The following is a 548,152-nucleotide window of genomic DNA, read 5'->3' as shown; positions in this document are numbered from 1 at the left end:
TGGAAATTTCAACAGACCAGTGTAGAACTATGACTTTGCTTTTTGCTTTTAGTAAGATTGGCTACACAAAACTCCACGGGTAGGCGAAACCTAGCTCCCACCGATGCTGTGTACCTCAGTGTGCCCGCTAGCGTGAATGCGCATGCTCATGCAGCGCTGGGAGAGGGGCTGCGTAGGTGCCGCAGCGCCGCTAGCCCACTTGGAACACAATCTCCCCACGCAGGCTTTTTTTTTTAATTAACACGACCCTATTTTTAAAAACTTTTGGATAAATATTATTATACCATACTTGTCTTTGTTAGCACCATCAACCTGTCTTCTTTGGGGACTGATACAAACCTAAGAGTTGGTCATTTTTAGTTCAAGGCTTTGAAATATGGCAACTTGTTTTAATAACATAAATGAAATCTAACACTTCGGGAACTGCCTCTGGCCTGAATTCCCACCCACATGCTGGATCACAGGTCGCAGAGCACAGACAGGTACCAGCACGGTGAACCCAGGTCAGATTTCAAGGTAAGTGGTTACTGTTTCCACTTCATCACTCTAAAATAGTGAACACTTTCCTAGGAGACATTTATATAGTCAGCCCAATCCAAACAGATTATTTAGGAAACAGATCATCTTTGTCACAGTCCAGTCGTACAGATTTTCTTCCCAAATCGTATTTATTCTTCAGAATCAGTGGGTCTGAAGACTCAATCACTAGGTGGCTTTTCAGGAGCACCCATAGCCAGATGTCGTCCTATGTTTCCTACTGTTACACCTCCTGAGAAAAATATGCATGGGAGCCAAGAACGAATATAGAGAAAATCCGGGGATGTATACTGATAAACATCGTTATATACGAGAAACTGAGTGATCAGAGTGGCTAGAAACGCTATGGTAATTCCAAGCCCAAGACCACTTCTTGAACGATCAAATGTCCACCAGAGGCCCAGAGACGGCTGCTAAAGTCAAGGACCCAAAACCCAGTGCAGCTGAACATTATTGGCAAAATCCAATTTTGCACTTTCTTAGTTGATGCCAACAAAAACTGCGATACAGCGCATTACACTGGCCCACTCTCTCTTAAACTTGTGGGGTTCTCCAAGATGACTGTCGATGCAGGGGTAGAGCAAGCCTACAACAGCAGTTGCTGTCCCACAACAGGGAGGAACATACCAGGCAGAAGAGAAGATTGTGGCAAACACTTCTTCAGGGAAAAGGATGACATTCCTCTGTATCTGTGGCAGGTTGAGCACCAACACTAGGACAACTCCAACTGAAAATAGCACAAGGCTCCTCTGTACCAAGTGACGATGCCAAACCATTAGCATGGCGACTGCTGCTGCAATGGTGGCCACTCACACTAGTGCTGCGACGCCTGGGCGAAGGGCTGCTGTGTGGGGCACGGTGGTCCACCAGCAAAGAGGGGCTGGACACAGAAGGACTGATCATGTCTTCCACTTTGGGTGCCAGCCCTCCAGCGCAGGCTCCCAGGTGTTTTTATGCCTCTCACTGGCAGGACAGGAACAACTCCAGAAGTGGTTGTTGAATCTGGGCATCAGTGCCTACCACAGTCTGAGATGAGTTTCCTGCCTGAGGGTGCCCGCCAGCCTGCTGTCCGGGACTGCGGAGGAGGAGTCGCCCCGTCTGGGACTGACCCGGAGTTTCCCTTGCAGCGCCAGCGGGCGGTAAAAAGGTGTATATCACGGGCCACCGAGCCCTTGGATCACGTTACCTGGGCGCAACCTACGCGCAGCGCCGCTACTCCGGACGGCCCTGAGCGCGTGGCCCCCGCCCGGCCCGAAGGAGGCGGGGCCTTGGTCTGCTACCGCTTTAACTTCCTTTTATGAAAGTGACATGTTGTTTCATAATAAAAGTAAAACTGTGTTATTGAATTGCCCAGTGATGGCCCATGTTTACTTTCTTGGAATAAATTTCATTCATTTTTTTTTCCCATCCTTGAAACCTCTCTAACAAGACTATTTTCAGGTCTATAAAATGGGGACAGCAACTCCTACCCCTCAGGGTTGCCTAACGCATTGACCGGCCATAGTAGGTGTTCCATAAACAATTGTAACATTCTTTATCTTTCAGGTAGTTATTTTAAAAAGCAAATAAACCATGTCTACTTGTCCAGCTTCCAAGCAACCTTAATAAGTAGGTTTTCCATCACTTCTGGCTGATTTTTAGGCCTGTTAATGATGGTCAGAAATGTTTTTTTCCTCCTACTTTAACTAGGTGGTACCCTTCTGGCATTACCTTCCTTTTCTGGAGTTGCTCCTTTCTAGTCAGTAATCAACAAAAGCCATTGTCCTCATTCAGCTAGACGGTCTGCTAATGAGCAACAGAACTGAACTACACTAAAAACCGCTGATGGGAGATGCCTTGAAAAGGAGGGCAGGCGATGCCTGGCAGTGCAGTTTTTCTGCACAGTGTTTATACTATTAGATGGGTCCTCAAGCTAATGAACTTGAAATTAGAGAGGAGCAAGGTGACTATGTACAATGGCTGCTAAACAGAATGAAAGAGAAAAGCCTAGAGGAGGAAAGTGACCTGGGAGTTAAGGGTCCCATATTATTCTCAAAGGCTTGGAGCCTATGACCACCACACCGTCCTTTTCAAAATGTAGATTGGCCCTTGGGATTAACCTGTTGATGTTGAGTCCACCCTAACTTGCGGCGACCCCATGTGTTACAGAATAGAACTGCTCCATAGGGTTTTCTTGGCTGTAATACAACGAATGTTATGGATTTAATCGTGTTCCCCCAAAATATGTGTTACAAATCCTAACCTTTGCCTGTGGTTATAATCCCATTTGTGAATGGGTTGTGTGTGTTATGTTAATGAGGCAGGATTAGGTCATGCCAATGAAAAGGATTAGGCTATATTTATTATGTTAATGAGGCAGGATTAGGGTGTATCCTGAGTCAATCTCTTTTGAGATATAAAAGAGATTATACAAGAAAGCAGGAGAAGCACAGCTGGAATAAGAGAAGTGCCAACCCACATGAAGATAGCCAGCAGCAGAAGCTAAAAGAGACAAGGACCTTTCTCTAGAGCCGGCAGAGAGAGAAAGCCTTTGCCTAGAGCTGGCACCATGAATTTGCATTTCTAGCCTCTGAGAAAGAGCACCCTAAAATTAAACTCTTTTAGGGCATTTGACAAGACTAAAAGAAGGCTGCCTCTAGGCCTGAACTCAAACTCCGTTTTGGAAGGCCTGCTCCACTAAGAAGTTAATCTTTGTACAGACTTAATCATGCAGCCAAGAAAACTTTTTTGCCATAGCTAGGCTACAGAAGGTCAAAAGTACATCATGCGAAGCTAGGAGGAGGAAGTATATCAAAACCCTTTGTGTAAGATATTCTCAAAAGAACTTCCCGCTAAGCAAGTTAATCTTTACTGTGTTTCATAGAGTCCATCATATAATCATCTTGTGATCAGCTTGTCACCCTCTGCAATTATGCAGTATATCCAGTCCCCTTAGTTCACATATACTTTGTAAACCTGTCCTAGCAAAAGCCCCGTTTCCAGATATCTCGCCCTCGGCTATCTTACCTTACTGAGCACCAGTCCGAATGCTATTAGCTGGTTTCCCAAGGAGATGACTTGTTCCCAAGGAGCCTTAAAATAAAGCTAAGCCACCAATCCAGAATGCCCACCTAACCCAGATAATCCAATCCCGGATGAGTTCCCCCTCCAAGTAATCTTGCCTTACACTGATCTAAGTTCGTAACTTCCAATCAAAATAATGTACCTAAAGCTGTTTGTTCTCATTCTATAAAAATGTCTTTGCAGCTTCACCACCTTGGAGCTCTGACTTTCACTTTGTGAGAGTCAGTGTTTTCCCCAGCTTGAGCTGTCCCTACTTTCAATAAATCTCTTTGTTTCTACTTTAACAGAGTATAATCTTTTACTCTTAGATATTTTCAGTGTTAGATACATGCAATGTGAAAGTGCACCACCACCAGTGCTGGCCCCCATAGGACCGAAGAACTGGTCCCTGGTCTAGAATGAGCCCTTTGAAGCCCTCCTTTTTTGAAGATCTCTGGGGACTGCAGACAGGTGAGTAACCTCTGAGTTAGAATTCTGCTTCCTTGCATTGAGTTCTTTGAGATTTATTCTTGGCTATCTGTTTGTGCTTTCTACTTTCATTTTTCAGTCTGTTCTTTGGACATTTTGAACGGTTTGTTGCATGATTGAGACTGGTAGGGCTACTGCTATGATTATACCAGGCCTGATAAGCCACAGATAGGTTGGTCATCATTTCTTCCATTCACTTTAGCTACCTGGCATTCAAGAGCAAGTTTGAGTCTCTTCTGACATCCATTTTGGTCTTTTCTGAACCCTTGCTTTCTTCATGTATGATGTCCTCCCACAACTCATTTGCTCTTTGGCCATAAGTGTTCAATGCATCAAATCTATTTTTGAGATGGTCTCTGAATTCAGGTGGGATATACTCAAGTTTGTAAGCTCTCGCACACTTGTTTTAATTTTCTTCACTTTCAGCTTGAACTTGCATATGAGCAATTGATGGTCTGTTCCACATTCAGCCCTTGGACTTGCTCTGACTGATGATGTTGAGCTTTTCCATCGTCTCTTTCCACAGGTGTAGTCAGTTTGATTTCTGTTGTTCCATGTGGTGAGGTCCATGTGTATAGTTGCCATTTATGTTGGTGAAAGAAGGTATTTGCAATGAAGAAGTCGTTGGTCTTGCAAAATTCTATCATTCGATCTCCGGCATTGTTTCTATCACCAAGGCCATATTTTCCAACTGCTGGTCCTTCTTCTTTGTTTCCAACTTTTGAATTCCAATCGCCAGTAATTATCAATGCATCTTGATTGCATGTTCGATCAATTTCAGACTGCAGCAGCTGATAAAAATCTTCTCTTTCTTCATCTTTGGCCCTAGTGGTTGGTGCATAAATATGAATAATAGTCGTATTAACTGGTCTTCCTTGTAGGCGTATGGATATTATCCTATCACTGACAGTGTTATACTTCAGGATAGATCTTCAGATGTTCTTTTTGAAGATGAATGCAACACCATTCCTCTTCGAGTTGTCATTCCCAGCATAGTAGACTATATGATTGTCCGATTCAAAATGGCCAATACCAGTCCATTTCAGCTCACTAATGCCTAGGCTGTCAATGTGTACATATTCCATTTCATTTTTGACAATTTCCAATTTTCCTAGATTCATACTTCATACATTCCAGGTTCCCACTATTAATGGATGTTTGTAGCTGTTTCTTCTTATTTCGAGTTGTGCCACATCAGTAAACGAAGGTCCTAAAATCTTGACTCCATCCACGTCATTACGGTCGACTCTACTTTGAGGAGGCAGCTGTTCCCCAGTCATCTTTTGAGTGCCTTCCAACCTGAAGGGCTAATCTGACACTATATCAGACAATGTTCCACTGCTATTCATAAGGTTTTCACTGGCTAATGTTTTTCAGAAGTAGACCACCAGGTCCTTCTTCCTAGTCCGTCTTAATCTGGAAGCTCAGCTGAAACCTGTCCTCCATGGGTGACCCTGCTGGTATGTGAATACCATTGGCATAGTTTCCAGCATCACAGGAACATACAAACCCTCCCAGTACAACAAACTGATGTTCAGTAGCTAAAGTGAGCTGAACAGGACATTAGAGCTTCGAAGGTGAAAATAATCAAGATAGCTCACTCAAGCAGCCTATCTGGGCATATTAAAACAAAACACAGCAAGAAGCTAAGACACAGTAAGCAAACATAAAATAAAGTAATACAATAACTTATAGATGGCTCGGAGACAACAGTCAATATCAAGTCACATAAAGAAACAGACCATGATCACCTCAACAGGCTCTCAAAACAAAGAATCCAGGGATCTTCTAGATGAAAGTGCATTCCTGGAATTACCAGATGCAGAATACTAAAGTTTAATATACAGAACCCTTCAGGACATCAGGAAGGAAATGAGACAATACGCAGAACAAGCCAAGGAACACACAGATAAAGCAACTGAAGAAATTAGAAAGATTATTCAGGAACATAATGAGAAGTTTAATAAGCTGGAAAAATCCATAAGCAGACAGCAATCAGAAATTCAGAGGGTTAACAATAAAATTACAGAATTAGATAACTCAGTAGAAAGTCAGAGGAGCAGAATTGAGCAAGTAGAAGCTAGAATTTCTGAACTCAAAGATAAATCACTTGGCACTAATATATTTGAAGAAAAATCAGATAAAAGAATTTAAAAAAATGAAGAAACCTTAAGAATCATGTGGGACTCTATCAAGAGAAATAACCTACAAGTGATTGGAGTAGCAGAACAGGGAGGGATAACAGAAAATACAGAGAGAATTGTTGAAGATTTGTTGGCAGAAAACTTCCCTGGTATTGTGAAAGATGAGAAGATATCTATCCAAGATGCTCATTGAACTCCACATAAGGTAGATCTTAAAAAAAAGTCACCAAGCCATATTATAATCAAACTTGCCAAAACCAAAAATAAAGAGAAAATTTTAAGAGCAGCTAGGGGTAAATGAAAAGTCACCTACAAAGGAGAGTCAATAAGAATAAGCTCAGACTACTTGGCAGAAACCATGCAGGCAAGAAGGCAATGGGATGACTTACATAAAGCATTGAAGTAAAAAAATTGCCAGCCAAGAACCATATATTAAGCAAAACTGTCTCTTAAATATGAAGGTGAAATTAGGACATTTCCAGATAAACAGAGGTTTAGGGAATTCATAGAAACCAAACCAAAACTACAAGAAATACTAAAGGGATTTCTTTGGTTAGAAAATCAATAATATCAGGTATCAACCCAAGACTACAACACTGGACAGAGCAATCAGAAGTCAACCCAGATAGGGAAATCACAAAAATACATCAAAATTAAAAAAAAAGCCCCAAACAGGGAAACAGTGATGTTATTATGTATAAGAAGACAACATTAAAACAATAAAGAGGGACCAAGAAATGTAGTCATAGATCTTTCATGTGGAGAGGAAGACAAGGTGATACAAAGAAATAAAAGGTAGGTTTAAATTTAGAAAAATAGGGGTAAATATTAAAGTAAGCACAAAGGAGACAAACTATCCTAAACATTAAAATAAAATACAAGAAAAATCTAGAGACTCAGCACAAACAATATCAACAACAACAAATATTTGAGGGACTGCTTTGCAGTGGTCCCAGGGCACAAAGGCTCTGAGGAGGAGACTGGGCATGGGGGGTTGGGGACAGGATCATTGACCTCCTCTTTTAGGAGTAACTCAGCTCAGGAGCACAGCCTGACTTGGAGTCAGGCCCCGCAACCACTGCTGTGTGACCTTGGGGAAATGGCGTCGTCTCTGACCCTCAGTTCTCTTAACTGTCAGGTGGAGATGACCGAGGAGAGACAATATGTAAAGATAAACTACTCAGCACAGAAAATTCAGTGGGAAAAAGAAACTGTCAACAAGACACAAAAAAAGACACCAAAATGATAACACTAAATACCTATCCATAATTACAGTGAACATCGAAGAGGAAATCACCAAATCAATACCATTTACAGTAGCCCCCAAGACGATAAAATACTTAGGAATAAATCTCACCAGAGATGTAAAAGACTTATACAGAGAAAACTACAAAACACTTCTGCAGGAAACGAAAAGAAACCTACATAAGTGGAAAAACATACCTTGCTGGACAGAAGATTTCAAAGGGCAGTTGGAGAAGACAAAGTATTATAATGAAATGTGCAAAGACCTGGAGTTAGAAAACTGAAAGGGAAGAAAACGGTTGGCATTTCTCAAGCTGAAAGAACTGAAAAAAAAATTCAAGCCTCGAGTTGCAATTCTGAAGGGTTCTATGGGTAAAATATTGTACCATGCAGAAGGATCAAAACAGATGGAAGGAATACACAGAATCACTGTACCAAAAAAAAACTGGTAGACATTCAACCATTTTCGGAGGTAGCATGTGATCAAGAACCAATGGAACTGAAGGAAGAAGTCCAATCTGCACTGATGGCATTGGTGAAAGACAAGGCTACAGGAATTGACAGAATACCAATTGAGATGTTCCAACAGAGGGATGCGTCACTGGAGGTGCTAATTCATCTATGCCAAGAAATTTGGAAGACAGCTATCTGGCCAGCCTACTGGAAGAGATCCATATTTGTGCCCATTCCAAAGAAAGGTGATCCCACAGAATGCAGAAATTAACAAACAATATCATTAACATCACATGCAAGTAAAATTTTGCTGAAGATCAGTCAAAAGTAGTTGCAGCAGTACACCGACAGGGAACTGCCAGAAATTCAAGCTGGATTCAGAAGAATATGTGGAACAAGGGATATCATTGCTGCCATCAGATGGATCTTGGTTGAAAGCAGAGACTACTAGAAAGATGTTTACCTGTGTTTCATTGACTATGCAAAGACATTTGACTGTGTGGATCATAACAAATTATGGACACCATTGCAAAGAACGGGAATTCCAGAACACTCAGTTGTGCTCATAAGGGACCTGTACATAGATCAAGAGGCAGTTGTTTGAACAGAACAAGGGAATACTTCATGGTTTAAAAGCAAGAAAATGTGCATCAGGCTTGTATCTTTTCACTAAGCTTATTCAGTCTGTATGCTGAGCAAATAATCTGAGAAGCTGGACTATCTGAAGAAGAATGTGGCGTCAGGATTGGTGGAAGACTTATTAACAACCTGTGTTATGCTGCTGACACAACCTTGCTTGCTGAAAGTGAAGAGGACTTGACGCACTTACTGCTGAAGATCAAAGACTGCAGCATTCAGTATGGGTTACACCTCAACCTAAAGAAAACGAAAATGCTCACACCTGGACCAGTAAGCAATATCATGATAAATGGAGACAGAATTGACGTCAAGATTTCATTTTACTCGGATCCACAATCAACGCCCATGGAAACAGAAGTCATGAAATCAAACAACATATTGCATCGAGCAAATCTGCTGCAAAGGCCTCTTTAAAGTGTGGAAAAGCAAAGATGTCACATTAAGCACTAAGGTGCACCTGACCCAAGCCATGATATTTTCAATTACCTCATATGGTGTGAAAACTGGATAATTAATACGGAAGACCAGAGAAGAATTGATGCCTTTGAATTATGGTGTTGGTGAAGAATATTGAATATACCATGAACTGCCAGAAGAACAAATAAGCCTGTATTGGAAGAAATGTATCCAGAGTGCTCCTGGGAAGCGAGGATGGTGAGACTCTCATGTACTTTGGACCTGTTTTCAGGAGGGACCAGTTTCTGGGTGAGAACATCATGCATGGTAAAGTAGAGGGTCAATGAAAAAGAGGAAGACCCTCCAAGATAGATTGACACAGTGGCTGGGACAATGGGCTCAAACATAGCAGTGATTGTGAGGATAACACAGGACTGGGCAGTGTTTCGATCTGTTGTACATAAGGTCACTATGAGTCGGTATCGACTGGATTGCACCTAGCAACAACAACAATGATTTTGTTATGATAATTATTTATTATTTATTTTTGTTTCCCTCCACCATAAAGCTCTTTTTAAGTTTTCTTTTACTACTTCCTCTAACTCCCATTAACACTCAAAAAGAAAATGCCCTCATTAAGTTAGCACAATCAGTAACTAGTGCTGGCTATTTATTGTTGTTGTTGTTAGGTGCCGTCGAGTCAGTTCTGACTCATAGCGACCCTATGCACAACAGAACGAGACACTGCCCGGTCCTGCGCCCTCCTTACAGTCGTTGTTATGCTTGAGCTCGTTGTTGCAGCCACTGTGTCAATCCACCTTGTTGAGGGTCTTCCTCTTTTCCGCTGACCCTGTACTCTGCCAAGCATGATGTCTTTCTCCAGGGACTGATCCCTCCTGACAACATGTCCAAAGTATGTGAGATGCAGTCTCGCCATCCTTGGCTCTAAGGAGCATTCTGGCCGCACTTGTTCCAAGACAGATTTGTTCATTCTTTTGGCAGTCCATGGTATATTCAATATTCTTCACCAACACCACAATTCAAAGGCGTCAATTCTTCTTCCGTCTTCCTTATTCATTGGGCAGCTTTCACATGCATATGATGAGATTGAAAATATCATGGCTTGGGTCAGGCACACCTTAGTCTTCAGGGTGACATCTTTGCTCTTCAACACGTTAAAGAGGTCCTTTGCGGCAGATTTACCCAATGCAATGCGTCTTTTGATTTCTTGACTGCTGCTTCCATGGCTGTTGATTGTGGATCCAAGTAAAATGAAATCCTTGACAACTTCAATCTTTTCTCTGTTTATCATGATGTTGCTCATTGGTCCAGTTGTGAGGATTTTTGTTTTCTTTATGTTGAGCTGCAATCCATACCGAAGGCTGTGGTCTTTAATCTTCGTTAGTAAGTGCTTCAAGTCCTTTTCACTTTCAGCAGGCAAGGTTGTGTCATCTGCATAACACGGGTTGTTAATGAGTCTTCCTCCAATCCTGATGCCCCGTTCTTCTTCATATAGCCCAGCTTCTTGTATTATTTGTTCAGCATACAGATTAAATAGGTATGGTGAAAGAATACAACCCTGCCGAACACCTTTCCTGACTTTAAACCCATCAGCATCCTCTTGTTCTGTCCGAACAACTGCCTCTTGATCCATGTAAATGTTCCTCATGAGCACAATTAAGTGTTCTGGAATTCCCATTCTTCGCAGTGTTATCCATAGTTTGTTATGATCTGCACAGTCGAATGCCTTTGCATAGTCAATAAAACACAGGTGTACATCCTTCTGGTATTCTCTGCTTTCAGCCAGGATCTATCTGACATCAGCAATGATATCCCTGGTTCCACGTCCTCGTCTGAAACCAGTCTGAATTTCTGGCAGTTCCCTGTCGATATACTGCTGCAGCCGTTTTTGAATGATCTTCAGCAAAGTTTTGCTTGTGTGTGATATTAATGATATTGTTCTATAATTTCCACATTCAGTTGGATCACTGTTCTTGGGAATAGGCATAAATATGGATCTCTTCCAGGCAGTTGGCCAGGAAGCTGTCTTCCATAATTTTTGGCATAGATGAGTGAGCACCTCCAGCGCTACATCTTTTTGTTGAAACATCTCAATTGATATTCCATCAATTTCTGGAGCCTTGTTTTTTCTCAATGCCTTTAGAGCAGCTTGGACTTCTTCCTTCAGTACCATCAGTTCCTGATCATATGCCACCTCTTGAAATGGTTGAATATCGACTAATTCTTTTTGGTATAATGAGTGTGTATTATTCCTTACATTTTCTTTTGATGCTTCCTGCGTCGTTTAATATTGTCCCCATGGAATCCTTCACTATTGCAACTTGAGGCTTGAATTTTTTCTTCAGTTCTGTCAGCTTGAGGAACTCCAAGCATGGTCTTCCCTTTTTGGTTTTCTATCTCCAGCTCTTTGCACATGTCATTATAATTCTTTACTTTGTCTTCTCGAGAGGCCCTTTGAAATCTTCTGTTCAGTTCTTTTACTTCATCATTTCTTCCCTTTGCTTTAGCTGCTCGATGTTCATGAGCAAGTTTCAGAGTCTCCTCTGACATCCGTCTTGGTCTTTTCTTTCTTTCCTGTCTTTTCAGTGACCTCTTGCTTTCTCCATGTATGATGTCCTTGATGTCATTCCAGAACTCCTCTGGTCTTCGGTCACTAGTGTTCAATGAATCAAATCTATCCTTCAGATGGTGTATAAATTCAGGTGGGATATTCTCAAGGTCATATTTTGGCTCTCATGGACTTGCTCTGATTTTCTTCAGTTTCAGCTTGAACGTGCATATGAGCAATTGATGGTCTGTTCCATAGTCAGCCCCTGGCCTTGTTCTGACTGATGATATTGAGCTTTTCCATCGTCTCTTTCCACAGATGTATTCAATTTGATTTCTGTGCACTCCATCTGGCGAGGTCCATGTGTATAGTCGCTGTTTATGTTGGTGAAAGAAAGTATTTGCAATGAAGAAGTCATTGGTCTTGCAAAATTCTATCATTCGATCTCCGGCATTGTTTCTATCACCAAGGCCATATTTTCCAAATGCTGATCCTTCTTCTTTGTTTCCAACTTTTGCATTCCAATCGCCAGTAATTATCAATGCATCTTGATTGCATGTTCAATCAATTTCAGACTGTAGCAGCTGATAAAAATCTTCTATTTCTTCATCTTTGGCCCTAGTGGTTGGTGCGTAAATGTGAATAATAGTCGTATTAACTGGTCTTCCTTGTAGGCATATGGATATTATCCTATCACTGACAGCTTTGTACTTCAGGATAGATCTTGAAACGTTCTTTTTGACAATGAATGCAACACCATTCCTCTTCAAGTTGTCATTCCCAGCATAGTAGACTATATGATTGTCCAAATCAAAATGGCCAATACCAGTCCATTTCGGCTCACTAATGCCTAGGATATCGATGTTTATGTGTTCCATTTCATTTTTGACAATTTCCAATTTTCCCAGATTCATACTTCGTTCATTCCAGGTTCCGATTATTAATGGATGTTTGTAGCTGTTTCTTCTCATTTTGAGTTGTGCCACATCAGCAAATGAAGGTCCCAGAAGCTTTACTCCATCCATGTCATTAAGTTCGACTCTACTTTGAGCAGGCAGCTCTTCCCCAGTCATGTTTTGAGTGCCTTCCAACCTGGGGGGCTCACCTTCCAGCACTGTATCAGACAGTGTTCCGCTGCTGTCCATAAGGTTTTCACTGGTTAATGCTTTTCAGAAGTAGACTGCGGGTCCTTCTTCCTAGTCTGTCTTAGTCTGGAAGCTCAGCTGAAACCTGTCCTCCATGGGTGACCCTGCTTGTATCTGAATACCAGTGGCATAGCTTCCAGCATTACAGCAACACACAAGCCCGTACAGTACGAGAAACTATTTTTTAGACTGTTGGATATCTTTAGCTGGTTGTCAAATGGCTTTAGACCGTGGATTCGATCTATGTTACTCACTGAATTAATGAATCTTATTCTTGTTTTGATTATTACAGGTATAATCATATGTTGAGTGAGATGTATGTCAAATGCCGTCACCCCTGCCACAAATGTTATGGTTATAAGGAGAATTATGCATATTGACATTACCTTTTCAAATAGAGTTGACTTCATGCCCTAGAAGGACCTATTTAAGTTATGTTGGGTTGTTCTCTCAAATTTTGGCCAGCTCAGAACTCTAGTAAAAGAAAAGCTTAAACATCTTGTTTTTGCTGAAGAAGGGTTATGCCCTTGTGGGTATCTAAGACCATAAAATTGCCTAGGATTATGCCCTGGAGATGATACTCCATGCCAATGCAAGGTGGAGAGGACACACAATCTCTAAGAGTGATGAAAGGATTTGTGAGGCAATTTTTTATCAAAAGGAGGGGGATGAGAAAAAGCACCCTAAAATTAAACTCCTTGGGGCATTTGAGAAGACTAAAAGAAAGCTGCCTCTAGGCCTGAACTCAAACTCCATTTTGGAAAGCCTGCTCCACTAAGAAGCTAATCTTTGTACAGACTTAACCATGCAGCCAAGGACATGCTTTCCTCCATAGCTAGGCTACAAAGTGTCAAAAGTACATTATGTGAAGCTAGGAATAGGAAGCATATCAAAACTCTTTGTGTAAGATGTTCTCAAAAGAACTTTCCCCTAAGCAAGTTAATCTTTACCCTCTGTTGCCATAGAAGCCATCGTATAATCATCTTGTGACCCTCTGCAATTACGCACTGTATACCCAATTCCCTTATTTCACACGGAGCACCATTCAGAATGCTGTTAGCTAGTTCCCAAGAGGCTATAAAACAAACAGCTCATCTGCAACTTGTTCCCAAGGAGCCTTAAAAAAGAACTGTAAGCCACCAATCCAGAATGACCACATACCCCTGATAACCAATCCCAGATAAGCCATACCTGGAGCAGATCAGAGATCAACAGAACTGTTGGAAGGAGCAGGGGAAGCAGAGCTGCCTTGGTCTCAAAGAGTGGGGCCATGGCCTCTGGGGTTCCAAGGGTGGGGACATGGTTTCCTGGATCTCAAAGGGTGGGGCCACAGCCTCCCAGGTTTTAGAGTTAGACCTTTGCCAGCTTGGTTCTGGAGTGTGGGGCTGCTATTAGCAGGGACTGCTGGGGCAAGGGGGTGGGGTCACTGCATAGACAGACTAGGAGAATGGGGCCGCCCAAAGCCAAGTGAACAGAGTTGCTATCCCAGTGGGCCTGGAAGGCCGAGGTCTGCAGGTCCAGGGCCAAGGGGCTTCCACCTAGAATCCAGAGAGTGTGACCAACACCCAGAGTCTGGAGGGCAGAGCCATAGCCTGGATAGTCTCAGAGAAAAGAGGATTATTTTAGCTAATATAAATTGTTTGCTGGATTTTGGGCTTCACTGGTGCCCATTATCTCTTCTTTTCCTCCAATTTCTCCCATTTTCAGTGGAAATATCTACCTTGTGCCTGCTTCACAGTTGTGCTTTAAAAACACATAACTTGTAGTCTAGATTTCACAGGTTCATAGACAAAGAGGAATTTTGTCCCAGGATGGAATACACCTAAAATCTCATCTATATTTGATTTCGATGATTCAGAAGATGAGATTTTGGACTTGGAGTTGATTTAAGGCTTTTGGGATGACTTGATGGGGTGAATGTGTTTTGCATGTGGCAAGGACTTGGTGGCACAGTGGTTAAGAGCTTGGCTGCTAACCAAAAAGTCGACAGTTTGAATCCACCAGCTGCTCCGTGGGAACCACATAGGGCAGTTCTTCTCTGTCCTATAGGGTCGCTATGAGTTGGAATTGACTCGACAGCAACGGGTTTGTTTTTTTTTTTTGGAAGGGTAGAGTATCATGGGTTTGAATTGTGTCCCCCCAAAGCATGTTCTGTAAATCCTAAACTCTGCCTGTGGTTATAATCCCATTTGTGAATGGGTTGTATTTGTTATGTTAATATGGCAGGATTAGATTATGTCAGTGAGGATTAGGTTATGTTTATTATGTTAATGAGGCAGGACAAGGGTGTATCTTGAGTCAATCTCTTTTGAGATATAAAAGAGATTATACAAGCAAGCAAGAGAAGCAGAGATGGGGCAAGGGAGATGCAAAGCAACATGAAGATTGCCCAGGAGCAGAAGCTAAAAGAGACAAAGATCTTCTTCCAGAGCTGACAGACAGAGAAAGCCTTGCCCTAGAGCTGGCACCCTAAATTCAGACTTCTAGCCTCCTGAACTGTGAGAAAATAAATTTCGGTTTGTTAAAGCCATTTACTTGTGGTATATCTGTATAGCAGTACTAGATAGCTAATACAACAGTTAAGTGCTTGATCACTAACCAAAAGGCTGGCAGTTGGAACCCACCCAGTGGCTTTTTGGGAGAAAGACCTGGTGATCTGCTCCCATAAAAATGACAGCCTAGAAAACTCTATAGCGCAGTTCTACTCTGTCACATGGGGTTGCTATGAGTCGAAGTCAACTCAATGACACCTAACAACAACCATCTTTAAGGGAGCAGTTAGCCAGGACTTTCTTCCACAGAGCTATTGGATATGTCCTGTAATCTTTAGGTCAGCAAGCGATCACAAACCACTTGACCAGACTGCTGTTGTTAGTTGCCTCTGAGTTGATTCCAACTTGTGGCGACCCCACGGATAGCTGCTATCACATCATGATTCAAAGTACATGTATTTCTGTAGCTTTTGGAAAGAAGGTGTCATGGATTGAATTGTGTCCCCCCAAAACATCTGTCAACTTGGCTAGGTCATGATTCCCAGCATTGTATTATTGCCTACAATTTTGTCATCTGATGTGATTTTCCTATGTGTTGTAAATCTTATCGCTATGATGTAATGAGATGAATTAGTGGCAGTTACACTGATGAAATCTCCTAGATAGTGTCTTAAGCCAATCTCTTTTGAGACATAAAAGAGAGAAGCGAGCAGAGAGACAGGGGGACCTTATACCACCAAGAAATCCACACCAGGAGAAGAGCATGTCCTTTTGACCTGAGGTTCCTGCACTTAGGTGCTCCCAGACCAAGGGAAGATTGATGACAAGGACCTTCTTCCAGAGCCGACAGAGACAGAAAGCCTTCCCCTGGAGGTGATGCCCTGAATTTGGACTTCTAGCCTACTAGACTGTGAGAAAATAAATATCTCTTTGTTAAAGCCATCCACTTGTGGTATTTCTGTTATAGCAGCACTAGGTGACTAAGACAGATTTTGGTATTGGGAGCGAGGTGCTGCTCTAACAGATTAGTAAAATGTGGAAGCGGTTTTGAAAGTATGAATGGATAGATGATTCAGAAGGAAGTGAGGGGAAGTGTTAACACCAGCGAAGGCACAGATTGTAAGAAACAGCAGCAGAGGACCAGCAGCAGCAGCAGCAGAACCGGGAGACCAGCGTGATAGGGCGCTGGAGCTGACCCACGAAACAAGAGACTGAATGCCTTTGCACAGGAGGCTTCCTGGCAGAATGGGGTGCCTCCGGGCACCGACCGGTGGAGCTAGGCCTGCTGGCCCATGGAGCAAGACAGCTGAGTGCCTTCTGGCCAAAGTTTATTGGCAGAGTGGGGTGCCTCCAACCACTTATCAGTGGAGCTGCAGAGCTTTGGAACACTTGCCCCAGCAGGGCAGATGCAGGTGTGAGACCCAAGGGCCGAGAGGCCAAGGAACCAGAAGCAGAAGCTGAAGAGACAAGGAAAACAGGAAGCTGAGCTGCCTCAGTCTCAAAAGGTATGGCCATGACCTCTGGGGTTTCAAAGGATGAAGCCAGGGCCTCTGGTGTTTCTAAGAGTGGAGTTGCCACTCAGATGGGCTAGGAGTATGGTGCGCCTAATGCCGAGGGGGCAGAGTAGCCGTCCCAGTGGGCCTGGAAGGCAGAGCTGAAGCCCAGAGCTGAGGGGCCTCCACTCAGAATCTGAAGAGTGTGGCCAATACCTAGAGTTTGGAGGGCAGGGCCATTGTGTAAATGGTCTCAGAGAACAGAGGATTATTTTCAAGCCTTGAGGGATAATGTAATCTGTTTTGCTGACTTGCTTGGTGCCTGTTATTCCCTCTTTCCCTCCAGTTTCTTCCATTTGTATTGGAAATGTCTAGTTTGTGCCTGCCTGTTCTGCCATTGTACTTTGAGAGCAGATAACTTGTATTCTAGATTTCACAGATGAAGAGGAATTTTTGGATTTGATTGATTTGACTTGGAGTTGATTTAAGACTTTTGCTATGAGAGGATGAGGTGTATATGTTTTACATGTGACAAGGATATGAATTTTTGGGGTCCAAAGGGTGGAATTTCATGGATTGAATTGTGTCCCCCCAAAATATCTGTCAATTTGGCTAGGTCCTAATTCCCAGTAATGTACAATTGTCTGCCATTTTGTCACCTGATGTGATTTCCCTATGTGTTGTAAACCCTATCACTATGATGTAATGCGATGGATTAGTGGCAGTTATATTGATGAGATCTCCAAGATTAGATAGTGTCTTAAGCCAATCTCTTTTGAGATATAAAAGACAGAAGTGAGCAGAGACGGGGGACCTCATACCACTGAGAAAGCAGCATCGGGAGCAGGGCTCATCCTTTGGACCTGAGGTTCCTACGCTGAGATGCTTCCAGACCAAGGGAAGATTGATGACAGGGACTTTTCTCCAGAGCTGACTGAGAGCGAAAGTTGTCCCCTGGACCTGATGCCCTGAATTTGGACTTGTAGCCTACACTGTGAGAGAATAAATTTCTGTTTGTTAAAGCTATCCACTTGTGATATTTCTGTTATAGCAGCACTAGGTGACTAAGACAGAAGGGAATGACTCAAAAATTCAAGGAAAAATGGCATCAAAGGAGTCAGCAGTTACTACCCACTCATGAAATTCAGCAAAGTTCCCTAAGACAGGTTGGCGAAATGGCACTCCACTCTCACAAAACTGCCAGTCCAGGTAATAACACTTTTTGTCTTCCAAGCTCGTCATACAGGCTCTTATCTACCCTGGCATCATTCCCAGTAGGGGTGAAGGGCAGTGATCATTGGTCCCATTTGAGAAATTAGTTATTTATGGCAAATAGCAGGAAGTGATTGCCTTAAGATGTGTCAGGGCAGAAGCAGGAAGAGAATTATGGTTTCCTGGCTCATAGTTCACTTACTCCATTACCCTTTGAATGCAAATACCCCAGGAGGAAAGCAAATTTTAGTCTGTGCAGTTGTGGAACAGGATTAAGGAGTCAGGGATCCCGGCTCACTGGTTAGTACTCTTTCTTTCCGTTCATCCCTCTGGCACATACTCCCAGGATTCCATTCCCCAGCCATCTTGACCACTCAAATCAGCCCTCACTGTCTCAGAATGAGGATAAGGGGATAGTAGGGCACTGAGGAAGGAAATATCACACTGCATTAAAGGGGAGTGATGATATTCCACCTCATCCCTGCCCACCACTTCCCCAGCACATGGCTGAGAGTCATCCATTCCACTGGATTTCTGAGGCCACAACAGGTATATAGAAGGCTTGAGGAGTGGAGAAATGGGCAGGCTATTCATTCAGGGACCGGGTGAAGAGAGAGAATGCTCCAACTCCAAATCCTATGGGCCTGAGGAGAAATTGAGGATGCAAAAGCTGACCTGAGCCAGATGTGTTAGGTGTGGGTTCATATACCAGTCTCTGGGCTCCAGTCTTCAGGAAGTGAATGACATCTGGGAGAAGATGGGTTGAGCAAGTAGAGGACAAGAAAGGGGGCTGGGAGAGCAGAGGATAGCAGCCCTTCTCTCAAGTCTGCGTTCTGTAGTTCTGATATTGGAAGTCAGGGGGTTGTGGAACAGAATGCTGCTTGTTGGATGTGGCTCAGGCAGGAGAGCACCTCCGCAGATCCAGGTAGCTCCTGCAGGGCCTGGGTTGCTGCCTTCTCCCAGCCAGCGAACAATGACAACCTTCCTCTCCTCCCAGTCCCTCCTCCTTCACAGCCTTGCTCCCTCTGCCCCAGGCCAAGCCTGCTTCTACGACATTAACATTTCTATTACCACAGATTGAGGAGGAGGTGCCCAGGGCCAGGACCTAGTTGTTGGTGTTGTATTTCACGGTTCCAGAGGAATGGCCACAATTTAGTATGGGCAGGCAGGGCTGGGGAGTGTGTGTGTGTGAGAGAAAAGGAATAAAAAGGTTCATGGGCTAGTCTTTTTCAAGAGTTTAACTGCTCTCCCTATTACTGCTCTCTCCACTCTCCCTCTCCGTCTCTCTCTTCCTTTGGAAACACTAAATAGCACTTCCATTCAAAAACACTAAAACCCCACGCCAGGCTCCACCATGGGAATGCCTCCAAAATCCAATAGCAGGATGGAACACAAGGTGAAGAAGAAATATTTGGATAATTCTCATTATCTCCAGTGAGGCCTGTGGGTGGGCAGAAACAGAAGTGGTACCTGAAAAGAAAACCCTCTCAAGGCAAGAATGAGAATGGGAGGAGGGCTTGGGTGGGGGCATGTGCAGCTGCTGAAAGAGGGACAGGATTTCTCTTGGGAGCCCCCCACCCCCTTTAAAGCAAGAAAAGCTTCCTCCCCAACCTGGTCATCAGCATTCCTACCTACTTGCTATACGTGGAGAAAACTTTCCTTCACATTATAAAGAATGGAGAAGGGTCTTCATGATCAGCTGACACAGGCCCACCCAAGACCCGGCCCCTGTCACTGTACAAAGACCCCCACCAACACCCTGCCAAAGGAATCCGAAGCCTTTCAACCTGTTGTGCTGGGAGGGGCACTTTGGGGACCAGGGCATCCCCCGGGATATGTAAACATGCATACACAAAGTAATTTCACTCAGTGGTCTTAGACAACCTGGGAAGCAAGACCTCTTAATCTGGGTTTCATACATGGCTTCAGAGGACCTGAAAAATATAGAGCATGTGGGCATTTATGTGGGAAGCTGGCCCATAGATTTTTTTCAGATTATCAAAAGTCTTCTTGACCCCAAAGCAGGTAAGGCACAACTATTGCGGCAATTACTTAAAGCTGTACCCCAGACTCCCTCAAGACTTGAAGAATGTCAGAGCTGAAAAGGACCATGGAGGCCATGGGTTTTATGCCTCTCACTTTACAGAAAAGGCAACTGGAGCCAGGAGGTAATTCCCATAGTCTGCTGGCAGAGAGGAGTCCCCAGCTGGTGTAAAGAGCTAACACGCTAGGCTGCTAGCCAAAAGGTTGGGGGGTTCAAGTCTACCAGAGGCACCTCAGAAGAAAGGCCTGATGATCTACTCCCCCAAATTGGCCAATGAAAACCTTACGGATCACAACAGAACACTGTCCAACTCACTTGCTTTGGACGTGTCATCAAAGGGATCAGTTGCTGGAGGAGGACATCATGTTTGGTGAAGCAGAGGGCCAGTGAGGGTGAGACACCCTCGGTGAGATGGATTAGCACAATAATTGCAACTAAAGAAACTGCTTTATTTTGTTAAGAGAGCGTTATGGCATTTTAATTTACCTGCCTACCGTCTCCCACAGCCCAGCTCAGCAGCAGCCATGAGGACAATGGCGCACATTTCTGGTGTGTCTTGCTGGTGCCAATGGAGGCAATACAGACTTTGTTCTCAAAGAATTGTGGTTGTGTGTTTTGATCTGAGGGACAAACTCAGGGGCTTGCCTTTGTTTTACCTGCCTGGAAACTTTCTCAGGGCTGGAGTGGCCTTCTGGGCAGCATTTGTCTAAAGCATTTAAATGCAAATATATTAGGCACAACTGGCTGGGGTAAGCAGCAGATAGGCCAAAATGTCTGGAAAGGAAAAGGCTGGAAAAGGAGATACGTGAGGAATTAACCCACCCAGTGCCATTAGGGCTTTGAAAAGCTCATGCATTGTAATGGGAACCCTAGAAGTCCACACGCATGTCCAGGGCTGAATACATGCCCAGAAAAGAGAATAGCCAAGGCTTTCACCTCTGTCCAACCTTTTGACTCTGCATAAGCAGGAAGTGAAGGCTAAGGCAGATTTGTAAATGGCCTGGCTAAGAGTTGAAGGAGTGATCTAATATTAGCCAATCCACAAAGACCAGCAGGATTTTTTTTTTAATCCGGACATTTAAGGAAATCTTTATTAAATCACAAGCCGACAACGAAGCTAACAAAACAGAAACTCCAGTGACCACACATAACACAGGATATACACTTTACGAACAGTTTAGAAGAGTCACTAAACTCCAGCCAAAAATTGTGACATTATCAAAGACTCTCCTCACCCTCTAAGTAATCAACCACCAGCTCCTGTAGCCTGTTTCCTTATTTTCTCTTGTATCTATTTTTCCTTTTCATCAGCTTTGCCACTTTTAATTTAGGCCTTTTCTCTATTAATCTATTAATCACATTTCTGGGTTTTCAGTGTAAGAAACCCAGCTCCAACTACCTTAAGAAAAGAAAAAAAAGAGGAGGAGGAAGACGAAGAATTTATTGGCTTATATAACTGAGAAGTCTGAGTAGAACTGATTTCAGGCTTCTCTGGATGGAAAAGTTCATATTGTATTATCAGGACTGTTTCCCAACGCTTTGTCTCCAACGGGCAGTTCCTGGTAATTCCAAGCCTACACAAGCCCTATAGCTATTAATGCCATAAAAGGGCCCAAACATCTTTTTTGATAGCTTCAGCACTTCTCAAATCCCTCTACCATTAAATCCAGAATGACAAATTGGACCTTTTTTGCTTTCAAAACTATTTGTGGAGGTCATTATTTTTTTTTAGATTTAATTTTATGAAACTTTTTACTTGTTCCTACCTAATTCATTTTGGATGATTAATAGGTGACAGTACTATTGAAGCACTTTGGAAACCAGATTATATTGACTCAGCCCCTAGCTGTGACATTATGGGTAGCATGGGTATTTTTTTTTCCTTTTTTGTTGTGCTGTAGGTGAAGGTTTACAGAACTAGTTTCTCATTAAACAATTAATACACATACTGTTTTGTGACATTGGATGCCAACTTCATAACATGTCAACACTCTTCCCTTCTCGACCTTGGGTTCCCATTCACCAGCTTTCCTATCCCTTCCTGCCTTCTTGTCCTTGTCCCTGGACTGGTACGACCCTTTAGTCTTGTTTTGTTTTATGGGCGTATCTAATCTTTGGCTGATGGGTGAACCTCAGGAGTGACTTCATAACTGAGCTAAAAGTGTGTCAGGGGGCCATATTCTAGGCGTTTTTCCAGTCTCTGTCAGGCCAGTAAGTCTGGTCTTTTTCTCTGAGTTAGAGTTTTGTTCTACAGTTTTCTCCAGCTCTGTCCGGGATCCTCTGTTGTGATTCGATCCCTGTCAACATGGGTATTTTTCAGGAAAGCCTTTTGGTCAGTGCTTCTTCCACTGTTAAGTGCCAAGACACGGTGTGCCCAAATGGAAGGGGTGCCTGGAATTAGAGTCAAAAGGTCAGAGCACGAGGTGTCTCATTTTTCCTGCCCATCTACAAGACCTTGAGTAAGTCACTTAACTTCCGAGTCTTGATGTCTTATCTCTGAAGTGAGATAATCATACTGGTATTGCCCACTTCACAGAACTGTTTCTAGTATCAAATGAGATGACATCATATGCTCACAGTTAATCAGTTTACAAATACAAGGGTTTTTTTAACAAATCATTCCTGTGATTATATAGAGGAGCTTTCATCCTCTCCTAGTTCTCTGATTTGCAGAGGGTAACGATGTTGACTGCACAGTTTGCTATCTCCTGTGAGGAGAGACTCTAACCGCCACTGAGTTCAGTGAGGTCTTCTCTTTGGCAAATTGTACATTACATGATTTAACAATCCAAGAGACAAGTTTAACATGTGCCTGCATAGCAAGTGGGGGTAACTTGTGGTTTTTCTCCTTGTTGGTAATAGGGAAGGAAAAGGATGGGAGAGGAACATGGAAATTGGCAGCAATGCTGTTCCATTTTAATTTTTTCTCATAGATTAATTTTACGGAGAGAGCCTCTTCCTGTTGGAAAGCCAAAATTTTGATGGACATCCAGTTGTGTGAAAAAAGTTCTAATTTCTCCATCAATAAGTATTGAGTACTGTCTTAGTTATCTAGGGCTGCTATAACAGAAATACCACAAGTGGGTAGCTTTACCAATGAGGAATTTATTCTCCACAATCTAGGAGGCTAGAAGTCCTAATTTAGGGCACCAGCTCCAGGTGAAGGCTTTCTGTCTCTGTTGGCTCTGAGGGAAGGTCCTTCTCGTCAATCTAGGAGCTTCTCAGTGGAGGGACCCTGGATCCAAAAGACGTGCTTCCCTCCTAGTTCTTCATTCTTGGTGTGGTTGTGTGTCAGCTTGGCTGGGCCATGTTTCTCAGTGGTTTGGCAGTTATGATGGAATCTGTCAGTTGTATGATGATGTGATCACTTCCATGATGAGATCTGATATAATGTGGTCACCTCCATGATGGGATCTGCTGTAACCAATTGGTTGAAAGGAAATTTCTTTGGGGGTGTGGCCTGCATTGAATATAAGTATACTTTCTGGCAAGGCTCACAGGCTTTTGCTTGGTCTGGATCCTGCAGCTAGCTCCTGTTTGTCTGACTTCTAGTTCTTGGGACTTGAGCTAGCAGCTCACCTGCCATCTTGCCTGCCGATTTTGACATTCGTCAGTATTCACAGCCTGTGAGCAAGAGCCCTGCTGTCTGACTTGCTGATCTTGGGTTCACCAGCCCCTGTGGCTATGTGAATCAGGAGAAGCCTCCAGCCTGACCCATGTTCCAGCCTCTACAACCACGTGAGCCATTTCCTTGATATAAATCTCTCTATATATGTATGTATATGCTTTACTGGTTGTGTTTCTCTAGAGAACCCACCCTAAGACAAGTACCTACTACATGTGTCAAGCACTAGAAATAAAACATGAGCAAACCACACAAGGTCATTTGCTTTAATGAATTTATTGTTCAACGAATAAGGAAAACCAGTAAACAATTAAAAAAACTAATTTAACCAATTGTAAAATTCCAGTGATGCAAACTTTTTCATCTGGGGAAGACTGCAGTTCATCATCTCAGGATTTATTTAGATCATGGTACACTGCTGGGCAGGAATGGACAGAGCCACCCCTCATCTAGTCAAGGCTACAGATGGAGGGAAAAGCAAAACAAAGGCGGTGAGATAGTGTCTCTACTACAGAAGGGCTAGGCTAATACTAAGAAGAACAAATTCTGCACAAATGACTGGCATTTCTGTTCCTCATGTCATTTTTCAAGTTGCAGTTACATTTATGTGTTTTGGGTGTGCAAAGAAAAGTTGACACCAGACTATAAAAGATGTTATAGGAAAGAACTGCCAGGACTGATCTGAAAGAGGGAACTGAAGTCTAGGAAATAGGAAGTGCTAAGTAGTTGAGAAGGAGCCCTGGTGGCACAGTGGTTAAGTGCTCGGGTGCTAACTGAAAGGTCAGCAGTTTAAACCCACCAGCTGCTCCACAGGAGAAAGGTGTGGCAGTCTGCTTCCATAAAGATTACAGTGTTGGTACCCCCATGGGGCAGTTCTACGCTGTCCTATAGGGTCGCTATATATTGAATCAACTGGACAACATACAACAACAACATGTATTTGAGAGCAGGCCAACTGCCCTGAAGCTGTGGCCTGGCTTCTGTGCTGTGGCCTGGCCCTGCTTCTCAGTATGAGATGGAGGGTGTGCCCAGGGAAGAGTGGGAAGCTACTACAGAGGCAGTGGTCTGTACACGTGCACACGCATGTACACGCATGCACACACACATGTGCATGCAATCATCCTTCCCTTTTTTGCACATCTAATGAAACTTCTTGTTTTAGATCTGTTACTTTACAACTTCTAAACCTGCCCATCCTTTAGGAAGACAGAAAAGAGAAACATTCACCTTTGTAAGGACTGCAATTCAGGAGGTAAATCACATCCGATGTAAGCACCATTTGTAATACAGTATTCCAGTAAAGCATTGAAACAGGGCTCCTGTTTAAAAAGAAAAAGGAAATGAAGAGAAAAAAGAAGGCTGGTTGCAAATCATACAAAAGCACTTGTGTTTAAAGCAAGAGAAATGGGTCTGCATGTGTCCAGGCAGATACTCTGCCCAGGTACCCTGGCTGGCTAACTAGGGAGGCAATGCAAATGCAAGGACCCCGAGGCAGGAGGTCCCAGGCCTAAGCTGTTATGAGGACACCCCTGTGCCCTAGAGCCTGGTGCACAAATGGTCTGCTCAGCAGAGACTCTCTCTTCGTGGTCCTTCCCGGGCACAGGTCTCGAGCCCTGAGTGATCCAAATCACAGGGGTCAGGCAAAGCTGGCTGGACTCAGTTTCCACAGACGTCATTTCCAGTTGATATCACACCTTTCCCTCTAAACCCTTCCCTTCTCGGTTAAACAAAAGGCCCACACTCACTTTGGCCAGAACGTGAGGGTTTCCCAGCACAATCAGTAAAGCTTTGGTTCTGGTGATTGCAACATTAAATCTTTTTGAGTTGGCCAAGAACCCCAAAAAAAGCTTATTATCTTGAAAATTGATTTCACTTGATCGTACCTAAAAAAATAAAGAAATAATATGTATTTTTGTTGTTATGGAAAGAAATTCACAACATACGAAACAGTTTAGAAATGTCACGAATCACTGTGTCATTTTTGGAAAAACAACAGGAGAAACAAAACTATATTATCTATTTGTGTATACACCTGGAGCAAAATATTTAGAAGGAAGCACTCCAAAATGCTAACAGTGGTTGAGCTTGGTGGCAAGATTTTGGGTGAATTTTATTTTCTTATCAGAATTTTTTAACATCTGCAATTAACATATACTATCAGTTGTTTTGAAGCAGCAGTCAAGAAATCAATCGGCAGCATATTGCACTGGACAAATCTGGTGCAAAAAACCTCTTTTAACTGTTAAAAAAGCAAAGATGTCACTTTAAGGACTAAAGTGCACCTGACCCAAGTCGTAATATTTTCAATCGCCTCGTATGCATGCGAAAGCTGGACAATGAGTAAGGAAGACCAAAGAAGAGCTGATGCCTTTGAATTATGACTGCCAGAAGAACAAATAAATCTGTCTTGGAAGAAGTACAGCCAGAATGCTCCTTGGAAGTGAGGATGGCGAGACTTCATCTCATTTACTTTGGACACGTTATCAGAAGGGTCCAGTCCCTGGAGAAGGACACCATGCTTGGTAAAGTAGAGTGTCAGTGAAAAAAAAGGAAGACCCTCAATGAGATGGACTGACACAGTGGCTCCAACAATGGTCTCAAGCATAACAACGATCATGAGATGGCACATGACCTGGCAGTGTTTTGTTCTGTTGTACATAGGGTCGCTATGAGTTGGAACCAACTTGACAGCACCTAACAACAATGACGTGAGTTGAATAGAGATAATTTAAAAGCCTCTGTGCTGCTATTTCACTTTCTTCCCCTTTAATTTCCACCTCTTTCCTAATTCTGTAGTTGCTTTTTCTTACATCTTGTCCCTTGCCTCTACTGCATTTACCACCTTCCCCTGGACACCTCCCCTTTATTGTGTTCTGCACTTTGAATTAGAAAAAAAATCTTCTACAGTTACTGTGCAAGGAGTCTTCATTCCACAACTGAGAAAAGCCCAAAGGCTGTAATGGGTTACTGTTTAGTCTCTGTTTTGTATATCTGAATGTAATGAAAACACAATCAAGAAAATTCCAGTGTGTATCCCCACTAAGGAAACCCTGGTGGCACAGTGGTTGAGTGCCACGGCTGCTAACCAAAGGGTCGGCAGTTAGAATTCACCAAGCGCTCCTTGGAAACTGTGGGGCAGTTCTACTCTGTCCTATAGGGTCGCTATGAGTCGGAATCGACTCGATGGCACTGGGTTAGGTTAGGTTAGTTATCCCCACTAAAAACAGGGTTGCATACGGTTGAAATGATGATAGCCATATATTCTTGTCCTTGAAATTCCTCTACCGATCCAACCTTTATATCCATCAGATCTATGCTTCGCAAAACAATTCTGATTTTCTCCACCTTTAAAACAGACAAAACCGAGAGATTACAGATCTCATCTTACAGATATGACCATTTATTCTTACATAAAATAGTACAAACCCAATATTAAGAAATGTGCAATATCATTTTTCAAGTCTATACCACACTTCATCAACTCTAAAATACCAAATCTTGATTTTAGATATGTTACAATGGGGAAGAAAGGGCCAATGCGTATGAGGATAGTAATCTTTTATGGGGGAAAATCCTCCATCTCCCCCAAGTCCATAGCAATGACAGAGTAATTGTATTTTGTAAAAAAAAAAAAATAAATAAAAAGCTATGTCCCCACCTAAAAGTGAGATAACTCTCTTCCTGGACCAGTAGGGGATCCCAATGACAGAGAAAAATGGGAGCTGAAGCCACAGCCTGTCAGGCTTCAGGAGCAAAAAGTAAATTACTGCAACCAGAAATACATATCCAAAGGGATTTGGGCAGCAACAGGAGCAAGGTTCACCCACAGGAAGTGGGGAGGGGTGCGGGTGCTGAGAGGCAGAAGTTGGTTCTGCTGCTGAGGCTGGTCATGGAGGCACTTGTTTTCCTGTGACATGGTGACCAACACTAAATATAAACCTACTGTTTATGGCTAAGCTTTTGTGAAGTAAAAGTATAAAATCATGTTATGACCTGCAACATCATGACAGTGGTTTCTTCTAGAGAGGAAAGGAGGTGAATAGAGCTGAGGAAAGGCATGAAGGAACCTACAGTTCATCTAAAATATTCTGATTATATTAAAATAAACCTGAAATCCAAACCAATTTCACAAAAACTTACGAATCACCTACTTTGTAAAAGGCACTACTATCTCATTACTAACACTTCTTGACCTTCCATACATCTCCAAGTTAATTCTAATTCAGTAACTTAATCTAACACATATATTCTAAGCACACATTAGGTGTCAGGTTCTCTGCTATGTGCTGCGAACATAGCAGATAAGGAGACAGATGTGGGTTCCTTACAGTGTAGTTGGGGACCAACCAACCACCCATCTGACCATCCATCCATCCGATCGTCCATCCATCCATCCGCCTGTCCACCCGTCCGACCACCCGTCCATCTGTCCATCCGTCCAGTTGTCTGTCTGTCCTTCCGTCTGTCCATCTGTCCAACATCCATCCAATGAATGTCTCCTATTTGCCAGACTCTTGTTCTTGGTGCTGGGGACTTATTAGTGACCATGACAAAACCCTGCCCTCACTGCACTTTGATTCTGGTTGCAGAAGACAGATAATGAACCACTAAACATGTTATAAAATGGAATATCAACTATAGTAAGTACTGGGAAACAATGAAGGAAGCTAAGAGTATACAGTGTGACTGGGGGAAGGGGGCCTATATCGAGATTGTCAGGGAAGGGATCTTTGGGGTGATAATGGAGCGGAGACCTGAATGAAGGGAAGGAGCAAGTCGTGCCAAGGATAGGCAGAGGCCAGCCACCCTAAGTTCCACTGCATGTTTCATGAGGCCCTGCCTTTCCACGTGCTGCCCACTATGCCTGAAAACTCTTATCTTTCAAGGTTTATTACAGTATCACCCTTTCCGTGAAGCCTTCCCTGGCTCTCCCAGTCAGACTGCTCTTGGGTTCGACATCTTCCTAAAGGCACTTTCGACCTGGTAGAGTAGACTGTGAATTCCCTGAGGGCAGTATTTGTGCCTCTTGTGTGTGCACACCCAGGGACATAGCCCATTACCTGACACACGGTAGGCATCTATTTTTTTTTTTAATGAATAAACCACTTTTTAAACAATGTTTACTACTTTCCTTCCAGAGTCTACCTGTATTCCTGAATCTGGCTCTTCTAAAATCTGATTATATAGATTATTCCCTTCTTAATCTCCCATTCAATCTACAAATATTTATTGTATGCTACTCTATGCTAGGGGCTGGTGATAGGCACAAGGTCAGATCTCATAGGCCTTATGGTCAATTAGGAAGATGCAGGGAAACCACCTGTCTATTCAAACGCAGGCACTACAGGAACACAAAGGATGGTCTGGAGCTGATGAGGGTGGTCTGGGAAGGAGTGAGAAAGACATTTCCAGAAACATTACTTGATAGGCGACAAATAACACATTTAACAGTGAAATGTAAAGTATGGCTATTATTTCCACACATAGTTCACACCAACTACAAGTTGGAAGTCACTAACTGCAGGATGTCTTCCAAGAATGTGAAGGTAAAGGAAAGGAGGCACCCTTCTGATAATAAAATACAAGATCAGTGAGTAATGGTTCACAGCAGAGACCTCTAATCTCCGAGGATAGCATGCTCGGGCTCTGGCTTGACCCAAATAGCTAAGCACAGAAGGTATCACTCAAAAAGCAGGATGGTCTGGCCATGGAATCCTAAATATAGAATCATCAGGGAGATGAGCTACAGCTGTCCCTGGCCACCTCTCCCCACAGCACTCCAGGGGAGGATACCTGCTGCCCATCATGAATGTCAGTCTGCTCCTGCCTGGGGTGATCACATGGACTCATGGAACTCGATGCCTTTATACACTTCCATCCATGGCTCATTCCCTTCACTTTGTTGGTCCATCTGATAGTCATATTTCTTATGATAAAGTAGTAAAGAATGATCCTGGCCTCTAGACTTGAGTCTCTTTTGAATCTGTATCAGTAAGTACCATCAATACAATCGTGTTAGAATGCCAATGAGGCTGAGGTACTTGCCCTTTAAGGTGAAGGCCATACTTGAGTTTTGCCATAGAAGTACAAATGACATTTTCAGCAAGTCATTTCTTCATTGGGAAGGAGCGTCCCAGTCATGACGCATTGTGCAGGAGTGTCCCATGCTCCACTATATGCCCACAGTGCTCCCTATTTATTGGGACAACCTAAAAGGGCCTCACCCATTTCCAAATGCTCACTAAAAGGGTAAAATCACCCCAGTTTACAGTCACTGCTCTAGGCGGTGGCACATTCACCAAGGTAACACCATCTTGCAGCTAGTCACTAGGCTAGCCTCCTATAACCTGGATGTGTAACTATGTAGGCTTTACAATCTGAATGTTACCCATTACTGTCATATTTTCAACACGCTGAAAGAAAAGTCCATGGGGATTTAAACCAAACATGGACCATTTGTTTGTTAGACCCCAGAAGCTAAGTATAATTAGGCCAAAAGGATTTCTTATAATGCTTATGATCTACAAAAAACAAAGCAATAAGAAAAGCAAGGAAGAGGCATGGGTTGGGCATTTTGAGAAAGGCTAAAATGTGGAACATCGATCTGATATATAATGAGAGGTGAGACCCATAAAAGTGATAGTCTTGAATGTGTTTAAACTCAGAGACTCTTGGAGCCTATATTGGTACATATGAAGAAGAAAGAAGGGAACATTCTTCCACATTGAACATTGGACATAGCAAATGATTTGGTATTGACAGGTCTGGCTTAGTGGTGTGGCATATGGTCCTAAAACATGATGGTGAAGAGAAAGGGCTCTGGCTTTGGATTCTAGTTCCAACACTAACTAGCTGTGTGATATTCGGCACATTACTTTCCTTGTTTGAGCATTTGTAATCTTCTCTTTACAAACAGGAGAAATCAGTACCTAACTCATAGAAAAACCATCTTCAGAGTAAAATAAGATGATGTCTTTATGGGCTTAGCATAGTGCATGGCACATTAACATGTACTCTGTCATATGAAACAGAGCCACAAGGAAAGAATTTTCCCATCCAAGATACCCACAGAAGCCCCTTTAGGAAACAGTGGTTTTCCATTTAAAGTGAGCTTATTTTTGCCTACCATGGCATTCTATGAACAGCCAAAGAAACAGGGCTGCAATGACATCGTAAAATGAGGCTCTTGGTAAAGCAGCACCATACCTGCTTCCGGTAGGGGGTGATCACACCAATATCACTCGGTGACAGGTTACTTGAGACACACTTGGTAAGAAGACAGCAATAACGCATGACTTGCACTGCTTCAGCTGTATTGAACCATGAGGAGCCTCTTCCTTCCTGCATTTCATTGCCCTATGTTAAGGAGGGGAGAGACAAAGAATGGAGCATAAAGTATAAAAACATCATTTGCTCAACAAGTGTTTATTAAAGGCCTATGTACAAGGCTAATGTTTTGCAAATCTGACCATTTATGAGTTAGGTGAAAGCAAGAAAGCAATAAATAGAACAGAAAAGACCCCTATTCTTAGGGATCTCACACCATAGCAGGGAAGACTGACATTAATTACATAATTGCTAACAATTGTATGAAGCGCTACAAAGAAGAAAGGCAGGCCCTACAAGAGTGCATAATTGGAGAACTGACGACACCAGAATGGGAGTGGTGATGTGGTCATGGAGGGACTCCTTTATGAAAGGGAGGCTGGAGCTGACTCTGAAGGGTAAGCAGGGATTCGATAGCAAAGTGGGCAGGATGTAGGAGAACAGGGTTATTTGGTGGAGGGGACAGCATGCACACAGGTCCTAAAGTGGGAAGGATCATGACACATTAAGTAAAAAAGGCTGATGTGGCTAAAAAGCTCAGAGTACAGGCGAGAGTAGAAACGAAGGCAGGGTTGAGGCAGGCAGGGATCATTCTGTATAGGAACATGCCAACAGTAATGAGGACCCAATCAAAGGCCAATCAATTCCTCCACACAGGCTCATCCATTCTTTCCCTTGCAAGAAATTTGCTCGCATTCAGTCATCTCCTTGTCAACAGCTATAGCTTTCACTCTTCTGAGTGCTAGCAGCAGAGAAAATTAATTATTAATGGAATGGGAAAGTATAGTAGGGCTTCTCAACTGATAAGAAAATTCAATGAATAGTAACTGATAAAACTATCAAAATCAAGAAAAAAGCAAAAGAGGAAAGAACAATAATAAATTAATAAAAGATGAAGGAATAAAATTAAATAAATGTAGAATAAGTTGAATGATCTCATTAATAAACTGCTTTAAGCCTCACTTTAGCCAGTCTATTTCTATTGCTCTTCTCCAGCAAATGTCTCTTACAAATATCTAACAACAGGTAATATTTGAGTGCTTATATAAAAAAAAAAATTATTTTTACCACTTACCAGGCCATTTTCTAAACCCTATACATGTATTAACCCATTTCATCTGAGAAGTAATCAGCTGTTTGCCTGTCTCCCCCAAGGTTCAAAACCCCCTTGAGGGCAAAGAGATTATTTCTTATTGGTTTTCTGATTTTCAGGGAGTAGCACAATGTCTGTCACATAATAGTCATTTATTAAATGTTTGCCTAATTATCATACAAAGTATACACACAGAACACATATAAAGCACAATCATTTAAAAAAACAGTGTGGTAAATCTTATTTTGTAGCTGGGCACCTGAAATGACTGACTTCCTAGTGTTATTATTTTCACTTAACATAAAAAATCATACAAGAGTTCAAACCGTAAAAACGTACCCTCACACCATGAAAAATGAGAGGAAAACCCTTTCTAGGCAATTTCTCCCAGCCAAGCAAAGAATTCACTATGTTAGGATTTGCACAGACTTCGAGTTCTTGATGATAAAATAGTTTAGATGGCAATGTAAGCAAAGCAGAGTGGGATCTGTAGTTCTTCACAAGCTTTGTAACCTATGAGAGAATATGGGGCACTTTAATAGGGCGATCAATACACAACATACAAGCAACAGTTTTTGTCAATAGAAAAAAAAAGTTCTGCTTGGCAAATGCTAAGAGGCAGATCAAATTCTACTGTCACTGGGCAACTTCCTCTCTTCTGTGAGTGCTTACTTGCATGTTCTCTTCATCTCAAAATGAAATCAGTTGCTTAGGAGGTGCTCTCACCACTAGACCAAGCTCACGAAATGACTTATTTAAGAATGTTCGGTCCATTTGTAATATAAAATTGGCTTCCAGAAATAAACAGACATGGATATCGGCAAAAGAGAAGAGAGGCTCTCTTTGAGCCTATTCTGGGTCTGGGCTTCAGGATGCCTAGACATAGCCGAGGAGAGGCAGAGTTTCTGTTAGGAAGGGAGAGCCAGCTTCTGCCCCATGGAGCCAGGAAGCAAGGCAGTCTTGAAAGGGATCAAGGCTGAAGGAAGGTGATACGCATATTTTATATGCCGGTCATCTGTCTGGCTACATGTGACTCTCTGAGTTCGCTGCCTTGTGACTCCATTGCCTGGAAATGAGGCCTCATTTAAGCTCTCAACTCAGTGGCAGAGAATGAAGGGATTCAGGGCTACTAATGTTGGGGTGGCTATGTAAATGACAACAACTTGGAGCACATGGTGGCTGTGAGATTTTTCCCTCCACTGCCAACCTCAGGAGTATCCAGTTATGATTGTATTGAGGAAGCTGATGATATTGATATCACCAGTGTGCTGAGAAAGAGCAATATCAAACACAGGTTCAGAGCAAAATATTCCTGTACTGTACATGTTTAGAGAATGTTACTTGGCTAGTACTAAGGACCAGTATTACAGATTCAGGATTCTCAAACACTAGTGTTCTGGGGAGCTTCTTAAAATGCAGATTCCAGAGCCCAGATTCTGCCTTGGAGGTCTGCTGAAATCCCAGGAATTTGCATTTTAATAAGCACCTGAAGTGATTCTGATGCAACTGGTAAGAGAACACTGTCTTGGCCTCTTTCTTTGAACATTTTCTTTTCTTTAGGCCAAGTTAAAACAAACAAACAAAAACCAGTTGCCATCAAGTCGACTCTGACTCATGGTGACCTCATGAATGTCACAATAGAACTGTGCTCCATAGGGCTTTCAATAGCTGAGTTTTCAGAAGTAGATCAGCAGGCCTTTCTTCTGAGGTGCCTCTAGGTGGACTTGAATTGCTAACCTTCTGGTTAGCAGCCAAGTGTGTTAATCATTTGCACCACCCAGGGACTCCTAGGCCAAGTTACAAAAGTTATTTGCAACATTAACAGAGTAACACAACCTACATTTTTTTCCTATCATCAACCTCATGGGAAGTCTTCCGTGATGCGTAACTAGGGTATGGCAGGTATTGCACCAGCCCTGGGTGCACAGCACCACTGAGCAGTTTCTATTAACCCAGTGCAGCCAGCGCCATATCTATGGAAAATGGCGCCTATGGTAGGCACTGAAATTCCGCCGTGTCCAAATATCTGACACTCCTCTTTTAGATAATTTTACCATAATATCATCTCAAAAATACAAGTCAAGCTTGTTAACCTTTTAATTAACACATTACTATGCTTGAGGAAGGACGTTGAGCTGTACCAGGTTAATAGAAAAGGCTCAGTGGCCAAGTGCTCAGGCCTAGTGCAATACCCTAGACACGCCACTGCTTCCATCAACAGTAGAATGCCTGAAATTCCCTGATAACTTGCCAGGGGACCCTGATGAGACAAGGTTCAGTGTCTCTGTGACAAAAGAGCAAGTCTGTATGTGGTTAGGGGAAATGAGTTTGAATTGGCATTCATACATTCCTCATGTAGTTTCTGTTGCCCTGCACGATAATGAGTTTTCTCAGGTGAGAGCATTTGGGCTTCTTACAGTGTAGAGGTGTGAAAGGAACTGAGGGTTTTTCTACCTGATGGATGAAAACTCTCTCAAATCTTGCCCTTCTTGGTATTGCAGAAAACTTTTGCCATGGAGTGTGACTTTGGGGGGGACAAGGAAATAATGAGATGCAAAGCTTAATTCACTGTGACCACGTTGACACAGAACTGTTCACATATGAGCCACGGAGAATCCTTCTGTGTGGCTATTATGTGCTCTAATACAACTTCACTTATTCATTAAGATAAACTGAACAACAAAAAGGTAAATATGTTAACTTACCATCAAAGGGTTGTATGCGCCACAATCACCAAATGCATTTTCATCTCTTTGATACGCTGGTCGAGACATCAATCTTTCCAACATAGACACATTCAGCCCGTAAGCCAAAGCAAGTCTGGATTTGACAACTGGTCCAAGCTGCATGGGGTCTCCAGCAAGCACAATCTATGCACACACACACACAAAACAATACCTGGATACTTTTCCCCTCAAAAGAATTTTATGTCCGTAGAAATAAGACATTAAATTACCATAGAGAAGACACACACAAAAATGTAGCTAGCTTACTTTGTTTACTTGAGAAGCTTAAGCGGTGTTCTGCAAAGGTAAAATGTTATCATGGTAGTCTTGCCAGGAACTTTACATGAATTATTTCGTAAAATTTTAACAACATACCCAAAAGGTAGGCCCTATCATCTGCAATATATAGATGAAGGCATTGAGATTCAGATGGTCTGGCTTGCCCAAGATCATTTAGCTACAACACAGTACAAGCACAACTTGAACCTAGGCCTGTGTGGCTCTAAAGCTGCATTTTTTCCTATAGGCATTTCCCGAACATTTACTGAATGTGCCAGGCTCTGTGTTCAGTGCCCCATAAATAAATCCAATGCAGACTGCAAGTCTCATCCAGAGCCTCAACCTTGAAGGTAATCAATACTATTCTGCTTCTCTCATTCCCTTCACGCAGGGGCACACTAACCAGTAAGGAAGGTACACATGGGCTTACTTGTGTTTACTTCTAATCTGTAGTGCACAATTTCACACTGGTTTCATCATGTCAAAAATGAAAAACAGGTGAAATTGTGCACTACAGATTAGTAAATAAACACAAAAGTAAGCCTGTGCGTACCTTGTTTATTGGCTAATCCGCCCCACCACCATGTTTGCTATTGCCCAAAGTACACATCTCTACATTTACCTAACATTATTTTCCCCCTAATTATTCTTTTTTTTCTCCTCTGTCTCTTCTTCCAAACTTTTTAATTCAGAGATAACGCTCATACAGGGAAGTACACAAAACATAAATGCATGGCTTAATGAATTGTTACAAGGCAAATAGTCATGTAACTACCACTTGAGTAAATAAATGAAAACATTCCCAGCACCCCAGAAACTACTCAAATTCCATATCCCAATCAGTTGTCCTTTCCTCCCCAATGGTAACCAGAATCTTCTTTTGCTATACTTTAATAGGACTCTTTGTGAACTTTATATAAACAGAATAAAACAGTATGCATTCTTTCATGCCTGCCTTCTTTATCTCAGTATGATGTCGATGTGGTTTGTGCATGTTATTGTGTAGTGTTACAGTTTGTTTCCAATGCTGTATCGGAAACATTCTACTGTGTGAAGATACCACCGTTTATTTTTATTTTGCTGTTGACATTAGGTTGTTTTCAAGTTTTGGCTATTACAGACAATGGTACTACAAATAGCTGTTGACAACTGTTGCGATTCATAGGGTTTTCATTGGCTAATTTTAGAAGTAGATCACCAGGCCTTTCTTCCTAGTCTTTCTTAATCTGGAAGCTCTGCTGAAACCTGTCCACCATGGATGACCCTGCTGGTATTTGAAATGCTGGTGGCAGAGCTTCCAGCATCATAGCAACACACAAGCCACCACAGTACGACAAACTGACAGATGGGTGGTGAAAGTTGTCAATGATTTCATTCTACTCAAATCAACAATCAATGTCCATGGAAACAGCAGTCAAAAAATCAAACAACACATTGGGCAAATCTGCTGCAAAACATCTCTTTAAAGTTTTAAAGGACAAAACAACATTTTGATGACTAAGGTGTGTCTGACACAAGCCCTGGTCTCTTCAATTGCCTCATGAGCATGCAAGTGTTGGATAATGAAAATGGAAGACAGAAGAATTGATGTGTTCGAACTGTGGTGTTGGCAAAGAATATTGAATATATTAAGCAAATCAGTCTTAAAAGAAATAAAATCAGAATGTTCTTTAGAAGTGAGGATGACAAGACTTCAGCTTGTTTACTATGGACACATCATCAGGAAAAACCAATCGCTAGAAAAGGACATCACCTTTGGTAAAGGAGAGGGTCAGCAAAAATGAGAGAAATCCTCGATGAGATGATTTGACATAATGGCCACAACTTTGGACTCAAACATACCAATGATCATGAAGAAGGGATAGTACCAGGCCAGGGTTCGTTCTGTTATATTTAGGGTCACCAGAAGTCAGAGCTGACTTGACAGAACCAACAACAACAATAAGTATGCAGAACAACTGGTGGCAACACTAAGTGGTACTTTGGAATACAGTTTGGCAGTTAGTGGTGCAATTAATTACTCTTTTGTGTGGCCTTTCTAGCCACAGTCTTGTAACTCCCACCCAGGTGATTCTGTGATAGGGTAATTGGGGTCTACCAAGGCTGTTGGTGATAGGATAATATCCACACACCTACAAGGAAGACCAATTAATATGACTATTATTCAAATTTATGCACCAACCATTAAAGCCAAATATGAAGAAACTGAAGACTTTTATCAACTTCAGCAATCTAAAATTGATCAAACATGCAATCAGGATGCACTGATAATTACTGGTGATTGGAACGAGAAAGTTGGAAACAAAGAAGGATCGGTAGTTGGAAAATACGGCCTTGGTGATAGAAATAATGCCAGAGACTGAATGATAGAATTTTGCAAGACCAACGACTTCTTCATTGCAAATACCTTTTTTCACCAACATAAATGGCGACTATTCACGTGGACCTTGCCAGATGGAACACACAGGGATCAAAATTTGACTATATCTGTGGAAAGAGATGGTGGAAAAGCTCAATATCATCAGTCAGAACAAGGCCAGGGGCTGACTATGGAACAGACCATCACTTACTCATATGCGAGTTCAAGCTGAAACTGAAGAAAATCAGAGCAAGTCCATGAGAGCCAAAATATGACCTTGAGTATATCCTACCTGAATTTAGAGACCATCTCAAGGATAGAGTTGACGCATTGAACACTAATGACCAAAGACCAGACGAGTTGTGGAATGACATCAAGGACATCATACAGGAAGAAAGCAAGAGGTCATTGAAAAGACAGGAAAGAAAGAAAAGACCAAGACGGACGTCAGAGGAGACTCTGAAACTTGCTCTTGAGTGTTGAGCAGCTAAAGCAAAAGGAAGAATTGATGAAGTAAAAGAACTGAACAGAAGATTTCAAAGGGCGTCTCGAGAAGACAAAGTATTATAATAACATGTGCAAAGAGCTGGAGATGGAAAACCAAAAGGGAAGAACATGTTTCTCAAGCTGAAAGAACTAAAGAAAAAATTCAAGCCTGGAGTTGCAATAGTGAAGGATTCCATGGGGAAAATATTAAATGTCACAGGAAGCATCAAAAGAAGATGGAAGGAATACACAGAGTCATTATACCAAAAAGAATTAGTTGATATTCAACCATTTCAAGAGGTGGCATATGATCAGGAACCTATGGTACTGAAGGAAGAAGTCCAAGCTGCTCTGAAGGCACTGGCGAAAAACAAGGCTCCAGGAATTGACAGAATATCAATTGAGATGTTTCAACAAATGGATGCAGCGCTGGAAGTACTCACTTGTCTATGCCAAGAAATATGGAAGACAGCTTCCTGGCCAACTGACTGGAAAAGATCCATATTTTTGCCTATTCCCAAGAAAGGTGTTCCAACTGAATGTGGAAATTATCGAGCAATATCATTAATATCGCATACAAACAAAAGGAACTGCAGCAATACATTGACAGGGAACTGCCAGAAACTCAGGCCAGATTCAGAAGAGGACATGGAACCAGGGATATCACTGCTGATGTCAGATGGATCCTGGCTGAAAGCAGAGAATACCAGAAGGATGTTTACCTGTGTTTTATTGACTATGCAAGGCATTCGACTGTGTGGATCATAACAAATTATGGATAACATTGCAAAGAATGGGAATTCCAGAACACTTAATTGTGCTCATGAGGAACCTGTACATAGATCACGAGGCAGTTGTTCGGACAGAACAAGGGGATGCTGAGTGGTTTAAAGTCAGGAGAGGTGTGCGTCACGGTTGAAAAGCAAAGATGTCACCTTGAAGACTAAGGTATGCCTGACCCAAGCCATGGTGTTTTCAATCGCATCATATGCATGTGAAAGCTTGACGATGAATAATAAGACCAAAGAAGAACTGATGCCTTTGAATTATGGTGTTGGTGAAGGATATTGAATATACCCTAGACTGCCAGAAGAACGAACAAATCTGTCTTGGAAGAAGTATAGCCAGAATGCTTCTTAGAAGCAAGGAGGGTGAGACTACATCTCACATACTTTGGACATGTTATCAGGAGGGACCAGTCCCTGGAGAAGGACATCATGCTTGGTAAAGTAGAGAGTCAGCGGAAAAGAGGACTGACACAGTGGCTGCAACAATTGGCTGAAGCATAACATGAGGAACCTGTACATAGACCAAGAGGCAGTCATTCGAACAGAACAAGGGGATACTGCGTGGTTTAGAATCAGGAAATATGTACATTAGGGTTGTATCCTTGTACCATACAACTATATGCATTTGTCAAATGTATTCTTGTAATGTCAGACTTCTACATGGAAAAGAAAGGTGAATTTTGCTATTGGCACATAAAGCCTTAGTTAAAAAACTGAAAAATAACAATAATAAAAATGAAGACAAAGAATCAAAACATAAAGAAGCCTTACCTGGCCTGTGGAGTGTGAAATAAACCCTAGAGGAATAAGGCATTCTGGCTCCGATGCTTGTCCTGCTTCATCCACAAATACATGTGTAAAATGTCCAACTCTAGAATCAAATATGTTTTTTACATTTTAATTTTGGAGGAAGTATTAAGTTGTAAAAAAATTTTAGGAAATCACTGGCTTTTTAGACATTGGTTGCCCATTTTGAATTTTCCCCCAAATAAGTAATGATCAACACTATAGGAAACATAATAGAGGTAGCAGAGTATATTTCTTAGTTAAAAAAAAACAAAAAACACAGCCATTGTCGTGGAGTCGATTCCAACTCATAGCGACCCTACAGGACAGAGCAGAACTGCCCCACAGAGTTTCCAAGGAGTGCCTGGTGGATTCGAACTGCCGACCCTTTGGTTAGCAGCCGTAGCACTTAATCACTACGCCACCAGGGTTTCCATATTTCTTAGGAACATGGACTTTTTGGTGTGTCCTTGGGCAATAATAATAACCACCTCGATAGGCTTGTTATTATAAGGATTAAATGAGTCTTATTATTAAAGAGCTAAGCACAGCTTAGCCAATTGTCAGTGACATGTAAATATTTGTTAAATAGAGATTCAAGGGGGGAAGGGGTAAAATGAACAAATTATTGAATGTCTATTTTATACAAGTCTACAATGCTACAAAATTCATATTCTATATCTTGCATTCAGTACCTTATATATAATTCCTAGTGATGAGGTAAACAGATGCTCTAGTCAAAATGCCTGGGTTTGAATCCTGGCTTCACTCGCATATTAGCAGGTTACTTAACCCCTTTTTGCCACAGTTTGCTCACTTGTAATTTGGGTATATCAGCATAATCTCTTCCCTTACACAGTACAGGTGAGAATTAAATTAGTTAATAAACACTTGGCACTTAGGACAGAGCCTGACACATAGCAAGGGTTCAAAAAATGTTACATGTTCTACTATTTTTGTTTTATTTTGATTAAGCCTTTAAGTCATACTATAAGGGATTACCTCATCTTTACAAATGCAGACACTGAGGTACAGAGAAATTTAGTAACCTGAAAATGTTGTGACACAAAAATATTAATTCACAGTTTTTGAGCATTCATGATGCATCAGGCACTGTGATAAGCGTCGTTTATGCATTCTCACTTAATCCTGACAAGGATCCCATGAGGTAGGTACCATATTATCCCATTCTAATATATGAGGAAACTGAGATCTGGAGCAGATACCTAACTCATCCAGTATCGCAAAGCTAGTAAGTGACAAGATGTAGACTGAATCTCAGGTCTACCTTCCTGTAGACTCTGAGCTCTTCATCAGTAATTTTATTTCTGCTCTGACTTCCTAAACTGGCTAGATTTCTTGAATTATCTGACTCTCACCTTTCTCAACTATGAAAAGTGAGACAACCACTGTCCTAGGTTTCTCAGGGGGTTTAAAGTACCTAAGAGTCCCTGTACATGTGTTGCTCCAGAAATGAATGTTATTTTTGTTTTCCAACTAATTACAAATTGTAATGACAGTACGTTCATGTCTTAAAAAGCATGCCTGGGTCTGTAAGTCTCAAGCCTTTGGCCACATAAAGGAGACCTACAGATCCCTCCTTACAAAAGATAAGTGTGTTGCATTCTTTCATTTTCAAGATACTGTCAGAATGTGTGTTCTTTGGGTAGCCTCTACAGATCCGCAACATGCCTACAACATGCCGCTCTGTTGTGTGCCTACATCCTCCACAATACAAGTTGGTGGACTCCTAGGGTCTACCGCAGCACTGGGCATACATGCTGTGCAACTAGATACCTGACTTCGCTGACACTGATCTTAGGCAACCCCGCTCATTTACTAACCAAGCTCACCTTATAATGTCCCCTCTTTCCATCCTTGAATCCATTCAACTCCCTTACTCAAAAGCTCTTCAACAGCCTCCCACTAAATTAGATGAAATACACTTTTTCTACAAGGCCCTAGGTAACAAGCCCTTCCTTTCCAACCTCACCTTATGCTGTTGTTTTCCCTTGTTTACTCTGCTCCAGCCACAATGCCTCCTTTGAGTAATTTAACATGCCAAGATCCTTCTGACCTCAGGACCTTTGCACATGCTATTCCATCTGCCTGGGAATTTTTTCTCTGACCTTCCTTATGTTGGGTTCATCTCCTCTTTTAGGTCTCAGCTCAGACGTCACTTCCTTTAGAGAGAACAACGCTGACCATACTATACAAGTATCTTCCTATCCTCATCGCAGTTCCTTTTTACCATATGCTCTGGACATATTACAGCAATTACACACTCTGTAATTACTTTGCTTGTTATTGTTAGCCTTCCCACAAACATAAGCTTTCAGAGGACAGAGACCTTTAACTGAGTGGTTCATCACTGATTCTCAGTACCCTAAACAACGCCAAGCCCACATTAGGTACTTTACAAACATTTTAAATACCTTATTCCTAATTGGTAAAAAAGTCCTGCAGTGCTGCATGTTGTAAGTATTATCCTGAAGTGTGAGGCTTTCTGAAGATTGTTGCCATCTTTGCAATATGGTCTAATTGCTTCATTGATTGCCTGAGGAAAAAGTCAATTATTTTTCTCAAATTCTTAAGCATGTATTTAAATGGGACAGAATCACACAACTGGAAGAAATTCTAAAAGAAAATCTTATGCAGTTGCCACTCCTGGTTTTTTTTCCCCTAATAAGAATATGACATGACATATGCTTTTGCACATTCCTCCCCAACACTATCTTTTTCATTCATTTCTAGATTCCTAACCTTTGCAGCAAAAGTTAGAAATCTAGAAGATGAATCCTTTTATAAGAAAATAAGGAACTTATAAGTTTTCTAAAGGGATCCTTATAAGAAAATAAAAAAAAAAAAAGAATTAAAAAGAGACAATATTTGGGAATAATATGGAAGAGGAGCATTTAGAATTCCATAAGACTAATGACCATAATCTAATTGCTAAGTTATAGAAAACAACATGAAAATATAAGTAAACATCCAGAAATAAGATATATTTAATAAGAAGTTACAGCACAGACAAGAACAAATTCTTGGTTAAGAACTTTCTTTGCATGAGTCTCCACTCTCCTGTCCTCTTTCTCCCACCCAACACACTTCTCATCTCATCCCATGAGAGCACCCTTGTGGAGGCCTTGCTGAGCACCCCAGTGCTCACCTCCTCACATCTGCAGTTGGCGTTCACTCTAACCATGACCCCAGGCTTCAGCACCTTGGTCTCATGTAGCCGCAAACACAAGAGGTCTGTTGTACTGTTGGATGGTGCACAGATTAAAATCCGACTGTTGGGTAGAGCGTTATGCACCTTTGACAAAGACAAGAAAAGACAATCACTGTATCATGGAAACGTAACAATAAGTCTAATATCCAATGTGCATCATATTCATTTAGATGGATTCAGCCCAGTTTAGAGGATAGGGGATGGTTACAGCAAAGAGAACTGGGTTTTATTTTTTGATTCATCACATCTTTTCAAATGGGCTTTGATATAAACCACTTAATTTCTCGGAGACTCAGGCCAAATGTCAAATGGATATGATTGCTCTGCCTTACCAGAGATGCTGAAAGTTAAGAGGATCATGGGAAAGTTGTTTGAGCTCTGCAGGATTGATAAACTACTCTTCAAACACAGAAACTGTTTAATATTTATTTCTATGCACCCAGCTCAGCAGTGTAATAGTAAGTGCTCACAAATGTTTTGCTGATCTGAACCAGTGAATGGTACCAAAATACTAAATACACACCATCTTTAGAAATATAAAGGACATCAGGACTTCTGCAGAATGGTAGCTTTCACTACAGTATCCAAAAAAGAAACTAAACCCAGTGCCGTCGAGTCGATTCCAACTCACGGCGACCCCATAGGACAGAGTACAACTGCCCCATAGAGTTTCCAAGGAGCGCCGGCAGATTCGAACTGCCATCCCTTTGGTTAGCAGCCGTAGCACTTAACCACTACGCAACCGTGGTTTCCTCACTACAGTATACGTAATGTTATTCTGTAGCAAACTTTCATGACAAATAGACTTCTAAGTATATTTTTATTAAATTATTAAATATAATTCAGTATAAATTACGTAATTAAGCATTAAATATAAGTAAGTGTAATTTAATAAGCTTAGTTAGTAGGATTTAGAAAGAAGCCCTAATAACTAAGCTTATTAAATTACACTTATTCATACAAAACAAACATAACTGAATAGTTTGGAATAACTGAAATTTCTCAACCTCCTTACAATGTTGTGATTCTATAATATAAACTAACAAATTCTTGATGAATTAAACACAATAAATGAATAAGAGTACTGAAGCCCAGTTTATTAACCATTTAACAATAGTTTAGTTTCATCCCACATAATCTTATACTTTTAGAACTTCATTCATAACTATACATTTAAAACTTCAGAAATGTATCATCTCATAGGATTCATGGTATTCCAGCTATTATTACCTGTAAAGTTGCTTCTATTAATGTAACTGTTTTTCCAGTTCCAGGAGGGCCAAAAAGGATATATGGGATTGGTCGACATTCACCATTCAGTATCCTTCTAACTGCTGATTTCTGATTTTCATTCAGCAATGGATTGAAAAATTTCAGATTTCTTATTTTAGAGGTTGGACTTCTACTTTCTGCATTCAAAGTGGAGACACAAAGTATCAGTTGCAAACGAAAAAAGTTGAATATCAGTAGAAACTATTGTTATCTAAATAAAGTGTTAACAGTACAAACTGCCTTGAAGGCTAAAATAAAAGCAAAGGCATACAGGAAAAACTCTTTAGTTTACCTTTCATAAAACAACACCAAACCAAAAAAACCAAATCCATTGCTGTCAAGTCCATTCCGACTCACAGTGAGCCTATAGGAGAGAGTAGAGCTGCCCCATAGGGTTTCCAAGGAGTGGCTGGTGGATTTGAACTGCTGACCTTTCGGTTAGCAGCTGTAGCTCTTAAACTTATTACCATTGAGTCAATTCGACTCATAGTGGCCCTACAGGACAGACTAGAACTGTCCCATAGGGTTTCCAAGGAGCACCTGGTAGATTTGAACTATTGACCTGTGGTTAGCAGCCGTAGCTCTTAACCACTATGCTACCAGGGTTTCCGTAGCTCTTAACCTCTGCAATAAAACGAGGCAAACTCTTTAAGAAGCTATTTGAGTCATCATTAAGCACAGTTAGGAAAATTACCCTAGTTTTCAGAAGGGAGAAAAACTAGGTCATGCAGTCCATGTTGTTGTTTCTAGCTGCTGTTGAGTTGGCCCCTGACTCATGGCGACCCTGTGCACAAGGGAATGAAATGCTGGTCCTGCACCATCCACGTGATTGGTTGTGGATCAGACTGTTGTGATTCATAGGGTTTTCACTGGCTGATTTTTGGTAGATTGCCAGGCCTTTCTTCCTAATCTGCCTTAGTCTGGAAGCTCTGCTGAAACCTGTTCAGCATGATAGCAACACATAAGCCTCCACTGACAGACAGAGGGTGGCTGTGCACGAGGTGTACTGGCTGGGAGTTGAACCAGGGTCTCCAGTAATACCTCTGCCTAAATATCCATTGGCACTGAAAATATTAGCCATGGTTTTGAAATGCCTGAGAGATGAAAAGATCACATGGCAAGAATAATACATAATTGCAAACATTAAAAAAAAATATCTAACCTAAAATATTTACTCTTTACCAGTGTTCAATAAAGATAAACTTTTCTCATTATGCATAATACAATTTCCACAGTCTAAAAAAATCTCCCAATCTTTTTTTCTTTCCTCCTAAGAGTATTTTTCCTGGCACCTAGTTTCTGGGCAAATATCACTTTAGTTGCTCTACTATAAACCCTAATTTTCCAAACCCTTCACAAATATGCTCCTAGATTGTCTCTTCAGCAAAGGTTACCATACCTGGCACATCCAATGTTCTGACCCTCCCATGTTTAGTTTGGGCCATCATTCTTTCTCTATTCTACAAAAAAAAAAATGCAGAAAAAGGTTAAGAGTAAAAAATGCTGATAAAGAACATCTTTGTGCTCATACTGGCTTATTTTAGAGATGAATACATTCTGAATATTCACTTATTATAATAATATCTCTTTCAATAGATCCACAGGACATTACTTTTAATACATAATGCTAATACAGAAGGAAATTTGACAAAACATGGTTTAAAAGGTTTATGTTTCTTTTTTGGACTCCCTTTTTAAAATAAATACAAATAAACTAAGTTTTATAAAGAAGAAATATTGAAACCAAAACAAAGAATTACATTTTATATTAAATGCTGCTTCTTTTCAAGGCTCTTGATTGTGGTCAGTGCTGACAATGCTTACCTATTTTAGGACATGGGCTGAAGGAACAGACCAGTGACATCACTCTCTCTGGTGAGCTTAGTGTACCAAATTGAAAATGAAAATTTTCAAGGTCTTTACATTTATTTACTTTATAATTAAGTATAACTTTTATTTCATGTTGTTTGAGTCTATTTTATTTTATGACTGGTTGAGAAAGGTAGAAATAGTCTATGTTATAAAGTATTCGGGGCCTAGACAGACATGGTGGCAGGCAGTTTGGAATACCAGCTGAAAGAAAGCAAGGCAGTTAAAAATGTCATGCACAGAACTGAGAGCTCAGAGGGTAAGAGATATCATGTGATAGAGGTCAGGGAATTATTCTAAAAATGTCTCCCAGTTCCCTGTGAGGCACATAGTAGTATATCCCTCACTTACCTAGACCAAAGCACATTGAGACCAACAAATATGAATACCTTGTAGGGACCAGACACAGCACTATGTGGGATTTGCTCTGATCACCTCCTATCCCTTTCAAGACCATATTATTTTCTGCTTTGAATTTTTTTTGTGCCAGAGCAGGGGTTGATATCATGTGTTTTCATTAATGGAAGCATTGCTGAGTCATGGGAGTGTGTTTAAATTTTTGGTTGGTAATATGGATTTTGAGAAATATTATTTGGGAATACAGGGACCCACAAACCTCAGGGGGTTCTTGGGAGCCACGATTGGTGAGTGCCCATTTGTCCCACTGTTCACAGGTGGCAAGATTTATTGCCACACACACACACAAACTCATCAAGTTTCCCTAACTATCAGAAGGCTTATCTAGCTGTATAAAAGCCAAAAGAGACAAAATTTTTACTCAATCACACATCCCGGAGGCACTACCTCATATTTAAGGCTGATACCTCAGCTATTTTGCTTCAATGAATGTTTCTTTCACCTTCCACTGTTACACAAGTTCCCACTGGAGGGCAGCAAATACTTTTAGTGGGAAAAGTAGAGTCTCAAGAAACATGAGAGCTGGAAAAAGTAGATGGGATATGGTATGTCCCATGGGTCATGAAAGGGCTATTTACCTAGGGGTGGATTAACCAGTAGCAAGGTACATATGAGCTTAATTGTGGTTATTTACTCTGTAGTGCACAATTTCACATGGCATGTGGTAAAACCCATGTGAAACTGTGTACTACAGATTAATAAGTAAGCATAGGTAAGCCTGTGTGTATCTTGCTTATTGGGTAATCTGTCCTTGGTGAGGAGGGATTCCCCTTTCTAAATAGTACTAGATGGGCAAACACATGACACCCAACACTGGACAGATGAGATTGGCAATCGTTTTTTAGTCACATACAGTCACAGCTTGGGGGAGGAGGACACCACATGCCATATGCCATACAGAGGTACACAGAGGTTGCACTCAGGAGCAGAATGAACCAGCAGGGGCTGGGGGAGGCAGGCTTTGTGGTATCCAGCGGGTGGGGTAACCTGTGGTTCCTGTGGAGGATGTGGTTAATTTGTTTAATAATTTCTTGGGCTGGCAGAGGGGTGAAACACATTTGGTTGAGGACTGGTCCAGCTGGTCTAGCTGACAGGGGAACTAGCTAGTGAGGGGGGACCTTTCCTGCTGGGTGGGGGACATTTTTGGCAAGAGGGGAAGTTATGGTTAGGCCTTTTTGGGGCCCTGTGAAGCTCAAAGAGGAAACCCTGGTGGTATAGTGGTTAAGAGCTACAGCTGCTAACCAAAAGGTCAGCAGTTTGAATCCACCAGGTGCTTCCTGGAAACTCTATGGAGCAGTTCTATCTACTGTCCTATAGGGTCACTATGAGTCGGAATCGATTCGACGGCAATGGGTTTGGTTTGGGTTTTGAGGCTCAAAGAAGTCAAGGCAGCACTTGAAATTTTAGATCTTACAATATAAGGATACGTGAATGAAAACAAAACAAAGCAAACGCGTAGCTGAATGCCCTGTCCTGAAAGAAATGACATTCTAGCAGGCCTCAGTTGACTTAACCTATCTTAATATTTGATTTAGTCATTCCCTCCTCCAAGAAACACTTCCTTCATTTGGCTTTCAGAACACCTAACTCTCTGCTTTCACTCACTTTCCTTTTCTAGTTTCTCCTTTTCCTCCCAATTTCAATGCTGGAGTGCCTAAGGGCTCAGTTCTTGAGCCTCTTTTTTTCCCTGTATACATTCACTTTCTGGGTGATCTCAACCAGTCTCAGGGCTTTAAATATCACCAATATGCTGATGAATTCCAAATTTATACATTTATAAAAAAAGTGCCTACAACAATGACTTGGGAGTTTAGCAGAGAAAAATAGGAATCAATGGACCATTTCTTAACTTTCATATAAATAGGGCATGGGAGAATGAAACACCTTACACATGCGAGGTGACAGCCCCAGAAAAGATCCATGTTTCTGCAGTAGTTCTCTATCCTATATTGAACATATCCATTGGAAACACCTGTGTGGCTTTAAACATACCCATGTGGAGGTCCCTCCACAGACCAATTAAATCAGAATCTCTGGAGGCCAACTCTCACACAATGGTCTCCACAGCTCTTCTATACTGTCTTCTCATCACATTTGCCAGAGCGATTCTGTCAAATTAAGTCAAGACTTCCACTTCCAGGTACAATGTACTACAGTGGTTCTCAAAATGTTAACATGAATAAGAATCACCTGGAAGGGTTGTTAAACAGACTGCTAGGTACCACTTATAAAGTTGCTTACTCAATGAGTCTGGGAAGGGACCTAAGAATATGCATTTCTATCAAATTTCCCTTTCCTTGGAAACCTTGCTGATGGAAGATATTTTCTGGAGCCTCTATTGTTCTTTATACAAAATGTCAGGCAACCAATCATAAATTGCTAGATAGGTGAAAGGCAGAAAAATGTAATCAGTAATAAGGAGAAAAAAAGACCAGACCCACAGATGATTCAAATATTGAAGTTAGCAAAGACTTTAAAATAATTATATTAACAGATCACAGAAAACAAGGTAAGACTGATAAATGGATAAAAGATGGACAATGTAAACAGAATTGGTATCTATAAAAAAGAAAAAAAAATATCCTGGACTTAAAAATCACAATTTAGAGACTGATTTAAGATTAAACTAGAAATAATAGAATGCATGATTAATTATAAAAATGCAGCTATAAAAGCAATTCAATGGAGCCTTTTCAACAAATGGTGCCAGTGCACTAAAATAAACATAGGCAAAAAGGAATCCTCACACCTTATACAAATATTAACTCTAAATGGATCTAGGACTTAAACGTACAATGTAAAACTATGAAATTCATGATGTTAGGTGCCACCAGGTTGCTTCCGACTCATAGCAACCCTATGTACAACAGAACGAAACACTGCCAGGTCTGGCATCATCCTCACAATCGTTATCCTTGAACCCATGGTTGCTGCCATTGTATCAATCCATCTCGTTGAGGGTCTTCCTCTTTTTTGCTGACCCTCTACTTTACCAAGCATGATATCTTTCTCCAGGGACTGGTCCCTCCTGATAACATGTCCAAAGTATGTGAGGCATAGTCTCCACATCCTTGCTTCTAAGGAGCATTCTGGTTGTACTTCCAAGACAGATTTGTTCCTTCTTTTGGCAGTCCATGATATATTCAATATTCTTCGCCAATGCCACAATTCAAAGACATCAATTCTTCTTGGGTCTTCCTTATTCATTGTCCAGCTTTTGCATGCATATGATGTGATTGAAAGTACCATGGCTTGGGTCAGGCGCACCTTAGCCTTCAAGGTGACATCTTCACTTTTCGACACTTTAAAGAGGTCCTTTGATGCAGATGTGCCCAGTGCAATGTGTGGTTTGATTTCTTGTCTGCTGCTTCCATGGGTGTTGGTTGTAGATCCAAATAAAATGAAATCCTTGATAACTTCAATCTTTTCTCCACATATCATGATGTTGCTTATCGGTCCAGTTGTGAGGATTTCTGTTTTCTTTATGTCCAGATGTAATCCATAGGGAAGGCTGTAGTCTTTGATCTTCATCAGTAAGTGCTTCAAGTCCTCTTCAGTTCAGCAAGCAAGGTTGTCATCTGCATATCACAGGTTATTAATGAGTCTTCCTCTAGTTCTGATGCCCTGTTCTTCATACAGTCCAGCTAAATTCATCTTTGGGATCTGAGCTTGCTAAAGAGTTCTCAGACTTGACATCAAAAGCACAGTCCATAAAACAAACAATTGATAAATTCTGTGTCATCAAAACTAAAAATTTTTGCTTTGTGATGATCCGTGTAAACAGGATGAAAAGACAGGCTCCAGACTGGAAGAAAATATTTGCAAACCACATATCTGACAAAGACTAGTATCCAAAAACCCCAAAACCAAACCTATTGCCTTTGAGTCAATTCCGATTCATGGTGACTGTATGTGTTACAGAGTAGACTGCTCCACTGGATTTTCTTGGCTGTAATCTTTATGGAAGCAGATCACCAGGCCTTTCTTCCACAGTGCTTTTGGGTGGGTTTGAACCACCAACCTTAAAGTTAATAGTCAAGCACAAACTGTTTGCACACAACCCCAAAACCCAAACCCACTGCCACTGAGTTGATTCCTACTCACAGCGACCCTAGAGTACAGAGTAAAACTGCCCTATAGGGTTTCCAAGGCTGTAAATCTTTACGGAAGCAGACTGCCTCATCTTTAACCCATGGAGCAGCTGGTGGCTTTGAACCACCGACCTTTTGGTTAGCAGCCAAGTGCTTCAACCACTGTGCCACCAGGGCTCCTCTTGCACAACCTAGGGACCTTTATATATAAAAAACCTCAAACCTCAACAGCACATAAACCAACACTCCAATTAGAAAACAGGCCAAAAACTTAAGCAGACATCTTATCAAAGAGGATATACAGATGGCAAATAAGCACATGGAGACGTGCTTAATATCCCAACGGGGAAATGCAAATTACTGTGCTATCATCACACACCTATCAGAACAGCTAAAATAAAAAATTACCATATGACCCAGCAATTCCACTCCTAGGTATGTGCCCAAAAGATTTGAAAGCAGGGACTTAAAAAGATACTTGTACACCAATGTTCACTGCAGCATTATTCACAATAGCCAAGAAATGGAAACAACACAAGTGCTTATCAACAAATGAATATATAAACAAAATGTTGTACATAAAATATTATTCAGTTATAAAGAGAAATGAAGTTCTGATACATGCTGACATGAACCTTGAAAACATTATGCTAAATGAAATAAGTCAGACACAGAAGGACAAATACTGTATGGTCCCACTTATGTGAAATATCTAATATAGGCAAATGCATAGAGACCAAATTTTGTTAGTGATTACCAGGTGCAGATGGGAGGGGTAGATAGGGAATTATTGCTTAAGGGGTACTGAGTTTCTGTTCTCGGTAATGACAAATTTGGAAGTGGACAGTTATGATATTTGCACAATATGGTGGACATAATATCACTGAACTGTACACATAAAAATGGTTGATATGGCAAATGTTTTGTTATACATATTTTACAATAAAATGGTCACTGTCATGGACCGAATTGTGTCCCACAAAAATATGTGTCAACTTAGTTAGGCCATGATTCCCAGTATCGTGTGGTTGTCCTCCATTTTATGATTGTAATTTTATGTTAAAGAGGATTAGGGTGTGACTGTAACACCTTTACTCAAGTCACCTCCCTGATCCAATGTAAAGGGAGTTTCCCTGGGGTGTGGCCTGCACTACCTTTTATCTCTCATGAGATAAAAGGAAAGGGAAACAAGCAGAGAATGGGGACCTCATACCACCAAGAAAACAGCACCAGGAGCAGAGCAGATCCTTCTGGCCCGGGGTCCCTGTGTCTGAGAAGCTCCTCAACCATGGGAAGATTGAGGACAAGGACCTTCTTCCAGAGCCGACAGAGAGAGAAAGCCTTCCCCTGGATATGACACCTTAAATTTGGACTTTTAGCCTACTTTACTGTGAGGAAACAAATTTCTCTTTGTTGAAGCTATCCACTTGTGGTATTTCTGTTATAGCAACACTAGATGACTGAGACAGTCACATACTGTGATTACATTTATACAGCATTCTTGACATGACCGCATTATAAGAATGTAGAACAGATTAGTGGTTTCCAGGGTTTAGGGATGGTAGGGCTAGGAGGGTGGGCATGATTATAAAGGGGTAACACAAGCAAGATCTTTACGGTGATGGACTAGTTCTGTATCTTGATTACATACGTAGTTAACAGGAAATTACAAATGTGATGTAGAGCTGTACATACACTTTATTAGTGATAATTTCCTAGGTTTTATATTATACTATAGCTGTTGATGTTAGGTGCCATTGATTTTTGACTCACAGTAACCCCACGTGACAGAGTAGAACTGCCCCATAGGGTTTTCTAGACTGTAGTTAAAAAAAAAAATTTATAAGGTATATTTAGTGGGATAAACTGGGTGAAAGGTACATGGGCCCTCTCTATCCTATGTAATTTCCTTTAAATCTAGAATTATTTCAAAATAAAGTTCTGTTTTAAGTATAACATCCTACAGATCTGTACCTTGTTTTCTCAACATATTGCAGTCCTATTAGCACTGGTTAAATTTTAGGTAAATTTTACCTTACATCTACTTTGTGGCATATTTGAATCGGTTTAAATTTAAGTGTGGTTTGGGGTTATTTGTGACCTACTCTTCCCTAATACTCCAGTGGTTTGGGATCTATTACATCTAAAATGATTTCACAATCATTATCTACTAAAATATATCAAAATTATTAAAATATTACCATAGTGAGAGACTGTTCATCATTCCAATTCTCTGAAACTTGGGGAGCCTTTAATACGAGAGTGTCTGGAAATAATACTTTAAAAAAGAGACATGGTGAGAGGGTAGATATAACTGAACGTGATACAAAATAATAAAAGCAATCTCTAGTTTTATGACCATCCTACCAAAAGTCAAAGATATTCTACTCCCTCCTTTTTTCCACCTTCTCTGAAATGTTTTCAAATTATAACATGGACAAAAGCACTGTTTATTCTTTATACCAAAGTCATTTACTTTTCTACTCATAAGCAAAAAATAAATACGTAAACTAACACATTAAATTAAGAGAGGTGAGGCAAAGTGTAATCAATTTCTTTTCAGATATAGCGGAAAACAGTAAAGCCCCTCAATACAAAGTTCAAAATGTGGATATCCTGTAGTTTTATTTCTAGTATGATTCAAAAGACTGTATTTTACTTAACATGTCACATGAAGATTCTCTAAAAATATTCTGGGAAAATGACAATCAATATACAATACACTTTCACAAAAATAATACCTTTTTCACCTAAATGTTTGGCTTCTTCAACTGCTAAGTGACATCGTCTGCTTGGAGTCCTACCAAAAAGCCAATAGAAAATGACTCACTTTCATATTTTTAAAAAGTCAAGACTACAAAGGTCATAGGAATCAGAGTATATAACATTTAAGTTCCTAAAAGGATCCTCTAGGAAATGTGAGAGACTAAAGGATCGATGTGCTCTGTGGACATGTCAACTCTATTATAAAAGTAGTACCCCGGGAGGAAGTACAGCAGAGACTCCCTCTTCCCTTAGGGGAGTATTTCTGTTTTAACGTATAAACCACAAAAGGAGAAAATAAAAACCATCCTATGAATGCCGATCCTCCTTTTGAGTTAACTGAAAAGTAATTTTGATTGTGAAAGGTCCCAACCCAACCCAACCAAACCCGTTGCTGTGGCATCCATTCTGACTCACATTGGCCCCATAGGACAGAGTAGAACTGCCCCACATGGTTTCCAAGGAGCAGCCGGCGGATTTGAACTGCCGACCTTTTGGTTAGCAGCCGTATCATTTAACCACAGCGCTACCAGGGCTTCGTGAAAGGTTCAATCTCTTAAAATTAATTGAAAATAACAATCAATGGAGAATAAAATTCTATCTTCAAGGAGATAAGGCATGACAAAAAAACAGAAACGAAAAAGAATGCTGGCAAGGATGCAAGAGCTGAGGCACATCTTTTCAAAACAGAAGACAGACACAGATTTCTTTAAAATTCAGATTTGAAGTTCTGAAATTGGCTTATGGAGCCAATTTAGGATCCCCAAAGCATAAATATTTCAACACATGTCTGACATCATTACTGGAATGTCAAAGGATTTACTTTAAATCTTAAACAGAAGCCTGGCACTGACCAGGAATAAAGACAAGTTGTTATGAAATTCACTAAAAGAATTACCTATTAAATATAAATTCTACATCCATAGGTTCAAAATTATATGTTTCATTAAATCTTGAATTAACTTTAAAAATTATCTCTTCTTCGTGAATCTGAAAAAGCAACACAAATTTAATGTTCATAAACAATACTTAATTTATTTCTTATATCCAGCAACACATCCTGAAGACTTCATTCTACAGATCTGAGCTAAAATTTGGCATGTTAGATATCTGCAAAAATAACTGAAAATTAGAAATCATTACATCATTAGATTATACAAACAGCCAATCAATGCATCCATCCTTCCCAAATGCTTACTGAACTTTTATTTATCAGGCCAATGTTGTAGCTCTGGGAATATGAAGGTAAGTGAAACACAGGCTGAACACATAATTATAATACAAAATGATATGTGCTATAGGAAAGCCCAGAAATAAAGGTCATTACAAGTCTTCTCCTTGTAGCAGTATACATGACTAGGTATTCTGGGAAGGCTTTCAGCTATAACTTAATTTAATTTTTGTTCCTTTTCCTACACTAGCGGGAAGGAAGGGACGTTTCTAAGGACACACAGGAAGAGAAGTTCTAAGATGCATTCTAAACAAAGAGTAACCAAAAAAAAAAAAAAAGAGCTGGGGTGGCTATACTAATATCAGACAAATACTTTTTAAGTCAAAAATTGGTACAAGAGTCAAGAGACCATTATATGTTCATAAAAGGGTCAATTAATCAAGAAGATACAATAATTATAAACATGTACGTACCTAAAAACAGTCCCAAAATATATGGAGCAAAAACTGACAGACTTGAAGGACAGAAAGACAGTTCTACAATAACAGCTGGAGACTTCAATATCCCAATTACAATAATGGATAGAAAAACCAGCAGAAGATCAACAAGGAAGGAACGAACTTGAACAACACTATATACAACCTAGATCCAACAGATAGAACTCTCACAGAGCTCTCCAGCCAACAAGAGCACAATATACATTTTCTTAAGTAGACACGGTACATTCTTCAAGATATACCATGTGTCAGGCAACAAAACAATGCTCAATAAGTTTAAAAGAACTGAAATCATACAAAGTATCTTCCCTAACCACAATGGAACTAGAAATCAATAACCAAACTGAACAAAAAAACCCTGGGAAATTCACAAATACGTGGAATCCAAACAACACACTCTTAAACAATAAACAGGTCAAAGAAGAAACCACAAGGGGAAATTAGAAAATATTTTGAGACAAATTTAAGGATTTCATATCTTTCTTCATTTCCAGAACAACTTATTCCAGATCTTTTAAAAGATTAATAGAACATTTGATGGATTTATCTTCCATGTATCTTAAGTATTCTTTAATATTTGCATCTCTTTTTCTCTTTCTGGTATCTTCTGAGAGAATTACTCAGCTGTTTTGATATCTTCTGAGAGAATTACTCAGCTGTATATCCAGCTCAAGAATTTTAACTTCACCTGCATCCATTCTGTTATTCAACAACTTGCCTACTATTTTAATGACAACAATAACATTTTTAATTGCTAAAACTAAAGCCAATTCTCTTCTATGTATAAGTAATGCCCAGTCAGCTCTTTGAGGATATTACTTCAAGTATAGTTGTGTTTGCTCTATGAACTCTGTTTTATCCCCTTCACTTCTGCACTAGATCCTGTCTCTTGTCACATACAAGGGCATTCCTTCAGCAAAATGTGTGCTCCTCTTCCCCTCATCTATTGGATTATTTCTATAAGCTCACAGATGTTCTTTTATCTCTCTAATTTGAGGACACTTCACCCTCCACCTATTGCTCCATTTCTCTGTGTCCACTTAACTACAAAAATTCTCCAAAGAGCTGTCTATACTTGCTGACTTGAATTCCTCTTTGTTCTGTTCCCCTAAACTCACTCCTATGAAGGTTTTGCCCCAACTGCTCACTTATGAAGGGCACCAGTAACCTTCACATTGGTAAATACAATGGCCTCTTCTTTGTCCTTATTTTACTTGACCATCAGCAACATTTGTGCTCATTGGTGGCAACATGTTTCAGAATCTGACCATTTAGAGATCTGTTAGGTGGATGATGCATATCTTTTCTCTGTCAGATGGCATTAACAAAGAACCTAGTTTACTGTTTTTTATTGATCTGTTCTATTTGGAAGCTAAAATCAATCACAAAAAATGTGTGTGCCCTCTGAAAGGGAAAGCTGACCTTTGAGGTTTGTACCAGTGAGTTTTTGTGTGCCATTTTACTTTGGATCTATGGTGGAGGCTATAGGAAGCACAAGTTCTCTGTGTGCCTGTGTGTCTAAAAGAGATAAATGCCTCTCTCCCACTCTTTCTGTGTGAATCTGAAATATTTCTCTTCCTTTCAAGAGTATTAACAAATTCAGGATAAAGGTATTCTTCTGTTATGATTGGTTTATAGACACTGATATTCTCCAACTTCCCTGGAAACAGATAAACTGAATTTGTAATGCTTTAGATGTGTTCACCTTTTAGGTCTAATGGACAAAAACTAAAAATAACCCAAATACCCATCAACATGGTGAATAAGTAAACCAATTGTGGTATATCCATATATGCAACATCACTCAGTAATAAAAATGAACTTCTGAAACATACGACAAGGCAAAAGAAAGTACATACTGTAGGATTCTATTTATTATATAAGATTCTAGAAAATGCAAACTAGTCTATAGTGACAGAAAGCAGATCAGTGATTGCCTGCAAATAGGGGTGGAGGGAAGGACTTCAAAGGGGCAGAAGGAAACTATTGGGGGTGATGGTTGTTTGTGCAAATGGTTTTACAAGTGTATATATATGTCAAAACTGATTAAACTGTACACTTTAAATATGTACAGTATATTATACTTCAATACGTACAAAACATGAATCTGTTTTTGTAGGATTTCTTTAGATAGCAAGTTCCCTTTATGCATAAAAACCATTCAAATTTTTATTTTATACCCACACTTTCCAAAAGAGGCAAATACCTAAAGAATACACTTACCTACGTCTGTGTGCCTAGACATACAAACCTAGCAACATTTTTCCCCACAGCCATGTGACTTTCAACAGAAGGAAGAATTAACATGATTCCTTACCTTCTGATAACCTATGAGGTAGTAAATACAATTACGAATAAAATACTCACCTGATGAACATAGGCATTGTACTGAATCACGTGTTCACGGCAATCCAGATTTCTTAAAACCACTCTATCACCTAGTTTGAAAAAATCACCACACATAAAACTATTACAAAATCTGAACATCCTGCTACTATACTATAAATTGAAATACTTTGAAGGAGTGGAATTAGACACAAGTATGGTTGGGTTCAACTGCTTAAATGCAAATGTGATAGATAAGAAGAAACACGCCGAAAAAACTTTAAGTGAAATTCTAACCAAAGAGAAGAAAAAGAAATACTGTGAATTTAGTGTTCCTGGATTGAAAAAATAGTTGTTCTAATTGTGATGTAATTTCTGCTATTTTACCTACTACATTAAAATGTGACAAGTAACAAAACACCTGGATTCAAAGGTGGTCTATTATCAGATAATCCTCGGATCTCCAAAACCAAGAAATTCCCTTTCTTCTTTAAAATGACTCCACTCATATTGAACTCCTTCATTTCCATTTCCTCATGAATCTCTTCAAGCCATAGCAAAGTTGAAAATATCTCTTTGTAGTTCAACATGCTCAAAAGCTGAAAACAAAACATCAAGAAGTTAGTGAAAGTAGGATAGCATGTCAGTGATATACCAAGTTTACAGAGTAGGCAGTTTTAAATAGAGAAATGCTAAAAGACTTAATTTGCTAAAAGACTTAATTTGTTGTATTTTTTTTTTAACCCAACCACCACACAAAGGAAGCAATTTAAGGTCATAATTTATAAACTCTATTATTGAGCATTTCTGTTATGCTAAAATATTCACTCAACTCATGAACATAGACATTGTACTCAATCACATGTTAACTGCAATCCAGATTTCTTAAAACCACTCTACAGAGGTTAAAAGCTTGGCTGTCAACAAAAAGGTTGACAGTTCGAATCCACCAGGCACTCCTCGGAAACCCTATGGGGCAGTTCTACTCTGTCCTTCAGGGTCGCTATGAGTCAGAATCACCTCTACGGCAATAGGTTTTTTTTAACTTTATTATGCTATAATTCATTGGTCCCAGGAACAGTAGGAATATGACGGCTCTGCCTTGTATTTGGAAAGCGCCTCACACTCCTCAAACTGGCAGGTTTTACCCCCTACCTTTAATGACCATCCATGCCTTTTTCTACTATCACAGGTCCCTGTGCCCCACTGTCCCTATTCTTTTCTTTATTCTGGTTGCCTGAGCTTATTCAGAAAGGGGCAGAGCGTGGCTTTTACAGGCCCACTTCACACACATTAGAATGGCTACAATAAAAAAGACAATACCAACTGTTCATTCAGGATGTGGAAAAACTGTAACCCTTATACATTGCTGGTGGGAATATAGAATGGTATACCTACTTTGGAAAAAAGTTTGACAGCCTTTTCAAAAGCTAAACATAAATTTACCGTGCAGTCTAGCAATTCAACTCCTCAAGAGAAATGAAAATAGATGTACACAAATATTTGTACATGAGTATTTATAGCAGCATCATTTATAATAGCCCAAGAGTGGAAACCACCCAGTAGCCCATCAACTGGTAAATGAATAAATGGGACATAAAATAAAGATGAACAAACAATGGCTGTATGCTACAACATGTATAAACTTCAAATTCTTTACGCTAAGTAAAAGAAGCCACATGCAAAAGACTATGTATTTTATGATTCCTCTTAAGCAAAACATCCAGAAATGGCAAATCTATACAGAAAACACATTACTGGCTGCCTGGAGCTAGGGGTAGGAATGGAGATTGACCGCAAATGGCCATGAGGGGTCTTTTTTGGATGATGGAAATGTTCTCAAATGGGACTGCAATAAGGAGTGCACGACTCTGCAAATTTACTAAAGATCAGTGAATTATACACCTAAAATGGATGGATTTAATGGTATGTAAATTATACCTCAACAAAGCTCACATGGCTTCCTACACTAGCTGAGAGAGGCTTGGCTGAAGACAAAGTGTCATCAGCACCCAAAAGACCAGGTAAAGTGAACTATTAGGATCATTGACGATACCCACCTCCTGGCACGGCTGTAGACTAGAGTAATGTGAATTATATCTGAGTGCATAATTTCAACAGCATAAAGGGACAATAAACTTTTGACAGTTTGTATCTCTCACCTTCCTGAAATTCCCAGCTATCGTAAAAATGAATCAGAATAAGGCCTGTATCTGAGAAGGGAGACATCATTACTTTCGACAGATCAAAAAACGAAACCTAAAAGGAAAAGCCAAATATTTCATACACAATCACAGACACAACTTTTCTTACCTCTGCAAGAAGTGGTTGAAAATTTAATATGTCAATGTTTTGTTCCACACACGTTCTAAGTGCTTCTGGGATGGGATAATATGGAAGGAAATTTGGAAGTGCTCGTCTTGAATACCTTTAAGAAACAAAAGTTCAAAGCAATTATGAATTGCCAGGAATAAGTCTTTTATACCAGACATTTTAACTTGAGCATGTTTTTCTTACTTTAAAAAGAGCCACGTTTTATTTACTCACCAAAAAGTAACTGATGTATGTACTAGCTGCTGGCCTGAGTCAGTAGTGTTCAAACTACTGTTTTAGCTTTGGCAAAAATATTTCAAACAAGGTCTTACTTGATACTTAAAAACTACATAAAAAGGCAGGGCTATTCTGGTTGCAATAGAGAGAGAGGGGCTGGATCTTCAAGGCACCTCATAGAACCATGAGTTTGAAAACAACTGTCTTCAAGCTGCTAATTAACTAAGTTGTTAAGACAGTATTTTTAATACTGATGGATAAAGATCAGAAATTATATACACACATACATAAATTATATACACGTGCAAACAAGAACATTTACTAAAGTTTGCTCTGCTTGGACCCTATCTTCCCATTTTTTGTCAGCCTGCATTTCTCTGGCAGGGTTTACAGTATTAAACACACGATTCTGGGCCATGCCTAGAAAGGACTGTGGCAGAAATCTGTAACACTTCTGTCACAAGCAGGATAAAGGGCACCACTAGCTACTATAGGCACATCTAACATATCAATGGGAATTACAGAAAAATTTTTAAAAATTGAGAGAAGAAAGGATGGGAAAGAAAAGGGAGTAAAAAAAAAAGTCAGAGTGAGGTCTGAGAAACACCACTTGCAGTGGTCCAGAGTTAGAGATGGTCTACATCTAAATCAAGTATCATGAAGAAAGGTGAATTACATTTCCTCACTTATTCCTTTCTAGCTCTTCCTTCTAGTTTATCTCTGACTGAGAATGAGGGGAAAGTGGTTTTTGCCAATCCCCTTATGCCATAAATTATCCTCTCATGCTCGAGAGACAATGGAGAGAGCTGGGTTCTTTTACCCCAACTGTGAATAAGAAAACTGAATACAGAAAAGGCTTTGCAATCAGGAACAGATGGGACACACCCCAATTCTACCACTTAATAGCACCAGAAATATCTACTTAAACTCTCTGAACCTATTTACCTGAAAAATGGGGTAAAATGTAGATATCAACCACGTAAGCTTGTGGTAAAGTATTAAGTTAGGTGGCATAAAGGAAGCAAATATGAAAAGCAGTGGGTGCAATATGAATAAGTAAAGGTGAATAAGGATGGTTGTTCCACACACATTTGGTTAGCTGGCTGAATATCCAACCCTACCATGTGGCCCTTAAAAGATACAAACAATGCAATTATTCCGTGAAGCATGTGTGATTCCTTATGGTTTAAGATGGCCAACTCAGGTCCTTGCATAAAAAGAGTGCTCAATAAATATTTGTTGTTGTTAGGTGCCATCGAGTTGGTTCCAACTCACAGCGACCCTATGAACAACAGAACAAAACACTGCCCAGTCCTGTGCCATCCTCAAAATCATTGTTATGCTTGAGCCCATTGTTGGAGCCACTGTGTCAATCCACCTCGTTGAGGGTCTTCCTCTTTTCTGCTGACCCTGTACTTTGCCAAGTGTGATGTCCTTCTCCAAGAACTGATCCCTCCTGACAACATGTCCAAAGTATGTAAGACGCAGTCTCACCATCCTTGCTTCTAAGGAACATTCTGATTGTACTTTTTCTAAGACAGATTTGTTCGTTCTTTTGGCAGTCCATGGTATGTTCAATATTCTTCGCCAACACCACGATTCAAAGGCATCAATTCTTCGGTCTTCCTTATTCATTGTCCAGCTTTATTTAGTTCAATAAAAATAAAAAGCAGTGAATGAATGAATATATTTTTAGAAGGAGGGGGCAAAAACTGAGAGATGCTGTTGACTGGTGCTGGATGGTTGAAAGATCAGGGCCCACTAAGGTCAGTAGCATGGTTGGATTGCCACCATGGTTAGATCACTAAAGTCCAGAATCTTGGCTTGGTAGATTCAGAAATTCTGTGTTTTATGTATACTCTGAGGAAACCAGGGTCAGATACGTGGGTTCACAAAATGGATTGGCAGGAAGCAGATATCTCTTCTTTCAGAGAAGTTCCTATACACTGATAATGTATTAATATTTGTCTTAGTTATCTAGAGCTGATATAACAGAAATACCACAAGTAGATGGCTTTAAGAAAAAGAAATTTATTCTCCCATAGTCTAGGAGGCTAAAAATCTGAATTCAGGGTGCCAGCTCCAGGGGAAGGCTTTCTTCTCAGATGGCTCTGGAGGAAGATCCTTGTCATCAATCTTCCCCTGGTCTAGGAGCTTCTCTGTGCAGGGACCCCAGGTCCAAAGGACACTCTCTACTCCTGGTACTACTTTCTTGGTGGTATGAGGTCCGCCTGTCTCTCTGCTTGCTTCTCTCTTTTATATTTCAAAAGATTGACTCAAGATACAACCTAATCTTGTAGACTGAGTCCTGTCTCATTAACATAACTGCCTCTAATCCTGCCTCATTAACATCATAGAGGTAGGATTTACAACACATAGGAAAATCACCAAAAACCAAACCCATTGCTGTGGAGTCCATTCCGCCTCATAGTGACAAAATGGTGGACAATCACAAAATACTGGGAAATGTGGCCTAGCCAAATTGACACACATTTTTGGGGGACACAATTTGATCCATAACAATATTCAAAGAGAAATAACAGACATGAGGAATAAAATTCTTGTGGTTGCTGATTTTTATGTAAGTCAAATGAAAACTAGGAAGTTGCTTAATGTACCACTAAAGCAAAAACAAGGCAGTTCTTAAAAACTAATTCACAACAGCCTTTGGCCCTCCACTACCTTGCAAGGCAATGTGAGTTTCTTGATACCTTTTTCTAGGTTCTACTGACTAGGCCCTTTAATGGTAACAGAGATTATTAGTATTTATTGAGTGCTTACTCTGCCACAAATGACATAAAGTATTTTACATATTTTATCTCATCTCATCATCACAAATACCATATGGAATAGGAACAATTATTTTCTTACATTTTTCCTCAAGTTGAGGTTCAGGGAAGTTAAAAAGAAATTCACTCAAGGTCACACTGCTAACTAGAGGAAGCACTGTAATTTGAACTGCAAAGCTTGATTCTAAACCACAATACAATCTGCCCCTTTCTGACAGTGGATTTTTCCTCCAGCCTGGAACCGAGTACAGGTCCAGAAGCTCTCATCCAAATCACTGGGGAAAATGTGTTATGGCATTCAGAATTTTCCAATTTTAACAAATAGCACATAACACCCTCAGTGGGGCCTGGGGCACTACCCACCAATATTAATGCAGCTAATGCATGGATAGTCTCACACTAAATGGGATAAATACAGTCTACAGATACACTTACATCCCTTCAGATCAGGTTGTGTTCTCCAATTTGGGCACCAAACATAAGAAAAAAAAACTTATTTTAATTTCATTCTTAATGAGTAAATTAATTTATTTTCATGCTTAATGGGTAAACGTACCTTCAAATAACCTTCAAGGAACCATTAAACAAACAAACAAACAAACCCGCTGCCATACACTTGATTGTGACTCATAGCGACCCTAGAGGACAGAGTAGAACTGCCCCATAGGGTTTCCAAGGAGTGGCTAGTGGATTCAGACTGCTGACCTTTTGGTTAGCAGACGAGCTCTTACACAGTGCACCACCAAGGCCCCATAAGTGATCACTAAGTCTGATCACTAAAGACAAAGCAGTTTTGCATCTCATGTATGTAGCATTTGTTGAGTCCTTGCTTGTGCCAGGCACTATGTCAGACGGCATACAAATATGAGTAAGAGATAATTCCTTCCCTCATAGGAGACTGGTTGACTGTACGGTACATGAAGGGGTATGGCAAGAGATGAGGCAAAGGTCAAATCTTATCCTTCTAGTCCCTAGAGATACCAGATACCAACACTCGTGCGAGTCTCGTACTGTGATGTGTGACAGGATGAGTTAACCTGGTGGAATCCAAGGCCCATGTGAACCGTAGGCTCTTCACACTGCTGTAACAACTGGCTCGTAAGTCTGTCTTACTCTCCCTAGTTTAAGATCAAATCCCTAGCACAGTGCCTAGCAGATATGTACACTTAATGAATTATATGTCAGTGAATATACAATGGGAAAAAGTGAAAAATAACAGAAAGAGACTCAAACCCTCACCTGACTCCCCAGGAGTGTGGTAGATAATAGGTAAAGGGGCAAATGTTTAGCATGTCAGTTTCTTTATAACAGAGAAAACAGCCAAGCAAACAGATCACATACCAAGAATGATATACTCATTACTATCTTATTTTAATTACATTACCTTCTCAGTCTGGTCCCGGGTACAACAGATCTTGAGGGATGTGGCGCTTGAGAACTTTCAGACCATTCCTGAGAATATGGTTCTGTGGCAGCTATGAGTGACTCCTGAGCACTTACTACATTTACCTCAATGTACCGCCCAATTGTGAAATCAGAAAAAAAAAGCAAAAGGAGATCTTTGCAATGGCCAGGAGTTCTTGGAAAAGCAAAGGAATAAAATCTAATTATAAATAAGTTATAATTTTTTTAATTATAAATAAAATAGACAAAGAGTCAATATAATTTCACTTAGCAGCATATAGGAAAAGTCACATAACTAACAGTGATCATGAGCAGCATTTGATCATTCATTTTAAAGGGCAAAAAAAAAAAAAAGGACTTTCTTAAATAAGCAATGAATATTTTTCCAAGATAAAATTAAGCACCTAAAGTTGTCTTTTTTATAATTCATAAACTTAGAAACAACATGAAAAAGTTTCAGTATACCCCAAGTCTAAATTAGAATTGTGCAGCATGATGAAAAACACACAAAATGGCTGACTTTACTTTTACCAATTTTTTTGCTTTTGTTTTAACTATGAACATACTGTATATACAATTATCTACTTTTCTTTTTTGCTTATCTCAAGAAATATGTCTTTATGTTGTCCTTAACATTTTTAAAAATATCATTTACCTATTATGTGAATTCCCCAATAATCAGATACAATATGCCTTCTTTGCCCTCACCCCGAGATCTACTGGAACTACTGGTTTACCAGTCTGTCTTCCCTGCCTGCCTATGAGCCCCTGGAAGACAAGACCTATGCTCACCTCAAGGCCTGGCTTTTAGCAGATTGAGTGAAAATTGCAAGATATGTGAGAAAAGTTTTCTCTGCTGCTCTGTTGGAACCTTGCTCCAAATGTCTCCTATCTGCATTTTCGGGCTTCCCTTCCTCTCACTCTATATAAGCTCATTCATGTTTCCCAACCAGATACTCATACAATATCAGTGATTAAATGCACATAGTATACCACCCCTGTGTTCAAGGAATTCACAGTGCCATGACAAAAATATGGAGAAGGTATTGTGGGATCACAAAGGAGGGCGTAGATGCCCTGATCCCATGTTGTATGCTTCCCTAATCACAACCCTTATCACACTGCACCTTAATGGCCTGCTTATCTGTCTCTTGGTTAAGTGGTTGATGATTGGATGGCTGGAAGGCTATGTGGATGGGAAAAAGGTCTCAGAAATGAGTCAGTCACCAATGAGCTACAAAAACATAAGAAAGAAGGTAAACATGAAAAGAGATAAACAATTTCAAGAGCAGAAGGGATGAAAGAAATGTAGGGAGCTCATATCTGAATGTTTATGTTCTTTGTAAAGTAGGAACTTAAATCTGCTGCTGAGAATGAACAGAGTAGGGTTACAAATTGTAAAAGTTTTGAGTATCCATTGCTTCAAGTAGATAAAATTCATGCTGGCCAAATATGTAAGGGATTATCTAGACCAAAGCTTTTTTACATAATTTTGTCACATCAAAATAGTCTGTGAATACTCTTAATAATATATAGCCTAAAAGTATCACAGATAAAATTTAAAAAGAAAAAAGCATACATGTCGCCAAAGTAAACTCACTCCAAACCCAATTCACATACCTTGCATTACAGGTTACCATAACGAAGATTTTTCCACCTGGAGGAATTAGTCCATATCCACTGAGATTAGAATCTGTAATCTGATTCCTGGATACAGTCTTTTGTTTTTGTCTATTTTCTCTTTGCGAGGTACATTCATCTAATCCAATAAAGTTTAAATCCAAAATTACACCAAATGGTTTTCAACAGTGGAAATAAACATTCATACATAAATATCCACACATACATATACACAGGAAACCCTGGTGGTATAGTGGTTAAATGCTACAGCTGCTAACCAAGAGGTTGGCAGTTTGAATCCACCAGGCGCTCCTTGGAAACGCTATGGGGCAGTTCTACTCTGTCCTATAGGGTTGCTGTGAGTCAGAATCGACTCAACAGCAGTGGGTTTGGTTTGGGAGTGGCATATATACACGTACCCAGATACAAAAACAAACACCACCCTAGAGCATTAGATGGTAGCCTATTTAAAAATGCTAATAAGAGGTGGAGAAAAATGTGGAACAAAATTCTAACTCACAAAAAAAGACCAGACTTATTGGTCTGACAGAGGCTGGAGAAATACTGAGAGCATGTCCCCCGGACACCCTTTAACTCACTACTGAAGTCATTCCTGAGGTTCACCCTTCAGCCAAAGATTAGACAGGCCCATAAAACAAAATGAGACTGAACGGGCAAACCAGGCCAGGGGCAAGGACGAGAAGGCAGGATGAGACAGGAAAGCTGGTAATGGACATTAAGACATGGCAACCAATGTCACAAAACAATATGCGTATTAATTGTTTCATGAGAAACTAATTTGCTCTATAAACCTTCATCTAAAGTACAATAAAAAAGTGCCAATAAGAAGTAGGAACAGGGTAAAACTACAAAAATCTTCCAAGTTATTGAGGGAGAAGAAACAATGGCAACATGGCTACAACCTGGAACATGCCTTCATAGCTTTTCCCCAAATTAGAAGCACTCTTGAGAAAGTGCCAAAATCAGAAGGAGTTCCTGGTATGGGTCAAGGCCAAACTATTTAAGTTTCCCTTGAAAATGTTAGGAGGAGAGAGCAGGAGTAATGGGGTCTTCAAAAATAGTACAGAGCATGAAGAACAAGGATAGCGTGACTGGCCCACTGTTGTTCCTCTTTGACCCCCCACCCCTACCACCCAACACACACACACACACACACACACACACACACACACAGACATGAAGACCAGGAGTTCTGACGAGGTGTCCTGTTTAAGAAAACAAACTAAAGTCTTATATGGGTTTACAGGTGTAAATTCCATGCTAGCAGTTTAAATGCATACCTGGAGAGGATTCTCTGTTGTCCGCCAAACTCCTGTCCAATGTCTGAGGGTTCTCTGCTTTTCTGTCAGTATTTAATTCATTAACATTTCTCTTGGAAAATTTCTTCTCCCCAGGATTGTCAGGAACATGAGGTACCCCTGGGTGCTTTTGGCCTTCATCAGGCAATTGCAAACTGAATTGTTTAGTTTTTTCCCAGCCAACAAACTGGCATCTGACTAAGGTTCGAGGAGATTCTCCTTTATTCCTGAATAATGAGATTTAATCATGAACACAGACAATATTTCTAATTCTAATATATTCAGTTGCCATAAAGCCCGTGGGGCATAAAGCAAAGACCTCTAACTAATGAATGGCAATCTGAAATATTTTTATGAATATAGGGGAAAAGGCAATTATGGGATAAAAAATGAAAGGATTTAGATAAAGGAAAAAAATGAGCGAAGTAAACTTATTTGTGCATAAATTGTTCAACTATAGTTTAAAAAACCCTTAATGTAATTCTACTTAAAACTTTACAGTGGTAAACTTACTCAATCCAGATCCTCATGGTTTTACTTTCTCCTTCGCTTATGTTTCCAAAATGTGTCATTTCTGAAACCTGAATATTGCCTTTATTTTCCAGTAACAGGGATCCAGCTGATTCATCAATATTCTCAGTGAAGTCTGAAGAGTCTCTGGATAAAGCAACCAAACAAACCATATTATTATTTTCATAAAAGCATTCCTACAGGGTCTCTATGCGTCTGAATCAACTTGACGGCAATGGGTTTGGATTTTGGTTTTTTACATAAACATTACCCACTTCCTTAGATTTCCACTCTCCTTCTGAACCTATGAAACAAAGGGACATATAACAAAATGCTAGAGAACTTACATTTAAGAAAAAAAAAACCCAAAACAAGCACCCTTAGATAAAGCTACATAACCATGTATGTTTTTACACAATTTTAGATATTATAAAAATGCCTACAAGTCATTTGAAGGAACAAAAAATAAAAATCTTATAAAATAGAAGAAAACGATGTGATACACTGTTGACATCTCAAAAGAGCTGCTGACTTGAGAATATAACCTGGACTTGTCTCCACAAGGTGGACATTTCCCTGAAAAGCATTCATAATATCATTCAGCAGATGAGAGAATCTCTATTACTCAGGAGAAATGTTAGAGAAATGTTACAGCAATGCTTTCTGGCTGTCTTTTCTATGGCTGCTTCATAGGCTAAAGTAAAGGGTAGAGGTGAGAGTCCAACTGGGAAGGGGTCAAAAACAGTCACATCCAGTTTCCTTGCTTTGTATATTGGATTTCATTTGAAAGGAGAATTTGGCTGCTTAAAAATATGTAAAAGCAACTAAATTATGAGTTTTTGTCTTGATAGAATGAGAAGATTTTGCCCTCACCTCAGAATATCTCTGTTTCGCTTTATTCTATAGATATCACTGTTTCAGTATAGTAGGAGGTGATCTACCATGGAAGAAAGGCCTGTGGAGCATAGTTCTACTCTGTAACACATGGGGTTACCATGAATCAGAATCAACTTGACTGTAACAGGTTTGTGGGTTAGATCTACAAAAACTGAATAATTAATTCTATTCACTGTCTATCCATTACGATCCTTCCAGAAGGTAGTCTGATCAAGTTAGACTATTCCACTCCATTAAATAGCAAGAGACTGGAGGCGGGGCCAAAATGACAGAATAGACAGATGCTTCCGGCAAGCCCTCTTACAACAAAGACCAGAAAAAACAAGTGAAATTAGCATATTTATGACAAACTAGGAGCCCTGAACATCAAAGACAAACGTAGAAAACGAACTGAGCGGCAGGGGGAGGAAGAGATGGTTTGGAAGCAGAGAGGAATTGCAAGACCTGAATTGCCAGGAGCCCTAAGGCACCATTCTCTGGAGCGGCTGTGGTGGGCTGGTACCACTGTTCGGCTGCAGTTTCCTCAGGGAGAAGCAGCCAACCACACAGCCTACTCAAACCTCCAGGACCAGAGAAGAACAGCACTCTCGGCAAAACCTAAATAATTCCATATATTTTACTGCACCCCCTGCCCCCAAGCCGGCTTCTGCAGCTGTTGATTTCCTTCAGCCTGAAATAGGCCCTGCTGAGCACCTAGGGCCATCGTCCCAGCCTTGGAGAAGGAATAAATTTGCAGTTGGGGGAAAAGATAATTTGCAGCTCCACTAACCTGGGGAACTCAAGACAGAAGCGGCTCCTGTCCAGGCATAAACAGTCCATGGACATTGAATACCTTTCCCCCCTGCATGGACCTGTATGGGCCTATTTCAGAATAGGCCCTTGTTGGCAGACTCCAACCATTTCAGCTGTGCAGTGGAGAGGTGGGTGTTTCATGTTTGACACTGCTTTCCCTATTAAACAGGGTCCTCACCTACCCACATCAGGCACCTAAGGACTGGTGGCTCCACTCAGCTCACCCAGCCACCTGCAATATGGTTCCAAGGATAACTGGTACCTCTAAGTCCTTACAACCAAAAACATTGGGTGCCGTGGTCTGTCTGCAGAACCCACCCACCTGTACGTTCTAGAGAAGAGGGATGCACTTTCCTCAGAGTCACTTCGGGGATGATTCTCAGACCCCTGCCTTGTTCAGAACGTGACCCCCTCCTGCAACCAGACACCAGTACCTACACCAATCACCCCTACCCCTCTAAGACCGTAGGACAGAATCTGTACCACACACCTGATGACCAGCTTCCTGGACACCTGAGCTGAATTCATACAAAAAAAAAGTGAATGGAGTCCTAGACTGATATACCTGATAACAGCTCTAGCCATCTGGGGACAGAACGTCAGAGCTCCAAAGGTGAAAATAATCAAGTTAGCTCACTCAAGCAACCCATTTGGGCATATCAAAACAAAACAAAGCAAGAAGCTACGATAAGGATACAGTAAGCAAAATAAAATAAATTAATACAAAGCTAAAATAAATAAAACTAAAGTAAATTAATACAATAACTTACAGATGGCCCGGAGACAACAGTCAACATCAAAATACATAAAGAAACAGACCATGATTGCCGCAACAAACTCTCAGAACAAAGAATCAAGGGATCTTCCAGATGAAAGTGCATTCCTGGAATTACCGGATGCAGAATACAAAAGATTACTATACAGAACCCTTCAAGACATCAGGAAGGAAATGAGGCAATATGCAGAACAAGCCAAGGAACACACAGATAAAGCAGTTGAAGAAGTTAAAAAAGGTTATTCAGGAACATAACGGAAAATTTAATAAGCTGGAAAAAATCCATGGGCAGACAGCAATAAGAAATTCAGAAGATTAACAATAAAATTACAGAATTAGACAACTCACTAGAGAGTCAGAGGAGCAGAACTGAGCAAGTGGAAGGCAGAATTGGTGAACTTGAAGATAAAGTACTTGGCACCAATATATTTGAAGAAAAATCAGATAAAAGAATTTAAAAAAATGAAGAAACCTTAAGAATCATGTGGGACTCTATCAAGAGAAGTAACCTATTAGTGACTGGAGTACCAGAACAGGGAGGGATAACAGAAAATACAGAGAGAATTGTTGAAGACTGGTTGGCAGAAAACTTCCCTGACATCATGAAAGATGAGAAGATATCTATCCAAGATGCCCATCGAACTCCACATAAGGAAGATGTTAAAAGAAAGTCACCAAGACATATTATAATCAAACTTGCCAAAACCAAAAATAAAGAGAGAATTTTAAGGGCAGCTAGGGATAAACGAAAAGTCACCTTCAAAGGAGAGTCAATAAGAATAAGCTCAGACTACTTGGCAGAAACCATGCAGGCAAGAAAGCAATGGGATGACTTATATAAAGAATTGCAGGAAAAAACTGCCAGCTAAGAATCATATATCGAGCAAAACTGTTTCTTAAATATGAAGGTGAAATTAGGACATTTCCAGATAAACAGAAGTTTAGGGAATTCATAAACACCAAACCAAAACTACAAGAAATACTAAAGGGAGTTCTTTGGTTAGAAAATCAATAATATCAGGTATCAACCCAAGACTAGAACACTGGGCAGAGCAATCAGAAGTCAACTCAGACAGGGAAATCACAAAAACAAAGCAAGATTAAAAAAAAAAAAGCTCAAAGCAGGGTAACAGTGATGTTATTATGTAAAGAAAGACAACATTAAAACAATAAAGAAGGGCTAAGAAATGTAATAATCTCTATATGGTGAGGAAGATAAGGTGATATAAAGAAATAAAAGTTAGGTTTAAATCGAAGAAAAATAGGGGTGAATATTAAGGCAACCACAAAGGAGACAAACTATCCTACATATCAAAATAAAATACAAGAAAAAAAACAGAGACTCAGCAGAAACAAAATCAACAACAATGAATAAAAGGAAAAGACAATATATAAAGATAAACTATTCAGCACAAAAAATTAAGTGGGAAAAAGAAACTGTCAACAACACACAAGAAAAGACACCAAAATGATGGCACTAAATTCATACCTATCCATAATTACGCAGAATGTAAATGGACTAAATGCACCAATAAAGAGACAGAGAGTGGCAGAATGGATTAAAAAACATGATCTGTCTACATGCTGCCTAGAAGAGACACACCTTAGACTTAGAGACACAAACAAACTAAAACTCAAAGGATGGAAAAAAATACATCAAGCAAAGAACAATCAAAAAAGAGCAGGAGTGGCAATATTAATTTCTGGCAAAATAGACTTTAAAGTTAAATCCACCACAAAGCATAAGGAAGGACAGTATATAATGATTAAAGGGACAATATACCAGGAGGATATAACCATATTACATATTTATGCACCCAATGACAGGGCTGCAGGATACGTAAAACAAACTCTAACAGCACTGGAAAGTGACACAGCTCCACAATTATAGCAGGAGACTTCAACACACCACTTTCGGTGAAGGACAGGACATCCAGAAAGAAGCTCAAAAAAGACATGGAAAATCTAAATGCCACAATCAACCAACTTGACCTCGTAGACATATACAGAACACTTCACCCAACAGCAACGAAGTATACTTTCTTTTCTCGTGCACATGGAACATTCTCTAGAATAGATCACATATTAGGTCATAAAGGAAGCCTCAGCAGAATCCAAAACATTCAAGTATTACAAAGCATCTTCTCTGACCATAAGGCCATAAAAGTGGAAATCAATAACAGACAAAGCAGGGAAAAGAATTCAAACACTTGCAAACTGAACAATACCCTGCTCAAAAAAGACTGGGTTATAGAAGACATTAAGGATGGAATAAAGAAATTCATAGAATCCAATAAGAATGAAAACACTTCCTATCAGAACCTTTGGGACACAGCGAAAGCAGTACTCAGAGGTCAATTTATATCAATAAATGCACACATACAAGAAGAAGAAAGGGTCAAAATTAAAGAATTATCCCCACAACTTGAACAGAGAGCAACAAAAGAAATCCTCAGGCACCAGAAGAAAGCAAATAATAAAAATTAGAGCAGAACTAAATGAAATAGAAAACAGAAAAATAACTGAAAGAATTAACAAGACCAAAAGCTGGTTCTTTGAAAAACTCAACAAAATTGATAAACCACTGGCCAAACTGACAAAACAAGAACAGGAGAGGAAGCAAATAACCCGAATAAGAAATGAGATGGGTGATATAACAGACCCAATTGAAATTAAAAGAATGATATCAGATTACTACGAAAAATTGTACTGTAAGAAATTTGAAAACCTAGAAGAAATGGATGAATTCCTAGAAACACACAACCTACGTAAACTAACACAAACGGAGGTAGAACAACTAAATAGACCCATAACAAAAGAAGAGATTGAAAAGGTAATCAAAAAACTCCCAATAAAGAAAACCCCTGTCCTAGATGGCTTCACTGCAGAGTTGTACCAAACTTTCAGAGAAGAGTTAACACCACTTCTAGTAAGGGTATTTCAGAGCATAGAAAGGGATGGAATACTCCAAAACTCATTCTACGAAGCCAGCATATCCCTGATACTAAAACCAGGTAAAGCCACCACAAAAAAAGAAAATTATAGGACTATATCCCTCATGAACTTAGATGCAAAAACTCTCAACAAAATTCTAGCCAATTGAATTCAACGATATATCAAAAAAATAATTCACCATGACCAAGTGGGATTCATACCAGGTATGCAGGGAAACCCTGGTGGTGTAGTGGTTTAGTGCTACAGCTGCTAGCCAAAAAGTAAGTGGTTTGAATCCACCAGGCACTCCTTGGAAACTCTATGGGGCAGGTCTACCCTGTCCTATAGGGTCTCTATGAGTCGGAATCGACTGGATGGCAACGGGTCAGTCGGTCAGATGCAGGGACGGTTCAACATTAGAAAAACAATTAATGTAATACATCATATAAATAAAACAAAAGACAAGAATCACATGATTTTATCAATTGATACAGAAAAGGCATTTGACAAAGTTCAACACCCATTCATGATAAAAACTCTCAGCAAAATCGGAAGAGAAAGAAAATTCCTCAACACAATAAAGGGCACTGGAAAAAAAAAATACAAAGCCAATACCCAACATCATCCTAAATGCAGAGAGTCTGAAAACATTCCCCCTGAGATTGGGAACCAGATAAGGATGCCCTTTATCACCACTCTCATTCAATATTGTGCTGGAGGTCCTAGCCAGAGCAATTAGGCTAGATAAAGAAATAAAGAGCATCCAGAGTGGCAAAGAAGAAATAAAAGTATCTCTATTCGCTGATGACATGATCTTATACACAGAAAACCCTAAAGAATCCTCACGAAAACTACTGAAACTAATAGAAGAATTCAGCAGAGTATCGGGATACAAGATAAACACACAAAAATCAGTTGGATTCCTCTACACCAACAAAAAGAACATCGAAGAGGAAATCACCAAATCAGTACCATTTACAGTAGCCCCCAAGAAGATAAAATATTTTGGAATAAATCTTAACAGAGATGTAAAAGACTTATACAAAGAAAACTACAAAACAGTACTACAAGAAACCAAGAGACCTACATAAGTGGAAAAACATACATTACTCATGGATAGAACAACTTAACATTGTGAAAATGTCTATTCTACCAAAAGCAATCTGTAGATACAATGCAATTCCAATCCAAATTCCAATGAAATTCTTTAATGAGATGGAGAAACAAATCACCAACTTCATATGGAAGGGAGAGAGGCCCCGGATAAGTAAAGCATTACTGAAAAAGAAGAACAAAGTGGGAGGCCTCACACTACCTGATTTTATGGGTTTTTTGGTTATTATACTTTCATAGTAGTCAAAGCAGCCTGGTACTGGTACAACAACAGATAGATACATAGACCAATGGAACAGAATTGAGAATCCAGACATAAATCCATCCACATATGACCAGCTGATATTTGACAAAGGCCCAATGTCAGTTAAATGGGGTAAATGACAGTCTCTTTAACAAATGGTGCTGGCATAACTGGATATCCACCTGCAAAAAAATGAAACAAGACCCATACCTCATACCATGCACAAAAACGAATTCAAAATGGATCAAAGACCTAAACATAAAATCTAAAAAACAATAAAGATCATGGAAGAAAAAATAGGGACAACGTTAGGAGCCCTAATACATGGCATAAACAGTTTACGAAACATTATTAACAATGCAGAAGAGAAAGTAGATAACCGGGAGCTCCTAAAAATCAAACACCTATGCTCGTCCGAAGAGTTCACCAAGAGAGTAAAAAGACTACCTACAGTTGGGGAAAAAGTTTTCAGCTATGACATTTCCGATCCGCGCCTGATCTCTAAAATCTATATGATACTGCAAAAACTCAACTGCATAAAGACAATAACCCAATTAAAGAATGGGCAAAAGATATGAACGGGTACGTCACTAAAGAAGACACTGAGGTAGCTAACAGATACCTGAGGAAATGCTCATCATCATTAGCCATTTAGCCATTAGAGAAATGCAGATCAAAACTGCAATCAGATTCCATCTCACCCCAACAAGGCTGGCATTAATCCAAAAAACACAAAATAATAAATGTTAGAGAGGTTGTGGAGAGACTGGAACACCTCTACACTGCTGGTGGGAATGTCAAATGGTACGACCACTTTGGAAATTGATTTGGCGCTTCCTTAAGAAGCTAGAAATAGAACTACCATATGACCCAGCAATCGCGCTCCTTGGAATATACCCTAGAGAAATAAGAGCCTTTACATGAACAGATATATACACACCCATGTTCACTGCAGTACTGTTTACAGTAGCAAAAAGATGGAAGCAACCAAGGTGCCCAGCAAAGGATGAATGGATAAATTATGGTATATTCACATAATGGAATACTACGTGTCGATAAAGAACAGTAAGGAATCTGTGAAACATTTCATAACATGGAGGAATCTGGAAGGCATTATGCTGAGTGAAATTAGTCAGTTGCTAAAGGACAAATGCTGTATAAAACCACTATTATAGGAACTCGAGAAACAGTTCAAACAGAAAAGAAAATATTCTTTGATGGTTACAAGAGTGGGGAGGGAGGGAGGGAGAGGGGTATTCACTAATCAGATAGTAGATACGAACTACTTTAGGTGAAGGAAAAGATAATACACGATACAGGTGAGGTCAGCACAACTGGACTAAACCAAAAGCAAAGAAGTTTCCTAAAAAAACTGAATGCTTCAAAGGCCAGCATAGCAGGTGCGGGGGTCTGGGGACCATGGTTTCAGGGGACATCTAAGTCAATTGAGAGAGTAAAATCTATTAAGAAAACATTCTGCAACCCACTTTTGAGGGTGGCGTCTGGGGTCTTAAACGCTAGCAAGCGGCCATCTAAGATGCATCAATTGATCTCAACCCACTTGGAGCATAGGAGAATGAAGACCACCAAAGACACAAGGTAATTATGAGCCCAAGAGTCAAAAGGGCCACATAAACCAGAGACTACATCAGCCTGAGACCAGAAGAACTAGATGGTGCCTGGCTACAACCGATGACTGCCCTGACAGGGAACACGACAGAGAACCCCTGAGGGAGCAGGAGAGCAGTGGGATGCAGACCCCAAATTCTCATAAAAAGACCAGACTTAATGGTCTGACTGAGACTAGAAGGACCCCGGTGGTCATGGCCCCCAGACCTTCTGTTAGCCCAAGACAGGAACCATTCCCAAAGCCAATTATTCAGACAGGGATTGGACTGGACAATGGGATAGAAAATGATACTGGTGAAGTATGAGCTTCTTGGATCAAGTAGACACATGAGACTATGTTGGCATCTCCTGTGTGGAGGGGAGATGAGAGGGCAGAGGGGGTCAGAAGCTGGCAGAATGGACACAAAAGAGAGAGTGGAGAGAAGGCGCGTGCTGGCTCATTACGGGAGAGCAGTTAGGAGTATATAGCAAGGTGTATGTAAATTTTTGTATGAGAGACTGACTTGATTTGTAAACTTTCACTTAAATCGCAATAAAAAAGAAGCACAACATGACTGATGTAATTGGTGTCCTGAAATTGTACAAGTGAAAAAAATGTGGAATTGCAAATGTTGTTATATATATTTTTACAATAAAAAAAGAAAAATAGCATGAGACCTAGCTTCCAAGAGTATCAAGAGACAAGAGAAAAGAGGGCCTCCAAGAAATGAGCTCCCTTAAATTCCTGTCTCCCTGTCCACAAACATCCCGACATTTGCAATCACAACAGTGATCCTCCCATTGCCTGAACGTCAACCATCTCCCTTCTCAATCAGCTCCAGCCACACTCTATAAACATGCTCAAATTCTTCCTCTCCTCAAAACACTTCCTTTCTCCTCGGTATTCACCATTTTTCCCTGCTCAGCTGAAAATTCCAATGAAATGAGTTCTGTTTTTCCCCTTTCACTTCAAAGTTGCATCCAAACTTACCACCTAAAGCAAGATGACAACAGCAGGAGAACTGGAGGAAATAGTCACATTTGGCAGTTTTGGATACCTTTTGCAGATAGTCAAAAGCATTCGTTGGTAGATGTGTTGAGGAACATAAGAGAAAGAACTACTGAAAATGACTCAGGTATTTTGCTTAAGCCATCAAAATGAAGATTGTGGAAAGAGCTGGATTTGTGGAAAAGCTGAGTTTTGAATATGTTAATTTTGAGACATCCAGAAGATTATCAACTCGGCAGTTGTATATTGAGTCCCACGCTAGAAATAAAAAGATGCCCTGAGCTAGAGACAGAAAGTTGGGAGTCATGAGAATAGAGATGGTATTTAAATCCATGGGACTGGATCTGCTCACCTAGTAAATAAGCATATATAGAGAAGGGTCCACTCCAATATTTAGGACTGGGAAGAACAGGGAGAATTGGCAAAGGATGTAGTCGTCCCTATTCCTGCTATATCAAATCACCACAAACTCAGTGGCTTAAAATAATACAAATTTATTAACTTACACTTTTGGAGGTCAGAAGTATAAAGAGTCTTATAGGACTAAAATCAAGGTATCAGCGTAACTGCATTCCTTCTGGAGACTATAAGGGAGAATCCTTTCCTGGTCTTTTCCAGTTTCTAGAGGCATCCCGCAGCCTTGGCTCCTGGCAGCAACACACTCCAACCTCTGCTGCTGTCATGACATCTTCTCAGACTCTGACCCTCCTGCCCACCTCTTTCCCTTATAAAAAGCATTGTGATACATTCAGCCCACCAAATAATCCAGGATAATCTCCCCACATCAACATCCCCAATTTAATTACATCTGCAAAATCTCTTTTGCCATGCAAGGTAGCATATTCACAGGGTTCAGAAATTAGGACATGTATACATTAGAGGGGCAGTATTCTACATACCGTAAAGGTTAAATAGGGGATTTAGTGAACTAACCAGAGAAGTAGAAAAGAATGACGTACTCCAGAGTGCGTGAAGGAAGAGTTTCAAGAAAGAAAGAGTGACCACTGTACAAAATGTTGCTGCTAATTTGATTAGGATGAAGACTGACAACAGGCCACTGGTCTTAATGTGGAGATCACTGGTGACATTTCCCAGAGCTACTACCATGGAGTGATGGGTGTAAGCCAGTTTTCCACGGATTCAAAAGACAATGGAAAGCTCCTTTCTTTCCTCCCTTCCTTCTTTTGAGGGTAGGCCATCAAGGATAGGAAGGCAGGCTGCAGGCCTACCCAAAAAGGGTGGGAAGGTAGAACCCATGGCTCCCATGAGTAGGACAAACTGGCACTCCAAGGCAGCCCGGCAGGGTCAGGAAATTGCCTATATACAGAAGGGCTGAGTAACTAAGTAAATAGACTTGAGGAAAACTGGAAGTAGGGTTCTTCATGTCTAAGAAGGGAGCTATAAACATGGAAAGGTGGAAAGAGAGGAAAATTCAGAATAAATTCTGTGTTGTTGGACTAGTACTAGAGGTATTGATGCAAACTCACGGTTTCCAATAGATACAGAAATAAATATGGATGCTAATGTGTGCACAAGTATATGTGTATATTCATACATAACATTTCGAACTGCCCATTGAGAGGGCCTGAGAGCAGTGACACCCCAATAGCAAGGAGCACAACTAGTCCCAGATCTTGGTTTCTAAACACTATACTCTCCACTAAAAGGAAACAGGGCTCCTTAAAGAAACGGCTGATACATGGCTTCGTCAAGGCTAAGGTACAAGATGAGCCTGGAACATCTTGTGTCAGAAAGGAATGGCTCAGAAAATGACAGGACACAGAAGCCAGGTTGAAGGTTCCTACAGGCCAAATATGAGACAAATGTAAGTATCACACTTGCTGATTTCAAAACACACTATAAAGCCACAGTAATTAAAACAGCTTGGTACTGGTATAACAGACATATAGACCAATGGAATAGAATTGAGAGCTCAGAAATAAATCCATATATCTATGGTCAACTGATTTTCGACAAGCGTGCTAAGTCCATTCAATGGGGAAGGAAGAGTCTCTTCAATAAACGGTGCTGGGAAAATTGGATTTCCACAAGCCGAATAAGGATCCACGCCTCATACCATATACAAAAACCAATTCAAAACAGATCAAGCACCTAAATGTGATAACTAAAACCATTAAAATTCTTAGAAGAAAATGTAGGGGCATGCCTGTGAAACAGGTTTTAATGATAGATTATCATATATGACAACAAAAGCATGAGCAGCAAAAGACGAAGCAGATAAATGGGACCTCACAGAAATTAATTACTTTTGTTCATTAAAGGACTTTATCAACAAAGTGAAAACACAATCTATAGATTGGGAGAAAATTTTCAGGAACCATATATCCAATAAGGGTCTAATACCCAAAATATATTAAAAAAAAGTTTACAACTACTTATAGACAAACAATCCAATCACAAAGTAAGCAAAGGATTTGACTAGACAGTTTACCAAAGAGGATATTCAAATGGCCGAACACATGAAATGATGCTCAGGTGTCACTAGACGTTGGAGAGATGCAAATCAAAACCTCACCCCTATTAGAATGGCAACGATGAAAAAACCAACCAAACAATAACAACAAACAGAAAACAAGAGGCGCTGCTGAGGTTGTGGAGAAACTGGAACCCTCATCCATTGCTAGTGGGAATATAAAATGGTACAGCCACTGTGAAAAACATTTCGGCGGTTCCTCAAAAAGTTGAACATAGAACTACCATAAGACCCAGCAATCCCAATCCTAGGTGTATACTCAGAAGAAGTGAATGCAGGAATGCAAACAGAAACCTCTACATCAGTGTTCACTGTAGCACTTTCCACAACAGCCAAAAGGTGGGAACAACCAAACATTCATCAACAAATGAATGGAAAAATAAAATGTGGTATATGCATACCATGGAACATATCCAGCCATAAAGAAAAACGATGTTGTGATGCATGCCACAACATGGGTGAACCTCGAAAACATCATGCTGAACGACGTAAGTCTGTCACAAAAGGACAAATACTGTACGAACTCATATGAAATAAGCAAATACATGGAAATGAAAAATTAATAGTGGTTACCAGGTGTGGGTCGCTATGAGTTGGAATCGACTCGATGGCAATGGGTTTGGTTTTTTGTTTGTTTTTCTACTGGGGGGCAGAAGGGAGCGGGGAAGGGGGAGCTTTTGCTTAGGGGACATTGAGCTTATGTTAACGGTGGTAGAATGATTTCCAAAAGGATAGAAAGAATGGTTGCACAACCTGAAGAATATAATCAGTATCACTGAATTGTAAATGTAGAAATTGTTGAGTTGGCATATATTGTGTATATTTTCACCACAATTAAAAAAATTCACATAAAATAAAAAGCACCAATATGAGATTATTAGAAAGGATTAAGAGGGGAATCTCATTAATCCACTGTGAAAATTGCTAATGCCCTTTACATACTCTATGTTTAGCCAACACACTCAGGTAAATCTTATCTGCTTGAGAAACTCTATTTGGCATAACTGTCTAAGTTTACTATTCCTTTCAAAACACATTTAAACCAGGCTCTTTCACGTTCAGAGAAAAATGCTGCACAGGGAATAAAAATGTTGTTTTCTTATTACTACCTTTTCACCAGGGTCATAGAAAGTGCTCTCCAGATGTACCATGACTGAATGCTCTTCACCATGACCACATTGACGACATCAAATTTTTGAGGTATGTATCCATCAGAAATTTTCAGAGAATCCAAGGTGAAAAACACAGTATCATCTAACACCCCACTTCTTTCATAGAAGCTAGTGATGCAGACCTGTAAATACAATAAATGAAAATGTTTATTTAAAAGCATACACTGTCTCTCTGGCTCTAAACCTGTAGTTCACTCCAAATCAGTGATTCCTAATCTGACTGGCACTTTTGAAACACCAGGAGTGCTTTGTAAAAATATTCATGCCCAGACCCCATCTCAGACCAATTAAATCAGAATCTCTGGGGATGGATCTCAGATGAGAAACACTGCTCTAAATATTACACAAAATGTTTATTAACCTCTATAGTCAACAGTTAGGAAACCCTGGTGGCGTAGTGGTTAACAGCTATGGCTGCTAACAAAAAGGTTAGCAGTTCGAATCCACCAGGCACTCCTTGGAAACCCTTTGGAGCAGTTCTACTTTGTCTAATAGGGTCGCTATGAGTGGGAATCGACTTGATGGCAATGTTTTTTTTTTCTTTATAGTTACGGTTGAGAGAATGAAAGGGGTTGAGTAAGAAAGGAATGCGGTGGTAAGGTGACCTTCATTTTTCCCCTACTTCCTCTGTCACATTCCAAGCTCATTCCTCCATCTGCACCTTTGTGCAAAGTGAATTTCCAACTCCTTTTCAGTCTCCACTGCTCAAATCATAACCCAATTTTTATAGGTAAGCCCAAGTCCCATGATCCACTTCAGTCATACTTTCCCAACAATTCTCTGGCATACAAATTGTTTTTGTTCCTTTTGTTCTCAGAACATTCTAAGACTTCTCCAATAAATTACATAATTTAAAACTTATTTTATATGCCTTCTATAAACCCCATAAAAAACCCATTGCTGTTGAGTCGACTCCGACTCATAGTGACCCTATAGCACAGAGTAGAACTGCCCCACAGGGTTTCCAAGGAGTGCCTTCTATATAGTATTCTCTAATTATTTCCTTTCAGCAGTACAGCCTTTTCAATAAGAAACTAGGCTCCTCTTTGGCAAAGAATGTGTTTTCTCCTATTTTTCTAGATTTTCCAGCATACTCAATAGAATTCTGGGCAGTGGAAATTATTATTAATGGAAGGTTTGGTAGAAACAAATGACAAATAGAACATGTAATCGAATTACCTTATCCACATGTCTGCAGTTCATGGGCTTCACTGAGATTATATTGAGCTTTGATGTGCCTGGCTTGACAGAATAATCAGCTTCTACCCAGTCACCCTTATAAGGCTCAAATCCTAAAACAGCCAGGGAGAGAAATTTAGTTTAATAATCTCTAGTTTTTAACAATATTAATTTTCACAAGTTACTTTGAATTAGTGTAGTACCTGAAAATATTTTTATTAGATCTGAGATACATTTTCGACACTTTAAAACATGTATGCTGTAAGTTTTTTTCTATCAGAAAGAAAGTTTATAATACTTTAGGCATTGATTCTCCTCTACTGATTTGACAAAGTCATATGGAGAAAGCAGCAGCTATGCATTACGGCCCAATCTTTTCTGAAGCAGCACTGGCCACATTCACAAGTCCTTCGAGAGAAGCAGTAAAGCACACAGGTAAGAGCGCACATTTGAACCTAGCTGCCTGAGTTCAAATCTTGATGCTGCCACTTAGCTTACAACCATGGTCAAGGTACATAACCTTTCTGCGACTTGGTTCTTCACTTATAAAATAATAATACTTACATATAGAGTTCCTGGGACAATCAATATGTGTAAAACTCAGAGAATAGTGCCTTGTACATAATTAGCACCAAATAAGTGCTGACTGCTATCAGTGATAGCAATAGCAGTGAGAAATACTGCTACTGTAATAATGAGTCAATTTTCCCAGACTTCTTTTAGGCCTGATGATGAACTCTAAGATATACACCTTACATTTTATAGTTAAAAATATGAACAAATAATTACAAACAGATTTTCACAGTAAGTTAAAAATAAGTCACAGGATACAAAGGTACCAGCAGGGATTTGGAACAAGTGGAAATCTCAAGCAGTATAAAGTAGGACTCTAATTTGGTACAGCCACATCAGAAAACTGGCAACATCGACTAATTTGAACATTTGTTTATGCTGTGACCTAGCATTTCCTATTTCCTTCATAGTACTTTCCTTGTTCCTTCCTCCTCATTTCCTTTACAAGCAAATTTCAGAATGACCTAAGATGCAAGCCTTGGGCCTGTCCTCTGGTGTCCTCTCTCTATTTGTTTGGTGTGGCTTTATATAATATTCATAGGCTTATCAATCCAAAATGTGTATACATCCACCTCCAACCAACCTCAGATTCATATATCCAAGTGCCTACTACAATTATTAGGTTGTAAGTTGAGCTCTTGCTATTCTCATGCACTCAACAATGTTGTGCCTCTCAGTCTTCCACATCTCAAATAAGTAACTCCATTCTTACCATTACTCAAACCAAAAACTTTGGAGTAATGCTCAACTCTTCTTTGCTTCGCGCCAAAGATCCAATATATCAGCCAATACTTCCATCTCTACCTTTAAAATATATCCATACAGAATCACACTCTTTACAGCCTCCATGCCTACCTTGGTCCAAGTGTCTATCAATCTCTCACCAGGACTATTACAATGAATTACTAACTGATCTTCCTGATTTCTTCCTTGCCCCATATAGTCTCTTCTCAACAAAGCAGACAGGGTGAACATCTTAAAACACAACTTAGGTCAGAGTTCTGGCTTTTATATCCAGGAAGAGTAAAATGGCAAACTGCGTTGTGGGGCTGAGCTAATCTCCTCTTTTGTACCCAAGCTACATGGTAGCTGAATAAACTCAAATAGTATAAACAAATAATCACTTTAGGCATAAATAAAATCTTATAACATATCTGCTAATTACAAATAGAATTCAACAATGGGTGCATGCACACACATACATGGAAAGGTACATGGCTACCTCTACACCTTAGGTGAAGCGTATGAAAGATTTTTAAACCAACATATCCCTGTATACTTGCAATAGTTTTCAGTTAGATTAGAAATTCAATATTTATATGAACAAAAAAAATCCAGATATTAGCAACTGCACTCAACAAGTGAACAATAAGTGATAGTATGAGTTTAAAAAAATTACATGTTTGTCCCTATAGCATGAGTTTTAGAAGCACTATGTGTTATATGGAAACCCTGGTGGCGTAGTGGTTAAGTGCTACGGCTGCTAACCAAAGGGTCGGCAGTTCGAATCCGCCAGGCGCTCCTTGGAAACTCTATGGGGCAAGTGTACTCTGTCCTATAGGGTTGCTATGAGTCGGAATCGACTCAACGGCAATGGCAATGGCTAATGGCATGTGTTATATATTATTTCAACTCTAAAGGCTCACCTCAAACATGAAAGAGCACAGGCTGAAGCCAAGTACACTGTAGTAGTTATTCTAGTACTAAAATTCTCTAAAAAATGAAGCATGCACTAATTTGGCCCTTTTAAATAAGTAAATAAATCATACCTTTACAAACAACGTTTAGAGAGAAGTAAGTTGTCTTATTAATGAAGCCACCACCTTTCGTTAGAGAGGTAATATAACCAATTAAAATTTTGCTGCCAGATATTGATGGTCTACTACCACGATTATCAACGAAAGCATCCACCTGTAAGATAAGGAAACAGTTATTTCAAACATAGCGAAAGTTTTAAAATGAGAAATAATATGCTTAAATCATTGTTGTTCAAGAAATGTTTTAAACAACTATACTCGACAGTAGTATTTCAGATGACAAATACATTCTAGATATGGGATGATGGTAAAAATAATGCCTGAGCTTTATATATTAAAATGCATCTAAAAACATTTTAAAAATATTAATTGTGTACCCACCAGGTTTAATGTGCTGATAGTATTAGATTCAAAGATAAAAAATACACTGTCCCTGTCCTCCAGGAATTCACAATAACTGGAGATAACAGACAAAAATAACTACTAATTCAAAGCGAGCTGTGATAAATGTCATAAAACAAATTAAAAATTGGCTCCTGAGAATTCCCTGGAAAGAGAAAGTTGCAGACTGGGAAGTAGAGGGAGTTTCTTGGAGTAAGGGGGATTTGACCTGAGCTGTGAAATGGAACGATTTTACCTGGCAAAAGGGAATGGGGTGAAGGGTAGGGACAGGGAGACAAAGAGGAGAAAAAACACAAGTTAGAGAAACAGGAAGGAAAACCATAAGATTAAAGATCGGGGCCCTGGAGGGACTGAAGCATGAGCTAAAGTTGAAAAAATAGACTTAAACTGGAGAGGGTTCTTAAAAAAAGACAAGATAAATCAGACCTATAATTAATCTATAATAGGGAGGCATCCAAAATTCTCTGTCTATTTAAAGTATAATAGTTTTTATTTTACATTTTGTTTCATTTCATTACATAAACAATACATATTCATGATGCAAAACTATTAAACACTGTCTAATATTGCTAACTTAAAAAAAAAGCATAAGCATATTATTCAAGTTATCCAGGTGCCCACCAGAAAAGCTAAAAGTAGAAGCCATGATAAGAACCACGTCTGAAGAATTAAAGTTGGAATGGAGGGCATAAAGGGAGATTTCTGACTTTTCATTTTATACCCTTCTCGAGTTTGAACTATTTATTATAATTTTTATGTGTATATAAAACTTTTCAATTTAAAGAAAGTCGACAGTAAGCACTGAATGACCAGCTGCTATCTAAATAGTATTAATAAAGTATATCTCAACCATCTGAGAAAGCAGCAGAAAAAGTTCAGTAGGTATGCAATCTACCAAATGATATAGCAAAAATCAATACTTTTACTATACAGGAAGAAAATATCAGTTTGAAAACACAGTGTAAAATTATGTTGATAATGAACAAAAACATAAAAAAAATCTTGGAAATACACTTAGCAAGAATGTGCAGAACCTATTCAAAGAAAACTATCAAACATTTCAGAAGCATGTAAGAGAAGAAACATGCTTTGTTGGGAGAGACTATCGTCAATATACCAATTCTCCCTAAATTCAATCGATAAGCTCAATGCTATCTCAATAAAAAATCCCCCCCCCCAAAAATCCCAACAGATTTTGTTGTTGTTGGGAGGGAGGAGGGAGAGTTAACAGAACGATTTTTAAAATTCATCCAGAAAAACCAACATATAAGATTGGCCAAGAAAATTAAAAATAAACTTAAAAATAAAAGTTTGACAGCAAAACTAGGCTACCAAATTCTATACTGAAATGCGTTATCACATGTCAGTAATTCAAACCTTTTGATCATACAACCAAGGTAAGACAACACAATCAATATAATAGGGAGTCCCAATAGATTCAAATGCTTGTGGTAATGTATATGTACCATTTCAACTCAGTGTGGAAAAGGTGGATTATTGAATTAATGGTATGGGAATAACTGGATAGCCACTAGCAAAACAAGATATGGATTCTTCTCAGTCTATACTGCCAAATAAATTCCAGACAGACTAAATGATTGGATGTGAATAAATAAGTAACTTTCAAAGAAAACCTAAGTGAATATTTGTGTGTATTATAAAGTAGAATAAGCCTCCCTAAGGAATCTTCCAAACCCATTCCTGTTGAGTCAATTTTAACTCATAGCGACCCTACACGACAGAGTAGAACTGTCTCACCAGGTTTCCAAGGCTGTAAATCTTTACGGAAACAGGCTGCCACAAATTTCCCCTGCGGAGCGGTTGTTGGGTTCAAACAACAGCCAAGTGCTTTAACCGCTGCACCGCTAGGGTTATTCTAAAGAATCTTACTGAACCCAAAAGTCACAATAGATAAGACGGACATATTTATAGTACATATAGTGCATAAAGTACATAAAAATTACACTCTATAAAACAAAGTCAAAAGAGGTGTCTTGGGGGAAATATTTGCCAAGTCTTCATACGATAATTTCCCTAACAAAGCTCTAATTTCCCTAGCAAATAGTTCGAACAATCCTAAGATATAAGTAGTGCTAATAAAAGAAATGTTGCTCCACTCATACTAACATTTAAAGAAAGGCAAAATAAAATGATGACAACTACTTTTCACTTTCTCAGACTGGCCAAGATTTGACAGACCAATTATATCTCCATCCTTTTCAAACTGGCAAACAGGCAGTCTCACACCCTGCTGCTGAGACTGCAAATTAGCACAGCGGAGCTCAAGGATTATTTGATGGTAACCATTAAAACCGTAAATATCTGGTTGCACAACACTGTAAATTTACTAAAAAAAGGCTTTCAATTGTACTCTTAACATGTGACAATTTTATGGTATGTCCATTATACCTCAATAAAGCTGTTTTAAAAAATGCTTAAAATGCACATCCTTTGACCCAGTGATTCCACTTCTACAAATGCATATCACAGAAAGTAATTTTTATGTGAAAAAATCCATTTCTCAAGTGAAGAAAGGACGTTAAGAATAAAATTAATTATCATTGTTGATCATATATTTTAAATGCTAGAATAACACATAATAATCTATACTTTTATTAACAGAAAAAACAACAGATATAAAAACAAAGGCACTCACACAGTGAGGCTTCAAATTCCATTCTTTATCCATTATATTGGGTATATCAAAGAGATCGAATAAATACAAGAAAAGCAAGGCTCAAGTCACACCAGGAATAGAGACTATCCCCAAATTCATGCAAATCTTACTTTGATCGCTTTCAATCCATGAGATGTTTCATCGTCTTTCACAACTGCGGTAACTTTTTGTCCAACATTTAGAAGCACATTGTCAGTCACAATGTCATTAGTAAAGTAGATTAACTCATTAATCAAGCCATAATCATCACAGAACCTTGTCACAACTCCCTGCACGGTATTCAACTTGCTGTCATCTATGAAATGGATAAACAAAAGGTTACATTAATTAATCTCAAAAGCAAAAAACCGGTTCCATCTTTCCTCTGTATAGCACAGAAGCTACATGCCGCAGGCAATGGAGCGCTGTGGTTCAGAGCATTAGTCTGGAGCCAGACTGCCTGGGTTTGAACCATGGCTCCTTCACTTACCATCTGTGTGACCCGGGAACATTTCTTAACCTCTCTGATGCGCTTTTCATCTGTAATACCAGGACAATAATAATATTTCCCTAATAGGGTTGTTGTATTAACTGACACATCCATTACCCGGAGGTGCCTCAGAAGGAAGACAAGCCTGGTGATCTGCTTCTGAAAGGTAACAGCCTTGAAAACCCTATGGAGTAGTTCTACTCTGAACGCATGGGGTGACCATTAGTCGGAAATGACTCCATGGCAACTAACAACAACATTATTATATAACTTTATCATTATCATCAACACCATCAGCAGCAGCATCTAGAGATTCTTAAACATCTTGCCAGATGAAGCACTAAAAGAGATCTGGGGATTTAAGTCTAGCCCCACAGTGCATCTGACTCACAGCGGGAAGTTTTGCGTCCGAACGAGCACAGATGGTAAGGGACAGTTTGGGATCTGAACCCAGGCAGTCTGCCTGCAGAACCACGCTCTGAACCTCAGCACCACAGCTGCCTCCCCAGACTTGGGTGAATTGACAGGATAGATGGGAAGAATCTTGATTATACTACATTACACAATCAGAAACTAAGAAAATATTGATAAAGTGAGAAACTGGGTAACATTTGTTAGATGAAATCATTATCACAGAAGAAGGTGTAAGGGGCGAGGGAGAGAGCTGTCACTCAGGCACATGGAAACCTGCCAAAGACTCTTCCATGTGGCCCTTTTGGTAAAATCAGGGATAATTAGTAGATGCTACAATAAGGGATTTCAGCCAAAACCTGAGCAGCCCTCTAGGACAAAGGTGTGCTAAGACTCAGCCACCTCTGGAAGGGGTTCAAACTTAGCTGGCAGAAAAGCCTAAGAGCTTCAAGCTCCAGGAAAACAGGTACCTCTGCTGAGAGAATAGTGTTGACCAAAGAGGCATCCCTTTGAAAGTACCATCCTGAACTCACTGTGAAATTACTCTTGTAGAAATAACTGCCTCCAGAGGCTGAGAACTAAGAGGTTAGGAACGTGGATGCTGGGTCTGACTGCCTGGGTGTGAATTCTGCTTCACCACATTCCAGCTGTGCACGCCTTTACCTGTCGGGGTCTCCCTGACTCTGCTGTAAAATGAACCTGGTAATACTACCACCGTGTTCATTATTGCTGTTGTTGTTAGGTGCCGTCCAGTCGATTCTGACTCATGGCCACCCCATGTGATAGAGAACGGTCCCATAGGGTTTTCTAGGCTGTAATCTTTATTGGAAGCAGAACGCCAGGTCTTTCTCCCGAGGTGCTGGGGTTCCAGCCGACAACAGTTTGGTTACCAGCGGAGCCATTTAATTAACTATTGTGGCACCAGGGCTCCTTATCTCGTTCACTGGACTTTAAAAAAAATTGCGTGAGGATTAATGCTCATAAGGCCCTTAGCCCAGTGCCTGGCACAAGAACTCAACACACATGAGACAAAAGGGCAAGTCAGAGCAGTGATGAGCCATCCGAGGAAACTTTGTCACGTTTTAACCGACTCCTCCGACAAAATGCCTGTCTTCACAAGCACCCACTGAGCGTCCACTCGGTGCCAGACTCTGGGGCAGGATTTTAGGCTACAAGGGCGAGCAAGTTAAACACAGTTACTGCCCGCCTCTGCTACCAAGTGCGCCATTCACCCACTTGGCTTGAAAAGATCTTTCGGAAACGAAATCAAATTGACCCTCAAACCAGGGCAATCCACTACTACTGGAAATATAAAAAGGAATCTGTTCCATGTTCACATAGCATCTGCACAAGATAACCTCCAAAAGCCTCTGGGGTAATGGAGGCGTGGGGCTGCCCGCCAGAGGCCTTCTTTGCCAACACCATCGCCACTTCCGACCATTTCTTAGGGACTCTTGACTACGAGACACCTCCCTCACACAAGATGGCGTCCTCCGCCCCCTCGGCCCTGCCCCCTCGGCCCTGCCCCCCCCCGGCCCTGCCCCCCCCCGGCCCTGCCCCCTCCCGCCACCGCCCTCCCCGCCCCCCGGACCCCGCCCCCGCCAGCAAGCCTGCCTGAGAGCCTGCCCCCTAGGCCTGGGACCCGAAGAGGAGCACACCCCTATGGGAAGGCCCTTGCGGGTGGGGTGCAGACACAGTGGATACCTTTTGAGAGCTCTGGCTGCCCAGGCCGCTCCTGATTTAAGGTGTTCAGCCTCCTCCAGAAAAAGTTCAGGGCCCTAATCACATAGTGGAACATGGTTCCGTTGTCTTCGTCTGAGGTCTGACTGGCGACCACGAGAGACGCGGGGCGAGTCCTGCCTCAGTGGCGGCCTCCGCCTCCCAGCCGCCCTCTGGTCACAGTAGCCGCTCAGGGGCCAAGCCTCTTCTCCTTGGCCTCTGTGCTGCTCCTCTTACAGGTGCTGTGGCGACAGCCACCACCTGAGGAACGGGCGCTTATGCCCCGTGGTCCTCAGCGCGTGCCCCGCCCTCCGCCGATGCTCAGCCAATGGTGGAGCAGCGCGCGAAGCATCGCCCACAAAGATGCCGCCAGCCAGTGGACTGATGTTGTGGCTCCTCCCACCAACGAAGAGGGCGGGAACACAGTTGGCCGCAGGGAAACGCTTCATATAGAAGCCCTTGTGTGCACCTTAGAAGGTTGAGGTGTAATCTGTGGGGGTTCTCTGGAAAGATTGAGTTCCAGGCCTCGAATGTGGGGCAACCCCCATACCTCCTGCCTCAGAGTCCCTTTCTTTTTGTCTCTGGGCGTCCTCCTCTCTAGCACAGAGAATTTGAAAGCAAGGGCTTTCAGTACAATGTTATATCCTACCACACATCTTGTGGGAAAAAAAGACAAGCTTCATATCCATTGTGGCTTCAAAACTCAGGCTGGACCTAGTTCTGCTTGGAAGCTCATGCCGACAGTGGTTTTATAGCAAAACACTCCTTGGAGAAATGGTTCCATTATCGGTGCCCATAAGCGAAGTGTCACACTAAGTGGCCTGAGCCTGGTTACCTTATGGGTGGAGACACCCATCCTCCCTTTATTCAAGAAATATTCAGGGAGGGAGATGTAAGTTAAATCGTGGACTTCCCTATGCAACCAGTTAAAATACTTTGCAGTATTTAATTTCTTGTTTATTTTATCAGAAAATTTAAAACTAAAACAACCTTTCTTCACATTATTTTCAAGTAAATCTGAATCTAGGTCAAGCTTATTACCTTGTATCTAGCAGATTTGTGATAAAATATGTTGCTGATTCAGTATGGATGATTACTAAAGCTAAAACAGTGTAATAAAATCATGTTAAGAACATCAGTGTGATGCACAGACTGTCCAGGTTATAATTCGTCTGGTTAACTCTGTTCTTGGTGCTTTTTCCAGGGCATTTCTTTTACTACCATTGCCATCCAGTCGATTTCAACTCCTAGTGACTCTATAGGACAGAGTGGAGCTGACCCCTGGGGTTTCCAAGGCTGTGATCTTTACATAAGCAGACTGCCACATCTTTCTCCTGAGGAGCTGCTAGTGGGTTCAGACCTTCCCGTTAGCAGCCAAGTGCTTAACCATTGTGCCACCAAGGCTCCTTTACTAACTCCATTAGGGAACAAAATGTGGTGAGCATGAATTGAAAATGAGAAGGTTCCAATAACAAGAAGTCTTCATAGGTAGATGGACTGCCTCTGGTGCTGGACTGTTCCTGCCCCTGGTAGGTGAGCAGCCAAAGCCCAGCTGAATCTTGTTTCGGCTAAGTCCCTCTGAAGTGCTGTTAGGCACATTTATAGGAGACATACATTCCATAAGCCCAGTGCCATCAAGTCAATATGTTAAGGATACATTCCATAGGCAGAGCAGTTAAAAGGGAATCTCATTCCTGGCTGGGCCTTTCCCACTGGGCTTTAGAGGACATTCAGATACAGCAGTCTTCTCCCATCCATTCCCATCAAATCCCCAGAATGTGGAGCAAGAAACCAATTTCTCCATTCTCAGGCTTCTTGCTGCCCTTTCTCCCACCATTCTCACTCCTCTCTCCTAACAAAGAATCCTAAGGAGGAGGAGGCCCAGTAATTGCCTGACCAGCCAGGATTCTCCTTAGTGGGCTGCTGAGGGCACTGAGTGACGGTACCCACCTGTGTTAATAACCCTGACCCTGTTATACTCCTTAGGGTTTTAAATTAATAACCCAGTATTTAAATTGATTTGACCTTTACTTTAATTACTAAATGCACACAGACACACACTCTGATGCAATTAAATTTCAGATTCTCAAAGTTCAAAGGTCAGATATTATGTTTAATTTAGTTTGGACTCAAACTTTTCCTGAATCAATCAGCAATAAACTGGAGTTGTAAATAAGAGAAATAATTTACACATAGCTTTTCCTCTTCTTACTTAGAATATATTTTCTATCCCATTTTAAATATTGTGGTTCCTAGAGGAACCTGTACACAGATCAAGAGGCAGTTGTTTGAATAGAACAAGGGGATACTGAAGGTTTAAAGTCAGGAAAGGTGTATATCAGGGTTGTATCCTTTCAACATACCTGTTCAATCTATATGCTGAACAAATAATCCGAGAAGCTTGAATATATGAAGAAGAACCTGGCATCAGGATTGGAGGAAGATTCACTAACAACCTGCGTTATGCAGATGACACAACCTTCCTTGCTGAAAGTGGAGAGGACTTTAAGCACTTACTGATGAAGATCAAACACCACAACCTTCAGTATGGATTATACCTCAACAGGAAGAAAACCAAAATCCTCACAACTGGACCAATAACCAATACTGTGATAACCAGGGAAAAGACTGAAGTTGTCAAGGATTTCATTTTACTTGGATCCACAATGAACACACATGGAAGCAGCAGTCAAGAAATCAAAAGACACATTGCATTGGGCAAATCTGCTACAAAAGACCTCTTTACGGGGCCAAGATGGCTGACTAGGTAGAAGCTACCTCGGATCCCTCTTGCAACAAAGACTCGGAAAAACAAGTGAATCAATCACATACATGACAATCGATGAACCCTGACCATCAAACACAGATCTAAAGAGTTGACCTGAGTGACAGAGGCTGAGAACGAGCAACCACGGGGAAGCAACGACTGTTTTTGGAGCCTGGAGCCAGTGTCCCAGTCAGAAAACCTTGGCGCTGGGCTTTGGACTGGGCACAGGGGAGCTGAGCACGGCATCCTGAGACGGCGAAAACATGGGATGCAGCCCTAGCCCCCAGAAGTGACCTCGGAGGAAGCCCAGCCAGTGCACGCAGGCAGTGCAGCAACGTGGCTGACAGAAGGAGAAGTCACCGGGAGGCAGCGACTGGTTTTGGAGCTTTGAGTGTGGTGTCCCAGCCGGGAAACCTTGGCGCTGGGCGTTGGACTGGGAGCAGAGGAACTGACCATGGCTTCTGAGACAGCACAAGCACAGGACGCAGGCCTGACCCTCGGGGACAATCTCGACCCAGCCAACGCACACAGGCTACACACCCCTCGGGAATCTCAGATAAAACAGTCATCACCAAGCAAGATAAGTAACTTTGTCTATATTCTGGGGAGCTACTCTCTCCTATCTATCAGATCCCTCCCCTCCCCTTCCCAGGCAGCTTCATTAACACTGGAATTTCCTGAGCCAGAGAGTGAAGTGCTCTGCAGTTTTTTTTTTGTGTCTTTTCCTAACCCATTCTCCTGGCCTGAGAGAAGCAGCTACAAAAAACCCAGGGAACAAAAATCCTTCCCTGACTTCCTGAAATTGGACTAAAAATACAGAACCAGCTCCAGCCAAGCATATGAGATCCACAGTCTTGGGCTTTCATCCCTACATGGAACAAGGTGGCTATTATAATGCAAAGGAAATTCTGAGAGGGATCTAACTGTAATTGTTTTAGCCGATTACTGGAAAGACAAGTTTCCTGGGTCTGATATATCTGCGTATTAAGCAGAGCCCTCACTGACCCACAACGGGGAACTGAGGGCTGAAGCTCCCTCCAGACCTCCTAGCCTCCTGCCTTAGGGGTCTCAGGATGGTGACAGCTACCAATCTGTAGAGGTACATGCATTGGATGCCTAAGGTACAGCTGCAGAGCCCTCCCACCAAAGTGCCTTAGGAATAGAGACACACCTAACTCACTGGCACTTGGGGGAAGCCTGTCAGCATCCTGCCCCCCCTAGAGTGTGAACCCCTGCTGCTACTAGAATCTGGTGCATAAACCTATCTCCTCTACTCCTCTAGGTGGACAGGTGACAGTCTGCACCATGCACTTGGTGACACAAAATCAGATTCTACTCAAGAATAGTGAATGGAATCTTAGGCTTATATATCTGTTAACAGCCCAAACCAGCTGGTAATAGGACATAAGTGAGTCAAGGGTTACAACAATCAAGACAGCGGAATCTAGTAGCCCATCTAAGTATATTGAAAGAAAGCAAAACAAGATAAGACTCAGTGAGCAAATATAGAATAAATCACTACAATATCTCAGTGATGGCTTGGAGACTGCAGTCTATATCAAACCACATAAAGAAGCAGACCATGATTGCTCCTACAACTCCGCAAACTAAAGAATCAAAATCTTTCCCAAATGAAGATATAATCCTGGAATTGCCAGATGCAGAATATAAAAACCTAATTTACAGAATGCTTCAAGACATCAGGGATGACCTCATAAATGAAATAAGGCAATCTACAGAAAACGCCAAGGAACACACTGATAAAGCAGTTGAAGAAATCAAAAAGATTATTCAAGAACACAGTGGAAAAATTAATAAGCTGCAAGAATCCATAGAGAGACAGCATTCAGAAATCCAAAAGATTAACAGTAAAATTACAGAATTAGACAACTCAATAGGAAGTCAGAGGAGCAGAATCGAGCAATTGGAATGCAGAGTGGGGGAGCTGGAGGATAAGGCAATCGACACCAATATAGCTGAAAAAAAATCAGATAAAAGAATGAAAAAAAAAAAAGGAAGAAACCCTAAGAATCATGTGGGACTCTACCAAGAAGAATAACTTACGTGTGATTGCAGTCCCAGAACAGGGAAGGATAACAGAAAATATAGAGAGAATAGTTGAAGATCTGTTGGCAGAAAACTTCCCTGACATCATGAAAGATGAAAGGATATCTATCCAAGATGCTCATCGAACCCCATTTAAGACTGATCCAAAAAGAAAAACACCAAGACATATTATCATCAAACTTGCCAAAACCAAAGATAAAGGCAAAATTTTAAAAGCAGCCAGGGATAAAAGAAAGGTCTCCTATAAAGAAGAATCAATAAGAATAAGTTCAGACTACTCAGCAGAAACCATACAGGCAAGAAGGCAATGGGATGACATATATAGAGCACTGAAGGAGAAAAACTGCCAGGAAAGGATCATATATCCAGCAAAACTCTCTCTCAAATATGAAGGTGAAATTAAAACATCTACAGATAAACACAAGCTTAGAGAATTTGCAAAACCCAAACCAAAGCTACAAGAAATACTAAAGGAAATTGTTTGGTCAGAAAACCAATAATATCAGATACCAGCACAACACAAGGTCACAGAACAGAGCAACCTGATATCAACTCAAATAGGGAAATCACAAAAACAAATTAAGATTAATTAAAAAAATGCTCAAAACAGGGAATCATTTAATTCAATATGTAAAAGATCACAATAATCAAAAAGAGGAACGAAATACAGGTGGCATAGAACTGCCATACGGAGAGGGATACAAGGCGATATAGGACAATACAAGTTAGGTTTTTACTTAGAAAAATAGGGATAAATATTGAGGTAACCACAAAGAGGTATAACAATTCCATAACTCAAAATAAAAACCAAGAAAAACATAACGACTGAGCAAACATAAATTCAACTACTATCAAAATGAGGAACACACAATTTACAAAGGAAAACGTCTCAGCACAAAAAAACTAAGTGGAAAAATGAAATTGTCAACAACACACACAAAAAGGCATCAAAATGACAGCACTAAACACGTACTTATCTATAATTACACTGAATGTAAATGGACTAAATGCACCAATAAAGAGACAGAGAGTCTCAGACTGGATAAAGAAACACGATCTGTCTATATGCTGCCTACGAGAGACACACCTTAGACTTAGAGACACAAACAAGCTAAAACTCAAAGGATGGAAAAAATATATCAAGCAAACCAGAAGCAAAAAAGAGCAGGAGTAGCAATATTAATTTCTGACAAAATAGACTTTAAAGTTAAATCCACCACAAAGGATAAAGAAGGGCACTACATAAAGATTAAAGGGACATTTGACCAGGAAGATATAACCATATTAAATATTTATGCACCCAATGAAAGGGCTGCAAGATACACACAAAAAACGTTAACAGAATTGAAAAGTGAGATAGACACCTCCCCAATTATAGTAGGAGACTTCAACACACCACTTTCGGAGAAGGACAGGACTTCCAGCAAGAAGCTCAATAGAGACACCGAAGACCTAATTGCTACAATCAACCAACTTGACCTCATAGACTTATACAGAACATTCCCCCCAACAGCTGCAAACTATACTTCTTTTTCTAGCGCACATGGAACATTCTCTAGAATAGACCACATATTAGGTCATAAAACAAACCTTTGCAGAATCCAAAACATCAAAATATTACAAAGCATCTTCTCAGACCACAAGGCCATAAAAGTGGAAATCAAGTACAGAAAAATCAGGAAAAGAAATCGAATAGTTGGAAACGGAACAATACCCTGCTGAAAAAAGACTGGGTTATAGAAGACATTAAGGAGGGAATAAAGAAATTCATAGAATGCAACGAGAATGAAAATACTTCCTATCAAAACCTCTGGGACACAGCAAAAGCAGTGCTCAGAGGTCAATTTATATCAATAAATGCACACATACAAAAAGAAGAAAGAGCCAAAATCAGAGAACTGTCCCTACAACTTGAACAAATAGAAAGCGAGCAACGAAAGAATCCATCAGGCACCAGAAGAAAACAAATAATAAAAATTAGAGCTGAACTAAATGAATTAAAAAAAATTAGAGAACAGAAAAACAATTGAAAGAATTAACAAAGCCAAAAGCTGGTTCTTCGAAAAAATTAACAAAATTGATAAACCATTGGCCAGACTGACGAAAGAAATACAAGAAAAGAAACAAATAACCCAAATAAGAAACGAGATGGGCCATATGACAACAGACCCAACTGAAATTAAAAGAATCATATCAGATTATTATGAAAAATTGTACTCTAACAAATTTGCAAATGTAGAAGAAATGGATGGATTCCTAGAAAAACACTACCTACCTAAACTAACATAATCAGAAGTAGAACAACTAAATAGACCCATAACAAAAAAAGAGATTGAAAAGGTAATCAAAAAATTCCCAACAAAAAAAAAGCCCTGGCCCGGACAGCTTCACTGCAGAGTTCTACCAAACTTTCAGAGAAGGGTTAACGCCACTACTACTAAAGGTATTTCAAAGCATAGAAAATGACGGAATACTACCTAACTCATTCTATGAAGCCACCACATCCCTGATACCAAAACCAGGTAAAAAAAAAAAAAAAGACACCACAAAAAAAGAAAATTACAGACCTATACCCCTCATGAACATAGATGCAAAAATCCTCACCAAAATTCTAGCCAATAGAATTCAACAACATATCAAAAAAATAATCTAACAAGACCAAGTGGGATTTATACCAGGTATGCAAGGCTGGTTTAATATTAGGAAAACCATTAATGTAATCCACCATATAAATAAAACAAAAGACAAAAACCACATGATCTTATCAATTGATGTAGAAAAGGCATTTGTCAAAGTCCAACACCCATTCATGATAAAAACTCTCACCAAAATAGGAATTGAAGGAAAATTCCTCAACATAATAAAGGGCATCTATACAAAGCCAACAGCCAACATCACTCTAAATGGAGAGAGCCTGAAAGCATTGCCCTTGAGAACGGGAACCAGGCAAGGATGCCCTTTATCACCGCTCTTATTCAACATTGTGCTAGAGGTCCTAGCCAGAGCAATTAGGCTAGATAAACAAATAAAGGCATCCGGATTGGCAAGGAAGAAGTAAAATTATCTCTATTTGTAGATGACATGATCTTATACACAGAAAACTCTAAAGAATCCTCCAGAAAACTACTGAAAATAATAGAAGAGTTTGGCAGTCTCAGGTTATAAGATAAACGTACAAAAATCAGTTGGATTCCACTACATCAACAAAAAGAACATCGAAGAGGAAATCACCAAATCAATACCATTCACAGTAGCCCCCAAGAAGATAAAATACTTAAGAATAAATCTTACCAAAGATGTAAAAGACCTATACAAAGAAAACTACAAAGTACTAGTGCAAGAAACTAAAAGGGACCTACATAAGTGGAAAAACATACCTTACTCATGGATCGGAAGACTTAACATAGTAAAAATGTCTATTCTACCAAAAGTCATCTACACATACAATGCACTTCCGATCCAAATTCCAATGACATTTTTTAATGTGATGGAGAAACAAATCACCAACTTCATATGGAAGGGAAAGAAGCCCCAGATAAGTAAAGCATTACGAAAAAGAAGAAGAAAGTGGGAGGCCTCACTCTACCTGATTTTAGAACATATTATACAGCCACAGTAGTCAAAACGGCCTGGTACTGGTACAACAACAGGCACATAGACCAATGGAACAGAATTGAGAACCCAGACATAAATCCATCCACATATGAGCAGCTGATATTTGACAAAGGCCCAGTGTCAGTTAATTGGGGAAAAGATAGTCTTTTTAACAAATGGTGCTGGCATAACTGGATATCCATTTGCAAAAAAAGGAAACAGGACCCATACCTCACACCATGCACAAAAACTAACTCCAAGTGGATCAAAGACCTAAACATAAAGACTAAAATGATAAAGATCATGGAAGAAAAAATAGGGACAACATTAGAAGCCCTAATACAAGGCATAAACAGAATACAAAACATTACCAAAAATGACGAAGAGAAACCAGATAACTGGGAGCTCCTAAAAATCAAACACCTATGCTCATCTAAAGACTTCACCAAAAGAGTAAAAAGACCACCTACAGACTGGGAAAAAATTTTCAGCTATGACATCTCCAACCAGTGCCTGATCTCTAAAATCTGTATGATTCTGTTAAAACTCAACCACAAAAAGACAAACAACCCAATCAAAAAGTGGGCAAAGGATATAAACATGCACTTCATTAAAGAAGATATTCAGGCAGCTAACAGATACGCGAGAAAATGCTCTCGATCATTAGCCATTAGAGAAATGCAAATTAAAACTATGATGAGATTCCAGCTCACTCCAACAAGGCTGGCATTAATCCAAAAAACACAAAATAATACATGTGGAGGGGCTGCGGAGAGATTGGAACTCTTATACACTGCTGGTGGGAATGTAAAATGGTACAACCACTTTGGAAATCTATCTGGCATTTTCTTAAAAAGTTAGAAATAGAACTACCATACAACCCAGAAATCCCACTCCTGGGAATATACCCTGGAGAAATAAGAGCCTTTACACGAACAGATATATGCACACCCATGTTTACTGCAGCACTGTTTACAATAAATAGCAAAAAGCTGGAAGCAACCAAGGTGTCCATCAACGGATAAATGGTTAAATAAATTATGGTATATTCACACAATGGAATACTACGCATCGATAAAGAACAGTGACGAATCTGTGAAACATTTCATAACATGGAGGAACCTGTAAGGCATTATGCTAAGTGAAATTAGTCAGATGTAAAAGGACAAACATTGTATAAGACCATTATTGTAAGATCTTGAGAAATAGTATAAACTGAGAAGAACACATTCTTTTGTGGTTACGAGGCGGGGAGGGAGGGAGGGTGGGAGAGGGTTATTTACTGATTAGTGGATAAGAACTACTTTAGGTGAAGGGAAGGACGATACTCAATACACAGAAGGTCAGTTCAACTGGACTGGACCAAAAACAAAGAAGTTTCCGGGATAAACTGAATGCTTCGAAGTTCAGCGGAGCAAGGGCGGGGGTTTGGGGACTATGGCTTAAGGGGACTTCTAAGTCAATTGGCAAAATAATTCTATTATGAAAACATTCTGCATCCCACTTTGAAGTGTGGCGTCTGTGGTGTTAAATGCTAACAAGCGGCCATCTAAAATGCATCAATTGCTCTCAACCCACCTGGATCAAAGGAGAATGAAGAACACCAAGATCACACGATAACTATGAGCCCAAGAGACAGAAAGGGCCACATGAACCAGAGACTTACATCATCCTGAGACCAGAAGAACTAGATGGTGCCCGGCTACAACCGATGACTGCCCTGACAGGGAGCAGAACAGAGAACTCCTGAGTGGTTAGATTTTTTTTTAATTTTTATTGTGCTTTAAGTCAAAGTTTACAAATCAAGTCAGTCTCTCACACAAAAACTTATATACACCTTGCTACATACTCCCAATTGCTCTCCCCCTAATAAGACAGCCCACTCCCTCCCTCCACTCTCTCCTTCTGTGTCCATTTCACTGGCTTCTAACCCCCTCTATCCTCTCATCTCCCCTCCAAGCAAGAGATGCCAACATAGTCTCAAGTGTCCACCTGATCCAATAAGATCAATCCTCACCAGAATCCCTCTCCAACTCATTGTCCAGTCCAATCCCTGTCTGAAGAGTTAGCTTTGGGAATGGTTCCTCTCCTGGGCCAACAGAATGTCTGGGGGTCATGACCACTGGGGTCCTTCTAGTCTCAGTCAGACCATTAAGTCTGGTCTTTTTACGAGCATTTGCGGTCTGCATCCCACTGCTCTCCTGCTCCCTCAGGGGTTCTCTGTTGTGTTCCCTGTCGGGGCAGTAATCGGTTATAGCCAGGTACCATCTAGTTCTGGTCTCAGGCTGATGTAGTCTCTGGTTCATGTGGCACTTTCTGTCTCTTGGGCTTGTAATTACCTTCTGTTCTTGATGTTTTTCATTCTCCTTTGATCCAGGTGGGTTGAGACCAATTGATACATCTTAGATGGACACATGCTAGTGTTTAAGACCCCAGACACCATTCTCCAAAGTGGGATGCAGAATGTTTTCTTAATAGATTTTATTATGTCAATTGACATAGATGTCCCCTGAAACCATGATCCCCAAAACCCTGCCCTTGCTACGCTGGCCTTCAAAGCATTCAGTTTATTTAGGAAACTTCTTTGCTTTTGGTTTAGTGCAGTTGTGCTGACTCGCCTGTACTGTGTGTTGCCTTTCCTGTCACCTAAAGTAGATCTTATGTACTAATTAGTGAGTACCCCTCTCCTACCCTCTCTCCCTCCCCCCTCTCATAACCATCAAAGACTATTTTCTTCTCCGTTTAAACTTTTTCTCCAGTTCTTATAATAGTGGTCTTATAATGGACTTGACAGCAGTGGGGTTTTTTGGGTTATACAATATTTGTCCTTTACCAACTGACTCATTTCAGTCAGCATTATGTCTTCCAGATTCCTTCATGTTATGAAATGTTTCACAGATTCATCACTGTTCTTTATCAGTGTGTAGTATTTCATTGTGTGAATATACCATAATTTATTTATCCATTCATCCGTTGATGGGCAACTTGGTTGCTTCCATCCTTTTGCGATTGTAAACAGTGCTGCAATAAACATGGGTGTGCATACATCTGTTCGTGTAAAGGCTCTTATTTCTCCAGGGTGTACTCCAAGTAGTGGGTTGCTGGATAGTATGGTAGTTCTATTTCTAGTTTTTTAAGGAAGTGCCAAATCAATTTCCAAAGTCGTTGTTCCATTTTACATTCCCACCAGCAGTGTATACGTGTTCCAATCTCTGCACAGCCTCTCCAACATTTATTATTTTGTGTTGTTTGGATTAATGCCAGCCCTCTTGGAGATGGAATCTCATTGTAGTTTTGATTTGTGTTTCGGCTAATGATGGTGAGCATTTCCTCGGGTATCTGTTAGCTACCTAATGTCTTCTTGAGTGAAGTGTCTGTTCATATCTTTTGCCCATTTTTAATTGGGTTATTTGTCTTTTTGTAGTTGAGTTTTTGCAGTATCATGTAGATTTTAGAGATCAGGTGCGGATCGGAAATGTCATAGCTAAAAACTTTTTCCCAGTCTGTGGGTAATCTTTTTACTCTTTTGCTGAAGTCTTTGGATGAGCATAGGTGTCTGATTTTTAGGAGCTCCCAGTTATCTAGTTTTCCTTCTGCATTGTTAGTAATGTTTTGCATACTGTTTATGCCATGTATTAGGGCTCCTAACGTTGTTCCCTATGTTTTCTTCCATGATTTTTATCCTTTTAGATTTTATATTTAGGTCTCTGGTCCATTTTGAGCTCGTTTTTGTGCATGGAGTGAGGTACGGGTCTTGTTTCATTTGTTCGCAGATGGAAATCCAGTTATCCCAGTACCTTTTGTTAAAAAGACTGTCTTTTCCCCATTTAACTATTTTGGGGCCTTTGTCAAATATCAACTGCTCATATGTGGATGGATTTATGTCTGGATTCTCAATTCTGTTCCATTGGCCTATGTATCTGTTGTTGTACCACTACCAGGCTGCTTTGACTACTGTCGCAGTATAATAGGTTCTAAAATCAGGTAGAGTAAGGCCTCCCACTTTGTTCTTCTTTTTCAGTAATGCTTTACTTATTCGGGGCCTCTTCCCCTTCCATATGAAGTTGGTGATTTGTTTCTCCAGCTCATTAAAGAATGTCATTGGAATTTGGATCGGAATTGCATTAAATGGATAGATCATTTTTGGTAGAATAGACATTTTTACAATGTTAAGTCTTCCTATCCACGAGCAAGGTATGTTTTTCCACTTATGTAAATCTCTTTTGGTTTCTTGCAGAAGTGTACTGTAGTTTTCTTTGTATAGGTCTCTTACATCTCTGGTAAGATTTATTCCTAAGCATTTTATCTTCTTGGGGCTACTGTAAATGGCTTTGATTTGGTGATTTCCGCTTTGATGTTCTTTTTGTTGGTGTAGGGGAATTCAACTTATTTTTGTAAGTTTATCTTGTATCCCGATACTCTGCTGAACTCTTCTATTAGTTTCAGTAGTTTTCTGGAGGATTCCTTAGGGTTTTCAGTGTATGAGATCATGTCATTTACAGATAGAGATACTTTTACTTCTTCCTTGCCAATCTGGATGCCCTTTATTTGTTTATCTAGCCTAATTGCTCTGGCTAGGACCTCTAGCACAATGTTGAATGAGAGTGGTGATAAAGGGCATCTTTGACTGGCTCCTGAACTCGAGGGAAATGCTTTAAGGCTGTCTCCATTTAGGATGATGTTGGCTATTGGCTTTGTATAAATGTCCTTTATTATGTTGAGGAATTTTCCTTCTGTTTCTATTTTGCTGAGAGTTTTTTTAATCATGAATGGGTGTTGAACTTTGTCAAATGCCTTTTCTGGATCAATTGATAAAATCATGCGATTCTTGTCTTTTGTTTTATTTATGTGATGGATTACATTAGTTGTTTTTCTAATGTTGAACCATCCCTGCATACCTGGTACGAATCCCACTTGATCACGGTGAATTATTTTTTTTATATGTTGTTGAATTCTATTGGCTAGAATTTTCTTGAGGGTTTTTGCATCTGAGTTCATGAGGGATATAGGTCTGTAATTTTCTTTTTTTTGTGGTGTCTTTACCTGGTTTTGGTATCAGGGATGTGGTGGCTTCACAGAATGAGTTTGGGAGTAATCTGCCCTTTTCTGTGCTCTGAAATACCTTTAGTAGTAGTGGTGTTAACTGTTGTCTGAAAGTTTAGTAGAACTGCAGCGAAGGCATCTGGTTGAGGCTTTTTATTGTTGTTGGGAGTTTTTTCATTACCTTTTCAATCTTTTCTTTTGTTATGGGTCTACTTAGTTTTTCTTTACCTCTGTAGCGTCGCTATGAGTCTGAATCGACTCGACGGCACTGGGTTTGGTTTTTTGGTTTTGTACCTCTGTGATAGTTCAGGTAGAATTCATCCATTTCCTCTAGGTTTTCAAATTTGTTAGAGTATAATTTTTCATAGTAATCTGATATGATTCTTTTCATTCAAGTTGGGTCTTTTATAATATTGCCCAACTCAATTATTATTTCGGATATTTGCTTTGTTTCCAGTTTTTCTTTTGATAGTTTGGCCAATGGTTTATCAATGTTGCTGATTTTTTCAAAGAACCAGCTTTGGTCTTGTTAATTCTTTCAAATGTTTTTCTGTTTTCTATTTCATTTAGTTCAGCTCTAATTTTTATTATTTGTTTTCTTCTGGTGCCTAAATGTTTCTTTTGTTCCTCTTTCTTTTTCTTCAAGTTGTAGGGATAATTCTTTGATTTTGGCCCTTTCTTCTTTTTGTATGTGTGCATTTATTGATATAAATTGACCTCTGAGCACTGCTTTCGCTGTGTCCCAAAGGTTCTGATAGGAAGTGTTTTCATTCTCATTGGAGTCTATGAATTTCTTTGTTCCATCCTTAATGTCTTCTATAATCCAGTCTTTTTTGAGCAGGGTGTTGTTCAGTTTCCAAGTGTCTGATTTCTTTTCCCTGCTTTTTCTGTTATTGATTTCCACTTTTATGGCCTTATGGTCAGAGAAGATGCTTTGTAATATTTCAGTGTTTTGGATTCTGCTAAGGTTTGCTTTATGACCTAATATGTGGTCTATTCCAGAGAATGTTCCATGTGCACTAGAAAAGAAAGTATACTTCGTTGTTGTTGGGTGGAGTGTTCTGTATATGTCTATGAGGTCAAGTTGGTTGATTGTGGCATTTAGATCTTCCATGTCTTTACCGAGCTTCTTTCTGGATGTCCTGTCCTTCACCAAAAGTGGTGTGTTAAAGTCTCCTACTATTATTGTAGAGCTATCTCACTTTTCAATGCTGATAGAATTTGTTTTATGCATCTTGCAGCCCTGTCATTGGGTGCATAAATATTTAATATGGTTATGTCTTCTTGGTATATTGTCCTTTTAATCATTATATACTGTCCTTCCTTATCCTTTATGATGGATTTAACTTTAAAGTCTATTTTGTCAGAAATTAATATTGCCACTCCTGCTCTTTTTTGATTGTTGTTTGCTTGATATATTCTTTCCCATCCTTTGAGCTTTAGTTTGTTTGTGTCTCTAAGTCTAAGGTGTGTCTCTTGTAGGCAGCATACAGACGGGTCTTGTTTTTTAATCCATTTTGACACTTTGTCTCCTTATTGGTGCATTTAGTCCATTTACATTCAGTGTGTAATTATGGAGAGGTACGAATTTAGTGCCGTCATTTTGATGTCTTTTTGTGTGTGTTCTTGACAGTTTCTTTTTCACACTTAATTTTACGTGCTGAGTAGATTATCTTTATATATTGTCCTTTCCTCTTATTCGGTGTTCTTGATTTTGTTTCTGCTGAGTCTGTATTTTTTTCTTGGATTTTATTTTGATGTGTAGGATAGTTTGTCTCCTTTGTGGTTTTTTTTCTTATTATTTACCCCTATCTTCTATGTTTAAACCTAACTTTTATTTCTCTGTATCACCTTATCTTCCTCTCCATATGGAAGAAATATGGCTACATTTCTTAGTCTCTCTTTATTCTTTTAATGTTGCCTTCTTTTGCATAATAACATCGCTGTTTCCCTGTTTTGAGCTTTTTTTTTTAAGTTTGATTTATTTTTTTTATTTCCCTATCTGGGTTGACTTCTAATTGCTCTGCCCAGTGTTCTAGTCTTGGGTTGATACCTGATATTACTGATTTTCTAAGCAAAGAAATCCCTTTAGTATTTCATATAGTTTTGGTTTGATTTTTACGAATTCCCTAAACTTTTGTTTATCTGGAAATGCCCTAATTTCACCTTCATACTTAAGAGACAGTTTTCCTGGATATATGATTCTTGGCAGGCAATTTTTTTCCTTCAATTTTTTATATAAGTCATCCCATTGCCTTCTTGCCTACATGGTTTCTGCTGAGTAGTCCGAGCTCATTCTTATTGGCTCTCCTTTGTAGGTAACTTTTTGTTTATTTCCAGCTGCTCTTAAAATTCTCTATCTTTGGTTTTGGCAAGTTTGATTATAATATGTCTTGGTGACTTTCTCTTAACATCTGCCTTACGTGGAGTTCGATGAGCATCTTAGATAGCTATCTTCTCATCTTTCATGATATCAGGGAAGTTTTTTGCCAACAAATCTTCAACAATTCTCTCTGTATTTTCTGTTATCCCTCCCTGTTCTGCTACTGCAATCACTTGTAGGTTATTTCTCTTGATAGAGTCCCACGTGATTCTTAAGGTTTCTTCATTTTTTAAAATTCTTTTATCTGATTTTTCTTCAAATATATTAGTGCCCAGTGATTTATCTTCCAGTTTAGAAATTCTGGCTTCTATTTGCTCAATTCTGCTCCTCTGACTTTCTATTCAGTTGTCTACTTCTGTAATTTTATTGTTAAACTTCTGAATTTCTGATTGCTGTCTGTCTATGGATTTTTCCAGCTTATTGAAGTTTCCATTATGTTGCTGAATAACCTTTTTAATTTCTCCAACTGCTTTATCTGTGTGTTCCCCGGCTTGTTCTGCATATTGCCTCATTTCCTTCCTGATGTCTTGAAGGGTTCTGTATAGTAATCTTTTCTATTCTACAGCCGGTAATTCCAGGAACGTACTTTCATCTAGAGGGTCCCTTGATTCTTTGTTTTGAGAGCTTGTTGAGGCGATCATGGTCTGTTTCTTTATGTGACTTGATATTGACTATTGTGTCCGAGCCATCTATAAGTTATTATATTAGTTTATTTTATGTTTGCTTATTGTGTCACAGATTGTTGCTTTGTTTCATTTTGATATGCCCAAATGGGTTGCTTGAGTGAGCTAGCTTGATTATTTTTGCCTTTGGAGCTCTGACGTCCTGTCATCAGATGGCTAGAGCTGTTATCAGGTATATCAGTCTAGGAGTCCATTCATTTTTCTTGTATGAGTTCAGCTCAGGTGTCCAGGTATCTAATCATCAAGTGTGTGGTACAGGCTCTGTCCTACAGTCTTAGCGGGGTAGGGTTGATTGGTGTAGGTACGGTATCTGGTTGCAGCAGGGGGTCACACTCTGAACAAGGCAGGGGGCTGAGAATCGTCCCCCACATGTCTCTGAGGAAAGCATGTCCCTCGTCCCTACAGTGTACAGGTAGGTGGGTTCTGCAGATGGACCATGGGCTCCCAATGTTTTTGGTCGTAAGGACTGGGAGGTACCAGTTATCCTTGGACCCCTTTCACGGGTGGCTGGGTGACCTGAGTGGAGCTACCAATCCTTAGGCCCCTGATGTGGGCAGGTGAGGACCCTGTTCAACAGGCAAAGCAAAGTCAAACATCAAACGCCCACCTCTCCACCGCACAGCTTAAAGAGTTGTAGTTTCTAACAGGGCCTACTCTCCTGAAATAGACACACACAGGCCCATGCAGAGGGGAAACGTAATCACATTCCATAGACTGTTTACGCCTGGACAAAAACCACTTCTGTCTTGAGCTTTCCCGCTTAGTAGAGTTGGGAAATTACCTTTTTCCCCAATTGCAAACTTATTCCTTCTCCAAGGCTGGGAGGATGGCTATAGTTGCTCAACAGTGCCTATCTGAGGCCCAGGGAATTCAGCCACTGATGCCGGCTTGGGGGTGGGGGGACGCAGTGAAATATACGCAAGTACTTAGCTTTTGCCGAGAGTGCTGTTCTTCTCAGGTTCTGGAGATGTGTGTGTAGGCTATGTGGCTGGCTGCTTCTCCCTGAGGAAACTGCCACCGAACGCTAGTACCAGCCCGCTGCCGCCACTCCGGGAATGGTGTCTGAAGGCTCCCCGTGATTCAGTCCGCTAACTGCTCTCCGCTTCTCAACAGTCTTTTCCCTTGCCCCTCGGTTTGTTTTCTAAGCTTTCCTTTGATGTTCAGGGCTCCTAGCTTCTCATAAATATACTCGTTTCACTTGTTTTTTCAGGTCTTTGTGGTAAAGAGGGCTTGCCGGAAGGTCTGTGTATTCCGCCATCTTGGCTTTGTCTCCCAGTGGTTAGATTTTTGACAAAAAAATGTATTTAAAACATATGCTTTCAATAAACTTTTAAATCATAAGTAATACAATATCACATTTCATCAAATCTAAAATATCATTGCTTGAAAGACACAGTTATTTTGTGTAACACTATGAAAGACTAAAAGAATTCTCATTTAAATGATGACGCTATCGATTGTAAAATGTATCCTGATTTCAAAGACATTGAAATATGGGGAAAAATATCTATCTTAGAATTGATAAAATATAGTATCACAAGTAGTTAAGGAATTAAAAAACTCAGATATGATGTTACTACTCTAAAATAAAGCATATACTTATTTTTGTATATTTAGCAGTTCTTTATTGTATACTTAAACCCCTTGCTGTCGAGTTGATTCCGACTTTTAGTGACCCTATAGGACAGAGCAGAACTGCCCCATAGGGTTCCCAAGGAGTGGCTAGTGGGTTTGAACTCCAACTTTTGGTAGCAGCCAAGCTCTTAACCACTGCACCACCAGGGCTCCTGTTACACGATATTCACCGCCCCGATTCGCGGAGGTCAACCATGGCCTGAAAATGTTAACACGAGTAGTGTGATGAAATCTTGAACCTTCCTGTGTCCACCCACTCCGGGATCACATGCGTTTAACTTTTATTACAGTACATGGTTATAATTGTTGTATTTTATTATTAGTTATTGTTGTTAATCTCTTATTGTGCCTAATTTATAAATTAACCCTTACCATAGGTATGTTTGTATGTATAGGTCAAAACACAGTATATATAGGGTCCGGTACTATCCTCAATTTCAGACATCCACAGGGGTCTTGGAACGTATGCCCTGTGAATAAGGGGAGACTACTTCTATATATGGAGCTCTGGTGGTGAAGTGGTTAAGACTTGACTGCCAACCAGAAGATCAGTAGTTTGAATCCACCAGCCACTCCTTGGAAATACTAAAGGGCAGTTCTACTCTGTCCTATAGGGCCGTTATGAGTCAGAATCAACTTGACGGCATCCAGTTTGGTTTGCTTTGTTTTACTTGTATATACAAATGTTTATATATTTAATTTTTACCACGAAAAATTTGAAACACATAAAGATGAGAGAATAGTATACTGAACCACCATTTACCCATCCTTGTGTTTCAACATTTATAAACTCATGACCAATTTTGCTTTATCTCTGTTACCTCTAACTCCCCAACCACGAGGTTTTGTCATGTCTTCCCCATTAGAATATATATTCCAAAGATCAGGGACTGTGTCTGTCTTGTATACTATTTTATCTCCAGCAGCTAGCACAAGTTTGTATTAAATTCATTCCTGCTGGCTAAATAAATTTATCTGTACAAAACATTTTCCTAGAAAAACATAATTTATCCAAAATAACTTAAAAAAAAAAAGAAAGCCTTGGTAGTCCCATGACCATTAAATCAGCAGTTCAAATTTCTGTCAAAATTAACTGGCTTTATAGGCAAGTTCTGACAAACATTTAAGGATTGATTGATTCCATTTGATACAAACTCTTTCAGGAAATCGGAGGGAGTACTCCCCAACTCATTGATGATGCCAGCATAACCATGATACCAAAACTGATAAAGAAGATAGGAAAATTACAGGTCAATCTCAATCACAAACATAGATGCAACTATCCTGAATGAAACAAGCAAATCAAATCCAATGGTATATAATATTAGCAATACTTCATGGCTTCATATTAGGAATTCTGTCTGTCCATTGATGGAATTGGACCAAACTTCACCACATAGGGATTCTGTTATGGGTGAAACTGCCTGATCTTCCTCAGATATATATTAAGAAGGGTGACTGGGATCCTAGGCTTTTCGCTCAGGTACAACTTTTCCCTCTATTCTCAGAGATACATTCAAGTACTTCATTCTGTATGAGTCACTTTGTTCTCTGAAAGGTAGGAGTGCTTCAGGGCCAGGGACGTTAAGGAAGGAGCTTTCTTTCTTTCTGAGATCACATTATCCTTTAGGCAACAAACAGTAAATTACTCTGAAACAGATGAAAGTAACAGAGGTTGGGTGTAGTGAAAGAGTCAATAGTGCCTAGCTGGAGTTTTTCCACAGGTTAAATAAGTTTTGCATATGATTCCTCTCATTGAGACAGCAATAAAGTTTCGAAGAGAGCAAAGTTGATGCCAAAGGAACAAAGTCAACCTGGAAAACAGGTTCAAGATTAGGGGTTGAACACGCTGCATGAGGGGTGGAGGGATGACGCAGGGTGAAGAGGTCTCTAGGGAGGAAGCAAATGGTTCTTCAAGGGCCTAGAGCAGTTATTCTTAATTTTGTCAGTGCTCTCCACTCAAAGACCACCAAAAATACATCTGTAGTTGAGTAAATTGAGTTCATTATCTTGATGCAGCCAGATCCATGGGGGAAATGCAGGGATTCTCAGAAAGAGGGTGTTAGGAAAGACTTAGAGAATTTGGGCTTCCGCTAGGTGAATTTTTTAAGGAAGCGGGCCTTTGATCTACATTGGATGCTGTCAAGAAGCAGGGGTAATTTGATGGTTAGGTGTCTTAGTAAATCCTATTCACAAGGGACGAAGACTAGAAGGAGGCTAAAATTGTAATTGGTAACGAAAGCAGCATTCACTCACATTAGCCAGGATAGAGAATGTTTCAAACATTGTGCGTGCTTTAGGTGAAAGTTTACAGAGCAAATTAGTTTCGTATTAAAAAATTTATGCACAAATTCTTTTGTGACATTGATTGCAGTCCCCGCATTATGTCAACACTCTCCCCTTGTCCCTTTCCACCCCAGCTTACCCGGTTCCATTCGTCGAGTTTTCCTGCCCCTTCACACCTTGTCATCTTTGTTTTGGGGCACATATCCTAAGGTTCCATTCATATGAAATGTCCAATAGAGGGAAATTCATAGTGACAGAAAGTAGATTAGTAAGTAGTTCCTTATGGTTGATGTCTTAGTTATCTAGGGCTGCTATAACAGAAATACCACAAGTGGATGGCTTTAACAAAAAGAAATTTATGCTCTCACAGTCTACTGGGTTAGAAGTCCAAATTCAGGGCGTCGGCTCCAGGGGAAGGCTTTCTCTCTGTCAGCTCTGGAGGAAGGTCCTTGTCATCGGTCTTCCCTTGGTCTGGGAGCATCTCAGCACAGGGACCCTGAGTCCAAAGGACACACTATTCTCCTGGCTATTGTTTCTTGATGGTATAAGATCCCCTTGTCTCTCTGCTCACTTCTTTTTTTTTCATGTCAAAAGAGATTGGCTCAAGACACAATTCAATCTTGTGGATTGAGTCCCGCCTCATTAACATGACTGCTGCTAATCCCATCTCATCAACATCATAGAGATATGATTTACAACACATAGGAAAATCACATCAGATGACAAAATGGTGGACAATTCACACACTACTGGGAATCACGGACTAGCCAAGTTGACCGATATTTTGGGAGGTCACAATTCAATCCATGACAGTTGATGAGGGGGTCAGGGGATGAGAGGGTAGGCTCACCATCTGTATCACCTTGGGCACGTTGCTTAACTTCTCTGAACCTGTTTTCATCTTTATGCTTAATTGGGTCCTTTTGAGTGTTAAGTGACACACACACGTAACCTGCTTAGAAGTGGGTCTCACACATGTTCAGTCGTAACTGTTGTTATCATCCTATCTTTTAAACGTCTGCTATTTATTATTATATAACTTAATCATTACCACCAACAGCCTCGGCAGCAGCATCTGGAGATTCTTAAACATCACACCAAGCAAAGCTCTCACAGAGATCTGGGGTCTGGGGCTTTAAATCTAGCCCCAAAGTGCATCAGAATCACCAGGGAAGTTTTGGATCTGAACCCAGGCAATCTGCCTGCAGAGCCCATGCTCTGAACCACAACACCACAGCTGCCTCCCAAAGACAGGTGAATTGACAGGATGGGTGGGGGATATCTTGATTATACTACATTACAGAAACGGAAGCCAAGAAAATACTGATCAAGTGAAAAAAATGGAAGGGACGTGGAAACCTGCCAAAGACTCTTCCATGGAGCCCTTTTGGTAAAATTAGGCTAATTACTAGATGCTACTTGAGGGATTTCAGCCAAAACCTGAGCAGCCCTCTGAGATAAAGATGTGCTAAGAGTCACCTGGCAGAAAAACCTCGGACAGATTCAAGCTCCAGGAAGACAGGTACCTCTGCTTAGAATATAGTGTTGACCAAAGTGGTGTCCCTTCCAAAGTACCATCCTGAAGACACTGGGAATTTACTGTCGTGTATGGAACCACCTCCACAGGCAGGGTTCATAGGGGTTAGGAACGTGGACGCAGGGCCTGATTGCCTGGGTGTGAATTCTCCTTGGAAACATACCACCTGTGTGTTTGTATGTTAGGGAAATCAGAGCTTTAATGGAGAAATTATCATATACAGGTTTTGCAAATATTTCCTCCGAATGACTACATGGGAAATTCAGAAACAGCTGAAGAGGATAAATGTGAAAACAGGGGACTGAGGGGATGCAAAGGAGAAGGGACCCAATATATATGACAAAAAAGAGAAATATCCTCAGCTCTTTAACGAGAGGGAAATTAGACAAACAAGGATGTGTGTACATGTATGTGTATTTATTCAGTAAACATTCTCCTGTGTGTGCCAGGCACTAGCTGTGAAACAATTCATGAAATGTCATCCCTGCCTTCTGGAACCTCACAGTAGACGACTTCGAGGTCACAGCGAATGAATAAACAGTATAAGTCAGTTTCATATGTACTTCAATAGCAGTGCCACCTATTAATCATCCAACTTGAATAAGATAGCAACAAGTAGAAAGTTTCATAAAACTAAATCTAAAAATACTGGCCTCCACAAATTGTTTTGAAAACAAAGATGGTTCAATTGGTCTTTTTGGATTTAACGGTACAGGGGCCTGAGAAGCACTGGATGTTAATTTCTTTAAAACATTTTCCACGTTCTTGCTATGAGCCAGGTTCTGGGACTAGTGCCGAGGATGCAAACATTGACTAGAACACAATCACTGAGTACAAAACAGCATACTGTAAATGGAGGCAGACGTGTAAACTAGCAATTACAGTTTGGGAAAAGTGCTACTAGAGAGTTTATTAAAGAATGCATTAGGGCAGAAAGACCATATTTAAATCAAATTTGGAAGAAAAAAAAAGGACTTCCCAGTAGACATGACCCTTAAACTGGGTCTCAAGGGTAAAAAGGAATATACTAGGCTTAGTACAAGGGGATGAAAGATGGGGGAAGGTATTCTAGTAGGAAAGAATAGTACCTCATAAAAGCACAGATTCTCAAAATCACGTGTTAAGAAGTTTGATATTTCTAATCACAATATAGTAATGTCAGCATTGTCTAACTCTTGGGTCAAAGAAAATACAATGAAAATTGCAACAATAAATGATTTTGAAATCATCAATAATAAGAACATTATACATACATACATATACAAATATATATACATAGAGAGTGTGTATGTGTCCCTGGGTGGTGCAAATGGTAACCTACTCAGTTGCTAACCTGAGGCACCTCGGAAAAAAGGCCTGGCAATCTACTTCCAAATATCAGCCATTGAAAACCCTATGAGCACAGTTCTACTCTGACACACATGGGGTCACCATGAGTCAGAACTGACTCAACAGCAACTTGGTTTCGTGTGTGTGTGTGTGTATAAAATTATGGAATGTGACCAAAGCTAGACTTGGACGAAAATTCACAAACTTAAATGCTTGTATCATTAAGCAACAAAGAATGAAAATACAATATACAAGCATTTGTTGAAAGCTTTGAGCGTATTATCAGGTAAGTGCTTTTTTGCCCTTCGTAGTACTTATGAGATGGGTACATTTTTTGCCCTTATCTTTTTTGAAATACTCAAAAGTATAACCAGGCATAACTATACAACATTCTATGTTACTTATTTTCAAGAAATATTTCATATTTTTCTAGATCCAATGCTACAGATATCTATTAAAGCTTAGTATATACCAAACCAAAGCCAAACCCACTGCTGTCGAGTAAATTCTGAATCATAGTGATCCTGTAGGACACAGTAGAACTGCCCCCATAGGGTTTCCAAGGCTGTAAATTTTTACAGAAGCAGACTGCCATATTTTTCGCCCACGGAGTGACTGGTGGATTCAAACTGCTGACCTTTTGGTTAGCAGCTGAGCACTTAACCACTACACTACCAGAGCTCCCCTTCAGTATGTACAGGGCACCGTAATTAATGGATGACCCTGGGTGCCACATATGGTTTGCACTTGACTACTAACCTAAAGGTTGGTGGTTTGAACCCACCCAATGGTGCTGTGGAAGAAAGGCCTGGCGATCTGCTTTTGTAAAGATTCCAGTCAAGAAAACCTTATGCAGCAGTTCTACTCTGTAACACATGAGGTCGCCATGACTTCGAATCAACTTGACAGCAGTAGGTTTCTTGGGGGCTAACAGATGAAGATACGAATAGATGTTCTCAATCCTACACAAATCCAGTCACGTGTGTTTATGATATGGACTGGGGGGTTGCAGCTCGTATTATAATTGCAAGTAATCCTACAAGCTAAAATGGACTGTGTTAAATGCTGAAAAGTAATGAATAAACACAGCACCATGGCTGCAAGGAGTAAACTGATTCTGACTTGGGGTAGGGGGAGTCAACTGCAGTGCTTATTGCTAGTTCAGGGATGCACTTCTAAATTGTTCAAACTATTAGTTAATGAGATTGAAACAAGAAGGACATATACAGTCACACTTAATTAAAATAATACATAGATTCACATCAATTGGTCACATCTACGGTTACTGGGAATATGTTATATTGACTGCAGACCTGAGAGGAATGTCATCATTTATATGTTTTACAATTACACCTATGATATGGTTGGCTTGGGGCACAAAAATTTTCATTGCAATGAAGAAATAAGAGCTCTAGAGACATAACAAATCAACTCTAGGACAGTTGCAAAAGTAGGTGGATACTCTAGAACTCATATGCCTTGGACGATGGGTTTAAAAAGCGGGGGGGGAGCTGTTCCTATACCTCAAACAAAACTTTTCACTGAAGACAAATAAGCTGTTGTAGGTTAAGACTTTTATGAGTTAGTTTCACTTTCTATAGGACCTGTTTCCCTCAACATTTCTTAGAGAATTCTTGGCTAAAGTGAGAGACTTGGTGCATAATAAGGCCTGATCTCTGTCTGAAGACTTTAGAACAATGGCTACACTTGTATGGCTTCTCTCCTGTATGAATTCTTAAGTGAATAGCTAAAGTTAGCTTATGTCTAAAGCTTTTCTCACAGTAACTACATTTAAAAGGTCTCTCTCCAGTGTGAGTTCTCTGGTGCGAAGTAAGAGCTGACTGTTGAATAAAGCCTTTCCCACAAGTACAATACTTATGAGGTTTTTCACCTGTATGAGTTTTCAGATGTCTTTTAAGACTTGGTCCATGACAAAAACTTTTCTTGCACTCAGGGCATTTAAATGCTGCTTCTTCAGAATCGGTTCTCTAATGCCCTGTAAGGTGAGACCTTCGAGTGAATCGCTTTTAGCATATCGTACATTCATAGGGCCTCTCCCCTGTATGAGATCGTTTGTGTCTGTAAAAGTCTGAACTATGCATGAAGGAAGCTTTTCCCACATTCAGGGCACTTGTGACGTTCCTCTCCTGAATGAATTTTCTGGTGCCCATCAAGTTGTGACTTCTGAGCAAAACATTTTCCACACTGAGAACATCGGTGAGGTTCCTTTCCTGCATTCTTTTGTTGATGGGGTCCAAGACTGAGAGGTTTTTCTGCGTTGTTGCTCTAGATTTCTCTCCTGAAGAGTGTTTCTGATCATCTAAAAGCTTTGATACCTGTAACTCCTTTGGGGGATTTCCCCACTGATTTTCTAATTCTTCACAGGCTTTTTGTGAAGTGGGACCATGAAGAATATTCCCCTCAAAAGTAAAAATAAATGCACATGTATTCTCTAGTTTATTCTGTTTTGACGAATCTTCACTTTCTCTCCCAATATCAAAATCTGAGAGAAGAAATAGATATTTCAGATGCCACAGTGTTCCAAGGAAAATAAAAAGTGTTATAGTAAACCACTAGTGGGAAGATAGAAAACACTACACAGAATCTCAAAGTTCATTACTCTGATTAAAGCTGAATTTTTCTTTTCTTTCTTGTCGACTATTCAATTAGCAATTACTTACCTATCTTGGAGAAACCTAATTGTTTTACTCCTTCAGAGCTCTGTAATTCCTTCACCCGTGGATCTTCTTCTCTATATTCCAATGGGAAGCTCAGGTCAGGGTTTGGTATTGGATATTCTGGCCAAAAGAGAGACGGAACCATGATGGTTTGAGTTACTACTGGCTTCTCTGCAATTCAGGGTGATTTCTTAGAAAATAGTCTCTCCGTAACTAAACCTCCACCATTAGGTTTACTTCATCTGGAGGCCCTGACAATTGTTTTTATAACTGTAAGTACAAAACCAAAATGAAGGGAAGATCCTTTCCTCTTCAACTCAAAGAACTTTTCCCATATCTATGGAAGTGGAGTAAATCGATTCCGTGTTGATATCAATGCACTGCATTAGTTCTATATCTATTTTGATAATCAACTATTTAGGTTAGAAAAAAAAATGAAGTAAATTTGACCTAAAGCTTTGGCATATTAAAACTGAGAAACGCTGTGTTCTTTAGTACCAAGTGAAGAGAGAGAGGCAGAAGTGGTAATTTTGAAATGGTTTACTGGAATAATTTCAGTTAAGACCCCACTGCCGTTGAGTCAACTCCAAAAACATAGCGACCCTATAGGACAGAGTAGAACTGCCTCATAGGATTTCCAAGGCTATAATCTTTACGGAAGCAGCCTGCCACATCTTTCTCCTGTGGAGCCACTGGTGGGTTCAAACTGCCAACTTTTTAGTTAGCAGCCGAAAACTCTTTAACCACTGCACCACCAGGGCTCCAAAACTCAGTTAAGAGATGTTCAGATTAAAACGGTAACTAAACTGGGCTGCCAACCAGCAAAAACTGTCTTCACATTTTTGATTCAGCTCAAGTTCAGAAGTGTATTGATTTGAAATTCAAGGAAAATTTCTCTCTCCCTGTGCTCTACTACCTCTCTCCTTATTGAGAGGAGTTGTAGTTTGAATCCTCTTTCCACATCCCTCCCTCTTCCTTATCTCTGGCAAAGTTTGGAAAATACTGATTTAAGAGCTATATATATGACAATCTTTAAATATTAATATCATTATTAAAAAACATTAATTTGGCTAATGTTAATCTGAAGGAAAATTTTAACTTCAGAACACTATATAAAAATATAGGAAGTGGACAATACACCAGTTTCAATAACAGATATAAGATCTAGAAAGAAAATCAATAAGGAACTAGATGAACTGAACACTATAAATCAAGCAGATCCAGCACACATAAATAAAACATTCTACCCAAAAACAGCACAATATACGCACCTTTCCAGTGCACATGGATCATTCCCCAGGAGAGATCATATGTTAGGTCACAAAGCAAGTCTTAATAAATTTAAAAAGATTGAAATCATATAAAATATCTTCTCCAAACACAATGGATGAAACCAGAAATCAATAAAAGGAGGAAAAATGAAAATTTCACAAATAAATGTAAATTAAACACCACACCATTAAACAACCAATGGGTCAAAGAAAAAATCACAGGAGAAATTAGAAAATACATGGAAATGAATGAAAATGAAAGTACAACATCTCAAAACTTATGGGATGCAGGGAAGGCAGTATCATGAATTGAATTGTGTTCCCCAAAAAGATCTGTATCAATTTGGCTAGGCCATCATTTCCAGCATTGTATGATTGTCTATCATTTTCTCATGTGATGTGATTTTCTTATGTGTTGTAATCCTGCCTCTATGACGTTAATGAGGGGGCATAGGCGGCAGTTATGTTAATGAAGCAGGACTCAATCTACAAGATTGGATTATGTCTTGAGCCAATTTATTTTGAGATATAAAAGACAGAAGCAAGCAGAGAGACAGGGGGACCTCATACCACCAAGAAAGCAGCAAGGACCTGAGGTTCTTGTGCAGAGAAGCTCCTAGACCATGGGAACGTGGATAAGGACCTTCCTCCAGAGTCGACAGAGAGGGAAAGCCTTCCCCTGAGCTGATGCCCTGAATTTGGACTTCTAGCCTCCTAGACTGTGACAGAATAAACTTATCCTTGTTAAAACCATCCACTTGTGGTATTTCGGTTATAGCAGCACTAGATAACCAAGACAGTTGTGTTCAGAGAGAAATTTATAGCTGAAAACACCAACATTAAAAAAGAAGAAAGATCTCATATCAATAAACAAACTTTACAACTTGAGGAACTAGAAAAAGAAGACCAAACCAAGCCCAAGGGTACTGGAAGGAAAGGAAATAATAAAGATTGGAGCAGAGAGAAATGAAGTAGAGAACAACAACAACACCAACAAAAAAACAGGGAAAATTAAGGAGACCAAAAGTTGGTCCTTTAAAAAGATCAATAAAATTGACAAATCTCCAGATAGACTGACAAAGAAAAAAGGGAAGACATAAATAACTAAAATCAGAAAGGAAACTGGGGACATTACTATCAACCTTACAGAAATAAAAAGGACTGTAAAAGAATGCTATGAACAACTATACTCCAACAAATTAGATAATCTAGAAGAAATGGACAATTTCCTAGAAGAAATACAAACTATATAAATTGACTCAAGAAGAAATAGAAAATCTCAATAGGTCTAAAACAAGAGGCTGAATGAATAATCAAAAACTCCCAACACTGAATACACACTTCTCCAAAATAAGAATACAAATGGCCAATAAGCACATGAAAAGGTGCTCACCATCAGTTGTCATTAGGAAAATGCAAATAAACCCGCAAGGAAGATACCACTTCACAGGCACCTATTGCCATTGCAGCCCTAAAGAACAGAGCAGAACTGCCCATAGGATTTCCAAAGAGCAGTTGGGAGATTCAAACTGCTGACCTTTTGGTTAGCAGTCCCACTCTTAACCACTACACCTATGGAAATGTTAATATTATTATCTACTTCTGGCATCTGGAAATGTCTGGTTTGAATTCAAATGAGGGTTTTTTTTTAAGCTTACCTCTTTCTTAGATTACATTCCACTGCAGAAACACATTTCTTCACAGGTTTCATAACATTCAGCTCAGCTCCTTCTCACAGTTTGCTGTTTTCACTATGCAAATTTTTTTCTATTCTACGTTTTATAGGTTGCCTGCTAGTGAGCCCTGCAAACTCCTGAATATGTTTTTTTCATCTCCAACATTTCCTTCACCTGATAGGAGTTTTCATCCTGCAATATTTCCAAGATCTTGTTTCTACCTTACATGTATTCCCTGTAGATCAGGAGGAAAGTGATAATCCTATTTTAATAGCATAAACAAATACTATCTGATATCTGACCTTCATTTCTGACCTCTCTTTGAAGGTTTCATTTGTTTGTCCTCTCATCGAAGGCAAATTCATTATTTTAACAAAGTGTAGACCCTCATATTGCAGTAGCTGCCTTGAATTGCCTCTATTCAACCTTGTTTTGATTATCTCCATTAGCTCCTTTCCCAGTGACAGGAGTCTAAGTCTGGCAAAGCTTTTCTCAAGGGGCTGTTAAAGTGATTTACAGACATGCAGTTCTCAGTCATATTTTAATTTATGCCATGCCATGTTTGAAAAAGGGATTTAGCTTTTGTTTGCAGTTCATCAATAGGTATGCAATTTTGTCAGTTATTAGTTAACAGAAAGGGTTCCTAAAATGTAAAAGGTATACTTACCTCTGTTCTGTCTTTTACAATGACTATTTTTTTATATACACATATATTCATACATATTCACATATGCATTACATATATTCACATATATTCATTACATATATACCCACAGGGAATACAATCCAAACTTTCACAATCAATAGAATTCTTCAATGATTTTAAATTTTTTTCTTTTTTATTCCACTATCGGCATCTTGTGCTTTCCACTCAGTCTCCAACAGGCTCTACTTAGGTCTGGAGGGATCAAGCCCTCCTCACCAAACAGAGAGAGGAGTCTCCCCTGAGAGGTGAGATTATTCCCTGTGCCCTTGTGAAACACACACCCCAGGGGGTTTGAATTTTCGCAGTCCATTTACTGCAGTTTGAGAAACACGATTCTCAAAGGTTTTGATTTAATGATATAGCTGTGTCCTTCATGGTGGTTGACAGCCCCACTACTAACCAAAAAGTCGGCAGTCCGAGTCCACCAGCTGCTCCTGAGAAAGCCTATAGGGTGGCTATGAGTTGGAATCAACTCAACAGCAAGGGTTTTGATAACTTTGTAAGCGATGAAACCCCTTTCAAGGTTCTGAGTACAGTGTATATTGCTCCAAGTATTAAGCTGAAGCTCTTATCACATAAAAGCAAGTGAGGAGGGCCCAAGAGTGACAGAAAACCCTCAGGATCTACAACATCGCACATCCAAATGTTTAAGATTTGCTGCCGGAAATTAGTCCTTAGCCAGAGTATCCAATTTCACACAGTTTGCCTGTATCAAATCCCTGATGCAGAATCTTCTGAGCAGGGTCCTTAGCTTAACGGGTTCCTAATCCCATTTTCTCTAACTGCTTTGTTCCCTGCTATTCCCAGAGATCATTTGCTCCTCCTCCTCTTTCTCAGACAGGTCCATTTCCATTGGGTGCTCACTGTTTCTAACCCCAGGCCCAACCCTGGAGAGCTCTTGCTCTCTCAGAACAGAAACAAAAGAAGCAACATAAGCCCCTTGCCTTACCTGGCCCGGAAAAGGGCTGGCATTCCCTATCATCGCCATCCCTCGAGTACTGTGGCCCTGCCTGTGGGATCTGCTCCTCTGCCACGGTGGCCTCCTGGGAAGGTCCCAGGACGTGGAACTCAGGTGAGTCCAGTTGGATGTTTGGTGGTATATGTGTCGTTCCCACTGGTGCCAGTTCTTCCAAGAGCATTTCCTGCCTACCAACCTGGGGCAAATGACAGAACCCATCACTCTGACGTCTAGACCAGCACTGCCCAGTGGGCGTATAATGGGAGCCACACATGTAATTTTACATTTTCTAGTGGCCATACAAAAACAATAGGAAGAAACAGCAGAGGTCAATCTTAATAGCATGTTTTACTTAACCCAGTATATCCACAATGTCATCAATTCAACATGTAATTAATATAAATTATTAATGAGGTATCTTACATTCTAAGCCTTTGCGTTCTCTTGTGCATGTTACACTTACACATACGGCAGTGTGGACTGGTCACATTTCAAGTGCTCAGGAGCCACACGTGGCTAGCAGCTACTGTACTGGGCAGCACAAGTCTAGACCATACGATGCTAAAATCTAAATTAATCGGCAAATCCCAGAAGAGACAGAAAGGTGGGGAACTACAAACTCCGTCCTTCCTAGGGCAGAAGATCACTTCGGAAGACCCCTGTTAGGGCGGGACACCTGCCCTGATGCTCATAGCTACTGCAGAGCCTCACCAACCCACATGCTGCAGCACCCCATATGCCCACCTAGAAGCACTGCGTGCCTTCTCCCAAAGATCTTGGCCTGGGCTCAGCCAGAAGCCTCCCCAGACAGAGGTTTCACAGGGGGGTTCTCAACAGAGGACACTGCCACCCCCACCCCTCTGAGACGTTCTGGATGTGATGGCAGGTGGTGTCTCTTGGAGTCTAGTCGGCCAGGGATATAATATTCACAATGCAGAATGGTTCCATGTTCCAAACAACTTTGGACTCTCCCCCTCAAGCATCCATATAGATAAAAAGAACCTGTCAAGAACCTCACTCTCTTCATCATATAAATAGAAGTATCTTTATACTTTTAGCATAACTTGAATTTTCTAGGAATGCACAACTGTGAAAACCAAAGGAAGGCTATACTATTTTCGCTCAGAATTTTACCAAGACTTGTTTCGAAAAGCACATGACCAGCAGCAACAGTGCTCATAGTATTTGAGCTGTATCAGCCTGAATTGCTGGCTGTTGCATTCACAGTGATTCTATGCACACATGCAAGCATCGGACAACTTCATTAGGTCTAACAGCGGAGTCAAGCTCAAACAAGTATATACCGACATACACACTGTTGGTGGTGGGCGTTACTGTCTAGTCAATTCCGACTCACACTGACACCATCAGTGTATACTAAGCTAGTTTTATCAGTGTATACTTAGTTTTTTTTTTTTTTATTTTTTTACTGTTGCTTTAGATTTCGGCTCGAATCTTCTTGACTCAGGGGTTGTCCAGCTCTTTTCTGGAAAGTGCCAGGCAGGAAATATTTTAGTCTTTGTGGGCCAGATTCGATCTGTCAAATATATTTATTTTAAATAAGCCCTTAAAAAGGTAAAAACCCTTCCTATCTCATGACTGCACAAAAACAGGCCCTGGGTTGAATTAGGCCCCAAGAAATTGGAATATTTATTAAATTGATGTTTTTTTATTGGAAACCCTGGTGGCATAGTGGTTAAGACCTATGGCTGCTAACCAAAAGGTCAGCAGTTCGAATCCACCAGGTGCTCCCTGGAAACCATATGGAGCAGTCCTACTCTGTCCTATAGGGTCACACTATGAGTCGGAATTCACTCAGCGGCAACGGATTTTTTTTTTAATTGCATGTATGTATAAAAAGTTTTTTTTTTTTTTAATACAGGTTACATTTGCTCTGGATTTCACTTCAGGATAGCTAAAGGGACATTACCAAGTATCGGTTGTAGGCCGGGTTTTGGTCTGAGAGTTCAGAACCACTGACTCATATGCTGAGTCTGGCAGAAGAAAAAAGTGAAACGGACTTGGGGCTGAAGGATAACACAAAGACCAGACATCTGAGCTGGCCCCAGCTGCCTCTGCTACTTCTTTTTCTCTGACAACAGAGATCCCACCTTCTTTTCTCACCTGCTGCTCTGGTATCTCAAGTTCTCTCTGTAAGTCTTCTACCAGTGTCAGAACTTTTTCTCTGTTCTCTGGGCGGTACAGCCTCACCCAGGTCTCTATCTCTGAGGGCAGAATAGTCAGGAATTGCTCCAACACTAGCCGCTCCAGAATTTCCTCCTTAGAATGGATCGCTGGCTTCAGCCACTGAGAGCAAAGCTCCCAGAGGCTGTTGAAAGCTTCACGAGGCCCGGCTGCCTGTTGGTATTGGAACTGCCTGAAGCGCTGACGGAAGACTTCACACTCAGTATCGTACTCTTTAAGCGTGGTGCCATGATTCAAGGCGGCCCGGATTGCACAGCCCAGGGCCACAGCCATCGCTCCCTTCCAGCAGCTGAGAACTTATCTAACAGTCCAGGAGTCACCTATAGCTGAGGACAGGAAAATACAAGAAAGTAGAAACAGCAGTGGTTACCAGATGGCATACTTACTCACTCCCTTGCCTTACTTTTCACCAAAGTCCTAAAGCAGAAGTTCTTCATCTTTCTGGTGGTTTTCAGAATCTGATGAAAGGTGTGGACTCACTTCGGAGAAAAACAGACCTACATATCCGACTCTACAAACATTCATATAATTTCATAAGGTTTACAAATTCTCCAAGGCCATCCACGGACCTTTTAGAACTGCGCAAGACCCACGTGATGATTTAAGGCAAAATTTAAAATAAAAATTCAGTTCCTCAGTCACACTAGCCACATCTCAAGTGCTCACGACTGGAAAGTTCTACTCGGCAGCTCTCCTCTAGAATTCCAAGGACCTCTGGTGAAGAACACCTGTCCTTCCAGAGCCCCGTATACATGACTGCATCCCCGCTACAAATTTAATTCCAACACTTTTGCATTTCTGAGTATAGATTGGCCTCAAAAAAAAATGGAGGAGGGATACTAACAATACATTTGAATAACGTGAATGTCCATCTAGCATTAAAACCCCATTGCCATCAAGTGGATTCAGACTCATAGCGACCCTATGGGACATAGTAGAACTGCCCCACATTGTTTCCAAGGAGCAGCTGGTGGATTCAAAGTGCTAACCTTTTGGTTAGCAGCTAATCGCTTAACCACTGTGCCACTATGGCTCCCCATCTAGCATCAAGTAGCCTTTAATAGCCTTCAATCAAAGGGACCTTAGCTGGAGCAATGCTTTGCAAGAACAGCAAATCATCAGCCCCTCATTCTTCTCACCTCCAGGTATGTGCTGTTCCCCTAACATCTCCTTACAGACTCCCTGCAATAACACTCCAAGAGGCTTTCATTAAAATATTCTTAGGGCTATCTCTGAGGTCATAGAGGCAGGTCACACACGTCTCAACGGTCTCAAGACCTGCATTTGACATGACTTTCTGTGCAGCTTTCCTCTTTGTTCCAGTGGAAATCAAGGCGGGGGTGGGGGGTAGGGCGAGGCGGTGGGGGTGGGGTGGGGGGATGGGGTGGGGGTGCTGTGGGGTGTGGGTGTGGGTCACACACGTCTCAACAGGTCTCAAGACCTGCATTTGACATGAGTTTCTGTGCACCTTTCAGCTCTGTTCCAGTGGAAATCAAGGCGGCGGTGCGGGGGTGGGTTGGGGCGGTGGCGTGGGGGTGGGGTGGGGTGGGGTGTGGGTGGCGTGGGGGGATGGGGTGGGGGTGGCGTGGGGGGATGGGGTGGGGGTGGCGTGGGGGGATGGGGTGGGGGTGGCGTGGGGGGATGGGGTGGGGGTGGCGTGGGGGGATGGGGTGGGGGTGGCGTGGGGGTGGGGGTGGGGAAGGTGCTCCAGACTCTCGGTACCTATTCATCCAAAATCGACGTACTGCCCCCATTTTGCCCTTTCCATGAAGGTAGCCTGAACTTTAAGGATAGAGCGATAACCAGCTTTCAGTTACCCGGTAGCTGCGTGCCCTAGGAAGTGACTTAGCTGACATGCAGTGCCAGTAGGCTGTAGCATGAGCACGATAACAACATGTACTTCATAAAATTTGCCGTCTGGCTGCAATTGCATGGAAGCGAATAGCGGCTTGCCTGGCACAGAGTAAGGTTATCGCTTGTTCCTCCGAAGCTTCCATCTCCCTAAGCCCAGGCACCTCACTGTCGCCTGAGGGCATCTCGGAACTGTGCCGACCTGGGCTGTGGACCCACCCGTTAGCCCGCTCAGCCTCACAGCTGGCCAGCCCTCCCCTCACCGACCCAAGCCTGCGGCGACCACGTCCACTAGGGATTGGACTCTCCCAGGGCTCCTTCCCCTCCGAACTGAAAGTCCCCTTCACGCGGGTCCGGTGGTTTCTGCTCCAAACCCCCTCACAGGACCGAGGAATACAACAGTGTGCGCAGAGACGGCACCTGATGGACGGCGAACGGCACACGTCCCGGAAAAGTTGGAAATCTGGTTTAAGATCGGACGCTGCTGCCTGGCGCGGTCCCGCGCGCTCTTCGGTGGCCTCCCGCCGCCTCAGAACCGGGCGCCCACCCGCCCTGGAGGAATCCCAGGAAGGCCCGACCACCCGGGGTAGGACAGGCGGGGCCGCTTCGCGTGGTCCGCACCTGGCCTGGAGGGAGCCTGGACACCACCACCCGTGCCCCAAGGTCGGCTACACCCTCCGGCCTCCACAGAACTCACTAACTCAGCGCCCACAGCTCTCTAGCCCGCGCTCGCCTGCCCGGGACTCACGTGGATGACGAGGAAGGATTGGCTGCGGCTCCCTCAGGGTTCCTCTGGGCGCCAAACTGCAAACGGAAATGCGCCGGATCCGGCCCCGCCCCCAGGCCCAAAGGGCGGGAATGGGTGGGGCCGAGGGTTGGAATCAGGTGAGGCTCCTCCCCCTTCCGCCCCAGCGTAACGGAGCAGGTGCAAACTTCATTCCAAGTGTTCTGAGGGCTCAGTGCGTCTGTAGCTTCCCTGAGTGGGGAACCTTCTTGGGAGAAGTCCTTAAAATTTCCGAATTCTCAGCCAAATTCTGACACCCTGACTCATAGATTGCTTTGTATTTCTCCTGATTGGGGTCTCAACAACTTCTCGTATTGGTGAACTTCTTTGCCACCAAATATGGGAAAATTTCACCCATTATTTCTTCCAATTCTCTTTCAGCCCCAATCTCTTTCTCCTCTCCTTCTGGGATTTCTTAGAAAGGAGTGTTGGGTCTTCTGTTATTTTCCCACAGATCCCTGAGGAGGGCCTGTATGAGGGCCCCCCATAGACAGGCCACCATGCAGCAGAAATGCAAGAGCATGGCTAGTTCGGGAGAGGATCATAGCTGAGTTCTTGACTGCAACTCCCTTCAGAGGCTGCCATGAATTGGCTGTGAACCAAGTCTGGTTGGGGAGGGGCAGCTTCCCCGCTGGGGCCTTCTAGGTAAGTCTTGTATTTGCCTAGGGTCAGACCTGACAAACCACATGACAATCGAGTGTCCTCAGATACAAATTTATTTAATATAAATACCTTGCATGTAGTATTATCAATGCATCTGTGCATCTTGATTGCCTCTTTGGTCCATTTCAGGCTGCAGAAATAATTACTGGTGATTGGAATGTGAAAGTTAGAAACAAAGAAGGATCATTACTTGAAAATATGGCCTTGATGATAGAAATGAGGCTGGAGATCACATGATAGAATTTTGCAAGAACAATGACTTAATCACATCAAATACGTTTTTTCAACATAAAGGGCGACAATACGTGTGGACCTCAATGGACGAAAAACACAGAATCAAATGGAATAAAGCTGTAGAAAGAAACAATGGAGAAGCTCAATATCATCAGTGAGAACAAGTCCAGGGGTCTACTGCTGAACAGACCATCAAGTGTTCATATGCAAGTCCAAGCTGAAGCTGAAGAAAACTAAAACCAGACCACGAGAGCCAAGATACAACCTTGAGCATATCCCACCACCATTTAGAGACCATCTCAAGAATAGATTTGACACATTAAACCCTAATGACAGGAAACCAGATGAGTTGCAGGATAATATCAAGGACATCATACATGAAGAGAGCAAAGGTTATTAAAAAGACAGGAAAGAAAGAGAAGGCCAAAAGAGACTCTGAAACTTTCTCATGAATGTAGAGTAGCTAAAGTGAATGGAAGAAATGATGAAGTGAAAGAGTTGAACAGAAGACTTCGAAGGGTGACTCGAGAAGACAAAGTATTATAGTGAAATGTGCAAAGACCTGTGTTAGAAAACCAAAAGGGAAGAACACACTTGACATTTCTCAAGCTGAAAGAATTGAAGAGAAAATTCAAGGCTCCAGTTGCAATATTGAAGGATTCTATCTGCAGAATATTGAACAACCTCGGGAGCATCACAAGAAGATGGAAGGAATACACTGTCAGTGTACTAAGAACAGTTGGTCGATGTTCAACCATTTTAGAAGGTAGCATATGATCAAGAAGCGATGGTATTGAAGGAAGATGTCCAAGCTGCGCTGAAGGCATTGGCGAAAAACGAGACTGTATGTATTGACAGAATACCAATTGAGATATTTCAACAAACGGATGCAGTGCTGGAGGTGCTCACTTGTCTAAGCCAAGAAATTTGAAAGAGAGCTACCTGGCAACCGACTGGAAGAGATCCATATTTGTGCCCATTCCGAAGAAAGGTGATCTAATGGAATGTGGAAATTATTGAACGATGTCATTAATATCACACACAGGTAAAATTTTCCTGAAGATAATTCGGAAGTGGTTGCAGCAGTAAATTGACAGGGAACTGCCAGAAATTCAAGCTGGAGTCCGAAGAAGATGTGGAGTGAGGGATATCATTGCTGAGGTCTGACAGATCTTGGCTGAAAGCAGAGAATACAAGAAACATGTTTATCTGTGTTTTATTTTCTATGCAAAGACTTTCGACTGTGCGGAACATAACAAATTATGGATAACATTTCCAAGAACAGGAATTCCAGGACACTTAATTTTGCTCGTGAGGAACCTGTACGTAGACAAACAGGCAGTCGTTTGAACAGAACAAGGGGATACTGTGTGGTTTAAAGTCAGGAAAGGTGTGTGTCAGGGCTGTATCCTTTAATCATACTTGTTCAATATGCCTGCTGTGCAAATAATCTGAGAAGCTGGACTATATGAAGAAGAGCACGGCACCAGGATTGGACAAAGACTCATTAACAACCTGTGATATGCATATGATACAACCTTGCTTGCTGAAAGTGAAGAGGACTTGAAGCACTTACTAATGAAGATCAAAGACCACAGCCTTTAGTATGCATTACACCTCAACATAAAGAAAACAAAAATCCTCACAACTGGACCAATAAGCAACATTATGATAAATGGAGAAAAAACGGAAGTTGTCAAGGATTTCATTTTACTTGGATCCACAATCAACAGCCATGGAAGCAGCAGTCAGGAAATCAAATGACGCATTGCATTGGGTAAATCTGCTGGGAAAGACCTCTTTCAAGTGTTGAAAAGCAAAGATGTCACCTTGAAGACTAAGGTGCGCCTGATCCAAGCCATGGTGTTTTCAGTTGCCTCATTTACATGAGAAAGCTGGATGATGAATAAGGAAGACTGAAGAAGAACTGATGCCTCTGAATTGTGGTGTTGGCAAATAATATTGAATATACCACGGACTGCCAAAAGAACAAACAAATCTGTCTTGGAAGAAGTACAACCAGAATGCTCCTTAGAAGCAAGGATGGCAAGACCACGTCTTATATACTTTGCACATGTTGTCAGGAGAGATCAGTCCCTGGAGAAGGACATCATGCTTGGCAAAGTACAGGGTCAGCGGAAAAGAGGAAGACCCTCAAACAAGGTGGATTGACACAGTGGCTGCAACAGCGGGCTCAAGCATAAAAACGATTGTGAGGATGGCGCAGGACCAGGCAGCGTTTCATTCTTTTGTACATAGGGTCGCTATGCGTCAGAACTGATTCGACGGCATCTAACAACAACAACAACACATGTAGTATGTGTTGTGTATTTGCATATTCTGTGGGTGTTCTGCTGAATTCGAGAGATTGTCATTGCCCTGGAAAAGACAAAAAGACTTAAATGCTGGATTGTTCTACTCGTTCCCTGATTTCAGAGACATCAATAGCAGTGTTGCTATGAGTTGGAACCGAATCAATGGCAATGGATTTGGGTTTTTTTTGGTGCCCCTTTTGGACAATATAAAGTTACAGGTACTTTTAATGTTTTATTGGCGAAGCACACTGGAAATCGAAATTGAAAGCACAATGCCATTTACAATTGCTCCAATGAAAAGGAAATGCTTAGGCATACTCCTAAAAAAAATGTAGAGGAGCTGTATGCTAAAAATTACAAAAAGCTGATTCAATAAAGCAAAGAGGGCCTAAATAATTAGAGAGACATATCATGTTCGTGGCTTGAAAGACTCAGCACAGTAAAGATGTTAATTTTCCCCAAATTGATGTATAGATTTAATGTAATTCCTATCAAAATGTCTGCAAATCTTCTTGTAGACATAGATTTATTCTGAAATTCACATGGAGGGGTACAGGCCCTAGAATAGCTAAAACCATCTTGACAAAGAGTCAAGTGGGAAGAACCACTTTACCCAATGTTAAGGCTTACTGTATAGCTACAGTAGCCAAGACATAGTGGTATTGCCAGAGGGACAGACACCAAGACCAATGGAACAGGATAGAGAACTCAAGAACCAATGCACACAAATATGCCCTACTGATCTTTGGGGGAAAAAATGCAAAAGCAATTTAATGGAGGAAGGTTAACCTTTTTATACAAGAGGTGCTGAAGCAGTGGAGCCCTGGTGACACAGTGGTTAAGAGCTTGGCTGCTAACCAAAGGGTCTACTGTTCAAATCCAGCAGCCACTGCTTGGACAGTCTATGGGACAGTTCTACTCTGTTCTATGAGTTGGAAGGGACTTGACAGCAACAGGTATTTTTCTGAAGAAATGGGAAATCCATAAGCAAGACATAAATAAACCACAACCTAAACCACACACTTTATAGAATAGCTAATTCAACATGGATCATGGACTTTAATGTAAAACTATAAAACTTTTAGGAAAAAACACTGGAGAAAATCTTCAGAATCTAGGGCTGGGCAAAGTTCTTAGAGTTGACAGCAAAAAAAAAAAAATCCGTAATGGGGGAAAAAAAGATAAATTAGACCTCATAAAAAGTGAAAAACTTTTGCTCTGCAGAACCCCGGGAAAAGAGGACAAAAAGAAAAGCTACAGACTGGGAGAAACTATTTGTAAACCACACATTCAAAAAAAAGGACTAGTATCTTTTGTAAAGAACTAGCATTTTTTATAAAGAACTCTTAGAACTCAACAATAAAAACAAAGAAACAAACAAATAAACCTGAACAATCCAATTAGAATATGGGCAAAAGACATTTCACCTAAAAGGATATACAGGTGGCAAACAAGCACATGAAAAGATGTAGAACATCATCAGCCAAGAGGAAGATTCAAATGAAAACCACAATGAGGTACAACTACACTCCGAAATAACGGCTAAATTAAAAACCAGTGACAACCCCAGATGCTGGCAAGGATGTGGAGAAGTGGGATTTGTACCTCGCTGGTGGGAATGTTTTTTTGTGGTGGGAATGTACAACAGTGCAGCTGCTCTGGAAAACAGTTTGTCGGTTTTTATCAAACTAAATATGTAATTATCATATGAAGCCGTAATTGTACACTTGGGTATTTTTTTCTCGGAGAAATGAAAACTTTGTTTCAAGAACCTGTACATGAATATTTATAGCAGCTATATCCATAACATAGCAATGATTGTGAGGATGGCACAGGACCGGGCAGTGTTTTATGTTGTTGTACATAGGATTGCTGTGAGTCAGAACTGACTAGACGGCACCTAACAGCAACAACATATCCATAATAGCCAAAAACTGGAGCAGCAAAGACATCTTTCATTGAGTGAGTAGTTTAAAAAAACAACAAAACTGTGGAACATCCATTCCCTGGAATACTACTCAGCAATAAAAAGGTATGGAGTCGGTTCTGATTCATAGCGACTCTATGTCCTACAGAAGGGAATACTGCCTGGTCCTGCACCATGCTTGCAATTGTTATGCTTGAGCCCATTGTTGCAGCCACTGTGTCAATCCATCTTGTTGAGGGTCTTCCTCTCTTTTGCTGATCCTCTATTTTACCAAGCAGGATATCCTTCTCCAGGGACTGATCCCTTCTGATAACATGTCCAAAGTATGTAAGATGTAGTCTCACCATCCTTGCTTCTAAGGAGCGTTCTGGTTGTACTTTTTCCGAGACAGATTTGTCCCTTCTTTTGGCATTCCACGGTACATTCGATACTTTTTGCCAACACCATAATTCAAAGGCATCAATTCTTCTTTGGTCTTCCTTATTCATTGTCCAGCTTTCGCATGCATAGGACGTGATTAAAAATACCATGGCTTGGGTCAAGTGCACCTTAGTCTTCAAGGTGACATCTTTGATCTTCAACACTTTAGAGAGGTCTTTTGCAGCAAATTTGCCGAATGCAATGCGTCCTTTGATTTCTTGACTGCTGCTTCCATGGCTGTTGATTCTGGATCCAAGTAAAATGAAATCCTTGACAACTTCCATTTTTTCTCCATTTATCATAATGTTGCTTATTGGTCCACTTGTGAGGATTTTTGTTTTCTTTATGTAGAGGTGTAATCCATACTGAAGGCTGTGTTCTTTGATCTTCATCAGTAACTGCTTCAAGTCCTCTTCACTTTCAGCAAGCAAGGTTGTGTTATCTGTGTAATGCAGGTTGTCAATGAGTCTTCCTCCAATCCTGATGCCCCATTCTTCTTCATATAGCCCAGCTTCTCAGATAATATTTGCTCAGTATACAGATTGAATAGGTATGGTGAAAGGACACAACCCTGGCACACACCTTTCCTGACTTTAAACTATGCAGTATCCCCTTGTTCTGTTTGAACAACTGCCTCTTGATCTATGTAAAGGCTCCTCATGAGCACAATTAAGTGTTCTGGAATTTGCATTCTTCCCAATGTTATCCATAATTTGTTATGACCCACACAGTTTAATGCCTTAGCATACTCAGAAAACCACAGGTAAACATCTTTCTGGTATTCTTTGCTTTCAGCCATGATATCATCAGCAATGATATCCCAGGTTCCACTTCCTCTTCTGAATCTGGCCTGAATTTCTGGCAGTTCCCTGTCAATATACTGCTGCAGCCGCTTTTGAATGGTCTTCAGCCAAATTTTCCTTGCATCTACTCTGTCCTATAGGGTCACTATGAGTCAGAATCTACTCGATGGCACTGGGCACTGGGTATGTGATATTAATGATATTGTTCTATAATTTCCACATTTGGTTGGATCACCTTTCTTGGGAATAGGCATAAATATGGATTTCTTCCAGTCAGCTGGCCAGGTAGCTATCTTCCAAATTTCTTGGCATAGACAAGTGAGCACTTCCAGTGCTGCATCCGTTTGTTGAAACATCTCAATCGATATTTCATCAATTCCTGGATCCTCATTTTTTTCCAATGCCTTTAGTGCAGCTTTGACTTCTTCCTTCAGTACCATCGGTTCCTGATCGTATGCTACCTCTTGAAATGGTTCAACATCGACCATACATGCAACAAACTGGATGAATCTCCAGGAGTTTATACTGAATGAAAAAAACCCAATTCTAAAGGTTACATACATTGTGACTCCATTTATACAATCACGGTTGTGGATGCATATACCTGCACATGTGATAAAGTTATGCAGAACTAAATACACACAGAAATGAGTACAAGTAAAACTGGAGAAAGCTGAATAAGATATGTGGATTGAATAAGTATCAATAACCTGGTTGTGATATTATAAAATAGTTTTCCAATACATTACCATCACAAGTTCTCTATATATTATACATTTTAAATATGTATGTGAAGCTACAATTATCTAAATACAAATTGCAATTAAAAAATACAGAAGCAGAATCTTAAAATGATAAGCTTCTCTAAGTTTCCTAATAAGGTGCATTTCTTTTCTTCCCATGTGTACATTTAATTGTAAGATATTCTCCAAGATTGTCTTTGTACTCTTGGAGACCTTGGATTTACAGTTCTTCCCCTTGCTCAAAACAGATCACTTAGGATTAGGGTGCAAAAATAATGCTCTGAGAAGAAAATCTTAAGATCGTGGACTGCCATCCTAACAGTGAATTGTTTCAGGACTATTTTAGGAAGACAGAATGACCCTTTTGCATTTTTTTCAACCCAAATGGTTAAATGGGCAGAATTTTGATCCATATCTAGAATATACTCTACTGTGGTTGTGGGAAAATATGCAATGAGAGAACTAAGAAGCAAACCTAAGGTTTAGAGATGAAAAGGATATGGGAACTGGGAATCCAGTATATGTTGTCCATGTCCATCTTCCGCCACCACGAACACCCTGTTCACACCAAGGGGAAACCAAGCTCCAAAGGTGGCAGGGAATATGTTTTGGTTTATTAATGCTTTAGGATGACATACTCTTATGCTGGATGAAGCTAGGTCCAGTGGAGCCAGTTTGAAAGTCTGTAGTTTGGGTAACATATGCACAACCCATTCCTGTAATAATTACACTAAATTTATTTAGCACTTAAGCATGACACATTGGAGTAGGAGGGATTTCTAACATCCCTGGAGCACCAGTTCATACCCTAGTGGAGGGGACAGACCAGAATCGCTTCATGAAATTTTTCAAAATACAGGTCTCCGACTGGTGGTCACTCAGGCATCTAGTAAATGTATATTGAGAGCCTATAGTGGATGAAGCACTGCTCTAGGTTCTGGGGATAGCAGTGAATAAGAGCGGATAAGACAAAGTCTGCCTTTCACATGGAATTTACGTTCCATTGGGAGAGTCAGACAATGAATAAATAAATGAAGTAACAAAGTAATGTCAGGAAGTGAGAAATGTTTTGAAGAAAACTGAAGTAAGGTAAAAGTAGAATAATGATTTGCTTGGAGTGGAGCTATTTTAGGTAATACGGTGGTTGTGGAAGGCCTCCATGAGAAAGCGATATTCAAACAGCAACCTAAAACAATGGAAAAAGCTTAGAGATGTGAAAAGATGGTGTGAAAGCGTGCCAGGCAGAGGAAGTGGGAAGGAAGAAATGAATTAGTGAGTTCAAGAAACAGCAAGAAAGCCAGTGTGGCTAAACAGGACTGAGTATGGCAGGGAATGGTAGGAGAGGAGGGTAGAGAGGCAGGGAATGGTAGGAGAGGAGGGTAGAGAGGCAGGGAACAGATCAAGTAGAATCTTGTAGGCCTCCGTAAAGAGTTTGGATTTTATTCTGAATGTGAAGAGAAGGCATCACAGGGTTCGAAGCAGGGAAAGCTCATGATCTGATTATATCTGTAAGAGACCACTCTGGCTGCCTGTGTGGAAAACAGAATGGAAAGTTGAGAGCAGAAGCAGAGGGGCCCCAGGTGGAGAGTTGTTGTTGCTGACTTGGGTTTGAGATGATGGTGGCTTAGACTAGGTAGGTAACAGTGGAAAAGGATGAGACATAGTTGGATTCAGGATACACTTTGAGGGTAGAACTAAGGAGACTTGCTGAGGGACTGGTTGTGGGGTGTGACAGAAAGAGTGGTACAAAGGATGACAATGAGGATTTTGGCCTAAGCGTTTGGGTGAATGGTGGTGCCGGTTACTAAGATAGGAAAGACAGGAGAGGGGTATGTTTGCAGGGCAGAGGAGGGGGGTAGATCAACAATTCTATTTAGAATAAGGAAGTGGAGCATGTGTATTTGGGAAACACTCTCCAGGTGGTCTGGATACATCTTTCCCCTTCCCCACACCATCAAGTTCTTGAAAACCAACCAGCTGTTGTTAGAGTGGGACTCTTTCACAGGGTTGCATTCTCTATAAACTGAGGACAGAAGAAAACAATCAAATTCTACACAAAGGGAAGAGTGAGTCTTTACTGAGATAGATGGCAGTCTCATAGATTTCCTGCATTACATCATTGTAGAGGGCCTTCTGGGTGGGGTCCCATAATTCCCATTCTTCCTGGGAAAAATTCAGGGAAACAACTTCAAAGGACAACAAACTCTAAAGAAGAGAATGGACTTGAGGTCAGTACTTGCCACTACAAAGCAGCCCAACCATCATCTCAGCTGCATGGTAGGCCACATGCTGAAGGAAGGAACCCTCATTGCTGTTGAGTCGATTCCAACTCATAGCAACCCTACAGGACAGACTAGAACTGTCCCATGGGGTTTCCAAGGAATGGCTGGTGGATTCGACCTGCCGACCTTCTGGTTGGCAGCCAAACTCTTAACCACTGCACCACCAGGGGTCTGATGGAAATAACAGTATATGACAAAAAGAGACAGAAAAGCCATCAAAGAAGGAGCCAAAGCCATCAGAGTAAACACCCTGGGAGGTGCCCAGTCTCCACTGTGCCAAGCCTGGTTGCCTAGGGGAGAACGTCTGGGGGGAAAATGCCTCAGAGCACCTGCAGGGCAGTGTGGCCATGGGCAGCAGGGAAAAGATCCGAAACCTGTGGAAGACTATTGCTGGGGACCTAGGATTTCAGGTCCTGCCTCAGCTGTCCTAAGGGAACAACAGAAGAGTGACCCAATATCCATCTCATTCCTCATGAAGTGCCTGCCTCCCCAATAGACTCACCTTTACCCTATTTTATTGTGTATGTCCAAAATCTTTCTTCTCACCTCATTCTTCCTTTGCCCAGATTCTCTATGAAAGTGTTGGACCAGGGCCACAGCCGCCTCGATGCTCTGTGGATGATGCTTCTGCATTTGGGACTGGAGCTCCCTGGGCAGAATGGTCAGCACTAGCAGTTCCAAGATCTCTTGGAGTGGATCTCTGGCCTCAGCCACTGACAACATAATTCTAGAAGTAGGCTGATAGCCTGGAGAGATTCAACTGCTTCAGGATAGTAGAAACTCTGGAAGCGCCGGCAAGAGCTCTCAGGATCAAGACTGTTTGTCTGTGGGGTGGATTTTTTACTCTAACTGGAGCTCTCTTTCACAGATACCTTAGTTTCCAACACACAGACCTCATTTGGGGGTTCCAGCATGCAGCCTCCCCAAGATCTCCCATAATCATTCTGCTCTAGGAACGGCTTTACTCCTGGGTGTGACAACCCCCTGGCACCACCTTTGACAACTAAGGCCCCTTCAGGTTTGGTACAAAATCAACAAGAGGATCTTCTTCCTGAGGACACTGAGGGCAGGAAAAAAGTACATGTCAAATAGAAAGCCACATGGCTTTATTTGTTGCTTTTGTTAGGTAGTGTCCAGTCAGCCCCCAACTCATAGCAATCTCATGTGACAGTCATGCCCCATAGGGTTTTCTTGACTATAATCTTTACATAAGCAGAACGTCAGGTCTTTCTCCCTTAGAGCTTTTGTTCTTAGGTGCCTTCGAGTTGGTTCTGACTCATAGCGACCCTATGTACAACAGAATGAAACACTGCCTGCTCCTGAGCCATCCTCACAATCGTTGCTATGTTTGAACCCATTGTTGCAGCCACTGTGTCAATCCGTCTTCTTGAGCCAAGTATGATGTCCTTCTCCAGGGACTGGTCCCTCCTCATAACATGTCCAAAGTATGTGAGAAGTAGTCTTGCCATCCTTGCTTCTAATGAGCATTCTGGTTGTACTTCTTCCAAGACAGCTTTGTTCATTCTTTTGGCAGTCCAGGGTATATTCAATATTCTTCATCAACACCATAATTCAAAGGCGCCAATTCCTCTTCAGTGTTCCTTATTCATTGTCCAGGTTTTACATGCATATGAGGCTATTGAAAACACCATGGTTTGGGTCAGGGGCACCTTACTCCTCAAAGTGACATCTTTGCTTTTTAACATTTTAAAGAGATCTTTTGTAGCAGATTTGCCCAATGCAATGCATCATTTGATTTCTTTTTTTCTCTCTCTTTAGAAATAGGTTTATTTGATCAATTTCAAACATGTCTTTTTGATTGGGTCAGCAGAGTTGGTAAAAATGTTGATGATGAAAGCCGAGATATGAGCAGAAAAATGTCCTTTCAGTGGCTGATGAGAGCCCATGAGATCCAGCGTTTGAAGATCAGGAGAGAGGTAGAAAACCTTCCGGAAATGATGCAACTGATAGAAAGCCTGGTTGTCTCTGGGGTGTGGACAAGAGTGGAAGATTTTTTTTTTAATTGTTCTTTAGAGGAAGGTAGAGCAAATTAAGGTCGGCAGTTCAAATCTGCCAGGCGCCCCTTGGAAACTCTATGGGGCAGTTCTACTCTGTCCTACAGGGTCGCTATAAGTCAGAATCGACTCCACGGCGCTGGGTTTAGAGCAAATTAGTTTCTCATTATACAGTTAATACACATATTGTTTTGTGACATTGTTTGCCAACCCCACAACATGTCAACATTCTCCCTTCTCAAACTTGGGTTCCCCATTATCAGCTTTCCTTTTCCCTCCTGCCATGTCATCCTTGCCCCTGGGTTGGTATGCCCATTTAGTCTCATTTTGTTTTGTGGGCCTGTCTAATCTTTGGCTGAAGGGTGAGCCTCAGGAGTGACTTCAGTACTGAGGTTTAAAAAGATGTCCAGGAGCCATACTCTCAGGGTTTCTCCAGTCTCTGTCAGACCAGTAAGTCTGTTTTTTTTTTTTTAGTTAGAATTTTGTTCTACATTTTTCTGCAGCTCTGTCTAAAAAAAAAAAATTTTTTTTCTGTCTAGGCACTTCTATTGCGATCCCTGTCAGAGCAGTTGGTGATGGTAACCAGGCACCATCTAGTTGTGCTGGACTGAGTCTGGCAGAGGCTGTGGTAGCTGTGGTCCATTAGTCCTTTGGACAGGAAGAATTGATGAAGTAAAAGAACTGAATAGAAGATTTCAAAGGGCGTCTCGAGAAGACAAAGTAAAGTATTACAATGGCATGTACAAAGAGCTGGAGATGGAAAACCAAAAGGGAAGAACACGCTTGGCCTTTCTCAAGCTGAAAGAACTGAAGAAAAAATTCAAGCCTCGAGTTGCAATAGTGAAGGATTCTACGGGGAAAATATTAAACGACGCAGGAAGCATCAAAAGAAGATGGAAGGAACACACAGAGTCATTATACCAAAAAGAATTAGTCGATGTTCAACCATTTCAAGAGGTGGCATGTGATCAGGAACCGATGGTACTGAAGGAAGAAGTCCAAGCTGCTTTGAAGGCATTGGCAAAAAACAAGGCTCCAGGAATTGATGGAATATCAATTGAGATGTTTCAACAAACAGATGCAGCACTGGAGGTGCTCACTCGTCTATGCCAAGAAATATGGAAGACAGCTTCCTGGCCAACTGACTGGAAGAGATCCATATTTATGCTTATTCCCAAGAAAGGTGATCCAATTGAATGTGGAAATTATAGAACAATATCATTAATATGGCACGCAAGCAAAATTTTACTGAAGATCATTCAAAAAGGGCTGCAGCAGTATATTGACAGGGAACTGCCAGAAATTCAGGCCGGTTTCAAAAGAGGACGTGGAACTGGGGATATCATTGCTGATGTCAGATGGATCCTGGCCGAAAGCAGAGAATACAAGAAGGATGTTTACCTGTATTTTATTGACTATGCAAAGGCATTGGACTGTGTGGATCATAACAAATTATGGATAACATTGTGAAGGATGGGAATTCCAGAACACTTAATTGTGCTCATGAGGAACGTTTACATAGATCAAGAGGCAGTTGTTCAGACAGAACAAGGGGATACTGATTGGTTTAAAGTCAGGAGAGGTGTGCGTCAGGGTTGTATTCTTTCACCATACCTATTCAAACTGTATGCTGAGCAAATAATACGAGAAGCTGGGCTATATGAAGAAGAATGGGGCATCAGGATTGGAGGAAGACTCATAAACAACCTGCGTTATGCAGATTACACAACCTTGCTTGCTGAAAGTGAAGAAGACTTGAAGCGCTTACTAATGAAGATTAAAGACCACAGCCTTCAGTATGGATTACACCTCAACATAAAGAAAACAAAAATCCTCACAACTGGACCAATAAGCAACATCATGATAAACGGAGAAAAGACTGAAGTTGTCAAGGATTTCATTTTACTTGGATCCACAATCAACAGCCATGGAAGCAGCAGTCAAGAAATCAAAAGACGCATTGCATTGGGTAAATCTGCTGCAAAGGACCTCTTTAAAGTGTTGAAAAGCAAAGATGTCACCTTGAAGACTAAGGTGCGCCTGACCCAAGCCATGGTATTTTCAATCGCATCATATGCATGTGAAAGCCGGACAATGAATAAGGAAGACTGAAGAAGAATTGACACCTTTGAATTGTTGTGTTGGCGAAGAATATTGAATATACCATGGGCTGCCAAAAGAATGAACTAATCTGTCTTGGAAGAAGTACAACCAGAATGCTCCTTAGAAGCAAGGATGGGGAGACTGCATCTTACATACTTTGGACATGTTGTCAGGAAGGATCAGTCCCTGGAGAAGGACATCATGCTTGGCAGAGTACAGGGTCAGCGGAAAAGAGGAAGACCCTCAACAAGGTGCATTGACACAGTGGCTGCAACGATGAGCTCAAGCATAACAACGATTGTAAGGATGGCTCAGGACCGGGCAGTGTTTCGTTCTGTGGTGCATAGGGTCACTATGAGTCAGAACCAACTCGAAGGCACCTAACAACAAAAACAACAACAGTCCTTTGGACTAATCTTTCCTTGTGTCTTTGGTTTTCCTCATTCTCCCTTGCTCCAGGTGGGATGAGACCAGTGGAGTATCTTAGATGGCCGCTCACAAGCTTTTTTAAGACTCCAGGTGCTACTCACCAAAGTAGGCTGTAGAACATCTTCTTTATAAACTCTCTTATGCCAGTTGAGCTAGATGTTCCCTGAGATCATGGTCCCCACAGCCAGTAATTCGGTCCCTTGGGGAGTTTGGATATGTCTACGGAGCTTCCGTGACCTTGACTTGGTCAAGTTGTGCTGGCTTCCCCAGTATTGTGTACCGTCTTACGCTTCACCAAAGTTAACCACTTATATCTGGTTTATTTGGTGTTTTTCCCTCCCACCACTCCCCTTCCTTGTAACCATTAAAGATTGTTTTGTTTGTAAACATTTTCATAAGCTTTTATGATAGTGGTCTTATAAAATATTTGTCTTTTGTAATTGACTTATTTCACTCACCATAATGCCCTTCAGACTCATCCATGTTGTGAGATGTTTCAGAGATTCGTCATTGTTCTTTATTGTTGCTTAATATTTCATTGAATGTACATAGCATAGTTTGATTCCCCATTCATCTGTCGATGGGCACTTAGGTTGTTTCAATCTTTTTGCTGGTTGTGAATAATGCTGCAAAGAACACGCGTGTGCATATGTCTATTTGTGTGACAGCTCTTATTTCTCTAGGATATCTGGTATTTCTATTTGTAGCTTTCCAAGTAAGCACCATATCGTTTTCCAAAATGGTTGTACCATTTTGCATTCCCAGCAGCAGTGCATAAGAATTCCAATCTCCCTGAAGCCTCTCCAACATTTGTTATTTTCTATATTTTTTGATTTGTGACAGTAATTTTGGGGTGAGATGGTATCTCATTGTGGTTTTAATTTGCATTCTCTAATGGCTTTTTTAATGGCTAGTGATCAGGAGCATTTCCTCATGTGTCTGTTAGCCTCTTGAATGTCTTCTTCAAGAGTCTGTTCAGTGTCTGTTCATATCCTTTGCCCATTTTTTAATTGGCCTTTTTGTTGTAGAGGTGTTGGATTTTCCTGTAGATTTTAGAGATTAGATCTTTGTCCAATTTGCCAAAACCAAAATTTATTTCCCAGTCTGTAGGTTCTCTTTTTACTCTTTTGGTGAAGTCTTTTGATGAGCATAAGTGCTTAATTTTTAGAAGATCCTAGTCATTTAGCGTATCTTCTGATGTTTGTGTATGGTTAGCTATGGTTTGTATCCTGTTTATGCCGTGTATTAGGGCCTCTAGAGTTGACCCTATTTTTTTTTATCTGTGTAGTTTTTGGTTTTATATTTAGGTCTCTGATGAATTTTGAATTAGTTTTTGTGTATGGTGTGAGGTTGAGTCCTGTTTCGAGTTTTGCAGGTGGACGTCCAGTTTTGCCAACACCATTTGTTGAAAAGACTGTTTTTTTTCCCCATTTGATGAACTCTGGGCCTTTATTGAAGATCAGGTGACCGTAGGTGGGTGGATTTTACGTCTAGGTTCTCAATTCTGTTCCATTGGTCAACGTGTCATAGTTGTACCAGTATTGGGCTGTTTTGACTGCCATAGCTGTATAGTAGCTTCTGAAGTCAAGTAGTGTGAACACTCCTACTTTATTTTTCTTCTTCAACAGTGCTTTTCTTTTCTAGGGCCTCGTCCCTTTCCATATAAAGTAAATGACTAGTTTTTCCATCCCTTTAAAGTATGCTATTGGTATTTGGATTGAGATTGCATTATATTTGTAGATTGCTTTGGGTAAAATTGACATTTTCACAATGTTGAGTCTATATATCCATGCACGTCATTTGTTTTTTCATTTATGTAATGTCTCTTTTGGTTTGTTGCAGTAGCGTTTTGTAGTTTTCTTTCTATAGGTCTTTTACATCCCTGGTTAACTTTATTCCTAAGTATTTTATTTTTTAGGCGCTATTTGTTTTCCTGATTTCCTTTCCCAGTTTTCTTTATTGGCCTTTAGGAATCCAACTGATTTGTGTATGTCAGTCGTCTTATATCCTGCTGCTCTGCAGAATCTTTGTATCAGTTCCAGTAGTTCTCTTGTGGAGTCTTTTGGGTTCTCTATGTATTGTATCATATCATCTGCTAAAAGGTACAATTTTACTTCTTCCTTACCAATTTGGATGCCCTTCATTTGTTTTTCTTGCCTATTGTTATAGACAGGACTTCTAGCACAATGTTAAATAGGAGTGGTGATAAAGGGCATCCTTGTCTTGTTTCTGTTCTCAAGGGGAATGTTTTCAGCCTCTCTCCACTAAGAATGATGCTGGCTGTTGGTTTTATCTAGATGCCCTTTATTATGTTGAGAACTTTCCCTTCTATGCCTATTTTTATTGAAAGTTTTTATCAGGAATGGGTGCTGGACTTTGCTGAATGCCTTTTCTGTGTCGACTGAGATGATCACGTGATTCTTTTATTTCTGTGATGCATTACGTCAATTTTCTAATTTTGAACCACGCTTGCATATCTGGTATGAATTCCGCTTGGTGTATTATTTTTTGATAAGATGCTGAATTCTATCAGCTGGAATTTTGCTGAGAATTTTTGCATCTATATTCAGCGGAGATACTGGTCTGTAATTTTCTTTTTTTGTGGTGTCTTTGCCTGGTTTTGGTATCAGGGTTATGTTGGCATCATGGAATGAATTTGGCAGTATCCCTTCTTTTGCTGGAAACTCTGGTGGCGTAGTGGTTAAGTGCTATGGCTGCTAACCAAAGGGTCGCCAGTTCGAATCCGCCAGGAGTTCCTTGGAAACTCTATGGGGCAGTTCTACTCTGTCCTATAGGGTCGCTATGAGTCAGCATTGACTCAACGGTGCTGGGTTTGGTTTTTTTGGTTTGGTTCTTCTTTTTCTATGTTCTGAAATCATTTGAGTAGTACTGTTTTAAGCTTTTCTGTGAATGTTTGGTAGAATTCTGGAGTGAAGCCATCTGGGCCAGGGCTCCTTTTGTTGGGAGTTTGTTTTTATTACCTTTTCACAATCTCTTCTCTTGTTATGAGTCTGTTCAGATTTTCAACTTCAGTTTATGTTAGTTTGGGTAGGTAGTGTGTCTCTAGAAATTTGTCCATTCCCTCTAGGTTTTCAAATTTGCTGGGGTATAGTATTTAATAGTACTCTGATCCTATTTATGTCAGTTGTGACTGGTGTAATGTCCCCCAGTTCATTTCTTATTTGGGTTATTTGTGACCTCTACTGCTTTTCTTTTGTCGATTTGACCAATGGTTTGTTGATTTTGTTGATCCTTCCAAAGAACCAACTTTTGGTTTTGTTGATTCTTTGTTTCGTATTTCTATTCTGTATTTCATTAATTTCTACTCCGATCTTTATTATTTCCTTTCTTCTGGTGGCTGTGGGCTTTTTTTTTTTCTGTTTTCTTACTATTTGTTCGAGTTGTGTAGCTGATGTTTTTTATTTTGTCCCTCTCTCTTTTTTGATGTGTGCATCTATTGCTATAAATTGACCTCCAAGCACTGCCTTTGCTGTATCCCAAAGGTTTTGTTATGATGTGTTTTCATTCTTGTTTGATTCTAGGAATTTTTTGATTCCATCTTTGATTTCTTCTCTTATCCAGTAGTTTTTAAGCAGGGTGTTATTCAGTTTCCATGTATTTGATTTTTTTCTCTTGCTTTTCTTGTTAATTTCTATTTTGATGGCATTGTGATCAGAGAATAAACTTTGAATTATATCAGTGTTTTGGATTTTGTGGGAGGGTTGCTTTGTGGCATAAAGATGTAGTCTATTCTGGAGAACGTTCCACGTGTGTTGGAAAAAAATGTACTTTGCTGTTGTTGGGTGGAGTGTTCTATGTATATCTATGAGGTCAAGTTGGTTGATTGGGGCCTTTAGATCTGCTGTATCTTTGTTGAGTTTCTTTCTAGGTGTTCTGTCCTTTACCAAGAGTGGTGTGTTGAAGTCTCCTATTATCGTGGAACTGTCAATTTCTCTTTTCAGGGTTCGTTTTATTTATTTTGGAGCCCTGTCATTGGGTGTGTAGATATTTATTATGGTTATGTCTTCATGGTGGATTGTCCCTTTAATCATTATATAATGTCCTTCTTTTTCTATTATGATAGAATTTATTTTAAACTTTACCTGAGATTAGTATTGTCACTCCTGCTCTTTTTTGGTTGTTGTTTGCTTGCTGTATATTTTTTTCCATCCTTTGATTTTTAATATATTTATGTCTTTGTTTCTAAGATGTGTCTCTTGTATACAGCATATTGATGAATCCTGGTTTTTTATTCATTCTGTCACTCCTGTCTCTTTATGGATGCATTTAAGCCATTTACATTTAGTGTGATTATTGATAGGTATGAATTTATTACTGTAATTTTGTAGTGCTTTTTTTGTGATGCTGATGCTTCTTTGTTCCTCTTATTTGCCTTTGCTGACTTCCTTTTGTTTGTTGATTTTTTCATTTCTTTCATTTTTATAGATTTTGTGTTTACTGAGACTTTATGTTTTTCTTCTTCATTTTGATGAGTAGATTTGTTAACTTTTTTGTGGTTACATTGAAATTTACCCCATCTTCCTATTTAAACCATTCTTTCATTACTTGATATCACCTAGACTTCCTCTCCATTTGAAAGTTTTATGCTTATACCATTTATTCCCTCTTTGATTGTTCTGACATTGTTTTCATTTACAGAATGACCTGTCTGATCCCTCGTTGTAAATCTTTTAGTTTTGTTTTATCCTTGTGGCTTCACAACTTAGCTTGGTATCTGGCTGATGCTGTCCTGTGTCCTAGATTCAGGTTGTTTTTTTGTTGTTGTTGGTTCTCTAACTGAAGGACTCCCTGTAGTAATTATTGTAAGTTTGGTTTGGTTTTTATATATTCCCTTAATTTCTGTTTATCTGGAAATGTCCTAATATTGCCATCATATTTGAGCAAGATTTTTAAAGGATATATTATCCTTCGTTAACAATTTTTTTTCTTTCAAGGTTTCATATATGTCCCCTCATTGTCTTCTTGCCTGCATGGTTTCTGCCAAGTAATCAGAGCTTAGTCTTATTGTTTTCCCTTTGTATGTGACTTTTTATTTTCCTCAAGCTGCTCTCAGGATTCTTTCTTCATCTTTGGTTTTAGGGATTGTGATTATGATATGTTTTGGTGATTTTCTTTTGGGGTCTATCGTACGTGGGGTTAGTTGAGCTCTCTGGATGGTCAATTTTTCATATTTCAGGATATTATGGAAGTTTTCTGTCAGCAAATCTTCAATGATTCTCTCTGTGTTTTCTGCTTTCTGTCCCTATCTGGAACTCTGATCACATGCAAATTTTTGCTTTAGATTGTATCCCACATCATTCCCAGGGTTTCTTCATTTTTCTTCATTATTTTCTTTGATTTTTCCTCAAACGAAGTGGTATGCATGGATTTGTCTTCAATTTCATTGATCCTGTCTTCCATTGTTTCAAATTTGATCTTAAAACCTTCTATTGCACTGTCCATTTCTGAAATCTTGTTGTTTATCTTTTGGATTTCTAATGGCTGCTTTTGTATGATTTCTAGTTGTTTGTTCATTTTGACATTTTGTTCCTGTATTATTTTACCGAATTCCTCCATTGTTTTTTCTGTCTTTTCCATAATTTTGTCTGTGTTTTCCATGATCTTGTCTACTTTTTTGTTATTTCTGTCTGCATTTCCCTTCATCTCATGAAAAGCCCTGAATATTAGAGTTTTGAATTTCCTATCAGGTTGTTTGAGTGCCTTTTCTTCTAGCAGAAGGTCATCTGGTGTTTTGTATGCTTTCTGCAGCCATCCTGTCCTGTGTTTTTATATGTTTTGATATTGTCTGATGTATTTGGAACATTTAGGAATTATTTTCTGTATTTATTGATTGTGGATTTGTTTGTGTTGTCCAACTTTTTGTTTTATTTGCTTATATCTGAGCAGGCAGGCTGGGTGTGCTTTGTTGCTTGTTCATCTGTGGGCACAAAACTTCCCACCACCTTGTCCAAGTTGGCAGGACCGTTTGCTTAGCTATGGTGCAGCAGGGCCACTCTAGCAGAGAGGGAGTTGTAGGGAAGGGTTGTTTGTGGCATGTACTGGGGCCGGCAGGGCAGGGTCCAGTGGTCCACGCATGTGCTGCTTGGGTGTGTGGTACTTGGGGCTCAGTGCAGAAAGGCAGGAGGGAAGGGAGAAGATATGATGTGTGGAGTGGGTGTTTTCTCCCCTGTTCGGCACTCTGTGAATTTGCCTTCCCATACTCCCTGTACACTGTTCTTTGTATCTGTGGTCCAAAAGGGCGAGCTAGTGCTATGTTAGCTGGTAGGGAACCTCCACCCTGTAGTTCTCCTTGTTCTCTGTCTGTTTCTTATTCCATTCATTGCTTGGTTGAGTTCTTTATCCCATCATTTGACACTTAGGGTTGCAGGATTGACATTTGCATCTGCTTTACTTAGTTTTTCAGGTCTTTGCTATAGCAGGACAGCATGGTGCTATTTGGCTCTGCCTCCCCTGGATTTTTTTTTTTTGCTGCCATCTCTAAGAACTCTGTCTAGCCCTTGACTCTGAAGATTCTCCCTAATGTTTTTTCCATAGCTTTACATTTAAGTCCATGATCCATGTCACATTAACTATTGTATAAAGCGTGAGGCTTATACTGTAGTTTATTTATATCTTGGCTATGGATTTCCCATTGCTTCAGTAAAAGTGCCGTTGCTATCAAGTCAATTCTGACCCATAGTGACCTTATAGGACAGAGCAGAACTGCCCCATAGGCTTTCCAATTTGTGGCTGGTGGATTCAAATTGCCAACCTTTTGGTTAATAGCCAAGCTCTTAATCACTGTGCCACCAGGGCTCCATTGCTTCAGTACCAATTGTCAAAAAAAGGTTATCTTTCTTCCATTGAATTACTTTTGCACTTTTTTTTCAAATATCAGTTTGGCATAGTTGTACGCTTCAGTTCCTGAGTTCTCTATCCTGTTCCATTGGTCTTTGTGTCTATGCTTCCAGCAATACCATCATGTCCTGGCTGTACAGTAAGCCTTAACATTGGGTGCCTTAGTCATCTAGTGCTGCCATAACAGAAATACCACAAGTGGATGGCTTTAACAAAGATAAATTAATTTTATCACAGTCTAGTAGGTTACAAGTCCAAATTCAGGGCGTTGGCTCCAGGGGAAGGCTTTCTCTCTCTGTCAGCTCTGGAGGAAGGTCCTTGTCCTCAATCTTCCCCTGATCAAGGAGCTTCTCAGGTACAGGGACTCCGTGTCCGAAGGACATGCTCTGCTCCTGGTGCTGCTTTTTTGGTGGTATGAGGTCCCCAACTCTCTGCTAGCTTCCCTTTCCGTTTATCTCTTGATAGATAAAAGGTGGTGCAGGCCACACTCCAGGGACTCTCCCTTTAGGTTGGATCAGAGAAGTGACCTGGGTAAGGGTGGTGTAACAATCCAACCCTAATCCTTTTAACCATAGGCAAAGATTATGGTTTATAACACATAGGAAAATCACAAAATGGAGAACAACCACATATGGCCTAACCAAGCTGATACATTTTTTGGGGGACATAATTCAATCCATGACATTGGCTAAAGTGAGTCTTCCCAATTGATTCTTTGTCAAAATGATTTTAGCTATTCTAGGGCCTGTACCCCTCCATATGAATTTCAGAATAAACCTATGTCTACAAGAAGATTTGCAGACATTTTGATAGGAATTGCATTAAACCTATACATCAATTTGGAGAAAATTGACATCTTTACTATGTTGTCTTTCAATCCATGAACATAATATGTATCTCTAATTATTTAGGCCTTCTTTGTTTTATTGCATCAGCTTTTTGTAATTTTCAGCATACAGCCCCTCTACATTTTTTTAGGAGTATGCCTAAGTATTTCCTTTTCATTGGAGCAATTGTAAATGGTATTGTGCTTTCAATATTGATTTCCAGTGTGCTTGGCCAATAAAACAAAAGTACCTGTAATTTTATATAGTTCAAAATGGGCACTAAAGAAGCACACCAAACCTGTTGCTGTCAAGTTGATTCTGACTCATAGCAACACTGCTCTTACCATCTCTGAAATCAGGAAAGGATTAGTACAATCCAGCATTTAAGTCTTTTTGTCTTTTCCAGGACAATGACAGTCTCTGAAATTCTGCAGAACACCCATAGACATACACAAATAGACCACACATACTACATTTGTTGTCATCGTTGTTACTTGTCGTCGAGTCAGTTCTGACTCACAGTGACCCTGTATACAATAGAATGAAAGACTGCCTGGTTCTTCGCCATCCTCACAATCATGCCTGAATTTGTGCCCATTGTTGCAGCCACTGTATCAGTCTACCTCATTAAAGGTCTTCCTCTTTTTCACTGACCCTCTACTTGAGCAAGCAAGATGTCCTCCTCCAGGGACTGGTCCTCTTGATAAACATGTCCAAAGTATGAAAGACAAAGTCTCGCCATCATCCCTTCTAAGGAGCATTGTGGTTGTCCTTCTTCCAAGATACATTTGTTCATTCTTCTGGCAATCTGTGGCATATGCAATATTCTTCACAAACACTATAATTCAAGGGCATCAATTCTTCTTTGTTCTTTCTTATGCATTGCCTAGCTTTCACATGCACATGAAGCTATTGAAAATACCATGGCTTGGGTCAGTTGCACCTTCATTCTCAAAGTGACATCTTTGCTTTTTGACACTCTAAAGAGGTCTTTTCCAGCAGATACCCAATGTGATGTGTCATTTGATTTCTTCACTGCTGCTTCCGTGAGCACTTATTGCAGATGCCAGTAAAATGAAGTCCTTGACAACTTCAAAATTTTCTCTGCTTTTCATAATGTTGTTTATTGGTCCATTTGCAAGGATTTTTGTTTTATTTATGTTGAGGTGTAATCCATACTGAAAGCTGTAGTCTTTAATCTTCATTAGTAAGTGCTTCATGTCCTCTTCACTTTCATCAAGAAAGGTTGTGTCATCTGCATATCACAGGTTGTTAATGAGTCTTTCTTCAATCGTGACTCTGTCTTCTTCTTCATATAGTCCAGTTCCTCAGATTCTTTGTACAGCATACATATTGAATAAGTAGGGTGAAATGATATGGCCCTGAGACAACCTTACCTGATTTGAAACCACACAGTATTACTTTGTTCTGTTAGAATGACTGCCTCTTAGTCTATCTACAGGTTCCTCATGAGCACAATTAAGTGTTCTGGAATTCCCATCCTTGGTAACGTTACCCATAATTTGTTATGATCCACACAGTTGATAGCCTTTGCATAGACAATAAAACACAGGAAAACATCTTTCTGGTATTCTCTGCTTTCAGCCAAGATTCATCAGACCTCAGCAATGATATCCCTCGTTCCACATCCTCTTCTGAATCCAGCCTGAATTTCCGGCAGTGCCCTGTTAGTGTACTACTGCAACCACTTTTGAGTTATCTTCAGGAAAATTTTACTTCTGTGTGATATTAATGATATTGTCTGAAAATTTCCCCCAGTCCATTGGATCACCTTTCTTTGGACTGGGCACAAATATGCATATCTTCCAGTTGGTTGCCAGGTTGGTGTCTTCCAATTTTCTTGGCATGATGTGTGAGCACCACCAGTGCTGCATCCATTTGTTGAAACATCTCAATTGGTTTTCTGTCAATGCATGGAGGCTTGTTTTTCTCCAGTGCCTTCAGTGTAGCTTGGGCTTCTTCCTTCAATACTATCGCTTCTTGATCATATGCTACCTCCTGAAATGGCTGAAGGGCAACCAGTTCTTTTTGGTACAGTGACTGTGTATTTCTTCAATCTTCTTTTGATGCTTTCTGAGTTGTTCAATATTTTGCCCATAGAATCCTTCAGTATTGCACCTCGAGACTTGAATTTTTTCTTCAGTTCCTTCAGCTTGAGAAAGGCCGAGCATGTTCTTCCCTTTCGGTTTTCTATCTCCAGCTCTTTGCACATGTCATTATAATACTTTACTTTGTCTCCTCAAGCTGTCCTTTGAAATCTTCTGTTCAGCTGCTTTACTTTATGATTTCTTCCATTTGCTTTAGCTACTCTATGTTCAAGAGCAAGTTTCAGAGTCTCCTCTGACATCCATTCTGGTATTTTCTTTCTTTTCTGTCTTTTTAATGGCCTTTTGCTTTCTTCATGTATGATGTCCTTGAGGTGATCTTACAACTTGTCTGGTTTATGGTCATTAGTGTTCAACATGTCAAATTTATTCTTGAAATGGTCTCTAAATTGAGATGGGATATACTCAAGGTTGTATTTTGGCTTTTGTGGACTGGTTTTAATTTTCTTCATCTTCAGCTTGGACTTGCATATGAGCAATTGATGTTCTGTTCAGCACTGGGCCCCTGGACTTGTTCTGACTGATGATATTGAGCTTCTCCATTGTTTCTTTCCACAAATGTATTGGGTTTGATTTCTGTGCTTTCATCTGTTGAGGTCTACGTGTACAGTCACAATTTATGTTGTTGAGAAAAGATATTAGAAAGGAATAATTCATTGTTCTTGCAAAATTCTATCATGTGATCTCCAGCCTCGTTTCTATCAACAAGGCCATATTTTCAAGTAATGATCCTTCTTCCTTGTTTCTAACTTTCACATTCCTATCATCAGTAACTATTTCTGCAGCCTGAAATGGACCAAAGAGGCAATCAAGATGCACGGATGCATTGATAACACTACATGCAAGGTATTTATATTAAATAGATTTGTATCTGAGGACTCTCAGTTGTCATGTGGTTTGTCAGGTCTGACCCTAGGCAAATACAAGACTTTACCTAGAAGGCCCCAGCGGGGAAGCTGCCCCTCCCCAACCAGACTTGGTTCACAGCCAATTCATGGCAGCCTCTGAAGGGAGTTGCAGTCAAGAACTCAGCTATGATCCTCTCCCGAACTAGCCATGCTCTTGCATTTCTGCTGCATGGTGGCCTGTCTATGGGGGGCGCTCATACAGGCCTTCCTCAGGGATCTGTGGGAAAATAACAGAAGACCCAACAGTCTTTTCTAAGCAATCCCAGAAGGAGAGGAGAAAGAGATTGGGGCTGAAAGAGAATTGGAAGAAATAATGGGTGAAACTTTCCCATATTTGGTGGCAAAGAAGTTCACCAATACGAGAAGTTGTTGAGACCCCAATCAGGAGAAATACAAAGCAATCTATGAGTCAGGGTGTCAGAATTTGGCTGAGAATTCGGAAATTTTAAGGACTTCTCCCAAGAAGGTTCCCCACTCAGGGAAGCTACAGACGCACTGAGCCCTCAGAACACTTGGAATGAAGTTTGCACCTGCTCCCTTACGCTGGGGCGGAAGGGGGAGGAGCCTCACCTGATTCCAACCCTCGGCCCCACCCATTCCCGCCCTTTAGGCCTGGGGGCGGGGCCGGATCCGGCGCATTTCCGTTTGCAGTTTGGCGCCCAGAGGAACCCTGAGGGAGCCCCAGCCAATCCTTTCTCGTCATCCACGTGAGTCCCGGGCAGGCGAGCGCGGGCTAGAGAGCTGTGGGCGCTGAGTTAGTGAGTTCTGTGGAGGCCGGAGGGTGTAGCCGACCTTGGGGCACGGGTGGTGGTGTCCAGGCTCCCTCCAGGCCAGGTGCGGACCACGGGAAGCGGTCCCGCCTGTCCTACCCCGGGTGGTCGGGCCTTCCTGGGATTCCTCCAGGGCGGGTGGGCGCCCGGTTCTGAGGCGGCGGGAGGCCACCGAAGAGCGCGCGGGACCGCGCCAGGCAGCAGCGTCCGATCTTAAACCAGATTTCCAACTTTTCCGGGACGTGTGCCGTTCGCCGTCCATCAGGTGCCGTCTCTGCGCACACTGTTGTATTCCTCGGTCCTGTGAGGGGGTTTGGAGCAGAAACCACCGGACCCGCGTGAAGGGGACTTTCAGTTCGGAGGGGAAGGAGCCCTGGGAGAGTCCAATCCCTAGTGGACGTGGTCGCCGCAGGCTTGGGTCGGTGAGGGGAGGGCTGGCCAGCTGTGAGGCTGAGCGGGCTAACGGGTGGGTCCACAGCCCAGGTCGGCACAGTTCCGAGATGCCCTCAGGCGACAGTGAGGTGCCTGGGCTTAGGGAGATGGAAGCTTCGGAGGAACAAGCGATAACCTTACTCTGTGCCAGGCAAGCCGCTATTCGCTTCCATGCAGTTGCAGCCAGACGGCAAATTTTATGAAGTACGTGTTGTTATCGTGCTCATGCTACAGCCTACTGGCACTGCATGTCAGCTAAGTCACTTCCTAGGGCACGCAGCTACCGGGTAACTGAAAGCTGGTTATCGCTCTATCCTTAAAGTTCAGGCTACCTTCATGGAAAGGGCGAAATGGGGGCAGTATGTCGATTTTGGTTGAGTAGGTACTGAGAGTCTGGAGCACCTTCCCCACCCCCACACCCACCCCACCCCCACACCCCCACCCTCCCGCCCTCCACACCACCCCCACACCCCCCACCCCACCCCCACCCCATCCCCCCACCCCACCCCCACCCGATCCCCACCCCATCCCCCACCCCACCCCCACCCCACCGCCCCACCCTACCCCCCACCCCCACCTTGATTTCCACTGGAACAAAGAGGAAAGGTGCACAGAAAGTCATGTCAAATGCAGGTCTTGAGACCTGATGAGACGTGTGTGACTCACAACCACACCCCCCACCCCATCCCCCCACGCCACCCCCCCCACCCCATCCCCCCACCGCACCCCCACCCCATACCCGCACCCCACCTCCACCCCACCGCCCCACCCTACCCCCACCCCCGCCTTGATTTCCACTGGAAGAAAGAGGAAAGGTGCACAGAAAGTCATGTCAAATGCAGGTCTTGAGACCTGTTGAGACGTGTGTGACCTGCCTCTATGACCTCAGAGATAGCCCTAAGAATATTTTAATGAAAGCCTCTTGGAGTGTTATTGCAGGGAGTCTGTAAGGAGATGTTAGGGGAACAGCACATACCTGGAGGTGAGAAGAATGAGGGGCTGATGATTTGCTTTTTCTGCAGAGCATTGCTCCAGCTAAGGTCCCTTTGATTGAAGGCTATTAAAGGCTACTTGATGCTAGATGGGGAGCCATAGTGGCACAGTGGTTAAGCGATTAGCTGCTAACCAAAAGGTTAGCACTTTGAATCCACCAGCTGCTCCTTGGAAGCCCTGTGGGGCAATTCTACTATGTCCCATAGGGTCGCTATGAGTCTGAATCCACTTGATGGCAATGGGGTTTTAATGCTAGATGGACGTTCACGTTATTCAAATGTATTGTTAGTATCCCTCCTCCATTTTTTTAGGCCAATCTATACTCAGAAATGCAAAAGAGTTGGAATTAAATTGGTAGCGGGGTTGCAGTCATGTACACGGGGCTCTGGAAGGACAGGTGTTCTTCAACAGAGGTCCTTGGAATTCTAGAGCAGAGCTGCCCAGTAGAACTTTCTGGTGCTGAGCACTTGAGATGTGGCTAGTGTGACTGAGGAACTGAATTTTTATTTTAAATTTTGCCTTAAATCATCACGTGGGTCTTGCGCAGTTCTAAAAGGTCCGTGGATGGCCTTGGAGAATTTGTAAACCTTATGAAATTATATGAATGTTTGTAGAGTCGGATATGTAGGTCTGTTTTTCTCCGAAGTGAGTCCACACCTTTCATCAGATTTTGAAAACCACCAGAAAGATGAAGAACTTTTGCTTTAGGGCTTTGGTGAAAAGTAAGGCAAGGGAGTGAGTAAGTATGCCCTCTGGTAACCACTGCTGTTTCTACTTTCTTGTATTTTCCTGTCCTCAGCTATAGGTGACTCCTGGACTGTTAGATAAGTTCTCAGCTGCTGGAAGGGAGCGATGGCTGTGGCCCTGGGCTGTGCAATCCAGGCCTCCTTGAATCATGGCTCCACGCTTAAAGAGTACGATACTGAGTGTGAAGTCTTCCGTCAGTGCTTCAGGCAGTTCCAATACCAACAGGCAGCCGGGCCTCGTGAAGCTTTCAACAGCCTCTGGGAGCTTTGCTCTCAGTGGTTGAAGCCAACGATCCATTCTAAGGAAGAAATCCTGGAGCTGCTAGTGTTGGAGCAATTCCTGACTATTCTGCCCTCAGAGATAGAGACCTGGGTAAGGCTGTACCGCCCAGAGAACAGAGAAAGAGTTCTGGCACTGGTAGAAGACTTACAGAGAGAACTTGAGATACCAGAGCAGCAGGTGAGAAAAGAAGGTGGGATCTCTGTTGTCAGAGACAAAGAAGTAGCAGAGGCAGCTGGGGCCAGCTCAGATGTCTGGTCTTTGTGTTATCCTTCAGCCCCAAGTCCGTTTCACTTTTTTCTTCTGCCAGACTCAGCATATGAGTCAGTGGTTCTGAACTCTCAGACCCAAACCCGGCCTACAACCGATACTTGGTACTGTCCCTTTAGCTATCCTGAAGTGAAATTCAGAGCAAATGTAACCTGTATACATACATGCAATAAAAAAAAAACCTGTTGCCACCAAGTCAATTCCGACTCATAGTGTGACCCTATAGGACAGAATAGGACTGCCCCATATGGTTTCCAAGGAGCACCTGGTGGATTCGAACTGCTGACCTTTTGGTTAGCAGCCACAAGTCTTAAGCACTACACAACCAGGGTTTCCAATAAAAAAACATCAATTTAATAAATATTCCAATGCCTTGGGGCCTACTTCAACCCAGGGCCTGTTTTTGTGCAGTCATGAGCTAGGAAGGGTTTTTACCTTTTTAAGGGCTTATTTAAAATAAATATATTTGACAGATCGAATCTGGCCCACAAAGACTAAAATATTTCCTGCCTGGCACTTTCCAGAAAAAAGCTGCACAACCCCTGAGTCAAGAAGATTCGAGCTGAAATCTAAAGCAACAGTAAAAAAAAAAAAAAAAAAAAAAACTAGCTTAGTATACACTGATAAAACTAGCTTAGTATACACTGATGGTGTCAGTGTGAGTCGGAATCGACTAGACAGTAACGCGCACCACCAACAGTGTGTATGTCGGTATATACTTGTTTGAGCTTGACTCCGCTGTTAGACCTGATGAAGTTGTCAGATGCTTGCATGTGTGCATAGAATCACTGTGAATGCAACAGGCAGCAATGCAGGCTGATGCAGCTCAAATACTATGAGCACTGTTGCTGCTAGTCATGTGATTTTCCAAACAAGTCTTGGTAAAATTCTGAGCAAAAATAGTATAGCCTTCCTCTGGTTTTCACAGTAGTGCATTCCTAGAAAATTCAAGTTATGTTAAAAGTATAAAGATATTTCTATTTATGTGACGAAGAGAGGTTCTTGACAGGTTCTTTTTATCTATATGGATGCTTGAGGGGGAGAGTACAAAGTTGTTTGGGATGTGGAACCATTGTGCATTGTGAATGTTATATCCTTGGCCGACTACACTCCAATAGCCACCACCTGCCATCACATCCAAGACGTCTCAGAGGGGTGGGGGAGGCAGTGTCCTCTGTTGAGAACCCCCCTGTGAAACCTCTGTCTGGGGAGGCTCCTGGCTGAGCCCAGGCCAGGATCTTAGGGAGAAGGCACGCAGTGTTTCTAGGTGGGCATATGGGGTGCTGCAGCATGTGGGTTGGTGAGGCTCTGCAGGAGCTGTGAGCATCAGGGCAGGTGTCCCGCCCTAACAGGGGTCTTCCGAAGTGATCTTCTGCCCTTGGAAGGACGGAGTTTGTAGTTCCCCACCTTTCCGTTTCTTCTGGGATTTGCCGATTAATTTAGATTTTAGCATCGTATGGTCGAGACTTGTGCTGCCCAGTACAGTAGCTGCTAGCAACGTGTGGCTCCTGAGCACTTGAAATGTGACCAGTCCACACTGACGTATGTGTAAGTGTAGAATGCACAACAGAGCCCAAACGCTTAGAATGTAAGATACCTCATTAATAATTTATATTAATTACATGTTGAATTGATGACGTTGTGGATATACTGGGTTAAGTAAAACATGCTATTAAGATTGACCTCTGCTGTTTCTTCCTATTGTTTTTGTATGGCCACTAGAAAATGTAAAATTACATGTGTGGCTCCCATTATACGCCCACTGGGCAGTGCTGGTCTAGACGTCAGAGTGATGGGTTCTGTCATTTCCCCCAGGTTGGTAGGCAGGAAATGCTCTTGGAAGAACTGGCACCAGTGGGAACGGCACACATACCATCAAACATCCAGCTGGACTCACCTGAGCTCCACGTCCTGGGACCTTCCCAGGAGGCCACCGTGGCAGAGGAGCGGATCCCACAGGCAGGGCCACAGTACCCGAGGGATGGTGATGATAGGGAATGCCAGCCCTTTTCTGAGCCAGGTAAGGCAAAAAGGGCTTATGTTGCTTCTTTTGTTTCTGTTCTGAGAGAGCAAGAGCTCTCCAGGGTTGGGCCTGGGGTTAGAAACAGTGAGTACCCAATGGAAATGGACCTGTCTGAGGAAGAGGAGGAGGAGCAAATGATCTCTCGGAATAGCAGGGAACAAAGCAGTTAGAGAAAATGGGAATAGGAACCCATTAAGCTAAGGACCCTTCTGAGAAGACTTTGCATCAGGAATTTGATACAGGCAAACTGCGTGAAATTAGATACTTTGGCTAAGGACTCATTTCCGGCAGCAAATCTTAAACAATTGGATGTGCGAAGTTGTAGATCCTGAGGGCTTTCTGTCACTCTTGGGCCCTCCTCACTTGCTTTTATGTGATAAGAGCTTCAGCTTAATACTTGGAGCAATATACGCTCTACTCAGAACCTTGAAAGGGGCTTCACCGCTTACAAAATTATGAAACCCCTTGCTGTTGAGTCGATTCCAACTCATAGCGACCCTATAGGCTTTCCCAGGAGCAGCTGGTGGACTCGGACTGCCGACTTTTTGGTTAGTAGTGGGGCTGTCAACCATCATGAAGGACACAGTTATATCATTAAATCAAAACCTTTGAGAATCGTGTTTCTCAAACTGCAGTAAATGGACTGGGAAGATTCAAACCCCCTGGGGTGTGTGTTTCACAAGGGCACAGGGAATAATCTCACCTCTCAGGGGAGACTCCTCTCTCTGTTTGGTGAGGAGGGCTTGATCCCTCCAGACCTAAGTAGAGCCTGTTGGAGACTGAGTGGAAAGCACAAGATGCCGATAGTGGAATAAAAAAGAAAAAAATTTAAAATCATTGAAGAATTCTATTGATTGTGAAAGTTTGGATTGTATTCCCTGTGGGTATATATGTAATGAATATATGTGAATATATGTAATGCATATGTGAATATGTATGAATATATGTGTATATAAAAAAATAGTCATTGTAAAAGACAGAACAGAGGTAAGTATACCTTTTACATTTTAGGAACCCTTTCTGTTAACTAATAACTGACAAAATTGCATACCTATTGATGAACTGCAAACAAAAGCTAAATCCCTTTTTCAAACATGGCATGGCATAAATTAAAATATGACTGAGAACTGCATGTCTGTAAATCACTTTAACAGCCCCTTGAGAAAAGCTTTGCCAGACTTAGACTCCTGTCACTGGGAAAGGAGCTAATGGAGATAATCAAAACAAGGTTGAATAGAGGCAATTCAAGGCAGCTACTGCAATATGAGGGTCTACACTTTGTTAAAATAATGAATTTGCCTTCGATGAGAGGACAAACAAATGAAACCTTCAAAGAGAGGTCAGAAATGAAGGTCAGATATCAGATAGTATTTGTTTATGCTATTAAAATAGGATTATCACTTTCCTCCTGATCTACAGGGAATACATGTAAGGTAGAAACAAGATCTTGGAAATATTGCAGGATGAAAACTCCTATCAGGTGAAGGAAATGTTGGAGATGAAAAAAACATATTCAGGAGTTTGCAGGGCTCACTAGCAGGCAACCTATAAAACGTAGAATAGAAAAAAATTTGCATAGTGAAAACAGCAAACTGTGAGAAGGAGCTGAGCTGAATGTTATGAAACCTGTGAAGAAATGTGTTTCTGCAGTGGAATGTAATCTAAGAAAGAGGTAAGCTTAAAAAAAAAACCCTCATTTGAATTCAAACCAGACATTTCCAGATGCCAGAAGTAGATAATAATATTAACATTTCCATAGGTGTAGTGGTTAAGAGTGGGACTGCTAACCAAAAGGTCAGCAGTTTGAATTCACCAGCTGCTCTTTGGAAATCCTATGGGCAGTTCTGCTCTGTTCTTTAGGGCTGCAATGGCAACAGGTAGGTGTGAAGTGGTATCTTCCTTGCGGGTTTATTTGCATTTTCCTAATGACAACTGATGGTGAGCACCTTTTCATGTGCTTATTGGCCATTTGTATTCTTATTTTGGAAAAATGTGTATTCAGTGTTGGGAGGTTTTGATGATTGATTCAGCCTCGTGTTTTAGGTCTATTGAGATTTTCTATTTGTTCTTGAGTCAATTTATGTAGTTTGTATTTTTTTAGGAAATTGTCCATTTCTTCTAGATTATCTAATTTGTTGGAGTATAGTTGTTCATAGCATCCTTTTACAATCCTTTTTATTTCTGTAAGGTTGATAGTAATGTCCCCAGTTTCCTTTCTGATTTTAGTTATTTATGTCTTCCCTCTTTTTTCTTCTTCAGTCTATCTGGAGATTTGTCAATTTTATTGATCTTTTTAAAGAACCAACTTTTGGTCTCCTTAATTTTCCCTATTTTGTTGTTGTTGTTCTCTACTTAATTTCTCTCTGCTCTAATCTTTATTATTTCCTATCCTTCCAGTACCCTTGGGCTTGGTTTGGTCTTCTCTTTCTAGTTCCTCAAGGTGTAAAGATCGTTTATTGTTATGAGATCTTTGTTTTTTTTTAATGTTGGTGTTTACAGCTATAAATTTCTCTCTGAACACTACTGTCTTGGTTATCTAGTGCTGCTATAACTGAAATACCACAAGTGGACGGTTTTTACAAGGATAAGTTTATTCTGCCACAGTCTAGGAGGCTAGAAGTCCAAATTCAGGGCATCAGCTCAGGGGAAGGCTTTCCCTCTCTGCAGACTCTGGAGGAAGGTCCTTATCCACGTTCCCATGGTCTAGGAGCTTCTCTGCACAAGAACCTCAGGTCCTTGCTGCTTTCTTGGTGGTATGAGGTCCCTCTGTCTCTCTGCTCACTTCTCTCTTTTATATCCCCAAATAAATTGGCTCAAGACACAATCCAATCTTATAGATTGAGTCCTGCTTCATTAACATAACTGCTGCCTATGCCCCCTCATTAACATCATAGAGGCAGGATTATAAAACATAAGAAAATCACATCAGATGAGAAAATGATAGCCAATCATACAATGCTGGAAATGATGGCCTAGCCAAATTGATACAGATCTTTTTGGGGAACACAAGTCAATTCATGACACTGCCTTCCCTGCATCCCATAAGTTTTGATATGTTGTACTTTAATTTTCATTCATTTCCATGTATTTTCTAATTTCTCCTGTGATTTTTCCTTTGACCCACTGGTCGTTTAATGGTGTGTTGTTTAATTTACATTTATTTGTGAAATTTTCATTTTTCCTCCTTTTATTGATTTCTGGTTTCATCCATTGTGTTTGGAGAAGATATTTTATATGATTTCAATCTTTTTAAATTTATTAAGACTTGCTTTGTGACCTAACATATGATCTGTCCTGGGGAATGATCCATGTGACTGGAGAAGAGCGTATATTGTGCTGTTTTTGGGTAGAATGTTTTATATATATCTGGTGGATCTGGTTGATTTATAGTGTTGTTCAGTTCCTCTGGTTTCTTACTGATCATCTTTCTATATGTTATGTCTGTTATTGAAAATGGTATATTGTGCACTTCCTATATTTTTATATAGTGTTCTGAAGTTAAAATTTTCCTTCAGATTAACATTAGCCAAATTAATGTTCTAATATTATTTTAATAATTATATTAATATTTAAAGATTGTCATATGTATACCTCTTGAATCAGTATTTTCCAAACTTTGCCAGAGATAAGGAAGAGGGAGGGATGTGGAAAGAGGATTCAAACTACGACTCCTCTGAATAAGGAGAGAGGTAGTAGGGCACAGGGAGAGAGAAATTTTCCTCGAATTTCAAATCAATATACTTTTGAACTTGAGCTGAATCAAAAATGTGAAGACAGTTTTTGCTGGTTGCCAACCCAGTTTAGTTACCATTTTAATCTGAACATTTCTTAGCTGAGTTTTGGAGCCCTGGTGGTGCAGTGGTTAAAGAGTTTTCGGCTGCTAACTAAAAGGTTGGCAGTTTGAACCCACCAGCGGCTCCACAGGAGAAAGATGTGGCAGGCTGCTTCCGTAAAGATTATAGCCTTGGAAATCCTATGAGGCAGTTCTCCTCTGTGCTATAGGGTCGCTATGTTTTTGGAGTTGACTCAACGGCAGTGGGGTCTTAACTGAAATTATTCCAGTAAACCATTTCAAAACTACCACTTCTGCCTCTCTCTCTTCACTTGGTACTGAAGAACACAGTGTTTCTCAGTTTTAATATGCCAAAGCTTTAGGTCAAATTTACTTCATTTTTTTCCTAACCTAAATAGTTGATTATCAAAATAGATATAGAACTAATGCAGTGCATTGATATCAACACGTAATCGATTTACTCCACTTCCATAGATATTGGGAAAGTTCTTTGAGTTGAAGAGGAAAGGATCTTCCCTTCATTTTGGTTTTGTTCTTACAGTTATAAAAACAATTGTCAGGGCCTCCAGATGAAGTAAACCTAATGGTGGAGGTTTAGGTACTGAGAGACTATTTTCTAAGAAATCACCCTGAATTGCAGAGAAACCAGTAGTAACTCAAACCATCATGGTTCCGTCTCTCTTTTGGCCAGAATATCCGATACCAAACCCTGACCTGAGCTTCCCATTGGAATATAGAGAAGAAGATCCACGGGTGAAGGAATTACAGAGCTCTGAAGGAGTAAAACAATTAGGTTTCTCCAAGATAGGTAAGTAATTGCTAATTGAATAGTCGACAAGAAAGAAAAGAAAAATTTAGCTTTAATCAGAGTAATGAACTTTGAGATTCCGTGTAGTGTTTTCTATCTTCCCACTAGTGGTTTACTATAACACTTTTTATTTTCATTGAAACACTGTGGCATCTGAAATATCTATTTCTTCTCTCAGATTTTGATATTGGGAGAGAAAATGAAGATTCGTCAAAACAGAATAAACTAGAGAATAGATATGCATTTATTTTTACTTTTGAGGGGAATATTCTTCGTGGTCCCACTTTACAAAAAGTCTGTGGAGAGTTAGAAAATCAGTGGGGAAATCCCCCAAAGGAGTTACAGTTATCAAAGCTTTTAGATGATCAGAAACACTCTCCAGGAGAGAAATGTGAGAGCAACAACGCGGAAAAACCTCTCAGTCTTGGACCCCATCAACAAAAGAATGCAGGAAAGGAACCTCACCGATGTTCTCAGTGTGGAAAATGTTTTGCTCGGAAGTCACAACTTGATGGGCACCAGAAAATTCATTCAGGAGAGGAACGTCACAAGTGCCCTGAATGTGGGAAAAGCTTCCTTCGTAATTCAGACTTGTATAGGCACAAACGATCTCATACAGGGGAGAGGCCCTATGAATGTACGATATGCAAAAAGCGATTCACTCGAAGGTCACACCTTACAGGGCACCAGAGAGCCCATTCTGAAGGAGCAGCATTTAAATGCCTTGAGTGCAGGAAAAGCTTTTGTTATGGACCAAGCCTTAAAAGACATCTGAAAACTCATACAGGTGAAAAACCTCATAAGTGTCGTACTTGTGGAAAAGGCTTTATTGAACAGTCAGCTCTTACTTCGCACCAGAGAACTCACACTGGAGAGAGACCTTTTAAATGTAATTACTGTGAGAAAAGCTTTAGACATAAGCCAACTCTAGTTATTCACTTAAGAATTCATACAGGGGAGAAGCCATACAAGTGTAGCCATTGTTCTAAAGCCTTCAGACAGAGATCAGGCCTTATTATGCACCAAGTCTCTCACTTTAGACAAGAATTCTTTAAGAAATGTTGAGGGAAACAGGTCCTATAGAAAGTGAAACTAACTCATAAAAGTCTTAACCTACAACAGCTTGTTTGTCTTCAGCGAAAAGTTTTGTTTGAGGTATAGGAACAGCTCCCCCCCCCTTTTTAAATCCATCGTCCAAGGCATATGAGTTCTAGAGTATCCACCTACTTTTGCAACTGTCCTAGAGTTGATTTGTTATGTCTCTAGAGCTCTTATTTCTTCATTGCAATGAAAATTTTTGTGCCCCAAGCCAACCATATCATAGGTGTAATTGTAAAACATATAAATGATGACATTCCTCTCAGGTCTGCAGTCAATATAACATATTCCCAGTAACCGTAGATGTGACCAATTGATGTGAATCTATGTATTATTTTAATTAAGTGTGACTGTATATGTCCTTCTTGTTTCAATCTCATTAACTAATAGTTTGAACAATTTAGAAGTGCATCCCTGAACTAGCAATAAGCACTGCAGTTGACTCCCCCTACCCCAAGTCAGGGTCAGTTTACTCCTTGCAGCCATGGTGCTGTGTTTATTCATTATTTTTCAGCATTTAACACAGTCCATTTTAGCTCGTAGGATTACTTGCAATTATAATATGAGCTGCAACCCCCCAGTCCATATCATAAACACACGTGACTGGGTTTGTGTAGGATCGAGAACATCTATTCGTATCTTCATCTGTTAGCCTCCAAGAAACCTACAGCTGTCAAGCTGATTCGAAGTCATGACGACCTCATGTGTTACAGAGTAGAACTGCTGCATAAGGTTTTCTTGACTGGAATCTTTACAAAAGCAGATCGCCAGGCCTTTCTTCCACAGCACCATTGGGTGGGTTCAAACCACCAACCTTTAGGTTAGTAGTCAAGTGCAAACCATATGTGGCACCCAGGGTCATCCATTAATTACGGTGCCCTGTACATACTGAAGGGGAGCTCTGGTAGTGCAGTGGTTAAGTGCTCAGCTGCTAACCAAAAGGTCAGCAGTTTGAATCCACCAGTCACTCCGTGGGCGAAAAATATGGCAGTCTGCTTCTGTAAAAATTTACAGCCTTGAAAACCCTGTGGGGGCAGTTCTACTGTGTCGTACAGGATCACTATGATTCAGAATTTACTCGACAGCAGTGGGTTTGGTTTTGGTTTAGTATATACTAAGCTTTAATAGATATCTGTAGCATTAGATCTAGAAACATATGAAATATTTCTTGAAAATAAGTAACATAGAATGTTGTATAGTTATGCCTGGTTATACTTTTGAGTATTTCAAAAAGATAAGGGCAAAAAACCTACCCATCTCATAAGTACTATGAAGGGCAAAAAAGCGCTCACCTGATAATACTCTCAAAGCTTTCCACAAATGTTTGTATATTGTATTTTCATTCTTTGTTGCTTAATGATACAAGCATTTAAGTTTGTGAATTTTCGTCCAAGTCTAGCTTTGGTCACATTCCATAATTTTATACACACACGCACACACACACACACGAAGCCAAGTTGCTGTTGAGTCAGTTCTGACTCATGGTGACCCCATGTGTGTCAGAGTAGAACTGTGCTCATAGGGTTTTCAATGGCTTATATTTGGAAGTAGATTGCCAGGCCTTTCTTCCGAGGTGCCTCAGGTTAGCAACTGAGTAGGTTACCATTTGCACCACCCAGGGACACATACACACTCTCTATGTATATATGTTTGTATATCTATGTATGTATAATGTTCTTATTATTGATGATTTCAAGATCATTTATTGTTGCAATTTTCATTGTATTCTCTTTGACCCAAGAGTTAGACAATGCTGACATTACTATATTGTGATTAGAAATATCAAACTTCTTAACACGTGATTTTGCCAGTCTGTGCTTTTATGAGATACTATTCTTTCCTACTAGAATACCTGCCCCCATCTTTCATCCCCTTGTACTAAGCCTAGTATATTCCTTTTTACCCTTGAGACCCAGTTTAAGGGTCATGTCTACTGGGAAGTCCTTTTTTTTCCTTCCAAATTTGATTTAAATATGGTCTTTCTGCCCTAATGCATTCTTTAATAAACTCTCTAGTAGCACTTTTCCCAAGCTGTAATTGCTAGTTTACACGTCTGCCTCCATTTACAGTATGCTGTTTTGTACTCAGTGATTGTGTTCTAGTCAATGTTTGCATCCTCGGCACTAGTCCCAGAACCTGGCTCATAGCAAGAATGTGGAAAATGTTTTAAAGAAATTAACATCCAGCGCTTCTCAGGCCCCTGTACCGTTAAATCCAAAAAGACCAATTGAACCATCTTTGTTTTCAAAACAATTTGTGGAGGCCAGTATTTTTAGATTTAGTTTTATGAAACTTTCTACTTGTTGCTATCTTATTCAAGTTGGATGATTAATAGGTGGCACTGCTATTGAAGTACATATGAAACTGACTTATACTGTTTATTCATTCGCTGTGACCTCGAAGTCGTCTACTGTGAGGTTCCAGAAGGCAGGGATGACATTTCATGAATTGTTTCACGCCTAGTGCCTGGCACACACAGGAGAATGTTTACTGAATAAATACACATACACGTACAAACATCCTTGTTTGTCTAATTTCCCTCTTGTAAAAGAGCTGAGAATATTTCTCTTTTTTGTCATATATCTTGGGTCCCTTCTCCTTTGCATCACCTCAGTCCCCTGTTTTCACATTTATCCTCTTCAGCTGTTTCTGAATTTCCCGTGTAGTCATTCGGAGGAAATATTTGCAAAACCTTTATATGATAATTTTTCTGCTGTAATGTCCCTAATATATAAACATCTCTAAGAAAAGGAAAGTTGCTGAGTCTCACTAACAGTTACAGAAATGCCAGACTAAGTTATGAGACTGCTTTTCACTTGTCAGATGGGCAGAGATGTCAAAAATTGGTAGTCTTCCCATCCTTACCAATATTGGCAAGGACCTCGCACCCTACTGCTGACAGTGAAAATTAGTACGTTAGAACCGATGGATAATTTGATGATATTCTTGTAAAATGGTAAATATTAAAACTGGTGATTGTTGCACAGCTCTGTACCTTTACTAAAAAATTCATTGAATTGTACTGTTATGAAGGAGAATGTTATGATGTGAAAATTATACCTCAATAAAGTTATTTTAGAAATGTTTACAATGCATGTTCTTTGACTTAAAAATTCTACTTCTATGAATGCATACTATAGAAAATGTTTTTTCACCTGAAAAAGGAAGTTGCAGGATAGTATAGAGGGCCCTCATCTCCAGATTAGTTTGATGAAGAAATGTGTGTTTGACACTACTCAGATAAGTCATTCATTCTCAGATGACTGTGCCCCAGCGTCCAAACAGAACCAAGCCCAGCCTGAGTTTTGAGGCCCTGGTGGAAGCTCGGCTACTAACCAAAATGTGGACAGCTCGAATCCACCAGCCGCTCCTTGGAAACCCTATTTAGGCAGTTGTACTCTGTCTTATAGGGTCGCTATGAGTCGGAATCGACTTTACGGTAATGGGTTTTTTGTTGTTTTTTAATGAAAGCAAAAGCTAGGGTGGTCCACAATACCTCAGAAAAAAAAATACCTAAGGTAGCATCTAATAGTCAACAGAAAGCCCTTACTCAGAGGAGATCCTTGAACTCTACCCTGGGGAGTTGGGTGCCGAGGCAAAGGGAGAGAGGAAACTCCCTGAGCCACTGAAGTGCAGGGGCTAGACCCCGGGAGCCAGAGCCTGGCTCACCTCTAGTCTATGGGCAGGTTGCTCACCACCTCCGAGATCTGGCGTCAGGCCCTTCCCGCGGAACCCCACAGCCCGGCCCCTCTACTCTGGGGGCGCACACATGAGCCTCAAGCAGCAGCAATTTCCCGAGGCCCACCTAGGTTCACCCTAGCCCTTGGTGGCAGGAGCCATGACACCCACATGTCCACCCAGTGCATCTCAGTGGCAGATGATGGATCGCAGTGCCCCCTTTGGCTGACGAGGGTGAGAGGCGGAGCCAGGGGCCCTCGGCAAGCGCTGGCTCCCCAGGTGGCTCCTGAGGTGTGTGCAGGCCGTGGCGGTGTCACTAGTGAGGGCCACTGACTAGTGGTTGGCGCGCAGAGGCTGAGGTGGAGAAGCAGGCAGTGCGCGTCCAGAGCGCCTGCTGTGAACTGAAGGATGCAGGCAGGTGGCGAGTGCACGGGCCTGGAGCACACTCTCGCGTGGTACCCAGGCCAGTCCTGACGGCGGACCAAGCTCCGCTACGTACCCAGGCCGCAGGTCTTCTTCTACAGAGGGCGAATGCCCGGGAGAAGGAGTGGCCACAACAGCCCAGGCGCTAGAAAGGTACCCACTGCAACCCCTTCTCCCTCCACTCAAGGGCCTGAACATATGTACACTCTAACTCGAAGCCCTGGTAGCGCAGTGGATAAGTGCTACAGCTGCTAACCAAAGGGTCAGCAGTTCAAATCCACCAGGTGCTCCTCGGAAACTCTATGGGCCAGTTCTACCCTGTCCTGTAGGGTCGCTATGAGTCGGAATGGACTGGACGGCAACCGTTTTTAACCCTCGGTCAGAGGAATCCTGGTGGCTGCAGTGGTTAAAGTCTTGGCTGCTAAGCTAAAGGTTGGCGGTTCAAACCCACCAGCAGCCCCGCGGGAGAAAGATGTGGCAGTCTGCTTCCGTAGAGATTACAGCCTTGGAAACCCTATGAGGCAGTACTAGTCTGTCCTATAGGGTCACTATGAATAGGAATCGACTCCAGGGCAGTGGCTTTTTTTTTTTTAGTTAATTGGTAATTAGCATCCGGGACTCCAGTGGGTGCTGCACACCGGAACGAAGCCATCTCGTGTGTGCTGCGGGATGTGTTGTCCCCCTAGTCACTGAGTGCCCGAGAGCTGAGCCTCAACTCACTCCCCAGACTCTCCTGTCCAAAGTAGCAATGATGTCATGAGAAACGGCCTCTGGGGAGTTGGGCCCTACCACTGCGTTTCCCAGATGACTTTGGAAATTATCTGTGCAGCCTCTGTGCTAACGTGCAACAGATTCCATTTTTATACTTCCAGTAGTCGTGGAGCTCTCCGATGTGAGGGTCAGTTTGATTAAGTTTCTGAAACGGATGGGTCCTTTGAAGTCAAGTGGGTGAGTCATATATCTGTAGTCCTGTGGCAGACAGGAGTCAGTTTCACTTGCTCACCTTTGTAGCTTAAAATCCTGCCCCAGAGTCTGTCACTGCGGGGATGCTCAGTGAAACTTGTGAAGACATGCAATTAGTTGGTCAGAGTCAGTGAAAATGTGACAAAGTTTTCTGTAATGGATCACAACCCTGCCCTGAATTGCACTGAGGTCTAATATGTGTTGAGTGCTTGTATGTGCCAAACACTGGGCTCAGGGCCTTATGGACATTAATGCCACTTAATCCTCACCGAAAGATCCAGTGAGTGAGGTAGTATTGTCAAGTCCATATTACAGCCCAGGCAGGGAGACACAGAGAGTGAAGGAGGGCACACAGCTGGTATGTTTCCAAGGAGAATTCACACCCAGGCAATCAGGCCCTGCGTCCACGTTCCTAATGAACCCTATGAACCCTGCCTGTGAGGTGGTTCCGTGCACGACAGTAAATTCCCAGTGTCTTCAGGATGGTACTTTGGAAGGGACACCACTTTGGTCAACACTATATTCTAAGCAGAGGTGCTTGTCTTCCTGGAGCTTGAATCTGTCTGGGGTTTTTCTGCCAGGTGAGTCTTAGCACACCTTTGTTTCAGAGGGCTGCTCAGGTTTTGGCTGAAATCCCTCAGGTAGCATCTACTAATTAGCCTAATTTTACCGAAAGGGCTCCATGGAAGAGTCTTTGGCAGGTTTCCACGTCCCTTCCATTTTTTTCCCTTGATCAGTATTTTCTTGGCTTCCGATTCTGTAATGTAGTATAATCAAGGTATCCCCCACCCATCCTGTCAATTCACCTGTCTTTGGGAGGCAGCTGTGGTGTTGCGGTTCAGAGCATGGGTTCTGCAGGCAGATTGCCTGGGTTCAGATCCAAAACTTTCCCGGTGATTCCGATTCACCTTGGGGCTAGATTTAAAGCCCCAGACCCCAGATCTCTGTGAGAGCTTTGCTTGGTGTGATGTTTAAGAATCTCCAGATGCTGCTGCCGAGGCTGTTGGTGGTAATGATTAAGTTATATAATAATAAATAGCAGATGTTTAAAAGATAGGATGATAACAACAGTTACGACTGAACATGTGTGAGACCCACTTCTAAGCAGGTTACGTGTGTGTGTCACTTAACACTCAAAAGGACCCAATTAAGCATAAAGATGAAAACAGGTTCAGAGAAGTTAAGCAACGTGCCCAAGGTGATACAGACGGTGAGCCTACCCTCTCATCCCCTGACCCCCTCATCAACTGTCATGGATTGAATTGTGACCTCCCAAAATATCGGTCAACTTGGCTAGTCCGTGATTCCCAGTAGTGTGTGAATTGTCCACCATTTTGTCATCTGATGTGATTTTCCTATGTGTTGTAAATCATATCTCTATGATGTTGATGAGATGGGATTAGCAGCAGTCGTGTTAATGAGGCGGGACTCAATCTACAAGATTGAATTGGCCATTTGGACATCTTCCGTGGAAAACATGTGAATTGAATGCAACTGAGAATGACACCAGCACCCCAGACACAAATGGTTCATTGAGTGAGGAGGGTATCAGAAACCCAAAGAAGTGCTTCAAGAACATTGGGATGTTTTTATGCCATTGTTTGTAGGAAACCACCAAGAATTTGGAGACATGACAGAAGACAAAGGGCTTTGGTGGTGAAAATCCACTGTCCCTTTTATTTTGGTCTGTTTGGCATTCTTTATTAAAAACGCTTGTATAGTAGTAGGAAGGGTCAAATTGGCTTTTATAAGGACTAGCCAGAGGGGCAAAGGTATCTTTGGCTGTCCAGCAGCAAAAACCCGGCAATACAAATTTCATACCAGATGCTGCCTAAAATAAATAGAACTAAAGCAGCAGCAACGTTGTTGTGGAATGGGATGGGCCCCTGACCCAAAGTTTGGTTCGGGGATCAAGACGGTGCAGTACACACACCAAGACTATATTAAAGGTTTTATTACTCACATAATGAAGTTTTCTGGGGGAAAGAAGGGTAAGCTCCCAAGTTCTTGCAAAATTGGCTTGAGAGAACAGGGAAAGGAAATCGGAAATGGGATGTTATTTTATTGTGCTTAGAGAGTGGGCGTGGGGTGGGGGTTCCTGCTTCAGCTGGCTGAGTCTTATATGGTTTGAATTTGCCGCAGGTGCTAAAGGAGGGGACACTCGGGCTTTGTCGGATTGGTTAGATGTAGGGCAGAAGGGGAGGGGGTGTGGTGGGGCTTGAAATCTGTCAGCAATCAAACATCAAAAATGAAGTCCGACTATTAAAATTCACCTCTGATGTTTAACTGATGACTGAAACGTGCCCTGTTTCATTTCATTGAATTCGAATTTCAGTAAATCATTCTGGTACTTTATGAGACCTGTACCCTAAGGCCTGTGAGGGAGGTGAAATTTCCATTGAATGACTTCTTTAGGAGCCCAGCATCGTATATAATTAAAAGTGAAATGAGCACCTTGTTGTTGTTGTTGTTTTCAGGTGCCATCGAGTCGGTTCTGACTCACAGCGACCCCGTGTACCACAGAACAAAACCCTGCCTGGTCCTATTCCATCCTCACAATCATTATGCCTGAGCCCATTGTTGCAGCCACTGTGTCAATCCACCTCGTTGAGGGTCTTCCTCTTTTCTGCTGACCCTGTACTTTACCAAGCATGATGTCCTTCTCCAGGGACTGATCCCGCCTGACAACATGTCCAAAGTATGTAAGACGCAGTCTCACCGTCTTTGCTTCTAAGGAGCAGTCTGGTTGTACTTCTTCCAAGACAGATTTGTTCGTTCTTTTGGCAGCCCGTGGTTATTCAATATTCTTTGGCAACACCGCAATTCAAAGGCGTCAAATTCTTTTTCGGCCTTCCTTATTCGTTGTCCAGCTTTCACATGCATATCGTACGCACGTGATGAGTACTTTGGTCACTCTCAATAATACGTGGAACTCTGAAGAAGATAAGGAGCTCCTGGTTGGGTCTCGTGTTGTGGATATAGTATGTGCAGAGACACGTATGATCTCGATTTATGCTTTCAGCATCTCTGAAGCAAGAAGTTCCCAGAGTTGTTTACCCAAAAGATGGCAGCCTTGGATAAGGACTTCATGAGGCTGTCATTGGCCAGATCTGATGGCAGTAGCTCAGGAGTCTGTAAAAATGTGTGGATTTGGCAGATTGTTGGCCAGGGCAACCAGTGCTAAGCTAACTGCCAAAGATTGGTTCAGATATAGAAACCGATGATGGCGCGCACACACACCAAGAGGGTACTAACAGGGTTATTATTCACCTCTGGGACTTTCTGGGGAGAGCAGGGCATGCTCCCCAAAATGATCTAAAAATGGCTTGATAGAGCAGAGAGGTGAGATGGGTTTTGGGTGTTTATTGTGTTTAGGTGACGGGGTTAGGGTGAGGGCTCCTGCGTGGACTGGCTGGCTTGTCTTGGGTGTCCGGCGTGCACTAAAGAAGGTACTACTCAGGCTCACTTCTCAGCCTGTGCGGCAGAAGGAGAAGGGGGAGTGATGGGGCTCAAACCTGTCAGCAGTCAAACCTCAAAAATGGAGTCAGACACTTTACTACAGATATTACCTTGGCAAACTCGGGGGGAGAAGCGATTATGACCCCCGACTTGATGGATGAGGAAATGAAGCTTAGAGACATCAGTCAACACAAATGGCTCACGTTCTCCTAGCCTGTGTCAGTGGTGGGAGTTGCACACGCGGTTACCTTATGCCAATGCTGTGTTAACACGGGCCAAGTCATGTGGGAAAGATTTGATCTATTGACAAGTTGATTTCCACAGCAAGGAAGGAGACTGTCCTTAATACATTTGAATTCCTGTCAATTGATGACGAATGCCATGCCGGGTATTTGCAATATACAATTAATTACCCTTTAAATCTCGGGCTATTGCAGCTAGTATTTTCACCCTTATTCCAACTGGGCATGAGGATCACCTTTACATCAGTGCCTCTTACTGCATTAATAAAAATGCATTTCTTTCTGGATGCACACACCTCCCCGTCACCAGCAGCACTGTAGACAGAGACCGAAGTTCAGTGTGTTTGTAGGACATGAGATCTTGTGGTCTGTTAACCTCCTTGCCTGAACACCATCAGTATTAGCAGCAACAGGCCTTCAGGCTATCTTCCCAGACTGGAACCTGTTGAGTCGCAAACAGAACTCGAAATCTCCAGTCCCAGTAAGAGCTGGGATTGATCCACGCATGGCTACGAGGGTAGCTGCCTTAGCTCTCTGAGAACACGGCACATGCTGAGTTATCCCAGCTGACGTTCTCAACAGCAGATGCTGGGAGGACTTTCCGGGACACAAACAGAATGTCTTCTTCGTGAACAGATATAGTTGCATAGCCAAGAACCTGACCATCAGCCATGGTCTTTGGAGACCAGCTTGAGGCTCAGAGCCCTGCCCCTTCTGATACTGTGAGACCATGAGATTTGCCTTACCCCAAGACCTCATGTTTGGAAATGGGAGAGAGAGAGGAGGAGGGCAGCAGCTCTACTGGTGAGGTGAATTTTGAATGAACTGAGTATGCATCCAGCTGAGCCTGCTTAAGTCAGAAGGAATTGGCTGAAATGACTACACGATAAACGCTTAAGATCACTCAAGCACCCCCTGCACGCCAGCCCCTGTTCTGGGGGATTTAGTAGTATCGTCCATTTAATCCTCACAGGCCTCCAAGTGGGAAAGTGCTGTTGTTATACCCACTTTACAAAAGGGAGAACCCGAGGATCAGAGAGGTGAAGGGACGTGCCCAACGTCCCACAGAGCTGGGGTTGGAAAGCAAACAGCCTGTTTCTTGAGCCTGTGCTGCTCACCACTTCTCTTTGCAGCTTCGTTTTGCTATGGGGAAATGGCAATCCCTCACCCAACCATTACCCAGAGGGGCTGGGGTTTATCAGTTCGATTCATTCGTGATGGCAGATAAAGATGCTCCATCATGTTTATCTGTATGTTTTGCCTCCCAGACCACTGTGGTTACTCTGAGCAGCCACAGTTTCTGCTGGGGTAGCAATTGGTCTGGGCAAGGAAGGAGAGGGAGAAATTCGGCCAATTTTGCTGACTCTTGGAAGAGAGAACAAGGAAGGAGAGGAAAAATGCTTTCTCCTTCCCCCAATTTTGTTCCCTAAGTCCCAGCACATGATTGCGTAAGCACCCAGAGGAGTCATGATGACTCACAATGGCCTTCAGAACCTTGTGACCACACCTGATGTCAAGCTCCAAACACTGGCCACTACCACCTGGGATGCTTCTGATTCAGGACTGAATAAGGTGAGAGGGAGGGGCCGGAAAAGGGGGCGGATGTTACCCACGGATGGGTGCCATCTGCATATCTGTTCCCTGGGCAGTCCTTGGGCTAGGAGCTCTTCCTCGGCTTGTGAAAAACCTCTGACTAAAACTCCTCCTGTGGGAGGGGTTACCAGAATTTACTGACAGTGGTTATTGCATTTCGATAGGTTCACTGGGCAATGGCCAGCGATTTTGACCTCAAGATCCAATCACCCAGCAAGAGTTTCAAGGGAACTCAGTCCCAGGTAGGATTCTCTACTCTTTCTCCATCTCTGGATCCAGCCCTGGCCTTGGTTCTGAAATTTATAAGCCACGACGCACATCATAACTGCTTAATCGTAGAGATTTTGGCTGTGAGTAGTTGTACTTCTCATGTCATGTTACCTTCTAAATCTTTGATATAGTACAGCTGTATTTTTAACGTTGCCGTGTGATCCATTTGGGTATTTTCCAGAGATAGGACATGGATTTTTACAGCATGTCAGAAGGATAACAGTGACGGCAAGGCTTTGTATTTGTTTAAAGTGCTTTTTTTCTGAGGGACTGCAATGACTTATGATGAGATTTGACATGCCCCCACACTGGCTGCCCCACTCAGTCTCACATGACAAGTGAAGACATTGAGGCACAAGTTGAGGCCTGTAAGAGGAACCCAGGCCATCATGAGTGGCCAAGAAGGCTCAGACACCCAGGCTTCCTCCTTCCCCATATATAACCACATAAAGACACTCTGATACTGTGTTCAGTGTCCCAACAAATTGCAGAAGGGTGAGAATCATTCACTTGCCTTCTAGGAGGACCAAGAGGAGGTGGCACCTTGAAGGCGTGAGAGGCTGGGGCTGTGAAGCCAGACTAACTGCGTTCACATCTTGGCTTTGCCACATACTAGCTGTGTGACCTTGAGCCATTTACATGACCTTCCTGTGCCTCCTTGTCCTGCCCTGGAAAAGATGGAATGAGAGTGGTACCCACCTCCTAGTGCTGTTATGAGGTTACGTGAACTACCATGTATAAAGCCCTTAGACAAGTGCCTGGCAGGCAGACGGACCTGAGCAGAGGTCTGGCCGTGCTGCTGCTGTCATGTTATCATTACTTGTGAAACAGAGAGGCCAACGGGAGCCCAAGAGACTAGAGAATGGCTGTCATCACCTTTTCTTCTCTCCCTGCTGGAGGAGAACTTGTTAAAGTCGCAGAGAAGGGAAAGAATCTTCTCTGGCTGAGTCTGCTCTCTTATCTTGGAGTCCATTTCAGGTGCATTCTTGCCTGCTCTGTATGTTTGGTTGTTTGTTTTCAGGCTTTGGTGCCTTTCCTCAGACCACACTCCTTTCTTGTGCTCCAGTGTTTTCCCCTTGGAGGAAATGGGCTGCTAAAGTGAGTCTGGGGCAACCTGCATTGGGTTTGTGCCTCTCTGTGTGTCAGATCTATGCTTCCGAGGAATATCGTCTTATTTAAAGAGCTTTTCTAGAATGTCTTGCATGTATTACATGCTTCTTGTAGAAAATGCAAGGAAAAATCATGCTTATAGAAATTAAACTGTTGTCCCGCTACCATCTCCTTTCCTCTACCCCTCCATCCTACACCCCTACCCCAGAAGAGCTGCCACTAACAGCTTGTTATAAATTTTTCCAGACCTCATTCTCTGCATTTACTTTTATCCATATAGATGGCTCTGAGGGAAAACACAAATGGGATGAAAAATACATACAGTTTTGCAATTTTCTTTCTTCAGTTACCATTTCTTAGAGATCCTTTTTATGTCAGTACATAGAGGACACCTTCATCTTTTCAATAGTGGTATTTTATTTCACATTATTGCTAGGCCATAATTTATTAACATAAAACCAAAACCAAACCTGTTGCCATCCAGTCGATTCCAACTTCTAGTGACCCTATAGGACAGAATAGAACTGCCCCATAGGATTCCCAAAGAGTGGCTAGTTGATTTGAACTGGAAGAGAATATCCATGGGAGTAGCCATAAGAGTGAGCTTGCCCCACAAAGATATGGAGACCTACACTATAGATTTAGTAATTGAAATGGGCATTGAAAATATGTTAGTGAGGAATAGAGATTTTAGGCACAGATCCTTGTATATGACAGGATCCAGGAAATGATAATCTTGGCATTTCACATCAGATGACTCCCCCAAGCAGAATCTTAGCACTACTGCTGGTAACAAGTGTGTGCTGGTTAGGGGAGAGAGGGTAGGGAGGTGGCAGTGGGGAAGAGGCCCACAGATCCACTTGATTATTTGGGTTCCATCTTCTTTTTCAGGCTTTCTGTTCTGAGCTGTCTTCCTAAAGCCATCTGTAGAGTCAACCATTCATGGATAAAAGATGCTCTGAGGTCAGTCCCAGCACGCCCACACCAAGCATCAAGAGGAAGGCAGATGAATACTTAAAACCCAACCTGGGCCCCCAAAACATGCTGAACTTTTTACTTGGTAGACAACTGGGGAGACACAGTAACGATGTGAAACTGACAAAGTGGCTGTGGATGCTGACACGAGCAACACCAGGGTGGAGGTGGCCTTTACCAAAAAATCATGTGACTTACCTGCTTATGCCTGTCCAGAGATATGAAAAATCCAAAAAAAAAAAAAAAAAGGATTAGAACAACAAACTCCTCTCCTGTTTGAGCCATTAAAACAGAAGCTGTTTCAGTCCTTCCCATTTGATATGTTTTTGTTGACACAGCCTTCTGGGGTTACACTGAACAGGGAATTATATTCATTATACACATTCTATGTAGGAGCTTTCAGACACAGGAGATGATGGGATCACACCACATATCGGATTATTTCCAACATTACTCAGAAAAATAATGTGAGGGAATACTTACATAGTACTTATTCATTCAGGGACCCAAGACTCATCTCTCCCTAGCCATTTTGGAGACACACCCAATTGTATTAAACTCTAAACTCTAATTGCTTACCCTGGTGAAAAGTCATTGATTGTTTAAGAGCAGACTATGAGCTGGATGGAGGGTTTAGGATATCTTGTTATACACACGCCAGTGACAGCATCATCCAGAAATTACAGCGTTGTGTCTTTGTCAGTTCTATTTAATTTTGAGAAATGAAATCACATCATGTCCGCAGAGCCTTCTAAAGATAATTATTCTGCTTATTATACTCAAAGAAGTACAATCCCCAGATCGCTATTTTTTTTTCCGTTGGTTGATTGGTTGGTTTGTTTTGTTATATGAAATAAAATTTCTCATGCCACAGGTGTTTGAACAAGAGAATTCATTTGACCAGAGTCAAGTCAGCCCATCAGTCAACAAGTCTTTTTAGATGGATCCCACCAAAAAAGCTCCTCAAAGGAATGTGCAGGGGAAATCAGATACTCACTCTGAGAAATCTGAACAAGGAATTATGAAGAAAACTTGGCATTCAGAAGTGAGAACTAAAGGTGAAGGACCGTGTATTTAAGAAAGCATCATGCTAACTAAGGGTATCCAGAAAGTGAGCATCACAGCCCTTCCCCTCACCCCAAGGTCTTTGCTGTGGTAGCTCACTTGCCTAACCAGGTATTAGACAAGTTTCCCGGTGACCAGGCTCTGCACCATCCATCAGAGGCAAATACTTGAGACTTACTTTCTGAACAACGTTCCTACCTAGATTAATGTTTAAATATGTTCTGAAGCTCTGAAACCTGAGCTGGACCTGACAATCAGTGAAGTACAGGGTTGAATACCCAGACTGGGCTCAAAAAGTCCGAGATGCCCATCCCAGCTCTGTTAACTGGATATTTCCATGAACTTAGAAAACTGATTTTACCTCATTTTTGTCATTTTTAAGATGCAGATTGTGAGAATACCAATTTCTTATTGTAAGGACATATTAAAGTAATGAATGCAAAGCCCTTAACACCTAAGGATATGTTGATATAATAGCTAGTGGATGATGGTAAGGAGTAGCAGTGGGTATCTCCCAAACTTGTATATGTGCGTGTTTGGTAAATTCTAGAACCCAATACTACTTTGGAATTGGTTAGAACCAATACAAACCTGAGTCACTCTGATGGCAAGCTGTCTTAGTCATCTAGTGCTGCTATAACAGAAATACCACAAGTGGATGGCTTTAACAAGGTGAAATTTATTCTCTCACAGCCTGGTAGGTCAGAAGTCCAAATTCAGGGCGTCAGCTCCAGGGGAAGTCTTTCTCTCTCTGTCGGCTCTAGAGGAGGGTCCTTCTCATAGACCTTCGCCTGAACTAGGAGTTTCTCTATGCGGGAACCCCGGGTCCAAAGGACGCACTCTGCTCCTGGCACTACTTTCTAGGTGCTATGAGGTCCCCCACTCTCTACTTCCTTCCGTTTCTTTTCATCTCTTGTAAGATAAAAGGTGGTGCAGGCCACACCCCAGGGAAACTCCCTTTACATTGGATCAGGGATGTGACCTGAGCATGGGTGTCACTTCCCACCCTAATCCTCTTTAACCACAAGCAGAGATTATGATTTATAACAAACACATAGGAAGATCACAAAATGGAGGACAACCACACAATACTGGGAATCATGGCCTAACCAAGTTGACAGGTATTTTGGGGGACACAATTCAATCCACAACACAAGCCCAGGCCAATTCCGGAGTGAGAAGTAAGTCCCAGGTGCTCCTCCAAGAGAACAGTCATTTATCTACTCAGAGTTGGAAGTATCTTGAATTTCCTCACCTTTGCTGTCTGAGAATCTACATCGATTGTGGCCCTGGATTCCATAGTTGGGCTGGGGGTAGGGGCTTAACATCACTTGAATTTTATTGTAAATTGTGTTATTTGGGCTTACTTCTCTTCAAAGGAGGTCTTTGGTATTCATCATATTCTTAAATATGGTATCTTCTACAATTGAAAAAGGTTGAGAAAGAGAAAAACAGCCCCTGACATCCAGGAGCTTGCCTGATACTATCAGGTAGGCCTTGGTGTTTCTTTGAGCTGGCCCGGCACTAACGCCTAGGCAAATGTTTTTCCAAGGGACTACAGTGCTCTGTTAAACACAAACCATGTCAGAGAACATCAACATCAGATAAGGCCACTCCGTGACCATGATGGATGGATCAAGACAAAAACAAGATCACTCCATAATCAGATCAAAACACAGACAAAACAGGAACATTGGCTAAGATACAAAAATGTTCCCTATGGAAAACAGTATGGCACTTCCTCAAAAAGCTAGAAATACAAACACCATATGATCCAGCAAACCCACTCCTAGGTATACACCCTACAGAAATAAGAGCCGTGACACGAATAGACATATACACACCCATGTTCATTGCAGCATTATTCACAATAGCAAAAAGGTGGAAGAACCTAAGTGCATGTCAATAGATGAATGGATAACAAACTGTGGTACATACACACAATGGAACACCATGCAACGATAAAGAATAATGATGAATCCATGAAACATCTCACAGCATGGATGAATCTGGAGGGCATTATGCTGAGTGAAATAAGTCAACCACAAAAAGAGAAATATTGTATAAGACTTCTATGATAAAGTAATAACAAAAGGTTTACACCCACGGGGGGGGGGAATAAAACCTCTTTGATGGTTACCAGGGATGGGAGGGGGAGGGAGGGAAAATTACCAAAGAGAGTAGACACGGGTGAATATTGGTGAAGGGAACGGTAGTATACAATATGGGAGGAGTCAGAACATCACCAAAGCAAGAGAGGACACTGAGAGGAACGTGGGAATAAAGGACGAAAACTGTAGTAACTACTATAGCATAGACGATCTTGCAAAAATAGTATTAACAAACAACAACCTATGAGTGGATAGATAGATAGATATGCCAAGAGGTGAGGGAGGTTACGTGTAAGGGAGGACATCCACCGGCAGATACAGGTTTAGTGGTGGAAATTTCTAAACGCATGACTATAGGTGCTCCTCATTTATTAATATAGACAATAGAGCACACAAGTAGCACAGTCAGGGATACCTCTTAGACATAACGAAACACCTTGTGGAATGAAGTTCCCAGGCTCGAAGGCAAAGAGCCATAGACATCTACGTCAATTGGCACGACATAGTTCTTAAAGACAATGTTTTACATCGTACTTTGGTGAGTAGCGTGTAGGGTCTTAAAAGCTTGTAAGCAGCCATCTAAGATACAGCTACTTGTTTCTTCTAGTCCGGAGGAAAGGAAAGTGAAAAAGACTGAAGACTCAAGGGAGCATTTAGTCCAAAGGACTAATGGATCACATGAACCACAGCCTCCACAACCCTGAGGCAAGAAGAAATAGATGGTGCCTGGCTACCAATACCAACCGCTCTGACTGGGATTACAGCAAGGGGGTCCTGGACAGAGCAGGAGAAAAATATAGAATGAAAGATCAAATTCAGAAAAGACCAGTATAACTGATCTGACAGAGATAGAGACTGGAGGAACCCCTGAAACTATAGCCCCTGGACACCCTTCCAACTCTGAACTGAAGCTACTCCTGAAATTCACCTTTCAGCCAAAGATTAGGCAGGCCTATAAAACAAACGGAAGCCCTGGTGGCGTAGTGGTTAAGTGCTACGACTGCTAATCAGGAGGTGGGCAGTTTGAATCCACCAGGCGATCCTTGAAAACACTAGGGGACGGCTCTACTCTGTCCTATAGGGTTGGTATGAGTCAGAATCGACTCCAGGGCCAACGAGTTTGGAGAGAGTTTTTTTGGTATAAAATAAACAATAATGTACATGAGGAATGTGCTTCTTAGATCAATCAAGTATACAAGACCAAATGGGCAGCACCTGCCCCAAAACAAAGACGACAGAGTGTGAAGGGACGGGAAAACTGGACGAATGGAACTGGGTAACCTGGGGTGGAAAGGGACAGGGGGAGAGTGTTGACATAATTTGGGCACTGAAGCCAATGTCATGAAACAATTTGTGTATAAATTTTTTAATAAGAAACTAATTTGCTCTGTAAACTTTCACCGAAAGCACACACAATGTTTGAAACATTCTCTATCCTGGCTAATGTGAGTGAATGCTGCTTTCGTTACCGATTACAACCTTAGCCTCCTTCTAGTCTTCATCCCTTGTGAATAAGATTTACTAAGACACCTAACCATAAAATTACCCCTGCTTCTTGACAGCAGCCAATATAGATCAAAGGCCCGCTTCCTTAAACCCACCCCAAATTCACCTAGCGGAAGCCCAAATTCTCTAAGTCTTTCCTAACACCCTCTTTCTGAGAATCCCTGCATTTCCCCCATGGATCTGGCTGCATCGAGATAACAAACTCAATTTATTCAACTACAGATGTATTTCTGATGGTCTTTGATTGAGAGCACTGACAAAATTAAGAATAACTGCTCTAGGCCCTTGAAGAACCATTTGCTTCCTCCCTAGAGACTTCTTCACCCTGCATCATCCCTCCACCCTCATGCAGAATGTTCAACCCCTAATCTTGAACCTGTTTCCCAGGTCGACTTTGTTCTTTTGGCATCAACTTTGCTCCCTCGGGAACTTTATTGCTGTCTCAATGAGAGGAATCATATGCAAAACTTATTTAACCTGTGGAAAAACTCCAGCTAGGCTGTATTGACTCTTTCACTACGCCAACCTCTGTTACTTTCATCTGTTTTCAGAGTTATTTACTGTTTCTTGCCTAAAGGATAATGTGATCTCAGAAAGAAAGAAAGCTCCTTCCTTAACATCCCTGGCCCTGAAGCACTCCTACCTTTCAGAGAACAAAGTGACTCATACAGAATGAAGTATTTGAATGTATCTCTGAGAATAGAGGGAAAAGTGGTACTTGAGCAAACAGCCTAGGATCCCAGCCACCCTTCTTAATATATATCTGAGGAAGATCAGGCAGTTCCACCCACAACAGAATCACTATGTGGTGAAGTTTGGTCCAGTTCGATCAATGGACAGACATTAGGGAGAGAGCAATTGGGAGTATTTTTTTCTAAGCAAGGTGTATGTAAGTTTTTGTGTGAGAGACTGACTTGATTTGTAAACTTTCACTTAAAGCACAATAAAAAAAATCTAAGCACTGGAGTCAATAAAAGAGTTAAATAAAGACATTGATTTCCTTCAGAGTTAGTCAAACCTAAGAATCATGACTGAATATTTAGTGTATGTAACTACTACGTTCTTTTTATTCAACAAAAAAATGATTCGGCTCCTACTAGGACCCATGTACTGATCTCGACACTGGAGAATTAGCAGCAAATTGTTGTTGTTAGGTGCCATTGAGTCAGTTCTGAGTCATAGCGACCCTATGTACAACAAAATGAAACACTGCCCGGTCCTGTGCCATCCTCACAATCACTGTTATGCTTGAGCTCACTGTGGCAGCCACTGTATCAAACCATCTCATTGAGGGTCTTCCTCTTTTTCCTTGACCCTTTACTTTACCAAGCATGATGTCCTTCTCCAGGGACTGATCCCTCCTGATAACATGTCCAAAGTACGTGAGAGGTAGCCTTGCCAGCCTTGCTTCTAAGGAGCATTCTGGTTGTATTTGTTCCAAGACAGATTTGTTCATTCTTCTGGCAGTCCATGGTATATTCAGTATTCTTTGCCAACACCATAATTCAAAGGTGCCAATTCTTCTTTGGTTTTCCTTATTCATTGTCCAGCTTTCACAACTGAAAACACCATGGCTTGCATCAGGCACACCTTAGTCTTCAAGGTGACATCTTTGCTTTTCAATATTTTCAAGAGGTCTTTTGTAGCAGATTTGCCCAATGCAATGTGTCTTTTGATTTCTTGACTGCTGCTTCCATGGCTGTTGATTGTGGATCCAAGTAAAATGAAATCCTCGACAACTTCAATCTTTTCTCCGTTTATCATGATGTTGCTCATTAGTCCAGTTGTGAGGATTTTGGTTTTCTTCATGTTGAGGTGTGATCCATAGTGAAGGCTGTGGTGTTTGATCTTCATCAGTAAGTGCTTCAAGTCCTCTCCACTTTCAGCAAGCAAGGTTGTGTCATCTGCATAAAGCAGGTTTTTTATTAGTCTTCCACCAATCCTGATGCTCTGTTTTTCTTCATATAGTACAGCTTCTCAGATTATTTGCTAAGCATATGGATTCAATAAGTATGGTGAAAGGATACAACCCTGGTGCACATCTTAGCTGACATTAAACCACACGGTATCCTCTTGTTCTCTTCTTGATCTATGCACAGGTTCCTCATGAGCCCAATTAAGTCTTCTGGAACTCCCATTCTCCACAATGTTATCCATAATTGATTATGATCCACACAATTGAATGCCTTTGCATAATCAGTAAAACACAGGTAAACATCTTTCTGGTATTCTCTGCTTTCAGCCAGGATACATCTGAAATCAGCAATGATATCCCTTGTTTCATGTCTTCTGACTCTGACTTGAATTTCTGGCAGTTCCCTGTCAATGTACTGCTTCAACTGCTTTTGAATGATGTTCAGAAAAAAACTTTACTTGTGTGATATTAATGACATTGTTCAATAATTTCTACATTCTGCTGGATCACCTTTCTTTGGAATAGGCATAAATATGGATCTCTTCCAGTTGGTTGGCCAGATATCTGTCTTCCAAATTTCTTGGCATAGATGAGTGAGCACTCCCAGTTCTGCATCCGTTTGTTGAAACATCTCAGTTGGTATTCCGTCAGTTCCTAGAGCCTTGTTTTTTGCCAATACCTTCGTTGCAGCTTGGAATTCTTTCAGTACCATCAATTCTTGATCATATGCTACCTCCTAAGATGGTTGAACGTGGACCAATTCTATTTGGCAAAGTGACTCTGTGTATTTCTTCCATTTGCTTTTGATGCTTCTTGAGCCATTCAGTATTTTGCCCATAAAATCCTTCAGTATTGCAACTCGAGGTTTGTATAGGTATGTATATTTGTGAGTATGTGCAGATGTATGGCCCTGTACATCTGAGTCTGTCAGTGACTGTGGCAGCTTGTGTGTTCCTGTGGTGCTGGAAGCTATGCCACGGGTATTCAAATAGCAACAGGGTCACCTTTGGTGGACAGGTTTCTGCTGAGCTTCCAGGCTAAGACAGATTAGAAAGAAGGACCCAGCAGTCTACTTCTGAAAAGAGTTAGCCAGTGAAAACATTATGAATAGCAGCGGAACATTGTCTGATATAGTGCCGGAAGATGAGCGCCTCAGGTTGGAGGAACTCAAAAGAAGACTAGGGAAGTGATACCTCCTCAAAGTAGAGTCGACCTTAATGATGTGGATGGAGTCAAGCTTTCAGGACCTTCATGAAGATGGTACAATGCCCTGTTTACTGCTGGAAGCAGAGTCATCAACATTTTTAAGACTAGCCAGACTTGAGAACCAATTTAGAAAACTCATCCTTACAATTTTGTTTCTCTAGAATTACTCTCGGTACCAAATGTCTTAGGCTGGGTTCTCTAGAGCAGCAAAACAAGTAAAGTGTATAAATACATATCTGAAAAAAAAAAGACTAAACCCATTGCCGTCGAGTCAATTCTGACTCATAACAGCCCTACAGGAGAGAGTAGAACTGCATCTCAGGGTTTCCAAGGAGCACCTGATGGAGTCTAACTGCCAACCTTTTGGTTAGCAGCCATAGCACTTAACCACTACACCACAAGTGTTTCCAAATATATACCTATATACATAGAAAGAGATCTATATCAAATAAATGGCTCATATGATTGTAGAGGCTGGGATGTCCTAAGTCCGTGGACTAGGATAGAGGCTTCTCCCAATTCCCGTAGCCACAGGGGCTGGTGAATCCATTATCGGCAAGTTGGAGAGCAGAGCTCTTGCTCACAGGCTGTGAATATACATGAATCCCAAGATCGGCAGATTAGCTGATAGCTCAAGCCCCAAGAACGGGAGTCAGAAGAACAAGAGGCAGCTGTAGGATCCAGAGCGAGCTAAAAGCCAGAACATCTGCTTATATTCAAATGCAGGCCACACCACCAAGGAAACTTCCCTTCAACTGACTGGGCACTCATAGCAGATCCCATCATGTGAGTGAACACATATAAACACTGTGAATCATGGCCCAGCCAAGTCGACACACCATCTTATCTCTCACAAAGGGTATCCAAATTTGTAAGGAAGATGTAAAAGTATCCCTATTTGCAGATGAGATGATCTTATATACAGAAAACCCCAAAGAATCTACAAGAGAACTACTGGAACTAATAGAAGATTTCAGCAAAGTATCAGGATACAAGCTAAACATACAAAAATCAGTTGGATTCCCCTACACCAACAAAGAGAACTTCAAAAAGGAAATCACCAAATCAATACCATTTACAATAGCCCCCAAGAAGATAAAATACTTAGGAATAAACATAACCAGAGAAGTAAAAGACAAAGAAAAGTACAAGACACTACTGCAAGATATCAAAAAAAGACCTACACAAGTGGAAAAAAGTACCATGCTCATGGATAGGAAGACTCAACATTGTGAAAATGTCAATTCTACCCAAAGCAATCTAGAGATACAATATAATCCTGCTCCAAATTCGACGACATTTTTTAACGAGCTGGAGAAACAAATCACCAACTTCGTATGGAAAGGGAGGAGGCCCCAGATAAGCAAAGCATTACTGAAGAAGAATAAAGTGGAAGGCCTCACATTACGTGATTCTAGAACCTATTATACTGCCATGGTATTCAAAACAGCCTGGTACTCGTAGAACAGTAGATACATAGACTAATGGGACAGAATTGAGAATCTCCGCCGGTACCACTCAGCAGATTCCATCATGGGGGTGATCACATATCAAATTTGAACAGGAAAGTGATCACAACTTTATACAACCGCCAAAACACTGAGAATCATAGCCCAGCCAAGTCGACACACAATCTTAAACATCACAACAGCTATCTGGCCAACTGACTGGAAGAAATCTACATTCATGCCTATTCCCAAGAAAGGTGATCCAACTGAACGCGGAAACTGTGAGACAATATCATTAATATTACACACAAGTATAATTTTGCTGAAGATCATTCAAAAAAGGCTGCAGCAGTATATCAACAGGGAACTGCCAGAAGTTCAGGCCGGATTCTGAAGAGGATGTGGAACCAGGGATATCATTGCCGATGACAGATGGATCCTGGCTGAAAGCAGAGAATACCAGAAAGATGTTTACCTGTGTTTTATTGACTATGCAAAGGCATTGGACTGTGTGGATCATAACAAATTATGGGTAACATTGCAAAGAATGTGAATTCCAGAAGACTTAATTGTGTTCATGAGGAACCTGTACCTAGAACAAGAGGCGGTTGTTCAAAAAGGACAAGGGGATACTGTGTGGTTCAAAGTCAGGAAAGGTGTGCATCACAGTTGTATCCTTTCACCATAGTTATTCAATCCGCATGCTGAGCAAATAATCCGAGAAGCTGGACTGCATGAAGAGGAATGGGGCATCAGGATTGGAGGAAGATTCATTAACAACCTGCATTATGCAGATGACACAACCTTGCTTGCTGAAAGTGAAGGGGACCTGCAGCACTTACTAATGAAGATTAAAGACCACAGCCTTCAGTATGGATTGCACCTCAACATAAAGAAAACAAAAATCCTCACAACTGGACCAACAAGCAACATCATGATAAGTGGGGAAAAGATTGAAGTTGTCAAGGATTTCATTTTACTTGGATCCACAATCAATGCCCTTGGAAGCAGCAGTCTAGAAATCAAAGACCTCTTTAAAGTGTTTAAAAAAAAAAAAAGCAAAGATGTCACTTTAAGGACTAAGGTGCTCCTGACCCAGGACATGGTGTTTTCAATCGCCTCACATGCATGTGAAAGCTGGACGATGAATAAGGAAGACTGAAGGATTGATGCCTTAGAGTCGTGGTGTTGGCAAAGAATATTGAATATACTATGGGCTGCCAAAGAATGAACAAATCTTTCTTGGAAGAAGTACAGCCAGAATGCGCCTTAGAAGCAAGGATGGCGAGACTGCCTGTTACATACTTTGGACATGTTATCAGGAGGGATCAGACCCTAGAGAAGGACATCATGCTTGGTAAAGTAGAGGATCAGCGAAAAAGAGGAAAACCCTCAATGAGATGGATTGACACGGTGGCTGCAACAATGAGCTCAAGCATAACAATGATTGTGAGGATGCAGCAGGACTGGGCAGTGTTTGGTTCTTTTGTACACGGGGTTGCTATGAATCAGAACTGACTCAATGGCACCTAACAACAACAACCCTCACAAGGGTTCCATGCACCTAGCTAAACTGTCCGATGCACTTGGTAGGCCACAAGCACCTTATTTGTGTTGTTGTGCCCAATCATTTTTGTGGGAGTCACAAGACCATGGCTAGGAGGGCCATATAAAGTAATTCACTACACTGAAATACTGAAAACCAGTTAATTGTACAGTTTTAAAGGGAGAATTTTATCTTATGTGACATATCTCTATAAAGCTGTTATAAAACAAAAAGAGATACCTTAATGACTATCTCCCTGTTGCAATAGTCTCTCTTCTGAGTCAAATCTCTCCTTATCTAAGTCCAGGTTTCTTTTATTTGACACTGGCATTATCTCAACCATATTAAAAGTGCATGGAAAGACGACTGGAAAGAAATATGTATAAATACCTGAACAGTATCTGACAGGCCAGGTGCCCAGTTAATAGAATTGCGTTACAAAGACACAGCAAAACCAACAGTTAAAGTTGACTGAATGTGGAGTTAACAGACTTCTGAACATCCACCAACCTCACTTTAACGTCCTGCATTCCAACCATCCTAAGAACTCCCAAACCCCAGCACCAGCAGTAGGGCAAACTTCAGGGCTGGTTAATTCAGGGGTCAACCATGCAGTTAAAAGTCCAGCTTTTCTGTGTTCTGATTTGCCATCCTCTAGGCATCAGCTTTGACCTCCATCCAGCTTCTTAGCCTTCAAAACACACAAGACAGTGTCCAGAGGAACAGGGCCTCTTTTTTTTTATTTTTATTGTGCTTTAAGTGAAAGTTTACAAACCAAGTCAGTCTCTCATACAAAAACTTATATACACCTTGCTATATACTCCTAATTGCTCTCCCCCTAATGAGAGAGCACACTCCTTCCTCCACTTTCTATTTTCCTGTCCATTCGGTCAGCTTCTGCCCCGGTCTGCCCTCTTTTCTCTTCTCTAGATAGGAGCGGCCCACACAGCCTCATGTGTCTACTTGATCCAAGGAGCTCACTCTTTGCCATTGTCATTTTCTTTCCCATAGTCCAGTCCAATCCCTGTCTGAAGAGTTGGCTTTGGGAATGGTTCCTGTCTTGGGCTAACAGAAGGTCTGGGGACCATGACCTCTTGGGGGTCTTTCTAGTCTCAGTCAGACCATTAAGTCTGGTCTTTTTATGAGAATTTGAGGTCTGCATCCCACTGCTCTCCTGCTCCCTCAGGGGTTCTCTGTTGTGCTCCCTGTCAGGCCCATCATTGGTTGCAGGTGGGCACCATCTAGTTCTTCTGGTCTCAAGCTGATGTAGTCCTTGGTTTACGTGGCTCTTTCTGTCTCTTGGGCTCATAATTACTTTGTGTCTTTGGTGCTCTTCATCCTCTTTTGCTCCAGGTGGGTTGAGACTAATTGATGCATCTTAGATGGCTGTGTGCTAGCGTTTAAGACCTCAGACGCCACTCTCCAAAGTAGGATGCAGAATGTTTTCTTAATAGATTTTATTATGCCAATTGACTTAGATGTCCCCTGAAACCATGGTCCCCAGACCCCTGCCCCTGCTACACTGGCCTTCGAAGCATTCAGTTTACTCAGGAAACTTCTTTGCTTTTAGTTTAGTCCAGTTGTGCTGACCTCCCCTGTATCGTGTGCTGTCTTTCCCTTCACCTAAAGTAGTTCTTATCTACTATTTAATTAGTGAATGCCCGTCTCCCAACCTCCCTCCGTCCCCCATCTCATAACCACAAAAGAATGTTTTCTTCTCAAACTATTTCTCAAGTTCTTATAATAGTGGTCTTATACAATATTTGTCCTTTTGCAACTGACTAATTTCACTCAGCATAATGCCTTCCAGATTCCTCCACGTTATGAAATGTTTCACAGATTCATTACTGTTTTTTATGGATGCATTGTATTCCATTGTGAGAATATACCATAATTTATTTATCCATTCATCCGTTGATGGGCACCTTGGTTGCTTCCATCTTTTTGCTATTGTAAACAGTGCTGCAGTGAACTATCTGTTCATGTAAAGGCTCTTATTTCTCTGGGATATATTCCAAGGAGTGGGATTGCTACATCTTATGGTATTTCTATTTGTAGCTTTTTAAGGAAGCACCAAATCGATTTCCAAAGTGGCTGTACTGTTTTACATTCCCACCAGTAGTGTATAAGTGTTCCAATCTCTCCACAGCCTCTCCAATATTTATTATTTTGTGTTTTTTGGATTAATGCCAGCCTTGTTGGGGTGAGATGGAATGTCATTGTAGTTTTGATTTGCATTTCTCTAATAGCTAATGTTCGTGAGCATTTCCTCATGTATCTGTTAGTAGAGCCTCTCTTTTGCTGAATGTCTGTCTTAAGTATGAGGTACCTTTGGCCGGAAACCTCTGCCCCCAACCTCCAGCTGGCTCCCGTCCTATTACATGGATCAGAATTGCATCAATCACCCAGGCTGTGGCACGTGATACAGGAGCACCTTGCTTATCTGAGGCCAATTAGGAACTCCTTTGAGAGAACAAACATTGACATTGACCTGGAATCAACACGCCTGTCTTTGTGGTCCACCTTATTAACAACTAATGTTTGAAAGGAATGCTGGACCACAGGACGGCTGGCCATTCATTGTTTCGGGGAGTCATGATTTTTTTCAGTTTCCCCAAGCCCCACTCTGAGAGGATTATTAGCTCCTTCCTAATTTTTTTTTTTAAGGACAGGGGTCCAGAAAATGATTCTAGGGCTCTCATTAAACACATGGAGGCGCTCAGACTGAAGAGTAATGTGAAGATGTAGATTACGATTCAGTGTGCTTCTGTACCTGTGTCAATTAAGTCAGTGAAGCTGGGAATTCAGAATGTAAATTTGGAGATGTTCTTCAGATTTTCTGCATATCCTATCTTTCTGCACTTTAGGATTTCCATGGGATATCTGCTAAAGTGCCCATTTCAGCTTCACCTCACAGATAGCTCTGAAATATATACAGCATATTATTGGAAAAGTCAAGGTCACACAGCGAGCGGTGGAGCTAGGGGTGTAAGTGGGTGACCCTGACTGCACCATCCATGCCTGGCACGGGCAAAGGGAGAGGGCGGGTGCTGCCAACGGAAGATAGACAAGGAGTGGGGACGCTCGCCTTCTCCTCCCCCAGGGTCTCCAGTCTGCGTAGGGCGGAACCTTTGGGCTGGGGTGGGTGGGGCTGTGGGGAGGTTACAGGGTACGGACCACGCCCCTGATGGAGAGCATGGGACTGTTCAAGGCCGCTAGAGCGGTGAGCCTGGTGTACGAGCTCCTCAAGTCCTGGTGGGGGAGGTGGCAGGGGAAGGAGGGCTTATTGGTTGTTGCCGTTTGCAGTGTTTTCTGCATAACCTTCCCGAGGACCCCCTCCCCCTTGGCGAACTTATCTTTAGCCTGCGAATTTCAGTGTGTTCGGCTGAGAGTGTTTTTTGCGAAACAAGAGGCCTGCCGCCCGCCCTTGACGGGAGGCGGGAAATTCTGTCCAAGTGGCAAAACCAGCCTTGGGTAAAGTCGGCAGTGCTTGAAAAGAACCCCAAGGCAGTTAGGTGTGGGATCATCCTTACCTGGGGCTCTCTGTTCTGACTTCGAATGTCTTCCTTTTGCCACATAACCCCAGGGTTACAGAGCAGATGTTTGAGGCAATGCTCTTGATTTGGAAATGTTTTTGGGTATTTAGTGAGGTAAGACGGAAGAGTATTTGTCCAGTTTTAGCAGTCTTACTTACATGTAAAGCTTAGTTTGTTTATACCTTCAATTTCTCTTCAAAAAAACTTTAAAGAAAAACTTCATTTCTCAAATCGAAAGAGTCAACAGTATACACGTGCATACCCACCACATTGGTTCAGACCTTGGTAACATTTTGCCATATTTGCTTTATATATCTGTGTGTGCATATGTGGTTTTGCTTGTTCGTTTTTGTGCTGTAAAATTCGTAGGCAAATTTCGGACACCTTGACAATTATTACTTCAACACTCATCTTTATATGAAGGCTGGTCAGCTATAGAAATTAAGTGATTTGCTTTATGTAGTCTCCTCTTCTACCCCCCACCAAGGAGATTACAGACATTTATAAGAAGGTTCTTTACATGCAGGTTTGCTTGTAACCCCGTGTGTTCCTTGCTACAATCTGCCGTGAATTACAAGACTCATCTCCTTGAGCAGCCTGAAGGCCCCCTGAGGGCAGAGACCCTTGCCTGCTGTCTTTGGTGTACATTTTAGTGCCCAGCCCTGTGAATAGTAAAGGGAAATTCCCTGGGTGTCACAAACAGTAAAGCGCTTGACAACAGAAAGGTTGGTACTTTGAACTCACCCAGAGGTGCCTTGGAAGAAAGGCCTGGCAATCTGCTTTCAAAATCTACTCTGACACACATGAGTTGGAATCGACTCCATGACAACTGTTTGTTTTTAAATAGTAAAGGTTTTAGGAGTGTGTGAAAGGGGCATGTGTAATTCCATTTTGCAGAAGGTGGCCTTGATTATTGCTGGGAACAAACAAATGCCCCTTAAACACATGGAGGCACTCAGACTGACTGAAAAGAGTAATGTGGAGCTATGGGTTAGGAGTCAGCTGCTTTTATACTCGTTTCAATTAAATCAGTGAAGCTGAGAATTCGCTATTTAAATTTGGAGAAGTCATTAACATTTTCTGCATACACTTTTTTTCTGCACATGTCAGGATTTCCGTGGGATAGCTGCTATAGTCCCCCTTTCAGCTTCAGGTCCAGCTTTGGCCATTTCACCTCCACTGACTAAAGGATAAATAGGATTATCCAGGAATTCCAACCTTTCCCAAATGAGTGCCAGACTGTAGTGGGTATTGGTGGTGTAACAGACAGGTACTAAATTACCACTCATTTGACATGGCAACACGTATCAGACAATGATGAAGCATAAGTAAAATCATTATCATGTGTTTGGGGAAAATTATAATAGGATCATTTAAAATGAACGTGTTAAAATTAATAGTGTGAGGCACCTTTGGCAATATCAATTTTAGAAGAAATTGATCACATCGGTACCTACTTGTAAATGCAGTAGTATTCCTAACAATTAACTGACTGGCAATTTATTTATTTTAGGTTTTTTTTTTTAAGTACTGCTCTTCGTGGAGTCTAAGATGCACATTTATGTTTTCTGAAATTAGTATGCTTCTTGTAGTCAGTGTGTTCAGAAAGCAGTGATGTACTTTTTTAAAATAATTTTTATTGTGCTTTAAGTGAAAGTTTACAAATCAAGTCAGTCTCTCACACAAAAACCCATATACACCTTGCTGTACACTCCCAATTACTCTCTGATGTACATTTTAATTGGAAGTATTTTTTATTTTTATTTTAACGTAAAATAACTGTATCTTGCAACCTGTGGACTTAGATTTGATGAAATGCGGTATACAGGCAGTCCTTGGGTTACAAATGAGATTTGTTCCTAACTGTGCCTTTAGGTCTTTAAGTCGAATTTGTAGGTAAATTGAAACAGGTACATCTGGTTCTGATTTAGCCTTACTTTAGTACAAGAAGGAACCCTGGTGGCACGATGGTTAAGAGTTCAGCTGCTAACCAAAACGTTGGCAGTTCGAATGCACCAGGCACGCCTTGGAAACCATATGGGGCAGTTCTACTCTGATCTATAGGGTCACTGTGAGTGGAAATCCACTCGACAGCAATGTTTTTTTTTATTTGTTTGTTTTTAGTGTAGGGGTTAGTTCAGTTGTTTCAGAGTGAGGGCAAATTTATAAGACATTAAAGGGCAAGTATGAGTTGTCCGAGTTGTCTGGAAGTCCATAAGTTTTCCGTAAGTCTGACGTTTATAACCCGGAGACTACCTGTACTATTAAAATCATGATGCCAAGGAGTGGTTGGGAGTGTGTAACAGGGTGTGTGTAGGTTTTTGTGTGAGAGACTGACTTGATTTGTGGGCTTTCACTTGAAGCACAACAAAAATTATTAAAAAAAAGCTTGATGCTATTTTGCTGCTTGCAGTTGTCTAACTTTCTTACGTAGAATCTGTTCTTTAGCATCATGTAGGGATTTCGAGTGGTTTTACAAATTCATTTACTTACAAGAGTAGTGTTGCTCTCTCTTACTGTGTATGTAGAGCTAGATATAGATGCCTGTGGTAAGCAAGGATGGTGAGACTGCATCTCACATACTTTGGACATGTCAGGAGGGATCAGTCCCTGGAGATGTACATTGTGCTTGGTAGAGTAGAGGGTCAGCAGAAAAGAGGAAGACCCTCAATGAGATGGATTCACACAGTGGCTGCAAACAGTGGGCTCAGACATAACCAGGATTGTGAGGATGGTGCAGGACCAGGCAGTGTTTCGTTCTGTTGTGCATGGGGTAGCTAAGAGTCGAAATTGACTCAACGATGCCTAACAACAATAACACTAAGCAAGATGCTTTGCTAGATTCTTTGGTGAATACAAGGTGACTTGGGATTTGTCCTAACTCATCAAAGTCATCATTTAGAAGTATCTATTACATAAATATTGGGTTATTACATAAAAAGGGGGGGATGGAAGATAAACCTGCTGTTTTCAGCTTAGCAAAATAGTGAGAATTGATTAATTCTTTGTGGTTAATCGTGAACATTTTTTTTTCTTTTTTTCTTTCAGTCCCTTGACCTAAAAAAACTAAAACCACACCGATTGCTGTCAAGTTGATGCCGATTCATAGTGACCCCATGTGTTACAGAATAGAACTGAGCTCCATAGGGTTTTTTTTTTGGCTGTATCTTTATGTAAACAGATTGCCAGGACTTTCTTCCATGGTGCTGCTGGGTGGGTTCAAACTGCCAACCTTTCAATTAGCATCTGAGTACAAACCATTTACAACACTCAGCATCAGTCTAGACAGCCTTAATGTTCCCCTCATCTTGACTAAACTTTAAGCAGGCTTCTTCCTGACTCTGGGCCCTTTACATGCCTCTCTACCTGGCCCTTACAGAATTCAGATAGAATGTGTTCCATCTGGCCTTAACAGTATACTCAGGAGATAACTCCATGTGATCAACACACACCATTGCTTAACTTCCCCCTAATGTCCTCCAATATTTTTCCTAGCTCATCAGTCATTTAAAACCTTTCTTGCTCCCCCCGCCCCACTTCAGTGGAGTTGAGTTCAAACTTAGTTCTGGCCTCTCTCCCTCTCATGGACTGAATTGTGTCCCCCGAAAATATGTGTCAACTTGCTTAGGCCATGATTCCCAGTAATATGTGGTTGTCCTCCATTTTGTGATTGTAATTTTATGCTAAAGAGGATTAGGGTGGGATTGTGACACACCACCCTTAACCAGGTCACATCCCTGATCCAATGTAAAGGGAGTTTCCCTGGGGTGGGCCCTGCACCACCTTTTATTTCCAAGAAAGCAGTGCCAAGAGCAGAGCGCATCCTTTGGACCCGGAGTTCCTGCGCAAAGAAGCTCCTAGTCTGGGGGAAGGTTGATGAGAAGGTGAACAGCGAGAGAAAACCTTCCCCTGGAGTTGACACCCTGAATTTGGACTTTTAGCCTACTTTACTGTGAAGAAAGAAATTTCTCTTTGTTAAAGCCATCCACTTGTGGTATTTCTGTTATAGCAGCACTAGATGACTAAGACAGAATTTGGTACCAGGAGTGGGGTGCTGCTCTAACAGATACCTAAAATGTGGAAGCGGTTGTGAAACTGTGAATGGATAGAGGAACAACAGCAGGAGAGGGCCAGCGGCAGCAGAGAACCTGCAGCAGCAGAAAAGCAGCAACAGCAGAACCAGGAGACCAGCGTAAGATGGTGCTGGAGCCGACCCACAGAGCAAGAGAGCTGAGTGCCTATGGGCAGGAGGCTTCCTGGCAGAGTGGGGTACCTCTGGGCACTTATTGGTGGAGCTAGGCTTGCCCACCCACAGAGCCAGAGACCTGAGTGCTTGTGTGCAGGAGGCTTCCTGGTGGATTGGAGTGCCTCCGGGCACTTACAGGTTGAGCTACTGAGCTTTGGAACACTTGCCCCAGCAGGGCAGATGTGGGCCTGAGGCCCCGGGGCTGAGTGAGGCCAAGAAACCAGGAAACAGAAGCTGAAGAGACAAGGAACACAAGAAGCTGAGCTGCCTCAGTCTCAAAAAGCATGGCCATGACCTCAGGGGTTTCAAAGAGTGGAGCCATGGCATCTGGTGTTTCTAAGGGTGGAGTTGCCACTTAGATGGGTGAGGATAATGGTGCACCTAAAGCCGAGGGAGCAGAGCTGCTGTCTCAGTGGGCCTGGAAGGCCGAGCTGAAGCCCAGGGCCCAGAGGCCTCCACTCAGAATCCGGAGTGTAGCCAATACCTAGAGTCTGGAGGGCAGGGCCATTGTGTAAATGATCTCAGAGAACAGAGGATTATTTTCAAAGCCTTGAGGGCTAATGTAGTATGTTCTGCTGACTTGCTTGGTGCCTGTTATGCCTTCTTTTCCTCCAGTTTCTCCCATTTGTAATGGACAGGTCTAGCTGGTGCCTGTTCTGCCATTGTACCTTTGGAAGCAGATAACTTGTATTCTAGATTTCACAGATGAATAGGAATTTTTGGATTTTCCACTTGGAGTTAAAACTTTTGCTATGATATGATAGGGTGAATATGTTTTGCATGTTGTAAGGATGTGATTTTTGGGGGACCAGAAGGTGGAATGTTATGGATTGAATTATGTTGCCCCCAAAATGTGTGCATCAACTTGGTGAGGCCATGCTTCCCAGGATTGAGTGATTGTCCTCCATTTTGTGATTGTAATTTAATGCTAAAGAGGATTTGGGTGGGACTGTAACACCACCCTTACTCAGGTCACCTCCCTGATCCAATGTAAAGGGAGTTTTCCTGGGGTGGGGCCTGTACCACCTTTTATCTCTCAAGAGATGAAAAGAAAGGAGGGAAGCAAACAGAGTTGGGGACATCATACCACCAAGAAAGTAGTGCCAGGAGCGGAGCTCTTCCTTTGGACCCGGGATTCCTGTGCAAGAAGCTCTTAGTCTGGGGGAAGATTGATGAGAAGGCCAACAGAGAGAGAAAACCTTCCCCTGGAGCTGACACCCTGAATTTGGACTTTTAGCTTACTTTACTGTGAAGAAAGAAATTTCTCTTTGTTAAAGCCGTCCACTTGTGGTATTTCTGTTATAGCAGCACTAGATGACTAAGAAAACCAAAAAACCAAACCCACTGAGGTCGAGTCAATTCCGACTCATAGCAACCCTACAGGACAGAGTACAACTGCCCCATAGAGTTTCCAAGGAGTGTCTGGCGGATTTGAACTGCTGACCTTTTGGTTAGCAGCCATAGCATTTAACCACTACGCCACCAGGGTTTCCAGATGACTAAAGACACTCCCCTATTTCAGCAGCCTTGAATAAAGTCATCCTTGCCCGTTTAACATTGTCTGGTGCAATTTTCTTTTGACAGTTCTAGTGCCGTGACTTGCATAGGATTGGATTTATAACCAGACCCCCAGACCTCTCACCCAGGACCCCAGGTACATACCGCTGAAGTCTTTGTCTTCACTCCTTATTGATTGATTGAGAATCTATTGGTGAGTCTGACTCCTAATCCTGTGCTCCAGACCTCCCTCTGTGGAAGCACAGTAAAGACTTGACTTGATTCTTATGATTTTTAGAGCACTCTTTTCATATAATGAGATGAGATTTGTTTTCTATTGGACCTTTTGTTTCAAAATGGGAAACTCTCACCCATCAAGTCCCCCACCCCACCCCCCCACTCCTTCCAAAACCCCCACTGATTACGTGCTCTGCCACTATGGTGCTAGCTTTGTCCTCTGTCTTTCTCAATGACATGGTCTCACTAAAGACTCCCCACAAGTATAAGGGCTACTTTGGGGGCTCCTGGGATCTGCCTACACTTGGAATAAGAGGGGTCCAAGATTTTTGACTGTGAATTGTCTGCTTACTTTTCTTGGTATGAGGAAGCCCAGAGAAGAGAAACTAAATCTAGCTTAAATCAGACCATTGAAGTTTTATAAGAATGCATTCAGAAGTCCTCTGAACCTCCCTGTCCACCATCCAAACTTCTTTCTTTAGCCCCTTCTGACCTCTCTCTTTCCACAACACCTCCATACTCTGGACCTATCCCAGATGGGCTTTCCCCTGCCAAGCCTTATTGTCTGTTCTCCCTGAACTCCTGCTTCACTTCCTCTGTGTCCTCTCACAACCCAGTTCCCTAGGCCACCTCCCCCTCGTCCAGTGAACCACTGCAACAAAGGTCTTGATCTCTACCCACTTCTTCCATCCAAGAGATCATTTGGAAACCTTGGGCTTGATCAGAACTACATGCCATTGCCAAGGACTTTCCCAATCCAAAGAAGGAAAGATAGCATTTCTTGAATTAATTTAGAATAGCATTAGGGGCTTACTCTCCCAGATGCCCTCATTTGTATCAACTTACTTATTTGTTGGTGGGCCCGGGAGGTACCACTCTTTGTGCTTTGAAAAAGCCACATAGGCTACTATTGAAGATGACCGTAAAATGTCACGGGCTACTCCCAATTCTTACATGAAGGCTCAAGTCTTAGGTGAAAAATTACTAGAAGCGAGTAATAAAAATTTATTTATTGATAAGAATAACGTTGCTTTGTATTACTCTGAATGTATAGGCAGACATAGATGCCTTTAGTAAGCAGGGAACTTTTCTCCATACTTTTGAGAATATAAAGTAACCGGGGATTTGTCCTTTTCCAAAAATCTTTTAAAAGTGTATGTTGCAATTTTCCTAACATCCCTAACTGATCACAATCATCAGTTAGGAGCACATATAAGCATTCTTCTAAAGGACTGTTGCTATCGCATCAAAAGGGAATGCTAGGTAAACCTGCTGTTTTCTGCTTAGCAAAAGGGTAAGAACATTGATTCATTCTTTAGGGTCAATTGTGAGGTAGTTTTTTTTTTTTGGTATGTGAGGTTTTTTTGGGTTTTGTTTTTGTTTTTGAGTTCCTTAATGCCCCTCTCAGCTTGACGAAACTTTAGGCAGGCTTCTCTCTGACTCTAGGCTGCTTCACCTTCCCCTCTCCCTAATCCTTACAGAATCCAGAGGGACATGTTCCATCTGACCTTAACGGTGAACTCAGGAGATGAGCTCCTGTGATCAAAGCACACCACTGCTTAACCTGACCCTAAGGTCCTCCAGTACTTCCCGTCACTTCACCCTGGGCCTTCAAAACCCTCTTGCCTTCTGCTTTAGCAGAGCTGAGTTCAGACTTACTTTTGTTTTCTTTCCCCTATTGTGGTAGCCTTGAATAAAGTCATCCTTGCCTGTTTAACATTGTTTGGTGCAGTTTCTTTGACACCCTTTACCACGCCTCTGTTGTCTGTTCCTCGCTTTCTGAATGACTGTCTTGACTATCTTCAGCTCCATACAAATTTAAATAAATGTCGTCTGAAGACCTAGAGGCTCAGGAGGACGAATTGCTGGCCTTGGCAAGTATTTATGATGGAGATGAATTTAGAAGAGCAGAGTGTATCCAAGGTGGAGAAACCAGAATCTTTTTGGATTTACCACAAAATTTCAAGATAATTGTGAACAGTAAGTCCAATATGTAATCTTACTTATTGTAAAAGTTGTATTGAGATATAATTATCCTACCCTTTGTTTTTTTGTACGTACCGTCGAGTCGGTTCTGACTCATAGTGACCCTATGCTCAATGGAATGAAACATTCCCCAGTCCTGAGGGAAGTCCTGCGCCATCCTTATAATTATTGTTATGCTTGAGCCCATTGTTGCAGCCACTGTGTCAGTCCATCTCGTTGACGGTCTTCCTCTTTTCCACTGACCCTCTACTTTCCCAAGCATGATGTCCTTCTCCAGGGACTGGTCCCTCCTGATAACATATCCAAAGTATGTGAGACATGTATTCTCACCATCCTGGCTTCTAAGGAGCATTCTGGTTGTACTTACTCCAAGACAGATTTGTTCGTTATTTTGGTAGTCCATGGTATATTCGATATTCTTCACCAAGGCCACAATTCAAACGCGTCAGTTCTTCTTTGGTCTTCTTTATTCACTGCCCAGCTTTCACATGCATATGATGCGATTGAAAATACCATGGCTTGGGTCAGGCACACCTTAGTCTTCAAGGTGACATCTTTGCTCTTCAACACTTTAAAGAGGTCCTTTGCAGCGGATTTACCCAATGCAATGCATCTTTTGATTTCTTGACTGCTGCTTCCATGGCTGTTGATTGTGGATCCAAGTAAAAAGAAATCCTTGACAACTTCAATCTTTTCTCCATTTATCATGATGTTGCTTGTTGGTCCAGTTGTGAGGATTTTTGTTTTCTTTATGTTGAGGTGTAATCCATACTGAAGGCTGTGGTCTTTGATATTCATTAGTAAGCGCTTCAAGTCCTCTTCACTTTCAGCAAGCAAGGTTGTGTCATCTGCATAACACAGGTTGTTAATGAGTCTTCCTCCAATCCTGATGCCCCGTTCTTCTTCATATAGTCCAGCTGCTCGGATTATTTGTTCAGCATACAGATTAAATAGGTATGGTGAAAGACTACAACCCTGACACACACCTTTCCTGGCTTTAAACCAATCAGTATCCCCTTGTTCCGTCTGAACAACTGCCTCTTGATCTATGTAAAGGTTCCTCATGAGTGCAATTAAGTGTTCTGGAATTCCCATTCTTTGCAGTGTTATCCACAATTTGTTATGATCCACACAGTCGAATGCCTTTGCATAGTCAATAAAACATAGGTAAACATCCTTCTGGTATTCTCTGCTTTCAGCCAGGATCCATCTGATATCAGCAATAATGATATCCCTGGCTCCACATCCTCTTCTGAATCCAGCCTGAATTTCTGGCAGTTCCCTGTCGATATAGTGCTGCAGCAGCTTTTGAGTGATCTTTAGCAAAATTTTGCCTGCGTGTGATATTGATGACATTGTTCGGTTGGATCACCTTTCTTGGGAATAGGCATAAATATGGATCTCTTCCAGTTGGTTAACCAGGAAGCTGTCTTCCAAGTTTCTTGGTATAGGTGAGTGAGCACTTCCAGTGCTGCATCCTATCCTACCATACAGTTCACGTGTTTAAAAGGTGCAATTCAGTGATTTTCAGTAAATGCATAGACTTGTGTAACCAGCACTACAAACTTTCAAAAGATTAAGCGTAGAGTTACAACATGGCCCAGTAATTCCGCTCTTAAGTATATATCCAAGAGAGAAGAAAACTTACGTTCGCAGAAAAGACTCGTACACAAATGATCATATCAGCACGATTCATAGTAACCAAAGTGTGGAAACAATTTAAATGTCCATCATTTGATGAATGGATAAATAAAACGTGGTCTGTCGATGCAATGCAGTATTATTTAGCTATAAAAAGGAATGAAGTAATGATATATGCTACAACAGTGAAGACCCTTGGGAGCACTGTGCTAAGTGAAGGAAGCCAGACACAAAGGGCTACATATTGTCTGATTCCAATTGTATGAAACATCTAGAATAGGGTTGTCTAGTGCTTGAAAGAAGGGGTAGTTGGGAGTATGTGCTACTGTGTTTAGGTTTTCGGTTTTTTTTTTTTTTGGGTGGGGGGGCTTGACAAAATATTCTAAAATTAGATAGTGGTGCACAATTCTGTAAATATAGTAAAACTCACAGAAATGAACACTTTAAAAGGGTTAATTTTATGCTACGTGAAGTGTATCTCAATTACAGAAAAGAAATTGTTATGTATCTATGTTATGTCTTTTATTCTGCTTGGTTTATTTTCAAGTGCTTCCAAGAAGGCTTCTTTTTTCCTAAGGGATGGGTGGTGGGATTAAAATTAGAGGGTGGACTGTGCTTTGGTGGAGGATTAAAAGGTTGGCAGTTTGAATCTGCCAGGCGGGGCAGTACTACTCTGTCCTATGAGGTCGCTATGAGTCGGAATCAACTCGACGGCAGTGGGTTTGGTTTGCTTTTGGTTTGGGGAGAGTTAAGCCTTTCCTGAGCACTGCTCAGCACTCCATTGTTGACCAACCCATGCTTTTGCATCTTTGGCTTTGGTCCAGGTGATCCAGCAGATGGTCTCCGGAATAATGGCAAGCAATATGTGATTTGCTTCCTGCCTCCCCTTGTGCTGAACTTTGAACTGCCACCGGATTATCCATCCAACTCCCCACCAGCATTCACCCTCAGTGGCAAGTGGCTGACACCGACCCAGGTTAGAATCTAACTTTAATAATAATTTTTCAAACGCATTTTTAGGTTCTTAAAAGAAATCACCCTTTGTTGAAGACAGACCTGGTGATCTTAAATTCAGTGCATGAAGGAGAATGTCACGCGTGGTAGGTGGAATTTCTAGGAATGTCCCCCAAGGGTTGAGAGCTCCAAATCTCCAAGATTCTATACCCCTGTAATTCCCAAAACTTGTGTCTGTGTTATGTTATATGGCATAATTGATTTTAAAAAGCAGAGATTATCTGGGTGGGTTGCTGTCAAGGTGATTCCAACTCATGGAGACCCCTTGTGTGTCTCAGTAGAACTGCGCTCCAAAGGGCTTTCAATGGCCAATTTTTGGAAGTAAATTGCCAGGTATTTCTTCCGAGGTGCCTCTGGGTGGATTCGAACTGCCAACCTTTCAGTTAGCAGCAGAGCACTAAATGGTTTGTGCCAGCCAGGGCCTCCCCTGATTAATTACATGGGCCCTTAAAAGCAGAGAACTTTCTCTGGCTGGTGGCAGAAGAGGAAGAAAGCATCCGAAGACGGGAAGAAAAGGCAATAGAGGAAGTTAGAGAGGTTCAAAGCGTGGGAAGGGGTTGGCATGCCGATGCTGCTTTGAAGATGGAAAGGGCCCCATGAGAAGGAATGTGGGTGGCCTCTAGGAGAAGGTGGTTCCCAGATGCCAGCCAGCAAGGAAACAGCGACCTCAGACCTATAACCATGGTAAGTGGCTTCTGCCAACAAGCCGAATGAGCTTGGAAGTGAGATTCTACCCCAGAGCCTCCGGATGATAAGGCCAGCATGGCTGACATGCTGAATGTGAGCCACTGAGCAGAGAACAACCCCCCTGAATCTGTGTTACCCTTGGATTGCTTAACGTGAGAAATGTGAGCTGTGCCTATGAAAGTCAGACTCTTTAGGGGGCTTGTTATGGGCCTAAATATAACAGCAACATTTTCAAACAGTTTTATTTCTAAGAGTTATTCCAGGGTACCTCGATGGCTAGTCTGAAGCACTCCATAGTAAAATAATTTCTCTTTCTTCTACCTAAGATGCATACTAATATTAAAATAAAACAAGGACATGAAGAAAAACACCCCATTGGCAGTATTCTTATCTGAGCTGTTCTCAGTCTGCACTTACAGACTCTCTCCATTTCTCTGGTTTTTATGGTGCTTCTTGTATCTTCTGAGTTTATGTTCTGTTCAGGTACACATTGCTAAACAGATTATGTATAAGATGGTAGGATTGTTTTCTTCAGCACAGTATGTCACAGAAGTAAAGAGTTACATTTTAGAAGTTTCAGGATTTAAGTACCAGGTTAAAAAAAAGTAGAAGTTTTAAGATAAGTCAGGTGTTGAGACCAACGTATTATTTGTTTTCCACACTCACTGGTGTCCTCATTGTTTCTCGTAGCTAACTGCTCTCTGCAAGCAACTAGACATTCTGTGGGAAGAACACCGGGGCAGTGTAATCCTGTTTGCCTGGATTCAGTTTCTGAAGGAAGAGACCCTTAGGTACCTGAACATCACCTCTCCCTTTGAGCTCAAGTTTGGCTCTCAGGAAAACACGAAGAGAACAGCCCCAGCTCCTCCCACAAGAGAATTATGTCTTGGAGGAGCAACTGACTCTGAAAAAGGCCAGGAGGAATCTGTGGATGAGAGAGCTGTGCAGGATGTGGAATCGTTGTCGAGTCTGTTCCAGGAAGTCTTGGACTTTGATCAAGATCATCAGAAAAAGTGCTTTAACAAAAAAGCATACCCTTGCAATATCTGTTTCTGTATCAAGCTGGGCACTGAGTGCATGTACTTCTTGAATTGCAAGCATGTGTACTGCAGGGTCTGTCTGAAAGACTACTTTGAGATCCAGATCAAGGACGGACAGGTTCGCTGCCTCAACTGTCCAGAACCAAAGTGCCCTTCGGTGGCTACCCCTGGTCAGGTAAATGCTGATGCTGCTGGCAACTTGCATCCCAATTCTGTTTCCCCACTGGGAGCCTGCTTCTCAAGAACTTCCTTTCTGGGGCTTGCCAGGACATTCCCAGGCCCGCAGCCAGTTCTTAGTTGGCTCCCCGTATCCAGCCAGAATGCTGCTTTAACCTCACATTATTAGGCTTTAAGCGAATCTAAACCCACCTCTGCTGGCCTTGGAATCAGCATTCCTTGGCTGGAACAAGGGTTATTTTTAAATCCAGGAATTTACTTTGTAAATGTGCTAAAATACCATCCTTCTTGAGGACTCCCTGACGTTTCTTACTGTGAGCTTGGTGTTTGTGGCCCATACCCCTTAGACCGGGTTAAGCTGGTTATTTATAGGATTTAAGCAGAGTCGGAATTGATTAGACATCAAAGCAAAGGACAGACATACTTGGTTGGAATCTGAAGTGACAGGGTTTTAAATGTCTGTGCACCTGAACTGGTCCAGAATCCTAAGGATCCCCTTGTGGTGTAGAATCAGAGTTAGAACTGGACGAGAAGTCATTCAACAGGTTATTGGTTCTATTTTCCCTCCAGGTTAAAGAACTGGTGCAAGCGGAATTATTTGCACGTTATGACCGCCTTCTCCTCCAGTCCTCCCTGGACCTGATGGGGGATGTGGTGACTTGCCCCCGGCCGAGCTGCCAGCTGCCTGTGATAGAGGAGCCAGACTCCAAGATGGGCATATGTACTGGCTGCAGTTATGCCTTCTGTAGTCTGTGCCGCCTGGCCTACCATGGGATTTCCCCATGTAGGATCACGCCAGGTAAGTTGGGATCTGTGAACTCTAACTTTGAAAACAAAGCAAGCCAGAAAAGAAGGCTTTTTTCGTTTTAATGATAATTTTAGTTCAACCGATATTTATATGCCAAGCACATTCTAGGTTCTGAAGATACAGAGGTGATCAAAACATGATGGCATCTTACTTCTTCAAAGTCAGCAAGCGGAATCTCTCTCTCCAATCTGCTAGGACGGGTTCTTGTATAAGGTAACATAATCATGGGATTGAGATCCTGGCACTTTAGCCATATTACTCAACTTGATCAAGGGACTGATATTCCATCACCTTTGCCATATTCTGTTGGTTAGAAGCAAGCCACAAGCCCCTCTGACACTCAAGGGGCAGGGTTATACAGGGTGTGAACATGGGAGCCAACCTAGGATTTGTCTGCTACAGCCTGCTATCTGGGCCCTAGTGATTCTCACTGATCCCGTGTGTAAAATGCATTCAATGTCTTCTGAGTCCTTTGCCATCTGGAGGCAGAAAGTTTTGAAAATCATCAAGTCCCATTTCCTTTTTGCTTAACAGTTTTTCTCTCAGTGTATCTCTTTCCTCTCAGTGTATTATTGTCCATGCCTTGCTTGGAAAGCTTAACTATATAATCAAAGCCATCACTTGCAGGAGACAGTTTTGCTAAGCTTCGTGCCACTACAACGGTGGAAACTAGGATCTTCCTTCCTCCATTTTCCAATAACATGATCCTCACTGCCTTCTCAGTCCACACCAGGAGGGTCCTTAGAGTCGAGATCTCTACTAAGGGTCTGTAAACTGTGATCCCGGCTTTCTCTATCACGTGCCTCCAAGTTCTTCCAGCCTCCTGCCCACTGTCCAGTGCCAAAGCAGCTCGCACATCTTGAGGTATTTGTTAGTGTGGAAAGGCCTCAGCTCCAGAAAGTGCTCATTGCACAAAGTGGGATGCAGTGGCCTCTGAAAAACATGGGGAACGTAAACTGACTAAGCTGAGACCAAGGAATAGTTCACAGAAAGCTTTGACATTAATAAATGCTGTGGGAAAATTAGGTTAATAGAATTGTGGGGTGGGGGGGCATTTTTCTACCAGCAAGGCCTTTGGAGAAGGTTGTCATTTCCACTTGAATTTAGTGAATGTGGAATTGAAGCCCGGCTGAAGAGCATCAAGGAAAACAGGTTGACAGGTAGAGCCTTTCAGCACTTCTACAAAGTGTCGTGGAGGTGGTAAAGCTGATTCACTGCCTCTGATATACAGAATTGACCAGAGAGTCTGCCCATCAGCCAGCGCACTTTCGTGTCTTTGTGCAGCCGGATTCATTCTGAGGAGAATACCTGGCTCTGACCCAGTGGAGTAATCGGCAACCATGCTTGTTTCCACTTTTGCCTCTTTACCTTGTACTATCAGTTGCACAAACATATTAACATCCGTAAACAATAATCAGAGGAAAATGTGATTGATTATTCTGCTATCTCTGGAAAGCCAAAATTTTCAAGTTGGTGGCTGCCCTGTTTTCCTTTGTCATTTGTGCCTACGTCATTCTTACATAGTTACAACACAAGCACAGTTTTGTTTTCTCATTTTCATCCTGAGAATCTTAATTTGGCTATAGCCATCCAGATCAAAATCTTCTAGTGAATGAGTACTGTTCTGTCACATGGCTCTGCCAAAACTTAGTTATCGTTTAGTCACAGGCGTGGAGATGCTTGTAACTATGGCAACGTAGCTGGGTTTTTTTTTTTCCTTTAGGATAAAGTGGCTGGAGTGGCATCACCATGTCAAAGGGTGCAGTGATTTTAATTGGCTTTCGTTCAGCTTTGCAAACATCTATGAGAGTTAATTTTCCACTTCATGTTCTAGAGAAGCTAATGCAGTTACCAGAGGAATACCAGCAAGCAGATGAAGCTGGAAAAAAGCTTTTGGAGCAGAAGTATGGTATGAACGTAATCCAGATGGCACTGGAAGAGATGAAAAGTAAGACGTGGCTGAAAAAGAACTCAAAATGCTGCCCAAATTGTGGGACTCGGATAGAGGTAAGTCTTTTAGAAGAAGCTCATGAGTAGATGCACAAGCATGTTCCTCTTTCCCTGACATATAGGAGACCGTGAGTCAATGTTATGGCTTCTTTAGAAGACATTCTGGGGCGTTTATTAAGACTTCTCGGAAGATGAAAATTCCCCACCAGATAATATTTTTCTACCCAAAGGGTCTGAGACTTGACATTAAACACATGCATATATAGGTACATCTGGAGGAAATATGTATATACATGTTTTTATGTGCTGCATATATATCCACAAAAATACTAAAGCACATAGGGGGCACAGTTATGGAGGCGTCCTAGACATAGCCAAACAAATCACGGGATTGGTTTATTGGGTTAAAAGGCTGGGACCGTAGTCTCGGGGGACAACTTAGTCAATTGGCATAACACAGTTCACAAAGATAATGGTCTACATCCTCGTTTGGCGACTACCGTCTAGGGTCTTAAAAGCTTGCCAGCTGCCATCTAAGATACAAATATTGGTGTCTACTTGGATGGAGCCAAAAAGAATGAAGGAAATCAAAGGCTCAAAGAAGAAACTAATCCATGGGACTAATAGCCCACATGAACCACAGCCTCTTCTAACCTGAAACCAGAAGAACTTGATGGTGCCCAGCTACCACTACTGACCGTTCTGATCAGGGACACAATAGAAGGTCCTGGATAGGAGAAAGATGTAGAACAAAACTGAAATTCCTAAAAAAAAAAAAAGGCTAGACTTACCAGACCCAGAGATTAGAGGAAACCCCGAGACTATCTTCCTAAAATAACCTTTGAAAGTAGAATTGAAGTTATTTCTGCAGGTCACCTTTCAGGCAAATAATAGATTGGCTTATAAAATAAATGGTATCACCCATGAGTAATGTGCTCCCTTAAACGATGACCTCTGTCAGACCAAACGGTCAACATTTACCCAAAAGCAGAGGTGAGAAGGCAAAGAGGGGAAGGGAAGCTAGATCAATAGAAACAGAACAGAATGGAAATAATGAGAATGCTGATACATTGTAAAAATTGTAACCAATGGTACAGAACAATTTGTGTAAAATTGTCAAAGGGAACCTAATTTGTTGTGTAAACTTTGACCTACAGCACAATAAAATATTATTTAAAATAATTAAAAAGGTGCTATCATAACTATAACAACAATAACATCACAATTGTTACATAATTTGCCAGTGATTGTTTGGAACATCACATCCATTTGAAACCAAATGGCTAAAGAGGAGGCCAAATGGCGATCATGGTCTGCTCTTACCTCATCTATGTATAATGGGGATTTTATTTATTTTATTGTACTTTTTTTAGATGAAGGTTTACAGAGCAAACTAGTTTCTCATTAAACAGTACACATATTGTTTTATGACATTGTTTAACAACCCATGACATGTCAACACCTTCCCCTTCTCAACCTTGGGTTCCTCATTACCAGCTTTCCTGTCCCCTCCTGCCTTCTCGCCCTTGCTCTGGGGCTGGTGTGCCCCTTTACTCTCGTTTTTTTTTATGGGCCTGTCTAAGCTTTGGCTGAAGGGTGAACCTCAGGAGTGACTTCAGTACTGAGCTAAAAGGGTGTCCAGGGCCCATATTCTTGGGACTTCTCCAGTCTCCTTCAGGCCAGTAAGTCTGGTCATTTTTTGAGAGTTGGAATTTTGTTCTACATTTTTCTCCAGCTCTGTCCTGGACCCTCTATTGTGATCCCTGTCAGAGCAGTCAGTGGTGGTAGCTGGGCACCATCTAGTTGTGCTGGACTCAGTCTGGTGAAGGCCGTGGTAGTTGTGGTCCATTAGTCCTTTGGACTATTCTTTCCCTTGTGTCTTTGGTTTTCTTCCTTCTCCCTTGCTCCAGACGGGGTGACACCAGTGGAGTATCTTAGATGGCCACTCACAAGCTTCTAAGACCCCAGATGCTACTCACCAAAGTAGGATGTGGAAAATTTTCTTTATAAACTACGTTATGCCAGTTGACCTAGATTTCCCGTATATGGGGATTTGAAACATACACACACACACACGTCTAATTTTTTTTTTTTTTTCTTAATCTGTTTGTTCTGGGATATAACACCCCTGGTCTGGGGATTTGGAAATGCAGACATTTTTCTGTTTACCTGAGCAGGTCAATCTGTTGCTGGTTAGAAAAAAAAGAACTTTAATTCTTCAATCCCAATGTAAGGATGCTTGCATTTGATTTTGCTGTTCCCTTCTATTATGATTAAACTCTATATAATGATGATTCCCCAATTACCCAACTGAGGAAGTTGTCGTTAGACTTAATCACTTAATGCTATGCATCGGCACTGTGATACAGCAGAGGACTTGGCTCCAGGTGTTCAGTGGGATTTCTTAAACATTTACCATTTTAAAATCGTACATCGATCCTAAGTGATTTTCAGTTCTATGCCATTTTGAACATACTACTTATCAGCAGAAGTTTTCTAAGTATCTAGTTGTAGGAGCACATGTTAAATATTTTGTTTTGTTTTATGAACCACACAAAATATTAAGCATTACATAAAAGGTATTTGTCATGTTTCCTGTGTCTGTCAACTCAGCCTGGGAAAAGGGAAAAATTGGGGAAATGGTTGTACTGGGCCTTTGGGGGAACCGTGCCTTCCTCTTTGATTTTCTAGCCCTGATTCTTTTCTCTTTCTTTCCTTCCCTCCAGAAATTTGGTGGGTGTAACAAGATGACGTGTACTAACTGTATGCGGTATTTCTGCTGGATTTGCTTGAATTCTTTGTCTAGAGCAAGCCCTTATAAGCATTTTAGTGATCCTGCCTCCCCCTGTTTCAACCTGTGAGTATACACAGACATGCTCAGACACATTACTAAGTTTTTGGTCCATAATATGCAGAACACAAATCTGGTGCTTCCTCTTAAATGTATTACTAGTATGTATGATATTTTATAGATTTTTCCTGGAAGTGGATTTTATGATGGGAACCTATACCACATCTGGAAATATTTACATTTATATTTTTTGCAGAATTTAATTTTATTGTCTTTTTTTTTTTTCCAAAGACATAGGAGAATTGAAGGAATACTACAATGATGTGCCTGGCACCTTCCACATACATTTCTAATTATTAAAAATGTTGCCATGTTTTACCATTTTTTCTTTCTCTCTTCCTCCCTCCCTCCATCTGTCCCCTCCTCCTCTCCCTGTCCTCCCTCTGTACCTCCCTTCTCCCTGTCCTCCCTCTGTACCTCCCTTTCTCTCTGTCTTTGCTCAACCATGTGAAAGTAAGTTACAGGCATTATGACTCTTATAGCCCTAAATACTTCCATACGCTTCTCCTAAAATAAAGAAAATTTTCCTACATGGCCGCAGTATTACCATGTCTCAAAAAGTAACAATAATGTGATGATATCAACATACATCTATTCCGCATTCAAATTTCCCCAGTTATCCCCCAAATGTCTTTTATCGCTGTTTTTAGAATAGGTATCTAGTTTGTGCATTGAAATTGTGTTGCGTTTGGGTATTATGTCTCTTTAGGTTCTTGTAATCTAGAACACTTCCACCCTCCACATTTTTATTCCCATGACACTGACTTTCTGAAAAGTGGTTTTGTAGATTGCCCCACCTTTTGGGTTACTCCGATTGTTTTACTATAATATCCTTTAATTTGTTCTCCCCAAAACGTTAGACTTTGAGCATGTACTTGCTTTCTGGAGCAAGAGGATTCCCTGAGATCCCCTTGTACTTTACTTGCCCCAGACTTGGGATCAGCTATTTATCCAAAAATCCCTGATTCCATTAGTGGGAAATGGTATCTTGAAACCAAGATCTTGGAAGAAAAATATTTTAAAACATGCCAATACTCATATGTTTGATGGTATAATGCTTTGAAACCAAAATGTACAATATCCCCTACAGCCCAAGAGTCAAAACATAATAATTTGTCATTAACTCTAGCCTTCAGCTTCATTGGTAACATGTCTTAATTCTATGACTTAGTTGTTGTTGTTAGGCGCCATCAAGTCGGTTCTGACTTATAGCAACCCTATGTACAACAGAACAAAACACTGCCTGGTCCTGCGCCATCCTCATTGTTGCAGCCATGGTGTCAGTCCATCTAATCGAGGGTCTTCCTCTTTTTTGCTGACCCTCTCTCTACTCTACCAAGCATGATGTCCTTCTCCAGGGACTGGTTGATCCTGACAACATGTCCAAAGTACAGGGGATGAAGTCTCACCATCCTTGCTTCTAATGAGCATTCTGACTGTACTTCTTTGCTGCTACTTCTCATCATCTGCGCCACCTCCAGTGTAATAGCTGTCTTTATTTCCTTCTGAGTCCTCACTAGAGTTGTCTTTGATGTCCATAATTCCACCAACAGTCTCTTCAAGGCAATCTAGGCTTTTACTATCAGGCACTTTAAACTCGTCCAGCCTCTGTCTGTTCATAGTTTCAAAACTGTTCCCACATTTTAGGTATCTGTTAGAGCAGCACCTCACTCCCATTACCAAGTTCTATCTTAGTTATCTAGTGCTGCTATAACAGAAATCCCACAAGTGGATGACTTTAACAAAATTTATTCTCTCACAGTCTAGGAGGCTGGAAGTCTGAATTCAGGGTGCTAGCTCCAGGGAAAGGCTTTCTCTCTCTGTCAGCTCTGGAGGAAGGTCCTTGTCATCAGTCTTCCCCTGGTCTAGGAGCTTCTCCATGCAGGAACCCTGGGTCTGAAGGACAAGCTCTGCTCCTGGTGCTGCTTTTTTGGTGGTAGGAGGTTCCCCTGTCTCTCTGCTTGCTTCTCTCTTTCTCAAAAGAGATTGACTTAAGACACAACCTAATCTTGTGGATTGAGTCCTGCCTATGTCACCTCATTAACATCCTAGAGGAAGGATTTACAACACATAGGAAAATCATATCAGATGACAAAATGGCGGACAGTCACACAATACTGGGAATCATGGCCTAGCCAAGTTGACACATATTTTTGGTGGACACAATGCAATCCATGACACTCGGCATAGGAAACCATGTGATTGCCTGATGCAAAATGGACAATACCAGTCCATTTCAGCTCATTAATGCCTCGGACATTGGTCTTTATATGTTCCATTTCATTTTTGACAACTTCCAATTTTCCTAGATTCAAACTTCATGCATTTCACATTCCAATTATTCATGGATGTTTGCAGCTGTTTCTTCTCATTTTGAGTCATGCCACATCACCAAATGAAGGTCCCGAAAGCTTGACTCCATCCATGTCGTTAAGGTCGACTCTACTTTGTGGAGCAGCTCTTCCCCAGTTGTATTTTGAGAGCCTTCCAGCCTGAGGGGCTCATCTTCCAGCACTATATCAGACAGTGTTCCACTGCTATTCATGAAGGTTTCACTGGACAATTTTTTTTTTTAGAAGTAGAATGCCAGGTCCTTCTTTCTAGTCTGTCTTAATCTGGAAGCTCTGCTGAAACCTGTCTGCCATGGGTAACCCTGCTGGTCTTTGAAATACGGGTGGCAGCATCACAGCAACACATAAGCCATCACAGTATGGCAAACTGACAGACATGGACGTACAAGCATGTATAGAGCCTCTGCAATATTACCTCTGGGGTAGCAGTAGTATAAGACAGGTTGAGAAAACAAGCCCCGCACATGAAGTACTGAAAGTCTGCTGTGGGAAATAGCATACATTTTAGGAAATGTAAGTGAAGACAACATTGGTGGTTCAGTGGTAGAATTCTCGTTTTCAATGCTGGAGACCCGGGTTTGATTTCCAGCCAACGCACCTCCTAAGCAGCCACCGCCCGTCTGTGGAGGCTTGCATGTTGCTGTGATGCTAAACAGGTTTTAGTGTAGCTGACAGGCTAAAAGACCACGCCAGACAGCTAGACTAGGAAGAAAGGCCTGGAGATCTACTTCAGAAAAAATCAGCCAGTGAGAACCCTATGGATCACAACAGTCAAATCCTGTTGTGCGTGGGATTGCCATGAGCCTGGGGCCGACTTGAAGGCAGCTAACAACAAAGTGAAAGAAGGTATTTCACAACTTCAAGACAACATTCTACAAGAGCCTGCAAGGACTATGAAGGTACAGAGAACATGAGTTATGGGTACTTAATAGGGTTATGGTGGCTTGAGAGAATTCTTCTCCCAAATTGATTGACATCCCAAGCTCTCTATTACTAATTCTGTTGTGTACAATAGGAATCATTTGTGTGACAGATGTGATTGTGATATGTCCTCCTTGGGCATCTGAGAAGATCTGTTCTTAGTAACTCTCAGGCCACCTTGCTCACAGCAAAATAATTCACCTTTACTAAGTAGAGTGTTGGAAACCGCTCGTGGCATAGTGGTTAAGAGCTACGGCTGCTAACCAAAAGGTCGGTGGTTCGAATCCACCAGGCACTCCTTGGAAACTCTCTGGGGCAGTTCTACTCTATCCTATAGGGTCGCTATGAGTCAGAGTCGACTTGACGGCAACAGATTTTTTGGAAGTAGACTGTTTGGAGGTGAGGAAAAAAAGCTATGCAGATTAGTTATCAGAAAAGGAGAGAAGAAGAGAAGGATTTTTAGAGGAAAAAATTGTAACATTTAATTTTACCCAGATGTAAAAAGTAAAATATTTTATGGTCTTGCAGGTTGTTCCAACACGTCTGGGAAGATTAAATTGAAGTTGAGTTAATGCTGGCTGCTCAAGAGATGGAAATAGAATGGTTTGTCCTCACCTTTTTTTTTCTTTTGAGTACACAAAGTGTAAACTTGCAAAGGTTCCAAGCACCATTTGCTCACTCTTCCCATAAAGAAGGTGTGGAAGAATGTGGTTTGTATGTTCATTCAGTGCTACTGCTTATGATACATTTGTACATTTTCTAATATATTATAAATTGAGCAAATTATAAGCCAGAGATTCATAAATTGAAAATTAAAAAAAAATTATATATTATAACATGCCCCCACCTCTAAATCACCAAATGTTAAATATTTTCTTCCCCCCAAGCTTTACTTAAGGAGAAAGATCAAGGGTTAAACTTACAGGCCCTTCTGGCCTGGTGGTCTGCTTCTGTTAAGATTATAGCCAAGAAAACTCTGTGGAGCTGTTCTACTCTGTAACACATGGGGTTGCCATGAGTCCGAATTGACTCGATGGTAATTATCAACAGCAGCATCACCCTTTAAAGAATCAAATCAAAACCATCTCTATTGGAATCCCCTGAGAGTTCTCTTTACAATGTTGTGAGTTTTATTCTTTTCTCTCAAGCCCAGATTCCATCCCCTCCATCCTAATCCAACTCCTTCTCTTTTCAATATTTGCTTAGCTCTCCTGGAGGGATGGTTCTACTCTGTAGCTGATTAGAAGGCCCAGAGCATTTTGAGGTTCTAATTTGCATGTACTTTGTTTTCTCAGGGTCACTTATATTACTAGTTTTAATACCATGAAAGCTTTCTGGGTCACCTGATAATGTATTAATGTTGGAGTCCACTGATGCTGAGCTGAATATAGGCATTTAAATGAATGTATAGCCTCAGGAAAAAGTCACTGAAGCACACGGTCACTTTTCTGGGCAATACCGTTTAAATTTCAAGGCGACTTGTCTTTGTCACACTTGCTGCTCCCCACCGGTCCTTCATTCTGGGCCAAGCTCCATTTGGTAAGAACAATTGCAAACTCCACCAGCCCAGGGTGACAGAGGAATTCTACTGAAATGGAAGAAAGCCTAATGTCTTCCTATGCTGAACAACAGTTTCATTAATTATCTGCTCTTTGTAACTTGTTCCACCTCTCTTTTCTACGTTAGTATATGCAATTCATATTTGAATTTGGTTTCAAACCTAACTTTCAGGGCTATGTGCCTTTTAAGGCATTTTGTAACATAGGAATGATGCTTCTTGCCCTTTTTGCCACAGAGTCTTCTGAGGAATTATTTTTACTTGATAACCAGATCCTTGCCTTTTGGTTCTTTCTTTTTAACTTTATGGCTTGGTAGCAAAAGTAAAATTGTTTTACACCAGAGGACTGACAAATTCGGCTGCAGTTTTGAACCTGACGACCTTTTCCCGATCCTGTCTTTAAAAATTGAGACACCATGATTAATTACTGTATGAGACTGTTCTAGTCCTATGAGTCAGCCAGGACTGGGAATCTTTAGATACTTAAACTTTTGTTTTCAGAGACTGGTTTATGTTTACCTAGGCGTTAGGGGAAAAAAGGACCTAACCTATGTAGCAGTTTGAGCTGACCTTCAGCTATCGATTCTGTTCCCAAGGCAGCTGACCACGTTGCACTGCTCCATTGGCATGGTGCAGCCATTCCAAAAATAGGCACAAGCCAGGCTTGAAACTTACATTTTCTCCATCTAAGCTCGTGACTGAGCTAGGTTTCTAGGGCTTATAATTTCGTTAGATCAGATACTTTCAGGAACTGTTACATTTAGCATATTTTCTATAAGAACTAAATTTACTGTAAAACATGAGTTGAGGAAAATAAATGGAAAATCAAAGCTTAATCATATGGTATATATCTGAGAAAAAGTGCTCGCTGTGGTTGACCAGGAAATTGGTTTTGATTATTTTCAGTAGTAATCACAAAGATGTTTGCATTCTTTGGGTTGGTTGTTTTTGCCTGGGATTATACTATTTGGACTGCTGCATATGATGTTGATGATTTCATACAAGAGACATATCTTTATTAAACTGTTTTAAGAGAGCAATTGTTTTCATTTGTAATAAGCAGCGACTTAGCCTCCAAGACACGTTTGTTCATTTTGTTTCTTCCTTAGACTCAAAAGTCATCACCCCTCTATTTTCACAAAGATGGCAAAGTTCTTAAAAGTTCAATTTTAGACATACTTTATAAGTAAATGTTAGGAAGGCTTCAGCTTTGGCAGGTGTCTTAGGCTGGGTTCTGTAGAGAAGCAAAACCACTAAAGCATATAAATATATATAGAGAGAGATTTTATCGAGGGAACGCCTCACACGATTGTAGAGGCTGGATTGTCCCTAGTCTGTGGATCAGGATAGAGGCTTCTCTTGATTAGCATAGCTGGAGGGACTAGCAAACCCATGATTGGCAGATCAGGGAGCAGGGTTCTTGCTTGTAGGCTGTGGATATTCACAAATCCCCAAATCGGCAGATAAGCTGATAGCTCAAGTCCCAAGAACCAGAGGTCAGAGGAACAGGACACAGCTGCAGGATCCAGAGTGAACGAAAAAGCCAGAACTTCTGCTTATATTCGGATGCGGTCCACACCCCCAAAGAAACTCCCCTTCAACTGATTGGGTAGTCACAGCAGATCCCATCATTGGAGTGATTACATATAAACACTGAGAATCATGGCCTAGCCAAGTTGACACACAACCCAAACCATCACAGTTCAAAACCATACATAATCTCTGAATAAAGACAATTATAAAGTCATACCTGTGCCTAACATAATACAACTAACATGCAGTAAGAGGCACTGATGTAAAGGTGATCCTCATGCCCAGTTGGAATAAGGGTGAAAATACTAGCTGCAATAGCCCGAGATTTAAAGGGTAATTAATTGCATATTGCAAATACCCGGCATGGCATTCGTCATCAATTGACAGGAATTCAAATGTATTAAGGACAGTCTCCTTCCTTGCTGTGGAAATCAACTTGTCAATAGATCAAATCTTTCCCACATGACTTGGCCCGTGTTAACACAGCATTGGCATAAGGTAACCGCGTGTGCAACTCCCACCACTGACACAGGCTAGGAGAACGTGAGCCATTTGTGTTGACTGATGTCTCTAAGCTTCATTTCCTCATCCATCAAGTCGGGGGTCATAATCGCTTCTCCCCCCGAGTTTGCCAGGGTAATATCTGTAGTAAAGTGTCTGACTCCATTTTTGAGGTTTGACTGCTGACAGGTTTGAGCCCCATCACTCCCCCTTCTCCTTCTGCCGCACAGGCTGAGAAGTGAGCCTGAGTAGTACCTTCTTTAGTGCACGCCGGACACCCAAGACAAGCCAGCCAGCCCACGCAGGAGCCCTCACCCTAACCCCGTCACCTAAACACAATAAACACCCAAAACCCATCTCACCTCTCTGCTCTATCAAGCCATTTTTAGATCATTTTGGGGAGCATGCCCTGCTCTCCCCAGAAAGTCCCAGAGGTGAATAATAACCCTGTTAGTACCCTCTTGGTGTGTGTGCGCGCCATCATCGGTTTCTATATCTGAACCAATCTTTGGCAGTTAGCTTAGCACTGGTTGCCCTGGCCAACAATCTGCCAAATCCACACATTTTTACAGACTCCTGAGCTACTGCCATCAGATCTGGCCAATGACAGCCTCATGAAGTCCTTATCCAAGGCTGCCATCTTTTGGGTAAACAACTCTGGGAACTTCTTGCTTCAGAGATGCTGAAAACATAAATCGAGATCATACGTGTCTCTGCACATACTATATCCACAACACGAGACCCAACCAGGAGCTCCTTATCTTCTTCGGAGATCCACGTATTATTGAGAGTGACCAAAGTACTCATCACGTGCGTACGATATGCATGTGAAAGCTGGACAACGAATAAGGAAGGCCGAAAAAGAATTTGACGCCTTTGAATTGCGGTGTTGCCAAAGAATATTGAATAACCACGGGCTGCCAAAAGAACGAACAAATCTGTCTTGGAAGAAGTACAACCAGACTGCTCCTTAGAAGCAAAGATGGTGAGACTGCGTCTTACATACTTTGGACATGTTGTCAGGCGGGATCAGTCCCTGGAGAAGGACATCATGCTTGGTAAAGTACAGGGTCAGCAGAAAAGAGGAAGACCCTCAACGAGGTGGATTGACACAGTGGCTGCAACAATGGGCTGAGGCATAATGACTGTAAGGATGGAATAGGACCAGGCAGTGTTTTGTTCTGTGGTACACGGGGTCGCTGTGAGTCAGAACCGACTCAATGGCACCTGAAAACAACAACAACAACAAGGTGCTCATTTCACTTTTAATTATATACGATGCTGGGCTCCTAAAGAAGTCATTCAATGGAAATTTCACCTCCCTCACAGGCCTTAGGGTACAGGTCTCATAAAGTACCAGAATGATTTACTGAAATTCGAATTCAATGAAATGAAACAGGGCACGTTTCAGTCATCAGTTAAACATCAGAGGTGAATTTTAATAGTCGGACTTCATTTTTGATGTTTGATTGCTGACAGATTTCAAGCCCCACCACACCCCCTCCCCTTCTGCCCTACATCTAACCAATCCGACAAAGCCCGAGTGTCCCCTCCTTTAGCACCTGCGGCAAATTCAAACCATATAAGACTCAGCCAGCTGAAGAAGGAACCCCCACCCCACGCCCACTCTCTAAGCACAATAAAATAACATCCCACTTCCGATTTCCTTTCCCTGTTCTCTCAAGCCAATTTTGCAAGAACTTGGGAGCTTACCCTTCTTTCCCCCAGAAAACTTCATTATGTGAGTAATAAAACCTTTAATATAGTCTTGGTGTGTGTACTGCACCATCTTGATCCCCGAACCAAACTTTGGGTCAGGGGCCCATCCCATTCCACAACAACGTTGCTGCTGCTTTAGTTCTATTTATTTTAGGCAGCATCTGGTATGAAATTTGTATTGCCGGGTTTTTGCTGCTGGACAGCCAAAGATACCTTTGCCCCTCTGGCTAGTCCTTATAAAAGCCAATTTGACCCTTCCTACTACTATACAAGCGTTTTTAATAAAGAATGCCAAACAGACCAAAATAAAAGGGACAGTGGATTTACACCACCAAAGCCCTTTGTCTTCTGTCATGTCTCCAAATTCTTGGTGGTTTCCTACAAACAATGGCATAAAAACATCCCAATGTTCTTGAAGCACTTCTTTGGGTTTCTGATACCCTCCTCACTCAATGAACCATTTGTGTCTGGGGTGCTGGTGTCATTCTCAGTTGCATTCAATTCACATGTTTTCCACGGAAGATGTCCAAATGGCCAATTCAATCTTGTAGATTGAGTCCCGCCTCATTAACACGACTGCTGCTAATCCCATCTCATCAACATCATAGAGATATGATTTACAACACATAGGAAAATCACATCAGATGACAAAATGGTGGACAATTCACACACTACTGGGAATCACGGACTAGCCAAGTTGACCGATATTTTGGGAGGTCACAATTCAATCCATGACAGTTGATGAGGGGGTCAGGGGATGAGAGGGTAGGCTCACCGTCTGTATCACCTTGGGCACGTTGCTTAACTTCTCTGAACCTGTTTTCATCTTTATGCTTAATTGGGTCCTTTTGAGTGTTAAGTGACACACACACGTAACCTGCTTAGAAGTGGGTCTCACACATGTTCAGTCGTAACTGTTGTTATCATCCTATCTTTTAAACGTCTGCTATTTATTATTATATAACTTAATCATTACCACCAACAGCCTCGGCAGCAGCATCTGGAGATTCTTAAACATCACACCAAGCAAAGCTCTCACAGAGATCTGGGGTCTGGGGCTTTAAATCTAGCCCCAAGGTGAATCGGAATCACCGGGAAAGTTTTGGATCTGAACCCAGGCAATCTGCCTGCAGAACCCATGCTCTGAACCGCAACACCACAGCTGCCTCCCAAAGACAGGTGAATTGACAGGATGGGTGGGGGATACCTTGATTATACTACATTACAGAATCGGAAGCCAAGAAAATACTGATCAAGGGAAAAAAATGGAAGGGACGTGGAAACCTGCCAAAGACTCTTCCATGGAGCCCTTTCGGTAAAATTAGGCTAATTAGTAGATGCTACCTGAGGGATTTCAGCCAAAACCTGAGCAGCCCTCTGAAACAAAGGTGTGCTAAGACTCACCTGGCAGAAAAACCCCAGACAGATTCAAGCTCCAGGAAGACAAGCACCTCTGCTTAGAATATAGTGTTGACCAAAGTGGTGTCCCTTCCAAAGTACCATCCTGAAGACACTGGGAATTTACTGTCGTGCACGGAACCACCTCCACAGGCAGGGTTCATAGGGTTCATTAGGAACGTGGACGCAGGGCCTGATTGCCTGGGTGTGAATTCTCCTTGGAAACATACCAGCTGTGTGCCCTCCTTCACTCTCTGTGTCTCCCTGCCTGGGCTGTAATATGGACTTGACAATACTACCTCACTCACTGGATCTTTCGGTGAGGATTAAGTGGCATTAATGTCCATAAGGCCCTGAGCCCAGTGTTTGGCACATACAAGCACTCAACACATATTAGACCTCAGTGCAATTCAGGGCAGGGTTGTGATCCATTACAGAAAACTTTGTCACATTTTCACTGACTCTGACCAACTAATTGCATGTCTTCACAAGTTTCACTGAGCATCCCCGCAGTGACAGACTCTGGGGCAGGATTTTAAGCTACAAAGGTGAGCAAGTGAAACTGACTCCTGTCTGCCACAGGACTACAGATATATGACTCACCCACTTGACTTCAAAGGACCCATCCGTTTCAGAAACTTAATCAAACTGACCCTCACATCGGAGAGCTCCACGACTACTGGAAGTATAAAAATGGAATCTGTTGCACGTTAGCACAGAGGCTGCACAGATAATTTCCAAAGTCATCTGGGAAACGCAGTGGTAGGGCCCAACTCCCCAGAGGCCGTTTCTCATGACATCATTGCTACTTTGGACAGGAGAGTCTGGGGAGTGAGTTGAGGCTCAGCTCTCGGGCACTCAGTGACTAGGGGGACAACACATCCCGCAGCACACACGAGATGGCTTCGTTCCGGTGTGCAGCACCCACTGGAGTCCCGGATGCTAATTACCAATTAACTAAAAAAAAAAAAAGCCACTGCTGTGGAGTCGATTCCTATTCATAGTGACCCTATAGGACAGACTAGTACTGCCTCATAGGGTTTCCAAGGCTGTAATCTCTACGGAAGCAGACTGCCACATCTTTCTCCCGCGGGGCTGCTGGTGGGTTTGAACCGCCAACCTTTAGCTTAGCAGCCAAGACTTTAACCACTGCAGCCACCAGGATTCCTCTGACCGAGGGTTAAAAACGGTTGCCGTCCAGTCCATTCCGACTCATAGCGACCCTACAGGACAGGGTAGAACTGGCCCATAGAGTTTCCGAGGAGCACCTGGTGGATTTGAACTGCTGACCCTTTGGTTAGCAGCTGTAGCACTTAACCACTGCGCTACCAGGGCTTCGAGTTAGAGTGTACATATGTTCAGGCCCTTGAGTGGAGGGAGAAGAGGTTGCAGTGGGCACCTTTCTAGCGCCTGGGCTGTTGTGGCCACTCCTTCTCCCGGGCATTCGCCCTCTGTAGAAGAAGACCTGCGGCCTGGGTACGTAGCGGAGCTTGGTCCGCCGTCAGGACTGGCCTGGGTACCACGCGAGAGTGTGCTCCAGGCCCGTGCACTCGCCACCTGCCTGCATCCTTCAGTTCACAGCAGGCGCTCTGGACGCGCACTGCCTGCTTCTCCACCTCAGCCTCTGCGCGCCAACCACTAGTCAGTGGCCCTCACTAGTGACACCGCCACGGCCTGCACACACCTCAGGAGCCACCTGGGGAGCCAGCGCTTGCCGAGGGCCCCTGGCTCCGCCTCTCACCCTCGTCAGCCAAAGGGGGCACTGCGATCCAGCATCTGCCACTGAGATGCACTGGGTGGACATGTGGGTGTCATGGCTCCTGCCACCAAGGGCTAGGGTGAACCTAGGTGGGCCTCGGGAAATTGCTGCTGCTTGAGGCTCATGTGTGCGCCCCCAGAGTAGAGGGGCCGGGCTGTGGGGTTCCGCGGGAAGGGCCTGACGCCAGATCTCGGAGGTGGTGAGCAACCTGCCCATAGACTAGAGGTGAGCCAGGCTCTGGCTCCCGGGGTCTAGCCCCTGCACTTCAGTGGCTCAGGGACTTTCCTCTCTCCCTTTGCCTCGGCACCCAACTCCCCAGGATAGAGTTCAAGGATCTCCTCTGAGTAAGGGCTTTCTGTTGACTATTAGATGCTACCTTAGGTATTTTTTTTTCTGAGGTATTGTGGACCACCCTAGCTTTTGCTTTCATTAAAAAACAACAAAAAACCCATTACCGTAAAGTCGATTCCGACTCATAGCGACCCTATAAGACAGAGTACAACTGCCTAAATAGGGTTTCCAAGGAGCGGCTGGTGGATTCGAGCTGTCCACATTTTGGTTAGTAGCCGAGCTTCCACCAGGGCCTCAAAACTCAGGCTGGGCTTGGTTCTGTTTGGACGTTGGGGCACAGTCATCTGAGAATGAATGACTTATCTGAGTAGTGTCAAACACACATTTCTTCATCAAACTAATCTGGAGATGAGGGCCCTCTATACTATCCTGCAACTTCCTTTTTCAGGTGAAAAAACATTTTCTATAGTATGCATTCATAGAAGTAGAATTTTTAAGTCAAAGGACATGCATTGTAAACATTTCTAAAATAAGTTTATTGAGGTATAATTTTCACATCATAACATTCTCCTTCATAACAGTACAATTCAATGAATTTTTTAGTAAAGGTACAGAGCTGTGCAACAATCACCAGTTTTAATATTTACCATTTTACAAGAATATCATCAAATTATCCATCGGTTCTAACGTACTAATTTTCACTGTCAGCAGTAGGGTGCGAGGTCTTTGCCAATATTGGTAAGGATGGGAAGACTACCAATTTTTGACATCTCTGCCCATCTGACAAGTGAAAAGCAGTCTCATAACTTAGTCTGGCATTTCTGTAACTGTTAGTGAGACTCAGCAACTTTCCTTTTCTTAGAGATGTTTATATATTAGGGACATTACAGCAGAGAAATTATCATATAAAGGTTTTGCAAATATTTCCTCCGAATGACTACACGGGAAATTCAGAAACAGCTGAAGAGGATAAATGTGAAAACAGGGGACTGAGGTGATGCAAAGGAGAAGGGACCCAAGATATATGACAAAAAAAGAGAAATATCCTCAGCTCTTTTACAAGAGGGAAATTAGACAAAAAAGGATGTTTGTACGTGTATGTGTATTTATTCAGTAAACATTCTCCTGTGTGTGCCACGCACGAGGTGTGAAACAATTCATGAAATGTCATCCCTGCCTTCTGGAACCTCACAGTAGACGACTTCGAGGTCACAGCGAATGAATAAACAGTATAAGTCAGTTTCATATGTACTTCAATAGCAGTGCCACCTATTAATCATCCAACTTGAATAAGATAGCAACAAGTAGAAAGTTTCATAAAACTAAATCTAAAAATACTGGCCTCCACAAATTGTTTTGAAAACAAAGATGGTTCAATTGGTCTTTTTGGATTTAACGGTACAGGGGCCTGAGAAGCGCTGGATGTTAATTTCTTTAAAACATTTTCCACATTCTTGCTATGAGCCAGGTTCTGGGACTAGTGCCGAGGATGCAAACATTGACTAGAACACAATCACTGAGTACAAAACAGCATACTGTAAATGGAGGCAGACGTGTAAACTAGCAATTACAGCTTGGGAAAAGTGCTACTAGAGAGTTTATTAAAGAATGCATTAGGGCAGAAAGACCATATTTAAATCAAATTTGGAAGGAAAAAAAAGGACTTCCCAGTAGACATGACCCTTAAACTGGGTCTCAAGGGTAAAAAGGAATATACTAGGCTTAGTACAAGGGGATGAAAGATGGGGGCAGGTATTCTAGTAGGAAAGAATAGTATCTCATAAAAGCACAGACTGGCAAAATCACGTGTTAAGAAGTTTGATATTTCTAATCACAATATAGTAATGTCAGCATTGTCTAACTCTTGGGTCAAAGAGAATACAATGAAAATTGCAACAATAAATGATCTTGAAATCATCAATAATAAGAACATTATACATACATAGATATACAAACATATATACATAGAGAGTGTGTATGTGTCCCTGGGTGGTGCAAATGGTAACCTACTCAGTTGCTAACCTGAGGCACCTCGGAAGAAAGGCCTGGCAATCTACTTCCAAATATCAGCCATTGAAAACCCTATGAGCACAGTTCTACTCTGACACACATGGGGTCACCATGAGTCAGAACTGACTCAACAGCAACTTGGCTTCGTGTGTGTGTGTGTGCGTGTGTGTGTGTGTGTATAAAATTATGGAATGTGACCAAAGCTAGACTTGGACGAAAATTCACAAACTTAAATGCTTGTATCATTAAGCAACAAAGAATGAAAATACAATATACAAACATTTGTGGAAAGCTTTGAGAGTATTATCAGGTGAGCGCTTTTTTGCCCTTCATAGTACTTAAGAGATGGGTATGTTTTTTGCCCTTATCTTTTTGAAATACTCAAAAGTATAACCAGGCATAACTATACAACATTCTATGTTACTCATTTTCAAGAAATATTTCATATGTTTCTAGATCCAATGCTACAGATATCTATTAAAGCTTAGTATATACCAAACCAAAACCAAACCCACTGCTGTCGAGCAAATTCTGAATCATAGTGACCCTGTAGGACACAGTAGAACTGCCCCCATAGGGTTTCCAAGGCTGTAAATTTTTACAGAAGCAGACTGCCATATTTTTCGCCCACGGAGTGACTGGTGGATTCAAACTGCTGACCTTTTGGTTAGCAGCTGAGCACTTAACCACTGCACTACCAGAGCTCCCCTTCAGTATGTACAGGGCACCGTAATTAATGGATGACCCAGGGTGCCACATATGGTTTGCACTTGACTACTAACCTAAAGGCTGGTGGTTTGAACCCACCCAATGGTGCTGTGGAAGAAAGGCCTGGCGATCTGCTTTTGTAAAGATTCCAGTCAAGAAAACCTTATGCAGCAGTTCTACTCTGTGACACATGAGGTCGCCATGACTTCGAATCAACTTGACAGCAGTAGGTTTCTTGGGGGCTAACAGATGAAGATACGAATAGATGTTCTCGATCCTACACAAACCCAGTCACGTGTGTTTATGATATGGACTGGGGGGTTGCAGCTCATATTATAATTGCAAGTAATCCTACGAGCTAAAATGGACTGTGTTAAATGCTGAAAAGTAATGAATAAACACAGCACCATGGCTGCAAGGAGTAAACTGACCCTGACTTGGGGTAGGGGGAGTCAACTGCAGTGCTTATTGCTAGTTCAGGGATGCACTTCTAAATTGTTCAAACTATTAGTTAATGAGATTGAAACAAGAAGGACATATACAGTCACACTTAATTAAAATAATACATAGATTCACATCAATTGGTCACATCTACGGTTACTGGGAATATGTTATATTGACTGCAGACCTGAGAGGAATGTCATCATTTATATGTTTTACAATTACACCTATGATATGGTTGGCTTGGGGCACAAAAATTTTCATTGCAATGAAGAAATAAGAGCTCTAGAGACATAACAAATCAACTCTAGGACAGTTGCAAAAGTAGGTGGATACTCTAGAACTCAAATGCCTTGGACGATGGGTTTAAAAAGGGGGGGAGAGCTGTTCCTATAGCTCAAATAAAACTTTTCGCTGAAGACAAACAAGCTGTTGTAGGTTAAGACTTTTATAAGTTAGTTTCACTTTCTGTAGGACCTGTTTCCCTCAACATTTCTTAGAGAATTCTTGGCTAAAGTGAGAGACTTGGTGCATAATAAGGCCTGATCTCTGTCTGAAGACTTTAGAACAATGGCTACACTTGTATGGCTTCTCCCCTGTATGAATTCTTAAGTGAATAGCTAGAGTTGGCTTATGTCTAAAGCTTTTCTCACAGTAATTACATTTAAAAGGTTTCTCTCCAGTGTGAGTTCTCTGGTGCAAAGTAAGAGCTGACTGTTCAATAAAGCCTTTCCCACAAGTACAACACTTATGAGGTTTTTCACCTGTATGAGTTTTCAGATGTCTTTTAAGGTTTGGTCCATAACAAAAGCTTTTCCTGCACTCAAGGCATTTAAATGCTGCTTCTCCAGAATGGGCTCTCTGGTGCCCTGTAAGGTGTGACCTTCGAGTGAATCGCTTTTTGCATATCGTACATTCATAGGGCCTCTCCCCTGTATGAGATCGTTTGTGCCTGTACAAGTCTGAATTACGAAGGAAGCTTTTCCCACATTCAGGGCACTTGTGACGTTCCTCTCCTGAATGAATTTTCTGGTGCCCATTAAGTTGTGACTTCCGAGCAAAACATTTTCCACACTGAGAACATCGGTGAGGTTCCTTTCCTGCATTCTTTTGTTGATGGGGTCCAAGACTGAGAGGTTTTTCCGCGTTGTTGCTCTCACATTTCTCTCCTGGAGAGTGTTTCTGATCATCTAAAAGCTTTGATACCTGTAACTCCTTTGGGGGATTTCCCCATTGATTTTCTAACTGTCCACAGACTTTTTGTAAAGTGGGACCACGAAGAATATTCTCCTCAAAAGGAAAAATAAATGCACATGTATTCTCTAGTTTATTCTGTTCTGACGAATCTTCATTTTCTCTCCCAATATCAAAATCTGAGAGAAGAAATAGATATTTCAGATGCCACAGTGTTCCAAGGAAAATAAAAAGTGTTAGAGTAAACCACTAGTGGGAAGATAGAAAACACTACACAGAATCTCAAAGTTCATTACTCTGATTAAAGCTGAATTTTTCTTTTCTTTCTTGTCGACTATTCAATTAGCAATTACTTACCTATCTTGGAGAAACCTAATTGTTTTACTCCTTCGGAGCTCTGTAATTCCTTCACCCGTGGATCTTCTTCTCTATATTCCAATGGGAAGCTCAGGTCAGGGTTTGGTATCGGATATTCTGGCCAAAAGAGAGACGGGGCCATGATGGTTTGAGTTACTACTGGTTTCTCTGCAATTCAGGGTGATTTCTTAGAAAATAGTCTCTCCGTACCTAAACCTCCACCATTAGGTTTACTTCATCTGGAGGCCCTGACAATTGTTTTTATAACTGTAAGAACAAAATCAAAATGAAGGGAAGATCCTTTCCTCTTCAACTCAAAGAACTTTCCCAATATCTATGGAAGTGGAGTAAATCGATTCCGTGTTGATATCAATGCACTGCATTAGTTCTATATCTGTTTTGATAATCAACTATTTAGGTTAGAAAAAAAATGAAGTAAATTTGACCTAAAGCTTTGGCATATTAAAACTGAGAAACACTGTGTTCTTCAGTACCAAGTGAAGAGAGGGGCAGAAGTGGTAATTTTGAAATGGTTTACTGGAATAATTTCAGTTAAAAACCCATTGCCGTTGAGTCAACTCCAAAAACATAGCGACCCTATAGGACAGAGTAGAACTGCCTCATAGGATTTCCAAGGCTATAATCTTTACAGAAGCAGCCTGCCACATCTTTCTCCTGTGGAGCCGCTGGTGGGTTCAAACTGCCAACCTTTTAGTTAGCAGCCGAAAACTCTTTAACCACTGCACCACCAGGGCTCCAAAACTCAGTTAAGAGATGTTCAGATTAAAATGGTAACTAAACTGGGTTGGCAACCAGCAAAAACTGTCTTCACATTTTTGATTCAGCTCAAGTTCAGAAGGGTATTGATTTGAAATTCAAGGAAAATTTCTCTCTCCCTGTGCTCTACTACCTCTCTCCTTATTGAGAGGAGTTGTAGTTTGAATCCTCTTTCCACATCCCTCCCTCTTCCTTATCTCTGGCATAAGTTTGGAAAATACTGATTTAAGAGCCATATATATGACAATCTTTAAAGATTAATATCATTATTAAAATAGTATTTGAACATTAATTTGGCTAATGTTAATCTGATGGAAAATTTTAACTTCAGAACACTATATAAAAATATAGGAAGTGCACAATATACCAGTTTCAATAACAGACATAACATCTAGAAAGAAGATCAATAAGGAACTAGAGGAACTGAACAACACTATGAATCAACCAGATCCACCAGATATATATAAAACATTCTACCCAAAAACAGCACAATATACGCTCTTCTCCAGTCACATGGATCATTCCCCAGGACAGATCATATGTTAGGTCACAAAGCAAGTCTTAATAAATTTAAAAAGATTGAAATCATATAAAATATCTTCTCCGAACACAATGGACGAAACCAGAAATCAATAAAAGGAGGAAAAATGAAAAATTTACAAATAAATGTAAATTAAACAACACACCATTAAACGACCAGTGGGTCAAAGAAAAAAATCACAGGAGAAATTAGAAAATACATGGAAATGAATGAAAATGAAAGTACAACATATCAAAACTTATGGGATGCAGGGAAGGCAGTGTCATCAATTGAATTGTGTCCCTCAAAAAAATGTGTATCTATTTGGCTAGGCCATCATTTCCAGCATTGTATGATTGTCTACCATTTTCTCATCTGATGTGATGTTCTTATGTGTTATAATCCTACCTCTATGATGTTAATGAGGGGGCACAGGCGGCAGTTATGTTAATGAAGCAGGACTCAATCTACAAGATTGGATTGTGTCTTGAGCCAATTTATTTGGGGATATAAAAGAGAGAAGTGAGCAGAGAGACAGAGGGACCTCATACCACCAAGAAAGCAGCAAGGACCTGAGGTTCTTGTGCAGAGAAGCTCCTAGACCATGGGAACGTGGATAAGGACCTTCCTCCAGAGTCTGCAGAGAGGGAAAGCCTTCCCCTGAGCTGATGCCCTGAATTTGGACTTCTAGCCTCCTAGACTGTGGCAGAATAAACTTATCCTTGTAAAAACCATCCACTTGTGGTATTTCAGTTATAGCAGCACTAGATAACCAAGACAGTAGTGTTCAGAGAGAAATTTATAGCTGTAAACACCAACATTAAAAAAAAACAAAGATCTCATAACAATAAACGATCTTTACACCTTGAGGAACTAGAAAGAGAAGACCAAACCAAGCCCAAGGGTACTGGAAGGATAGGAAATAATAAAGATTAGAGCAGAGAGAAATGAAGTAGAGAACAACAACAACAAAATAGGGAAAATTAAGGAGACCAAAAGTTGGTTCTTTAAAAAGATCAATAAAATTGACAAATCTCCAGATAGACTGAAGAAGAAAAAAGAGGGAAGACATAAATAACTAAAATCAGAAAGGAAACTGGGGACATTACTATCAACATTACAGAAATAAAAAGGATTCTAATAGAATGCTATGAACAACTGTTCGCCAACAAATTAGATAATCTAGAAGAAATGGACAATTTCCTAAAAAAATACAAACTACGTAAATTGACTCAAGAACAAATAGAAAATCTCAATAGACCTAAAACACGAGGCTGAATCAATAATCAAAACCTCCCAACACTGAATACACATTTTTCCAAAATAAGAATACAAATGGCCAATAAGCACATGAAAAGGTGCTCACCATCAGTTGTCATTAGGAAAATGCAAATAAACCCGCAAGGAAGATACCACTTCACAGGCACCTGTTGCCATTGCAACCCTATAGAACAGAGCAGAACTGCCCATAGGATTTCCAAAGAGCAGTTGGAAGATTCAAACTGCTGACCTTTTGGTTAGCAGTCCCACTCTTAACCACTAAAAAAAACCCACTACCACTACACCTATGGAAATGTTAATATTATTATCTACTTCTGGCATCTGGAAAGGTCTGGTCTGAATTCAAATGAGGGTTTTTTTTTAAGCTTACCTCTTTCTTAGATCACATTCCACTGCAGAAACGCATTTCTTCACAGGTTTCATAACATTCAGCTCAGCTCCTTCTCACAGTTTGCTGTTTTCACTATGCAAATTTGTTTTCTATTCTACATTTTATAGGTTGCCTGCTAGTGAGCCCTGCAAACTCCTGAATATGTTTTTTTCATCTCCAACATTTCCTTCACCTGATAGGAGTTTTCATCCTGCAATATTTCCAAGATCTTGTTTCTACCTTACATGTATTCCCTGTAGATCAGGAGGAAAGTGATAATCCTATTTTAATAGCATAAACAAATACTATCTGATATCTGACCTTCATTTCTGACCTCTCTTTGAAGGTTTCATTTGTTTATCCTCTCATCGAAGGCAAATTCATTATTTTAACAAAGTGTAGACCCTCATATTGCAGTAGCTGCCTTGAATTGCCTCTATTCAACCTTGTTTTGATTATCTCCATTAGCTCCTTTCCCAGTGACAGGAGTCTAAGTCTGGCAAAGCTTTTCTCAAGGGGCTGTTAAAGTGATTTACAGACATGCAGTTCTCAGTCATATTTTAATTTATACCATGCCATGTTTGAAAAAGGGATTTAGCTTTTGTTTGCAGTCCATCAATAGGTATGCAATTTTGTCCGTTATTAGTTAACAGAAAGTGTTCCTGAAATGCAAAAGGTATACCTGTCTCTGTTCTGTCTTTGGCAATGACTATATACATATATTCATATATATTCACATATGCATTACATATATTCATATATATTCATTACATATATACCCACAGGGAATACAATCCAAACTTTCACAATCAATAGAATTCTTCAATGATTTTAAATTTTTTTCTTTTTTATTCCACTATCGCATCTTGTGCTTTCCACTCAGTCTCCAACAGGCTCTAGTTAGGTCTGGAGGGATCAAGCCCTCCTCGCCAAACACAGGGAGGAGTCTCCCCTGAGAGGTGAGATTATTCCCTGTGCCCTTGTGAAACACGCACCCCAGGAGATTTGAATCTTGGCAGTCCATTTATTGCACTTTGAGAAACACGATTCTCAAAGGTTTTGATTTAATGATATAGCTGTGTCCTTCATGGTGGTTCACAGCCCCACTACTAACCAAAAAGTCGGCAGTCCGAATCTACCAGCTTCTCCTGGGAAAGCCTATAGGTGGCTATGAGTTGGAATCAACTCAACAGCAAGGGGTTTCATAACTTTGTAAGCGGTGAAGCCCCTTTCAAGGTTCTGAGTACGGCGTATATTGCTCCAAGTATTAAGCTGAAGCTCTTATCACAGAAAAGCAAGTGAGGAGGACCCAAGAGTGACAGAGAGCCCTTAGGATCCACAACATCACACATCCAAATGTTTAAGATTTGCTGCCGGAAATGAGTCCTTAGCCAGGGTATCCAATTTCACACAGTTTGCCTGTATCAAATTCCTGATGCAGAATCTTCTGAGCAGGGTCCTTAGCTTAACGGGTTCCTAATCCCATTTTCTCTAACTGCTTTGTTCCCTGCTATTCCCAGAGATCATTTGCTCCTCCTCCTCTTTCTCAGACAGGTCCATTTCCATTGGGTGCTCACTGTTTCTAACCCCAGGCCCAACCCTGGAGAGCTCTTGCTCTCTCAGAACAGAAACAAAAGAAGCAACATAAGCCCCTTGCCTTACCTGGCTCGGAAAAGGGCTGGCATTCCCTATCATCACCATCCCTCGGGTACTGTGGCCCTGCCTGTGGGATCTGCTCCTCTGCCACGGTGGCCTCCTGGGAAGGTCCCAGGACGTGGAGCTCAGGTGACTCCAGTTGGATGTTTGGTGGTATGTGTGCCGTTTCCACTGGTGCCAGTTCTTCCAAGAGCATTTCCTGCCTACCAACCTGGGGCAAATGACAGAACCCATCACTCTGACGTCTAGACCAGCACTGCCCAGTGGGCGTATAATGGGAGCCACAGATGTAATTTTACATTTTCTAGTGGCCATACAAAAACAATAGAAAGAAACAGCAGAGGTCAATCTTAATAGCATGTTTTACTTAACCCAGTATATCCACAATGTCATCAATTCAACATGTAATTAATATAAATTATTAATGAGGTATCTTACATTCTAAGCCTTTGGGCTCTGTTGTGCATGTTACACTTACACATACGTCAGTGTGGACTGGCCACATTTCAAGTGCTCAGGAGCCACACGTGGCTAGCAGCTACTGTACTGGGCAGCACAAGTCTAGACCATACGATGCTAAAATCTAAATTAATCGGCAAATCCCAGAAGAGATGGAAAGGTGGGGAACTACAAACTCCGTCCTTCCTAGGGCAGCAGAACACTTTGGAAGACCCCTGTTAGGGCGGGACACCTGCCTTGATGCTCACAGCTACTGCAGAGCCCCACCAACCCACATGCTGCAGCACCCCATACGCCCACCTAGAAGCACTGCGTGCCTTCTCCCAAAGATCCTGGCCTGGGCTCAGCCAGGAGCCTCCCCAGACAGAGGTTTCACAGGGGGGTTCTCAACAGAGGACACTGCCACCCCCACCCCTCTGAGACATCTTGGATGTGATGGCAGGTGGTTGCTATTGGAGTCTAGGGGGCCAGGGATACAATATTCACAATGCACAATGGTCGCACATCCCAAACAACTTTGGACTCTCCCTCTCAGGCACCCGTATAGATAAAAAGGACCTGTCAAGAACCTCACCCTCTTCATCATATAAATAGAAATATCTTTATACTTTTAGCATAACTTGAATTTTCGAGGAATGCACTACTGTGAAAACCAAAGGAAGGCTATACTATTTTCGCTCAGAATTTTACCAAGACTTATTTGGAAAATCACATGACCAGCAGCAACAGTGATCATAGTATTTGAGCTGTATCAGCCTGAATTGCTGCCTGTTGCATTCACAGTGATTCTATGCACACATGCAAGCATCTGACAACTTCATTAGGTCTAACAGCGGAGTCAAGCTCAAACAAGTATATACCGACATACACACTGTTGGTGGTGGGCGTTACTGTCTAGTCGATTCCGACTCACACTGACGCCATCAGTGTATACTAAGCTAGTTTTATCAGTGTATACTAAGCACTAGTTTTACTAAGCTAGTTTTTTTGTTTTCTTTTGTGTTACTGTTGCTTTAGATTTCGGCTCGAATCTTCTTGACTCAGGGGTTGTCCAGGTTTTTCTGGCAAGTGCCAGGCAGGAAATATTTTAGTCTTTGTGGGCCAGATTCGATCTGTCAAATATATCTATTTTAAATAAACACTTAAAAAGGTAAAAACCCTTTACCTAGCTCATGACTGCACAAAAACAGGCCCTGGGTTGAATTAGGCCCCAAGGCATCGGAATATTTATTAACTTGACGTTTTTTTATTGAAAACCCTGGTGGCGTAGTGGTTAAGACCTATGGCTGCTAACCAAAATGTCAGCAGTTCAAATCCACCAGGTGCTCCTTAGAAACCATATGGGGCAGTCCTACTCTGTCCTATAGGGTCATACTATGAGTCGGAATTGACTCGGCAGCAACGGGTTTTGTTTTTTTAATTGCATGTATGTATACAGGTTACATTTGCTCTGAATTTCACTTTAGGATAGCTAAAGGGACATTACCAAGTAACGGTTGTAGGCCGGGTTTGGGTCTGAGAGTTCAGAACCACTGACTCATATGCTGAGTCTGGCAGAAGAAAAAAGTGAAACAGACTTGGGGCTGAAGGATAACACAAAGACCAGACATCTGAGCTGGCCCCAGCTGCCTCTGCTACTTCTTTGTCTCTGACAACAGAGATCCCACCTTCTTTTCTCACCTGCTGCTCTGGTATCTCAAGTTCTCTCTGTAAGTCTTCTACTAGTGCCAGAACTCTTTCTCTGTTCTCTGGGCGGTACAGCCTTACCCAGGTCTCTATCTCTGAGGGCAGAATAGTCAGGAATTGCTCCAACACTAGCAGCTCCAGGATTTCTTCCTTAGAATGGATCGTTGGCTTCAACCACTGAGAGCAAAGCTCCCAGAGGCTGTTGAAAGCTTCACGAGGCCCGGCTGCCTGTTGGTATTGGAACTGCCTGAAGCGTTGATGGAACACTTCACACTCAGTATCGTACTCTTTAAGCGTGGAGCCGTGATTCAAGGAGGCCTGGATTGCACAGCCCAGGGCCACAGCCATTGCTCCCTTCCAGCAGCTGAGAATTTATCTAACAGTCCAGGAGTCACCTATAGCTGAGGACAGGAAAATACAAGAAAGTAGAAACAGCAGTGGTTACCAGAGGGCATACTTACTCACTCCCTTGTCTTACTTTTCACCAAAGTCCTAAAGCAGAAGTTCTTCATCTTTCTGGTGGTTTTCAGAATCTGATGAAAGGTGTGGACTCACTTCCCAGAAAAACAGACTTCCATATCCAACTCTACAAACATTCATATAATTCCATAAGGTTTACAAAATCTCCAAGGCCATCCACGGATCTTTTAGAACTGCACAAGACCCACGTGATGATTTAAGGCAAAATTTAAAATAAAAATTCAGTTCCTCAGTCACGCTAGCCACATCTCAAGTGCTCACCACTGGAAAGTTCTACTCGGCAGCTCTGCTCTAGAATTCCAAGGACCTCTGGTGAAGAACACCTGCCCTTCCAGAGCCCCGTATACATGACTGCATCCCCGCTACCAATTTAATTCCAACACTTTTGCATTTCTGAGTATAGATTGGCCTCAAAAAAAAATGGAGGAGGGATACTAACAATACATTTGAATAACGTGAATGTCCATCTAGCATTAAAACCCCATTGCCATCAAGTGGATTCAGACTCATAGTGACCCTATGGGACATAGTAGAACTACGCCACAGGGTTTCCAAGGAGCAGCTGGTGGATTCAAAGTGCTAACCTTTTAGTTAGCAGCTAATCGCTTAACCACTGTGCCACTATGGCTCCCCATCTAGCATCAAGTAGCCTTTAATAGCCTTCAATCAAAGGGACCTTAGCTGGAGCAATGCTTTGCAAGAACAGCAAATCATCAGCCCCTCATTCTTCTCACCTCCAGGTATGTACTGTTCCCCTAACATCTCCTTACAGACTGCCTGCAATAACACTCCAAGAGGCTTTCATTAAAATATTCTTAGGGCTATCTCTGAGGTCATAGAGGCAGGTCACACACGTCTCAACAGGTCTCAAGACCTGCATTTCACATGACTTTCTGTGCACCTTTCCTCTTTGTTCCAGTGGAAATCAAGGCGGGGGTGGGGGGTAGGGTGGGGGTGGGGTGGGGTGGGGGTGGCGTGGGGGGATGGGGTGGGGGTGGCGTGGGGGGATGGGGTGGGGTGGGGTAGGGTGGGGGTGGGGGTATGGGGGTGGCGTGGGGGGATGGGGTGGGGGTGGGGTGGGTATGGGGGTGGGGAAGGTGCTCCAGACTCTCGGTACCTACTCATCCAAAATCGACGTACTGCCCCCATTTTGCCCTTTCCATGAAGGTAGCCTGAACTTTAAGGATAGAGCGATAACCAGATTTCAGTTACCCGGTAGCTGCGTGGCCTAGGAAGTGACTTAGCTCACATACAGTGCCAGTAGGCTGTAGCATGAGCACGATAACAACATGTACTTCATAAAATTTGCCGTCTGGCTGCAATTGCATGGAAGCGAATAGCGGCTTGCCTGGCACAGAGTAAGGTTATCGCTTGTTCCTCCGAAGCTTCCATCTCCCTAAGCCCAGGCACCTCACTGTCGCCTGAGGGCATCTCGGAACTGTGCCGACCTGGGCTGTGGACCCACCCGTTAGCCCGCTCAGCCTCACAGCTGGCCAGCCCTCCCCTCACCGACCCAAGCCTGCGGCGACCACGTCCACTAGGGATTGGACTCTCCCAGGGCTCCTTCCCCTCCGAACTGAAAGTCCCCTTCACGCGGGTCCGGTGGTTTCTGCTCCAAACCCCCTCACAGGACCGAGGAATACAACAGTGTGCGCAGAGACGGCACCTGATGGACGGCGAACGGCACACGTCCCGGAAAAGTTGGAAATCTGGTTTAAGATCGGACGCTGCTGCCTGGCGCGGTCCCGCGCGCTCTTCGGTGGCCTCCCGCCGCCTCAGAACCGGGCGCCCACCCGCCCTGGAGGAATCCCAGGAAGGCCCGACCACCCGGGGTAGGACAGGCGGGGCCGCTTCGCGTGGTCCGCACCTGGCCTGGAGGGAGCCTGGACACCACCACCCGTGCCCCAAGGTCGGCTACACCCTCCGGCCTCCACAGAACTCACTAACTCAGCGCCCACAGCTCTCTAGCCCGCGCTCGCCTGCCCGGGACTCACGTGGATGACGAGGAAGGATTGGCTGCGGCTCCCTCAGGGTTCCTCTGGGCGCCAAACTGCAAACGGAAATGCGCCGGATCCGGCCCCGCCCCCAGGCCCAAAGGGCGGGAATGGGTGGGGCCGAGGGTTGGACTCAGGTGAGGCTCCTCCCCCTTCCGCCCCAGCGTAAGGGAGCAGGTGCAAACTTCATTCCAAGTGTTCTGAGGGCTCAGTGCGTCTGTAGCTTCCCTGAGTGGGGAACCTTCTTGGGAGAAGTCCTTAAAATTTCCGAATTCTCAGCCAAATTCTGACACCCTGACTCATAGATTGCTTTGTATTTCTCCTGATTGGGGTCTCAACAACTTCTCGTATTGGTGAACTTCTTTGCCACCAAATATGGGAAAGTTTCACCCATTATTTCTTCCAATTCTCTTTCAGCCCCACTCTCTTTCTCCTCTCCTTCTGGGATTGCTTAGAAAGGAGTGTTGGGTCTTCTGTTATTTTCCCACAGATCCCTGAGGAAGGCCTGTATGAGGGCCCCCCATAGACAGACCACCATGCAGCAGAAATGCAAGAGCATGGCTAGTTCGGGAGAGGATCATAGCTGAGTTCTTGACTGCAACTCCCTTCTGAGACTGCCATGAATTGGCTGTGAACCAAGTCTGATTGGGGAGGGGCAGCTTCCCCGCTGAAGCCTTCTAGGTAAGTCTTGTATTTGCCTAGGGTCAGACCTGACAAACCACATGACAACTGAGAGTCCTCAGATACAAATCTATTTAATATAAATACCTTGCATGTAGTGTTATCAATGCATCCGTGCATCTTGATTGCCTCTTTGGTCCATTTCAGGCTGCAGAAATAGTTACTGGTGATTGGAATGTGAAAGTTAGAAACAAAGGAAGATCATTACTTGAAAATATGGCCTTGTTGATAGAAACGAGGCTGGAGATCACATGATAGAATTTTGCAAGAATAATGAATTATTCCTTTCTAATATCTTTTCTCAACAACATAAATTGCGACTGTACACGTAGACCTCAACAGATGAAAGCACAGAAATCAAACCCAGAACATCTGTGGAAAGAAACAATGGAGAAGCTCAATATCATCAGTCAGAACAAGTCCAGGGGCCCAGTGCTGAACAGAACGTCAATTGCTCATATGCAAGTCCAAGCTAAAGATGAAGAAAATTAAAACCAGTCCACGAAAGCCAGAATACAACCTTGAGTATATCCCATCTCAATTTAAAGACCATTTCAAGAATAAATTTGACATGTTGAACACTAATGACCAAAAACCAGACAAGTTGTAAGATCACATCAAGGACATCATACATGAAGAAAGCAAAAGGCCATTAAAAAGACAGAAAAGAAAGAAAATACCAGAATGGATGTCAGAGGAGACTCTGAAACTTGCTCTTGAACATAGAGTAGCTAAAGCAAATGGAAGAAATCATAAAGTAAAGCAGCTGAACAGAAGATTTCAAAGGACAGCTCAAGGAGACAAAGTAAAGTATTATAATGACATGTGCAAAGAGCTGGAGATAGAAAACCAAAAGGGAAGAACATGCTCGGCCTTTCTCAAGCTGAAAGAACTGAAGAAAAAATTCAAGTCTCGAGGTGCAATACTGAAGGATTCTATGGGCAAAATATTGAACAACTCAGAAAGCATCAAAAGAAGATTGAAGAAATACACAGACACCGTACCAAAAAGAACTGGTTGCCCTTCAGCCATTTCAGGAGGTAGCATATGGTCAAGAAGCGACGGTACTGAAGGAAGAAGTCCAAGCTACACTGAAGGCACTGGCGAAAAACAAGCCTCCATGCATTGACAGAAAACCAGTTGAGATGTTTCAACAAATGGATGCAGCACTGGTGGTGCTCACACATCTATGCCAAGAAAATTGGAAGACAACAAGCTGGCAATCGACTGGAAGAGATGCATACTTGTGCCCAGTCCAAAGAAAGGTGATCCACATTCATACGTTTATTCAGGAAAAACTTGCTTACACGGGCAAGCAGCTGCTTTCTCCAGTGGCGGCCGGCTGGAGTATTTTCCGCAACCACTTAGCAAGGGACACAAGCTTATATACCATTCCAGTTGGGTCCAAGGCTCATTGTTTTTCTCCCACGTCCTTGGGTGGTTAGCGTTCCCAGGGAGATGAGGTCCAGGCCCAGATGTTTTCCTTCTTGCCACGAAGGCATTCTTCGTCCTTGGCTGCTGGCCCAGTTATGCCACTCCCGGCCTTGTACTTTAGCCCAAGTCCATCCCGAATTCATCCCCAGTATGCTTTGGGGAAGAGCAAAGCTGATTCCATTAGGGAGGGGATGTATATAGCTGAATAGCATTACCCTACAGGCACCAAAATTGTTACCAAACCTGGAAAGGAGGGTCCTCGTCCCACGTGCTCAGACTTGCCAATTATCTGGACACCAGTCTTTGAAAAAGAGAAAGTAACTTTATTGCAATGCACAGAGCAAGGAGCCAGGAGGAAGTTCCTCTGATCGGGGTCAGGAAGCTACGGCAAAGCAGGGCTTATATGTGATTTGGGCAGCAAGATGGCAGCCATGCAGGTGTTCTGTGGAGTGAAAACTCTAGAACGTAGCCCGGAAACAGGAGGTGATGTGGTTCTTGTCGGACCTCTTGCTTTGAAATAGGGTCCGGGTGATGATTCTCCTTCTGATTTGTTCCTCTGTTCAGGCCAATTAGCGGTCACAGCTGGCCCTTCTGTGCATGTGGTGCAGGCCAAATCTGATTTGGGCCTGTTTAAGGACTAATGGAAATTTACTGGCATTAGTAAGGTCAGCTTACAACATTTATGTGTGTGGCTTAGCATGTTTCCAACGTTCGTTGTTATAGCATGCATCATTACTTCATTCCTATTTTAGTGCTAAATGATATTCCATTGTATGGATATATCAAACTTTGTTTATCCTTTCACCTGTTGATGGACTTTTAGGTTGTTTCTGCCTTTTTGCTATTGTGAATGGTGCTGCTATGAACATTCGTGTACAAGTTTTTGTTCGAACACTGTTTTCAATTCTTTTCGGGATATCGTAGGAGTGGAATTCCAGGTAATATGGTAAAACTGTGTTTAACTTGGGAACACCTGGGTGGTGCAGTTGGTCAAGCACTTGACAACTGTTTTGGTCATCTAGTGCTGCTCTAACAGAAATACCACAAGTGGATGGCTTCAACAAACAGAGGTTTATTCTCTCACAGCCAAGTAAGCTAGAAGTCCAAATTCAGGGCATCAGCTCCAAGAGAAGGCTTTCTTTCTCTAATGGCTCTAGAGGAAGATCCTTGTCATTTATCTGTCCCTGGACTAGGAGCTTCTCAGTGCAGGGACCCTGGGTCCAAAGGACACGCTCTGCTCCTGGCACTACTTTCTTGGTGGTATGAGGCCCCCCCTTCTCTCTGCTCACTTCTCTCTTTTATATCTCAAAGGAGATTGGCTTAAGACACAACCTAATCTTATAGATCGAGTCCTTCCTTGTTAACATAACTGCTGCTAGTCCCACCTCATTAACGTCATAGAGGTAGGATTTACAACACATAGGAAAATCACATCAGATAAAAAACGCTGGACACATAAGGTAGATCTTAAAAGAAAGTCACCGAGACATATTATAATCAAGCTTGCCAAAACCAAAGATAAAGAGAGAATTATAAGAGCAGTGAGGGATAAACGAAAAGTCGCCTGCAAAGGAGAGCCAATAAGAATAAGCTCGGACTGCTCGGCAGAAACCGTGCAGGCAAGAAGGCAATGGGATGACATATGTAAAAAATTGAAGGAAAAAAATTGCCTGCCAAGAATCATATATCCAGCAAAACTGTGTCTTAAATATGAAGGTGAAATTAAGACATTTCCAGATAAACAGACCTAAATATAAAATCTAAAAGGATAAAGATCATGGAAGAAAAAATAGGGACAATGCTAGGAGCCCTAATACATGGCATAAACAGTATACAAAACATTATAAAGAATGTAGAAGAAAAACTGGATAACTGGGAGCTCCTAAAAATCAAACAGCTATGCTCATTCAAAGACTTCACCAAAAGAGTAAAAAGACTACCTACAGACTGGGAAACAGTTTTTAGCTATGACATTTCTGATCAGCACCTGATCTCTAAAATCTACATGATACTGCAAAAGCTCAACTGCAAAAAGACAAATAACCCAATTTAAAAATGGGCAAAAGATATGAATAGACACTTCACTAAAGAAGACATTCAGGCAGCTAACAGATATATGAGGAAATATTCACGATCATTAGCCATTAGAGAAATGTAGATCAAAACGACAATGAGATTTCATCTCACTCCAACAAGGCTGGCATTAATCCAAAACACACAAAATAATAAATGTTGGAGAGGCTGTGGAGAGATTGGAAGACGTAAACATGCTGGTGGCAATGTAAAATGCTACAACCACTTTGGAAATCGATTTGGCGTTTCCTTAAAAAGGTAGAAATAGAACTCCCGTACAATCCAGCAATCCCACAACTTGGAATATATCCTAGAGAAATAAGAGCCTTTACACGAACAGATATATGCATACCCATGATTATTGCAGCACTGTTTACAACAGCAAAAAGATGGAAGCAACCAAGGTGCCCATCAACGGATGAATGGGTAAATAAATTATGGTATATTCACACAATGGAATAGTACGCATCGATAAAGAACAATGAGGAATCTGTGAAACATTTCAGTAACATGGAGGAACCTGGAAGGCATTATGCTGAGTGAAATTAGTCAGTTGCAAAAGGACAAATATTGTATAAGACCACTATTATAAGAACTTGAGAAATAGTTTAAACTGAGAAGAAAACATTCTTTCCTGGTTACGAGACGGGGGAGGGAGGAAGGGTGGGAGAGGAGCATTCACTAATTAGATAGTAGATAAGAACTACTTGAGGTGAAGGGAAAGACAGCACACAATACGGGGGAGGTCAGCACGATTGGACTAAACGAAAAGCAAAGAAGTTTCCTGAATAAACTGAATACTTCGAAGGCCAGCGTAGTAGGGGCAGGGGTCTGGAGACCATGGTTTCAGGGGACATCTAAGTCAATTGGCATAATAAAATCTATTAAGAAAACATCCTGCATCCCACTTTGAAGAGTGGTGTCTGGTGTCTTAAACGCTAGCAAGCAGCCATCTAAGATGCATCAATTGGTCTCAACCCACCTGGATCAAAGGAGAATGAAGAACACCAAGGTCACACGACAACTAAGAGCCCAAGAGACAGAAAGGGCCACATGAACCAGAGACCTACATCATCCTGAGACCAGAAGAACTAGTTGGTGCCCGGCCACAACCAATGACTGCCCTGACAGGGAGAACAATAGAGAACCCCTGAGGGAACAGGAGATCAGTGGGATGCAGACCCCAAATTCTCATAAAAAGACCATACTTAATGGTCTGACTGTGACTAGAGGAATCCCGGCGGGCATGGTCCCCAAACCTTCTGTTGGCACAGGACAGGAACCACCCCCGAAGACAACTCATCAGACATGAAAGGGACCAGACAGTGGGTAGGAGAGAGATGCTGAAGAAGAGTGAGCTAATTATATCAGGTGGACACTTGAGACTGTGTTGGCATCTCCTGTCTGGAGGGGAGATGGGAGGATAGAGAGAGTTGGAAGCTGGCATAATTGTCACGAGAGACTGGAAGGGCTGACTCATTAGGGGGAGAGCAAGTGGGAGTACGGAGAAAGATGTATGTAAACTTATATGGGACAGACTGACTTGATTTGTAAACGTTCACTTGAAGCTCAATAAAAGTTAATAAAAAAAATGATGGACAATCACACAGTACGGGGAATCATGCTCTAGCCAAGTTGACACACGTTTTTGGGGGACAGGATTCAATCCCTAACAACAAATACCTGAAAGTTTGGGGGTTTGAGCCCACCCAGAGGTGCCTCAGAAAAAAGGCCTGGTAATCTGCCCCCAAAAAGTCACAGTGTTTTTTTTTTTTAATCTGCCCCCAAAAAGTCACAGTCTTGGGAACTTTTTGGAGCGCAGTTCTACTCTGCACGCAAAGGGTCTCCATGAGTTGGGACTGACTCGATGGCAACTGGTTTGGTTTATGTTTAACTTATTGAGGAACTGCTCAACGATTTTCCACAGTGGCTGCATCATTTTACTTTCCCAGCAGTAATATGTGAAGATTCCCATTTCTCCACATCTTTGTCAACAATTGTTATTTTCCTTTTATTATGATTATTATAGCCATCCCAGTGGGTGTGACGTGGTATCTCATCATGGCGTTGATTTGCATTTCCCTAGTGGATGATGTCATTAAGCATCTTTTCATGTGCTTGCTGGCCATTTGTATATTTTCTTTGAAGAAATGTCTATTCAAAGTCCTTTGCCTATTTTCATAATTGGGTTGTTTGTCTTTTTGTTGTTGAGTTGTAAAAGTTTGTATTAACCCGTTGCCATTGAGTCGATTCCTACTCATAGTGACCCTATAGGACAGAGTAGAACTGCCCCATTAGGAAGGATTGAAACCCTACTAAGACCATCCTCATTACTCCGCCACTCCACCTAGCCACACGGCAGAGAATGGGCACCCTAGTTTCTGGTTGACCACGGTTCTGGCTCTGAGGTGGGGAGGTATCTGGAGGATTGAGATAGGACTAAGACATCCCCATGGAGGGGGGTCATTGAAGCCCTACTACGATCATCCTCGTTATCTTGCCCCACCACTCCCCCTAGCCAATGGCAGAGAACGGGCAACCTCGTTTATGGTGGTTCAGTTAAGTTCAGGTTGTTTGTGTGTGAGTCTTAACTATGAGAAAAGAGAAGGATGTTTCTTGGGCTAAATAAAAACCTCTGTTTCTGAGTGAGCATGTCAGTGTGTGAGTTAAATATGGGCCCCAAATGTTCCCCTTTAGTTATGAGCCTATGAAGAAAGAGAGCCCCAGTACCAGTTGGAGTCTGGTGAAATGTGGCCTGAGTATGGGTCACTTAACTATTCTACCATTTTACAGTTAGATCTGTTTTGCAAAAGTGAGGGAAACTGGGATGAAACCCCCTATGTGCAAACCTTTATGTCTCTCTGGCAGAATAAGAACCTACAAAAACAGTGCAAGCTAATGGTACAGGCAGCAGAGAAAAAAGGGATGGGAGATAGGAAGCCCCCAATCCTTCCAGGCTCAGAGAGCAATCTGTACCCCTTCAGTCTCTTATCTCCACTTGTGCCCCTTCCTCCTTAACCACCTGAAGGTATAGGCCCGGTTCCTGGCCCGGCACCAGCTACCGTGGCCCTCGTGCCTACTGCAGTGACAGCTACCCCTTTGGTGGGAGCTTGGCTGGCCCCCCATGAGTCAGAAACTCCCGGTCCTGCCCAGGGAATAGTCTCCCCAGAACACACCCATAAAAATTTTTTTTTGTGGGGTGCAATTTGGCCAGGGGTCCACCTGAGTCTCCTCAGGGAAATTTCCACTGAGACAAATGCCTGCTGGACTGGATCACAACGGCCAGCCTAGAGGGTTTATCTGGGTCCATACACCATTCTCCACCTCTGACCTGTATAATTGGAAAAATAATCTCCCACCGTATAGAGATGACCCGAAATGCACAGAAGCTTTGTTTGTGTCCGTCTTTGCTGCACATCACCCTAATCAGGCCGACTGTCAATCACTCCTAAATATTCTTCTAACTCCAGAGGAACGGAGGATGGTCTTAGAAAAGGCATGCCAAGAGGATGACAGGTTGCGTAACTTCAACCCTCAGGACAGTATTAGACTCCCGGCAGCCCAAGCTGTGCCTGCCATAGATCCACACTGGGACCCAAGTTATCAGCTGGGGGCAGGACAGCTAGAACACTGTAAAAACTGTTTGATAGTCGGTTGGCAGCAAAGGACCCCAAAAGAGAAGAGCCTTAGAAAATTTCAGGATGTACAACCAGGCCCCAAGGAAAATCCCTCTAGTTTCTTAGAATGGGTGTATGAAGCATACTGGCAGTTTACTGATATAAACCCTGAAGACCCAGAGAATGTTAGGTTAATCTATATGACTTTCATCAGCCAAAGGACCCCCGACATCAGGTGGAAACTTGAAATGTTAGAAAGAGGTCTAGGAATGGATACTTCACAACTTGTTGAGATTGCCTCTAAGGTCTTCAATAATCAGGACCAGGTATGAGAAAAAAAGGAAAATAAAAAAATGAAACAGGCCACGCTTCTGGCAGCAGCTCTTGGAGGTAACTCACCACACAAGTAGACCTCGTAGGTAAATTCTTACGGGCCCCAAAAGGGCCTGTGGCCAACCCAAGGGCCCCTAAAGCTAGACCCCAGGCGGTGTGCCTACTGCAAACAAGAAGTCCACTGGAAACAGGAGTGCCCCTCGCAGCCAACCCAGTCCACGCAAGAGCCTAAGAAGAAACCCATAACCCAGCTACCAAAACTCAGCCGATAGCTCGGACTGACGGAGCCCAGGGGCTCCCTCCCACCCACCCAGCCAATCTTAATCTCCCACAAGGAGCCCCAGCTTGCAATAACAGTGGGAGGACGTCTTGCTGAATTCTTAGTGAAAACGGGCACAACCTACTTGGTTTTAAATACCCTGAAGGGCCTTCTTTCTAAAAGAAACATGACCATTACTGCAGTGTCAGGAAAAGCTATCAATAAACCATTCCTTCAACAGATGGACTGTCAAGTTGGAGGTACAGAGCTGACTCATAGTTTCTTGTATGTGCCTGAATGTCCTATCTGCCTTTTGGGAAGGGAGTTGTTAACCAAGTTAAATGCTCAAGTCACCTTTTCAGCAGGTCAACTTCAAGTAGGAGTAGAACCGGATAAAGCCTGTGCTCTTCAAGCAGCCCTTTTGCAGGTGGCCACCCCTACGGAATCTCTACTCCTACCCCAGCACTTTCAGGATCAAGTTAAACCCCAGGTCTGGACCACCAGAATCCCTGGTAAGGCAAAGACAGCAACCCCAGTCCAGGTAAGGCTTAAACCAAACCACACCGTTCCACATTTCAAGCAGTACCCCTTGAAGCAGGAGGCTAAACAAGGCCTACAACATTTAATCAAAACCTTCTTGGCACATGGACTTATCCGTTCCTGCAAGTCTGTTTACAACACCCCTATTCTACCCATAATAAAGCCAGGCACTGAAGAGTATCAATTTGTACAAGACCTACGGGCCATGACTCAGATAGCAGAGGATATTCACCCAGTGGTACCCAATCCATACACTCTGCTGACACTCTTTCCAGCGGAGTGTGCATGGTTTACGGTTCTAGACTTGAAAGATGCTTTTTCTTGTGTCCCTCTGTAAGAAAGTCCCAAGAGATATTTGCTTTTGAGTGGGAGGATCCCACCTCAGGAACTAAGACTCAATATTGCTGGACTGTTTTACCACAAGGGATCAAGAATAGCCCCACTCCCTGGCATCTGCGGTCTTAAACGCTAGCAAGCGGCCATCTAAGATGCATCAATTGGTCTCAACCCACCTAGATCAAAGGAGAATGAAGAACACCAAGGACACAAGGTAATTACGAGCCCAAGAGACAGAAAGGGCCACGTAAACCAGAGACTACATCAGCCTGAGACCAGAAGAACTAGATGGTGCCCGGTTACAGCTGATGACTGCCCTGACAGAGAACAGGACAGAGAACCCCTGAGGGAGCAGGAAAGCAGTGGGATACAGACCCCAAATGTTCGTAAATAGACCAGGCTTAATGGTTTGACTGAGACTAGAAGGACCCCGGTGGTCATGGCCCCCAGAGCTTCTGCTGGCCCAGGACAGGAACCATTCTCAAAGCCAACTCTTCAGACAGGGATTGGACTGGACAATGGGATGGAGAGGGATGCTGGTGAGGATTGAGCTTCTTGGATCAGGTGGACACTTGAGACTATGTTGGCATCTCTTGCCTGGAAGGGAGATGAGAGGGTAGAGGGCGTTAGAAGCTGGTGAAATGGACAGGAAAAGAGAGAGTGGAGGGAGGGAGCGGGCTGTCTCATTAGGGGGAGAACAATTGGGCGTATGTAGCAAGGTGTATATAAGTTTTTGTGTGAGAGACTGACTTGATTTGTAAACTTTCACTTAAAGCACAATAAAAATTAAAAAAAAAATAGAGAGTTTGCCTAGGGGGGAAAAAGAACTCCTATTCCCCCACAATGCAATGTTTCGTAAGATATTAATAAATCATTTATTGTTTTAAATATGACAAGTATATATCTTATCAAGTAACAGAAGAACTTATGGTCTGCGTTTTCTTGTTTAAGTTCATTCTCAGGCTAGTATCATTTCAGGAAGAATTTATCAATTTAACTGTTGATTTTGGAAATTTAAAAAATTGAATTTACATAAAAAGCCAACACTCGTGAGAGAAATATTACCGATACATATTTTCTTCTAGAAAAATAATAGTTGAAAAATGTTGCTGAAGAAAGATTCTCTTCATGTGTGTGTCTGTGTGTGCATGTGTTTGTGTGTGTGTGTGCGTGTGTCTCTGTGCGTGTGTCTGTTTGTCTGTGCATCTGTCCATCTGTGCGTCTGCCTGCCTACCTGTGAGTCTGTCTGCCTGCCTGTGCGTGTGTCTGTCTACCTGTGCGTGTGTCTGTCTTTGTGTATCTGTGTGTCTGTCTCTGAGTCTGTGTGTCTGTCTCTGTGTGTCTCTCTGTGTCTGTGTCTGTCTGCGTGTCTGTCTGTGTGTGTCTCTGTGTCTGTTTGTCTCTGTGTGTCTGTATGTTTGTCTGTCCGTGTGTCTGTGTCTTTCTGTATGTCTGTGTGTCTGTCCACCCTCTCCACAAGCTCTCCAACATTTATTGTTTGGTGTTTTTTGGATTAGTGCTGACCTTGTTGGGCTGAGATGCTATCTCATTATACTTTCGATTTGCATTTCTCTAATGGCTAATGATCGTGAGCATTTCCTCATGTATCTGTTAGTTGCCTGAATGTCTTCTTTGGTGAAGTGTCTGTTCATATCCTTTGCCCATTTTTTAATTGGGTATCTTTGTTGTTGAGGTGTTACAGTATCTTGTAGACTTTAGAGATTAGATCCTTATCGGATATGTCATAGCTAAATTTTTTTTCCTAGTCTGTAGGTTGTCTTTACTCTTTCGGTGAAGTCTTCTGGTGAGCATAAGTGTTTGACTTTTAGGAGCTCCCAGTTCCCTAGTTTCTCTTCGTGAATTTCTGCATTGTTACTTATGGTTTGTATTCTGTTTATGCCGTGTATTAGGGCTCCTAGCATTGTCCCTATTTTTTCTTCCATGATCTTTATTGTTTTAGATTTTATACATAGGTCTTTGATCCATTTTGAATTAGTTTTTGTACATGGTGTGAGTTATGGGTCTTGTTACATTTTTTTGCAGATGGACATCCAGTTATGCCAGCGCCATTTGTTAAAGAGGCTGTCTTTTCCCCCAATTAATGGACTCAGGGTCTTTGTCAAATATCAGCTGCACATGGGTGGATGAATTTATGTCTGGCTTCTCAATTCTGTTCCATTGGTCTATGTGTCTGTTGTTGTACCAGCACGAGGCTGTTTTGACTACTGTGGCAGTGTAATAGGTTCTAAAATCAGGTAGAGTGAGGCCTCCCACTTTCTTCTTCTTTTTCAGTAATGCTTTACTTATCTGGGGCCTCTTTCCCTTCCGTATGAAGTTGGTGATTTGTTTCTCCATCTCATTAAAAAATGTCGCTGGAATTTGGATCGGAATTGGATTGTATCTATAGATCAGTTTCGGTAGATTAGACATTTTTACAATGTTAAGTCTTCCTATTCATGAGCAAGGTATGTTTTTCCACTTATGTAGGTCCCTTTTGGTTTCTTGCAGTAGTGTTTTGTAGTTTTCTTTGTCCTTTACATCTCTGGTTATGTTTATTCCTAAGTATTTTATCTTCTTGGGGGCTATTGTAAATGGTATTGATTTGGTGATTTCCTTTTCGATGTTCTCTTTGTTGGTGTAGAGGAATCCAACTGATTTTTGTATGTTTATCTTGTATCCTGATTCTTTGCTGAATTATTCTATTAGTTCCAGTAATTTTTTTGTAGATTCTTTGGAGTTTTCTGTATATAAGATCATATCATCTGCAAATAGGTATACTTCTTTTACCAATTGGGATGCCCTTTGTGATGGGTAAGATTGTGTGTCAACTTGGCTGGACCATGATTCTCAGTGTTTATATGTGATCACTCCCATGATGGCATCTGCTGTAAGTATCCACTCAGTTGAAGGGGGGTTTCCTTTGGGTGTTGCCTGCATCCGAATATAAGCAGACATTCTGGCTTTTAGCTGAGTCTTCCTGTTCATCTGACCTCCCATTCTTGGGACTTGCGCTATCAGCTTATGTGCCGATCTCGGGTTTTGTTAATCTTCACAGCCTGTGAGTGGAGCCCTGCTCTCCTTCCTGCCGATCTTGGGTTCTCCAGCCCCTGCAGCTACACGAATCTGGAGAAGCCTTGCAGTCTTGCCTGCCGACCTTGGGATTCGTCGATATTCACAGCCTGTGAGCAAGAGTCCTGGTCTCTGACCTGCTGATCTTGGGTTTGCCAGCCCCTGCAGCTACATGAATCAGGAGAAGCCTCGATCCTGATCCACAGACTTGGGACGTTCCAGCCTCTACAATCGTGTGAGGCATTTTTTGATATAAATGTCTCTCTGTATATATTTATACGCTTCACTGATTTTGCTTCTCTAGAGAACCCAGCCAAAGGCATTTGGTACTGAGAGTGATTCTAGAGAAACAAAATTGTAAGGATGAGTTTTCTAAATTGGTTCTCAAGTCTGGCTAGTCTTAAAAATGGTGATGACCCTGCTTCCAGCAGTAAAGAGGGTATCGACGGTCCATGGCACGAGGTAGCAATACAAATATGCAAAATATCACCACCGATAGATCAGGTGTTGGCGAAAGGTGAGGCTCTGGGTGAACACATGTGTGATATCTTTCTACAGTTCTGTCAGAGCCAGAAGTATAAGGAAGCTGGTTGGATGGTCCTACTTTTGCTAGACGAACTGGTGAAAGAAAGAGATGTGCTCATGTCTTCAGAGTCAAAGCTCAGGTGCTACATAAATGACTTCAAAGTTTCCACTTGTGCTTTGAAAGGGAGCCTTATTTCTTGTAGTAACAGAGCTGATATTGCCGAAAACCAAACCCAGAGTCTTATTGTAAGAGTGGCTGAATTACAATGCCAGCTCAATTGCCACCCTTGAGAGGTGTCTGAAGTTAAATTAAGGCCATTGATTGAGAAGAAATGGAATCCTGAAATTTGGGGTGGGGACATATGGGCAGACAATCAGGAAGCTGGGGACACTGAGCCCCTAAATTCCATTGAATCACTCCTGCCAGCAGAACCACTCCCATCTGAAGAGATTACTTCATGTGTGTCTGCTAAACCACCCTGCCCAGAAAAACAACCTGTGAGCAGGATCCCTGCTCTCCAACCTGCTCATCTTGGGTTCACCAGCTTCTGCAACTCTGTGAATTGGGAAAGAAGTCTATCCTGATCCAAGGTCTTGGGAATTTCCAACCCCTACAATCGCATGAGCTGTTTCCTTAATTTTTTTTATACGTTTAATACACATTACTGGGTTTGCTTCTCTAGAGAACCCAGCCTAGGAGAGCTGTCTTCCAAATATACTCAGGGTTGTACTTTGGCTCTTGTAAACTTGTTCTAATTTTCTTCAGTTTCAGCTTGAACTTGCATATGAGCAATTGATGGTCTGTTCCACCGTCGGCCCCTGACCTTGTTCTGACTGATGGTATTGAGCTTCTCCATAGTCTCTTTCCACAGATGTAGTTGATTTGAGTCTTGTGTAGTCCATCTGGTGAGGCCCACATGTATAATCAGCATTTATACATCTTTGCAATGAAGAAGTCATTGGTCTTGCAAAATTCTGTGATGCAATCTCCAGCACCGTTTCTAAAAAAAAAAGGCCATATTTTCCAACTATCTGTTCTTCATCTTTGTTTCCAACTTTTGAATTCAAATCACCAGCAACTATCAACGCATCCCGATTGCATGTTCGATTAATTTCAGACTGCTAAAGTTGGTAAAAATCTTCATTTTCTTCATCTTTGGCCTTAGTGGTTGGTGTGTAAGTTTGAATAATAGTTGTATTAACTGGTTTTCCTTGTAGGTGTATGGATATTGTCCTATCTCTGACAGCATTGTACTTCAGAATAGATCTTGAAATGTTTTGTGTTTTTTTTGGATGATGAATGCAATGCCATTCCTCTTTGAGTTGTCATTCTAAGCATAGTAGACCATAAGGTGTGTCTCATTCAAAATGGCCAATACCAGTCCATTTCAGCTCACTACTGCCTAGAGTATCGATGTTTATGTGTTCCATTTTGTTTTAGTCATCTAGTGCTGCTATGACAGAAATACCACAAGTGGGTGGCTTTAACAAAGAGAAGTTTATTTCTTCACAGTAAAGTAGGCTAAAAGTACAAAATTGGGGCATTGGCTCCAGAGGAAGGCTTTCTCTCTCTCCGTTGGCTCTGGAGGAAGGTCCTTGTCCTCAATCTTCCCCTGGTCGAGGAGCTTCTCAGGTGCAGGGACCCCAGGTCCAAAGGACGTGCCCTGGTCCAGGTGCTACTTTCTTGGTGGTATGAGGTCTCCCTCTCTCTCTGCTCACTTCTCTCTTTTATATCTCAAGAGATTGCCTCAAGACACAATCCAGTGCTGTAGGTTGAGTCCTGTCTCACTAAAAAAACTGCCGCCCACACTCCCTCATTAACGTCATAGTTGCAGGATTTTCAACGTACAGGAAATTCACACAATAACAGGAATCATGGCCCAGCCAAACTGATACACACATTTTTGTGGGGATATAATTCAATCCATGACATTCCACTCTTTGGCCCCCCAAAAATCAATCCATGACACCTTTCATTTCTGATGACTTCCAATTTTCCTAGATTCATACTTCATACATTCCACGTTCCAATTATTAATGGATGTTTGCAGCTGTTTCTTCTCATTTTGAGTCATGCCACATCAGCAAGTGAAGGTCTGGGAAGTTTTATTCCATCCACGTCATTAAGGTCGATTCTACTTTGAGGAGGCAGCTCTTCCCCAGTCGTCTTTTGAGTGCCTTCCAATCGGAGGGGCTCATCTTCCGGCACTATATCAAACAATGTTTCACTGCTATTCATAAGGTTTTCACGGGCTAATTCTTTTCAGAAGTAGACTGATGGGTCCTTCTTCCTAGTCTGTCTTAGTCTAGAAGCTCAGCTGAAACCTGCCTGCCATCAGTGACCCTGCTGCTGTTTGAATACCGGTAGCATAGCTTTCAGCATCACAGCAACGTGTAAGCCCCACCTACAGTACGACAAACTGACAGACTTATTGGGGCAGTTTAAAATCTCAGGAGCCCCTTCTAAGATTGGCCAGACTACTGCTTATCACCATTGCACTTAACTATACACTGGTGGTGGAACTTTCTTTTCCTCTTTGCTAAAGAGTCTTTACCAAGGAATCAGGATCAATGCCACTCCTAGCATACCTTACTCAGTTAAAAAAAAATTATTTTGGAAAAAGACCCCACTCTGACCTGTGCAGAATATGCTATTTGTCATCAGATTGATAACCACATTAACTTAATAAACCCAGCAGATGAGACACTTTCTCCTGGAGTAAACAGCAAAGCCCCAAAACTGCAAACTTGGGAGAGGATATATGGCAAAACTCCAAATTCAGTATAAAAACTTCCTTTAATGTCTTAGATGGACAGTCACACTTGGAGATTAAAGTATACATAGGCATAAAGAACGGAAGCGTTGTGGGGGTGGGGCCATGCAAATAAGGTCCATGTAACCCTCGCAGGGGATTGGTCAGTTTTGCCATCCTACTAGGCTTAAAGGGAGCCAATCCTTGGGTGGGGCTCATCAAGAAGATGAGCCAGAAACAGAGTCTGTCATTTGGACCTGGGGTCCTTGCACTGAGAATCTCCTAGACCCAGGAGACAGAGAGAGCTATAACACTGAAGATGGTACAAGGCAGCAGCAACACAGGACCAGCAGGCTAGGCTTTCTGACCCATACAGTCACAAGCTGAGCATGTTCATTCAGGAGGCTTCCGGGTGGAGTGGGGTACAGTCACAAGCTGAGCATGTTCATTCAGGAGGCTTCCGGGTGGAGTGGGGTGCCTCTGGGCACTTATCAGCAGAGCTACAGAGCTTTCTAACACTTGCTCGAGCAGGACAGAGGCCAGGCCTAAGCAGGGCAGAGGCCAGACCCACGCAAGGGCAGAGGTCAGGCTGAGAGTGCAAGGCCCAGGCCAAGAGGTGGACCCGGTGGCAACAGCCAAGGAGAACCTGTCCTGACTGAAGAACTGTATCCTGAGTTGTTCCTGTTACCTCCAAGTGGATGCTGAATTGTAACCTGTTAGTTCCGTAATAAATCCCATAATCATGAGTATGATCTGTGAGTTGTGTGTAGCCATCGCAAAGAATTACTGAACCCAGCAGAGAAGTAGAGAGCGCCCTGGGAGGTAAGGCAGTTGTCAGAACTGGTCAAAAATTTAGAAAGTGGGGGTATGTCTGACCACCACCTCATAGGAGTCAGCTTTGGGCTGATATTGATCTTGATTCTCCTTCCCCCTCATGAAGTTAAAGGACCTCTGACACGATGCCATTTTTACAAGCATATTCACAGTGTTGTGAAATCATCACCGTTATCTAATTTTAGAATATTTTCATCACACCAAAAAGAAACACCATACCCACTAGGAGTCACCACCTCCAGCCCCTTGTACCCAGTAATCTAGTTTCTGTTTTTATGAATCTACCCAAATCTGGATACTTAATCATTTAAATGAAATTATGTAATATGTGATCTTTTGAGCCTGGCTTCTTGCATTTGGCATAATGTAATCAGGTTTCTCCATGTTGAAGCATGTTCACTCTTTTTTATGGCCGAATACTATTCCACTGTATTCCATTTTGTTTATCCATTCATCAATTACTGGACACTGGATTTGTTTCTACTGTTTGGCTATTATTGCTAATGCTGCTATAAATATTCATGTACAAGTTTTTGTACAGACATAAGTTCTCATTTCTCTTGGGTACACATCTAGGAGTGGAATTGTTTGGACATAGGGTTAACTCTATGTTTAACTCTGTGAGGAACTGTCAAACTGTTTAACAAAGCAGCCGCACCATTTTACAGTCCCAATAGCAATGCTCGGTGGTTCAAATTTCTCCATATCCTCAACACTTGTCCTTTTAATTTTTGTCATCGTAGTAAGTGTGAAAGTGCCCTGGTGGCACAGTGGTTAAAGAGCTCGGCTGCTAACCAAAAGGTCAGTGGTTTGAACCCACCAGTTGCTCCTCGGAAGGAAGATGTGACAGTCTGTTTCTGTAAAGATTTACAGCCTTGGAAACTATGGGACAGTTCTACTCTGCCCTATAGGGTCACTATGATTTGGAATCCACTCTAAGGCAGTGGGAGTGTGTGTGAAGTGGTATCTGATTGTGGTTTTGATTTGCATTTTTCTATCCAATAATGAAGCTGAGCACCTTTTTCACGTGCTTATTTCCCATGTGTACGTCTTCTTTGGAGAAACTTCTATTTAAGTCCTTTGCCCAAGTTTTAATTGGGATTTTTGTCTTACTACTTTTTTTTTTACTGTTGAGTTATTAGTGTTGTTCGTGTGTTCTGGACACAAGTGCATTGTCAAACATATGATTTGGAAAGGGTTTCCTTGGTTCCTTACAATATCTTTTCACTTTCTTCATGGTGAAGTACAAAATTTTTCTATGTTTATGTTCAATTTATTTTTCCTTAGTAGTTATGCTTTCAGTGTCATATCTACGAAATCATTGCCTAACTCAAGATCATAAAGATTTACTCCTATGCCTTCTTCTAAAAGTTTATAGTTTAGCTTTGATATCGATGGCACTGGGTTGGGATATAGGTCTATGGTAGATTTTGAGTTAATTTTTTTATATGATGTGACACAGGAGTCTAACTTCATTCTTTTGCATGTGGATATCCATTTATAGGAAAGAGGATTCTTTCCACTGAATTTTTTGACATCCTTGTCAAAAATCAATTAACTGTAAGTATGAAATAACAATTTTTTTTTGGACTCCAAATTCTATTCCATTGATCTGTGATGTCTATCCTTATGCTAGTACCACACTGTCTTGATTACTGTAGCTTTGTAGTACATTTTGATATCAGAAAGTATGAGTGCTCCAACTTTGTTCTTCTTTGTACAAGATTGTTTTGGCCATTCTGGTAACCTGTATTTACAGATGAGTTTTAGCACTAAATTGTCAATTTCTACAAAAAAGTCAGCTGCAATTTTATCGGCAATGTGTTGAATCTGCAGATCGATTTGGGGAGTGTTGCCATTGTATTAGTTTCCTATTGCTGTTGTAACAAATCGCCACATCCTTAGTGACTTCAAAAAACCCACAAATGTATTATCTTACAGTTCTGGAGGATGGAAGTCTGAAACTGGTCTCACTGGGCTAGAATTAAGTGTCTGCAGGCCTGCACTTCTTTCTCTAAAGAAGCTCGACAGGACAATCCAATTTCTTCCCTGTGTCACCATTCCTTGGCTCATGGCACTCTTCTATCTTCCAAGCCAGCAACGGCTGCTTCAGTGCTTTTCTTATTGTGTCACTCTGGCACTAACTCTCCTGTTTCCCTCTTTCACTCATAAGGGGCCTTGGAATTACATCAGGCCCACCTGGATAATTATATTTGCTTCCTAGGGCTGCCATAATAAAATACCACAAACTCGGTGGCTTAAAACAACTGAAATTTATTCTCTCGCAAATCTGGAGGCTAGAAATCTGACCATAGTCCAAGTAGTGTGCTAAGAAATACAGAGAAACGAGGTTCAGCTTCTAGAGGGAAGACAGACATCAAATGATAAAAAAAGGAATAAAAATTCAAAGCAAGGAAGGCCCTGTTATGGATTGTGTGCCCCCAAAATATATGTTCGAATCCTAACCCTTATACCTGTGGATGGAATCTTGTTTGGAAAATGGGGTTTTGTTATTTTAATTAGATCATGCTCAAGTAGGGTGGATTTTAAATGTCATCAGGGCAATGCACCATGGTAAGATTAGGGCAGGTAACAGTGGCAAAAGGGAGGTGGTGAAACCAAACAAACAAACTAAACCCAATGCTGTCGAGTGATCCCAACTCATAGTGACCCTATAGGACAGGGTAGAACTGCCCCATAGGGCTTCCAAAAGCAGCTGGTGGATTCGAACTGCCAGCCTTTTCATTAGCAGCCATAGCTGTTAAGCACTGTGCCACCAGGGCTCTGTGGTAGTGAGAGGGAGGTTGAAGAAGAGAATCTTTATCAAGGTTTTCATTAGGTGAGTTTTAGGAATGACAATGTATAGAAGCTGAGGCTGTGGAAATGGATTCTTTTAAAACTATCCATGCCCGGTATAACTTGGATTGTCTTTGTGCGTCCCCAAGCACAAGCGAACCCTGGACTGAGCTCCTCAGACTGCATCTCTACAGAGGCCTCTCTTGGCTTCCGGGACCCAAGCTGCTGCAGACCTGCAGGTACTGGGGAGCTGCAGGCCTCAGAGATGACACTGAGCTCACAGAAGAGTGAATGGGAAGAATGGACACTGATGACTCAGCCAGGAGCCCTGACTCCAAAATCTTGTTCCCTAACCACATGGGTGAGAATTTGCTTCCTATACTAGAGTCCTTGCATTTGAGCAGCAATGGAGTAACTGAAGCACAAGCCAGGAAACCACAATTTTCTCCCTGCCTTTCCCCCAGCACATCTTCAGGCAATCACTTCCTGGTATATGCCTCAGATAACTCATCTCTCAAATGGGACCCATGATCCCTGCTCTTTATCCCCACTGGGAACGATGCCCAGGTAGAATATGTAAGACAAGCTTTGAAGCTAAAATGTATTATAACGGGTGGGCACTTTGTAAAAGTGGAGTGCCATTTTGCCAACTTCTATTTTCTAGGACTTTGTCAAAACTCACAGGAAGGCAGGAAGCTTCTGGCTCCTTTGATGCAGCTCTCCTATAAATTTTTAAGTCAATCCCTTCTTTCCAGAAGCTACACAAATGTTCCTTGAATGGTGGTGTGGTCTCAGTTATCCAGGGTGCTGCCAAATGGATTCACACAAAGTAGGGTGGCACCTTGTGCAGGAGGATGATTTCCCCCATCTTAGCACCAAGGGTGTCCCTGGGTGGTGCAAAGAGTTAGGCCCTTGACTACTAGCCGAAAGATTGGCCATTCGAACCCATCCCGAGGCACCTGGACGACAGGCCTGGTGATTTGATTCCAAGCAGTTGTAATGATGTATGTTGCTCAGTCTACCATCCTCCCAGTGCACACCCTTTGCTATGTATACCAGACCATCTTATCCTGTACCAGGCATCCACAGAGGAGGTTCTGATGTAACTAAAGCCGATGTGTGGGCACACCAGCATGTAAAGAGAATAAAGAGCTGATTTTGTAACTCTAAACAATAATTGCCTGAAGCGTTCTTTTAACTGAAGGACACAAAGTTTTCCAATTTTATAAATAAATACCAAGCCAATGTTAACATTTCTATGGGGCAATGTTAGCTAGCCGCATCTCTCAATCTGATTGAGTTATTCCATTTTTGATGATGAGAATTTATTTCTACAACTATCTTAGATGTAGTGTGTGGTGTGTGTGTGTGTATGTGGTTCTTCTGAGTTCCACAGTCTGTGTGTCTTTGTAACAGCCCGAGAAATGGCAAAAAGACTTAGACATTAGATTATTCTGCTCATTCTTCAATTTCAGGGCCTTCTAGAGCACTATTTCTTAATTTCTAAAACCTATGATCCTTTTTGGAAACCCTGGTGGCGTAGTGGTTAAGTGCTATGGCTGCTAACCAAAGGGTCGGCAGTTTGGATCCACCAGGCACTCCTTGGAAACTCTGTGGGGCAGTTCTACTCTGTCCTATAGGGTCGCTATGAGTTGGAATCGACTCGACGGCACTGGGTTTGGTTTAGGTTATGATCCTTTCGATCAATATAACATTTCAGGTCCTTTTATTTATATAACTTTTCTTTCAATTGCCAAATATACCATTATAATGTATGATTGGTCAAACCAAATAGGTCCTTGACTAATACCAGTTTTTTTGTCTTTTTTTTTTTTGAAAATGTGTTCGGTCCCCAGCTTCTCTGCCCTTTTTTTTTTTTTTTTACCTAGCATAAGACATTTATTTAAAGGGGGCCTGAAACTCCACTTGAGTCTATGCAATGCTATTCAGAGCGTGAGCCATGGGCTAGCATTGGTCCATGAAGTATTTGTTACCCATCTGCAGGAAAATAAATACGGAAATTCAGAGGAAGCATTTAGAAACTTTTGTAGCAATTTGACACAGTCGTTTCATGGCTGTTTAATAATTAAAAATAATTGGGCTTGCATTTTGTGTGTCTTTGGCTTTTTTATTCCACTTTTCTAATAATTCATTTTATTGCATTTTACAAAAATGTCAGTCTGCAACAGATTGGAAGTTAAGCAAATGAAGAACCTTCACTGGTTCTTCACTACACACTGTTGGGGAAGCCGTGGTCTAGTTTAGAGGTCAGTCAGGACTGAATCCTCCTATCTACTCTTTCCTATAGCTGCTGTTGGAAGCTATCGAGACTCTCCTTGCTAAAACACTTGGATGCTCTACCAGATGTGGGAGAAGATTCCAAACAGAATTGGTTGCTATGACCTTGGAGAAGTGAATCCCTCTGGAGGGGCCCTGAGGAGAGAGATTTCTCCACCTCATCTCCTGGAAAGGGAATACATGGGCTCTACTTCTGCTCTTGACCCCTGATGGCACAGTGGTTAAGAGCTCGGCTGCTCACCAAAAGGTCAGCAGTTCAAATCCAGCAGCTGGTCACTGGAAGCCCTATGGGGCAGTTCTGCTCCATCCCATAGGGTCGCTGAGTTGGAATCGACTCAATGGCAACGGATTTGGTGTTCTTTGGTTACTCTTGCTCTATGAAGCCCCGGTGGCACAATGGTTAAGTATTCGGTTGATAAGTGAAAGGTTGGCGGTTCAAACCCATCCGGTGGCTCTGCAGGAGAAAGAGCTGGTAATCTGTTCCCCTAAAGATTACAGCCTAGGAAACCCTATGGGGCAGTTCTACTCTGTCACAAGGGGTCACAATGAATGGAAATTGACTTGAGGACACTCAGCGACAACTTTTGCTCTGCCACCAATGCCCAGCCATAAGTTCTTACTCTTCAGCTTCCTAATACGTCTAATGATATGACCCTCCTTCTACCCTAGAAGCCACGTAGTGTGGAGGAAAGGGCATTTCAGTGTGAATATGGGGATGCGAGAACTGATTTTTGTTCTACCAAGTCAGGTAACCTCTCTGGGCCTCAGGTTCCTATAATGGTGAAAGGTTTAACTAGGTCAGTGATTCCCGAATGGGTGTTGCACAACACTGTTCTCAGATATGTTAGGCGTGACAAACATACTCACCAGAAAGGCTCCTATGGCTAAATAATGCTGGAAAACACTGCATCCTCATACCCCTCTCCCTTGACTCCCCTAGTTGCACATTGTGCAGTTACATATAAATGCTCTGAGAAGCCCTCTAGTAATGAAACACTGATTTTATCTAACACACTGATCCCAACTTCACCTGGATTAAGAATTCATTTTTTCTTAGCATGCCTCTTAACAGCTCACAAACAGCCTTTTCTAAGGACCAGCTTGGTACCCACTGATCACACCAGATTTTAAAGGCCCCTTCTAGAGGAAGGCTTTGCCAGTGTTGAGAGGACCAGCAAGAGGACAGATGTTTTGTGCTTGCAAGGCCCAAAGGTCTGTGTTGGCATTCAGGCCCTTGCTGCTTAGAATTGCTGGACAGATGACATTGTGGCAGTGGCTTCTGAGGGGAGTAGCAACTAGAATGGAGGTGCTTCTCCTGGAGCACACATTAAATCCTCTCTTTCCGTACCAGGGTAAAGCTCCCCACACACTGGGCTTGGATGTTCCTCCACAGAGAACAATAGCCATAAAAGCACTCCCCACTAAGTAATTTTCTCTTTTTGGGGAACTATATATTTCTCTTCCATCTCTACCAGTAAAGAATGAGACCAGGACTCGGGACCATCATATATTTGCCAAGTGCCTGATACCTGAAGACAGTAGGTCACTGAGTCTGAGAAAGATCCAAGGAACCCAGGTAGATGGATAGATGGCAATGATAAATAGATACACTTGATATATTTTCATTATTTTATTGATAAGGTACTCCCTATATGTCAATTTGTGCTAGGCACTGAAGATATAACACTGGACAAGACAGGCAACATGTATTCCTTTCTGTGAAGCATGGCATGGGCACCTCCCAAATTTCTCGTTGATGAGATTCCTATCATTGGTGATTTATGATTTTATGTTCTTTTACGCTCTCTAGGGTCAGGCTCAATATAGTGACTTCATTCAGACTGGGGACACAGGACCAACTTCCCTTGCCCTGTGGAGTTTCTGGTGTCTAAGAAGGCTTGACCGCCTGCTAAAGTTTCTCTTGCATATGATACAAGTATAGGGCTGCTCACCTGTGTGGGTTCTCTGGTGTTTAATAAGATGGGAGTTCTGAATGAATCTCTTCCCACATTCATGACATTTAAAGGGTTTCTCTCCTGTGTGGATTCTTTGGTGTGTGTGGAGATTTGTGTTATGACTGAAGCTTTTCCCACACCACGAACATTTATGGGGTTTTATTCCTTGGTGTGTCATTAGATGTTTATTAAGATCTGAACTCCATCTAAATCTCCTATCACATTGTTGACATTTGTAGGGTTTCTCTTCAGTGTGAATTCTCTGGTGTTTAATAAGGTCAGAACTCACTCTAAAGCTTTTCCCACATTCCTGACATTTGAAAGGTTTCTCCCCTGTGTGGTCTTTCCTATGAAGATCCATACATTTTGGCAGCTCTTGTTTACATGTTGAATGTTTCTTTCTTTTCTTCCCTGGAAAATTTTGATGCCGTTTCCTTACCCTGTGTGTACCACCACGATTTTCTGTGCCTGTTATTTTCTGGGGAATTTTCACTCTGGCTTTTCTTGATACTTTGCCTCCTGGTGCTTGTATTTCTAACTCATAAGGAAACACGGGCTGATCATTTCCACTGTCGTTTTTGAGACTTAATCCTCTCGAAATAAACGCAAGAATCAGTCGTCTGTATCCCAGAGCAAGAAAACCACAGGAATGGAGAGAATATTCAATAACGATGGAATTAAAAAAATACAGGAACAAAATATTTCTGGTCTGTCCTGGACAAATGGTATAAAACCGTTTCTCCCTACTCTTTCCAACTGAGCACAAGTACAAACCCGGGGAATAACATGAGAGACAACAAAAAGGGAACTCTGAAAAGTGGTAAGAATTAGACAACCTGGATTGGAACTCCAGGACTGGAGGAACGATACAATAGTGCCCAAAAAACGGTGACCCAGGTCCAGTATTTCCCAACCCCAAACTAAAAATAGATGGCAGCCCAGGAAGGCTCATTCTCCCCCGAACCAAATGGAGTCCCTCTGACAATATCCGGTAAGCAGGTGAATGCATCAACCATTTGCAACACCCAGAGACTCCTTGTTGTTGCTGTTGTTGTTAGGAGCCATCCAGCTGGTTCCGACTCACAGCAATTCTACATAAAACAGAATGAAAAAACTTTTGGCCCTGTACTATCCTCGTGATCGTTGTTATGCTTGAGCCCATTGCTGCAGTCACCGTGTCAATCCATCTCCTTGAGGGTCTTCCTCTTTTTCGCTGACCCTCTACTTTACCAAGCATGAAATCCTCCTCCAGGGACTGATCCCTCCTGATTACACATCCAAACTTTGTGAGACAAAGTCTTGCCATCCTGGCTTCCAAAGAGCATTCTGGATGTGCTTCTTCCAAGGCAGATTTCTTTGTTCTTTTGGCAGTCCACGGTATATAGAATCACCCATACTGCAAAACCAGACAAAGACAGTACCAAAAAAGAAAACAACAGACGAATATCTCACTTTAACTTAGATCAACAAAATACTGGCAAAACGAAAACAAAATTTGTAAGAAGAATTATATGCCACGGTCAAGTGGGATTTATTGCAGAAATATAAGGCTGGTTCAATATTTAAAAATCAATCAACATAAACTGGTATATTAACAAGCCAACGAAGAAAAATATGCTCATATTGATTTGTGCAAAAAAAGCATTTCACAAAATTCCACATTGATTCATGATAAAATCTCTCAGCAAGTTAGGAATAGAAGGAATTATACCAACTTGATGAAGAACATAAAAATAATACAGATAACAGCATATGTAATGTTGAAAGACTGGGTGAGTAACTGCTATGATTGTGGGAACAAGGCGAGTACTCCAAGCCTGAACCACTGCAATAATATGAGAAAGAAATACAAGGCATTGCAGATAATGTGACTGTCTATGGAGAAAATTCCAAAAAATTACTAAAAACTCCTAGAACTAATAAATAAGTTCCATAAGATCACAGGATACAATATTAAAACACAATCATCACTGGCGTTCCTGCATACCAACAATGAACATGTGGAAACCGACATTAAAAATGACATACTATTTATAATCACTCAGATGAAAATGAAATGCTTAGGCATACTTTTAACAAGACATGTAGAGGATCTGTATGCTGGAAATTTTTTTTAAATTTAAAAAACTGATGAACTAAATCAAAGAAGACCTAAATAAATGGAGAATCATACAGTGCTCATGGATTAGAAGTCAACGTAGTAAAGATGTTGATTCTCAATTTGACACATAGGTTTAATGTAATTCCTACCATAAAATCACAAAAAAAGTTTCTTGTAGACATAGATAAGCTTATTCTGAAATTTATAGGAAAAGAACTCCCCAGCGACTTTCCAAGGCTATAAATCTTTATGGAAGCAGGCTGCCACATCTTTCTTCCATGGAGTGGCTGGTGAGTTCAAACTGCCCACCTTCAGTGAGCAGTGAAACACTTTAACCGCTGTACCACCAGGACTCCTCTATATGAAAAGGTACCAGTCCTAAAATAGCTAAAACGATCCTGACCAAGAATAAAGTGCCAAGTATCAGTCTTCCTGATATTAAGGCTTATTGTATACCTACAATAATCAAGTCAGTGTGGTATTGATGGAGGGATAAACAGACCAGTGGAACAGAACAGAGAAGTCAGGAACAGATGCACACAAATATGCCCAACTGATCTCTGACAAAAGCCCAAAAGCAATTCATTTAAGAAAGGATATCCTTTTCAACAAATGGTGCTGAACAACGGAATATCCATAGACCAAAAAAAAAAATGCACTATAACCTAAACATTACATCTTATAGAATAATTAACTCAAAATGGCTCATAGACTTGAACGTAAAATGGCAAACTACTACTAAACTTTTAGAAAAAAAATAGGAGAAAATCTTCAAGATCTAGATGTAGGCACAGAAATCTTAGGCTTGACACCAAAAGCATGATCTATGTAGGAAAAGATTAAAACCTGGCGTCATCAATATTAAAGAATTTTGCTCTGCAGAAGCCCCTGAGAAGAGGGTCAAAAAAAGTCTACTGGGAGAAACAATATCCAAACCACATATCCGACAAAGGAGTAGTATCTGAAATATATTTTGAAACTATCAAAACTCAATAGTAAAAGACAAACAATCCAAGTAGAACATGGTCAAAAGACATTTCACTGGAAAGGATATACAGGAAGCAAATAAGCACATGAAAAGATGTAGAACATCGTTTGCCATTACGGAAAAGCAAATCAAAAACATAATGAGCTACCACTTCACACCCACTAACCAAAAAACCAAAACAAAACAAAACAAAAAACCAAACCCGTTGCCATTGAGTTGATTTAGACTCATAGCGAACCTATAGGACAGAACACAACTGCCCAAAAGGCTTTCCAAAGAGCAGCTGGTGGATTTGAACTGCTGACCTCTTGGTAAGCAGCTAAGCTCTTAACCACGGCACCACCTGGGCTCCAACTAAGATGGTTATAATCAAAAAGACAGATATAAAATGTTGACTTGGGTGTGGAGAAATTGGATCAATCAATCATACATTGATGATGAGAATGTCAGGTGGCACAGACACTCTGGAAACAGTTTGGCAGCTTCTTATAAAACTAAGATGCAATTAACATATGAACCAGCAAGCACACTCTTGTGTATTTATCCCAGAGAAATGAAAAGCTTGTTTACATAAAAACTGTACACAAATGTTGACAGCAACTTTATTCATAATAGCCAAAACCTGGAGAGAGCACAGGTATCCTTCAAGGAGTGTATCTTTAAACAATCTGTGTTACACTTACACCATGGAATATTACTCAGTAATTAAAAGGAATGAACTATTGATATCTGTACCAACTTGGATGAATCTCCAAGGAATTAGGCTGAATGAAAAAAAGCCAACCCCAAAAGGTATACATTCTATGATTCCATTTATGTAACAGTTTTGAAATGGCAAACATTTTAGAAATATAGAATATTAGTGGTTGGTATGGGTTAGTGACAGGACTGGAAGGAGCGTGTGATAGGGAAGTGTACGTGGTTCTAAAAGGGCACCAGGAGGGATGCTTGTGGAAATGGGACAGTTCAGTGTCTTGATGGTGGTGGTGGATACACAAATGTCCACACGTGTTGAAATTGAACAGACTAAATTCATACGTACATGCAGAAATGAGTACAAGTAAAACTGGGGAATTCTAAATAAGACTGGAGGATTGTATCAATTTCAATATCCTGGTTGTGATATTCTGCTAGCATTGGAGGAAACTGGGTGAAGTGTACATGGGTCTCTATGTATTATGTTTTAAATCTGCATGTGAACCTACAACTGTCTCAACAGAAATGTCAACGAAAACAAATACAGAACTAGAACTTTAAAATTCTAAGCCCCTGTAAAGGTTCCTATAAGGGAGTATTTTCCCTCTACCCACTTACCTGTAGAAAGCTATGCAGTATTATCTTGGAACACTTACAGACCTTAGACCCATGGTTCTTCCCTTGCTCTAAACAGATCACTTTAGGTTTTGGGTGGAAAATTAATGTTCTGATAAGAAAACCTTGAGGTCATGAACAGCCATCCTAAATTAATTGGTCCAGTAATTCCAGACTATTTCAAAAGGAGTGAATAATTCTTTCACATTTTGTTTTACTTCATGTTATGGATTGAATTGTGCCCCCCACCCCCCAAAAAAAATATGTGTTGTAAATCCTAACCCCTATACCTGTGCTTATAATCCCATTTGGGAATGGTCTTCTTTGTTATGTTAAGAGGCCTTATCAGTGTAGGCTGTGTTTTAGGCCAATCACGTTTTGAGATATAAAAAGAGCAGATTAGACATAGAGAAGCAAGCAGAGATGGGGAAAGATAGATGCCAAGCCATATGAAGATTACCGAGGAGCCAAGGATCAGAAGCTGAAAAGAAACAAGGACCTTCCCACAGAGCCGACAAAAACAGAGAGAGCATTCCCCTAGATCCGGCACCGGGATTTCAGACTTCTACCCTCCTGAAATATGAGAAAATAAATATGTTTTCTTAATGCCACCCACTGTGGTACTCTTGTAGCACTAGATAACTAAGACACTCCAAACGGTTAAATGAGTAGAATCTTGGATCCAAAATCTGGATTATATTCTACAGGGCTTGTGGGTAGATATGCAATTGAGGGAACTAAGAAAAAAACAAAGGGGGAAAGATGAAAAAGGTATGAGGAATGGAAATACATTTCAAGTTTGCAGGAATACCCTGTGTTCAACCAGAGAGGAACCATGCTCCAGACGTTGCAGGGAATGTAATCTGGTCTGATAAACTCATCACTATCCTGGATGACGCGGGTCCAGGGGAACTAGTCTGAAGGTCTGTGGCTTGGGTAACATATGACAAACTGGTTCTGTAATAACTGTAGTTAATTTTTATCTAATGCTTAAGCACAAGGTACTGGACTAGGACGTATTTCTAAAAGGTACTGGACGAGGACATATTTCTAACATTTTTATAGCTCACTGGTTCACACTGAGAGGAGACCGGCCATAATCACTTGATACAGTTTTACAAAACACAGGTCTCCAGGTGGAGGGAATTATTCATCACTCAGACCTTCGATAGACACGTATCATGTGCCTGTTGTGGACTAAGCACTGCTGTAGGTGCTGGGGATATACTGGTCAATAAGATAGAATCCTGTGTTCCCGTGGCGCTTACGTTCTATTGGGAGAGTCAGATTTCAAAGAAATCAAGTAATGAATAAAACATCAGGAAGTGATACATGTTTTGAAGAAAACTAAATAAAGGTAATAGAACAGTGATTGGTTTGGGAGCGAACCTATTTTAGACAATAAGGTGGTTGTGGAAAGCCTCTATGAGAAAGTGGTGTTCAAACAGCAACCTGAAAGGAGAGAGGAAGTTTGGTGATGTGAAGAGGTGGTGCAAAAGTGTGCCAGGCAGAGGAAGTGGGAAGGAAGGAACGAGCTTGGCGAGTTTAAGAAACAATAGGAAAGCCGGTGTGGCTAAACAGGACTCAGCATGGGAGAGAACGGAGGAGAGGAGGGTAGAAAGGGAAGTAGGGGCCACAGCATGTAGAATCCTCTGGGCCTTGGGAAGGAATCTAGATTTTATTCTGAATGTGACGAGAAGTCATGACAGGGTTTGAAGCAGGGAAATCCCATAATCTGATCATGCCTTTAAAAGACAAGCTTGGTTCCTCAAAAAACTAAAAACAGAACTACCATATGGCCCAGCAATTCCACTCTTACAGATATACCCAAAAGACCTGAAAGGAGAAACTCAGAGTCTTGTACACCAATGTCCATTGCAGCACTATTCACAGTGGCCCAAAGGGGGAAACAACCTAAATGCCCATCAACAGATGAATGGATAAACACAAGGTGGTACGTACATACATAAAATGGAATACTACTCAGCCAGTAGGAGAAGCAGTCTTGATACATGCTACAGTATGGATGGAGCTTGAAGACATTATGCTGACAAAAGGACAAATATTGCATGACCTCACTTTGATTAAGGGTAGGGTTGCACAGCCCACTAATGTAACTGCTGTCAATAAGTTGTACACCTGTAAAAAGCTGCATTAGCGAACGTTGTGTGATAGGTACATTTACAAGAACAACATCAACAAAAAAGAATAGCTGCTGAGGCTGCTTATGTACAACCAAGCACCACATGGGATGTGGTTCCTTGGTTTGAAGGTTTAGGGTCCTGGTTTCATGGGGTATTCCAGTTAATTGGCCTAGTATTGTATTTCGTGCTTCTGTTCCACCTCCTGGCTCGTCATGGCTTAGTGCCTGGGGTCTTGAAAGCTTGCAAGTGGCCATCCAAGGCACAACAATTGGTCTCTATGCCTGGAGCAAGAGAGGAAGAAGGAGCGTCAAGGATAGGGGGAGGATATGGAATGTGTGGCTACTCGCCTCCTTGAACAACTGCCTCCTTTACTATGAGACCAGAAGAACTGGACGGTGCCTGGCCACCATTACTGAGCATTTTGATCAAAGGTTCTATAGATGAATCCTGATCAAAAGGGAGAAAAGGTAGAACAGAATTTCAAATTCTCGTGGACTCCAGGTTTTCTGGAGCCATGGAGGCTGGATGAACCCCTGAAACTATTGCCCTGAGATAATCTTTAAACAAACCTTAAACCAAACATATCCCCTCAAGTCTTTTTAAAACCAAGCAACAGATTAGCTTAACTAGTGAAAAATGTCTGCCTTGAGCATTATGCTCTTTTAAAAACTAGCTATATGGGGTCAAATTGACAACAGCAACTGAAAAAATTAGATAGGAACCTTAGGGGGCAGTGAGTTTACGTTAATGTGGGAGGAACAACTCAGAGAAGAAGTGTGAGAACGGTTGCACAACTTGAAGAATGTAAGCAATGTCACCGAACTGTAATGTAGAAACTGTTGAATTGGTGTGTGTTTTGCTGTGTATATTCTCAATAATAGCAACAACAAAATCAATAAAATTAAAAAAAAAGATCCCCTTGGCTGTGGAAAAGACACTAAGAGGTTGATAGAGGCGGCAGAGGGACTTCAGTTAAAAAGCTATTGAAGTAGAACTGGGACAGAGATGACAGTGACTTAGACCAGGAAGGTAACAGTGGAAGAGGTGGAGACATGACTGGATTCAGGATATATTGTGAAGGTAGAGCTAAGAGGTCTTGCTGAGGGATTGGTTGTGGGGTATGACAGAAAGATTGGAAAAAAGGATAGTCAGGAGGTTTCTGGTCTGAGGAATTGGGTGAATGGTGGTGCCTTTTACTGCGATGGGAAAGACATGGGCAGAACAGGTTTGCAGGGCAGTTTGAGGCAGGGGATACAGCAATATTCTGTTTAGAATAAGGAAGTGTGGCATGTGTATTTGGGAAAAGCTCTCCAGGCGATCTGGATACATCTTTCCCCTCCACCATAACGTTCAGAACAAATCAGCTATTGAAACAGTGAGACTTTCTCATGTGAATCTACAATTCACATTCCCTGTAAACTGAGATGCATTCTCTGCCAACTGAGGATGTAACAGTCGGATGGATCTTGGCTGAAAGCAGAGAATGCAAGAAAGATATTCACCTGCATTTTACTTACTATGCAAAGACATTTGATTTTGTGGATCATAACAAATTATGGACAACCGTTCGAAGAATGGGATTTCTAGAACATTTAATTATGCTCATGCAGAACCTGTACACAGACCAAAAGGGGGTCATTCGAACAGAACAAGGGGATCATGCATGGTTTAAAATCAGGAAAGGTGTGCATCAGGGTTAAATCCTTTCACCCTACTTATTCAATCTGTATGCTAAGCAAGTAATCTGAGAAAGTGGACTATTTGAAGAAGAGCTAGGCTTCAGGATCACAGGAAGACTCATTAATAACGTGTGATATGCACATGATACAATCTTCCTTGCCGAAAGCGAAGAGGACTTGAAGGACTTACTGATGAAGATCAAAGACCACAGCCTTCGGTATGGATTACACCTCAATTTAAAGAAAACAAAAATCCTCACAACTGGACCAAAGAGCAGCAGCATCATATAGAGAAAACATTAAAGTTGTCAAGGATTTCATTTTAACTGGAATCAACGTTCATGTGGAAATAACGTCCATGGAAGCAGCAATCAAGAAATCAAATGACAGATTGCCTTGTGCAAATCTGCTGCAAAAGACCTTTGTAAAGCGTTGAAAGCAAAGATGTCACCTCGAAGACTAAGGCGCGCCTGACCCAAGCCATGGTGTTTTCAATTGCCTCATAGGCATGTGAAAGCTGGACAGCGAATAAGGAAAATCGAAGAAGAAATGATGTCTTTGAAGAGTGGTGTTGGCGAAGAATATTGAATATACACCACGGACTGCCAGAAGAACGAACAAGTCTGTCTTGGAAGAAATTCAGCCAGAATGTTCCTCAGAAGTAAGGATGGCGAGACTGTGTCTCACATACTTTGGACATGTTATCAGGAGGGTCAGTCCCTGGAGAAGGACACCAGGCTTGGTGAAGTAGAAGGTCAGTGAAAGAGAGGAAATCCCTCAGTGAGATGGATTGACACAGTGGCTATAACGATGGACTCAAACATAGCAACAACTGTGAGGATGGCTCAGGACTAGGAAGTGTTTTGTTCTGTTGTGCACAAGGTTGCTATGAGTCGGAACTAACTCGAGGGCACGTATCAACAGAACAACAAAAGGAACAGCAAATCTTTACCCATAGAGATGATGGTGTCTTAATTCTCCTTCATCACATCATTGTAGAGGGCCTCTGAGTGGGGCCCAATAGCTCCCATTCTTCCTGGGAAAAATTCAGGACCACATCTTCAAAGGACAACAAACTCTAAAGAAGAGAATGGGCTTTAAGTCAGTACTTGCCACTAGAGAAGCAATCCAACCATCATCTCTGAGTTGCGTGGTAGACCACACACAGTGAAGGAAGTAACCAAAAACAAAACAAACAAACAAACAAAAAACCATTGCTAATGATTGCGAGCATTTCCTCATGTACCTGCTAGGTGCCTGAATGTCTTCTTTGGTGAAGTGTCTGTTCATATACTTTACCCATTTTTAATTTGGGTTATTTGTCTTTTTGTTGTTGAGTTTTCCACTATCATGTACATTTTAGAGCTCAGACTCTGATCTGAATTGTCATAGCTAAAATTTTTTTTCCAGTCTGTAGTACTCTTTTTACTCTTTTGGTGAAGTCTTTGGATGATCATAGGTATTTCATTTTTAGGAACTCCTAGTTTTTTTAGTTATCTAGTTTCTCTTCTGGTGTTTGTGCATTGTTAGTAATGTTCTCTATACTGTTTATGCCATGTATTAGGGCTCCTAGCATTGTCCCTACTTTTTCTTCCATGATATTGACTGCTTTAGATTTTGATCCATTTCGAGTTAGTTTTTGTGCATGATGTGAGGTATGGGTCTTTTTTCCAAAAAGAAGAAAGGGCTGAAATCAAAGAATTGTCCCTACAACTTGAACAAAATAGAAAGAGAACCACAAAAGAAACCCTCAGACACCAGAAGAAAGAAAACAATAAAATTAGAGCACAATTAAATGAAATAGAGATCAGAAAAACAATTGAAAGTGTTAACAAGACCAAAACTGATTCTTTGAAAAAATTAACAAAATCGATAAACCATTGGCCAAACTGATGAAAGAAAAGCAGGAGAGGAAGCAAATAACCCGAATAAGAAATGATAGGCTATATCACAACAGACCCAACTGAAATTAAAAGAATCATATCAGATTACTATGAAAAATTGTACTCTAACAAATTTGAAAACCTAGAAGAAATGGACGATTTCCTAGAAATACACTACCTACCTAAACTAACATAAACAGAGGTGTTGTTGTTGTTGTTGTTGTTGTTAGGTGCCGTCGAGTCGGTTCCGACTCATAGCGACCCTATGCACAACAGAACAAAACAATGCCCGGTCCTGCGCCATCCTTACAATCATTGTTATGCTTGAGCCCATTGTTGAAGCCACTGTGTCAATCCACCTCTTTGAGGGTCTTCCTCTTTTCTGCTGACCCTGTACTCTGCCAAGCATGATGTTCTTCTCCAGGGACTGATCCCTCCTGACAACACGTCCAAAGTATGTAAGACACAGTCTCGCCATCCTTGCCTCTAAGGAGCATTCTTGCCGCACTTCTTCCAAGACAGATTTGTTCGATCTGTTGGCAGTCCATGGTGTGTTTCATATTCTTTTCCAACACCACAATTCAAAGGCGTCAACTCTTCTTCGGTCTTCCTTATTCATTGCCCAGCTTTCACATGCATATGATGGGATTGAAAATACCATGGCTTGGGTCAGGCGCACCTTAGTCTTCAGGGTGACATCTTTGCTCTTCAACACTTTGAAGAGGTCCTTTGCAGAAGATTTACCCAATGCAATGCGTCTTTCGATTTCTTGACTGCTCCTTCCATGGCTGTTGACTGTGGATCCAAGTAAGATGAAATCCTTGACAACTTCAGTCTTTTCTCTGTTTATCATGATGTTGCTCATTGGTCCAGTTGTGAGGATTTTTGTTTTCTTTATGTTGAGGTGTAATCCATACTGAAGGCTGTGGTCTTTGATCTTTATTAGTAAGTGCTTCAAGTCCTCTTCACTTTCAGCAAGCAAGGTTGTGTCATCTGCATAATGCAGGTTGTTAATGAGTCTTCCTCCAATCCTGATGCCCCGTTCTTCTTCATATAGTCCAGCTTCTCAGATTATTTGTTCAGCATACAGATTGAATAGGTATGGTGAAAGAATACAACCCTGGCACACACCTTTCCTGACTTTAAACCAATCAGTATCCCCTTGTTCTGTCCGAACAACTGCCTCTTGATCTATGTACAGGTTCCTCATGAGCACAATGAAGTGTTCTGGAATTCCCATTCTTCGCAGTGTTATCCATAATTTGTTATGATCCACACAGTCGAATGCCTTTGCATAGTCAATAAAACACAGGTAGAACAACTAAATAAACCCACAATGAAGGAAGAAATTGAAAAGGTAATTTAAAAACTCCCAACAAAGAAAAAGCCCTGTCCCTGATGGCTTCACTGGAGAATTCTACCAAACTTTCAGAGAAGAGTTAACACCACTAGTACTAAAGGTATTTCAGAGCATAGAAAAGGATGGAATACTCCCAAACTCATTCCATGAAGCCAGCATATCCCTGACACCAAAACCAGGTAAAGACACCACTAAAAAAGAAAATTACAGACCTATATCCCTCATGAGCTTAGATGCAAAACTCCTCAACAAAATTCTAGCCAATAAAATTCAACAACACTTAAAAAAAATTCACCTTTACCAAGTGGGATTCATACCGAGTATGCAGGGATGGTTTAACATTAGAAAAACAATCAATTGAACCCATCATAGAAATAAAACAAGACACAAGAACCACATGGTCTTATCAATTGAGGCAGAAAAGGTATTTGACAAAATTCAACACCCATTCATGATAAAAACTCTCAGCAAAATAGGAATAGAATGGAAAGTCTGCAACATAATAAAGGGCATTTATACAAAGACAACAGCCAGCATCATTCTAAATGGAGAGAGCCTGAAAGCATTCCCCTTGAGAACAGGAACAAGACAAGGGTGTCCTTTATCACCACTCTTATTCAACACTGTGCTGGAGTTCCTAGCCAGAGCTATTAGACTAGAAAAAGAAATAAAGGGCATCCAAATTGGCAAAAAAGAAGTAAAATATCTCTATTTGCAGATGACATGGTCTTATACACAGAAACCCTGAAGAATCCTCAAGAAAACTACTGAAACTAACAGAAGAGTTCAGCAGATTATCAGGATGCAAGATAAACATACAAAAATCAGTTGGATTCCTCCAAATCAATACCATTTACAGTAGCTCCCAAGAAGACAAAATACTTAGAAATAAATCTTACCAGAGATGTAAAAGACTTATACAAAGAAAACTAGAAAACACTACTGCAAGAAACCAAAAGAGACCTACACACGTGGAAAAACATACCTTGCTCACGGATACGGAGACTCAAGGTTGTAAAAATGTCTATTTTACACAAAGCCATCTATAGATGCAATGCAATTCTGATTGAAATTCCAATGACATTTTTTAATGAGATGGAGAAACAAATCACCAACTTCACAGGGAAGCGAAAGAGGCCCTGGATATGTAAGGCATTACTGAAAAAGAAGAACCACGTGGGAGGCCTCATGCTAGCTGATTTTAGAACATATTACACCGCCACAGTAGTTAAAACAGCCTGGTACTGGTACAACAACAGATACATAGACCAACGGAACAGAATTGAGAATGCAGACATAAATCCATCCGCATATGAGCAGCTGGTATTTGACAAAGGCCCAAAGTCAGTCTCTTTAACAAATGATGCTGGCATAACTGCATATCCATCTACAAAATAATAAATCAAGACTCATACTTCACACCACACTCAAAAACTAAGTCAAAATGGATAAAAGACCTGAATATAAAATCTAAAGTTATAAAGATTATGGAAGACAAAATAGGGACAATGCTAGGAGCCCTAATACATGGCATAAAGAGTATAAAAAACATTACTAACAATGCAGAAGGGAAACTAGATAACTGGGAGCTCCTAAAAATCAAACACCTATGTTTGTCCAAAGACTTCACCAAAAGAGTAAAAAGGTTACCTACTACAGACTGGGAAAAAGTTTTTAGCTATGACAATTCCAATCAGCGTCTGATCTCTAAAATCTACATGTACTGCAAAAACTCAACAACAAAAAGACAAATACCCTAATTAAAAAATGGGCAAAGGATATGAACAGGCACTTCACCAAAGAAGACATTCCGGCAGCTAACATACCTGAGGAAATGCTCACGATCATTAGCCATTAGAGAAATGCAAATCAAAACTACAACGTGATACCGTCTCACCCCAACAAGGCTGGCATTAATCCAAAAAACACAAAATAATATATGTTAGAGAGGTTGTGGAGAGACTGGAACACTTATGCACGGCTGGTGGGAATGTAAAATGGGACAGCCACTTTGGAAATCGATTTGGTGCTTCCTTAAAAAGCTAGACATAGAACTACCATATGATCCAGCAATCCCACTCCTTGGAATATATCCTAGAGAAATAAGAGCCTTCACAAGAATAGATATGTGCACACCCATGTTCATTGCAGCATTGTTTACAATAGCAAAAAGACGGAAGCAACCAAGGTGTCCATCAACGGATGAATGGATAAATAAATTATGGTATATTGATACAATGGGATACTATGCAACGACAGAGAACAGTGATGAATCTGTGAAACATTTCCTAACATGGAGGAGTCTGGAAGGCATTAGGCTGAGTGAAATTAGTTGCAAAAGGACAAATATTATATGAGACCACTTTAGAAGAACTCAAGAAATAGTTTAAACAGAGAAGAAAATATTCTTTGATGGTTACGAGGGTGAGGAGGAAGGGAGGGAGAGGGCTATTGAGTTATTAGATAATAACCAAACCCACTGCCGTCTAGTCGATTCCAACTCATAGCGACCCTATAGAACAGAGTAGAACTGTCCCATAGAGTTTCCAAGGAGCACCTGGCTGATTCGAACTGCTGACCTCTTGGTTAGCAGCCATAGCACTTAACCACTATGCCACCAGGGTTTTCCAATTAGATAATAGAGAAGGACTATTTTAGGAGAAGGGAAAGACAGCACGCAAAACAGGATAGGTCAGGACAACTGGACTAAACCAAAAATAAGGAAGTTTCCTGAATAAACGGAACACTTCAAAGGCCAGAGTAGCAGGGGCGGGGTCTTTGGGCCGTGGTTTCAGGGGACATGTAGGTCAATTGACATAATAAAATCTATTAAGAAAACATTCTGCATCCCACTTCAGTGTGTGGCATCTGAGGTCTTAAACGTTAGCAAGCGGCCATCTAAGATGGATCAATTGTTTTCAACCCACCTGGAGCAGAGGAGAATGAAGAACACCAAAGACACAAGGTCATTATGAGCGTAAGAGACAGAAAGGGCCACATAAGTCAGAGACTACATCAGCCTGAGACCAGAAGAACTAGATGGTGCTCGGCTACAACGGATGACTGCCCTGACAGGGAACACAACAGAGAGACCCTGATGGAGCAGAAGAACAGTGGAATGCAGACCTCAAGTTCTCAGAAAAAGACCAGACTTAATGGTCTGGCTGAGACTTGAAGAACCCCAGGGGTAATGGTCCCCAGACCTTCTGTTATTTCAAGACTGGAACCATTCCTAAAGCCAACTCTTCAGACAGGGATTGGACTGGATATAAGACAGAAAATGATACCAGTGAGGAGTGAGTTTCCTGGCTGAAGTAGACACATGAGACTATGCGGGCATCTCCTGGCTGAATGGACACGGGGAATACAGCCTGGAGAGGAGGAGTGTGCTGTCTCATTCGGGGGAGAGCAACTAGGAGTACATAACAGGGTGTATATAAATTTTTGTATGAGAGACTGACTTGATTTGTAAACTTTCACTTAAAGCACAAATAAAAAAAAGAAATTAGTATTGCCACTCCTGCTCTTTTTTGATTGTTGTTTGTTTGGTATACATTTTTTCCATCCTTTGAGTTTGTTTGTTTTTGTCGTTAAGGTATGTCTCTTGTAAGCAGCATATAGACAGATCGTATTTTTTTTTAATCCATTCTGCCACACTCTCTCTTTATTGGTGCATTTAGTCCATTTACATTCGGTGTAATTATGGATAGGTATGAGTTTAGTGCTGTCATTTTGATGTCTTTTTTGTGTGTGTTGTTGACAGTTTCTTTTTTCCACTTAATTTTTTGTGCTTTTTATTTTCTTTATATATTGTCTTTTCCTCTTTTTCATTGTTGTTGATTTTGTTTTTGCTGAGTCTTTATGTTTTTCTTGTATTTTATTTTGATGTGTAGGATTGTTAGTCTCCCTTGTGGTTACCTTAATATTTACCCCTATTTTTCTAAGTTTAAACCTACCTCGTATCTCCCTATATTGCCTTGACTTCCTCTCCATATGAAAGTTCTATGACTGCATTTTTTAGTCCCTCTTTATTGATTTGATGTTGTCATCTTTTACATAATGACATCGCTGTTTCCCTCTTTTGAGCATTTTTTAGTCTTGATTTATTTTCCTGATTTCCCTATCTGGGTTGATATCTGGTTGCTCTGTCCTGTGTTCTAGTCTTGGGTGGTTATGTTATTGGTTTTCTAACCAGAGAACTCCCTTTAGTATTTCTTGTAGTTTTGGTTTGGTTTTTGCAAATTACCTAAACTTCTGTTTATCTGGAAATGTCTTAATTTCTCCTTCCTATTTGGGAGACATTTTTGCCGGATATATGATTTTTGGCTGTCAATTCTTTTCCTTCAATGCTTTATATATGTCATCCCATTGCCTTCTTGCCTGCATGCTGAGTAGTCCAAGCTTATTCTTATTGACTCTCATTTGTAGGTGACTTTTTGTTTATCCCTAGCTGCTCTTAAAATTGTCTATCTTTGGTTTTGGCTTTGGTGACTTTCTTCTGGGATCTACCTTATGTGGGGTTCAGTGAGCACCTTGGATAGATATCTTCTCGTCTTTCATGATATCAGGGAAGTTTTCTGCCAAACAAATCTTCGACAATTCTGAATGTATTTTCTATTCTCCCTCCCTGTTCTGGTACTCCAGTTACTCCTAGGTTATTTCTCTTGATAGATTCTTAGGGTTTCTTCATTTTTTACACATTTTTTTATCTGATTTTTCTTCGAATATATTGTTGCCAAGAGTTTTATCTTCAATCCCACTAATCCTGACTCCCAGTCCTTTGCCAGGTTGTTGTCTTCCAATTTTCTTGGCATAGAAGAGTGAGCATCACCAGCGCTGCATCTGATTGTTGAAACATCTCAATTGGTATTCTGTCAATACATGGAGCCTTGTTTTTCACCAATGTCTCAGTGCAGCTTGGATGTCTTCCTTGAATGCCATCACTTCTTGATCATATGCTGCCCCCTGAAATGGTTGAAGGTTGACCAATTCTTCTTGGTGCAGTGACTGTGCATTTCTTCCATCTTCTTTTGATGCTTCCTAGGTTGTTCAATATTTTGCCCATAGAATCCTTCAATATTGTAACTCAAGCCTTGAATTTTCTCTTCAGTTCTTTCAGCTTGATAAATGCTGAGCATGTCTTCCCTTTTGGTTTTCTAACTCCACGTGTTTGCACATTTCGCTACAGTGCTTTACTTGGTCTTTTCAGGCTGCTCTTTGAAATCTTCTGTTCAGCTCTTTTACGTGTCATTTCTTCCATTCACTTTAGCTACTCTACATTCAAGTTTCAGAGTCTCTTCTGACATCCACTTTGGTCTTTTCTTTCTTTCCTGTCTTTTTAACAACCTTTTGCTTTTTGCATGTATGATGTCCTTGATGTCATCTTACAACTTGTCTGGTTTTTGGTCATTACAGTTTAATGTGTCAAATCTATTCTGGAGATAGTCTCTAAATTCACGTGGGATATACTCAAGTTGTATTATGGCTCCTGTGATCTTGTTCTAATTTTCTTCAGTTTCAACTTGAACTTATATATGAGCAATTGATGGTCTTTTATGCAGTGGGCCCCTGGCCTCGTCTGACTGATGATATTGAGCTTCTCCATTGTCTCTTTCCACAGATGTATCCGATTTGATTCCTGTGCTTTCCATCCGGTGAGGTCTACGTGTATAGTCACTGCTTACGTTGTCGAAAAAAAGACATTTGCAATGAATAAGTTATTGCTGTTGCAAAGTTCTATCATGTGATCGCCAGCATTGTTTCTATCATCAAGGCCATATTTCCAAGTAATGATCTTTCTTTTTTGTTTCTTTCACATTCTGATTACCAGCAATTATTTTTGCAGTCTGAAAGTGATCCAACAGGCGATCAAGATGCATGGATGCATTGACAATACTACATGTAAGGCATTTATATTAAAGAGATTTGTATCTGAGGACCCTCAGTTGTCATGTGGTTTATCAGGTCTGACCCCAGACAAGTAGAAGAATTTTCCTGGCAGGCTTCAGGGGGGAAGCTGTACTCCCCAACCAGACTCAGTTCACAGCCGATGCACTGCAGTCTCTGAAGGGAGTTGAGGTCAAGAACTCAGCTATGCCCCCTGCGCTCACACTGGCCATGCTCTTGTATTTCCACTCCATGGTGCCCTGATTATGAGGGGCCTTTTTTTTTTTTCCATAGAGGCCTTCCTCAGGGATCTGTGGGACAATAACAAAAGAGCCAACACTCCTTTCTTTGGAATCCCCGGAGAGGAGAAAGAGCACAGCTGAAAGCGGACTGGAAGGAACAATGGGTGAAACTGTCCCATATTTGGCAGTAAATAAATCCACCAATACGAGAAGTTGTCGAGAACCCAAACAGGAGAAGCACAAAGCAATCCATGAGTCAGAGTGTCAGAATTTGGCTCAGAATTCTGGAATTTTAAGGAGTTCGCACAAGAAACTTCCCCACTCAGGGAAGTTGGAGAAGCTGACACCTCAGAGCGTTTTGAAGGAGGATTCTGTCTGTTCAGGACTCTGGGGCAGAAGGGGGAGGAGCCTCACTTGATTCCAACCCTCAGCCCCGCCCAACCCTGCCCCCTGGGCCTGGAGGCGGGGCCAGATCAGGCACACTTCCTGCAGCACTTTGGTACCCAGACGAATCCTGGGAGAGCCCCAGCCAATCATTCCTCATCATCCCCATGAGCTCTGGGCCGGCAAGCTCTGGCTGAAGAGCGGTGGGCACTGGGTTAGTGAGTCCTGTGGAGGCTGGAGGGTGGGGCCGATCTCGGGGCACAGGTGCTTTTGTTCCAGCTCCCTCACAGGCCAGGTTCAAACCACACTAAGGGACCCCTCCAGGCCTACCCCGGGTGCGGGCTCACCCAGGAGTGGCCAGGGCTTCTGGGGATTCCTTCAGGGCAGGTGGGCGCCTCTCACGAGGGCAGGAGGCGATCGAGGAGCACGCGGGACTGCCAAAAGCAGCAGCGTCCCATCTCAAATGAGATTTTCAGCTTTTCCGGGACCTATCCCGCTCGCCATCCCTCAAGTGCCGTTTCTGCACACGCTGCTTTATTCCTGGTACTGTGCGGGCAGGATCATTCTGGGGGGTTGGAGCAGAAACGACCTGTCCCGCGTGAAGGGGACTTTCAGTTCGGAGGGGAAGGAGCCCTGGGAGAGTCCAATCCCTAGTGGACGTGGTCGCCGCAGGCTTGGGTCGGTGAGGGGAGGGCTGGCCAGCTGTGAGGCTGAGCGGGCTAACGGGTGGGTCCACAGCCCAGGTCGGCACAGTTCCGAGATGCCCTCAGGCGACAGTGAGGTGCCTGGGCTTAGGGAGATAGAAGCTTCGGAGGAACAAGCGATAACCTTGCTCTGTGCCAGGCAAGCCGCTATTCGCTTCCATGCAATTGCAGCCAGACGGCAAATTTTATGAAGTACATGCCCTTGTCGTTCTCATGCTACGGCCCACAGCACTGCGTGCCGGTAGAACTTTCCAGTGGTGAGCACTTGAGATGTGGCTAGTGTGACTGAGGAACTGAATTTTTGTTTTAAATTTTAACTTAAATCATCGTGTGGGTCTTGCACCTGCCGGGACAGTGCACTTCGAAAAGGTCCATGGATGGCCTTGGAGATTTTGTAAACCTTATGAAATTGTATGAATGTTTGTAGAGTTGGATATGGAGGTCTGTTTTTCTCAGAAGTGAGTCCACACCTTTCATCAGATTCTGAAAACCACCAGAAAGATGAAGAACTTCTGCTTTAGGGCTTTGGTGAAAAGCAAGGCAAGGGAGTGAGTAAGTATGCCCTCTGGTAACCACTGCTGTTTCTACTTTCTTGTATTTTCCTGTCCTCAGCTATAGGTGACTCCTGGACTGTTAGATAAGTTCTCAGCTGCTGGAAGGGAGCGATGGCTGTGGCCCTGGGCTGTGCAATCCAGGCCTCCTTGAATCACGGCTCCACGCTTAAAGAGTACGATACTGAGTGTGAAGTCTTCCGTCAGCGCTTCAGGCAGTTCCAATACCAACAGGCAGCCGGGCCTCGTGAAGCTTTCAACAGCCTCTGGGAGCTTTGCTCTCAGTGGTTGAAGCCAACGATCCATTCTAAGGAAGAAATCCTGGAGCTGCTAGTGTTGGAGCAATTCCTGACTATTCTGCCCTCAGAGATAGAGACCTGGGTAAGGCTGTACCGCCCAGAGAACAGAGAAAGAGCTCTGGCACTGGTGGAAGACTTACAGAGAGAACTTGAGATACCAGAGCAGCAGGTGAGAAAAGAAGGTGGGATCTCTGTTGTCAGAGAAAAAGAAGTAGCAGAGGCAGCTGGGGCCAGCTCAGATGTCTGGTCTTTGTGTTATCCTTCAGCCCCAAGTCCGTTTCACTTCTTCCTTCTTCCAGACTCAGCGTATGAGTCAGTGGTTCTGAACTCTCAGACCCAAACCCGGTCTACAACAGTTACTTGGTAAAGTCCCCTTAACTGTCCCAAAGTGAAGTTCAGAGAAAATGTAACCTATATGCATACATCAAATAAAATATATCAATATAATATTCATAGCCTTGGGGACTAATGCAGCCAATGGCCTGTTTTTGTTGAGCCATGAGCTAGTAGTGGTTTTACAGTTTTAAGGGGTTATATTTGACAGACCAAATGTGGACCACAAAGACTAAAATATTCCTGTCTGACCCTTTCTAGAAAAAAAAACTTGACAACCCCTGAGTCAAGTAGAGTCTAGCTGGAATCTAAAGCAACAGTGAAAGGAAACTAGTTTATTATACACTATTGGTGTCACCATGAGTCGGAATCGACTCTACGGCAACCCCCGCCACCAACAATGTGTATTTCAGCACATCCCTAATAGAGACCCGATGAAGTGGTCAGATGCTTGCATCTCTGCCTAGAATCACTGTGAGTACGCCAGCCAGCAATTCAGGCTGATACAGCTCAGATGCTATGAGCAGCGTGGCTGCTGGTCATGTGATTTTCCAAACAAGTCTTGGTAAAATTCTGAGCAAAAATAGTATGGCCTTCCTCTGGTTTTCACAGTAGTGCATTCCTAGAAAATTCAAGTTATGCTGAAACTATAAAGATATTCCTGTTTATATGACGAAGAGAGTGAGGTTCTCTTGAGAGGTTCTTTTTATCTGTATGGATGCCTGAGGGGAAGAGTCCAAAGTTGTTTGGGATGTGGGACCATTGTGCATTGTGAATATTGTATCCCTGGCCCACTAGACTCCAATAGCCACCACCTGCCATGACATCCAGAACGTCTCAAAGGGGTGGGGATGGCAGTGTCCTCTGTTGAGAACCCCCCTGTGAAACCTCTGTCTGGGGAGGCTCCTGGCTGAGCCCAGGCCAGGATCTTTGGGAGAAGGCACGCAGTGCTTCTAGGTGGGCGTATGGGGCGCTGCAGCATGTGGGTTGGTGGGGCTGTGCAGTAGCTGTGAGCATCAGGGCAGGTGTCCCCCGCCCTAACAGGGGTCTTCCGAAGTGCTCTGCTGCCCTAGGAAGGACGGAGTTTGTAGTCCCCCACCTTTCCGACTCTTCTGGGATTTGCCGATTAATTTAGATTTTAGCATCGTATGATCTAGACTTGTGCTGCCCGGTACAGTAGCTGCTAGCCACGTGTGGCTCCTGAGCACTTGAAATGTGACCCGTGCACACTGACGTATGTGTAAGTGTAAAATGCACAACAGAGCCCGAAGGCTTAGAATGTAAGACACCTCATTAATAATTTATGTTAATTACATGTTGAATTGATGACGTTGTGGATATACTGGGTTAAGTAAAACATGCTATTAAGATTGACCTCTGCTGTTTCTTCCTATTGTTTTTGTATGGCCACTAAAAAAAAAAAAAAAAAAAGAGAAAATGTAAAATTACATCTGTGGCTCCCATTATACGCCCACTGGGCAGTGCTGGTCTAGACGTCAGAGTGATGGGTTCTGTCATTTCCCCCAGGTTGGTAGGCAGGAAATGCTCTTGGAAGAACTGGCACCAGTGGGAACGGCACACATACCACCAAACATCCAACTGGAGTCACCTGAGCTCCACGTCCTGGGACCTTCCCAGGAGGCCACCGTGGCAGAGGAGCAGATCCCACAGGCAGGGCCACAGTACCTGAGGGATGGTGATGATAGGGAATGCCAGCCCTTTTCCGAGCCAGGTAAGGCAAGGGGCTTATGTTGCTTCTTTTGTTTCTGTTCTGAGAGAGCAAGAGCTCTCCAGGGTTGGGCCTGGGGTTAGAAACAGTGAGCACCCAATGGAAATGGACCTGTCTGAGAAAGAGGAGGAGGAGCAAATGATCTCTGGGAATAGCAGGGAACAAAGCAGTTAGAGAAAATGGGATTAGGAACCCGTTAAGCTAAGGACCCTGCTCAGAAGATTCTGCATCAGGGATTTGATACAGGCAAACTGTGTGAAATTGGATACCCTGGCTAAGGACTCATTTCCAGCAGCAAATCTTAAACAGTTGGATGTGCGATGTTGTAGATCCTGAGGGCTTTCTGTCACTCTTGGGCCCTCCTCACTTGCTTTTATGTGATGAGAGCTTCAGCTTAATACTTGGAGCAATATACACTGTACTCAGAACCGTGAAATGGGCTTCACCGCTTACAAAGTTATGAAACCCCTTGCCGTTGAGTTGATTCCAACTCATAGCGACCCTATAGGACAGAGTAGAACTGCCCCAAAGAGTTTCCAAGGAGCGCCTGGTGGATTGGTACTGCTGACCTTTTGGTTTGTAGTCGAGCTCTTAAAAACGCTATGAAAGACTATGTTTCTCAAAGTGCCATAAACCAACTGTCAGCATTCAAATCCCCTGGGGTGCATGTCTCCCAAGCTGCCCAGGTGAATGAGATGCATGATAAGTTAAAGCTTGAGAACCCCTGGCCCAGGCGCTACAGGGTTAGTAATGGAAGGAGAACGCCCTGATGGGGAAAGGCAGCAGGACTGCATAGCCTGGTTGTCCCGTGTTTCACTTCCCTGTGGGGTTTTCTTACACTGTTCCCAATGATTGTCTATGAAAGTTTGGGTTATATTCCCCGTCAGCAGAAAGTTAGGTTGTGGCTACATATGTAATGAATATATAAGTATATATGTAATGAATATATGCATATAGTCATCACCAAAGAAAGAACTAAGATAAGTATACCTTTTGTATTTGGGGAACATTTTCTGTAAGCTAATAACTGACATAAAGTTGGGTGCCTATTGATGTAGTGCAAACAGAAGCTAAATCCCTTTTTCAAACATGGCATGGTATAAATTAATACTTTGCTGAGAACGGCATGTCTATGAATCACCTTAACAGCTACTTGTGGAAAGCTCTGCCACACTTAGACTGCTGTCACGGGGGAAGGAGCTAGTGGAGATAATCAAAACAAGGTTGAATAGAGGTAATTCAAGACAGCTCCTGTAATACGAGGGCCTACACTTTGTTCATATAATGAATTAGCCTTCGAAGAGGATAAACATGGTGGTCAGAAATGCAGGTCAGAGATTAAACAGTATTAGCTTACACGGTTCTTCTTGGAACATCATAACATTGGTAGTTTCTCTTTCTTCTCTTAGGTTTTGATATTGGTAGCGAAAATGAAGAAGATATTTCCCAACAGAAGAAACTGGAGAATGCGCATCCATTTAATTTTACTTTTGAGGGTAATGCTCTCCATGCTCGAGTTCTACCAGAAAAGTATAAACAATTAGAAAATAAACAGGAAAACCTCCCGTATTTATCAGAGCTTGTAGGTGATCAGAACCACCCTCTAGGAGAAAAACCCTCAGGTTCCAACCTGGAAGAACATCTTATTCCTAAACCAAATAAGAAAAAGAGTCCACGAGGGAAACCTCACCAATGTTCTCATTGTGGTAAACGTTTTCCTCAGAAGTCACAACTTACTGGGCACCAGATTATTCATTCAGGAGCAGAGCCTTATCATTGCCCTGAATGTGGGAAAAGTGTCCTTCGTAGGTCAGACTTTTACAGACACCAACGACTTCACACAGGGAAGAGGCCCCATGAATGCAGCATATGTAAAAAGCAATTCACTCGGCGGTCACACCTTATAGACCACCACAGAATTCATCTTGAAGGAGAAACCTATAAATGCCTTGAGTGTAGGAAAAGCTTTCACCATCCATCAAGTTTGAAAAGACACCTGAAAACTCATACAGGTGAAAAACCTCATAGATGTGATACTTGTGGGAAAAGTTTTATTCGACCGGCAAAGTTTTATTCGACCGGCAGCTCTTACTTTGCACCAGACAACTCACAGTGGAGAGAGACCTTTTAAGTGTAATTACTGTGAGAAAACATTTAGACGGAAACCAAACCTTGTTATTCATTTAAGAATTCATACAGGGGAGAAGCCATACAAGTGTAGTTATTGTTCTCAAAGCTTCAGACAGAGAACAGGCCTTATTATGCACCAAATCACTCACTTGACAGAATTGTTGAGGGAAACAGGTTCTACAGAAGTTAACATTAATTCATAAAAATCTTCACCTGCAACAGCCAATTTGTCCTGAAAAAAGTTTTGTTTGAGCTATAAGATCAGCTCCCCTTCCCTTTTAAAAACCCATTTTCCAAGGTGTGTGAATTCTCGGCTATCTACCTACTCTTGGCAACTGTCCTAGATTTGATTCATTCTGTCTGCACAGCTCTTATTTCTTCATTACAATGACTACTTATACTTCTTAGCATTTCAAAAAGATACGGCAAAAAATGAGGCTCATAAGTATTGTGAATGTCAACACTTCCTAGGGACTATGAAGAATAAGTGAAATGTTTTTAAGGGTAGGTCCTACCTATAGTAAGATTCCACAAATATCAGCATATTTTGGTTTCATTCTCTTTTTATGATAAAAGTATTTTAAGGCTATGAATATTCATGTAGATCTGGCTTTGGTCACATTCTATAATTTTTGTGTATAATGTTCTTATTGATGATTTCAAAATTGTCCCTTATTTCCATTTTTAATTTGTTTTTTCTTTCCTGAGAGTTGGACAATGTTGACATTTTCCTCTTAACTTTCGGTTTTATAATGAGTCCCGTTCTGCTTTTGGCTTTAAAGTTCGTTTGTTTTTTCTTGAAGTCATATTTGATAAAATAGGATAGGATTATCTTAGGTGAAGGGAAGGACAACACACAACACAGGAGAAGTCAGCACAGCTGGACTAAACCAAAGGCTGAGAAGTTTCCTGAACACAACCAAACACTTTGAGGAACAGAGTAATAGTGGCCGGGGGTATGGGGACCATGGTTCTGGGGGACATCTAGGTCAATTGGCATAACAAAAGTTATTAAGAAAATGTTCTACATCCCACTTTGGTGAGTGGTGTCTGGGGTCTTAAAGGCAAGCAAGCGGTCATCTAAGATGCATCAATTGGTCTCAACCCACCTGGAGCAAAGGAGAATGAAGAACAGCAAAGAAGCAAGGAAAATACTAGCCCAAGAGACAAATGGGCCACATAAACCAGAGACTCCATCAGCCTGAGACCAGAAGAACTAGATGGTGCTTGGCGACCACCAATGACCACTCTGACAGGGAACACAACAGAGAGTCCTTGATGGAGCCGGAGAAAAGTAGGGTACAGAATTGAAATTCACATAAAAGGACCAGACTTAATGGCCTGACTGAGACTAGAGGCCAGAAGATATGGCCCCTGGACTCTCTGGTAACCTGAAACTAAAACCATTCCCGAAGCCAACTCTTTAGACAAAAGTTAGACTGGACTATAAAACCTAAGATAATACTCGTGAAGAGTGTGCTTCTTAGTTCAAGTAGATACGCAAGACTAAATGGCAGCTCCTGTCCGGAGGCGGGATGAGAAGGCAGAAAGGGAGAGGAGCTGGTTGAATGGAACCCAGGGTGGAAAGGGGAAGTGTTCTGTCGCATTATAGCGATTGCAACGAGGGTCACATAACAATATGTGTATAAATTTTTGTAGGAGAAAGTAACTGGAGCTGTAAAGTTTCACCTAAAGCACACACACACACAAAAAGGATACAAATCTAGAATACCTCCTTGGAGCTCTATATTAATTTTACATCTTTAGGAGTATCCATCGTATTTGTGAAAGTCAGTGACATGGAGGAGACTGGATTGCTCCCCATTTCTATTCTATAGATGTTATATAGCAATTGTTAATAGCTGCCTAGCTTTTAAGGCTGGCAGTAAAAACAGGAAGCTGAAGGCCTTAGGAACAACGTAGCTTCTCCAAACGACGCTGAGAAAGCCCTTCTTAAGGATCCCATAATTTGTTCTCCTGAAAGCAGAGAGGACCTGTAGGAGTCACTTTAGATTTTTGCCACCGTGACGCTCCAGAATGAGCAGGTATTATTTCATAGTGTGCGGAGGATGTTGTCTGCACTACTATCAAGAAAACCAAGGAATATACAAGTGAATCAGCCTCCAGGGCACTCACAGTCAGGCGACCGGGGAGACATTTTACACATAGCTCTCTTGTACCTAAAGTCACCATAACATTCCCAAGAGAAACCGTTTGGGGACCCATGGGGAAACTATTTGATCTTTATTCCTGAATTCTGTCCTGAAACCCTCTCTTATTTCTTGGTTAGTGACATGGACTGAGTAATCTCAGAAATAACCAAAGCTTAGGTCTCCGGCCCATCTCCCTACTTCCTCTCCTCTAGTCCTCTGTGACAGATGTGGAAGGGGGTGAGAATGGATTTCAGCTCATAGCCTCTACTTAGCAATTATAATCAGTTCACTCTGCCTCCTATTCTGGAAATGGTAGCCACTGGGATGGGGTGGTAGATTCAGCTGTCCCCAGAGTGATGTATAGGTCAGCTTCCATCTGGTGGTTTTCACTTTGCATCGTCAGACAAGACTTCTCAGAGATCTAGTGAAGCATAGGATCGCATTTTCAAGGATCTGGAACATTAAAATATTATAAAAATATTGATATATTTTAAATATTTACATTGAACTAATGTGTTTAACCCCTAACACAAGAATAGAAATGTATGAATTACTACAGGTGACTTTGAAAATCTAAAATTTGAGTCCTTTCATGAAGGCCAGCCTATATCAATTAGCCCTAGATGAAGCCTGTTTATCCCTACTTTGCGTTGCATTTTATAGTAGTTCTTTGGGCATCTCTTCCTAACTAGGTTCCTTTCTTAAGAAGGAGGGAGAGTAGAAAGTGAGCAGTGAAGACCCGGAGGCCCCTCACCTTGGTCTGGGGCATGGGAGGGAAGAGTTCCATGGGCTTATCTCCTGAGACAGTATAGTTCACTCAGAGTAGAATGGAGTCCCTCCTCGTCAGATATTCGTTCCTCTCAGGCAAGGAACTCCCACAGATGCTAAGGAGTGCCACACACACACCAAGGGAAGAAGAAAGAGAGATGAAAGGACTCCTATCCCAGTTCTTCCAATTTCAAGCTGAAAGATGATATAATTCACATTGAGAAGTTCTTCCAAATATTTATCAAATAAATGAACTTGACGAAATCTCCAAGTCTTCGTTTCTTTTCCTATCATTTTAGTTTTTAAATATGGCTAGAAAAACTTGTCTATCCACCTGTAGGAGACAGAATTATGCCCCCCCACAAAATGCCCATCCCCCAGAACCTGTGAGTATGTCACCTTACACGGCAAAAGGACATTGCAGATGCGATTAAGGATCTTGAGATGGGTTGATTAACCTGGATTATTCAGGTGGGCCCAGTGTAATTACATGGGCCCTGTTTCAGTCATCTAGTGCTGCTGTACCAGAAACACCACAAGTGGCTGGCTTTAACAAACAGAAATTGATGTTCTCAGTCTAGTAGGCTAGAGGTCCAAATTCAGGGCATCAGCAGCAGGGGAAGTCTTTCTCTCTGTTGGCTATGGAGGAAGGTCCTTCTCATCAATCTTCCTCTGGACTAGGAGCTTCTCTGCACAGGAACCTCAGATCCAAAGGACGCACTCTACTCCAGGCTCTGTTTTCTTGGTGATAGGAGCACCCCCCCTTGTTTCCCTCTTTTATATCTCAAAAGAGATTGGCTCAGGACACAATCCAATCTTGGAGATTGAGTCCTGCCTCATTAACATAACTGCTGCATATTCTACCTCATCAACATCATAAAGGTAGGATTTGCAACACATAGGAAAATCACATCAGATGACAAAATGGTGGACAGTCACACAACACTGGGAACCATGACCTAGCCAAATTGATACACACATCTGGGGGGCACAATTCAATCCATGACAGACCCTATAAGGGAAAGAGAGGGGCAGGAGAGTCAGAGAAGCAGATGTGATGACAGCAGCGGACATTGCTGGAAGGGGCCATGAGTCAGGGATTGCAGGCAGTCTGTAGGAGCTAGAAACTTCAAGGAACAGATTCAACCCTAGAGCCTCAGAAGAAACACAGCCCTGCTGATACCTTGACTTTAGCCAGTGAGACCATTTTGGACGTCTGACCTCCAGATCTATAAGGACAAATCTCAGTTATTTTAGGCTGCTAAGTTTGTGGTTATTTTTGACAGCAGCAATAGGAATGTAATAAGCCCCCAGTTGAGAGGTGCGTCTACATACCCTCCCCTCAAATCTGGTCAGGCCTGACAAAGCTACCCATTCGGTAGAGCAGAAATAACACTCTGGATTCTCAGGTGAGCTTATAAGAGACCATGCAGCTTTCACTTGTTTACTAGGAGTTAAGGAGAAAGGCTGTGTCCCAGTTAAAGAATCTGTTTTTACGTATGTAGGATGCGTGGTGTGAGTGTGCGCACTGGTGCCTGTCTCTCTCTCTGTGCGTGCGTGCGTGTGTGTGTGTGTGTGTGTGTGTCCTTTGCAGATAGTTCTGGGCAGTGTTCAGTTCAATATTGGCTGAAGTTTCTTTATTTGGCTTGGAAACTTAAACTTACCCTAGTTTAGAAACCTTACACATCTATTTCTCTACAGGAGCAATCTGCTTTTAAAAATCACTTTCTACATGGATTGGACTGGACTATGGGTTGGAGAGGGATGCTGGTGAGGAGTGAGCTTCTTGGATCAGGTGGACACTTGAGATTATGTGGGCATCTCCTGCCTGGAGGGGAGATGAGAGGATGGAGGGGGTTAGAAGCTGGTGAAATGGACACGAAAAGAGAGAGTGGAGGGAGAGAGCGGACTGTCTCATAAAGGGGGAGAGTAATTGGGAGTGTGTAGCAAGGTGTATATGGGTTTTTGTGTGAGAGACTGACTTGATTTGTAAACTTCCACTTAAAGCACAATAAAAATTATTTAAAAAAGTAACAACAACAAAAAAATCACTTTCTAAATTATCTGCACCCCAGTGAAACAAATACCTCAGTGAATGAGATGTTTAACGATTTTTGGCTATAAAAGTTATGGAGAAAAACATGAAAGTCTGGCTATCATTTAGCTTGCTATATTTTCTGTCTTATTATTTTACACTGAAAATATATTCGTAGACTATAATTAATGTTACTTAAAACTTAAATTCTCATTGAAAAAATCAAAATGTATAGAAGACATAGAGTGAAAAGCACAAGCCCTCCCCAACCTCCAGTTCTTACTCTTTAGAGAAATTCATATTATCTCTCGTGTATCCGGGATATTTAAACATAAAACGTATTTTCTAGTTTTTACAAAAATGGAATCCTACCATACAAATTATATTGCAAACTTGCTTTCTTCGTTCAGTATGTATTAGCTATCTTTGCATGTTTGCACACAGAAATTCACTATATTGTTTTCAATGGCTGTAGTATAGTCCTTGGCATGGATTCACCACAATTTAATCATCTAAACCCCACTGGTAGACTTTAAAGTTGTTTCCAATTTGTAAGTAATTGGCAAGTGTGGCAGGCAGTTGAATGTCCCGGGATAATGACAGTGGTCTGAGTAAGAAAGTGCCATCTCAGATGACCACAAAACCATTTGAAAATAAGTAAACACAATCTTGGTATGCTGACCTGAAGAAAGTAAACAGGGAAATCATGTTGATGGGTAGAAATTTTAAAAATTGAATGTTGGAACTACAAACGCAGATGATATATTATCTAACTTGGTGTTTCCAAACTATTATTTGGTGGCGACTGGGGTGGGGCGCGTGGGCTGCAGTACACTTAAATCAAAGAAAATCTTTCTTGAGCATTCAATATGTTAAAAAGTAGGGGTTTATCTGGATGAAGAAGGGGTCTAGGTTTAGATCATACGCCTCTAGTTTCACTCAGGTTGACTTTAAGGAGACCATGAGCCCCCTGAAAGGATATACAACCTTGTATGGTTTATGAGCAAAACTTAGATTTTTTAATTTTTTTTTTTAATAAGGAAGCTTGATCCACCAAAGTTTGAGAATCTGCTTTCTAGGGTTCTGAGGGGGAGAGTTTGAAAACCCATTCTCTAGTCCAAATCTCTACCCTATTTATAAATTAGGAGACTGCAGTGCTGGTATTTGGGTTGAATGGCTTCTCTCTTTTCCAGCTCTGATCTTAATAGAAAATTATTGGTTACATATCATGGTTTTTTCCTCTCTCTCCCCCCCCCCCCCACTTGGGAAGACAAGCTCCTTGGGACACGGATCTTGCCTGTCATATTCATTGGTTTGCACCTGGCACAGTGAGTGGTGCTATCAAGAAAGTGAAAAGACAATCCACAAAATGGGAGAAAATACTTGCAAATTAGATACCTGATAAGTGTCTAGTATCTAGAAAAAGTATATACATTCTAGAATATATATCTTTTTACAATATATATTTTTCTGTTGTTGTTGTTAGGTGCCATCGAGTCGATTCCAACTCATAGCGACCCTATAGGACAGAGTAGAAGTTCCCCATAGGGAGCCCTGGTGGCAGTGTGTTTAAGAGCTCGGCTGGTAGCCAAAGGTTGGCAGTTCAAATCCACCAGCCAATCCTTGGGACCCCTATGGTGCAGTTCTACTCTGTTCTATAAAGTGGCTATGAGTCAGAATCGACTCAACGGCAACGGGTTTTATATCTTAGACACTTTGTTGTTGTTGTGTACCATTGAGTCTATTCCAACCTGTAGTGGCCCTATATGACAGAGTGGAACTGCCCAGTAGGGTTTCCTAGGCTGTAATCTTCAAGGGAACAGATTGCCAGGTCTCTTCTCCCACAGATCCGCTGCTGGTTGAAACCACTGATCTTATGGTTAGCAGTCTGGACACTTATCAGATATATAAATTGAGTCTTGAAGACAGTTATGGTTCACATTGGGTGTGGGGGGAGGTTGGGGTCCTTTGACCCCTTTGAAGCCTCTCACCCAATCTCGCAAGCGTCACCCCACGCTGCACCAGCCTTCACAGGTACCAGTTGGCAGCATGCCTGAGTTCTCAGGGAGTCTGACTCTTCCTTTCAGATGGCTTGTGCTCTCCCTCAAAATTCTCCTTATCTCTCTCTTACCCCCCCAGGCCTGGGTAAACCTTCTTCTCCCTGCTTAATCCGCTACCCTGGCTCGCCGCCACTCCAATTTCCAAGGCCTGGGGCCCTCCTGTCTGCCATTGGCTGCTTCTGTCAGCCTGACATCTCTCCTTTCCTGAGTGAGAACTGGGTGCACAGAGGATGCCGGCTCCTCAGCAGGGCGTCCTGACCAGGATGGCCGTGCACGTTGATTGTATCATCGTCTATTCTAATCTTCACAACCGCGTTCCAGGCAGATCTTGCATCTATTTACCCATTTGACAGACCTGAAAACAAACTTAGAAGGCATCTATGCCAAGAAACTGAACATTGGTCGTCTCTGAACGATTTGGTAACAAAGTTTTTTAACATTTAAATTTTATAATGAAGCATGCTACTTCTGCAAAAAAGAAGGTAACCATACAATATATAAATAAAGGAGCAAAAGCATTGGCCGATATCATAAAGTTGAGATGGACAGAGAACAGACACATGTCCATGTCTTCCAAGTTCCCTGTTCCTTTAACACCACATTGTCTTTTCTCAGGAAATAGCCACTGAGGTGGATGGGGAAGGAAGGGAAACCACAAACATCAGAAAATGGTTTCCCTCCGGCTTGGCTCTGACTGGGGCCCTTGCTCCAAGCCACTTGCCCTACTTTGCGCTGACACTTCTGGATGTTACCTCCAGGTAGCAGATGCTCACTGAGGCTGTAGGGCACCAGTGGCGTGACTAGGGCTTTGCAGGGGGTGCAGACCGCATTGGCTAGACCCTGTCAGAGAGGGTGACATCAAAATGACTGTCTACAAAATGTTTGTGCAGTGTTTCCACCGGGCGTACTAATAGGAGGAAGCGAGGCCACGAGCGGGGATGCCCGCAATCCCCGCGGTCCCTCAGCCTTCACCCGTCGGTGCCCTGGAGCTGCCCGCACTGAGCCCCCGTGGGCCCTGCACCCTGTGAGGTGCAGAGCCATGCTCCAGCGCGGCTCCTGGGCACTGCAGGCAGAGGGCGGGGGCCGGCCCTGCTCCCAGGCGCACCCAGGCCCGCGCCCGCTCCCTGCAGGCTCCCTAGGCCGCGCTCAGAGCCCAGGATCCCCCTGGGCAGCCTGGCTCCGACCCAAGCCTCAGGGTTCCCGGCCCCAGGGTGCCCAGCAATCCACATCAGCTGCTCACCTGTAGCGACGACGGCACACCGAATCCACCAGCCACTCCTTGGAAACCCTATGGGGCAGTTCTACTCTGTCTTACAGCGTGGCTAAGAATCGGAATCCACTCAGGGCTCTGCCACCAATGCCCAGCCATGGAATCTTACCCTTTAACTTCCTAATATATCTAAGGGTGATGCTTGTCCTCCCACCCCAGAGGATGTGTGGAGGAAAGGACATTTAATTGTGAGTCTGGGGGTATAGGACTTGATTTTTGCTCTTCTAAGTCAACTAACTTCCCTGGGCCTCAGGTTCTCATAATGGAGAAAGGCTTAACTAGATCAGTGTTTCCCAAACTGATGTCCCACAACAATGTTCTGAGCAGTTAGGTGTCACGCACACACACCACAGAGGCTTCCGTGGTTAATTAGTGCTGGAAAACACTACAGACTTACTATAACCCTCTGCCTTGATCCCCTTGGTTTCATATTGCACATTTACACATAAACGCTCTGAGAAGTCCTCCAGTAAAGTAACTTTATCTAACACATTGATCCCAATTTACTTGGGTGAAAAACACTTTTTTTCCTCACACAACTCTTAATAGCTCACAAATTATATTTCTTAAATACCAGCTTGAGGTGAACTGAATAAGCCAGTTTTCCACGGGCTGTTCCATAACAAATGGGTTGCCATTCTATATGCTTCAGTGTTGACGGATCAGGAGGAAGAGAGACATCTAGTGTTTGCAAGGCCCATAGGTTTGTGCTAACATTCAGGCCTTGTTGCTTGGAACTGCTGGACAGAAGGCAATGCAGCAGTGGGTGCTGGGAGGAAAGGAACTAGAGTGGAGGCGCTTCTCCTAGGACACACCTTTTTTTTTTTTAATAATATTTTATCGTGTTTTCAGGGAAGGTTTACACAAAAGTTTAGGTTTCCATTCAACAATTTCTACACCAATTATTCAGTGACATTCATTACATTCATCACAATGCTTGAACATTCTCATTATTTCCATGCTGGTTGCTCCATTTCCATGAATCTAGTTTCCCTGCCCCCTCACATGCTCATCTTTGTTTTAAGGTAATCATTGACCATTTCGGTGATTTTTTTTTTTTTTTAAAGAGCAGAGTACTTACAGATGTGACCTCAGGGATTAGTTCTGGTTCAAAGTTTGAAGAGTATCCTGATCAGGATAATAGTCTCGGCGAGTTCTCCAGTCTCAACCGGTCCAGTAGGTCTTCATTTAGGCAGTTGAAGTTCTGTTCCACATTTTTCTCCCATTCTATCAGGGTCCATCGATTGTGGCACTGATTGGAACAGCCAGTAAAGGTAGCCAGGCACCTTCTAGTTCTCCTGGCCTCAAGGTAGATGAGCGGTCTCAGGGTAGATGAGGCCATGGTTCTTACAGACTATTTGTCCTGTAGACTAGTTTCTTCTTTGAGTCTTTGGTTTCCTTGTTTCTATTTTGCTCCACACAAGTAGAGACCAATAGTTGTATCTTAGATGGCTGTTCGCAATCTTTCATGACCCCAGATACTACTCACCAAACTGGGATGTAGAACATAACTTTATGAACTATATTATGACAACTGACTGAGATGTTCCATGGCACTATGATCCCAATTCTTCAAACCCAGAAATCCAATTCTGAAAGTGTTTGGTTATGTCTAAGATGTACCCATAACTGTGCCCCATATGTGCTTTATTATATATATGAATATATGTGCATACATCTGTATATACTCATAAATACATATACCATACAAGCCTCATAGCGACGCTATGCACAACAGAATGAAACACTGCCCAGTCACACGCCACTCTTGCAATTGTTGCTATGCTTGAGCCCATTGTTGCAGCCACTGTGTCACTCCATCTCATTGAGGGTCATCGTCTTTTTCCGTGACCCCTCTACTTTATCAAACACCATGTCCTTCTCCAGGGAATGATCCCCACTGATAATATGCTCAAGTATGTGAGAAGTAGCCTCGCCATCCTTGCTTCTAAGGAGCATTCTAGTTGTACTTCTTCCAAGACAGATTTTTTTCATTCTTTTGGCAGTCCGTGGTATATTCAGTATTCTTTATCAATCCCACAATTCAAAGGCACCAATTCTTCTTCGGTCTTCCTTATTCATTGTCCAGCTTTCACATGCATATGAGGCGATTGGAAACACTATGTCTTGGGTCAGAAGCACCTTAGTTCTCAAGGTGACATATTTGCTTTTCAACACATGAAAGAGGTCTTTTGCAGCTGATTTGCCCAATGCGATAGTCTTTTGAGTTCTTAACTGCTTCTTCCATGGCTGTTGATTGTGAATCCAAGTAAAATGAAATCCTTGCCAACCTCCATCTTTTTTCCATTCATCCTGATGTTGTTTATTGGTCCAGTTGTGAGAATTTTTGTAATCTTTATGTTGAGGTGTAATCCATACTGAAGGCTGTGGTCTTTGATCTTCATCAGTAAGTGCTTCAAGTTCTCTTCACTTTCAGCAAGTAAGGTCGTGTCATCTGCATAACACAGGTTGTTAATGAGTCTTCTTCCTATCCTGATGCCCCATTCTTCTTCATATAGTCCAGCTTCTCGTATTATTTGTTCAGCATAAAGATTAAATAGGTATGGTGAAAGAATGAAACCCTGGCACACACCTTTCCTGACTTTAAACCATGCAGTATACCCTTGTTCTGTTCAAATGATTGCCTCTTAATCGATGTACAGATTCCTCAGGAGCACAATTAATTGTTCTGGAATTCCCATTCTCCGTAACGTTATCCGTAATTTGTTATGATCCACACAGTCAAATGCCTCAGCATAGTCAATAAAACAGAGGTAAACATCTTTCTGGTATTCTCTGTTTCAGCCAGGATCCATCTGAAATCCCCAATGACATCCCTGGGTCCATGTTCTCTTCTAAATATGGCTTGAATTTCTGGCAGTTCCCTGTCGCTATACTGCTGCAGCCACTTTTGAATGATCATCAGCAAAATTTGGCTTGCCTGTGATATTGTTCGATAATTTCCACATTCGGTTGGACCACCTTTCTTGGGAATAGGTGTAAATATGGATCGCTTCCAGTCAGTTGACCAGATAGCTGTCTTCCAAATCTCTTGGCATAGACAAGTGAGTATGTGCAGCGCTATAGACGATTGTTGAAACATCTCAATTAGTATTCTGTCAATTCTCGGAGCTTGTTTTGCACCAATGCCTTCAGTGCAGCTTGCACTTCTTCCTTCAGTACTATCACTTCCTGATCATATCCTACCTCCTGAAATGGTTGAATGCCTACCAATTCTTTTTAGTATAGTGACTGTGTGTATTCCTTCCATCTGTTTTTGAGGCTTCCTGTGTCATTTAATATTATCCCCGCAGAATCCTTCAGTATTGCAACTCGAGGCTTGAATTTTTTCTTCAGTTCTTTTATCTCGAGAAATGCCGGGTCGTGCCGCATCAGCACATGAAGGTCCCGGAAGCTTGACTCCATCCACCTCATTAAGCTCAACTCTAATTGGAGAGGCAGCTCTCCCCCAGTCACTTCTTTAGTGCCTTCCAACCTGAGGGGCTCATCCTCCAGCACTATATCAGACAATGTTCCGATGCTATTCATAAGGTTTTTCAATGACTAATTCTTTTCAGAAGTAGACCGCTGGGTCCTTCTTCCTAACCTGTCTTGGCCTGGAAGCTCAGCGTAAACCTGTCCGCCATAGGTGACCCTGCTAGTATTTGAATATGGGTGGCAAAGCTTCCAGCATCACAGCAACACACAAGCTGCCACAGTACCTGACAGACAGATGGATATCTAGTTATGCCAGCACCACTTGTTCAAGAGACTGTCTTTTCCCCATTTAACAGACTTTGGGCCTTTGTCAAATGTCAGCTGGTCATAGGTGGATGAATTTACTTATGGATTCTCAATTCTGTCCCATTGGTCTACGTATCTATTGTTCTACCAGTACCAGGCTGTTTTGAATACCATGGCAGTATAATAGGTTCTAGAATCAGGTAATGTGAGGCCTTCCACTTTATTCTTCTTCAGTAATGCTTTGCTTACCTGGGGTCTCGTCCCTTTCCATACGAAGTTGGTGATTTGTTTCTCCAGCTCGTTAAAAAATGTCGTCAAATTTGGAGCAGGATTATATTGTATCTCTAGATCGCTTTGGGTAGAATTGACATTTTCACAATGTTGAGTCTTCCTATCCATGAGCGTGGTACTTTTTTCCACTTGTGTAGGTCTTTTTTGATATCTTGCAGTAGTGTCTTGTACTTTTCTTTGTCTTTTACTTCTCTGGTTATGTTTATTCCTAAGTATTTTATCTTCTTGGGGGCTATTGTAAATGGTATTGATTTGGTGATTTCCTTTTTGAAGTTCTCTTTGTTGGTATAGAGGAATCCAACTGATTTTTGTATATTTAGCTTGTATCCTGATACTTTGCTGAAATCTTCTATTAGTTCCAGTAGTTCTCTTGTAGATTCTTTGGGGTTTTCTGTATATAAGATCATCTCATCTGCAAATAGGGATACTTTTACATCTTCCTTACAAATTTGGATGCCCTTTGTGATGGATAAGATTGTGTGTCGACTTGGCTGGGCCATGATTCACAGTGTTTATATGTGTTCACTCACATGATGGGATCTGCTATGAGTATCCAATCCGTTAAAGGGAAGTTTCCTTGGTGGTGTGGCCTGCATTTGAATATAAGCAGATGTTCTGGCTTTTAGCTCGCTCTGGATCCTACAGCTGCCTCTTGTTCTTCTGACTCCCGTTCTTGGGGCTTGAGCTATCAGCTAATCTGCCGATCTTGGGATTCATGTATATTCACAGCCTGTGAGCAAGAGCTCTGCTCTCTGACTTGCCGATAATGGGTTCACCAGCCCCTGTGGCTACGGGAATTGGGAGAAGGCTCTGTCCTGGTCCACGGACTTAGTACATCCCAGCCTTTAAAATTGCATGAGCCATTTATTTGATATAGATCTCTTTCTATGTATATAGGTATAGATTTGGAAACCCTCGTGGTGTAGTGGTTAAGTGCTATGGCTGCTAACCAAAAGGTTGGCAGTTAGACTCCATCAGGTGCTCCTTGGAAACCCTGAGATGCAGTTCTACTCTCTCCTGTAGGGATGTTATGAGTCACAATTGACTCGACGGCAATGAGTTTAGTCTTTTTTTTTTTCAGATATGTATTTATACACTTTACTTGTTTTGCTGCTCTAGAGAACCCAGCCTAAGACATTTGGTACCGAGAGTAATTCTAGAGAAACAAAATTGTAAGGATGAGTTTTCTAAATTGGTTCTCAAGTCTGGCTAGTCTTAAAAATGTTGATGACTCTGCTTCCAGCAGTAAACAGGGCATTGTACCATCTTCATGAAGGTCCTGAAAGCTTGACTCCATCCACATCATTAAGGTCGACTCTACTTTGAGGAGATATCACTTCCCTAGTCTTCTTTTGAGTTCCTCCAACCTGAGGCGCTCATCTTCCGGCACTATATCAGACAATGTTCCGCTGCTATTCATAATGTTTTCACTGGCTAACTCTTTTCAGAAGTAGACTGCTGGGTTCTTCTTTCTAGTCTGTCTTAGCCTGGAAGCTCAGCAGAAACCTGTCCACCAAAGGTGACCCTGTTGCTATTTGAATACCCATGGCATAGCTTCCAGCACCACAGGAACACACAAGCTGCCACAGTCACTGACAGACTCAGATGTACAGGGCCATACATCTGCACATACTCACAAATATACATACCTATACAAACCTCGAGTTGCAATACTGAAGGATTTTATGGGCAAAATACTGAATGGCTCAGGAAGCATCAAAAGCAGATGGAAGAAATACACAGAGTCACTTTGCCAAATAGAATTGGTCCACGTTCAACCATCTCAGGAGGTAGCATATGATCAAGAATTGATGGTACTGAAAGAATTCCAAGCTGCAACGAAGGTATTGGCAAAAAACAAGGCTCTAGGAACTGACGGAATACCAACTGAGATGTTTCAACAAACGGATGCAGAACTGGGAGTGCTCACTCATCTGTGCCAAGAAATTTGGAAGACAGATATCTGGCCAACCAACTGGAAGAGATCCATATTTATGCCTATTCCAAAGAAAGGTGATCCAGCAGAATGTAGAAATTATTGAACAATGTCATTAATATCACACAAGTAAAGTTTTTTTCTGAACATCATTCAAAAGCAGTTGAAGCAGTACATTGACAGGGAACTGCCAGAAATTCAAGTCAGAGTCAGAAGACATGAAACAAGGGATATCATTGCTGATTTCAGATGGATCCTGGCTGAAAGCAGAGAATACCAGAAAGATGTTTACCTGTGTTTTACTGATTATGCAAAGGCATTCAATTGTGTGGATCATAATCAATTATGGATAACATTGTGGAGAATGGGAGACTTAATTGGGCTCATGAGGAACCTGTGCATAGATCAAGAAGAGAACAAGAGGATACCGTGTGGTTTAATGTCAGCTAAGATGTGCACCAGGGTTGTATCCTTTCACCATACTTATTGAATCCATATGCTTAGCAAATAATCTGAGAAGCTGTACTATATGAAGAAAAACAGAGCATCAGGATTGGTGGAAGACTAATAAAAAACCTGCTTTATGCAGATGACACAACCTTGCTTGCTGAAAGTGGAGAGGACTTGAAGCACTTACTGATGAAGATCAAACACCACAGCCTTCACTATGGATCACACCTCAACATGAAGAAAACCAAAATCCTCACAACTGGACTAATGAGCAACATCATGATAAACGGAGAAAAGATTGAAGTTGTCGAGGATTTCATTTTACTTGGATCCACAATCAACAGCCATGGAAGCAGCAGTCAAGAAATCAAAAGACACATTGCATTGGGCAAATCTGCTACAAAAGACCTCTTGAAAATATTGAAAAGCAAAGATGTCACCTTGAAGACTAAGGTGTGCCTGATCCAAGCCATGGTGTTTTTAGTTGCCTCATATGCATGTGAAAGCTGGACAATGAATAAGGAAAACCAAAGAAGAATTGGCACCTTTGAATTATGGTGTTGGCAAAGAATATTGAATATACCATGGACTGCCAGAAGAATGAACAAATCTGTCTTGGAACAAATACAACCAGAATGCTCCTTAGAAGCAAGGCTGGCAAGGCTACCTCTCATGTACTTTGGACATGTTATCAGGAGGGATCAGTCCCTGGAGAAGGACATCATGCTTGGTAAAGTAAAGGGTCAAGGAAAAAGAGGAAGACCCTCAATGAGATGGTTTGATACAGTGGCTGCTACAGTGAGCTCAAGCATAACAGTGATTGTGAGGATGGCACAGGACCGGGCAGTGTTTCATTTTGTTGTACATAGGGTCGCTATGACTCAGAACTGACTCAATGGCACCTAACAACAACAATTTGCTGCTAATTCTCCAGTGTCGAGATCAGTACATGGGTCCTAGTAGGAGCCGAATCATTTTTTTGTTGAATAAAAAGAATGTAGTAGTTACATACACTGAATATTCAGTCAGGATTCTTAGGTTTGACTAACTCTGAAGGAAATCAATGTCTTTATTTAACCCTTTTATTGACTCCAGTGCTTAGATTTTTTTTTATTGTGCTTTAAGTGAAAGTTTACAAATCAAGTCAGTCTCTCATACAAAAACTTACATACACCTTGCTTAAAAAAAAATACTCCCAATTGCTCTCTCCCTAATGTCTGTCCATTGATGGAACTGGACCAAACTTCACCACATAGTGATTCTGTTATGGGTGAAACTGCCTGATCTTCCTCAGATATATGTTAAGAAGGGTGACTGGGATCCTAGGCTGTTTGCTCAGGTACCACTTTTCCCTCTATTCTCAGAGATACATTCAAATACTTCATTCTGTATGAGTCACTTTGTTCTCTGAAAGGTAGGAGTGCTTCAGGGCCAGGGATGTTAAGGAAGGAGCTTTCTTTCTTTCTGAGATCACGTTATCCTTTAGGCAAGAAACAGTAAATAACTCTGAAAACAGATGAAAGTAACAGAGGTTGGGCGTAGTGAAAGAGTCAATAGTGCCTAGCTGGAGTTTTTCCACAGGTTAAATAAGTTTTGCATATCATTCCTCTCATTGAGACAGCAATAAAGTTCCCGAGGGAGCAAAGTTGATGCCAAAAGAACAAAGTCGACCTGGGAAACAGGTTCAAAATTAGGGGTTGAACATTCTGCATGAGGGTGGAGGGGTGATGCAGGGTGAAGAAGCCTCTAGGGAGGAAGCAAATGGTTCTTCAAGGGCCTAGAGCAGTTACTCTTAATTTTGTCAGTGCTCTCAATCAAAGACCATCAGAAATACATCTGTAGTTGAATAAATTGAGTTTATTATCTCGATGCAGCCAGATCCATGGGGGAAATGCAGGGATTCTCAGAAAGAGGGTGTTGGGAAAGACTTAGAGAATTTGGGCTTCCGCTAGGTGAATTTGGGGTGGGTTTAAGGAAGCGGGCCTTTGATCTATATTGGCTGCTGTCAAGAAGCAGGGGTAATTTTATGGTTAGGTGTCTTAGTAAATCTTATTCACAAGGGATGAAGACTAGAAGGAGGCTAAAGTTGTAATTGGTAACGAAAGCAGCATTCACTCACATTAGCCAGGATAGAGAATGTTTCAAACATTGTGTGTGCGTTCGGTGAAAGTTTACAGAGCAAATTAGTTTCTTATTAAAAAATTTATACATAAATTGTTTCGTGACATTGGTTGCAATCCCTGCATTATGTCAACACTCTCCCCCTGTCCCTTTCCACCCCAGGTTCCATTCGTCCAGTTTTCCTGTCCCTTCACACTCTGTCGTCTTTGTTTTGGGGCAGGCGCTGCCCATTTGGTCTTGTATACTTGATTGATCTAAGAAGCACATTCCTCATGTACATTATTGTTTATTTTATACCAAAAAAACTCTCTCCAAACTCGTTGGCCCTGGAGTCGATTCTGACTCATACCAAACCTATAGGACAGAGTAGAGCCGCTCCCTAGTGTTTTCAAGGATCGCCTGGTGGATTCAAACTGCCCACCTCCTGATTAGCAGTCGTAGCACTTAACCACTACGCCACCAGGGCTTCCGTTTGTTTTATAGGCCCACCTAATCTTTGGCTGAAAGGTGAATTTCAGGAGTAGCTTCAGTTCAGAGTTGGAAGGGTGTCCAGGGGCTATAGTTTCAGGGGTTCCTCCAGTCTCTATCTCTGTCAGATCAGTTATTCTGGTCTTTTGTGAATTTCATCTTTCGTTCTATATTTTTCTCCTGCTCTGTCCAGGACCCCCTTGCTGTAATCCCAGTCAGAGCGGTTGGTATTGGTAGCCAGGCACCATCTATTTCTTCTTGCTTCAGGGTTGTGGAGGCTGTGGTTCATGAGATCCATTAGTCCTTTGGACTAAATGCTCCCTTGAGTCTTCAGTCTTTTTCACTTTCCTTTCCTCCGGACTAGAAGAAACAAGTAGCTGTATCTTAGATGGCTGCTTACAAGCTTTTAAGACCCTACACGCGTGTGATGTAAAACATTGTCTTTAAGAACTATGTCGTGGCAATTGATGTAGATGTCTATGGCTCTTTGCCTTCGAGCCTGGGAACTTCATTCCACAAGGTGTTTCGTTATGTCTAAGAGGTATCCCTGACTGTGCTACTTGTGTGCTCTATTGTCTATATTAATAAATGAGGAGCACCTACAGTCATGCGTTTAGAAATTTCCACCACTAAACCTGTATCTGCCGGTGGGTGTCCTCCCTTACACATAACCTCCCTCACCTCTTGGCATATCTATCTATCTATCCACTCATAGGTTGTTGTTTGTTAATACTAATATTTTGCAAGATCGTCTATGCTATAGTAGCTACTACAGTTTTCGTCCTTTATTCCCACGTTCCTCTCAGTGTCCTCTCTTGCTTTGGTGATGTTCTGACTTCTCCCATATTGTATACTACCTTTCCCTTCACCAATATTAACCCGTGTCTACTATCTCTTTGGTAATTTTCCCTCCCTCCCCCTCCCATCCCTGGTAACCATCAAAGAGGTTTTATTCCCCCCGCCCCGTGGGTGTAAACCTTTTGTTATTACTTCATAATAGAAGTCTTATACAATATTTCTCTTTTTGTGGTTGACTTATTTCACTCAGCATAATGCCCTCCAGATTCATCCATGCTGTGAGATGTTTCATGGATTCATCATTATTCTTTATCGTTGCATGGTGTTCCATTGTGTGTATGTACCACAGTTTGTTATCCATTCATCTATTGACATGCAGTTAGGTTCTTCCACCTTTTTGCTATTGTGAATAATGCTGCAATGAACATGGGTGTGTATATGTCTATTCGTGTCACGGCTCTTATTTCTGTAGGGTGTATACCTAGGAGTGGGTTTGCTGGATCATATGGTGTTTGTATTTCTAGCTTTTTGAGGAAGTGCCATACTGTTTTCCATAGGGAACATTTTTGTATCTTAGCCAATGTTCCTGTTTTGTCTGTGTTTTGATCTGATTATGGAGTGATCTTGTTTTTGTCTTGATCCATCCATCATGGTCACGGAGTGGCCTTATCTGATGTTGATGTTCTCTGACATGGTTTGTGTTTAACAGAGCACTGTAGTCCCTTGGAAAAACATTTGCCTAGGCGTTAGTGCCAGGCCAGCTCAAAAAAACACCAAGGCCTACCTGATAGTATCAGGCAAGCTCCTGGATGTCAGGGGCTGTTTTTCTCTTTCTCAACCTTTTGTCAATTGTGGAAGATATCATATTTAAGAATATGATGAATACCAAAGACCTCCTTTGAAGAGAAGTAAGCCCAAATAACACAATTTACAATAAAATTCAAGTGATGTTAAGCCCCTACCCCCAGCCCAACTATGGAATCCAGGGCCACAATCGATGTAGATTCTCAGACAGCAAAGGTGAGGAAATTCAAGATACTTCCAACTCTGAGTAGATAAATGACTGTTCTCTTGGAGGAGCACCTGGGACTTACTTCTCACTCAGGAACTGGCCTGGGCTTGTGTCATGGATTGAATTGTGTCCCCCAAAATACCTGTCAACTTGGTTAGGCCATGATTCCCAGTATTGTGTGGTTGTCCTCCATTTTGTGATTTTCCTATGTGTTTGTTATAAATCATAATCTCTGCTTGTGGTTAAAGAGGATTAGGGTGGGAAGTGACACCCATGCTTAGGTCACATCCCTGATCCAATGTAAAGGGAGTTTCTCTGGGGTGTGGCCTGCACCACCTTTTATCTTACAAGAGATGAAAAGAAACGGAAGGAAGTAGAGAGTGGGGGACCTCATAGCACCTAGAAAGTAGTGCCAGGAGCAGAGTGCATCCTTTGGACCCGGGGTTCCCGCATAGAGAAACTCCTAGTTCAGGCGAAGGTCTATGAGAAGGTCCCTCCTCTAGAGCCGACAGAGAGAGAAAGGCTTCCCCTGGAGCTGACGCCCTGAATTTGGACTTCTGACCTACCAGGCTGTGAGAGAATAAATTTCACCTTGTTAAAGCCAACCACTTGTGGTATTTCTGTTATAGCAGCACTAGATGACTAAGACAGCTTGCCATCAGAGTGACTCAGGTTTGTATTGGTTCTAACCAATTCCAAAGTAGTATTGGGTTCTAGAATTTACCAAACACGCACATATACAAGTTTGGGAGATACCCACTGCTACTCCTTACCATCATCCACTAGCTATTATATCAACATATCCTTAGGTGTTAAGGGCTTTGCATTCATTACTTTAATATGTCCTTACAATAAGAAATTGGTATTCTCACAATCTGCATCTTAAAAATGACAAAAATAAGGTAAAATCAGTTTTCCAAGTTCATGGAAATATCCAGTTAACAGAGCTGGGATGGGCATCTCGGACTTTTTGAGCCCAGTCTGGGTATTCAACCCTGTACTTCACTGATTGTCAGGTCCAGCTCAGGTTTCAGAGCTTCAGAACATATTTAAACATTAATCTAGGTAGGAACATTGTTCAGAAAGTCAGTCTCAAGTATTTGCCTCTGATGGATGGTGGAGAGCCTGGTCACCGGGAAACTTGTCTAATACCTGGCTAGGCAAGTGAGCTACCACAGCAAAGACCTTGGGGTGAGGGGAAGGGCTGTGATGCTCACTTTCTGGATACCCTTAGTTAGCATGATGCTTTCTTAAATACACGGTCCTTCACCTTTAGTTCTCACTTCTGAATACCAAGTTTTCTTCATAATTCCCTGTTCAGATTTCTCAGAGTGAGTATCTGATTTCCCCTGCACATTCCTTTGAGGAGCTTTTTTAGTGGGATCCATCTAAAAAGACTTGTTGACTGATGGGCTGACTTGACTCTGGTCAAATGAATTCTCTTGTTCAAACACCTGTGGCATGAGAAATTTTATTTCATATAACAAAACAAACCAACCAATCAACCAACGAAAAAAAAAATAGTGATCTGGGGATTGTACTTCTTTGAGTATAATAAGCAGAATAATTATCTTTAGAAGGCTCTGAGGACATGATGTGATTTCATTTCTCAGAATTAAATAGAACTGACAAAGACACAACGCTGTAATTTCTGGATGATGCTGTCACTGGCGTGTGTATAACAAGATATCCTAAACCCTCCATCCAGCTCATAGTCTGCTCTTAAACAATCAATGACTTTTCACCAGGGTAAGCAATTAGAGTTTAGAGTTTAATACAATTGGGTGTGTCTCCAAAATGGCTAGGGAGAGATGAGTCTTGGGTCCCTGAATGAATAAGTACTATGAAAGTATTCCCTCACATTATTTTTCTGAGTAATGTTGGAAATAATCCGATATGTGGTGTGATCCCATCATCTCCTGTGTCTGAAAGCTCCTACATAGAATGTGTATAATGAATATAATTCCCTGTTCAGTGTAACCCCAGAAGGCTGTGTCAACAAAAACATATCAAATGGGAAGGACTGAAACAGCTTCTGTTTTAATGGCTCAAACAGGAGAGGAGTTTGTTGTTCTAATCCTTTTTTATATTTTTTGAGTTTTCATATCTCTGGATAGGCATAAGCAGGTAAGTCACATGATTTTTTGGTAAAGGCCACCTCCACCCTGGTGTTGCTCGTGTCAGCATCCACAGCCACTTTGTCAGTTCCACATCGTTACTGTGTCTCCCCAGTTGTCTACCAAGTAAAAAGTTCAGCATGTTTTGGGGGGCCAGGTTGGGTTTTAAGTATTCATCTGCCTTCCTCTTGATGCTTGGTGTGGGCGTGCTGGGACTGACCTCAGAGCATCTTTTATCCATGAATGGTTGACTCTACAGATGGCTTTAGGAAGACAGCTCAGAACAGAAAGCCTGAAAAAGAAGATGGAACCCAAATAATCAAGTGGATCCGTGGGCCTCTTCCCCACTGCCACCTCCCTACCCTCTCTTCCCTAACCAGCACACACTTGTTACCAGCAGTAGTGCTAAGATTCTGCTTGGGGGAGTCATCTGATGTGAAATGCCAAGATTATCATTTCTTGGATCCTGTCATATACAAGAATCTGTGCCTAGAATCTCTATTCCTCACTAACATATTTTTAATGCCCATTTCAATTACTAAATCTATAGTGTAGGTCTCCATATCTTTGTGGGGGAAGCTCACTCTTATGACTACTCCCATGGATATTCTCTTCCAGTTAATTGAATAATCAGCTCATTTTGAGGTTCAGGACTCGGATTGCTCTGAGTTCAGAGATTGGGGAAGAATTGATACAATCACAAGAATTAATTTTCGTATCCAGAAAACAATGGCATTTTTCGTGTCAAAACAGGAAACTCATAAAAAATGTTTTATGCATATTTCCCTCTATTTTCAAAAAATAATACATACATGTGTTTTGTGTATTGGGTATACTGTTTATAATTCCATAATTCATTATTAGAGTGGTATACAAATCTTCTTTTATGTGTTTAACTTGTATCCATCTAACTTATTTGTCAAACATCTAGGTGATGGACTTGGCTTTTGTAATGAGACAAACACTTAAGAAGACAAGAGCCATTTTGACAACCTTCTTATGTTAATAAGGAGCCCTGGTGGCACAGTGGTTAAGAGCTATGTCGGCAGTTCAAATCAACTAGCCACTCTTTGGGAATCCTATGGGGCAGTTCTACTCTGTCCTATAGGGTCACTAGAAGTTGGAATCGACTGGATGGCAACAGGTTTGGTTTTGGTTTTATGTTAATAAATTATGGCCTAGCAATAATGTGAAATAAAATACCACTATTGAAAAGATGAAGGTGTCCTCTATGTACTGACATAAAAAGGATCTCTAAGAAATGGTAACTGAAGAAAGAAAATTGCAAAACTGTATGTATTTTTCATCCCATTTGTGTTTTCCCTCAGAGCCATCTATATGGATAAAAGTAAATGCAGAGAATGAGGTCTGGAAAAATTTATAACAAGCTGTTAGTGGCAGCTCTTCTGGGGTAGGGGTGTAGGATGGAGGGGTAGAGGAAAGGAGATGGGAGCGGGACAACAGTTTAATTTCTATAAGCATGATTTTTCCTTGCATTTTCTACAAGAAGCATGTAATACATGCAAGACATTCTAGAAAAGCTCTTTAAATAAGACGATATTCCTCGGAAGCATAGATCTGACACACAGAGAGGCACAAACCCAATGCAGGTTGCCCCAGACTCACTTTAGCAGCCCATTTCCTCCAAGGGGAAAACACTGGAGCACAAGAAAGGAGTGTGGTCTGAGGAAAGGCACCAAAGCCTGAAAACAAACAACCAAACATACAGAGCAGGCAAGAATGCACCTGAAATGGACTCCAAGATAAGAGAGCAGACTCAGCCAGAGAAGATTCTTTCCCTTCTCTGCGACTTTAACAAGTTCTCCTCCAGCAGGGAGAGAAGAAAAGGTGATGACAGCCATTCTCTAGTCTCTTGGGCTCCCGTTGGCCTCTCTGTTTCACAAGTAATGATAACATGACAGCAGCAGCACGACCAGACCTCTGCTCAGGTCCGTCTGCCTGCCAGGCACTTGTCTAAGGGCTTTATACATGGTAGTTCACGTAACCTCATAACAGCACTAGGAGGTGGGTACCACTCTCATCCCATCTTTTCCAGGGCAGGACAAGGAGGCACAGGAAGGTCATGTAAATGGCTCAAGGTCACACAGCTAGTATGTGGCAAAGCCAAGATGTGAACGCAGTTAGTCTGGCTTCACAGCCCCAGCCTCTCACGCCTTCAAGGTGCCACCTCCTCTTGGTCCTCCTAGAAGGCAAGTGAATGATTCTCACCCTTCTGCAATTTGTTGGGACACTGAACACAGTATCAGAGTGTCTTTATGTGGTTATATATGGGGAAGGAGGAAGCCTGGGTCTCTGAGCCTTCTTGGCCACTCATGATGGCCTGGGTTCCTCTTACAGGCCTCAACTTGTGCCTCAATGTCTTCACTTGTCATGTGAGACTGAGTGGGGCAGCCAGTGTGGGGGCATGTCAAATCTCATCATAAGTCGTTGCAGTCCCTCAGAAAAAAAGCACTTTAAACAAATACAAAGCCTTGCCGTCACTGTTATCCTTCTGACATGCTGTAAAAATCCATGTCCTATCTCTGGAAAATACCCAAATGGATCACACGGCAACGTTAAAAATACAGCTGTACTATATCAAAGATTTAGAAGGTAACATGACATGAGAAGTACAACTACTCACAGCCAAAATCTCTACGATTAAGCAGTTATGATGTGCGTCGTGGCTTATAAATTTCAGAACCAAGGCCAGGGCTGGATCCAGAGATGGAGAAAGAGTAGAGAATCCTACCTGGGACTGAGTTCCCTTGAAACTCTTGCTGGGTGATTGGATCTTGAGGTCAAAATCGCTGGCCATTGCCCAGTGAACCTATCGAAATGCAATAACCACTGTCAGTAAATTCTGGTAACCCCTCCCACAGGAGGAGCTTTAGTCAGAGGTTTTTCACAAGCCGAGGAAGAGCTCCTAGCCCAAGGACTGCCCAGGGAACAGATATGCAGATGGCACCCATCCGTGGGTAACATCCGCCCCCTTTTCCGGCCCCTCCCTCTCACCTTATTCAGTCCTGAATCAGAAGCATCCCAGGTGGTAGTGGCCAGTGTTTGGAGCTTGACATCAGGTGTGGTCACAAGGTTCTGAAGGCCATTGTGAGTCATCATGACTCCTCTGGGTGCTTACGCAATCATGTGCTGGGACTTAGGGAACAAAATTGGGGGAAGGAGAAAGCATTTTTCCTCTCCTTCCTTGTTCTCTCTTCCAAGAGTCAGCAAAATTGGCCGAATTTCTCCCTCTCCTTCCTTGCCCAGACCAATTGCTACCCCAGCAGAAACTGTGGCTGCTCAGAGTAACCACAGTGGTCTGGGAGGCAAAACATACAGATAAACATGATGGAGCATCTTTATCTGCCATCACGAATGAATCGAACTGATAAACCCCAGCCCCTCTGGGTAATGGTTGGGTGAGGGATTGCCATTTCCCCATAGCAAAACGAAGCTGCAAAGAGAAGTGGTGAGCAGCACAGGCTCAAGAGACAGGCTGTTTGCTTTCCAACCCCAGCTCTGTGGGACGTTGGGCACGTCCCTTCACCTCTCTGATCCTCGGGTTCTCCCTTTTGTAAAGTGGGTATAACAACAGCACTTTCCCACTTGGAGGTCTGTGAGGATTAAATGGACGATACTACTAAATCCCCCAGAACAGGGGCTGGCGTGCAGGGGGTGCTTGAGTGATCTTAAGCGTTTATCGTGTAGTCATTTCAGCCAATTCCTTCTGACTTAAGCAGGCTCAGCTGGATGCATACTCAGTTCATTCAAAATTCACCTCACCAGTAGAGCTGCTGCCCTCCTCCTCTCTCTCTCCCATTTCCAAACATGAGGTCTTGGGGTAAGGCAAATCTCATGGTCTCACAGTATCAGAAGGGGCAGGGCTCTGAGCCTCAAGCTGGTCTCCAAAGACCATGGCTGATGGTCAGGTTCTTGGCTATGCAACTATATCTGTTCACGAAGAAGACATTCTGTTTGTGTCCCGGAAAGTCCTCCCAGCATCTGCTGTTGAGAACGTCAGCTGGGATAACTCAGCATGTGCCGTGTTCTCAGAGAGCTAAGGCAGCTACCCTCGTAGCCATGCGTGGATCAATCCCAGCTCTTACTGGGACTGGAGATTTCGAGTTCTGTTTGCGACTCAACAGGTTCCAGTCTGGGAAGATAGCCTGAAGGCCTGTTGCTGCTAATACTGATGGTGTTCAGGCAAGGAGGTTAACAGACCACAAGATCTCATGTCCTACAAACACACTGAACTTCGGTCTCTGTCTACAGTGCTGCTGGTGACGGGGAGGTGTGTGCATCCAGAAAGAAATGCATTTTTATTAATGCAGTAAGAGGCACTGATGTAAAGGTGATCCTCATGCCCAGTTGGAATAAGGGTGAAAATACTAGCTGCAATAGCCCGAGATTTAAAGGGTAATTAATTGCATATTGCAAATACCCGGCATGGCATTCGTCATCAATTGACAGGAATTCAAATGTATTAAGGACAGTCTCCTTCCTTGCTGTGGAAATCAACTTGTCAATAGATCAAATCTTTCCCACATGACTTGGCCCGTGTTAACACAGCATTGGCATAAGGTAACCGCGTGTGCAACTCCCACCACTGACACAGGCTAGGAGAACGTGAGCCATTTGTGTTGACTGATGTCTCTAAGCTTCATTTCCTCATCCATCAAGTCGGGGGTCATAATCGCTTCTCCCCCCGAGTTTGCCAGGGTAATATCTGTAGTAAAGTGTCTGACTCCATTTTTGAGGTTTGACTGCTGACAGGTTTGAGCCCCATCACTCCCCCTTCTCCTTCTGCCGCACAGGCTGAGAAGTGAGCCTGAGTAGTACCTTCTTTAGTGCACGCCGGACACCCAAGACAAGCCAGCCAGCCCACGCAGGAGCCCTCACCCTAACCCCGTCACCTAAACACAATAAACACCCAAAACCCATCTCACCTCTCTGCTCTATCAAGCCATTTTTAGATCATTTTGGGGAGCATGCCCTGCTCTCCCCAGAAAGTCCCAGAGGTGAATAATAACCCTGTTAGTACCCTCTTGGTGTGTGTGCGCGCCATCATCGGTTTCTATATCTGAACCAATCTTTGGCAGTTAGCTTAGCACTGGTTGCCCTGGCCAACAATCTGCCAAATCCACACATTTTTACAGACTCCTGAGCTACTGCCATCAGATCTGGCCAATGACAGCCTCATGAAGTCCTTATCCAAGGCTGCCATCTTTTGGGTAAACAACTCTGGGAACTTCTTGCTTCAGAGATGCTGAAAACATAAATCGAGATCATACGTGTCTCTGCACATACTATATCCACAACACGAGACCCAACCAGGAGCTCCTTATCTTCTTCGGAGATCCACGTATTATTGAGAGTGACCAAAGTACTCATCACGTGCGTACGATATGCATGTGAAAGCTGGACAACGAATAAGGAAGGCCGAAAAAGAATTTGACGCCTTTGAATTGCGGTGTTGCCAAAGAATATTGAATAACCACGGGCTGCCAAAAGAACGAACAAATCTGTCTTGGAAGAAGTACAACCAGACTGCTCCTTAGAAGCAAAGATGGTGAGACTGCGTCTTACATACTTTGGACATGTTGTCAGGCGGGATCAGTCCCTGGAGAAGGACATCATGCTTGGTAAAGTACAGGGTCAGCAGAAAAGAGGAAGACCCTCAACGAGGTGGATTGACACAGTGGCTGCAACAATGGGCTGAGGCATAATGACTGTAAGGATGGAATAGGACCAGGCAGTGTTTTGTTCTGTGGTACACGGGGTCGCTGTGAGTCAGAACCGACTCAATGGCACCTGAAAACAACAACAACAACAAGGTGCTCATTTCACTTTTAATTATATACGATGCTGGGCTCCTAAAGAAGTCATTCAATGGAAATTTCACCTCCCTCACAGGCCTTAGGGTACAGGTCTCATAAAGTACCAGAATGATTTACTGAAATTCGAATTCAATGAAATGAAACAGGGCACGTTTCAGTCATCAGTTAAACATCAGAGGTGAATTTTAATAGTCGGACTTCATTTTTGATGTTTGATTGCTGACAGATTTCAAGCCCCACCACACCCCCTCCCCTTCTGCCCTACATCTAACCAATCCGACAAAGCCCGAGTGTCCCCTCCTTTAGCACCTGCGGCAAATTCAAACCATATAAGACTCAGCCAGCTGAAGAAGGAACCCCCACCCCACGCCCACTCTCTAAGCACAATAAAATAACATCCCACTTCCGATTTCCTTTCCCTGTTCTCTCAAGCCAATTTTGCAAGAACTTGGGAGCTTACCCTTCTTTCCCCCAGAAAACTTCATTATGTGAGTAATAAAACCTTTAATATAGTCTTGGTGTGTGTACTGCACCATCTTGATCCCCGAACCAAACTTTGGGTCAGGGGCCCATCCCATTCCACAACAACGTTGCTGCTGCTTTAGTTCTATTTATTTTAGGCAGCATCTGGTATGAAATTTGTATTGCCGGGTTTTTGCTGCTGGACAGCCAAAGATACCTTTGCCCCTCTGGCTAGTCCTTATAAAAGCCAATTTGACCCTTCCTACTACTATACAAGCGTTTTTAATAAAGAATGCCAAACAGACCAAAATAAAAGGGACAGTGGATTTACACCACCAAAGCCCTTTGTCTTCTGTCATGTCTCCAAATTCTTGGTGGTTTCCTACAAACAATGGCATAAAAACATCCCAATGTTCTTGAAGCACTTCTTTGGGTTTCTGATACCCTCCTCACTCAATGAACCATTTGTGTCTGGGGTGCTGGTGTCATTCTCAGTTGCATTCAATTCACATGTTTTCCACGGAAGATGTCCAAATGGCCAATTCAATCTTGTAGATTGAGTCCCGCCTCATTAACACGACTGCTGCTAATCCCATCTCATCAACATCATAGAGATATGATTTACAACACATAGGAAAATCACATCAGATGACAAAATGGTGGACAATTCACACACTACTGGGAATCACGGACTAGCCAAGTTGACCGATATTTTGGGACGTCACAATTCAATCCATGACAGTTGATGAGGGGGTCAGGGGATGAGAGGGTAGGCTCACCGTCTGTATCACCTTGGGCACGTTGCTTAACTTCTCTGAACCTGTTTTCATCTTTATGCTTAATTGGGTCCTTTTGAGTGTTAAGTGACACACACACGTAACCTGCTTAGAAGTGGGTCTCACACATGTTCAGTCGTAACTGTTGTTATCATCCTATCTTTTAAACGTCTGCTATTTATTATTATATAACTTAATCATTACCACCAACAGCCTCGGCAGCAGCATCTGGAGATTCTTAAACATCACACCAAGCAAAGCTCTCACAGAGATCTGGGGTCTGGGGCTTTAAATCTAGCCCCAAGGTGAATCGGAATCACCGGGAAAGTTTTGGATCTGAACCCAGGCAATCTGCCTGCAGAACCCATGCTCTGAACCACAACACCACAGCTGCCTCCCAAAGACAGGTGAATTGACAGGATGGGTGGGGGATATCCTGATTATACTACATTACAGAATCGGAAGCCAAGAAAATACTGATCAAGTGAAAAAAATGGAAGGGACGTGGAAACCTGCCAAAGACTTTTCCATGGAGCCCTTTCGGTAAAATTAGGCTAATTAGTAGATGCTACCTGAGGGATTTCAGCCAAAACCTGAGCAGCCCTCTGAAGCAAACGTGTGCTAAGACTCACCTGGCAGAAAAACCCCAGACAGATTCAAGCTCCAGGAAGACAAGCACCTCTGCTTAGAATATAGTGTTGACCAAAGTGGTGTCCCTTCCAAAGTACCATCCTGAAGACACTGGGAATTTACTGTCGTGCACGGAACCACCTCACAGGCAGGGTTCATAGGGTTCATTAGGAACGTGGACGCAGGACCTGATTGCCTGGGTGTGAATTCTCCTTGGAAACATACCAGCTGTGTGCCCTCCTTCACTCTCTGTGTCTCCCTGCCTGGGCTGTAATATGGACTTGACAATACTACCTCACTCACTGGATCTTTCGGTGAGGATTAAGTAGCATTAATGTCCATAAGGCCCTGAGCCCAGTGTTTGGCACATACAAGCACTCAACACATATTAGACCTCAGTGCAATTCAGGGCAGGGTTGTGATCCATTACAGAAAACTTTGTCACATTTTCACTGACTCTGACCAACTAATTGCATGTCTTCACAAGTTTCACTGAGCATCCCCGCAGTGACAGACTCTGGGGCAGGATTTTAAGCTACAAAGGTGAGCAAGTGAAACTGACTCCTGTCTGCCACAGGACTACAGATATATGACTCACCCACTTGACTTCAAAGGACCCATCCGTTTCAGAAACTTAATCAAACTGACCCTCACATCGGAGAGCTCCACGACTACTGGAAGTATAAAAATGGAATCTGTTGCACGTTAGCACAGAGGCTGCACAGATAATTTCCAAAGTCATCTGGGAAACGCAGTGGTAGAGCCCAACTCCCCAGAGGCCGTTTCTCATGACATCATTGCTACTTTGGACAGGAGAGTCTGGGGAGTGAGTTGAGGCTCAGCTCTCGGGCACTCAGTGACTAGGGGGACAACACATCCCGCAGCACACACGAGATGGCTTCGTTCCGGTGTGCAGCACCCACTGGAGTCCCGGATGCTAATTACCAATTAACTAAAAAAAAAAAAAGCCACTGCCCTGGAGTCGATTCCTATTCATAGTGACCCTATAGGACAGACTAGTACTGCCTCATAGGGTTTCCAAGGCTGTAATCTCTACGGAAGCAGACTGCCACATCTTTCTCCCGCGGGGCTGCTGGTGGGTTTGAACCGCCAACCTTTAGCTTAGCAGCCAAGACTTTAACCACTGCAGCCACCAGGATTCCTCTGACCGAGGGTTAAAAACGGTTGCCGTCCAGTCCATTCCGACTCATAGCGACCCTACAGGACAGGGTAGAACTGGCCCATAGAGTTTCCGAGGAGCACCTGGTGGATTTGAACTGCTGACCCTTTGGTTAGCAGCTGTAGCACTTAACCACTGCGCTACCAGGGCTTCGAGTTAGAGTGTACATATGTTCAGGCCCTTGAGTGGAGGGAGAAGGGGTTGCAGTGGGCACCTTTCTAGCGCCTGGGCTGTTGTGGCCACTCCTTCTCCCGGGCATTCGCCCTCTGTAGAAGAAGACCTGCGGCCTGGGTACGTAGCGGAGCTTGGTCCGCCGTCAGGACTGGCCTGGGTACCACGCGAGAGTGTGCTCCAGGCCCGTGCACTCGCCACCTGCCTGCATCCTTCAGTTCACAGCAGGCGCTCTGGACGCGCACTGCCTGCTTCTCCACCTCAGCCTCTGCGCGCCAACCACTAGTCAGTGGCCCTCACTAGTGACACCGCCACGGCCTGCACACACCTCAGGAGCCACCTGGGGAGCCAGCGCTTGCCGAGGGCCCCTGGCTCCGCCTCTCACCCTCGTCAGCCAAAGGGGGCACTGCGATCCAGCATCTGCCACTGAGATGCACTGGGTGGACATGTGGGTGTCATGGCTCCTGCCACCAAGGGCTAGGGTGAACCTAGGTGGGCCTCGGGAAATTGCTGCTGCTTGAGGCTCATGTGTGCGCCCCCAGAGTAGAGGGGCCGGGCTGTGGGGTTCCGCGGGAAGGGCCTGACGCCAGATCTCGGAGGTGGTGAGCAACCTGCCCATAGACTAGAGGTGAGCCAGGCTCTGGCTCCCGGGGTCTAGCCCCTGCACTTCAGTGGCTCAGGGACTTTCCTCTCTCCCTTTGCCTCGGCACCCAACTCCCCAGGGTAGAGTTCAAGGATCTCCTCTGAGTAAGGGCTTTCTGTTGACTATTAGATGCTACCTTAGGTATTTTTTTTTCTGAGGTATTGTGGACCACCCTAGCTTTTGCTTTCATTAAAAAACAACAAAAAACCCATTACCGTAAAGTCGATTCCGACTCATAGCGACCCTGTAGGACAGAGTAGAACTGCCTAAATAGGGTTTCCAAGGAGCGGCTGGTGGATTCGAGCTGTCCACATTTTGGTTAGTAGCCGAGCTTCCACCAGGGCCTCAAAACTCAGGCTGGGCTTGGTTCTGTTTGGACGTTGGGGCACAGTCATCTGAGAATGAATGACTTATCTGAGTAGTGTCAAACACACATTTCTTCATCAAACTAATCTGGAGATGAGGGCCCTCTATACTATCCTGCAACTTCCTTTTTCAGGTGAAAAAACATTTTCTATAGTATGCATTCATAGAAGTAGAATTTTTAAGTCAAAGGACATGCATTGTAAACATTTCTAAAATAACTTTATTGAGGTATAATTTTCACATCATAACATTCTCCTTTATAACAGTACAATTCAATGAATTTTTTAGTAAAGGTGCAGAGCTGTGCAACAATCACCAGTTTTAATATTTACCATTTTACAAGAATATCATCAAATTATCCATCGGTTCTAACGTACTAATTTTCACTGTCAGCAGTAGGGTGCGAGGTCTTTGCCAATATTGGTAAGGATGGGAAGACTACCAATTTTTGACATCTCTGCCCATCTGACAAGTGAAAAGCAGTCTCATAACTTAGTCTGGCATTTCTGTAACTGTTAGTGAGACTCAGCAACTTTCCTTTTCTTAGAGATGTTTATATATTAGGGACATTACAGCAGAGAAATTATCATATAAAGGTTTTGCAAATATTTCCTCTGAATGACTACACGGGAAATTCAGAAACAGCTGAAGAGGATAAATGTGAAAACAGGGGACTGAGGTGATGCAAAGGAGAAGGGACCCAAGATATATGACAAAAAAAGAGAAATATTCTCAGCTCTTTTACAAGAGGGAAATTAGACAAACAAGGATGTTTGTACGTGTATGTGTATTTATTCAGTAAACATTCTCCTGTGTGTGCCAGGCACTAGGCGTGAAACAATTCATGAAATGTCATCCCTGCCTTCTGGAACCTCACAGTAGACGACTTCGAGGTCACAGCGAATGAATAAACAGTATAAGTCAGTTTCATATGTACTTCAATAGCAGTGCCACCTATTAATCATCCAACTTGAATAAGATAGCAACAAGTAGAAAGTTTCATAAAACTAAATCTAAAAATACTGGCCTCCACAAATTGTTTTGAAAACAAAGATGGTTCAATTGGTCTTTTTGGATTTAACGGTACAGGGGCCTGAGAAGCGCTGGATGTTAATTTCTTTAAAACATTTTCCACGTTCTTGCTATGAGCCAGGTTCTGGGACTAGTGCCGAGGACGCAAACATTGACTAGAACACAATCACTGAGTACAAAACAGCATACTGTAAATGGAGGCAGACGTGTAAACTAGCAATTACAGTTTGGGAAAAGTGCTACTAGAGAGTTTATTAAAGAATGCATTAGGGCAGAAAGACCATATTTAAATCAAATTTGGAAGGAAAAAAAAGGACTTCCCAGTAGACATGACCCTTAAACTGGGTCTCAAGGGTAAAAAGGAATATACTAGGCTTAGTACAAGGGGATGAAAGATGGGGGCAGGTATTCTAGTAGGAAAGAATAGTATCTCATAAAAGCACAGATTGGCAAAATCACGTGTTAAGAAGTTTGATATTTCTAATCACAATATAGTAATGTCAGCATTGTCTAACTCTTGGGTCAGAGAGAATACAATGAAAATTGCAACAATAAATGATCTTGAAATCATCAATAATAAGAACATTATACATACATAGATATACAAACATATATACATAGAGAGTGTGTATGTGTCCCTGGGTGGTGCAAATGGTAACCTACTCAGTTGCTAACCTGAGGCACCTCGGAAGAAAGGCCTGGCAATCTACTTCCAAATATCAGCCATTGAAAACCCTATGAGCACAGTTCTACTCTGACACACATGGGGTCACCATGAGTCAGAACTGACTCAACAGCAACTTGGCTTCGTGTGTGTGTGTGTGTGCGTGTGTGTGTGTGTGTATAAAATTATGGAATGTGACCAAAGCTAGACTTGGACAAAAATTCACAAACTTAAATGCTTGTATCATTAAGCAACAAAGAATGAAAATACAATATACAAACATTTGTGGAAAGCTTTGAGAGTATTATCAGGTGAGCGCTTTTTTGCCCTTCATAGTACTTAAGAGATGGGTATGTTTTTTGCCCTTATCTTTTTGAAATACTCAAAAGTATAACCAGGCATAACTATACAACATTCTATGTTACTCATTTTCAAGAAATATTTCATATGTTTCTAGATCCAATGCTGCAGATATCTATTAAAGCTTAGTATACACCAAACCAAAACCAAACCCACTGCTGTCGAGCAAATTCTGAATCATAGTGACCCTGTAGGACACAGTAGAACTGCCCCCATAGGGTTTCTAAGGCTGTAAATTTTTACAGAAGCAGACTGCCATATTTTTCGCCCACGGAGTGACTGGTGGATTCAAACTGCTGACCTTTTGGTTAGCAGCTGAGCACTTAACCACTGCACTACCAGAGCTCCCCTTCAGTATGTACAGGGCACCGTAATTAATGGATGACCCTGGGTGCCACATATGGTTTGCACTTGACTACTAACCTAAAGGTTGGTGGTTTGAACCCACCCAATGGTGCTGTGGAAGAAAGGCCTGGCGATCTGCTTTTGTAAAGATTCCAGTCAAGAAAACCTTATGCAGCAGTTCTACTCTGTGACACATGAGGTCGCCATGACTTCGAATCAACTTGACAGCAGTAGGTTTCTTGGGGGCTAACAGATGAAGATACGAATAGATGTTCTCGATCCTACACAAACCCAGTCACGTGTGTTTATGATATGGACTGGGGGGTTGCAGCTCATATTATAATTGCAAGTAATCCTACGAGCTAAAATGGACTGTGTTAAATGCTGAAAAATAATGAATAAGCACAGCACCATGGCTGCAAGGAGTAAACTGACCCTGACTTGGGGTAGGGGGAGTCAACTGCAGTGCTTATTGCTAGTTCAGGGATGCACTTCTAAATTGTTCAAACTATTAGTTAATGAGATTGAAACAAGAAGGACATATACAGTCACACTTAATTAAAATAATACATAGATTCACATCAATTGGTCACATCTACGGTTACTGGGAATATGTTATATTGACTGCAGACCTGAGAGGAATGTCATCATTTATATGTTTTACAATTACACCTATGATATGGTTGGCTTGGGGCACAAAAATTTTCATTGCAATGAAGAAATAAGAGCTCTAGAGACATAACAAATCAACTCTAGGACAGTTGCAAAAGTAGGTGGATACTCTAGAACTCATATGCCTTGGACGATGGGTTTAAAAAGGGGGGGAGAGCTGTTCCTATAGCTCAAACAAAACTTTTCGCTGAAGACAAACAAGCTGTTGTAGGTTAAGACTTTTATGAGTTAGTTTCACTTTCTGTAGGACCTGTTTCCCTCAACATTTCTTAGAGAATTCTTGGCTAAAGTGAGAGACTTGGTGCATAATAAGGCCTGATCTCTGTCTGAAGACTTTGGAACAATGGCTACACTTGTATGGCTTCTCCCCTGTATGAATTCTTAAGTGAATAGCTAGAGTTGGCTTATGTCTAAAGCTTTTCTCACAGTAATTACATTTAAAAGGTTTCTCTCCAGTGTGAGTTCTCTGGTGCAAAGTAAGAGCTGACTGTTCAATAAAGCCTTTCCCACAAGTACAACACTTATGAGGTTTTTCACCTGTATGAGTTTTCAGATGTCTTTTAAGGTTTGGTCCATAACAAAAGCTTTTCCTGCACTCAAGGCATTTAAATGCTGCTTCTCCAGAATGGGCTCTCTGGTGCCCTGTAAGGTGTGACCTTCGAGTGAATCGCTTTTTGCATATCGTACATTCATAGGGCCTCTCCCCTGTATGAGATCGTTTGTGCCTGTACAAGTCTGAATTACGAAGGAAGCTTTTCCCACATTCAGGGCACTTGTGACGTTCCTCTCCTGAATGAATTTTCTGGTGCCCATTAAGTTGTGACTTCCGAGCAAAACATTTTCCACACTGAGAACATCGGTGAGGTTCCTTTCCTGCATTCTTTTGTTGATGGGGTCCAAGTCTGAGAGGTTTTTCCGCGTTGTTGCTCTCACATTTCTCTCCTGGAGAGTGTTTCTGATCATCTAAAAGCTTTGATAACTGTAACTCCTTTGGGGGATTTCCCCATTGATTTTCTAACTGTCCACAGACTTTTTGTAAAGTGGGACCACGAAGAACATTCTCCTCAAAAGGAAAAATAAATGCACATGTATTCTCTAGTTTATTCTGTTCTGACGAATCTTCATTTTCTCTCCCAATATCAAAATCTGAGAGAAGAAATAGATATTTCAGATGCCACAGTGTCCCAAGGAAAATAAAAAGTGTTAGAGAAAACCACTAGTGGGAAGATAGAAAACACTACACAGAATCTCAAAGTTCATTACTCTGATTAAAGCTGAATTTTTCTTTTCTTTCTTGTCGACTATTCAATTAGCAATTACTTACCTATCCTGGAGAAACCTAATTGTTTTACTCCTTCGGAGCTCTGTAATTCCTTCACCCGTGGATCTTCTTCTCTATATTCCAATGGGAAGCTCAGGTCAGGGTTTGGTATCGGATATTCTGGCCAAAAGAGAGACGGGGCCATGATGGTTTGAGTTACTACTGGTTTCTCTGCAATTCAGGGTGATTTCTTAGAAAATAGTCTCTCCGTACCTAAACCTCCACCATTAGGTTTACTTCATCTGGAGGCCCTGACAATTGTTTTTATAACTGTAAGAACAAAACCAAAATGAAGGGAAGATCCTTTCCTCTTCAACTCAAAGAACTTTTCCAATATCTATGGAAGTGGAGTAAATCGATTCCGTGTTGATATCAATGCACTGCATTAGTTCTATATCTATTTTGATAATCAACTATTTAGGTTAGAAAAAAAATGAAGTAAATTTGACCTAAAGCTTTGGCATATTAAAACTGAGAAACACTGTGTTCTTCAGTACCAAGTGAAGAGAGAGAGGAAGAAGTGGTAATTTTGAAATGGTTTACTGGAATAATTTCAGTTAAAAACCCATTGCCGTTGAGTCAACTCCAAAAACATAGCGACCCTATAGGACAGAGTAGAACTGCCTCATAGGATTTCCAAGGCTATAATCTTTACGGAAGCAGCCTGCCACATCTTTCTCCTGTGGAGCCGCTGGTGGGTTCAAACTGCCAACCTTTTAGTTAGCAGCCGAAAACTCTTTAACCACTGCACCACCAGGGCTCCAAAACTCAGTTAAGAGATGTTCAGATTAAAATGGTAACTAAACTGGGTTGGCAACCAGCAAAAACTGTCTTCACATTTTTGATTCAGCCCAAGTTCAGAAGGGTATTGATTTGAAATTCAAGGAATATTTCTCTCTCCCTGTCCCCTACTACCTCTCTCCTTATTGAGAGGAGTTGTAGTTTGAATTCTCTTTCCACATCCCTCCCTCTTCCTTATCTCTGGCATAAGTTTGGAAAATACTGATTTAAGAGCCATATATATGACAATCTTTAAAGATTAATATCATTATTAAAACAGTATTTGAACATTAATTTGGCTAATGTTAATCTGATGGGAAATTTTAACTTCAGAACACTATATAAAAATATAGGAAGTGCACAATATACCAGTTTCAATAACAGACATAACATCTAGAAAGAAGATCAATAAGGAACTAGAGGAACTGAACAACACTATAAATCAACCAGATCCACCAGATATATATAAAACATTCTACCCAAAAACAGCACAATATACACTCTTCTCCAGTCACATGGATCATTCCCCAGGACAGATCATATGTTAGGTCACAAAGCAAGTCTTAATAAATTTAAAAAGATTGAAATCATATAAAATATCTTCTCCGAACACAATGGACGAAACCAGAAATCAATAAAAGGAGGAAAAATGAAAAATTCACAAATAAATGTAAATTAAATAACACACCATTAAACGACCAGTGGGTCAAAGAAAAAAATCACAGGAGAAATTAGAAAATACATGGAAATGAATGAAAATGAAAGTACAACATATCACAACTTATGGGATGCAGGGAAGGCAGTGTCATCAATTGAATTGTGTCCCTCAAAAAGATGTGTATCTATTTGGCTAGGCCATCATTTCCAGCATTGTATGATTGTCTACCATTTTCTCATCTGATGTGATGTTCTTATGTGTTATAATCCTACCTCTATGATGTTAATGAGGGGGCACAGGCGGCAGTTATGTCAATGAAGCAGGACTCAATCTACAAGATTGGATTGTGTCTTGAGCCAATTTATTTGGGGATATAAAAGAGAGAAGTGAGCAGAGAGACAGAGGGACCTCATACCACCAAGAAAGCAGCAAGGACCTGAGGTTCTTGTGCAGAGAAGCTCCTAGACCATGGGAACGTGGATAAGGACCTTCCTCCAGAGTCGACAGAGAGGGAAAGCCTTCCCCTGAGCTGATGCCCTGAATTTGGACTTCTAGCCTCCTAGACTGTGGCAGAATAAACTTATCCTTGTAAAAACCGTCCACTTGTGGTATTTCAGTTATAGCAGCACTAGATAACCAAGACAGTAGTGTTCAGAGAGAAATTTATAGCTGTAAACACCAACATTAAAAAAAAACAAAGATCTCATAACAATAAACGATCTTTACACCTTGAGGAACTAGAAAGAGAAGACCAAACCAAGCCCAAGGGTACTGGAAGGATAGGAAATAATAAAGATTAGAGCAGAGAGAAATGAAGTAGAGAACAACAACAACAAAATAGGGAAAATTAAGGAGACCAAAAGTTGGTTCTTTAAAAAGATCAATAAAATTGACAAATCTCCAGATAGACTGAAGAAGAAAAAAGAGGGAAGACATAAATAACTAAAATCAGAAAGGAAACTGGGGACATTACTATCAACCTTACAGAAATAAAAAGGATTGTAAAAGGATGCTATGAACAACTATACTCCAACAAATTAGATAATCTAGAAGAAATGGACAATTTCCTAAAAAAATACAAACTACATAAATTGACTCAAGAACAAATAGAAAATCTCAATAGACCTAAAACACGAGGCTGAATCAATCATCAAAACCTCCCAACACTGAATACACATTTTTCCAAAATAAGAATACAAATGGCCAATAAGCACATGAAAAGGTGCTCACCATCAGTTGTCATTAGGAAAATGCAAATAAACCCGCAAGGAAGATACCACTTCACACCTACCTGTTGCCATTGCAGCCCTATAGAACAGAGCAGAACTGCCCATAGGATTTCCAAAGAGCAGCTGGGAGATTCAAACTGCTGACCTTTTGGTTAGCAGTCCCACTCTTAACCACTACACCTATGGAAATGTTAATATTATTATCTACTTCTGGCATCTGGAAATGTCTGGTTTGAATTCAAACGAGGGTTTTTTTTTTTTTTAAGCTTACCTCTTTCTTAGATCACATTCCACTGCAGAAACGCATTTCTTCACAGGTTTCATAACATTCAGCTCAGCTCCATCTCACAGTTTGCTGTTTTCACTATGCAAATTTGTTTTCTATTCTACGTTTTATAGGTTGCCTGCTAGTGAGCCCTGCAAACTCCTGAATATGTTTTTTTCATCTCCAACATTTCCTTCACCTGATAGGAGTTTTCATCCTGCAATATTTCCAAGATCTTGTTTCTACCTTACATGTATTCCCTGTAGATCAGGAGGAAAGTGATAATCCAATTTTAATAGCATAAACAAATACTATCTGATATCTGACCTTCATTTCTGACCTCTCTTTGAAGGTTTCATTTGTTTATCCTCTCATTGAAGGCAAATTCATTATTTTAACAAAGTGTAGACCCTCATATTGCAGTAGCTGCCTTGAATTGCCTCTATTCAACCTTGTTTTGATTATCTCCATTAGCTCCTTTCCCAGTGACAGGAGTCTAAGTCTGGCAAAGCTTTTCTCAAGGGGCTGTTAAAGTGATTTACAGACATGCAGTTCTCAGTCATATTTTAATTTATACCATGCCATGTTTGAAAAAGGGATTTAACTTTTGTTTGCAGTCCATCAATAGGTATGCAATTTTGTCAGTTATTAGTTAACAGAAAGTGTTCCTAAAATGCGAAAGGTATACTTGTCTCTGTTCTGTCTTTTGCAATGACTATATACATATATTCATATATATTCACATATGCATTACATATATTCATATATATTCATTACATATATACGCACAGGGAATACAATCCAAACTTTCACAATCAATAGAATTCTTCAATGATTTTAAATTTTTTTCTTTTTTATTCCACTATCGCATCTTGTGCTTTCCACTCAGTCTCCAACAGGCTCTAGTTAGGTCTGGAGGGATCAAGCCCTCCTCGCCAAACACAGGGAGGAGTCTCCCCTGAGAGGTGAGATTATTCCCTGTGCCCTTGTGAAACACGCACCCCAGGAGATTTGAATCTTGGCAGTCCATTTATTGCACTTTGAGAAACACGATTCTCAAAGGTTTTGATTTAATGATATAGCTGTGTCCTTCATGGTGGTTCACAGCCCCACTACTAACCAAAAAGTCGGCAGTCCGAATCTACCAGCTTCTCCTGGGAAAGCCTATAGGGTGGCTATGAGTTGGAATCAACTCAACAGCAAGGGGTTTCATAACTTTGTAAGCAGTGAAGCCCCTTTCAAGGTTCTGAGTACGGCGTATATTGCTCCAAGTATTAAGCTGAAGCTCTTATCACAGAAAAGCAAGTGAGGAGGACCCAAGAGTGACAGAGAGCCCTTAGGATCCACAACATCACACATCCAAATGTTTAAGATTTGCTGCCGGAAATGAGTCCTTAGCCAGGGTATCCAATTTCACACAGTTTGCCTGTATCAAATTCCTGATGCAGAATCTTCTGAGCAGGGTCCTTAGCTTAACGGGTTCCTAATCCCATTTTCTCTAACTGCTTTGTTCCCTGCTATTCCCAGAGATCATTTGCTCCTCCTCCTCTTTCTCAGACAGGTCCATTTCCATTGGGTACTCACTGTTTCTAACCCCAGGCCCAACCCTGGAGAGCTCTTGCTCTCTCAGAACAGAAACAAAAGAAGCAACATAAGCCCCTTTTTGCCTTACCTGGCTCGGAAAAGGGCTGGCATTTCCTATCATCACCATCCCTCGGGTACTGTGGCCCTGCCTGTGGGATCTGCTCCTCTGCCACGGTGGCCTCCTGGGAAGGTCCTAGGACGTGGAGCTCAGGTGACTCCAGTTGGATGTTTGGTGGTATGTGTGCCGTTCCCACTGGTGCCAGTTCTTCCAAGAGCATTTCCTGCCTACCAACCTGGGGGAAATGACAGAACCCATCACTCTGACGTCTAGACCAGCACTGCCCAGTGGGCGTATAATGGGAGCCACAGATGTAATTTTACATTTTCTAGTGGCCATACAAAAACAATAGGAAGAAACAGCAGAGGTCAATCTTAATAGCATGTTTTACTTAACCCAGTATATCCACAACGTCATCAATTCAACATGTAATTAATATAAATTATTAATGAGGTATCTTACATTCTAAGCCTTTGGGCTCTGTTGTGCATTTTACACTTACACATACGTCAGTGTGGACTGGTCACATTTCAAGTGCTCAGGAGCCACACGTGGCTAGCAGCTACTGTACCGGGCAGCACAAGTCTAGACCATACGATGCTAAAATCTAAATTAATCGGCAAATTCCAGAAGAGATGGAAAGGTGGGGAACTACAAACTCCGTCCTTCCTAGGGCAGCAGAGCACTTCGGAAGACCCCTGTTAGGGCGGGACACCTGCCCTGATGCTCACAGCTACTGCACAGCCCCACCAACCCACATGCTGCAGCGCCCCATACGCCCACCTAGAAGCACTGCGTGCCTTCTCCCAAAGATCCTGGCCTGGGCTCAGCCAGGAGCCTCCCCAGACAGAGGTTTCACAGGGGGGTTCTCAACAAAGGACACTGCCTTCCCCACCTCTCTGAGACATCTTGGATGTGATGGCAGGTGGTGGCTATTGGAGTCTAGGGGGCCAGGGATACAATATTCACAATGCACAATGGTCGCACATCCCAAACAACTTGGACTCTCCCTCTCAGGCACCCGTATAGATAAAAAGGACCTGTCAAGAACCTCACCCTCTTCATCATATAAATAGAAATATCTTTATACTTTTAGCATAACTTGAATTTTCGAGGAATGCACTACTGTGAAAACCAGAGGAAGGCTATACTATTTTCGCTCAGAATTTTACCAAGACTTATTTGGAAAATCACATGACCAGCAGCAACAGTGATCATAGTATTTGAGCTGTATCAGCCTGAATTGCTGCCTGTTGCATTCACAGTGATTCTATGCACACATGCAAGCATCTGACAACTTCATTAGGTCTAACAGCGGAGTCAAGCTCAAACAAGTGTATACCGACATACACACTGTTGGTGGTGGGCGTTACTGTCTAGTCGATTCTGACTCACACTGACACCATCAGTGTATACTAAGCTAGTTTTATCAGTGTATACTAAGCTAGTTTTTTGTTTTTTTTTTTTAACTGTTGCTTTAGATTTCGGCTCGAATCTTCTTGACTCAGGCGTTGTCCAGCTTTTTTCTGGACAGTGCCAGGCAGGAAATATTTCAGTCTTTGTGGGCCAGATTCAATCTGTCAAATATATCTATTTTAAATAAACACTTAAAAAGGTAAAAACCCTTCCTAGCTCATGACTGCACAAAAACAGGCCCTGGGTTGAATTAGGCCCCAAGGCATTGGAATACATATTAAATTGATGTTTTTTTTATTGAAAACCCTGGTGGCGTAGTGGTTAAGACCTATGGCTGCTAACCAAAAGGTCAGCAGTTCGAATCCACCAGGTGCTCCTTAGAAACCATATGGGGCAGTCCTACTCTGTCCTATAGGGTCACACTATGAGTCGGAATTGACTCGGCAGCAACGGGTTTTTTTTTTTAATTGCACGTATGTATACAGGTTACATTTGCTCTGAATTTCACTTCAGGATAGCTAAAGGGACATTACCAAGTATCGGTTGTAGGCCGGGTTTGGGTCAGAGAGTTCAGAACCACTGACTCATATGCTGAGTCTGGCAGAAGAAAAAAGTGAAACGGACTTGGGGCTGAAGGATAACACAAAGACCAGACATCTGAGCTGGCCCCAGCTGCCTCTGCTACTTCTTTTTCTCTGACAACAGAGATCCCACCTTCTTTTCTCACCTGCTGCTCTGGTATCTCAAGTTCTCTCTGTAAGTCTTCCACCAGTGCCAGAGCTCTTTCTCTGTTCTCTGGGCGGTACAGCCTTACCCAGGTCTCTATCTCTGAGGGCAGAATAGTTAGGAATTGCTCCAACACTAGCAGCTCCAGGATTTCTTCCTTAGAATGGATCGTTGGCTTCAACCACTGAGAGCAAAGCTCCCAGAGGCTGTTGAAAGCTTCACGAGGCCCGGCTGCCTGTTGGTATTGGAACTGCCTGAAGCGCTGATGGAAGACTTCACACTCAGTATCGTACTCTTTAAGCGTGGAGCCATGATTCAAGGAGGCCTGGATTGCACAGCCCAGGGCCACAGCCATCGCTCCCTTCCAGCAGCTGAGAATTTATCTAACAGTCCAGGAGTCACCTATAGCTGAGGACAGGAAAACACAAGAAAGTAGAAACAGCAGTGGTTACCAGAGGGCATACTTACTCACTCCCTTGCCTTACTTTTCACCAAAGCCCTAAAGCAGAAGTTCTTCATCTTTCTGGTGGTTTTCAGAATCTGATGAAAGGTGTGGACACACTTCCCCAAAAAACAGACCTCCATATCCAACTCTACAAACATTCATATAATTCCATAAGGTTTACAAAATCTCCAAGGCCATCCACGGATCTTTTAGAACTGCACAAGACCCACGTGATGATTTAAGGCAAAATTTAAAATAAAAATTCAGTTCCTCAGTCACGCTAGCCACATCTCAAGTGCTCACCACTGGAACGTTCTACTCGGTAGCTCTGCTCTAGAATTCCAAGGACCTCTGGTGAAGAACACCTGCCCTTCCAGAGCCCCGTATACATGACTGCATCCCCGCTACCAATTTAATTCCAACACTTTCGCATTTCTGAGTATAGATTGGCCTCAAAAAAAAAATGGAGGAGGGATACTAACAATACATTTAAATAATGTGAATGTCCATCTAGCATTAAAACCCCATTGCCATCAAGTGGATTCAGACTCATAGCGACCCTATGGGACATAGTAGAACTGCCCCACATTGTTTCCAAGGAGCAGCTGGTGGATTCAAAGTGCTAACCTTTTGGTTAGCAGCTAATCGCTTAACCACTGTGCCACTATGGCTCCCCATCTAGCATCAAGTAGCCTTTAATAGCCTTCAATCAAAGGGACCTTAGCTGGAGCAATGCTTTGCAAGAACAGCAAATCATCAGCCCCTCATTCTTCTCACCTCCAGGTATGTGCTGTTCCCCTAACATCTCCTTACAGACTCCCTGCAATAACACTCCAAGAGGCTTTTGTTAAAATATTCTTAGGGCTATCTCTGAGGTCATAGAGGCAGGTCACACACATCTCAACAGGTCTCAAGACCTGCATTTGACATGACTTTCTGTGCACCTTTCCTCTTTGTTCCAGTGGAAATCAAGGCGGGGGTGGGGGGTAGGGTGGGGCGGTGGGGTGGCGTGGGGGGATGGGGTGTGGGTGGCGTGGGGGGATGGGGTCAGGGTGGCGTGGGGGGATGGGGTGGGGGTGGGGTAGGGTGGGGGTGGGGTAGGGTGGGGGTATGGGGTGGGGGTGGGGTGGGTATGGGGGTGGGGAAGGTGCTCCAGACTCTCAGTACCTACTCATCCAAAATCGACGTACTGCCCCCATTTTGCCCTTTCCATGAAGGTAGCCTGAACTTTAAGGATAGAGCGATAACCAGATTTCAGTTACCCGGTAGCTGCGTGGCCTAGGAAGTGACTTAGCTCACATACAGTGCCAGTAGGCTGTAGCATGAGCACGATAACAACATGTACTTCATAAAATTTGCCATCTGGCTGCAATTGCATGGAAGCGAATAGCGGCTTGCCTGGCACAGAGTAAGGTTATCGCTTGTTCCTCCGAAGCTTCCATCTCCCTAAGCCCAGGCACCTCACTGTCGCCTGAGGGCATCTCGGAACTGTGCCGACCTGGGCTGTGGACCCACCCGTTAGCCCGCTCAGCCTCACAGCTGGCCAGCCCTCCCCTCACCGACCCAAGCCTGCGGCGACCACGTCCACTAGGGATTGGACTCTCCCAGGGCTCCTTCCCCTCCGAACTGAAAGTCCCCTTCACGCGGGTCCGGTGGTTTCTGCTCCAAACCCCCTCACAGGACCGAGGAATACAACAGTGTGCGCAGAGACGGCACCTGATGGACGGCGAACGGCACACGTCCCGGAAAAGTTGGAAATCTGGTTTAAGATCGGACGCTGCTGCCTGGCGCGGTCCCGCGCGCTCTTCGGTGGCCTCCCGCCGCCTCAGAACCGGGCGCCCACCCGCCCTGGAGGAATCCCAGGAAGGCCCGACCACCCGGGGTAGGACAGGCGGGGCCGCTTCGCGTGGTCCGCACCTGGCCTGGAGGGAGCCTGGACACCACCACCCGTGCCCCAAGGTCGGCTACACCCTCCGGCCTCCACAGAACTCACTAACTCAGCGCCCACAGCTCTCTAGCCCGCGCTCGCCTGCCCGGGACTCACGTGGATGACGAGAAAGGATTGGCTGGGGCTCCCTCAGGGTTCCTCTGGGCGCCAAACTGCAAACGGAAATGCGCCGGATCCGGCCCCGCCCCCAGGCCTAAAGGGCGGGAATGGGTGGGGCCGAGGGTTGGACTCAGGTGAGGCTCCTCCCCCTTCCGCCCCAGCGTAAGGGAGCAGGTGCAAACTTCATTCCAAGTGTTCTGAGGGCTCAGTGCGTCTGTAGCTTCCCTGAGTGGGGAACCTTCTTGGGAGAAGTCCTTAAAATTTCCGAATTCTCAGCCAAATTCTGACGCCCTGACTCATAGATTGCTTTGTATTTCTCCTGATTGGGGTCTCAACAACTTCTCATATTGGTGAACTTCTTTGCCACCAAATATGGGAAAATTTCACCCATTATTTCTTCCAATTCTCTTTCAGCCCCACTCTCTTTCTCCTCTCCTTCTGGGATTGCTTAGAAAGGAGTGTTGGGTCTTCTGTTATTTTCCCGCAGATCCCTGAGGAAGGCCTGTATGAGGGCCCCCCATAGACAGACCACCATGTAGCAGAAATGCAAGAGCATGGCTAGTTCGGGAGAGGATCATAGCTGAGTTCTTGACTGCAACTCCCTTCTGAGACTGCCATGAATTGGCTGTGAACCAAGTCTGGTTGGGGAGGGGCAGCTTCCCCGCTGAAGCCTTCTAGGTAAGTCTTGTATTTGCCTAGGGTCAGACCTGACAAACCACATGACAACTGAGAGTCCTCAGATACAAATCTATTTAATATAAATACCTTGCATGTAGTGTTATCAATGCATCCGTGCATCTTGATTGCCTCTTTGGTCCATTTCAGGCTGCAGAAATAATTACTGGTGATTGGAATGTGAAAGTTAGAAACAAAGAAAGATCATTACTTGAAAATATGGCCTTGATGATAGAAACGAGGCTGGAGATCACATGATAGAATTTTGCAAGAATAATGAATTATTCCTTTCTAATATCTTTTCTCAACAACATAAATTGCGACTGTACACGTAGACCTCAACAGATGAAAGCACAGAAATCAAACCCAGAACATCTGTGGAAAGAAACAATGGAGAAGCTCAATATCATCAGTCAGAACAAGTCCAGGGGCCCAGTGCTGAACAGAACATCAATTCCTCATATGGAAGTCCAAGCTGAAGATGAAGAAAATTAAAACCAGTCCACGAAAGCCAGAATACAACCTTGAGTATATCCCATCTCAATTTAGAGACCATTTCAAGAATAAATTTGACATGTTGAACACTAATGACCAAAAACCAGACAAGTTGTAAGATCACATCAAGGACATCATACATGAAGAAAGCAAAAGGCCATTAAAAAGACAGAAAAGAAAGTAAATACCAAAATGAATGTCAGAGGAGACTCTGAAACTTGCTCTTGAACATAGAGTAGCTAAAACAAATGGAAGAAATCATAAAGTAAAGCAGCTGAACAGAAGATTTCAAAGGACAGCTCGAGGAGACAAAGTAAAGTATTATAATGACATGTGCAAAGAGCTGGAGATAGAAAACCAAAAGGGAAGAACATGCTCGGCCTTTCTCAAGCTGAAAGAACTGAAGAAAAAATTCAAGTCTCGAGGTGCAATACTGAAGGATTCTATGGGCAAAATATTGAACAACTCAGAAAGCATCAAAAGAAGGTTGAAGAAATACACAGACACCGTACCAAAAAGAACTGGTTGCCCTTCAGCCATTTCAGGAGGTAGCATATGGTCAAGGAGCGACGGTACTGAAGGAAGAAGCCCAAGCTACACTGAAGGCACTGGCGAAAAACAAGCCTCCATGTATTGACAGAAAACCAGTTGAGATGTTTCAACAAATGGATGCAGCACTGGTGGTGCTCACACATCTATGCCAAGAAAATTGGAAGACAACAAGCTGGCAATCGACTGGAAGAGATGCATACTTGTGCCCAGTCCAAAGAAAGGTGATCCACATTCATACGTTTATTCAGGAAAAACTTGCTTACACGGGCAAGCAGCTGCTTTCTCCAGTGGCGGCCGGCTGGAGTATTTTCCGCAACCACCTAGCAAGGGACACAAGCTTATATACCATTCCAGTTGGGACCAAGGCTCATTGTTTTTCTCCCACGTCCTTGGGTAGTTAGCGTTCCCAGGGAGTTGAGGTCCAGGCCCAGATGTTTTCCTTCTTGCCACGAAGGCATTCTTCGTCCTTGGCTGCTGGCCCAGTTATGCCACTCCCGGCCTTGTACCTTAGCCCAAGTCCATCCCGAATTCATCCCCAGTATGCTTTGGGGAAGAGCAAAGCTGATTGCATTAGGGAGGGGATGTATATAGCTGAATAGCATTACCCTACAGGCACCAAAATTGTTACCAAACCTGGAAAGGAGGGTCCTTGTCCCACGTGCTCAGACTTGCCAATTATCTGGACACCAGTCTTTGAAAAAGAGAAAGTAACTTTATTGCAATGCACAGAGCAAGGAGCCAGGAGGAAGTTCCTCTGATCGGGGTCAGGAAGCTACGGCAAAGCAGGGCTTATATGTGATTTGGGCAGCAAGATGGCAGCCATGCAGGTGTTCTGTGGAGTGAAAACTCTAGAACGTAGCCCGGAAACAGGAGGTGATGTGGTTCTTGTCGGACCTCTTGCTTTGAAATAGGGTCCGGGTGATGATTCTCCTTCTGATTTGTTCCTCCTGTGGCTGTGTCCTCTGTTCAGGCCAATTAGCGGTCACAGCTGGCCCTTCTGTGCATGTGGTGCAGGCCAAATCTGATTTGGGCCTGTTTAAGGACTAATGGAAATTTACTGGCATTAGTAAGGTCAGCTTACAACATTTATGTGTGTGGCTTAGCATGTTTCCAACGTTCGTTGTTATAGCATGCATCATTACTTCATTCCTATTTTAGTGCTAAATGATATTCCATTGTATGGATATATCAAACTTTGTTTATCCTTTCACCTGTTGATGGACTTTTAGGTTGTTTCTGCCTTTTTGCTATTGTGAATGGTGCTGCTATGAACATTCGTGTACAAGTTTTTGTTCGAACACTGTTTTCAATTCTTTTCGGGATATCGTAGGAGTGGAATTCCAGGTAATATGGTAAAACTGTGTTTAACTTGGGAACACCTGGGTGGTGCAGTTGGTCAAGCACTTGACAACTGTTTTGGTCATCTAGTGCTGCTCTAACAGAAATACCACAAGTGGATGGCTTCAACAAACAGAGGTTTATTCTCTCACAGCCAAGTAAGCTAGAAGTCCAAATTCAGGGCATCAGCTCCAAGAGAAGGCTTTCTTTCTCTAATGGCTCTAGAGGAAGATCCTTGTCATTTATCTGTCCCTGGACTAGGAGCTTCTCAGTGCAGGGACCCTGGGTCCAAAGGACACGCTCTGCTCTTGGCACTACTTTCTTGGTGGTATGAGGCCCCCCCTTCTCTCTGCTCACTTCTCTCTTTTATATCTCAAAGGAGATTGGCTTAAGACACAACCTAATCTTATAGATCGAGTCCTTCCTTGTTAACATAACTGCTGCTAGTCCCACCTCATTAACGTCATAGAGGTAGGATTTACAACACATAGGAAAATCACATCAGATAAAAAATGCTGGACACATAAGGTAGATCTTAAAAGAAAGTCACCAAGGCATATTATAATCAAGCTTGGCAAAACCAAAGATAAAGAGAGAATTATAAGAGCAGTGAGGGATAAACGAAAAGTCGCCTGCAAAGGAGAGCCAATAAGAATAAGCTCGGACTGCTCGGCAGAAACCGTGCAGGCAAGAAGGCAATGGGATGACATATTTAAATAATTGAAGGAAAAAAATTGCCTGCCAAGAATCATATATCCAGCAAAACTGTGTCTTAAATATGAAGGTGAAATTAAGACATTTCCAGATAAACAGACCTAAATATAAAATCTAAAAGGATAAAGATCATGGAAGAAAAAATAGGGACAATGCTAGGAGCCCTAATACATGGCATAAACAGTATACAAAACATTATAAAGAATGTAGAAGAAAAACTGGATAACTGGGAGCTCCTAAAAAATCAAACAGCTATGCTCATCCAAAGACTTCACCAAAAGAGTAAAAAGACTACCTACAGACTGGGAAACAGTTTTTAGCTATGACATTTCTGATCAGCGCCTGATCTCTAAAATCTACATGATACTGCAAAAGCTCAACTGCAAAAAGACAAATAACCCAATTTAAAAATGGGCAAAAGATATGAATAGACACTTCACTAAAGAAGACATTCAGGCAGCTAACAGATATATGAGGAAATACTCACGATCATTAGCCATTAGAGAAATGCAGATCAAAACGACAATGAGATTTCATCTCACTCCAACAAGGCTGGCATTAATCCAAAACACACAAAATAATAAATGTTGGAGAGGCTGTGGAGAGATTGGAAGACGTAAACATGCTGGTGGCAATGTAAAATGCTACAACCACTTTGGAAATCGATTTGGCGTTTCCTTAAAAAGCTAGAAATAGAACTCCCGTACAATCCAGCAATCCCACAACTTGGAATATATCCTAGAGAAATAAGAGCCTTTACACGAACAGATATATGCATACCCATGATTATTGCAGCACTGTTTACAACAGCAAAAAGATGGAAGCAACCAAGGTGCCCATCAACGGATGAATGGGTAAATAAATTATGGTATATTCACACAATGGAATAGTACGCATCGATAAAGAACAATGAGGAATCTGTGAAACATTTCATAACATGGAGGAACCTGGAAGGCATTATGCTGAGTGAAATTAGTCAGTTGCAAGAGGACAAATATTGTATAAGACCACTATTATAAGAACTTGAGAAATAGTTTAAACTGAGAAGAAAACATTCTTTCCTGGTTACGAGACGGGGGAGGGTGGAAGGGTGGGAGAGGAGCATTCACTAATTAGATAGTAGATAAGAACTACTTGAGGTGAAGGGAAAGACAGCACACAATACAGGGGAGGTCAGCGCAATTGGACTAAACCAAAAGCAAAGAAGTTTCCTGAATAAACTGAATGCTTCGAAGGCCAGCGTAGTAGGGGCAGGGGTCTGGAGACCATGGTTTCAGGGGACATCTAAGTCAATCGGCATAATAAAATCTATTAAGAAAACATTCTGCATCCCACTTTGAAGAGTGGCGTCTGGGGTCTTAAACGCTAGCAAGCAGCCATCTAAGATGCATCAATTGGTCTCAACCCACCTGGATCAAAGGAGAATGAAGAACACCAAGGACGCAAGGCGCTTACGAGCCCAAGAGACAGAAAGAGCCATATGAACCAGCGACTACATCATCCTGAGACCAGAAAAACTAGATGGTGCCCAGCTACAACCGATGACTGCCCTGACAGGGAGCACAATAGAGAACCCCTGAGGGAACAGGAGATCAGTGGGATGCAGACCCCAAATTCTCATAAAAAGACCATACTTAATGGTCTGACTGTGACTAGAGGAATCCCGGCGGGCATGGTCCCCAAACCTTCTGTTGGCACAGGACAGGAACCACCCCCGAAGACAACTCATCAGACATGAAAGGGACCAGACAGTGGGTAGGAGAGAGATGCTGAAGAAGAGTGAGCTAATTATATCAGGTGGACACTTGAGACTGTGTTGGCATCTCCTGTCTGGAGGGGAGATGGGAGGATAGAGAGAGTTGGAAGCTGGCATAATTGTCACGAGAGACTGGAAGGGCTGACTCATTAGGGGGAGAGCAAGTGGGAGTACGGAGAAAGATGTATGTAAACTTATATGGGACAGACTGACTTGATTTGTAAACGTTCACTTGAAGCTCAATAAAAGTTAATTAAAAAAAATGATGGACAATCACACAGTACTGGGAATCATGCTCTAGCCAAGTTGACACACGTTTTTGGGGGACAGGATTCAATCCCTAACAACAAATACCTGAAAGTTTGGGGGTTTGAGCCCACCCAGAGGTGCCTCAGAAAAAAGGCCTGGTAATCTGCCCCCAAAAAGTCACAGTCTTGGGAACTTTTTGGAGCGCAGTTCTACTCTGCACGCAAAGGGTCTCCATGAGTTGGGACTGACTCGATGGCAACTGGTTTGGTTTATGTTTAACTTATTGAGGAACTGCTCAACGATTTTCCACAGTGGCTGCATCATTTTACTTTCCCAGCAGTAATATGTGAAGATTCCCATTTCTCCACATCTTTGTCAACAATTGTTATTTTCCTTTTATTATGATTATTATAGCCATCCCAGTGGGTGTGACGTGGTATCTCATCATGGCGTTGATTTGCATTTCCCTAGTGGATGATGTCATTAAGCATCTTTTCATGTGCTTGCTGGCCATTTGTATATTTTCTTTGAAGAAATGTCTATTCAAAGTCCTTTGCCTATTTTCATAATTGGGTTGTTTGTCTTTTTGTTGTTGAGTTGTAAAAGTTTGTATTAACCCGTTGCCATTGAGTCGATTCCTACTCATAGTGACCCTATAGGACAGAGTAGAACTGCCCCATTAGGAAGGATTGAAACCCTACTAAGATCATCCTCATTACTCCGCCACTCCACCTAGCCACACGGCAGAGAATGGGCACCCTAGTTTCTGGTTGACCACGGTTCTGGCTCTGAGGTGGGGAGGTATCTGGAGGATTGAGATAGGACTAAGACATCCCCATGGAGGGGGGTCATTGAAGCCCTACTACGATCATCCTCGTTATCTTGCCCCACCACTCCCCCTAGCCAATGGCAGAGAACGGGCAACCTCGTTTATGGTGGTTCAGTTAAGTTCAGGTTGTTTGTGTGTGAGTCTTAACTATGAGAAAAGAGAAGGATGTTTCTTGGGCTAAATAAAAACCTCTGTTTCTGAGTGAGCATGTCAGTGTGTGAGTTAAATATGGGCCCCAAATGTTCCCCTTCTTTAGTTATGAGCCTATGAAGAAAGAGAGCCCCAGTACCAGTTGGAGTCTGGTGAAATGTGGCCTGAGTATGGGTCACTTAACTATTCTACCATTTTACAGTTAGATCTGTTTTGCAAAAGCGAGGGAAACTGGGATGAAACCCCCTATGTGCAAACCTTTATGTCTCTCTGGCAGAATAAGAACCTACAAAAATAGTGCAAGCTAATGGTACAGGCAGCAGAGAAAAAAGAGATGGGAGATAGGAAGCCCCCAATCCTTCCAGGCTCAGAGAGCAATCTGTACCCCTTCAGTCTCTTATCTCCACTTGTGCCCCTTCCTCCTTATCCACCTGAAGGTGTAGGCCCGGTTCCTGGCCCGGTGCCAGCTACCGTGGCCCTCGTGCCTACTGCGGTGACAGCTACCCCTTTGGTGGGAGCTTGGCCGGCCCCCCATGAGTCAGAAACTCCCGGTCCTGCCCAGGGAATAGTCTCCCCAGTGGGGTGCAATTTGGCCAGGGGTCCACCTGAGTCTCCTCAGGGAAATTTCCACTGAGACAAATGCCTGCTGGACTGGATCACAATGGCCAGCCTAGAGGCTTTATCTGGGTCCATACACCATTCTCCACCTCTGACCTGTATAATTGGAAAAATAATCTCCCAGCGTATAGAGATGACCCGAAATGCATAGAAGCTTTGTTTGTGTCCATCTTTGCTGCACATCACCCTAATCAGGCCGACTGTCAATCACTCCTAAATATTCTTCTAACTCCAGAGGAACGGAGGATGGTCTTAGAAAAGGCATGCCAAGAGGATGACAGGTTGCGTAACTTCAACCCTCAGGACAGTATTAGACTCCCGCCAGCCCAAGCTGTGCCTGCCACAGATCCACACTGGGACCCAAGTTATCAGCTGGGGGCAGGACAGCTAGAACACTGTAAAAACTGTTTGATAGTCGGTTGGCAGCAAAGGACCCCAAAAGAGAAGAGCCTTAGAAAATTTCAGGATGTACAACCAGGCCCCAAGGAAAATCCCTCTAGTTTCTTAGAACGGGTGTATGAAGCATACCGGCAGTTGACTGATATAAACCCTGAAGACCCAGAGAATGTTAGGTTAATCAATATGACTTTCATCAGTCAAAGGACCCCCGACATCAGGCGGAAACTTGAAATGTTAAAAAGAGGTCTAGGAATGGATACTTCACAACTTGTTGAGATTGCCTCTAAGGTCTTCAATAATCAGGACCAGGTATGAGAAAAAAAGGAAAATAAAAAAATGAAACAGGCCACGCTTCTGGCAGCAGCTCTTGGAGGTAACTCACCACACAAGTAGACCTCGTAGGTAAATTCTTACGGGCCCCAAAAGGGCCTGTGGCCAACCCAAGGACCCCTAAAGCTAGACCCCAGGCGGTGTGCCTACTGCAAACAAGAAGTCCACTGGAAACAGGAGTGCCCCTCGCAGCCAACCCAGTCCATGCAAGAGCCTAAGAAGAAACCCATAACCCAGCTACCAAAACTCAGCCGATAGCTCGGACTGACGGGAGCCCAGGGGCTCCCTCCCACCCACCCAGCCAATCTTAATCTCCCACAAGGAGCCCCAGCTTGCAGTAACAGTGGGAGGACATCTTGCTGAATTCTTAGTGAACACGGGCACAATCTATTTGGTTTTAAATAACCTGAAGGGCCTTCTTTCTAAAAGAAACATGACCATTACTGCAGTGTCAGGAAAACCTATCAATAAACCATTCCTTCAACAGATGGACTGTCAAGTCGGAGGTACAGAGCTGACTCATAGTTTCTTGTATGTGCCTGAATGTCCTATCTGCCTTTTGGGAAGGGAGTTGTTAACCAAGTTAAATGCTCAAGTCACCTTTTCAGCAGGTCAACTTCAAGTAGGAGTAGAACCGGATAAAGCCTGTGCTCTTCAAGCAGCCCTTTTGCAGGTGGCCACCCCTACGGAATCTCTACTCCTACCCCAGCACTTTCAGGATCAAGTTAAACCCCAGGTCTGGACCACCAGAATCCCTGGTAAGGCAAAGACAGCAACCCCAGTCCAGGTAAGGCTTAAACCAAACCACACCGTTCCACATTTCAAGCAGTACCCCTTGAAGCAGGAGGCTAAACAAGGCCTACAACATTTAATCAAAACCTTCTTGGCACATGGACTTATCCGTTCCTGCAAGTCTGTTTACAACACCCCTATTCTACCCATAATAAAACCAGGCACTGAAGAGTATCAATTTGTACAAGACCTATGGGCCATGACTCAGATAGCAGAGGATATTCACCCAGTGGTACCCAAACCATACACTCTGCTGACACTCTTTCCAGCGGATTGTGCGTGGTTTACAGTTCTAGACTTGAAAGATGCTTTTTCTTGTGTCCCTCTGTAAGAAAGTCCCAAGAGATATTTGCTTTTGAGTGGGAGGATCCCACCTCAGGAACTAAGACTCAATATTGCTGGACTGTTTTACCACAAGGGATCAAGAATAGCCCCACTCCCTGGCATCTGCGGTCTTAAACGCTAGCAAGCGGCCATCTAAGATGCATCAATTGGTCTCAATTCACCTAGATCAAAGGAGAATGAGGAACACCAAGGACACAAGGTAATTACGAGCCCAAGAGACAGAAAGGGCCACGTAAACCAGAGACTACATCAGCCTGAGACCAGAAGAACTAGATGGTGCCCGGTTACAGCCGATGACTGCCCTGACAGAGAACACAACAGACAACCCCTGAGGGAGCAGAAAAGCAGTGGGATACAGACCCCAAATGCTCGTAAATAGACCAGGCTTAATGGTCTGACTGAGACTAGAAGGACCCCGGTGGTCATGGCCCCCAGAGCTTCTGCTGGCCCAGGACAGGAACCATTCCCAAAGCCAACTCTTCAGACAGGGATTGGACCGGACAATGGGATGGAGAGGGATGCTGGTGAGGATTGAGCTTCTTGAATCAGGTGGACACTTGAGACTATGTTGGCATCTCTTGCCTGGAGGGGAGATGAGAGGGTAGAGGGCGTTAGAAGCTGGCGAAATGGACAGGAAAAGAGAGAGTGGAGGGAGGGAGTGAGCTGTCTCATTAGGGGGAGAACAATTGGGAGTAAAAAAAAATTTTTTTTTCAGCAAGGTGTATTTAAGTTTTTGTGTGAGAGACTGACTTGATTTGTAAACTTTCACTTAAAGCACAATAAAAATTAAAAAAAAAATAGAGAGTTTGCCTGGGGGGAAAAAGAACTACTATTCCCCCGCAATGCAATGTTTCGTAAGATAGTAGTAAATCATTTATTGTTTTAAATATGACAAGTATATATCTTATCAAGTAACAGAAAAACTTATATGATGGTCTGCGTTTTCTTGTTTAAGTTCATTCTCAGGCTAGTATCATTTCAGGAAGAATTTATCAATTTAACTGTTGATTTTGGAAATTTAAAAAATTGAATTTACATAAAAAGCCAACACTTATGAGAGAAATATTACCGATACATATTTTCTTCTAGAAAAAAATAGTTGAAAAATGTTGCTGAAGAAAGATTCTCTTCATGTGTGTGTCTGTGTTGCATGTGTTTGTGTGTGCATGTGTCTCTGTGCGTGTCTCTGTGCATCTGTCCATCTGTGCGTCTGCCTGCCTGCCTGTGCGTGTGTCTGTCTACCTGTGTGTGTGTCTGTCTACCTGTGCGTGTGTCTGTCTTTGTGTATCTGTGTGTCTGTCTCTGAGTCTGTGTGTCTGTCTCTGTGTGTCTCTCTGTGTCTGTCTCTGTGTGTCTGTGTCTGTCTGCGTGTCTGTGTGTGTCTCTGTGTCTGTCTGTCTCTGTGTCTGTCTGTGTGTCTGTGTCTGTTTCTGTTCGTGTCTGTGTGTCTGTGTCTGTGTGTCTGTGCATGTCTGTCTGTCTCTGTGTCTGTCTGTGTGTCTGTCTGTATCTGTCTGTGTGTCTGTGTCTGTCTGTGTGCCTGTGTGTTTGTCTGTCTCTGTGTGTCTGTCTGTGTCTGTCTGTGTGTCTGTATGTCTGTCCGTGTGTCTGTGTCTTTCTGTATGTCTGTGTGTCTGTCCACCCTCTCCACAAGCTCTCCAACATTTATTATTTGGTGTTTTTTGGATTAGTGCTGACCTTGTGGGGCTGAGATGCTATCTCATTATACTTTCGATTTGCATTTCTTAATGGCTAATGATCGTGAGCATTTCCTCATGTATCTGTTAGTTGCCTGAATGTCTTCTTTGGTGAAGTGTCTGTTCATATCCTTTGCCCATTTTTTAATTGGGTATCTTTGTTGTTGAGGTGTTACAGTATCTTGTAGACTTTAGAGATTAGACCCTTATCGGATATGTCATAGCTAAATTTTTTTTTCCTAGTCTGTAGGTTGTCTTTACTCTTTCGGTGAAGTCTTCTGGTGAGCATAAGTGTTTGACTTTTAGGAGCTCCCAGTTCCCTAGTTTCTTCTCTTCGTGAGTTTCTGCATTGTTACTTATGGTTTGTATTCTGTTTATGCCGTGTATTAGGGCTCCTAGCATTGTCCCAATTTTTTTTCCATGATCTTTATTGTTTTAGATTTTATACATAGGTCTTTGATCCATTTTGAATTAGTTTTTGTACATGGTGTGAGTTATGGGTCTTGTTACATTTTTTTGCAGATGGACATCCAGTTATGCCAGCGCCATTTGTTAAAGAGGCTGTCTTTTCCCCCAATTAATGGACTCAGGGTCTTTGTCAAATATCAGCTGCACATGGGTGGATGAATTTATGTCTGGCTTCTCAATTCTGTTCCATTGGTCTATGTGTCTGTTGTTGTACCAGCACGAGGCTGTTTTGACTACTGTGGCAGTGTAATAGGTTCTAAAATCAGGTAGAGTGAGGCCTCCCACTTTCTTCTTCTTTTTCAGTAATGCTTTACTTATCTGGGGCCTCTTTCCCTTCCATATGAAGTTGGTGATTTGCTTCTCCACCTCATTAAAAAATGTCGCTGGAATTTGGATCGGAATTGGATTGTATCTATAGATCAGTTTCGGTAGATTAGACATTTTTACAATGTTAAGTCTTCCTATTCATGAGCAAGGTATGTTTTTCCACTTATGTAGGTCCCTTTTGGTTTCTTGCAGTAGTGTTTTGTAGTTTTCTTTGTCCTTTACATCTCTGGTTATGTTTATTCCTAAGTATTGTATCTTCTTGGGGGCTATTGTAAATGGTATTGATTTGGTGATTTCCTTTTCGATGTTCTCTTTGTTGGTGTAGAGGAATCCAACTGATTTTTGTATGTTTATCTTGTATCCTGATTCTTTGCTGAATTATTCTATTAGTTCCAGTAATTTTTTTGTAGATTCTTTGGAGTTTTCTGTATATAAGATCATATCATCTGCAAATAGGTATACTTTTACCAATTGGGATGCCCTTTGTGATGGATAAGATTGTGTGTCAACCTGGCTGGACCATGATTCTCAGTGTTTATATGTGATCACTCCCATGATGGCATCTGCTGTAAGTATCCACTCAGTTGAAGGGGGGTTTCCTTTGGGTGTTGCCTGCATCCGAATATAAGCAGACATTCTGGCTTTTAGCTGAGTCTTCCTGTTCATCTGACCTCCCATTCTTGGGACTTGCGCTATCAGCTTATGTGCCGATCTCGGGTTTTGTTAATCTTCACAGCCTGTGAGTGGAGCCCTGCTCTCCTTCCTGCCGATCTTGGGTTCTCCAGCCCCTGCAGCTACACGAATCTGGAGAAGCCTTGCAGTCTTGCCTGCCGACCTTGGGATTCGTCGATATTCACAGCCTGTGAGCAAGAGTCCTGGTCTCTGACCTGCCGATCTTGGGTTTGCCAGCCCCTGCAGCTACATGAATCAGGAGAAGCCTCGATCCTGATCCACAGACTTGGGACGTTCCAGCCTCTACAATCGTGTGAGGCATTTTTTGATATAAATGTCTCTCTGTATATATTTATACGCTTCACTGATTTTGCTTCTCTAGAGAACCCAGCCAAAGGCATTTGGTACTGAGAGTGATTCTAGAGAAACAAAATTGTAAGGATGAGTTTTCTAAATTGGTTCTCAAGTCTGGCTAGTCTTAAAAATGGTGATGACCCTGCTTCCAGCAGTAAAGAGGGTATCGACGGTCCATGGCATGAGGTAGCAATACAAATACGCAAAATATCACCACCGATAGATCAGGTGTTGGCAAAAGGTGAGGCTCTGGGTGAACACATGTGTGATATCTTTCTACGGTTCTGTCAGAACCAGAAGTATAAGGAAGCTGGTTGGATGGTCCTACTTTTGCTAGACGAGCTGGTGAAAGAAAGAGATGTGCTCATGGCTTCAGAGTCAAAGCTCAGGTGCTACATAAATGACTTCAAAGTTTCCACTTGTGCTTTGAAAGGGAGCCTTATTTCTTGTAGTAACAGAGCTGATATTGCCGATAAACCAAACCCAGAGTCTTATTGTAAGAGTGGCTGAATTACAATGCCAGCTCAATTGCCACCCTTGAGAGGTGTCTGAAGTTAAATTAAGGCCATTGATTGAGAAGAAATGGAATCCTGAAATTTGGGGTGGGGACATATGGGCAGACAATCAGGAAGCTGGGGACACTGAGCCCCTAAATTCCATTGAATCACTCCTGCCAGCAGAACCACTCCCATCTGAAGAGATTACTTCATGTGTGTCTGCTAAACCACCCTGCCCAGAAAAACAACCTGTGAGCAGGATCCCTGCTCTCCAACCTGCTCATCTTGGGTTCACCAGCTTCTGCAACTCTGTGAATTGGGAAAGAAGTCTATCCTGATCCAAGGTCTTGGGAAGTTCCAACCCCTACAATCGCATGAGCTGTTCCCTTAATATAACTCTCTCTATACATATTTATACACATTACTGGGTTTGCTTCTCTAGAGAACCCAGCCTAGGAGAGCTGTCTTCCAAATATACTCAAGGTTGTACTTTGGCTCTTGTAAACTTGTTCTAATTTTCTTCAGTTTCAGCTTGAACTTGCATATGAGCAATTGATGGTCTGTTCCACCGTCAGCCCCTGACCTTGTTCTGATTGATGGTATTGAGCTTTTCCATAGTCTCTTTCCACAGATGTAGTTGATCTGAGTCTTGTGTAGTCCACCTGGTGAGGCCCACATGTATAATCGGCGTTTATACATCTTTGCAATGAAGAAGTCATTGGTCTTGCAAAATTCTGTGATGCAATCTCCAGCACCGTTTCTAAAAAAAAAAAGGCCATATTTTCCAAATATCTGTTCTTCATCTTTGTTTCCAACTTTTGAATTCAAATCACCAGCAACTATCAACGCATCCCGATTGCACGTTCGATTAATTTCAGACTGCTAAAGTTGGTAAAAATCTTCATTTTCTTCATCTTTGGCCTTAGTGGTTGGTGTGTAAATTTGAATAATAGTTGTATTAAATGGTTTTCCTTGTAGGTGTATGGATATTGTCCTATCTCTGACAGCATTGTACTTCAGAATAGATCTTGAAATGTTTTGTGTTTTTTTTGGATGATGAATGCAATGCCATTCCTCTTTGAGTTGTCATTCTAAGCATAGTAGACCATAAGGTGTGTCTCATTCAAAATGGCCAATACCAGTCCATTTCAGCTCACTACTGCCTAGAGTATCGATGTTTATGTGTTCCATTTTGTTTTAGTCATCTAGTGCTGCTATGACAGAAATACCACAAGTGGGTGGCTTTAACAAAGAGAAGTTTATTTCTTCACAGTAAAGTAGGCTAAAAGTACAAAATTGGGGCATTGGCTCCAGAGGAAGGCTTTCTCTCTTTCCGTCGGCTCTGGAGGAAGGTCCTTGTCCTCAATCTTCCCCTGGTCGAGGAGCTTCTCAGGTGCAGGGACCCCGGGTCCAAAGGATGTGCTCTGGTCCAGGTGCTGCTTTCTTGGTGGTATGAGGTCTCCCTCTCTCTCTGCCCACTTCTCTCTTTTATATCTCAAGAGATTGCCTCAAGACACAATCCAGTGCTGTAGGTTGAGTCCTGTCTCACTAAAAAAACTGCCGCCCACCCTCCCTCATTAACGTCATAGTTGCAGGATTTTCAACATACAGGAAATTCACACAATAACAGGAATCATGGCCCAGCCAAACTGATACACACATTTTTGTGGGGATATAATTCAATCCATGACATTCCACTCTTTGGCCCCCCAAAAATCAATCCATGACACCTTTCATTTCTGATGACTTCCAATTTTCCTAGATTCATACTTCATACATTCCACGTTCCAATTATTAATGGATGTTTGCAGCTGTTTCTTCTCATTTTGAGTCATGCCACATCAGCAAGTGAAGGTCTGGGAAGTTTTATTCCATCCACGTCATTAAGGTGGATTCTACTTTGAGGAGGCAGCTCTTCCCCAGTCGTCTTTTGAGTGCCTTCCAATCGGAGGGGCTCATCTTCCGGCACTATATCAAACAATGTTTCACTGCTATTCATAAGGTTTTCACGGGCTAATTCTTTTCAGAAGTAGACTGATGGGTCCTTCTTCCTAGTCTGTCTTAGTCTGGAAGCTCAGCTGAAACCTGCCTGCCATCAGTGACCCTGCTGCTGTTTGAATACCGGTAGCATAGCTTTCAGCATCACAGCAACGTGCAAGCCCCACCTACAGTACGACAAACTGACAGACTTATTGGGGCAGTTTAAAATCTCAGGAGCCCCTTCTAAGATTGGCCAGACTACTGCTTATCACCATTGCACTTAACTATACACTGGTGGTGGAACTTTCTTTTCCTCTTTGCTAAAGAGTCTTTACCAAGGAATCAGGATCAATGCCACTCCTAGCATACCTTACTCAGTTAAAAAAAAAATTATTTTGGAAAAAGACCCCACTCTGACCTGTGCAGAGTATGCTATTTGTCATCAGATTGATAACCACATTAACTTAATAAACCCAGCAGATGAGACACTTTCTCCTGGAGTAAACAGCAAAGCCAAAAAACTGCAAACTTGGGAGAGGACATATGGCAAAACTCCAAATTCAGTATAAACACTTCCTTTAATGTCTTAGATGGACAGGCACACTTGGAGATTAAAGTATACATAGGCATAAAGAATGGAAGCGTTGTGGGGGTGGGGCCATGCAAATAAGGTCCATGTAACCCTTGCAGGGGATTGGTCAGTTTTGCCATCCTACTAGGCTTAAAGGGAGCCAATCCTTGGGTGGGGCTCATCAAGAAGATGAGCCAGAAACAGAGTCTGTCATTTGGACCTGGGGTCCTTGCACTGAGAATCTCCTAGACCCAGGAGACAGAGAGAGCTATAACACTGAAGATGGTACAAGGCAGCAGCAACACAGGACCAGCAGGCTAGGCTTTGTGACCCGTACAGTGACAAGCTGAGCATGTTCGTTCAGGAGGCTTCCGGGTGGAGTGGGGTGCCTCTGGGCACTTATCAGCAGAGCTACAGAGCTTTCTAACACTTGCTCGAGCAGGACAGAGGCCAGGCCTAAGCAGGGCAGAGGCCAGACCCACGCAAGGGCAGAGGTCAGGCTGAGAGTGCAAGGCCCAGGCCAAGAGGTGGACCCGGTGGCAACAGCCAAGGAGAACCTGTCCTGACTGAAGAACTGTATCCTGAGTTGTTCCTGTTACCTCCAAGTGGATGCTGAATTGTAACCTGTTAAAAAAAAAATCCCATAATCATGAGTATGATCTGTGAGTTGTGTGTAGCCATCGCAAAGAATTACTGAACCCAGCAGAGAAGTAGAGAGCGCCCTGGGAGGTAAGGCAGTTGTCAGAACTGGTCAAAAATTTAGAAAGTGGGGGTATGTCTGACCACCACCTCATAGGAGTCAGCTTTGGGCTGATATTGATCTTGATTCTCCTTCCCCCTCATGAAGTTAAAGGACCTCTGACACGATGCCATTTTTACAAGTATATTCACAGTGTTGTGAAATCATCACCGCTATCTAATTTTAGAATATTTTCATCACACCAAAAAGAAACACCATACCCACTAGGAGTCATTACCTCCAGCCCCTTGTACCCAGTAATCTAGTTTCTGTTTTTATGAATCTACCCAAATCTGGATACTTAATCATTTAAATGAAATTATGTAATATGTGATCTTTTGAGCCTGGCTTCTTGCATTTGGCATAATGTAATCAGGTTTCTCCATGTTGAAGCATGTTCACTCTTTTTTATGGCCGAATACTATTCCACTGTATTCCATTTTGTTTATCCATTCATCAATTGCTGGACACTGGATTTGTTTCTACTGTTTGGCTATTATTGCTAATGCTGCTATAAATATTCATGTACAAGTTTTTGTACAGACATAAGTTCTCATTTCTCTTGGGTACACATCTAGGAGTGGAATTGTTTGGACATAGGGTTAACTCTATGTTTAACTCTGTGAGGAACTGTCAAACTGTTTAACAAAGCAGCCGCACCATTTTACAGTCCCAATAGCAATGCTCGGTGGTTCAAATTTCTCCATATCCTCAACAACACTTGTCCTTTTAATTTTTGTCATCGTAGTAAGTGTGAAGGTGCCCTAGTGGCACAGTGGTTAAAGAGCTCGGCTGCTAACCAAAAGGTCAGTGGTTTGAACCCACCAGTTGCTCCTCGGAAGGAAGATGTGACAGTCTGTTTCTGTAAAGATTTACAGCCTTGGAAACTATGGGACAGTTCTACTCTGCCCTATAGGGTCACTATGATTTGGAATCCACTCTAAGGCAGTGGGAGTGTGTGTGAAGTGGTATCTGATTGTGGTTTTGATTTGCATTTTTCTATCCAATAATGAAGCTGAGCACCTTTTTCACATGCTTATTTCCCATGTGTACGTCTTCTTTGGAGAAACTTCTATTTAAGTCCTTTGCCCAAGTTTTAATTGGGATTTTTGTCTTACTACTTTTTTTTTTACTGTTGAGTTATTAGTGTTGTTCGTGTGTTCTGGACACAAGTGCATTGTCAAACATATGATTTGGAAAGGGTTTCCTTGGTTCCTTACAATATCTTTTCACTTTCTTCATGGTGAAGTACAAAATTTTTATATGTTTATGTTCAATATTTTTTTTCCTTAGTAGTTATGCTTTCAGTGTCATATCTACGAAATCATTGCCTAACTCAAGATCATAAAGATTTACTCCTATGCCTTCTTCTAAAAGTTTTATAGTTTAGCTTTGATATCGATGGCACTGGGTTGGGATATAGGTCTATGGTAGATTATGAGTTAATTTTTTTATATGATGTGAGACAGGAGTCTAACTTCATTCTTTTGCATGCAGATATCCATTTATAGGAAAGAGGATTCTTTCCACTGAATTTTTTGGCATCCTTGTCAAAAATCAATTAACTGTAACTATGAAAAAAAATTTTTTTTTGGACTCCAAATTCTATTCCATTGATCTGTGATGTCTATCCTTTTGCTAGTACCACACTGTCTTGATTACTGTAGCTTTGTAGTACATTTTGATATCAGAAAGTATGAGTGCTCCAACTTTGTTCTTCTTTGTACAAGATTGTTTTGGCCATTCTGGGTAACCTGTATTTACAGATGAGTTTTAGCACTAAATTGTCAATTTCTACAAAAAGGTCAGCTGTAATTTTATCGGCAATGTGTTGAATCTGCAGATCGATTTGGGGAGTGTTGCCATTGTATTAGTTTCCTATTGCTGTTGTAACAAATCGCCACATCCTTAGTGACTTCAAAAAACCCACAAATGTATTATCTTACAGTTCTGGAGGATGGAAGTCTGAAACTGGTCTCACTGGGCTAGAATTAAGTGTCTGCAGGCCTGCACTTCTTTCTCTAAAGAAGCTCGACAGGACAATCCAATTTCTTCCCTGTGTCACCATTCCTTGGCTCATGGCACTTTTCTATCTTCCAAGCCAGCAACGGCTGCTTCAGTGCTTTTCTTATTGCGTCACTCTGGCACTAACTCTCCTGTTTCCCTCTTTCACTCATAAGGGGCCTTGGAATTACGTCAGGCCCACCTGGATAATTATATTTGTTTCCTAGGGCTGCCATAATAGAATACCACAAACTCGGTGGCTTAAAACAACTGAAATTTATTCTCTCGCAAATCTGGAGGCTAGAAATCTGACCATAGTCCAAGTAGTGTGCTAAGAAATACAGAGAAACGAGGTTCAGCTTCTAGAGGGAAGACAGACATCAAATGATAAAAAAAGGAATAAAAATTCAAAGCAAGGAAGGCCCTGTTATGGATTGTGTGCCCCCAAAATATATGTTCGAATCCTAACCCTTATACCTGTGGATGGAATCTTGTTTGGAAAATGGGGTTTTGTTATTTTAATTAGATCATGCCCAAGTAGGGTGGATTTTAAATGTCATCAGGGCAATGCACCATGGTAAGATTAGGGCAGGTAACAGTGGCAAAAGGGAGGTGGTGAAACCAAACAAACTAAACCCAATGCTATCGAGTGATCCCAACTCATAGTGCCCCTATAGGACAGGGTAGAACTGCTTCCAAAAGCAGCTGGTGGATTCGAACTGCCAGCCTTTTCATTAGCAGCCATAGCTCTTAAGCACTGTGCCACCAGGGCTCTGTGGTAGTGAGAGGGAGGTGGAAAAGGAGAATCTTTATCAAGGTTTTCATTAGGTGAGTTTTAGGAATGACAATGTATAGAAGCTGAGGCTGTGGAAATGGATTCTTTTAAAACTATCCATGCCCGGTATAACTTGGATTGTCTTTGTGCGTCCCCAAGCACAAGCGAACCCTGGACTGAGCTCCTCAGACTGCATCTCTACAGAGGCCTCTCTTGGCTTCCGGGACCCAAGCTGCTGCAGACCTGCAGGTACTGGGGAGCTGCAGGCCTCAGAGATGACACTGAGCTCACAGAAGAGTGAATGGGAAGAATGGACACTGATGACTCAGCCAGGAGCCCTGACTCCAAAATCTTGTTCCCTAACCACATGGGTGAGAATTTGCTTCCTATACTAGAGTCCTTGCATTTGAGCAGCAATGGAGTAACTGAACCACAAGCCAGGAAACCACAATTTTCTCCCTGCCTTTCCCCCAGCACATCTTCAGGCAATCACTTCCTGGTATATGCCTCAGATAACTCATCTCTCAAATGGGACCCATGATCCCTGCTCTTTATCCCCACTGGGAACGATGCCCAGGTAGAATATGTAAGACAAGCTTTGAAGCTAAAATGTATTATAACGGGTGGGCACTTTGTAAAAGTGGAGTGCCATTTTGCCAACCTCTATTTTCTAGGACTTTGTCAAAACTCACAGGAAGGCAGGAAGCTTCTGGCTCCTTTGATGCAGCTCTCCTATAAATTTTTAAGTCAATCCCTTCTTTCCAGAAGCTACACAAATGTTCCTTGAATGGTGGTGTGGTCTCAGTTATCCAGGGTGCTGCCAAATGGATTCACACAAAGTAGGGTGGCACCTTGTGCAGGAGGATGATTTCCCCCATCTTAGCACCAAGGGTGTCCCTGGGTGGTGCAAAGAGTTAGGCCCTTGACTACTAGCCGAAAGATTGGCCATTCGAACCCATCCCGAGGCACCTGGACGACAGGCCTGGTGATTTGATTCCAAGCAGTTGTAATGATGTATGTTGCTCAGTCTACCATCCTCCCAGTGCACACCCTTTGCTATGTATACCAGACCATCTTATCCTGTACCAGGCATCCACAGAGGAGGTTCTGATGTAACTAAAGCCGATGTGTGGGCACACCAGCATGTAAAGAGAATAAAGAGCTGATTTTGTAACTCTAAACAATAATTGCCTGAAGCGTTCTTTTAACTGAAGGACACAAAGTTTTCCAATTTTATAAATAAATACCAAGCCAATGTTAACATTTCTATGGGGCAATGTTAGCTAGCCGCATCTCTCAATCTGATTGAGTTATTCCATTTTTGATGATGAGAATTTATTTCTACAACTATCTTAGATGTAGTGTGTGGTGTGTGTGTGTGTATGTGGTTCTTCTGAGTTCCACAGTCTGTGTGTCTTTGTAACAGCCCGAGAAATGGCAAAAAGACTTAGACATTAGATTATTCTGCTCATTCTTCAATTTCAGGGCCTTCTAGAGCACTATTTCTTAATTTCTAAAACCTATGATCCTTTTTGGAAACCCTGGTGGCATAGTGGTTAAGTGCTATGGCTGCTAACCAAAGGGTCGGCAGTTTGGATCCACCAGGCACTCCTTGGAAACTCTGTGGGGCAGTTCTACTCTGTCCTATAGGGTCGCTATGAGTTGGAATCGACTCGACGGCACTGGGTTTGGTTTAGGTTATGATCCTTTCGATCAATATAACATTTCAGGTCCTTTTATTTATATAACTTTTCTTTCAATTGCCAAATATACCATTATAATGTATGATTGGTCAAACCAAATAGGTCCTTGACTAATACCAGTTTTTTTGTCTTTTTTTTTTTTGAAAATGTGTTCGGTCCCCAGCTTCTCTGCCCTTTTTTTTTTTTTTTTTTTTTTTACCTAGCATAAGACATTTATTTAAAGGGGGCCTGAAACTCCACTTGAGTCTATGCAATGCTATTCAGAGCGTGAGCCATGGGCTAGCATTGGTCCATGAAGTATTTGTTACCCATCTGCAGGAAAATAAATACGGAAATTCAGAGGAAGCATTTAGAAACTTTTGTAGCAATTTGACACAGTCGTTTCATGGCTGTTTAATAATTAAAAATAATTGGGCTTGCATTTTGTGTGTCTTTGGCTTTTTTATTCCACTTTTCTAATAATTCATTTTATTGCATTTTACAAAAATGTCAGTCTGCAACAGATTGGAAGTTAAGCAAATGAAGAACCTTCACTGGTTCTTCACTACACACTGTTGGGGAAGCCGTGGTCTAGTTTAGAGGTCAGTCAGGACTGAATCCTCCTATCTACTCTTTCCTATAGCTGCTGTTGGAAGCTATCGAGACTCTCCTTGCTAAAACACTTGGATGCTCTACCAGATGTGGGAGAAGATTCCAAACAGAATTGGTTGCTATGACCTTGGAGAAGTGAATCCCTCTGGAGGGGCCCTGAGGAGAGAGATTTCTCCACCTCATCTCCTGGAAAGGGAATACATGGGCTCTACTTCTGCTCTTGACCCCTGATGGCACAGTGGTTAAGAGCTCGGCTGCTCACCAAAAGGTCAGCAGTTCAAATCCAGCAGCTGGTCACTGGAAGCCCTATGGGGCAGTTCTGCTCCATCCCATAGGGTCGCTGAGTTGGAATCGACTCAATGGCAACGGATTTGGTGTTCTTTGGTTACTCTTGCTCTATGAAGCCCCGGTGGCACAATGGTTAAGTATTCGGTTGATAAGTGAAAGGTTGGCGGTTCAAACCCATCCGGTGGCTCTGCAGGAGAAAGAGCTGGTAATCTGTTCCCCTAAAGATTACAGCCTAGGAAACCCTATGGGGCAGTTCTACTCTGTCACAAGGGGTCACAATGAATGGAAATTGACTTGAGGACACTCAGCGGCAACTTTTGCTCTGCCACCAATGCCCAGCCATAAGTTCTTACTCTTCAGCTTCCTAATACGTCTAATGATATGACCCTCCTTCTACCCTAGAAGCCACGTAGTGTGGAGGAAAGGGCATTTCAGTGTGAATATGGGGATGCGAGAACTGATTTTTGTTCTACCAAGTCAGGTAACCTCTCTGGGCCTCAGGTTCCTATAATGGTGAAAGGTTTAACTAGGTCAGTGATTCCCGAATGGGTGTTGCACAACACTGTTCTCAGATATGTTAGGCGTGACAAACATACTCACCAGAAAGGCTCCTATGGCTAAATAATGCTGGAAAACACTGCATCCTCATACCCCTCTCCCTTGACTCCCCTAGTTGCACATTGTGCAGTTACATATAAATGCTCTGAGAAGCCCTCTAGTAATGAAACACTGATTTTATCTAACACACTGATCCCAACTTCACCTGGATTAAGAATTCATTTTTTCTTAGCATGCCTCTTAACAGCTCACAAACAGCCTTTTCTAAGGACCAGCTTGGTACCCACTGATCACACCAGATTTTAAAGGCCCCTTCTAGAGGAAGGCTTTGCCAGTGTTGAGAGGACCAGCAAGAGGACAGATGTTTTGTGCTTGCAAGGCCCAAAGGTCTGTGTTGGCATTCAGGCCCTTGCTGCTTAGAATTGCTGGACAGATGACATTGTGGCAGTGGCTTCTGAGGGGAGTAGCAACTAGAATGGAGGTGCTTCTCCTGGAGCACACATTAAATCCTCTCTTTCCGTACCAGGGTAAAGCTCCCCACACACTGGGCTTGGATGTTCCTCCACAGAGAACAATAGCCATAAAAGCACTCCCCACTAAGTAATTTTCTCTTTTTGGGGAACTATATATTTCTCTTCCATCTCTACCAGTAAAGAATGAGACCAGGACTCGGGACCATCATATATTTGCCAAGTGCCTGATACCTGAAGACAGTAGGTCACTGAGTCTGAGAAAGATCCAAGGAACCCAGGTAGATGGATAGATGGCAATGATAAATAGATACACTTGATATATTTTCATTATTTTATTGATAAGGTACTCCCTATATGTCAATTTGTGCTAGGCACTGAAGATATAACACTGGACAAGACAGGCAACGTGTATTCCTTTCTGTGAAGCATGGCATGGGCACCTCCCAAATTTCTCGTTGATGAGATTCCTATCATTGGTGATTTATGATTTTATGTTCTTTTACGCTCTCTAGGGTCAGGCTCAATATAGTGACTTCATTCAGACTGGGGACACAGGACCAACTTCCCTTGCCCTGTGGAGTTTCTGGTGTCTAAGAAGGCTTGACCGCCTGCTAAAGTTTCTCTTGCATATGATACAAGTATAGGGCTGCTCACCTGTGTGGGTTCTCTGGTGTTTAATAAGATGGGAGTTCTGAATGAATCTCTTCCCACATTCATGACATTTAAAGGGTTTCTCTCCTGTGTGGATTCTTTGGTGTGTGTGGAGATTTGTGTTATGACTGAAGCTTTTCCCACACCACGAACATTTATGGGGTTTTATTCCTTGGTGTGTCATTAGATGTTTATTAAGATCTGAACTCCATCTAAATCTCCTATCACATTGTTGACATTTGTAGGGTTTCTCTTCAGTGTGAATTCTCTGGTGTTTAATAAGGTCAGAACTCACTCTAAAGCTTTTCCCACATTCCTGACATTTGAAAGGTTTCTCCCCTGTGTGGTCTTTCCTATGAAGATCCATACATTTTGGCAGCTCTTGTTTACATGTTGAATGTTTCTTTCTTTTCTTCCCTGGAAAATTTTGATGCCGTTTCCTTACCCTGTGTGTACCACCACGATTTTCTGTGCCTGTTATTTTCTGGGGAATTTTCACTCTGGCTTTTCTTGATACTTTGCCTCCTGGTGCTTGTATTTCTAACTCATAAGGAAACACGGGCTGATCATTTCCACTGTCGTTTTTGAGACTTAATCCTCTCGAAATAAACGCAAGAATCAGTCGTCTGTATCCCAGAGCAAGAAAACCACAGGAATGGAGAGAATATTCAATAACGATGGAATTAAAAAAATACAGGAACAAAATATTTCTGGTCTGTCCTGGACAAATGGTATAAAACCGTTTCTCCCTACTCTTTCCAACTGAGCACAAGTACAAACCCGGGGAATAACATGAGAGACAACAAAAAGGGAGCTCTGAAAAGTGGTAAGAATTAGACAACCTGGATTGGAACTCCAGGACTGGAGGAACGATACAATAGTGCCCAAAAAACGGTGACCCAGGTCCAGTATTTCCCAACCCCAAACTAAAAATAGATGGCAGCCCAGGAAGGCTCATTCTCCCCCGAACCAAATGGAGTCCCTCTGACAATATCCGGTAAGCAGGTGAATGCATCAACCATTTGCAACACCCAGAGACTCCTTGTTGTTGCTGTTGTTGTTAGGAGCCATCCAGCTGGTTCCGACTCACAGCAATTCTACATAAAACAGAATGAAAAAACTTTTGGCCCTGTACTATCCTCGTGATCGTTGTTATGCTTGAGCCCATTGCTGCAGTCACCGTGTCAATCCATCTCCTTGAGGGTCTTCCTCTTTTTCGCTGACCCTCTACTTTACCAAGCATGAAATCCTCCTCCAGGGACTGATCCCTCCTGATTACACATCCAAACTTTGTGAGACAAAGTCTTGCCATCCTGGCTTCCAAAGAGCATTCTGGATGTGCTTCTTCCAAGGCAGATTTCTTTGTTCTTTTGGCAGTCCACGGTATATAGAATCACCCATACTGCAAAACCAGACAAAGACAGTACCAAAAAAGAAAACAACAGACGAATATCTCACTTTAACTTAGATCAACAAAATACTGGCAAAACGAAAACAAAATTTGTAAGAAGAATTATATGCCACGGTCAAGTGGGATTTATTGCAGAAATATAAGGCTGGTTCAATATTTAAAAATCAATCAACATAAACTGGTATATTAACAAGCCAACGAAGAAAAATATGCTCATATTGATTTGTGCAAAAAAAGCATTTCACAAAATTCCACATTGATTCATGATAAAATCTCTCAGCAAGTTAGGAATAGAGGGAATTATACCAACTTGATGAAGAACATAAAAATAATACAGATAACAGCATATGTAATGTTGAAAGACTGGGTGAGTAACTGCTATGATTGTGGGAACAAGGCGAGTACTCCAAGCCTGAACCACTGCAATAATATGAGAAAGAAATACAAGGCATTGCAGATAATGTGACTGTCTATGGAGAAAATTCCAAAAAATTACTAAAAACTCCTAGAACTAATAAATAAGTTCCATAAGATCACAGGATACAATATTAAAACACAATCATCACTGGCGTTCCTGCATACCAACAATGAACATGTGGAAACCGACATTAAAAATGACATACTATTTATAATCACTCAGATGAAAATGAAATGCTTAGGCATACTTTTAACAAGACATGTAGAGGATCTGTATGCTGGAAATTTTTTTTAAATTTAAAAAACTGATGAACTAAATCAAAGAAGACCTAAATAAATGGAGAATCATACAGTGCTCATGGATTAGAAGTCAACGTAGTAAAGATGTTGATTCTCAATTTGACACATAGGTTTAATGTAATTCCTACCATAAAATCACAAAAAAAGTTTCTTGTAGACATAGATAAGCTTATTCTGAAATTTATAGGAAAAGAACTCCCCAGCGACTTTCCAAGGCTATAAATCTTTATGGAAGCAGGCTGCCACATCTTTCTTCCATGGAGTGGCTGGTGAGTTCAAACTGCCCACCTTCAGTGAGCAGTGAAACACTTTAACCGCTGTACCACCAGGACTCCTCTATATGAAAAGGTACCAGTCCTAAAATAGCTAAAACGATCCTGACCAAGAATAAAGTGCCAAGTATCAGTCTTCCTGATATTAAGGCTTATTGTATACCTACAATAATCAAGTCAGTGTGGTATTGATGGAGGGATAAACAGACCAGTGGAACAGAACAGAGAAGTCAGGAACAGATGCACACAAATATGCCCAACTGATCTCTGACAAAAGCCCAAAAGCAATTCATTTAAGAAAGGATATCCTTTTCAACAAATGGTGCTGAACAACGGAATATCCATAGACCAAAAAAAAAAAAAAATGCACTATAACCTAAACATTACATCGTATATAATAATTAACTCAAAATGGCTCATAGACTTGAACGTAAAATGGCAAACTACTACTAAACTTTTAGAAAAAAAATAGGAGAAAATCTTCAAGATCTAGATGTAGGCACAGAAATCTTAGGCTTGACACCAAAAGCATGATCTATGTAGGAAAAGATTAAAACCTGGCGTCATCAATATTAAAGAATTTTGCTCTGCAGAAGCCCCTGAGAAGAGGGTCAAAAAAAGTCTACTGGGAGAAACAATATCCAAACCACATATCCGACAAAGGAGTAGTATCTGAAATATATTTTGAAACTATCAAAACTCAATAGTAAAAGACAAACAATCCAAGTAGAACATGGTCAAAAGACATTTCACTGGAAAGGATATACAGGAAGCAAATAAGCACATGAAAAGATGTAGAACATCGTTTGCCATTACGGAAAAGCAAATCAAAAACATAATGAGCTACCACTTCACACCCACTAACCAAAAAACCAAAACAAAACAAAACAAAAAACCAAACCCGTTGCCATTGAGTTGATTTAGACTCATAGCGAACCTATAGGACAGAACACAACTGCCCAAAAGGCTTTCCAAAGAGCAGCTGGTGGATTTGAACTGCTGACCTCTTGGTAAGCAGCTAAGCTCTTAACCACGGCACCACCTGGGCTCCAACTGAGATGGTTATAATCAAAAAGACAGATATAAAATGTTGACTTGGGTGTGGAGAAATTGGATCAATCAATCATACATTGATGATGAGAATGTCAGGTGGCACAGACACTCTGGAAACAGTTTGGCAGCTTCTTATAAAACTAAGATGCAATTAACATATGAACCAGCAAGCACACTCTTGTGTATTTATCCCAGAGAAATGAAAAGCTTGTTTACATAAAAACTGTACACAAATGTTGACAGCAACTTTATTCATAATAGCCAAAACCTGGAGAGAGCACAGGTATCCTTCAAGGAGTGTATCTTTAAACAATCTGTGTTACACTTACACCATGGAATATTACTCAGTAATTAAAAGGAATGAACTATTGATATCTGTACCAACTTGGATGAATCTCCAAGGAATTAGGCTGAATGAAAAAAAGCCAACCCCAAAAGGTATACATTCTATGATTCCATTTATGTAACAGTTTTGAAATGGCAAACATTTTAGAAATATAGAATATTAGTGGTTGGTATGGGTTAGTGACAGGACTGGAAGGAGCGTGTGATAGGGAAGTGTACGTGGTTCTAAAAGGGCACCAGGAGGGATGCTTGTGGAAATGGGACAGTTCAGTGTCTTGATGGTGGTGGTGGATACACAAATGTCCACACGTGTTGAAATTGAACAGACTAAATTCATACGTACATGCAGAAATGAGTACAAGTAAAACTGGGGAATTCTAAATAAGACTGGAGGATTGTATCAATTTCAATATCCTGGTTGTGATATTCTGCTAGCATTGGAGGAAACTGGGTGAAGTGTACATGGGTCTCTATGTATTATGTTTTAAATCTGCATGTGAATCTACAACTGTCTCAACAGAAATGTCAACGAAAACAAATACAGAACTAGAACTTTAAAATTCTAAGCCCCTGTAAAGGTTCCTATAAGGGAGTATTTTCCCTCTACCCACTTACCCGTAGAAAGCTATGCAGTATTATCTTGGAACACTTACAGACCTTAGACCCATGGTTCTTCCCTTGCTCTAAACAGATCACTTTAGGTTTTGGGTGGAAAATTAATGTTCTGATAAGAAAACCTTGAGGTCATGAACAGCCATCCTAAATTAATTGGTCCAGTAATTCCAGACTATTTCAAAAGGAGTGAATAATTCTTTCACATTTTGTTTTACTTCATGTTATGGATTGAATTGTGCCCCCCCCCCCAAAAAAAAATATGTGTTGTAAATCCTAACCCCTATACCTGTGCTTATAATCCCATTTGGGAATGGTCTTCTTTGTTATGTTAAGAGGCCTTATCAGTGTAGGCTGTGTTTTAGGCCAATCACGTTTTGAGATATAAAAAGAGCAGATTAGACATAGAGAAGCAAGCAGAGATGGGGAAAGATAGATGCCAAGCCATATGAAGATTACCGAGGAGCCAAGGATCAGAAGCTGAAAAGAAACAAGGACCTTCCCACAGAGCCGACAAAAACAGAGAGAGCATTCCCCTAGATCCGGCACCGGGATTTCAGACTTCTACCCTCCTGAAATATGAGAAAATAAATATGTTTTCTTAATGCCACCCACTGTGGTACTCTTGTAGCACTAGATAACTAAGACACTCCAAACGGTTAAATGAGTAGAATCTTGGATCCAAAATCTGGATTATATTCTACAGGGCTTGTGGGTAGATATGCAATTGAGGGAACTAAGAAAAAAACAAAGGGGGAAAGATGAAAAAGGTATGAGGAATGGAAATACATTTCAAGTTTCCAGGAATACCCTGTGTTCAACCAGAGAGGAACCATGCTCCAGACGTTGCAGGGAATGTAATCTGGTCTGATAAACTCATCACTATCCTGGATGACGCGGGTCCAGGGGAACTAGTCTGAAGGTCTGTGGCTTGGGTAACATATGACAAACTGGTTCTGTAATAACTGTAGTTAATTTTTATCTAATGCTTAAGCACAAGGTACTGGACTAGGACGTATTTCTAAAAGGTACTGGACGAGGACATATTTCTAACATTTTTATAGCTCACTGGTTCACACTGAGAGGAGACCGGCCATAATCACTTGATACAGTTTTACAAAACACAGGTCTCCAGGTGGAGGGAATTATTCATCACTCAGACCTTCGATAGACACGTATCATGTGCCTGTTGTGGACTAAGCACTGCTGTAGGTGCTGGGGATATACTGGTCAATAAGATAGAATCCTGTGTTCCCGTGGCGCTTACGTTCTGTTGGGAGAGTCAGATTTCAAAGAAATCAAGTAATGAATAAAACATCAGGAAGTGATACATGTTTTGAAGAAAACTAAATAAAGGTAATAGAACAGTGATTGGTTTGGGAGCGAACCTATTTTAGACAATAAGGTGGTTGTGGAAAGCCTCTATGAGAAAGTGGTGTTCAAACAGCAACCTGAAAGGAGAGAGGAAGTTTGGTGATGTGAAGAGGTGGTGCAAAAGTGTGCCAGGCAGAGGAAGTGGGAAGGAAGGAACGAGCTTGGCGAGTTTAAGAAACAATAGGAAAGCCGGTGTGGCTAAACAGGACTCAGCATGGGAGAGAACGGAGGAGAGGAGGGTAGAAAGGGAAGTAGGGGCCACAGCATGTAGAATCCTCTGGGCCTTGGGAAGGAATCTAGATTTTATTCTGAATGTGACGAGAAGTCATGACAGGGTTTGAAGCAGGGAAATCCCATAATCTGATCATGCCTTTAAAAGACAAGCTTGGTTCCTCAAAAAACTAAAAACAGAACTACCATATGGCCCAGCAATTCCACTCTTACAGATATACCCAAAAGACCTGAAAGGAGAAACTCAGAGTCTTGTACACCAATGTCCATTGCAGCACTATTCACAGTGGCCCAAAGGGGGAAACAACCTAAATGCCCATCAACAGATGAATGGATAAACACAAGGTGGTACGTACATACATAAAATGGAATACTACTCAGCCAGTAGGAGAAGCAGTCTTGATACATGCTACAGTATGGATGGAGCTTGAAGACATTATGCTGACAAAAGGACAAATATTGCATGACCTCACTTTGATTAAGGGTAGGGTTGCACAGCCCACTAATGTAACTGCTGTCAATAAGTTGTACACCTGTAAAAAGCTGCATTAGCGAACGTTGTGTGATAGGTACATTTACAAGAACAACATCAACAAAAAAGAATAGCTGCTGAGGCTGCTTATGTACAACCAAGCACCACATGGGATGTGGTTCCTTGGTTTGAAGGTTTAGGGTCCTGGTTTCATGGGGTATTCCAGTTAATTGGCCTAGTATTGTATTTCGTGCTTCTGTTCCACCTCCTGGCTCGTCATGGCTTAGTGCCTGGGGTCTTGAAAGCTTGCAAGTGGCCATCCAAGGCACAACAATTGGTCTCTATGCCTGGAGCAAGAGAGGAAGAAGGAGCGTCAAGGATAGGGGGAGGATATGGAATGTGTGGCTACTCGCCTCCATGAACAACTGCCTCCTTTACTATGAGACCAGAAGAACTGGACGGTGCCTGGCCACCATTACTGAGCATTTTGATCAAAGGTTCTATAGATGAATCCTGATCAAAAGGGAGAAAAGGTAGAACAGAATTTCAAATTCTCGTGGACTCCAGGTTTTCTGGAGCCATGGAGGCTGGATGAACCCCTGAAACTATTGCCCTGAGATAATCTTTAAACAAACCTTAAACCAAACATATCCCCTCAAGTCTTTTTAAAACCAAGCAACAGATTAGCTTAACTAGTGAAAAATGTCTGCCTTGAGCATTATGCTCTTTTAAAAACTAGCTATATGGGGTCAAATTGACAACAGCAACTGAAAAAATTAGATAGGAACCTTAGGGGGCAGTGAGTTTACGTTAATGTGGGAGGAACAACTCAGAGAAGAAGTGTGAGAACGGTTGCACAACTTGAAGAATGTAAGCAATGTCACCGAACTGTAATGTAGAAACTGTTGAATTGGTGTGTGTTTTGCTGTGTATATTCTCAATAATAGCAACAACAAAATCAATAAAATTAAAAAAAAAGATCCCCTTGGCTGTGGAAAAGACACTAAGAGGTTGATAGAGGCGGCAGAGGGACTTCAGTTAAAAAGCTATTGAAGTAGAACTGGGACAGAGATGACAGTGACTTAGACCAGGAAGGTAACAGTGGAAGAGGTGGAGACATGACTGGATTCAGGATATATTGTGAAGGTAGAGCTAAGAGGTCTTGCTGAGGGATTGGTTGTGGGGTATGACAGAAAGATTGGAAAAAAGGATAGTCAGGAGGTTTCTGGTCTGAGGAATTGGGTGAATGGTGGTGCCTTTTACTGCGATGGGAAAGACATGGGCAGAACAGGTTTGCAGGGCAGTTTGAGGCAGGGGATACAGCAATATTCTGTTTAGAATAAGGAAGTGTGGCATGTGTATTTGGGAAAAGCTCTCCAGGCGATCTGGATACATCTTTCCCCTCCACCATAACGTTCAGAACAAATCAGCTATTGAAACAGTGAGACTTTCTCATGTGAATCTACAATTCACATTCCCTGTAAACTGAGATGCATTCTCTGCCAACTGAGGATGTAACAGTCGGATGGATCTTGGCTGAAAGCAGAGAATGCAAGAAAGATATTCACCTGCATTTTACTTACTATGCAAAGACATTTGATTTTGTGGATCATAACAAATTATGGACAACCGTTCGAAGAATGGGATTTCTAGGACATTTAATTATGCTCATGCAGAACCTGTACACAGACCAAAAGGGGGTCATTCGAACAGAACAAGGGGATCATGCATGGTTTAAAATCAGGAAAGGTGTGCATCAGGGTTAAATCCTTTCACCCTACTTATTCAATCTGTATGCTAAGCAAGTAATCTGAGAAAGTGGACTATTTGAAGAAGAGCTAGGCTTCAGGATCACAGGAAGACTCATTAATAACGTGTGATATGCACATGATACAATCTTCCTTGCCGAAAGCGAAGAGGACTTGAAGGACTTACTGATGAAGATCAAAGACCACAGCCTTCGGTATGGATTACACCTCAATTTAAAGAAAACAAAAATCCTCACAACTGGACCAAAGAGCAGCAGCATCATATAGAGAAAACATTAAAGTTGTCAAGGATTTCATTTTAACTGGAATCAACGTTCATGTGGAAATAACGTCCATGGAAGCAGCAATCAAGAAATCAAATGACAGATTGCCTTGTGCAAATCTGCTGCAAAAGACCTTTGTAAAGCGTTGAAAGCAAAGATGTCACCTCGAAGACTAAGGCGCGCCTGACCCAAGCCATGGTGTTTTCAATTGCCTCATAGGCATGTGAAAGCTGGACAGCGAATAAGGAAAATCGAAGAAGAAATGATGTCTTTGAAGAGTGGTGTTGGCGAAGAATATTGAATATACACCACGGACTGCCAGAAGAACGAACAAGTCTGTCTTGGAAGAAATTCAGCCAGAATGTTCCTCAGAAGTAAGGATGGCGAGACTGTGTCTCACATACTTTGGACATGTTATCAGGAGGGTCAGTCCCTGGAGAAGGACACCAGGCTTGGTGAAGTAGAAGGTCAGTGAAAGAGAGGAAATCCCTCAGTGAGATGGATTGACACAGTGGCTATAACGATGGACTCAAACATAGCAACAACTGTGAGGATGGCTCAGGACTAGGAAGTGTTTTGTTCTGTTGTGCACAAGGTTGCTATGAGTCGGAACTAACTCGAGGGCACGTATCAACAGAACAACAAAAGGAACAGCAAATCTTTACCCATAGAGATGATGGTGTCTTAATTCTCCTTCATCACATCATTGTAGAGGGCCTCTGAGTGGGGCCCAATAGCTCCCATTCTTCCTGGGAAAAATTCAGGACCACATCTTCAAAGGACAACAAACTCTAAAGAAGAGAATGGGCTTTAAGTCAGTACTTGCCACTAGAGAAGCAATCCAACCATCATCTCTGAGTTGCGTGGTAGACCACACACAGTGAAGGAAGTAACCAAAAACAAAACAAACAAACAAACAAAAAACCATTGCTAATGATTGCGAGCATTTCCTCATGTACCTGCTAGGTGCCTGAATGTCTTCTTTGGTGAAGTGTCTGTTCATATACTTTACCCATTTTTAATTTGGGTTATTTGTCTTTTTGTTGTTGAGTTTTCCACTATCATGTACATTTTAGAGCTCAGACTCTGATCTGAATTGTCATAGCTAAAATTTTTTTTCCAGTCTGTAGTACTCTTTTTACTCTTTTGGTGAAGTCTTTGGATGATCATAGGTATTTCATTTTTAGGAACTCCTAGTTTTTTTAGTTATCTAGTTTCTCTTCTGGTGTTTGTGCATTGTTAGTAATGTTCTCTATACTGTTTATGCCATGTATTAGGGCTCCTAGCATTGTCCCTACTTTTTCTTCCATGATATTGACTGCTTTAGATTTTGATCCATTTCGAGTTAGTTTTTGTGCATGATGTGAGGTATGGGTCTTTTTTCCAAAAAGAAGAAAGGGCTGAAATCAAAGAATTGTCCCTACAACTTGAACAAAATAGAAAGAGAACCACAAAAGAAACCCTCAGACACCAGAAGAAAGAAAACAATAAAATTAGAGCACAATTAAATGAAATAGAGATCAGAAAAACAATTGAAAGTGTTAACAAGACCAAAACTGATTCTTTGAAAAAATTAACAAAATCGATAAACCATTGGCCAAACTGATGAAAGAAAAGCAGGAGAGGAAGCAAATAACCCGAATAAGAAATGATAGGCTATATCACAACAGACCCAACTGAAATTAAAAGAATCATATCAGATTACTATGAAAAATTGTACTCTAACAAATTTGAAAACCTAGAAGAAATGGACGATTTCCTAGAAATACACTACCTACCTAAACTAACATAAACAGAGGTGTTGTTGTTGTTGTTGTTGTTGTTAGGTGCCGTCGAGTCGGTTCCGACTCATAGCGACCCTATGCACAACAGAACAAAACAATGCCCGGTCCTGCGCCATCCTTACAATCATTGTTATGCTTGAGCCCATTGTTGAAGCCACTGTGTCAATCCACCTCTTTGAGGGTCTTCCTCTTTTCTGCTGACCCTGTACTCTGCCAAGCATGATGTTCTTCTCCAGGGACTGATCCCTCCTGACAACACGTCCAAAGTATGTAAGACACAGTCTCGCCATCCTTGCCTCTAAGGAGCATTCTTGCCGCACTTCTTCCAAGACAGATTTGTTCGATCTGTTGGCAGTCCATGGTGTGTTTCATATTCTTTTCCAACACCACAATTCAAAGGCGTCAACTCTTCTTCGGTCTTCCTTATTCATTGCCCAGCTTTCACATGCATATGATGGGATTGAAAATACCATGGCTTGGGTCAGGCGCACCTTAGTCTTCAGGGTGACATCTTTGCTCTTCAACACTTTGAAGAGGTCCTTTGCAGAAGATTTACCCAATGCAATGCGTCTTTCGATTTCTTGACTGCTCCTTCCATGGCTGTTGACTGTGGATCCAAGTAAGATGAAATCCTTGACAACTTCAGTCTTTTCTCTGTTTATCATGATGTTGCTCATTGGTCCAGTTGTGAGGATTTTTGTTTTCTTTATGTTGAGGTGTAATCCATACTGAAGGCTGTGGTCTTTGATCTTTATTAGTAAGTGCTTCAAGTCCTCTTCACTTTCAGCAAGCAAGGTTGTGTCATCTGCATAATGCAGGTTGTTAATGAGTCTTCCTCCAATCCTGATGCCCCGTTCTTCTTCATATAGTCCAGCTTCTCAGATTATTTGTTCAGCATACAGATTGAATAGGTATGGTGAAAGAATACAACCCTGGCACACACCTTTCCTGACTTTAAACCAATCAGTATCCCCTTGTTCTGTCCGAACAACTGCCTCTTGATCTATGTACAGGTTCCTCATGAGCACAATGAAGTGTTCTGGAATTCCCATTCTTCGCAGTGTTATCCATAATTTGTTATGATCCACACAGTCGAATGCCTTTGCATAGTCAATAAAACACAGGTAGAACAACTAAATAAACCCACAATGAAGGAAGAAATTGAAAAGGTAATTTAAAAACTCCCAACAAAGAAAAAGCCCTGTCCCTGATGGCTTCACTGGAGAATTCTACCAAACTTTCAGAGAAGAGTTAACACCACTAGTACTAAAGGTATTTCAGAGCATAGAAAAGGATGGAATACTCCCAAACTCATTCCATGAAGCCAGCATATCCCTGACACCAAAACCAGGTAAAGACACCACTAAAAAAGAAAATTACAGACCTATATCCCTCATGAGCTTAGATGCAAAACTCCTCAACAAAATTCTAGCCAATAAAATTCAACAACACTTAAAAAAAATTCACCTTTACCAAGTGGGATTCATACCGAGTATGCAGGGATGGTTTAACATTAGAAAAACAATCAATTGAACCCATCATAGAAATAAAACAAGACACAAGAACCACATGGTCTTATCAATTGAGGCAGAAAAGGTATTTGACAAAATTCAACACCCATTCATGATAAAAACTCTCAGCAAAATAGGAATAGAATGGAAAGTCTGCAACATAATAAAGGGCATTTATACAAAGACAACAGCCAGCATCATTCTAAATGGAGAGAGCCTGAAAGCATTCCCCTTGAGAACAGGAACAAGACAAGGGTGTCCTTTATCACCACTCTTATTCAACACTGTGCTGGAGTTCCTAGCCAGAGCTATTAGACTAGAAAAAGAAATAAAGGGCATCCAAATTGGCAAAAAAGAAGTAAAATATCTCTATTTGCAGATGACATGGTCTTATACACAGAAACCCTGAAGAATCCTCAAGAAAACTACTGAAACTAACAGAAGAGTTCAGCAGATTATCAGGATGCAAGATAAACATACAAAAATCAGTTGGATTCCTCCAAATCAATACCATTTACAGTAGCTCCCAAGAAGACAAAATACTTAGAAATAAATCTTACCAGAGATGTAAAAGACTTATACAAAGAAAACTAGAAAACACTACTGCAAGAAACCAAAAGAGACCTACACACGTGGAAAAACATACCTTGCTCACGGATACGGAGACTCAAGGTTGTAAAAATGTCTATTTTACACAAAGCCATCTATAGATGCAATGCAATTCTGATTGAAATTCCAATGACATTTTTTAATGAGATGGAGAAACAAATCACCAACTTCACAGGGAAGCGAAAGAGGCCCTGGATATGTAAGGCATTACTGAAAAAGAAGAACCACGTGGGAGGCCTCATGCTAGCTGATTTTAGAACATATTACACCGCCACAGTAGTTAAAACAGCCTGGTACTGGTACAACAACAGATACATAGACCAACGGAACAGAATTGAGAATGCAGACATAAATCCATCCGCATATGAGCAGCTGGTATTTGACAAAGGCCCAAAGTCAGTCTCTTTAACAAATGATGCTGGCATAACTGCATATCCATCTACAAAATAATAAATCAAGACTCATACTTCACACCACACTCAAAAACTAAGTCAAAATGGATAAAAGACCTGAATATAAAATCTAAAGTTATAAAGATTATGGAAGACAAAATAGGGACAATGCTAGGAGCCCTAATACATGGCATAAAGAGTATAAAAAACATTACTAACAATGCAGAAGGGAAACTAGATAACTGGGAGCTCCTAAAAATCAAACACCTATGTTTGTCCAAAGACTTCACCAAAAGAGTAAAAAGGTTACCTACTACAGACTGGGAAAAAGTTTTTAGCTATGACAATTCCAATCAGCGTCTGATCTCTAAAATCTACATGTACTGCAAAAACTCAACAACAAAAAGACAAATACCCTAATTAAAAAATGGGCAAAGGATATGAACAGGCACTTCACCAAAGAAGACATTCCGGCAGCTAACATACCTGAGGAAATGCTCACGATCATTAGCCATTAGAGAAATGCAAATCAAAACTACAACGTGATACCGTCTCACCCCAACAAGGCTGGCATTAATCCAAAAAACACAAAATAATATATGTTAGAGAGGTTGTGGAGAGACTGGAACACTTATGCACGGCTGGTGGGAATGTAAAATGGGACAGCCACTTTGGAAATCGATTTGGTGCTTCCTTAAAAAGCTAGACATAGAACTACCATATGATCCAGCAATCCCACTCCTTGGAATATATCCTAGAGAAATAAGAGCCTTCACAAGAATAGATATGTGCACACCCATGTTCATTGCAGCATTGTTTACAATAGCAAAAAGACGGAAGCAACCAAGGTGTCCATCAACGGATGAATGGATAAATAAATTATGGTATATTGATACAATGGGATACTATGCAACGACAGAGAACAGTGATGAATCTGTGAAACATTTCCTAACATGGAGGAGTCTGGAAGGCATTAGGCTGAGTGAAATTAGTTGCAAAAGGACAAATATTATATGAGACCACTTTAGAAGAACTCAAGAAATAGTTTAAACAGAGAAGAAAATATTCTTTGATGGTTATGAGGGTGAGGAGGAAGGGAGGGAGAGGGCTATTGAGTTATTAGATAATAACCAAACCCACTGCCGTCTAGTCGATTCCAACTCATAGCGACCCTATAGAACAGAGTAGAACTGTCCCATAGAGTTTCCAAGGAGCACCTGGCTGATTCGAACTGCTGACCTCTTGGTTAGCAGCCATAGCACTTAACCACTATGCCACCAGGGTTTTCCAATTAGATAATAGAGAAGGACTATTTTAGGAGAAGGGAAAGACAGCACGCAAAACAGGATAGGTCAGGACAACTGGACTAAACCAAAAATAAGGAAGTTTCCTGAATAAACGGAACACTTCAAAGGCCAGAGTAGCAGGGGCGGGGTCTTTGGGCCGTGGTTTCAGGGGACATGTAGGTCAATTGACATAATAAAATCTATTAAGAAAACATTCTGCATCCCACTTCAGTGTGTGGCATCTGAGGTCTTAAACGTTAGCAAGCGGCCATCTAAGATGGATCAATTGTTTTCAACCCACCTGGAGCAGAGGAGAATGAAGAACACCAAAGACACAAGGTCATTATGAGCGTAAGAGACAGAAAGGGCCACATAAGTCAGAGACTACATCAGCCTGAGACCAGAAGAACTAGATGGTGCTCGGCTACAACGGATGACTGCCCTGACAGGGAACACAACAGAGAGACCCTGATGGAGCAGAAGAACAGTGGAATGCAGACCTCAAGTTCTCAGAAAAAGACCAGACTTAATGGTCTGGCTGAGACTTGAAGAACCCCAGGGGTAATGGTCCCCAGACCTTCTGTTATTTCAAGACTGGAACCATTCCTAAAGCCAACTCTTCAGACAGGGATTGGACTGGATATAAGACAGAAAATGATACCAGTGAGGAGTGAGTTTCCTGGCTGAAGTAGACACATGAGACTATGCGGGCATCTCCTGGCTGAATGGACACGGGGAATACAGCCTGGAGAGGAGGAGTGTGCTGTCTCATTCGGGGGAGAGCAACTAGGAGTACATAACAGGGTGTATATAAATTTTTGTATGAGAGACTGACTTGATTTGTAAACTTTCACTTAAAGCACAAATAAAAAAAAGAAATTAGTATTGCCACTCCTGCTCTTTTTTGATTGTTGTTTGTTTGGTATACATTTTTTCCATCCTTTGAGTTTGTTTGTTTTTGTCGTTAAGGTATGTCTCTTGTAAGCAGCATATAGACAGATCGTATTTTTTTTTAATCCATTCTGCCACACTCTCTCTTTATTGGTGCATTTAGTCCATTTACATTCGGTGTAATTATGGATAGGTATGAGTTTAGTGCTGTCATTTTGATGTCTTTTTTGTGTGTGTTGTTGACAGTTTCTTTTTTCCACTTAATTTTTTGTGCTTTTTATTTTCTTTATATATTGTCTTTTCCTCTTTTTCATTGTTGTTGATTTTGTTTTTGCTGAGTCTTTATGTTTTTCTTGTATTTTATTTTGATGTGTAGGATTGTTAGTCTCCCTTGTGGTTACCTTAATATTTACCCCTATTTTTCTAAGTTTAAACCTACCTCGTATCTCCCTATATTGCCTTGACTTCCTCTCCATATGAAAGTTCTATGACTGCATTTTTTAGTCCCTCTTTATTGATTTGATGTTGTCATCTTTTACATAATGACATCGCTGTTTCCCTCTTTTGAGCATTTTTTAGTCTTGATTTATTTTCCTGATTTCCCTATCTGGGTTGATATCTGGTTGCTCTGTCCTGTGTTCTAGTCTTGGGTGGTTATGTTATTGGTTTTCTAACCAGAGAACTCCCTTTAGTATTTCTTGTAGTTTTGGTTTGGTTTTTGCAAATTACCTAAACTTCTGTTTATCTGGAAATGTCTTAATTTCTCCTTCCTATTTGGGAGACATTTTTGCCGGATATATGATTTTTGGCTGTCAATTCTTTTCCTTCAATGCTTTATATATGTCATCCCATTGCCTTCTTGCCTGCATGCTGAGTAGTCCAAGCTTATTCTTATTGACTCTCATTTGTAGGTGACTTTTTGTTTATCCCTAGCTGCTCTTAAAATTGTCTATCTTTGGTTTTGGCTTTGGTGACTTTCTTCTGGGATCTACCTTATGTGGGGTTCAGTGAGCACCTTGGATAGATATCTTCTCGTCTTTCATGATATCAGGGAAGTTTTCTGCCAAACAAATCTTCGACAATTCTGAATGTATTTTCTATTCTCCCTCCCTGTTCTGGTACTCCAGTTACTCCTAGGTTATTTCTCTTGATAGATTCTTAGGGTTTCTTCATTTTTTACACATTTTTTTATCTGATTTTTCTTCGAATATATTGTTGCCAAGAGTTTTATCTTCAATCCCACTAATCCTGACTCCCAGTCCTTTGCCAGGTTGTTGTCTTCCAATTTTCTTGGCATAGAAGAGTGAGCATCACCAGCGCTGCATCTGATTGTTGAAACATCTCAATTGGTATTCTGTCAATACATGGAGCCTTGTTTTTCACCAATGTCTCAGTGCAGCTTGGATGTCTTCCTTGAATGCCATCACTTCTTGATCATATGCTGCCCCCTGAAATGGTTGAAGGTTGACCAATTCTTCTTGGTGCAGTGACTGTGCATTTCTTCCATCTTCTTTTGATGCTTCCTAGGTTGTTCAATATTTTGCCCATAGAATCCTTCAATATTGTAACTCAAGCCTTGAATTTTCTCTTCAGTTCTTTCAGCTTGATAAATGCTGAGCATGTCTTCCCTTTTGGTTTTCTAACTCCACGTGTTTGCACATTTCGCTACAGTGCTTTACTTGGTCTTTTCAGGCTGCTCTTTGAAATCTTCTGTTCAGCTCTTTTACGTGTCATTTCTTCCATTCACTTTAGCTACTCTACATTCAAGTTTCAGAGTCTCTTCTGACATCCACTTTGGTCTTTTCTTTCTTTCCTGTCTTTTTAACAACCTTTTGCTTTTTGCATGTATGATGTCCTTGATGTCATCTTACAACTTGTCTGGTTTTTGGTCATTACAGTTTAATGTGTCAAATCTATTCTGGAGATAGTCTCTAAATTCACGTGGGATATACTCAAGTTGTATTATGGCTCCTGTGATCTTGTTCTAATTTTCTTCAGTTTCAACTTGAACTTATATATGAGCAATTGATGGTCTTTTATGCAGTGGGCCCCTGGCCTCGTCTGACTGATGATATTGAGCTTCTCCATTGTCTCTTTCCACAGATGTATCCGATTTGATTCCTGTGCTTTCCATCCGGTGAGGTCTACGTGTATAGTCACTGCTTACGTTGTCGAAAAAAAGACATTTGCAATGAATAAGTTATTGCTGTTGCAAAGTTCTATCATGTGATCGCCAGCATTGTTTCTATCATCAAGGCCATATTTCCAAGTAATGATCTTTCTTTTTTGTTTCTTTCACATTCTGATTACCAGCAATTATTTTTGCAGTCTGAAAGTGATCCAACAGGCGATCAAGATGCATGGATGCATTGACAATACTACATGTAAGGCATTTATATTAAAGAGATTTGTATCTGAGGACCCTCAGTTGTCATGTGGTTTGTCAGGTCTGACCCCAGACAAGTAGAAGAATTTTCCTGGCGGGCTTCAGGGGGGAAGCTGTACTCCCCAACCAGACTCAGTTCACAGCCGATGCACTGCAGTCTCTGAAGGGAGTTGAGGTCAAGAACTCAGCTATGCCCCCTGCGCTCACACTGGCCATGCTCTTGTATTTCCACTCCATGGTGCCCTGATTATGAGGGGCCTTTTTTTTTTTCCATAGAGGCCTTCCTCAGGGATCTGTGGGACAATAACAAAAGAGCCAACACTCCTTTCTTTGGAATCCCCGGAGAGGAGAAAGAGCACAGCTGAAAGCGGACTGGAAGGAACAATGGGTGAAACTGTCCCATATTTGGCAGTAAATAAATCCACCAATACGAGAAGTTGTCGAGAACCCAAACAGGAGAAGCACAAAGCAATCCATGAGTCAGAGTGTCAGAATTTGGCTCAGAATTCTGGAATTTTAAGGAGTTCGCACAGGAAACTTCCCCACTCAGGGAAGTTGGAGAAGCTGACACCTCAGAGCGTTTTGAAGGAGGATTCTGTCTGTTCAGGACTCTGGGGCAGAAGGGGGAGGAGCCTCACTTGATTCCAACCCTCAGCCCCGCCCAACCCTGCCCCCTGGGCCTGGAGGCGGGGCCAGATCAGGCACACTTCCTGCAGCACTTTGGTACCCAGACGAATCCTGGGAGAGCCCCAGCCAATCATTCCTCATCATCCCCATGAGCTCTGGGCCGGCAAGCTCTGGCTGAAGAGCGGTGGGCACTGGGTTAGTGAGTCCTGTGGAGGCTGGAGGGTGGGGCCGATCTCGGGGCACAGGTGCTTTTGTTCCAGCTCCCTCACAGGCCAGGTTCAAACCACACTAAGGGACCCCTCCAGGCCTACCCCGGGTGCGGGCTCACCCAGGAGTGGCCAGGGCTTCTGGGGATTCCTTCAGGGCAGGTGGGCGCCTCTCACGAGGGCAGGAGGCGATCGAGGAGCACGCGGGACTGCCAAAAGCAGCAGCGTCCCATCTCAAATGAGATTTTCAGCTTTTCCGGGACCTATCCCGCTCGCCATCCCTCAAGTGCCGTTTCTGCACACGCTGCTTTATTCCTGGTACTGTGCGGGCAGGATCATTCTGGGGGGTTGGAGCAGAAACGACCTGTCCCGCGTGAAGGGGACTTTCAGTTCAGAGGGGCCGCTGGAAGGAGCCCTGGGAGAGTCCAATCCCTAGTGGACGTGGTCGCCGCAGGCTTGGGTCGGTGAGGGGAGGGCTGGCCAGCTGTGAGGCTGAGCGGGCTAACGGGTGGGTCCACAGCCCAGGTCGGCACAGTTCCGAGATGCCCTCAGGCGGCAGTGAGGTGCCTGGGCTTAGGGAGATAGAAGCTTCGGAGGAACAAGCGATAACCTTGCTCTGTGCCAGGCAAGCCGCTATTCGCTTCCATGCAATTGCAGCCAGACGGCAAATTTTATGAAGTACATGCCCTTGTCGTTCTCATGCTACGGCCCACAGCACTGCGTGCCGGTAGAACTTTCCAGTGGTGAGCACTTGAGATGTGGCTAGTGTGACTGAGGAACTGAATTTTTGTTTTAAATTTTAACTTAAATCATCGTGTGGGTCTTGCACCTGCCGGGACAGTGCACTTCGAAAAGGTCCATGGATGGCCTTGGAGATTTTGTAAACCTTATGAAATTGTATGAATGTTTGTAGAGTTGGATATGGAGGTCTGTTTTTCTCAGAAGTGAGTCCACACCTTTCATCAGATTCTGAAAACCACCAGAAAGATGAAGAACTTCTGCTTTAGGGCTTTGGTGAAAAGCAAGGCAAGGGAGTGAGTAAGTATGCCCTCTGGTAACCACTGCTGTTTCTACTTTCTTGTATTTTCCTGTCCTCAGCTATAGGTGACTCCTGGACTGTTAGATAAGTTCTCAGCTGCTGGAAGGGAGCGATGGCTGTGGCCCTGGGCTGTGCAATCCAGGCCTCCTTGAATCACGGTTCCACGCTTAAAGAGTACGATACTGAGTGTGAAGTCTTCCGTCAGCGCTTCAGGCAGTTCCAATACCAACAGGCAGCCGGGCCTCGTGAAGCTTTCAACAGCCTCTGGGAGCTTTGCTCTCAGTGGTTGAAGCCAACGATCCATTCTAAGGAAGAAATCCTGGAGCTGCTAGTGTTGGAGCAATTCCTGACTATTCTGCCCTCAGAGATAGAGACCTGGGTAAGGCTGTACCGCCCAGAGAACAGAGAAAGAGCTCTGGCACTGGTGGAAGACTTACAGAGAGAACTTGAGATACCAGAGCAGCAGGTGAGAAAAGAAGGTGGGATCTCTGTTGTCAGAGAAAAAGAAGTAGCAGAGGCAGCTGGGGCCAGCTCAGATGTCTGGTCTTTGTGTTATCCTTCAGCCCCAAGTCCGTTTCACTTCTTCCTTCTTCCAGACTCAGCGTATGAGTCAGTGGTTCTGAACTCTCAGACCCAAACCCGGTCTACAACAGTTACTTGGTAAAGTCCCCTTAACTGTCCCAAAGTGAAGTTCAGAGAAAATGTAACCTATATGCATACATCAAATAAAATATATCAATATAATATTCATAGCCTTGGGGACTAATGCAGCCAATGGCCTGTTTTTGTTGAGCCATGAGCTAGTAGTGGTTTTACAGTTTTAAGGGGTTATATTTGACAGACCAAATGTGGACCACAAAGACTAAAATATTCCTGTCTGACCCTTTCTAGAAAAAAAAACTTGACAACCCCTGAGTCAAGTAGAGTCTAGCTGGAATCTAAAGCAACAGTGAAAGGAAACTAGTTTATTATACACTATTGGTGTCACCATGAGTCGGAATCGACTCTACGGCAACCCCCGCCACCAACAATGTGTATTTCAGCACATCCCTAATAGAGACCCGATGAAGTGGTCCGATGCTTGCGTCTCTGCCTAGAATCACTGTGAGTACGCCAGCCAGCAATTCAGGCTGATACAGCTCAGATGCTATGAGCAGCGTGGCTGCTGGTCATGTGATTTTCCAAACAAGTCTTGGTAAAATTCTGAGCAAAAATAGTATGGCCTTCCTCTGGTTTTCACAGTAGTGCATTCCTAGAAAATTCAAGTTATGCTGAAACTATAAAGATATTCCTGTTTATATGACGAAGAGAGTGAGGTTCTCTTGAGAGGTTCTTTTTATCTGTATGGATGCCTGAGGGGAAGAGTCCAAAGTTGTTTGGGATGTGGGACCATTGTGCATTGTGAATATTGTATCCCTGGCCCACTAGACTCCAATAGCCACCACCTGCCATGACATCCAGAACGTCTCAAAGGGGTGGGGATGGCAGTGTCCTCTGTTGAGAACCCCCCTGTGAAACCTCTGTCTGGGGAGGCTCCTGGCTGAGCCCAGGCCAGGATTGTTGGGAGAAGGCACGCAGTGCTTCTAGGTGGGCGTATGGGGCGCTGCAGCATGTGGGTTGGTGGGGCTGTGCAGTAGCTGTGAGCATCAGGGCAGGTGTCCCCCGCCCTAACAGGGGTCTTCCGAAGTGCTCTGCTGCCCTAGGAAGGACGGAGTTTGTAGTCCCCCACCTTTCCGACTCTTCTGGGATTTGCCGATTAATTTAGATTTTAGCATCGTATGATCTAGACTTGTGCTGCCCGGTACAGTAGCTGCTAGCCACGTGTGGCTCCTGAGCACTTGAAATGTGACCCGTGCACACTGACGTATGTGTAAGTGTAAAATGCACAACAGAGCCCAAAGGCTTAGAATGTAAGACACCTCATTAATAATTTATGTTAATTACATGTTGAATTGATGACGTTGTGGATATACTGGGTTAAGTAAAACATGCTATTAAGATTGACCTCTGCTGTTTCTTCCTATTGTTTTTGTATGGCCACTAAAAAAAAGAGAAAATGTAAAATTACATCTGTGGCTCCCATTATACGCCCACTGGGCAGTGCTGGTCTAGACGTCAGAGTGATGGGTTCTGTCATTTCCCCCAGGTTGGTAGGCAGGAAATGCTCTTGGAAGAACTGGCACCAGTGGGAACGGCACACATACCACCAAACATCCAACTGGAGTCACCTGAGCTCCACGTCCTGGGACCTTCCCAGGAGGCCACCGTGGCAGAGGAGCAGATCCCACAGGCAGGGCCACAGTACCTGAGGGATGGTGATGATAGGGAATGCCAGCCCTTTTCCGAGCCAGGTAAGGCAAGGGGCTTATGTTGCTTCTTTTGTTTCTGTTCTGAGAGAGCAAGAGCTCTCCAGGGTTGGGCCTGGGGTTAGAAACAGTGAGCACCCAATGGAAATGGACCTGTCTGAGAAAGAGGAGGAGGAGCAAATGATCTCTGGGAATAGCAGGGAACAAAGCAGTTAGAGAAAATGGGATTAGGAACCCGTTAAGCTAAGGACCCTGCTCAGAAGATTCTGCATCAGGGATTTGATACAGGCAAACTGTGTGAAATTGGATACCCTGGCTAAGGACTCATTTCCAGCAGCAAATCTTAAACAGTTGGATGTGCGATGTTGTAGATCCTGAGGGCTTTCTGTCACTCTTGGGCCCTCCTCACTTGCTTTTATGTGATGAGAGCTTCAGCTTAATACTTGGAGCAATATACACTGTACTCAGAACCGTGAAATGGGCTTCACCGCTTACAAAGTTATGAAACCCCTTGCCGTTGAGTTGATTCCAACTCATAGCGACCCTATAGGACAGAGTAGAACTGCCCCAAAGAGTTTCCAAGGAGCGCCTGGTGGATTGGTACTGCTGACCTTTTGGTTTGTAGTCGAGCTCTTAAAAACGCTATGAAAGACTATGTTTCTCAAAGTGCCATAAACCAACTGTCAGCATTCAAATCCCCTGGGGTGCATGTCTCCCAAGCTGCCCAGGTGAATGAGATGCATGATAAGTTAAAGCTTGAGAACCCCTGGCCCAGGCGCTACAGGGTTAGTAATGGAAGGAGAACGCCCTGATGGGGAAAGGCAGCAGGACTGCATAGCCTGGTTGTCCCGTGTTTCACTTCCCTGTGGGGTTTTCTTACACTGTTCCCAATGATTGTCTATGAAAGTTTGGGTTATATTCCCCGTCAGCAGAAAGTTAGGTTGTGGCTACATATGTAATGAATATATAAGTATATATGTAATGAATATATGCATATAGTCATCACCAAAGAAAGAACTAAGATAAGTATACCTTTTGTATTTGGGGAACATTTTCTGTAAGCTAATAACTGACATAAAGTTGGGTGCCTATTGATGTAGTGCAAACAGAAGCTAAATCCCTTTTTCAAACATGGCATGGTATAAATTAATACTTTGCTGAGAACGGCATGTCTATGAATCACCTTAACAGCTACTTGTGGAAAGCTCTGCCACACTTAGACTGCTGTCACGGGGGAAGGAGCTAGTGGAGATAATCAAAACAAGGTTGAATAGAGGTAATTCAAGACAGCTCCTGTAATACGAGGGCCTACACTTTGTTCATATAATGAATTAGCCTTCGAAGAGGATAAACATGGTGGTCAGAAATGCAGGTCAGAGATTAAACAGTATTAGCTTACACGGTTCTTCTTGGAACATCATAACATTGGTAGTTTCTCTTTCTTCTCTTAGGTTTTGATATTGGTAGCGAAAATGAAGAAAATATTTCCCAACAGAAGAAACTGGAGAATGCGCATCCATTTAATTTTACTTTTGAGGGTAATGCTCTCCATGCTCGAGTTCTACCAGAAAAGTATAAACAATTAGAAAATAAACAGGAAAACCTCCCGTATTTATCAGAGCTTGTAGGTGATCAGAACCACCCTCTAGGAGAAAAACCCTCAGGTTCCAACCTGGAAGAACATCTTATTCCTAAACCAAATAAGAAAAAGAGTCCACGAGGGAAACCTCACCAATGTTCTCATTGTGGTAAACGTTTTCCTCAGAAGTCACAACTTACTGGGCACCAGATTATTCATTCAGGAGCAGAGCCTTATCATTGCCCTGAATGTGGGAAAAGTGTCCTTCGTAGGTCAGACTTTTACAGACACCAACGACTTCACACAGGGAAGAGGCCCCATGAATGCAGCATATGTAAAAAGCAATTCACTCGGCGGTCACACCTTATAGACCACCACAGAATTCATCTTGAAGGAGAAACCTATAAATGCCTTGAGTGTAGGAAAAGCTTTCACCATCCATCAAGTTTGAAAAGACACCTGAAAACTCATACAGGTGAAAAACCTCATAGATGTGATACTTGTGGGAAAAGTTTTATTCGACCGGCAAAGTTTTATTCGACCGGCAGCTCTTACTTTGCACCAGACAACTCACAGTGGAGAGAGACCTTTTAAGTGTAATTACTGTGAGAAAACATTTAGACGGAAACCAAACCTTGTTATTCATTTAAGAATTCATACAGGGGAGAAGCCATACAAGTGTAGTTATTGTTCTCAAAGCTTCAGACAGAGAACAGGCCTTATTATGCACCAAATCACTCACTTGACAGAATTGTTGAGGGAAACAGGTTCTACAGAAGTTAACATTAATTCATAAAAATCTTCACCTGCAACAGCCAATTTGTCCTGAAAAAAGTTTTGTTTGAGCTATAAGATCAGCTCCCCTTCCCTTTTAAAAACCCATTTTCCAAGGTGTGTGAATTCTCGGCTATCTACCTACTCTTGGCAACTGTCCTAGATTTGATTCATTCTGTCTGCACAGCTCTTATTTCTTCATTACAATGACTACTTATACTTCTTAGCATTTCAAAAAGATACGGCAAAAAATGAGGCTCATAAGTATTGTGAATGTCAACACTTCCTAGGGACTATGAAGAATAAGTGAAATGTTTTTAAGGGTAGGTCCTACCTATAGTAAGATTCCACAAATATCAGCATATTTTGGTTTCATTCTCTTTTTATGATAAAAGTATTTTAAGGCTATGAATATTCATGTAGATCTGGCTTTGGTCACATTCTATAATTTTTGTGTATAATGTTCTTATTGATGATTTCAAAATTGTCCCTTATTTCCATTTTTAATTTGTTTTTTCTTTCCTGAGAGTTGGACAATGTTGACATTTTCCTCTTAACTTTCGGTTTTATAATGAGTCCCGTTCTGCTTTTGGCTTTAAAGTTCGTTTGTTTTTTCTTGAAGTCATATTTGATAAAATAGGATAGGATTATCTTAGGTGAAGGGAAGGACAACACACAACACAGGAGAAGTCAGCACAGCTGGACTAAACCAAAGGCTGAGAAGTTTCCTGAACACAACCAAACACTTTGAGGAACAGAGTAATAGTGGCCGGGGGTATGGGGACCATGGTTCTGGGGGACATCTAGGTCAATTGGCATAACAAAAGTTATTAAGAAAATGTTCTACATCCCACTTTGGTGAGTGGTGTCTGGGGTCTTAAAGGCAAGCAAGCGGTCATCTAAGATGCATCAATTGGTCTCAACCCACCTGGAGCAAAGGAGAATGAAGAACAGCAAAGAAGCAAGGAAAATACTAGCCCAAGAGACAAATGGGCCACATAAACCAGAGACTCCATCAGCCTGAGACCAGAAGAACTAGATGGTGCTTGGCGACCACCAATGACCACTCTGACAGGGAACACAACAGAGAGTCCTTGATGGAGCCGGAGAAAAGTAGGGTACAGAATTGAAATTCACATAAAAGGACCAGACTTAATGGCCTGACTGAGACTAGAGGCCAGAAGATATGGCCCCTGGACTCTCTGGTAACCTGAAACTAAAACCATTCCCGAAGCCAACTCTTTAGACAAAAGTTAGACTGGACTATAAAACCTAAGATAATACTCGTGAAGAGTGTGCTTCTTAGTTCAAGTAGATACGCAAGACTAAATGGCAGCTCCTGTCCGGAGGCGGGATGAGAAGGCAGAAAGGGAGAGGAGCTGGTTGAATGGAACCCAGGGTGGAAAGGGGAAGTGTTCTGTCGCATTATAGCGATTGCAACGAGGGTCACATAACAATATGTGTATAAATTTTTGTAGGAGAAAGTAACTGGAGCTGTAAAGTTTCACCTAAAGCACACACACACACAAAAAGGATACAAATCTAGAATACCTCCTTGGAGCTCTATATTAATTTTACATCTTTAGGAGTATCCATCGTATTTGTGAAAGTCAGTGACATGGAGGAGACTGGATTGCTCCCCATTTCTATTCTATAGATGTTATATAGCAATTGTTAATAGCTGCCTAGCTTTTAAGGCTGGCAGTAAAAACAGGAAGCTGAAGGCCTTAGGAACAACGTAGCTTCTCCAAACGACGCTGAGAAAGCCCTTCTTAAGGATCCCATAATTTGTTCTCCTGAAAGCAGAGAGGACCTGTAGGAGTCACTTTAGATTTTTGCCACCGTGACGCTCCAGAATGAGCAGGTATTATTTCATAGTGTGCGGAGGATGTTGTCTGCACTACTATCAAGAAAACCAAGGAATATACAAGTGAATCAGCCTCCAGGGCACTCACAGTCAGGCGACCGGGGAGACATTTTACACATAGCTCTCTTGTACCTAAAGTCACCATAACATTCCCAAGAGAAACCGTTTGGGGACCCATGGGGAAACTATTTGATCTTTATTCCTGAATTCTGTCCTGAAACCCTCTCTTATTTCTTGGTTAGTGACATGGACTGAGTAATCTCAGAAATAACCAAAGCTTAGGTCTCCGGCCCATCTCCCTACTTCCTCTCCTCTAGTCCTCTGTGACAGATGTGGAAGGGGGTGAGAATGGATTTCAGCTCATAGCCTCTACTTAGCAATTATAATCAGTTCACTCTGCCTCCTATTCTGGAAATGGTAGCCACTGGGATGGGGTGGTAGATTCAGCTGTCCCCAGAGTGATGTATAGGTCAGCTTCCATCTGGTGGTTTTCACTTTGCATCGTCAGACAAGACTTCTCAGAGATCTAGTGAAGCATAGGATCGCATTTTCAAGGATCTGGAACATTAAAATATTATAAAAATATTGATATATTTTAAATATTTACATTGAACTAATGTGTTTAACCCCTAACACAAGAATAGAAATGTATGAATTACTACAGGTGACTTTGAAAATCTAAAATTTGAGTCCTTTCATGAAGGCCAGCCTATATCAATTAGCCCTAGATGAAGCCTGTTTATCCCTACTTTGCGTTGCATTTTATAGTAGTTCTTTGGGCATCTCTTCCTAACTAGGTTCCTTTCTTAAGAAGGAGGGAGAGTAGAAAGTGAGCAGTGAAGACCCGGAGGCCCCTCACCTTGGTCTGGGGCATGGGAGGGAAGAGTTCCATGGGCTTATCTCCTGAGACAGTATAGTTCACTCAGAGTAGAATGGAGTCCCTCCTCGTCAGATATTCGTTCCTCTCAGGCAAGGAACTCCCACAGATGCTAAGGAGTGCCACACACACACCAAGGGAAGAAGAAAGAGAGATGAAAGGACTCCTATCCCAGTTCTTCCAATTTCAAGCTGAAAGATGATATAATTCACATTGAGAAGTTCTTCCAAATATTTATCAAATAAATGAACTTGACGAAATCTCCAAGTCTTCGTTTCTTTTCCTATCATTTTAGTTTTTAAATATGGCTAGAAAAACTTGTCTATCCACCTGTAGGAGACAGAATTATGCCCCCCCACAAAATGCCCATCCCCCAGAACCTGTGAGTATGTCACCTTACACGGCAAAAGGACATTGCAGATGCGATTAAGGATCTTGAGATGGGTTGATTAACCTGGATTATTCAGGTGGGCCCAGTGTAATTACATGGGCCCTGTTTCAGTCATCTAGTGCTGCTGTACCAGAAACACCACAAGTGGCTGGCTTTAACAAACAGAAATTGATGTTCTCAGTCTAGTAGGCTAGAGGTCCAAATTCAGGGCATCAGCAGCAGGGGAAGTCTTTCTCTCTGTTGGCTATGGAGGAAGGTCCTTCTCATCAATCTTCCTCTGGACTAGGAGCTTCTCTGCACAGGAACCTCAGATCCAAAGGACGCACTCTACTCCAGGCTCTGTTTTCTTGGTGATAGGAGCACCCCCCCTTGTTTCCCTCTTTTATATCTCAAAAGAGATTGGCTCAGGACACAATCCAATCTTGGAGATTGAGTCCTGCCTCATTAACATAACTGCTGCATATTCTACCTCATCAACATCATAAAGGTAGGATTTGCAACACATAGGAAAATCACATCAGATGACAAAATGGTGGACAGTCACACAACACTGGGAACCATGACCTAGCCAAATTGATACACACATCTGGGGGGCACAATTCAATCCATGACAGACCCTATAAGGGAAAGAGAGGGGCAGGAGAGTCAGAGAAGCAGATGTGATGACAGCAGCGGACATTGCTGGAAGGGGCCATGAGTCAGGGATTGCAGGCAGTCTGTAGGAGCTAGAAACTTCAAGGAACAGATTCAACCCTAGAGCCTCAGAAGAAACACAGCCCTGCTGATACCTTGACTTTAGCCAGTGAGACCATTTTGGACGTCTGACCTCCAGATCTATAAGGACAAATCTCAGTTATTTTAGGCTGCTAAGTTTGTGGTTATTTTTGACAGCAGCAATAGGAATGTAATAAGCCCCCAGTTGAGAGGTGCGTCTACATACCCTCCCCTCAAATCTGGTCAGGCCTGACAAAGCTACCCATTCGGTAGAGCAGAAATAACACTCTGGATTCTCAGGTGAGCTTATAAGAGACCATGCAGCTTTCACTTGTTTACTAGGAGTTAAGGAGAAAGGCTGTGTCCCAGTTAAAGAATCTGTTTTTACGTATGTAGGATGCGTGGTGTGAGTGTGCGCACTGGTGCCTGTCTCTCTCTCTGTGCGTGCGTGCGTGTGTGTGTGTGTGTGTGTGTGTCCTTTGCAGATAGTTCTGGGCAGTGTTCAGTTCAATATTGGCTGAAGTTTCTTTATTTGACTTGGAAACTTAAACTTACCCTAGTTTAGAAACCTTACACATCTATTTCTCTACAGGAGCAATCTGCTTTTAAAAATCACTTTCTACATGGATTGGACTGGACTATGGGTTGGAGAGGGATGCTGGTGAGGAGTGAGCTTCTTGGATCAGGTGGACACTTGAGATTATGTGGGCATCTCCTGCCTGGAGGGGAGATGAGAGGATGGAGGGGGTTAGAAGCTGGTGAAATGGACACGAAAAGAGAGAGTGGAGGGAGAGAGCGGACTGTCTCATAAAGGGGGAGAGTAATTGGGAGTGTGTAGCAAGGTGTATATGGGTTTTTGTGTGAGAGACTGACTTGATTTGTAAACTTCCACTTAAAGCACAATAAAAATTATTTAAAAAAGTAACAACAACAAAAAAATCACTTTCTAAATTATCTGCACCCCAGTGAAACAAATACCTCAGTGAATGAGATGTTTAACGATTTTTGGCTATAAAAGTTATGGAGAAAAACATGAAAGTCTGGCTATCATTTAGCTTGCTATATTTTCTGTCTTATTATTTTACACTGAAAATATATTCGTAGACTATAATTAATGTTACTTAAAACTTAAATTCTCATTGAAAAAATCAAAATGTATAGAAGACATAGAGTGAAAAGCACAAGCCCTCCCCAACCTCCAGTTCTTACTCTTTAGAGAAATTCATATTATCTCTCGTGTATCCGGGATATTTAAACATAAAACGTATTTTCTAGTTTTTACAAAAATGGAATCCTACCATACAAATTATATTGCAAACTTGCTTTCTTCGTTCAGTATGTATTAGCTATCTTTGCATGTTTGCACACAGAAATTCACTATATTGTTTTCAATGGCTGTAGTATAGTCCTTGGCATGGATTCACCACAATTTAATCATCTAAACCCCACTGGTAGACTTTAAAGTTGTTTCCAATTTGTAAGTAATTGGCAAGTGTGGCAGGCAGTTGAATGTCCCGGGATAATGACAGTGGTCTGAGTAAGAAAGTGCCATCTCAGATGACCACAAAACCATTTGAAAATAAGTAAACACAATCTTGGTATGCTGACCTGAAGAAAGTAAACAGGGAAATCATGTTGATGGGTAGAAATTTTAAAAATTGAATGTTGGAACTACAAACGCAGATGATATATTATCTAACTTGGTGTTTCCAAACTATTATTTGGTGGCGACTGGGGTGGGGCGCGTGGGCTGCAGTACACTTAAATCAAAGAAAATCTTTCTTGAGCATTCAATATGTTAAAAAGTAGGGGTTTATCTGGATGAAGAAGGGGTCTAGGTTTAGATCATACGCCTCTAGTTTCACTCAGGTTGACTTTAAGGAGACCATGAGCCCCCTGAAAGGATATACAACCTTGTATGGTTTATGAGCAAAACTTAGATTTTTTAATTTTTTTTTTTAATAAGGAAGCTTGATCCACCAAAGTTTGAGAATCTGCTTTCTAGGGTTCTGAGGGGGAGAGTTTGAAAACCCATTCTCTAGTCCAAATCTCTACCCTATTTATAAATTAGGAGACTGCAGTGCTGGTATTTGGGTTGAATGGCTTCTCTCTTTTCCAGCTCTGATCTTAATAGAAAATTATTGGTTACATATCATGGTTTTTTCCTCTCTCTCCCCCCCCCCCCCCACTTGGGAAGACAAGCTCCTTGGGACACGGATCTTGCCTGTCATATTCATTGGTTTGCACCTGGCACAGTGAGTGGTGCTATCAAGAAAGTGAAAAGACAATCCACAAAATGGGAGAAAATACTTGCAAATTAGATACCTGATAAGTGTCTAGTATCTAGAAAAAGTATATACATTCTAGAATATATATCTTTTTACAATATATATTTTTCTGTTGTTGTTGTTAGGTGCCATCGAGTCGATTCCAACTCATAGCGACCCTATAGGACAGAGTAGAAGTTCCCCATAGGGAGCCCTGGTGGCAGTGTGTTTAAGAGCTCGGCTGGTAGCCAAAGGTTGGCAGTTCAAATCCACCAGCCAATCCTTGGGACCCCTATGGTGCAGTTCTACTCTGTTCTATAAAGTGGCTATGAGTCAGAATCGACTCAACGGCAACGGGTTTTATATCTTAGACACTTTGTTGTTGTTGTGTACCATTGAGTCTATTCCAACCTGTAGTGGCCCTATATGACAGAGTGGAACTGCCCAGTAGGGTTTCCTAGGCTGTAATCTTCAAGGGAACAGATTGCCAGGTCTCTTCTCCCACAGATCCGCTGCTGGTTGAAACCACTGATCTTATGGTTAGCAGTCTGGACACTTATCAGATATATAAATTGAGTCTTGAAGACAGTTATGGTTCACATTGGGTGTGGGGGGAGGTTGGGGTCCTTTGACCCCTTTGAAGCCTCTCACCCAATCTCGCAAGCGTCACCCCACGCTGCACCAGCCTTCACAGGTACCAGTTGGCAGCATGCCTGAGTTCTCAGGGAGTCTGACTCTTCCTTTCAGATGGCTTGTGCTCTCCCTCAAAATTCTCCTTATCTCTCTCTTACCCCCCCAGGCCTGGGTAAACCTTCTTCTCCCTGCTTAATCCGCTACCCTGGCTCGCCGCCACTCCAATTTCCAAGGCCTGGGGCCCTCCTGTCTGCCATTGGCTGCTTCTGTCAGCCTGACATCTCTCCTTTCCTGAGTGAGAACTGGGTGCACAGAGGATGCCGGCTCCTCAGCAGGGCGTCCTGACCAGGATGGCCGTGCACGTTGATTGTATCATCGTCTATTCTAATCTTCACAACCGCGTTCCAGGCAGATCTTGCATCTATTTACCCATTTGACAGACCTGAAAACAAACTTAGAAGGCATCTATGCCAAGAAACTGAACATTGGTCGTCTCTGAACGATTTGGTAACAAAGTTTTTTAACATTTAAATTTTATAATGAAGCATGCTACTTCTGCAAAAAAGAAGGTAACCATACAATATATAAATAAAGGAGCAAAAGCATTGGCCGATATCATAAAGTTGAGATGGACAGAGAACAGACACATGTCCATGTCTTCCAAGTTCCCTGTTCCTTTAACACCACATTGTCTTTTCTCAGGAAATAGCCACTGAGGTGGATGGGGAAGGAAGGGAAACCACAAACATCAGAAAATGGTTTCCCTCCGGCTTGGCTCTGACTGGGGCCCTTGCTCCAAGCCACTTGCCCTACTTTGCGCTGACACTTCTGGATGTTACCTCCAGGTAGCAGATGCTCACTGAGGCTGTAGGGCACCAGTGGCGTGACTAGGGCTTTGCAGGGGGTGCAGACCGCATTGGCTAGACCCTGTCAGAGAGGGTGACATCAAAATGACTGTCTACAAAATGTTTGTGCAGTGTTTCCACCGGGCGTACTAATAGGAGGAAGCGAGGCCACGAGCGGGGATGCCCGCAATCCCCGCGGTCCCTCAGCCTTCACCCGTCGGTGCCCTGGAGCTGCCCGCACTGAGCCCCCGTGGGCCCTGCACCCTGTGAGGTGCAGAGCCATGCTCCAGCGCGGCTCCTGGGCACTGCAGGCAGAGGGCGGGGGCCGGCCCTGCTCCCAGGCGCACCCAGGCCCGCGCCCGCTCCCTGCAGGCTCCCTAGGCCGCGCTCAGAGCCCAGGATCCCCCTGGGCAGCCTGGCTCCGACCCAAGCCTCAGGGTTCCCGGCCCCAGGGTGCCCAGCAATCCACATCAGCTGCTCACCTGTAGCGACGACGGCACACCGAATCCACCAGCCACTCCTTGGAAACCCTATGGGGCAGTTCTACTCTGTCTTACAGCGTGGCTAAGAATCGGAATCCATTCAGGGCTCTGCCACCAATGCCCAGCCATGGAATCTTACCCTTTAACTTCCTAATATATCTAAGGGTGATGCTTGTCCTCCCACCCCAGAGGATGTGTGGAGGAAAGGACATTTAATTGTGAGTCTGGGGGTATAGGACTTGATTTTTGCTCTTCTAAGTCAACTAACTTCCCTGGGCCTCAGGTTCTCATAATGGAGAAAGGCTTAACTAGATCAGTGTTTCCCAAACTGATGTCCCACAACAATGTTCTGAGCAGTTAGGTGTCACGCACACACACCACAGAGGCTTCCGTGGTTAATTAGTGCTGGAAAACACTACAGACTTACTATAACCCTCTGCCTTGATCCCCTTGGTTTCATATTGCACATTTACACATAAACGCTCTGAGAAGTCCTCCAGTAAAGTAACTTTATCTAACACATTGATCCCAATTTACTTGGGTGAAAAACACTTTTTTTCCTCACACAACTCTTAATAGCTCACAAATTATATTTCTTAAATACCAGCTTGAGGTGAACTGAATAAGCCAGTTTTCCACGGGCTGTTCCATAACAAATGGGTTGCCATTCTATATGCTTCAGTGTTGACGGATCAGGAGGAAGAGAGACATCTAGTGTTTGCAAGGCCCATAGGTTTGTGCTAACATTCAGGCCTTGTTGCTTGGAACTGCTGGACAGAAGGCAATGCAGCAGTGGGTGCTGGGAGGAAAGGAACTAGAGTGGAGGCGCTTCTCCTAGGACACACCTTTTTTTTTTTTAATAATATTTTATCGTGTTTTCAGGGAAGGTTTACACAAAAGTTTAGGTTTCCATTCAACAATTTCTACACCAATTATTCAGTGACATTCATTACATTCATCACAATGCTTGAACATTCTCATTATTTCCATGCTGGTTGCTCCATTTCCATGAATCTAGTTTCCCTGCCCCCTCACATGCTCATCTTTGTTTTAAGGTAATCATTGACCATTTCGGTGATTTTTTTTTTTTTTTAAAGAGCAGAGTACTTACAGATGTGACCTCAGGGATTAGTTCTGGTTCAAAGTTTGAAGAGTATCCTGATCAGGATAATAGTCTCGGCGAGTTCTCCAGTCTCAACCGGTCCAGTAGGTCTTCATTTAGGCAGTTGAAGTTCTGTTCCACATTTTTCTCCCATTCTATCAGGGTCCATCGATTGTGGCACTGATTGGAACAGCCAGTAAAGGTAGCCAGGCACCTTCTAGTTCTCCTGGCCTCAAGGTAGATGAGCGGTCTCAGGGTAGATGAGGCCATGGTTCTTACAGACTATTTGTCCTGTAGACTAGTTTCTTCTTTGAGTCTTTGGTTTCCTTGTTTCTATTTTGCTCCACACAAGTAGAGACCAATAGTTGTATCTTAGATGGCTGTTCGCAATCTTTCATGACCCCAGATACTACTCACCAAACTGGGATGTAGAACATAACTTTATGAACTATATTATGACAACTGACTGAGATGTTCCATGGCACTATGATCCCAATTCTTCAAACCCAGAAATCCAATTCTGAAAGTGTTTGGTTATGTCTAAGATGTACCCATAACTGTGCCCCATATGTGCTTTATTATATATATGAATATATGTGCATACATCTGTATATACTCATAAATATATATACCATACAAGCCTCATAGCGACGCTATGCACAACAGAATGAAACACTGCCCAGTCACACGCCACTCTTGCAATTGTTGCTATGCTTGAGCCCATTGTTGCAGCCACTGTGTCACTCCATCTCATTGAGGGTCATCGTCTTTTTCCGTGACCCCTCTACTTTATCAAACACCATGTCCTTCTCCAGGGAATGATCCCCACTGATAATATGCTCAAGTATGTGAGAAGTAGCCTCGCCATCCTTGCTTCTAAGGAGCATTCTAGTTGTACTTCTTCCAAGACAGATTTTTTTCATTCTTTTGGCAGTCCGTGGTATATTCAGTATTCTTTATCAATCCCACAATTCAAAGGCACCAATTCTTCTTCGGTCTTCCTTATTCATTGTCCAGCTTTCACATGCATATGAGGCGATTGGAAACACTATGTCTTGGGTCAGAAGCACCTTAGTTCTCAAGGTGACATATTTGCTTTTCAACACATGAAAGAGGTCTTTTGCAGCTGATTTGCCCAATGCGATAGTCTTTTGAGTTCTTAACTGCTTCTTCCATGGCTGTTGATTGTGAATCCAAGTAAAATGAAATCCTTGCCAACCTCCATCTTTTTTCCATTCATCCTGATGTTGTTTATTGGTCCAGTTGTGAGAATTTTTGTAATCTTTATGTTGAGGTGTAATCCATACTGAAGGCTGTGGTCTTTGATCTTCATCAGTAAGTGCTTCAAGTTCTCTTCACTTTCAGCAAGTAAGGTCGTGTCATCTGCATAACACAGGTTGTTAATGAGTCTTCTTCCTATCCTGATGCCCCATTCTTCTTCATATAGTCCAGCTTCTCGTATTATTTGTTCAGCATAAAGATTAAATAGGTATGGTGAAAGAATGAAACCCTGGCACACACCTTTCCTGACTTTAAACCATGCAGTATACCCTTGTTCTGTTCAAATGATTGCCTCTTAATCGATGTACAGATTCCTCAGGAGCACAATTAATTGTTCTGGAATTCCCATTCTCCGTAACGTTATCCGTAATTTGTTATGAGCCACACAGTCAAATGCCTCAGCATAGTCAATAAAACAGAGGTAAACATCTTTCTGGTATTCTCTGTTTCAGCCAGGATCCATCTGAAATCCCCAATGACATCCCTGGGTCCATGTTCTCTTCTAAATATGGCTTGAATTTCTGGCAGTTCCCTGTCGCTATACTGCTGCAGCCACTTTTGAATGATCATCAGCAAAATTTGGCTTGCCTGTGATATTGTTCGATAATTTCCACATTCGGTTGGACCACCTTTCTTGGGAATAGGTGTAAATATGGATCGCTTCCAGTCAGTTGACCAGATAGCTGTCTTCCAAATCTCTTGGCATAGACAAGTGAGTATGTGCAGCGCTATAGACGATTGTTGAAACATCTCAATTAGTATTCTGTCAATTCTCGGAGCTTGTTTTGCACCAATGCCTTCAGTGCAGCTTGCACTTCTTCCTTCAGTACTATCACTTCCTGATCATATCCTACCTCCTGAAATGGTTGAATGCCTACCAATTCTTTTTAGTATAGTGACTGTGTGTATTCCTTCCATCTGTTTTTGAGGCTTCCTGTGTCATTTAATATTATCCCCGCAGAATCCTTCAGTATTGCAACTCGAGGCTTGAATTTTTTCTTCAGTTCTTTTATCTCGAGAAATGCCGGGTCGTGCCGCATCAGCACATGAAGGTCCCGGAAGCTTGACTCCATCCACCTCATTAAGCTCAACTCTAATTGGAGAGGCAGCTCTCCCCCAGTCACTTCTTTAGTGCCTTCCAACCTGAGGGGCTCATCCTCCAGCACTATATCAGACAATGTTCCGATGCTATTCATAAGGTTTTTCAATGACTAATTCTTTTCAGAAGTAGACCGCTGGGTCCTTCTTCCTAACCTGTCTTGGCCTGGAAGCTCAGCGTAAACCTGTCCGCCATAGGTGACCCTGCTAGTATTTGAATATGGGTGGCAAAGCTTCCAGCATCACAGCAACACACAAGCTGCCACAGTACCTGACAGACAGATGGATATCTAGTTATGCCAGCACCACTTGTTCAAGAGACTGTCTTTTCCCCATTTAACAGACTTTGGGCCTTTGTCAAATGTCAGCTGGTCATAGGTGGATGAATTTACTTATGGATTCTCAATTCTGTCCCATTGGTCTACGTATCTATTGTTCTACCAGTACCAGGCTGTTTTGAATACCATGGCAGTATAATAGGTTCTAGAATCAGGTAATGTGAGGCCTTCCACTTTATTCTTCTTCAGTAATGCTTTGCTTACCTGGGGTCTCGTCCCTTTCCATACGAAGTTGGTGATTTGTTTCTCCAGCTCGTTAAAAAATGTCGTCGAATTTGGAGCAGGATTATATTGTATCTCTAGATCGCTTTGGGTAGAATTGACATTTTCACAATGTTGAGTCTTCCTATCCATGAGCGTGGTACTTTTTTCCACTTGTGTAGGTCTTTTTTGATATCTTGCAGTAGTGTCTTGTACTTTTCTTTGTCTTTTACTTCTCTGGTTATGTTTATTCCTAAGTATTTTATCTTCTTGGGGGCTATTGTAAATGGTATTGATTTGGTGATTTCCTTTTTGAAGTTCTCTTTGTTGGTATAGAGGAATCCAACTGATTTTTGTATATTTAGCTTGTATCCTGATACTTTGCTGAAATCTTCTATTAGTTCCAGTAGTTCTCTTGTAGATTCTTTGGGGTTTTCTGTATATAAGATCATCTCATCTGCAAATAGGGATACTTTTACATCTTCCTTACAAATTTGGATGCCCTTTGTGATGGATAAGATTGTGTGTCGACTTGGCTGGGCCATGATTCACAGTGTTTATATGTGTTCACTCACATGATGGGATCTGCTATGAGTATCCAATCCGTTAAAGGGAAGTTTCCTTGGTGGTGTGGCCTGCATTTGAATATAAGCAGATGTTCTGGCTTTTAGCTCGCTCTGGATCCTACAGCTGCCTCTTGTTCTTCTGACTCCCGTTCTTGGGGCTTGAGCTATCAGCTAATCTGCCGATCTTGGGATTCATGTATATTCACAGCCTGTGAGCAAGAGCTCTGCTCTCCGACTTGCCGATAATGGGTTCACCAGCCCCTGTGGCTACGGGAATTGGGAGAAGGCTCTGTCCTGGTCCACGGACTTAGTACATCCCAGCCTTTAAAATTGCATGAGCCATTTATTTGATATAGATCTCTTTCTATGTATATAGGTATAGATTTGGAAACCCTCGTGGTGTAGTGGTTAAGTGCTATGGCTGCTAACCAAAAGGTTGGCAGTTAGACTCCATCAGGTGCTCCTTGGAAACCCTGAGATGCAGTTCTACTCTCTCCTGTAGGGATGTTATGAGTCACAATTGACTCGACGGCAATGAGTTTAGTCTTTTTTTTTTTCAGATATGTATTTATACACTTTACTTGTTTTGCTGCTCTAGAGAACCCAGCCTAAGACATTTGGTACCGAGAGTAATTCTAGAGAAACAAAATTGTAAGGATGAGTTTTCTAAATTGGTTCTCAAGTCTGGCTAGTCTTAAAAATGTTGATGACTCTGCTTCCAGCAGTAAACAGGGCATTGTACCATCTTCATGAAGGTCCTGAAAGCTTGACTCCATCCACATCATTAAGGTCGACTCTACTTTGAGGAGATATCACTTCCCTAGTCTTCTTTTGAGTTCCTCCAACCTGAGGCGCTCATCTTCCGGCACTATATCAGACAATGTTCCGCTGCTATTCATAATGTTTTCACTGGCTAACTCTTTTCAGAAGTAGACTGCTGGGTTCTTCTTTCTAGTCTGTCTTAGCCTGGAAGCTCAGCAGAAACCTGTCCACCAAAGGTGACCCTGTTGCTATTTGAATACCCATGGCATAGCTTCCAGCACCACAGGAACACACAAGCTGCCACAGTCACTGACAGACTCAGATGTACAGGGCCATACATCTGCACATACTCACAAATATACATACCTATACAAACCTCGAGTTGCAATACTGAAGGATTTTATGGGCAAAATACTGAATGGCTCAGGAAGCATCAAAAGCAGATGGAAGAAATACACAGAGTCACTTTGCCAAATAGAATTGGTCCACGTTCAACCATCTCAGGAGGTAGCATATGATCAAGAATTGATGGTACTGAAAGAATTCCAAGCTGCAACGAAGGTATTGGCAAAAAACAAGGCTCTAGGAACTGACGGAATACCAACTGAGATGTTTCAACAAACGGATGCAGAACTGGGAGTGCTCACTCATCTATGCCAAGAAATTTGGAAGACAGATATCTGGCCAACCAACTGGAAGAGATCCATATTTATGCCTATTCCAAAGAAAGGTGATCCAGCAGAATGTAGAAATTATTGAACAATGTCATTAATATCACACAAGTAAAGTTTTTTTCTGAACATCATTCAAAAGCAGTTGAAGCAGTACATTGACAGGGAACTGCCAGAAATTCAAGTCAGAGTCAGAAGACATGAAACAAGGGATATCATTGCTGATTTCAGATGGATCCTGGCTGAAAGCAGAGAATACCAGAAAGATGTTTACCTGTGTTTTACTGATTATGCAAAGGCATTCAATTGTGTGGATCATAATCAATTATGGATAACATTGTGGAGAATGGGAGACTTAATTGGGCTCATGAGGAACCTGTGCATAGATCAAGAAGAGAACAAGAGGATACCGTGTGGTTTAATGTCAGCTAAGATGTGCACCAGGGTTGTATCCTTTCACCATACTTATTGAATCCATATGCTTAGCAAATAATCTGAGAAGCTGTACTATATGAAGAAAAACAGAGCATCAGGATTGGTGGAAGACTAATAAAAAACCTGCTTTATGCAGATGACACAACCTTGCTTGCTGAAAGTGGAGAGGACTTGAAGCACTTACTGATGAAGATCAAACACCACAGCCTTCACTATGGATCACACCTCAACATGAAGAAAACCAAAATCCTCACAACTGGACTAATGAGCAACATCATGATAAACGGAGAAAAGATTGAAGTTGTCGAGGATTTCATTTTACTTGGATCCACAATCAACAGCCATGGAAGCAGCAGTCAAGAAATCAAAAGACACATTGCATTGGGCAAATCTGCTACAAAAGACCTCTTGAAAATATTGAAAAGCAAAGATGTCACCTTGAAGACTAAGGTGTGCCTGATCCAAGCCATGGTGTTTTTAGTTGCCTCATATGCATGTGAAAGCTGGACAATGAATAAGGAAAACCAAAGAAGAATTGGCACCTTTGAATTATGGTGTTGGCAAAGAATATTGAATATACCATGGACTGCCAGAAGAATGAACAAATCTGTCTTGGAACAAATACAACCAGAATGCTCCTTAGAAGCAAGGCTGGCAAGGCTACCTCTCATGTACTTTGGACATGTTATCAGGAGGGATCAGTCCCTGGAGAAGGACATCATGCTTGGTAAAGTAAAGGGTCAAGGAAAAAGAGGAAGACCCTCAATGAGATGGTTTGATACAGTGGCTGCTACAGTGAGCTCAAGCATAACAGTGATTGTGAGGATGGCACAGGACCGGGCAGTGTTTCATTTTGTTGTACATAGGGTCGCTATGACTCAGAACTGACTCAATGGCACCTAACAACAACAATTTGCTGCTAATTCTCCAGTGTCGAGATCAGTACATGGGTCCTAGTAGGAGCCGAATCATTTTTTTGTTGAATAAAAAGAATGTAGTAGTTACATACACTGAATATTCAGTCAGGATTCTTAGGTTTGACTAACTCTGAAGGAAATCAATGTCTTTATTTAACCCTTTTATTGACTCCAGTGCTTAGATTTTTTTTATTGTGCTTTAAGTGAAAGTTTACAAATCAAGTCAGTCTCTCATACAAAAACTTACATACACCTTGCTTAAAAAAAAATACTCCCAATTGCTCTCTCCCTAATGTCTGTCCATTGATGGAACTGGACCAAACTTCACCACATAGTGATTCTGTTATGGGTGAAACTGCCTGATCTTCCTCAGATATATGTTAAGAAGGGTGACTGGGATCCTAGGCTGTTTGCTCAGGTACCACTTTTCCCTCTATTCTCAGAGATACATTCAAATACTTCATTCTGTATGAGTCACTTTGTTCTCTGAAAGGTAGGAGTGCTTCAGGGCCAGGGATGTTAAGGAAGGAGCTTTCTTTCTTTCTGAGATCACGTTATCCTTTAGGCAAGAAACAGTAAATAACTCTGAAAACAGATGAAAGTAACAGAGATTGGGCGTAGTGAAAGAGTCAATAGTGCCTAGCTGGAGTTTTTCCACAGGTTAAATAAGTTTTGCATATCATTCCTCTCATTGAGACAGCAATAAAGTTCCCGAGGGAGCAAAGTTGATGCCAAAAGAACAAAGTCGACCTGGGAAACAGGTTCAAAATTAGGGGTTGAACATTCTGCATGAGGGTGGAGGGGTGATGCAGGGTGAAGAAGCCTCTAGGGAGGAAGCAAATGGTTCTTCAAGGGCCTAGAGCAGTTACTCTTAATTTTGTCAGTGCTCTCAATCAAAGACCATCAGAAATACATCTGTAGTTGAATAAATTGAGTTTATTATCTCGATGCAGCCAGATCCATGGGGGAAATGCAGGGATTCTCAGAAAGAGGGTGTTGGGAAAGACTTAGAGAATTTGGGCTTCCGCTAGGTGAATTTGGGGTGGGTTTAAGGAAGCGGGCCTTTGATCTATATTGGCTGCTGTCAAGAAGCAGGGGTAATTTTATGGTTAGGTGTCTTAGTAAATCTTATTCACAAGGGATGAAGACTAGAAGGAGGCTAAAGTTGTAATTGGTAACGAAAGCAGCATTCACTCACATTAGCCAGGATAGAGAATGTTTCAAACATTGTGTGTGCGTTCGGTGAAAGTTTACAGAGCAAATTAGTTTCTTATTAAAAAATTTATACATAAATTGTTTCGTGACATTGGTTGCAATCCCTGCATTATGTCAACACTCTCCCCCTGTCCCTTTCCACCCCAGGTTACCCGGTTCCATTCGTCCAGTTTTCCTGTCCCTTCACACTCTGTCGTCTTTGTTTTGGGGCAGGCGCTGCCCATTTGGTCTTGTATACTTGATTGATCTAAGAAGCACATTCCTCATGTACATTATTGTTTATTTTATACCAAAAAAACTCTCTCCAAACTCGTTGGCCCTGGAGTCGATTCTGACTCATACCAAACCTATAGGACAGAGTAGAGCCGCTCCCTAGTGTTTTCAAGGATCGCCTGGTGGATTCAAACTGCCCACCTCCTGATTAGCAGTCGTAGCACTTAACCACTACGCCACCAGGGCTTCCGTTTGTTTTATAGGCCCACCTAATCTTTGGCTGAAAGGTGAATTTCAGGAGTAGCTTCAGTTCAGAGTTGGAAGGGTGTCCAGGGGCTATAGTTTCAGGGGTTCCTCCAGTCTCTATCTCTGTCAGATCAGTTATTCTGGTCTTTTGTGAATTTCATCTTTCGTTCTATATTTTTCTCCTGCTCTGTCCAGGACCCCCTTGCTGTAATCCCAGTCAGAGCGGTTGGTATTGGTAGCCAGGCACCATCTATTTCTTCTTGCTTCAGGGTTGTGGAGGCTGTGGTTCATGAGATCCATTAGTCCTTTGGACTAAATGCTCCCTTGAGTCTTCAGTCTTTTTCACTTTCCTTTCCTCCGGACTAGAAGAAACAAGTAGCTGTATCTTAGATGGCTGCTTACAAGCTTTTAAGACCCTACACGCTACTCACCAAAGTACGATGTAAAACATTGTCTTTAAGAACTATGTCGTGCCAATTGACGTAGATGTCTATGGCTCTTTGCCTTCGAGCCTGGGAACTTCATTCCACAAGGTGTTTCGTTATGTCTAAGAAGTATCCCTGACTGTGCTACTTGTGTGCTCTATTGTCTATATTAATAAATGAGGAGCACCCTGGTGGCTTCAAACTGCCAACCTCCTGATTAGCAGTCGTAGCACTTAACCACTACGCCACCAGGCCTTCCGTTTGTTTTATAGGCCTGCCTAATCTTTGGCTGAAAGGTGAACTTCAGGAGTAGCTTCAGTTCAGAGTTGGAAGGGTGTCCAGGGGCTATAGTTTCAGGGGTTCCTCCAGTCTCTATCTCTGTCAGATCAGTTATTCTGGTCTTTTGTGAATTTCATCTTTCGTTCTATATTGTCCTCCTGCTCTGTCCAGGACCCCCTTGCTGTAATCCCAGTCAGAGCGGTTGGTATTGGTAGCCAGGCACCATCTATTTCTTCTTGCCTCAGGGTTGTGGAGGCTGTGGTTCATGTGATCCATTAGTCCTTTGGACTAAATGCTCCCTTGAGTCTTCAGTCTTTTTCACTTTCCTTTCCTCCGGACTAGAAGAAACAAGTAGCTGTATCTTAGACGGCTGCTTACAAGCTTTTAAGACCCTACACGCTACTCACCAAAGTACGATGTAAAACATTGTCTTTAAGAACTATGTCGTGCCAATTGACGTAGATGTCTATGGCTCTTTGCCTTTGAGCCTGGGAACTTCATTCCACAAGGTGTTTCGTTATGTCTAAGAGGTATCCCTGACTGTGCTACTTGTGTGCTCTATTGTCTATATTAATAAATGAGGAGCACCTACAGTCATGTGTTTAGAAATTTCCACCACTAAACCTGTATCTGCCCGTGGGTGTCCTCCCTTACACCCTCCCTCACCTCTTGGCATATCTATCTATCTATCCACTCATAGGTTCTTGTTTGTTAATACTATTTTTGCAAGATCGTCTATGCTATAGTAGTTACTACAGTTTTCGTCCTTTATTCCCGCGTTCCTCTCAGTGTCCTCTCTTGCTTTGGTGATGTTCTGACTTTTCCCATATTGTATACTACCTTTCCCTTCACCAATATTAACCCGTGTCTACTATCTCTTCGTAATTTTCCCTCCCTCCCCCTCCCATCCCTGGTAACCATCAAAGAGGTTTTATTCCCCCCCCCCGTGGGTGTAAACCTTTTGTTATTACTTCATAATAGAAGTCTTATACAATATTTCTCTTTTTGTGGTTGACTTATTTCACTCAGCATAATGCCCTCCAGATTCATCCATGCTGTGAGATGTTTCATGGATTCATCATTATTCTTTATCGTTGCATGGCGTTCCATTGTGTGTATGTACCACAGTTCGTTATCCATTCATCTATTGACATGCACTTAGGTTCTTCCACCTTTTTGCTATTGTGAATAATGCTGCAATGAACATGGGTGTGTATACGTCTATTCGTGTCACGGCTCTTATTTCTGTAGGGTGTATACCTAGGAGTGGGTTTGCTGGATCATATGGTGTTTGTATTTCTAGCTTTTTGAGGAAGTGCCATACTGTTTTCCATAGGGAACATTTTTGTATCTTAGCCAATGTTCCTGTTTTGTCTGTGTTTTGATCTGATTATGGAGTGATCTTGTTTTTGTCTTGATCCATCCATCATGGTCACGGAGTGGCCTTATCTGATGTTGATGTTCTCTGACATGGTTTATGTTTAACAGAGCACTGTAGTCCCTTGGAAAAACATTTGCCTAGGCGTTAGTGCCAGGCCAGCTCAAAGAAACACCAAGGCCTACCTGATAGTATCAGGCAAGCTCCTGGATGTCAGGGGCTGTTTTTCTCTTTCTCAACCTTTTGTCAATTGTGGAAGATACCATATTTAAGAATATGATGAATACCAAAGACCTCCTTTGAAGAGAAGTAAGCCCAAATAACACAATTTACAATAAAATTCAAGTGATGTTAAGCCCCTACCCCCAGCCCAACTATGGAATCCAGGGCCACAATCGATGTAGATTCTCAGACAGCAAAGGTGAGGAAATTCAAGATACTTCCAACTCTGCGTAGAATAATGACTGTTCTCTTGGAGGAGCACCTGGAACTTACTTCTCACTCAGGAACTGGCCTGGGCTTGTGTCATGGATTGAATTGTGTCCCCCAAAATACCTGTCAACTTGGTTAGGCCATGATTCCCAGTATTGTGTGGTTGTCCTCCATTTTGTGATCTTCCTATGTGTTTGTTATAAATCATAATCTCTGCTTGTGGTTAAAGAGGATTAGGGTGGGAAGTGACACCCATGCTCAGGTCACATCCCTGATCCAATGTAAAGGGAGTTTCCCTGGGGTGTGGCCTGCACCACCTTTTATCTTACAAGAGATGAAAAGAAACGGAAGGAAGTAGAGAGTGGGGGACCTCATAGCACCTAGAAAGTAGTGCCAGGAGCAGAGTGCGTCCTTTGGACCCGGGGTTCCCGCATAGAGAAACTCCTAGTTCAGGCGAAGGTCTATGAGAAGGACCCTCCTCTAGAGCCGACAGAGAGAGAAAGACTTCCCCTGGAGCTGATGCCCTGAATTTGGACTTCTGACCTACCAGGCTGTGAGAGAATAAATTTCACCTTGTTAAAGCCATCCACTTGTGGTATTTCTGTTATAGCAGCACTAGATGACTAAGACAGCTTGCCATCAGAGTGACTCAGGTTTGTATTGGTTCTAACCAATTCCAAAGTAGTATTGGGTTCTAGAATTTACCAAACACGCACATATACAAGTTTGGGAGATACCCACTGCTACTCCTTACCATCATCCACTAGCTATTATATCAACATATCCTTAGGTGTTAAGGGCTTTGCATTCATTACTTTAATATGTCCTTACAATAAGAAATTGGTATTCTCACAATCTGCATCTTAAAAATGACAAAAATGAGGTAAAATCAGTTTTCTAAGTTCATGGAAATATCCAGTTAACAGAGCTGGGATGGGCATCTCGGACTTTTTGAGCCCAGTCTGGGTATTCAACCCTGTACTTCACTGATTGTCAGGTCCAGCTCAGGTTTCAGAGCTTCAGAACATATTTAAACATTAATCTAGGTAGGAACGTTGTTCAGAAAGTAAGTCTCAAGTATTTGCCTCTGATGGATGGTGCAGAGCCTGGTCACCGGGAAACTTGTCTAATACCTGGTTAGGCAAGTGAGCTACCACAGCAAAGACCTTGGGGTGAGGGGAAGGGCTGTGATGCTCACTTTCTGGATACCCTTAGTTAGCATGATGCTTTCTTAAATACACGGTCCTTCACCTTTAGTTCTCACTTCTGAATGCCAAGTTTTCTTCATAATTCCTTGTTCAGATTTCTCAGAGTGAGTATCTGATTTCCCCTGCACATTCCTTTGAGGAGCTTTTTTGGTGGGATCCATCTAAAAAGACTTGTTGACTGATGGGCTGACTTGACTCTGGTCAAATGAATTCTCTTGTTCAAACACCTGTGGCATGAGAAATTTTATTTCATATAACAAAACAAACCAACCAATCAACCAACGGAAAAAAAAATAGCGATCTGGGGATTGTACTTCTTTGAGTATAATAAGCAGAATAATTATCTTTAGAAGGCTCTGCGGACATGATGTGATTTCATTTCTCAAAATTAAATAGAACTGACAAAGACACAACGCTGTAATTTCTGGATGATGCTGTCACTGGCGTGTGTATAACAAGATATCCTAAACCCTCCATCCAGCTCATAGTCTGCTCTTAAACAATCAATGACTTTTCACCAGGGTAAGCAATTAGAGTTTAGAGTTTAATACAATTGGGTGTGTCTCCAAAATGGCTAGGGAGAGATGAGTCTTGGGTCCCTGAATGAATAAGTACTATGTAAGTATTCCCTCACATTATTTTTCTGAGTAATGTTGGAAATAATCCGATATGTGGTGTGATCCCATCATCTCCTGTGTCTGAAAGCTCCTACATAGAATGTGTATAATGAATATAATTCCCTGTTCAGTGTAACCCCAGAAGGCTGTGTCAACAAAAACATATCAAATGGGAAGGACTGAAACAGCTTCTGTTTTAATGGCTCAAACAGGAGAGGAGTTTGTTGTTCTAATCCTTTTTTTTTTTTTTTTTTGGATTTTTCATATCTCTGGACAGGCATAAGCAGGTAAGTCACATGATTTTTTGGTAAAGGCCACCTCCACCCTGGTGTTGCTCGTGTCAGCATCCACAGCCACTTTGTCAGTTTCACATCGTTACTGTGTCTCCCCAGTTGTCTACCAAGTAAAAAGTTCAGCATGTTTTGGGGGCCCAGGTTGGGTTTTAAGTATTCATCTGCCTTCCTCTTGATGCTTGGTGTGGGCGTGCTGGGACTGACCTCAGAGCATCTTTTATCCATGAATGGTTGACTCTACAGATGGCTTTAGGAAGACAGCTCAGAACAGAAAGCCTGAAAAAGAAGATGGAACCCAAATAATCAAGTGGATCTGTGGGCCTCTTCCCCACTGCCACCTCCCTACCCTCTCTCCCCTAACCAGCACACACTTGTTACCAGCAGTAGTGCTAAGATTCTGCTTGGGGGAGTCATCTGATGTGAAATGCCAAGATTATCATTTCTTGGATCCTGTCATATACAAGGATCTGTGCCTAAAATCTCTATTCCTCACTAACATATTTTCAATGCCCATTTCAATTACTAAATCTATAGTGTAGGTCTCCATATCTTTGTGGGGCAAGCTCACTCTTATGGCTACTCCCATGGATATTCTCTTCCAGTTCAAATCAACTAGCCACTCTTTGGGAATCCTATGGGGCAGTTCTATTCTGTCCTATAGGGTCACTAGAAGTTGGAATCGACTGGATGGCAACAGGTTTGGTTTTGGTTTTATGTTAATAAATTATGGCCTAGCAATAATGTGAAATAAAATACCACTATTGAAAAGATGAAGGTGTCCTCTATGTACTGACATAAAAAGGATCTCTAAGAAATGGTAACTGAAGAAAGAAAATTGCAAAACTGTATGTATTTTTCATCCCATTTGTGTTTTCCCTCAGAGCCATCTATATGGATAAAAGTAAATGCAGAGAATGAGGTCTGGAAAAATTTATAACAAGCTGTTAGTGGCAGCTCTTCTGGGGTAGGGGTGTAGGATGGAGGGGTAGAGGAAAGGAGATGGGAGCGGGACAACAGTTTAATTTCTATAAGCATGATTTTTCCTTGCATTTTCTACAAGAAGCATGTAATACATGCAAGACATTCTAGAAAAGCTCTTTAAATAAGACGATATTCCTCGGAAGCATAGATCTGACACACAGAGAGGCACAAACCCAATGCAGGTTGCCCCAGACTCACTTTAGCAGCCCATTTCCTCCAAGGGGAAAACACTGGAGCACAAGAAAGGAGTGTGGTCTGAGGAAAGGCACCAAAGCCTGAAAACAAACAACCAAACATACAGAGCAGGCAAGAATGCACCTGAAATGGACTCCAAGATAAGAGAGCAGACTCAGCCAGAGAAGATTCTTTCCCTTCTCTGCGACTTTAACAAGTTCTCCTCCAGCAGGGAGAGAAGAAAAGGTGATGACAGCCATTCTCTAGTCTCTTGGGCTCCCGTTGGCCTCTCTGTTTCACAAGTAATGATAACATGACAGCAGCAGCACGACCAGACCTCTGCTCAGGTCCGTCTGCCTGCCAGGCACTTGTCTAAGGGCTTTATACATGGTAGTTCACGTAACCTCATAACAGCACTAGGAGGTGGGTACCACTCTCATTCCATCTTTTCCAGGGCAGGACAAGGAGGCACAGGAAGGTCATGTAAATGGCTCAAGGTCACACAGCTAGTATGTGGCAAAGCCAAGATGTGAACGCAGTTAGTCTGGCTTCACAGCCCCAGCCTCTCACGCCTTCAAGGTGCCACCTCCTCTTGGTCCTCCTAGAAGGCAAGTGAATGATTCTCACCCTTCTGCAATTTGTTGGGACACTGAACACAGTATCAGAGTGTCTTTATGTGGTTATATATGGGGAAGGAGGAAGCCTGGGTGTCTGAGCCTTCTTGGCCACTCATGATGGCCTGGGTTCCTCTTACAGGCCTCAACTTGTGCCTCAATGTCTTCACTTGTCATGTGAGACTGAGTGGGGCAGCCAGTGTGGGGGCATGTCAAATCTCATCATAAGTCATTGCAGTCCCTCAGAAAAAAAGCACTTTAAACAAATACAAAGCCTTGCCGTCACTGTTATCCTTCTGACATGCTGTAAAAATCCATGTCCTATCTCTGGAAAATACCCAAATGGATCACACGGCAACGTTAAAAATACAGCTGTACTATATCAAAGATTTAGAAGGTAACATGACATGAGAAGTACAACTACTCACAGCCAAAATCTCTACGATTAAGCAGTTATGATGTGCGTCGTGGCTTATAAATTTCAGAACCAAGGCCAGGGCTGGATCCAGAGATGGAGAAAGAGTAGAGAATCCTACCTGGGACTGAGTTCCCTTGAAACTCTTGCTGGGTGATTGGATCTTGAGGTCAAAATCGCTGGCCATTGCCCAGTGAACCTATCGAAATGCAATAACCACTGTCAGTAAATTCTGGTAACCCCTCCCACAGGAGGAGTTTTAGTCAGAGGTTTTTCACAAGCCGAGGAAGAGCTCCTAGCCCAAGGACTGCCCAGGGAACAGATATGCAGATGGCACCCATCCGTGGGTAACATCCGCCCCCTTTTCCGGCCCCTCCCTCTCACCTTATTCAGTCCTGAATCAGAAGCATCCCAGGTGGTAGTGGCCAGTGTTTGGAGCTTGACATCAGGTGTGGTCACAAGGTTCTGAAGGCCATTGTGAGTCATCATGACTCCTCTGGGTGCTTACGCAATCATGTGCTGGGACTTAGGGAACAAAATTGGGGGAAGGAGAAAGCATTTTTCCTCTCCTTCCTTGTTCTCTCTTCCAAGAGTCAGCAAAATTGGCCGAATTTCTCCCTCTCCTTCCTTGCCCAGACCAATTGCTACCCCAGCAGAAACTGTGGCTGCTCAGAGTAACCACAGTGGTCTGGGAGGCAAAACATACAGATAAACATGATGGAGCATCTTTATCTGCCATCACGAATGAATCGAACTGATAAACCCCAGCCCCTCTGGGTAATGGTTGGGTGAGGGATTGCCATTTCCCCATAGCAAAACGAAGCTGCAAAGAGAAGTGGTGAGCAGCACAGGCTCAAGAAACAGGCTGTTTGCTTTCCAACCCCAGCTCTGTGGGACGTTGGGCACGTCCCTTCACCTCTCTGATCCTCGGGTTCTCCCTTTTGTAAAGTGGGTATAACAACAGCACTTTCCCACTTGGAGGTCTGTGAGGATTAAATGGACGATACTACTAAATCCCCCAGAACAGGGGCTGGCGTGCAGGGGGTGCTTGAGTGATCTTAAGCGTTTATCGTGTAGTCATTTCAGCCAATTCCTTCTGACTTAAGCAGGCTCAGCTGGATGCATACTCAGTTCATTCAAAATTCACCTCACCAGTAGAGCTGCTGCCCTCCTCCTCTCTCTCTCCCATTTCCAAACATGAGGTCTTGGGGTAAGGCAAATCTCATGGTCTCACAGTATCAGAAGGGGCAGGGCTCTGAGCCTCAAGCTGGTCTCCAAAGACCATGGCTGATGGTCAGGTTCTTGGCTATGCAACTATATCTGTTCACGAAGAAGACATTCTGTTTGTGTCCCGGAAAGTCCTCCCAGCATCTGCTGTTGAGAACGTCAGCTGGGATAACTCAGCATGTGCCGTGTTCTCAGAGAGCTAAGGCAGCTACCCTCGTAGCCATGCGTGGATCAATCCCAGCTCTTACTGGGACTGGAGATTTCGAGTTCTGTTTGCGACTCAACAGGTTCCAGTCTGGGAAGATAGCCTGAAGGCCTGTTGCTGCTAATACTGATGGTGTTCAGGCAAGGAGGTTAACAGACCACAAGATCTCATGTCCTACAAACACACTGAACTTCGGTCTCTGTCTACAGTGCTGCTGGTGACAGGGAGGTGTGTGCATCCAGAAAGAAATGCATTTTTATTAATGCAGTAAGAGGCACTGATGTAAAGGTGATCCTCATGCCCAGTTGGAATAAGGGTGAAAATACTAGCTGCAATAGCCCGAGATTTAAAGGGTAATTAATTGTATATTGCAAATACCCGGCATGGCATTCGTCATCAATTGACAGGAATTCAAATGTATTAAGGACAGTCTCCTTCCTTGCTGTGGAAATCAACTTGTCAATAGATCAAATCTTTCCCACATGACTTGGCCCGTGTTAACACAGCATTGGCATAAGGTAACCGCGTGTGCAACTCCCACCACTGACACAGGCTAGGAGAACGTGAGCCATTTGTGTTGACTGATGTCTCTAAGCTTCATTTCCTCATCCATCAAGTCGGGGGTCATAATCGCTTCTCCCCCCGAGTTTGCCAAGGTAATATCTGTAGTAAAGTGTCTGACTCCATTTTTGAGGTTTGACTGCTGACAGGTTTGAGCCCCATCACTCCCCCTTCTCCTTCTGCCGCACAGGCTGAGAAGTGAGCCTGAGTAGTACCTTCTTTAGTGCACGCCGGACACCCAAGACAAGCCAGCCAGTCCACGCAGGAGCCCTCACCCTAACCCCGTCACCTAAACACAATAAACACCCAAAACCCATCTCACCTCTCTGCTCTATCAAGCCATTTTTAGATCATTTTGGGGAGCATGCCCTGCTCTCCCCAGAAAGTCCCAGAGGTGAATAATAACCCTGTTAGTACCCTCTTGGTGTGTGTGTGCGCCATCATCGGTTTCTATATCTGAACCAATCTTTGGCAGTTAGCTTAGCACTGGTTGCCCTGGCCAACAATCTGCCAAATCCACACATTTTTACAGACTCCTGAGCTACTGCCATCAGATCTGGCCAATGACAGCCTCATGAAGTCCTTATCCAAGGCTGCCATCTTTTGGGTAAACAACTCTGGGAACTTCTTGCTTCAGAGATGCTGAAAGCATAAATCGAGATCATACGTGTCTCTGCACATACTATATCCACAACACGAGACCCAACCAGGAGCTCCTTATCTTCTTCAGAGTTCCACGTATTATTGAGAGTGACCAAAGTACTCATCACGTGCGTACGATATGCATGTGAAAGCTGGACAACGAATAAGGAAGGCCGAAAAAGAATTTGACGCCTTTGAATTGCGGTGTTGCCAAAGAATATTGAATAACCACGGACTGCCAAAAGAACGAACAAATCTGTCTTGGAAGAAGTACAACCAGACTGCTCCTTAGAAGCAAAGACGGTGAGACTGCGTCTTACATACTTTGGACATGTTGTCAGGCGGGATCAGTCCCTGGAGAAGGACATCATGCTTGGTAAAGTACAGGGTCAGCAGAAAAGAGGAAGACCCTCAACGAGGTGGATTGACACAGTGGCTGCAACAATGGGCTCAGGCATAATGATTGTGAGGATGGAATAGGACCAGGCAGGGTTTTGTTCTGTGGTACACGGGGTCGCTGTGAGTCAGAACCGACTCGATGGCACCTGAAAACAACAACAACAACAAGGTGCTCATTTCACTTTTAATTATATACGATGCTGGGCTCCTAAAGAAGTCATTCAATGGAAATTTCACCTCCCTCACAGGCCTTAGGGTACAGGTCTCATAAAGTACCAGAATGATTTACTGAAATTCGAATTCAATGAAATGAAACAGGGCACGTTTCAGTCATCAGTTAAACATCAGAGGTGAATTTTAATAGTCGGACTTCATTTTTGATGTTTGATTGCTGACAGATTTCAAGCCCCACCACACCCCCTCCCCTTCTGCCCTACATCTAACCAATCCGACAAAGCCCGAGTGTCCCCTCCTTTAGCACCTGCGGCAAATTCAAACCATATAAGACTCAGCCAGCTGAAGCAGGAACCCCCACCCCACGCCCACTCTCTAAGCACAATAAAATAACATCCCATTTCCGATTTCCTTTCCCTGTTCTCTCAAGCCAATTTTGCAAGAACTTGGGAGCTTACCCTTCTTTCCCCCAGAAAACTTCATTATGTGAGTAATAAAACCTTTAATATAGTCTTGGTGTGTGTACTGCACCATCTTGATCCCCGAACCAAACTTTCGGTCAGGGGCCCATCCCATTCCACAACAACGTTGCTGCTGCTTTAGTTCTATTTATTTTAGGCAGCATCTGGTATGAAATTTGTATTGCCGGGTTTTTGCTGCTGGACAGCCAAAGATACCTTTGCCCCTCTGGCTAGTCCTTATAAAAGCCAATTTGACCCTTCCTACTACTATACAAGCGTTTTTAATAAAGAATGCCAAACAGACCAAAATAAAAGGGACAGTGGATTTACACCACCAAAGCCCTTTGTCTTCTGTCATGTCTCCAAATTCTTGGTGGTTTCCTACAAACAATGGCATAAAAACATCCCAATGTTCTTGAAGCACTTCTTTGGGTTTCTGATACCCTCCTCACTCAATGAACCATTTGTGTCTGGGGTGCTGGTGTCATTCTCAGTTGCATTCAATTCACATGTTTTCCACGGAAGATGTCCAAATGGCCAATTCAATCTTGTAGATTGAGTCCCGCCTCATTAACACGACTGCTGCTAATCCCATCTCATCAACATCATAGAGATATGATTTACAACACATAGGAAAATCACATCAGATGACAAAATGGTGGACAATTCACACACTACTGGGAATCACGGACTAGCCAAGTTGACCGATATTTTGGGAGGTCACAATTCAATCCATGACAGTTGATGAGGGGGTCAGGGGATGAGAGGGTAGGCTCACCGTCTGTATCACCTTGGGCACGTTGCTTAACTTCTCTGAACCTGTTTTCATCTTTATGCTTAATTGGGTCCTTTTGAGTGTTAAGTGACACACACACGTAACCTGCTTAGAAGTGGGTCTCACACATGTTCAGTCGTAACTGTTGTTATCATCCTATCTTTTAAACATCTGCTATTTATTATTATATAACTTAATCATTACCACCAACAGCCTCGGCAGCAGCATCTGGAGATTCTTAAACATCACACCAAGCAAAGCTCTCACAGAGATCTGGGGTCTGGGGCTTTAAATCTAGCCCCAAGGTGAATCGGAATCACCGGGAAAGTTTTGGATCTGAACCCAGGCAATCTGCCTGCAGAACCCATGCTCTGAACCGCAACACCACAGCTGCCTCCCAAAGACAGGTGAATTGACAGGATGGGTGGGGGATACCTTGATTATACTACATTACAGAATCGGAAGCCAAGAAAATACTGATCAAGGGAAAAAAATGGAAGGGACGTGGAAACCTGCCAAAGACTCTTCCATGGAGCCCTTTCGGTAAAATTAGGCTAATTAGTAGATGCTACCTGAGGGATTTCAGCCAAAACCTGAGCAGCCCTCTGAAACAAAGGTGTGCTAAGACTCACCTGGCAGAAAAACCCCAGACAGATTCAAGCTCCAGGAAGACAAGCACCTCTGCTTAGAATATAGTGTTGACCAAAGTGGTGTCCCTTCCAAAGTACCATCCTGAAGACACTGGGAATTTACTGTCGTGCACGGAACCACCTCACAGGCAGGGTTCATAGGGTTCATTAGGAACGTGGACGCAGGGCCTGATTGCCTGGGTGTGAATTCTCCTTGGAAACATACCAGCTGTGTGCCCTCCTTCACTCTCTGTGTCTCCCTGCCTGGGCTGTAATATGGACTTGACAATACTACCTCACTCACTGGATCTTTCGGTGAGGATTAAGTGGCATTAATGTCCATAAGGCCCTGAGCCCAGTGTTTGGCACATACAAGCACTCAACACATATTAGACCTCAGTGCAATTCAGGGCAGGGTTGTGATCCATTACAGAAAACTTTGTCACATTTTCACTGACTCTGACCAACTAATTGCATGTCTTCACAAGTTTCACTGAGCATCCCCGCAGTGACAGACTCTGGGGCAGGATTTTAAGCTACAAAGGTGAGCAAGTGAAACTGACTCCTGTCTGCCACAGGACTACAGATATATGACTCACCCACTTGACTTCAAAGGACCCATCCGTTTCAGAAACTTAATCAAACTGACCCTCACATCGGAGAGCTCCACGACTACTGGAAGTATAAAAATGGAATCTGTTGCACGTTAGCACAGAGGCTGCACAGATAATTTCCAAAGTCATCTGGGAAACGCAGTGGTAGGGCCCAACTCCCCAGAGGCCGTTTCTCATGACATCATTGCTACTTTGGACAGGAGAGTCTGGGGAGTGAGTTGAGGCTCAGCTCTCGGGCACTCAGTGACTAGGGGGACAACACATCCCGCAGCACACACGAGATGGCTTCGTTCCGGTGTGCAGCACCCACTGGAGTCCCGGATGCTAATTACCAATTAACTAAAAAAAAAAAAAGCCACTGCCCTGGAGTCGATTCCTATTCATAGTGACCCTATAGGACAGACTAGTACTGCCTCATAGGGTTTCCAAGGCTGTAATCTCTACGGAAGCAGACTGCCACATCTTTCTCCCGCGGGGCTGCTGGTGGGTTTGAACCGCCAACCTTTAGCTTAGCAGCCAAGACTTTAACCACTGCAGCCACCAGGATTCCTCTGACCGAGGGTTAAAAACGGTTGCCGTCCAGTCCATTCCGACTCATAGCGACCCTACAGGACAGGGTAGAACTGGCCCATAGAGTTTCCGAGGAGCACCTGGTGGATTTGAACTGCTGACCCTTTGGTTAGCAGCTGTAGCACTTAACCACTGCGCTACCAGGGCTTCGAGTTAGAGTGTACATATGTTCAGGCCCTTGAGTGGAGGGAGAAGAGGTTGCAGTGGGCACCTTTCTAGCGCCTGGGCTGTTGTGGCCACTCCTTCTCCCGGGCATTCGCCCTCTGTAGAAGAAGACCTGCGGCCTGGGTACGTAGCGGAGCTTGGTCCGCCGTCAGGACTGGCCTGGGTACCACGCGAGAGTGTGCTCCAGGCCCGTGCACTCGCCACCTGCCTGCATCCTTCAGTTCACAGCAGGCGCTCTGGACGCGCACTGCCTGCTTCTCCACCTCAGCCTCTGCGCGCCAACCACTAGTCAGTGGCCCTCACTAGTGACACCGCCACGGCCTGCACACACCTCAGGAGCCACCTGGGGAGCCAGCGCTTGCCGAGGGCCCCTGGCTCCGCCTCTCACCCTCGTCAGCCAAAGGGGGCACTGCGATCCAGCATCTGCCACTGAGATGCACTGGGTGGACATGTGGGTGTCATGGCTCCTGCCACCAAGGGCTAGGGTGAACCTAGGTGGGCCTCGGGAAATTGCTGCTGCTTGAGGCTCATGTGTGCGCCCCCAGAGTAGAGGGGCCGGGCTGTGGGGTTCCGCGGGAAGGGCCTGACGCCAGATCTCGGAGGTGGTGAGCAACCTGCCCATAGACTAGAGGTGAGCCAGGCTCTGGCTCCCGGGGTCTAGCCCCTGCACTTCAGTGGCTCAGGGACTTTCCTCTCTCCCTTTGCCTCGGCACCCAACTCCCCAGGGTAGAGTTCAAGGATCTCCTCTGAGTAAGGGCTTTCTGTTGACTATTAGATGCTACCTTAGGTATTTTTTTTTCTGAGGTATTGTGGACCACCCTAGCTTTTGCTTTCATTAAAAAACAACAAAAAACCCATTACCGTAAAGTCGATTCCGACTCATAGCGACCCTGTAGGACAGAGTAGAACTGCCTAAATAGGGTTTCCAAGGAGCGGCTGGTGGATTCGAGCTGTCCACATTTTGGTTAGTAGCCGAGCTTCCACCAGGGCCTCAAAACTCAGGCTGGGCTTGGTTCTGTTTGGACGTTGGGGCACAGTCATCTGAGAATGAATGACTTATCTGAGTAGTGTCAAACACACATTTCTTCATCAAACTAATCTGGAGATGAGGGCCCTCTATACTATCCTGCAACTTCCTTTTTCAGGTGAAAAAACATTTTCTATAGTATGCATTCATAGAAGTAGAATTTTTAAGTCAAAGGACATGCATTGTAAACATTTCTAAAATAACTTTATTGAGGTATAATTTTCACATCATAACATTCTCCTTTATAACAGTACAATTCAATGAATTTTTTAGTAAAGGTGCAGAGCTGTGCAACAATCACCAGTTTTAATATTTACCATTTTACAAGAATATCATCAAATTATCCATCGGTTCTAACGTACTAATTTTCACTGTCAGCAGTAGGGTGCGAGGTCTTTGCCAATATTGGTAAGGATGGGAAGACTACCAATTTTTGACATCTCTGCCCATCTGACAAGTGAAAAGCAGTCTCATAACTTAGTCTGGCATTTCTGTAACTGTTAGTGAGACTCAGCAACTTTCCTTTTCTTAGAGATGTTTATATATTAGGGACATTACAGCAGAGAAATTATCATATAAAGGTTTTGCAAATATTTCCTCCGAATGACTACACGGGAAATTCAGAAACAGCTGAAGAGGATAAATGTGAAAACAGGGAACTGAGGTGATGCAAAGGAGAAGGGACCCAAGATACATGACAAAAAAAGAGAAATATTCTCAGCTCTTTTACAAGAGGGAAATTAGACAAACAAGGATGTTTGTACGTGTATGTGTATTTATTCAGTAAACATTCTCCTGTGTGTGCCAGGCACTAGGCGTGAAACAATTCATGAAATGTCATCCCTGCCTTCTGGAACCTCACAGTAGACGACTTCGAGGTCACAGCGAATGAATAAACAGTATAAGTCAGTTTCATATGTACTTCAATAGCAGTGCCACCTATTAATCATCCAACTTGAATAAGATAGCAACAAGTAGAAAGTTTCATAAAACTAAATCTAAAAATACTGGCCTCCACAAATTGTTTTGAAAACAAAGATGGTTCAATTGGTCTTTTTGGATTTAACGGTACAGGGGCCTGAGAAGCACTGGATGTTAATTTCTTTAAAACATTTTCCAGGTTCTTGCTATGAGCCAGGTTCTGGGTCTAGTGCCGAAGAAGAACATAATCACTGAGTACAAAACACCATACTGTAAATGGAGGCAGACATGTAAACCAGCAATTACAGTTTGGGAAAAGTGCTACTAGAGAGTTTATTAAAGAATGCATTAGGGCAGAAAGACCATATTTAAATCAAATTTGGAAGGAAAAAAAAGGACTTCCCAGTAGACATGACCCTTAAACTGGGTCTCAAGGGTAAAAAGGAATATACTAGGCTTAGTACAAGGGGATGAAAGATGGGGGCAGGTATTCCAGTAGGAAAGAATAGTATCTCATAAAAGCACAGATTGGCAAAATCACGTGTTAAGAAGTTTGATATTTCTGATCACAATATAGTAATGTCAGCATTGTCTAACTCTTGGGTCAAAGAGAATACAATGAAAATTGCAACAATAAATGATCTTGAAATCATCAATAATAAGAACATTATACATACATAGATATACAAATATATATACATAGAGAGTGTGTATGTGTCCCTGGGTGGTGCAAATGGTAACCTACTCAGTTGCTAACCTGAGGCACCTCGGAAGAAAGGCCTGGCAATCTACTTCCAAATATCAGCCACTGAAAACCCTATGAGCACAGTTCTACTCTGACACACATGGGGTCACCATGAGTCAGAACTGACTCAACAGCAACTTGGCTTCGTGTGTGTGTGTGTGTGCGTGTGTGTGTGTGTGTGTATAAAATTATGGAATGTGACCAAAGCTAGACTTGGACGAAAATTCACAAACTTAAATGCTTGTATCATTAAGCAACAAAGAATGAAAATACAATATACAAACATTTGTGGAAAGCTTTGAGAGTATTATCAGGTGAGCGCTTTTTTGCCCTTCATAGTACTTATGAGATGGGTATGTTTTTTGCCCTTATCTTTTTGAAATACTCAAAAGTATAACCAGGCATAACTATACAACATTCTATGTTACTCATTTTCAAGAAATATTTCATATGTTTCTAGATCCAATGCTGCAGATATCTATTAAAGCTTAGTATATACCAAACCAAAACCAAACCCACTGCTGTCGAGCAAATTCTGAATCATAGTGACCCTGTAGGACACAGTAGAACTGCCCCCATAGGGTTTCTAAGGCTGTAAATTTTTACAGAAGCAGACTGCCATATTTTTCGCCCACGGAGTGACTGGTGGATTCAAACTGCTGACCTTTTGGTTAGCAGCTGAGCACTTAACCACTGCACTACCAGAGCTCCCCTTCAGTATGTACAGGGCACCGTAATTAATGGATGACCCTGGGTGCCACATATGGTTTGCACTTGACTACTAACCTAAAGGTTGGTGGTTTGAACCCACCCAATGGTGCTGTGGAAGAAAGGCCTGGCGATCTGCTTTTGTAAAGATTCCAGTCAAGAAAACCTTATGCAGCAGTTCTACTCTGTGACACATGAGGTCGCCATGACTTCGAATCAACTTGACAGCAGTAGGTTTCTTGGGGGCTAACAGATGAAGATACGAATAGATGTTCTCGATCCTACACAAACCCAGTCACGTGTGTTTATGATATGGACTGGGGGGTTGCAGCTCATATTATAATTGCAAGTAATCCTACGAGCTAAAATGGACTGTGTTAAATGCTGAAAAATAATGAATAAGCACAGCACCATGGCTGCAAGGAGTAAACTGACCCTGACTTGGGGTAGGGGGAGTCAACTGCAGTGCTTATTGCTAGTTCAGGGATGCACTTCTAAATTGTTCAAACTATTAGTTAATGAGATTGAAACAAGAAGGACATATACAGTCACACTTAATTAAAATAATACATAGATTCACATCAATTGGTCACATCTACGGTTACTGGGAATATGTTATATTGACTGCAGACCTGAGAGGAATGTCATCATTTATATGTTTTACAATTACACCTATGATATGGTTGGCTTGGGGCACAAAAATTTTCATTGCAATGAAGAAATAAGAGCTCTAGAGACATAACAAATCAACTCTAGGACAGTTGCAAAAGTAGGTGGATACTCTAGAACTCATATGCCTTGGAAGATGGGTTTAAAAAGGGGGGGAGAGCTGTTCCTATAGCTCAAACAAAACTTTTCGCTGAAGACAAACAAGCTGTTGTAGGTTAAGACTTTTATGAGTTAGTTTCACTTTCTGTAGGACCTGTTTCCCTCAACATTTCTTAGAGAATTCTTGGCTAAAGTGAGAGACTTGGTGCATAATAAGGCCTGATCTCTGTCTGAAGACTTTGGAACAATGGCTACACTTGTATGGCTTCTCCCCTGTATGAATTCTTAAGTGAATAGCTAGAGTTGGCTTATGTCTAAAGCTTTTCTCACAGTAATTACATTTAAAAGGTTTCTCTCCAGTGTGAGTTCTCTGGTGCAAAGTAAGAGCTGACTGTTCAATAAAGCCTTTCCCACAAGTACAACACTTATGAGGTTTTTCACCTGTATGAGTTTTCAGATGTCTTTTAAGGTTTGGTCCATAACAAAAGCTTTTCCTGCACTCAAGGCATTTAAATGCTGCTTCTCCAGAATGGGCTCTCTGGTGCCCTGTAAGGTGTGACCTTCGAGTGAATCGCTTTTTGCATATCGTACATTCATAGGGCCTCTCCCCTGTATGAGATCGTTTGTGCCTGTACAAGTCTGAATTACGAAGGAAGCTTTTCCCACATTCAGGGCACTTGTGACGTTCCTCTCCTGAATGAATTTTCTGGTGCCCATTAAGTTGTGACTTCCGAGCAAAACATTTTCCACACTGAGAACATCGGTGAGGTTCCTTTCCTGCATTCTTTTGTTGATGGGGTCCAAGTCTGAGAGGTTTTTCCGTGTTGTTGCTCTCACATTTCTCTCCTGGAGAGTGTTTCTGATCATCTAAAAGCTTTGATAACTGTAACTCCTTTGGGGGATTTCCCCATTGATTTTCTAACTGTCCACAGACTTTTTGTAAAGTGGGACCACGAAGAATATTCTCCTCAAAAGGAAAAATAAATGCACATGTATTCTCTAGTTTATTCTGTTCTGACGAATCTTCATTTTCTCTCCCAATATCAAAATCTGAGAGAAGAAATAGATATTTCAGATGCCACAGTGTCCCAAGGAAAATAAAAAGTGTTAGAGAAAACCACTAGTGGGAAGATAGAAAACACTACACAGAATCTCAAAGTTCATTACTCTGATTAAAGCTGAATTTTTCTTTTCTTTCTTGTCGACTATTCAATTAGCAATTACTTACCTATCCTGGAGAAACCTAATTGTTTTACTCCTTCGGAGCTCTGTAATTCCTTCACCCGTGGATCTTCTTCTCTATATTCCAATGGGAAGCTCAGGTCAGGGTTTGGTATCGGATATTCTGGCCAAAAGAGAGACGGGGCCATGATGGTTTGAGTTACTACTGGTTTCTCTGCAATTCAGGGTGATTTCTTAGAAAATAGTCTCTCCGTACCTAAACCTCCACCATTAGGTTTACTTCATCTGGAGGCCCTGACAATTGTTTTTATAACTGTAAGAACAAAACCAAAATGAAGGGAAGATCCTTTCCTCTTCAACTCAAAGAACTTTTCCAATATCTATGGAAGTGGAGTAAATCGATTCCGTGTTGATATCAATGCACTGCATTAGTTCTATATCTATTTTGATAATCAACTATTTAGGTTAGAAAAAAAATGAAGTAAATTTGACCTAAAGCTTTGGCATATTAAAACTGAGAAACACTGTGTTCTTCAGTACCAAGTGAAGAGAGAGAGGAAGAAGTGGTAATTTTGAAATGGTTTACTGGAATAATTTCAGTTAAAAACCCATTGCCGTTGAGTCAACTCCAAAAACATAGCGACCCTACAGGACAGAGTAGAACTGCCTCATAGGATTTCCAAGGCTATAATCTTTACGGAAGCAGCCTGCCACATCTTTCTCCTGTGGAGCCGCTGGTGGGTTCAAACTGCCAACCTTTTAGTTAGCAGCCGAAAACTCTTTAACCACTGCACCACCAGGGCTCCAAAACTCAGTTAAGAGATGTTCAGATTAAAATGGTAACTAAACTGGGTTGGCAACCAGCAAAAACTGTCTTCACATTTTTGATTCAGCTCAAGTTCAGAAGGGTATTGATTTGAAATTCAAGGAATATTTCTCTCTCCCTGTCCCCTACTACCTCTCTCCTTATTGAGAGGAGTTGTAGTTTGAATTCTCTTTCCACATCCCTCCCTCTTCCTTATCTCTGGCATAAGTTTGGAAAATACTGATTTAAGAGCCATATATATGACAATCTTTAAAGATTAATATCATTATTAAAACAGTATTTGAACATTAATTTGGCTAATGTTAATCTGATGGGAAAATTTTAACTTCAGAACACTATATAAAAATATAGGAAGTGCACAATATACCAGTTTCAATAACAGACATAACATCTAGAAAGAAGATCAATAAGGAACTAGAGGAACTGAACAACACTATAAATCAACCAGATCCACCAGATATATATAAAACATTCTACCCAAAAACAGCACAATATACGCTCTTCTCCAGTCACATGGATCATTCCCCAGGACAGATCATATGTTAGGTCACAAAGCAAGTCTTAATAAATTTAAAAAGATTGAAATCATATAAAATATCTTCTCCGAACACAATGGACGAAACCAGAAATCAATAAAAGGAGGAAAAATGAAAAATTCACAAATAAATGTAAATTAAATAACACACCATTAAACGACCAGTGGGTCAAAGAAAAAAATCACAGGAGAAATTAGAAAATACATGGAAATGAATGAAAATGAAAGTACAACATATCACAACTTATGGGATGCAGGGAAGGCAGTGTCATCAATTGAATTGTGTCCCTCAAAAAGATGTGTATCTATTTGGCTAGGCCATCATTTCCAGCATTGTATGATTGTCTACCATTTTCTCATCTGATGTGATGTTCTTATGTGTTATAATCCTACCTCTATGATGTTAATGAGGGGGCACAGGCGGCAGTTATGTCAATGAAGCAGGACTCAATCTACAAGATTGGATTGTGTCTTGAGCCAATTTATTTGGGGATATAAAAGAGAGAAGTGAGCAGAGAGACAGAGGGACCTCATACCACCAAGAAAGCAGCAAGGACCTGAGGTTCTTGTGCAGAGAAGCTCCTAGACCATGGGAACGTGGATAAGGACCTTCCTCCAGAGTCGACAGAGAGGGAAAGCCTTCCCCTGAGCTGATGCCCTGAATTTGGACTTCTAGCCTCCTAGACTGTGGCAGAATAAACTTATCCTTGTAAAAACCGTCCACTTGTGGTATTTCAGTTATAGCAGCACTAGATAACCAAGACAGTAGTGTTCAGAGAGAAATTTATAGCTGTAAACACCAACATTAAAAAAAAACAAAGATCTCATAACAATAAACGATCTTTACACCTTGAGGAACTAGAAAGAGAAGACCAAACCAAGCCCAAGGGTACTGGAAGGATAGGAAATAATAAAGATTAGAGCAGAGAGAAATTAAGTAGAGAACAACAACAACAAAATAGGGAAAATTAAGGAGACCAAAAGTTGGTTCTTTAAAAAGATCAATAAAATTGACAAATCTCCAGATAGACTGAAGAAGAAAAAAGAGGGAAGACATAAATAACTAAAATCAGAAAGGAAACTGGGGACATTACTATCAACCTTACAGAAATAAAAAGGATTGTAAAAGGATGCTATGAACAACTATACTCCAACAAATTAGATAATCTAGAAGAAATGGACAATTTCCTAAAAAAATACAAACTACATAAATTGACTCAAGAACAAATAGAAAATCTCAATAGACCTAAAACACGAGGCTGAATCAATCATCAAAACCTCCCAACACTGAATACACATTTTTCCAAAATAAGAATACAAATGGCCAATAAGCACATGAAAAGGTGCTCACCATCAGTTGTCATTAGGAAAATGCAAATAAACCCGCAAGGAAGATACCACTTCACACCTACCTGTTGCCATTGCAGCCCTAAAGAACAGAGCAGAACTGCCCATAGGATTTCCAAAGAGCAGCTGGGAGATTCAAACTGCTGACCTTTTGGTTAGCAGTCCCACTCTTAACCACTACACCTATGGAAATGTTAATATTATTATCTACTTCTGGCATCTGGAAATGTCTGGTCTGAATTCAAACGAGGGTTTTTTTTTTTTTAAGCTTACCTCTTTCTTAGATCACATTCCACTGCAGAAACGCATTTCTTCACAGGTTTCATAACATTCAGCTCAGCTCCATCTCACAGTTTGCTGTTTTCACTATGCAAATTTGTTTTCTATTCTACGTTTTATAGGTTGCCTGCTAGTGAGCCCTGCAAACTCCTGAATATGTTTTTTTCATCTCCAACATTTCCTTCACCTGATAGGAGTTTTCATCCTGCAATATTTCCAAGATCTTGTTTCTACCTTACATGTATTCCCTGTAGATCAGGAGGAAAGTGATAATCCAATTTTAATAGCATAAACAAATACTATCTGATATCTGACCTTCATTTCTGACCTCTCTTTGAAGGTTTCATTTGTTTATCCTCTCATTGAAGGCAAATTCATTATTTTAACAAAGTGTAGACCCTCATATTGCAGTAGCTGCCTTGAATTGCCTCTATTCAACCTTGTTTTGATTATCTCCATTAGCTCCTTTCCCAGTGACAGGAGTCTAAGTCTGGCAAAGCTTTTCTCAAGGGGCTGTTAAAGTGATTTACAGACATGCAGTTCTCAGTCATATTTTAATTTATACCATGCCATGTTTGAAAAAGGGATTTAACTTTTGTTTGCAGTCCATCAATAGGTATGCAATTTTGTCAGTTATTAGTTAACAGAAAGTGTTCCTAAAATGCGAAAGGTATACTTGTCTCTGTTCTGTCTTTTGCAATGACTATATACATATATTCATATATATTCACATATGCATTACATATATTCATATATATTCATTACATATATACCCACAGGGAATACAATCCAAACTTTCACAATCAATAGAATTCTTCAATGATTTTAAATTTTTTTCTTTTTTATTCCACTATCGGCATCTTGTGCTTTCCACTCAGTCTCCAACAGGCTCTAGTTAGGTCTGGAGGGATCAAGCCCTCCTCGCCAAACACAGGGAGGAGTCTCCCCTGAGAGGTGAGATTATTCCCTGTGCCCTTGTGAAACACGCACCCCAGGAGATTTGAATCTTGGCAGTCCATTTATTGCACTTTGAGAAACACGATTCTCAAAGGTTTTGATTTAATGATATAGCTGTGTCCTTCATGGTGGTTCACAGCCCCACTACTAACCAAAAAGTCGGCAGTCCGAATCTACCAGCTTCTCCTGGGAAAGCCTATAGGGTGGCTATGAGTTGGAATCAACTCAACAGCAAGGGGGTTCATAACTTTGTAAGCAGTGAAGCCCCTTTCAAGGTTCTGAGTACGGCGTATATTGCTCCAAGTATTAAGCTGAAGCTCTTATCACAGAAAAGCAAGTGAGGAGGACCCAAGAGCGACAGAGAGCCCTTAGGATCCACAACACCACACATCCAAATGTTTAAGATTTGCTGCCGGAAATGAGTCCTTAGCCAGGGTATCCAATTTCACACAGTTTGCCTGTATCAAATTCCTGATGCAGAATCTTCTGAGCAGGGTCCTTAGCTTAACGGGTTCCTAATCCCATTTTCTCTAACTGCTTTGTTCCCTGCTATTCCCAGAGATCATTTGCTCCTCCTCCTCTTTCTCAGACAGGTCCATTTCCATTGGGTGCTCACTGTTTCTAACCCCAGGCCCAACCCTGGAGAGCTCTTGCTCTCTCAGAACAGAAACAAAAGAAGCAACATAAGCCCCTTGCCTTACCTGGCTCGGAAAAGGGCTGGCATTCCCTATCATCACCATCCCTCGGGTACTGTGGCCCTGCCTGTGGGATCTGCTCCTCTGCCACGGTGGCCTCCTGGGAAGGTCCTAGGACGTGGAGCTCAGGTGACTCCAGTTGGATGTTTGGTGGTAGGTGTGCCGTTTCCACTGGTGCCAGTTCTTCCAAGAGCATTTCCTGCCTACCAACCTGGGGCAAATGACAGAACCCATCACTCTGACGTCTAGACCAGCACTGCCCAGTGGGCGTATAATGGGAGCCACAGATGTAATTTTACATTTTCTAGTGGCCATACAAAAACAATAGGAAGAAACAGCAGAGGTCAATCTTAATAGCATGTTTTACTTAACCCAGTATATCCACAACGTCATCAATTCAACATGTAATTAATATAAATTATTAATGAGGTATCTTACATTCTAAGCCTTTGGGCTCTGTTGTGCATTTTCCACTTACACATACGTCAGTGTGGACTGGTCACATTTCAAGTGCTCAGGAGCCACACGTGGCTAGCAGCTACTGTACCGGGCAGCACAAGTCTAGACCATACGATGCTAAAATCTAAATTAATCGGCAAATCCCAGAAGAGATGGAAAGGTGGGGAACTACAAACTCCGTCCTTCCTAGGGCAGCAGAGCACTTCGGAAGACCCCTGTTAGGGCGGGACACCTGCCCTGATGCTCACAGCTACTGCACAGCCCCACCAACCCACATGCTGCAGTGCCCCATACGCCCACCTAGAAGCACTGCGTGCTTCTCCCAAAGATCCTGGCCTGGGCTCAGCCAGGAGCCTCCCCAGACAGAGGTTTCACAGGGGGGTTTCTCAACAGAGGACACTGCCTTCCCCACCTCTCTGAGACATCTTGGATGTGATGGCAGGTGGTGGCTATTGGAGTCTAGGGGGCCAGGGATACAATATTCACAATGCACAATGGTCGCACATCCCAAACAACTTTGGACTCTCCCTCTCAGGCATCCATATAGATAAAAAGGACCTGTCAAGAACCTCACCCTCTTCATCATATAAATAGAAATATCTTTATACTTTTAGCATAACTTGAATTTTCGAGGAATGCACTACTGTGAAAACCAGAGGAAGGCTATACTATTTTCGCTCAGAATTTTACCAAGACTTGTTTGGAAAATCACATGACCAGCAGCAACAGTGATCATAGTATTTGAGCTGTATCAGCCTGAATTGCTGCCTGTTGCATTCACAGTGATTCTATGCACACATGCAAGCATCTGACAACTTCATTAGGTCTAACAGCGGAGTCAAGCTCAAACAAGTATATACCGACATACACACTGTTGGTGGTGGGCGTTACTGTCTAGTCGATTCCGACTCACACTGACACCATCAGTGTATACTAAGCTAGTTTTATCAGTGTATACTAAGCTAGTTTTTTTTTTTTTTTTTTTTTTACTGTTGCTTTAGATTTCGGCTCAAATCTTCTTGACTCAGGCGTTGTCCAGCTTTTTTCTGGAAAGTGCCAGGCAGGAAATATTTCAGTCTTTGTGGGCCAGATTCAATCTGTCAAATATATCTATTTTAAATAAACACTTAAAAAGGTAAAAACCCTTCCTAGCTCATGACTGCACAAAAACAGGCCCTGGGTTGAATTAGGCCCCAAGGCATTAGAATACATATTAAATTGATGTTTTTTTAATTGGAAACCCTGGTGGCGTAGTGGTTAAGACCTATGGCTGCTAACCAAAAGGTCAGCAGTTCGAATCCACCAGGTGCTCCTTAGAAACCATATGGGGCAGTCCTACTCTGTCCTATAGGGTCACACTATGAGTCGGAATTGACTCGGCAGCAACGGGTTTTTTTTTTTATACAGGTTACATTTGCTCTGAATGTCACTTCAGGATAGCTAAAGGGACATTACCAAGTAATGGTTGTAGGCCGGGTTTGGGTCAGAGAGTTCAGAACCACTGACTCATATGCTGAGTCTGGCAGAAGAAAAAAGTGAAACGGACTTGGGGCTGAAGGATAACACAAAGACCAGACTTCTGAGCTGGCCCCAGCTGCCTCTGCTACTTCTTTTTCTCTGACAACAGAGATCCCACCTTCTTTTCTCACCTGCTGCTCTGGTATCTCAAGTTCTCTCTGTAAGTCTTCTACCAGTGCCAGAACTCTTTCTCTGTTCTCTGGGCGGTACAGCCTTACCCAGGTCTCTATGTCTGAGGGCAGAATAGTTAGGAATTGCTCCAACACTAGCAGCTCCAGGATTTCTTCCTTAGAATGGATCGTTGGCTTCAACCACTGAGAGCAAAGCTCCCAGAGGCTGTTGAAAGCTTCACGAGGCCCGGCTGCCTGTTGGTATTGGAACTGCCTGAAGCGCTGATGGAAGACTTCACACTCAGTATCGTACTCTTTAAGCGTGGAGCCGTGATTCAAGGAGGCCTGGATTGCACAGCCCAGGGCCACAGCCATTGCTCCCTTCCAGCAGCTGAGAATTTATCTAACAGTCCAGGAGTCACCTATAGCTGAGGACAGGAAAACACAAGAAAGTAGAAACAGCAGTGGTTACCAGAGGGCATACTTACTCACTCCCTTGCCTTACTTTTCACCAAAGCTCTAAAGCAGAAGTTCTTCATCTTTCTGGTGGTTTTCAGAATCTGATGAAAGGTGTGGACACACTTCCCCAAAAAACAGACCTCCATATCCAACTCTACAAACATTCATATAATTCCATAAGGTTTACAAAATCTCCAAGGCCATCCACGGATCTTTTAGAACTGCACAAGACCCACGTGATGGTTTAAGGCAAAATTTAAAATAAAAATTCAGTTCCTCAGTCACGCTAGCCACATCTCAAGTGCTCACCTCTGGAACGTTCTACTCGGTAGCTCTGCTCTAGAATTCCAAGGACCTCTGGTGAAGAACACCTGCCCTTCCAGAGCCCCGTATACATGACTGCATCCCCGCTACCAATTTAATTCCAACACTTTCGCATTTCTGAGTATAGATTGGCCTCAAAAAAAAAATGGAGGAGGGATACTAACAATACATTTAAATAATGTGAATGTCCATCTAGCATTAAAACCCCATTGCCATCAAGTGGATTCAGACTCATAGCGACCCTATGGGACATAGTAGAACTGCCCCACATTGTTTCCAAGGAGCAGCTGGTGGATTCAAAGTGCTAACCTTTTGGTTAGCAGCTAATCGCTTAACCACTGTGCCACTATGGCTCCCCATCTAGCATCAAGTAGCCTTTAATAGCCTTCAATCAAAGGGACCTTAGCTGGAGCAATGCTTTGCAAGAACAGCAAATCATCAGCCCCTCATTCTTCTCACCTCCAGGTATGTGCTGTTCCCCTAACATCTCCTTACAGACTCCCTGTAATAACACTCCAAGAGGCTTTCATTAAAATATTCTTAGGGCTATCTCTGAGGTCATAGAGGCAGGTCACACACGTCTCAACAGGTCTCAAGACCTGCATTTGACATGACTTTCTGTGCACCTTTCCTCTTTGTTCCAGCGGAAATCAAGGCGGGGGTGGGGGGTAGGGCGAGGCGGTGGGGTGGGGGTGGGGGTGGGGTGGGGTGGGGGTGGGGTGCGGGGATGGGGTGGGGGTGGCGTGGGGGGATGGGGTGGGGGTGGTGTGGGGGTGTGGGTGTGGGCCACACACGTCTCAACAGGTCTCAAGACCTGCATTTGACATGACTTTCTGTGCAGCTTTCCTCTTTGTTCCAGTGGAAATCAAGGCGGGGGTGGGGGGTAGGGTGGGGCGGTGGGGTGGGGGTGGTGTGGGGGGATGGGGTGTGGGTGGCGTGGGGGGATGGGGTGGGGGTGGCGTGGGGGGATGGGGTGGGGGTGGGGTAGGGTGGGGGTATGGGGGTGGGGTGGGGGGATGGGGTGGGGGTGGGGTGGGTATGGGGGTGGGGAAGGTGCTCCAGACTCTCGGTACCTACTCATCCAAAATCGACGTACTGCCCCCATTTTGCCCTTTCCATGAAGGTAGCCTGAACTTTAAGGATAGAGCGATAACCAGATTTCAGTTACCCGGTAGCTGCGTGGCCTAGGAAGTGACTTAGCTCACATACAGTGCCAGTAGGCTGTAGCATGAGCACGATAACAACATGTACTTCATAAAATTTGCCGTCTGGCTGCAATTGCATGGAAGCGAATAGCGGCTTGCCTGGCACAGAGTAAGGTTATCGCTTGTTCCTCCGAAGCTTCCATCTCCCTAAGCCCAGGCACCTCACTGTCGCCTGAGGGCATCTCGGAACTGTGCCGACCTGGGCTGTGGACCCACCCGTTAGCCCGCTCAGCCTCACAGCTGGCCAGCCCTCCCCTCACCGACCCAAGCCTGCGGCGACCACGTCCACTAGGGATTGGACTCTCCCAGGGCTCCTTCCCCTCCGAACTGAAAGTCCCCTTCACGCGGGTCCGGTGGTTTCTGCTCCAAACCCCCTCACAGGACCGAGGAATACAACAGTGTGCGCAGAGACGGCACCTGATGGACGGCGAACGGCACACGTCCCGGAAAAGTTGGAAATCTGGTTTAAGATCGGACGCTGCTGCCTGGCGCGGTCCCGCGCGCTCTTCGGTGGCCTCCCGCCGCCTCAGAACCGGGCGCCCACCCGCCCTGGAGGAATCCCAGGAAGGCCCGACCACCCGGGGTAGGACAGGCGGGCCGCTTCGCGTGGTCCGCACCTGGCCTGGAGGGAGCCTGGACACCACCACCCGTGCCCCAAGGTCGGCTACACCCTCCGGCCTCCACAGAACTCACTAACTCAGCGCCCACAGCTCTCTAGCCCGCGCTCGCCTGCCCGGGACTCACGTGGATGACGAGGAAGGATTGGCTGCGGCTCCCTCAGGGTTCCTCTGGGCGCCAAACTGCAAACGGAAATGCGCCGGACCCGGCCCCGCCCCCAGGCCCAAAGGGCGGGAATGGGTGGGGCCGAGGGTTGGACTCACGTGAGGCTCCTCCCCCTTCCGCCCCAGCGTAAGGGAGCAGGTGCAAACTTCATTCCAAGTGTTCTGAGGGCTCAGTGGGACTGTAGCTTCCCTGAGTGGGGAACCTTCTTGGGAGAAGTCCTTAAAATTTCCGAATTCTCAGCCAAATTCTGACACCCTGACTCATAGATTGCTTTGTATTTCTCCTGATTGGGGTCTCAACAACTTCTCGTATTGGTGAACTTCTTTGCCACCAAATATGGGAAAGTTTCACCCATTATTTCTTCCAATTCTCTTTCAGCCCCACTCTCTTTCTCCTCTCCTTCTGGGATTGCTTAGAAAGGAGTGTTGGGTCTTCTGTTATTTTCCCACAGATCCCTGAGGAAGGCCTGTATGAGGGCCCCCCATAGACAGACCACCATGCAGCAGAAATGCAAGAGCATGGCTAGTTCGGGAGAGGATCATAGCTGAGTTCTTGACTGCAACTCCCTTCTGAGACTGCCACGAATTGGCTGTGAACCAAGTCTGGTTGGGGAGGGGCAGCTTCCCCGCTGAAGCCTTCTAGGTAAGTCTTGTATTTGCCTAGGGTCAGACCTGACAAACCACATGACAACTGAGAGTCCTCAGATACAAATCTATTTAATATAAATACCTTGCATGTAGTGTTATCAATGCATCCGTGCATCTTGATTGCCTCTTTGGTCCATTTCAGGCTGCAGAAATAATTACTGGTGATTGGAATGTGAAAGTTAGAAACAAAGAAAGATCATTACTTGAAAATATGGCCTTGATGATAGAAACGAGGCTGGAGATCACATGATAGAATTTTGCAAGAATAATGAATTATTCCTTTCTAATATCTTTTCTCAACAACATAAATTGCGACTGTACACGTAGACCTCAACAGATGAAAGCACAGAAATCAAACCCAGAACATCTGTGGAAAGAAACAATGGAGAAGCTCAATATCATCAGTCAGAACAAGTCCAGGGGCCCAGTGCTGAACAGAACATCAATTCCTCATATGGAAGTCCAAGCTGAAGATGAAGAAAATTAAAACCAGTCCACGAAAGCCAGAATACAACCTTGAGTATATCCCATCTCAATTTAAAGACCATTTCAAGAATAAATTTGACATGTTGAACACTAATGACCAAAAACCAGACAAGTTGTAAGATCACATCAAGGACATCATACATGAAGAAAGCAAAAGGCCATTAAAAAGACAGAAAAGAAAGAAAATACCAGAATGGATGTCAGAGGAGACTCTGAAACTTGCTCTTGAACATAGAGTAGCTAAAGCAAATGGAAGAAATCATAAAGTAAAGCAGCTGAACAGAAGATTTCAAAGGACAGCTCAAGGAGACAAAGTAAAGTATTATAATGACATGTGCAAAGAGCTGGAGATAGAAAACCAAAAGGGAAGAACATGCTCGGCCTTTCTCAAGCTGAAAGAACTGAAGAAAAAATTCAAGTCTCGAGGTGCAATACTGAAGGATTCTATGGGCAAAATATTGAACAACTCAGAAAGCATCAAAAGAAGATTGAAGAAATACACAGACACCGTACCAAAAAGAACTGGTTGCCCTTCAGCCATTTCAGGAGGTAGCATATGGTCAAGAAGCGACGGTACTGAAGGAAGAAGTCCAAGCTACACTGAAGGCACTGGCGAAAAACAAGCCTCCATGCATTGACAGAAAACCAGTTGAGATGTTTCAACAAATGGATGCAGCACTGGTGGTGCTCACACATCTATGCCAAGAAAATTGGAAGACAACAAGCTGGCAATCGACTGGAAGAGATGCATACTTGTGCCCAGTCCAAAGAAAGGTGATCCACATTCATACGTTTATTCAGGAAAAACTTGCTTACACGGGCAAGCAGCTGCTTTCTCCAGTGGCGGCCGGCTGGAGTATTTTCCGCAACCACCTAGCAAGGGACACAAGCTTATATACCATTCCAGTTGGGACCAAGGCTCATTGTTTTTCTCCCACGTCCTTGGGTAGTTAGCGTTCCCAGGGAGATGAGGTCCAGGCCCAGATGTTTTCCTTCTTGCCACGAAGGCATTCTTCGTCCTTGGCTGCTGGCCCAGTTATGCCACTCCCGGCCTTGTACCTTAGCCCAAGTCCATCCCGAATTCATCCCCAGTATGCTTTGGGGAAGAGCAAAGCTGATTCCATTAGGGAGGGGATGTATATAGCTGAATAGCATTACCCTACAGGCACCAAAATTGTTACCAAACCTGGAAAGGAGGGTCCTCGTCCCACGTGCTCAGACTTGCCAATTATCTGGACACCAGTCTTTGAAAAAGAGAAAGTAACTTTATTGCAATGCACAGAGCAAGGAGCCAGGAGGAAGTTCCTCTGATCGGGGTCAGGAAGCTACGGCAAAGCAGGGCTTATATGTGATTTGGGCAGCAAGATGGCAGCCATGCAGGTGTTCTGTGGAGTGAAAACTCTAGAACGTAGCCCGGAAACAGGAGGTGATGTGGTTCTTGTCGGACCTCTTGCTTTGAAATAGGGTCCGGGTGATGATTCTCCTTCTGATTTGTTCCTCCTGTGGCTGTGTCCTCTGTTCAGGCCAATTAGCGGTCACAGCTGGCCCTTCTGTGCATGTGGTGCCGGCCAAATCTGATTTGGGCCTGTTTAAGGACTAATGGAAATTTACTGGCATTAGTAAGGTCAGCTTACAACATTTATGTGTGTGGCTTAGCATGTTTCCAACGTTCGTTGTTATAGCATGCATCATTACTTCATTCCTATTTTAGTGCTAAATGATATTCCATTGTATGGATATATCAAACTTTGTTTATCCTTTCACCTGTTGATGGACTTTTAGGTTGTTTCTGCCTTTTTGCTATGGTGAATGGTGCTGCTATGAACATTCGTGTACAAGTTTTTGTTCGAACACTGTTTTCAATTCTTTTCGGGATATCCTAGGAGTGGAATTCCAGGTAATATGGTAAAACTGTGTTTAACTTGGGAACACCTGGGTGGTGCAGTTGGTCAAGCACTTGACAACTGTTTTGGTCATCTAGTGCTGCTCTAACAGAAATACCACAAGTGGATGGCTTCAACAAACAGAGGTTTATTCTCTCACAGCCAAGTAAGCTAGAAGTCCAAATTCAGGGCATCAGCTCCAAGAGAAAGCTTTCTTTCTCTAATGGCTCTAGAGGAAGATCCTTGTCATTTATCTGTCCCTGGACTAGGAGCTTCTCAGTGCAGGGACCCTGGGTCCAAAGGACACGCTCTGCTCCTGGCGCTACTTTCTTGGTGGTATGAGGCCCCCCCTTCTCTCTGCTCACTTCTCTCTTTTATATCTCAAAGGAGATTGGCTTAAGACACAACCTAATTCTTATAGATCGAGTCCTTCCTTGTTAACATAACTGCTGCTAGTCCCACCTCATTAACGTCATAGAGGTAGGATTTACAACACATAGGAAAATCACATCAGATAAAAAACGCTGGACACATAAGGTAGATCTTAAAAGAAAGTCACCAAGGCATATTATAATCAAGCTTGGCAAAACCAAAGATAAAGAGAGAATTATAAGAGCAGTGAGGGATAAACGAAAAGTCGCCTGCAAAGGAGAGCCAATAAGAATAAGCTCGGACTGCTCGGCAGAAACCGTGCAGGCAAGAAGGCAATGGGATGACATATGTAAAAAATTGAAGGAAAAAAATTGCCTGCCAAGAATCACATATCCAGCAAAACTGTGTCTTAAATATGAAGGTGAAATTAAGACATTTCCAGATAAACAGACCTAAATATAAAATCTAAAAGGATAAAGATCATGGAAGAAAAAATAGGGACAATGCTAGGAGCCCTAATACATGGCATAAACAGTATACAAAACATTATAAAGAATGTAGAAGAAAAACTGGATAACTGGGAGCTCCTAAAAATCAAACAGCTATGCTCATCCAAAGACTTCACCAAAAGAGTAAAAAGACTACTTACAGACTGGGAAACAGTTTTTAGCTATGACATTTCTGATCAGCGCCTGATCTCTAAAATCTACATGATACTGCAAAAGCTCAACTGCAAAAAGACAAATAACCCAATTTAAAAATGGGCAAAAGATATGAATAGACACTTCACTAAAGAAGACATTCAGGCAGCTAACAGATATATGAGGAAATACTCACGATCATTAGCCATTAGAGAAATGTAGATCAAAACGACAATGAGATTTCATCTCACTCCAACAAGGCTGGCATTAATCCAAAACACACAAAATAATAAATGTTGGAGAGGCTGTGGAGAGATTGGAAGACGTAAACATGCTGGTGGCAATGTAAAATGCTACAACCACTTTGGAAATCGATTTGGCGTTTCCTTAAAAAGCTAGAAATAGAACCCCCGTACAATCCAGCAATCCCACAACTTGGAATATATCCTAGAGAAATAAGAGCCTTTACACGAACAGATATATGCATACCCATGATTATTGCAGCACTGTTTACAACAGCAAAAAGATGGAAGCAACCAAGGTGCCCATCAACGGATGAATGGGTAAATAAATTATGGTATATTCACACAATGGAATAGTACGCATCGATAAAGAACAATGAGGAATCTGTGAAACATTTCATAACATGGAGGAACCTGGAAGGCATTATGCTGAGTGAAATTAGTCAGTTGCAAGAGGACAAGTATTGTATAAGACCACTATTATAAGAACTTGAGAAATAGTTTAAACTGAGAAGAAAACATTCTTTCCTGGTTACGAGACGGGGGAGGGAGGAAGGGTGGGAGAGGAGTATTCACTAATTAGATAGTAGATAAGAACTACTTTAGGTGAAGGGAAAGACAGCACACAATACAGGGGAGGTCAACGCAATTGGACTAAACCAAAAGCAAAGAAGTTTCGTGAATAAACTGAATGCTTCGAAGGCCAGCGTAGTAGGGGCAGGGGTCTGGAGACCATGGTTTCAGGGGACATCTAAGTCAATTGGCATAATAAAATCTATTAAGAAAACATTCTGCATCCCACTTTGAAGAGTGGTGTCTGGGGTCTTAAACGCTAGCAAGCAGCCATCTAAGATGCATCAATTGGTCTCAACCCACCTGGATCAAAGGAGAATGAAGAACACCAAGGACGCAAGGCGCTTACGAGCCCAAGAGACAGAAAGTGCCATATGAACCAGCGACTACATCATCCTGAGACCAGAAAAACTAGATGGTGCCCAGCTACAACCGATGACTGCCCTGACAGGGAGCACAATAGAGAACCCCTGAGGGAACAGGAGATCAGTGGGATGCAGACCCCAAATTCTCATAAAAATACCATACTTAATGGTCTGACTGTGACTAGAGGAATCCCGGCGGGCATGGTCCCCAAACCTTCTGTTGGCACAGGACAGGAACCACCCCCGAAGACAACTCATCAGACATGAAAGGGACCGGACAGTGGGTAGGAGAGAGATGCTGAAGAAGAGTGAGCTAATTATATCAGGTGGACACTTGAGACTGTGTTGGCATCTCCTGTCTGGAGGGGAGATGGGAGGATAGAGAGAGTTGGAAGCTGGCATAATTGTCACGAGAGACTGGAAGGGCTGACTCATTAGGGGGAGAGCAAGTGGGAGTACGGAGAAAGATGTATGTAAACTTATATGGGACAGACTGACTTGATTTGTAAACGTTCACTTGAAGCTCAATAAAAGTTAATTAAAAATGATGGACAATCACACAGTACTGGGAATCATGCTCTAGCCAAGTTGACACACGTTTTTGGGGGACAGGATTCAATCCCTAACAACAAATACCTGAAAGTTTGGGGGTTTGAGCCCACCCAGAGGTGCCTCAGAAAAAAGGCCTGGTAATCTGCCCCCAAAAAGTCACAGTCTTTTTTTTTTTTAATCTGCCCCCAAAAAGTCACAGTCTTGGGAACCTTTTGGAGCGCAGTTCTACTCTGCACGCAAAGGGTCTCCATGAGTTGGGACTGACTCGATGGCAACTGGTTTGGTTTATGTTTAACTTATTGAGGAACTGCTCAACGATTTTCCACAGTGGCTGCATCATTTTACTTTCCCAGCAGTAATATGTGAACATTCCCATTTCTCCACATCTTTGTCAACAATTGTTATTTTACTTTTATTATGATTATTACAGCCATCCCAGTGGGTGTGACGTGGTATCTCATCATGGCGTTGATTTGCATTTCCCTAGTGGATGATGTCATTAAGCATCTTTTCATGTGCTTGCTGGCCATTTGTATATTTTCTTTGAAGAAATGTCTATTCAAAGTCCTTTGCCTATTTTCATAATTGGGTTGTTTGTCTTTTTGTTGTTGAGTTGTAAAAGTTTGTATTAACCCGTTGCCATTGAGTCGATTCCTACTCATAGTGACCCTATAGGACAGAGTAGAACTGCCCCATTAGGAAGGATTGAAACCCTACTAAGACCATCCTCATTACTCCGCCACTCCACCTAGCCACACGGCAGAGAATGGGCACCCTAGTTTCTGGTTGACCACGGTTCTGGCTCTGAGGTGGGGAGGTATCTGGAGGATTGAGGTAGGACTAAGACATCCCCATGGCAGGGGCATTGAAGCCCTACTACGATCATCCTCGTTATCTTGCCCCACCACTCCCCCTAGCCAATGGCAGAGAACGGGCAACCTCGTTTATGGTGGTTCAGTTAAGTTCAGGTTGTTTGTGTGTGAGTCTTAACTATGAGAAAAGAGAAGGGTGTTTCTTGGGCTAAATAAAAACCTCTGTTTCTAATTGAGCATGTCAGTGTGTGAGTTAAATATGGGCCCCAAATGTTCCCCTTCTTTAGTTATGAGCCTATGAAGAAAGAGAGCCCCAGTACCAGTTGGAGTCTGGTGAAATGTGGCCTGAGTATGGGTCACTTAACTATTCTACCATTTTACAGTTAGATCTGTTTTGCAAAAGCAAGGGAAACTGGGATGAAACCCCCTATGTGCAAACCTTTATGTCTCTCTGGCAGAATAAGAACCTACAAAAACAGTGCAAGCTAATGGTGCAGGCAGCAGAGAAAAAAGGGATGGGAGATAGGAAGCCCCCAATCCTTCCAGGCTCAGAGGGCAATCTGTACTCCTTCGGTCTCTTATCTCCACTTGTGCCCCTTCCTCCTTATCCACCTGCAGGTGTAGGCCCGGTTCCTGGCCTGGCGCCAGCTACTGTGGCTCTCATGCCTACTGCGGTGACAGCTACGCCTTTGGCGGGAGCTTGGCCGGCCCCCCATGAGTCAGAAACTCCCGGTCCTGCCCAGGGAATAGTCTCCCCAGAACACACCCATAGTGGGGTGCCATTTGGCCAGGGGTCCACCTGAGTCTCCTCAGGGAAATTTCCACTGAGACAAATGCCTGCTGGACTGGATCACAATGGCCAGCCTAGAGGCTTTATCTGGGTCCATACACCATTCTCCACCTCTGACCTGTATAATTGGAAAAATAATCTCCCAGCGTATAGAGATGACCCGAAATGCATAGAAGCTTTGTTTGTGTCCATCTTTGCTGCACATCACCCTAATCAGGCCAACTGTCAATCACTCCTAAATATTCTTCTAACTCCAGAGGAACGGAGGATGGTCTTAGAAAAGGCATGCCAAGAGGCTGACAGGTTGCATAACTTCAACCCTCAGGACAGTATTAGACTCCCGGCAGCCCAAGGTGTGACTGCCATAGATCCACACTGGGACCCAAGTTATCAGCTGGGGGCAGGACAGCTAGAACACTGTAAAAACTGTTCGATAGTCGGTTGGCAGCAAAGGACCCCAAAAGAGAAGAGCCTTAGAAAATTTCAGGATGTACAACCAGGCCCCAAGGAAAATCCCTCTAGTTTCTTAGAATGGGTGTATGAAGCATACTGGCAGTTGACTGATATAAACCCTGAAGACCCAGAGAATGTTAGGTTAATCAATATGACTTTCACCAGCCAAAGGACCCCCGACATCAGGCGGAAACTTGAAATGTTAGAAAGAGGTCTAGGAATGGATACTTCACAACTTGTTGAGATTGCCTCTAAGGTCTTCAATAATCAGGACCAGGTATGAGAAAAAAAGGAAAATAAAAAAATGAAACAGGCCACGCTTCTGGCAGCAGCTCTTGGAGGTAACTCACCACACAAGTAGACCTCGTAGGTAAATTCTTACGGGCCCCAAAAGGGCCTGTGGCCAACCCAAAGGCCCCTAAAGCTAGACCCCAGGCGGTGTGCCTACTGCAAACAAGAAGTCCACTGGAAACAGGAGTGCCCCTCGCAGCCAACCCAGTCCATGCAAGAGCCTAAGAAGAAACCCATAACCCAGCTACCAAAACTCAGCCGATAGCTCGGACTGACGGAGCCCAGGGGCTCCCCTCCCACCCACCCAGCCAATCTTAATCTCCCACAAGGAGCCCCAGCTTGCAATAACAGTGGGAGGACATCCTGCTGAATTCTTAGTGAACACAGGCACAACCTACTTGGTTTTAAATACCCTGAAGGGCCTTCTTTCTAAAAGAAACATGACCATTACTGCAGTGTCAGGAAAACCTATCAATAAACCATTCCTTCAACAGATGGACTGTCAAGTCGGAGGTACAGAGCTGACTCATAGTTTCTTGTATGTGCCTGAATGTCCCATCTGCCTTTTGGGAAGGGAGTTGTTAACCAAGTTAAATGCTCAAGCCACCTTTTCAGCAGGTCAACTTCAAGTAGGAGTAGAACCGGATAAAGCCTGTGCTCTTCAAGCAGCCCTTTTGCAGGTGGCCACCCCTACGGAATCTCTACTCCTACCCCAGCACTTTCAGGATCAAGTTAAACCCCAGGTCTGGACCACCAGAATCCCTGGTAAGGCAAAGACAGCAACCCCAGTCCAGGTAAGGCTTAAACCAAACCACACCGTTCCACATTTCAAGCAGTACCCCTTGAAGCAGGAGGCTAAACAAGGCCTACAACATTTAATCAAAACCTTCTTGGCACATGGACTTATCCGTTCCTGCAAGTCTGTTTACAACACCCCTATTCTACCCATAATAAAGCCAGGCACTGAAGAGTATCAATTTGTAGAAGACCTACGGGCCATGACTCAGATAGCAGAGGATATTCACCTAGTGGTACGCAATCCATACACTCTGCTGACACTCTTTCCAGCGGATTGTGCATGGTTTACGGTTCTAGACTTGAAAGATGCTTTTTCTTGTGTCCCTCTGTAAGAAAGTCCCAAGAGATATTTGCTTTTGAGTGGGAGGATCCCACCTCAGGAACTAAGACTCAATATTGCTGGACTGTTTTACCACAAGGGATCAAGAATAGCCCCACACCCTAGCATCTGCGGTCTTAAACGCTAGGAAGCGGCCATCTAAGATGCATCAATTGGTCTCAACCCACCTAGATCAAAGGAGAATGAAGAACACCAAGGACACAAGGTAATTACGAGCCCAAGAGACAGAAAGGGCCATGTAAACCAGAGACTACAACAGCCTGAGACCAGAAGAACTAGATGGTGCCCGGTTACAGCCCATGACTGCCCTGACAGAGAACACAACAGAGAACCCCTGAGGGAGCAGGAAAGCAGTGGGATACAGACCCCAAATGCTTGTAAATAGACCAGGCTTAATGGTCTGACTGAGACTAGAAGGACCCCGGTGGTCATGGCCCCCAGAGCTTCTGCTGGCCCAGGACAGGAACCATTCCCAAAGCCAACTCTTCAGACAGGGATTGGACCAGACAATGGGATGGAGAGGGATGCTGGTGAGGATTGAGCTTCTTGGATCAGGTGGACACTTGAGACTATATTTGCATCTCTTGCCTGGAAGGGAGATGAGAGGGTAGAGGGCGTTAGAAGCTGGCGAAATGGACAGGAAAAGAGAGAGTGGAGGGAGGGAGTGGGCTGTCTCATTAGGGGGAGAACAGTTGGGAGTATGTAGCAAGGTGTATATAAGTTTTTGTGTGAGAGACTGACTTGATTTGTAAACTTTCACTTAAAGCACAATAAAAATTAAAAAAAAATAGAGAGTTTGCCTAGGGGGTTAAAAGAACTCCTATTCCCCCACAATGCAATGTTTCGTAAGATATTAATAAATCATTTATTGTTTTAAATATGACAAGTATATATCTTATCAAGTAACAGAAAAACTTATATGATGGTCTGCGTTTTCTTGTTTAAGTTCATTCTCAGGCTAGTATCATTTCAGGAAGAATTTATCAATTTAACTGTTGATTTTGGAAATTTAAAAAATTGAATTTACATGAAAAGCCAACACTCGTGAGAGAAATATTACCGATACATATTTTCTTCTAGAAAAAAATAGTTGAAAAATGTTGCTGAAGAAAGATTCTCTTCATGTGTGTGTCTGTGTGTGCATGTGTTTGTGTGTGTGTGCATGTGTTTGTGTGTGTGTGTGCGTGTGTCTCTGTGCGTGTGTCTGTTTGTCTGTGCATCTGTCCATCTGTGCGTCTGCCTGCCTACCTGTGAGTCTGTCTGCCTGCCTGTGCGTGTGTCTGTCTACCTGTGCGTGTGTCTGTCTTTGTGTATCTGTGTGTCTGTCTCTGAGTCTGTGTGTCTGTCTCTGTGTGTCTCTCTGTGTCTGTCTCTGCGTGTCTGTGTCTGTCTGCGTGTCTGTCTGTGTGTGTCTCTGTGTCTGTTTGTCTGTCTCTGTGTCTGTCTGTGTGTCTGTCTGTATCTGTCTGTCTGTGTGTCTGTGTCTGTGTGCCTGTGTGTCTGTCTGTCTCTGTGTGTCTGTCTGTGTCTGTGTGTCTGTATGTTTGTCTGTCCGTGTGTCTGTGTCTTTCTGTATGTCTGTGTGTCTGTCCACCCTCTCCACAAGCTCTCCAACATTTATTGTTTGGTGTTTTTTGGATTAGTGCTGACCTTGTTGGGCTGAGATGCTATCTCATTATACTTTCGATTTGCATTTCTCTAATGGCTAATGATCGTGAGCATTTCCTCATGTATCTGTTAGTTGCCTGAATGTCTTCTTTGGTGAAGTGTCTGTTCATATCCTTTGCCCATTTTTTAATTGGGTATCTTTGTTGTTGAGGTGTTACAGTATCTTGTAGACTTTAGAGATTAGATCCTTATCGGATATGTCATAGCTAAATTTTTTTTCCTAGTCTGTAGGTTGTCTTTACTCTTTCGGTGAAGTCTTCTGGTGAGCATAAGTGTTTGACTTTTAGGAGCTCCCAGTTCCCTAGTTTCTCTTCGTGAATTTCTGCATTGTTACTTATGGTTTGTATTCTGTTTATGCCGTGTATTAGGGCTCCTAGCATTGTCCCTATTTTTTCTTCCATGATCTTTATTGTTTTAGATTTTATACATAGGTCTTTGATCCATTTTGAATTAGTTTTTGTACATGGTGTGAGTTATGGGTCTTGTTACATTTTTTTGCAGATGGACATCCAGTTATGCCAGCGCCATTTGTTAAAGAGGCTGTCTTTTCCCCCAATTAATGGACTCAGGGTCTTTGTCAAATATCAGCTGCACATGGGTGGATGAATTTATGTCTGGCTTCTCAATTCTGTTCCATTGGTCTATGTGTCTGTTGTTGTACCAGCACGAGGCTGTTTTGACTACTGTGGCAGTGTAATAGGTTCTAAAATCAGGTAGAGTGAGGCCTCCCACTTTCTTCTTCTTTTTCAGTAATGCTTTACTTATCTGGGGCCTCTTTCCCTTCCATATGAAGTTGGTGATTTGTTTCTCCATCTCATTAAAAAATGTCGCTGGAATTTGGATCGGAATTGGATTGTATCTATAGATCAGTTTCGGTAGATTAGACATTTTTACAATGTTAAGTCTTCCTATTCATGAGCAAGGTATGTTTTTCCACTTATGTAGGTCCCTTTTGGTTTCTTGCAGTAGTGTTTTGTAGTTTTCTTTGTCCTTTACATCTCTGGTTATGTTTATTCCTAAGTATTTTATCTTCTTGGGGGCTATTGTAAATGGTATTGATTTGGTGATTTCCTTTTCGATGTTCTCTTTGTTGGTGTAGAGGAATCCAACTGATTTTTGTATGTTTATCTTGTATCCTGATTCTTTGCTGAATTATTCTATTAGTTCCAGTAATTTTTTTGTAGATTCTTTGGAGTTTTCTGTATATAAGATCATATCATCTGCAAATAGGTATACTTCTTTTACCAATTGGGATGCCCTTTGTGATGGGTAAGATTGTGTGTCAACTTGGCTGGACCATGATTCTCAGTGTTTATATGTGATCACTCCCATGATGGCATCTGCTGTAAGTATCCACTCAGTTGAAGGGGGGTTTCCTTTGGGTGTTGCCTGCATCCGAATATAAGCAGACATTCTGGCTTTTAGCTGAGTCTTCCTGTTCATCTGACCTCCCATTCTTGGGACTTGCGCTATCAGCTTATGTGCCGATCTCGGGTTTTGTTAATCTTCACAGCCTGTGAGTGGAGCCCTGCTCTCCTTCCTGCCGATCTTGGGTTCTCCAGCCCCTGCAGCTACACGAATCTGGAGAAGCCTTGCAGTCTTGCCTGCCGACCTTGGGATTCGTCGATATTCACAGCCTGTGAGCAAGAGTCCTGGTCTCTGACCTGCTGATCTTGGGTTTGCCAGCCCCTGCAGCTACATGAATCAGGAGAAGCCTCGATCCTGATCCACAGACTTGGGACGTTCCAGCCTCTACAATCGTGTGAGGCATTTTTTGATATAAATGTCTCTCTGTATATATTTATACGCTTCACTGATTTTGCTTCTCTAGAGAACCCAGCCAAAGGCATTTGGTACTGAGAGTGATTCTAGAGAAACAAAATTGTAAGGATGAGTTTTCTAAATTGGTTCTCAAGTCTGGCTAGTCTTAAAAATGGTGATGACCCTGCTTCCAGCAGTAAAGAGGGTATCGACGGTCCATGGCATGAGGTAGCGATACAAATACGCAAAATATCACCACCGATAGATCAGGTGTTGGCGAAAGGTGAGGCTCTGGGTGAACACATGTGTGATATCTTTCTACAGTTCTGTCAGAGCCAGAAGTATAAGGAAGCTGGTTGGATGGTCCTACTTTTGCTAGACGAACTGGTGAAAGAAAGAGATGTGCTCATGGCTTCAGAGTCAAAGCTCAGGTGCTACATAAATGGCTTCAAAGTTTCCACTTGTGCTTTGAAAGGGAGCCTTATTTCTTGTAGTAACAGAGCTGATATTGCCGAAAACCAAACCCAGAGTCTTATTGTAAGAGTGGCTGAATTACAATGCCAGCTCAATTGCCACCCTTGAGAGGTGTCTGAAGTTAAATTAAGGCCATTGATTGAGAAGAAATGGAATCCTGAAATTTGGGGTGGGGACATATGGGCAGACAATCAGGAAGCTGGGGACACTGAGCCCCTAAATTCCATTGAATCACTCCTGCCAGCAGAACCACTCCCATCTGAAGAGATTACTTCATGTGTGTCTGCTAAACCACCCTGCCCAGAAAAACAACCTGTGAGCAGGATCCCTGCTCTCCAACCTGCTCATCTTGGGTTCACCAGCTTCTGCAACTCTGTGAATTGGGAAAGAAGTCTATCCTGATCCAAGGTCTTGGGAATTTCCAACCCCTACAATCGCATGAGCTGTTTCCTTAATATAACTCTCTCTATACGTTTAATACACATTACTGGGTTTGCTTCTCTAGAGAACCCAGCCTAGGAGAGCTGTCTTCCAAATATACTCAGGGTTGTACTTTGGCTCTTGTAAACTTGTTCTAATTTTCTTCAGTTTCAGCTTGAACTTGCATATGAGCAATTGATGGTCTGTTCCACCGTCGGCCCCTGACCTTGTTCTGACTGATGGTATTGAGCTTCTCCATAGTCTCTTTCCACAGATGTAGTTGATTTGAGTCTTGTGTAGTCCATCTGGTGAGGCCCACATGTATAATCAGCATTTATACATCTTTGCAATGAAGAAGTCATTGGTCTTGCAAAATTCTGTGATGCAATCTCCAGCACCGTTTCTAAAAAAAAAAAAGGCCATATTTTCCAACTATCTGTTCTTCATCTTTGTTTCCAACTTTTGAATTCAAATCACCAGCAACTATCAACGCATCCCGATTGCATGTTCGATTAATTTCAGACTGCTAAAGTTGGTAAAAATCTTCATTTTCTTCATCTTTGGCCTTAGTGGTTGGTGTGTAAGTTTGAATAATAGTTGTATTAACTGGTTTTCCTTGTAGGTGTATGGATATTGTCCTATCTCTGACAGCATTGTACTTCAGAATAGATCTTGAAATGTTTTGTTTTTTTTTTGGATGATGAATGCAATGCCATTCCTCTTTGAGTTGTCATTCTAAGCATAGCAGACCATAAGGTGTGTCTCATTCAAAATGGCCAATACCAGTCCATTTCAGCTCACTAATGCCTAGAGTATCGAAGTTTATGTGTTCCATTTTGTTTTACTCATCTAGTGCTGCTATGACAGAAATACCACAAGTGGGTGGCTTTAACAAAGAGAAGTTTATTTCTTCACAGTAAAGTAGGCTAAAAGTACAAAATTGGGGCATTGGCTCCAGAGGAAGGCTTTCTCTCTCTCCGTTGGCTCTGGAGGAAGGTCCTTGTCCTCAATCTTCCCCTGGTCGAGGAGCTTCTCAGGTGCAGGGACCCCAGGTCCAAAGGACGTGCCCTGGTCCAGGTGCTACTTTCTTGGTGGTATGAGGTCTCCCTCTCTGCTCACTTCTCTCTTTTATATCTCAAGAGATTGCCTCAAGACACAATCCAGTGCTGTAGGTTGAGTCCTGTCTCACTAAAAAAACTGCCGCCCACACTCCCTCATTAACGTCATAGTTGCAGGATTTTCAACGTACAGGAAATTCACACAATAACAGGAATCATGGCCCAGCCAAACTGATACACACATTTTTGTGGGGATATAATTCAATCCATGACATTCCACTCTTTGGCCCCCCAAAAATCAATCCATGACACCTTTCATTTCTGATGACTTCCAATTTTCCTAGATTCATACTTCATACATTCCACGTTCCAATTATTAATGGATGTTTGCAGCTGTTTCTTCTCATTTTGAGTCATGCCACATCAGCAAGTGAAGGTCTGGGAAGTTTTATTCCATCCACGTCATTAAGGTCGATTCTACTTTGAGGAGGCAGCTCTTCCCCAGTCGTCTTTTGAGTGCCTTCCAATCGGAGGGGCTCATCTTCCGGCACTATATCAAACAATGTTTCACTGCTATTCATAAGGTTTTCATGGGCTAATACTTTTCAGAAGTAGACTGATGGGTCCTTCTTCCTAGTCTGTCTTAGTCTAGAAGCTCAGCTGAAACCTGCCTGCCATCAGTGACCCTGCTGCTGTTTGAATACCGGTGGCATAGCTTTCAGCATCACAGCAACATGCAAGCCCCACCTACAGTACGACAAACTGACAGACTTATTGGGGCAGTTTAAAATCTCAGGAGCCCCTTCCAAGATTGGCCAGACTACTGCTTATCACCATTGCACTTAACTATGTAGTGCTGGTGGAACTTTCTTGTCCTCTTTGCTAAAGAGTCTTTACCAAGGAATCAGGGTCAATGCCACTCCTAGCATACCTTACTCAGTTAAAAAAAAATTATTTTGGAAAAAGACCCCACTCTGACCTGTGCAGAGTATGCTATTTGTCATCAGATTGATAACCACATTAACTTAATAAACCCAGCAGATGAGACACTTTCTCCTGGAGTAAACAGCAAAGCCAAAAAACTGCAAACTTGGGAGAGGACATATGGCAAAACTCCAAATTCAGTATAAACACTTCCTTTAATGTCTTAGATGGACAGTCACACTTGGAGATTAAAGTATACATAGGCATAAAGAATGGAAGCATTGTGGGGGTGGGGCCATACAAATAAGGTCCATGTAACCCTTGCAGGGGATTGGTCAGTTTTGCCATCCTACTAGGCTTAAAGGGAGCCAATCCTTGGGTGGGGCTCATCAAGAAGATGAGCCAGAAACAGAGTCTGTCCTTTGGACCTGGGGTCCTTGCACTGAGACTCTCCTAGACCCAGGAGACAGAGAGAGCTATAACACTGAAGATGGTACAAGGCAGCAGCAACACAGGACCAGCAGGCTAGGCTTTGTGACCCGTACAGTGACAAGCTGAGCATGTTCGTTCAGGAGGCTTCCGGGTGGAGTGGGGTGCCTCTGGGCACTTATCAGCAGAGCTACAGAGCTTTCTAACACTTGCTCGAGCAGGACAGAGGCCAGGCCTAAGCAGGGCAGAGGCCAGACCCACGCAAGGGCAGAGGTCAGGCTGAGAGTGCAAGGCCCAGGCCAAGAGGTGGACCCGGTGGCAACAGCCAAGGAGAACCTGTCCTGACTGAAGAACTGTATCCTGAGTTGTTCCTGTTACCTCCAAGTGGATGCTGAATTGTAACCTGTTAGTCCCGTAATAAATCCCATAATCCTGAGTATGATCTGTGAGTTGTGTGTAGCCATCGCAAAGAATTACTGAACCCAGCAGAGAAGTAGAGAGTGCCCTGGGAGGTAAGGCAGTTGTCAGAACTGGTTAATAATTTAGAAAGTGGGGGTATGTCTGACCACCACGTCGTAGGAATCGGCGCTCAAATTGATCTTGATTCTCCTTCCCCCTCATGAAGTTAAAGGACCTCTGACACGATGCCATTTTTACAAGTATATTCACAGTGTTGTGAAATCATCACCGCTATCTAATTTTAGAATATTTTCATCACACCAAAAAGAAACACCATACCCACTAGGAGTCACCACCTCCAGCCCCTTGTACCCAGTAATCTAGTTTCTGTTTTTATGAATCTACCCAAATCTGGATACTTAATCATTTAAATGAAATTATGTAATATGTGATCTTTTGAGCCTGGCTTCTTGCATTTGACATAATGTAATCAGGTTTCTCCATGTTGAAGCATGTTCACTCTTTTTTATGGCCGAATACTATTCCACTGTATTCCATTTTGTTTATCCATTCATCAATTGCTGGACACTGGATTTGTTTCTACTGTTTGGTTATTATTGCTAATGCTGCTATAAATATTCATGTACAAGTTTTTGTACAGACATAAGTTCTCATTTCTCTTGGGTACATATCAAGGAGTGGAATTGTTTGGACATAGGGTTAACTCTATGTTTAACTCTGTGAGGAACTGTCAAACTGTTTAACAAAGCAGCCGCACCATTTTACAGTCGCAATAGCAATGCTCGGTGGTTCAAATTTCTCCATATCCTCAACAACACTTGTCCTTTTAATTTTTGTCATCGTAGTAAGTGTGAAGGTGCCCTGGTGGCACAGTGGTTAAAGAGCTGGGCTGCTAACCAAAAGGTCAGTGGTTTGAACCCACCAGTTGCTCCTCGGAAGGAAGATGTGACAGTCTGTTTCTGTAAAGATTTACAGCCTTGGAAACTATGGGACAGTTCTACTCTGCCCTATAGGGTCACTATGATTTGGAATCCACTCTAAGGCAGTGGGAGTGTGTGTGAAGTGGTATCTGATTGTGGTTTTGATTTGCATTTTTCTATCCAATAATGAACCTGAGCACCTTTTTCACATGCTTATTTCCCATGTGTACGTCTTCTTTGGAGAAACTTCTATTTAAGTCCTTTGCCCAAGTTTTAATTGGGATTTTTGTCTTACTACTTTTTTTTTTACTGTTGAGTTATTAGTGTTGTTCGTGTGTTCTGGACACAAGTGCATTGTCAAACATACGATTTGGAAAGCGTTTCCTTGGTTCCTTACAATATCTTTTCACTTTCTTCATGGTGAAGTACAAAATTTTTATATGTTTATGTTCAATTTATTTTTCCTTAGTAGTTATGCTTTCAGTGTCATATCTACGAAATCATTGCCTAACTCAAGATCATAAAGATTTACTCCTATGCCTTCTTCTAAAAGTTTTATAGTTTAGCTTTGATATCGATGGCACTGGGTTGGGATATAGGTCTATGGTAGATTATGAGTTAATTTTTTTATATGATGTGAGACAGGAGTCTAACTTCATTCTTTTGCATGCAGATATCCATTTATAGGAAAGAGGATTCTTTCCACTGAATTTTTTGACATCCTTGTCAAAAATCAATTAACTGTAACTATGAAAAAAAAATTTTTTTTGGACTCCAAATTCTATTCCATTGATCTGTGATGTCTATCCTTTTGCTAGTACCACACTGTCTTGATTACTGTAGCTTTGTAGTACATTTTGATATCAGAAAGTATGAGTGCTCCAACTTTGTTCTTCTTTGTACAAGATTGTTTTGGCCATTCTGGGTAACCTGTATTTACAGATGAGTTTTAGCACTAAATTGTCAATTTCTACAAAAAGGTCAGCTGTAATTTTATCGGCAATGTGTTGAATCTGCAGATCGATTTGGGGAGTGTTGCCATTGTATTAGTTTCCTATTGCTGTTGTAACAAATCGCCACATCCTTAGTGACTTCAAAAAACCCACAAATGTATTATCTTACAGTTCTGGAGGATGGAAATCTGAAACTGGTCTCACTGGGCTAGAATTAAGTGTCTGCAGGCCTGCACTTCTTTCTCTAAAGAAGCTCGACAGGACAATCCAATTTCTTCCCTGTGTCACCATTCCTTGGCTCATGGCACTCTTTTATCTTCCAAGCCAGCAACGGCTGCTTCAGTGCTTTTCTTATTTCGTCACTCTGGCACTAACTCTCCTGTTTCCCTCTTTCACTCATAAGGGGCCTTGGAATTACGTCAGGCCCACCTGGATAATTATATTTGTTTCCTAGGGCTTCCATAATAGAATACCACAAACTCGGTGGCTTAAAACAACTGAAATTTATTCTCTCGCAAATCTGGAGGCTAGAAATCTGACCATAGTCCAAGTAGTGTGCTAAGAAATACAGAGAAACGAGGTTCAGCTTCTAGAGGGAAGACAGACATCAAATGATAAAAAAAGGAATAAAAATTCAAAGCAAGGAAGGCCCTGTTATGGATTGTGTGCCCCCAAAATATATGTTCGAATCCTAACCCTTATACCTGTGGATGGAATCTTGTTTGGAAAATGGGGTTTTGTTATTTTAATTAGATCATGCCCAAGTAGGGTGGATTTTAAATGTCATCAGGGCAATGCACCATGGTAAGATTAGGGCAGGTAACAGTGGCAAAAGGGAGGTGGTGAAACCAAACAAACTAAACCCAATGCTATCGAGTGATCCCAACTCATAGTGACCCTATAGGACAGGGTAGAACTGCCCCATAGGGCTTCCAAAAGCAGCTGGTGGATTCGAACTGCCAGCCTTTTCATTAGCAGCCATAGCTCTTAAGCACTGTGCCACCAGGGCTCTGTGGTAGTGAGAGGGAGGTGGAAAAGGAGAATCTTTATCAAGGTTTTCATTAGGTGAGTTTTAGGAATGACAATGTATAGAAGCTGAGGCTGTGGAAATGGATTCTTTTAAAACTATCCATGCCCGGTATAACTTGGATTGTCTTTGTGCGTCCCCAAGCACAAGCGAACCCTGGACTGAGCTCCTCAGACTGCATCTCTACAGAGGCCTCTCTTGGCTTCCGGGACCCAAGCTGCTGCAGACCTGCAGGTACTGGGGAGCTGTAGGCCTCAGAGATGACACTGAGCTCACAGAAGAGTGAATGGGAAGAATGGATACTGATGACTCAGCCAGGAGCCCTGACTCCAAAATCTTGTTCCCTAACCACATGGGTGAGAATTTGCTTCCTATACTAGAGTCCTTGCATTTGAGCAGCAATGGAGTAACTGAACCACAAGCCAGGAAACCACAATTTTCTCCCTGCCTTTCCCCCAGCACATCTTCAGGCAATCACTTCCTGGTATATGACTCAGATAACTCATCTCTCAAATGCGACCCATGATCCCTGCTCTTTATCCCCACTGGGAACGATGCCCAGGTAGAATATGTAAGACAAGCTTTGAAGCTAAAATGTATTATAACGGGTGGGCACTTTGTAAAAGTGGAGTGCCATTTTGCCAACTTCTATTTTCTAGGACTTTGTCAAATCTCTCAAGAAGGCAGGAAGCTTCTGGCTCCTTTGATGCAGCTCTCCTATAAATTTTTAAGTCAATCCCTTCTTTCCAGAAGCTACACAAATGTCCCTTGAATGGTGGTGTGGTCTCAGTTATCCAGGGTGCTGCCAAATGGATTCACACAAAGTAGGGTGGCACCTTGTGCAGGAGGATGATTTCCCCCATCTTAGCACCAAGGGTGTCCCTGGGTGGTGTAAAGAGTTAGGCCCTTGACTACTAGCCGAAAGATTGGCCATTCGAACCCATCCCGAGGCACCTGGACGACAGGCCTGGTGATTTGATTCCAAGCAGTTGTAATGATGTATGTTGCTCAGTCTACCATCCTCCCAGTGCACACCCTTTGCTATGTATACCAGACCATCTTATCCTGTACCAGGCATCCACAGAGGAGGTTCTGATGTAACTAAAGCCGATGTGTGGGCACACCAGCATGTAAAGAGAATAAAGAGCTGATTTTGTAACTCTAAACAATAATTGCCTGAAGCGTTCTTTTAACTGAAGGACACAAAGTTTTCCAATTTTATAAATAAATACCAAGCCAATGTTAACATTTCTATGGGGCAATGTTAGCTAGCCGCATCTCTCAATCTGATTGAGTTATTCCATTTTTGATGATGGGAATTTATTTCTACAACTATCTTAGATGTAGTGTGTGGTGTGTGTGTGTGTATGTGGTTCTTCTGAGTTCCACAGTCTGTGTGTCTTTGTAACAGCCCGAGAAATGGCAAAAAGACTTAGACATTAGATTATTCTGCTCATTCTTCAATTTCAGGGCCTCCTAGAGCACTATTTCTTAATTTCTAAAACCTATGATCCTTTTTGGAAACCCTGGTGGCATAGTGGTTAAGTGCTATGGCTGCTAACCAAAGGGTCGGCAGTTTGGATCCACCAGGCACTCCTTGGAAACTCTGTGGGGCAGTTCTACTCTGTCCTATAGGGTCGCTATGAGTTGGAATCGACTCGACGGCACTGGGTTTGGTTTAGGTTATGATCCTTTCGATCAATATAACATTTCAGGTCCTTTTATTTATATAACTTTTCTTTCAGTTCCCAAATATACCATTATAACGTATGATTGGTCAAACCAAATAGGTCCTTGACTAATATCAGTTTTTTTGTCTTTTTTTTTTTTGAAAATGTGTTCGGTCCCCAGCTTCTCTGCCCTTTTTTTTTTTTTTTTACCTAGCATAAGACATTTATTTAAAGGGGGCCTGAAACTCCACTTGAGTCTATGCAATGCTATTCAGAGCGTGAGCCATGGGCTACGTCGGTCCATGAACTATTTGTTACTCATCTGCAGGAAAATAAATACAGAAATTCAGAGGAAGCATTTAGAAACTTTTGTAGCAATTTGACACAGTCGTTTCATGGCTGTTTAATAATTAAAAATAATTGGGCTTGCATTTTGTGTGTCTTTGGCTTTTTTATTCCATTTTTCTAATAATTCATTTTATTGCATTTTACAAAAATGTCAGTCTGCAACAGATTGGAAGTTAAGCAAATGAAGAAACATCACTGGTTCGTCACTACACACTGTTGGGGAAGCCGTGGTCTAGTTTAGAGGTCAGTCAGGACTGAATCCTCCTATCTACTCTTTCCTGTAGCTGCTGTTGGAAGCTATCGAGACTCTCCTTGCTAAAACACTTGGATGCTCTACCAGATGTGGGAGAAGATTCCAAACAGAATTGGTTGCTATGACCTTGGAGAAGTGAATCCCTCTGGAGGGGCCCTGAGGAGAGAGATTTCTCCACCTCATCTCCTGGAAAGGGAATACATGGGCTCTACTTCTGCTCTTGACCCCTGATGGCACAATGGTTAAGAGCTCGGCTGCTCACCAAAAGGTCAGCAGTTCAAATCCAGCAGCTGGTCACTGGAAGCCCTATGGGGCAGTTCTGCTCCATCCCATAGGGTCGCTGAGTTGGAATCGACTCAATGGCAACGGATTTGGTGTTCTTTGGTTACTCTTGCTCTATGAAGCCCTGGTGGCACAATGGTTAAGTATTCGGTTGATAAGTGAAAGGTTGGCGGTTCAAACCCATCCGGTGGCTCTGCCGGAGAAAGAGCTGGTAATCTGTTCCCCTAAAGATTACAGCCTAGGAAACCCTATGGGGCAGTTCTACTCTGTCACAAGGGGTCACAATGAATGGAAATTGACTTGAGGACACTCAGTGACAACTTTTGCTCTGCCACCAATGCCCAGCCATAAGTTCTTACTCTTCAGCTTCCTAATACGTCTAATGATATGACCCTCCTTCTACCCTAGAAGCCACGTAGTGTGGAGGAAGGGGCATTTCAGTGTGAATATGCGGATGCGAGAACTGATTTTTGTTCTACCAAGTCAGGTAACCTCTCTGGGCCTCAGGTTCCTATAATGGTGAAAGGTTTAACTAGGTCAGTGATTCCCGAATGGGTGTTGCACAACACTGTTCTCAGATATGTTAGGCGTGACAAACATACCCACCAGAAAGGCTCCTATGGCTAAATAATGCTGAAAAACACTGCATGCTCATACCCCTCTCCCTTGACTCCCCTAGTTGCACACTGTGCACTTACCTGTAAATGCTCTGAGAAGCCCTCTAGTAATGAAACACTGATTTTATCTAACACACTGATCCCAACTTCACTTGGATTAAGAATTCATTTTTTCTTAGCATGCCTCTTAACAGCTCACAAACAGCCTTTTCTAAGGACCGGCTTGGTACCCACTGATCACACCAAATTTTAAAGGCCCCTTCTAGAGGAAGGCTTTGCCCGTGTTGAGAGGACCAGCAAGAGGACAGATGTTTTGTGCTTGCAAGGCCCAAAGGTCTGTGTTGGCATTCAGGCCCTTGCTGCTTAGAATTGCTGGACAGATGACATTGTGGCAGTGGCTTCTGAGGGGAGTAGCAACTAGAATGGAGGTGCTTCTCCTGGAGCTCACATTAAATCCTCTCTTTCTGTACCAGGGTAAAGCTCCCTACACACTGGGCTTGGATGTTCCTCCACATAGAACAATAGCCATAAAAGCACTCCCCACTAAGTAATTTTCTCTTTTTGGGGAACTATATATTTCTCTTCCATCTCTACCAGTAAAGAATGAGACCAGGACTCGGGACCATCATGTATTTGCCAAGTGCTTGATACCTGAAGAAAGTAGATCACTGAGTCTGAGAAAGATCCAAGGAACCCCGGTAGATGGATAGATGGCAATGATAAATAGATAGATACACTTGATATATTTTCATTATTTTATTGATAAGGTACTCCCTATATGTCAATTTGTGCTAGGCACTGAAAATATAACACTGGACAAGACAGGCAACATGTATTCCTTTCTGTGAAGCATGGCATGGGCACCTCCCAAATTTCTCATTGATGAGATTCCTATCATTGGTGATTTATGATTTTATGTTCTTTTACGCTCTCTAGGGTCAGGCTCAATATAGTGACTTCATTCAGACTGGGGACACAGGACCAACTTCCCTTGCCCTGTGGAGTTTCTGGTGTCTAAGAAGGCTTGACCGCCTGCTAAAGTTTCTCTTGCATATGATACAAGTATAGGGCTGCTCACCTGTGTGGGTTCTCTGGTGTTTAATAAGATGGGAGTTCTGAATGAATCTCTTCCCACATTCATGACATTTAAAGGGTTTCTCTCCTGTGTGGATTCTTTGGTGTGTGTGGAGATTTGTGTTATGACTGAAGCTTTTCCCACACCACGAACATTTATGGGGTTTTATTCCTTGGTGTGTCATTAGATGTTTATTAAGATCTGAACTCCATCTAAATCTCCTATCACATTGTTGACATTTGTAGGGTTTCTCTTCAGTGTGAATTCTCTGGTGTTTAATAAGGTCAGAACTCACTCTAAAGCTTTTCCCACATTCCTGACATTTGAAAGGTTTCTCCCCTGTGTGGTCTTTCCTATGAAGATCCATACATTTTGGCAGCTCTTGTTTACATGTTGAATGTTTCTTTCTTTTCTTCCCTGGAAAATTTTGATGCCGTTTCCTTACCCTGTGTGTACCACCACGATTTTCTGTGCCTGTTATTTTCTGGGGAACTTTCACTCTGGCTTTTCTTGATACTTTGCCTCCTGGTGCTTGTATTTCTAACTCATAAGGAAACACGGGCTGATCATTTCCACTGTCGTTTTTGAGACTTAATCCTGTTGAAATAAACGCAAGAATCAGTCGTCTGTATCCCAGAGCAAGAAAACCACAGGAATGGAGAGAATATTCAATAATGATAGAATTAAAAAAATATAGGAACAAAATATTTCTGGTCTGTCCTGGACAAATGGTATAGAACCGTTTCTCCCTACTCTTTCCAACTGAGCACAAGTACAAACCCGGGGAATAACATGAGAGACAACAAAAAGGGAACTCCGAAAAGTGGTAAGAATTAGACAACCTGGATTGGAACTCCAGGACTGGAGGAATGATAAAACAGCGCCCAAAAAATGGTGACCCAGGTCCAGTATTTCCCAACCCCAAACTAGAAATAGATGGCAGCCCAGGAAGGCTCATTCTCCCCCGAACCAAATGGAGTCCCTCTGACAATATCCGGTAAGCAGGTGAATGCATCAACCATTTGCAACACCCAGAGACTCCTTGTTGTTGCTGTTGTTGTTAGGAGCCATCCAGCTGGTTCTGACTCACAGCAATTCTACATAAAACAGAATGAAAAAAACTTTTGGCCCTGTACTATCCTCGTCATCGTTGTTATGCTTGAGCCCATTGCTGCAGTCACTGTGTCAATCCATCTCCTTGAGGGTCTTCCTCTTTTTCGCTGACCCTCTACTTTACCAAGCATGAAATCCTCCTCCAGGGACTGATCCCTCCTGATTACACATCCAAACTTTGTGAGACAAAGTCTTGCCATCCTGGCTTCCAAAAAGCATTCTGGATGTGCTTCTTCCAAGGCAGATTTCTTTGTTCTTTTGGCAGTCCACGGTATATTCAACATAGTATCACCCATACAGCAAAACCAGACAGACCGTACCAAAAAAGAAAACAACAGACCAATGTCTCACTTTAACTTAGATCAACAAAATACTGGCAAAACGAAAACAAAATGTGTAAGAAGAATTACATGCCATGGACAAGTGGGATTTATTGCAGAAATATAAGGCTGGTTCAATATTTAAAAATCAATCAACGTAAACCGCTATATTAACAAGCTAACAAAGAAAAATATGCTCATATTGATTTGTGCAAAAAAAGCATTTCACAAAATTCCACATTAATTCATGATAAAATCTCTCAGCAAGTTAGGAATAGAGGGAATTATACCGACTTGATTAAGAACATAAAAACAGTACAGATAACAGCATATGTAATGTTGAAAGACAGGGTGAGTAACTGCTATCTATGATTGAGGGAACAAGGCGAGTACTGCAAGCCTGAACCACTGCAATAATACGAGAAAGAAATACAAGGCATTGCAGATGATGTGACTGTCTATGGAGAAAATTCCAAAAAATTACTAAAAACTCCTAGAACTAATAAATAAGTTCCATAAGACCACAGGATACAATATTAAAACACAATCATCGCTGGCGTTCCTGCATACCAACAATGAACATGTGGAAACTGATATTAAAAATGACATACTATTTATAATCACTCAGATGAAAATGAAATGCTTAGGCATACTTTTAACAAAATATGTAGAGGACCTGTGTGCTGGAAATTTAAAAGATTTTTAAAAACTGATGAACTAAATCGAAAAAGACCTAAATAAATGGAGAATCATACAGTGCTCATAGATTAGAAGTCAACATAGTAAAGATGTTGATTCTCAATTTGACACATAGGTTTAATGTAATTCCTACCATAAAATCACAAAAAAAGTTTCTTGTAGACATAGATAAGCTTATTATGGAATTTCTAGGAAAAGAACTCCCCACCGAGTTTCCAAGGCTATAAATCTTTACGGAAGCAGGCTGCCACAACTTTCTTCCATGGAGTGGCTGGTGAGTTCAAACCACCCACCTTCAGCGAGCAGTGAAACACTTTAACCGCTGTACCACCAGGGCTCCTCTATATGAAAAAGTACCAGTCCTAAAATAGCTAAAATGATCTTGACCAAGAATAAAGTGCCAAGTTCCAGTCTTCCTGATATTAAGGCTTATTGTACACCTACAATAATCAAGTCGGTGTGGTATTGATGGAGGGATAAACAGACCAGTGGAACAGAATAGAGAAGTCAGGAACAGATGCACACAAATATGCCCAACTGATCTCTGACAAAAGCCCAAAAGCAATTCATTTAAGAAAGGATACCCTTTTCAACAAATGGAGCTGAACAACTGAATATCCATAGGCCAAAAAAAAAAAATGCACTATTCTAAACATTACATCTTATATAATAATGAACTCAAAATGGCTCACAGACTTGAATGTAAAATGTCAACCTACTAAACGTTTAGAAAAAAAATAAGAGAAGATCTTCAAGATCTCGAAGTAGGCACAGAAATCTTAGGCTTGACACCAAAAGCATGATCCATGTAGGAAAAGATTAAAACTTGGCCCTCATCAAAATTAAAGAATTTTGCTCTGCAGAAGCCCCTGAGAAGAGGGTCAAAAAAAGTCTACTGGGAGAAACAATATCCAAACCACATATCCGACAAAGGAGTAGTATCTGAAATATATTTTGAAACTATCAAAACTCAATAGTAAAAGACAAACAATCCAAGTAGAACATGGTCAAAAGACATTTCACTGGAAAGGATATACAGGAAGCAAATAAGCACATGAAAAGATGTAGAACATCGTTTGCCATTACGGAAAAGCAAATCAAAAACATAATGAGCTACCACTTCACACCCACTAACCAAAAAAACAAAACAAAACAAAACAAAAAACCAAACCCGTTGCCATTGAGTTGATTTAGACTCATAGCGAACCTATAGGACAGAACACAACTGCCCAAAAGGCTTTCCAAAGAGCAGCTGGTGGATTTGAACTGCTGACCTCTTGGTAAGCAGCTAAGCTCTTAACCACGGCACCACCTGGGCTCCAGCTAAGATGGTTATAATCAAAAAGACAGATATAAAATGTTGACCCGGGTGTGGGGAAACTGGATCAATCAATCATACATTGATGATGAGAACGTCAGATGGCACAGACACTCTGGAAACAGTTTGGCAGCTTCTTATAAAACTAAGATGCAATTAACATATGAACCAGCAAGCACACTCTTGTGTATTTATCCCAGAGAAATGAAAAGCTTGTTTACATAAAAACTGTACACAAATGTTGATAGCAACTTTATTCATAATAGCCAAAACCTGGAGAGAGCACAGGTATCCTTCAAGGAGTGTATCTTTAAACAATCTATGTTACACTTACACCATGGAATATTACTCAGTAATTAAAAGGAATGAACTATTGATATCTGTACCAACTTGGATGAATCTCCAAGGAATTAGGCTGAATGAAAAAAAGCCAACCCCAAAAGGTACACATTCTATGATTCCATTTATGTAACAGTTTTGAAATGGCAAACATTTTAGAAATATACAATATTAGTGGTTGGTATGGGTTTTATGGGTTAGTGACAGGACTGGAAGGAGCGTGTGGTAGGGAAGTGTACGTGGTTCTAAAAGGGCACCAGGAGGGATGCTTGTGGAAATGGGACAGTTCAGTATCTTGATGGTGGTGGTGGATACACAAATGTCCACACGTGTTGAAATTGAACAGACCAAATTCATACATACGTGCAGAAACGAGTACAAGTAAAACGGGAAATCTAAATAAGACTGGAGGACTGTATCAATTTCAATATCCTGGTTGTGATATTCTGCTAGCATTGGAGGAAACTGGGTGAAGTGTACATGGGTCTCTATGTATTATGTTTTAAATCTGCATGTGAATCTACAACTGTCTCAACAGAAATGTCAATGAAATCAAATACAGAACTAGAACTTTAAAATTCTAAGCCCCTGTAAAGGTTCCTATAAGGGAGTATTTTCCCTCTACCCACTTACCTGTAGAAAGCTATGCAATATTATCTTGGAACACTTACAAACCTTGGACCCATGGTTCTTCCCTTGCTCTAAACAGATCACTTTAGGTTTTGGGTGGAAAATTAATGTTCTGATAAGAAAACCTTGAGGTCATGAACAGCCATCCTAAATTAATTGGTCCAGTAATTCCAGACTACTTCAAAAGGAGTGAATAATGCTTTCACACTTGTTTGTTTTACTTCATGTTATGGATTGAATTGTGCCCCCCCCCCAAAAAAAATATGTGTTGTAAACCCTAACCCCTATACCTGTGCTTATAATCCCATTTGGGAATGGTTTTCTTTGTTATGTTAAGAGGCCTTATCAGTGTAGGCTGTGTTTTAGGCCAATCACGTTTTGAGATATAAAAAGAGCAGATTAGACACAGAGAAGCAAGCAGAGATGGGGAAAGATAGATGCCAAGCCATATGAAGATTACCAAGGAGCCAAGGATCAGAAGCTGAAAAGAGACGAGGACCTTCGCACAGAGCCGACAAAAACAGAGAGAGCATTCCCCTAGATCCGGCACCGGGATTTCAGACTTCTACCCTCCTGAAATACGTGAAAATAAATTTGTTTTTTTAATGCCACCCACTTGTGGTACTCCTGTAGCACTAGATAACTAAGACACTCCAAACGGTTAAATGAGTAGAATCTTGGGTCCAAAATCTGGATTATATTCTACAGGGCTTGTGGGTAGATATGCAATTGAGGGAATTAACAAATAAACCGAAGGGGGAAAGATGAAAAAGGTATGAGGAATGGAAATACATTTCAAGTTTCCAGGAATACCCTGTGTTCAACCAGAGAGGAACCACGGTCCAGAAGTTGCAGGGAATGTAATCTAGTCTGATAAACTCATCACTATCGTGGATGACGCGGGTCCAGGGGAACTAGTCTGAAGGTCTGTGGCTTGGGTAACATATGACAAACTGGTTCTGTAATAACTGTAGTTAATTTTTATCTAATGCTTAAGCACAAGGTACTGGACTAGGACGTATTTCTAAAAGGTACTGGACAAGGACATATTTCTAACATTTTTATAGCTCACTGGTTCACACTGAGAGGAGACCGGCCATAATCACTTGATACAGTTTTACAAAACACAGGTCTCCAGGTGGAGGGAATTATTCATCACTCAGACCTTCGATAGACACGTATCATGTGCCTGTTGTGGACTAAGCACTGCTGTAGGTGCTGGGGATATACTGGTCAATAAGATAGAATCCTGTGTTCCCGTGCCGCTTACGTTCTATTGGGAGAGTCAGGTAACAAAGAAATCAAGTAATGAATAAAACGTCAGGAAGTGATACATGTTTTGAAGAAAACTAAATAAAGGTAATAGAACAGTGATTGGTTTGCGATCGAACCTATTTTAGACAATAAGGTGGTTGTGGAAAGCCTCTATGAGAAAGTGGTGTTCAAACAGCAACCTGAAAGAAGAGAGGAAGTTTGGTGATGTTAAGAGGTGGTGCAAAAGTGTGCCAGGCAGAGGAAGTGGGAAGGAAGGAACGAGCTTGGCGAGTTTAAGAAACAATAGGAAAGCCGGTGTGGCTAAACAGGACTCAGCATGGGAGAGAACGGAGGAGAGGAGGGTAGAAAGGGAAGTAGGGGCCACAGCATGTAGAATCCTCTGGGCCTTGGGAAGGAATCTAGATTTTATTCTGAATGTGACGAGAAGTCATGACAGGGTTTGAAGCAGGGAAATCCCATAATCTGATCATGCCTTTAAAAGACAAGCTTGGTTCCTCAAAAAACTAAAAACAGAACTACCATATGGCCCAGCAATTCCACTCTTACAGATATACCCAAAAGACCTGAAAGGAGAAACTCAGAGTCTTGTACACCAATGTCCATTGCAGCACTATTCACAGTGGCCCAAAGGGGGAAACAACCTAAACGCCCATCAACAGATGAATGGATAAACACAAGGTGGTACGTACATACATAAAATGGAATACTACTCAGCCAGTAGGAGAAGCAGTCTTGATACATGCTACAGTATGGATGGAGCTTGAAGACATTATGCTGACAAAAGGACAAATATTGCATGACCTCACTTTGATTAAGGGTAGGGTTGCACAGCCCACTAATGTAACTGCTGTCAATAAGTTGTACACCTGTAAAAAGCTGCATTAGCGAACGTTGTGTGATAGGTACATTTACAAGAACAACATCAACAAAAAAGAATAGCTGCTGAGGCTGCTTATGTACAACCAAGCACCACATGGGATGTGGTTCCTTGGTTTGAAGGTTTAGGGTCCTGGTTTCATGGGGTATTCCAGTTAATTGGCCTAGTATTGTATTTCGTGCTTCTGTTCCACCTCCTGGCTCGTCATGGCTTAGTGCCTGGGGTCTTGAAAGCTTGCAAGTGGCCATCCAAGGCACAACAATTGGTCTCTATGCCTGGAGCAAGAGAGGAAGAAGGAGCGTCAAGGATAGGGGGAGGATATGGAATGTGTGGCTACTCGCCTCCATGAACAACTGCCTCCTTTACTATGAGACCAGAAGAACTGGACGGTGCCTGGCCACCATTACTGAGCATTTTGATCAAAGGTTCTATAGATGAATCCTGATCAAAAGGGAGAAAAGGTAGAACAGAATTTCAAATTCTCGTGGACTCCAGGTTTTCTGGAGCCATGGAGGCTGGATGAACCCCTGAAACTATTGCCCTGAGATAATCTTTAAACAAACCTTAAACCAAACATATCCCCTCAAGTCTTTTTAAAACCAAGCAACAGATTAGCTTAACTAGTGAAAAATGTCTGCCTTGAGCATTATGCTCTTTTAAAAACTAGCTATATGGGGTCAAATTGACAACAGCAACTGAAAAAATTAGATAGGAACCTTAGGGGGCAGTGAGTTTACGTTAATGTGGGAGGAACAACTCAGAGAAGAAGTGTGAGAACGGTTGCACAACTTGAAGAATGTAAGCAATGTCACCGAACTGTAATGTAGAAACTGTTGAATTGGTGTGTGTTTTGCTGTGTATATTCTCAATAATAGCAACAACAAAATCAATAAAATTAAAAAAAAAGATCCCCTTGGCTGTGGAAAAGACACTAAGAGGTTGATAGAGGCGGCAGAGGGACTTCAGTTAAAAAGCTATTGAAGTAGAACTGGGACAGAGATGACAGTGACTTAGACCAGGAAGGTAACAGTGGAAGAGGTGGAGACATGACTGGATTCAGGATATATTGTGAAGGTAGAGCTAAGAGGTCTTGCTGAGGGATTGGTTGTGGGGTATGACAGAAAGATTGGAAAAAAGGATAGTCAGGAGGTTTCTGGTCTGAGGAATTGGGTGAATGGTGGTGCCTTTTACTGCGATGGGAAAGACATGGGCAGAACAGGTTTGCAGGGCAGTTTGAGGCAGGGGATACAGCAATATTCTGCTTAGAATCAGGAAGTGTGGCATGTGTATCTGGGAAAAGCTCTCCAGGCGATCTGGATACATCTTTCCCCTCCACCATAACGTTCAGAACAAATCAGCTATTGAAACAGTGAGACTTTCTCATGTGAATCTACAATTCACATTCCCTGTAAACTGAGATGCATTCTCTGCCAACTGAGGATGTAACAGTCAGATGGATCTTGGCTGAAAGCAGAGAATGCAAGAAAGATATTCACCTGCATTTTATTTACAATGCAAAGACATTTGATTTTGTGGATCATAACAAATTATGGACAACCGTTCGAAGAATGGGATTTCTAGAACATTTAATTATGCTCATGCAGAACCTGTACACAGACCAAAAGGGGGTCATTCGAACAGAACAAGGTGATCGTGCATGGTTTAAAATCAGGAAAGGTGTGCATCAGGGTTAAATCCTTTCACCCTACTTATTCAATCTGTATGCTAAGCAAGTAATCTGAGAAAGTGGACTATTTGAAGAAGAGCTAGGCTTCAGGATCACAGGAAGACTCATTAATAACGTGTGATATGCACATGATACAATCTTCCTTGCCGAAAGCGAAGAGGACTTGAAGGACTTACTGATGAAGATCAAAGACCACAGCCTTCGGTATGGATTACACCTCAATTCAAAGAAAACAAAAATCCTCACAACTGGACCAAAGAGCAGCAGCATCATATAGAGAAAACATTAAAGTTGTCAAGGATTTCATTTTAACTGGAATCAACGTTCATGTGGAAATAATGTCCAGGGAAGCAGCAATCAAGAAATCAAATGACAGATTGTCTTGGCAAATCTGCTGCAAAAGACCTCTTAAAAGTGTTAAAAAGCAAAGATGGCACTTTGAGGACTAAGGTGCTTCTGACCCAACGCATGGTATTTTTGATCACCTCATATGTATGTGAAAGCTGGACAATAAATAAGACTGAAGAAGAACTGATGTCTTTCAATTGTGGTGTTGGTGATGATTATCATGGACTGCCAGAAGAATGAACAAATCTGTCTTGGAAGAAGTTCAGCCTGAATGCTCCTCAGGAGCGAGGATGGCGAGACTTGGTCTGACGTATTTTGGACACGTTATCAGGAGGGACCGGGCTCTGGTGAAAGTCATCATGCTTGGTAAAGTAGAGGGTCAGTGAAAGAGAGAAGAACCTCAATGAGATGGACTGACACAGTGGGTGCAATGATGGACTGAAGCATAGCAACGACTGAGAGGATGGCACAGCACCAGTGTGTCATTCTGTTGTACACAGGGTTGCTATGAGTTGGAACCGACTTGACAGTACCTAACAATAAAAACAACAACAAACAGAAGAGCAAATCTTTACCCAGAGAGATGACAGTCTCATAGTTCTCCTGCATCACATTGTGGTAGAGGGCTTTCTGACTGGGGTCCAATAATTCCCATTCCTCCTTGGAAAAATTCAGGGCCACATCTTCAAAGGACAACAAACTCTAAAGAACAGAATGGGCTTTGAGTCAGTACTTGCCACTAGAGAAGCAATCCAACCACCATCTCTGAGTTGCATGGTAGGCCCCACACTGAAGGAACAGTACATGATAAAAAGAGAGAAGCCATCAAAGGAGACAAAGGCACCAGAGTAAACACCCTGGGAGGTGCCCAATCCCCACTGCGCCAAGCCTGGATGCCTAAGGGAGAACGTCTTGGGGGAAAACGCCTCAGAGCACCTGCCAGGCAGTGTGGTCATGGGCAGCAGGGAAAAGATCCTAAACCTGTAGATTATTGCTGGGGACCTATGGTTTCAGGTCCTGCCTCAGCTGTCCTAGGGGAACAATAGAAGAGTGACCCAATATCCATCTCATTCCCCATGAAATGGCTGCCTCCTCAGTAGGCCCACTTTTGTCGTATCTCATTGTATATGTCTGGAATCCTTCTTCTCACCTCATTCCTCCTTTGATCAGATTTTCCCTGAAACTGTTGGACCAGGGCCACAGCCTCCTCGATGCTCTGTGGATGATGCTTCTGTATCTGGGTCTGGAGCTCCCTGGGCAGAATGGCCAGGAACTGCTCTAGCACCAGCAGTTCCAAGATCTGCTCTTTGGAGTGGATCTCTGGCTTCAGCCACTGACGGCATAATTCCTGAAGTTGGCTAACAGCCTGGAGGGGTCCAACTGCTTCAGGATAGTAGAAGCTCCGGAAGTGCCGGCGAGAGCTCTCAGGATCAAGACTGTTTGTCTGTGGGGTGGATTTCTTACTCTGACTAGAGCTCTCTTTTACAGATCCCTTAGTCTCCAACACAGACCTCATCTGAGGGCTCCACCATGCTGCCACCTCGAGATCTCCCATCATCATTCTGCTCTAGGAATAGCTTTACTCCTGGGTGTGACAACTAAGGCCCCTTCAGGTTTGGTACAAAATCAATGAGAGGTTCTTCTTCCTGAGGACACTGAGAGAGGGCAGGAAAAAAGTACATGTCAAGTAGAAAGCAAGAAGACCCCTATCCACTGGATACTTATCAGAGAAAAATGAACAGAAAAGGTCCTGTTTTGCCTGCCCTTTAAAATTAACTGCCAAGTATTAGAACACCCATGATGATAGATTATTTCAGGACCTAGATTTCTCTTTTCTTTGTTAACCTTGAAACAAAGCACAGTTCAGACAAGGCAAGTGTCAATGACTTTTTCATTGTCTGTTTGTTTTCTGGTTCAGAAAAGGCTGGTGGGTGACAAAATTGGCACCCAATGGTTAAAAGGGGTTTTGAGATCATCCAAAGACTTAATCTGTGTGTTCCTGTCCTATCTTCACAATGTCAAGGAAAGATCAGGATGAAATGGGCATATTTATTTTCTCTACAATTTTAACAGATTATCCCAGTGTTTTGTTTTCACTTGGGGGAAAATAACAATTTCTATGCCCCTTCATCCTTTTGTGTAGGTGAAAGCCTTCACTTCATGGAACAGTTCACAGTCTCCTTTCCATTGTGTTAATACTGGCTGAGACAGTGAAACCAGCACAGATGAAAAGTAATTAGGAGAAAAGTAGCTTTATTCCTATCAAGTTCCCCCGACTAAGCAACCACATCCTCATCATTTTTCTCTGTCACTTCTTTGCAAGACTTATAAAGTGTACCGTGCAGATGACTTGTACCTACATTTAAAATTTTTTGTTTTCTTTACCTGGAAAAAATTAAAGCTGGCCTTCGTTTACAAGATACCAAAATGTCAAATGGTAAAACAGGAGAGAAAAAGAGAGTGTGATGATTAAGGCTCTTCATAGACAGGGAAGGTCCTACTAAGGGTAATCCTGCTGACGTTACATTTCCTCAGGGTCATTTAACCTGTAAGTAAGGCTGGGGATAACACTGGATAATGTGAGCCCCGTTTTCCCTGAGGCGATCCAAAAGAAATGGCAACCCAATTGTTTCTAGGATGCCAAAGAAATGGCTGGCTCCATGCTAACTATTCAGGTTCAGGAGTTAAGGGGACACTTCTTATATTTTAGTGTCAACAGAAATAGATGTCTCTGAACTGAACTGACCTTTTCTCTCGAGATATAAGCCAGCGGAACCGGGAAAGTTTCAATGGGTACAGTGGTAACATTACTGCCCCAATCTCTAAAACGGATTCGCTACACCTTCTGGTCGAACTACAAGAGTTCACATAAACACTTCAGCAGCAGCCCTGGGTTATATTTGCTCATAGGATAGAAAGAGCTTAGAAGTGACTGTAGGAGCAGAGTACAGCTCCCGCTGGCGCTCAGGCGCACCCCTCTCCAAGCAATGAAGATGCCAACGTCTACTGAAAGTGGCTGCGTCCGACCTGCATGCCCACTGCCCCGCCATGCAGCTGCCCCAAAGGCTGCAAATGGCAGCATCGGCCGGCGTCTCTCAGGGGTTTCCCGGCCGAATCCAAAGGAAAGTCAGTTTCTTGGTTACCTCCAGACAGCTGCGGCTTCCGTGGAGGCCACTTGCCTCTTTCGCTGTCTCAATTGCAAAATTACCCTCATTGCCGTCTACTCGGCAGAGCGCAACTCTCAGCCCCTGCGCAATTGGGAAGGCAGTATCAGCAAAGCGCCCTGGCAGAGCTAAGAGCCCAGGCTTCCGGACTGAAGGGCCAATGGAAGAGCAGGCCCCACCCGGCCCTCCTTTCTCCCTCCCCAGGACCCTAACCCGAAATACCATTTTTGGTTTGTGGATTGTGGACCTGGCCCCAACGGGAAGATGAAAGGACGCGTTTCCGGTGACGTGATAGCCACGCCAGCCGATTCCCTCCCTCTACCTGTAGAGACTCAGCCCAGCAGAGTCCGGGACTGGTCTGCGTGTCTTATCCTCTCTGAGGAACCAGTTCCTTGCTTTCGTTCAGCCCTGGAAGAGTTAATGCCACCGAGGCTTCAGGCCCAAGGAAGCCTGGAGAAGTGCCTGAAATGTCTCCTCGCTTGGGAACAACAGAACCTGACTGACTCCGAGCGTTGCAGTCTGATTTGCGAGCCGTTGCGCGCCCGGAGTGTCCCTGCCTCACTCTCCACTCTCGCGCGACCTGAGGCCTTTTCAAACCAGGCACCTTACCTAGTAACAGTCGCCTTCCGGGATGTCGAGGGACCACGACCGGTATTGGCTCAAAGAGTCTGAGCCCCTCCCACTGCGCATGCGCAGTAGTCTTCCTAAGGCCCAGCCAGAGAAAGTTGGAGCTGTCATCCCTGGGCTTATTGGGAGCCTCCTCTGTAAGAGGCCCACGTCAGGCAACTTGCTTGTTCAGGAACAATGGTCCCTTAAACATTTTTTAACCGTTTTCTGGTTCGCTGGCGCTTCCCTCACAACTATTACCATGTTATTTTCTTTTGAGGTAAACCCATGAGGTAGGTAGGTTTTAACCTTGTGAGGTACGTTCTTTGGGAAATAAAATTGAAACGTAGAATATGACTTCCTCAGGGTTACATAGTTTATCAGTGCCAGATTTTAGAATGGAATTTAGGTCTCCTGTTGTCATATCCAGAGAGCCCTGGTGGCGCAGTGGTTAAGTCCTAACCAAAAGGTTGGCCGTTGAAACCCACCAGCTGCTCTGTGGGAGGAAGATGTGGCAGTCTGCTTCCCTAAAGATTACAGCCTTGGAAACCCTATGGGGAAGTTCTACTGTGTCCTATAGGGTTGTTATGAGTTGGAATCAACTTGACAGCAAGGGGTTTGGTTTTGGGTTGTCATATCCTGTGCCTTTTCTATTACAGTATGCTTTCCTGAAGGACAGGGATCTTGTATTCATCTGATATCTCCTGCAGTACCTAGCATAGTCCTCTGGGCAATGTTGGCAGTCCATACTTACTGAATCATATTTCTAAGACTCTGAGTTGTCAAGTTGTCAGTGTTCTCCTAGTTATCAGTGTGTTTACCTAGTGTCAGCCTGTAACAGTCAAAGTGTTATTTATTAGGTCTACTATGCATAGTCAGGAGCCCTGGTGGCACAGCATTTAAGAGCTATGACTGCTAACCAAAAAGTCAGCAGTTTGAATCCACCAGCCACTCCTTGAAAACCCTATGGGGCAGTTCCACTCTGTCCTATAGGGGCGCTATCAGTCGGAATCATCGATGTACCCATTGATGGCAATAGGTACCGGGTATAGGTAGTCAGGAACCCTCATGATGCAAATTGATAGTGCTTAGCTACTAACCAAAAGGTTGGTGGTTTGAATCTACTCAGCAGCCCTGCGGGAGAAAGACCTGGTGATCTGCTTCCATAAAGATTATAGCCAAGAAAATCCTATGGGGCAATTCCACTCTGTCATATGGGGTCTCTGTGAGTCGGAATTGATGGTCTTGCGCCATCCTCACAATCATTGCTATGTTTGAGCCCATGAAATTAATCTACAGGAGAACATTTTCATCAGAATTTCATACCTAGAATATATCCTGGTATCCTACCATTTTTCCATAGATAAAAACTTCTAGAATTCCTATCCCTGATTCTCCAATCTAAAATATAATTATTTCTCTTAATAAGGTGGCCTTAGGACATGATTTTTTGGTTTGTCCTCCTCTACATCTTCCCACCATTAATGATCAATAATGCAATTATATCAGGAGTGTTGTAGCTTCCTTACTAGGGACCATTTGGAAGACCAAAATATGCTGTCTTTGAAGAGCTAGATCTTCTTTCAGCTAGTTTACAAGAAAGTAACTCTTCTAAACAAAGAGGAGGAGGAAGGAGAGAGGAAGAAGAAAGGGGAAGAAGGAAGAAGCAGCAGCCTTATGATATCACACTGAGCAGCCACCAGGCTTGTACCATGTAACAATCCTAAACCCAGGGTGTGCCAAGCCTATAACATGCCTCACTGTTTTTGCTGTCATCTTTGTCAGTACCTTCCTGACCAACCCAGTGAGACCACAAAGAAAAGCGGGTCCTCTACCCAAGGCAGAGGGAACAGATTAACACTCAGGGCCAAGGCAGAGTCCCTCAGTGAAGATTCATATAGTCATATTTGTTGTTTGGTGTCATCGAGTTGATTCCAACTCATAGCATCCCTACCTACAACAGAATGAAACACTGCCCGGTCTTGCGCCATCCTCCCAATCATTGCTATGTTTGAGCCCATTGTTGCAGTCACTGTGTCAGTTCATCTCGTTGAGGGTCTTCCTCTTTTTCACTGACCCCTCTACCAAACATGATGTCCTTCTCCAACTGGTCCCTCCACTTTCATATTGTTGTTGTTAGGTGCCGTTGAGTTAGTTCCGACTCATAGCGACCCTATGCACGAGAGAACAAAACACTGCCCGGTCCTGCGCTATCCTCACAATCATTATGTTTGAGCTCATTGTTGCACCCACTGTGTCGGTCCACCTCGTTGAGGGTCTTCCTCTTTTCCACCATCCCTGCACTTTGCCAAGCATGATGTCCTTCTCCAGGGACTGATCCCTCCTGAAAACATGTCCAAAGTACGTAAGACACAGTCTCGCCATCCTTGCTTCTAAGGAGCATTCTGGTTGCACTTCTTCCAAGACAGATTTGTTCGCTCTTTTGGCAGTCCATGGTATATTCAATAATCTTCACCAACACCACAATTCAAAGGCGTCAACTCTTCTTCGGTCTTCCTTATTCACAGTCCAGCTTTCACATGCATATGATGCGATTGAAGATACCATGGCTTGGGTCAGGCGCACCTTAGTCTTCAAGGTGACATCTTTGCTCTTCAACGCTTTCAAGAGGTCCTTTGCAGAAGATTTTCTCAATGCAATGCGTCTTTTGATTTCCTGACTGCTGCTTCCATGGCTGTTGATTGTCAATCCAAGTAAAATGAAATCCTTGACAACTTCAATCTTTTCTCCGTTTATCATGATGGTGCTCATTGGTCCAGTTGTGAGGATTTTTGTTTTCTTTATGTTCAGGTGCAATCCATACTGAAAGCTGTAATCTTTGATTTTTATGAGTAAGTGCTTCAAGTCCTCTTCACTCTCAGCAAGCAAGGTTGTGTCACCTGCATAACACAGGTTGTTAATGAGTCTTCCTTCAATCCTGATGCCCCGTTCTTCTTCATATAGTCCAGCTTCTCGGATTATTTGCTCGGCATACAGACTGAATAGGTATGGGGAAAGAATACAACCCTGACGCACACCTTTCCTGACTTTAAACCAATCAGTATCCCCTTGTTCTGTTAGAACAACTGCCTCTTGATCTATGTAAAGGTTCCTCATGAGTAGAATTAAGTGTTCTGGAATTCCCATTTTTCACAGTGTTACCCATAATTTGTTATGATCCACACAGTCGAATGCCTTTGCATAGTCAATAAAACACAGGTAAACATCCTTCTGGTATTCTCTGCTTTCAGCAGGATCCATCTGACATCAGCAATGATATTAAATGACGCAGGAAGCATCAAAAGAAGATGGAAGGGATACACAGAGTCATTATACCAAAAAGAATTAGTTGATGTTCAACCATTTCAAGAGGTAGCATATGATCAGGAACCAATGGTACAATGCTCTGAAGGCATTGTCGAAAAACAAGGCTCCAGGAATTGATGGAATATCAATTGAGGTGTTTGAACAAATGGATGCAGCGCTGGAGGTGCTCACTCATCTATGCCAAGAAATATGGAAGACAGCTTCCTGGCCAACTGATTGGAAGACATCCATATTTATGCCTATTCCCAAGAAAGGTGATCCAACCAAATGCGAAAATTATAGAACAATATCACTAATATCACACGCAAGCAAAATTTTGGTGAAGACCATTCAAAAATGGGTGCAGCAGTATATCGACATGGAACTGCCAGAAATTCAGGCTGGTTTCAGAAGAGGACGTGGAACCAGGGATATCATTGCTGATGTCAGATGGATCCTGGCTGAAAGCAGTGAATACCAGAAGGATGTTTACCCCTGTTTTATTGACTATGCAAAGGCATTTGACTGTTAGGATCATAAAAAATTATGGATAAATTTCATATTACCCTAAGACTTTTATTATCATCCAGACATACTTTCAACAGGAAAGGGTATCATCCCTGATTTCCCTTGGATCCAATATTTTCAAAATTTTCCAGGAATTCCAACTTTCATGAAACCCACTACTCAGGGATAAGCCTCAGGAGCTCTATTTATCTTTTTCTGACAGAGAGAGGGAAATCTAAATCTCTGCAAAGGACTAGATCAGACACCTGCTTCCTCTTCCAATTCCTGGCTGCCCTGAAAATTGCACGTTACTGTGCCTTAGGTCTCTAGTTCCTTTTTGTCTGAGGTGACATTTACATGCTTTGGCTGCTAATGGCAACCCTTTCAGGCCATTGAGGGGCATTGTGTCTGCTGACCTGGACTACAGATGACTTCCCAACCAGAGCCTTCAGGAAAGTTTCAACTCACAGCCAGTCTTCTGTTGACCTCTGGCTGGTTTCCCAGGATACTTGGCATTTCAAGGGCCTCAGAAGCCCAAACGCTCCTGCTGAATATCCCAAGTGAGAAGTTAATAAGAGAACATACATTTTCCCACAGTTGCTGAGATAAACATTGAACACAACAAGGCATTCAAATCACAACTTGGACAAATATTCTGCAAGGTGGGTGTACCTTGGGCCAGGAAGGACTTATTAGAGAATTCTACCCAGCAGTTACTTCAAAGACTTGTCATTCTCACTGGTTTGGACAGAATAAAATTTAAAATTGCCTTTCAGTTTTATGCTAATCCTTTGCTGCCACTTTGCCTCTCTCACAATGGACCCCTGCTCCTTTTTTCTTTACAGTAATTACCCTTAAAAATGTAGAGGTCATTTGGTCAACTGGGGCAAGGAAGACAAGCTTTTAAAAACAGAGCCCTCTGAATATCCCACCTTACCTGGGTCAAAATGAAATTTCATGTTTCTATCCAGTGTGAATTCTCTGGTGACTGGTAAGGCATGAAAAGCTATATCTACATTCAGGACATTTATAGGGTCTCCTGAATGAGTTCTTGGGTGACAAATCTGATTGGAGCTGTGAGAGAAACTGTCTCCACATTCATGACAGGTATAGGGTTTCTTTCCTGTGTGAATTCTTTGGTGCCTGATAAAGTTGGATCTGTGAGTGAAATTCTCCCCACAAAGGGGAGATTTTATATATGTGTGTATACATACACATATATGTATGTATGTGTATATATATAATACACACACACACACACACACAAATATATATATATTTATATATTCTTTCCGGTGTGGATTCTCTGATACCAGTGAGGTATATACCCTGTCGGAAACTTTTACCACAATTCAAACCTTCAGTTAGTTTTTTTTTTCTGACTTGTGGGGCCTCATGATTTGTAAGGAATGGGGTGTTGTAATTCATTGCTTCCACACACTAAGAGAAGGGATAAAGTCTCTCTCACTCATGAATTCTTTCATGTATGACAGGGTGTGAACTACGAGAGGAATGTTTCCCACACTTGGGACACTTATAAGGTCTCTCTCCTGTGTAAATTCTCTGGTGCCTAAGGAGGTTGGTACTGTGAGCAAAGATCTCCCAACACTTGGGGCACTTGTTGGGCTTTCCAGCTGTGTGTGTGTGTTCTCTGGTGCCTGTGGAGTTTGGAATTGCAAGAGAAGCTTTTTCCACATAGGTTACATTGATAGAGCTTCTTGCCTGTGTGAGTGTGCTGAGAGCAAGTCAGTTGAGCATTTTGACTTAAGGTTTTTCTACACTTGAGGTACTCATGGGGCTCCTCTCCCAAGTATGCTCTTTGTATAGAAAATTGGAGTCCCACCAAAGATTTTGCCATTCTCCACACCCATATACAGTCTTTCTGTTGCATGTGTTCTCTGGTCCCTAATTAGGTTCAAATTGTTAAAGAAAATTTTGCCACACAAGTGACATAAATGGAACTTTGGAGTTCCTTTGATTTTCCCCAGTCCTTTGAAACTTGTGGCCCCCACTAATAACTGTTGCATTCAGTCCTCTGGGAGAGGGTCCCAGTGCCCTCCTGACCTGTCATGAGGTGTTCCCTGCCCAGTACTCCAAGGAACCTCCCCACTGACCTTGCCAGGGAGCAGTTCTTAAGGGCAGTTTTCCTCAGGGGAAAAAGACCAAAGGGTTTTTTTTCCCAGTTCTCCAATCTCTCTTCCCCTGTTAGAGTGAAAGAAAGAAAACCTTTATATTATTTCTACACTGGAGACAAGGAAACACTAAGCTTCAGCTACTGACTATAGATCAGAAGCCCATAGCGGGTGCTGGTTCTGCCTCAGTTTCCCATATGCCCCCTGTACCGCACATCACAGAAGAATCAGAATTCAGACCAGTCTTGGAATTCCCTGTGGGGCCTCCACCCACTCTCCAATTGAGCCTCTGGCTTTAGCTCTTCAGAAATGGGTGGGATGGATCAGGGTTAGGACTAGGGTAAGGCAAGTGACCTTGAGAGTGGGTGCGTCCTTAAGTTTTGTACCCTGGGTCCCTCACTTGCCTCACCCTAGTGAGGATGGAATGTGGTCTGTGGAGACACAGGAAGCAATAAACCTTCCTTTCGGCAGGGGTGGGCTAGCCCTAACCGGAAGGATCTCACACCCAAACCCCCAAATGCCTCACTCTCAGTGGCTGGGAACCTTGCTGGGCAGGCTTCTCATCTTCATTCCTTACCTGGAACGGGACTTCTGGGGCTCAGGCTCTCCTTGCAACTCTGGACCCTGGGATTCCATGGCTTTCCTCCTTTTTCCACCTGGGCACTTAGGGCCTCCTGACTGGGAATCAGAGATGCTGTTGACATTGAAAGGAATAGATTACGCCAGCACTTTCCTCTACCAGGCAGGGGAAACAAAGACGGCGTCATTCCTTCCCCTCAACAGAAGAATACAGAAGTCTCAGTAAGTCTGACGGCAATTAGTTGGAATATACACTAAACTATTCCCAGTGCTTATCTTGGAAAAGAAACTAAGAAGGGAAGCTGTGGCTTTTTTTTTTGTCTTTAAATTTTATAATACTTGGATCTTTTTTTTTTTGCAATGAGAATGTACACTTTTGTAATTAAGGCAACAATAACAAGAATACAGTTGGGGTGGTCAGCTCCTTAGAGAATGAGATTAATATTGTAAAATAGCCTTGACTCTTATGTATAAAAATACAATAAAATTAAGTTTGACTGGACAACTCCAGGAGAAGAAAAAAAAAAGATGGATAACAAGAAAAGGAGTTAGGTTCCAGAGGAACACGTTGAAAATCAGAAGTCCAATTGGTGTGTGTTATTGTGTCCCCCAAAAGATATGCTGACGTTGTAACCCTATACCTGTGAATATGACCCTGTTTGAAAATAGTGTTTTTAAAGGTTAACATGAGGTCATACTGAGAAGCATAGGACCTAATCCTATATGACTCTTATCCTTATAAAATAAGAGAACACACGTGGAGAGTTAGACACAGGGGGGAAGATGCCATGTGCATCTACAAGCCAAGGAATGCCAAGGATTGCGGGCAGCCACCAGAAGCTGGGAGTGGCACGGAACAGTTCCTCTGAGCCCTCAGAAGGCATCAACATATCCAATACTCTGATTTGGACTTCAGGCCTCTAGAACCATGAGACAATAAATTTCTGTTCATTAAAGCCACCCACTTTCTGGTATTTTGTTATGTTAGCCCTAGGAGACTAAGGTAGTGTGCTATACTAAAAAGAAAAACAATAAAACCTCACTCCACCTTCAGCAAGTATGGCTTTAAACAGAAGCCCAGCTCCAATAAGCTGTGATCCAAACTTCTCTCTATATGTAGCGCTTACTGAAAGAAGTATGCTCAACTTTAGGCACCACAGCAGTTGAAAAGTCATATGGAAAACCTGGAGATGGTCCCAATGGAAGGAAAACAAAAACAACATTGTCTTAGTTATCTAGTGCTGCTATAACAGAAATACCACACGTGGATGGCTTTAACAAACGGAAGTTTATTCTCTCAGTCTAGTAGGCTCCAAGTCTGAATTCAGGGCACCAGCTCCAGGGAAAGACTTTCTCTTCTGTTGACTCCGGAGGAAGGTCCTTGTCATCAATCTTCCCTTGGTTTAGGAGCTTCCCCACGCAGGAACTTCAGGTCCAGAGGACAGTGCTCTGCTCCCGGTGCTGCTTTCTTGATTTGGTACGAAGTCGCTATCTCTCTCTGCTCACTTCTCTCTTTTATATCTCAAAAGAGACTGGCTTAAAACAAAATCTAATCTTGTAGATTGAGGCCTGCCTCATTAACATAACTGCCGGTAATTCCATCTCATTAACATCATAGAGATAGGATTTACAACACATAGGAAAATCACAACAGATGACAAGATGGTGGACAATCACACAGTACTGGGAATCATGGACTAGCCAAGCTGACAGATATTTGGGGGGGGACACAATTTAATCCATAATAAGCAGTAACCTCTTTGCAGAATTAGTATAAATGAGTGTACAGTTGTGATTCACTTTACTCAAACTTGATATATGAAAACAAAGTGCAATGTTATACTTTCTTCTCGTGTGTGTTTCAACATAGTTGTAGTTGCAGTGTACATACGGTCTTATATGTTGTTTTTAAAGTCTTTCTCCAAATTTTTATCAGGAGAATTTTCATATATACAGAAAAATTGAAAAAAATGTACAATGAATACCTGTATACCCTCTACCACAATCCAACTATTAGCTTTTTGTAATTTTATACACATCAGTTTTAATTTCTGGATAGTAGTTCATCACATCAGTGCATCTGAATTTATTTAGCCAATTCTCTACTTGAATATATACATTGGCTCCAAATTACCAAAATTATAAGTAATGCTTGGTGAAAATCTTTGAGCACAAAGACCCTCTTTCTTAAATTTTTCAGGTCTGTGGCGGATAATAAGCTGGCATTTTGATGCCACTGCCCCTGAAATTTTCATCTTTGAGGAAAGGTCTAAAAATATTGATGGAAAATGGAAGTATAAGAGAATCCAGAAGAACAAGCACCTTGAAATTGCAAAGGATCAAAAACTTAGAGCACCTACAGCATCCTGGGATGTGGTGAATATGTATGTATGGGGGGAGATGTCACTGGATTCTATTTGTTATGCTCTGAGAAGTCCATTATGGTTCAGCCTCTCTGTATTAGCTCTGACAGCTGGGGATTGAGTCCAGGGCTATATGTAAGTGTACTGACTGTGTCACTTGGCAGGTGTTGAACTGAACGAAGTCAAATGGATAGCAGATTAAGCAGTGCCCTGTGTGGAAGCTTCTCTGCAAAACTCAGAACTTGTGTCAGGGAGATGACTATCTAAAGGACACTGATCAGGAATGGCTCAGTCTTCTGCCCTGGAAAAGAATTCCTTACCCATGAGCCCACATTTTCATCCCTCTCCTGTACCATGTCTCTGGAGATGGCCCTCATACTAGGGTCCTGATGCCCCCAACTCCTGGAAGATGTACACAGCCACTTCCTCTAAGCACTTGGACAACTGAAACAGCACAAGATCTCCTTTACCCCAGATGCATCAAGAACAATTCTGCAGCAGAGTCATGACAACAAGGGGCAAAAACAAGGGTGCTGAGAACACATTTGGGGAGAAGGGTACCAGGCCTGGCCTACACATGAGGTATGGAGGAGACAAATGAAGAAGGTAGGGGAGACACATGTGGGTGACAGAAAGGATCTTCTGCAAGTGGCAGAAAGGCCCCCCATGGAGGACATCAGGGAGGATGAATGACAATGAGGAGAGACAGCGGGAGCTTCCACATCACCTAGGACCCAGTAATCTCCTTGTCTTACATGATCCCTTCAGGAGGAAAGAGGAAACCAAGGAGCAAATAATACTGAAGGTGATAGAAATCACAATGAGAACAGCAACCCAAATTCATTACATCCCATGGATTATTACAATGTAATATCCATTCCCTAAAACCAAGTCCTTGCTCCTTAGGACTAAACACTCTAAGAAGACAACTGAGGCATGGTAATATGCATGTCTTAGTCATCTAGTGCTGCTATAACAGAAATACCGCAAGTGGATGGCTTTAATAATCAGAAATTTATTCTCCCACAGTTTAGGAGACCAGAAGTCCTAATTAAGGGTCCAGGTCCAGGGGAACGCTTTCTCTCTCATCAGCTCTGGGTGAAGGTCCTTGTCATCAATCTTCCCCTGGTCGAGGAGTTTCTCAGCACAGGGACCTCGGGTTCAAAGGACATGCTCTGCTCCTGGCGCAGCTTTCTTGGTGGTATGAGTTCTACCTGTCTCTCTGCTTGCTTCTCTCTTTTATATTGCAAAAGAGATTGACATTTCAGTTAGCAGCCAAGAACCTAACTACTGTGCCATCAGAGCCCCTCCTAAACATGGGTACTACATGCTAAAGGAAACGTCTCACATGATAGCCAGAATGCTCAGGATACAATGAAAACTTACCGATCATACAGAGGACAAAGAAAGTCAAAACTTGAACGAGTGAAGAAACAATTGACACTGACGCAGAGAGGAATCAGATGTCAGAGTTATCTGACAGTGGTTTTAAAGCAGCCATCTTTTTTTTATCATAAAAAGAGTTCAAAATCCAATTACAAATTCTCTTGAAAAGGAAAGAAAAAATAGAAAATCTCATAAAAGAAATAAAAGTTATTTAAAAAATGGAAGTTACAAAGCTGAAAAATACAATAACAGAATTTTTTAAAAATCTCACTAGGTGAACTTGATAATACAGTGAAGATGACATTGGACAGAATCAGTGAACTTCAAAGCATATTAATAGAATTTACCTAGTCTGGAAAACAGAGAGAAAAATAGACTATAACAACTGAATGAATGAATGAACGAATGAACGAACGGTCTCAGGTACCTGTGGGACAATAACAAAATGTGCAATACTTGCACCATCGGAGTCCCAGAAGAAGAGAAAGGGAGTGGGGCTGAAAGTGGATTGGAAGAAATTATGGGGGAAAACTTCCCATATTTGACAAAAGATAAATCCACAGATTGAAGAAGCTGAGTGGTCCCAAACAGGCTAAACTCAAAGAAATCCATGCCATAAAACACCATAAGTAAACTTCTGAAAATTCAAGTCAATGAAAAAATCTTGAAAGCAGCCAGAAAGGGCACACGACTTAGATAGGAACATCAGTTTGAATGACAGTGGGTTTCTCATCCAAAACCACAGAGGCTAGAAGGAAGTGGCATAGCATTTTCCAGGTGCTGAAAGAGAGTAATTGTCAGCCACAGATTTTATATCTGATGAAACTGTCATTCAGGAATGAAGGGGAAATAAAGATGTTCTCAGATAAAAGAATATAAAGCTTATGCTAAAACTTATATGGAAAGGCACAGGCTCTAGAATACCTAAAACAGCCTAGAAAAAGAATAAATAGAGAGGAATTATCTACCTGATATTAAGCCCTATTATGTAGCGACAGGAATCAAGACTGTGATATTGGCCATGCAATAGATAAACAGGTTTATGGAACAGAATAGAGAACCCAGAAATAGATTCGCACAAATTCACCAGATTGACTTTTCTTATAAATATTGCTTTCTGCTTCTCCAGAATGGCAGTGTGCTTAATCAGCTACCACGCTCCCTGTGCCAGTCTGTCAGGGAGCAAAGCTGAGCTGAGCTGCAAGGTATCTGAGTAGCCAATTGAGACAAGCCAAAACAGAAGTTAATAGTCAAGCCTTTAATCACTTACTGCAATGGTATAAGTAAGAGTTCAAACCCAGAGAACGGGCCAATGTCCCCTCCCCAGGAACGGCACCCAGGTGAGGGTCAGGTTGACCAATGCAGACATGGAGACCATCTCACTGCTGAGGGGGTCCCCAGCTAAAGGCTCCTGTAGTTTTATGGACCTCCATACTGAGTACTGACTCAGAGTGGGTAAAAGTGCCTTCGAGGTTTGTCCCCCACTGCTAAGGAAGCTTCAGAAGGGGCACCGGACGAAGGCCTCTGCCAAAGGCAGCTGTGATAGCAGGTTGGCGGTCAGTCCAAATCCAGAGCATTCACAGCAGCTTGGAAGGGCAGCCCTGGGGAATGTTTCTTCAAGAGGAGGGGAAAGTTTTCAGGAACAGTTCGGAAAAGCAACGATTATTAGTGCGCCCCCTCATGCCTCCCCAGGTGCCGGGGTTTTGGTTTATTTCTCTTGTTACAAAACCAGTTCGAGTGGATTCCAACTCATAATGACCCAAGAGAACAGAGTAGAACTGCCCCATAGGGTTTGCAAGGAGCAGCTGGTGGATTGGAACTGCTGACCTTTTTGGTTAGCAGCTGAGCTCTTAACCACTGTGCCACCAGGGCTCCACTTGTTAACAGTGCGTCTCATTTAGTCATCAAAACTCTACCTTTAAAAAAATCATTCCCAAATTTTGTGTAGATCTTTTGTCCAGAAGTACAATTGCAGATGGCACACGTGGGCTCCTGGAAACAAAGAGCTTACAATGTTCAGGCACCCCAAGATGACATACATTCTTCAGGCAGTCAGGTTAACAGGGTTCCCTATATGCCCTCCCATCAAGGGCCTCCTGCCTTGGGGCTCCCAGTCCTTGGCTTTAAAGAGACTGCTGAAGCAGTAAGTTTGTCCTTGACGTGAGTTTATCAGCATCACAATGAAGGACACCGGAGGTGCTCTACGTGGAAAGCGCAGGAGCTGAGGCCACACAGGGTAGTCTCACAGTCAGCACCCTCAAGTGCGATGGCAGGTTAGTGGTCAATCAGAATCCAAACCACCCACAGCAGCTTGGAAAGGCAGCCCTGAAAGTGTTTCTTCCAGAGGAGGAGAAAGCTTTCAGGAAGTTTTGAAAAGCAAGGATTAGTGCCCTTCCCCACATGCCTCCCCAGGTGCTGGGGTTTTGGTTTATTTTTCTCTTGTGAACAGTGTGTCCCACGTAGTCACCAAAACTCTATCTTAAAAAAAAAAAATCATTCCCAATTTTTATGTAGATCTTTTGCCCAGAAGGATTGAATGCAAGAGAGACAGAGTCACTTCTGCAGAAAAAACATTTTTATATAACTTAACCAGAAAACACATCATGTTTAAGAATTGGTTAGCATAAAATCCTGAATTTTTGAAAGATTGCAAAAATGGCTTTACATAACCTCCCAGCCCTGCTTTTCAATAGTCATCCTAATTTTCCATCTATCTGAGTCTTCACGAAGGGGTGAAAGGGGCTGGGAGGCCCTTGCTGAGTCTCTCACAGACAGAGGTGTCAGTAACTATGAAGAAGGGTGTACAATGGAAGGACGGGGGCAGAGACTGAGCAAACATACTATGCAAACAAGAGGTACCCTTTTGGGGATTTGCTGCATTAAGACCCCAGCCTGCTCCCCTGAGAGGTGTAGCCTAGGCTGGGGTTATCTTGTCCCCACCCATCGGCCACTTCAGCCTGTCCTTTAACTGTCCAATAAAAAAGCTCAGTCACCCCTGTGGCTTGAAGATGATATGGAGCATGAAGAGTCCATCATAGGCCCCAAGATTGAGCCCACTAATGTGTAGCTTGGATTGCAAATCTGGGGCCATTATCAGATGCAGTGTGCCAGGAAAACCTAAACAGGAAACAAATGTGGTCTTGTAGGGCTTGGATCATCATGTGGCCTGAATCAGTGGAACGTACAGGTGTGGCTAGGCCAAAGCCAAAAAGAGTGTCAACTGCAGGCAGGATCCAGTGAAACTCTCTAAATAGGATGATAAGCCCAATGTGATATATCTGCCAAGAATATCCTGGCCCAATCGCTCAGGAATCAGTCCCTGGAAAGTGTTTTTAGCCTTGGCCAGTGTCTGACAGGCAGGAGAGCTTTTCCATGCTGTCTCAGCATCTTCTGATGACAGTCGCAGACCAAGCATGTAGGCCCAGTGTGGGATGGTGTCTGAACTCTCATGAGCCGTCCTCTCATGGATCCAGGAGGTGATTGGTCATCTGCTTGCTCTGGGACAGAGGACACTTTCATCTCTGTGTTTAGTTGACACACAAGGTCTCCTCGTTGGTTATGCTTTCCCTGATCAGCATAGGGGCCTTTCTGGTGAACATCTACCTGGGTAACAAAAGTTTAACAGGAGCAGAACTGATTTTTACTCAGAAGTCTGGTCCCCACAGTGGGCTTGCTTTACATGTCAGTCTGAGTCTTGCCATGGTCTAACCAAATGGCTGGGCTATTAGCTATATAGTCCGTGAGTAAGGTAGGTTCATAGTCTTCCGTATACCCCATGTCATGGATTGAGTTATGTCCCCCCCAAAAATGTGTGTATCAGTCTGGTTGGGCCATGATTCCCTGTATTGTGTAATTTTCCTGTATGTTGTAAATCCTGCCTCTATGATGTTAATGCGGGAGGATGGGTGGCATTTCAGTTAGTGAGGCAGGACTCCATCTACAAGATTGGATTGTGTCTTGAGCCAATCTCTTGAGATATAAAAGAAGCAGCAGAGAGACGGGGAACCTCATACCACCAAGAAAGCAGCACCGGGAGCAGGGAAGGTCCTTTGGACCCAGGCCCCCTGTACCTGAGAAGCTCCTCAACCAGGGGAAGATTGAGGACAAGGACCTTCCTCCAGAGCCAACAGAGGGAGAAGGCCTTGCCCTGGAGCTGATGGCCTGAATTTGGACTTTTAGTCTACTTTACTGTGAAGAAATAAATTTCTTTTTGTTCAAGCCATCTACTTGTGGTATCTCTGTTATAGCAGCACTAGATAACCAAGACACCCCACTAAGGTGGCCCTAACTGCAGCAATTCCCTTCAGAGCATAGACACACATCAATACCAGTAATATGTTCTGAGAGGGGGCCATACAATAGAGGTTTGCAGGAGCCCCAAGGGACCCATCCGTAGTCAGACTTGGGCAAAGGTCCCTGTAGTGGTGGTCTCAGACCCCAAAATCAGAGAGCATTATTTGTTTTTCCTTCATCTTGATGCCAGGAGTTGAGGGGGCCACACAGTCACCTGTGTACCACTACCTAAAAGACCCAAGAATGCAATTTTTTTCATTGAACTGTAACCTGACCTAAGACCTCCAGTCCCCACTGGGGACAGAGGGACATTATTAGCTTAACCTCTAATCCTGTTTATCTCTGAAAGTTGAGGGGTCTGATAAGAAGCTCTCCCAGATGTGGGGGAGGGAACAGAATCCATGTCAGTCACAGGGGCTGATACCATGCAGATGTCAGTGAGGCTGTCCAGCCCGGATTTGGCCACAAGTTTTACAAGGAGGGGGGAGTAGAGAGCCAGGTGGAGCTGTGGGCCCACCTAGGAATTTGAGGAGAGCCCAGGCTCCGAGCTTCCACAGGAAAGGGTGGCACAGGTAAAGGCTGTGGCTGTGTAGCATGAACACCCCTCCTGTGCCCAATGTTGTGTAGCACAGACATGGAACTGGGGTGGAGGAGAACTCAGTTGCTACCCCTACGCTGCTGCTCCTCTGCTGGTCAGTCACTGAGGCTGCAGGTGCCATCACCCATACATGAGTATGCCCACAGCCCCAGCTGGAGCAGCCTGAGTCCCACTGGTTGCCAGGCAACAGAGGCGGCCCTGCCCCCCAACTGCTGCTGCAGCTACTGCTATCTTGCCTTGGGCTCTGATCACACACATACAGACACAGACACACACACACACAGTACCACTCTTCCCTATTGACTTTGACAAGATTATATGATCCATTTATATGAAATATCTAAAATATGTAGATTGCCAAGCCTTTCTTCTGAGGCACAATTGGGTGGACCCGAACCATCCGCCTTTCTGGTTAGCAGCCAAGCTCACTGACCATTGGCCTCTGCTGAAACCCTTCCTCCCCCATATAAAGATGCCTCCATATGAAAGAGCATGGCTGGGCAACAGGGTTGAGTCCCCGGCAGACTCCCTTCAGAGACTGCAGTGCATTGGCTGTGTACCAAGTCTGGTTGAGGAGGGCAGCTTTTCCCCTGAGGCCTGCCAGGTAAAGCCTTGTCATTGCCTAGGGTCAGGCCTGAAAAGCCACACACAGAATTATGATTTAGGCTAGGCATTTTTTTTCTTGATGCGATGTTCATGAACAAAAATATACGTATGTGTGTGTATGTATGCAAGGTGTATGGGGGGATCTGCTCCCAGTGCACACCTTCACAACAGAGCTCTCCTGATGCACTTCACTTCACCTGCCTCCCACCCCACTCCCCACCACTTCTCGATGCTTCTATCCCTCACTACTAGATAAGCTAACTTGGGTGGCCTTGGAAACAGTGACCTCAAAGCCTCAGTGCCAAACTGGTTTTCTAAGTTCACAATTAACTAAGATACAGCTCTACAGAAGAGACCAAACTGCTGACCCTAATATAACAACTAACAGTTATTAAGCACTAGTATGAAGTATGAATCTAGGAAAATCGGAAGTCGTCAAAACTTAAATAGAATGGATAAAGATCTATATCCTAGGCATTAGTGAGCAGACCCCCATGCGTCTGTCAGTTTGTTGTACTGTGGCAGTTCGTATGTTGCTGTGATGCTGGAAGCTATGCCACTGGTATTCAAATACCAGCAGGGTCACCCATGGCTGACAGGTTTCATCTGAGCTTCCAGAGTAAGAAAGACTAGGAAGAAGGACACACCAGTCTACTTCTGAAGAGAATTAGCCACTGAAAACCTTATGAATACCAGCAGAACATGAGCCCCTCAGGTTGGAAGGCACTCACAAGAAGACTGGGGAAGAGCTGCCTCCTCAAAGTAGAGTCAACCTTAATGACGTGGGTGGTGTAAAGCTTTCCAGACCTTCATTTGCTGATGTAGCATGACTCTAAATAAGAAACAGCTGTGAACATCCATTAATAATCAGAGCCTGGAATATATGAAGTATGAATGTAGGAAAATTGGAAATCGTCAAAAATAAAATGGAATGCATAAACATCAATACCCTAGGCATTAGTGAGCTGAAATGGACTGGTATTGGCCATTTTGAATCAGACAATCATATGGTCTACTATGCCAGGAATGACAAATCGAAGAGGAATGGTGTTGCATTCATGGTCAAAAAGAACATTTCAAGATCTATCCTGAAGTACAATGTTGTCAGTGATAGCATGATATCCATATGCCTACAAGGAAGACCAGTTAATACAATTATTATTCAAATTTACACACCAACCACTAATACCAAAGATGGGGAAACTGAAGATTTTGACCAATTTTTGCAGCCTGGAATTGATCAAACATGCAATCAAGATGCATTGATAATTACTAGTGATTGGAATACAAAAGTTAGATACAAAGACACATTGGTAGTTGGAAAATATGCCCTTGGCGATATAAACAACACTAGAGATAGCATGATGGAATTTTGCAAGACCAATAACTTATTCATTGCAAGTACCATTTTTGCAACAACATAAATGGTGGTTATACATGTGGAAAGGAGCCCTGGTGGCACAGTGGTTAAGCACTCAGCTGCTAACCAAAAGGCTGGCGGTTCAAACCCACCAGCTGCTCTGTGGGAGAAAGACGTGGCAGCCTGCTCCCATAAAGATTACAGCCTTGGAAACCCTATAGGGACAGTTCTACTCTGTCCTATAGGGTCGCTATGAGTCGGGTTATACACGAGGACCTCGCCGGATGGAATACACAGGAATCAGTCGGCTGTATCTGTGGAAAGAAACGATGGAGAAGCTCAGTATCATCAGTCAGAACAAGGCCAGGGCCAAACGCAGAAGAGACCATCAACTGCTTATATGCAAGTTCGAGCTGAAGCTGAACAAAATTAAAACAAGTCTACGGAGAAAATATCAAAGTTGTCAAAGATTTTATTATACACGGATCCACAATCAATGGCCATCGAAGCAGCAGACAAGAAATCAAACAATGTATTGCATTGGGCAAATCTGCTGCAAAAAGACTCTTTAAAGTGTTAAAAGGCAAAGATGATGTCTCCTTGAGGACTAAGATGCACCTGACCCCAAACCATGGTATTTTCAATCGCCTCATATGCATGCGAAAGCTGAAGAATGAATAAGGAAGACTGAAGAAGAATTGTTGGTGAAGAATACTGAATATATCATACACTGCCAGAAGAAATGAACAAATCTGGCTTAGGGGAAGTACAGCCAGAATGCTCCTTAGAAGCGAGGATGGTGAGACTTCATCTCCCATACTTTGGACATGTTATCAGGAGGGGCCGGTCTCTGGAAAATGACATTATGATCGGTAAAGCAGAGGGTAAGCAAAAAAAAAGAGGAAGACCCTCAGCAAGATGGATTGACACAGTGACTGCAACAATGGGCTCAAACATAGCGATAATTGTGAGGATGGTGCAAGACCAGGCAGTGTTTCGTTCTGTTGTACACAGGGTCGCTATGAGTCGGAACTGACTCAACCGCCCCTAACAACAACAACGTTTCTGGACTTCATTTTTGACAATGGATTTTTAGATATGTCACCAAAAGCATGAGCAATAAAAGACAAAATAGATAAACTGGACTTCATCAAAATTTAAAACTTTTGGTATCTAAGGACTTAACGAAACAAAGAGACAACCTACTGAATGGAAGAAAATATTTCAGAACCATATATCTGATAAGGGTATACTACCCAGAATACATAAAGAACTCCCACAACTCAACAACAAAAGACAAACAACCCAACCAAAAAATGGGCAAAGAACTTGAACAGACATTTCACTGAAGAAGAAAGGCAAATTGCCAATAAGCACATGAAAAGGTGCTTAACATCATTAGTTATTAGGGAAATGCAAGTCAAAACCACAGTGAGATATCACTTCATACCCACTGACATGTCTATTATCAGAAAATGAAAATAACAAGCGTTGGCAAGAATGTGGAGAAACTGGACCCCTCATGCACTGCTGGTGGGGATGTAAAATGGTGCCATTACTGTAGAAAATAGTTTGGCTGTTTTTCAAAAAGTTAAACAGGATTATCATATGACCCAGCAATTCCACTCCTAGGTATATACCCAAAATAATTTAATGCAGGGACTCAAACAGATACTTCTACACCAATGTTCATAGTAACATTATTCACAATAGCCAAAAGGTGGGGACAACCCAAGTGTTCATCAACAGATGAATGGGGTATATACATACAATGGAATATTCTTCAACTGTAAAGAGAATTGAAGTTCTGATACATGCTATGACATGGATGAACCTTGAAAACATTATGCTGAGTGAAATAAGTCAGACACAAAAGGACACATTTATGTGATCCATTTACATGAAATATCTAAAATATGCAAATGAATACATACCAAGGTTTATGAGTGGTTACCAGGGGCAGATGGGAGGGGGGGTAATGGAGAGGTACTGAGTTTTTGTTAACAAAACAACAACAAAAAACCCAAACGCACTGCTTCAAGTCAATTCTGACTCATAGTGACGCTATAGGACAGAGTAGAACTGCCCCATAGGGTTTCCAAGGAGCGACTGGCGGATTCCAACTTCCACTCTTTCGGTTAGCAGCCGAACTCTTAACCACCACTCCAGTTAAAGGTGATGAAAAAATTTGGAAACTGTGATGGTTGCACAACATGGTAAACATAATTACTGTTACTGAATTGTACAGGTAAAAATGGCTGAAATGGCAAATGTGTTGTTATATACATTTTACCACACACACAAAAAGACACTCGGTGCTATCAAGAAAATCCAAATGGGAAACTAGGACAGCATAATCTGCCAATCCTGGGTACCAACCAAGCCGCACATAAAACCGCTGTTTTTCTCACCTGTTACCTCTGTCTCCCAGGTTCTCTCTGCATCATCCAAATGGGTCACTGCATCCTCCCCGCTGTCCACATGCAGCTTCGGCCCCCTGCTCTAGATTGTCTGGGGCAGGACGGTCAGGAGCTGCCCCTTGGTGCGCACCTCAGGCTGCAGCCACCATACAAAGCGCCAGGAGCAGGCTGATAGCTTCCTGGTGACCAGCGGCCTCTTGGGAGTAGACCTGTCGGAAGCGCAGGTGACAGGCCTCTGGGCTGGGCTGGGTTGAGTGGGAGCAACTCCTGGCTCTAGACGTGGGAGCATGTGGTTTCACTAGCTGTTCCTGGGCGCCCGGGCCCGACGCCATCATCAGGCTCCCAGAGCGCCTTGGCCAGCTGCGCCAGCTTGCGAAGGCGTCCGGGTCCTGTGCAAGGATGGCCGGCATCGCAGAAGCCGGTGGGTCCGGGGCCCCATGTCCCTGCTGAGGAGCCCAACTCTGGCCCGGGAGCAGCTGGCTCCAGCATCTTGGCCTTTGTCCAGGATGCTGCGGAGATCACCCCTGCCCGCTTCCCCCAGGGCCTCCCAGAGACGGGGCCTCACCGCCATCTCTGCTCTTGATCTTGACCTCACGCCAGAAGTCCAGGACGACAGTGTGGCGTCCACAGGCCAACTGCGCCTGCTTGGAGCAAGGTCTGGGAGTACCTCTCCCGAATGACACCATCGCATCTGATGCCCATTGGACGCGGTCTCGCTCTCAGTCCCCAACGATCAAGGAGGGAGGATGTGCATTCAGGGGCGGGACCAATGAGGACCATCGGGGGAATCCTAAAACCCGAAGAGACCCCGGGTGGGAGATAAGGTCAGAGAGGAGTGGGCGGGGTCGCTAGGTCGAAACTCAGGTCTTCAAGAGAGGAAAACAAGTAGCAAGTCCAAAGGATGGTGTGACTGTGGGCTTCCAGAGTCAGAATTACCGGGAAAGATTAAAATGCAAATACCCGAGCCCACGGGAGACTCAATATATCAGTGTCAGGGTGGGCCGGAAATGTGAATTTTGAACAAACGCCCTCAAGAAATTCTCCCCACAGATCCCAGTCAAGGCTTACTGACCCATCCTAACGAATTTAAAGGAGGTCCCACCAGCTCCGGTTCCACTAGGGCTGATGGGAAGGAGCCCTCACTTGGACTGCGCCCCAAGCCGCCCCTCCCCGTCCCTGGGGCTTTGGAGGCCGTGGGAGGAGAAAAAAAAAAAAAAAAGAAAAAACGCTTGCCTTTTCCTAAGCCGCTCCGGACACTAAGGAGGCCTGAGAGAGTTTCAGTCCCCACCTCCGTCAGCACACACGTGGGCTCGGCGGGTGGCGCAGGGCCTGCCGGGAGATGTAGTCCGTAGCTCAGCTCTGCGCCTGCGCCCTGGGCAGTTGCGGAGAGCGTGGGTGAGCCGTGGGTGCTGGCTGAGTCGGTGAGTCCCGGAGCAGCAAGGAGGGCGTGGCCGTTCCTGTGGCGCGGGCGCGAGTTGGCAGGGCTCTCTCTGCCAGCGGAGTCCGGCTACGCGAAGTGGTCGCCTCCAGCCTTAGCCCGGGTGGCGGGCACAGTAGGGAGCGGCCGGCGGCGAGCCTCTATCCGGCCGGGTCCTGGCCGCCGCTCCCGGCCCCTTGGCCGGGCCTTCCTGGGATTCCTCCAGGGCGGGTGGGCGCCCCTCGCGGCGGCAGGAGGCCACCGAAGAGCGCGCGGGACCGCGCCAGGCAGCAGCGTCCGATCTTAAACCAGATTTCCAACTTTTCCGGGACGTGTGCCGTTCGCCGTCCATCAGGTGCCGTCTCTGCGCACACTGTTGTATTCCTCGGTCCTGTGAGGGGGTTTGGAGCAGAAACCACCGGACCCGCGTGAAGGGGACTTTCAGTTCAGAGGGGCCGCTGGAAGGAGCCCTGGGAGAGTCCAATCCCTAGTGGACGTGGTCGCCGCAGGCTTGGGTCGGTGAGGGGAGGGCTGGCCAGCTGTGAGGCTGAGCGGGCTAACGGGTGGGTCCACAGCCCAGGTCGGCACAGTTCCGAGATTCCCTCAGGCGACAGTGAGGTGCCTGGGCTTAGGGAGATGGAAGCTTCGGAGGAACAAGCGATAACCTTACTCTGTGCCAGGCAAGCCGCTATTCGCTTCCATGCAATTGCAGCCAGACTGCAAATTTTATGAAGGTAGTCCCCGATTTAGTACGGGTTCCATTCCGATGACTCCGTGGTAAGTCCGTTCTGACGTAAGTCGAATCCTTTTTTTTTTTTTTTTAATAGTTTTCATTATTATTGCTTTTTATTATAATCATAACATTGAACATCTGGGAGTGAACATCTGAGAATGATAACATCAGCAAAGTATGCATTGCATCAGTATATGTAGTACATATTATTAACAAGATGTATAAAAAGAAAACTCTGGTAGTCGGTTCCTCATAACTCAAATACAGCCCACTGTGCTGTGTGTCAGCTAAGTCACTTACCCAAGGCCGTACAGCTAACGGGTAACTCAAACCTGGATGTTGCTCTGTCGCTGATGTTCATGCTACCTTCATGAGGATGAAATGGGGGCAGTGTGTTGATTTTGGATGACTAGGTGGGAAGTGAATCCTGAGTGGTGTATGTTTTGTTTTGTTTTCCTTGTTCCCTCCAGGGAAGAAGACAGAAACATAGCTGTCACAGCAAACGCAGACACAAAGGACTCATAGCACGAGGGCAGGTCCAGGCCTTGAGACTTGTTGATACATGTATGTGACCGCCTCTGTAACCTCAGATTCCCCTAAAAACATTTTGGTGTTTTCAGATATTTGAATTGTGGGAGACTATAAATTCTGACCTTATTACTGTTTTTCTCTGGCATTTACTATGTGATCTTGGACAAGTTACTCAATACTGGGAAGTCTCAAATGTCAGTTGTCTCATCTGTATTTAGAGAATAATACTAATACCCACTGGCTAATACTGGGTGATGGTTAAATGAGATAATAGATGCAGAATGCTTAGAACAATATCTAGCGCATAGTATGAACTCAGTAAATATTTGCAAAACAAATTCTTGATGGCTTGTCCTACTGCGGTGCCCTTGACTTATAGGAAAGCAGCTTGGAATGTCATTGCAGGAGCGGGGCGGGGGGGGGGGGGTGCTGGTGGTATGTGAATGTTTGCAAAACTGCAAATACTCAAGATGAGAAGACTGAGGTATTAATGATTTGCTACCCTTTCAAAACATGGCTCTACCTATGGTCCTTTGATTAAAGACTATTAAGAGGTACTTAAAGCTAGATGGACTTTTTGGATTATTCAAAAATATTGTTAGTATTGCTCCTCCATACCCTTTGAGATCTACCTATATTCAGAAAAAAACAGTACAATTGGTATTAGATGAAGTGAGGTCAAAGGCCAGCAAAACTATAGTGGTTCCTTAAGGGCAGGGATTCTTAACCTGCCATCCATGGAGTTAAAGAGCGGAACTGTCCAAAAGAACGTTCTGCGGTGATGGCTGTTGAACACCTGAGATGTGGCCTGTGTGGCTGATGAATGAATTTTTATTTTTAATAAACTTAGTCACATGGAGCTAGTGCCTACCATATTGGACAGCACAGTCTAGAAGGCCCATGGATGGATGGGCTTGGAGGTTTTGTAAACCTTTTGAAATTGAATGAGGTGTGTAGAATCGGATATGTATGTGTATTTTTCCAGGAAGTGGGTCCACAGCTTTCATCAGATTCTCAAAACCACCAAAAAGATTAAGAACTGCCATTTTAGGGCCTTCGTGAAAAGTAAGGTAAGGGAGAGAAGACCCTAGAAGAGGGTGTAATACCAAAAGGGATCCAGAATTCCCAAGTCACCATATAGAGCTGCTTGTAGAACAATGGGAACTGTGATGTGAACAAGAAATAAAGCTTAATTTGTTAAGTCACTGAGAGAAAAAAAAAAGTAAGTTAAGGAAATAAGTTAATAATGCCCTCATGTAACCACTGCTGTTTCTACTTTCTCGTATTTTTCCTGTCCTCAGCTGTAGGTGACACTCGACGATTAGAGAAACAAATCGGAATCTCGTACTGCAGTTCCCAAGTAAATTCTAAGCTTCCAGAAGGGAGCGATGGCTGTGGCCCTGGGATGTGCAATCCAGGCCTCCTTGAATCAGGGCTTCATGCTTGAAGAGTACGATACTGACTGCGAAGTCTTCCGTCAGCGCTTCAGGCAGTTCCAATACCAAGAAGCAGCCGGGCCTCATGAAGCTTTCAACAAACTCTGGGAGCTTTGCTGTCAGTGGTTGAAGCCAAAGATGCGTTCTAAAGAACAAATCTTGGAGCTGCTAGTGTTGGAGCAATTCTTAACTATTCTGCCCTCGGAGATAGAGACCTGGGTGAGGGAACACTGCCCAGAGAACAGAGAAAGAGTTGTGGCACTGATAGAAGACTTACAGAGAGAACTTGAGATACCAGAGCAGCAGGTGAGAAAAGAAGGTGGGATCTCTGTTGTCAGAGAAAAAGAAGTAGCAGAGGCAGCTGGGGCCAGCTCAGATGTCTGGTCTTTGTGTTATCCTTCAGCCCCAAGTCCGTTTCACTTTTTTCTTCTGCCAGACTCAGCATATGAGTCAGTGGTTCTCAACTCTCAGCCCCAAACCCGGTGTATAAAAGTTACTTGGTAAACTCCCCTTAACTATCTTGTAGTGAAATTCAGAGCAAACGTAACCTTTATGCATACATCAGATTAAAAACATCAATATAGTATTCCATGGCCTTGGGGCTTAATCCAGCCCAGGGCCTGTTTTTTGTACAGCCAAGAGCTAGTAATGGCTTTTACCTTTTGGACCACAAAGACAAAATATTCCTGTCTGGCCCTTTCCAGAAAAAAAACTTGACAACCCCTAAGTCAGGTAGAGTTTAGCTGGAATCTAAAGCAACAGTAAAAGGAAGCTAGTTTATTGTACGCTAATGATGTCACCCTACGGCAACCCCCGCCACCAACAATGTGTATTTCAGCATATACCTAATAAAGACCTGATGAAGTTGTCAGATGCTTACATCTCTGCCTAGAATCACCGTGAGTACAACAACCAGCAATTCAGGCTGATACAGCTCAAATACTATGAACAGTGTTGCTGCTGGTCATGTGATTTTCCAAACAAGTCTTGGTAAAATTCTGAGCAAAAAAAATAGTATAGCCTTCCTTTGGTTTTCACAGTAGTGCATTCCAGAAAATTCAAGTTATGCTAAAACTATAAAGATATTTGTATTTATATGATCAAGAGAGTGAGGTTCTTGACAGGTTCTTTGTCTGAAGTTGTTTGAGATGTGGAACAATTCTACATTGAGAATATGACTCCCATCCCTGGCCTACTAGACTCCAATAGCCTCCACCTGGCATCCATCCAAAATGTCTTGGAGGGACAGGGGGGTGGCAGTGTCCTCTGTTGAGAAGCCCCCTGTGAAAGCTTTGTCTGGGGAGGCTCCTAGCTAAGCCCAGGCCAGGATCTTTGGGAGAAGGCACACAGTGCTTTTTGGTAGGCATTAGGGGCACTGAAGTAGCTGTGAGCATCAGGGCAGGTGTCCTGCCCTAACAGGGGTCCTCCCAAGTGTTCTGCTGCCCTAGGACGAAAGGAGTTTGTGGTTTCCCACCTTTCTGTCTCTTCTGGATTTTGCTTATTAATTTAGACTTTAGCTTCATATGGTCTAAACTTGTGCTGCCGAGTACAGTAGCCGCTAGCCACTTGTAGCTCCTGAGCACTTGAAATGTGACCAGTCCACACTGACGTATGTGTAAGTGTAACATGCACAACAGAGCCCAAAGGCTTAGAATGTAAGATACCTCATTAATAATTTCTATTAATTACACATTGAATTCATGACATTGTGGATATACTGGGTTAAGTAAAACATGCTATTAAGATTGACCTCTGCTGTTTCTTTCTATTGTTTTTGTATGGCCACTAGAAAATGTAAAATTACATGTGTGGCTCCCGTTATACACCCACTGGGCAGTGCTGGTCTAGACGTCAGAGTGATGGGTTCTGTCATTTCCCCCAGGTTGGCAGGCAGGAAATGCTCTTGGAAGAACTGGCACCAGTGGGAACAGCACACATACCACCAAACATCCAACTGGAGTCACCTGAGCTCCACGTCCTGGGACCTTCCCAGGAGGCCACCGTGGCAGAGGCGTGGATCCCACAGGCAGGGCCACAGAACATGAACTATGGTGCTGTTGGTGAATGCCAGCCTTTTCCAGAGCCAGGTAAGGCAAGGGGCTTATGTGGGATTTTTTTAACTTATAAAGGATATTTATTTTTCTTATATAGAATTCATTTTTTGTGTTGAGAATATATATAACAGAGCATACATCAGTTCACCGTTTTCTACATGTACAATTCAGTGACATTGATTATATTCTTTGAGTTGTGCAACCATTCTCACCCTCCTTTTCTAATTTATTCCTTTCGCATTAACATAAACTCACTGTTCTCTAAGTTTCTTATCTAGATCTTTCAAATTATTGTTGTGAGTCTGATCTCATATAGATAGACCTCAAAAGAGCACAGTGCTCAAGGCATTCTTTACTAGTTATGCTAAACTATTGTTTGATTTTAAAAATACTTCGGGGGATATTTTTAAAGGGTTTAAGGTTTAAAGATTATCTCTGAGCAGTAGTTTTGGGGGTTCATCAAGCCTCCATGATGAATGAGAATCCAGAAAGTCTGGAGTCCATGAGAATTTGAAATTCTGTTCTACATTTTCCCCCTCGATCAGTATTCTTCTATAGAGGGAGGATAATTTTCTACTCTACTGTCAAATAATCTGAGAAGCTTGACTATATGAAGAAGAACGGCGCACCAGGATTGGAGGAAGACTCATTAACAACCTGCGTTATGCAGATGACACAATCTTGCTTGCTGAAAGTGAAGAGGATTTGAAGCACTTACTAATGAAGATCAGAGAACACAGCCTTCAGTATGAATTGCACCTCAACATAAAGAAAATAAAGATCGTCACAACTGAACCAATAAGCAACATCATGATAAATGGAGAAAAGGTTGAAGTTGTCAAGGATTTCATTTTACTTGGATTGACAGTCAACAGCCATGGAAGCAGCAGTCAGGAAATCAAAAGATGCATTGCATTGGGTAAATCTGCTGCAAAGGACCTCTTTAAAGTGTTGTAAAGCAAAGATGTTACCTTGAAGACTAAGGTGTGCCTGACCCAAGCCATGGTATTTTCAATCACATCGTATGCATGTGAAAGCTGGACAATGAATAAGGAAGACTGAAGAAGAATTGACACCTTTGAATTGTGGTATTGGCGAAGAATATTGAATATACCATGGACTGCCAAAAGAACTAACAAACCTGTCTTGGAAGAAGTGCAACCAGAATGCTCCTTAGAAGCAAGGATGGCGAGACTGCATCTTACATACTTTGGACATGTTGTCAGGAGGGATCAGTCCCTGGAGAAGGACATCATGCTTGGCAAAGTACAGGGTCAGTGGAAAAGAGGAAGACCCTCAAGATGGATTGACACAGTGGCTGCAACAATGAGCTCAAGCATAACAACGATTCTGAGGATGGCGCAGGACCAGGCAGTGTTTCATTCTGTTGTGCATAGGATGCTATGAGTCAGAACCGACTCGATGGCACCTAATAACAATAACAACATTGTCAAGTTGGTGATGATGGAATTGATATCTTGGCCAATTCAAAAGATATTTCTCATGTAGAAATTATAGGACTTGATAATTGGTCGTCAGTGGTGAGTAAGGAAGAAGAAGGGGTTAGTATAGTATCCAGGTTTCTGGCTTGTGAGCTGGGTAGTGTTAATATTATTCACTGACATAGAGAACACAGAGGAGGCGATTTAGTGAGTGAAGGTGAGTTTAGATTGGGTCATGTGGAGTTTGAAGTGCTTATGGGTCTCTGGATGGAAATGGCCAAGGTGGAATGGAGCTCAAGAGAGAGACTAGAGTTGAAGGCAGCAATTTGCAAGTCAAAGGCTTACAGAAGGTGGTTGAATTCTCAAGGGTGGTCCGGATCTAGAAGGAGAAAGCACAAGGGCCTGTAGGTATATTCATAGTAATTCTCCATGTTATTTTTCTCCTCTTAACAGCTGTGCCCGGGTAAAAAGCTCACAGATGGTATCATTTAGCAACATTAATCTTGGCTTTAATACTTTACTCTCTAAAAAAAAAAAAGCACTTGGAAATTCAGTGTATTTAACAAGGGATAGATAAAATCAATTAAACAAGTGAAAAATACAAATTTGGAGGAGAGGAAATTACCCCTTTTTCATCACTGCAAAAGTGATATGCTTTGCAGTTGTTCCTTTAAAGATTACTTAGGCGTTTACTTTTTTTTTTTCCTAATGAAAACATCCTGGATGTATTACGTGAAGCACATCCTCTTATAGGTTGAGTAGAAAACACAGGATACTGGCAGAATGAAACCATTTTAACACTGTGGGAGAAGTCACTTGATTGTGTATTAAAATTTAGAATATGTTTTTATTCCAAGAAGTTATTTTATTCCAGAAAGTTACATTGTTGGGTATATGAAATGAATACACAGACACGTACACACATATTAATTGCAAAAAAATAACTAAGGTGAAAATACCTTTTGCATTTTGGGAATATCTTAGTAAATACTTAAAGGAAAATTGCATACCTGTGGATTAACTGGAAGTCTAAGCTAAATCCTCCCCCCCGCCTTTTTTTCTTTTGGAATAAGGATAGCACAGGACTGGGCAGTGTGTCGTTCTGTTGTGTGAAACACTGTGAGTCAGAACCAACTCGAGGGCACTTAACAACTTAAATAAATCTATTTCAGTGAACTGAGTCTGAATCATTCTAACAATCATTTGTGAAGACCTTTGCCACAGATAGATGTCTGTCTGTGCAAAAGGAGCCAAGGGAGATGATCAAAACAAGACTGATTAGAGGAAATTCAGGAAAGCTTCTGTCATATGAGAATCTGCACTTTGTGAAAATAATGAGATAACCTTCAAAGAGAGGATAAACATAGAAGTCAAAAATCAAGGTCAGAGATCAAACGGAATTTGGTTATAATATTGAAAAAATATTATCATTGTCCTTCTTTACTAAAGGAAACAAGCTAAAAACAAGGTCTTGAAAATATCACATGATGAAATCTTAATAAATCAGATAATGGAAGTGTCAGAAATGAAGAAAAAAAGATTTCAGTGTTTGTAGGGCTTGCTAGCAGGAAGCCTATAAAATGTGAATAATACACAATACATTTGCCTTACAATTTAAAGTTCAAATAGCTGGCTGGGAGAAGGGTCTGAGCTGACTGTGATGCAATCTGTGAAGAATTTCATTTCTGCAATGAAAAGTGATCCAAGAAAGACATAAGCATAAAAAAAATCTTCAGCTGAACCCAGGCCAGACATTTCCAGATGTTAGAGGTAGGCAATCATATTAGAATGTCTGCAATCAGAAACAGGAAGTGCTGGCCCCAAAAATATAAAACATATCATGCTTATCTTTTGAAAATGTGAAGTTCGAAATTAGTACGCCAAAATTGGGACACATTTTTGGTTGTCAAAGCTTTGAGTTTTTTTTTTTAATTTCAATTGATGACGTTTCACTAGGAAATCATACACAAAATGTCAAAGATCATGAGAAATGAAAATTTAAAGCAAAATATAGGATATGAGAAATGAAATTTAAAGCAAAATATAAACAAATGCTTTCTGCAAAACATGAGAAGATTCTTGCAACCTAAATTTCTTCAGGTTATCCTGCTACCCCAAATAATGTACTATAATTTCCAGTCCCCCCATGTCAGGGATTGAATTATGTCCCCCCAAAAATGTGTGTATCAATTGGGCTGGGCCATGATTCCCTGGTATTGTGTGGTTTTCCTATATGTTGTAAATCCTGCCTCTATGATGTTAATGAGAGAGGATGGGCGGCAATTGTGTTAGTGAGGTAGGACTCAATCTACAAGATTGGATTGTGTCTTAAGGCAGTCTCTTGAGATAGAAAAGATAGAAGCAAGCAGAGAGTCTGGGGGACCTTATACCACCAAGAAAGCAGTGCTGGGAGCAGAGGGAGTCCTTTGAACCTGGGGTTCCTGTGCAGAGAAGCTCCTAGTCTGGGGGAAGATTGATGAGAAGGCCAACCGAGAGAGACAGCCTTCCCCTGGAGCTGAGACTCTGAATTTGGGCTTTTAGCCTACTTTACTGTGAGGAAATAAATTTCTCTGTTAAAGCTACCCACTTGTGGTATTTCTGTTATAGCAGCACTAGGTAACTAAGACACCCCACCATAATAATAATATTTCTTGATTCAGTGGAGCCTTTATGGCACACAGTTATTTGTTAATGAGGCTGTAATAAAGGTATTCCCTGAGCATGGGGTGAGGGGAACATTCATCACTGAAGCACCTTCTTTGTTAACCTCAAACTGCTTCTTCCCTCCTTGTATTAGTTATCTATTTCTCCTTAACAAATTACCCCCAAAACTTAGCAGCTTAATAAGTATTTATTTTTTCAGAGCTTCTGAGGGTTAGGAATTTGGTAGTGGTTACTGGGTGTTTCTGACTCAGAGTCCCCTCATGTGATTGCTGTCAAGATTTTAACATGGGCTGCAGTCATCTGAAGGCTTGACAAGGGCTAGAAGACCCTCTTTCAAGACGGCTGGCCACTTGGTTTATTGGCACCAGTCGCCATCAAGTCGAGTCCAATGCTCTGGCGACCCCGTGTGTGTCAGAGTAGAACTGTTTCATAGGCTTTTCAGTGGCTGGTTTTTCAGAGGTAGATTGCCATGCCTTTCTTCTGGGGCACCCCGGATGGCACTCAAACTGTCAACCTTTCAGTTAGCAGCTGAGTGTGTTAACCATTTGCACCACCCAGGAGACCTCAATTCCTCATTAAGTGGGCTTCTCCATAGGCTACCTGCGTGTCCTCAGGACATGACAGCAGGCTTCATGAGTGAGTGATCTAAAAGCATGGAGAAGGCCGCAGTGCTTTTGATGACCTAGTTACAAACCATCATTTCTGCCATATTCTATTCATCAGAAGAGAGTCACTGAGTCCAACCCATACTTAAGGAGAGGAAATTTAAGCCCCACCTTTTGAAGGGAGGAATATCAAAGAATTCGAGGGCATATTTTAAAACCACCACACACTCTATGCTTCCCTGCCCCTACTAGCCTTTTACTTTTTAAGTATTTCTTCAGTTAACTTTTTTTTCTTTGGTCAGTTAACTAACTAGGTCAAATAGAGTATACAAAAAGAAACCAAACCTGTTGCCATCGAGTCGATTCCAACTCATAGTGACCCTATAGGATAGAATAGAACTGCCCCATATGGTTTTCAAGGAGCACCTGGTGGATTTGAACTGCTGGCCTCTTGGTTAGCAGCCATAGCTCTTAACCACTGTGCCACCAGGGTTTCAAATTTCTTGGCTGTAGATACAAGATGAGTTTAATGTCCTGGGCATTGCATTATCATCACTGGGAAACTAATGTTCTAGACTGTATTCTGAGTGAAAGATATAAGACATGATTGAACTTTTCAGCCATTATTTCTTTGAATGTTTCTTTCTGTTCCTTTCTCTCCTCTCATTCTGTTATTCCTATTACTAGTATGATGGTGCACTTAATGGTTTCCCACATTTCTCTAAGGCTCCATTCATTTTTCTTCATTCTCTTGTTCTCATTTCTTCTGATCACATAATCTCTATAAATCTATGTTCAAGTTCACATATCCTTTTCTTCTGGCAGTTCGTATCTGCTGTGAAGCCACTCAATTATTTTTTTTAATTTCAGTTATTGTTCAACTCCATAATTTCCATTTGGTTCCTTATTGTAATTTCTGTCTCTTTATTGATATTCTCTGATGTGATGTTCTCATCAAACCTTTCTTAACTTCTTTGATCATGGTTTCCTGCAGTTCGTTAGCATATTTATAATGGCTTCTTTGAAATCTTTGTCTTTTTTAAATCAGACATCTGGTTGCTTTCATAATCAGTTTCTTTTGCCTGCTTTTTTCCAGTATATGGGTCATCTTTTCCTATTGACATACATGTCTCATAATTTTTTGTTGGAAACTGGAGATTTTAGATAATACGTTGTAGTAACTCTGTGTATTTGCACCCATCTCCTGGGGCATACTGTTATTTGCTTGTTTATTTAGTGACTGGCCAGATTATTTTCGTGATGTGTTCCCCCTCCTACAATGTTAAGCCTCAGGTATTGCTCCTCATTGGGCATAGCCTTGGTTATGCCCACAGCCACCTTGAGATGACAGTGGTTTTCGCAGGGCTCCTTTGACTTTCTCTTGCACTGACCAGACCCAGCTGTTAAGTTCCACTGATTGTCACCTGATTGCTCCCATGTTTTCAACAGTGACCTGGAGCATAAATTGCTGTACAGATTAATTCAATCAAATTCAGGCTCCTTTGAAAGGCTAGTTCCTGAGGTCCATTTCTGAAATTTGTTTTGACCCCGAGAGGGCTCTTGCCAGTTGTCTCTTTCTCTAGCTCTCTCCTACAAACCAGCTGTCCTATAGTTTGGCCTGTATCTCCAGAAAATCTACCAGTTGCTTTCAAGACAACATCTATTCTTTTTGAGAGGCCCCTTAATCTTGAACTTCTCCATGTTCTGTTGAAAATGAATTCAGTTTTGGGGGGAAGAGATTAGGAGCTATCTGCTTTATGGCCTGCTACTCCCCCAGGCAAAATCTCTGAGCCACGGGGCTCTGTAGCTGGTGGGGGGGAACAATGGTGCTCATATCTCTGAGTGACATTGCTGGTTTAGGAACTGAGTGCTAGGTAAGGGCGAGGGGACAGTCGCCTCAGGCCTTCTTGGCTTGCCTACCCTAGTATGGAAACTTTCAAATTGGGACAAGGAGAATTTTGGCCCTAGTGTTCTCAGTGGTGCCACATCCAAGGTAGAGCCTTAACCCCACCAGTGGATGCTGGGTGGAAAAAGGGAGCCCCTACCTCTTGGTCATACTTGCCTGGAATTTAACCTCAGTAATAGGTAGCCCCCTGGAGAAGGACATTTTGCTTTGTAAAGCAGAGGATCAGCAAAAAAAATTTTTTTAAAGACCCTCAGAGAGATGGATTGACACCATGGGCTCAAACATACCTACTATCGTGAGGATAGCACAGTATGGGGGAACATTTTATGCTGTTATACATAGGGTCTCTATGAGTCAGAGCCCACTCAACAGTAGCTAATGATGACAACAGCAACAGGTAGCTGGGGCCAGGATAAGAGATACTAACATCCTTCCTCTTCCAGGAAGATGGCCTTCTGACCGGGAACTGGGGAAAGAGGAATCCCTGTTCTCTTGACTGTACTACTCTGGATAGAAGCTTCTGTCTTGCTAAGCTTGGAGTGGGAAGAAAGGGAGAGGCCTTGATTCAAATACTTCAGACTTTTGCCATTCTTACCAAATTTTAGTAGCTTTTCTTAGACATTTCTTCATTTGCTGTATCCCCCAGGACCATTTCCAGAGGACTTTAAAAGGTTTTTTAAAAATAATTTTCACCAGACTCACTGGGGAGTGGATCCACAGAGCTCTTCACAGTGTCATGCTGGAAGTGTATCTCCTTCCTTACGTTTAAATCATACATCAGTATTTTCCAGCTCACATTTTATTGCAGAGCAGTAAACTTTTCCAGAGATGAGGAAGGAGAAGAAGGGGTGTGGAAAGGAAGATTCAAGCCATAACTGCTATCAATGAGGAGAGGAGTGGTAGGTCACAGGGGGAGAGTGAGTGGTTGAGATTTTTCCTTGTCATCTTTAGAGTGATAGAAACACTGTCAAAGAATTATTTGGGTTAAGTTCAAGATAATCCCCTTTTCAACTTCAGCTGAAAAGAACATATAAAGATTGTTTTTTGCATGTTGCCAACCCAGTTCAGTTTCCATTTTAATTTGAAAATCTCTTAACTGAAATTATTCTGGTAGCGGTTTCATAACTACTACCGTTACCTCTTTCTCCTCACTTGGTACTTAGTAACAAAGTGCTTCTCAGTTTTAATATGCCAAAACTTTAGATTTACATCATATTTTGGCTCTAATCTTTTAATTCTATTATCAAAATAAATACAGAACTGATTCAGCTCATTGACTTTAGCACAAAATGAATTCATGCACCTTCCACAGATTAGAGGAAAACAACCTGAATTGAGCACAAAAGGATATTCCTCTTATATTGGTTCTGTTCTTATATTAAAAAAAAAAAAGTGTCAGTGGCTACATGTGAGGTAATCCTAATTGAGACAGAAGTAGATATTAAGGAGCTGTTTGTCCAAGAAATCAGCCTAAACTCCGGAAAAACCTTTGGTAATCCTAACTATCCTGCTTCCCGTCTTTCTTGTGACCAGGATATCCAATACTAAAGCTTGACCTGAATTTCCCATTGGAGCATAGAGAAGAGCCATGGATGAAGGAATTACAAGCCTCCAAAGAAATGAAACAATTACATGATCCCAATATAGGTAAGTAATTATTCATTGAATACTAAGAAAGAAAAAAAAAAAAAAGAAGAATTCAGCCTTCAGCAGGGTAAAGAGCTTTGGGATTCCACTTAGGAGTTTCTGTCTTCCCACTAGTAGTTTAATGTAACTCTCTTTAGTCCCTTACTTTCTGTTTTCCTTGGAACACGGTGATACCTGAAATTTCTATTTCTTCTCTCAGGTTTTGAGATCGAGAGAGAAAATGAAGAAGATATTTCAAAACAGAATAAGCTGGAGAATATGTATCCATTTATTGTTGCTTTAGAGGGGAATGCGCTACATGGTCCCATTTTGCAAAAAGACTATGAGCCATTAGAAAATCCGTGGGAGCCCCCACCCGAGGAGCTACAGACAGATTTAACAAAGCTTGTAAATCCTCAGAACCACTCTGTAGGAGAGAAACCTGAGAGCTCCAACCTGGAAGAAGCTGTCACTCCTAGACCCCATAAGAAAAAGAATCCAGGAGAGAAACCTCACCGATGTGCGCAGTGTGGAAAATGTTTTGCTCGGAAGTCACAGCTTACTGGGCACCAGAGAATTCATTCAGGAGAAGAACCTCACAAGTGCCCCGAATGTGGGAAAAGCTTCCTTCGTAGTTCAGACCTTTACAGACACCAACGACTTCACACTGGGGAGAGACCCTATGAATGCACTGTATGTAAAAAGCGATTCACTCGAAGGTCACACCTTATAGGGCACCAGAGAACCCATTCTGAAGAAGAAACATATAAATGCCTTGAGTGTGGGAAAAGTTTTTGTCATGGATCTAGTCTTAAAAGACATCTGAAAACTCATTCAGGTGAAAAACCTCATAGATGTCACAGTTGTGGGAAAAGTTTTATTCGACTGACGGCTCTTACTTTGCACCAGAGAACTCACACAGAAGAGAGACCTTTTAAATGTAATTACTGTGGGAAAAGCTTTAGACAGAGACCAAGCCTTGTTATTCATTTAAGAATTCATACAGGGGAGAAGCCGTATAAGTGTAGTCATTGTTCCAAAAGCTTCAGACAGAGAGCAGGTCTTATTATGCACCAAGTCACTCACTTTAGGGAAGATTTCTTTAAGAATTGTTGAGGGAAACAGGTCCTACAGAAGTTAACACTAACTCATAAAAGTCTTAACCTGCAAGAGCCTATTTGTCCTGGAAGGACAGTTTTTTTTTTGTTGTTGTTTTTTGTTTTTGTTTTGGCTATTTTTAAAACTCATTTTCCAAGGCATATGGGTTTTAGAGTATCCACCTACTCTTACAACTCTCCCGGATTTGATTTTTACTCTGTCTCCACAACTTTTTTTTTTATTATAATAAAAATTTTTGTGTACTAAGCCAACCATATCATAGGTGTAAGCATAAAACATATAAATGATGACATTCCTTTCAGGTCTAGGGTCAATATAATGGATTATCTCAGTAACCATGTCTATCTGACATATTTATTTTAGCAGTATCAAAATTACTTTGCTGCGTCATTATTAAAGATGGATATATTAGTTCAAGGCATTAGGATATGCCCTAGGTGGAAAGCTAGGAAACAATGAAATTGGTCAAACTATAAAAATGTGTCAGGAACATAAGAATGAAGGGGATGACATTTACCTAGTAAGGACTGTGTTATTGAAATTTTTTGTGTTTAAGAAAATCTAATTTTTAACATTTACTTTGGAGTGTTAGAAAATTTGCTATCATGCTTAGTTGGCAGTCTGTGGTGATGCTGCTTAGAGCTGAGTATTTGGTGATTTATTTTGTTCACAGAATAAATAAGGTATATGCAAGAATCCAGAAACCCTGGTGGCGTAGTGGTTAAGTGCTATGGCTGCTAACCAAAGGGTTGGCAGTTTGAATCCGCCAGGTGCTCCTTGGAAACTCTATGGGGCAGTTCAACTCTGTCCTACAGGGTCGCTATGAGTCGAAATCGACTCAACGGCACTGGGTTTGGGTTTTTTTGGTATGGAAGAATCCACTTGACAGCTGACGTAGAATCTGATTTAATTTAGATTGACCGATGAATTGGTATCCATTGCTTTTCAGTCTTTTTTGCTATTCAGTCAGTGTCTCGCAGAGCATTTAAAATTGTATCCTTCCTTTAAATCAGCCTCTTGCAGAATATGAGCCATTGAACACTTAGTTCTGCAAATAAGTTTGGGAAATGCTTTGTGTTGTCTCTCCTTTGTAGATTCACAGTGCACATCAGCATGTGAGAGTCTTTGAGAGGTCCTCCAGTAAAGGAACAAAAACACAAATACCTTTTTGAGTCAATATTTCCTAAACTTATTTGACTCCAGAACTCTTTTTCATGTATACCCGGAAGTAGTGTTCTGCAAATATTCCTTGGAACACAACTGTCTCAAACAAATATTTCTGTAGCCACCAATATAGACTCATTGTTCCCAAGCCTATTTATCTTCAGTTATTTCAAGAAGTCATCAAAAAATTCTTTAAACAACCATATATGTCTTTTATGTAATACACACAATCACTTTAGGGAGGTGAGGGTCACTAAATCAGATAATCTGTACATTGCCCAGTGATTCTCAACCTCTTTGAATTTTACTTAAAATTATACACACACACACACACACACCCCTTATCTAAATGTTCTCATTATATAAATGTTCTCATATACTCATGTTAAATTTTCTTTCAGTGAGGGAAGAATTCTTTGTCCATTAGAGCTGTTATTATGTGAAAATATTTATAGAGCCTGGCTTCTTGTAAAATAAAATAGGATATCCAAGTATTTTCTCTTCATGAAAATATCCAGCCATCCTTTCCTTAAACTAGAATCAGGGGAAGTGTATCTCTTCTATTCTATTGAAGTTGTTGGAAGTAATATTCAGTATATGTATTTGTTGGGTATCTGCTGTGTACCTAACTAAACCTGTTCTAGGCTTAATGGAAGCTGGTAAAGAAACAAGTTATGTGTCAGGCTCATAAAGTTATTATAATATCTTTAGTTAAACAAGAGTTGGGAAACATGGAGAACAATGCAAAAGAGTTTATAATTAAGTGCCAAATCATACCAAGTGCTGGAGCCAGGATTCTTGTCATCCAGGTCCCTGTATGATGCTGCTATATTTCTAGGGTTAAAATTGGGATCCCAGTAGCAATAAGCATGTAACATGGGAGGAGTCTGAATGTAGAAATGAAAATGCTGAATGTAATGGCTTTTCTTTTTTGTGAAATTGCACTCAAACCAGAACAGTGCCTTAGAATGGATATGCCCAACTGCTCTGTATCTATGCAATAGTTTAATAAAGTGGATATGTATATGCCCTTCCTGCTTCAGTCTCATTAATTAATTCTTTGAATAACTTAGAACTGCTCTCCTGAACTGTGGCGGCAAGCACTGCAGTTGACTCCTGCCCCTACCTCAAGTCAGAATCACTTTATTCTGCGCAACGATGGTGCTGTGTTTATACACTATTCTGTATTTAATACAGTCCATTTTAGCTAGGAGGATTAACCGCAAGTATGGTATGAGTGGCAACCTCCCAATCCGTATCATAAACACACGTGACTGGGTTTTTTTACAGGGTAGAGGGCATCTTTTATCTCTTCATCCATTACAGTGCCCTGTATATACTAAGCATTAATAAATACGTGTGCCTTTCAAACAAGAAACTTGTGAAACAGTTCTCGGAAACTGGTAACATAGAACATTGCATGGATATGCCTAATTATACTTCTGAGCATTTCAAAAACATCAGGGCAAGAACCAGTACCCACCTAATAAGTACAATGAAAATTAAATGAAGTATATTTAAGTGCAGGCCAAACATATAGTAAGCTTTCAATAAATATCGGCATATTTTATTTTAATTCTTTGTTTAACGATAAAAGCATTTGTTTGTTCTAAGGTGCCATCGAGTCAGTTCCAACTCATAGCAACCCTATGTACAACGGAATGAAACACTGCCTGGTCCTGTGTCACCCTCACAGTCGGTGTGATTGAGCCCATTGTTGCAGCCACTGTGTCAATCCATCTCTTTGAGGGTCTTCCTCTTTTTCACTGACCCTCTGCCAAGCGTGATGTCCTTTCCAGGGGCTGGTCCTTCCTGATAACACATCCAAAGTATGTGAGATGTAGTCTCGCCATCCTTGCTTCTAAGGAGCATTCTGGCTGTACTGCTTCCAAGACAGATTTGTTCATTCTTCATTCTTCTGGTGGTCCATGGTATATTCAATACTCTTTGCCAACACCATAATTCAAAAGCATCAATTCTTCTTGGGTCTTCCTTATTCATTGTCCAGCTTTCACATGCATGTGAGCTGAGTGAAAACTTCATGGTGTGGGTCAGGCGCACCTTAGTCCTTAAAGTGACATCTTTGCTTTTTAACACTTTAAAGAGGTCCTTTGCAGCAGATTTGTCCAATGCAATGCATCATTTCATTTCTTAACTACCGTTTCCATGGGTGTTGATTGTAGATTCAAGTAAAATGAAATCCTTAACAACTTCAATCTTTTCTCCGTTTATCATGATGTTGCTTATGGGTCCAGTTGTGAGGATTTTTGTTTTCTTTATCTTGGGGTGCAATCCATGCTCAAGGCTGTGGTCTTTGATCTTCATCAGTAAGTGCTTCAAGTCCTCTTCACTTTCAGCAGGCAAGGTTGTGTCATCTGCATAACACAGGTTGTTAGTGAGTCTTCCTCCAATCATGATGCCCCATTCTTCATATAGTCCAGCTTCTGGGATTATTTGCTCAGCATACAGATTGAATAGGTATGGTGAAAGGATACAATCCTGATGCACACATTTCCTGACTTAAATCAGGCGTATCCCCTTGTTCTGTTCAAACGACTCACTCTTGATCTATGTACAGGTTTCTCATGAGCACTTTTAAAGCTATGAAATTTTCTATAAGTCTAGCTTTGATCACATTTCATAATTTTTACGTATAATGTTCTCATTGATGAGTTCCAAATCACTTGTTATTGCAGTTTTTATTTTAATTCCTCTTTGACACAAGAGTTGTACAATATTGGCATTTTCCTCTTAATTTTTATTTTACTGCACTGTGATTAGAAAATGATGTTTATCCTATTTCTGCTTTTAAAGTTCATTTAGGTTTTCTTGAAGACTGACATTAAATAAAAGTTGGTAAGAATCATAAACCAAATTCAAACCCACTGACATCACTGAGTCAATTCAGACTCAGCAGCCCTATAGGAAAGAGTAGAACTGCCCCATAGGGTTTCCAAGGCTGTAATTTTTTTTCCCTTTATATCTGTTTTTTTTTAATTAACTTTTATTGAGCTTCAAGTGAACGTTTACAAATCCAATCAGTCTGTCACATATAAGTTTATATACATCTTACTCCTTACTCCCACTTGCTCTCCCCCTAATGAGTCAGCCCTTCCAGTCTCTCCTTTCGTGACAATTTTGCCAGCTTCCAACTCTCTCTATCCTCCCATCCCCCCTCCAGACAGGAGATGCCAACACAGTCTCAAGTGTCCGCCTGATATAATTAGCTCACTCTTCATCAGCATCTCTCTCCCACCCACTGTCCAGTCCCTTTCATGTCTGATGAATTGTCTTCGGGGATGGTTCCCGTCCTGTGCCAACAGAAGGTTTGGGGACCGTGACCGCCGGGATTCCTTAGTCACATCCAGACCATTAAGTATGGTCTTTTTATGAGAATTTGGGGTCTGCATCCCACTTATCTCCTGCTCCCTCGGGGGTTCTCTATTGTGCTCCCTGTCAGGGCAGTCATCGATTGTGGCCGGGCACCAACTAGTTCTTCTGGTCTCAGGATGATGTAGGTCTCTGGTTCATGTGGCCCTCTCTGTCTCTTGGGCTCTTAGTTGTTGTGTGACCTTGGTGTTCTTCATTCTCCTTTGATCCAGGTGGGTTGAGACCAGTTGATGCATCTTAGATGGCCGCTTGTTAGCTTTTAAGACCCCAGACGCCACATTTCAAAGTGGGATGCAGAATCTTTTCATAATAGAATTATTTTGCCAATTGACTTAGAAGTCCCCTTAAACCATGGTCCCCAAACCCCCACCCTTGCTCCGCTGACCTTTGAAGTATTCAGTTTATCCCGGAAGCTTCTTTGCTTTTGGTCCAGTCCAGTCCAGTTGAGCTGACCTTCCATGTATTGAGTGTTGTCCTTCCCTTCACCTAAAGCAGTTCTTTTCAGCTAATTAATCAGTAAAAAAAACCCTCTCCCTCCCTCCCTCCCTCCCCCTCCCCGTAACCACAAAAGTATGTGTTCTTCTCAGTTTATACTATTTCTCAAGGTCTTATAATAGTGGTCTTATACAATATTTGTCCTTTTGCCTCTGACTGATTTCGCTCAGCATAATGCCTTCCAGGTTCTTCCATGTTATGAAGTGTTTCACAGATTCGTCACTGTTCTTTATCGATGCGTAGTATTCCATTGTGTGAATATACCACAATTTATTTACCCATTCATCCATAGATGGACACCTTGGTTGCTTCCAGCTTTTTGCTATTGTAAACAGAGCTGCAATAAACATGGGTGTGCATATATCTGTTTGTGTGAAGGCTCTTGTTTCTCTAGGGTATATTCCAAGGAGTGGGATTTCTGGGTTGTATGGTAAGGCTGTAATTTTTATGGACGCAAACTGTCATATCTTTGTCCTACAGAGCAGCTGGGTGGTTCGAACCACCCACCTTTTGGTTAGCAGCTGAATGCTTAAACACTGTGCCACCAGGGCTCCTAAAGTATCCTAGAGACTATAGAAAATAAGGGCCCTATTTATTTGTAGGGCACAAATACAATATTGTACTTCCCAATTGGATCTGGTTTGGTTTAGTTCACATAGAATAAAGATTAGATGAAACCGCGAAAGAACTTTTTAAGCATTCTAGCAAGAAAGGCCCAAACAATGCTAAATGAAACCCTGAAAACACCCTGTGCAGTATCCAGGGTAAACAGTGATTAAGAAGGGGGGTGGGGTGGGAGTGCTTGGAAATCACTATTGGGTAAAAAAAGGACAACGGGCAATGCACCAAAAATTCCTTATCAGTGCCACCAATAAAGAAATATACATCACCAGCAAACATACCAGAAAGAAAAGAAATTCGGGTGCTTGGTGGCACTGAAGACAGTGGGAGGGGTGGGGGGCCTGAGGAATGGGCAGGGCCTTCCAGTAGGCAATCTGAACAGAACCAAGATAGCAGTCCAGACCCTCAGGCCCTCGACTCCCCCCCCGCCCCGCCCCGCAAAAAAAGCCATCCCCTGGCGGCAGTGGGTGGGTGAAGCACTACCTTCCAATCAGGAGGCGGGGCTGTGTCAGCAAATACAGGTCCTCCCCTGGGCAGGAGGCTGGAATATGCCTGTTGGGGCGGATTCTGTGAGCGGGTGGCGGGGCTGTGGAAACGGGGGTGAGTCCTGTGGGCAGGGCTGTCTCAGTGACCGCCTCCCTGTTGCACCTGGAAGGGGGTGGAGCTATGCTGGGACCAGCTGCTCGAAGAACCTGAGAGGGTCTGCGCTGAGGCGGTAGGGGCAGATTCTGTGGACGGCGCAGCAGCCATCTCTGCGGTGCCTGGAAGGGGGCTGAGTTAGGAAGGGGACCAGACACTCAGAGAGCCAGCGAGGGGCAAGGCTGAGGCAGTGGAGTTGGTGGAGCTGAGGCAGTGGGGGAAGACCCCATGGGAGGGGCTTTGTCAGCCACCTCAGCTCCTTGGTACCTGGAAGGGGCGGAGCTATGCTGGGGGGCGGTCTCTCAGGGGAATGGAGAGGGGCGGGGCTGAGGCTGCAGGGGAGGGTCACGTGGGCGGGGCAGGAGGAGAGGGGAGGGATGGGGCCGAGGCGACAGGGGCGTGACCTATAAGCTGGGATTCGTAAGGGGACACAACTCTAAGGCACCTGGAAGGAGGCGGAGCTACACTGGGGGCAGCCGCTCTGGAGTCAGCGAGGGGCGGGGCTGAGACGGCGGGGGCGGGCCCCATGGGAGGGGCTGAGGCGGTGTGGGCAGGTCCTGTGAGCAGGGGTGGGGCTGAGGTGGTGGGGGCGTAGCCCATGGGCGGGGTTTTGTCTGCTTCAGCAACTGTATGCCGCTTGGGATGGGGTGAAGCTATGCTGGGGATGGGTCATATAAAAAAAATTTTTTTTTTTTATGGGCGGTGCAACTCTGGCACCGGGAAGGGGGCGGAGCTATGATGTGGGCAGCCAATCAGGAAGCAGGTGAGAGGCGGGGCTGAGGCGGTGGGGCGGGCCTCATGGGCGGGGTTTTGCTGGCCTCCGCAGCTCTGTGGTGCCTTGAAGCGGGGGGGAGGTGCTATGATGGGGGCGGCAGCGCCGGGAGCCGGCGAGGGGCGGGACTGAGGCGGCGGGGCCGCCCTTTAGAGGTTGAGGAGGGGCTGTGGCGGCGGCCCCAGCTGGCGAGGGACGCAGGCGAGGCTGCGGGCAGGGAGGTAGGGAGGGTGCCGCCGGCTCCGCGCGGCTCCCGCTGCTCGCGCTCCCGGGGGTCGGCGGGGCCTGCGCCCATGGCTGCGTCGGCGGCCCTGTCCGCGGCGGCGGCGGCGGCCCTATCGGGCCTGGCAGTGCGGCTGTCACGCTCGGTCGCGGCCCGCGGCTCCTACGGCGCCTTCTGCAAGGGGCTGACGCGCACGCTGCTCACCTTCTTCGACCTGGCCTGGCGGCTGCGCATGAACTTCCCCTACTTCTACGTGCTGGCCTCGGTGATGTTCAACGTGCGCCTGCAGGTGCGCATCGAGTGAGCCAGGGGGCCGGGCTGGGGTCGCACGTCCCCCCGCCCGCCACGGCCCGGGTCGCCGCATGAAGGACAGCGCGGCCGCCGCAGAGGGAGGAGGGAGACGGGCCCGGCCCGCGACTGTGGCCCCGGCGAGAGGACGGCCACCGAGCCCTGCCTGACTGCGCACAGGTGCTGCTGTCACTGCGCCATCGCACGGAAACTCACACGGGCCTGCTCATCGGCGACCTGTTGCCTCACGGAGGCAAAAAAAAAAAAAAAAAAAAAAGCGCCCTTTTGGAGAAAACAGCAAGTTGATTAGACTGGTCCAGACGCAAAAGGTAGGAGGGAGAGGCTGGATGGAACTGGGGTGGAGAGAGGCGGTGACAATGAATCTAGACCGCAAGGCCCTGGGTGGTTTGGGCGAAACACACATGGAAGGTGGCCTGCAAAGCGGCATGGGGAGCAGCGAGCGAGGAAAGAAAGGCAAGGCCAGTGCCTTGTCCCTACTTCCGTCGAGTGACTCTGAAATGGGGTGAGGGGCGGCGGCATCAGCCTCGGGAGGGTCAGCCTGCAGCGGAGGGATGCGGCTTCCCTGTCGCCCGCGGCCCAGTCCCCTCCCCTTTTCCCCAGAGGCCCCATGGTGTCATCTGAACTGGAGGGAATGACAGCGGAGGCGGAGGCAGATAGGAAGGATGGTCTGTTCTTGGCCAGACCCCAGGTCTGCCCCCTTCGCGGCCCTGGCCCCTAACGAAGCAGCCTCCTGCCCTGTCTTTGGGTCAGGGCACTGGGCTCTGCTTGTGCCTACTGCCACTTTTGCTGCCCCCCCCCACCTGAGGGCACCCCCAAAGCTCTGTTTTTGGAGACTGGGGAGAGAGGGAAAGACTGCCCCTCGCTGGCACATTTTGCTGTTCCTGCATCTCAGCACACTCCCAGTGCCACAGAAGTCCACCCTCTGACGTGGACAGCCCACTGTGGGCCTGAGGAGGAGGGAGGGGAGGCTCTCCGTGGCCAGACAGCAGCCTCAGGCTGGGGTCAGCGGGCAGAGAGGAGGTGAAGGAGTAGAGGGCTGGAGGGGCAGCACTTGGGGACACAAGGACCTCTCTGGGTGGGAGGCAGTGCTGAGTCTCCATCTCTTTCTCTCTTTCAGGAATGGGGGTGTGTAGGTGGTGACCCGCCCCTGCTCTGCCTGGTCAAGACTGCCAAATCCCTGCAGGACTCCCCTGGCCCTGAGGCTGCCTGAGGAGCAGCTGAGTGGAGGCCTGACAGAGACGTCCACAGAGGCCCAGCAAGCAGAGGCCGGGGTGGGGCTGCCCCGTGGTCCAGTTCTGGCTGGGAACTTGCCTCTTGTCACATAGATAGGAGGTAGGGAGCAGAATCTGTCTCTAGGCCTGCATGCCCCCACTCCCCTCCCCAGGCTTCTCCAAGACCTGGCACCTTCGGGGATGGGGGAGGGGAACACAGGGTTCCCAGAGGCCCTAGAGAGAAAGGAGTCCAGGGCTAGGGGACCTGGGATCTTGCTTTCCTTGGGGTGGGATGGAAGGTCACAGGGAGGACCAGGAGGACAGTCTGAGCTGAGAAGGGCAACAGGAGAGATGAGTCCCAGAACCCCCTTGGGAACCAAGGGCCTCACCCCGAGTCTAGTCTCCCCACCCCACCCCACACTTGACCAAGGGCTCCTCAGTAGTTGGGTGGCACAAACCATGTAACTTAAGTGGTGGTGGGTTTGGGGGGGGGTTTGTGGCTAGGCTCCTGGGGACATACTGTAACCAGAAAGGTGAAGGAATAAACCCAGGGTGGGATGGGGTTGGGACCCGTGGCATGACCTCTGTCTCTCTGTCCCCAGGCTTGGCTCCCACCCCCAGAATCACGCTGGAGAATGTCGTCCACATGGCCTCGTCCTGGTGCTGGAGGCTCTGGGTGTGCTGCTAACTGGCATTCCAAACCAGCAGGGGGGAGCAGGGAGCAGCCCTGGCCTCCCACCTCTCCCCCCACCCACACCTCTGGCACTGGTTGCTTGTAGCCCAAGTACTCAGAGGCCCTGGGATTGGAAACTGCAGTAACCTGGTCAGCCCAGGGACAGAGAGGTCTAGTGTCACCATCTTCCCTCCTCAGCTGCGCAGCTGGAGATGAGGGCCTGGAAGAAGACTTCTGCCTGCCTCAGCCCAGCCTCTGCAGTCCCCACAGCCAGGGCCCGATGGCTTCCGTCCTTGTGCCAAGCCTCCTAGCAGCTCCCGATCCAGGTGGCGCCTCTTACCCCCCCCATCCCTCCCCACGCAGGACCACTCTGGGTGCTTGGCAACCTGCCATTTCCATTCACAGATGTCAGGGGATGGGCAGCCTCGATAGAGAAGAGCCACACAGGGCTGAGGAGGAGTGAGAGGCCTCCTGGGTCTGACCCACAGATGTGGCCCTTTCAGACCCAGGCCTCCTCCTCTGGGTGACGATCCTCAGGTCCAGCCTCTTCCTGGGCCAACCTGAAAGGAAGAGTCCTGAGAGTGGCAAGCAGGAGGCCCTGCAGGCTGCGTGTCTGGTGGGGATGGAGCTGTTTGCAGCATGAGCTCCCTGTACAAGGAGCGGACTGGGGCCTAGCACACCCCTTTCCCTCCAGGAGAAATATGTGGCAGAGCTCGAGGGTCCCTGCCCTCAGCTCTCAGAGACCCCCCCACCCTTGCAGGAAGCCCCACCCCTGCACAGGAGTCCAGGACCTGGCCCTGGCCTTGGCTGTGGTGTCTTGGCTCATATTGGCTAGGGGAGGGGCAGGGACAGGGATTAGCTTGTTAGCACCTTGTTTCTGCCCCCTGCTCTCTTACCGTTTTGGCTTGGGCAGTTCCAGTGCTTCTGCTTGTTCTCCTCTGCTTTCTCCTGTGCCCTGGGCCCTGGCTGCCTGAGGGGCTCACAGTGCACTTTATTTATTTGCAGCCTGTTTCCCAGGGGTTTCAGACTTAACGTTCTGAATAAGACGACTTTTGTTTTTCTTTGTATGATTAACTCTGTACTGGTCAGCACAACCCAGTCGGAGAAATGTTCTTGTTTCTGCTCTTGTCAAATCTCGTTGACTCTTAAAAAAAGAGTCCTCGAATTCAAGTAAAATACAATAAAAACTAGGCCTCCTGTTTCTGGTTGATGCAGTAGCCCCGGAGGAAGGGGAGGGGCTTGTGGTGAGCTCACCTTATCTGAGGGCCATGACCTGGGGGAGGCGAAGGTGGGTTCTTGGGGCTGTGCCCTGGACAAGGGGGTGGCTGGAGCAGTAAAACGGTGTTTGTTCAGAAGAAGCTCTGAGACCTGACTCAACTGGGACCCTGCCCTAGGAGAAGAAGGCAGCAGAGGCCAGCCCTGAGGTGCAAGCTAATACCTAAGTCCTTTGTTCAAACAACCTAATACAAAAGTCCTTTCTTCCATTTTAGAGGCTGGTTTTAAAAAGTGTTAATTCTTTTGAACCCTGAGGGTGGGCGAGGGTGAACTGAAGTGAAATAGCCAGTCTGAGAACCCTCCGCAGCTGTAGGTGGTAAAGGCCCCATTGGCTCCCTGATGTCCCTGTTGGTGCTGAGTTGTAGAGAAGGCAAACTGCCAGGCCCTGGGCACCTTGCTTCCCTTTCCCTCACCTTAGCCCCCAGCTCAGGTCCATCAGAGGCCCACTCCCAGTGGCTTCTTGAAGAAGCCCAACCAGGAACTCCTGGCTGGGACAGTGGTGAGGGTTGGCAAGCAGACGAGAAGGCTGGTAAGAAGCCGGGGGTGTGGGCAGCGGGGGCCAGGATGTGCGCCCCAGAAGGGAGGCCTCCTTGAGGACACAGGGTTGTGATCAGAGGAGCCCAGCCTGGGGTGAGGGACCCCCAGGAGTCAGCAATAGTGGTGATGGCCTGTGGCACTGCCATGACAGAGGGATGGACCCTGGCCCTGCCAGGGTGCATTTTCACAAATAAAATTAGGAATATACTAACTTGAAACCTGCTTTCCCCCTTCATGTTTAACTTTCTATGTTATTCATTATGTTTCTCCATCAAAAGCTGCCTGGTGTTCCCTTCTAGGAAAGTGTCACCATGCATTTCCCTGTACCTCTTGGTTGTTTCCCTTCATTGTTGTTGTTGGTTGGTTGTTCCAGGGATTTGATTTTTCCGTTGTTGTTGGGATTTGTTTTCTTTTTGTTTCTGTAAATGATGCAGTGACAGATAAATTGGAATGGATCAAAGAGAACAACTTTTGTGAATCAAAGAACACTATCAGGAAAGCGAAAAGACAACCCATAGAATGGGAGAAAATATTTGAAAATCATATATATCTGATAATAGACTTGTACCCTCAATTGTAAAGAGAATGCTACTTAATAATTTAAAAAAAGACACCCAACCCAGTGCCGTCAAGTCGATTCCAACTCATAGCGACCCTATAGGACAGAGTAGAACTGCCCCATTGAGTTTCCAAGGAGCACCTGGTGAATTCAAACTGCTGACCCTGTGGCTAGCAGCCATAGCACCTAACCACTAAGCCACCAGGGTTTCCAAAAAAAAAGACAACCCAATTTAAAAATGGGTAAAGGACTTGAATAGACATTTGTCCAAAGAAGATAACGAACAGGCAACAAGCACATGAAAAGATGCTCAACATAATTAGTCATTAAACAAAAACCAAATCCATTGCCCTTGAGTTGAATTCTGACTCATAGTGACCCTATAGGACACAGTAGAACTGCCCCATGGGGTTTCCAAGGCTGTATAATCTTTACAGAAACAGACTGCCACATCTTTCCTGGAAGAAATGGATGGTGGCCTTGAACCACTGATCTTTGGGTTAGCAGCCAAGCGCTTTACCCTTGCACCACTAGTGCTCCTCTCATTAGTCACTACCAAAAAACCCAACCCTTTGCTGTTGAGCCGAGTCCAACTCATAGCGACCCTATAGGACAGAGTAGAACTGCCCCAGAGAGTTTCCAAGGAGTGCCTGGTGGATTCAAACTGCCGACCTTTTGGTTAGCAGCCGCAACTCTTAACCACTACGTCACCAGGGTTTCATCATTAGTCATCAGGGAAATGCAAATAAAAACTACAATGACATACCATTTCACGTACACTGAGATGGCTATTTTTTAAAAGAAGGAAAGAGCGAGTGTTGGTGACACGGATGTGGAGAAATTGGAACCCTCGTACACTGCTGGTAAAAATGTAAAATGGTGCAGTCACTGTGGAAAAGACTTTGGCAGTTCCTCCAAAAGTTAAACATAGAATTATCGTATGGTCCAGCAATTCCACCCCTAGGCACATACCCAAAAGAACCGAAAACAGATATTCAAACAAATACTTGTAGATGAACATTATAGAGGCATTATTCTCAATAGCCAAAAGGTGGAGACAACCCAGCTGTCAATCAGGTGATGAACTGATAAACACAATGTGGTTTCTTCATACAACAGAATGTCGTTCGGCCATAAAGAACAATCAAGCACTAATGATGCTGCGATGTGGATGAACCTTGAAATCATAATGCTGAGTGAAAGAAGCCCTACACAAAAAGCCACAAATTGTATGATTCCATTTACATAAAATACCCAGAATAGGTAAATCCATAAAGACAGAAAGCAGATCAGTGGTTGCCACGGGCTGGGGGGAGGGGAGGATGGGGATGACTGTTTAGTATTTATGGGGGTTGTCTTTAGGGGTAACAATGTTTTGGAACTAGATGCAGGTGATGCTTGGTTGCACAACGTTGTGAATGTACTAAATGCCACTAAACTGTATACTTTAAAATGATTAATTTTATGCGGGGCTGGATTACCCAATAAGCAGGGTGTGCACGAGGCTATTTTTGCATGTTTCCTAATCTTACAGATTAGTAAGTAAACACAAGCAAACCTATCTGACTTGATTTGTAAACGTTCACTTGAAGCTCAATAAAAGTTAAAAAAAAAAAAAACTTCATGCAAAAAAAAAATTACCCTGCTGCCCCATATTTTTGTTTCATCCTTGAGCCTCTCGCATAGATGAACTTCTTCCTAGCCTTTTCTTCAGCCCTGTACAGCCACCCTGCCCCTGACCCCATGACATTAAAAGTTCATCAGAGGAGCCCATTCTCATGCCGTTCTTTCTCAAGCACTCCTGACCCTAAGTTCTTTTCCCAATAGGGTGGCCCAGGCAGACAGATTTCCAGAGAGTGATTTGTCTTCTAGGACTGAGCTAGCCACTCTCCCCACTGCTGGCCTAGTGAACAGCAGGACAGACAATACAGGTAGCCCCCGATTTACAACCTACTGTTTTTTTTGTTGTTGTTGTTTGGTGTTAGGAGCAACCTCACTCACCACTGTCTTGTGGTCAGTAACATGTACTACATACAATGTCCCCGTGTAATTTCCTGCTGTTATCATTCTCAGACGTTCACTGGCAGATGTTTATATGTAACGTTTCCAACTCCCAAAGACAAATAAAGATCGGACTTATAAAGATTCTGATAATAAAAGGCAATAGTAATTAAAACAAACAAATGTTCGACAAAAAAAAAAAGTGACTTCCGTCAGAACAAACCTACAACGGAGTCGTGGGACCGGAACCTTGTCGTTAAGTCCGGGACTTCTGCCCCCATCCCACCTCCAGCCGCGCGTCCACATGCCCTGGGCTCTGACAGCGACCTGCACCTTCGACACGGATCGCCGCCTCCTGTGTGTATCGGTGCTGCCCACACATAAAGGCCTGCTCCCTCAGGAACCAATCTTCAATGGCCCCACGATCTGCACCCCAAACAGGCTGCTCCCAAACCCCCCGTGAGGAGGGTCAGAGTGAGCAGGCAGGTTCCAAACCTGTAAGAGCCCTCCCGGAGAGCATGTCCCCCTCCAGGACGCTCAAAAGACCCCGCGAAGGACAAGAGAGATGGAGTTCCCCACGCAGGGTGACCAGACCCTCCGAGAACAGCGGGGCCGGGGTTCTGATCAGCCCGCGGGCCGGAGTCTCAGCCCTGTGCTGTCACTCGCCTTAAGCATAGGTGTCACTAGCCCCAGGGGCTTATGTTCTGACCAACAGAAGAGGGCGCGCTGCTGTCCCTGCCTCTCGAGAAGGCCCTTAGTTGTGGCTCACCGTGATGTTCCAGGCTTTTCCTGGCATCTGTGCCCCAATGCCTCGTGGGCTTTCCTCTCCCCTCCTCATCAAAGGCTGCTGTGGCTCCCTGATGGTCTCTCTCGCTGAAGGACTTAGCGACACCCTCCCAGAGGCCCTCGGATGTAGTTCAAGGGAGTCGCCAGGAGGTGGCGCAATTCTTATGAGCCTGGACGACTCTCGGGATGCGGTAATGAGCATTTCACCCAGCTTTGACAAACAGCTTTTTGTGAATGTAATATACCAAGAAGATGCGAAATCTAGTTTTTCAAAAGATATAGAGGTGCAAGATCTTAAGTAAATAAGCGCCTATGAACTCTCATGTGCTTCCTCTGCCTCCGCAGGCTACGGCAGCGGTTCGCAAACACGGCTGGGAGCAGGGCCCCGGTCAGAATCACAGGGCTTTTTTCAGAGCACCACTAAATACTGGGAGATTGTCCATCCCATCCTTTAAACGAGGTGCAATGCTGTCAGAGCAGGCTTTGAAGGGGGAAACCAGCTGGGCTTGAACCCAGCTGCAGGTTGGGCTGGGTGACTTGGGCTAAGTCCCTCAGACTCTCTGACGGTCGCTATATTCAATTGCAAAATGATTTGTAATTCCTAGGGTGGTGTGAGGAATTGATGAAATAATGCACACAAATAAGGAAGCATTTAGCACGTGCCTGACAGGAAGCGGTCAGGAAGTGAGCGCCAGTCTGTATCAGCTATTGGCTTTATGAGTAGTTAGTTACTCATACTGAGTTCCTTAGTCTCAGAGACCTCAGAAAAGCAGCACTGTGTCAGTGGTAAAGGGCCCAAACCTCGGTAAGTACAACAGCTCTACCACTCAGTAGGGGTGGGCGGGAATGTCGCTCAACCTCTCTGAGCCTCAGCCGCTTCGTGACAGGCAAAACCAGAATGTTGAACAGCCACCTCAGAGCCTATTGTGGAGATTAAATGCCACCATGCACGTGAAAGTGCCTGGCCCATATAGGAGGCCTGGATGAGTGGGAGCCACCGCGAGCACACTTGTCCAAGACGACAACAACCCGGCACTCTTGGAGCCTTCTCTGCACCTTGGTCATTTACTTGTCACCTGCCAGCACGCAGCTGCAGATGACTGGTAGAGAACACATCGGTTTAAGAAGAAAAGCAGAGGAAAAAGAAAACCTAAAACCTAGGGAATCCTATTTGTCAACATTTTTTTTTTTTCCGGTTTCTTTGGGAAAGACAGCCACTCTGTGACTTCGATGGTCTCCAGATCAGACACGGCTGCTCTACACCTGAATTCAGCACTGAGCCGCCCTGAAGAGCACAGCCTTCTTCTGCCGGTCTCTAGCTTTGCTGGAACCGTCATCCGCCGTAACCACATGCCTGAACCTTTCTCCCGCTGGGCTGTCTCTCTCCACGACGGTCCAGTGGGAGGAAAACTTCAGCAGAGGTGCTCGGCCGTGTTCCTGCCCCGCTCGATCCAGGTCCGTGGCGTGCAAGGAGAAGGAGAAGGGCTTCGGATGCTTTCCGCGGCTTCCCGTCCCCGCTTCCAGGTAACTTGCAAGGCTGGGCCCACTTACTCCCCACCTGTAGGTTCAGCACAGCCCACCGAGGGTTTCCTGAGGCCTAATAGCAGAGCTACTCCCACTGAGGCTGGGAATGCTGGAGGTAGCCTTTGTCTTGAGTCGCGTTTCTGCCTACTGGCCTGAGTCACACAAACCGTGGGCACATGGTGGCTGTGATGTGTGCTGACCCAGGACTGCAGGAATGGATGTCTCTGTAACGTCCCGGCACGCTCTCGCCGGTAGCCTGCTGGCCCTAAATATTTCTCTCTCTCTCTCTCACACACACACACATCTAAAATGCAACAGTCCACCAGCAGATGGCGCTGATGAGGGCGATTGAATCCCACATCCTCTTCCCTCTTCCTGGGCTTCAAATTCTGTGACATCCAAACGCCTGAGTCGCGATACGTTTAATTACGCCTCTTGAGACTCACAGAACCCACTGAGTAGAAGGAGACGCTGGAAAGGAGCCGTCCGGCTGGTGCCAAGGTATTTTCTCAGCACAAATGGGATGTGGGTGTGTTTCAGGGGAGGTGGTGGTTGTTGTTAGATGCCATCCAGTCGATCCGACTCATAGTGACCCTTTGTGGCAGAGTAGAACTGCCCCATAGGTTTCCTACGTTAAAATCTTTGCGGAAGCAGATCGCCAAGTCTTTCTCCCGTGGAGCCAGTGGGTGAGTTTGAACAGCTAACCTTTTGGTTAGCAGCCAAAGGCTTAACCACTGCGCCACCAGGGCTCCTTTTCAAGGGAGGAGCAACCTATAATTTGAAATGACTTGAAGCTTTTCCAGGTGCGACTTGCTGGAGAAGACTGATTTATGTTACAGAACTGCTGTGAGCATTTTCAAGCTCACAGTCCATGCATGTCTCCAAGGGTGGAAAGAAGGAAGAAGGCTGCGAGATCCGAGTGTTCATAGGGTTCTTTCTATGCCCTTAATGGCCAGAAGGAGACTGTCTCATATGCGGTGTCCGTGAATGCAAGACGCATGAGACTCTACTGGGAAAGAAGGCAGTGGTCCCTACGCATGTGAGATTAGCTGGGGTGGGTTATTACTAGCGATCTATGGCTGCAGAGCAGCAGAAGGAAAACCCTTCATCTGCCCGGGAAAGTTTTAAGAATTTGAGATAATTCCCAGGAGATTTCAGGCATCCCTGCTAGACTTCAGCACACAATGCAGAGTGAGGCTGGGGACATGGACTGCTTGGAGTCCTTGTGTCCCTTGATGCCTGCATCAGGTAATTAGAAGAGCATGGGGCAGGGGGCTGCTGAAAGCTCTGCAGCCCCTGGGTGAGCGGAGCTGAGGAACAATCATCCGCTGGCAAGGGCACTTTTTCCAGGTCTCTGTAAATCACGTGGGGCCACTAGTCTCCCCGGTGGAGGGGGAGTCAGTGCTGCTCTGGAAAAAAACAAGTCTTCCCTCACCACCTGGCCACTTCCCAACAACTATCAGGGTTGAAAGACTTCTTCTGGGTTCCAAGGATCCTAAAAGAGATCTGTGAATACTAACTCTATTATTGCAAAGCCCCATAAGTGTCCTGGACCAAGAGTATCAGCTCTGCACTGGGGCTGTGGTAGGGAAAGGGGCATGCCAAGGACAAGAAGGACGAGAATCAGGAGGCTGGGAACAGGTTATGAGGGTGTTCTGATCTGGGTCTACACCAGGCTGAAATCAAGGTGCTGGCTGGGGCTGTGGTTTTCATCTAAGGTTTCATATCCTCTTCCAAGCTCACTGGTTGTTGGCAGAATTCGCATCCTTGTGGTGTTAGGACTGAGGTTCCTATATTCTTGTAGGCTGTCAGCCAGGGTTGCTCTTGACTTCTAGAAACCACCCACAGATCCATGCCCTGTAGCCCCCATAGGCAGTTCACAACAGGATTGTTTGCTTTCTTCCAGGCCGGCAGGAGTGAGTCTCTTAGGAAGCTTCACCTTCTTTTAAGGGCTCCTCTGATTAGGTCAGACCCACCCAGGATGATCTCCCTTTTGATTAACTCAGAATCTATTGATCATCAGCAATGAGCAAGTAGAAAAGGAAATTAAGGAAACATTACCATTTGCAAAACATCTAAAAGAATAAGGTACCTAGGAAGAAGTTTAGCCAGAAATATGAAAGACTTGCACATAGAAAATTAGAAAAATTACTGAAAAAAATCAAAGAAGACCTAAATAAATGGAAAGACATTCCATGTTAATGGATTGGAAGGCTTAACATAGTTAGGATCTCAATACACCCAAAGCAGTCTATAGATTCAATGCAATCCCCATCAAAATCCCAAAGCCTTCTTTGCAGAAATGGAAAAGCCAATCCTCAAATGTATATGGAACGGCAAACCAAACCTACTGCCACCGAGTTGATTACAACTCATAGCGACCCTATAGGACAGAGTAGAACTGTCTCATAGGGTTTCCAAGGCTGTAAATCTTTACAGGAGCAGACCGCCACATCTTTCTCCCATGGAGTGGATAGTGGATTTGAACTGCCAAGCTTTTGGTTAGCAGCCAAGCACTATAAGCACTGCACCACCAGGGCTCCTTCATGGAATGCCAAGAGACCTCAAATAGCTAAAGCAATCTTTTTAAAAAAAAAATAGTGTTTTATTGTGTTTTCAGTGAAAGTTACACAGAAAATTAAGCTTCCATTTGACAATTTCGACACCAGTTGTTCAGTGACATTAGTTACATTTTTTACAATGTGTCAACATCCTTAGTAATTGCATTCTGGTTGTTCTGTTTCCAGTACTCTAGCTTCCCTGCCTCCCTTGTCTTCTCATCTTTGCGTTAGAGTAAAATGTTGACCTTTTTGTCTCATGCAGATTTTTTTTAATGGAGCCCTGTACTCATGGGTAATATCCTTTATTTTGTGTGCCAATCTGTTATTTTGTTAAAAGGTTAGTTAAAGCAATATTGAGGAAGAAAAATATAGTAGGAGGACTCACACGATCTGATTTTAAAACATACTACAAAGCTACAGTAATTAAAGCAGCCTGGTACTGGTATAATAGTGGACATATAGACCAATGGCATAGCATTGAGAGTCCAGAAGTAAATCCATACATCTATGGTCAACTGAATTTCGTCAAGGGTGCTAAGTCCATTCAATGGAGAAGGAAGAGTCTCTTCAATAAATTGTCCTGGGAACACTGGATTTCCACATGCAGAAGAATGAATCAGGATTCGTGCCTCACACCATACACAGAAACCAATTCAAAATGGACCAAAGACCTAAATGTGAAGACTAAAACCGTAAAATTCATAGAAGAAAATGTAGGGGCGAGGCTGTAGGACCTAGTGTTTAATGATAGATTATCAGATATTATAACAAAAGATGGAGCAGCAAAAGACAAAATAAACAGAGAGGACCTCATGAAAATTAAATACTTTTGTACATCAAAGGACTTTATCATCCAAGTGAAAATACAACCTACAGATTGGGAGAATATTTTTAGAAACCATATATCATATAAAGGCCTAATATCCACAGTATCTATAAAACTTCTACCTTTTAACATCAAAAAGACAAACAACCCAATCAAAAATTGAGCAAAGGACTTGAACGAATAGTTCACCAGAGAGGATATACAAATGACCAACAAGCGCATGAAAAGATGCTCAACATCATTAACCATTGTTGTGTTATTGTATGCGTCGAGTCAATTGCGACTCACAGCAACCCTATAGGACAGAGTAGAACTGCCCCATAAAGTTTCCTAAGCTGTAGTCTTTACGAGAGCAGATCACCAGGTGTTCTGTATGATTCTATAATGCTTTCAAATCCCATGAGATATAAGTCCCTATTACGCTTTCATAATACATAAGTATAATCATAACATGAATTTAGAAATAGAAATATGTCTACCTTTGTGAGTCTCTATAACATTAACTCTAAGTCACAAGAAAGTATAGGAAGTATACCTATTTTCAGGAGAGACAATTCCAGCTTACATTCAATCACAGACGATTACAGACATTACATTCTACAAGTGATTTCTTATGTGAGACCTATATAGAGACCAGGACAAAAGCTTGACATTAAAATCAGAGGCTTCTTTATATGATGTGACATCAAAATCAGAGATGTCTTTACGTGAGAATTTCTGATATTGGTGCCTGATAAAGTGCCAGGGCTTTGACATCCGTGCAACCATCAGCATTCAATGAAACACGCTCATGGACTAAGAAACTATAAAAAGCAAGTAGAGAAGGCCTTGTAGGAAAGTGAAGGTTACAGGTTAAGCCTTTATGGTTTTAAGTTTGTGGCTTTCTGGAGCTCTAAGTTAATAAAGGATAGAACGCAATTTTTTAGCACCCTGTTATGGTTGGAACTCTGCTAAAACTTGAATAAAATGAACCAATAGATTTAGCCTCTACATCTGAGAGTTTGTACTTTATGTTGGCACTTACATAGGGGCTCAGACAGCAGAATAAAAGCATTAAAATGATAGGCAGTAAGATGTTTACATACAAAAGACAAAAGTGACTGCATTTTAGGGAGGCATTTGGCTTAGTAAAAGATTTTGCAATCAAAATGGCTCAGATTCAAATTCCTCTCCACCCCTTACCAGCTGTGTGACCTAGAGCAAGTTACCTAACCTCTCAGAGGCTCAGTTCTTCACCAGTAAAATGGATTTTGGGGATTGAAGTAGATACTTTGTGTAAGGTGATTGCTTTGTAGGTGGTTGCTATACTCCATTCTTGGTTGCTGTTAGCTGCCACAGAGTCAGCTCCAACTAACGGTGACCTTATGTATAATAGAACGAAACATCTGGTCCTGTGCCATCTTCATGATTGTTCGAGTCCATTTTTGTGGCTATTGTATCAATCCATCTTGCTGAGGGTTTCCCTTGTTTTCACTGACCCTCCACCTTATCAAACATGATGTGTTTTTCTGGCAATTGCTCTTTCTGTCCAAAGTAAGCGAGCCTAATGAACTATTGCCATCTTCGCTTCTAAGGAGCGTACTGGTTGTATTCTCCTAATACTGATTTGTTCATTCTTCTGGCAGTCCACAGTATATTCAGTATCCTTCACCACATACCACAACTCAAGCATATCAATTTTTCCCTGTTCCTTTTTCATTTTCCAACTTTCGCGTGCAGTACTCCTGTTCTAGGAATACTAAATAAGGCTGGGTTCCTTGTGTTGGGAAAGAAGCCAGGAGTGAGGCAAAGAGAAGCAGGAATGGTTGCCTCTGTAACATCCTGGCACCCTGTCGCCAGCAGCTGGTTGGCCCTAAATATTTCATAGGGCTCCCCATCCAAACCAAAACCAAACCCACTGCTGTGCAGTGCATTCTGACTCATAGCAACTCATAGAGTAGAACTCCCCCATAGGGTTTCCAGGGCTGTGAATCTTTACGGAAGCAGACTGCCACCGCTTTCTCCCTTGGAGCGGCTGGTGGATTCCAGCTGCTGACCTTTTGGTTAGCAGCCTAGTGCTTTACCACTGTACCAGCAGGGCTCCTTGGACTCCCCAAACTCATGTGAAATGCAAAAATCCACCAGCAGATGGAACTGATGAGAGGCAACTGAATCCCACACCTTCTTCCCTCGTCCTGGGCTTCATTCTGTAACATGGAAACATCTGAGTCAGAATAGCTTTAGGCCTCTTGAGACTCCCAGAACCCACTGAGTAGAAGGAGACACTGAAGAGGAGCATTCTGGATGGTGCTAAGGTATTTTCTCAGCACGGATAGGATGTGGATGTGTATCAGGGGAGGTTGTTGTTGCTGTTAGATGCCATCCAGTTGATTCCCACTCATAGCGACCCATCTTGGCCGAGTAGAACTGCCACATGGGGTTTCCTACGTAGAAATATTTACAGGAGCAGATCAACAGGTCTTTCTCCTGTGGAGCCACTGGGTTAGTTTGAACCACTAACCTTTTGGTTAGCAGCTGACCGCTTAACCGTTGCGCCACCTAAATATATAGAAGGACATTCCATGTTCATGGATTGGAAGCCTTAATATAATAAGGATGTCAATACACCCACAGCAATCTATAGATTCAATGCAATCCCCATCAAAATTCCAACAGCCTTCCTTGCAGAAATGGAAAGCCAATACTCAAATGTACATGGAATGGCAAGAGATCCCAGATAGCTAAAGCAATCTTTTTTTTTTTTTAATATTTTGTTGTGTTTTTGGTGAAAGTTTACATAGCAAATTAGGTTTCCATTTGACAATTTCTACACAAGTTGTTCAGTGACATTAGTCAACATTCTCATTAATTGTGTTCTGGTTGTTTTGTTTCCAGTACTCTAGTTTCCCTGCTTCTCTTGTCTTCTCATCTTTGTTTTAGAGTAATTGTTGGCCTTGTGTTCTCATATAGATTTTTTTTTTAACAACGACAATAACAAACTCATTTTTATTATAAAATCCTGTCTCCATTGTGCATCACCTAACTATCACCATCAGGCTGTTTTACACTAGTCTTTTTTGGGGGGGAGAGGGAGGAGATTCTTTGTATGTGTGTGTGTGCGCTTTAAGTGTAAGTTTACAAAGTAAGTCAGTCTCTCATAAAAAAAAAAAGAGACTGATGTGAAGTCAAACTTATATACACCTTGCTATGTACCCCTAGCTGCTCTCCTCCTAATGAGACAACACACCTCTCTTCTCCACCCTGTGTTCCCCATATCCATTAAAACAGCTCCTTTCCTCCTCTGCCTTCTCATCTCACCTCTGGACAGGAACTGCCCACATACTCTCATGTGTCTACTTGTGCCAAAAAGCTCACCCCTCACCAGTATAATTTTCTATCTTATAGTCCAGTCCAATCCCTGTCTGAAGAGTTGGCTTTGGGAATGGTTCCTGTCTTGGGCTAACAGAAGGTCCGGGGACCATGACTTCCGGGGTCCCTCTAGTCTCAGTCAGACCATTAAGTCTGGTCTTTTTATGAGAATTTGAAGTCTGCATCCCACTGTTCTCTTGCTCCCTCAGGGATTCTCTTTTGTGTTTCCTGTCAGGACAGTCATTGGTTGTAGCCGGACACCATCTAGTTCTTCTGGTCTCAGGCTGATGGAGTGTCTGGTTTATGTGGCCTTTCCTGTCTCTTGGGCTCATAATTACCTTGTGTCTTTGGTGCTCTTCATTCTCCTTTGCTCCAGGTGGGTTGAGACCAATTGATGCATCTTAGATGGCCACTTGCTAGCGTTTAAAACACCAGACACTTCTTACCAAAGTGAGATGCAGAACATTTTCTTAATACATTTTGGTATGCCAACTGGCCTAGATGTCCCCTAAAACCATGCTCCCCAGACCCCCATCCCTGCTACCCTGGCTTTTGAATCGTTTCTTTGTATTCAGGAAACTTATTTGCCTTTGGTTTAGTCCAGTTGTGCTGACCTCTCCTGTATTGTGTGCTGTCTTTCCCTTCACCTAAAATAGTTCTTCTCTACTATCTAATTAGCGAATACCCCTCCCCCCGCCACTGTACCATCAAAGAATATTTTCTTCTTTGTTTAAACTTTTTCTTGTGTTTTTATAATAGTGGTCTTATACAATAGTTGTCCTTTTGCAACTGACTGATTTCACTCAGCATAATGCCTTCCAGATTCCTCCATGTTATGAAATGTTTCACAGATTCATCACTGTTCTTTATAGATGCGCAGTATTCCATTGTGTGAATATACCATAATTTATTTATCCATTCATTCGTTGATGGCACCTTGGTAGTTTACATCTTTTTGCTATTGTAAACAGTGCTGCAATGAACGTGGGTGCGCATATATCTGTTCGTGTAAAGGCTCTTATTTCTATAGGATATATTCCAAGGAGTGGGATTGCTGGATTGTATGGTAGTTCTATTTCTAGCTTTTTAAGGAAGCGCAAAATTGATTTCCAAAGTGGTTGTACCATTTTGCATTCCCACCAGCAGTGTATAAGTGTTCCAATCTCTCCACAAGCTCTCCAACATTTATTCTTTTGCGTTTTTTGGATTAATGCCAGCCTTGTTGGAGTGAGATGGAATCTCATTGTAGTTTTGATTTGCATTTCTCTAACTATGGATTTCTTTATTCCATTCTTAGTTTCTTCTACACCCGGTAGTTTTTGAGCAAGGTGTTGTTCAGTTTCCATGTGTTTCATTTCTTTTCCCTGCATTTCCTCATGTATTTGTTAGCTACCTGAATGTCTTCTTTAGTGAAGTGCCTGTTCATATCTTTTGCCCATTTTTTAATTGGGTTATTTGTCTTTTTGTTGTTGAGTTTTTGCAGTATCATGTAGATTTTAGAGATCAGGAGGTGATTGGAAATGTCATAGCTAAAAACTTTTTCCTAGTCTGTAGGTAATCTTTTTACTCTTTTGGTGAAGTCTTTGGATGAGCATAGGTGTTTGATTTTTAGGGGCTCCTAGTTATCTAGTTTTTCTTCTGCATCCTTAGTAATGTTTTGTATACTATTTATGCCATGTATTAGGGCTCCTAACGTTGTCCCTATTTTTTCTTCCATGATCTTTATTGTTTTAGATTTTATATTTAGGTCTTTGATCCATTTTGAGCTCATTTTTGTGCATGGTGTGAGGTATGGGTTTGTTTCTTTTTCTTTTTTTGGAGTGGATATCCAGTTATGCCAGCACCATTTGTTAAAAAGACTGTCTTTTCCCCCATTTAACTGCTTTGGGGCCTTTGTCAAATACCCGCTGCTCATATGTGGATGGATTTATGGCTGGATTCTCAATTCTGTTCCATTGGTTTATGTATCTGTTGTTGTACCAGTACCAGGCTGTTTTGACTACTGTGGTGGTATAATATGTTCTAAAATCAGGTAAAGTAAGGCCTCCCACTGTGTTCTTCTTTTTCAGTAATGCTTTACTTATCTGGGGCCTCTTACCCTTGCATATGAAGTTGGTGATTTGTTTCTCCATCTCATTAATAAATGTCATTAGAATTTGGATTGGAACTGCATTAAATCTATAGATTGCTTTCAGTAGAATAGACCTTTTTATAATGTTAAGTCTTCCTATCCATGAGCAAGGTATGTTTTTCCACTTATGTAGGTCTCTTTTGCTTTCTTGCAGAAGTGCACTGTAGTTTTCTTTGTATAAGTCTTTTACATCTCTGGTGAGATTTATTTCTAAGTATTTTATCTTCTTGGGGGCTACTGTGAATGGTATTGATTTGGTGATTTCCTCTTCGATGTTCTTTTTGTTGGTGTAGAGGAATCCAACTGATTTTTGTTATGTTTATCCTGTATCCCAATACTCTGCTGAACTCTTCTATTAGTTTCAGTAGTTTTCTTGAGGATTTCTTCGGGTTTTCTGTGTATAAGATCATGTCATCTGCAAATAGAGATACTTTGACTTCTTCCTTGCCAGTCTGGATGCCCTTTATTTCTTTATCTAGCCTAATCGCTCTGGCTAGGATTTGGTCCTTTCTTCTTTTTAGATGTGTGCATTTATTGCTTTAAATTGACCTCTGAGCACTGCTTTTGCTGTGTCCCAAAGCTTCTGATAGGAAGTGTTTTCATTCTCATCAGATTCTCTGAGTTTCTTTATTGCATTCTTAATGCCTTCTATAACCCAGTGTTTTTTGAGCAGGGTATTGTTTAGTTTCCAAGTGTTTAATTTCTTTTCCCTGCTTTTTCTGTTATTGATTTCCACTTTTATGGCCTTATGGTCAGAGAAGATGCTTTGTAATATATCAATGTTTTGGATTCTGCTAAGGCTTGCTTTATAACCTAATATGTGGTCTATTCTAGAGAATGTTCCATGTGCACTGGAAAAGAAAGTATACTTGGTTGCTGTTGGGTGGAGTGTTCTATATATGTCTATGAGGTCAAGCTGTTGACTGTGGTGTCATGAATTGAATTATGTCCCCCCAAAATGTGTGTATCAATTTGGCTGGGCCATGATTCCCAGTATTGTGTGATTTTCATATATGTTGTAAATCCTGCCTCTGTGATATTAATAAGGGAGGATGGGCAGCAGTTGTGTTATTGAGGCAGGACTCAACTTACAGGATTAGATTGTGTCTTGAGGCAATCTCTTGAGATATAAAAGATAGAAGCCAGCAGAGAGAAAGGGGGACCTCATACCACCAAAAAAGCAGCACCAGGAGCAGAGCACGTCCTTTGGACATGGGATCCCTGTGCCTGAGAAGCTCCTTGACCAGGGGAAGATTGAGGACAAGGACCTTCCTCCAGAGCCAACAGAGAGAGAAAGCCTTCCCCTGGAGCTGACACCCTGAATTTGGACTTGTTACCTACTAGACTGTGGGAAAATACATTTCTCTTTGTTAAAAACATACACTTGTGGTATTTCTGTTACAGCAGCACTATATGACTAAGACATGTGGCATTTAGATCATCTGTGTCTTTATTGAGCTTCTTTCTGGATGTTCTGTCCTGCACTGAGAGTGGTGCATTGAAGTCTCCTACTATTGTTGTGGAGCTATCTATCTCATTTTTCAATGCTGTTAGAGTTTTTTTTTTTTTTTTTTATGTATCTTGAAGCCCTGTCATTGGATGCATAAATATTTAAGTTGGCTATATCCTCCTGGTATGTTTTCCCTTTAATCATTATATAGTGTCCTTCTTTATCCTTTGTGGTGGACTTTAAAGTCTGTTTTGTCAGAAATTAATATTGCCACTCCTGCCCTTTTTTTGATTGTTGTTTGCTTGATATATATATTTTTCTATCCTTTGAGTTTTAATTTGTGTCTTTAAGTCTAAGGTGTGTGTCTTGTAGGCAGCATATAGATGGATCATGTTTTTTTTATCTGTTCTGCCACTCTCCGTCTCTTTATTGATGCATTTAGTCAATTTACATTCAGCGTAATCATGGATAGGTACAAGTTTAGTGCTGCCATTTTGATGTCTTTTTTTATGTGCTGTTGATAGTTTCTTTTTCCCACTTAATTTTTTGTGCTGAGTAGTTATTCTTTATATATTGTCTTTTCCTCTTTTTCATTGTTGTTGATTTTGTTTTGCTGAGTCTTTATGTTTTTTCTTGTGTTTTATTTTGATGTGAAGGCTTGTTAGTCTCCTTTGTGGTTACCTTAATATTTACACCTATTTTTCTAAGTTTAAACCAAACATTTATCTCTTTATATCGTCTTAACTTCCTCTCCATATGAAACATCTATGACTACATTTTTTAGTCCCTCTTTATTGATTTAATGTTGTCATCTTTTATATAATGTCATCACTGTTTCCCTGTTTTGAGTGTTTTTTATCTTGATTTATTTCTGTGATTTCCCTATCTGGGTTGATATCTGATTGCTCTGTCCTGTGTTCTAATATTGGGCTGCTATCTGATGTTATTGATTTTCTAACCAGAGGACTTCCTTTAGTATTTCTTGTAGTTTTGGTTTGGTTTTTGCAAATTCCCTCAATTTCTGTTTATCTGGAAATGTCCTAATTTTGCCTTCATATTTGAGAGACAGTTTTGCTGGATATATGATTCTTGGAGGGCCATTTTTCTTTTCCTTCAAGGATTTATATATATCATTCCATTTCCTTCTTGACTGCATGGTTTCTGCTGAGTGGTCCGAGCTTAGTCTTATTGATGCTCCTCTGTCGGTGACTTTTCGTTTATCCCTAGCCACTCTTAAAATTTTCTTTATCTTTGGTTTTGGCAAGTTTGATTATAATATGTCTTGGTGACTTTCTTTTAAAATCTACCTTATGTGGAGTTCGATGAGCATCTTGGATTGATATCTTCTCATCTTTCATGATACCAGGGAAGTTTTCTGCCAACAAATCTTCAACAATTTTCTGTATTTTCTGTTATCCCCACCCTGTTCTGTTACTCCAATCATTTGGTTATTCCTCTTGATAGAGTCCCACATGTTTATTTGGGTTTCTTCATTTTTTAATTATTTTATCTGATTTTTCCTCAAATAAGTTGCTGTCATGTGTTTTATCTTCAATCTTACTAATTCTGGCTTCCATTTCCTCAGTTCTGCTCCTCTGACTTTCTACTGAGTTGTCTAATTCTGAAATTTTATTGTTAATCTTCTGAATTTCTGATTGCTGTCTCTCTATGGATTCTCGAAGCCTATTAAATTTGTCATTATGGTCTTGAATAGCCTCCTTAATTTCCTTGACTGCTTTATCTGTGTGTTCCTTGGCTTGATCTGTGTTTTCCCTGATCTCCTGAAGAGTTCTGTATATTAATCTTTTCTTTTCTACCTCTGGTAATTCCACAAAGATTTCTTTGTCCAGAAGATTTCTTGATTCTTTGTTTTGGGAGTTTGTTGAAGCGATCACAGCCTGCTTTTCTATATGATTTGATATTGACTGTTTTCTCTGAGCCATCTATAAGTTATTGTATTAATTTATTTTATGTTTGCTTACTGCATCCTAGCTTCTTGCTTTGTTTTGTTTTGATATGCCCAAATAGGCTGGTCGAGTGAGCTTGCTTGATTATTGGCACCTTTGAAGCTCTTTTTTTTTTGAAGCTCTAATGTCCTGTCACCAGATGGCTAGAGCTGTTATCAGGTATATGAGCCTAGGAGTCCATTTAGTTTTCTTGTATGGATTCAGCTCAGCTGTCCAGGTAGTTGGTCACCAAGTGTGTGGTTCAGGCTTTCACCTACAGTCTTAGAGGAGCAGGGGTGATTGGTGTAGACACAGGTATCTGGTTGCAGCAGGGGGTCACACTCTGAGCAAGGCTGACAACTGTCTCCCAAGTGTCTGTGAGGAAACACGTCCCTGTTCCCTAGAGCGCACAGTTGGGTAGGCTTTGCAGCTGGATCTTTGGCACCCAGTGCTTTTTGCTGTAAGGACTGGGAGGCACCACTTATCCTTGGACCCCTGTCATGGGTGGCTAGGTGGTATGGGTAGAGCCACCAGTCATCAGGCCCCTGATGTGGGTAGGTGAGGACCCTGCTTAATAGGCAGAACAGTGTCAAACATCAAAAACCCACCTCTCTACTGCACAGATGAAACAGTTGAAGTCAGGCCTCAGGCACATATGCCATTGCACTGTGCCAGCAAGTGCCTAAACTGCTGAAATGGGCCCACACAGGTCCATGCAGGGGTGAAAGGCATTCAAAGTCCATGGACCTCTTGTGCCTCGACAGGAGCTGCTTTCGCCCTGAGTTCCCAGCTTAGGGGAGCTGGCAGATTATTTTTTCTCCATTTGTTAATTTGTTCCTTCTCCAAGGCCAGGAGAATGGCTCAGGGCACATAGCAGGACCTATCTCAGGCTCCGGAAAATCAACCACCACTGAAGCCAGCTCAGAGGCTAGAGCAGAGGGAGGAGGGATCAGATAAATGGGAGAGAGTTTTTTTTGCAAGGGGTGCTTTTTGATCTGCATGGTAAATTAGATGCAAGTACTTAACTTTTGCCAAGAGTGCTGTTCTTCACTTATTCCGGAGGCATGAGTAGACTCTGTGCCGCTTGCTTTCTCTCGCCGTGGAAAATGCATCCTGAATGCTTCCGCCAGCCCCGCCACAGTCACACCAGGGGATCGGGCCTAAGGAGCACCAGTTCCTGCCGAATCAGGTCCAGCAATTCCTTGTTGCTTCTGAACTGTCTCTCCTTCCCTATGCCTCTCCGTCTGATTTCTTAACTTTGCCTTTGATTTTCAGGGCTCCTAGCTTGTCATATGTATATAATTGATTCACTTGGTTTTTTTTTGGTCTTTGTTGTAAGAGGGACCACCAGAAGTGTCTGACTACTCTGCCATCTTGGCCCTGCCTCTCTAGATTTTTTTTTAATGAAGCCACGTATTCATGGGTAATACACTATTTTGTGTGCCAATCTGTTGTTTTGCTAAAAGGTTAGTTAAAAAGCAATCTTGAAGAAGAAAAATAAAACGTACTATAATTACAGTAACTAAAGCAACCTGGTACTGGTATAATAGACATATCGACCAATGGAATAGCACTGAGATTCCAGAAATAAATCCGTACATTCATGGTCAACTGATTTTTGACAAGGGTGCTAAGTCCACTCAATAGGGAAGGAAGACTCTCTTCAATAAATGCTGCCAGGAAAAATGGATTTCCACTTGCAGAAGAATGAATCAGGATTTATGTCACACACCATACACAAAACTCAATTCAAACTGGATCAAAAACCTAAATGTGAAAACTAAAACCATAAAATTCTTAGAAGAAAATGTAGGGGCAAAGTTGTGGAACCTAGTATTTGAGGATAGATTATCAAATGTGATAACAAAAGACTTAAGCAGCAAAAGACAAAAAAAAAAAAAACAGATAAAAACCAGTTAAACCTGTTACTGTCGAGTCGATTCCTATTCATAGCGACTCTATAGGACATAGTAGAACTGCCCCATAGGGTTTCCAAGGAGCATCTGCTGGATTCGAACAGCTGACCTTTTGTTTAGCAGCTGAACTCTTAACCACTATGCCACCAGGGTTTCCAAATAAACAGATCGGCCTTCATAAAAATTAAATACTTTTGTACATCAAAGAACGCTATCAACAAAGTGAAAAGACAACCTACAGATTGGGAGTAAATTTTCGGTAATATATATAACACAAGGGCCTAATATCCAAAATATGTACAAGACTTCTACCACTTAACAACAAAAAAACAAACCAATGAAAAAATGGATAACAGACTTGGACAGATAGTTCACCAGAGAGGATATTGAAATGGCCAACATGCACATGAAAAGATGCTCAACATCACTGGCCATCGTTGTGTTGTCATGTGCCATCAAATCAATTATGACTCACAGCAACCCTGTAGGACAAGGTACAGCCACCCCATAGGGTTTCCTAAAAAAAAAGAAGCTAGGTTGTAATATTTACGGGAGAAGATTGCTGAGTCTTTTCTCCTTTGGAGCAGCTGTTGTTGTTGTTGTTAGGTGCTGCCGAGTTGGATCTGACTCATAGCAACCCTATGCACAGCAGAATGAAACACTGCCTGATCCTGCACCATCCTCACAATTATTGTCATGTTTGAGCCCATTGTTGCAGCCATGTGATAATCCATCTCCTTGAGGCTCTTCCTCTTTTTTCACTAACCTGGTGGCGCAGTGGTTAAGAGCTCAGCTGCTAATCAAAATGTCGGCAGTTTGAATCCACCAGGCACTCCTTGGAAACTCTGTGGAGCAGTTCTACTCTGTCCTATAGGGTCGCTATGAGTCAGAATCAACTTGATGGCAATGGGTTTTTTGTTTTTTTTTTTTTAACAAACACGATGTCCTCCTCCAGGGACTGGCCCCTCCTCATAACATGTCCAAAGTACATAAGGCAAAGTCTCACCATCCTTGATTCCAAGGAGCACTCTGGCTGTACTTTTTCAAGACAGACTTGTTTGTTCTTCTGGCCGTCCATGATATATTCAATACTCTTTGCCAACACCATAATTCAAAGGCATCAATTCTTCTTTGGTCTTCCTTATTCATTGTCCTGGTTTCACATGCATATGAGGTGATTGAAAATACCATGGTTTGGGTCAGGTGCACATTAGTCCTCAAAGTGACATCTTTGCTTTTCAATAAAGAGGTCTTTTGTGGCAGATTTGCCCAATGCAATACGTCATTTGGTTTCTTGACTGTTGCTTCCATGGGGGTTGATTGTGGATACAAGTAAAATGAAATCCTTGACAACTTCAATCTTTTCTCTGTTTATCATGATATTGCTTATTGGTCCAGTTGTGAGGATTTTTCTTTTCTGCGTGTTGAGGTGTAATCCGTAATGAAGGCTGTAGTATTTGATCTTCATCAGTAAGTGTTTCAAGTCTTCTTCGCTTTCAGTAAGCAAGGTTATGTCATCTGTATATCGCAGGTTTTAAAATGAGTCTTCCTCCAATCCTGATGCTATGTTCTTCTTCATATAGTCGAACTTTTTGGAGCAGCTAGTGGGTTCAAATCACTGACCTTTCAGTTAGCAGCCACCTGCTTAACCGTTGTGCCACCAGGGTAATAGCCATTAAAGAGATGCGAATCAAAACCATGATGCGATACCATCTTACTGCTGCAAGAATGGCACTGATTAAAAATTCAGAAAACAATAAGTACTGGCAAGGTTTTGGTGGAGACTGGAACTCATACACTGCTGTGGTACAACCACTATGGAAAACAATATAGGGCCTTCTTAAAAAGCTAGAAATAGAAATACCATATGATCCAGCAATCCCCCTCCTAGGAATATATCCCAGAGAAATAAAAGCTGTCACAGGAATACACATATACACACCCATGTTCATTGCAGCATTATTCACAATAGCAAAAAGAAACAATCTAAATGTCCATCAACAGATGAATGGATAAATAAATTATGGTACATACGTGCAATAGAATAATACACAATGACAAAGAACAATGATGAATCTGCAAAACATCTCACAACATAGATGGATCTGGACGGCATTGTGCTGAGTGAAATAAGTCGATCACAAAAGGACAAAAATTGTATGAGACCACTATTATAAAAACTCAACAAAAGGTTTACACACAGAATCTTTGATGGCTATGAAGGAGGGAAGGGGTGGGGAAGAGAACCAACTGGATAATATACAAGTGTTAACTTTGGTGAAGGGAAAGACAATACATGATATACGGGAAGTCAGCACTACTTGACCAAAGCAAAGGAAGACACTTAGAGGACTGCAAGGAAAAAATAAAAAAGGGAGTCACAGTAAATACATATACAACCCTACAACAATAGTAAAAAATAATAACTTACAGGCAGATACATAGGCAGATACATATGCTAAATAAGGGAAAGAAGGCATATAGGAGTATACCCACATACATATATAGGTTAGGCTGTGGATATTTTTACATATATATATTTGTATGTACAACATGTATATTCATATATATAATAGAGCACAAAGGGCGCACGTCATAGAAGCTTCTTAGACACACCCAGAAACCTTAAGGACTGAGTTACTGGAGCTGAGGGCTGGGTACCGTGCTTTCGGGGGACATCCAGGTCAATTGGCATAACGTAGTTCATAAAGAAAATGTTCTATATCCTACTTTGGTGAGTAGCATCTGGGTTCTTAAAAGCTTGTAAATGGCTATCTAAAATACATCTATCGATCCCATCCCATTCAGAACAAAGGAGAATAAAGAAAACCAAAGACACAAGGAAAATATTAGTCCATAGGACTAATAGACCACATGAGCCTCAGCCAAAGATTAGACAGGCCTATAAAACAACAACACATGAGGAACATGCTTCTTAGTTCAATCAAGTATGCAAGACCAAATGGGCAACACCTGCCTAAAGCAAAGATGAGAAGGCAGGAAGGGATTGGAAGACTGAATGAATGGACACAGGTAACCCGAAGTGGAAGGGGGGAGAGTGCTGACACTTTGCAGGAATTGCAACCTATGTCATGAAACAATTTATGTATAAATTTTTGAATGAGAAACTAATTCTGCAAACTTTCACCTAAAGCACAATTAAAAAAAAAACATGTAACAGTTCTACTCTGTAACACATGGGGTCACCGTTGAGTCAGGGGCTGACTCGATGGCCGCTAACAACTGCCCACATCAAAAAAAAAAAAAAAAACAAACCCAGTGCCATAGAGTCGATTCCGACTCATAGCGACCCTATCACGGGGAGGGAACTATACAAGGCATGTCCATCAAGCAGGCAGTAATCTCGGAGACCATCTTAGAATTCTGCCGACCCCACTAATGTAACACAAAAGTTCCCTGGGTAGTGCAAACGGTTATGCGCTTGACTACTAGCCGAAAGAGGGGAGGTTCGAGGCACCTCGGAAGACAGGCCTGGTGATCTTCTTCCAAAAGGTCACAGCCTTGAAAATCCCGTGGAACAGTTCTACTCTGTGCACATAGGGTCACCAAGAGTTGGAATCGACTGGACCAAAACCCAAAAAAAACAAACCCCGTGCCGTCGAGTCGATTCCGACTCATAGCGACCCTATAGGACAGAGTAGAACTGCCCTATAAAGTTCCCAAGGAGCGCCTGGTGTATTTGAATTGCTGACTCTTACGGTTAGGAGCTGTAGCACTTAACCACTACACCAGCAGGGTTCCATCGACTGGATACCCAAAAAAACACAGATAGCAACTAACATTTCTTTTGAGTAAGAGCTAGGGAAAAATACATTGTTCATTTCACCTCAGGGAATATAAAGAGGTCATGACCTATTAGTAAGTTTCTCATTTGCATAACGGCCTACATGCTTCTGGTAGGGACACATCTGAGGACCTTGAAAGACAGTCCTCAAAATAAGGAAAAGCTTTTTCCTGAGGGAAGTGGAGAGCTGTTCCACAGCTAAAAAAAGGGACATGGCAGTTTCTCCACCCTAACCTTAAATGGAGTGAGCAGGCCTGGGCTTTAGCCCCCCATAAACACTCCAGCTGGACAACCAGGGGTGTCACTCTTCTCTATACTGTTGGTGTTACACCTTTAGTTGTCTAATAAAACAAGTGTAAAGAAAGACTTTTTTCTCTATAGAAGCAGACAGCACTGTGTATAAGCCTCCTGTTAGGGCTCCCCTCCCCTTTTTTAAAATTGTAGTAAAATACACATTCCCTAGAGTCCCTGGGTGGCATGAATCTAGCTGCACCCAGCTGGAGGCACCTCAAAAACACACATAACAAAATTTACCTTTTTAACCATTTCAAAATGTACATTTCAGGGTCACAGTGCTGTGCAACCATCACCACTATCTAGTCCCAGAATATTTTCGTCACTCCAAAAGGAAACTTCACGCCCAATAAGAAAGTTACTCCCCATTCTACCCTCTCCCCCAGTCCCTGCTTCTGTCTCTGTGGGTTTGCCCTTTCAGGATATTTCACAAAAATGGAATCATACAATATGTGACATTTTCTGCCTGGTTCCTCTCACTCAGCATGTTTTCAAGGTTTATCTACGTGGCAGCATGTATCAGTACTTCATTTCTCTTTACGGCTGACTAACACTCCATTGCATGGGTACACCACATTTTGTGTATTCATTCATCTGTTGATGGACATATAGGTTATTTCCGACTTCTGACTATTGTGAACGGTGCTTCAGTGAACATTGGTATACAAATTCCTGTTTGCATTCTTGCTTTCAATTCTTTTGAGTATATACCCAGGAGTGGGACTGCTGGATCATATGGTAATTCAGTGTTTAATTTTTTTTTTTTGAGGAGCTGCCACACTGTTTTTGCAACGACTACACCTCTATTCCCACAAGCAATGAACGAGGGTTCCAATTTCTCCACACCTTCACCAACACTTGTTATTTTCCATTGTTCTTTTTTTGGGGGGTGGGGGAGGGTTGTGAAGTGGTATATCATTGCGGTTTGATTTGCACTTACCTATCGGATGCTAACATAAAGGTTGGTCATTCAAACCCAACCATGGTTCCATGGACGAAAGACTTGGTAAACTGTTTCCATAAAGATTACAGACAAAAAAACCATATGGTGCAGTTCTACTCTGTAACACATGGAGTCACTATGAACCGGAATTTACTGAATGGCAACAGGTTTTGTATTTTGGTTTAATGACTAATGATGTTAAGCCTCTTTCATGTGTTTATTGGTCATATATGTGTCTTTGGAGAAATGTCTATTCAAGTCCTTTGCCCATTTTTTAATTGGGTAGTTTTTGTTATTGAGTTGTAGGAGTTCTTTATATATTACGGATATTAAATCCTTATCAAATACATGATTTGCAATGTTTTCTCCCATGCTGTGGGTTGTCTTTTCACTTTGCTGATAGCGTCTTTTGATGCACATTTTTTTTATTAACTTTTATTGAGCTTCAAGTGAACGTTTACAAATCAAGTCAAACTGTCACATATAAGTTTATATACACCTTACTGCATACTCCCACTTGCTCTCCCCCTAATGAGTCAGCCCTTCCAGTCTCTCCTTTCGTGACAATTTTGCCAGCTTCCAACTCTCTCTATCCTCCCATCCCCCCTCCAGACAGGACATGCCAACACAGTCTCAAGTGTCCACCTGATACAAATAGCTCACTCTTCATCAGCATCTCTCCCCTACCCACTGTCCAGTCCCTTCCATGTCTGATGAGTTGTCTTTGGGAATGGTTCCTGTCCTGGGCCAGCAGAAGGTTTGGGGACCATGACCGCTGGGATTCCTCTAGTCTCAGTCAGACCATTAAGTATGGTCTTTTTGTGAGAATTTAGGGTCTGCATCCCACTGATCTCTTGCTCCCTCAGGGGTTCTCTGTTGTGCTCCCTGTCAGGGCAGTCGTCGGTTGTGGCCGGGCACCATCTAGTTCTTCTGGTCTCAGGATGATGTAAGTCTCTGGTTCATGTGGCCCTTTCTGTCTCTTGGGCTCTTAGTTATCGTGTGACCTTGGTGTTCTTCATTCTCCTTTGATCCAGGTGGGTTGAGACAAATTGATGCATCTTAGATGGCTGCTTGATAGCATTTAAGACCCCAGACGCCACATTTCAAAGTGGGATGCAGAATGTTTTCATAATAGAATTATTTTGCCAATTGACTTAGAAGTCCCCTTAAGCCATAGTCCCCAAACCCCCGCCCTTGCTCTGCTGACCTTTGAAGTATTCATTTTATCCCGGAAACTTCTTTGCTTTTGGTCCAGTCCAGTTGAGCTGACCTTCCATGTATTGAATGTTGTCCTTCCCTTCACCTAAAGCAGTTCTTATCTACTAACTAATCAGTAAAAAAACCCTCTCCCACCCTCCCTCCCTCCCCCCTCTCGTAACCACAAAAGTATGTGTTCTTCTCAGTTTATACTGTTTCTCAAGATCTTATAATAGTGGTCTTATACAATATTTGTCTTTTTGCCTCTGACTAAATTCGCTCAGCATAATGCCTTCCAGGTTCCTCCACGTTATGAAATGTTTCACAGATTCTTCACTGTTCTTTATCGATGTGTAGTATTCCATTGTGTGAATATACCACAATTTATTTAACCATTCATCCGTTGATGGACACCTTGGTTGCTTCCAGCTTTTTGCTATTGTAAACAGAGCTGCAATAAACATGGGTGTGTTGATGCACATTTTTTTAAAAAAAATTATTGTGCTTTAAGTGAAAGTTTACAAATCAAGTCAGTCTCTCATACAAAAATTTATATACACCGTTTATATACTCTAGTTGCTCTCCCCCTAATGAGAGAGTTCACTCCTTCCCTCCACTCTCTATTTTCATGTCCTTTTGGCCATCTTCTGACCCCCTCTGCCCTCTCATCTCCCCTCCAGACAGGAGATGTCAACATAGTCTCATGTACCTACTTGATCCAAGAAGCTCATTCTTCACAAGTATCATTTTCTATCTTATAGTCCAGTCCAATCCCTGTCTGAAGAGTTGGCTTTGGGAATGGTTCCTGTCTTGGGCTAACAGAAGGTCTGGGGACCATGACCTCCGGGGTCCCTCTAGTCTCAGTCAGACCACTAAGTCTGGTCTTTTTATGAGAATTTCAGGTCTGCATCCCACTGCTCTCCTGCTCCATCAGGGATTCTCTGTTGTGTTCCTTGTCAGGGAAGTCATCAGTTGTAGCCAGGCACCATCTAGTTCTTCGGGTCTCAGGCTGATGGAGTCTCTGGTTTAGGTGGCTGTTTCTGTCTCTTGGGCTCATAATTACCTTGCGTCTTTGGTGGTGTTCATTCTCCTTTGGTCCAGGTGGGTTGAGACCAATTGATGCATCTTAGATGGCCGCTTGCTAGCGTTTAAGACCCCAGAAGCCACTTTCCAAAGTGCGATCCAGAATGTTTTCTTAACAGATTTTATTATGCGAATTAACTTAGATGTCCCCTGAAACCCAGGTCCCCAAACCCCTGCCCCTGCTACGCTGGCCTTTGGAGCATTCAGTTGATTCAGGAAACTTCTTTGCTTTTGGTTTAGTCCAATTGTGCTGACCTCTTCTGTATTGTGTGCTGTCTTTCCCTTCACCTAAAGTAGTTCTTATCTACTATCTAATTAGTGAATACCCCTCTCCCACCTTCCCTCCCTCCCCCTTCTCGTAACCACAAAAGAATGTTTTCTTCTCACTTTAAACTATTTCTCAAGTTCTTATAATAGTAGCCTTATACAATATTTGTCCTTTTGCAACTGACTAATTTCACTCAGCATAATGCCTTCCAGGTTCCTCCATGTTATGAAATGTTTCACAGATTCCTCATTGTTCCTTATTGATGGGTAGTATTCCATTGTGTGAGTATACCATAATTTGTTTATCCATTCATCCGTTGATGGGCACCTTGGTTGCTTCCAGCTTTTTGCTACTGTAAACAGAGCTGCAATAAACATGGGTGTGCATATATCTGTTTGTGTGAAGGCTCTTATTTCTCTAGGATATATTCCCAGGAGTAGGATTTCTGGGTTGTATGGTAGTTCTATTTCTGTTTAAGATAATGCCAGATAGATTTCCAAAGTGGTTGTACCATTTTACATTCTCACCAGCAGTGTATAAGAGTTGCAATCTCTCCACAGTCTCTCCAACATTTATTATTTTGTGTTTTTTGGATTAATGCCAGCCTTGTTGGAGTGAGATGGAATCTCATCGTAGTTTTAATTTGCATTTCTCTAATGGCTAATGATCGAGAGCATTTTCTCATGTATCTGTTAGCTGCCTGAATATCTTCTTTAGTGAAGTGCGTGTTCATATCCTTTGCCCACTTCTTGATTGGGTTGTTTGTCTTTTTGTGGTTGAGTTTTGACAGAATCATATAGATTTTAGAGATCAGGCGCTGGTCGGAGATGTCATAGCTGAAAATTCTTTCCCAGTCTGTAGGTGGTCTTTTTACTCTTTTGGTGAAGTCTTTAGATGAGCATAGGTGTTTGATTTTTAGGAGCTCCCAGTTATCTGGTTTCTCTTCGTCATTTTTGGTAATGTTTTGTATTCTGTTTATGCCTTGTATTAGGGCCTTAAGGTTGTCCCTATTTTTTCTTCCATGATCTTTATCGTTTTAGTCTTTATGTTTAGGTCTTTGATCCACTTGGAGTTAGTTTTTGTGCTTGGTGTGAGGTATGGGTCCTGTTTCCTTTTTTTGCAAATGGATATCCAATTATGCCAGCACCATTTGTTAAAAAGACTATCTTTTCCCCAATTAACTGACACTGGGCCTTTGTCAAATATCAGCTGCTCATATGTGGATGGATTTATATCTGGATTCTCAATTCTGTTCCACTGGTCTATGTGCCTGTTGTTGTACCAATACCAGGCTGTTTTGACTACTGTGGCTGTATAATACGTTCTGAAATCAGGCAGAGTGAGGCCTCCCACTTTCTTCTTCTTTTTCAGTAATGCTTTGCTTATCCGAGGCTTCTTTCCCTTCCACATGAAGTTGGTGATTTGTTTCTCCATCTCATTAAAAAATGACATTGGAATTTGGATCGGAAGTGCATTGTATGTGTAGATGGCTTTTGGTAGAATAAACATTTTTACTGTGTTAAGTCTTCCTATCCATGAGCAAGGTATGTTTTTCCACTTAAGTAGGTCCTTTTTAGTTTCTTGTAGTAGTACTTTGTAGTTTTCTTTGTATAGATCTTTTACATCTTTGGTAAGATTTATTCCTAAGTATTTTATCTTCTTGGGGGCTACTGTGAATGGTATTGATTTGGTTATTTCCTCTTCGATGTTCTTTTTGTTGATGTAGAGGAATCCAAGTGATTTTTGTATGTTTATCTTATAACCTGAGACTCTGCCAAACTCTTCTATTAGTTTCAGTAGTTTTCTGGAGGATTCCTTAGGGTTTTCTGTGTATAAGATCATGTCATCTGCAAATAGAGATAATTTTACTTCCTCCTTGCCAATCCAGATGCCCTTTATTTCTTTGTCTAGCCTAATTGCTCTGGCTAGGACCTCTAGCACAATGTTGAATAAGAGCGGTGATAAAGGTCATCCTTGTCTGGTTCCCGTTCTCAAGGGAAATGCTTTCAGGTTCTCTCCATTTAGAGTGATGGTGGCTGTTGGCTTTGTATAGATGCCCTTTATTATGTTGAGGAATTTTCCTTCAATTCCTATTTTGGTGAGAGTTTTTATCATAAATGGGTGTTGGACTTTGTCAAATGCCTTTTCTGCATCAATTGATAAGATCATGTGGTTTTTGTCTTTTGTTTTATTTATATGGTGGATTACATTAATGGTTTTTCTAATATTAAACCAGCCTTGCATACCTGGTATAAATCCCACTTGGTCGTGGTGAATTATTTTTTTGATATGTTGTTGAATTCTATTGGCTAGAATTTTGTTGAGGATTTTTGCCTCTATGTTCAGGAGGTATATGGGTCTGTAGTTTTCTTTTTTTGTGATGTCTTTACCTGGTTTTGGTATCAGGGAAATGGTGGCTTCATAGAATGAGTTAGGTAGTATTCCGTCATTTTCTATGCTTTGAAATACCTTTAGTAGTAGTGGTGTTAACTCTTCTCTGAAAGGTTGGTAGAACTCTGCAGTAAAGCCATCCAGGCCAGGGCTTTTTTTTTGTTGGGACTTTTTTGATTACCGTTTCAATCTCTTTTTTTGTTATGGGTCTATTTAGTTGTTCTACTTCTGATTGTGTTAATTTAGGTAGATAGTATTTTTCTAGGAATTCATCCATTTCTTCTAGGTTTGCAAATTTGTTAGAGTACAATTTTTCGTAATAATCTGATATGATTCTTTTAATTTCAGTTGGGTCTGTTGTGATGTGGCCCATCTCGTTTCTTACTTGGGTTATTTGTTTCCTTTCCTGTATTTCTTTAGTCAGTCTGGCCAATGGTTTATCAATTTTGTTAATTTTTTCGAAGAACCAGCTTTTGGCTTTGTTAATTCTTTCAATTGTTTTTCTGTTCTCTAATTCATTTAGTTCAGCTCTAATTTTTATTATTTGTTTTCTTCTGGTGCCTGATGGATTCTTTTGTTGCTCAGTTTCTATTTGTTCAAGTTGTAGGGACAGTTCTCTGATTTTGGCTCTTTCTTCTTTTTGTATGTGTGCATTTATCGATATAAATTGGCCTCTGAGCACTGCTTTTGCTGTGTCCCAGAGGTTTTGATAGGAAGTATTTTCATTCTCGTTGCATTCTATGAATTTCCTTATTCCCTCCTTAATATCTTCTATAACCCAGTCTTTTTTCAGGAGGGTATTGTTCAGTTTCCAAGTATTTGATTTCTTTTCCCTAATTTTTCTGTTATTGATTTCCACTTTTATGGCCTCGTGGTCTGCGAAGATGCTTTGTTAATATTTTGATGTTTTGGATTCTGCAAAGGTTTGTTTTATGACCTAATATGTGGTCTATTCTAGAGAATGTTCCATGTGCGCTAGAAAAAAAAAGTATACTTTGCAGCAGTTGGGTGGAGAGTTCTGTATAAGTCAATGAGGTCAAACTGGTTGATTGTTGTAATTAGGTCTTCCGTGTCTCTATTGAGCTTCTTACTGGATGTCCTGTCCTTCTCCGAAAGTGGTGTGTTGAAGTCTCCTACTATAATTGTGGAGGTGTCTATCTCACTTTTCAGTTCTGTTAAAATTTGATTTATGTATCTTGCAGCCCTGCCATTGGGTGCATAAATATTTAATATGGTTATATCTTCCTGGTCAATTGTCCCTTTTATCATTATGTAGTGTCTTTCTTTATCCTTTGTGGTGGATTTAAGTTTAAAGTCTATTTTGTCAGAAATTAATATTGCTACTCCAGCTTTTTTTTGCTTATTGTTTGCTTGATATATTTTTTTCCATCCTTTGAGTTTTAGTTTGTTTGTGTCTCTAAGTCTAAGGTGTGTCTCTTGTAGGCAGCATATAGACGGATCGTGTTTCTTTATCCAGTCTGAGACTCTCTGTCTCTTTATTGGTGCATTTAGTCCATTTACATTCAGCGTAATTATAGATAAGTAAGTGTTTAGTGTCGTCATTTTGATGCCTTTTTATGTGTGTTTTTGACAATTTCATTTTTTCACTTACTTTTTTGTGCTGAGACATTTTTCTTTGTAAATAGTGTGTTCCTCATTTTCATAGTATTTGACTTTATGTTTGCTGAGTCGTTATGTTTTTCTTGGTTTTTATTTTGAGTTATGGAGTTTTTATACCTCTTTGTGGTTACCTTAATATTTAGTTTGATTTCTTGACTGCTGTTTCCATGGGTGTTGATTGTGGATTCAAGTAAAATGAATATTTGACAACTTCAGTATTTTCTCTGTTTATTATGATCTTGCCTTTTTTTTTTTTTTGCTTATTGGTCCAGTTGTGAGAATTTTTATTTTCTTTATTTTGAGATGCAATCCTGGAAGGGTTTGGTCTTTGATCTTCACCAGAAAGGGCTTCAAGTCCTCTTCACTTTCAGCAAGCAAGTTTGTGTCATCTGCATAATGCAGGTTGTTAATGAGTCTTCCTCCAATCCTGATGTCCTGTTCTTCTTCATATAGTCCAGCTTCTTGGATTATTTGTTCAGCATACAGATTAAATAGGTATGGTGAAAGAATACAACCCTGACGCACACCTTTCCTGACTTTAAACCAATCAGTTTCCCCTTGTTCTGTGCAAACAACTGCCTCTTGATCCATGTAAAGGTTCCTCATGAGCACAATTAAGTGTTTTGAAATTCCCATTCTTCCCCATGTTATCCATAGTTTGTTATGATCCACACAGTCGAATGCCTTTGCATAGTCAATCAAACACAGGTAAACATCTTTCTGGTATTCTCCACTTTCAGCCAAGATCCATCTGACATCAGCAATGATATCCTTTTGGAATCCAGGTTGAATTTCTGGCAGTTCCCTGTTGATGTACTGCTGCAACCATTTTCGAATGATCTTCAGCAAAATTTTACTTGGACATGATATTGTTTGATAATTGCCACATTCTGTTGGATCACCTCTCTTTGGAATGGGCACAAATGTGGATCTCTTCCAGTCATTTGGCCAGGTAGCTGTCTTCCAAATTTCTTGGCATAGGTGACTGAGTGCTCTCAGCACTGCATCCATTTGTTGAAACATCTCAACTGGTACTCTGTCAATTCCTGGAGCCTTGTTTTTTGCCAATGCCTTCAGTCGAGCTTGGACTTCTTCCTTCGATATCATCGGTTCTTGATCATATGCTGCTTCCTGAAATGGTTGAACATTGACTGGTTCTTTTTGGTACAGTGGCTCTGTGTATTCCTTCCATCTTTTTTTGATGCTTCCTGCATCATTTAGTATTTTCCCCTTAGAATCCTTCAATATTGCAACTCGAGTATGAATCTAGGAAAATTGGAAGTCATAAAAGATGAAATGGAATGCATAAACATTGATATCATAGGCATTAGTGAGCTGAAATGGACTGATAGTGGCCATTTTGAATAAGACAATCATATGGTCTACTATGCTGGGAATGACAAATTGCAGAGGAATGGCATTGCATGCATTGCCCAAAAGAACATTGCAAGATCTATCCTGATGTACAACGCTGTCAGTGATAGGCTAATATCCATACACTTACAAGGAAGACCAGCTAATATGATTACTATTCACATTTTCGCACCAACCACTAAGGCCAAAGATGAAGAAATTGAGGACTTTTACCAACTTCTGCAGTCTAAAATTGATCAAACATGCAATCAAGATGCATTGATAATTACTAGCAATTGGAATTCAAAAGTTGAAAAAAAAAAAGAAGGATTGATGTTTGGAAAAGATGGCCTTCCCTTGGTGATAGAAATGATGCCGGAGATTCCATGACAGAATTTTGCAAGACCAAAGATTTCTTTATTGCCAATACCTTTTTTCACCAACATAAATGGTGATTATACACATGGACCTTGCCAGATAGAATACACAAGAATCAAATAGACTGCATCTGCAGAAAGAGATGAGGGAAAAGCTCGGTATCATCAATCAGAACAAGGCCAGGGGTCAACTGTGGAACAGACCACTAATTGCTCATATATAAGTTGAAGTCGAAGCTGAAGAAAATTAGAACAAGTCCATGAGATCCAATGTACAACCTTGAGTATATCCCACCTGATTTTAGAGACCATCTTTTCTTAAACATAGATTTGACACATTGAACAATAATGACTGAAGACCAGACGAGTTGTGGAATGACATTGAGGACATCATACATGAAGAACACAAGAGGTCATTAAAAAGACAAGAAAGACAGAAAAGACAAAAATGGATGTCAGAAGACACTCTGAAACTTGCTCTTGAACATAGAGTAGCTAAAGCAAAAGGAAGAAATGATGAATTAAAAGAGCTAAACAGAATATTTCAAAGGGCGGCTCAAGAAGACACAGTAAAGTATTATAAAATAAGAAATGAGTATGGCTAACCAAAATCCACATACTTCCCAAAACCACCATATATAAAATAAGGTAGTAGATTCCCAGCAGATAGAAGTTGACAGGGGGTATGGTAATAACAAAGTAAGCAAAAAAAAAATATTAAAACTACAGACTGTGACCATGTAGTGAAGGAATGAACTTCCGTAACTCTGAAAGCATAAGGTATTGAAATTAATAACATAAAAGTAAAGGCTAATAAGAGTTAATATCATATATTGCTTTATTATAAGTATTAGTACAAATAATTAATATTTATAAGGGTGATCTTTAGTCATCAAAAACAGAGTACGTTATTTTCAGGGTACTTAGTTTAAGAAGCAAAGGACACATAATACTCTAAGTTCCTATGAAAAAAGTATTAAAAGTTTGAGTACTTAAAAGAGATACTGAAATGTAAGGTGTACTGGTATATTACCCCATCAGTCCCAAAAGATGCTAGATACATGCAACCACAGATTTAAACTATTTGTTGAATGCTTGCTGTATGGCTAGCCCTAAGCCAAAAGCCTTTTGTCCATGATCTCATTTGATCTTCACAAAGGCAGGGGAAGATGGAGATTATTAATATTATTTTACAAATTTGGAGCTGGAGGCTCAGTGAGATTGTCTACCTGTTCCTGATCACAATTCTACCAAGTGGTAGAGCTAAGATTCACATCTAAATTGGCATAAGTATGACAAAGAAAATATTTTTGAGGAGCAGGACAGAGACACAAAAGACTTGGATAGAGGTAGTAAGTCTAGAATGCCAGGGCGAGTACCTCCATAAACCTGTTCTTCCATAAGAGCAATGAAAACGTTGGCCTAAATGATCAAAATCAACTTTTTCAGAGTCCTGGAAACCAACCAAAAGCTTACAACAGCCTGAAAAGCTTTCAGTCAAGAAAAGATGCTGGATCTCAGTGAGAACAGCAGGGTTTGTGGCTTTTTAATTTGGACTCTTTCCATCCCCTTCTCCTCAGCTTCACGGGAGCCTTAAAAATCAGCAGTCTTGCAATCCCAGTAGCTGTGAAAACCACCAGCCTGAAAAATGAACCAAAAAAAGGAAGCAGCCCAAATGTGCTTCTGTTAGTAGTGGTTATCCCTGAGTGGGGAGTGGTGAGATTCAAGAGACTTGCTTTTTTTTTACAACACTTCTGCGTGGATTAAATTATTACAAGAATGTTACTTTTAAAATAAATAACACTTACAAAGAAAAAACAGAGGAAGAGAGATTTCTTGAAAATATTCTAATGATTAAGGGATGGTAGCTGGAAGCTGAGGTATTGGGGATTCTTGCCTTCCATGCGGGTTCCATTCCTGGCCAACGTACCTCATGGTCAGCCACCACCTGTCTGCCAGCAGAGCTTCCAGACTAAGATGGACTAGGAAGAAAGGCCTGGCAATCTACTTCCAAAAATCAGCCAATGAAAACCCTATGCATCACAATGGTCTGATCTGCAACCAATCATGGTGATTGTGCAGGACTGGGCAGCATTCTATTCTGTTGTGTATATACAGTCACTATTAGTCAGGGGCTGATTTGATGGCAGCTAACAACAACAGAAAGAAATGTTTATGACTGTTTCTAATTTGTCCCCTGGGTGGCACAAATGGTTAATGCACTCAGCTGCCACCTGAAAGGTTGGTAGTTCAAATCCACCCAGAGGTGCCTCAGAAGAAAGGCCTGGCTATCTACTTCCAAAAAATCAGCCATTGAAAACCCTATGGAGCACAGTTCCACTCTGACATGCATGTGGTTGCCATGAATCGGAGATGACTCCATAGCAACAGGGTTGGGTATTTCTAATTTAAGGCATGTATTTTTTAATAATTGACATTCTTTTTATTTGATGTGACATCTTTAACATTTCATTTTAGTGAAAACCAAAAAAAATTTTTTTTTCTAAGAGCTTTTGTGCATTCACAATTTGACCTTTGTTCCCTGATTCAACTTTCCCCATACAATTCTAAGCCCATCCACCGTAAATTCTCTTACCATTGTTTTCGGGAACATACCGTATGAGTAGGGAAAGACTGCTGTAGGGATTTATTTGGCAACCTTGTTCTGGTATTCTTGCAAAGATAACTGCAAGTTAACTCCACTATAATCCTAAAAGCTAACTAGAAGTTATCATAAGCAGCGTTTTGTTCCCAATGTTGTAGCCCAACCTGGAGCTTGAGACTGTTTTTGACAGGGTAGAATAATGCTGCATCCTATGCCCAAGAAGCACATTAACAGGAAGACTTCAGGAAACAGCACACTGTGATAATGTCCCCCCCCCATTATGCAGGCAGCCATCTGTGTGACTGAACCTCGGAAAAACCTGCCATGATAAAAAGCTCCCCCACCCCCTGCCAGAGACACAATGATTACCCTTGCTTTGTGTTTGAGAAAAGGAAGTAACCTGCAGGGATAAAATTCTCTCCATAATGATCGTAACTGTATCTCTGCTTGAGACTAGGAAGTAACCACTGTGATCAAATCTCCCACAATTATCTGCCGACCATGAATGGGCTTCAGATGGTCTTTGAAGGCCCCGAAATTGTAGTCATAACTTTGTGCTAATGTGAATTTGGAAGTGTCCATAGCTTTCATCAGTTTCGTAAATGGGCCTGTGGCCAACAGAAATGTAAGATCCACTGATTGAAGAGTTTTCCCGAGTGAGGTTAGGAAGTAACAGACTGATACTAGATGTTCCTCTACCTGACCCCCACTCTCCACCTGCCCTTAAATTCAGCAAAGACAGCTATGGATCTAGAGTCATCCTTGTACCTGCGTTTCTTAAACTTTACATCCTGGCAGAGGAGGAAGCCCTGAGGGAAGAGCTGGAGGCAGGAAAAATGACAAAACAGAAGGGTGTTTCCAAGCTCCTGACCTCAAACGGTTTCAGAGAAAAGCAGAATCTTTCCCAGCTTCAAGAGTAATTCTAGTCTTGACTAGAAGGAGAGGGGAGAGGCAAGGGGAGGAGACAGGAGGGGGTGAGGAGAGGGGAGGAGAGGGGAGGGGAGGAGAGAGGCTCCACGTTCTTGACTGGGGAACCAGGCAATGAGCAGCTGCCATCTTAGGAAACACCACAGAGCTGGTTTCTACTTGGATTCAGAGGAATTGCCCCTGGAGCCTAGCTAAGATAGGCTCAGTCTAGAAAGAAGCAGGCTGGAACAAGGGAGCAGCATAATCTATAGTGAGAACTGAATGGCACCGAAAGTCCAGAAACCTTGCTTTTAGTCTTAGCTTGTTGGCTGTGTGCACTTGGGCAAGACACTTAACCTTTTGGGATCTCATTTCCTTTTCTGCAGACTGGATTTTGGACTAATGACACTCACAAGCATGCAACATTTAGTGTTTCAGGTCTAAAATTCTTGCGTATGTTTCCAAAACTCTGAAAAGACTTATTTAGGAGCCTTCAGTATGGATTATGCCTCAACATAAACAAAACAAAAATCCTCACAACTGGACCAATAAGCAACATCATGATAAACGAGAAAATATTAAAATTGTCAAGGACTTCATTTTACTTGGATCCACAATCAACAGCCATGGAAGCAGCAGTCAAGAAATCAAACAATGTATTGCATTGGGCAAATCTGTTGCAAAAGACCTCTTTAAAGTATGGAAAAGCAAAGATGTCACTTTGAGGACAAAGGCGCACCTGACCCAAGCCATATTTTCAACGGCCTCGTATGTACGGGAAAGCTGGACACTGAATAAGGAATACCATAGAAGAATTGATGCATTTGAATTATGTGTTGGCAAAGAATATTGAATATACCATGGACTGCCAGAAGAATGAACAAGTCTGTCTTGGAACAAGTTGGTCACAACCTCTGGGGTCTCAAAGGGTGGAGTCGCCACTCAGATGGACTAGGAGAATGGGGCCTCCCAAAGCCAAGGCAGCAGAGTTGCCATTCCAGTGGGCCTGGAAGGCACAGCTGAAGTGCAGGGCTGAGGGGCCTCCACCCAGAATCCAGAGAGTGTGACCATCACCTAGAGCCTGAAGGGCAGGCCCATTGTGTAAATGGTCTTAGAGAACAGAGGATTGTTTTCAAGCCTTCAGGGATAATGCATTCTGCTGACTTGCTTGGTGCCTATTATCCCTTTTTTCCCTCCAATTTCTCTCATTTGTAATGGAAATGTCTAGCTTGTGCCTGTTCCACCACTGTACTTTGGAAGCAGATAACTTATATTCTAGATTTCACAGATGAAGAGGAATTTTGCCCCAGGATGGAATTCGAACCTGAAGTTGATTTAAGGCCTTTGCTGTGATATGATGGGGTGAATGTGTTTTACATGTAGCAAGGACATGAATTTTGGGGGGCCAAAGGGTGGAATGTCATGGATTGAATTGTGCCTCCCCAAAAAATATCTGTCAACTTAGCTAGGCCATGATTCCCAGTATTGTGTGATTGTCCACCATTCTGTCATCTGATGTGATTTTCCTATGTGTTGTAAATCCCATCTCTCTGATGTTGATGAGGTGGGATTATTGGCAGTTATGTTAATGAGGCAGGATTCAAACTACAAGATTAGGTTGTGTTTTGAGTCAATCTCTTTGAGACATAAAAGAGAGAAGCGAGCAGAGAGACAAGGGGACACCATACCACCAAGAAAGCAGTACCGGGAGCAGAAAGCATCCTTCAGACTCAGGGTCCCTGCGCATAAGAAGCTCTTAGACAAGGGAAGATTAATAACAAGGACCTTCCTCCAGAACCAACAGAGAGAGAAAGACTTCCCCTGGAGCTGGTGCCCTGAGAGAATAAATTTTTCTTTGTTAAAGCTATCCACTTGTGGTATTTCTGTTATAGCAGCACTAGATAACTAAGACACAAGAAAACTAGATAACTAAGACACAAAAAAGAGGAAGACCCTAAACAAGATGGACTGACACAGTGACTGCAACAATAGGCTCAAGCATAGCAATGATTGTGAAGATGGAGCAGTGCTCAGCAGCCTTAGAGTAAGAAAGCAGAAAGCAGGGAGTTGGACTGCTTATTGGTTGGAGTGTTTCTGGGGAGTGGAATGGAAGGATAAAGGGAATAGTACGTCATTGAATGATGGACCACAGGTCTAGTCTGGGTTGGGAAGGAGTTGTATAGAAAACAGGGTTAATTGACTAGGAGAAAAATGGAAGGATCAGAGGACTGGAGTCTGGTAAAGGTGAAACAACTAAAACAGGTATACGGAAAATAAGGCAGTCAAAGACCCTCAAGAGTTTTGATTAGAGAGGGGACTCTGATTGAAGCCAGATCCCTGAGTCAGTCGAATCGGTTAAAATTTTTTGAAAAGGGTTACAGAATAATAGTTCCCTGTGTAGTTTCTGGGGCCCTGGTGGCGCCACGGTTAAGAGCTTGGCTGCTAACCAAAAGGTCGGCAGTTCAAATTCACCAGCCGCTCCTTGGAAACCCTATGGGGCTGTTCTACTCTGTCCTATGGGGTCGCTATGAGTCGGAATTGACTTGACAGCAGTGGGCTTGGGCTTGGTGCAGTTTCTGAGGGGGGGGAAACAGATTTGGAGATGGCAATGCTGAGTTACTAGGGGTTTACATTGGAGCCACTGGATCCTTTCTTATCTCAACCCAAATCTCTTTCATGGTTCCAGGGCACCCCAGAGCAGACCAAGGCTTCAGAATGTAGGACTTCCCCAAAGTAACCATTTTGAGATCAAGTAGTGCTGTATTGCTTTCGCCAAACACTGCTACAGGGCAGCTTTGTGTAAAACTATAATGGCAGATAGACTTGGGGCTCACCATGGGGTGACTTCCTTTGGCTGTCAGTCGACAACAAATCAGGATGGATCCATCTGTGGCCAATTATGTGTGCACCAAAAAAAAAAAAAGACTTTTTCTTTAGGAAGCAAACCTAAAAATCCCATGCAATACCATACCCACAGCAGAAGTTCTTTACTTTGCTAAAAACACTTTTGGGATCTCTTTAAAACAAAGGCCAAAACTTCATGCTATATTGAGTGACAGATCTACTTCAGATTTGAATTGTTTTATGAGAAGTATCTGGTTTTGTTTTATAAAGCTAGAGTGGTAGGTGACCCATTTCATTGACCCACTTTCAGTCTAAATAGAAAGTAGCAACTAAAAACTGCCTTCTGTCAATTGCAGAGATTTGTCTTTCAAAATCGATGTATTAAGGAAAAATATCACTTCAGGTTTCCCCTTCACCAACAACGAATATCTATTGGACATTGATTCCAAAGATGAATAGGACAAAGTTCCTGCCCTCAAAGGTATGTGCTATAACCTAGTTGGGAAGACAGTACATATACATAAAAACAAAATAGCAAAAAGTAGCATACGGATTATCTCATTTAATTCTCACAACAACCCTATGAGGGAGGTACTATTATCTCCACTTTACAGATGAGGAAACTGAGGTACAGACAGGTTAAGCAACTTGCCTAAGGGAACATAGCTATCAAATAGTGCTGCCAGGATTTGAATCCAGGCAGTCTGGTTCCAGAATCCATGCTCTTAAGACTATAAACAAACAAAAAACAAACCCGTTGCCATCAAGTCAATTCAAACTCATGGCTGCCCCATGTGTTACAGAGTAGAACTGCTCCATAAGGTTTTCTTGGTTGTAATCTTAACGGAAGCAGATCGCCGGTCCTTCCTTTCATGGTACTGCTTGGTGGGTTTGAACTGCCAGCCTTTAGGTTAGTAGTCTTGTGCAAACCGTTTGTGCCATCTAGGGATCTTAAGACTACACCAGGGTAAAAATGAATGACTTTTGAACAGCAGTCTCCCAGGTGTTCTAAGTCAAACTAGAACTAGAAGATGGACTATTGTGAGAGAAAAGCCTTTTCAAGATAATTTCACATTCAGGTCCATAGTAGCTATATAATATGGAAAGCTTTTTGAAAGTACATGAAGTTATTACAGAAGGTCAACCATTAACAATCGTTAGCAATATCCCCAGATACAGGTGATCCTGATAAAGGCTCAGTGATTTACTGCAGAGCCTGTTCTCTTAATTGCCTCACTCTAATGGGTTCCGTATAACATCAAATGTGCATATTAAATCTACATGTCAATTGACTATGCTGTTTAATATTCCTATTAATGCTTCTATGTCCATTCTGGACACATATTCTTAGATTATCTTGAATGGCATTGCTCTAGGCCTCACCGTCATTAATTTATGCAGAGAAATCAGAATCCTCTATTGCTACATATTATGGCAAACTTCTCTAATTTGGGCTAACTCATTCAATTCATCCACTCCTCTTATTTAATTGTGTGTGTGTTTATATGTGTGTGTTTCTTTTAAGAAAGAATTCAGCTCAGCATATCTATGAAAGGAAGGACCTTACCTATAATAGCCTTACATTTCTAGATGCTATTTCCGTGACAGGGCTGTTAAACACCACCCCCCCCACACACTTTGTTTCAAGTTGTTATGGATTGAATTGTGTCCCCTAAAAACGTGTTTCAACTTGGCTAGGCCATGGTTCCCAGTATTGTGTGATTGTCCACCATTTTGTCATCTGATGTAATTTTCCCATGTGTTGTAAATCCTACTTCTATGATGTTAATGACGCAGGATTTAGAGGAATTTATGTTCATTAATCTACAAGACTAGTTTGTATCTTGAGTCAATCTCTTTTGAGATATAAAAGAGAGAAGCGAGCAGAGAGACAGGGGCGCCTCGTACCACCAAGAAAGCAGAGCCAGGATTGGAACTCGTCCTTTGGACCTGAGGTCCCAGGCAAGATTGATGACAAGGACCTTCTCCCAGAATCGACAGAGAGAGAAAGCCTTCCCCTTGAACTGGTGCCCTGAATTTGGACTTCTAGCCTTCTAAACTGTGAGAGAATAAACTTCTGTTCAATAAGGCCATCCACCTGTGGTATTTCTGTTATAGCAAGACTAGGTAACTAAGACACAAGTCATTGAGGAGGTAAATTTGGGAGCCCCACCATGCTGGAACTCATGGAAACGGGGTGGGGAGGCTGGGAAAGGGAATAAAGTTCCTGGTAGTAAAAAATAATGACTTGAGCCTCATAAAGTGCAACTGTTAAATGGTGAGATCGGCTTCTCTGGCAGCCACTGAACTAGTCTCAAGACTTCATAGCCACACAAACAGTCCTCTGTCACCAAGGCAAGAGAGTGTTTCTTCCAGAGCCACCCTCAATCATTCTGATCTGTGACTGTTTTTCCCCTTAAGACTATCTCAATATGCATTTTCATTGGATTTTATCTTGATTTGAAAAATAGATTTCAATGGTCAGAGGAGACATTCTGGGATGATTTTCCCAGGTTCCTACTGATGATGATTATAAATATTCTACCATTGGTTATTCTTCTCCAGTCCCACCGCCTCCAACCTGGCTCAGGCTCTCACTTTCTCCTGCCTGAATGATCATTAGATGTCCTGGATAACCACAATAACTCTCATTTTCAATCCATTCCTTAAACTAGGACTTAGAACTGGTTCTTTCTGGTTCAAACCCCTGCTGAGAACTTGCATTTCTAACAAGTTTCCAGATGATGCTAATACTGTTGGTTAAAAAAAAGTACTGTTGGTTAGGGACCAATTATGAGAACCACTAGTAGAGCAGTGGTTCTCAAAATTTATTATATATAAGAATCACCTGGGGATCTTGTTAAAATGTAAATTCTGATGCAGTATATCGGGTAGAAAAGCAATCGAATGGCAGCATAAGTGGTATGATGAAGGAGGCGTAGGGAGCCATAGGAGCACAGTGGGAAGGCACCTAACCCTCTCTTGGGAAAGCAGAGAAGGTTTCCAGAAAAAGTGGTGTCATGATCCTGAGACGTGAAGGATAAGTAAGAGCTAGCCAGGCAAGGAGCTGGGAAGGAGAAATAACATGCCCAGCAGAAGGAGCAGCATTGGCAAAGGCCTGGAGAGAGATCCTGACTTGTTCATGGAACTGCCAGTAGTTTAGCCTGGCTGAAAGGTGTAGAGGAAGGGAGTCAAAAACGTTATGAGAGCATACAAGAGAGAGCATTGAGTTCTGTCCAGTGGGAAGGAAGAAAGTCAAAGAGGACCACAGAGACAGTGAGAATTTGAATGTGTTTCAGCCATCTTTGCATTGCACATGCACCTAGCATGCTCCTGGGCACACGGGAGGCACTTGGTTTTACTTGACCATTCTGCCTCTCTACATGCTGGGCCATTTAACAGATTTATTTTGGCCAAGGGATACCATATTAGTTATGTTGTGGCAACAAACATAGCCAAAATCTCAGTGACTGACTACAACAAAATGTCATTTCTTGCTCTCACAGAGTCTATTGCTGTCCAGGTGATAGTCCAGGCAGCTTTCCTTCGTGTGGTGACTCAGCAATCCTACTGCTTTGATCTTGGGGCACTGCATCTCCACACATGCTTTCACAATCACTATGAGGGAGGAGTGGCAGAGACCAGAGTGCCTCACACAGGCATTTAAAGGTTGTAGTCATAAAATGTCATTTTATCTGACAACTCATTGGCCAGAATGAATCACGTGGCCCCTCCCAACTGCAAAGGGACATGGGAAAGTGGAATCATCCAATGTGCTCAGAAGAAGAGAACCAGCTAGACTAGAACCATGTACGTGAGGGCTAGACTTCTCTAAAACAGATGTTATTTATGATTATTGTGTGCCAAGTTGGTTGTTGTCTACCGTGTTCAGAGAACCAACTACTCAAATATTTGGGTTTAGATGGTTTTGATGCTGTTGTTGCTCTTCCTGACTGGAAACTATGCCATCATCTGTTCTTGGGTCTGAGCCAACAATGCGAAGTCATTTGGCAAAGTGATTGCATTATTTGGGCCACAGTATTAGTGATGCTGTTGTCACCATTTGGGGAATGTGTCTTGTACATGGTGTGAATGAAACAAGACCAAAAGCCAAGCAGCAGGCCCAGGACAGATCCACTACACTCTCTAGGTCTTTGTTATCTGATGAAGATTTTCTTCATCTGTGTCCTTTGATGGGTGAGTCAGCCATCTCCTTGAATCAGGCTACTATGCAACCTAAGTCAAACATGTTGGCCATTTCTACCTATATTTCTTATAGACAAACTCTAGTAATATATAAAAGACATATGTCATGGTGTGTGTTCCCAGTGTGGGTATCTAACATGCCAAGCCCTGAGAAATGGCCCCAAGAACTTTTGAAGGATTTACAGGGTTGTTAAGATTAGCTTCCTAATTCAGTCCAAATATGGATGCTTAAAGTATATTGATTATTAGAACAATGAGATATCTCTTTTTGCCCTAATAGTAGAAAAGGTTTAAATATTTGCAAGTGTTAAGGAGCAGATGGACAAGTCAGCACACTCTCACTTGGATGTGTAAACCTGTATAATCTTTTCAACAGGCAGCTTGGTAGTATCAAAGGATCTTTTCAGACCCTGTGAACCATCATTTACAGCGCTAAAAATTTATCCTATAGAAACACCCCCAGAGATGTGCAAACATTTATGCAAAAGGATGTTTAGTGCACCATTGTTTGTAATAGATAAAAATGGAAGCAACCCAAATGTCTATCCAGAGAGGAATTGAGAAAATAAACTATGGTGCATTTTGTAAAAAAAAAAAAAATATATATATATGTGGATCTGCAGGTACAGACATGGAAAGACATCTATGCTGTATAAAAAAAAAAGATCAGCAAAAAAAGAAAATTACAAAACAGCATGAATATTTTGTTCGAAAATTGTTTTTGTCTTAATAAATGCTATTATACATACAAGGAAAAAAACATTGGAGGAACTTAACAGCAGTTATCAGTAGGACTGGGATTATGAAGCACTTTTAGCTTCTAGAATACTTGTATAGTTCTGTAATGTTAGACAATTTGGGGACCAGGAAATGACATTTTTGAAAAAAGGTAAAACATAAAAGAGTAAAAGCTGATTTCTGAGAAAACCCCAGTCTAATTCTCAGGGAATGGATTTGACAGCTCTTAACTTGACCGGCCAAGTGTAACAGAGTGGAGCTTAGCAAAGGGCTCTGAGCACTTAAAGCTGCAGAATAATTACCATCATCAGAGCTTTTGACAGAACCCAGTCCTTTGCACTGCTGTCTTTGCTCTGCTCTCAGGGGCCTAATGTTCCAAACGCTCGGCACATTTGGAATCGGAGCAGAGTTCTGATCACACCACTGTCTTCAAAACCTTCCACGGCTACCGGTTGCCTACAGAACAAATCCAAACCACCAAGCATTGCATTCAAGGCCCAATTCTACTTCCCAACCCTGAATCCTAACCTAGCCAAAGTGCTTGCATAGAATAATGTTTCAGGCTTTAAGCTTTACGTAAAGAGAAATGAAGTGCTGATACGACATGGATGAACCTTGAAAACATCATACCGAATGAAATAAGTTAGTCACAAAAGGACAAATATTGTATGATCTCACTTGCATGAAATAGGCAAATGTATAGAGACCAAAGCTTATTAGTGGTTACCAGGGGTGATAGGGAGGGGTTAAGAGCGAGTAATTGCTTAGAAGGCGCTGAGTTTCTGTTAATGGTGGTGGAATAATTTGGAAAGTGATAATGGCGGCACAACATGCTGAATGTAATCAATGTCACTGAATTGTACATGTAAAAAATGTTGAATTGGCAAATGTCTTGTTATATATAGTTTTTACCACAATTAAAAAAAAAAGAGTTCAGGCTTTAGGTCTTTAGCCAGATCTAGGATTGAATTCTCTGCCTCATGGGCATTTTGACAAATCCTAAACTCTTCATCCTTCAAAGCAAAATTTACCTGTCCTTTCTGCATAGCCCTGTCTTCTCAGATCCCCATCAGAAAGCATAAACTGTCTGTCCCCTGAGCTCCTGCATATCTATACTGCTCTCATGGCACTTATACTTTCTTACTAAGTAGCTGTTTTATGACCACGCTATATGCCCCCTACAAAGATGTGAGCCCCGTGAAGGCAGGAGACCCCCATGTGCACTGCATAGTGCTTGTACATGCTAGGCTGGCAGGAAGTACCTGTGGAATTGAATGAACACATAAATGAATGAATTTCCCTTTAACTGCCCCGTCAATTTACATATGCTGCCAGCAAGTGGCAGTAGCTGCCTTTAGCGCTTCTCTCATCCACTGCGCTGCTGTTCATTGCAGCCTGGAATCATTCTGCAAGTACAGCAACTGCCAGTTTCAGATAGTTTGGTAGAGTTGAAAGAGCGCTGAACTCCGAGTCAGGAGATCCGGGCTTTTAGTCTCAGATCTGCCACTAACTAGATACGTGGTCTTTAGGCCAGTTCCTTCACCTTCTGGATCTCTTTCTGTGTCTGTAAAACGAAGAAGTGGGACAGGATGAGTTCCAGAATCTGACAGTCTATGATTTTCATACATTGCAAACTTGAGATAACTAAAGCTATGAGATCTTTGGCTAGTTGCCACCATCATTTCTCATCTATTCTAGAATGTACTTATGATAGCAACACAGGCAGAGGCATTTCCTTAGAGATCTGCTTCAAATGCTCTTTCCTTGTTTGGATGTATTGGGACATACCAGGGGCAGACCCCCCCAACTCTCTTGACTAGGGTTGACTCTCATGAGGAAACTGTGTGGTGATTCTTAGAAGTGGGGAAAAAAGGAGGGTGGGAGGAAGAAATTCAGTTCAGGAACCACGGGCTCAGTAAAAGCCTCTAATAGTGGAAACAAGCCCTCTCTTTCAACTATTTCAAAACCCCTGTTTTTCTTCTGTATAAATGTGTTTAAAAAGCTATATTCTATGGAAAGGGGGTAGTTACTTTATAATTACTATTATAATTCAGCTATTTAATTAAAAATAACAATTCTATATTATCAGTAAAACACTGTCCCTGATATCCCAGGTAATTGGCCTAATATCGCTTTTAGTGCTTCTCTTCTACCTTCTAGATCATTGTGTAGTCTTGGGGTCTTAAAAGCTTGCAAGTGGCCATCCAAGGCATGACAATTAGTCTGTATTCACCTGGAGCAACAGAGGAAGATGGAAAATCAGGAATAGGAGGAGGAAATGGAATGCATGCCTATTGCTTCCATGAACAAATACCTCCTTTCCCATGAGACCACAAGGACTGAATGGTGCCCGGCTACCATTACTGAACAATTTGATCAAAGATTCTATAGAAGAATCTTGATCAAAGGAGGAGGGGTAGAATGTGGAACACAACTCCAAATTCTCATAGAATCAAGACTTTCTGGAGCCATTGAGGCTGGATAAGCCCCTGAAATTTTTGCCCTGAGATAATCTTTAAACCTTAAAAAAAAAAATTCAAACCCACTGCCATCAATTCCAACTCATAGCGACCCTATAGGACAGATTAGAACCGCCCGATACAGTTTCCAAGAGCGCCTGGTGGACTGGAACCGCTGACCTTTTGGGTAGCAGCCGTAGCACTTAACCGCTACGCCGCCAGGGTTTCCTCTTAAACCTTAAGTTAAAAAAAAAAAAACCCCTGAAGTCTTCCTTAGACCAAACAATAAGTTTGCTTATTTAGTTAGGAATGTTTGCTTTGAACATCATGTTCTTTTGAAGAACTATCTATATGGAATCAAATTGACATTAGCAACTGGAGAGGGCAGATAGGAAGCTCAGGGGTCAGTGAGTTCATGTTAATGGGTGAGGAACAATTTGGAAAAGGAGGATGAGACTGGTTGCACGACTCGAAGAATGTAATCAATGTCTGTATTGTAAATACAGAAATTGTTGAATTGGTGTATTACTGCATATGCTTTCAACAACAAAAAAAAAAAAAAAAAAAAACACTGTCCCTGCCTTTCCAGTTAGGGAGTATACAGCTGAGGAGAGATGGTTCCCTGGCCAGGACAGGACAGCAGGAAGCCAGAGACTGAAGCAAAAAATGGCACAGCCAAAGGTTTAGACACCAAGGTAAACGCAAATAAGTTTAAGAAGACAAATTCTTAACTGTCAAGGTCAAGTTTGAAGGACAAGTAAAGACTGCCCTTGCTTAGAAAAAAGACAAATGTACATAATTCAGGCTTTATATTTAGCTAGCAGCTTTAATGGGTATCACATTTAAAGTTTTGATACTTATAGAACTATAATAGCTAGACATTTTCTCTTGGTGAAAGTTGAACTTGGTATAGAAGTTTGACTCTAGCTCCAAGGAAAACTCTTCATGTTTTCCCCATTATTTAGTGGCCCCATTAAAAACCAAAAACCCAGAGGGTGCAAATTACAAGAACAATGACAAAATTTGGAATAAGGATCTCCAGTGAGAGGGAAACTGATGGGGGGCGGGGAATGCTTCCTAGCCTCAAGGAAACAACGGCTTTAACTTTGCCTTAGTCAATGATAATAATGTATCTAAAAAAACAATATATGTAGAAGGCAGGCGAGAGAAAGTGAGAGACTTGTTTATGTGCAGCACTGTCTAAGGGAAAGAGAAACTGAAACTCCTCATATACTGTTAAGTGAAATAAACAGGATTCTAACCTGTATAGACGATACGATCCATTGTCTTTAATTGCAATGTATACCCATAGAAAAATGCATGGAAAAAAAACCCACCAATATGTTATTCAATTTTTAGGGGCTGCTTTTACAAATTACCACAAAGTGGGTGGCTTAAAACAACAGAAATTTATTGCCTCACAGTTCTGGACACTAGACATCAGAATTCAGGGTGTCACCAGGGCCATGCTGTCTCTGAAGGCTCTAGGGGAAGATCCTTTCTTATCTTCCCCGGGGCTTCTGGTAGCTCCAAGTGTTCCTTGGCTTGCAGTGGCAGCATAATTCCAATGTCTGTCTCCATCTCATGGTGTTCTTTCCACTGTTCTCCCCCACCCCCACCCCTGCAATGGTGATCATGGAATTATAGGCAATAAGCAATTTTTATTTCCTTTTGTCTAGTTTTCTGTATCTTCTCAATTCTCTAGGGAGCTTGTAGAACTTTCACAGCATAAAAAATACTGTCAAAGCCTGTTATGTCACTAGTGAAAAAGGCAGGTATGGTTAAGGTTCTCTGGATTCTTGAAGTCTACCTTGGTGCCCACCCACAGATTTCTTAGAGTATGAAATAGGTACAGAAGATGCCCCAGGAAAGAGACTACCTAATACTGAATCTCTAAGTAGTCACATATCCTGGTAAACTGGGCTGTGCTATGTGTGAAGTGAGAGGACTCCTTTTGCCCCTTAAGCTAAAAAGGAACTTAGACTAAAGACAGGCCTAAGAAGTTGGCTTTCTTCTCCTAGGCCCCACCCTGGGTAAGGTCAGGTGTGCCTGTTCATAAGCGGGAGGCAACCCTGGGCTCTCTTGTCATACCCGCCACGTGAGATGGAGAGGTTAAGGGAGAATTCCGGGAGAACTTGCAACATACTGAAGAGATTGGCCCCAGTTCTGTTGTAACTAAAACCACTTTACTCTTCCCAGAAAAAGCCCCAACCTCTAATAGGGGAGGGAAAGGGGAGAAGCCCTGGGCTTCCCCTAGAGCAGGGACTCTCAAACTCTGACGACAACCCAAGTACACACATACCACACACTCAAGTACACACCTGAAACAAAACTTCCACAAAACAGTCCCTCGTAATCTGGGCCTGCTCCCTGGACATATGACCTGCACAGTAGCACAGGACCCTGTGCACAGTAGGGCCCTGCCCTGGGTTTAATGCTTTTTTGTCTTAAAATTCTTAATAATTTTATTTTTGAACTTGTGTTTTATAAGCGAACGCGGATGGAGCAGTGACGTATGTACCTGAGCAGAGGAGAAGACGCTGACAATCTGTCTGTCAGCTGCCTTTCCCTGGTGCCTCATTTGCATATAGCGTTCACCGGCCCCATGAGCACAGAACTCTGGGAGACCCACAGTGAATGTGTAGGAAGGAATTTAGTGAGACTCCAAGCCAGTGCAAGATAACTATGTTCCATCCACAACTGAGTAGGTGTGGCGGGCAGGGGCTGACAGCGCAGCGAGGCCATGCTTTCCTTTCCAACCAGAACTTCTTTCCAGTGTAGAAAGAATGCAGCAGAGTTCTAAGAAACATGAAGACCATGGAACCCTATCATAGCCGGTTGCATTACTTTCATGTATTAGCCAACAAGTTATGCTGACAATGATGACATAGAAGGAAAGGGAAAGGTAGGGCAGCTCTTTCTCTTTCAGTCCTTCCTTACTCATCTATTAGCCAAAGGTAGGGAGTACTGGTAGAACGTGTGTGTATCAAGAAAT

At 42.5% G+C, this 548,152-nt stretch overlaps 11 protein-coding genes and 2 pseudogenes across 15 annotated transcripts; 6 read left to right on the top strand and 7 right to left on the bottom strand.

The window, feature by feature from the left end:
• Positions 1 to 669: 669 nt before the first annotated feature.
• LOC126069065 (insulin-induced gene 1 protein-like) lies at positions 670 to 1,547 on the bottom strand (annotated as a pseudogene).
• A 23,201-nt stretch (positions 1,548 to 24,748) lies between these two features.
• LOC126069556 (RNA helicase Mov10l1-like) lies at positions 24,749 to 89,501 on the bottom strand. The gene is made up of 26 exons (XM_049873036.1): positions 89,408 to 89,501; positions 86,934 to 87,118; positions 83,757 to 83,898; positions 81,415 to 81,527; positions 80,173 to 80,357; positions 67,201 to 67,344; positions 66,670 to 66,914; positions 65,369 to 65,507; positions 63,729 to 63,923; positions 59,319 to 59,433; positions 57,427 to 57,604; positions 57,048 to 57,118; positions 53,911 to 54,002; positions 52,991 to 53,049; positions 52,451 to 52,527; positions 45,272 to 45,332; positions 43,831 to 44,009; positions 42,538 to 42,684; positions 41,804 to 41,925; positions 39,354 to 39,453; positions 34,650 to 34,814; positions 32,284 to 32,457; positions 30,732 to 30,881; positions 26,763 to 26,870; positions 25,271 to 25,408; positions 24,749 to 24,844 (listed from the first exon to the last, which is right to left on the bottom strand). The coding sequence occupies exons 1-26, from the start codon at positions 89,499 to 89,501 to the stop codon at positions 24,749 to 24,751; spliced, it is 3,474 nt and encodes a 1,157-aa protein (XP_049728993.1).
• A 24,858-nt stretch (positions 89,502 to 114,359) lies between these two features.
• LOC126069555 (zinc finger protein 449-like) lies at positions 114,360 to 124,889 on the bottom strand (annotated as a pseudogene).
• Positions 124,890 to 152,575: 27,686 nt separating this feature from the next.
• On the top strand, positions 152,576 to 160,708 carry LOC126069554 (zinc finger protein 449-like). Its single transcript, XM_049873035.1, has 4 exons — positions 152,576 to 152,929; positions 154,835 to 155,039; positions 159,527 to 159,643; positions 159,822 to 160,708. Exons 1-4 carry the CDS (start codon positions 152,576 to 152,578, stop codon positions 160,706 to 160,708), a joined length of 1,563 nt encoding a protein of 520 aa, XP_049728992.1.
• A 34,885-nt stretch (positions 160,709 to 195,593) lies between these two features.
• LOC126069553 (E3 ubiquitin-protein ligase RNF14-like) lies at positions 195,594 to 217,544 on the top strand. The gene is made up of 7 exons (XM_049873034.1): positions 195,594 to 195,747; positions 198,219 to 198,370; positions 199,786 to 200,310; positions 200,883 to 201,111; positions 202,955 to 203,127; positions 205,797 to 205,927; positions 217,310 to 217,544. Exons 1-7 carry the CDS (start codon positions 195,594 to 195,596, stop codon positions 217,542 to 217,544), a joined length of 1,599 nt encoding a protein of 532 aa, XP_049728991.1.
• Positions 217,545 to 221,597: 4,053 nt separating this feature from the next.
• On the bottom strand, positions 221,598 to 411,911 carry LOC126069551 (zinc finger protein 449-like). Its single transcript, XM_049873032.1, has 5 exons — positions 411,857 to 411,911; positions 229,406 to 229,812; positions 227,273 to 227,477; positions 222,663 to 222,779; positions 221,598 to 222,484 (listed from the first exon to the last, which is right to left on the bottom strand). Exons 2-5 carry the CDS (start codon positions 229,757 to 229,759, stop codon positions 221,598 to 221,600), a joined length of 1,563 nt encoding a protein of 520 aa, XP_049728989.1. The 5' UTR covers positions 229,760 to 229,812; positions 411,857 to 411,911.
• LOC126069069 (zinc finger protein 75A-like) lies at positions 255,204 to 472,244 on the bottom strand. Of its 3 annotated transcripts, none has more exons than XM_049872001.1 (7): positions 472,170 to 472,244; positions 459,151 to 459,267; positions 458,556 to 458,643; positions 452,245 to 456,988; positions 450,009 to 450,513; positions 449,434 to 449,560; positions 255,204 to 255,979 (listed from the first exon to the last, which is right to left on the bottom strand). In XM_049872001.1, exons 5-7 carry the CDS (start codon positions 450,417 to 450,419, stop codon positions 255,270 to 255,272), a joined length of 1,248 nt encoding a protein of 415 aa, XP_049727958.1. In that variant the 5' UTR covers positions 450,420 to 450,513; positions 452,245 to 456,988; positions 458,556 to 458,643; positions 459,151 to 459,267; positions 472,170 to 472,244; the 3' UTR covers positions 255,204 to 255,269. The 3 variants fall into 3 exon arrangements, with proteins under 3 accessions (XP_049727958.1, XP_049727959.1, XP_049727960.1); XM_049872002.1 differs by having other exon boundaries at positions 459,151 to 459,251; positions 472,170 to 472,232; XM_049872003.1 differs by lacking the exon at positions 255,204 to 255,979 and adding an exon at positions 442,451 to 447,098 and having other exon boundaries at positions 460,201 to 472,171.
• On the top strand, positions 274,736 to 287,374 carry LOC126069454 (zinc finger protein 449-like). Its single transcript, XM_049872898.1, is given in 5 exon segments — positions 274,736 to 275,089; positions 276,781 to 276,985; positions 278,392 to 279,047; positions 279,049 to 279,286; positions 287,019 to 287,374. Coding segments are annotated over 5 exon segments (1,809 nt in total).
• Positions 313,733 to 321,865, bottom strand: LOC126069453 (zinc finger protein 449-like). Its single transcript, XM_049872897.1, has 4 exons — positions 321,512 to 321,865; positions 319,399 to 319,603; positions 314,798 to 314,914; positions 313,733 to 314,619 (listed from the first exon to the last, which is right to left on the bottom strand). Exons 1-4 carry the CDS (start codon positions 321,863 to 321,865, stop codon positions 313,733 to 313,735), a joined length of 1,563 nt encoding a protein of 520 aa, XP_049728854.1.
• On the top strand, positions 366,955 to 379,583 carry LOC126069452 (zinc finger protein 449-like). The gene is given in 5 exon segments (XM_049872896.1): positions 366,955 to 367,308; positions 368,989 to 369,193; positions 370,600 to 371,255; positions 371,257 to 371,494; positions 379,228 to 379,583. Coding segments are annotated over 5 exon segments (1,809 nt in total).
• On the bottom strand, positions 406,193 to 472,222 carry LOC126069451 (zinc finger protein 449-like). Its single transcript, XM_049872895.1, has 5 exons — positions 472,170 to 472,222; positions 413,959 to 414,365; positions 411,857 to 412,061; positions 407,258 to 407,374; positions 406,193 to 407,079 (listed from the first exon to the last, which is right to left on the bottom strand). Exons 2-5 carry the CDS (start codon positions 414,310 to 414,312, stop codon positions 406,193 to 406,195), a joined length of 1,563 nt encoding a protein of 520 aa, XP_049728852.1. The 5' UTR covers positions 414,313 to 414,365; positions 472,170 to 472,222.
• A 1,304-nt stretch (positions 472,245 to 473,548) lies between the features above and the next one.
• Positions 473,549 to 489,899, top strand: LOC126069068 (zinc finger protein 449). 3 transcript variants are annotated; one of them, XM_049871999.1, is made up of 6 exons: positions 473,549 to 473,599; positions 474,799 to 474,892; positions 476,161 to 476,601; positions 478,178 to 478,382; positions 486,500 to 486,613; positions 486,813 to 489,899. In XM_049871999.1, exons 3-6 carry the CDS (start codon positions 476,248 to 476,250, stop codon positions 487,706 to 487,708), a joined length of 1,569 nt encoding a protein of 522 aa, XP_049727956.1. In that variant the 5' UTR covers positions 473,549 to 473,599; positions 474,799 to 474,892; positions 476,161 to 476,247; the 3' UTR covers positions 487,709 to 489,899. The 3 variants fall into 3 exon arrangements, with proteins under 3 accessions (XP_049727956.1, XP_049727955.1, XP_049727957.1); XM_049871998.1 differs by lacking the exon at positions 473,549 to 473,599 and adding an exon at positions 473,606 to 473,950; XM_049872000.1 differs by lacking the exon at positions 473,549 to 473,599 and adding an exon at positions 473,606 to 474,110.
• Positions 489,900 to 494,959: 5,060 nt separating this feature from the next.
• LOC126069066 (small integral membrane protein 10-like protein 2A) lies at positions 494,960 to 498,542 on the top strand. Its single transcript, XM_049871996.1, has 3 exons — positions 494,960 to 495,632; positions 496,442 to 496,656; positions 497,138 to 498,542. The coding sequence occupies exon 1, from the start codon at positions 495,086 to 495,088 to the stop codon at positions 495,317 to 495,319; it is 234 nt and encodes a 77-aa protein (XP_049727953.1). The 5' UTR covers positions 494,960 to 495,085; the 3' UTR covers positions 495,320 to 495,632; positions 496,442 to 496,656; positions 497,138 to 498,542.
• The last annotated feature ends 49,610 nt before the right edge of the window (positions 498,543 to 548,152 follow it).

Source organism: Elephas maximus, chromosome X (assembly GCF_024166365.1).
Source record: "Elephas maximus indicus isolate mEleMax1 chromosome X, mEleMax1 primary haplotype, whole genome shotgun sequence".
NCBI classification, from domain to species: Eukaryota; Metazoa; Chordata; class Mammalia; order Proboscidea; family Elephantidae; genus Elephas; species Elephas maximus.
The sequence above is the reverse complement of the archived record's forward strand: the minus strand, read 5'-3'. Positions and strand labels throughout refer to the sequence as shown.

Bases quoted from the DNA above. Each gene is read 5' to 3' on its own strand.
- LOC126069556 (XM_049873036.1), bottom strand. From the start codon at position 89,501: ATGTTCCACTATGTGATTAGGGCCCTGAACTTTTTCTGGAGGAGGCTG. The intron at 65,508-66,669 runs GTATGCATTTAA...TTATTGGATTAG, and splicing joins CAACAGAGAATCCTCTCCAG to ATGAATGTACCTCGCAAAGA. The intron at 34,815-39,353 runs GTAAGGCTTCTT...GTGTGTGCATAG, and splicing joins TTTCACACTCCACAGGCCAG to ATTGTGCTTGCTGGAGACCC.
- LOC126069554 (XM_049873035.1), top strand. From the start codon at position 152,576: ATGGCTGTGGCCCTGGGCTGTGCAATCCAGGCCTCCTTGAATCATGGC. The intron at 152,930-154,834 runs GTGAGAAAAGAA...CATTTCCCCCAG, and splicing joins TTGAGATACCAGAGCAGCAG to GTTGGTAGGCAGGAAATGCT. The intron at 155,040-159,526 runs GTAAGGCAAAAA...TCTTTTGGCCAG, and splicing joins CCAGCCCTTTTCTGAGCCAG to AATATCCGATACCAAACCCT.
- LOC126069553 (XM_049873034.1), top strand. From the start codon at position 195,594: ATGTCGTCTGAAGACCTAGAGGCTCAGGAGGACGAATTGCTGGCCTTG. The intron at 198,371-199,785 runs GTTAGAATCTAA...TGTTTCTCGTAG, and splicing joins AGTGGCTGACACCGACCCAG to CTAACTGCTCTCTGCAAGCA. The intron at 201,112-202,954 runs GTAAGTTGGGAT...TTCATGTTCTAG, and splicing joins CCCATGTAGGATCACGCCAG to AGAAGCTAATGCAGTTACCA.
- LOC126069551 (XM_049873032.1), bottom strand. From the start codon at position 229,759: ATGGCTGTGGCCCTGGGCTGTGCAATCCAGGCCTCCTTGAATCACGGC. The intron at 227,478-229,405 runs GTGAGAAAAGAA...CATTTGCCCCAG, and splicing joins TTGAGATACCAGAGCAGCAG to GTTGGTAGGCAGGAAATGCT. The intron at 222,485-222,662 runs GTAAGTAATTGC...TTCTTCTCTCAG, and splicing joins ATTAGGTTTCTCCAAGATAG to ATTTTGATATTGGGAGAGAA.
- LOC126069453 (XM_049872897.1), bottom strand. From the start codon at position 321,865: ATGGCTGTGGCCCTGGGCTGTGCAATCCAGGCCTCCTTGAATCATGGC. The intron at 314,915-319,398 runs GTAAGGCAAAAA...TCTTTTGGCCAG, and splicing joins CCAGCCCTTTTCCGAGCCAG to AATATCCGATACCAAACCCT. The intron at 314,620-314,797 runs GTAAGTAATTGC...TTCTTCTCTCAG, and splicing joins ATTAGGTTTCTCCAGGATAG to ATTTTGATATTGGGAGAGAA.
- LOC126069451 (XM_049872895.1), bottom strand. From the start codon at position 414,312: ATGGCTGTGGCCCTGGGCTGTGCAATCCAGGCCTCCTTGAATCACGGC. The intron at 412,062-413,958 runs GTGAGAAAAGAA...CATTTGCCCCAG, and splicing joins TTGAGATACCAGAGCAGCAG to GTTGGTAGGCAGGAAATGCT. The intron at 407,080-407,257 runs GTAAGTAATTGC...TTCTTCTCTCAG, and splicing joins ATTAGGTTTCTCCAGGATAG to ATTTTGATATTGGGAGAGAA.
- LOC126069069 (XM_049872001.1), bottom strand. From the start codon at position 450,419: ATGATGATGGGAGATCTCGAGGTGGCAGCATGGTGGAGCCCTCAGATG. The intron at 449,561-450,008 runs GTGAGAAGAAGG...TCTGTTCTTTAG, and splicing joins CTGATCAAAGGAGGAATGAG to AGTTTGTTGTCCTTTGAAGA. The intron at 255,980-449,433 runs GTAAAGATTTGC...TTATTTCGAGAG, and splicing joins TGAGACTGTCATCTCTCTGG to GATTAAGTCTCAAAAACGAC.
- LOC126069068 (XM_049871999.1), top strand. From the start codon at position 476,248: ATGGCTGTGGCCCTGGGATGTGCAATCCAGGCCTCCTTGAATCAGGGC. The intron at 476,602-478,177 runs GTGAGAAAAGAA...CATTTCCCCCAG, and splicing joins TTGAGATACCAGAGCAGCAG to GTTGGCAGGCAGGAAATGCT. The intron at 478,383-486,499 runs GTAAGGCAAGGG...TCTTGTGACCAG, and splicing joins CCAGCCTTTTCCAGAGCCAG to GATATCCAATACTAAAGCTT.
- LOC126069066 (XM_049871996.1), top strand. From the start codon at position 495,086: ATGGCTGCGTCGGCGGCCCTGTCCGCGGCGGCGGCGGCGGCCCTATCG.